Genomic DNA, 576,716 nt, shown 5'->3' on the forward strand with positions numbered 1-576,716 from the left:
TTTCACAAAGGAGAGGGGCGAAGCAGACATTACTATCAGGGAGGAGGAGTGTGAAATATTAGATGAAATAAATATAGTGAGAGAGGAAATATTAACGGGTTTAGCAGTTTTAAAAGTGGATAAATCCCCAGGCCCAGATGAAATGTATCCCAGGCTGTTAAGCGAAGCAAAAGAGGAAATAGCAGAGGCCCTGACCATTTTTCAATCCTCTCTGGCTTCAGGTGTGGTGCTGGAGGACTGCTAATGTGGTACCCTTGTTTAAAAAGGGAGAAAAGGATAGACCGAGTAATTACAGGCCAGTCAGCCTAACCTCGGTGGTGGGAAAATTATTGGAAAGAATTCTGAAGGACAGGCTAAATCTTCATTTAGAAAGACACAGATTAATCAAGGATAGTCAGCACGGATTTGTTAAGGGAAAGTCGTGTCTGACAAACTTGATTGAATTTTTTGAGGACGTAACAAGGAGGGTAGATGAGGGTAGTGAGTTTGATGTAGTGTATATGGACTTTAGCAAGGCTTTTGATAAGATTCCATATGGTAGACTGGTCACAAAGTTAAAAGCCCCATGGGATCCAGGGCAAAGTGTCAAGTTGGATTCAAAACTGGCTCGGAGGCAGGAAGCAGTGGGTAATGGTTGATGGGTGTTTTTGTGATTGGAAGGCTATTTCCAGTAGGGTTCCGCAGGGCTCAGTACTAGGTCCCTTGCTTTTTGTGGTATATATCAATGATCTAGACTTGAATATAGGGGGTATGATTAAGAAGTTTGCAGATGATACTAAAATTGGCTGCGTGGTTGATATTGAAGAAGGAAGCTGTAGACTGCAGGAAGATATCAATAAATTGGTCAGGTGGGCAGGACAGTGGCAAATGTAATTTAGTCTGGAGAAGTGTGAGGTAATGCATTTGGGGAGGGCTAACAAGGAAAGGGAATACGCATTAAATGGTAGGACATTGAGTAGTGTAGAGGAACAAAGGGACCTTGGAGTGCATGTCCACAGATCCCTGAAGGTAGCAGGCCAGGTAGATAAGGTGGTTAAGAAGGCATACGGAATGCTTGCCTTTATTAGCCGTGGCATAAAATACAAGAGCAGGAGGGTTATGCTTCAACTGTATAAAACACTAGTTAGGCCTCAGCTAGAGTACTGCATGCAGTTCTGGTCACCACATTACAGGAAAAATGTGATTGCACTAGAGAGGGTACAGAGGAGATTTACAAGGATGTTGCTGGGAGTAGAGAATCTTAGCTATGGAGGAAAGACTGGATAGGCTGGGTCTGTTTTCCTTGGAACAGAGGAGGCTGAGGGGAGACCTTACTGAGGTGTATAAAATTAGGAGGGGCCTAGATAAAGTGGATAGAAAGGACGTATTTCCCTTAGCAGAGGGGTCAAAAGCCAGGGGGCATATATTTAAAGTAATTGGTGTAAGGTTTAGAGAGGATTTGAGGAGAAATGTCTTCACCCAGAGGGTTGTGGGGGTCTGGAACTCACTGCCTGAAAGGGTGGTAGACGCAGGAACCCTAACCACATTTAAAAAGTACTTGGATGTGCACTTGGGATCCTCTAACCTGCAGGGCTACGGACCAAGAGCTGGGAATAGGCTGGATAGCTCTTTGTTGGCCGGCGTGGACACGATGGGCCGAAATGGCTTCCTTCCGTGCTGTAACTTTCTATGATTCTATGACACTTAATTCACAAGTAGCGCATTTGTGCTAAGTTTAAAAACTGCCACTTAATTATACATTTGTTCCATTTATTTATCTATATATATAAAACAGTATGGCCTAGAAATTGAGTGGGCTTAGCGCCCATTTTGCGGCGCTAGAGGGCATTGCGCTGGACTTACAGCCGGTTTTGAAATTGACTAGGGCCCAACATCGGCGTTACACCGGTAGCGCTGCGCCGGCACCGATGACGTCATCGGTGTGCGCAGCGTCCCGGTTGCCGTGGTGACGGGCCCCAGCGCCGAAATTCAGTTGCGGCCGCCTCGCCCGTGGCAGCCGCAACTAAGACTCTGGCAACAGAGTCTTGCACGACTTTGCGCCGGCGCATAAAGGTGGAGCAGCGGCCGGCCGCTTTCCCGCCGGCCGCCTGCCCGCACCTCCCTCCCCGGACTCCCCCACCACCCCCCCCCGCGGAACAGATGCTTCTTGGCTGCGAGCCCGGCACTTCCCCGAGGTGCCGGGCTCATTTTTGTGGCGATTTAACCGGCCAGCGGGCGGGTGCAGGCAGCTCCTCCTTAACTGAAGGAGGAGGCCTGCACTTCCCGAGCCTGCCGCACCGCATCGGGCGCCGCAGCGCCGGAATAGCGCTAGTTTTCAGGCGCAAACAGCCTTCAGTAGCGCCGGCAGCCGTTTGGGCGCGGCGCTACTGAATATTTGGCGCGCACAGCGCGACTTAGCACCGGCGCTAAATTTCCGGCGTTAAGCCCTGGCGCAGCGCAAACACAATTTCTAGGCCTATGTCTCTCTGTCTGTCTCTCTGTCCGGATATACAATCAAAAGTTACAGAGCGTACCTACACATATGTTATATCAAAAGAAAGCTTATCATTAGGGGACTCTCATAGGTGTATTTACTTTTTGGTCGGACAAAAATTGTGCTGACGGTATCCAAAAAACGTTCAAAATTCCGCTCATTATCCGCTCATTAGCATCGAGTGACGAGAAGGTTGACCAATCGTACAGTCGAGCGACCCGATGGTCGACCAATTGCTGCGTCACGGGGGCGGGTTCATTGAGTGTGTGGGTGGGCCATCCTAGAGTCGAGTGACGTGACGATTGACCAATCCTACAGTTCAGTGACCTGACGGTTGACCAATCGGTGCGTGTGTGGGCGGGCCTAATGCTTCTGAGTTGAGGTGAGTGGCCGCCATCTTGATTACAAACTCTTCATTTCTTTTTCCCACTTTCTGCGTGTTTCTTTTCAAATCTAGATTTCCAGCAAAAAAAAACGTTGCTTTTAAAACACAAATTGTTTTTAAAAAAAGTTAATTAATTTGTAAATCTTTTCTCTAACCTCTATAATTTTCCTACCTTTCACCGTTTTTGCAGGCAGGCCTCGAAGCCTGGGCCTCTGTTGCCCAGCCACGCCCGAGCTACGCACCACCCGTCCCGCTCAACAAGCGGCCCGCGATCGCCGCCATCTGGCGGCGCGGGACTGAGGCGAGTGTAGCCATCGCCGCCATCTTAGTAAAGGCAGGCGGGGCGCGTCAACGTCAGCCCGGAGCACAAGCGAATCGGCGGTCTTGAAGCCGGCTCGGGCGGGGGGCGGGGCTCTGGAGGGCGGGAAGGGGGGGGAAGGGTTACCCCGGCAACCAGGCCCAGCCCTCTCTCACAGCCTCAAGCCGGCTCACGCCCGTTCCCGGGGCTTGGTTCCAGCGCATACCCAGCCGCAATCGGCGGTCTTGCAGCCGGCTCGGGATGGCAGAGAGTGGGGCTCGGGAGGGCGGGGGGCGGGTCTCGGGAAGGGGGGGAAGGGTTACCCTGGCAACCGGGCCCGGCCGTCTCTCACAGCCTCAAGCCGGCTCACGCCCGTTCCTGGGGCTTGGCTCCATTTGCGGCCGCGGGCCACTCACCCTCTCTCTCTCCTTCCCTCTGTCTCTCTCTCCTCCCCCCCCTCCCTCTCCCCCCTCCCCCTCCCCTCTCCCCCCCTCTCCCCTCTCCCCCTCTCTACCCCCTGCCTCCCCCTCTCTCTCTCCCCCTCTCTCTCCCCACTGCCTCACCCTCTCTCTCTCTCCCCTCCCTCCCACTCTCTCTCTCCCCCCCTCCCTCCCCCTCTCTCTCTCTCCCCCCTCCCTCCCCCTCTCTCTCTCTCCCCCCTCCCTCCCCCCTCTCTCTCCTCCCTCTCGCTCTCCCCCTCTCTCTCTCCCCCCTCCCTCCCCCTCTCTCTCTCCCCCTCCCTCCCCCCCTCTCTCTCCCCCTCCCTCCCCCTCTCTCCCTCCCCCTCTCTCTTCCCCCCTCCCCCTCTCTCTCTCCCCTCCCTCCCCCTCTCTATCTCCCCTCCCTCCCCCCTCTCTCTCCCCCCTCTCTCTCCCCCCCTCTCTCTCCCCCTCTCTCTCTCCCCCTCTCTCTCTGCCCCCTCACTACCCCTCTCTCTCTGCCCCCTCCCTCCCCCTCTCTCCCTGCCCCCTCTCCCCCTCTCTCCCCGCCCCCTCGCTCACCCTCTCTCCCCCTCTCCCTCCCCCCTCTCTCTGCTCCCTCCCTCCCCCTCCCTCCCCTCCTCCCTCCCTCCCCCTCTCTCTCTGCCCCCTCCCTCCCCCTCTCTCTCTCTCCCCCCTCCCTCCCCCTCTCTCTCTCTCCCCCCTCCCTCCCCCTCTCTCTCTCTCTTCCCCCCTCCCTCCCCCTCTCTCTCTCTCTCCCCCCTCCCTCCCCCTCTCTCTCCCCCCTCCCTCCCCCTCTCTCTCTCTCCCCTCCCTCCCCCTCTCTCTCTCTCCCCTCCCTCCCCCTCTCTCTCTCTCCCCTCCCTCCCCCTCTCTCTCTCCCCTCCCTCCCCCTCTCTCTCTCCCCTCCCTCCCCCTCTCTCTCTGCCCCCTCCCTGCCCACTCTCCCCCCCTCTCTCTCTGCCCCCTCCCTCCCCCTCCCTGCCCTCCCTCCCCTCTCTCTCTGCCCCCTCCCTCCCCCTCTCTCCCTGCCCCCTCCCTCCCCCTCTCTCCCCGCCCCCTCCCTCCCCCTCTCTCCCCGCCCCCTCCCTCCCCCTCTCTCCCCGCCCCCTCCCTCCCCCTCGCTCCCCGCCCCCTCCCTCCCCCTCTCTCCCCGCCCCCTCGCTCACCCTCTCTCCCCCTCTCCCTCCCCCCTCTCTGTCCCCTCCCCCCCTCCCTCCCTCCCTTCCTCCCCCTCCCTCCCCTCCTCCCTCCCTCCCTCCCCCTCTCTGCCCCCTCCCTCCCCCTCTCTCTCTCTCCCCCCTCCCTCCCCCTCTCTCTCTCTCCCCCTCCCTCCCCCTCTCTCTCTCTCCCCCTCCCTCCCCCTCTCTCTCTCTCCCCCCAGTCTCTCTCTTCCCGCAGTCTCTCTCTCTCTCCCCCAGTCTCTCTCTCTCTCTCCCAGTCTCTCTCTCTCTCCCCCAGTCTCTCTCTCTCTCTCCCCCGTCTCTCTCTCTCCCCCAGTCTCTCTCTCTCTCTTCCCCAGCCTCTCTCTCTCTCTCTCTCTCCCCCCGTCTCTCTCCCCCAGTCTCTCTCTCTCTCTCCCCCCCAGTCTCTCTCTCTCTCTCCCCCCAGTCTCTCTCTCTTTCTCCCCCAGTCTCTCTCTCTCTCTCCCCCAGTCTCTCTCTCTCTCCCGCAGTCTATCTCTCTCTCCCCCAGTCTCTCTCTCTCCCCCAGTCTCTCTCTCTCTCCCCAGTCTCTCTCTCTCTCTCCCCCAGTCTCTCTCTCTCTCCCCCAGTCTCTCTCTCTCTCTCTCCCCCAGTCTCTCTCTCTCTCCCCCAGTCTCTCTCTCTCTCTTCTCCCCCCCAGTCTCTCTCTCTCTCTCTCTCTTCTCCCCCAGTCTCTCTCTCTCTCTCTCTTCTCCCCCCAGTTACTCTCTCTCTTCCCCCCAGTCGCACTCTCTCTCTTCCCCCCCAGTCGCTCTCTCTTCCCCCCCCAGTCGCTCTCTCTCTTCCCCCCAGTCGCTCTCTCTCTCTCTTCCAACAACAACATGCCCTCAAAAAAGCCTCGGCACCGCCGGGCACTCCAGCTAGTAATATACATATATAAATTAAAAATCTTTGTATAACCTCACCTTTTTGAGTATTTTTCCAAGACCTAAACATTGTATATATTTCTAAGCATGTGCAACTGTGAGAATATTTAAACAAAACATTTTGCATAGTAATTTGAAATAGCATGCAGCAGCATCTCACTTTATTATATTCCACAAAGTTACTTTAGTTAATTTTTTTCCTGTCTGCTGCTTTCTGGTGATTCATCCTGGGCTGCAATTCCATTGTCTTGCCCAGGTAGCCATTTTTTTTACTTGTGAACCTGAATGGTGATTGTTGACGGGCTAGTGAGCCGTTCCTGCAAATCCCTTCATGTCCTCACCGCTGCATCAAATCAGCCAGTGCCTTAGGTTCCCTTGATTTTGTTGATGGAACTGACACTGATTTAAGCTCAAACTAGTTCATTTAGCTATTTCAAGATGTAACTGGCCAGAGATGGCAGTAGGAGTGCTGTAATTATACTAGTATTTGAATTTTGAACCAGAAGTGCACCTTTGCACCCTTGTGATGCAAATCTTCGTACCTTATTCATAAATTATTTATAAAGGAGTGAAGAACATATCCAGGGATAAGTAGTCCTCATCAGAAACCCAGAAAGGGACGTGAAGATCAAGATAAATTTTCAGTTTCTTGCTGTAGGTCCAAGTTGAAAATCTTCAATTTTTACTGATAATGGGCATATTTCCATCATCTTGTTTTTCTGCTCTTAATTTAATGGTGGTTGTTCTTCCTGCTTAGCATAGCTGAAATCCCGCTGTGGCATTTGCTGAGCAGATTCAGAGATACCAAGGAGCATTATATTTTTATTTGCACATAAATCCTGCTGACAAAAATCACCTCCCATACTCACTGTGTCAAGCATGGTTTCATTTTACATGTCACTCATCCCTTTGTCATGCAGAGCCTAAGCGTGTTAAATCCTGTATTTTGCCTACTCTGACCACTGAAAAATCAATCCAGCATCAATTTTTTTTTACATTATTCCAAATAGTAAATTTGCTGATTAAATATTGTAGCAGATATTAATCCTGTTACAGGTATAGTAAGTCATATCACGTTTAGTTGTTTCACTAAAAAGACAAGACTGTTGGAAAGAATTCAAGTGATTGAAGAAGAAAATCTATAACCTATGCAAACCAGGTTCTCTTGCCATTTATATGGCACGCAGAAATTAGGCAAGAGAACAGAGTCGTAAAATAGTATTAGAAAGTCTGGGCAGTATTTTTCACAATCCTTTTGTTAGTATTTAAAGGATTACTTTGTATTATTAATATATAGTGTTCTATTTTATCTAATTACTTTTATATCAAGTGAACCAATTGCCGATGTTTAGTATTTACATTTATGTAAATTGCTCATATAGCACTGAATGCTGCACATTTTATGTAAAGAAATGCCAAATCAATAGAGGCATTTGAAATGATACAGAAGATACAAAATGGTAGACTGATTATATCTGTAATCTGATTAAAGAAAACCTAAATCTTAGCTTTTTGCATGATCTGATATTTGAACAACTTCAGAAAAACAAGGGAGGAATCATTTAACCATGTGTATTTATAATTCTTGTACTTGCTGTGTATTTGTGCAGTAATAGCTTGCCAGTGTGACAATTGTCGTGAACACTTATGTTGCTGCCAAGCTGCTTAAGTTTCACAATAACAAAAAAATGAACTGCAGCCAAACCAGCATCATTTTGGGATTCGACACTGAGTCTCAGATCACCCCAAGAGGTGATCTCTCACTTCTTTGGTTTTGCACTGGGTGCAGCTGATGTGAGGTTAATTTCTTAAACTTAAGGTTTGAAAAAAAAAGTACAATTCGACTCCATTTTGAAAGTCTTAATGGTCCTAATGTTAGAAAAGAGCCAATTATCGTAACATTAAAAAAATCGCCAGCTTGGTAGCAGAAATGTACACCCATGTAGAATTTTGCTCTCTCTAGCAAGTATAACTAGATGCAGCTTGCTCACACTACTCTAAACAAAGGCAGTGATTCCTGCAGTATAACTGGTGAATTGCCAGCACAGGCTCGACAAACCAAATGGCCTCTTTCTGTGCTGTTGTAGGAATAGGCATATTCCTAACCAAATAATTGAGGTAGACTCAGGAGAAACAATCCAACAGGTCTTTAATGAAGGATTTGACAAAGTACAGAAAACAACAAGGATCGATGCAGGAGAGCCATGGAACAGGTCTTACCCGAATGGGGACGCCACGAGGACTGACTAGGCAGTCCCGTGGATTGAGTCGTGACGTCATCGCGTTTTCCCGCGCTTGGGGCGGTCACGTGATGTGCGACGTGACGTCATCGCGTTTGCCCGCGCTTAGGGCGGTCACGTGATGTGCGACGTGACGTCATCGCGTTAGGTCGTGTTCTTAAAGGGGCAACGCCCCGTACATGCAAACTCTATACAAACATAGTTAAAGGGAATTATGTACAATAAGTAAGAGACACTCGGTGGTACCGCTGCACTGTAACCATTCTATGATTCTATGAATTCGTTTTCATTTTAATTATCCTTCAGAATTAATCTTTGCAAGTGCTATCAGTGATTACAAAGATAGTTTTAGAATTATTCAGTTGGCTTTATGTGGAGAATTTTGTGTTTGTTAGCTTAACACACTCTTTAACTTTGATGCACGTTAACCTCTGTCCTGCTTTATATAAAATATTTCTGTATTATATCTTATTATTAAATTGAAACTAGGCCTATGTACTATGACTTCAAAATGGATCTCTGCTGCCTGATATGGAGGAGTGTCATGCCAGATGGAAGCTGCAAAAGACTTGGTTTCAGGCTTGTCTTTGCAGACATCTTACCCAAACAGCGTTCAAGTTGCAATCTACATCCCATCCATTTGATAAAAATAAATAATATTATAATTACCAGCCTGTTTAAATTAGGGGCACCATCAAAGGAAAAAAGGCAGAGTATGAAATCTGGCTTAATTTTTTTACATTTATTTATGGGATGTGCCCACCCCTAATTGCCCTTGAGAAGGAGGTGGTGTGTCACAGCAGTTTGAACTGAGTGCCGAAGCTGAGTCACCTCATTGCTGTTGGTCTGGATTCACATATCGGCCAGGCTGGGTAAGGGTGGCAGATTTCCTTCCCTGAAGGACATTAGTGAACCAGATGGGTTTTTATGACAATCCGGTAGTTTCATGGTCACAATTACTGATACTAGCTTTTTATTCCAGATGTATTTAATTAACTGAATTTAAATTCCCCAGCTGCCGTGGTGGGATTTAAATTCTTGTCTCCAGATCATTAGTCCAGGCCTCTGGTTTCCTAGTCCAGTAACATAACCACTATGCTACCATTCCCCCACAACTCTGTGCTCCTCAGGCTGGAATCTATTCAACTGGCTAATGTATTTCTACATTGCAGAGGCATGTACCTGCATAAAACCTAATTGAAGGACTCAGTTGAGATTCTAGAGGGTTTGCTGTTTTCAACCTGACATTGTGTTTATTTTGTTTCATTTTCATTTTAATTCATGAAAATAAATCTGTCTCAATTTATCCTGAATAATAAAGTCTGACTGGCGCTATCGCCACCCTTCAGGAAGGACGGGAGCATTGGTGGACAGCTCACGTGGAGCTCTGTTGTGAAACTCAATGGTAAAAGGATAATTGTTAACCCATTCACTTCATGCGTATGGTTCTAAGTTTTGGGTCACGGGTGTGCCCAACTGTGGCAAGATCATGCTTATCTATCTCTCTAGTGCGCAATTATGGTTTGTCACATTTGCTACCTATGTCACAATTTTGCCATGCTTGGCAGTAACACTAAGAATTGCTTTTAAACCATTAATTACCTTTCAGGCTTCCCAGTGGTAGATAGAGCTGCTGCTTTTCCAAACTCTATCTCTCAACACGATTTTTTCAGGTAGCATTGCAGGTAAATGAGCTCAGTGGGGATAAAAGGGAAAACACTCCAGTGGTTGGAGTCATATTTAACGCAAAGGAAGATGGCCGTGGGTTTTGGAGGCCAAAGAGCACAGCCCCAGGACATCGCTGCAAGAGTTACTCTTTGGCCCAACCATAATCAGCTAGTTCATTATTGACCTTCTCTCCATCATATTATCAGGAGTCTATTTGCTGGCAATTCCATAGTGTTCAACTCCATTCACAACATGCCTGATAATGAAGCAGCCCATGCCCTCTACAGCAGGATTTGGACAACATGCAGGCTTGAACTGAGAAGTGGCAGGTAAGATTCACACCATCTCGAACAAGAGAAAGCCCACCCTCCTCCCTCGACCTTTAATGATGCCACCATCACCGGGTCCCCACCATCGACATCTTGGGGGATCACTATTGACCAGAAGCTGAACTGAACCAGCCATAACAACTCTGTGGTGGTTCTAAGCCTTCGGAGCGCTGCTCCTTCTTCAGGTGAAGTGGAGAAATGCATAAAGACACAGCTTATATAGTCAGAGAATCATGTCAGATGTTTACAGGTAACCTTTCCAACTGCCATTTATCACACCTCGGCAGAGAGATAAATGGCAGTTGGAAAGGTTACCTGTAAACATCTGACATGATTCTCTGACTATATAAGCTGTGTCTTTATGCATTTCTCCACTTCACCTGAAGAAGGAGCAGCGCTCCGAAAGCTTGTGATTTCAAATAAAGCTGTTGGACTATAACCTGGTGTCGTGTGACTTCTTACATTTGTCCACCCCAGTCCAACTCCGGCATCTCCACACCGTGGTTCTAAGAGCAGGGCAGGCTTGGTACTTTGTGACGAGTGACTCACCTGATCTTTCAAATCCTCTCCAACATCTCCAAGGCTCAAGTGACTAGTGTGATGGAATATTTACCACTCACCTGGATGGATCCAACTGCAATAAAAAAACAAAAGCTTAACACAAGGATTGGGCAGTTCATTTGATTGATGCCCCAGACTCCATCTCCACCCTCTCTATCCCTGGTGCACTGGGGCTACATTGTGTACCATCTACACAGTGCACTGCAGCAACTACCCAAGGTAACTTTGAGAGCACCTCCCAGCCCCACAACCTCTACCACACGAAGGACAAGAGCAGTAATATTGGGGGAACACAATTACCTTGAAGTTTCAGTCTAATTCACCAAACTGACTTGAACTTATATCACCATTCCGTCATTGTTGCTGGGTCAATATCCTAGAATACCCTACCTAACACCATTGAGGGAACACCCATCACCACAAGGATTGCAACGGTTCGACAAGATCGACCCACCCACTACCTTCTAGGAGCAATGTGACCTTACCAGAATTGCCCAAGTCTGAAGAACAGTTTTTTAAAAAGCTGCTTCCACAGCCTACATGTTCTCTCTGTTTCAAGCGAGGGGACTTGCCCCCCTCCCTCCGACCACTTTTCTGCCCCACCATTTGATGTAACACCAATTTAGATGAAAAGAAAAAAGACTTGATAAACCGCCTTTCATGACCTCAGGGCATCCCAAAGCGTTTTACAGCCAATTAAGTACTTCTGAAGTATAGTCAATATTGTAATGTCGGAAAAGCGGAAGCTAATTTGTGCACAGCAAGCTCCCACAAACAGCAATGTGATAATGACCATATAATCTGTTATGCCTTATCTGTTCTATTACCATAGCTCAGCTCCTGCTTTGGGCAATTTGCGAATTGGGCCATAAACTTCTGTGTTCTACGCCTACCTCGACCCTGTCCCATGTATCCCTGACAAGCTCCCTGTGCCTTGGGTCATTTGCCGGTCAGAGCTTTGGCCCCATGCCCTCTCTTGCCCAGTAACCATCAAGCACCTCCTTCTTCACCAGTGTTGCAGCAGATGCCAGAGTAGCCCTAACAATACTACATTGTGTGCGACGTGGCATAACACCCTTGTCATTACCCACAGTGTATTCTCTGATTCTCATAGAGCAAAACCTCAGAAGATCCATCTATACTTACATACTCATTATTGCTTACTAAGGATAGCATGACCTCTTTGAGGAAAATGGGTTCTGACTTTAGCAATTCTGTAGTAATTTTTTAAGCATAAAATATACATATTATGTAATTGCTAACATTCTTTGCTTAAGGAATTGCCTGTGGGGAAAATGGGAGAGAGGAAAGGGAAAGGAGGGCAAAGGTGCAAGCCTGGGAGGAGATTGGAGTGGATAGGGAGTGGAGGATGAGGATGGGAAGGGAAGGTGCATGGGATGGGAGAGAGGGGGAACTCTAGGGTGTGCATGCAATCTCCAATGAGTCTGGGCTGAACCATGGCCTGCAAACCTTCTCAATGGAGGTGGTGGCAAGGGCATTACACTCTCTCAGCTGGGCAAGAAGAGCATGGTCTTTACATTTTCTTGAGGGGGAGTGAAAGTGGGGGTTGGGCCTTGGGCAGAAAACTATGAACTGAGGGGAGCATGAGCAAGGGCTATAATACTATATTGGGAAGCAAAGGCTGAAGACTCTTGGGGTAAGGGGAGGGTTCAGGGTGACTGATTGTAGAGAAGCCTGTGAAAGGGAGTAGATACCCGCTGCAGACCTGAAATCGTAATTGTTGTCCTAAATCCTGGAAAAGTCAGGAACAGGGGAAGCTGCCATTAACTGATAGCGTCAGTCAGTATTCACTGATTGTGGGTTTGGAGGATGTAGATCTGACAAATGCTTTCAGCGGGTGTGTTTGGACAAAAATATACTTTGGGGGAGAATTGTGGCACGGCATGGTAAAGCATGGAAAGTACAGAAGCCTCTGCGGAATAAACTGGATGTCCATTGCGAAAAGATTAATCTTAATGGCAACTTGTTATTTTGTGTTAAATCATGAAAATTAAAATCAACTCAAAATAGGAGTGTTAAGTAATAGGAGCAAAATATGGGGAAATAGGTATTACTGTAAATGTTTTCCACTGCACTTCCAAGTTCCGAGAGTGAAATTTCTTATGAAAGGTTTCCCACTTTCTGGAAACGGGTTTATAATTTGGAATTATAAACTATCTCTTTATTTACTGGAAAGGAGAAAGCTTTATTGGCACAAATGTTGCAGTGGCAGGGCAATGAATGGTGCCCGTTGTTCGTTAGACTTGCCCTTACCTACGATATTTTGCTCTACAATTTGCTGGAAGTGTGAGGTGGAAACGGGGATCTGGGATCTGATTGAACAAGGCATGCAACTGTATCTCCTTAACCAACCAGATTGAAGATTGAAGGAAGTGTAAGTTAGAATTGTGAATTTAGTGTCAAATCGGGTCCAGAAAGAGAGGGAAAGAAAGATTGGATTAAATTAAAAGTGAAAAGAGACATTTAAAAAATCTCCAACAACAATTAAAACCTGAAGGAATGAGACTCCACACTTGCAACAGTTAATTTTCAGTGCCAGAGAGGTTGGCACTAATTAACACTCGTCATTAAAAACTTTCTGTGGCGAGTTTACTTCGTATCTGCAGTGCAAGTACATGAACTTCACACCACTCAATGCATTTGATGGGGAGCCAGACAGCAAGATGTCATTTTTGCGAATCTCAGCATGAAGTAATATTTTTTAATAACCTTGTGGTATTTGGTGCTACCGATTATTGAGCATTCTTTGCAATTTTTGCACAAGTTGTCATTGCTGGTTCACAGTAAAACTTCTTGTCACTTTTCCATATCCTTCATTTATGGTGCACTCTTTCCAGCGAACAGCTTTCTTGACTGATTGGTATCATGGAATCACATGCAGTTAAACGTTTACTTAAGATCCCTGCCCTACATGCTTTTTACCAATTCATGTTCGATCAGCTTCGCAACCTCAGCATACACCTGCTACATTTGGCTTCATGCCATCTTAGAAGAGAATATCCAAAACAGATTCCATGCCCAATTAGCACTGCACATCTCACACCAATGACTCTAGGTTCCATAGATGGAATTGGCTCCAGCCATTTGTCAAAGACATCAATAGCTTTAAAAAGAAACAAGCCTTCAATGGCTGTAAAGAATTCAACTACAGTGCCAGTTCTGGGTTTAGACTTCATGCTGACAATGTAGCTATCTGTCCCCAATGTCTGTTTTGGAGAGAGCTTGTGCGCATTGTAACTGACCACAGGGCTTCTTTGGTGCTAAGTGGCACTGAATATTGAGTTCCGGTTACAGCCCATTAGTGTTGGTCTATCAAGACAGACTGGCTTATAACCTTGTGTTTAGCAGTTGTTACCAACAGAGGACACTTAAACACCCACTGGTGTCAAGACGTGTTCGAAGAAAAAGTGCAGAAATCCTCCCCCAGCATCAGCAATTGCAGAGGCATCCATTTCAGGTAGACCCAGGGACCAATCAGCCCATTACTGACTGTAAAGAGGCCCCTATCCTCTGCCACCATTGTTTTAACTCTCAGCGCGTAGGTCCTCTTGGCATTATATAGCTGAGTGCACATCGACTTTGAGGGCTCGCAACCTTGCTTTACAATTTCCATTTTGGACAGTGATTCTTGTAGTTATTTGAAGTTGCTTGAGCTCCTTAACTACTGTGAGGTGCAAGTCTCATCAATCCACATCGAGGGTGATTTCTGTTACTTTTGTCAAGCTTTTGAGAGATATCTAAATATTCGGGGCTTCCCTCAGGAAGTGAGAGTGCAACACTCCTTTCTGAGTGACAAGGGCTTATTATCCAGAAGATTTTACGCCAATTCCTCTATTTGTGAGCCAGGAGCAACCACTGCCATTTCATCCTTTTGTAGCTCACCCTGTCAGTCTCACTTGAGATATGTGGCCTGGAGTCTTATCTCACCTCTGGGAAGCATCTGGCAGTCCGAGACAGATCACTGTGAGAAAACATTCGACACAAGGATAGCCTGCATTTATCATATTATCTAGAAAGAGGAGAAAAGTAATGGAAGGTGTCTGCTATCACTGAAAATAGTGAACAAAGACAACTGCAGATGTTGGAAACCTGAAATTAAAAAAGTAATAATGCTCGGAACACATGGCAGGCATACCAGCAGCTGAAATATAGGCCAAGATCCTGGTTGTCGATCTTTTACCAGAGCTGTGTTTTTTTTTAAGAATTCAAAGCGTCTTCATTATTTTATAAAAGTGGTTGAATATATTAGGATAAAGGAAAAAACATTAAAGAATGCTAATAAATTATGTTTTCAGATTAAGTAGGTGTAAAATACCCTTTAAAACTTCTTAAAAGTCTGCACATGTTCAAAATACTGTTCTTTATTGGAGAATGAGGTGTGAAATTTAGATCCCCTTTAAAACTTACAAGCTTGCTAGGGAACATGTAAAAATGTTTGTAATTACCTAAATCTGAATGCAGTTGCTTTCAGTTGCTGGCCAAAAACTGATGGTAAGTGTAAATGACAGTTACAAGGCTTCACTCCACTCACACGATTTCTCAGCAAACATTCAAGCTGATTAATTTGAAAGGAATTGCTATGGAATGTTTTGGAGACTTTAGTTACTTTTCCCACTTGGAGAGATCTATGAACAATTGCATCTGATAAGTATAATTAGAAAGTTAGTTCCAAGTGTGTATGAAATATTTATAAAATTGTGACAATAGGCAGGAATTCATAGTAAAATGTGAAGTTAATAGATAAGAAATGAATAATGTAGGAATAATGGATTGGAATCGTAGAAATTTGGCTCATCGCGTCTGTGCCAGACGAAAAAGTGCATATCCAAGTACTTTTTAAATGTGATGAAGGTTTCTGCCTTTTTCAGGCAGTGAGTTCCAGACCCCCACCACCCCCTGGGTGAAAAAAGTTCTCCTCAACTCCATTCTAATCCTTCTACCAATTACTTTAAATCTACGCCCTCTGGTTCTTGACCTCTCTGCTAGGGGAAATATCCACTCTATCTCGGCCCCTCATAATTTTAACTTCAACTAAGTCTCCCCTCATCCTCCTCTGTTCCAAAGAAAGCAACCCCAGCCTATCCAATCTTTCCTCATAGCTAAAATTCTCCAGTCCTGGCAACATCCTCACAAATCACCTCTGTACCCTCTCTAGTGTAATCACATCTTTCCTGTAATGTGGTAACCAGAACTGTACGCAGTACTCCAACTGTGGCCTAGTGTTTTATACAGTTTGAGCATAACCTCCCTGCTCGGCGAATAAAGGAAAGTATCCCGTTGTGACGGAGCCACCAAAGGACTCAGATCGTTTATACATAATTCCTTTAACAACATGTTAGCTACAGTCTGAGTCTGTATCTTTATTTATGCTGTTTAACTGTACAGAGTGTGGTTGCTTTAACAGCGTGGCTAAAACGTGATGATGTCACGCCGTTCATCACGTGATCCCCCACTGGTGGGAAAACGTCATGACGTCATGACGTCAGCCACAGGACAGCAGGGGCAGTCCTCGTGGAGCCTCCAGAGAGAGCAGACCTACATTCGATGTTATCCTGCAGTTTCTTGTTAAAGCCTGTTTGTTTCATTAAAGTTCGTTTTGTTTGATCGCCTGAGTAGAACTCAGTCTTTTAGTTAGGAACCCACGTTCCTACATTGGTGACCCCGACTTTCGTGAACAGTTTTCGCGGAAGATCTTCAGCATGGACACGAACGCCGTGACTCTGAAACTGCCACAGTTCTGGGAGCAACAACCAGCCGCGTGGTTTATCCAGGCTGAAGCCCAGTTCGCCATCAGGAACATCATCGCGGATCAGACCCGTTATTACTACGTGGTCTCCGCCCTCGATAGCGCAACTGCCTCGCGGATCGTCAGCCTCCTCGATAGTCCTCCTACTGACAGTAAGTATGATACGTTAAAGGCGCGGTTGCTACAGGTCTTCGGGCTCTCGAAGTCAGAACGCGCTTGCCGGCTCCTCACTATGCCTGGCCTCGGGGACTCCAAACCGTCCGAGCTCATGAGCCAAATGCTCACGCTCTTGGGTACCGAACCGGAATGCTTCCTCTTCCGGGAGCTATTCCTCTGCCAACTGCTGGAGCAGGTGCAGGCTGCCCTAGCCAGATCCGAGATTACAGCCTGTGCCGAGCTTGCTGCCAAAGCAGATAAGATTTTCACAGTAACCCAGCAGTGCTGCGCAGCCACGAGGCGCCCATCCCCCACAGACGCGGCTCCAGCTCCTCCTGCAGCGGGCTGGTGCTCCTACCACGCCCGTTTTGGCGCGAAAGCACGACGCTGCTGCTCTCCCTGCAGTTTTTCGCCCCCCCAAAAAAAAAAGCTCCTGCAGCGTTCCTGACGAAGGAGGACCGGGTCTAACGGGCGCTCCGCGGTTGCGATGGCCGTCGGATCTACGGGGAAACTTCTTTACATCACCGATTCTCTATCGGGTCGACGTTTCCTTTGTGACACCAGGGTGCAGTGTAGCATCCTACCTGCGTCGAATCTCGATATGCAAGCTGGGAACCACGGTTTTTCCCTCGTGGCGGCTAATGGCGCAGCAATTCGAACGTTCTGAAAGCGGCGGGTTCAAGTCTTTTTCGGCGGTCAGCGTTTCCATTGGGAATTCGTCACAGACACAGTCTCGCAGGCCATCCTAGGGGCAGATTTTCTGTGTGCCAACGGCCTCCTCGTCGATGTCCGGCACCGCCGGTTGATCAACGCGGCCACCTTCCACTCGATTCCGTGCCACCACGGTGCCACCGTGGCGCGCTCTATCGCCTGCGCTTTCCCTTCTCCGGATGACTTCACTCGGCTCCTCAGAGAGTTCCCGGAGCTGACAAGGCCCACTTTCTCCTCCTCGGCCACGAAGCATGGTGTTGAACATCATATCACCACTACTGGCTCCCCGGTTTATGCACGGGCTAGAAGGCTCGAACCCCGAAAGCTCGCGGCTGCGAAAGCGGAGTTCGACACAATGGAGCGGCTGGGGATTATTCGTCGGTCGAATAGTCCCTGGTCTTCGCCTATCCACATTGTTCTGAAACCGGGCGGCGGCTGGCGGCCGTGCGGTGACTACCGACGCCTGAACGACGCCACTACTCCTGATCGGTACCCGATCCCACATATTCAGGATTTCTCGGCCCATTTGGCGGGAAATTCTATCTTTTCTAAAGTCGACTTCGTCCGGGGGTATCACCAGGTTCCCGTGCACCCGCAAGATGTCCCAAAAACTGCAGTCATCACCCCTTTCGGCCTCTTTGAGTTCCTGCGGATGCCGTTTGGCTTGAAGAATGCGGCACAGGCTTTCCAGCGCTTAATGGACTCCATGCTCCGAGACCTAAACTTCATCTTCGTCTACCTTGACGACATTCTCATCGCCAGCGCTAGCAAGGAAGAGCACATCTCCCATTTGCGTACCCTCTTTAAACGCCTCAGCCAGCACGGTTTAATCATCAACCCGGCCAAGTGCCAGTTCAGCCTGCAGCGGATCGATTTCTTGGGACACCGCATAACATCAGACTGTGCCGTCCCCTTACTGACGAAGGTGGAAGCTGTTACCTCTTTCCCGCGCCCGCCAACCGTCAAGGCCCTGCAAGAGTTCCTGGGGATGGTCAACTTCTATCACCGATTCATCCCTAAGGCGGCTCAGCTAATGCAGCCTTTGTACGGGGCCCTCAAGGGCAAGTCCGGTAAGGATCCAATCAGCTGGACGGCCGAGATGGACCAGGCGTTCGTCAACACCAAGAGCGCTTTGGCCAACGCAACCATGCTGGCGCACCCACTTCCAGGTGCCACCATCGCCCTTACCACAGACGCGTCAGACTACGCCATCGGCGCAGTCCAGGAGCAGTGGGTGAACGGCACGTGGCAACCGCTGGCGTTTTTCAGCCATCAACTATGGAAGAATGAAAAAAAATACAGCACCTTCGATCGGGAGTTACTGGCCCTTTTCCTAGCCATTCGCCATTTCCGGTTCTTATTAGAAGGACGTCCCTTCAAGGCTTTTGTCAACCACAAGCCTCCAACGTTCGCCGAACCGTGGTCCGCTCGTCAACAACGTCACCTGACGTTTATTTCTGAATTTACCACGGACATTCAACATGTGTCTGGTAAGGAAAACCTGGTGGTGGATTGCCTCTCCCGCGCGACGGTCCATGCGGTTCACCTGGGGATTGACTACGCCCTCATGGCTGCGGATCAGGCCTCGGACCCAGAGGTCCAATCATACAGAACCGTCCCCTCTAGTTTCCAAGCGACCAACGTCAGTTTCCAGGCCGCAGGTGCCACACTCCTTTGCGACGTCTCCATGGGCGTTCCCCGACCTATCGTGCCAGTCGCATGGCGCCGGAAGGTGTTTGACGCCATACACGGGTTGTCGCACCCTGGTATGAAGGCTTCACAACGGTCAATGTCGGCGAAGTTCGTCTGGAAGGGTATGCACCTCGATGTCCGTGACTGGGCCAACACCTGCGTGGTCTGCCAGAAGGCCAAGGTCCAGCGTCATGTTAAAGCTCCAGTAGCTATGTTCGCTGTTCCGGAGCGTCGTTTCAACCATGTGCATGTGGACCTTGTGGGGCCACTTCCGCCTTCTCATGGTTATACGCATCTTCTCACCATGGTGGACCGCACCACTAGGTGGCCAGAGGCAATTCCTTTGGTTTCCACCACTTCGGCAGACGTCGCTAGAGCTTTCATCTCCTGTTGGGTTGCCCGTTTCGGGGTACCGGCGGACATCTCTTCTGAACGTGGGCCACAATTTTCCTCGGAGCTTTGGAATGCTGCAGCTCAGTCGCTTAAAACCGCCCTTCGGGCCAGTCTTCAAGGTGCAGGATGGGTGGACAGACTCCCATGGGTCCTTTTGGGTCTTCGAGTACCAGGGGATTTCCTCCCTTCTCCCACAGAGCTATGGTCCGCCTCCCAGCAACTCGTCAGCCACCACGAAGCGGCCAGATGCTTCACTCCGGTGCCTTCATCAAATCACGGCTTACAGAGCTCCCACATGCCAGCGGAGCTGAAGAATGCCGAGTACGTATTTACCCGCCACGACGCTCACCGGGATCCGCGCAAGCCCCTTTACACTGGTCCTTTCTGCGTCATCGAATCAGGAGACAAATCCTTTTCGGTGGACCGGTTGAAGCCGGCTCACCTGGACCTGGACCGCCCAGTCGTCGTCGCTCAACCGCCGAAACGTGGCCGACCGCCCGCAGCCGCCGTGCCAGGTCAACCACAGCCGCCCGCCAACTCGGCCACACTCGCTGCGCCAGCTCAACCGCAACCGCCTGCCAGCTCGACCACCGTCCATCAGCTTCCTCTGCAAGGTTACCGAAGTCGCTCGGACAGACTTGTCAGGCCTCCTCGATGTCTCACTTTTGCTGTTAAAGACAGTTCTGTGGGGGCGCATGTGGCGGAGCCACCAAAGGACTCAGATCGTTTGTACATAATTCCTTTAACAACATGTTAGCTACAGTCTGAGTCTGTATCTTTATTTATGCTGTTTAACTGCCCACCCCAGCCACAGTCTGTTCGCCCTCCTACCATCTGGAAGACGCTACAGATGCATTCACACCCGTACGACCAGATTTAGGAACAGCTTCTTTCCCAGGGCTGTCATCCTACTGAACTCCACAAATAAACACTAAAGCCTGCACATCTGCCGATGCACTTTATTATGGTCATATTTATGCTAATATATATGTACAAATGTATGTTGAAATGTTTAAGTGTCCTAAACCAAACTGTACACTCTCGGGAGCCACAAGCCTACATTTCGTTGTACTGCACTTGTGCACTAACAATGACAATAAAAGTTGATTTGATTTGATTTGAGAGTGTGGTTGCTTTAACAGCGTGGCTAAAACGTGATGACGTCACGCCGTTCATCACGTGATCCCCACTGGCGGGAAAACGTGATGACGTCATGACGTCAGCCACAAGACAGCAGGGGCAGTCCTCGTGGAGCCTCCAGAGAGAGCAGACCTACATTCGATGTTATCCTGCAGTTTCTTGTTAAAGCCTGTTTGTTTCATTAAAGTTCGTTTTGTTTGATCGCCTGAGTAGAACTCAGTCTTTTAGTTAGGAACCCACGTTCCTACACCGTATGCCTTCTTAACCACCTTATCTACCTGTCCTGCTACCTTCAGGGATCTGTGGACATGCACTCCAAAGTACCTCTGTTCCTCTCAGTATCCTACCATTTATTGTGTATTCCCTTGCCTTGTTAGCCCTTCCCAAATGCATTATCTCCTACTTCTCTGGATTGAATTCCATTTGCCACTTTTCTGCCCAGCTGACCAGTCCATTGATATCTTCCTGCAGTCTGCAGCTTTCTTCCTCACTATCAACCACACGACCAATTTTTGTATCATCTGCAAACTTCTTAATCATACCCCTATATATATATATACCACAAAAAGCTAGGGACCTAGTGCGGAACCCTACTGGAAACTGCCTTCCAGTCACAAAAACGCCTGTCGACCATTACCATTACATTCACTGCACCTTAACGAGCTGCGAACTACTAAGTAAACACAGCTATTTCTGCCTGAAATAAAAGGAGCACTTAAGACGCTATAACCAGCAACTTTGAAAACAATATCAATACAAATGGATAATGGTTATTGCTTTTTGACTAGGATAAGCCTGCCCATTTTAGGTGGTGGGGACTGTATTAACAAGGGTTGGGTGGTTCTGGCATTTGGCAGAATTGGGATAGAGGTGGAATGTGGATTTTGGTTTACTCAGGGATTCATGGGGCATGGCAGTAGTTGGCAAAAGAGAAAGGGTCTAGGACACGGTAACCTTATTGAAAATAAACAAGAGATATAGCCTACATTTCGTTGTACTGCACTTGTGCACTAACAATGACAATAAAGTTGATTATGATTATGAAGACTGATGAAGCTGTTCCACTCTTGAAAAACACCACTGATATTTTAACTGTCCTCTCTCTGGCAGTCTTAAAAACTGTAAAATACAAATTCTGCTCAGCAGCCACTCAAGGCCAACTAACGGGAATTCAAATGATTTTTAATTTTATTAATGCTATCACATTATACCAGCCATTGTGCAAAGTGGGCAAATCGCGTTCACATGAACCCACCCACTATACGCGGTGAGGACTGTCCTGCCAGAGTCCACTATCCTTCCATTTTTGCTGACTCCCACACTCCTCACTTTCCTACAATGACTAAATACCAAGTACTTGCTTCTACTTCGATAGAAAAATACTGCGGATACTGGAAAGCCGAAATAACAACAGAAAACGCTGGAAAAACTCAGCAGGCCAGGGCAGCATCCGTGGAGAGAGAAACAGAGTCAACGTTTCAAGTTGATGACCTTTCATCAGAACTGGAAAAAAGCAGGAAAAGGAACAGATTGTGAAGCAAGTTAGGGGCTGGGAAAAGCGGGAGGAGATGAAAGAACAAAAAGGAAGGTCAGTGATAGGATAGAAGGCAGGAGAGATTAAGAGACATTGAGAGACATTAAGAGATATTCAAGGCAAGCGGGGGTGGTAATGGGACAGGTTAAGGAACAAAGGATGGTGCTAGATGAGGTGTGAATTGCGCTGGCAGAATGAAGGACAGCTGTCATGTGGAAGGGAAGAAAAAAGGCCAAACAAAAGTGTGGATAAAAAAATAAAAAATGTATATATATGTGATAGGGGCCGAGGTTGTGATCTGAAATTGTTGAATTCTATGTTGAGTCCAGAGGGTTGTAGAGTGCCTAATCGAAAGATGAGGTGCTGTTCCTCGAGCTTATGCTGAGCTTCCATGGAACAATGCAAGAGGCCGAGGACGGTAAGGTGTGAGTGGCAATGGAGCGGTGAATTAAAGTGACAGGCCACCGGGAGCTCGGGGTCCACCTTACGGACTGAACGGAGGAGTTCCACAAAGCGGTCACCCAATCTGCGTTTGGTCTCCCCAATGTAGAGGAAACAGTGGGAAGTGGGGAGGTATAAGGGCATGTGTTGCATCTCCTGCGCTTGCACGGGAAGGTGCCGGGCGAAGTGGAAGTGGTGCTGGGGGTGGTAGAGGAGTGGACTAGGGTGTCACAGAGGGAGCGGTCCCTACGGAATGCTGAAAGGGGAGGTGAGGGGAAGATGCATTTGGTGGTGGGATCACGCTGGAGGTGGCGGAAATGGCAGAGGATGATCCGTTGAATGTGGAGGCTGGTGGGGTGAAAGGTGAGGACAAGGGGAACTCTATCGTGGTTCCGGGAGGGAGGGGCAGGGGTGAGGGCAGAAGTGCGGGAGATAGAACGGACATGGTCGAGGGCCGTGTCAACCACAGTAGAGGGGAATCCTCGGTTGAGGAAAAAGGAAGGCATGTCGGAAGCACTGGTATGGAAGGAGGCATCGTCAGTGCAGATGCGGCGGAGACGGAGAAACTGGGAGAATGGAATAGAATCCTTACAGGAGGCGGGGTGGGAGGAAGTGTAGTCCAGGTAGCTGTGGGAGTCAGTGGGCTTGTAGTGAATATTTGTCAATAACCTATCCCCAGAGATGTAGACGGAGAAGTTGAGGAAGGGAAAGGAAGTGTCGGAGATGGACCATGTGAAGGTGAGGGAAGGGTGGAAATTGGAAGCAAAGTGAATGAAATTTTCTAGTTCAGGGCGAGAGCAGGAGACGGCACCGATACAGTCATCAATGTACCGGAAAAAGAGGTGAGGGAGGAGACCCGAGTAGTGGAACAAAGAGAGTTCCACATATCCCACAAAAAGGCAGGCATAGCTGGGACCCATGCGGGTACCCATAGCAACACCTTTGATTTGGAGGAAATGAGTGGGGTCAAAGGAGAAGTTGTTCAATGTGAGAACAAGTTCAGCCAGGCGGAGGAGGGTGGTGGTGGATGGGGACTGGTTGGGCCTCTGTTCAAGGAAGAAACGGAGTGCCCTCAGGCCATCCTGGTGGGGGATGGAGGTGTAGAGGGATTGTACGTCCATAGTGAAAAGGAGGCGGTTGGGGCCGGGAAACTGGAAACTGTTAAAGTGGTGGAGGGCGTCGGAAGAGCCGCGGATGTGGGTGGGAAGAGACTGGACAAGGGGAGAAAAAATAAAGTTGAGATAGGAAGAGATAAATTCCGTGGGGCAAGAACAGATTGAAACAGTGATTTACTTGTACTTCCTGCAATTTAGTACACTGTACTCGCTGCTCACGATGTGGCCTCCCCTGCATTGGGGAGACCAAACGCAGATTGGGTGACCGTTCAGTCCGTAAGGGGGACCCCGAGCTCCCGGTGGCCTGTCACTTTAATTCACCGCTCCATTGCCACTCACACCTCACCGTTCTCGGCCTCTTGCACTGTTCCACGGAAGCTCAGCGTAAGCTCGAGGAGCAGTACCTCATCTTTCAATTAGTCACTCTACAGCCCTCTGGACTCAACATAGAGTTCAACAATTTCAGATCATAACCTCGGCCCCAATCACATATATATACATTTTTTATTTTTTTATCCACACTTTTGTTTGGCATTTTTTCTTCCCTTCCAGATGGCAGCTGTCCTTCATTCTGCCAGCGCAATTCACACCTCATCTATAGCCATCCTTTGTTCCTTAACCTGTCCCATTACCACCTCCGCTTGCCGTGAATATCTCTTAATGTCTCTTAATCCCTCCTGCTTTCTATTCTATCACTGACCTTCCCTTTTGTTCTTTCATCCCCTCCCCCTTTTCTCAGCCCCTAACATGCTTCACAATCTATTCCTTTTACTGCTTTTTTCCAGTTCTGACGAAAGGTCATCGAACTGAAACGTTAACTCTGTTTCTCTCTCCACAGATGCTGCCCTGGCCTGCTGAGTTTTTCCAGCGTTTTCTGTTGGTACTTGCTTCTACTTCATGTTTCCACAATTAGCTTTCTGTGTATCCTGTGCTTTTTGGTACAATATAAAAGCAGTGCATAACCCTAACAGGCAAAAGCTCCACTTCGTACAAGGTACGAGACAACATCAAGCTAAACGAAAAGGCTCACACAGATGCAAGGAAAGGAGAAAATCCAGCAGACTGGGAGAGCTATAAAAAAAGTGAAGAGGTACAAAAAGGAAATATGAACAAAAAACTTGCAAGTAAAAGTTTTTATAAATATATTAAGAGAGTAGTAAGGGGGAATGTGGGCCCACTGAAGACAGATGCAGGTGACACTTTCCACATTGGACTCCATCTGGCACAGTTTTGCTGTGAGACCTTCACCCTGCAAAGTAGTCTTCTAACAGTCATTGTCTAGGCTTACACATGAAGATCGGTCAGTTGAGTGAGCTGGCAGTGCATGTGGAACCATACGCCAGTATGATTCACTGCCTTTAGGAGAGGAGCGAAGTGTGTGCTTGTGTGTGTATAAGTAATAATTACGAGTACCAGCGGATCTAACATTTTACCAGAATGATACCCGGACTTCAAGATTTAAGTTACAAGGAGAGATTACACAAATTAGGGTTGTATTCCCTGGAAATTAGAAGGTTAAGGGGTGATCTGATTGAAGTTTTCAAGATTTACGATAATGATTCCAGAAATGAGGGACTTCAGTTATAAGCCTCTTCCTTTGATCTTATAATGTCTTTAACTTTTCTTGTCAGCCACTGTTGGACCACTTTTCCTGTGGGGTTTTTGTGCCTTAAAGGGATGTATATTTTTTGTAAATTATGTATTTATTCTTTAAATACTAGCTATTGCTTGTCTACCATTATACCTTTTAATGCAGTTTCCCAATCTACCTTAGCCAACTCACACCTCATAGTTTGCTTTGTTTAGAACATAAGAACATAAAAAATAGGAGCAGGAGTCGGCCATTTGACCCTTTGAGCCTGCTCCGCCATTCAGTAAGATCATGGCTGCTCTTCTACCTTATCTCCACTTTCCTGCACGATCTCCATATCCCTTGATTCCCTCAATATCCAAAAATCTATCGACCTCTGTCTTGAATATACTCAGCAACTGAGCCTCCACCGCCCTCTGGGGTAGAGAATTCCAAAGAGTCACCACCCTCTGAGTGTACCAACATCCTCCCTGCATCTACCCTGTCAAGCCCTGTAAGAATTTTGTATGTTTCAATGAGATCACCTCTCATTCTTCTAAACTCTAGAGAATATAGGCCTAGTCTACTCAATCTTTCCTCATAGGACAATCCCCCCCATCCCAGGTACCAGTCTGGTGAACCTCCGTTGCACTCCCTCTATGGCAAGTATATCCTTTCTTAGGTAAGGAGACCAAAACTATACACAATACTCCAGGTGTGGTCTCACCAGGACCCCATATAATTGCAGTAAGACGTCTTTACTCTTATACTCAAATCCTCTTGTAATAAAGGCCAACATACCATTTGCTTTCGTAATTGCTTACTGTACCTGCATGTTAACTTTCAGTGATTCGTGTACAAGGACACCCAGGTCCCTCTGAACACCAACATTTCCCAATCTCTCACCATTTAAAAAGTGCTCTGCTTTTCTATTTTTCCTACCAAAGTGGATAACTTCACACTTCTCCACATTATATTCCTTTTGCCATGTTCTTGCCCACTCACTTAGCCTGCCTATATCCCCTTGAAGCCTCCTTGCATCCTCCTCACAACTTACATTCCCACCCAGCTTTGTATCATCAGCAAACTTGGATATATTACATTTGGTCCCCTCATCCAAATCATTGATATAGATTGTGAATAGCTGAGGCCCAAGCACTGAACCTTGCAGTACCCAACTAGTTATAATCTGCCAACCTGAAAATGACCCGTTTATTCCTACTCTCTGTTTTCTGTCCATTAACCAATCCTCAATCCATGCTAGTATATTACCCCCAATCCCATGAGCCCTAATTTTGTTTAATAACCTCCTGTGTGGCACCTTAGTGAATGCCTTCTGAAAATCCAAATACACCACATCCATTGGTTCCCCCTTATCTAATCTGCTAGTTATAACCTCAAAAAACTCTTAACAGATTTGTCAAACACGATTTCCCTTTCATAAATCCGTGTTGACTCTGCCCAATCCTATTATTATTTTCTAATTGCTCTGTTACCACGTCCTTAATAATAGATTCTAGCATTTTCCCTACTACTGATGTCAGGCTAACTGGTCTGTAGTTCCCCGTTTTCTCACTCCCTCCTTTCTTAAATAGTGAGGTTACATTTGCCACCTTCCAATCTGCGGGAACCGTTCCTGAATCTATGGAACATTGGAAAATGACAACCAATGCATCCACTATCTCTATAGCCACCTCTTTCAAAACTGTAGGATGTAGGCCATCAGGTCCAGGGGATCTATTGGCTTTCAGTCCCATTAATTTCTCCAGTACTATTTTTTTTACTAATACTAATTTCTTTCAGTTCCTCATTCTCAGTAAAGCCTTGGTTCTCCACTATTTCCGGGAAGTATTTTGCGTCTTCTTCTGTGAAGACAGACACAAAGTATTTGTTTAATTTCTCTGCCATTTCCTTATTTCCCATTATAACTTCTCCTGTCTCAGCCTGTAAGGGACCTACATTTACTTTCACTAATCTTTTCCTTTTTACATATCTATAGAAGCTTTTACAGTCTTACTATGTCTCTCGCTAGTTTACTTTGATATTCTATTTTCCCTTTCTTTATCAATTTCTTGGTCCTCCTTTGCTGAATTCTAAAATCCTCCCAATCCTCAGGCTTACAACTCTTTTTGGAAACATTATAAGCCTCTTCCTTTGATCTAATAATATCTTTAAATTCTCTTGTTCGCCACAGTTGGACCACTGTGGGGTTTTTGTGTCTTCAAGGAATGTATATTTGTTGTAAATTTTGTATTAATTCTTTATATGCTAGCCATTGCTTGTCTACCATCCTACCTTTTAATATAGTTTCCCAATCTACCATAGCCAACTCACCCCTCATACCTACGTAGTTGGCTTTGTTTAGATTTAAGACCCTAGTTTCGGATTTAACTAAATCACTTTCAAACTCAATATAAAATTCTATTATATTATGGTCACTGTTCCCTAAAGGCCCCTTTACTACAAGGTTATTAATTAACCCTTTCTCATTGCACAATACTAGATCTAAAATAGCCTGTTCCTAGTTGTTAGATTAAAGCCCCCCCACCCCCATGATCACTGTATTACCCTTCTTACATGCGCCTCTAATTTCCTGATTGATACTCTGCCCTACATTACAGTTACTATTTGGGGGCCTATAAACAATTCCTACCAATGTTTTCTGCCCCTTGCTGTTTCTTAGCTCCACCCAAACTGATTCTGCTTCTTGATTTTCGGGCCAAGATCCTTTCTCTCTACTGTCTTTATCCCACCCTTTATTATCAGGGTTACCCCCTCCTCCTTTTCCATTTTGCCTATCTCCTAAAAGTTAAGTATCCTGGAATATTTAGTTCCCAACCTTGGCCACATTGCAATCTCGTCTCCGTAATGCCTATTAGATCAAACCTATTAATTTCTATCTCCGCTAGTAATTCATCTATTTTGTTGCGAATGTCATAGTTTAAATAAATCTAGTTTACAGTGCAATATATTTTTAAAAAGGAAAAGTTCGTAGAGTGGAGCTGATGTGCAGCTGCAGAAGTTTGCGATGTTTATTTCATAGAATCGTAGAAGTTTACGGCATAGATGGAGGCCTTCGGCGCATCGTGTCTGTGCCAGCAAAAGAAGAGCTATCCAGCCTAATCCCATTTTCCAGCTCTTGGTCTGTAGCCCTGTAGGTTACAGCACTTCAAGTGCATATCCAAGTACTTTTTATATCTGATGAGGGTCTCTGCCTCTACTACACTTTCAGACAGTGGGTTCCAGAGCCCCACCACCGTCTGGGTGAAAAACATTCCCCTCAACTCTCCTGTAATCCTTCGACCAATTACTTTAAACCTATACCCCCTGGTTATTGATCTCTCTGCTGAGGGAAATAGGTCCCTCCTATCCACTCTATCTAGGCCCCTCTTAATTTTACAGGAAACTCTTTTTTATCCGGCACCGATGGGACCAGCGTGGTGCCAGTTGATCAAAAAGTCCGGATTACAGAGAGGTATACTTACTAAGGTACGAGAGCCCCGTACACGGCCACAGATCCAGGCATCCCTGTTGCACAGCCACAGGTGCAGGAACCCCAGTTACACAGCCACAGATCCAGGAATCCCGGTTACACGGCCACTAATATGAAGTAAAACTTACCTGAACCTACTCCTGAATTTTGCCGGTTAAGAGAGATTTCTGGTTATTTAGGTGCCGGTAAAAAGAGAGTTTCCTGTATACACCTCAAAATTAAATCTCCCCTCAGCCTCCTCTGTTCTAAAGAAAGCAACCCCAGCCTATCCAATCTTTCCTCCTAGCTAAAATTCTCAAGTCCTGGCAACATCCTTGTAAATCTCCTCTGTACTTCTGTATTTCACAGGATTTAGGACAAATGTAACCTCAGCACCTTGTGGGTTAATTCTGTGTGGTGACTGAATTTGTTGTAGAAATAAATGTTTTGTCAGTAGTAATAAAATAGCAATATATTTTAACAAATCAATGCAGCACAGCAGTATCTTGCAGCATTTTATTTGGGTTCTGCAGTTCTTCAGTCTTCAGAGGTCATTTGACATTGATCCATTCCAAAACTGACACACGTTAACTTGACATGACACCATTAAAAAAAAATATATATTACAAACCTGAAAGATGGATAGATAGATCAATTCTAACATTCTAAATACAGCTGGAAAAAAAATAGCATATGCATTTTCTTTTCTTAGCAGGTGAGGAAGAGCTATTTGAAACCTCTCAGTACATCATACCGATTGGATTTGTGTTTTTTCCCTCGGAGGCCTGCAGTAGAAGGTGTGGTGACAACCTCTGACCTTTCGATCCTGCCCTCGGGTCTCTCATGGACAAACATAAAGTAAAGCGACTGCGCCTAGATCGGATGTTTGAAGGTTGGAAGCTACAGTGATCAAAATGATTTAATTAAAAATTACCTGTGCACAGAAGTAACATGTTGGTTAAGACCTGTTATTAGTTGTTCGCAACATAAATGTACAAAATTACTGTGTATAGTTCTTATTTTCTTGCATCAAATAGGCTATGTAAAAACATGCACAAATGACTATGCTGCAATACTTCGAGCGGAATAGACTGTTTAAATTCAAACGGTTAAAAACGAGGATACATTCTCTACAGATTTGGGTAAATAACAGCCTTTAGTTGTCAAACATCTTGTAATCTCAATCAGTTTTACAAATAACGTTATCTTCCAGGCTAAACCGCAATTCTCTTACTCCTGGAACTTTATTTATCAAAATCTTATTTATCTGAACAATTTCTGGCTCCTAATTCTGAGAAGTGTTTAAATGCAACCATAAATCCAAATTTATATGGAGGGTCCCAGACACTGTTAGTTGAGAATTGGGAAATGTGACTTTTATCTAATGATATGTGGATGATGTTACAGCTCATTGCAAGTCATCCACATTTTCTTGCTTTAATATTGTAATTAGTTTTTGTTTGCCAAATATTTTACTTCTTTTCCCCAGTTTGTTCCCCTTGCTTCCCTAAATGTAGTAACTCACACTGGGTACAGTTCCACTCAAGTACCTTGCCCAAGTGACCGTTCCACATTTGTGAGCCTCAAAAGTCAATGTTGGTGGGTTACCCAGCTATTGACAGGGAGGGGTGACCCCTAAAGTTGAGAATAATCCAGTCATCACTCAAGGCCCATGAATTTGGTATCGGAACTTTCTAGCAAGGATCACTGAAAAGACGTTAGAAGCGAGAATCCCGAATGGTTGTCCCAACCCCCAGCTGGTGACATTCAAGCCAAATGTCATGCTCTGGCCACTGAGAATAGCTAAGTCAGCACAGACCAGGGATCAAACCTGGTACCTTCCTGGTCTGTACAACTTAGAAGCATACCTGCAGTACATTTAGCTACATTTCTCCTGTCTAGATCTGTGATGGTGGTTGACCAGGACAACAGGAGAACTTTTTCCTCTTCAAAATTGTGCCTTGGAATCTTTACCATCAACCTGAACAGACACAGAGTCTTGCTTTAACATCTCATCCAAGGATGGCACCTCAAACTGTACCCTACTGAAATTTCAGTCCAAGTTGTTTGCTCAGGTTCTGGAGTGGTGCTCTTAAACCCACAACTTTTTCACTCTGATGAGTGTGCTACCAACTAACCCCAAACTGCACGAGTGCATCATTTGATATTCCTGAATTAATCCTTAATTGTAGGTATCGAAATGCTGGTTGTCTGTTGGCTCTATTTGTGAGCTTCATAGAATTTTAATGTTCCACTACCTCTATGTGTGAGTAACCTTGCGGTTGGTGTATCTGTGCCAGGGAGGTTCCTTTCTGTATTTGCTGTGGGGCTGCACACTTTTGGTGGTACCCGTTGTCACTTTGGATTGCCACAGGATGATGCAGCAATGGAGCGGTAATGAGAGCCAGCTGCCTATTCAGTTGCTACAGCACACATGCCCCATCTGGAGGACAGGCTCTTATAAGTCGCTGATCTAGTCGAGCATGTGGGACTGCAGTGAGCTTTCCAAATTCCTTCCCTCACAGTGTCTCAATTCTAACTTGTTGAAGCCAGCCATTATAGTAGGCCATAGTTGCATGGAGTGTAGCCTTAAATGCTTCAACTGAATTAGTAGGAGTACTCTGGACCTTATGTCACCGAATTTCCTGCAATTGCACTTGATCAGAGGTTCTCTTCAAAATATGACCAGATTTTTAGGTGCAGCAAGTAACAAAATCATTCTTCTGGTGTTTTATTGCAATTATTTGAGCGCTTTGTTTTTGTTTATCCTCACCAAGACCTGCATTGTATTTTCTCTTTCTTTGAATATATTTTTATGACATCTGTGTAAGTCACATTAAAAATTGAAATTTTTTCCCAATTGCATGCTGTGCCTAATATGTATGAATAACAGTTAAATGAGTTGAATCTTTAATTTTCATACTTAAAGAAATAATATATGGTGTGAGTTGGGCGCTTTCGTTGAGCCCTGATTGTTTCCTCTCATTTCTGCACATTTTACAGTTGGGCGTATTCTAATGAGATTCTCAGAAAATTTGAGCGTAACATAACACAGGCAGAATGGGCATGGGAATGGACACATCTTCTGGTCTAACCTCCTGGTGAATTCTCTGCCTAAATTTCTCCTTTTGGTTACATCTCTTCCCATCTGCCTTCACAAAAACTTTTGTCTTCAACTACACCTTTGATCACCTCCCATAACTCTCTCCATACTCCTGCTTTTTGTCCCTTCTTCCTTTTCCTCAGTCCCAGGGAAGCAATCTGGGACTTTTGCATTGTTTAACGGTACGAGTTGTTGTAATAATATGTGACAGCAGCATGGTTGCATAACATTATTACAGATGGCTCGTGAAATTTCAATCTATATGAATTCAGGTTAGACACTTATGGCATAAAGCAATCTCTAATTCTATGGAGCCTATTCTGAAGAAATCTAATTTGATGGTGTCCATTTTGAAAGCATCAATGGTGTAAAATATAACTTGGGCACAATTACTTTTTTTTGCTTCTGTAGCTGAACTATCCCATTTATAGGACAATGTACACATTAACTATATGTTGGAACATGATTAGTTATTCTTCCATATCTGAAGCTATCTTTACTGTGACAAGTTTTGAAAAAAAGTGCTTTTTATTCAAATTAAACACATGATAAATTGTTCGATTTTAGATTTGTAGGTATATTCCATGTATCTTTGTTGCCGTGTACATGTTTAAGAGGACCAGGCGGATTGCCTGATTTCAAGTCATACCACTCATAACCAACCGCAGAAGGCACACAAAAGGAACCTGCTCGAAACTTCCCATCCAATTTTCACTCACCATCTCCTCTTAGTGCCTCTTTACAGCAACATGACTCAGAATCTCCAGTCAAAAACTTAGCCAAATAGAGGATCTCTGTTCCTACGATCTGTGCCACTGCATGTTGATGCACCATTGCTGCCCAATAATAAATACTACTTTTATTTGGGGTTGCATCTACTAAAAAAAATCTTCTCCAATTTTGAATAAATATTAAATTCCAAAATGAGTATCATTAGCAACCATAATTTGTATGAAATAATTAGGTCGTTTCTTTTTTTTAAACCATCTGCAGGTGTTTTTCCAGTGTGTGTGCCTTATTGAATCTATCAAATCTATCAAATTGAATCTATTTTGTCCATCTCTATGGAAAAGTTTTTTCTTCTCTGCATGATACTCTCTTGAAAAACATTCTATATGATTCCCGGTTGGAATTCTTCCTTTGTACTTCAGGTTTATTTTTAGGTGGATAGATTTTGGTAAAGTTAGAATAATGTGCAATGGGGCAGTTCAAGCTACAACAGTGATATCTTTTCAACTTTTGGCATGTTGTGCTGTTGGCTATGGATGTCTTGTTTATGTTCATTTGCTTCTGTTGGTAAAGGAGATTAAAGCTATTTGGATTCCTCCAGGTGCAGCACTGTGAAATTGTTTCTCTTGTACTGTTGATATGCATTTCAGTTGCAAAAATTAATCCACTGTTATCTATTTAACAGTTAGAAGATTCTTACAAGATGTACTTTTCAGTTCTAATATAGTCTTAAATACTGATGTTACATTATGTTCCAGTCTACAGTCAGAATTGTTATGCTTCCCTGACAAATAATTGAGAAAATATTAGTCACAGCAGAATAAGTTGTGGAAAGCAAATTTGTGGAAGAATATATTTTGATGCAATAAATCTAACTGTAGTCGTGTAAACAGCTAGGGGTCTAGAAAGACCCCTGTGGGACACTGGGCTGGATTTTACTCACTGAGACGCGTTGGGGGCGGGACTGCTGCCTTCCAGGTTCTAGTCCCGCTCCCAGCGACGTCTGACGAACAGACGCTATTTTGCCCTGATTGGCCTCGTTAAGCCCACCCTGCGGGCTTGCCGGCCAATTAAGGGAAAGCCGGTGTCAGATGACGTCAGTTGATGACGCTTCATCTGCCGGTTTTCTTAAAAGCATATGCACCACACTTGTTTGACAGATGATTTGACAGTGTTTGACAGCATTGAGGTGCTGTCAAACACTGAAAATCACTGTCTAAAGGTGAGCCCTTGAACACAGGCTCTCCAATTACTCTCTCTTTAGGATAAAACAGATGGCAGCTGCAGCTGAGATTGCCGAAGCTATCTGTCACTTCTCCCGATGAGATGAGCCTACACAAACACTTCACAGCTTGTCACCTGCAGAAACATCTAACCACATTAAAAATTACTTTCACAACTTTTCCTTAGCTCTGATACTAACCTGTGTCCGATTGCATGCTTCACACCACTTCTGCAGCTATCATCCAAACACCAACATAACAACAGACCCAGAGCACGCCTCACTTACTCTGACAGGGTTCCCCGACATCGGGAAGCCTGCAGCAGCAGTCAAAAAATTGGAAAAAGCCTGTTAACTACCTGTTAACAGGCAGTTAAGTGGCTATAATCCTCTTCCCGCCACTAGGAGTCAGGTCCCTGCGCAAATCGGGGACCTGACTCCCGGAAAGATTGTTTGGAGGCGGGTTGGGAGCGGGATTGGGACCCGCTCCCATTTTTGGGGATTTTCCCAGCAGTCCCGCCTTCAGACCCGCCTCCTCAGGGCTGGTAAAATCCAGCCCACAGTGCATCCCAGACAGAACTTCTCCAATTCATCACCATTTGATCATTTAGTTCTTTTACCAAGGCAGCTCTCAATTCAGTAAGCTCATGTGCCTTTAACTTTTAAAAGCCTGAGGTGTAGAACTTTTATCAAATGGCTTCTGCAAATGTAAGACAATTGTATCTACTGAATAGCTCTTGTCCACTAACTTAATTACCTACTCTAAAAGGACATCTAGTAGACAGACTCTTGAATTGTGACCAATTGCTTTTGAAATTAAGATGACTCCTTTTGTTTTCTTCCAGTGAACTTTTGATGACAACCATGTAAACTGCTGATGAGCATTTGCCCTGTTAGAAATATTAGGAAAATGGATCTCTAATTCTCTGGTTCATTTTCACTCTTGTTTTGCATATCAGGATTGATTAACTCTCCATTGATCCTCAGGTACCCAAGGCACATATTGTTGTGTCTCCTTGTGTTCTTTTACTATAAATAATACAGACACTTTTAGCTCATTTTAGTTACTGCTTTTACTAGCTGTTTCTTGCCTTGTTTCTGTGCTGTCGCATGGTGCGGAGTGATACAAGATGTCCGACGCTGCACTGTGCACTATAGCAATATAACTACACCATACCAAAGTAGTTCCATACCAAAGTAGTTCCATTTAACGATGTGATATGATAAAAATGTAACATCCCTCTTTCTCAAAAAACTAAAACATGAAATTTAACAATTTAAGTTAACAAATATTATATCGAAACTATTATTATCAACTACAAAGAATCGTGAGTTTTTTTTTATTCGTGATATCGCTCAGGTGGTTGGATGTTGTCCCTCCATCTTGTGGATTTGGTGGTGACCATTCCTCTCTGCGGTGTTTTGGTGTGTTCCGCTCTTGTTGTTGTTGTTGCTGTCGCCTTTGGAGTTGGAGTGTGCATGCTCATGGTTGTTTGATTTGTAGCGCTTGTTTCTTGTGTTGTGCTGTCTGCTGCTTATCCTGTTCAGGTGAAGGTCTGATGTGGAGTCTGTTCCGTCTGTATTGGTTACCAGGTTCAGTCTCTACGAAGTAAGATCTTGGAGTATCAGCTTTTCCAATGACCTTGGCTGGATTCCAGGTTTTCAACACCGGGTCTTGCACATGCACCGATTGTCCATTCAGCAATTCTGGTAGCGTCTTTGCATGTTTATCGTAATGTTTGCTTCCTACGATTTGTGCTTCTGCCAGCTTTTGTCTGAAGTCCTCCTGGTCCTGGGGAGGATGTATTTTTGCTGGTAGTGTAGTCTTAAACTTCCTCCCATTCAGCAATTCCGCAGGTGATTTCATGTCTGCTTTCAGTGGTGTTGATCTGAGTGATAGGAGGGCAAGGTCTTGGTCTTCCCCCATCTCACTACTTTTGATGAGAGTTCTCTTGTCAGTCTGGATCTATCTTTCGATGAACCCGTGTCCCCTTGGGAAATGTGGGGATAAGGTTACTATTTTGAACCCATACTTTTCTGCCAGAGCTCTGAATTCACTCGATGTGAACTGGATTCCATTGTCACAGATTACCTTTTCTGGGATTCCTTGTTCAGCAAACAAGCTCTTTGCAATCCTGGTGGTAGTTGTGGCTCTCAAGTCTTTCATCCTTCTCACAAAAGGAAACTTGGAATAGTAATCTGCCACTATGAGATACCATTCTTGATTGCACATGAAGAGATCTGCCCCAACAGTGTGCCATGGTCTTGACGGTATTTCACTAGGTATCATCTCCTCTTTCTGTTGTGCATTTCTGTATTTCTGGCATATACCACATGCAGAGACCATCTGTTCGATATTTTTGTACATGCCTATCCAGTATACAGCTGATCTGGCTCTCAGCTTGCATTTTTCCATTCCCATGTGGCCTTCATGTATGAGATGGAGAAGTTGTGTCTGCATCGTCTTTGGCACGATGATCCTCGATCAAGCAAGGAGAATACCGTCTTCTACTGCAATATCGTCTTTAATCATCCAGTATTGACGAATTGTCGCCTGTGCCTGCTGGACTCTCTCCGGCCACCCCTGTATTACTTGTTGTGTGAGTAGTTGCAACTCCTCATCTTTGCTAGTCTCATCTCTGATTTGACTGAGCTTTGTAGGGGTAACATTTACTAGGTGGTGGATTTTTACTGTTAGGCCCTCCACCTCGTGTTTCTCATATGGTGACAGTCGAGACAACGGATCTGCTAGCACCATTTCCTTTCCTGGCTTATATTTAAGCGTGAAGTCATAGCTTTGGATCCTTAGAAGTAGTCTTTGCAGTCTTGCAGGCGCTTTGCACAGATTCTTCTTATAGATCTGTTCTAGTGGACGATGGTCACTCTCGATTATAAATCGCCTGCCATATAGGTATGTATGGAATTTCTCGCATCCGTACACTACTACTAATAGTTCTCTTTCTATGTTGGCGTATCTCGTCTCAGCTGACGTCAAGGCCTTTGATGCGAGAGCTATCGGCTTTCCTTCCTGCACCAGAGCTGCCCCTAGTCCTCTGGCAGAAGCGTCTACTTGCAGAGTGACTGGTTTTCTTCTGTCATAATATGACAGACTTGTTTCTTTGCACAACAGTTCTTTAAGTTGTTTGAAATTCCTTTTGTGTGATTCAGACCACTGGTCTTTGGCTTCTTCTTTCAATAGCTCTCTGAGATTTGTTGTATGTTCCGACATGTGTGGGATGAAAGAACTCATGTATTGGACCAAGCCGAGGTAACTCCTCAGCTCTTTCTTGTCTTTGGGTGGTTTCATTTCAGCAATCGCTGCAATCTTCTCTGGATTTGGCTTGACTCCCTCTGGTGTATAAATCATACCGAAGAATTGGCATTCCTTGACTTTAACTATGCACCTATCTGCATTTAACTTGATGCCAGCCTTCCTGGTACTCTCCATGGCCTCATGTAGGTGCATATCATGGTCTCTTTCATCTGCTCCATAGATCTGAATATCATCAGCTATTCCTATAGCTCCTTCACAGCCTCTGTATGTCTCGTCTACTTTCTGTTGAAAGATATCTTGACTGACATTTAGCCCGAATGGTAGCCGCAGGAATTTGTAACGCCCAAATGGTGTGTTGAATGTTGTCAGTGTTGTTGATTCCTCATCCAACTTCATGTTCCAATATCCATTTCTGGCATCTAGTTTTGAGAAAACCTTGGCTCCTGCCAGTGATGGCGTAATCTCCTCTAACGTTGGGGTGGGATAGTGGTCCCTCTTTATCGCCTGGTTTAGATCTTTGGGGTCCAAACATATTCTGAGACACCCGTTTGGCTTTTCTCGTACCACAATTGAGTTTACCCAGTCTGTGGGTTCAGTGACCTTTACGATCACTCCCTTTTCTTCCATCTCCTTTAGCTCTCTTTCAAGCTTTGTCTTCAGCTCGATGGGTACTTTTCGTGGAGCATGGATAACGGGCTTTACCTCTGGATTGATGGTGATGTGGTATTGGAAATCTCCGAAACATCCCACTATATCATCGAAACATTCCGGATACATGTCTATCAAGTCTTTTTTACTCTTGATTTGTGGGCAGTTCTCCAGTGGGGTGTTGCTGTCTATCTTCAGTGGCGTTTCTGTCAGCTCGTGATGCACTGAGATCAATCTCAACTTCTCACAGCTGTTTAATCCCAGGATCGCTGGCCCCTCAGTGTCGGTGACACAGAACATGCAGTTGATGTTCTTTCTTTTATGTGTCCCTTTGATAAAGGTTATTCCGAGTTGTTTAATCTCACTCCCCCCGTATGCTGTCAGCGTGACATTACTTGCCTTTAAACAACCATTTTTCGGGTAGCCATCTTCTCTCAGGTTTTCGGGAAAGATCTGCTGGTACAGTCTCAATGGGAGAATGTTGCTCTGAGCCCCTGTGTCCAGCTTCAACTTTAAGTTGATGGTTTTGGGCCGACCTTTGATTTTTTTTTGATTTGGATGATGGTGTGCAATTCTCTCCTCGGAGTATTTTCCGCTCTGGACATCTCGTGAAGCTGTATCTTTATGGTTTCGATGTTTAGTGCATTGTCATGATCATCATCATCATCCTGCTCATCCATGGCATGGATATTGTGTTTCTTTCTCTGGTTCTGCTGTCCGCCTTTGTTTTTGATGTATGTTCCTTCTTTCTTCGTTCTACACATCTTTTCCCAGTGGTTTAATTTGCCACATGCATTGCAGCTTGTTCCATATGCTGGACATTTCCTCTTGTCTGTGTAATCGTGCGGTCTTCCACAATTTCTGCACATGTTTCCCCCGTTGTCATGTGTATGTCTTTGTGTGTTGTACTTTTCTCTCACTGCATCCACTCTGTTGTCCGTCTCAGAAGCCGTCCGCATGTCAGCCGTTTGAGAAATCAGCGTTTCCATTTGCTGCTTCATGGCTTCATGAGCTCTCACAGTATCTACAGCCTCTGTTATTCCGAGCTTTTCTTTTCCTATCAGGGCTTTTTGTACCTCTACATGCGCTGATCCCCATATTAGCTGGTCCACAAGCTTTTCTTCCATTTCCTTAAATTTACACTTGCTGGCTTCATTTCTCAGCCTTGTTAGGAAATTGTCAGCTGTTTCACCGGGTTCCTGTCTTAGACTCTGGAATTTGTATCTGTGTATACGGTGATTGGATTTAGGCTCTAGATGGTTGCTGAATTTATCAAAAATTGTCGCAGGGTTTTCATTTTCGTCTTCAGTCAAACTCCAGCTATTATACAAATCTAGACCTTTTTCTCCCGTCCACAACAGAATGTAACTAACCTTTTCCTCGTTGGTAGCGCCCTTCAGGAAGCTTTTGAATGTAATCTCACATTTCTGTTTGAACTTGCGGAATGCTTCTACTATATCGTCGGCTTCCCAGTTCATGAGGGGTTGCATTTGCACAGTCGTCATTTTAGTTTCCCGTACGATTCACTCTCAAATCACCGCAGACATCGGCACTCACAATCAGCTCATAAAATCACTTTTCGTCTTATTCGTAGTTCGTACAGCACAATTTTTTACTCACTTATACCGCTGCCACCATGTTGTGTCTCCTTGTGTTCTTTTACTATAAATAATACAGACACTTTTAGCTCATTTTAGTTACTGCTTTTACTAGCTGTTTCTTGCCTTTGTTCTGTGCTGCCGCATGGTGCGGAGTGATACAAGATGTCCGACGCTGCACCGTGCACTGCCCGTGCACAATGTGCCGCATAGCAATATAACTACACCGTACCAAAGTAGTTCCATAGCAAAGTAGTTCCATTTAACGATGTGATACTATAACAATGTAACACATGTTTTCTCGCATTATCATTTAAAACAAATCTGGGGGATATTGTCTGGTCACAGTGCTTTGTAGACATTTAATACATTGACCTCTTCAGAACACAGAGATACTGTTCCCCACACATATTAATGGTGCTTTGTTCAGCCACCACTAATAGAAAGGAAAATGCTGATAAAAATAGCTAGGATACTGTTCCTTCAAGAAATTTCCTTCGTATCAGCTGTTATTCTTTCACTCATATTAGGCCTCTCTTTAAATTGCACTGTAGGTACTTTTTCTCCCATTTTTGGCTGTATATTTGTGTTCTCTCCCACATCAGTGCTGTACATTATGTACATCAGAATTACAAAGCATCTAATTTTTCACCAACTTGGATATCATCCAAGTCAACCAGCAGTGGATGCTACCAAAGTTTTCAAATCCATGTCAAATATCTTGAATTCTAACCAGTGATTGACTTGTACAATACTTGTTTAAGCAATTGCATAACCTTTCAAATTTATTCCAAGCTAAGTACAGGGACTTGATACAACTGATTATTTTTTATATTGGAATGCAACATTCAGGCTTGGGCTGATAAGTGGCAAGTAACATTTGTGCCACACAAGAGCCAGACAATGACCATCTCCAACAAGAGAGAGTCTAGCCAACTCCCCTTAACATTCAATGGCATTACCATCGCCAAATCCCCCCCACCATCAACATCCTGGGGGCCACCATTGACCAGAAACTTAACTGGACCAGCCACATAAATACTGTGGCAACAAGAGCAGGTCAGAGGCTAGGTATTCTGTGGCGAGTGGCTCACCTCCTGACTCCCCAAAGCCTTTCAACCATCTAAAGGCACATGTCAGGAATGTGATGGAATACTTTCCACTTGCCTGTTTGAGTGCAGCTCCAACAACACTCAAGAAGCTCGACACCATCCAGAACAAAGCAGCCCGCTTGATTAGCACCCCATCCACCACCTTAAACATTCACTTCCTCCACCACTGGCACACCATGACTGCAGTGTGTACCATCTACAAGATGCACTGCAGCAACTCGCCAAGGTTTTTTCAACAGCACCTCTCAAACCTGTGACTTCTACCACCTAGAAGGACAAGGGCAGCAGGCGCATGGGAACACCACCACCTGCAAGTTCCCCTCCAAGTCACACATTCTGATGTGGAAATATATCGCTGATCCTTCATCGTCGCTAGGTCAAAATCCTGGAACTCCCTCCCTAACAGCACTGTGCGAGTACCTTCACCTCACGGACTGCAGCGGTTCAAGAAGGCAGCTCACAACCACCACCACCTTGAGGGCAATTAGGGATGGGCAATAAATGCTGGCCTTGCCAGCGATGCCTACGTCTAAGGAATGAATTTTTTTTTAAATCCTCCTCCGGACACAGATCTTGGATATACTGCAACTGTATATATGCATGGAGCGATAAATGGAGCATATCTGGCAGCAAATGTTTTATTACTGTAATATGAATGGATTGTCAGGTAGAAAACTAGCTTCAGTAATGTTGCATCAGTCCATTTATGTTCAGTGCCTGCGCACACAGCGAGAAAGAAAGCACTTGTCACTTGACTCCCACACTACATCCTTGAGCATTGGACACACATCAGGCCCAACCTTCAAGTTTAATTCCGGTCTGGCACTGTCGGACAACTACTCTGCTTAGTAACTAGCCTCCATGAAGCGGTCACTTAGGCTCTAGCTCTGGTGTCGATCTAGGATAACTCCGATTGGACCCCCAACAAGAACACTGAATTAATCAAATGTTGTGCTGAAAAGTTCAACTTTGGTGCCAAGAATTTAAGATCTGGCGGGAATCCCATTGGATTGATGGTAAATAGGGCCTTGGGCACATGTGTTTGTGTGAGCACTGATACTGGCAGATCTTCTGAAGTCAGGCTCATTTAAATTGTTTTGGTTGGCTTCGGATGGCATTGGCCATGCTGCTGAGTCAGCAACCTTGAGTAGGGGGTCAGTGGGGTAGGGGGGAAATGTCTTTGGCACTAGCCGCCAGTCCCTGAGGCTGAAAAAAAATGATTTATCAAACAAAATTGCATCTTCGCTGATGCAGTTAACCATTTCCTTAATCCTGCATTGAAGAACATTGTAGCCATTCAGACAATTCTTTTTTATCAATGACATACTGACAGTGCAGACTCAGAAGCTGCTCTGAAAAGGCTGTAGATCAAAGTGCCAAATGTGCTAAAGGTGATTAACACCAAACACATTCATTCATTTCTTCTCCAAGTGTCAACCTATGGTACTTTACATAAAAGAAGATTTAATAACTCTATTACTCCTATGAGGTGCTCCCCTAGTGGTCTCAGAAAAGCTGGTTGAAGGCTGCCGTTCCTCATGTGGGGACACTTGAGATGCTCATGGCCGCTGACTTCTGTGTGCTTGAGCCTGTGAGGCTCTGGCTTAAAACTGCTGCACCTGGGCTGCTTCAGGATCAGTCTTGCCTAACTGACTTCATAGAAACATAGAAGATAGGTGCAGGAGTAGGCCATTCGGCCCCTTGAGCCTGCTCCGCCATTCAATGAGATCATGGCTGATCATCCAAATTCAGTACCCTGTCCCTGCCTTCTCCCCATATCCCTTGATCCCTTTAGCCTTAAGAAATATATCTAACTCCTTCTTGAATATAAGAACATAAGAACATAAGAAACAGGAGCAGGAGTAGGCCAATCGGCCCCTCGAGCCTGCTCCGCCCTTCAATAAGATCATGGCTGATCTGATCCTAACCGCCAACCTACTATCACAGAACCACCTCCTGAATCTAACAGAATTAGACACTCGAAATAGGAGCAGGATCAGGCTACATGGCCCCTGGGCCCGCTCCGCTACCCACAGGGCCATGTCCGATCCGAACCTAGACTCATGTCCAAATTCCTGCCCGCTCCCCGTAACCCTTAATTCCCTTTACTAATAGGAAACTGTCTATTTCTGTTTTAAATTTATGTAATGATGTAGCTTCTACAGCTTTTTGGGGCAGCATATTCCATAGACCTACCACCCTCTGAGTGAAGTAGTTCCTCCTCATCTCAGTTTTGAAAGAGCAGCCCCTTATTCTAAGACTATGCCCCCTAGTTCTAGTTTCACCCATCATCGGGAACATCCTCCCCGCATCCACCCGATCCAACCCCTTCACAATCTTATATGTTTCAATAAGATCGCCTCTCATTCTTCTGAACTCCAATGAGTAGAGTCCCAATCTACTCAACCTCTCCTCATATGTCCATCCCCTCATCCCCGGGATTAACCGAGTGAACCTTCTTTGTACTGACTCGAGAGCAAGTATGTCTTTTCTTAAGTATGGACACCAAAACTGTATGCAGTATTCCAGGTGCGGTCTCACCAATACCTTGTACAACTGAAGCAATACCTCCCTATTTTTATATTCTATCCCCTTAGCAATGAAAGCCAACATTCCATTGGCCTTCTTAATCACTTGCTGCACCTGCATACTAACCTTTTGAGTTTCGTGCAATGAATATATGTAATGAATTGGCCTCTACTGCCTTCTTTGGTAGAGAATTCCACAGCTTCACCACTCTCTGGGTGAAGAAATTCCTCCTCATCTCTGTCCTAAATTGCTTACCCCTTATCCTTAGACTGTGACCCCGGCCATCGGGAACATCCTTCCTGCATCTAGTCTGTCTAGTCCTGGCATCGTGGCGGGTATTGGTTGAGGGGGTGGTAAAGAAGCAGATGTGCTGACATCCTCAAAGATGGAAATAAGTAATGCTCCCATAGCACCACTGCCACTCCACTGATCTGCAGGAGTGCAGACTTGAGATCAATGTTGCCTTGAAAGCCCCTATCAAAGCATTTCACCACTCTTTCCAAGGTGGAGCCTAAAGCTTCCACCAGAGCTACAAAGGCTGGTAACACAGACTCTTGTTGTGAGGTCCCAGCTGCAGCATCCATGAAGGTAGCCACATGCTTCATGGTAGACTGCAGAATGGCAATGTCGTACAAGATGACACCACACAAGCTGGAAGCGAACTCTTCAGTACTTTCAACCATGATGATGCAACTCCTTGGCAGGATTTCCAAAACTTCATACAATTGCTTGTGTGCCTCAAGGAATCTTTTCAAAGCTGGACTCTTGAAATTCTCATCATGGTCTTGGTTAGCAGAACTGGGTGATGACTTTGCCCTCTGACAAGCTGTCTCCTAGGCTGTCCTTGGCACCACTACCTTGTGCTCATTTGTGCTTCACCACATGTAGACTCTTAACTCACTCTCTAATGCCACAGAGTGCCAGTCTCTGTGCTGATACTTTGGAAGGATGGAATGCAGGATGGTGCATATTCATGAGCATTGTCCTCCTCGGAGATGTCTCTCAGAGGTGCATTCCACTTTAAATAGGTCTTGGGTGTCTCGTCAGAAATTACCCCGTGAAATGGGTGAGCTGTCCGTTTCCCAACCCTATCAGGTGGGCAGCCTGTCGATCATATTCAGACAAGGCCCAGGAGTTAAAATCTCCCGGACCTCACGTTGGCGACACCAAGCGTGTTTGGCTCTTGCCCTTCCACCCGCCTGCTCGTTAAAATCAGGGCTTTAAAGATGCAAGCAATCATCCTTACCTGCCAACTTTTAACAAAAAACTATTCAAAATGGTCCCTAGTTTGTGTACAAGCATGGTAAGTATTGCTCGACAATGAATCTAAAAAGAAGTAATATATAATGGAGAATAAGGAAATGGCAGACCAATTAAACTCATACTTTGGTTCTGTATTCACAAAGGAGGACACAAATAACCTCCCAGGAATATCGGCAAACATAGGGACTAATGAGAGGGAGGAGCTGACAGAAATTAGTATCTCTAGGGATATGGTGTTGGGTAAGTTGAGGGGACTGAAGGCCGACAAATCCCCGGGGCCTGATAAACTACATCCTAGGGTACTTAAGGAGGTGGCCCTGGAGATAGCAGATGCTCTAAGGATCATCTTCCGGAACTCCATTGACTCGGGAACAGTACCCGTGGATTGGAGGGTAGCTAATGTTACCCCAATATTTAAAAAGGGGGGTAGAGAGAAAGCAGGGAATTATAGACCAGTAAGTCTTACATCGGTTGTGGGCAAAATGCTAGAGTCCATTATTAAGGATAAAATAGCGGAGCACTTGACAAATGGGGAAAGGATCGGACAGAGTCAACATGGATTTACAAAGGGTAAATCGTGTTTGACTAATCTGCTGGAATTTTTTGAGGAAGTAACTGGTAAAATAGATGGGGGAGAGCCAGTGGATGTGGTGTACCTTGACTTCCAGAAAGCCTTCGATAAGGTTCCACACAAAAGATTGTCATGCAAAATTAAGGCTCATGGGATTGGGGGCAAAGTATTAACGTGGATAGAGAACTGGCTGGCGGATAGAAAACAGAGAGTTGGAATAAACGGCTCATTTTCAGAGTGGCAGGCAGTGACCAGCGGGGTGCCGCAAGGATCTGTCCTGGGACCCCAGCTGTTCACAATATATATAAATGATCTGGATCAGGGAATTGGATGCAATATTTCCAAATTCGCTGACGACACTAAACTAGGAGGAGGGGTGGGCTCTGATGAGGATGTCAGGAGGCTACAGTGCGATTTGGACAGGTTGGGGGAATGGGCGGATACGTGGCAGATGCACTATAATGTGGATAAATGCGAGGTTATCCACTTTGGGGGTAAAAACAGGAGGGTAGATTATTATCTAAATGGCAATAGATTGGGAGATGGGGAAGTGCAGAGGGACCTGGGTGTTCTTGTGCACCAGTCACTGAAGGAGAGCATGCAGGTGCAACAGGCGATTAAGAAGGCAAATGGTATGTTGGCCTTCATATCAAGGGGGTTCGAGTATAGGAATAGGGATACCTTACTACAGCTGTACAAGGTGCTGGTGAGACCGCATCTGGAGTATTGTGTACAGTTTTGGTCGCCCCATCTGCGGAAGGATGTTCTTGCCATGGAAAGAGTGCAACGGCGATTCACCAGGCTGATACCTGGAATGGCGGGAATGACCTACGAAGAGAGATTAAATAGTTTGGGCTTGTACTCACTGGAGTTTAGAAGATTGAGAGGGGATCTCATCGAAACATATAAAATTATGGCAGGCCTGGACAGGCTGAATTCAGAGAGAATGTTTCCAATGGCCAGGGAGCACAGAACCAGGGGCCACAGTCTAAAAATAGTGGGCAAATCATTTAAAACAGAGATGAGGAAGAATTTCTTCACTCAAAGAGTGGTGAGCCTGTGGAATTCCCTGCCACAGAGGGCTGTGAAGGCTAATTCAATAAATATTTTCAAGAGAGAATTGGATATATTTCTGAAGGCTAAGGGGATTAAGGGTTACGGAGAAAAGGCGGGGACGGGGTACTGAACTGGTAAGATCAGCTATGATCTCAGACGAGGATCAGCCATGATCTCATTGAATGGCGGAGCAGGCTCGAAGGGCCGAATGGCCTACTCCTGTTCCTATCTCTATATTTGTTTTCAAATGAGAATTTTTAAATGCTATTCCAACTGGTACATGATCAACTACTTTTTGCTTATATAAATAAATACAGTGACCACACTGAAAATAATTTGTGAAATGCTTTGCAATGTTTTAATGAAGTGATAAAAACAAGTCTTTTCATTCTTTCAATTTTAATGCTCTTTGTGGACTGCAGTACTTACAAAAGGTTGAATAATTAGTATTGTCATCATAATGGCGTTTATATTGAATTTCTTGCGTTTGCAATGGAAAATAAAAGTGAAATGCACTCTTTAGCGGATTGACATAGATTATCTGTTTGGCTAGACTTGCAAAATCCTTGTGCTATAGATATGCAAGATTAATGACTAAAGGCAGAGGCAGGGTATTTGACTTTGTGGGTTAAAGTGACATATTAAAGAATACTGGCCTAGAAATTGAAGTGTGCCCAAAGTAATGAGGCCAGTGGCAGGACCACAGCAAATTGGTCCACCAGCTTCATACGGGTGCCAGTCGCAACCCCAGAGGTAGTTCGCCGATCCTGGGAGGGAGGGACATCAAGATCGTTCGACTCGGACGCTGGCCAAGGTCCTTGGGAGATCCGGGAGGGAAGCAATTGGGAGGGGGAGAGCGGTAGCTGGCAGTGACTCCGCAAATTCCATTTGTAGCCGGGAAGAGCATTCCATTTGTAAATGGGGCCTCAAACAAGCATGAGGCTCCCAGTTTGCATATGCAAAGGGCCTAACGCCTGTTTCAGGTGCACCCCCTGGACGAGATTTTAGCAATGGGGTGGCTAGCGCAGAGTGAGCGCACACACACTGTCCGCCATATTGGAACCTTAAGCGCAATCTAATTTCCAGTCCAGTAAGTTTCCAAAGCAATTTATTTACTTCAGAGAGGCATGATCATTTTGTTTGCTGTTCAGCAAACCTGTCACAATTGCAATTAAATCCTATATATGGAGCTCTAATTTTATTTTTTGCAACTATCTTAATTGGATATTTGAACTTAAGCAAACTAATTAACAAATTAAAAAAATCTTCAGGGACATTTAGATAAAGAATGAAAGAATGATTGAAGATAATAAAATAATTTTAGCAAGATCAAGGTCAGCCAATAAGTTTGCAGTGTTTTTTATGGTAATAATTATAAATGTGAAGACGTATACAAATGAGGATCATATTCATAACATCAACGCAGAAGTATTTCTACTTTAATTTTGCTGTTAGAATGTACAATGTTGCAGCTTATTAGGTTGTCATGATTGGCTGCATAAAAAGTTCAAAATAAAACTGAGATTTTAAACTTTGTGAACGCAAATGTTATGTCTTTTCCTGCCTCCCAGCACAGCTAAGATGTAAACTCTGTTGGATATTATGGATGAAAAGCTATGTTCTATTACACTGCGTTATACTGTATCAGAGTGCGAAAGAAGTGTACCACAACAACAAAAAATAATCGAACATGTTGAATCCGTGAATCTTTAGGTCATGTGTCCTTCAAATAATCGACAGAGACTGCAGAGGAACAATCAACAGGTGTTTACTGGATGAGGGTTGCTCTAAAACTAAACAGTACAGATCCCTACTCAGGGTTATATACAGGTGTGGTCACTGCCGGTACTACAGTATACAGCAGCTGTAAAAAGTAGTTCTCCCCTTAAAAGGCACATACACAACAGAACAGAGTTTGTTTCCACTGGCAGGTGGGTCGATAACCAAAGGACACAGCTTTCAGATCATTGGCAAAAGAACCCAGCGAGTTGTTATGATCTGGAATGCACTGTCTGAAAGGGTGGTGGAAGCAGATTCAATAGCAACTTTTAAAAGGGAATTGGATAAATACGTGATGGGGAAAACATTTCAGGACAATGGAGAAAGAGCAGGGGAGTAGGACTAATTGGATAGCTCTTTCAAAGAGCCGGCACAGGCACGATGGGCTGAATGGTCTCCTCCTGTGCTGTAAGATTCTATGAGAGTAATTTTCTTTCATCATGTATTGAGTTCCATCCTCTATGGAGGACTGATTCGAACTTGATCAAAAGTGAACCAGTGATAAATGTGGGACTGAGGTGCAGCACTCTTGTGCTGCAATATACCATACCACAGGAGTGATAAGATGTAGATTTGTGCTGACTGTCCACACCATTTCCTTCTATATTGTCTCCTTATTCACATGCACAGTGTACCCTCATATTTCCATTCACTGAGACTACACGTTTGAGCATTCATTTTTCCTCTTTCAACTTCAACAAATTACGCTTATACAGTGCTTTCAACACAGCAAACTGTCCTAATGCACCTCTTAGTTGGAACTCAGACCCAAGCAGGAGTAGGAGGGAGAAGAGAAGAAGCTTGTCTGAAGTGTGCTAGCTACATTGGAACCGTGAACAGGTTGGACAATGGAGGAGAGACCCATGTACCAGTAGAAAAATCACTTCATTCCACAAGGTGACCACTTTCAGAAGGATACTGGGTCTTTAGATTTGGCTATTTAATATAATTCCCACACGTAGCACTGATTGCAGGTGCCTTAGGTGCCGATCTTGTATTCTAAATACCAAATCAAGCTCAGAAAAACTTGGCTGGCCATTTGGAGAATAGGGTGTGGGATAATGCTATCAAATGCGATCTTATCGAAACATATAAGATTGTGAGGGGGGTTGATCGGGTGGATGCGGTGAGGATGTTTCCACTGATGGGTGAGACTAGAACTAGGGGGCATAATCTTAGAATAAGGGGCTGCCCTTTCAAAACTGAGATGAGGAGAAACTTCTTCACTCAGAGGGTGGTAAATCTATGGAATTTGCTACCCCAGAGAGCTGTGGAAGCTGCAACATTAAATAGATTTAAAACGGAGATAGACAGTTTCCTAGCAGATAAGGGAATTAGAGGTTACGGGGAGAGGGCAGGGAAGTGGACGTGAGTCTAGGTTCAGATCAGCCATGATCCTATTGAATGGCGGAGCAGGCCCAAGGGGCCGTATGGCCTACTCCTGCTCCTACTTCTTATGTTCTTATGTAAACCACAGACTAACAATACGATAGTAATCAGATACATAAATAAGCTAGCAGGAGTACTTGGCCTCTCCTTCTTTGAATTCTACAAATGTGGCAATGATGCAGCCAGTGGGCATTGGACCTCCCAGCGCAGCATCCAGCAGGATACGGTACAAAACAAAACAAAACGTGACACCAGTAGAGTCAGATGGGCACACACAACTGCACGGATGGATCCTTCACCAAGACGAAGTTCAGGCCATGGTCCACAAACAGGATCCTCTGAAAGAAACTTTCCAAAACAAGCGACACCTGGTGTTCTCCAAATTCCGGAACCTCGGAGCACTAGCACTGTGAGCTGTCAATCCCCTTGCAGGAAAATGCCTTCCATCCAATTTCTTTCATAACAAATTTCTCAGGAGGAGAAGACCATGTTGATTCTGATCACTTTGTACTATCTCAGAAAAACCTGGTGCTTGGACCTGCTGGTCCCTGCTACAGAGTCTTCTTGGCCAAGTGGATGGATTGATATGCAAACCTTTAGGATTTCCCATGGCAGCTTGGCTCAGTTGATCACACTCTCCCCTTTAAGTCAGAATGTCATGAGTTCCAGGCCCACTACAGACTTGACCATATAATCTAGGCTAACACTTAAATGCTGCATTGTCAGAGGTGTCGTCTTTCAGGTTGGACATTAAGCTGAGGCCCTATCTGCTTTTTCAGGTGGTTGTAAAAGATTCAAAGAATAGTACAGTTCTCTCACCATCTTGGCCAACCTTCCTCCTTTAACCAACACCACCAAGAACAGATCGGTTCATTTCCTGTTTGTGGGACTTTGCTGCCACATTTGCCCACATAACAGTAATTGCACTTCAAATGTTATCCAATGAGTGTAAAGCACTTTGGGACATCTTGAGGATGTGATAAGGCATGACATTCAAGTTTCTTTTCATTACCATTTCCATTTGATGGTATAGCTTCTAATCGAGCCAGCCTAGGACAATTAGTATTCATCAATTACTCACTTTTTGGCTTTTAAAAATGCATCCGCTTCGAGATCTTCAAAATGTCACGTTATATAAATCTTTTCACCTTGAGCTGTGATATGCTTGCAATCGCTTCAAATTTTCAGCCACTACTACAGGAGAGTCTAACTCAGAGTTTTCTCCGTGTTTATCTTGCTGCTATTGCATCCTTTGCAGGACAATGGAGTATTACAGTTTAACTCTTAAAGCATTATGTCTGATCTTACTCAGCAGCACAGTGGAGAAAAGCCTGGCATTAGGAGCCCTAGCCTGGGTCTTCAAAACAATAGTAGTCCTTACAGATGCCTGCAGGCCAATGACAATTCAGCATGTGATCACATGTGAATATAATAGGTATTCCTTACAGATGCCTGCGGGCCAATGATAATTCAATATGCAAATGTTACATCCCCTTTCTTTTAAAAGAAAAATGTTATGCATTACTTTTAAACCTTTCTACATAATGTTCTCAGTAGCATAAACATGTAAGTAAACTCAGCATTTAACTAGCACTGAAAACATCTCAACGTTTCAATAATGATGTACAGTTTTTTTTAGAGCAGGGATCCGCCTACACCCTTTGACAGTTCACAAGTCAAGGATAACTCTAGGCTTGACCTCTCGTCCCGACTTTGTGGGGTATGGAACTGAGCATGCTCCTGAATCGGTCAACAAATCAGGTTCAGGTAAGTATGATGTGTTTTGTGTATTGCTCTGTTCATCACACTGTTGAACTGATCCTCTCATCGGAATGACGGTGTTGTTCCTTGATGTTCAGGAGGTGCCTGCGATTGCGGCGGTAATCCTGTCCGTCTGGGGTGCGGACGTGATACGATCGCTCAGTGTCAGCTGGCTGGATGACGACTGCTGGCTTCCAGTAGTCATGCTCCTGGATTCTGACGGATTCTCCATTGTGCAGCGGCGGCAGTAGTCTAGCTGACCTGTCATAGTATGTCTTTTGGTGTTGCTGTCTCTGTACACGTTTTGCATGCACTTGCTTGCAGCTGACCACCTCTGGCTGCAGCTGCTGGTTGGTGCTTGGAAGGATTGAGCGAAGTCTGCGGCTCATCAACAGCTGTGCTGGTGACTTGAAGTTGTCAACCGGAGTGTTGTGGTACTCAAGGAGACTGATGTAGGGGTCTCTTGTTCATTTTGGCTTTGTCCATGAGTGTTTTTGCAATCTGGACAGTTTTTTCAGCAAGGCCATTACTTTGAGGGTAATGTGGGCTTGATGTGACATGTGTGAAATCCCATGCCTTGGCAAATGACTCGAACTCTTTTGATTTGTATTGGGGGCCATTGTCTGAGACTAAAGTCTCTACCATGCCATGCCTGGCAAAGGCTGCCTTTAGCTTGTGGATCACAGCTGCAGATGTGGTGCTGTGAAGCTTGTCCAGTTCAAAAAAATCTGCTGTAGTAATCAACAGTCACTATGTAGTCCTAGTTGTTCCATGTGAACAGATCTGTTGCCGCGACCTGCCAGGGCCTGTCTGGGATATGGTGAGGCATCATGGGCTCTTTGACATTTGATGGGCGGCATTCTAGACAAATGGAACATTTTCCGACAATGTCCTCAATGTGTTTGCACATTCCGGGCCAAAACATAATGTCACGTGCTCTTTGTTTGCATTTTTCCATGCCCATATGTCCAGCAGGAATTTTTGGCAACATCTCTTCTCTGGGACTGGTAGGAATGATGATTTTCTCCCCTTTGAAGACGATTCTGTTGATTTGTGACAGTTTGTCTCTGTGGTTCCAGAATTCAGATATGCTCTGAGGGCATTTCCTCCTTTCCTCAGGCCATCCTTCATGTATGACTTTGCTCAGCAGTGTGAGTTGTGCATCTTTCTCTGTTCCTGCTCGGATCTCCTTCAGTTTTGAGTCACTCACAGGTAAGCTGTTGGACATCATGTGCACCTGCACATCCATGCCTTCACTGAGACTGCTGTCCTGGTAGCTAAGAGACTTTCTGGAGAGCGTGTCTGCGACAGGAATGTCTTTGCCTGGACAGTGAATGATTGTGAAGTCGTACTTCTGTAGCTGAAGGATCATTCTCTGTAACCTTGGTGGGGCTGCGGCAAGTGGTTTCCTCATGATTGACTCGAGGGGCTTGTGGTCGGATTCCACAATGACTTGTCGGCCATAGACATACTGGTGGAAACGCTTACATCCAAACAGAATTGCATATAGCTCTCTCGATTTCAGCATAGTTGATTTCACTGAGAGAGAGATCTGGAAGCGTAGCCGATGGGCTTTCCTTCTTGCAGTAATACTGCGCCTAGTCCGTACTTTGACGCGTCGACTTGTAGTCTGAGCTCTTTGTTGGGGTCGAAGTAGGCAAGAACTGGTCCTGGTTCTCTGGTGATTAGGTCTCATTTTCTGAAATGCTGTGTCATGTTGTTTGTCCCACAGGAACTGATTGGATTGTTTGAGCAACTGACGCATGGGTGCGTTGATTTCGGAGAGGCTTGGGGCAAACTTGACTAAGTAGTTAACCATGCCTAGTACTGTCTCTAGCTCTGCGCGGTTCTTCGGCGGCTCCATCTTTTTGATAGTGGAGATTTTCTCTGGATCCGGCATAATGCCATCAGTTGAGAGGCGATGCCCAAAATAACTGATCTCGGTGGATCCGATTATGCTTTTCTCAGGGTTGAGCCGGATACCTTTCTCCTGTAATCTTTGTAGCATCGCACGGAGGTTCCTGTCATGTTCCTCTCTATTCCTGCCATAGATGAGGATGTCGTCTACGATTGTGACTACTCCGTCGAGGCCTTCATAGGTTTCTTTGATCTTCCGCTGGAATTCATCCTGAGCTGAGATAAGACCAAATGGTAAATGCAGAAATCGGTAGCGTCCAGATGGTGTGTTGAACGTTGTTAGATTAGATGACTCTTCCGTGAGCTTGATAGTCCAGTATCCTGATCGTGCGTCCATTACACTGAAGTAACGTGCTCCCACTAGCTTGGGTGCGATGTCATCTAGCGTTGGTAGAGGGTAGTGAGGGCGTTTGATAGCCTTGTTCAAATCTCTGGGGTCAAGACAGACTCTGAGCTTGCCTGTACGTGGTTTCTCAACCACTACTAACACGTTGACCCACTCTGTCGGTTCTGTTTCCCGGATGACGATTTCTGTATTCTCCATGCTCTGCAGCTCATTCTTCAGGCGACTGCAGAGAGCAAGGGGTATCCTTCTCGGTAGGCAAACCACAGGGGTTGCTGCTGGGTCAAGGTGAATAGTGCATTCACCTGGGAATAGTCCGATTCCTTTGAAAACGTCAGCAAACTCCTCCATGACTGTGTCTCTCAACTGGTGCTGTCAATGATAGCACTAGCTTGATGAGGTCCATGTCTAAACATGCCTTTAGACCTAGTACTGGAGGTGCTCGAGTGTCAACAATGTAAAAGTCCAACATCATGCCACTTTTTTTTTTACTTGCATTTCATCACGCATGTGCCTTTTACAATGAGCTGCTCTCCCCCATAGCTGGTCAGTCTGCGTGAGGTGGGCTGTAGCTCACACTCATCCTTCAAGCTGTGATACTCAGAGGAATTACATTAAGCTGAGCTCCAGTGTCTAGTTTAAACCTAAGCTCTGTGCCCTGTTTTCCTATCTCAATATCTGCAAAGGCTTGCTCAGTCTCTGAAATCTGTTTCTTCTGTGACACAGAATCAATAAACAGTTCCTCTGCATTTGGCGCTCTATCTGGCATTTGGCTGTCACTCACTGTGTGTATTGCTAATCCATAAAACAGTCCTGCAAACTTTAGCAAAATGTTTCCATTTACCACATTTAGCACATTGCAGGGCAATGCTCCTTTTCCCCATGCACCTTGTTTCCACAATATCCACAGTTTTTGAAGCGTTTTATGTCTGTGTCGCTCATTTTTAGAACTCTGTTCTTTCTGTTCTGAAACACGCTCTCTGGGTGGTGTTCTTTGGTGTGTGTCTATTAACTGCGTGCACTGTCTGTTCACGTGAGCTGTTTGTGGCGCTGGTTATGGTTTTCAACTGTGCTTCGGCTATCTTGTGCGATCTAGCTATGTCCATAGCTTTGTCCAGCGTTAGCCCGGACCCAGCATTCAAAAGTTTCTCTCTCACTTTAGCTGAATGTATTCCAAACATGATGCGGTCTCTGACCGTCTCATCTTTATCTGCATATTCACAGTCTTTTACCAGCAGTTTTAACTCAGTCACGAGCTGTTCAAACGACTCACTAGCTCCTTGTACTTTCTCCTGAAACTTGTACCTAGCGAATATCATATTTGTCTTGGGCATCACATATGATTCAAAATAACTTTTCAGTACCTTTGCTTCATCCGCGGTGAGAGACCATGTGTTAAAAATGTCTCTCCCTTTTTCTCTGATCCACAGGAGTAGGTAGCTGCATCTTTCTTCCTCCCCTTTGCTTTTCAACGGACCCGAGAACATCAACTCCACGTGTTGCTTGAACTTGCGCCATTCTCTAAGTTCAAAGATCCCCAATCCATTCGAGGCGAGGGAGCTCCAACGATGTCCAATTCAAATCCCTGTTCTGATACCATGTCTTGTTTTGCACACTTTGTACAAAAATAATAAATTGCAGGACAACGGAGTATTACAGTTTAACTCTTATTAAGCATTAGGTCTGATCTTACTCATAGCAGCACAGTGGGGAAAAGCCTGGCATTAGGACCCCTAGCCTGGGTCTTCAAAACAATAGTCCTTACAGATGCCTGCAGGCCAATGACAACTCAGCATGTGATCACATGTGAATATAATAGGTATTCCTTACAGATGCCTGCGGGCCAATGATAATTCAATATGCAAATGTTACAGAGAACTGTGCTCTTCTATTCCTCAAGTTTGAATCTGGTTCTAAGCTAGTTGATGTCAGAACGCATTGAACCTGTGGTTTCTTCTGACCTGAAGCTTGTGTCATTTAAAATGGCAGTGAACTTCATGCTGTAGTGTATGTGCCTTTAAGAGCCCCATATGTGCTGTAATGCCGGTAATGGCCACTCGGGCTATATAAGCCTGTATATTGTGTTATATCCGTTAGTACCCCTCCAGACTTTGCTTAGTAAACACCTATGAACCAACTCCTGTCTTCAGTGTCTCTATCAACACACGGACACTACAGTGGCGATGAAGTAGAAACGGACTTACCTACAATTCGGCAGCACCTCAAGGACATCGATTCCTCTGGCGTCCAGAAGAATCAAGAAGTGAAAGAAGCTGTTGTTTCACCAGCTGGCCAAGCTGGTGGCAGGTACTGCGGTAATCCTTCCTGGGCGTCAGGCTGGGGGCTCCAGCGGCTGGCTCTACAGCTGGGCCAAACAGCGAAAGCGGAGGCAAGCAGTAACAGACGGGGAGGGAGCACTCGGGAGACGGCCGCGGCTGCAAGCAGGTCGGCGTTCAGACCTACAGAGAGTCCGGCGGGAACGAGTCTCCAACTGTAAATAAATAAATAAGAGCGGGAAACAGCGTTGTCATCGGCAGCAGCGGCGGGAAGCGCCATATCTTTTCTAAGATGCCTAATTCTGGCAATATTGATGCTTTTGATAACGAGAGAGGATTGGACCACATATGTGGAAAGAGTGGAGGTATATTGCACCGCAAATGGAATAGAAGATGAAAAAAAGCTTCAGTATTTCTGGATCTAATGGGCACAAAGACATACAAGCTGTTACGAAACGTAATCACTCCAGCCGAACCGATGGACAAGAATTTTAAGGAGATTGTTGATACCCTACACTGCCAATTCGAGGCAGGACTGGCAGATTCTCTGCAAGACAAATTCGTCTGCGGTCTCCTAAGTGTAGGAACACAAAAAAGGCTATTTTCTGAGAAAGATTTAACACTGGACAAGGCTTTCAGTGCAAGAGGAGCTGCAGAGATACAGCAAAGGCCACAGGACTTCGGCACCCATGAAATGACACGGGGTTTCGAGAGATGTTATCGCTGCGGCAGATCCACCCACGACCAGAGGGACTGCTGGTTCAAGGACAAAGCATGCAGGCAATGCGGAAAGATGGGACACATTCCACGTGTGTGCCGATCTGGAAACAAAAAATCCACTAACAGGAAAAGAATCAATAAGAAAAAGCACAGAAAGGTACAAATGATGACGGACAGTAGCTCCGAAGACCAGAAGAGCGATAGCGACTCCGGGAACAAGAGACTAAGCTCTCTCAAATTACATAATGTAATTGCCAAAGAAGATTACCAGACCATTTGGGTTACCCTCACAATAGCAGGGTCCCCAGTTAAAATGGAGCTAGATACAGGATCAGCTCTGACCATCATAAATCGACAGGATTACGAGCGGCTATTTCCGCATATACCTTTAAAAGACACATCCATTATCTTGAAAACATATACGGGGCAGAAAATATACCCCAAAGGAAAAATAAGGGTGCCTATTGTATACAACAGCAAGGAAATACAGAAGTTGTATTTATACGTTCTACAAGATGGTGGTCCACCGCTGTTGGGACGTGAATGGATCAGGAAAATACGTTTAGACTGGCACTCCATTCAGGCACTGACGGTGACCAGTAAGGAAAAAAATGATGATGACGTCATACCTGAATGATTAAAAGACATCTTGGCCAACGCCAAGGAAGTGTTTCAAGAGAAACTAGGAACCTTGAAAGGCATCACCGCCTCAATAAAAGTGGAAGATGCAGCAATTCCCAAGTTTAAGGCAAGACCGGTGCCATACGCAATTCGTCCAGCAGTCGAAGCAGAGCTGGAGAATTTGGAAAAGGCAGGCGTATTATCTAAAATAGATTGGAGCGAGTGGGCAACACCCATCGTCCCAGTCATGAAGAAAGCATTGAAGAATCATAAATCTGAAGAACAGAGAAAAATTCGCATCTGTGGAGACTTCAAGGTGACTGTAAACCCGGTCCTTCACACGGTACAGTATCCTCTTCAGAGGATAGAAGATATTTGCGCCTCACTATCCGGAGGGAAACGTTTCACCAAAGTTGACTTGGCACAGGCATATCTACAGATGGAGGTTGAAGAGGCCTCTAAAAAATATCTCACGATAAATACACACAAAGGTCTGTACCAGTACAATCGACTGGTTTTCGGAGTAGCATCCGCTCCAGCTATCTGGCAAAGAGCTATGGAGCAAGTCCTCCAAGGGATTCCGGGGACTCAATGCTACCTAGATGACATCCTTGTAACAGGAGAAAACGACAACGAGCACCTTGCCAATTTAGAGCAGGTGCTCACTAGGCTGAGAGAACGGGGCCTACGAGCAAATCGCCCCAAGTGCGAATTTTTCCGAAATCAAATATCATATTGTGGCCACATAATAAATAAGGAAGGGTTGCATAAGTCACCTGAAAAAATTGAAGCGGTCATAAAAGCCCCAGCACCTGAAAATGTTTCACAATTAAGGTCGTTCCTGGGATTAATAAATTAATATCATAAATTTTTACCGAACTTATCAACTCTTCTACACCCTCTTAATGAACTTCTACAAACAGGAGTGATTTGGAAATGGAACGAAGACTGTAAACGTGCCTTCCATAAATGCAAAGGCTTAATCACATCCAAAGAAGTTTTGGCTCATTACAACCCATCACTGCCAATCAGACTGGCGTGCGATGCATCCCCTTACGGCATAGGAGCAGTATTATCGCATAAATTCCCTGATGGCTCGGAACGGCCGATAGCTTTTGCGTCACGCTCATTGAACTCAGCTGAGCGTAACTATGCCCAAATCAACAGGGAAGCACTCAGCCTGGTATGGGGAGTGAAGAAATTCAACCATTACCTACACGGACAAAAATTTACCTTGTTGACTGACCATCAACCCCTCATCTCCATATTCAACCCGAAAAAGGGTGTTCCCATTATGACAGCGCAAAGGCTGCAGAGGTGGTCCCTTTTTCTAGGGGCACACCAATACAACATAGAATACAAAGGATCAAAACAGCATGGGAATGCTGACAGTTTATCGCGCCTACCGTTGCCAACGGTAGAAGAGGCACCTACAGTAGACCCAGTAGAGATGTTCCACTCTACCATAGTGGAATGGCTACCAGTAACAAATTCTGCCATTGAAAGGGAGACGAGAAATGACCCGACTCTCTCACGGGTCTACGATTTAACAGTGAAGGGATGGCCAGCACATGGCGAACCATTGTTGCCAGCATTCTCGCAAAGAGGAGAACAGCTGTCAGTGTGCCGAGGAACCTTGATGTGTGGATCCAGAGTGGTGATTCCACCCAAACGCCAGGATAAAGTGCTAAAGGAGCTTCACGGGGGCTTCTGGGTGGAGTGAAAATGAAGAACCTAGCCAGGGCGTTTGTATGGTGGCCAGGTATTGATGGAGACATCGAAGAAATGACCAAGAGCTGCCTAGGATGCCAGAAGGTCCAAAACGCTCCACCACAAGCCCCTCTACATCCATGGGAGTGGCCCTCATCTCCCTGGCAAAGGGTACACATCGACTTTGCTGGTCCATTTATGGACTCAATGTTCTTAATCACGTTTGATGCACACTCCAAGTGGCCGGAGGTAATAAAGATGTCCTCCACCACCACGGAAAAAACCATCACAGTATTAAGGACCATATTTGCCAGGAATGGGCTGCCGGAACAGATCTGTTCTGATAATGGACCGCAATTTGTGTCCGAAGAATTCAGGAAGTTCTTAAAAAACAATGGGGTTAAGCACTACACGTCCGCCCCATACCATCCCGCCACCAATGGATTGGCTGAAAGGTTTGTCCAGACCTTCAAGAAGGCCATAAAGGCCATGGGTAATGAAGACATAAAACTTCAGCACAAGGTGGCTAACTTCTTGTTCGCATACAGGAATGCAACACATATGGTTACCAACCAAACTCCCGCCATGATGTTCTTCAAAAGAAACCTAAGATGCTGGCTGGATTTGGTCAAGCCCAACATCAGAAGGGACGTGGAGAACCGGCAGTTTCAAGGCATGAATGAAAGGCCAACTAGAACCTTCCAGATCGGTCAACAAGTTTTGGCCCGGGACTACCGTACCGAGAAATGGCAGCCTGGAACTATCTGCACACGACTAGGACCACTGATGTATACCGTGGACATCGGAGAAAGCATAATAAGGCGCCATGCTGACCAAATCATAGAGTCATCCGAAAAGGGACAACCTACACCACAACTCTATACGCCGAACGATGAAGTAGAGATACCCATATCTACCTCCGATCCGGTGATACTGGAACCCGATGAACCCGACACTGGCATTCAAGCCGAATCAGCCTTGCCAAAAGAACCTACTACACCACCAGAAACTACTACACCACCGAGGCGTTATCCAGACCGAGTCAGGAAGCCTCCAGAGAGACTGACTTATAATTAATTAACTACAGCAATGTGTATATTATTTTTCTTATAACATGTAATTAATAATTACTTAAAATATGATGTACTGGTTAGCTAAAAGGGGAGGAATTGTAGTGTATGTGCCTTTAAGAGCCCCATATGTGCTGTAATGCCAGTAATGGCCACTCGGGCTATATAAGCCTGTATATTGTGTTATATCCGTTAGTACCCCTCCAGACTTTGCTTAGTAAACACCTATGAACCAACTCCTGTCTTCAGTGTCTCTATCAACACACGGACACTACACTTGCATCCACAGTGGAATGCAGAGTCTTAATTAGGGATTTCATTCATGTATGAAATAGTTTGTACTTCATCTGTTTCAGGAAATTATAGGTAGTACTCAAGATGAAGTGTTATAGTGTATAGAATACCAGCATGCAAACTTTGGGGAGACCAATCACTAAGTGGAGGTCAGAAAATCGGTATATGGAGTGTATTTCCTTGTGTTACTGGCTTTACAGGAACTATTAGTAAAAGGTCAGGACTTGGTGTTGCGACCACTGTTGTTTCCCATTTACATAAATAACCTGGATTCTGAAACTCCATACAAAGTGGTCAAATTTGCGATGATACCAAGTCTTATTTAAATTTCAATAGTAGACAAGGCACCCGGCTGCAAACTAATAATAGCAAAATTTAGGTCTGATTTCAAGAGATTCTTCTTTACCCATAGACTTCTCATAATGGAGGTAAAAACAGTTAAGAAACAATTGGTAGCTGTTGTGGACAATCTGTCTGGATGGATGAATGAATTCCTCATTCGTAAGTATATTGTGAACCAAGGGATCTAGACCAGAAGGCAGTTATGAGTTGGCAGAGCAAGGGAAGATCATCTGAGTGGGCAGTGTGGAAAATTGTAAGGGGCTGTATTTATGTTTCCTGGTCCTTCTCCCATTTTGTATGCAGAGATTGAACTTCATTCAGTGATTGAGAATACTCTAACTACTGTAAAGATTGCACCATTCTTACACTGCTGTCCCGTCACTCACTCGCTTGCTTTGATGCTTGTGCAAGTAATCATACTGCCTCACTCAGGTACTCTTGTGAAGCTCGTTGCACATTACAAAATACTTTGATAGCCCATCTCATGACCTCAGGACACCCCAAAGCGCTTTACAGCCATTGAAGTACTTCAGAAGTGTAGTCACTGTTGATATGCACTCACAATGACATGTACTCAGTAATATTAGTAAATCAATACAGGATTTCATTAATCTAATTGAACTATACTCACATAAAAAGCAGCTAGGAGTTCCAGCACCTCAACAACTTGGCTGCTGATTCCACAATTATACTGGGTGTATAGACAGACCCAATAATACAAATCATAACTGCTTTCTAACATAAACTTCAAATCTAGTTGAGGCTGAGAGTTACACTGTTGCAATCATATAGTTTTCTAATAAAAGACTTGGTGAATTTACTAATATCTGTAGCTTCTTTAATTTTTTTGCACCAGAGGGAGCCATTACATTAATTTGTCATCTTATTCTCAGGGTAAGTATTTCTGTTCTCTTAAAGAAAGCCAAATTGCAAGATATGCACTTTAATGAAAAATAACAGCATTCTTTTCTGTAAAATGATTATTACTAGTCTTACAGTAAAAGTAAACTATCTTGCAAGAGTCTTCTATAGCTTCTTGCACATCACATTGCATAGTTTTAGTATTCATCAGTTGCATTTGGTCTCCTAACATGTGCCACATCTAAATGTTTATGGAAAATCTTCTGAAATCAGGCTTCAAATGTTAGATATTTTTTTGTTTTCACTCTAGTTTTGTTTTGTTTTTTGCAAACTGTGTTTGTTGGTGTGGCTGTATTTATATCTGCATCATGGCACACCTGAATATTGTTTCCAAACTGTAGATACAGAATAATAGACGTAACAGCACCGAAAGAGGCTGTAAGAGCCATAAAAGCTTAAGAAAATACTTTAAAATAGTGGCTAAATGGCATAATACAGTTAATTTACCTGACCGACTTATTGTATTAAGAAACCCCCTATTTTCTTGCTCCAGTAGTATAGTCCGACACCCCCTTCATTCTTGCCACAATGGAACAGTCCCTAAGCCACACATGGGTGCAGCCATTTTACAGTTTAAACTGCACGTGGTGAAAGAGGCAGAAGCTGTGAGGTTTGGAGCAGTACAGTTTTTGACCGTGTTCGTTTATACATGTTTGCTTTGTAATTCCGTTTGTTAAGTGTTATAGTAAACAGTTTAAAAGACAGCGCTACGTTTGGGAACGTTTTATTTCGACACGCGTCTACTCGTTGTTAAAGGCCCCACAGCTCAGTGGCCTGCCTGTTTGGAAACTAAGAAGCGCCACTACATTAGTCAAAAACTTGCTCCCTAAGAAGGAAGGGACGGTATCGTCGGCGAACGTATACATGAATGGTCACGGAGCCAGACGACAATATAAGAAAGCGAAGGTACAGTGACTGTTACTTGCTTTGTTCATTCTATTGAGAAGCTAAATAAGAGCTGCGGGTAAAATGGCCGAGGCCTTGCGGAGCCAGGAGCTTCCCTCAGCCAGAAGGATTGCTAGCCAAAAGAGGGAAATAAAGCTCACCCCAAAGGCAATGGAAGAGAAGTTACATAGAAGCATAGGTGCAAGGAAGGCTAAATTAGCTCAGATAACTGGAAAAATGAAGATAATTGATCGCCTCATGGAAGATAATGCTAATATTAAGAAAGCTGAAGACATAATGTATTACGATTTCTCCAAGCTGCATGAAGAATTTAATGTACTCAATGAAGATGTATTAGCACTTCTGTCTGAAGAAGAGGGAAACGATGATCAGCACAACTGGTTTGATCTTAAATCAACCAGCATTAAGGACTATATCAAGGCCACGGAACAGTGGATTTTAAAGATTCGTCAAGATGCTGATACAGCAGAGAAAGATAAAGTTGACAATGAAGTCGGACCTGACGATAGCATTTCAGAGACTTCCGCCAGACCGAGCAAAAATCGAAAAGGTAGCTCGCTCTGTTTCTGGACGCAGGTCAGTCGCTTCCACCACAAGCTCGTCGCGACGCATGAGAGCGGAGGCTGAACGGGCGGCGTTGATGGCGCGCGCAGCATCTTTAGCGGAGAAGCAAGCTCTTGAATGGGAAGAGGCCCGACTGCAGGTCCAAGAGGCCCAACTGCAGGCCCAACGGGCCCAGGTGCAGGCAAAGAAAGAACAGCTGGAGATAAAAACAGCTATCGAGGTCTCAGACGCCAGGTTGAGTGCGTACGAAGATTATGAAGGCTCACGGGATGGCGGGAGCCACTGCCAGTCAACGTTGTCACAGAGTTGGATCCAGGGCACCTTCAAGAGTTACAACAGAGCCCGAAGGCAATCCCCTGGCATTACAGCGTGGAAGAGTGGCCTCTCCACTAACAGGAGCACGTGATGCTACCCCAGACGTCAGACGGTCTTGACTAGACCCTGCTGATGACCACCAGAGGCCTGAAGACACAGGGAGAAGCCTATACCGAGTGATGCAACGTCAGAACGAAATTACAGAGATGCTTGTAAAACAACAGAATCTGTTTCGACTCCCTCAAAGAGACATACCAGTGTTCCAAGGCGACCCACTCAAGTATAAGCCCTTCATCAGATCCTTTGAACAAGCCATTGACTCCAAAACAGAGAGCAGCAGTGATAAGTTGTACTACCTGGGACAGTACACCAGTGGTAGACCACAAGACCTGGTCAGAAGCTGTGAACACATGAGACCGGACCGGGGATACATAGAAGCCAGGAAGTTGCTGCAGGAGCACTATGGTAACGAGCTGAAGATAGCCACTGCATATATTGAAAAGGCTACCAAGTGGCCACAGGTCAGATCGGAGGACGGAGAGGCATTGAACGCATACGTTCTTTTCCTCATAGGATGTCGCAACACCATGGAGGATGTTGAATTCATGGAAGAGATGGACAATCCTACGACTATGAGAATCATCATCTCTAAGCTTCCTTACAGGATGAGAGAACAATGGAGAAGAACAGCCTTTGAGATAATGGAGAGACGGAAAAGTAGACTTAGTGAATTTCATAGACAAACAGGCTAAAATTGCTGGGGACCCATTGTTTGGAAACATCCAGGATGTCAGCCCGACTACTGATGGAAGAGTGAAAGCCAAGCCTGTTGAATCAAAGACTCTCAGGAAAGGTGGTTCCAGGGGAAGCAGCTTTGCAACTATCGTCACTCAGGCCGAGGAAGAAAGGCCCCAGAACTCCTCTACCAAAAGGAGCAGCACAGGGACGTCTGCTGATGCCTTTCAGAAGCCATGCTTATTCTGCCAGAAGAATCATACATTGGATTTCTGCAGCGACATCAAAGCACAGCCACATAAGGACAGAATCGAATTCCTGAAGTGCAACGGCCTATGTTTTGGATGTCTCTCTCAGGGGCACCTGAGTAGAAACTGTAAGCAAAGAACAACATGCAGAGAGTGCACTCGGAAACATCCCAGTCTGCTGCATATCCATAAAGAAGAACAAGTCCCGAAGAAGAGTGAAGAAAACAATACCGACGAGACGGTTGTTTCAAGTGCTCTGGTGTCGCTAGAACCAGAGACTTGTGGACTTACTGGGGCCGGTGACAGTGATTGTATTCTTGCCATCGTACCAGTAAGGATCAAGCCTAAGAGGAGTGAGAAGGTTGTGGAGACTTACGCCTTCATGGATCCAGGTAGTTCAGCAACGTTCTGCACAGAATCACTCATGCGACAGCTGAACGTTAGAGGCAGAAGAACAGAAATCCTATTACGCACCATGGGTCATGAGAAGGCAATGCAAAGTTATATCCTGTCAGACCTAGAAGTGTGTGGACTTGGAGAAGGACTTCATAGACCTGCCTAATGTTTTCACACAGAGGGAGATTCCTGTTAGAATAGGGAACCTAGCCCTGCAGAAGGATGTGGATAGATGGCCTTACCTAGAAAAGGTGCGTCTCCCATACATTGAAGCAGAAATTGGCCTATTAATTGGAACCAATGCCTACAAAACTATGGAGCCATGGCAGGTGATAAACAGCAAGGATGACGGACCCTACGCCGTCAGGACAGCCCTTGGATGGGTAGTCAATGGACCGGTAAGGAGAGATGATGGCAACAAGTCGAACAAGGAGGAACGACAAAATGTCACAGTTAATCGCATCTCGATCGCAAGCATCGAAGAGCTGTTGATACAGCAGTTCAACGCAGACTTCTCAGAACGCAGCTGTGAGGAAAAGACAGAGATGTCACAAGAAGACCATCAGTTCATGGATTTGATGACAAGGTCTACACAGTTCATTGATGGCCACTATCACATTGGTTTGCCACTGAGAAGACAGACCGCGAAGATGCCGAACAATCGCTGCATAGCAGAGCAACGCGCCATCAGTCTAAAGAGAAAGCTGAACAAGAACCCTGACTTTCACGAAGACTACAAAGACTTCATGAGAAACATCATAGCGAAAGGCTATGCTGTAAAAGTGCCCGAAGAACAGTTGAACAGAGACGATGGAAGGGTCTGGTACATTCCTCATCACGGGGTGTATCACCCAAAGAAGAAAAAGATCCGTGTAGTGTTTGACTGCGCCGCCTCATTCAAAGGAACTTCACTGAATGACCAGCTGCTTCAAGGTCCTGATCTTACTAATACCCTCATTGGCGTCTTGACTAGGTTTAGACAAGAGCTCGTTGCCATGATGGCAGACATAGAATCAATGTTCTACCAAGTCAGAATCCCTGATGAAGATGCTGATCTTCTGCGTTTCCTTTGGTGGCCAGATGGCGACGTTAGTCAAGCGATGGTGGAATGTAGAATGGCCGTACACTTGTTTGGAGCCACATCATCTCCCAGCTGTGCAAGCTACGCTCTCAGAAAAACTGCAGAAGATGGCAAAGGCAAAGCACCATCAGAGGCCGTGGAGACAATCTTCAGAAACTTTTATGTCGACGACTGTCTGAAGCCCGTGTCAACAGAAGACGATGCCATCGCACTGTCAAGAGACCTTAGAACTCTGTGTTCGAATGGAGGATTCCATCTGACTAAGTGGATAAGCAACAGCAGAGCAGTTCTAGCTTCTATCCCAGAAAAGGAAAGAGCCACTGAAGTCAAAGATCTGGACCTGAGCCACGATGTCCTTCCTATCGAGAGAGCTCTTGGTGTACAATGGTGCATCGAGTCAGACACGTTCAACTTCAGGATAATGGTGAACGAAAGACCATCCACAAGACGAGGGATTCTCTCCGTGGTCAGTTCCATCTACGACCCTCTCGGATTCCTGGCACCACTCATTCTGCCGGTGAAGCTGATGCTACGAGAGCTGTGTAGAGACAAGAGAGGATGGGATGAAGATATCCCAGAAGGTCAAGCTCAGAGATGGCACAGATGGCTGACAGATTTGCAACAACTTTCTAGCTTCAACGTCAGTAGATGCATCAAGCCCGCGAGTTTTGGAGTTACAAGGACGGCTCAACTACATCATTTCTCGGATGCCAGTGAGGACGGCTATGGCACGGCTACTTACCTCTTGCTGACAAATCAACAGGGCCAGAAACATTGTGCCTTCCTCATGGGGAAATCCAGGGTGGCTCCGCTGAAGCAGGTCACCATCCCGAGACTGGAATTGACGGCAACAGTTAAAGTTGACCAGGTGATGCGTAAAGAGTTACAGCTCCCATTAGAAGAATCTGTCTTCTGGACGGATAGCACGACAGTGCTGAAGTATATAGAGAATGAGAAGATACGCTTCAAGACCTTCGTAGCAAACAGAATCTCATCCATTAGAGAAGCTACACAACCATCTCAATGGAGGTATGTAAACACCTCATTAAACCCAGCAGATCAAGCCTCACGGGGATTGAAGGCTGAAAACTTCACGAGGAGCGAAACTTGGATACAAGGCCCAAGTTATCTGCTGGAAACAGAGAGATCATGGCCAGAAAGACCAGATATGCCAAGTCAGATTGCTGAAGACGACGTCGAAGTCAAGAGATCAGTCACAGTAAATCTCATAAATACGAAAGAGAACTTCGACACAGTGAACAAGCTTGTTAACCATTTCTCAGGATGGCACCAGTTGAGGAAAGCAGTTGCATGGTTCCTAAGGTTGAAAGAGTTGCTGCTACACCGGAGCAGTAAGAGAAAAGAGTACCGAGCCACTATCAGTCAGTCTGAAAGTAACCCTGATAAGCAGAGAATGCTTCTACAGCAGTACATGCATCAGCACAAGACCACATTGGGCAAGAATTCACTGACCGTGGAGGATTTGGCCAAGGCTGAGAAGGAGATAGTTCGCTTCAGTCAAAGACAAAGATACCCAGAAGAAATCGAAGCTCTACAGCAAAATACTCCAATCAAGAACGGTAGTCATATCTACAAGCTGGACCCTACACTGCAAGATGGAGTACTGAGGGTGGGAGGGAGACTAAACAAATCTGCTATGCCAGAGGAGGCCAAGCATCCTGCTATCCTTTCTAAGGACCTCCGGGTTGCTACTCTCATTCTTCAGCATATACACCAGAGTATTGGACACAATGGGAGGAATCACGTGCTTGCGAAGCTAAGACAAAGATACTGGATTCCAGGAGCTAATTCCGTAATAAGAAAAATACTCTGAATGCATTGTTTGCAGACGGTTACACGACCCTGGAAAGACCGATCACAAAGCTCTGCCTGCTACAAGAAGTAGCGTGAAAGGTTCCTGAACGAAAAAAGTGGGAATTTTATTGTAAATATGTTGAATTCATTAGTTTATGACTCTTAATGTTTGAGTAATTGATATGCTTCATGTGCCTAGTCAATTAGGGGCCGGAATGTAAGAGCCATAAAAGCTTAAGAAAATACTTTAAAATAGTGGCTAAATGGCATAATACAGTTAATTTACCTGACCGACTTATTGTATTAAGAAACCCCCTATTTTCTTGCTCCAGTAGTATAGTCCGACACCCCCTTCATTCTTGCCACAATGGAACAGTCCCTAAGCCACACATGGGTGCAGCCATTTTACAGTTTAAACTGCACGTGGTGAAAGAGGCAGAAGCTGTGAGGTTTGGAGCAGTACAGTTTTTGACCGTGTTCGTTTATACGTGTTTGCTTTGTAATTCCGTTTGTTAAGTGTTATAGTAAACAGTTTAAAAGACAAAGCTACGTTTGGGAACGTTTTATTTCGACACGCGTCTACTCGTTGTTAAAGGCCCCACAGCTCAGTGGCCTGCCTGTTTGGAAACTAAGAAGCGCCACTACAGAGGCCATTGGACTGATCATATCTGTGCTAGTCCTAGTTCAACTGGAGCTATCTACTGTACTCCCATTTCCCTGCCACCTTCTCATGTTCTTTTATATTCTTTGTTTTCAAATGCTTATCCAATTCCTTTATAAATGATGTTATAGTATTTGCCTCAATAGTTACTATTCCATTTTCTAATAACCCTCTATGTGAAAATGTTTCTTCTATTTTCCCCTCTATTTTTCTATTGATAATCCTAAACCTATGTCCCCTTGTTAGTGACTTGGCAGCCAGTAAGAACAATGATTCACTATTTACCCTTTTGTAGTATTGAATGTCTCCTTAGAACGCCTTTATTTTCCCTGTTTGAGCGGGAAAGGCCCAATTTTTTGAGCCATTTTCACAACTATAACATCTCATTCATCCCTTATTCCTGATTTCATTCGAGTGAATCTAGCTGTATTCTTTCCAAGGCCCAAATATCCTTCCTACAATGGGGTGTGAAAAATGCATGTAGTACAGTTCTCCCAATTGTGGCCTAACCAATGTCTTGTACAAATTTATCATCAGCTTCTTGCTTTTTTTATTTAGTGCCCTAGTGTATAAAACCCAGAATCTGATTTGCTTTTCTCTAGGAATTTCCATTTGAACTCCCACCTTTAAAGATATATGTATCTGCATTTCTAGTTCTCAGAGTCATAGGGCTGGATTTTCATTGAGGCGGTGGGTAGGAAGCGGGACTACAACTTTCGGGGTTGTAGTCCCGCCTCCATAGAGTTGTAGCCAACCCACACGATTTTGACTTGATTGACCTTGTTGTGCCCGCCCAGCGGGCTCAGCAGGCCAATTAAGGGCCAGCCGGCAACAGGTGACATCACAGATTGACATTTCATCTGTCAAGACTTTTGACAGATGAAATATCAGCATTTGACAGCTGTTAGAAGCGGTCAAACACTGACAATCAGTACTCCAAGTTAATTCCTTCCTATCAGGATGATTTAGAGATCTCTCCGGTACAGAAAGCTGAATGCTGCAATTTTTGACATTCTGCTTTCTGTGCCGGTGAGTTGAGGGACTCCCGAGACCTGAAGGAAGGAAGGCTGTAAAGATAAGTAAAACTTCTTTAAACACTTTAAACACACCAAACACACTTACCTCTGCACTCATGCACCCATCACTCACCTGAACACCGGACATCTCGAACCCTCCAAGCCCTTCAGCCCGACGGCCCACCTCGCTAACTTGGCGTGGTTTGGAGCCGTCGGGAATCCCATACTTCAAGAATGAAAATAGGGATTAGGCTAAAAACTGCCTGTTAACTTGGCACTAATCCCCTTCCCACCTCAGGGAGGAGGGTCCCAGTGCAGGTCGGGTACCCGCCTCCTTTGAAACTGGCATGGAGACGGGTTGGGGGCAGGATGGGTTCGTGCCCCCCGATTTTGGGATTTTAACCCCCCACACGCCTCCAATCCCACCTCCACAGCCCAATGAAAATCCTGCCCATAGAGTTATAGAGTTATACAGCACAGAAAGAGGCCCTTCGGCCCATCGTGTCCACGCCGGCCATCAAGCCCTGTCTATTCTAATCCCATTTTCCGGCACTTGGTCTGTAGCCTTGTATGCCATGGCGTTTCAAGTGCTCATCTAAATGCTTCTTGAATGTTGTGAGGGTTCCTGCCTCTACCACCCTTTCAGGCAGTGAGTTCCAGATTCCAACCACTCTCTGGGTGAAAAAGTTTTTCCTCAAATCCCCTCTATACCTCCTGCCCCTTACCTTGAAACTATGCCCCCTGGTTATTGACCTCTCTACTAAGGGGAAAAGTTCCTTTCTATCTACCGTATCTATGCCCCTCATAGAAACATAGAAGATAGGAGCAGGAGTAGGCCATTTGGCCCCTCGAGCCTGTTCTGCCATTCAAGGGGAGGGTTTAATCTAAAATGGCAGGGGGTTGGGAACCTGAACAGGGAGATAGAGGAAAGGAAATCAAGGGTTTAAATCAAACATGGCCACAGTAAATAATAATTCAAAAATGTGTAAGAGTGTTAAAGAAACAGGCCTGAAGGCCTTGTGTCTTAATGCGAGGAGCATTCGTAATACGGTGGATGAATTAGCTGTGCAAACAGAGGTAAACGGATATGATATGATTGGGATTACGGAAACATGGCTCCAGGGTGACCAAGGCTGGGAACACAACATTCAATATTCAGGAAAGTTAGGCAAAAAGGGAAAGGAGGTGGGGTAGCATTGCTGGTTAAAGAGGGGATTAACACAATTTAAAAAGGAAGGATATTAGCTCTGATGATGTGGAATCTGTATGGGTAGAACTGAGATATACCAAGGGGCAGAAAACATTAGTGGGAGTGGTATACAGACCTCCAAACAGTAATGCGGAGGTTGGGGATGGCATTAAACGGGAAATTAGAGACGCGTGCAATAAGGGCACAGCATTTATCATAGGTGACTTTAATCTACATATAGATTGGGCTAACCAAATTAGTAATAATACTGTGGAGGAGGAATTCCTGGAGTGTATACGAGATGGTTTCCTGGACCAATATGTTGAGGAACCAACTAGAGATCAGGCCATCTTAGACTGGGTATTGTGTAATGAGAAAGGATTAATTAGCAATCTTGTTGTGCGACACCCCTTGGGTCAGAGTGATCATAATACGATCGAATTCTTCATTAAGATGGAGAGTGAAGTAGTTGACTCAGAGACTACGGTCCTGAATTTAAATCAAGGAAACTACGATGGTATGAGGCGCGAGTTGGGTAGGATTGATTGGGGAATGTTACTCAAAGGGTTGACGGTGGATAGGCAATGGCAAACATTCAAAGATCTCATGGATGAACTACAGAATTTGTTCATCCCTGTTTTGCATAAAAATAAAACAAAAAAGGTGACTCAACCGTGGCTAACGAGGGAAATTAGGGATAGCATAAGATCCAAGGAGAAGACGTATAAATTGGCCAGAAAAAGCAGTAAACCTGAGGATTGGGAGCAGTTTAGGATTCAGCAAAGGAGGACAAAGGGATTAATTAAGAAGGGGAAAATAGAGTATGAGAGTAAGCTTTCAGGGAACATAAAAACTGACTGTAAAAGCTTTTATAGATCTGTGAAGAGAAAAAGATTGGTGAAGTCAAGCATAGGTCCCTTGCAGTCAGAATCAGGGGAATTTATAATGGAGAACAAAGACATGGCAGACCAATTAAATACATACTTTGGTTGTCTTCACAAAGGAGGACACAAATAAACTCCCAGAGATGTCGGGGAACATAGGGTCTAATGAGAGGAAGGAACTGAATGAAATCAGTATTTGTAGGGAAATGTTGTTAGGGAAATTGACGGGATTGAAGGCCGATAAATCCCCAGGGCCTGATAATCTACATCCTAGGGTACTTAAGGAAGTGGCCCTAGAAATAGTAGATGCATTGCTGGTCATCTTCCAAAATTCAATAGACTCTGGAACAGTTCCCATCGATTGGAGGGTAGCTCACTATTCAAAAAAGGTGGCAGAGAAAAAACAGGGAATTATAAACCGGTAAGCCTGACATCAGTAGTAGTGGGGAAAATGCTAGAGTCCATTATAAAAGATGTAATAGCAGAGCACTTGGAAAACAGTGACAGGATCGGACAAAGTCAACATGGATTTACAAAAGGTAAATCGTGCTTGACTAATCTACTGGAATTTGAGGATGTAACTGGTAGAATAGATAAGGGAGAACCAGTGGATGTGGTGTATTTGGACTTTCAGAAGGCTTTCGATAAGGTCCCGCATAAGAGATTAGTGTGTAAAGTTAAGGCACATGGGATTGGGGGCAAGGTACTGATTTGGATAGAGAACTGGTTGGCAGACAGGAAACAAAGAGTTGGAATAAACTGGTCTTTTTCCGAGTGGCAGGCAGTGCCAAATTGCCCAACCTGTCCAAATCGTACTGGTGACCCCAAATGGATGGCGACAAAACTGGTAAAGCCGACCATTGGCCTCAAAGGCTGTATAATTTTTGTCAGAGTCCTTTAACGGTACTTGATGATATGCGCTCTTTAAATCAAAAGTTGAAAAGACCTTGTATAGTTGGCAAGGTTATTGACCATGTCATCGATGCGTGGCAGTGGGTAGGCATCCAGGTCGGTATACTGGTTAATAGTTTGCGAGTAATCGATGCAAAGATGTTTCTTGTGTTGCTTCAGAGGATTTTTAACAATGACGACTTGAGCCCGCCAGGAAGATGAACATGGCTCAATGATACAGTCAGTTAGAAGGCGAGAGATTTCTGCCTCGATAAAGGCTCGATCATCTTGGCTGAAATGTCATGATTTAGTGACTATGGGCTTACATCGGGGGAAAAGATTGGCAAACAAGGAGGGCTCGTCGAGTGAAGCCGCCGAAAGTGCACAAAACGGTACTTTGGAAATAGTAAGCTCTGGCTTTGACCCTCCAAACTCGAAAGTGAGTGTGGTGTTGTTTCTGGAAATCCTGCCCCAGGAGCACATCACTGCATAGGTTCTTGAGCACCCCGAGCCGGGTGGAGAAATAAGTGCGGCCATTGAGAATAAGGTTGACAAGACAAAAGCCGGAAGAATTGGTGGTCAGTGTCGTCAGAGCCATTGTAATTTCCCTGTCCGAGGGGTAAATACAGAGTTTTAACTTACTGACAGCCCGCTCACTGATGAAGCTGTCAGAGCTGCATTAGTGTACTCAAAATGTGTCCATTTACCGAAACCTTCGTGGCTGCATGGGACAAACTTTGGGGAAAAACAGCTGTGATGGGAGGAGGGGCAGTTTTACCCTTGACAGCTGTAATCTTAGTCGTGGTTCTTGGGGGAGGAGCAGTTTTATGGATTGCAGCTGTAACCTTATTGGTGGCTCTTGTGGGAGGAGCAGTTTTATAGATAGTAGCTGCAAAACTAACAGGAGCTCTCGACTGGTATACATTAGAAAAGTGACCTTTCTTGCTGCAATGATTGCAGGTCACGTTACGAGCAGGACAAAATTTCCTATAATGGAATGCACAACCACAGAAGAAAAACTTCCTTCCAGATTGCCAAGATGCCGCTAGGGCAGGGTCGTCATCAGTGTAGGTTTCTAGGGTAGGGTGTGTAGTGTCCGAGGATCAATAATACTCAGACTGCAGGAGAACAATAAAACAGGTATTTACTGTACATACACAACAGGGTTGTCATCAGCCGGGTTGGAGTCGTCATCCGTGAGGGCTTCCGCCCGAGGCCTATCGAAGGAGTCACTAAAAGCGATAGCAGCAGCCCGTGCATGTGGTGAAAGATAGGTATCTGCATTCCTCTTTGCTAAGTCCAGAGAACATGCCTAGTCATGGGCAGCCTGTAACTTGAGGGTTTTAGTCTCCAACAGACGCTGACGTATGAAGGGAGACGCAATCCCATTAATAAAGGAATCACGAATTAACTTCTCCTGGTACTGCTCAGCTGTAACAGCTTCAAGGTTACAATCCTTGCTGAGCCTGCGAAGTTTCTGAAGGAATTCAAGAAAGAGTTGGATATATTTCTTAAGGCTAAAGGGATCAAGAGATATGGGGAGAAGGCAGGGACAGGGTACTGAATTTGGATGATCAGCCATGATCTCATTGAATGGCGGAGCAGGCTCGAAGGGCCGAATGGCCTACTCCTGCGCCTATCTTCTATGTTTCTATGTAAGTGATTCCCCGGGTTGTTGTCGAGTTGTGGCCAGTAGATGCCGAGAAAAAATTTCATTTGGGGACTTGACATATAGCTGCTGTAGTATTTGGATAGCGGCGTCATAGTCTACACAGTCTTCGATATAATCAAACACATGAGAGGATACGTAATTAGCAAGTATTTCTAATTTATCAGGAACATTTTCACCACACACCCTGAGGAAGTTGCTGAAAGTACGATACCAGCGTTTCCATACCTTAGCAGCTGTAAGTGAATTCGGGTCCAGGTCAAGATGGGCGGGTCTGAGTAGTTTCTCCATGATGGATCGATTACTTGTCTGAGTTCCCTTCTACACTTCGAGTCGTAGCTGGCTGTTCCCGAAATCACCCAAAGCGTGGAGTCGATATCAAGTTGATTAAATCGACGTAATAAAACTCACTTCGCACATGGTTTGAGCATAAAGCAAGGCTTTAATCAACTTGTTTCAGAACATGGAAGTCTAGTTGTATCCACTAGCTCCTTGTCTTACAAAATGTCCCTGGCAAGCTGGGGCCAACACCCGAGTATTTATACTCCTTGGACGGCGCCACCAGCTGGCCGTCCAGTGTTATTTCATAGGTAGTTTCTCGATGATGAGATTTATGACACTTTGTACCTTAATTTCTGAAACAAGTATCTTATGTGGCACCCGATCAATAGCTTCTCAAAATCCACGCACAACATCACGTTCCCTTTATCGATACACTCTGTGATTTCTTTAAATAAGTCAAGCCTATAACCGGCCCCTAATAAATCCATGCTGATTGTCTCTGATTAGACCATGCCTTTTTAAGAGTTCACAATTTGACACCATAATATGGATTCCAGGACTTTATCCACAACCATGGTAAGACTAACTGGCCAATACTTTGCTCATCCCTTTCCACTTACTTGATTAGGGTTGTAACATTTGCCATCCTCCAGATACAATTCCCACTTCCTAAGATTTTTGCTATCCCCTTCCCAACTGTGGTGTATGTAACCTGTTCCACCTTAAGAGAACTTAAGCCTGTTCCACCTTGAGATGTACTACTTTCTCTGGCTGCTGTATACGTAATACCGGTGGTGACCACCGGTATATAAGTACTGTGTAGTGATATTGTATTTAGTATAGTCCTGACCTCCAACTAGTAAAGACCTGTTGAACTTTATTCTTGTAGTCTGTGTCAGTAATTAAGTCTGTGTTCCAGTTGTATTAAGATTAACAGTGGCGACGAGTCCGATTCTTACCTTGCGGCAGTTTATATCCACGGCGGCTTCGTCCACAGAACGGGCGTCGAAGAGAGGCATCCACCCTCATCACCCTGCTGGAAGACACGTCGCGCGGCAGGCATCGAGAACCCGGAGTGCAGAAGACATCCTGAACTCGAAGCCTCCATCAACGGCAGTCAGCTATCTTCTTTCTACCTCGGTAGTGGGTAAGCCGGTCAGCGACGCGAGCAGAAAGTCGGCCGCGTTGGCTGTACAGACGGGGGGAGGAAGACGGAGGAATAAGGGCGGTGAGATCGATCGCGGCTGGTGATAAGGGCCGGGCCGCTTTCGGGCCAAAAAGGCGCAGCGTCTGGGGGGACTGAAGGTGCGAGAGCCGCGGTGAAGGCGAACGCAGCCGGTGCTAATAACCGGACTGCAAGGCGCGACATCGGGGAAGCGCGAATGCCCGAGGGAGCCGCGGTGAAGCGGAGACAGCGTCGGGGGAGTTACTAACCGCTGGGAAAGGGGAGCAGCAGCGGCACGCCAAACGCCATTGCAGCCAGTGGGTGAAGACCGCCAAGCGTGGGAAAACCGCCATTTTGTAGGCGGAGGACGAAGACAAGAGCGGGAAGCCGCCATCTTGGGATAAAATAATTGCAACGATGCCTAAACATGGGAACATTGATACCTTTGATGGCAACATCGAAGATTGGGCCATGTATGTAGAACGCATACAAAATTATTGTAAAGCAAATAAAATCCCAGATGCAGAGAAAGCACTAACGTTATTGAACTTAATGGGTGCGAAGACATACAGGCAATTGAAACACCTTTTATCACCAGATGAACCGGCGGATAAGACGTTCGAGGAGATTGTTACTGTCCTGAAAAATCATCTAAACCCCACGCCGCTGATGCTAGCGGAACGATTTAAATTTTACAGCAGAAGGCAGCTGAAGGATGAAAGCAATGCTGAATATTTAATGGAATTGCGTAAGCTAGCAAAGTACTGTCAGTTTGGAACGGGACTAACAGACGCGCTAAGAGATAAATTTGTGTGTGGGTTATTAAAAGAAGATACACAAAAGCGACTGCTCGAGGAGAATGAGCTGACGCTTGAGAAAGCGGTCACTATGGCAGCAGCACACGAAGCCGCAGTGAGAGGCACGGCAGTAATGCAGCTACGGTCACCGGAACACAGTACAAATAAATTGGGTTTGAGTACTGTAAAATGTTATCGTTGTGGAAAGACAACACACGATCAGAACCAGTGTTGGTTTAAAAACCAAGAATGCAGAACGTGTGGCAGGCTTGGCCACATAGCTAAAGTATGCCGGTCAGGAAAGAAGACCAGCAACAAAAAGTCACCGCAAGGAAAATACATAAAGGTGCACAAGGTGACAAAGACCAGTTCGAACGAACAGAAGTCAGATTCAGACGCTAGCAGTAATGAACTGGGTAGCTTAAGAGTACACAACGTTGGTAAGGATGCAGATCTCCAGACAATTTGGGTCACTCTTCAGATAGCAGGAGTCCAAGTAAAGATGGAATTGGACACTGGATCGGCATTGACGGTCCTGAATAAGAAAGATTACAAAAGGTTATTCCAACATATTCCCCTACGGGATACGGAGATTATATTGAAAACATACACGGGGCAAAGAGTGTACCCCATCGGAAAGATAGAGGTAAAAGTGGTCCACAAGGGCAAAGAAAGCCAAGTAATGGACTTATATGTGCTACCTGAAGGAGGTCCACCACTACTGGGATGGGAGTGGATTAGGAAAATGAATATGGACTGGCACTCCTTAAAAGCACTAACGGTAGATTCTGGGGAAACAGATGTCAAACCTAAACGATTGTCCAAAATATTGGATGATGCTAAAGAGGTGTTCCAGCAAGGACTGGGAACACTGAAAGGAATTACGGCAAACATCAAGATTGATGAACATGCACAACCAAAATTTTTCAAAGCCAGACCGGTACCCTATGCAATACGACCTACTGTAGAAGCGGAACTGGAAGCGCTAGAACGTTCAGGTGTACTGTCTAAGGTAGATTGGAGTGAGTGGGCTACACCCATTGTTCCCGTTATGAAACGTCCTTCGAGCAACAAGCCAGGAGAACCAGGGAAGGTTCGCATCTGTGGAGATTTCAAGATCACCGTTAATCCGGTGCTTCACACGGTGCAGTATCCGCTTCCGCGGATTGAGGATATTTTTGCTTCGTTGTCTGGCGGGAAACACTTCATCAAGATAGACCTGGCGCAGGCGTACTTGCAGATGGAGGTTGAAGAAGAGTCACGCCAGTACCTCACGATCAACACGCATAGAGGTTTGTACCGGTATAATAGGCTGGTTTTTGGAGTTGCATCGGCTCCGGCAATTTGGCAGAGGGCCATGGAGCAGGTATTACAGGGAATTCCAGGCATACAATGTTACCTGGACGATATTCTGATTACAGGTGATGGTGATGAAGAACACCTCGCAAACTTGGAACTGGTGCTCAACAGACTGAAAGAGTATGGACTTAGAGTTAATTGGCAGAAATGAGAGTTCTTTCAGAAGCGGATCTCGTACTGTGGTCATGTCATTGACCGGGAGGGGCTTCATAAGTCTCCTGACAAGATAGAGGCAGTTGTAAAGGCTCCCGCTCCGGATAATGTCTCAGTTGAGGTCGTTTCTGGGATTGATTAACTATTACCATAAGTTTCTACCGAATCTATCCACGGTACTGCACCCGCTGAATGCTCTTTTACAGAAGGGGGTACCATGGGAATGGAGCAAAAACTGTAAGAAGGCATTTCGCAAAAGCAAAGAATTGATCACCTCAGAGGAAGTGTTGGCTCGCTTCAACCCGACACTGCCTATTCGGTTGGCTTGTGATGCTTCTCCATATGGTATTGGGGCAGTACTCTCAAGTTGCCAAATGGCACGGAAAGGCCAGTCGCGTTTGCATCCAGATCATTGACCTCCGCTGAGCGCAACTATGTGCAGATCGATAGGGAGGCTCTCAGCCTTGTATGGGGAGTGAAGAAGTTTAATCATTACCTGCAGGGCCAAAAATTCACACTTCTGACAGACCATCAGCCATTGGTATCCATTTTTAACCCTAAGAAGGGTGTTTCGGTGATGACAGCACAGCGACTCCAGAGATGGTCCCTTTTCCTAGGGGCACATCAATATCAAATAGAATTCAAAGGTACAAAGCAGCATGGCAATGCTGATGGGCTGTCGTGCCTGCCACTACCTGAAGCAGAAGAGACGACGAAAGTTGACCCTGTTGAGTTATTTCATTCGACCATCATCGAGTGTTTACCAGTCACCAATGCAAGTATTGAAAGAGAAACCAGGAACGACCCGACACTGTCCCGAGTTTACGAGGTGACAGTGAAGGGATGGCCAACACATGGTGATCCTCTGTTACTGGCATTCTCGGCAAGGCGAGACCAGCTGTCCGTCTGCCATGGTACTTTGATGTACGGGACAAGAGTGATTATTCCTCCCAAGTTACGGGAAAGAGTTCTAAAGGAACTGCATGAAGGTCATCTGGGGGGGAGTTAAGATGAAAAGTCTTGCTAGGACTTATGTATGGTGGCCAGGCATTGACCAACAGATAGAGGAGTTGACAAAAAGCAGCGCTGGGTGCCAAAAAGTGCAAAATGCACCTCCGATCGCACCGCTACACCCATGGGAATGGCCTTCAGCCCCATGGCAACGCGTACATATTGACTTTGCTGGTCCATTCATGGACTCCGTGTTCCTAATTGCGGTGGACGCACATTCCAAATGGCCAGAAGCAATCAAGATGAATACCACTACTTCAGAAAAGACAATTGCGGTGTTCAGAACAATATTCGCAAGGAACGGATTGCCAGAACAGATATGTTCGGACAACGGACCACAGTTCGTGTCGGAAGAATTCCAAAAATTCTTAAAGAAGAATGGGGTGAAACATTATACCTCTGCCCCATATCATCCGGCGACAAACGGGTTGGCCGAGAGATTTGTCCAAACATTCAAAAAGGCAATAAAGGCCATGAACGATGATCAGATTCCGTTACAACACAAGGTGGACAATTTCCTAATGGCATATCAAAACGCCGCTCATGCAGTGACTAACCAAAGTCCTGCCATGATGTTTTATAACAGGAGGTTGCGGTCCAGGTTGGACTTGTTAAAGCCAAATGTGTGGAGGGAAGTGGAAAACAAACAGTTCCGGCATATTAATAACAAGTCCACTCGAAGTTTCGACGTAGGACAACCAGTGTTGGCAAGGGGCTATGGAAACGAAAAATGGCAGTCCGGAACAATTCGGGCCAGACAAGGACCTCTGATGTACACAGTAGATATTGGTAACAATGTGATAAGGCGTCATGCGGATCAACTGGTAGAATCAAGAGCAAGGGTCGAACCCACAGTTGCGACAGAGACAACTGTGGAAGACGTTAATGAACCTGAAGCATCTACCTCGGCAGGGACTGTACCTGATGATGACGTCCAATACATAGGAAACCAACAAGAAGAGTCACCTCAGCAACAAGAATCAGAGACCCCTGAAAGGCGTTATCCAAACCGAATCAGAAGGCCTCCTGAGAGACTGAACCTTTGAACTGTTTATACCTGAAGTTATATATGTATATATGTTATTATGTTATGTTAAATGGGGATATGACTGTTAAGCTAAAAAGGGAGGATTGTGGTGTATGTAACCTGTGCCACCTTAAGAGAACTTAAGCCTGTTCCACCTTAAGAGATGTACTACTTTCTCTGGCTGCTGTATACGTAATACTGGTGGTGACCACCGGTATATAAGTACTGTGTAGTGATACTGTATTTAGTATAGTCCTGACCTCCAACTAGTAAAGACCTGTTGAACTTTATTCTTGTAGTCTGTGTCAGTAATTAATCTTAATACAACTGCAACACACAGACTTAACACCAACCTCCTCTGTTGGACCGCTTGCGACCTTTGTAAGATTGTTTCTGAATATTGTTCCTTTGTCTCGGAGCTCAGGGCAAAGTAATCCAGACAGTAGCGTAACTTGAGTCTGCTGGTTGTCCTTCACGTTCTAAGCACAAAGTATCCCCGAGTAATTAAATGTCTGATTTTGTTGTTTTCCCAGTCCAGTCTGAAAACATTGCACAACAGACCCTGAAAAGTAGCAGTGTTTTATAGCTTATTGTATTTCAACCATAATTTGCTAAGCAGAAGCACCCTATCAAGTTGACCCTTTGTTTAGGATTTTGCTGGTCTTTTACTGTTATTGTTTGTCTGGCTGCAGACGTGGGTTGTCTCGTAGGGCTGCCTTCGGGGCTGGAGGATGAGGGGGAGCAGAAGCAGCTGCCAGAAGAGGGAGGAGGAGGAGGAGACTGCGCAGGAAGCCATACCCACAGCGCATATTCAGGGAATACTCTCGTATATTAACTTTACTCAGGATCACTGTAAGAGGCGCCTTCACTTCTCCAAGGAGGCTGTCAGATATGTCACCTGCTGCACTCAAGCCTCGAACCAGGGCATGGACAGCAACTGTCTCCGGCTCTAACTTACTCCACATGGATTCCAACTGAAATGCCACCCTTCGTGTTTTGGATCCACCCAGGACTACAGATGTCTCCAAGATATTTAGCGTTCCTCGAACCACTGCTCTCGCCGTATCCTGAGATCCACGCTGAATGCCATGCGACGCCACATGAACACTCTCGACCTCTATCTTCAGCAGCACTGGCTCACTATCTCAAAGCTGTCCTGGTCCGCAGTTCCACTTCATCCTTCGCCTCATTCGGCGCTTTAACAAAAAACTTTTTTTCTTCCTTTCAGGTGTCAAGGATCGCAAGCTTCAACAACTCTTGGACACCAATACCTCTCTGGAACCTTCTTCCCCTTCACTTTCCTCTGACCCCATCTCTTCTCCCAATCTCACCCCCCGTCGCATTTTCACTATCCCCTCTGACCTTCCCCTCTCTGACCCCGAACGATCAGTCCTTAGCAAAGGCCTGAGCTTCATCCTCTTACGCCCCATCTCAATTAATTTCAAGCTCGGCACGATGCTGAGCTCTTCTTCCGCCGCCTTCGTCTCCATGCCCAGTTTTTGGCCAGGAGTCTTCCCCCCGCACGGCTGACCCTTCCTCCAGGTTTCAGAATTCTCATTCTACCTGGACCCCTCCCTCTGGCCTCAACCTCTCTAGATCTTTTCATTGCAAACTGCCAGCAGGACATCAGCCATCTCAATTTCTCTGCTCCCCTCACTCACTCCAACCTACCTCCCTCTTAACTTGCAGCACTCCATTCTCTCAGATCCAACCCCAACATTGTCATTAAACCTGCTGACAAGGGTGGTGCTGTTGTTGTTTGGTGAACTGACCTCTACCTGTTACGGTACGGTGATGGACCCAAGTGCAGGCAGACAACCGGAGGCTTGAGATGGCGTAAAACTCAAAAGATGCTTCTTCAGAAGGCTCCACAAACACAGGGTGAGACCCGAGACTGCGCAAAACCCAAAAGAAGCTTTTCCAGAAGGTTTCCCAAAACACAGGGTGAGACCCGAGACTGAGCAAAACCCAAAAGTAGCTTCCCAGAAGGTTTCCCAAAACACAGGGTGAGACCCGAGACGGAGCAAAACCCAAAAGAAGCTTTACCAGAAGGTTTCCCAAAACACAGGATGAGACCCGAGACTGAGCAAAACCCAAAAGTAGCTTCCCAGAAGATTTCCCAAAACACAGGGTGAGACTCAAGACTGAGCAAAACCCAAAAGAAGCTTTACCAGAAGGTTCCCAAAACACAGGATGAGCAGAGAGCTGTGACTTGCAGGCATGAGAACTCAAGACTGAGCCCAGAGGACAGGAAACAGGAAGCTTAAATAACAGGCCTGATTGGTCACGTGACACAATTATTCAAATGAGACACAGGAGAGCCAAGTACTTTAATGAGGCACAGGTGAGGAGAGAGGTCCAGAGGCATGGCAGCAGTGTACTGAGGCATCCAAAACCGCCCTCTGGCGGCCAGCAGAGGAACATGTAGCTGGGGCCCTGACACTACCGAGCAGAGGCTAAACGCCAACTCTCCGACACCTCCTCCTACCTCCGCCTGGACCATGACCCCACTACCGAATATCAAGCCACCGTTTCCAAGACCATCACTGACCTCATCTCCTCTGGAGATCTTCCCCCAACAGCCACCAACCTCATAGTTCCCCAACCCCGCACAGCCCGCTTCTGCCTCCTTCCCAAGATCCACAAACAGGACTGCCCCGGTAGACCCATCATTTCAGCCTGTTCCTGCCACACGGAACTTATCTCTTCCTATCTCGACTCTATTTTTTCTCCCCTTGTCCAGCCGCTTCCCAGCTACATTCGCAACTCTTCCGACACCCTCCGCCACTTTAACAGTTTCCAGTTTCCTGGCCCCAACCGTCTCCTTTTCACTGTGGACATCCAATCCCTCTACATCGCCATCCCCCACCAGGACGGCCTTAGGGCGCTCCGTTTCTTCCTTGAACAGAGGCCCAACCATTCACAGCAAGCCCACTGACTCCCACAGCTACCTGGACTACACTTCCTCCCACCCCACTTCCTGTAAGGACTCTATTCCATTCTCCCAGTTTCTTTGTCTCCGCCGCATCTGCTCTGATGATGCCACCTTCCATACCAGTGCTTCCGACATGTCTTCCTTTTTCCTCAACCAAGGGTTCCCCTCTACTGTGGTTGACACGGCCCTTGACCGTGTCCGTTCTATTTCCTGCACTTCTGCTCTCACCCCTTCCCCTCCCTACCGGAACCACGATGGGGTTCCGCTTGTTCTCACCTTTCACCCCACCAGCCTCCACATTCAACGGATCATCCTCCGCCATTTCCGCCAGCTCCAGCGTGATCCCACCACCAAACTCATCTTCCCCTCACCTCCCCTTTCAGCATTCCGTGGGACTGCTTCCTCCGCGACACCCTGGTCCACTCCTCTATCACCCCCAACACCCCTTCCCCTCCACCTGGCACCTTCTCGTGCAAGCGCAGGAGATGCAACACATGCCCTTTTACCTCCACCCTTCCCATTGTCCAGGGCCCCAAATGCTCCTTCCAGGTGAAACAGCGATTTACTTGTACTTCTTGCAATTTAGTATACTGTATTTGCTGCTCATGATGCGGTCTCCTCTACATTGGGGAGACCAAACGCAGATTGGGTGAACACTTTGCGGAACGCCTTCGTTCAGTCTGTAAGGGTGACCCCGAACTTCCGGTCGCCTGCCACTTTAATTCTCCGCTCCACTCCCACTCAGACCTCTCCGTCCTCGGTCTCTTACACTGTTCCAATGAAGCTCAACGTAAGCTCGAGGAACAGCACCTCATCTTTCGATTAGGCACTTTACAGCCTTCTGGACTCAACATCGAGTTCAACAATTTCAGGCCATAACCACTGCCCCTATCCTTTTTTTTCCCATTTGTTTCAATTTTGTTTTCTCTCTCCCACATGGCAGCTGTCTTTCATTCTGCCAGTGCCATTTACACTTCATCTTGAGCCATCTTTTGTTTCTTAACTTGTCCCATTACCATCTCCTTTTGCCTTGCACCATCTCTTAATCTCTCTTAATGTCTCTTAATCTCTCCTGCCTTCCATCCTATCACAGACCTTCCCTTTTGTTCTTTCCTCCCCTCCCACCTTTCCCTGCCCCCACACTTGCTTAAAAACCTGTTCCATCTCCAGCTTTTTCCAGTTCTGACGAGGGGTCATCGACCGGAAATGTTAACTCTGTTTCTCTCTCCGCAGATGCTGCCTGACCTGCTGAGTATTTCCAGCATTTTCTGTTTTTATTTCATGGACAGCACTGCTTGTAGCTTTCAAGGTCACTGTGTCCCTTAACTTTTTTGCCAAGGGTTCCTTTCAGGCTGAAACAGGTGACATCAGTCACATGAATCTCCCAATTGGCAGTACACCGATGTATCAATGAGGTCAACAAGGCTCTCTACGCTAAGAGGAACATTTACATCTCCTTTCCTATGAACAGAGTAGGACGAGAGCGCGTGAGGTTTTGCTCGCAAGATAGGCTTCCCCAGGGTGCAGGGTGCCATTAACTGCATACACATTGCTTTGCATGCTCCCTATCAGCAGCTTGACATCTTTATCAATTGTAAGGGATTCCACTCCTTCGACATATAGCTGGTTTGCGACCACAGGCAGCGTGTGATGAAATATTTCCATTCATCACTGCCTGTGACTGAGATCGGTTTCAGTGTCATTTCCCTTCCCCCAGACCTCATTGTATTGTGTACTGGAATGTGCTGTATTGTATACTGGAATGTGCTGGAATGTGCTGTGTGTAGGGCTCCGCCCATACCTGGCCCCGTTTGTAAGCTAGTTCAGTCTGGCCTCAGTCTCCAGAAGGATGATATCTCTCGAGCTTACGTGTTACGTTCTAAGTTAATAAAAGCCTTGTTTTTGTTCTGCTAACTTCAAGTCTCGGAATTATTGAGGCACATCAATTTTATTAACTTATTTTTCAACACTATGGATCAACTCCTGAAACCCGAACGTTTGGATTTGGATCAACATGCTCCGGACGCATCAGCACGCTTCGGACACTGGTTAGAGTGTATGGAATTCTTCCTGGACAATTCCGCAGCCGTCAAAGACGCTACGGACGCTGCGAGGATGAGACTCGGAATTCTGCGGAATTGGGTAAGCCACCGGGTTTACCCCCTCATCCAAGACGCCGAGACGTACCTGGCCGCCTGCGACATCTTAAAGGCGCATTACCAGCAGCCTACGAATGAGGTGTATGCTAGGCACCTGCTCGCCACCCGCGCACAGCGACCTGGGGAATTGGTGGAGGAGTTCCTAAGCACCCTGAAAATGCTTGGCAAAGACTGCAAGTGCCGAGATGTAAAAGCCGCAGTGTACACTGACGAGCTTGTTCGCGATGCCTTTATCACAGGCCTCAGCTCCACTTACATCCGGCAAAGACTGCTGGAAAAAACGGGGTTGGACCTGAAACAGGCTGCGGACACCGCGCGATCCCTGGATGTGGCCCAGAGAAACTCGGACGCCTACTCTTCAGCCCGCGCCGTCCACGCCGCCACGTGTGCACCGAGGGCGCCGCCATCTTGGAAGGCATCTTCCCCGCCCGACAGCCCGACACCGGCTGGGCCCCGCTCTCCCCCCAGAAGCCCTACAACAGCCGCGACGCGTCAGGGACCCAACTGCTACTTCTGCGGGCAGCCAAAGCACACCAGAAACCTGTGCCCGGCGAAAGGCACCACCTGCTTTAAGTGCGGTAAGAAGGGGCACTTCGGGAAGGTGTGCAGAGGGAACCCCGCCGGAAAACCAACCGCCGGAAAACCCGCCACCGCCGCGTGTGCGCCGTGGGAGCGGCCATCTTGGACGCCATCTTGCCCGACCTCGTGGGGTCCGCCATCTTGTGAGCAGACAACGTGGACGCCATCTTGTATCGATCAGGGCCCTACAGTGGCATCGGTCACAGTGGACCAGACCAGGCCGCACCCGCTATCCAGATCAATGGTGGACATCGAGGTAAATGGGTGCCGGGTTAAATGCTTAATTGACAGTGGAAGCACGGAGAGCTTTATCCACCCAGAACTGGCACAACAACTCTCCATAAAGGTGGTCCCTACTCAGGGTACCATCTCTATGGCTGACAAAACCCAGACATCGACCATTCTGGGTTACTGCACGGTACAATTGTGCGTTAACGGAACTGTATATGATAATTTTAAAGTATTAATCATGAAGAACCTATGTGCGAGCGTGATCTTGGGCCTGGATTTCCAGTGCAACCACCAAAGCATCACGCTCAAGTACGGTGGGTCCCAGCCGCCCCTCACAGTGTGCGGTCTGGCTACCTTGAAGGTAAAGCCGCCTTCGCTATTCGCGAACCTTACCGCTAACTGCCGGCCAATAGCGACCAAAAGCAGGAGGTACAGCTGGGAGGACAGGCGGTTTATCGCGACCGAGGTAGACAGGCTCCTGAAAGAGCGCATTATTGAACGCAGCAACAGCCCGTGGCGCGCCCAAGTGGTAGTGGTAAGGGGTAGCGAGAAGAAACGGATGGTGATCGACTATAGTCAAACGATCAACAGGTACACCCTACTAGACGCCTACCCGCTACCCCACATATCAGAAATGGTGAACCAAATCGCCCAATACCGGGTGTTCTCCACCATCGACCTCAAGTCAGCGTACCACCAGCTCCCTATCAGACCAGAGGACCGCCCGTACACCGCCTTCGAGGCGAACGGACGCCTCTACCAATTCCTCAGAGTCCCCTTTGGGGTAACGAATGGGGTCTCGGTCTTCCAGAGGGAGATGGACCGCATGGTCGATGACCACCACTTGCAGGCAACCTTCCCCTACCTCGACAACGTCACCATCTGCGGTCACAACCAGCAGGATCACGACTCGAACCTCGAGAGGTTCCTGAAAACCGCACAAAAACTCAACCTCACCTACAACGAGGACAAGTGCGTTTACAACACCACGCGCCTCTGCATACTAGGCAGCGTGGTGGAGAATGGGGAAATCGGACCAGACCCCGACCGATTGCGCCCCCTACGGGAACTGCCTCTGCCCAACACTCCCAAAGCCCTGAAAAGGTGCCTGGGGTTATTTTCTTATTATTCCCAATGGGTCCCCAACTACTCCGACAAAGCCCGCCCCCTCTTGAAAGCATCCTCTTTCCCGCTCTCTGCTGAGGCCCACGCCGCCTTCAAAAGCATTAAGCAGGATATTGAGCGGGCCACGCTACAGGCAGTGGACGAGAACACTCCATTTCAAGTGGAAAGTGATGCATCTGACTTCGCCTTGGCGGCCACCCTCATCCAGGCGGGGCGGCCCGTAGCTTTCTTCTCGAGGACCCTCCAAGGGCCCGAGATCAGACACTCCTCCGTGGAAAAGGAGGCCCAAGCCATCGTGGAGGCAGTGCGCCACTGGCGCCACTACCTAGCCGGCAAACGCTTCACCCTACTTACCGACCAGCGGTCGGTAGCGTTTATGTTCAATAATAAACAGAGGGGGAAGATTAAAAATGATAAGATTCTTAGGTGGTGGATCGAGCTCTCCACCTTCGAGTACGACATCATTTACCGGCCAGGGGCCCTTAACGAATCCCCTGACGCCCTCTCACGAGGGATGTGTGCCAGCGCCACCGGGGATCGGCTACAGACCCTCCACAACGACCTCTGCCACCCAGGGGTCACGCGGCTGTTCCACTTCATAAAGTCCCGTAACTTACCCTACTCGATTGAGGAAGTTCGGTCCCTGACCAGGAACTGCCGCACTTGCGCTGAGTGCAAGCCTCAGTTCTACCGCCCAGATAGAGCCCACTTAATCAAAGCTACATGGCCCTTTGAGCGGCTCAGCTTAGATTTCAAGGGCCCCCTCCCGTCCGTCGACCGCAATGTTTACTTCCTGAACATTGTGGACGAATACTCCCGGTTCCCATTCGCCTTCCCCTGCCCAGACATGACCAGCGCCACGGTCATTAAATGCCTCAACAGCCTGTTCTGCCTGTTCGGTATGCCGAGCTACATCCATACGGATAGGGGGGCGTCCTTCATGAGTGAAGAGCTACGCCAGTACATGCTGTCCAGGGGGATCGCCACGAGCCGTACCACCAGCTACAACCCCCGGGGTAACGGCCAAGTGGAGCGAGAGAACGGGACAGTATGGAAAGCAGTCACTCTAGCTCTAAGGACCAAGGGCCTCCCTATCTCCCGCTGGCAGGAAGTCCTCTCGGATGTGCTCCATTCGATACGGTCGCTATTGTGTACGGCCACTAATACCACGCCTCATGAACGAATGTTTGTCTTTCCCCGGAAATCCACCTCAGGCGTATCCATGCCGTCATGGCTCTCCACCCCAGGTCCGGTACTCGTGCGAAGGCATGTGAGGGGCCACAAGACGGACCCTCTCGTGGAGCCAGTACACCTACTCCATGCCAACCCCCAATACGCATATGTCCGGCACGCCGACGGAAGGGAGGACACCGTGTCCATAAAAGACGTCGCCCCAGCCGGCATCGACAACAACCACGGCAATAGCGGCAACGACGATCACAGCAACTCTTACCCACCCACTACTCTTTCATCACCCCCGGAAGAACACCGACCAATGGCACCCCCACCAACTACCCCTTCAACAACCCTGGCGACACCCCCGGCAGAGACCCAGGAGGCTACCGGGGACACCCAGCCGACACCCGTGTCACCGCAACAGCCACGTCGGTCGCAGAGGACTATCAAACCCCCGAACAGACTAAATCTATAGAAGGGGTGAATGTGATGAAATATTTCCATTCATCACTGCCTGTGACTGAGATCGGTTTCAGTGTCATTTCCCTTCCCCCAGACCTCATTGTATTGTGTACTGGAATGTGCTGTATTGTACACTGGAATGTGCTGGAATGTGCTGTGTGTAGGGCTCCGCCCATACCTGGCCCCGTTTGTAAGCTAGTTCAGTCTGGCCTCAGTCTCCAGAAGGACGACATCTCTCTCGCTTACGTGTTACGTTCTAAGTTAATAAAAGCCTTGTTTTTGTTCTGCTAACTTCAAGTCTCGGAATTATTGAGGCACATCACAGCGCATCACGCAGGTCTTTGCCCGCTTTCCTGGCAGTAGTCATGGCTCTTTAATCCTGCAGCAATCCTCTGTTCCGCCTTTATTTTAGCCAGGTCGTCAAGTTACAGGCTTGCTATTGGGTGGCAAGGGCTATCCTGTCAGGAACCTGCACACATAAGAACATAAGAAACAGGAGCAGGAATATGCCATTTGGCCCTTCGAGCCATTCAATAAGATCATGGCTGCTCTTCTACCTCATCTGCACTTTTCTGCACTATCCCCATATCCTTTGATTCCCTTAATATCCAAAAATGTATCAATTTCTGTCTTGAATATACTCAACGACTGAGCCTCCACAGCCCTCTGGGGTAGAGAATTCCAAAGATTCACCACCCTCTGAGTGAAGAAATTTCTCCTCATCTCAGTCCTAAATGGCCGACCCTTTATTTTGAGACTGTGACCCCTGGTTCTAGACTCCCCAGTCAGGGGAAACATCCTCCCTGCATCTACCCTGTCAAGCCCTGTAAGAATTTTGAATGTTTCAATGAGATCACCTCTCATTCTTCTAAACTCTTAGAGTATATAGGCTTAGTCTACTCAATCCCCCCATCCCAGGAACCAGTCTGGTGAACCTTCTTTGCACTCCCTCAATGGCAAGTACATCCTTAGGTAAGGAGACCAAAACTGTACACAATACTCCAGGTGTGGTCTTACCAGTGCCCCATATAATTGCAGTAAGACATCTTGGCCTAGAAATTCAGTTGTTTGCGCCAGCCGCTAGCGCCTTAGGAGGAGGAGATGTGGGGCGCTAGGCGGCTAGCGGCCGGGCGCTGCGTGATCTGCGCCTCTCCCCAACTTCAGTAAAGATTTAGCGGCGGCGCAAAGCCTTTGCACGCGCTCAGCTGCGCGCGCAGATCCTGACGTCATTTCATCGTGCAACGCCCTTTGTGCGCCCCAAACCGGAAATTCAATGGCGCCGGCCTATTGCGCGCCTGGCACCCCTAGCGACTGGTAGAGGGGAATGGTTCCCAGTCGCTGCGGGGCGCGGGGGGCGCTAATTAAAGGGCACTCCTCCTGCAGTAGAAATGGCAGCCATTTTGCAACACTCCTTCTTTGTGAGAGACGGATCTTTGCAGAGAGACAAAGGTAGAGAGCTTTCTGGTTTGGCTCAACACTCGCACAGGTACTTGTGGCTTCAGGCCACAGTTTTGCACTTGTCTTTAACTTCAGAGCCATAGCATTGATTGGAAACATATAATGGGGGCTGCAATGGGTGCAAACGTTGGCCTTCTCCATTGCATTCAAAGGGCTCAGAGACGCCGTGAGAGAGTGGCAGTCATGGCCAGAGGGAGAAGGGGCAACAGGCGTCGGCTAAGGAGGCCTTACCCACCCAGGGTATACCGCCAGCAGTTCTCATATCTGAACATGTCTGACGAGCAGTGTGTTCGGAGGCTGCGATTCCAAAGGGCGGTGGTCACTGAGATCTGCCACCTGCTTCGCGGAGATCTGCAGCCACAGCTGAGGAGCAGGACGTCTCTGTCAGTGGCAGTGAAGGTGATGGTGTCTCTCAACTTCTATGCCACCGGCTCCTTCCAATCCGCTGCTGGGGACATTTCCAACATCTCCCAGTTTGCCGTACATTGCTGCATCCGCCAGGTGACCAATGCCCTTTTCAGAAGGAGACGTCAGTTCATCTCCTTCTCCATGGCCCTTGTCAAGCAGCAACAGCGTGCAATGGGCTTTGCAGCATTAGCGGGCTTCCCCATGGTGCAGGGCGCCATTGACTGCACGCATGTGGCTTTGCGGGCACCTCTAGAGCATGCCAAGGATTACCGCAACTGGAAGGGCTACCATTCGCTCAACGTGCAGTTGGTGTGTGACCACAGGCAGATCATCCTAGCTGTCAATGCCCGCTTTCCAGGCAGCAGCCACGATGCCTTCATCCTGCGCCAGACTTCTGTGGCAGACATGTTCCAGGCCCAGCCTCACCCACGAGGATGGCTTCTCGGGGACAAAGGCTATCCTTTGTGCACCTGGCTGATGACCCTGCTACGTGCGCCCAGCACCCCTGCTGAAGAGGGATACAATGAGAGCCATCAAGCAACCAGGAACATCATTGAGCAAACAATTGGCGTCCTGAAGCAACGGTTCCGCTGTCTGGATCGTTCCGGAGGATCCCTACAGTACTCGCCTGAGCGAGTCTCCCATTTCGTGGTCGTGTGCTGCATGCTGCACAACCTGGCTATCCGCAGGACTCAGCCATTGCCACCAGACATTGGAGGACCACAGGAGGAGGAGGAGGAGGAGGAGGACCAGCACAGGAGGGAGGCAGAAAGTGCAAGGGCCGCCCGTCGGCGGCTTATTGAATGTCGGTTCTAGGCCCCCTCTCAGGGAATGGCTTGTGCCAATGGCACAAGATGAATGTAGCCGCTCCACAAGCCCTCAGCCGAGCAGGGCAACCAGGACTTCCAAAAGAAAGCATGGACAGTGCGATTTAAGAACATTTATTACTTTGATACCTCTGTGCCCTTCCCACATAACAAACTAATGGAGAGAAGCCCCCCCCAAAAACACAAATCGAGCAGTCTCGGTCTTTCAAAAAACACAAATACACCAGTCTCAGCCTTTCAAAAAACACAAATACACCAGTCTCGGCCTTTCAAAAAACACAAATACACCAGTCTCGGCCTTTCAGAAAACACAAAGCATTTGGCCAGACCTTCTACTTTTTGCCCTGCGAGGGTGATGCCTTTCGCATCCGTGACTGGCCCCTGCCCGCCCTGCAGCTCCTCCTCAATGGGACCCCAGTGGCTGCAGCAAGGCTGGGGGAAGGCTGCTGAGGGTCAGATGGCGAGACGGCAGATGCCCTTGGGGGTCGGCCTGGACCAGCTCTGGCCCTGGAGGGGCCGGCTGCTGACTGTTCCAACTCTGCTTGGGCGGCAGCAGTCTGTCCAGCAGCTGGTGGCAGCTGCAATGGAGGAGTGGCAGTGTCGGCTGCAGGAATGGTGCCAACCTGACAGATCACAGGTACTCCCTGGTCGCCTGAGACATTGGCACTCACACGGGCCAGCACTGCAGCATGCGCAGCAAACTGCTGAAGAACAGACTGCTGGGCTGCTGCTGCGTGGCGATGGCCTGGCGATGCCTGGCCGATCCAGCGAGGGTGGCAGCAGTTAGTGCCCGTGTGGCCCTGGTCTGTGTCCGCATGACACCAGCCAGTGAATGGACGGCACGACTGAGCACTTGGCTGGAAGCCGCCTGTGCTACCGCGAAGTCCTGCAGACTCCTGGCCTGTGCTGCTCCGAATTCCTGCACACTCCTTGACAGAGACTCTATGGAGTCAGGCATCCTTGCCACTGCAGCCATGAGCTCAGTGTGCCTGCGCTCAGCCTGGACGGCCATTCCCTCTAGGAGCCGCACCTCCTCTGCGCTCACCGTAGCAGGACTGGAGGCCGCACTCACCCTCCGGGGAGAATGCCGCCGAGCTGCCGCTGGGCCCCGGAGCTTCACTCTCCTCCGACCCTTCCCCCCGGCTCCCCTCCAGGGAAGACGTGTCCCCATCATCGCCATGGGCTGCCTCGGCTGAGGGTGGCACTGATGGTCCGGCTTCCTCTTCCTCTTCCTCCTCCTCGCCCTCCGATTCACTCACAGTGCCAGTTTGAGGGCCCGCCTCCTCACCTGGCGATTCTCCATCTGAAAGCAGGGAGGCACAAGAGTTGCTTTAGAGTGAGGACAGGGCGGCAGCAAGGGAGGCATGAGCGCTGCTATGCACTGCATTGGGCCGACAGTGGCAAAGGATGCTGTTCTGAGGCGCAAATGGAAAGAGATAGGTCAAAAAGGTGATGCCCTTACCATTGGGGCCCAGAACAGGGTCGGCATCTCTACTGGCGATGGGGCCAATCAGCCGGCCTGACATAATGCGCTCCACATGCTGGTCCAGGTCAGAGAGCTGTTTGAGGTCAGGATGGCCGCTGCTGCCTTCGGTTGTGCGCCACCTTGCCCTGTAAGAGAAAGGACGGCCTCTAAGCACAGTGTGAAGCCCTGATCTTGTCTGCACTGCCTCCCATGGTGGACTAGCCCTGACAGTTTGAAGCCCTGATCTGGGCTGTACAGCCTCCCATGGTCGAATAGCTTTTACAGTGTGTAAAGTGCAGAATGTGCAAGTGATTTTCATGACAGTCCCATAGCTGCTGGATGAGGGCTGGGCATTAGGGCTTTCAGGTCCCTTTGCCCATAAACTGAGGTGCACATGCAGGGATGAGGAGGACACTGGAAAGGGTACTCACCCTGACAACCCGAGTGAGGTCGTTGAACTTTTTTCGGCATTGCACAGGAGTCCTGGCAACCACGCTGTTGGAGGTCACCCTGTTTGACACCTCCCTCCAGGCTTTCCGATAGGCGCTGGGCAGCGGCCTCCTGCCACCTTCAGGGAACAGAACATGGCGCCTGCGCTCCACTGCGCCAACCAGCACCCTCAGGTCACCGTCGCTGAAGCGCTGCGCTCTCTCCCTGGCCTTCTCCATAGTCCTGGGCGTTGTCCAGATCAAGCAGCAGTGGTCAGGCCTTGCTTCAGGGCTGTAGTGTGCAGGGCATGGCAGGCAAACAAATCCACCCTCCCCCTTTAAGAGCTCACCGGCGCCAGAGTGTCTGCCGTCAATCAGGAACTCGCCGCACCTGCGCTGCGCCCGCCCTCGGGGGTTTCGCCCCGGGCCGCCGGCTTAGCGCCTAATGATAGTCGTGCATCGCCTGTTTTAGCGCAGCAGCAACCTCTTGGGGCGATGCCACTGAATATCGGCGAAGGTGGCGCGAAGTTGCGCAGGGCGCAAACTTTAGCGGCCGCCCGGCTGTAGCACCCCAAACGTGGCTATACTGAATTTCTAGGCCCTTTACTCTTATACTCAAATCCTCTTGTAATAAAGGCCAACATACCAATTTCTTTCCTAATTACTTGCTGGACCAGCATGTTAATTTTCAGTGATTTGTGTACAAGGACACCCAGGCCCCTCTGAACACCAACATTTCCCAATCTCTTACCATTTAAAAAATACTCTGCTTTTCTATGTTGCCTACCAAAGTTGATAACTTCACATTTCTCCACATTGTATTCCATTTGCCATGTTCTTGCCCACTCACTCAGCCTGTCTATATCCCTTTGAAGCCACCTTGCATCCTCCTCACAACTCACCCAGCTTTGTATCATCAGCAAACTTGGATATATTACATTTGGTCCCCTCATCCAAATCATTGATATAGATTGTGAAATAGCTGAGGCCCAAGCACTGATCCTTGCGGTACCCCTCTAGTTACAGTCTGCCAACCCAAAAATAACCCATTTATCCCTACTCTCTGTTTTCTGTCAGTTAACCAATCCTCAATCCATGCGAGTATATTACCCCCAATCCCATGAGCTCTAATTTTGTTTAATAACCTCTTGTGTGGCACCTTATCAAATGACTTCTGAAAATCCAAATACACCACATCCACTGGTTCCCCCTTATCTATTCTGATCGTTACAATGTCAAAAAACTCTTAACAGATTTGTCAAACATGATTTCCCTTTCATAAATCTGTGTTGACTGCCTAATCCTACTATTATTTTCTAAGTGCCATGTTACCACATCCTTAATAAAAGAGTTTAGCATTTTCCCTACTACTGATGTCAGGCTAACTGGTCTGTAGTTCCCCATTTTCTCTCTCCCTCTTAAATAGTGGTGTTACATTTGCTACCTTCCAATCCACGGGAACCATTCCAGCATCTATGGAATTTTGGAAACTGACAACCAATGCATCCACTATCTCTATAGCCACCTCTTTCAAAATCCTATGATGTAGGCCATCAGGTCCAGGGGATTTATTGGCTTTCAGTCCCATTCATTTCTCCAGTACTGTACTAGTTTTTTTTACGATTACTAATTTCTTTAAGTTCCTAATTTTTGCTAGAGCCTTGGTTCTCCACTATTTCCGGGAAGTTTTTTGCGTCTTCTTCCGTGAAGACAGACACAAAGTATTTGTTTAATTTCTCTGCCATTTCCTTATTCCCCATTATAATTTCTCCTGTATTGGCCTGTAAGGGACCCACATTTACTTTCACTAATCTTTTCCTTTTGACATACCTATAGAAGCTTTTACAGTCTGTTTTTCTGTCTCTCACTAGTTTACTCTCATATTCTATTTTCCCTTTCTTTATCAATTTCTTGGTCCTCCTTTGCTGAATTCTAAAATCCTCCCAATCCTCAGGCTTACTACTCTTTTTGGAAACATTATAAGCCTCTTCCTTTGATCTAATACTACCTTTAACTTCTCTTGTTAGCCACGGTTGGACCACTTTTCCTGTGGGGTTTTTGTGTCTTAAAGGAATGTATTAATTCTTTAAATTCTAGCCATTGCTTGTCTACCATCATACTTTTAATGTAGTTTCCCAATCTACCTCAGCCAACTCGCCCCTCATCACTACGTAGTTGGCTTTGTTTAGATTTAAGAGCCTGGTTTCGGATTTAACTAAATCACTTTCAAACTCAACATAAAATTCTATCATATTCTGGTCATTCTTCTCTAAAAGCCCCTTCACTACAAGGTTATTAATTAACCCTTACTCATTGCACAATACTTGATCTAAATTAGCCTGTTCCCTAGTTGGTTCCTCAACATACTGATCTAGAAAACAATCTTGCATACATTCTATGAATTCGTCCTCCATACTCTTATTGCAAATTAGGTTTGCCCAGTCTATATGTAGAGTAAAGTCCCCCATGATTACTGTATCACCCTTGTTACATGCGCCTCTAATTTCCTGATTTATACTCTGCCCTACATTATAACTACTGTTTGGGGGCCTATAAACAACTCCCACCAATGTTTTCTGCCCCTTGCTATTTCTTAGCTCCACCCAAACTGATTCTACTTCTTGATTTTCAGAGCTAAGAACCTTTCTCTCAACTGTCTTTATCCCATCCTTTATTATCAGGGTTACCCCTCCTCCTTTTCCATTTTGCCTATCTCTTCTAAAAGTTAAGTATCCTGGAATATTTAGTTCCCAACCTTGGCCACTTTGCAAACACATCTCCATTATGGCTATTAGATCAAACCTGTTCATTTCTATCTGCGCTATTAATTCATCTATTTTTTTGCAAATGCTTCGCGCATTCAGATATAGTGGCCCAGAAATTCGGGTCCCAACGCGTGAATACGCACGGGGTACTCGCGCGTAGGCCCAACGAAAGTGCCGGTTTCGTGCATGCACTGCGCATGCGCGGGAAACCGGCACTTCCGTTCCCCTGAAAGAAGGGGTTCAGAAGTCGAACGCATGCGCCGGAAAGGCTGCGCGTGTGCATCAAACTTACGTTTTTTTTTGCAGGTTTCTCTGGGAGGGTAAGTCTCCAGCAGTTACACTTTTAAAAAGCAGGCGCAAGGCCTGCTTTTAATAAGGTAAGTGGTGAATTAATTAAAATCAAAACATTTTTTCCACAGGTTTATTACTTTTAAATACTTTAAAGAAAGGTAAGTTTATTTTTAGCCCCGTTAGAAAATGTAATTAATTTTTCAAAAATTTAAATTATTGTTTAAAATAGTTATTTCATGTAATTTAGTTATTTTAAAAATGTGATTTAAAAAAAAAAATTATTTGAAGTTTTAGTGATGTTTTTGGGGCTTATAGTATTTATAGGTTTGACAGCTCTTCCTGTCAAACTTATGAATGAAGCATTCCCTGCTACCATTGACTCTCCATGGCCCACGTGATCCCAGGGGACGCATCGAACTAACTGCGCCCCTGGGATACGCAAGCACTGCGCGCCAGCAGTTGGAGGAGGCCCAGGATCGGAATCCCACGCGGGCCCACAGCTCAACGGCCGGCGCGCTAGGTAAGTGCAGGTTGGGGGCTTGCACCCACAGGAAGCCCCCGAACTGAATTTCTGGGCCAGTGCCTTTGGCTTTGACTTATTTCTATTGTTCCCTGATGTCACCTTAGTCACTGATGCCTTATTACCTTTGTTACTCTCTCTGTCCCTTCCTGATTCATTCGGCTTATTTTTACCCAAAACTCTACTCTGCTCTAGAGCCTTGCTGCTTTTAAATTTTCTCTTTCCTGAATCCTCCCACCTGCGCCCCCCCCCGCCCCTTTCATTAGTTTAGAGCACAGTTAGAGCAGGCCTACAAGGAACATTATCAAGCCAACAATTGGGATGCTCAAACAATGCTTCCGCTCCCTGGACCATTTCGGAGGAGCTTTATAGTACACCCGAGTGAATATCCAAATTTGTCATTGTCTACTGCAAGCTTCACAACTTCGCCATCATGAGGGACCAGCTTTTACCAGCACCTGTGCAGAACAAGTGCAGGAGGTGGAGGAAAGGCAGTGACCACCAGTGCCCTTTGCTGCCAGAGCTATGAGACCAGCTCATTGAATAGCGCTTTACCTAAATCATCCTCCCATTCCCATTCACGATCAGTGCCACAATCCATACTATTTTTCTTACAACCACCATCCGATCGCCTTCCTTCACTCCCGACTTCTGGCCTTTGACGTAAGAAAACTACTAGGCACTTGGTCTAAGCGTTAAACAAAGCTTTAATCAACTGTTTAACAACATGGAAGTCTCGTTGTGTCCTTCACTAGTTCCTGTTAAGGATGTCCTGCGCAAGTTGGGCCCGTGCCCGAGTATTTGTACTCTCCCTGGACAGCGCCACCCGTAGGCCGCTCAGTATTATTTCATAAATCTTTCTTTCATGAATGACTGATTCATGTCAGGCTTTGCCCTCACTTCACTACAAAGATGAACAACACCAAATTCAAAACAAAAAACAAATTTATCAAGCACATATTCTGACAGCATGTCAGCATTCACCAAAAGAAATCCCAACTCGCTCTTCTGCAAGCCCTTAGTGCCTGTCTTGTGTGCCCATTTTCCTATCCTTGTGCTCCTACAAAGTGTTTCCCCAGTGGCTACAGCTTGGGTCGAGGAAAGTTGTGGAGCTTCCATTGTGGACGCTTAAGATGGCCATGACCGATAACTTTGAGCAGCTCTGGGCCTAGAGGGCCGGCTGCAAACTAGCATCTCAGTGTGGGCTGTAGCAGTGTGGGCCGGCTGACTATGTGGCACTATCAAGTTCACTGGCGGAGTGGGTGGCAGGGGAGCAGGCATGCTGTCATACTGAGAGAGGGCAGCAGGTGCCTCTCCCACAGAGCCAAGGCTGTTCTCTTCGGCTTTCTTGGGGCTTTGCTCGCGAACAGAGCGCAGGAAGCCCCTTTCAACAGTGGCCTCTAAAGCTCAGTTTGAGCTTCCATGCCAGCAGTTTGTGCTGCCTTGGAAGCTGTCAGAGCTGTTATAAGAGGCTCTATCATGGTGGGTTCCACTGTGGAGTTGTTAGATCTGACCACTCGGTCCACGTTGGATAGAATGGTCTCCATGCTCTGTGCAAAGCCTTGAGTCAAGTTGGAGGTGGACTTCTCGATGCTCCGCGACATTGTGCCTCAAGATCTCTGGCAGGCTGCCCAGTGCACCTAAGATTTCCTGGTAGATATCCATGTGCCTTCTTCTGTCACTTGAGCCCTTGAAGCCTGTATCTGAGTCCTCTGCATGAATGCAGAGTCATCTGATGAGCTGGCACCTGTGGTGCCCTATCCCCTGATTAGCTTCTGCGCACTTGTGCCTGACGTGTCAATACATGCAGATATCTCCTCTAACCTAGCCTCAAATCCACGAGGTGCCAGTATCTGAGCTGGTGCTTGCGAGAGTCAGGTCGAGTGCTTGTGTTTCTTCTGGAAGTGTTGGGCTACGCTTCCTCGACTAACTGAAGGACGTCCACATTCTCAGCAGCTGAAATGAAAGAGAGGGACGAGGGTGGATGGAGAGCAGCGAGAAAGAAGACTGTTAGAAACATCTGCAGCTTGTCACGCACAGTGTGTGAGTGAGGGAGAACTCAGAAGAGACAAAGAGAATTAGGTACTGTATGAAGAAACCCTGTGTAACATCTCCTCCAGTGTTGCCAGTGGCCATAGCCTCCACTCTGCCATTGCCCACGATGGCCAGCAGGCTCGCTTCAAAGTGTGTGAAGGTCTGCAAATAACTCTTCTGCCTCCGGTGTCGGCCTGTTGCCTGATGTTGTGTACAACTGACTCCTGCAAGAAAGAAGGGAATATGTTAATTAGAGTTTTGTGAGGCTTTTGGAGAATGTGACTGTCATGGTAGAATAGCCGATAGCCTGTGTGTAAAATTTGAGTTTAGGGTATGAGGGTTGTCATAGTGTTGAGTGTTTATGAGGAGAAGAAGGTGTAGTGAACTGTGGCGCAGTGATTGTAGGAGAGTGAAGGGAAGTGGGGGAATTGGAGTCTTGTAAGTGCTGTCAGTGTTATTATTAATGAGAAATAACAACAAAAAATGCTGGAAAAACTCAGCAGGCCAGGCAACATCCGTGGAGAGAAAATAGAGTCAACGTTTCAGGTAAAACCCTTTGTCAAGACTGGAAAGTCACAGGAAATGAAATAGATTGAAAGGCCAGGCTGGGAGAGAACAAAAGAGAAGTGAAGAGACATTAAGAGGTATTCAAAACGAGACGAGATGGTGATAGGACTAGTGGAGACAAAAGACGGCTCTAGATTAGGTGTGAAATGCGCTGGCAGAATGGGAGACAGCTGCCATGTGGGAGAGAAAAAAAAAGGGGGGGAAAGGGCCAAAACAAAGGTGTGGATAAAAAATAAGCAAAAATGTAATGGGGGCCGAGGTTATGATCAGAAATTGTTGAACATTGGGGAGACCAAATGCAGATTGGGTGACCGCTTTGCGGAACACCTCCGTTCAGTCCGTAAGGATGACCCCGAGCTTCCGGTCACCTGTCACCGCCCCATTCCCACTCAGACCTCACCGTACTCGGGCTCTTGCATTGTTCCACAGAAACTCAGCGTAAGCTCGAGGAACAGCACCTCATCTTCCGATTAGGCACTTCACAGCCTTCTGGACTCAATATCGAGTTCAACAATTTCAGATCATAACCTTGGCCCCCATTACATTTTTGCTTATTTTTTATCCACACCTTTGTTTTGGCCCTTCCCCCCCCCCCTTTGTTTTTCTCTCCCACATGGCAGCTGTCTCCCATTCTGCCAGCGCATTTCACACCTAATCTAGAGCCGTCTTTTGTCTCCACTAGTCCTATCACCATCTCGTCTCGTTTTGAATACCTGTTAATGTCTCTTCACTTCTCTTCCAGCCTGGCCTTTCAATCTATTTCATTTCCTGTGACTTTCCAGTCTTGACAAAGGGTTTTATCTGAAACGTTGACTCTATTTTCTCTCCACGGATGTTGCCTGGCCTGCTGAGTTTTTCCAGCATTTTCTGTTGTTATTTCGGATTTCCAGCATCTGCAGTATTTTGCCATCGTGTTATTATTAATGAGGTTGTAAGCGGTGCAGCTGCAAGCAGATTGTACAACAACTCTAGCTAGATCATTAAATTTCTTGCGTGCAACGCTCTTGGTATTGGCATGCTCGACGATTTCTTCCCACAGTTGGCGAGGTAGATGCCTGGAGGGCGTCCTGCCCCCTGGTGGAGTAGAGGATATACTTCCTCCTCTCCATGCCCTGCACAATGGTCTCCAGGGCAGCATCGGAGAAACTTGGAGCCCGATCACCACCTCCTTCAGCCATTTCTTCACCGCAAAATTCCTTGTTCTCTGCAGCCAAAATCCATCTCCCCTTTAACAGGTGCTGGCTGCCTTTATGTGGCGTCATAGACATCCAATATCCTCCCCCCCCCCCCCGCCCACCCCACCTCCCGATAAGCGTGCAGCCAATTATAATCAGCAGGCAGCACAAATATTACATGTTGCCTGAGCCAACAGGCGCCTGCAGTGCACGCTGCCCGCTGCCCACCCCTTATTAGGCACGATCGGATTTCTAGGCCTGTGTGTTGATGCTGAAGAGTCGCCCAGATGTGTACTACAGCTGTTAACCTAGGCAACCAGTCAAAGCAAGCTGACCTTGATCATGCAGATCCTGGACCTGTAGATGGCGCATTTGGCCATGTTGAAGCACAGTTTAATTGCAGGGCATGGGATGCCCAATCCAACCAGCACACAATCAAGTACCTCTTCTTAAAGGAGCAACACTGCTAACATTTAAGGGAAGCGTTTGACCTACCCAAACTGATCTTTAACAAAAATAACTGAAGTAATAAAGGAAACCAATAGAGTTAAATCAGGGGAAATTGAAACAGAATTTCCATGTAGTGCTTACTGGTCACAGAGAGCATCCTGGTAGACACCTCATACTGGTGCTCAAGGGTTACCAACGCAAGAAGAATGGTTGAAAAGGTGGGCCAAGCAATTGGAGGAATCTTGCCTGGCAATCTTGTGTATTCTGCTTGTGTGGCTGGACCTGTCACGGATTTGGCCTGCACCAAGATTACCCCTGGGCCATGTTAATTGCCCAAGATAGGTAATACCCGTACTCCTGGGCCTGGACAGAAAGTGTGCACTTTGGGTGCTCTGCTCCAGTTCAGTTCTGAAATAGATGTGGGCCAGGAGATTTACTGCCCTTGTATTCCTTTATGAGCAGCAATAGATTATTGACTAGGCATTTGAGGTGGTTATTTATGTTGACTTATTTATCACTATTGAATAGAATAAAAGAACAAGTAAATTTTTGGAGTAACATACATGTCAGTCCATGTTCCACAGTGACTGCCTTCCAGTGTCTTGAACAACCTGTGGAAAGAAAATATAGAGGGTTAAAACGGCTGTCTTTATCAGTGCTGGAAAGCTCCATGGTGGGGGGAGGGTGGAATACAGTGGGGAAGGCTGGGCCCCTGTCCTCGAGTATTGAGAGTTAGCAAATGGACACATACTGATCTGGCTCCGGACTATCCCCACTCTTGCTGCCACAGAGGTATGGCAGCCCAAGAGCTTGTTTGGGACCACCGCCCCCCCCCCCCCGCCCCCCGCCCCCGGCCCATTGTCCAGCATTGTGTGCCATTTCTCTGTATAAAGAAAGAAAAATGAGGCTTGTACTTATTTGAATGTGTGGAACAATTGAAGGTGCAACTGGTTTACATCTTTCCGGGAGCTTTCGCTGCAAGATCACTGATTAACGTAGTCTGCCTCAGAGACTTGAGAGTGGTGCCCACAGTAGGTGAAGAAGAAGAGGAGAATATGGTGAGTGTTCTACATTCCCTGCTCTGAATTTGTTGCGGCATTGTCCTGGGAACTATGGATGTGGCACTCGGAGCCTCTGTCACCTCTGCCCACAGCCGCGTCCTCGTGCAGAGCCGCAAGAGTGCTGAGGGGCAGTCCTAGGAGAGTGACCTTAACTCCATGGGAGAGGCTCTTGCTGTTGCCTCTGAGGAGACGGCATGCCTGCTCCCCAACACCTACTCTGCCAGTGTCCTTGTTAGTGCCACTCATCCAGCTGGGCCAGAGTGCGGCAGCCCACGCCAAGGCACAGGGCTGCTCGTGGTCATCTTCCATGGCCATCTGAAGTGTCCTCAGTGGAAGTTACATAGGATTACATCGGATATACAGCACAGAAGCAGGCCATTCGGCCCAACCAGTCCATGCTGGCGTTTATGCTCCACTCGAGCCTCCTCCCGTCTTTCCTCACCGAGCTATCAGCAGAACCCTCTATTCCCTTCTCTCTATACTATTCGCTTCAACCACTCCCTGTGGTAACAAGTTCCACAATTCACACCACTCTTTGGGTAAAGAAGTTTCTTCTGAATTCCCCATTTGATTTCTTAGTGACTATCTTATATTGATGGCCTCTAGTTTTGCTCATCAGAAAATTTAATTTCTACACCCATTCCACAAATCTGTTAATGCACTCAATCACCGCCACCTAAAGTCTGTACTTAAACTCAGGTCCACCCAATGTTTGTACAGTAAGTTTTTTTTAAACTTAGAAGCGTCGTATTACCAGATATTATGTACTAGTCATAATGGACATTTTGAATGAAGAGTTTTACAAATGTAGGATGTCAGAATCTGACAAGTTCATCAGCTTTTCGCCTCCCAAGCTGCAGCCACTGGGGAAACACTTTGTGGGAGCACCAGGATAGGAAAGGGAGCTCACAAGACAAGCACGAAGGGCTTGCACATGGGTGAAACATAGAATCATACAGTGGCTACAGCACAGAAGGAGGCAATTCGGCCTGTTGAGCCCGTGCCAACTTTCTGTAAGAGCACTTCAGCTAGTCCCACTCCCCTGCCCTTTCCCCGCAGCCCTGCAATTTTTTTTCCTTCAGGTACTTTTCCAATTCCCTTTTGAAAGCCATAATTGAGTCTGCCTCCACCCTTTCAGGCAGTGCATTCCAGATCATAACCACTCGCTGTGTAAAAAAGTTTTTCCTCATGTCGCCTTTGGTTCTTTTGCCAATCACCTTGAATCTGTGTCCTCTGGTTCTTGACCCTTCTGCCAATGGGAACAGTTTCTCTCTATCTACTCTGTCTAGACCCCTCATGATTTTAAATACCTCTATCAAATCTCCTCTCAACCTTCTCTGCTCCAAGGAGAACAACCCCAACTTCTCCAGTCTATCCACGTAACTGAAGTCCCTCAAAAAAACTTAATTTTTTTGTTAATGATGACATACATTGTGACAATATTTGTCTGATAAATTTGTATTTTGTTCTGGATTTGGTGGTGTTTATTGATTGAAGGACTCATAAGGTTGGACTGAAGGAAGGCAATCGGATGGTGGTAGTATGGTCAATGGTGGTAGTATGGTCGATGGTGGTAGTATGGACGATGGTGGCAGTATGGATGGTGGTGGTAAGGATTTTGGGACTGTTGAGGAATTGGGGATGGGAGGGATGATTTAGGTGAAGCGCTCTTCGATGAGCAGTTCTCTGAGAGTTCTGGAAGCTAGAGGCACTGATGGTCAATGCCTCTCATGTTCCTCCTCCTCCATGCCCCACCTCCTTCTGCTGCTCCTCCTGCATTTGTTGCTGCCCAGTTGGTGGTAAAGGCTAGTCCCTCATGGTGGCAAAGGTATGGACCATGCAACAAACGACCACAAATCTGGATCCCCGCTCAGCAGTGTATTGCGAAGCTCCACCAGAACAGTCCACGCAGTGGAAGGGTTGCTTGAGCATGCCGATTGTTTTTTTGATAATGATCCTTGTGGCAGCATGGCTGTTGTTGTAGGCCACCTGTGCAGCTGTGATGGGGTCCTGACAAGAGTTATGAGCCATGTTGGAGGGGATAGTCCTTGTCGCCTAGTAGCCAGCCTGTAACTTGACGGCCTGGTTGGAATAAAGGAGGCACAGAGGACTGGTGCAGGATGAAAGAGCCATGACTGCTGTCAGGATACCGGGCACAGACCTGCATGATGCACTGCCTGTGGTCACAAACCAACTGGATGTTGAGGGAGTTGAATCCCTTACGATTGTTAAATAATGCCAGGGTGATTGGGAGCACACGAGGCAGTGTGTGTGCAGTCAATGGCACTGTGGACCCTGGGGAAGCCTGCCACATGGGTGAAGCCTAGTGCTAGCTCAGTGATCTCCCTGATATCGCGGTGGACTGCAAACTGGGATATATCGCTGATAATACCTGCTACAGCCTGGAAAGAGCCTGTGACACAAAAGGTCAGAGCCATGGTGTGCATACCCTGGTGCCAGGCTCAAGTTGTGGTTGCAGCAGGTGACATAGCACGATGCCAACCTCCTTGGTAAGGCGAAGGCGCCTCAGACATCGCTCCTCAGTAAAGTTAATATATATCCGCTGTGCGTATGGGCTCCAATGCAGTGCCCTCCTCCTCCTCCCTCTTGTGGCAGCTGCTCCTACTCTTGTCTTCCTTGCTGCTTCCCATCTGTCGTCCTGCCCTGAAGGCAGCCCTATGAGACCACCCATGACTGCAGTCAAATTATCTATGAGGCACCAGCAATATTTTGCTATCTTTAGACGGCGAGCTTTCCAGATTGATAAAACACACCAAAGTAACAGCCAAAAGTTAACCAGCATCCTGCAATGACAAACCATCAACCAATTTGTAAATTCTGCATGATGCCTTTAAATAGCACTGGTGAGGGGTCCTTCCTGCCAGTTAGCACCGCATGTTGCTGGGCGAGTTCAGCACATGGCATGTCCTGCGCTGGGGCAGTCCGAAATTGCAAGACGCGTAGGACCCTAATTTAAATATGCTCTTTAGTACTTCACATAATTCTGACAGGCACTCCTGGTGCGAACTGAGTTGCCTATACCAATCTGGCAGGCAGCGCACTCTGGCTTGTAATGAGCATATACTTTCTGCCCGCCATATTTTTGGCTTAGGAGGCCTTTAGTGGTCTCTGCTTGGTCGAATTTCCAGGCCAACGAGCCACCTAATACATCTACACCTAATGTTAGTATTAATATGATTAGTCTGTTTTCAAGTTACTCACTTTTTCCCACTGTTCATTAAATGTATGCTGTGTTTTTGCTCATACTTCGTGGACCCTGCTTACCAGCTGAACTGGAGGCTGTTCATGGCTCCACAGAAGAAACTTAACATCAGTATTCGTAAAAATAATTGTTTATATGGGCCTCATCTAGGAGTGAGTGCTTTTCCTTTAGTCTGGTTCGCATTGGTAGTGGGGAAAATGCTAGAGTCCATTGTAAAAGATGTAATAGCAGAGCACTTGGAAAACAGTGAACGGATCGGACAAAGTCAACATGGATTTACAAAAGGTAAATCGTGCTTGACTAATCTAATGGAATTTTTTGTGGATGTAACTGGTAAAATAGATAAGGGAGAACCAGTGGATGTGGTGTATTTGGACTTTCAAAAGGCTTTCCATAAGGTCCCGCATTAGAGATTAGCGTGTAAAGTTAAGGCACATGGGATTGGGGGCAAGGTATTGACTTGGATAGAGAACTGGTTGGCAGACAGAAAGCAAAGAGTTGGAATAAACGGCTCTTTTTCCGAGTGGCAGGCAGTGACTAGTGGGGTACTGCAGGGATCGGTCCTTGGACCCCAGCTATTCACAATATATATTGATCTGGACGAGGGAAGTAGATGTAATATCTCCAAGTTTGCAGATGACACAAAGCTGGGTGGGCGTGTGTGCTGTGAGGAGGATGCCGAGAAACTCCAGGATGATTTGGACAGGTTGGGTGATTGGGCAAAAGCATGGCAGATGCAATATAACGTGGATAAATGCGAGGTTATCCACTTTGGTGTCAAAAACAAGAAGGCAGATTATTATCTGAATGGCAATAGATTGGGAGAAGGGGAAGTGCAATGAGACCTGGGCGTCTTTGTGCACCAGTCGCTGAAGGTAAGCATGCAGGTGCAGCAGGCGGTTAAGAAGGCAAATGGATGTTGGCCTTCATAGCGAGAGGGTTTGAGTACAGGAACAAGGATGTCTTGCTGCAGTTGTACAGGACCTTGGTGAGACCACATCTTGAGTATTGTGTGCAGTTTTGGTCGCCTTATCTGAGGAAGGATGTTCTTGCCATGGAAGGAGTGCAGCGAAGATTCACCAAGCTGATACCTGGGATGGCAGGAATGACGTATGAGGAGAGATTGGGTCGATTGGGCTTGTACTCACTGGAGTTTAGAAGAATGAGAGGGGATCTCATTGAAACTTATAAAATTCTAACAGGACTGGACAGACTAGTTGCAGGAAGGATGTTCCCGATGGCGGGGGAGTCCAGAACCAGTGGTCACAGTCTAAGGATAAGGGGTAAGCGATTTAGGACAGAGATGAGGAGGAATTTCTTCACCCAGAGAGCGGTGAACCTGTGGAATTCTCTACCACAGAAGGCAGTAGGGGCCAATTCATTAAATATATTCAAGAAGGAGTTGGATATATTTCTTAAGGCTAAAGGGATCAAGGGATATGGGGAGAAGGCAGGGACAGGGTACTGAATTTGGATGATCAGCCATGATCGCATTGAATGGCGGAGCAGGCTCGAGGGGCCGAATGGCCTACTCCTGCTCCTATCTTCTATGTTTCTATGTATTTAAGAAATTTCATAACCCTCTGTTTTTGTAAAGAATAGATATTATATAATTTGGTTTTAGATCAAAAGTTTTCATAATTTAGTTACTGGCATGGAGTCTGAATGAAGGAGTTATTTTTTATTGTGTCCAAAAAATATCAGGAATAAACGTGTGTTCTCCGTACTCCTACCATTTAGGCAGGTGTTGCTTAGTTTACATAACATCTGCTTGCAGCTTTTTGTTCACTTCAGCGAACCTGCAAATGGTCTTGTTTACCCATTTCTGCAGATTGTTCCACAAGTGCTCAACTTTTTTTTTCACCATGTTGATGGACTAACATTTGTTCATTCATCAAACTCAACTAATCTAGTAACAGTCATATCAGCCGAACTAAATGGAAGCAGCTGGCTTGTATCTATCTCTATGTAGATGAATACAGGTACTATTTTTTTTCAAAAAAACCTTTCAAGAAATTCAATTCATAATGTAATGGTTCTGATGGTTAGTGACGATATGATAATACAGATAATGGACTGCTTTTGATTTCCATGGTAACTTCATTTGTGGTGTAATAATTTGAAACAGAGGATAGAAAAGAGGCAAGAATTTTAATGATATGTTCTGAAATGTGAATGGGCATGTCTCATTAGTACCAGGAAAAGACAAAAATACAAGTTAAATCACATTGAAATCAAAAGCCTTCAGAACAAATTTTAACAGAAGGAGAATTATGTTAACATTTACAAACCGATTTTGCATGATTTAAATGAAAAGGATGGAAGGAAGTGATTTATATTATCTACATTTCTTCTGAAAAAAGGCAATTATGTGTGGTTAATTCTTGTGCAGGTGTTAAATGAATTAAAATGATGGGAGTGGGTCATATCTCTGCTTCAACATCTGTACTAAGATCTTTCTCCTATCAGTACAATCTTCATTTTGTGGCATAGTCAAGTCATGCAACCAATAATATGTTGGGTGTTGCAGAGCTCTCTGCATTGATGGTTATGTATAGAGCAAATAGTAACCAGCTAGGAATTAATTTCCTTAACTTAAGCAACGTGCAAGTATATTTGACTGTAAGTATGTACAGTAGTGCATAGAGGTCAATATGTGCAGTATGGATACAGCACTAGTTAAACGTACTGATTTCTTTCTTTTGTTAAAAAATGTCGTGATATAGAACTTAGGGGTCGATTTTAACTCGGGTGCGGGGAATTGTCGGGTTCCCCGAATTTGGTGTTTCCCACACGAATCTAAATTGGTGTGTGAGATTGATGCAATTTTAACTCAATTGGCCAATTGATTTCCAACGTGTGGGAACCCTTGGCAAATGAGTATTTCCAGTCAGAAAGTCACATAATATGACGTCATCATTGCTGCTGCATTTAGGGTCTGCAACAAGCCTTGCTTCTTCTGCAGGCTGCCAACCTTTTGGCATTTGCTGATACACTGAGCTGGAAGCAGAATGGCAAGAGAAAGACCGAGGTCTGCACCCCGATTCGATGACGTTGCCCTGCAGGCTTTAGTGGAGGGAGCAAGAGCTCACAAGGAGGTGCTCTTCCCTTCATCAGGGAGGAAGATGCCTCCCCAGCAGACAAAGGCTGCGTGGCTGCAAGTGGCAGAGGAGGTCAACTCCTTATCGGCTACCCGCAGAACCTGGATACAGTGCAGGAAGAGATTTCATGACCTTCAGCACACTGGAAAAATGAGTATGATGTTCCCATCATTCTCAATCTGATCTCCATTGCCTCTCCTCACCAGCACTCAGCTTTAGCAATCTCTTCCTCCACATCCCACTTGACACTGACATCCATGCACCCTTACCCATTCCCTCTCTCTCTATGCTCACATTCACATAACTATTCGACTCTGCAGCCCTCACACTCCCTATCACTCTGATGCTATGAAAACAACTGACAACACACAGGGAGGGCCCTTGGTCTTGCCACCTCACTCCATCTTTGTTTCCTTCTAAGCATCTATGCTATGGATTCTCTGCACTCACTCCTTCATTCTCACTCAAACTCCACTTGTCTCCCTCATTGCAGGAAAAGAGAGCTCACAATAAAAGAGAACGAGCGAGGACAGGAGGAGGGCCACCATCAGTAGCCCACCTCACCCCCTGGGAGGAGGCAGTCCTGGAGATCATAGGACTGGAGGATGAGGTGCAAGTGGGGGACGGACAGACGGGTGCATCACAGCAAGCTGGTGACAGAATAGTTTTCCCTCTCTCTCATTGACATTGCATGAGTCGCTGATAATGATTCTGAAGCTATAACAGATGGACTTATGATCATCTGCAATATGCAATGTGCATGTAACCTTGACCTCACATCTCTAACTCTTTCCTTTACTCCCCCACAGGACCATCGAGAGCCCCCATCCCCACTGTCCAGGAGGAAGAGCCTGAGCTTCCAGACTCCTCAGAGGAATCTGCAACCTCTGAGGGTGCAGCGTCAGCAGAATTCAGCGCACCCAGCACCAGCACAGACACTCATACCTCAGTGGGACCTTCGGGACATAGAGTAGTGTTGTCACCTGGTGTATCACAGCTCACAAGTGAGCATCAGCAGATTGTGGAGACAGGGACAGCAGTGGAGAGTCCTAGTCGCAGTGCGCAGGACTCTGCCAGCTCGGCTCAGCTGCATGTCGACCCTCTGCCTCTGGGTCCATCCATAAGATCAGCGGGGCTGGAACTCCAGGAACAGATGCAGGAGTCTCTGGCAGGTTTTGTCTCCAGGGTCGATGTGAGTGTGGAGCGAATGGAGGAGTCCATAGCGAACATGAGCAGAGCCTTTGTGGAGTCATTGGCGCATGAACGCATCACCATGGAAAGGATGGCAACCTCCATGGAGGAGATAAGTCACCAGGGTATGGAAAACATGGTGAGTGTTCATAATAGAATGACATCTCTGAGGAGCGATGGGCATCTATTGAACAGAGAAACCAGACCTTCATGGAAGTCCTTCTGAGTAGGACTGCCAGTGCAGATACGGGTCCCCATGGCCCCCTGATGTGCAGCAAGGTGCTCTCAAGCCACTTCCAAGCACTGGCCCCTTCTGGCCTGTGCAGCTTCAGGTGGGTGAGCAGCAGCCTGGCGCTCCTGTTGCTGCTGCTGTTGTTCCTGGCTCTGCTGGTGACGCGGCTGGTGTTCGAGCTCATCTAATGCCCAGAAGGGAAGGAAATAAATGGCTCCCATGCTTCTGGTATATGCCTCCGTTGAGGAAGCGCTGAGTGAAGGTGGCGAGTGGGGTTTCCCAGGAGGTCACACTGGAGATGTGTGTGAGGCTCCAACCTTCCACAGGTGTGGTTAAGCCTGGTAAAAGTTGCCCCAGGCCTGAGACAACAAAGTCCTGCCACCTGCAAATGATGACTGATCAAATCTCCTGCAGCTGATAGTCAGCAAGCCAATAATGCTCACGCCAGGTTTCACAGGCGTGATCCCCACCAGGTGTGTTTTACATGGGAAAAGGGTTAAACAGGCAAGGGCCTGTTAAAATGGGATTATAAAGGCCAATTAGTGCTGTTTAACCCCCCACATGCCTTAAAGCCCGCCTTGCGGCTGAGTTAAAATCGACCCCATGGTATCTACATCTAGTACATGCCTTTGTCATGTGTTTTTATATATTTTTAAAAATGCAATAATGTTTTCATTTACAACACATAACCAATTGCAGTTTTGTACTATTTTTTATTCATTCACGGGATGTAGGCATCGCTGGCAAGGCCAGCATTTATTGCCCATTTATTGCCCATCCCTAATTGTATGTGACTTGGAGGGGAACTTGGAGGTGGTGGTGTTCCCATGCGCCTGCTGCCCTTGTCCTTCTAGGTGATAGAGGTTGCGGGTTTGGGAGGTGCTGCCGAAGAAGCCTTGGCGAGTTGCTGCAGTACATTTTGTAGATGGTACACACTGCAGCCACGGTATGCCGGTGGTGGAGGGAGTGAATGTTTAAAGTGGTGGATATAGTGTCAATCAAGCGAGCTGCTTTGTCCTGGATAGTGTTGAGCTTCTTGAATGTTGTTGGAGCTGCACTCATCCAGGCAAGTGGAGAGTATTCCATCACAATCCTTACTTGTGCCTTGTAGATGGTGGAAAAGCTTTGGGGAGTTGGGAACAAGCTTCCGTGCAGGCCGCTTGACAGCTTTTAAATGGAAAAGAACGCGCATGCGCGATAATTTGAATGAGCCACACAGCCCATTAAAGGGACCGCCATCCCCCCAAAAAATTAGCAGGTACATTGGTCAGGAGGTGAGTCACTCGCTGCAGAATACTCAGTTTCTAACCTGCACTTGTAGCCACAGTATTTATGTGGCTGGTCCAGTTAAGTTTCTGGTCAATGGTGACCCCCAGGATGTTGATAGTGGGGGATTCGGTGATGGTAATGCCATTGAATGTCAAGGGTAGGTGGTTAAACTCTCTCTTGTTGAAGATAGTCATTGCCTGGCACTTCTATGGTGCAAATGTTACTTGCCACTTATCAATCCAAGCCTGAATGTTGCCCAGGTCTTGCTGCATGCGGGCACTGACTGCTTCATTATCTGAGGAGTTGCGAATGGAACTGAACACTGTGCAATCATCAACGAACATCTCCACTTCTGACCTTGTGGAGGGAAGGTCATTGATGAAGCAGCTGAAGATGATTGGGCCTAGGACACTGCCCTGAGGAGCTCTTGCAACGATGTCCTGGGGCTGAGATGAATGGCCTCTAACAACCACAACCATCTTCCTTTGTGCTAGGTATGACTCCAGCAAGTGGAGAGTTTTCCCCCTGATTCCCATTGATTTCCATTTTACTAGGACTCCTTGATGCCACACTTGGCCAAATGGTGCCTTGATGTCAAAGACAGTCACTCTCACCTCACCTCTGGAATTGAGGTCTTTTCTCCATGTTTGGACCAAGGCTGTAATGAGGTCTGGAGCCTAGTGGTCCTGACGGAACCCAAACTGAGTATCGGTGAGCAGGTTATTGGTGAATAAGTGCCACTTGATAGCACTGCCAATGACTCCTTCCATCACTTTGCCGATGATTGAAAGTGGACTGATGGGGCGGTATTTGGCCAGATTGGATTTATCCTGTTTTTTGTGGACAGGACATATCTGGGCAATTTTCCATATTGTCGGGTAGATGCCAGTGTTGTAGCTGTACTGGAACAGCTTGGCTAGAGGCGCAGCTAGTTCTGGAGCACAAGTCTTCAGCATGACACCCGGGATGTTGTCGGGGCCTTTGCTGTATCCATTGCGCTCAGCCATTTCTTGTTATTACGTGGAGTGAATCGAATTGGTTGAAGACTGGCTTCTGTGATGGAGGGGACTTCAGGAGGAGGCTGAGATGGATCATCCACTCGGCACTTCTGGCTGAAGATGGCTGCAAATGCTTCAGCCTTGTTTTTGCCCTCACATCTGGGCTCCACCATCATTGAGGATGACTACAACTATTGTAATGCACAAAAATAATGCTTCCATGTTACAGAAATACACTATCCATATTTTCTAAACCGGATCTTAGACATTGTAGGTGTAATTATTCTCTTAATTGGCTGGTTTAGTCATTAATGTTTCAAAGGACTTAAGATATTGAAGGACTGCATCATCATTTAAAGTGTTTAAACTAAAATGGCAGGGGGTTGGGAACCTGTGCAGGGAGACAGTGGAAAGGGAAGCAAGGATAGAAGCAAAAGACAGGAAGGAGAAAACCAAAAGTGGAAGGCAGAGAAATCAAGGGTGTAAATCAAACAGGGCCACAGTAAATAATAATTCTAAAAGGACTACGAGTGTTAAAAAAACAAGCCGGAAGGCTTTGTGTCTTAATGTGAGGAGCATTCGTAATAAGCTGGATGAATTAGCTGTGCAAATAGATGTAAACGGATATGATATAATTGGGATTACGGAGACATGGCTCCAGGGTGACCAAGGCTGGGAATTCAACATCCAGGGGTATTCAATATTCAGGAAGGACAGGCAAAAGGGAAAAGGAGGTGGGGTAGCATTGCTGGTTAAAGAGGAGATTAACACAGTAGTAAGGAAGGATTTTGGCTCTGATGATGTGGAATCTGTATGGGTAGAGTTGAGCAATACCATGGGGCAGAAAATGTTAGTGGGAGTTGTATACAGACCCCCAAACAGTAATGCTAAGGTTGGGGATGGCATTAAACAGGAAATTAGAGATGCGTGCAATAAGGGCACAGCGGTTATCATGGGTGACTTTAATCTACATATAGATTGGGCTAACCAAATTAGTAACAATACTGTGGAGGAGGAATTCCTAGAGTGTATACGGGATGGTTTCCTGGACCAATATGTCGAGGAACCAATTAGAGATCAGGCCATCTTAGACTGGGTAGTATGTAATGAGAAAGGATTAATTAGCAATCTTGTTGTGCGAGGCTCCTTGGGGAGGAGCGAACATAATATGATAGAATTCTTCATTAAGATGGAGAGTGAAGTAGTTGACTCAGGGACTAGGGTCCTGAATTTAAATAAAGGAAACTACGATGGTATGAGGCGCAAGTTGGCTAGGATGGATTGGGGAACATTACTAAAGGGTTGACAGTGGATAGGCAATGGCAAACATTTAAAGATTGCATGGGTAAACTAGAGAATTTGTTCATCCCTGTCTGGCATAAAAATAAAACAAAAAAGGTGGCTCAACCTTGGCTAACAAGGGAAATTAGGGATAGCATAAGATCCAAGGAGAGGACATATAAATTGGCCAGAAAAAGCAGCAAACCTGAGGATTGGGAGCAGTTTAGGATTTAGCAAAGGAGGACAAAGGGATTAATTAAGAGGGGGAAAATAGAGTATGAGAGTAAGCTGCAGGGAACATAAAAACTGACTGTAAAGCTTCACTAGATATGCGAAGAGAAAAAGATTGGTGAAGTCAAGCATAGGTCATTTGCAGTCAGAATAAGGGGAATTTATAATGGGGAACAAAGAAATGGCAGACCAATTAAATACATACTTTGGTTCTGTCTTCACAAAGGAGGACACAAATAACCTCCCAGAGATGTCGGGCAACATAGGGTCTAATGAGAGGGAGGAACTGAATGAAATCAGTATTTGTAGGGAAATGTTGTTAGGGAAATTGATGAGATTGAAGGCCGATAAATCCGCAGGGCCTGATAATCTACATCCTAGGGTACTTAAGTAAGTGGCCCTAGAAATAGTACATGCATTGCTGGTCATCTTCCAAAATTCTATAGACTCTGGAACAGTTCCCATGGATTGCAGGGTAGCTAATGTAACCCCACTATTTAAAAAAGGTGGTAGAGAGAAAACGGGGAATTATAGACCTGTAAGCCTGACGTCGGTAGTGGGGAAAATGCTAGAGTCCATTATAAAAGATGTAATAGCAGAGCACTTGGAAAACAGTGACAGGATCGGACAAAGTCAACATGGTTTTACAAAAGGTAAATCATGCTTGACTAATCTACTGGAATTTTTTGAGGGTGTAACTGGTAGAATTGATAAGGGAGAACCAGTGGATGTGGTGTATTTGGACTTTCAGAAGGCTTTCGGTAAAGTCCCGCATAAGAGATTAGCGTGCAAAGTTAAAGCGCATGGGATTGGGGGCAAGGTATTGACTTGGATAGAGAACTGGTTGGCAGATAGGAAGCAAAGTGTTGGGATAAACTGGTCTTTTTCCGAGTGGCAGGCAGTGACTAGTGGGGTACTGCAGGGATCGGTGCTAGGACCCCAGCTATTCACAATATATATTAATGATCTAGACAAGTGAACTAGATGTAATATCTCCAAGTTTGCAGACGACACGAAGCTGGGTGGGCGTGTGTGCTGTGAGGAGGATGCCGAGAAACTCCAGTATGATTTGGACAGGTTGGGTGATTGGGCAGATGCATGGCAGATGCAGTATAATGTGGATAAATGCATGGTTATCCACTTTGGTGGCAAAAACAGGAAGGCAGGTTATTATCTGAACAGCAATAGATTGGGAAAAGGGGAAGTGCAACGAGACCTGGGTGTCCTTGTGCACCAGTCGCTGAATGTAAGTATGCAGGTGCAGCAGGCGGTTAAGAAGGCAAATGGTATGTTGGCCTTCATAGCGAGAGGATTTGAGTGCAGGAGCAAGGATGTCTTGCTGCAGTTGTACAGGGCCTTGGTGAGACCACATCTTGAGTATTGTGTGCAGTTTTGGTCGCCTTATCTGAGGAAGGATGTTCTTGCCATGGAGGGAGTGCAGCAAAGATTCACCAGACTGATACCTGGGATGGCAGGAATGACGTATGAGGAGAGATTGGGTCGATTAGGCTTATATTCGTTACAGTTTAGAAGAATGAGAGGGGATCTCATTGAAACTTATAAAATTCTAACATGGCTAGACAGAGTAGATGCAGGAAGGATGTTCCCGATGGCGGGGGAGTCCAGAACCAGGGGTCACAGTCTAAGGATAAGGGGTAAGCCATTTAGGACTGAGATGAGGAGGAATTTCTTCACCCAGAGAGTGGTGAACCTGTGGAATTCTCTACCACAGGAGGCAGTTGAGGCCAATTCATTAAATATATTCAAGAAGGAGTTAGATATATTTCTTAAGGCTAAAGGGATCAAGGGATATGGGGAGAAAGCAGGGACAGGGTACTGAATTTGGATGATCAGCCATGATCTCATTAAGTGGCGGAGCAGGCTCAAGGGCCGAATGGCCTATTCCTGTTCCTATCTTCTATGTTTCTATGTTTCTATGTCATACAGAAATTTGCGTAGTGATCGTACCAATTGTAACTCTGCGTTTTTTAGTTAGTTGTGTTGTATTGTAAAGGATTTAAGTCATCTTATGTGCCTGCCGCAAGTACGTCTTGTGTTTTCAGTATAAATAAACTGCTCAAAAATTGGCAACAGAAACATAGTGAGTACATTTTCCAGCAGCTACTTAGCCAGTAAGAATCAGTTGAAACCCTACAATAAGTATCAGTACAGCGCAATCCCCTTGTAAACCATGGTAACAAAGTTTAAGGAAATTCTCAATGCTATTCCCCCGCCCCCATCCTGAAGTACTTGGGATATTATTTCTCTATATGAGGATGACAGAGAGACTGGCATTGGAATGCTGCATAAACAGTGGCTCAAAATCCAATCATTTTTTTAAAAAAGGCATTTAATCTGCCTGGCTATAATTTCTGTACCCTCAGTGTAAGTAAACAGCAGGGGATTGTAATTTCTCCCTGTGATTCGGCACACATAAATTATATTGCTTGAAACAAAAATCAAGAAACACTGAATGAATTGTGCATTTGAGAACTTTCTGGTATTAGTACAGTTGTAGTCATTGCTGCTTTATGCATGCATTATTATGAGCAATATTTTAACCCACTGTAACAGGATTCCGTTGTATTTAATTTAATATTATTCTGCTCACAAAGATTTCCAGTTTGGGCATCTACTTGGGGATCATTTCTATCATCCAGCTAACATACAGAGAATAATGGACACTTGGAGTGATTGCATGGCCGGTTGTGGAGTTCAGATGATATTAGAAACCATGAATTAAGATCAAGAGGTTTATTCTGATCATCTTTAACATTGAATTACAGCATTGAAATCTGTCCTTGGAACATAGTAACAGGAGTAAGCCATTCAGCCCCTTGAGCCTGTTCTGCCATTTTACTGGAGCATACCTGATCTGTACCTCAGCTCCATTCACCCACCTTTGATCCATATCCCTTGATACCCTTCCCTACAAAACTCTGTCAACCACATGAAAATGTCAATTGACTCAGCATCCACAGCCTTTGGAGGAGAGAGTTCCAGATTTCTACTACCGTTTGTGTAAAAAAGTGTTTCCTGATTTCACTCCTGAGCGGTCGAAATTTTAAGATCATGTCCCCTTGTTCTGGATTCCCCCACTAGAGGAAACAATTTCTCTGTATCTACCCTATCGAATCCCTTAATCATTTTAAACACCTCAATTGGATCACAGCTCAAACTCGAGGAATACAAACCAAGTTTATGCAACCAATCTTCAAAATGTAACCCTTTAGGCCCCGGTATTATTTTGGTGAATCTGCGCTGTACCCTCTCCAAGGCCAGTATATCTTTTTTGAGGTGTCGAGCCCATAACTGAAAGCAGTACTCCAGTATCTGTTGTGTCTCAAAATATGTTCAGATTTTGTTTGGAGCAGTTTTATTCAGTTTGGATTGTTTGTTTTTGTGCCTGCGGTAGTCATGGCATTCCATGTATTGACACTATGATGATGTTTACACTGGCGGGTTAAGGACGCAGGAGTGGTTGCTGCAAATTCATCAACCAGTGTTTCTTGATTATTCAGCTCTTACAATACTCCTGCTGTTGGCAGGATCTTGTACACGCCTGCAGCTTCCTGCCTCCGTGGTGCAGGCTTGTGCTCATGGATGACTTGTTTTACCATAGTGCCGAGTGGCAAATAAAACCATTTGCTCAGAGATGCACCACCGTGCAGCATATCCTTTAAGCAGATAAGCTGTAAAGTAAGGGATTGAAAAAGAAAGAAAGGCAGAAAAGCTAAGATGAGAGAGTAGAGCGAAAGAATATTTTGTTACCTTTACACTGCAGTATCCGCTCCATTCTCAAAACAAAGCCAGAGGAAACCATGGTACTGCAGCTTAATTGCATCTTTGTGAAGTTGTGTGGAGCTCTGCTTTACCCCATGCCCACTGCTCACTGGCTTCCCAGTGTGATTTCTGTTCATTGAAAATAATTGATAAGATAATAAAACGTGGTAACAGGAATTTGTTTTCAAACGTTTATCTTTTTGATGGGGTTTCACACTGCTTCTTTAATAATGCCGCTGATGCCCCTTCTTATCAGTGTGGGACCTCCACTTCTGCTGGATTGCTGATTGGTCACAATAGCTTTCTCCTTTAGTTACTTCAGGTGATGTAAATTGGTCATTTAAATGAGAATTGAAAATAAAAGCAGTGACTAAGGGCACCAGTAACAGCACAGTGAATACAGATTGAATCATGGACTGGTTGGCCCCTGTGGCTTACAGATTTTTGTGTTATTGGCTTGAGGCATGCAGTTTAAATGTGTGACTGAATTGCAATGGAAATTCTCACTCCTTGGATTTGCCCAATGTTGACAGTTTTGGGTTGCTAGGAAATTTCATGTTCAGTTTGTATTATGCAAACATTCTCACTAAAATGAAATCAGTCGTCAGCCTTTTTTTTTTAACCGTTCAGCTCCAGAAATAACTGCAGTGGAGAAGTAAAAGCAGAAAATGCTGAAAACACTCAGCCGGTCAGGCAGCACCTGTGGGGAGGGGGAGGTCAGGTTAACATTTCAGGTCTCGTGACCCTTCACCTGAACCAGTTCTGAGGATGAAGGGTCGACTTGCAACACCTTGAACGTCAACCTTACCTTCCTCTCTCCACAGCTGCTGCCCGACCTGCTGAGTGTTTTCAGCATTTTCTGTTTTTATTTAAGATTTTCAGCATCTGTAGAATTTTGCTTTGTGTGCAGTGGAGAAGTCCTGTGCAAAATGTTTTATTGTAATTTTCACTGATGTGAACAGAGAGGTCATTTCATTCTGTATTCTAATTTTATGCATAGAACTGCATGGAGGTCACTGGAATACTTTCATGACGTGAACCAGAATATAGAGGCTGGTAACAGAATATACACAGGAGACTGATTTACAGGTTTCCTTTTCAAACATTTTGATGCTGATCAAGATGAAGGATGTCTGAGGTGAGGAACAGTTTCTCTGTCCCCCACAAGGTCAGGAAAAACACATGTTAGAATTTCCTTTTCACTGGATCAACTGTACGTCTTACCTGAAATCTCAGAGTAATGCCCTCTCTGTTGAACTAATGTGGCATTTTGACTTCCGAGAGCAGGCATTCTTTTCACCTGTCTGATAGAAAATCTCAGCAAGTGGTACATTATAGTACAGGCGTATAACCACTTTAAAAGCATCATTAAAAAAAAGGAATTCATTCTGTCAGTGTGAGTGAAGAGAGCAAAAGCCAGTGTTCTGATCACTTGCAGAGGACATGGTTGCAGCACATCAGATATTTTAGCTGCTTATCAAGACGAGACACGTCTTTATGCAACTGACGATCCTCCTACTGAGTTTCTGTTCTCAGTTGGACCATTCAGAGTGCAATGCTAGGAGGAGGCTTCATACTTTTCTCAAGGAGGCAAAGAAAGTTGGAGGGCAACTTAACCTGAAATCTTAACCTCAAATTAGTAACAATACTGTGGAGGAGGAATTCCTGGAGTGTATATTGGATGGTTTCCTGGAGCAATATGTTGAGGAACCAACCAGAGACCAGGCCATCTTAGACTGGATATTATGTAATTAGAAAGGATTAATTAGCAATCTTGTTGTGCGAGGCCCCTTGGGGCGGAGCAATCATAATATGATCAAATTCTTCATTAAGATGGAGAGTGAAGTAGTCGACTCAGAGACTAGGGTCCTGAGTTTAAATAAAGGAAACTACGATGGTATGAGGCGTGAGTTGGGTAGGATTGATTGGGGAATGTTACTCAAAGGGTTGACGGTGGATAGGCAATGGCAAACATTCACAGATTGCATGAATGAACTACAGAATTTGTTCATCCCTGTTTGGCATAAAAATAAAAATAAAAAGCTGACTCAGCCGTGGCTAACAAGGGAAATTAGGGATAACATAAGATCTAAGGAGAGGACATATAAATTGGCCAGAAAAAGCAGCAAACCTGAAGATTGGGAGCAGTTTAGGATTCAGCAAAGGAGGACAAAGGGATTAATTAAGAGGGGGAAAATAGCGTATGAGATTAAGCTTGCAGGGAACATAAAAACTGACTGTAAAAGCTTTTATAGATATGTGAAGAGAAAAAGATTGGTGAAGTCAAGCGTAGGTCCCTTGCAGTCAGAATCAGTGGAATTTATAATGGGGAACAAAGAAATGGCTGACCAATTAAATACATACTTTGGTTCTGTCTTCACAAAGGAGGACACAAATAACCTCCCAGAGATGTCGGGGAACATAGGGTCTAACGAGAGGGAGGAACTGAATGAAATCAGTATTTGTAGGGAAATGGTGTTAGGGAAATTGACGGGATTGAAGGCCGACAAATCCCCAGGGCCTGATAATCTACATCCTAGGGTACTTAAGGAAGTGGCCCTAGAAATAGTAGATGCATTGCTGGTCATCTTCCAAAATTCTATAGACTCTGGAACAGTTCCCATGGATTGGAGGGTAGCTAATGTTACCCCACTGTTCAAAAAAGGTGGTAGAGAGAAAACGAGGAATTATAGACTGGTAAGCCTGACATCGGTAGTGGGGAAAATGCTAGAGTCCATTATAAAAGATGTAATAGCAGAGCACTTGGAAAACAGTGACAGGACCGGACAAAGTCAACATGGATTTACAAAAGGTAAATCGTGCTTGACTAATCTACTGGAATTTTTTGAGAATGTAACTGGTAGAATTGATAAGGGAGAACCAGTGGATGTGGTGTATTTGGACTTTCAGAAGGCTTTCGATAAGGTCCCGCATAAGAGATTAGCGTGTAAAGTTAAGGCCCATGGGATTGGGGGCAAGGTACTGACTTGGATAGAGAACAGGTTGGCAGACAGGAAGCAAAGAGTTGGAAGAAATGGGTCTTTTTCCGAGTGGCAGGCAGTGACTAGTGGGGTACTGCAGGGATCGGTGCTAGATCCCCAGCTATTCACAATATATATTAATGATCTAGATGAGAGAACTAGATGTGATATCTCCAAGTTTGCAGATGACACAAAGCTGGGTGGGCGTGTGTGCTGTGAGGAGGATGCTGAGAAACTCCAGTATGATTTGGACAGGTTGGGTGATTGGGCAGATGCATGGCAGATGCAGTATAATGTGGATAAATGCGAGGTTATCCACTTTGGTGGCAAAAACAGGAAGGCAGATTATTATCTGAACGGCAGTGGATTGGGAGAAGGGGAAGTGCAACGAGACCTGGGTGTCCTTGTGCACCAGTCGCTGAAGGTAAGCATGCAGGTGCAGCAGGCGAATGATATGCTGGCCTTCGTAGCGAGAGGGTATGAGTACAGGAACAAGGATGTCTTGCTGCAGTTGTACAGGGCCTTGGTGAGACCACACCTTGAGTATTGTGTGCAGTTTTGGTTGCCTTATCTGAGGAAGGATGTTCTTGCCATGGAGGGAGTGCAGCGAAAATTCACTAGACTGATACCTGGGATGGCAGGAATGACGTATGAGGAGAGATTGGGTCGATTGGGCTTATACTCGCTGGAGTTTAGAAGAATGAGAGGGTATCTCATTGAAACTTATAAAATTCTAACTGGACTAAACAGACTAGATGCAGGAAGGATGTTCCCGATGGTCGGGGATTCCAGAACCAGGGGTCACAGTCTAAGGATAAGGGGTAAGCCATTTAGGACAGAGATGAGGAGGAATTTCTTCACCCAGAGAGTGGTGAACCTGTGGAATTTTCTACCACAGAAGGCAGTTGAGGCCAATTCATTAAATAGATAAGAAGGAGTTGTTTATATTTCTTAAGGCTAAAGGGATCAAGGGATATGGAGAGAAGGCAGGGACAGGGTACTGAATTTGGATGATCAGCCATGATCTCATTGAATGGCGGAGCAGGCTCGAGGGGCCGAATGGCCTACTCCTGCTCCTGTCTTCTATGTTTCGATGTTTCTATGTTTCCTGCATCTGGTTACACACCAATATTCGAACTGGTTGGCAGATAAATTGCAAACCTGCGGTTTTGGCCAGGGAAATGACACATGGGATTGGAGAATTGCAGTTTAATTGAAGGCTTGGGCTAATATTTACCAGTACAATTCAGTACATTTTCAGTATGCAGTGATATTTTTGCCTGTTCACTTGTACACACTCAAATGCATCTGCGGGCCGAATTTTCCATCTCAGTTTGCTCGTGTATGTTGGCAGTGAGCACAAGGGAATGTTTTTGTAAAAGCAGCTGATTCCCGCAGCTGTTCCTGTTTGTGCGATCTATATGTACAGATAACAACTTACTTCACGCAGATCTTACCTGTCCCAAATAGCAGAAATGAGGCTCTTTCTTTCCAAAATGTATACCAGACTGTGAACAGAATAAAATTGAATTTCCACAAAGGTTCTCCTGATCATTACCATTTCTTTGGAGTGTCCACGGATCTTCTGCCCACATTAAAGCAGAACCAGTGCGGAAATTCAAGCCCAATGTGTTTATTACTACATTTTCAAAACAAAAAATAAGGCATGAGCTATAATTGATTCAGGCATTTCCATTCTTCAGTGTTGTTCATATTGGCTCATGTTGCCCATAACCGCAACATTAATGAGTGTGAGCTCCTTTGTATATTGTGTCTTGGGTGCCAAAATAAGATGTGTTCACTGATGCATGTTAGGCATGCATGTTCGGCATGCATGTTCATGTTTTTGCATTGTTTATACTCCAATGCATGTGAAAAGAAAAAAATGCATCCCTAAATCAGAACTGTGGAGTAATTCTGACTTGGCTTGAAGGTACAACTGTCAATAGCAGGGAAAATAGGTTGAAGAGCAGTTTAAAAAAAAAATCATTCTTTGAATATGGGCGTCGCTGGCAAGGTCAGTATTTATGTCCTAACTCTAGTTGCCCTTGAGAAGGTGGTGGTGAGCCACCTTGAACCGCTGCAGTCCGTGTGGTGAAGGTGCTCCCACAGTGCTGATAGGGAGGGAGATCCAGGATTTTGACTGAGCGACGATGAAGGAACGGCGATATATTTCCAAATCAGGATGGTGTGTGACTTGGAGGGGAACTTGGAAGTGGTGGTGTTCGCATGCGTCTGCTGGTGGTGGAGGGGGTGGATGTTGAAGGTGGTGAATGGGCTGCCGATAATAAAAGGGCATTTACAGCACAGAAGAAAGAAATAGTATCCTATTACATGTTAGGAAAGTAGTTATCATTACTGTTTTTTTATTGCTTGGTTTTGATAAGGCAGTTCTTTCAAAAAAAATACTGGGCTAATAAATTGTACAGATTTCACTGTCTTCAGGGAAAAAATAGAACTTACATTTATATAGCATCTTAGTGGTCTGGAATTTGCGATCAGCAGTGAAGCGAAGGCCCCGAAGTACACTTTGCACAAGGATCTCGCGATCCCTGTGTCGAGAACTTTGGGTTTTCTGACCTTCAATTAAAATCAACGGACTGTAGTGGGGATCCCCTTGTGCGAACTGCTGTGAGGTCAACAGGCAGTCTAAGCAGCCAATCAAAATGCAGAATTCTCATAGACAGCGAACAAGGAAGTTGCAGTCTGTCATTGACAGCTCCGAAACAGGCTGCGCTGTGCCCTCCTCCACCGCCACCCACCCCCCCACCACTCCCACAGTGAGTAAGCTCTTTAAATTCTAACTTTTTAAAATAGTTAGAGCAAAAGTAAGATTGGGGCTTTCACATGGGGAAAAGGCAAACCAGAAATAAAGAGTTTTTCAAAAATGTTTCTTAAAAATCTTTATTTTTATTAAAATGGACAAATTTCACACTGCACAAAATTTAAATTAGTTTTCCAAGCTCTTAACATTTGTTTAGCAGTAATCATACAAATTTACAGCACAGAAGTGTCTGTGCGGCTGAAATCCAGCCCAGTTACACCTAATCCCTTTGGGTCTAACCTTTAGTGGGGAATTTAACAGCGTACTTACTGCGGAAGAGCCGAAGTTTTCATCAGTTTTCCTGATTTGGCTGATTACACGGGCTCCGTGGGGGGTGGGTGGGCAGCCTGTTTCGGAGCTGTCAATGACAAACTGCAACGTCAGGGGTGCAAGATCCAAATCCCGAAGTTGCGGTCAGTTTCAAAGGTGGAATGGTGGTGAACGCTGCTTGTTCACGGTCACCCCGACTGCAAATTCTCAAACATCCCAAAGCAGATCACACACAGTGAATTGTTTTGAAGTGCAGTCACTGTTATGTAGGTGAACATGGCAGCCATTTTGCCTACAAAAAGATCTCTCAAGCAACATTGAGATGAGTGACCAGTTAATCTGCTTTTGGTTCATGGAATTGTAAAATAACTGCCCAGCAGTTACATTTGACCCATTGTGCCTGTGCCAGCCCTTCAACTGGAGTTTTCTACTGTAATCCCATCTACGTGCTCCATTTTCTATCCTTTTATATTCTTCCTTTGCAAATACAGTCTACTGCTGTTAGTTAAGTCATTTTCTGCAGTAATTTGAATTAAGCAATTTAATTAAAACAGCATTTACCACCTTTGTGCCCAGAATATTTTGAGTTATTGGATATTTCAAATTAAGTGATTTCAAATTAAAAGGAGTAGACTTTACCTATCCAAATCGTTACTTGTGGTTGAGGGAAGAATGTTGGCTAGGCCACCGGGCATTCTTCGAATAGTGCTGTGGGAGCTTTAATATCCACCTAAAGCACTGGAATAGTTAGACAGGGCACCGATTTAATTTCTCATCTGAAGGACAGCACCATGCAGCATTCCCTCAGTACTGCACTGAGTGACTAAATTGCCATACAAAAGCAAAATAATGCGGATCCTGGAAATCTGAAATAAAAAACAGAAAATGCTGGAAATACTCAGCAGATCAGGCAGCATCTGTGGAGAGAGAAACAGAGCTAACGTTTTAAGTCAATGGCCTTTCACCAGAACTAACAAAAGGTCATCGACCTGAAATGTTGGGCTGGATTTTATCAATGGGGACACGTTGGGGGCGGGACTGCTGGTTGCCGCCCCCAACGACGTCCAGCCAACCCACGCTATTGTCCCTTGATTGACCTTGTTAAGCCCGCCTTGCGGGCTTAGACGGCCAATTAAGGAAAAGCCGGTGACAGAGGATGTCAGCGTATGACGTTTCATCTGTCAAAAGTTTTTGACAGATGAATTGTCAGCGTTTGACAGCTTTGAGAAGCTGTCAAAAACTGACAAACTCTGTTCTAAGGTGAGCCCTTGTACCGAAGACTCACTAAACCTCTCTCCTCAGCAGAAATCAGGTGGCTGCTGCATCAGAGAATGCAGCAGCCATTCTGTCATCTCTGCCATTTTTGATGAGGCACCTCTGTATCCCCAAGGGTTGAAGCCTGCAGGAAGAAGCAAAGGTAAGTAAACTTTTTCCAACACTTTACACTCACCTCTCACACTTACCTTTCCACACTTGCACCCATCACTCACCTCCACAGCAGAAATTTTGACCCCTCTCACCCCCGCAGATCCACTGCTCGCCTCGCTGACCCTGGTGAGGTTCGCAACCGTCGGGAAGCCCGCACTTGCAGGGGTAAAATGGGGATAAGCCTCTTAACAGCCTGTTAACTATCTGTTAATTGCCTTGAGGGGACCCGCTTCCCAGGAAGATGGCACGGAGGCAGGTTGGGAGCGGGTTCGGTACCCGCTCCCAGTTTCTGCCATTTTCCCGGCAGTCCCGCCTCCATACCCGCCTTCCCAGGGCTGGCAAAATTCCCCCCGTTAACTCTGTTTCTCTCTCCGCAGATGCTGCCTAACCTGCTGAGTATTTCAAGTAATGTTTTTTATATACTAAATTGCCATATTAGATTATTTGCACCCACATCTTGAAGTGGGGTTGAATCAACACCTTCTAACTCAGAAGCAAGACTGCAAACAACTGGCCCAAGCAGATACTCAAACCTGTTGTTATTTGCTTTTTGTGTAGAGATATAGGCCGTTTCTATAGGATTTCTGTGGGTCTTCTGCTGAAGATACAGCAGACGATCAGGAGAACACTCACAGAAATTCAACCCCATAGATTATTCCCTGACGGACAGTATGCTCATCATGATACATTCATTGTTTTAATCGCAACTACGAAAGTTCACAAGACATTATACAAGGTATGTTTATATTCAGAGAACTTTTGCTGTACATCCAAGCCTTCAGTGTATGGTAACATTACTTCACCCAAATGTTTTTACTTCTTTTTTACGCTTTCAAGGTTTTGTAGGGCTTTTGGAAATGATCCTTTGCAGCTTTTAGACGCTTTGTCAACAGAGACAAACCCACCTCTACATTGCGCTCATTCTTTTCAATTCACTTAAATGGAAAAGAAAATCAGATACAGTGTAAAACAGGCTGCCGATTTGCGATGGGTGCATTTTCCGCTGTTGGCAAAGACCAATTTTACCCCCTTTGTTTGGAACCAGCAGTCCCAATTAAATAATCTATTATTAAGCAAATTAGACAAGATGGAACCAGAGTTGACAAACTAATATCTCAAAAAAATAGTGACAGTAAACTCAGACATGTATTACATGTATAATCATAATCTACAGAAGGGGATAGGAACAGGAGTAGGCCATTCAACCCCTCGAGCCTGTCACACCATTCAATTAGATCATGGCTGATCTGTGACTCAACTCCATCTACCCACCTTGGTTCTGTAACCCTTAATACCCTTGCCTAACAAAAATCTGTCAATCTCAGTTTTGAAATTTTCAATTGACCCAGCCTCAACAGCTTTATGGGGGCTAAATCTGTGCTACACCTCCTGAAAAGCCAATATATCCTTCCTGAGGAGCGGTGCCCAGTACTGAACGCAGTACTCTATTTAGATCTCCTATCACTGCTATTTCTAAGTCAGATAAGATGTGTTATATTGTGTAATACAGAACTTTATTCTGTTGCTAAGGTGCAACCATATTTAATAAGAGCGGTCCATTTAAGGCCACTAAGACTAATTGTTGTAAATAACAGATTGTTAGCGCAATTACAGGTTAATTGCTGTTGCTAAGGAAAGATCAGTAGGTGTTTGTAAATTTTTGGCTCCAGGTCAGACGAAAGCAACAAAATGACTGTCGTTCTGTATTTTTTGACACTTTTGACATTTTAGTGATGTCTGAAGTGCGACATCTGAAATGTGACACTCAAAATTGTTATACATAGAGACAGATAATAGTGTTGATACTGTCATTTGTAGATTAGAGTTCTCTCACTTTTGATACATCTGGTTTGAAAATGACATTATAAACTCCTTGGACTATGAAATGAAGCAGATTCTCCGACACATTGATTTATTGGCAGTGTTTATGCTGGCTGTGGAAATGGGTGATCCAAGCTAAATTTAGTGATACAGTCTGACTGTCCCTGAACTGTAAAACCTCTTTCATCTGAAAGCAGCACAGATACGTGCCACACTGACCTCATACATACTTGCATTGACCTCATACATACTTGCAATTTTGCACTCTGATAAGTCTTCCTTTTATTTGATAGTTGTTAATGAATATATTTTAAAACAAAATGTTCATAATGTTTATTTGATATTCCTGTAATATCTGAATTTCTTGTGAGGCACAAATCACTTGTATCGATGCATAGACTGCTCTAGATAAAGCCAGTATCTAATGACCACTTTCTGGCAGAGATCAGTGAATGGTAATGTGGAGTGTAACCCTGAGTGACTTTTTCTCTTGGTTGTGAACCATTGTAGCAACTTCATTACTGCTGCTTAGCTGAGATCAGCTAACTCAGCATAGATAGGGAACAAACCTAGTACCTTCTCAGTCTCTATGTGAGCACCATACCCCACAACGCATTTATTAAGCCCAGAGGGCTGCAAACTGGCATTTATTCACTGCGCTATCAAGGAGCTCTTATTTGTTACCATTTGTAAACTTCTTATCCAGTGAAGAAGTCTGCTATTTACATAAACTACATGTACTTAATACCTATTGTTGGTGGGGGTGCAGGAATAAATCAACCCTGTTTGTGTATCTTAATTCAGATTTAGTAGAAATAAAATGTTGCACCCATAAATGTAAATATATATGGTCAGTTGAGGACTGAAAATATAGTTGTGTGTAGGGAAATTGTGAAGATACCAAAGCACATTCCAATACCTAGTGGAAAATGTAATCTTGTCATTTTCAAGTTCCCAATTATCTTGCCTTTGGCCCTCCATTCACCACAGTATTTCCGCAGGTGTTGTTTATAAAACCTAATAATAGGTTGGAATTTGCTGGAGCTGGGCATCGCACGGCGTGTCCGGCTAGTTCGGCTTTTTCCTGCACCCTTCAGCTCAAAAATGTTTTGCCCTGTATGTTGCTGGAATTGCGAGCTGATAATGATGGCAACAGGGTATCTGGGACTTTGGTGAACGATGGGGCCAACAGTGTATCTCCTTAACCAATGAGATGAAATAAACAACGGAAGGATGAAGAAGGACGTGTAAATTAGAGTGGGTGAATTCAACGTCAAATCAGGTACAGAAAGAGAAATAGAGAGAGAGAAAGAAAAGAGACAGAAAGGAAAAGTAAGAAAAAAATGCAAACATTTTAAATTTAACATTTTAAAAAATATCCTGAAACAATTCACTACCTGAAGGATTGAGACGCCACACTTTTAATTGTTCACTTTCTAGGCCAGAGAGGTTGATTGGCAGTCATTAACAATTATCACATCGTTAAAAGGGTGCTTACACTATTCATCATAATCATAATCAACTTTATTGTCATTGTTAGTGCACAAGTGCAGTACAACGAAATGTAGGCTTGCGGCTCCCGAGAGTGTACATTTAGATTAAGACATTTAAACATTCAACATTCATTTGGCTTGTAATACATTAACATAAACATAACCATAATAAAGTGCATTGGCAGATGTGCAGGCTTTAGAGTTTATTTGTGGAGTTTAGGATGATAGCGCTGGGAAAGAAGCTGTTCCTAAATCTGGTCGTTCGGGTGCGAATGCATCTGTAGCGTCTCCCAGATGGCAGGCGGGCAAACAGACTGTGGCTGGGGTGGGTAGGGTCTTTGATGATGGTCCGTGACCTCCGTAAACAGCGTTTCTGGTATATGTGCTCTATGGTCGGTAGCCGGGTGCCGGTAATGCGTTGGGCAGTTTTGACTACCCGCTGCAGGGCTTTCCGGTCATAGTAGCTACAGCTGCCATACCATACTATGATACAGTTCGTCAGGATGCTCTCTATTGTGCAGCGGTAAAAGTTAGAGGATTAGGGGTGACAGGTTACTATACGTAACTTTCTGTGGCGAGTTTAATGGGCAATTAATGTACAAATGCAGCAACGTCATGAAATTCATGGGGAGGTTAAGGGCGATATGCCATATTCGCGAAGCAAATGGCGGAGTGGCGCAAATCGACCAGCAACTTGTGGCGATTCGCAATTCATGGGGTAGTTCTTCCTCGCTCTAAGTTGCTGGCTGATTTGCACATTAATAACGGCGACTGTCGTTCACAAACAGTTATTTTTTTCAGCAATTTCCATCGTGAAACTTATCCTTAAGTTTTTGATGGAAAGATGGCAGCCAATTTGCGCTCAGCAAGGTCCCACAAACAGCAATGAACTAAATGACCAGCTCCTCAGTTTTTTTAGGTGTTGGTCGAGGGATAAATTTGGCCCGGACACTGAAAGAATCCTCTGCTCTTCTTTGAATAGTGCCATGGGATCTTTTATGTCCACCTGAGAGGGTAGATGGGGCCTCAGTTTAACATCTCATCTGAAAGACGGTACCTCCGACAGTGCAGCACTCCCTCGGTATTGCACAGAAGTACCTGTTAAGTCCGTGAATGATTGAGACATGGACTAGCAGGAGAGAAACAAAGAGATCTTTACTGGTGAAAGGCATAAACAAAACTAACCAACAGAGGCTCTCTAGCACCCTTTATACAGGGGTGGTCACTGCCGGTACTGCAGTCTGAGACCAGTTATTCTCTTAAAGGTACATACACAACAATTCCTCCCCTTTTAGATAAACAGTACATAACATTCATTTAACAACTAATGATAACGAATTACAATCACAATTACTGTTGCTCGATACATTGGTTAAGTTTAAGCAATTATAAGTTCAGTCTTTGAGGAAGCTTCCTGATTCTGTCTGGATAACGCCTCTTTGGAGTATCAGGTTCTTCTGGCAATGTTGAGTCGGAATCAATGTCGTTGTTTGGTTCATCTGCTTCCAATATTACCGGTTCTGCGGTAGCTGCAATTGGAACGTCGATTTCATTACCAGGTGTATCAGATCATGGTGTGGAGTTGACGTTTTCCAGTGACTCTAGAATCTGGTCAGCATGGCGTCTTACAATGCTCTCCCCAACGTCCACGGTATACATGAGAGGTCCTTGTCGTGTACAAATCGTTCCTGGCTGCCATTTCTCAGTGCGGTAGTCCCGGGCCAAAACTGGTTGACCTATCTTAAAACTCCTGGTCGGCCTTTCATTCATATTCTGAAACTGCCTGTTCTCCACATCTCTTCGGACGTTTGGCTTAACCAAATCCAAGCGGCATCGTAGTCTTCGATTGAAGAACATCATGGCTGGAGTTTGGTTGGTAACCGCATGTGTCGCATTCCGGTAGGCAAACAAGAAGTTGTCCACCTTGTGTTGTAGGGGTATATCTTCATTACACATTGCCTTGATAGCCCTCTTGAATGTTTGGACAAACCTCTTGGCCAATCCATTAGTGGCTGGATGATATGGGGCAGATGTGTAATGCTTAACACCATTGTTCTTTAAGAACCTCCGGAACTCTTCAGACACAAACTGTGGTCCATTGTCAGAGCAAATCTGTTCAGGCAGCCCATTCCTGGCGAATATGGTTCGTAAGACTGTGATAGTTTTTTCCGTGGTGGTTGAGGACATTTTTATTACCTCTGGCCACTTTGAATGTGCATCCACCGCAATTAAAAACATCGAGCCCATGAAGGGACCAGCAAAATCAATGTGCACCCTTTGCCATGGAGATGAGGGCCACTCCCATGGATGCAGAGGAGCTTGTGGTGGGGCGTTTTGGACCTTCTGGCATCCTGCACAGCTCTTGGTCATCTCTTCGATTTCTCTATCGATTCCCGGCCACCACACAAACGCTCTGGCTAAGCTCTTCATTTTTACCCCACCCAGATGACCCTCATGAAGCTCATTGAGCACTCTATCCGTCAACTTAGGTGGAATTACTACTCTGGATCCACACATCAAGGTTCCTCTGCACACTGACAGCTGTTCTCTTCTCGGCGAAAATGCTGGCAGCAGTGGTTTGCCATGTGCTGGCCATCCCTTCACCATTAAATCATAGACCCGTGATAGTGTCGGGTCATTCCGTGTTTCCTTTTCTATGTTTGCATTTGTCACAGGGAGACATTCGACTATGGTCGAGTGGAATAACTCCATTGGATCCACTGCAAGGTCTTCTTCTTCCACCGTCGGCAACGGTAGACGTGACAATCCATCAGCATTTCCATGCTGTTTAGTTCCCCTGTACTCGATGTCATATTGGTGTGCCCCTAGGAAAAGGGACCATCTCCGCAGCCGTTGTGCTGTCATTATCGGTACGCCCTTCTGAGGGTTGAAAATGGAGACAAGAGGTTGATGATCGGTTAGTAGAGTAAATTTTTGACCATGCAGATAGTGATTGAACTTCTTCACCCCCCACATTAGGCTGAGGGCCTCTCTGTCAATCTGGGCGTAGTTACGCTCGGCAGAAGTTAACGAGCGTGACGCAAAAGCTATCGGCCTCTCCAAACCATCAAGGAATTTATGTGACAGTACTGCCCCAATGCCGTAGGGAGACGCATCACACGCCAGCCTGATTGGCAGTGCTGGGTTGTAGTGAGCCAATACTTCCTTCGAAGTGATTAAGTCCTTACTCTTCTGAAAAGCACGTTTACAATCATCGCTCCATTTCCATGCTACCCCCGTTCGTAGCAGGGCGTTCAGTGGATGCAGAATTGTCGACAAATTCGGCAAAAACTTATGATAGTAATTCACCAACCCGAGGAATGACCTCAGTTGCGACACATTTTCAGGCGCTGGGGCCTTAACAACCACTTCAATTTTGTCAGGGGACTTATGTAACCCCTCTTCATCAATCACGTGGCCACAATACGATATCTGTTTCTTTAAAAATTCGCACTTGGGGCGGTTGGCTCGCAGCCCATGTTCCCGTAGTCTAGTGAGCACCTGTTCTAGGTTGTTAAGGTGTTCACTGTCATCTTCACCTGTTACAAGGATGTCGTCCAAGTAACACTGAGTCCCCGGAATCCCTTGCAGGACTTGTTCCATCGCTCTTTGCCATATCGCCGGAGCCGATGCTACTCCGAATACCAATCGATGATACTGGTAAAGACCTTTGTGAGTGTTTATCGTGAGATACTTCCTAGAGGACTCTTCAACCTCCATCTGCAAATATGCTTGTGCTAGGTCAATTTTTGTAAAACGCTTCCCTCCAGACAGTGAGGCGAAGATGTCTTTTATCCTTGGAAGAGGATATTGTACTGTGTGAAGGACAGGGTTCATCGTCACCTTGAAATCCCCACAGATGCGAATCTTCCTTGGCTCTCCGGACTTATTGCTTAACGTTTTCTTCATGGCAGGAACGATGGGTGTCGCCCACTCGCTCCAGTCGACCTTAGACAACACGCCCGCCTTCTCCAGATTCTCCAGCTCTGCCTCGACGGCTGGACGAATTGCATATGGTACCGGTCTCGCTTTGAAAAGCTTGGGAACTGCATTCTCTTCTATTTTTAACGAGGCGGTTACGCCTTTAAGCGTGCCCAGTTCTTGTTGAAATACCTCTTTGGCGTTAGCTAAGATTGTTGACAATCGTACAGGAGTGACGTCTTCATCTTTTTTACCGTCCACCATCATTGCATGAATGGAATGCCAATCTAAGTTTATCTTCCTGATCCATTCCCGTCCCAATAACAGTGGTCCACCATTTGGCAGTATGTAGAGATACAATTTCCGTATTTTCTTGCCATTGTATTCGACAGGCACCCTTATTTTTCCTCTGGGGTATACTTTTTGCCCCGTATACGTCGTCAAGACGATGGATGTCTCTCTCAAGGGTATGTGTGAAAATAGCCGCTCGTAGTCTCGTCGATTCATGACAGTTAGCGCTGATCCTGTATCGAATTCCATTTTAACTTGGGACCCTGCTATCGTGAGGGTGACCCAAATGGTTCGGTGATCCTCTTTTGCGATTACATTGTTAAGTTTGAGACAGCTTAATCTCCTGTTCTCGGATTCACTATCGCTCATCTGGTCTTCGGAACTACTGTCTGTCATCTTTTGTACTTTCTTGTACGGTTCCTTAGTAGCCTTTTTGTTGTCGCTGGTCTTCTTCCCAGACCTACAAACTCGTGCAATGTGTCCAATCTTCCCGCATTGTCTGCATATTTTGTCTTTGGACCAGCAGTCCTTCTGGTCATGGTTAGTTCTGCCGCAGCGATAACATTTTGCAAATCCCCGTGTCATTTCGTGGGTGCCGTATTCCTGTGGTTTTTGTTGAATTTCTGCAGCTCCCCTGGCTGCTGCTTCATACGATACTGCCACGCTGAAAGCCTTATCTAGCGTCAGCTCTTTTTCTGCGAGTAACTTCTTCTGTGTTCCTTCACTCAGGAGTCTACAGACAAATTTGTCCCGTAGGGTATCTGCCAGTCCTGCTCCGAACTGGCAGTGCTTTGATAGCTTGCGTAGTTCCATAAGATACTCAGCATTGCTCTCATCTTTGTGCTGAGTTCTCCTGTGGAATTTAAATCTTTCTGCTATCAACAGCAGCGCAGGGTTTAAGTGCTCCTGTAGAACAGCAACAATTTCGTTAAAACTCTTCGCCTTCGGTTTGGCTGGAGTAATCAGATCCCGCAATAGGCCGTACGTTCTAGCGCCCATTGCGTTTAGCAATATTGATGCCTTTTTCCCCTCCGCTATTTCATTTGCCTCGAAATATACCTCGACTCTTTCCACATACGTGGTCCAGTCCTCTAATGTATTATCAAAAGCAGTGATACAGCCAGTCTTCGGCATCTTGCAAATCTAAAATGGCGCCTCCGGCGCTTTGCCTTCTTCTCCGATTTAACAAAATGGCGCCTCCCGCGCTTTTCCTTCTTCCCCGCTGTTGTTAGCGCTGCTTTCCACGGTTTCCTGCGCGTTAAATATTAATTAATTTTCTTTTATTATCTTCCCGTCGTGGAACGGACCCTCTGGGACACTTCCCTCCCTCTTCTTAGGTCCGAACGCTGCCCAGCTTCGAAGCACCGGCCGCGCCCTGTATGCTCCACCCTCTCTCTCTGCTTCCCGACTCGCTGCCCGGCCCCGTTGCAGCCCAGGAAGGATCAGAGTACTACCTGCCACCAGCCCGATTGGTTGGGAAACCACGGACCGAGGAACCCAGCCTGGCTCTGGACAGTCTCTCCTGCAAGTTTTGAAATCGATGATTGACGGTCGACGCCCGTTTCTCGAGTTTCAATGGCCTATTTTTTTTTTCTTTCTTCTGGCTCCGACCTTCAACACGTCGTCGGAGCTGCTGCTGAGTTGCAGGTAAGTTCGTTTCTCACTCGTCGCCAGTGTTAAGTCCGTGAATGATTGAGACACGGACTAGCAGGAGAGAAACAAAGAGATCTTTACTGGTGAAAGGCATAAATGAAACTAACCAACAGAGGCTCTCTAGCGCTTTTATACAGGGGTGGTCACTGCCGGTACTGCAGTCTGAGACCAGTTATTCTCTTAAAGGTACATACACAACAGTACCAGCTTCGATTAAGTGCTCAAGTCTCTGGAGTGGAACTTGAACCCACGCCTTCTAACTCCTTCTAGTGAGAGTGTTACCACTGAGCCAAGGCTGATATCCTTCTAGTGAGAGTGTTACCACTGAGCCAAGGCTGATATCAAGGAGATGGTTGGATGTGGACAAAGAAGCCTCGGATAGTTTTAATCCTCCAGCATGATCCTGATGTAGTTGGCAGTTTAATAACACAATTTCCTGGGTCTGTTTTTCCAATTTTCTTAATTTCATGTTAGTCTGTATGTTGGCTATAATCATTTCTGAAGGTATGTATGACTCTTCATTTAAAAAAAATGTTTTATGTAATTTTTGTGAGGCGGGAAAGAGCTGTACACCATTTGCATGATCGTTGTAACACAGCAGTAAAGAGATGAACGTATTTTGATGTACTTTACGACATTACATTGTTTGAAATAAAAAAATGGTTTCACAAACTTTTTTTAAGATGGTGTGCTTTTAAATTCTTTAATATTGGGAACCAACAGTTTAAAAAATATTTTGCAGACTGCTCACTTAAAATAGTAATCAGAACATTTAAAATTACTTGGTACATATGCATTTCATATGCATAGAGTTAAGTATGTTACTCTTAACAGATTTTTCTTGGTGTGAAAGTTTTGCAATAAAAGACTCCTAATATATGTAGTGTGACAGTCATATGGTCATATTGGTTTTGTAGTATAATTCAGAATGGTAAACTAGGCAAGGAGAAACTTGAAATTTGGGTAAAATATTGTTGATAAAAAAGTGTAGAATCCTGAATTAAAAAAAAAAGTTCTTAAGTGCTGGTAAAAATGAAATGAAGTTTACAGTTGTAATACTTGCAAATGTCTTGTGTTCACACGAAGCATATAAAACATGACCTTTTGAAAGGAGTCTGGAGTACCTCGATGCAGTTTCATGCGAGCTCTACATGACTTAGCACAGTGGGAACTGCAACACATACCTAGTTTTTATTTTAAGGGTTAATTTTTCGCTAACAGCCCGTTTCTAACCCACTGTTTTGACAAATAGCCTTTTCAATATTTCTGGATAATCGGGTCCCCTTTAGCTGCGTGCATTATTCTCCCCAAAAACATTTTAGACGAGTAGCCATCTCTGGAGAGGTTTTTTTTTGTTTCTCTTCCCCTCCCCCCAGCCTCTTTCTCTCTGAGCAAGCAGTTGTCTGACTGAGTAATGAGCTATGATATGGTTGGCCAGTTTCCAATAACAGCTGCTTCTCATTGGCTTGTTTCAAGCAATCGTATACAGTGATTGGTTTCATGGCCTTTTTTTTTGCTGCATATTTTTACAAGCTCAAGTAAATTCTGGTACAAACACTGAAGCTGGGGGATGCAAGGTTTGTCTCTTCATTTTATTTCTCTTTCTCGAGTGAGTGTAGCTAAAAGGGAGTAGCAGCTTTTTGTTTTTTTTTCGGGGGGGGTGGAAGCTATTTGTTTAGTGATTTGAAGATGGGTGGATTTATTTTATTCTTTGAAAGGCTTTGGGTGGGGTTGCTACAGATCGCTTGCTGTGTGGTTCTGCTGTGCATGAAATAAGAGGATGAAGGGGCCGGGTTGTATTTTTAATAAGCGCAGGCCACAGGATCCTTGTGTTCATATTTTTTTTTAGAAGGGGGGGTCTATTAGATCTGCAAGTTCAAGCTCATCAGCATAATATATAATCAAGCAGCTCGACTTTTATTTCCTCATTGGCGAACACTGCCCCTTTCTGTAGTTTTAATCTGTTGGGATGTATTTTGTATCTGGAGATTTTTGTGATGCTGTAATAGAATGCTTTACTGTGTATAACTTGGCTGAGTTTGATGCAGTACAAAGACTATTAAGTAGAAGTTTATACCGAGATTTCATCACCAAAGGCAAGTTAATGCGGTAATATTCCCGTCCTAACATTTTTGGGGCTGTTTTAATTTAAATTTCAAGGTTAAAGTTTATTTGTGTGTAGATGAAATTTTGCAAATTGATGTGTATTTCCAGGTTCTGAATTAAAAAAAAAAAAAAAAATTAAAATCTGAAAGGTGTTTTTTCTAAACTAAATATGCTGTGTTTTTAGTGAAGTAACTGTGTATGTATAAAAAATATATTTAATATATGTAAAGTAATATACTTTCTGGCTGTCTTGAATGGAAATGTTGCTGATGTGTGCCAAGTAATCAATCCCATAGAGCAGGTATAAGCAAAGCTACCACAGGGTTTAAAAAAAATGTTTACTGTTCTGGAGTCACAATTGGAAAGCTGTTCTGGTTCTGTGTATGTTTTTTAAAAATGAAAGTAGTAATTCATGGTGAATTTGGACTGAATGTGCATTTGACATTTCCAGAGAGCTCTATATTGAGGTTGCAGAATGGAAGGCAAGCATGCAAATTTTTAGATTTATATCCGTGTCATTTAAATCTGTGTATATGATTCAACTGATAAGATGCTAAACATATTCTGGTTGTGCGGTATTTTAGAAAAACTACGCAATAGTTTCTTTTAAGTGCGTGCTTTGACCTTTTGCAATATAAAAGCATAGTTGCTGCTTAAATCTAATTCTGCTGATTCTGCTCATTGTTCAGGCATCAAGTGAATCTCCTCTTCAGCACAGTATCAAGTTTCCCCTGACCTAAAATGTAACCCTTTTTTAAAATAAATAAGTAGGATTATCCTTTGCATGAAGAAGGGCAATTAATGTCACGTGTCATGTAGTCTTTATGTAATTGTAACACTTACTTAGAAGTTTTAAGACGACTGACTTCTTGGTGATTGTGAAAATTGTGTTGATTTGGATGGTAAGGCAGAAAGGCAAGGAAACTGTTTAAATAATGTCTCTAAGTACCTTTCTAGTTGGTGCATAAAACCAAGGGCTTCCATCCAGCTTTGAGCTTGTAGCACTATGTACTTTGACTTCCAAAAAATGCTTGTAAATGACCAAAAATATAACTCGGGCAGCTTAAAAAATATTATATGGAAAATCCTCAGTGTGGCACTATTCGGTTTCTGAATGTATCTGGGTGATGCTTTATAAATTCCAGAAAGGATAAACATATCAAGGATTGGATTGCAGGTTTTTAAAGGGTGTGGTAGCACAGTTGAAGTGTCTCACTGTAAAGCCCAAATTAGTATTTACCTGTCAGCAGAGTCAAATTTTCAGTTGCTTAAATTTGTTCCATATGGTGGCTGTAGTGAATGTGAGCATGTGTGCAAAATATCTTTAAATTAAATATATATCTGATGGAGAGTGTACTTCTACAACTTTAGTTCAGATTTGGAGAAAATGCTTCTGTTATTTAATGGTATACAGTCAATTGATTGTACTTTTAAGATGCGAGTTTGCAGAGAAAGATTGCTGACTAAATAAATCTGCTCCATGTGGAAAATGGCACCAATGTTTATAAAAGCATTTTAGGCTGACCTAAATCAAATTTTTTTATTGTACTCTTCCAAATTGTATTTCCATACATTTCACCCTCAATAACAACCCAGCAATTTAATGACTAATGTAATAGCTAAATACCATGCACACAGGACTCAAATTGTGTTCTCCATGTGAGAACTAGTTTGGTTTTTAAATAATGTAAACTAGAAATTCAAAATGAGCTTGTTTAAAGTATTTCAACGTTGGGATTAGTTTGATTAGTCATATAAAGACAGCAGTGATATTTCATCTGGCCCGGAGCCAGAAATTTACAGGCATCTCCTGATCTGCAAACTTCCTTATCAACATAGGAAAGAAACCAACATGACACATGTATTCCTTGGATGGTGTTGAAATAGCTACGGATGAAGTTGATAGAGACCTAGAAGTCTTAGTAGACTCAACACAAATTGTTCAACCAATGCAGAGCAGCGATCAACACAACCAATAGAATGTTGAACGACACTGTCAAAACAGTAGAATATAACTTGGGCGAAAGTCATGATCAAATTGAATAGTGCTTTGGTCAGACTGAACCTTGAATCTTGCTTCATGCTCTTGTCACCAAAACACAAACGGGACATTAAGTGCTGGAGGCAGTAGAGTAGAGAAGAGCCGTGAGTCTGATCTCTAAGGTCTGAGTTCTGAGGAAGTTTGGGAGAAATAATCCAATCGTCAATCAAGGCCCATGTATGTGTACTTTCCAGCAAGGGACAACAACAACACTGTCTCTAAATTGTCAAACTGCTTGTCTGACATCCAGTACTGGATGAGCAGAAATTTCCTCCAACTAAATATTGGGAAGACTGAAGCCATTGTCTTCGGTCCCCGCCACAATCTCTGTTCGCAAGCCTCCAACTCCATCCCTCTCCCTAGCATCTGCCTGAGGCTGAATCAAACTGTTCGCAACCTTGGTTTCCTATTTGACCCTGAAATGAGCTTCCGCGCCATAACTTAGACCACCTATTTCCACCACCGTAACATCACCCATCTCTGCCTCTGCCCATCTGCTGCTGAAACCCTCATCCATGCTTTTGTTACCTCTAGACTTGACTATTCCAACGCTCGCCTAGCTGGCCTCCCATGTTCGACCCTCCGTAAACTTGAGGTCATCCAAAACTTGGCTGTCCATGCCCTAACTGTGTTCGCTGACCTACATTGGCTCTTGGTTAAGCAACGCCTTGATTTTAAAACTCTCATCCTTGTTTTCAAATCCCTCCATGGCCTCGCCCTCCCTATCTCTGTAATCTCCTCCAGCCCCTCGCCCTCCCTATCTCTGTAATCTCCTCCAGCCCCACAACCCCCACGATATCTGTGCTCCTCTAATTCTGGCCTCTTGAGCATCCCTGATTATAATCGCTCAACCTTTGTTTGTCATGTCTTCAGCTGTCTAGGCCCAAAGCTCTGGAATTTCTTCCATAAACCTCTTCGCCTCTCTACCTCTCTTTCCTCCTTTTTAGACGTTCCTTAAAACCGTCATCTGCCCTAATTTCTCCCTTTGTGGCTCGGTGTCAAATTTTATTTTTTAAAGCTCCTGTGAAGCGCCTTGGGATGTTAAAAGTGCTATGTAAATACAAGTTGTTGTTGAAACCTGGGTTATCCAGCTAAGAAAGTGGGTACGGGAGGTAGTCTTATAGAGACACACAAGGTAGTTCAGGGAATGGAAAGGGTAACTGGAGTGTTACTTTTTTAAATTAAATTATCTGAGAAGAATGATCCAATGAAAGTAATTTTAGAACTGGAAGCAGTGAGGATCAATTAATAGAATAGACTTCCAGATAGAGCTGTGGAGAGGGAAAAAAACCCTGGAAATAATCAAAAGCTGCAATGGGGGGACTTTAGGATCTTTCTGGGAGGCAGAATTTAGATGGGCTGAAAGGGCTTCCGCACCTGTCGCTATCTTGTGACCTGCAGTTGACCTCAACATATCCTTAAAGGGGCAGGCCAGATTAAACATGCCATAAATAATACATTGTGCACTACATAGTATAATGCCCTGTCTTTATATAGTACAATAATGCCCCTGTCTTTATTCGATAGTTTGATGTGGAAGATTTCTAGTGAGATAATTATTTTGCGGCTCTTGCATAAAATAAGGAATTGATCTTCAAGGCTGCAGTAAATAATATGTATCCAAAAGTAATATAAAATTTGACACTTCTAAAATTTTTCCCTCAGAAGATAAGTTTATCAGTCACAATCTGTTTCTCTTGTGTTAACATTTAGTGTTACTTTTTGCCAACTGACATTTTAGGAAAAAGGGAGAACCAAACTATTGCCAATCCAGCTGCATGTAACTTCCTTGATGATCTGATGCATCAATTTCATTGTGTTCTGGTAACATCATTTTAAAGGTTCATTGGTTCAGGGGACCTGATTGAGGTGTACAAAATTATGAGGGGGGTAGATAGAAAGGAACTTTTCCCCTTAATAGAGGGATCAATAACCAGGGGGCATAGTTTCAGCGTAAGGGGCAGGAGGTTTAGAGGGGGTTTGAGGAAAAACTTTTTCACCCAGAGGGTGGTTGGAATCTGGAACTCACTGCCTGAAAGGGCGGTAGAGACAGGAACCCTCACAACATTCAAGAAGCATTTAGATGAGCACTTGAAACACCATAGCATACAAGGCTACGGATCAAGTGCTGGAAAATGGGATTCGATTAGACCGGGCTTGATGGCCGGCGCAGACACGATGGGCCGAAGGGCCTCTTTCTGTGCTTTATGACTCAATGGCTGAATTTTCTGCATCAGTTGCATGTGATATCATGTAACAGGAAAGTTAAACTATTTAAAAAAAAAAAAAGTCTTCCTTTGTCAAGATTGTCAGAAAAATTGAGTTTTATTTGCATGGATATGTCCTCTACATAGAGGAAACCTTCTGCATGGGAATTAGAGAGGACGGATGGGGAATTTCACTTGATCTTGTAGGCTGCAAAAAAGTACTTATTGTTTTTAAAAAAAAAAAAAACTTCTCATGGTTAAGTATTTCATTGGTCAAAATTACAATCTACAAAATAATTTTCACTTTGGGACCCGTGATAATGAGGTGAGCGCTATTGTGGTAAATGGTCCATGTTTTTTAATTCGTACGTGGGATGTGGCCATTGCTGGCAAGGCCAGCATTTATTGCCCATCCCTAATTGCTCTCAAGAAGGTGATGGTGAGCCACTGCTGCAGTCCGCGGGGTGAGGAGACTCCCACAGTACTGTTAGTTAGGGAGTTCCAGGATTTTGACCCAATGATGAAGGAACAGTGATATATTTCCAAGTCAGGATGGTGTGTGACTTGGAGATTCTGGTGTTCCCATATGCCTGCTGCCCTTGTCCTTCTAGGTGGAAGAGGTCGCGGGTTTGGGAGGTGCTGCCGAAGAAGCCTTGGCGAGTTACTGCAGTGCTTCTTGTAGATGGTACACACTGCAGCCACGGTGCGCCGGTGGTGGAGAGAGTGGTGTATATTTTAGCTTACAGGCAGGGTTTTTATTTAGATGCAATAGTTGACTACATTTTTGTTTGCACTGAAAAGCAGCATTTTGAGGTCAGTTTGGATGAAAGAAATTGTAAGGAGAGCTGAGAATCTACAAATTTGAGTGTTCCTGCAGTATCAGGAAATTAAAATGAACAGGTTTAACACTATATGCAATAGTTGAAGATGTGGTTTCCTGTGTGAATCAAATTACCTTTTGTGCACAGGATACAAAATATGTGTTATAATTTTTCCCTGTATCACATTTCTTGTTTGTTTCTGTCTGCTTCTGGCAGTTCTTTTAATTATGCGTGTTTCACATTGCTGGAAATGATTCTTGCAGTCTGAACTTTTATTGGTTGCCATAATGTTACTGCGTCAGTTGATTGGGTATCGCAATGGTCATGATTCTGTGATGTGCTGGGTTACGTTTCTTGAAGCTTCTCCAGCTCTGCATGTTGTACCAACAATGGTTCTTTCTCGTCTGCTTGCAAATGCTACGTTTCTAAACTTTCCAAGAAATAATTGGGGAAAAGGAACCATTATTATGCTAAGCTATATTTATAGTATGACAAAATTCTCTTGTACCCCTATTCACCCTTGGTATGAATCAGCTACATCTGTAATTGTAACAGCTTTTAACTGAGATATCATGAAACCAATGTTGCTGAAACAGATTATTGGTTCATATGTCTCATTGCTGTTTGGGACCTTGCAGTGTGCAAATTGGCTGCCGTGTTTCTCTACGTTACAGTAGTGACTAGATTTCAAAAGTACTTCATTGGTTGTAAAGCGCTTTGGGACGACCTGAGGTCGAGAAAGGCGCTATATAAATGCAAGTTCATACTTTTCTATATAGAAGTCTTATGGTTTTCAATGAAAACAAGAATGCTGCAGATTATGTTTTTCTGCTTTAAATTTTTTAATTTTTTAACCTGTTGATGTTAGTATGGAGGTTCTGGGAAATAATTGAGTGACATTGTGAAGGTATGAACACGAATTTCAAGGGCAAATGAATTGCAAGCTTCCTGATCCAAAACATTGAATTATTTTACTATGTCCTTGCGCTCTCAGGTTGGCAATTCTAGTTATACCTCACATTTAATAAAGATACAGTTTTAAAATTCATGATCACATCCTGTAAAATCAGTATTGCTTCCAGGTTGTAAATTTGAGACAATTGCAAAAAAACAGTGCATCTTCAACCATCGATGTACAGATTGTAATAAATGTTGAGCTGTTTCCACATATTCAGTACCAATCCGAGCTTGTTTCACCTCCTGAATACTGCATGTCAAACCCGTAAGAATAAGTTGTGTAATAGAATTGCAGTGTGCAGACTTCCTTTGGGAAAGACCTGAATGAGGAATGGTATAAAGTAGGGATGGTCAGTCATTTGATTTTCAGGATAATATTTCTGTCAGAAGAGGGATGCTGAGAGATTACCAATATATCCAGATCCACATGTTCTCCAGTTTTGCTACTTACCAAACCTATTTTTTAAGATTGCATATTTTTAGTTCAAGAAGAATGATATAGGTTCCAATAGTGTGTAAACAAGGAAGTAGTTGACAAGCTTAACATCTGGCTATTAGTAATTGATGCTAGGCTATTAGAACTGAGTTATTGGAGGCCTAATAGATGGAGAATCTCTCGCATACACATGATTACATGGGGCCCAGTAATTTTTTAAAAATACCCTAGTGGCAAGAAATTTTCTTTCGTGTACTCTTGGGCAAAAAGTACCGGGGGAGGGAGTTCTGCAACTTGTATATCCCTAATGTTTTGATCCAGATAGCTTATTGGGTGCTCTGGTTGTTCTTGCCTCAAGTAATATTTTTATTTGGTCTCCAGCTATGTCCACAATTATTGCCCATAACTAGTTGCTCCGAGAAGATGGCTGTGAACCTTTTCAAAGCAACTGTGTTACAATTGTATGACTGGCTAGACCACGCCAAAGGACATTACAACTCAAGTTAATGTGGGAGTGGAGTCGCATATAGGCCAGACCAGGAAAGGGGACCCCTCCTTTGAAGGACATTAGATAACCTGTGGATTATTTTTTACGACATTTTGGAAGTTTTCATGGTCATTTCTCTGGTGTGAACCCATGGTGGGATTTGAAATCGGGATCTCTGGGTAACTAGTTAAGGACCATAAGTCACTGCACCGACATACGTTATGTAACATCAAATATCAAATAGGAGGTGCAGAATTAACTTATGGAAGTAAGATTATGATCACACGTGGGTACGGTTGCATAGTGGTAATGTCACTGGACTAGTAATCCAGAGGCCTGGACTAATGATCCAGAGACGAGAGTTCAAACCCCATCACAGGCAGCTGGGAAATTTACATTCAATTAAATAAATCTGGAATTAAAAACTAATATCAGTAATGGTGACCATGAAACTACCGGATTGTTGTAAAAACTCATCTGGTTCACTAATGTCATGCAGGTAAGGAAATCTGCCGTCCTTACCCGTTCTGGCCTATATGTGACTCTAGACCCACAGCAATGTGGTTGACTCTTAACTGCCCTCTGCGGTTCAAGAAGGCAGCTCACCACTACCTTCTCAAGGGCACTTGGGGATGGGCAATAAATGTTGGCCTTGCCAGCGACACCCACATCCCATGAACGAATTTATAAAAAAAAAAAAAAAAAAAAAATACCTGCACATGTGGAATAATTGTGATTTCGTATTCCAGAGATCCATAAAAGTATTGGGGATGGCTACAATAGTTCAACTTATCTCATCATAAGTCTCCTGATAGCTCATCATAAGTCTCCTGATACACTATCAGGAGACTTATGATGAGCTATCAGGAGACTTATGATGAGCTATCAGGAGACTTATGATGAGCTATGTCTGTGGATAAAAATACATAGATTAATGTGTGGAATGCTGGGAGGTAGTGTTGTCTTGTTGCTTAAAGAAAGTTTTTAATGATGATCAGTATTTTTTTTGGCCAAAGAGATGGGTGCAGCCCAGAGCTCTTTATGTTGGTTGGCCCTGTTTAAGCTGTCAAAATTCATAATGCATTTCTTTACATGTGTTCTTATTAACTCTGTTTGAATGAGGCAAAAGATTGTTTTGCTGCAAGTTAGATGGGCTTTGAATTAGCAATTAAATTCATTTTGAGTTAAGTGGAAAAAGATAGATGTAATCTACCTCAGTCAGTCACTTGCTCACCTTAGTCAATATGAGTTCTTGAACTTGCATTTATATAACACCTTTCATAACCTCTTGACATCCCAAAGCCAATTAAGTACTTTTTGAAGTATAGTCACTATTGTAATTTAGGGTAATGTGGTGTACACATCGAGTACAGCAAGGTCCCACAAGCAGCAATGAGATAAATGACCAGATAATCTGTTCTAATGATGTGGGTTAAGGGACAAATATTGGCCAGGACACTGGGGAGACTCTCCCTGGTCGTCTGTGGTGGTTGTTGTTGTTCACATAGTGCCATAGGATCTTTTACATCCACCTTCGATTTAACGTCTCATTCGAAAGACTGCACCTCCAACAGTGCAGCACTCCGTCAGAACTGCACGGCAGTGTTAGGCTGGATGGAGTCATACTGGGTGGAATACATGACCTTCTGACTCGGACGTGAACGCTATCACTGACGCTGAAAAATTATTCTCCTTAAAACCCACCTAAAATAAAATAAATCAGGAAAGTGTGTTTATAAAAGCATATTACGTACTTGTGCTCACTTTGTTCTCTCAGTCCCAGAACACTGGCCCAGATTTTCCTGCACTGGTGAGATTGGTGATGTACACTGTAAATATCACCATCTAGTGCACCGATCTCGCTGTTAACTTGCTCCATATTTTCCTGCATTTGTAATTGGAATATGCTGCAGGGAGGCAGACGGCAAATCGTAAGCACGCAGCCAATGTAAAGTTGCCTAATGGATTGTTTGTATACTGAGGTGTATCATTGAGTGGGATGAGGAGCTCGGCTCAGTCCTGCTTCCAGCAAGGACACCAGTCTGATAAACTGCAGGGAGACTTGAGGTTCATTTTTTTAATAAATGATTCCTTTGCTTGTGGTTGTTCCAAATCCTCTTCTGCCTTCTCTGAACTTGTTTACCTATTGCCTGGAGCCTCATGCATTCATTCTAACTTCACCACTTTAAACAAAACGGGCATGGCACTTCACACGAGTCCAAAATCACACAGCAAATTGGAACCGGGAGAGAGCATGGTGGGAGGGCTCCAGCCACAGCACCAGGGCAGCTTGGATATATGAGAGGGATGGTAAATTGGAAATGGTGCCTGTTGTACTTGCTGAGCACTCTTTTCTAATTGCAGATATGGTTCTTCTGGTCCAACTCCTGCTGCTAAAGCTGGTAACATTTCTGTAAAATTTACTTTCAAAAAGTTAGTGGAGCTGTTGAGAATGACGGACTGATGGACTGACTGTCAAAATTTAAGGAAGGATTTCCCTTGAAATATTTTCCATCCGGGTATAAGCAGAGTTATTTCGCCCCAATGTTGAGATCATAGATGAACTTTCAAACTTAGTCTTTCCTAACCTGACACATTATCTTTTGCACAGTTGGTCACAGAGGTGCAGTTTCCTACTTTCTTCTTCAGACTTGTGCAGAGCTCCTTATATTTGGGGTTTTCTTTTTGAAATGTGGCCTGTATTTTATAGCCATTTTGAATTCATAAGTTTTAAAAAAACAAAAATTGACTTTTATATCTCTCTTCCTGCTTGTTTTTAAATACTTGTTTAAAGATCGCCAATCATACTTGATAAGTGACAAAAGCTGACTCTTTCGTGAAGCCTTTTCCTTTCACCTTGACTAAAGATTGTCTCTCGCATTTCTCACCTGCTTCGCACAGAAGCAGATAGAATTGCAATGAATGCTGTTTTATGGATGGAAGAAACAAAATTGGCATTTCATCACATCTCAATATTTAAAAACATCATTAGCATTTTGCACATTTCCATATTTAAAAGCTTGTAATGGCATAAATAGCACCAACAAAGAATATTGTATCTAAATGTTTTGAAACCTTATTCAGTTAAACTTTGTCGAGGTCTTGCTGTTAACTATGACCATGATAAATACCTTTTTAAAATAAAAAAAAAAATAGGATTTGCCATGTTCACCATTTATATATTGGGGTTGCTAGCCAAGCAGCACAAGAATTCACCTGCAAATACTGTTACCTCATGCATTATATAAACTATAGCATTAATATTTTATAGGGAAAGATTTAAAAAAAATAAAAAAAATAATAATAATTTGGTTTCCTAGCTTATGGTGTTCACCTGTATGTGATTTGAGCAGCTATGGAAGTAGTCATGCAGTGTGACAAAGCTAACCCAGCAGTAGGTTTGCTTTCATGTTAATATACGTGTTTATTCCTGAATTTCTAAGCTTGGCATTATTTATCTGTGTTGCACGAACACTGGGAGTTTATTTTACTTTTAGTGTTTAATTATGCCAATGCTTTATTGCTGGAGTGATTTAGCAGTATTGTAGTAGAGTGAAAACCGCAGAGGCTCGGAGATGCATAGAAAGAGATGACTTTTGGGACTGCTTGCGAAGCAGAGCTTGCCATTTAGGAGGTCCAGACAACTAGAAGTGATCACAAATCACAACTTAAAGGCTCCTCTGTGTAATTAACGTTTGTTGTTATGTTGTCCTGGCTGTTCTGTTTGCTGCTGATGAATCTACCCACAATATGTACAATGAGGATTTCGTAGCACCAGGACCCTGGAATAATACTGAAGTTGCTACGCTGTGTAATCTATACGATGGTATGAACTAAAAGATTAGGCAATCTTAAATTACAGGTATAAAGAACTTGACTAGTTCTTAGAATCACCTGTAGGTTCAGGATATTAAATTGACATTTTACAGTTCTTTATTTAAATAGGTTTACTATTGGTCTCTGCATCATTGAGTGCAGTCATCATTGAAAGGGGGAGAAATCTGTCATAGGTTACTTTGTGGCAGAGCCACTAAAGGACTCAGATTGTTTGTATATAATTCCCTTTAACAACATGTTCGCTACAGCCTGAGTCTGTATCTTTATTTATACTGTTTACTTGTACAGAGCGTGATTACTTTAACAGCGCGGGTAAACGCGATGACGTCACGCCGTTCATCACGTGATCCCCCACTGGCGGGAAGAACGTGATGACGTCACCCACAGGACCGCCCTTGCAGTCCTTGTGGAGCCTCCGAACTGAGCAGACCTACACTCTCTGTTCTCCTGTAGTTACTTGTTTAAACCTGTTAGTTTCCATTAAACTTTGTTTTGTTTGATCGCCTGAGTGAACCTCAGTCTTTGGATAGGAACTAGACATTCCCACAACTTCACAATTTTAAAAGGAAAATGTTTAGTTTTGATTCAGGTTTTGAATTGAGGAACAGGACGTAACTTAAGGTTGAAATGAGTAGAAGATTAGTTATATCAGCAAGCGCTGATGAGTTTGCAAACATGGGCTTTAAAACCTGAAGCTTGCAGGAAGGGGGAAGTAAGGAGCTCCTTATAGAAATATTAGATGTTACAAAATGGAAATAGTCCGTCTCGGCATTTACCCTCCACATGAGAAAATAGTTCTAATCATACTTACCCGCCCTGTTCCCATATTCTTGCAATCACATTTCCATTGGTAAAATTAATTCTCTGGATGTAGGCATCACTGGTAAGGCCAGCATTTATTGCCCATCCGTAGTTGCCCTTGAGAAGGTGGCGGTGAGCCGCTTTCTAGAACTGCTGTAGTCTGTGTGGTGGAGGTACTCCCACAGTGCTGTTACGTAGGGTTACAGGATTTGACTCGGTGACTACGAAGGAACGGTAATATATGTCCAGGTCGGGATGGTATGTGACTTTGAGGGGAACTTGGAGATGGTGATGTTGTCATGCACCTGCTGCCCTTGTCCTGCTAGGTGGTGGAGGTCGCGGGTTTGGGAGGTGCTGTCGAGAAAGCCTTGGTGAGGTGCTGCAGTGCATCCTGTGGATAGTACACATTGCAACCACGGTGTGCCCGTGCTGGAGGGGGGGGGTGGATGCTCCCATTCCTACTGGGAGAGGAGAGAAGCTGTGTAACACTGACGGCACACTATGTTACAGCTTGCCATGAACAGAGGGACAACCAGTAAACTAAGAAAAGAATATATATAAACAATGCGAATGTATATTTATACACTCAGGGATATACCTGTTTATACACTATGAATAGAACTGCGTTTATGTGCTAAACCATAAATGTATTTTGATGCTTTGGCAACATAAGATGTAACTTATCATGCCAATAAAGCGATTTAAATTGTGGATGTTTAGGCTCATGGATCAGGTGCTGATCAAACAAACAGATTTGTCCTTGATGGTGTTGAGCTTCTTGATTGTTCGTGGAGCTGGACCCATCCAGGCAAGTGGAGAGTCACACTACTGACTTGGTGCCTTGTAAGTGCTGGAGTCAGGAGATGAGCCACCCGCTTCATCATACCCAGCCGCTGACTTGCTCTGTTAGCCACGATAATTATGTGACTGTCCCAGTATAGTTTCTGGACAATGGTGACCTCCCAGGATATTCTATACTTTTTGTGATTAAAATCTAGAATTCCGTCTTTTTTTTACAGCTTTATTAACCCAAGGTGTTGCCTTTAATGTCCTGTGAACCTGTTCCCCGAAATCCCTCCTCTTCCACAGCTCGGAGTTCTGGAAAGAATGAGTAAAAGTAAGAGAAACTGCAATTTGAACATGAGATTGTAGGGAGGGTAAAGGAAGAAAGTGAGACATACACAGATTGGAAATTAGAAGTGAGCGAGTGAGAGAGATCACTTATCAGATGACATTATTTCTTCTTTCCTGGCCAGGAATTCAGAGATGCGAGAAAAGTTTCCCAGATATGACGGTAGTATTTAATAGAGTTGGGAGCTATTGAAGGGAAGAATGGATGGTTTAAGGATATATCTAGACCTAACTAGAATCAAAAAGTCCAGTGCACAAAAGCAGGGGGAGCACTCCTGCTCCTCCGAGCCCACATGGAGCTTAAAAACCAGTGAAGTTGTAAAACTCTTCTGACCAGTCGGCTTCTCTGTCCTTGTTGCTGCTGTTGAGCAACAGACAGCGCGGGACTCTCCCTTCGGCGAGGTAAAAAAATAAAATAAGGCGCTGACCTCTTGGGACGCAACTTTTGCATGTTAAGTAGGGCCCCACCTGCTTTTAGCGGGAACCTCGTCCAGGGCCTGAATTGCCGGTGTAAATACTACGGCAGCCAGGAATTGGGGTGTGGTTGTTCGTTCCTGCGATTTTAAACCCAGCCCCACCCGGAAGCCCTGGATTTGGAAAGTGCTTTGGGGAGGCGGGGGTGTAGTACAATTAGTGGCAGTGGCATGGCAGTTGAAATAGCAATGCGCAAGTTTATGGTGAAACACTGGCCCCGATATTTACGGGCGGGAGTGGGGAGCGTGTTAGCTGGGGGGAAACCTGGGAACGCGGAGGTCCTGACGAATTTACCGATAGACCCTCATTTTTTAAATTCTGTTTCCTGCCCGGCAGCTGGCCAGATTGACAGGCTGACTGGCTGCTAGGTGGGAAAGCCAGAGGTAATAGACCGAATTGTGAATGGTCCCCAGCAACCGGGAAACATCGCAGGTTGGTTTGCGGGGGGGGGGGGGGGGCGGGGTGGTGTCGATCTGGCAATCGAGGGAGTGGGGACAAGGAGAAATCGCGGGTTTGGAGGGGGCTGGCCGATCACTACAGAAGATTTGCTTGCGGGACCAGCGGCGGGTGGGGGGGGGTGGGGGGAAGCTCTCCTGGTCCACCAGCACTGCTTTGGAAAAAAGCAGTTGCCTGCTGGATCTGGCTGCCCCCGTCTGCCTTTAGCTGCTGGATTTCCCGAACTATGGGAAACCCGGCTGGCCAGTGATAAATGGCAGCCAAAATCTGAGGAACAGAGCCTTATTAACATATTATAATCACGGATCTGCCTCTCCAGAGCGGGTTACTCAACACCCCAAATCCATCGAGGTTAAAACTGAAGTAGGCGCATTCGCAGTGGGTTGGGTTTCAGTTTCACACATTTGGCAATTTAACTCCTCCCCTCCCCTGCTCATTGTAGGGAGAGAGGGAGGTTGAAATTCCCTCCACAGTTTCTGTTCTCTTGTTTATTTTCTGTTTGAATTGCTGAAGTAGCGTGGCTAAAAATTGATTAGGTGGAAACACTTTTCAAGTTAATTTATTGAATTAAAAATGTTAATTGATTAAAATAAATATTGGTATTGCCGTGTCTCCTTTTTCCCTGTAGCGATCTTATTTTTTTCTACCTGCAGGCCTTTCATGCCTTGTGCACTTTTCCTGGCCAAAATGACAAACTGGAAACTTTTCTCCTAGGTCACCATCATTGGCCGTCAGCCCCTCGGAAGTGTATGTTGTCCGTAAGATTTTCCTGGCCTATGCTTAAATGTGTCTCCATTGTGGCATGGTTGAAATCAGGAACTCGCTTCATTTGGGATTCATGTTTTGCAGCATATTGAGCATTTTGTTATTTCTGAAAATATAATTCATACTTTTATATCTTTCCCCAACTCCCTCAACCTATCTAAGTATGGTCAGTTTGTGTCTCATACTTAGCAGTGGTTCAGTAAACAGTGGACTTTACCTAGATGTCCAGATTGTGAGGCTTGGCCATATGTACAGATTCACATTTGAGCTGGTTGTGATTTTCTGTGGCACTGTTTAGCAGTGTTGTTGGAAGATCTCAATAAAATGCAATGATGGGTACATGAAATTTTGTGCTCTATCCATTTGAACTCAGTAAAATATTCAGCAGCGTAATGATGGACATTGTTTCAAACTTGATTTGTGTCTGGAGAGAGCATAATAAGATGTCAAATGCTAAGACAAAGTACGAGTAGTTACATATCTGTCATGTGATGGGACAGGAGCAATTTCAGGTGATTATTTAGGACCATCACATAAGAACCACACCGCACCACATTAAAGGTGTCATCGACGGACCCCTCCTGAGGTCCCCACCATCACAGAAGCCAGTCTTCAGCCAATTCGATTCACTCCACGTGATATCAAGAAACAGCTGAGCACACTGGATACAGCAAAGGCTATGGGCCCCGACGACACCCGGCTGTTGTGCTGAAGACCTGTACTCCAGAACTAGCCGCTCCTCTAGTCAAGCTGTTCCAGTACAGCTACAACACTGGCATCTATCCGACAATGTGGAAAACTGCCCAGGTATGTCCTGTCCACAAAAAGCAGGACAAATCCAATCCGGCCAATTACCGCCCCATCAGTCTACTCTCAATCATCAGCAAAGTGATGGAAGGTGTCATCGACAGTGCTATCAAGCGGCATTTACTCACCAATAACCTGCTCACCGATGCTCAGTTTGGGTTCCGCCAAGACCACTTGGCTCCTGACCTCATTACAGCCTTGGTCCAAACATGGACAAAGGCGCTGAATTCCAGAGGTGAGGTGAGAGTGGCTGCCCTTGACATTAAGGCAGCATTTGACCGAATGTGGCATCAAGGAGCCCTAGTAAAACTGAAGTCAATGGGAATCGGGGGGCGGGGAAACTTTCCACTGGTTGGAGTCATACCTAGCACAAAGGAGATGTTGTGGTGGTTGAAGGTCAATCATCTCAGCCCCAGGACACCGCTGCAGGAGTTCATCAGGGCAGTATCCTAGGCACAACCATCTTCAGCTGCTTCTTTAATGACCTTCCCTCCAACATAAGGTCAGAAATGGGATGTTCACTAGTTACGCACAATGTTCAGTGCCATTCACAGCTCCTCTGATAATGAAGCAGTCCATGCCCGCATGCAACAAGACCTGGACGACGTTCAGGCTTGGGCTGATAAGTGGCAGGTAACATTTGCGCCACAGAAGTGCCAGGCACTTCTATCTCCAAGCAGCGAGCGTCTAACCACCGCCCCTTGACATTCAACGGCATTACCATCGCCGAATCCCCCACCATCAACATCTTGGGGGTCACCATTGACCAGAAACTTAACTGGACCAGCCACATAAATACTGTGGCAACAAGAGCAGGTCAGAGGCTGGGTATTCTACAGTGAGTCTCTCACCTTCTGACTCCCCAAAGCCTTTCTACCCTCTACAAGGCACAAGTAAGGAGTGTGGTGGAATACTCTCCACTTGCCTAGATGAGTGCAGTTCCAACAACACTCAAGAAGCTCGACACCATCCAGGACAAAGCTGCTTGCATGATTGGCATCCCATCCACCACCTTAAACATTCACTCCCTCCACCAGCAGCGTACCGTGGCTGCAGTGTGTACCATCTACAAGATGCACTGCAGCAACTCGCCAAGGCTTCTTCAGCAGCATCTCCCAAACCCGCGACCTCTGCCACCTAGAAGGACGAGGGCAGTAGGCGCATAGGAACACCACCACCTCCAAGTTCCCCTCCAAATCACACACCATCCTGACTTAGAAATATATCGCCGATCCTTCATCGTCGCTGGGTCAAAATCCTGGAACTCCCTCCCTAACGGCACTGAGAGTACCTTCACCACACGGACTGCAGTGGTTCAAGAAGGCGGCTCACCACCACCTTCTCTAGGGCAATTAGGGATGGGCAATAAATGCTGGCCTGTCCAGCGACGCCCACATCCCATAAACTAATAAAAAAAAAGCATAATGGCCCAGTAATTCCTGTCACAATGCGTGAGTACGGACGGGGTACTCGCGCGTGTGCCAGGAGGAATTGCCGGTTTTCAGCATGCACAACGCATGCGCTGAAAACCGGCATTTCCTGTCCTCTGACCCAAGGGGTTAAGAGGCTGAGCGCGTGCGCGGTATCGGGCAGTGCGTGCGACTTGGATTTCCTGTATTTTTACAGATTTGCGCATGTGTAAAGGCCTCCGGTTTTTACGCATTGAAAAACCACACGTAAGGACTTAGTTTTACAGGTAAGTGGTCTTTTAGTACAATTTAGAATTTTTTTTTCCACAGGTTTATTATTTTTAAAGAATCTACAGTAAGGTAAGTTTAGTTTTAGACCCTATTTTTAAAAAAATTATTTTTTTCAAAAGTTTGATTAATTGTTTAAAATAGTTTTTTAAAGTTATTCATAGTTAATTTAATTATTGGGAAGTTTTTTAAAGTTTAAGTAGTGTTTTGGGGTGCCGTACTTTTCATGAGTTTGACAGTCTTTACTATCAAACTTATGAATGAAGTTTCCCCTCCCCTGATTGGCTGAACAGTGCTCACCTGATCCCAGCCGGCACAGCGCACTAACTACGCCGCTGGGTCAGGTAAGCACTGTGCACCGACATCTGAACTGGGCCACTGACAGGAAATCCACTGCGGGCCAGGTTTCAGATGTCGGAGCGCTGGGTAAGTGCACATCGGGGGCTTGCACGCGCGGCAAGCCCCCGACACCAAGTTCTGGGCCATTGGCTCAAGTGAAATATTTTGTATAGCATATTTTTACTAAATGCAATTAGTAACTGGTTCAGTGCTTCATTTTGTATGGATAGGTTGTACTTGCACTACCCATTCTACATCACTCCTGCTCCATCCTTCTTCATCTGCAATGAGCATTATTTTTTTTTTTGATGTGTAGTGTTACTGATTGCGTGGGATGAGTACTTTAGCAGCTCCAAGTGAGCAGACACCGTTGATGATGCTTGACTGGTTCCTCGTACTTGTAAGTATGTGTGTTTCTGATCACTGCTGATTACAATCAATTTGGCAAGTGTTACAGTGTCAGTTTGGCCCAATGTAGCTCTCCTGTCCGAGTCAGAAGGTTGTGGGTTCAAGCCTTGCTCCAGGATGCAAGCACATAATCTAGACTGACATTTCAGTGCCTTACTGAGTGCTGTAATTGTCGGAGGTGTTGTCTTTCAAATGAAAATTGGCAGGCAAATCTGTAAGAAATGACTTGGACCATAGAAACTGTGTAGTTGTGGCACTTAGTAGGATGTACTAGTTATTAACATACTCAGAATTGGGATAACAGAACATCTCGATGTCGTACCACATCAGTTTTTTTTATTGTTTCAATTCTCCAGCTTGCAATCCTGGTGGCTTCCTATTACTGCAGTGCATTTTTAAAAAAGTTGATTATAAAAATTGAACCACCGACTACAAGAAAAAATATTCAACAGTTTAAACATAGGATGATAATCCGACGATATCTGATCCAAAAGTTTTTGCCAGGATGAGGGTAAAAAAGAATTACGCTCTAAATTCTATGCTTCGTGCATCTAAAAGGTTTCAGTCAGTGGGGTAGAAATTGGACCTCGTTGCAACTGTTTGGGCGCAAAATGACCGTAACAAGGGCCAATTTCGGGTAGCGACATCCTGTGCCCAATCAGCGTCCGAGTACGGGCGCCATCATGTTGGCATAGCCTGCTGCTCAGGCGTCCATGGTACGCGCCCAAGACTGGCATTAAGCCCCTTACATATGTAAATAAAGGTCTTGACACCCGTTTCAGGACCCCTGCACTAAATTGATCGGTGATGAGTGGAGCAGGCTCTGTGGCTGCTCTGCTCAGGATTCTTCAGTGGTCACTGGGGCCTAAACAACGAGCCACCCAAAAATGTAACATTTTAAAAAGAAAGTTCCCTTGGAGTCAGGGGGAGCAGGGGTGCTCCTCCTGGTTACTCAGCACTTCTGAGAACCACCGCCAGCTCACGATTTCCCCTCTCGCATTGTCCTTCCACCACGCCTCCCCCTCTCCCTTCCGAACTTAACTTGGCACCATTGCCAGCAAGGCAGTTGCCTTAAAATTGAAATCTGTACAGTGGACAAGCTAACTCTGGTGGGTACGGTGACCACTGGCAGCTCTCCCGAATTATTACAGTGAGGCCCGAGGCCCAGTTTCAGGCATGCCTTGGGCCTCCCTTTTGGGGTGTGCACTGTTGGCGCTCCGTTGGTTTTCACTCAAATGGGTCATGACCAATTTTTACCAATGTTCTCACGGGCCAGATTTCTCTGCAAAAGTGCATTTTATTTGACTCTAATAATCTGATTTACAGTGTATAAAATTAGGTCCACAAAGCATTGTACAAATTTTTCAATAAAATTTCCCTGCTTTCAAATAACTAAGTAAACCAGGGTGGGAGCAGAGGAAAGCACTCTGCTCTATACCTGGACAGATCCAGTAACCCTGAGCATAGCTCCCATATGTTAGCTGAACCCAGAATAGGCGAGTTGGATCCTGAATAAATATGGAGCAGCAAGCCTCCTTTTCTCTCTCTGCACTCTCCTCTTTAACCCAGAGGATCTTCGCATTGCTGGTCTGAATCATTTTTTCCCAGGTTTGTTACTGTGAACCCCTCCCCCTCCCCCACCCCTTTGCATTATAAAATGTCAGTAGTCTCGAGTCCTGCTCTCGAGCCACAAGTAGTATTTGAATGTTTCATTTTGCACAGCTGATTATTTTTGCTTGATACTGTATTTATCTTTTGGAGAGCAATTGAGGAGAGGAGATAATGAGAGAGCTGCATTTGTGCAAATGCCCTACATTTAATAACTCTCATCAAAGATTTTTTTTTAATGAAACTTTATTTTCTGAAGTTGATTTTAGAATTAGTTTTAAAATAAATGCAAATGAAGCTTTTTTTTAAACCGCTAAGGAGGAGGGAGGGGGCTGCTTTCCATTGTTTAATGATTAGAACGGGCAGCGTCAGGTGTTTTAAAACCAGGGGACGTCTGAGCTGAGACTGCCTTTGTTGTGCTACTCTGAAGCCTGCCTCACCCAAAAAGTGGAGTGAGATTGATTAAGTTTGTGCAATGTCTCTACTGCTTGCTTGGGCCTTGTTAATGAGCTTTCAGAGAGAAAAAAACCCAATTTTCAGATGAGCTCGCCAGCTAATTAGTTGATCAGCGGAGCAGATAACCAACCTCTTTGTCAGAGTATTTGCTCAACATGGATTATTGCTGCAATTGCTAGATGAAGTGGTTCATTGTTGGCATTGGCGGATGCGGATGAAGGTTTCCGGGGACCATAGGTCCCACGAGACTTAGTGTCCACCCCACCCACCCACTATCGTGGCTATCAAATAGTCCACTGCTTTGCACTCACAGGTACATTAATTAGCTGAGCACTTCTCCATTCAGAGGCACTTTAAGATGTGTGGTAAACAATTGAAAAGCACCAATGTGCTGCTCAGCTGTGTGTTTCATTTTCCCTCCAAGGTTTAGATAAATCAGTACAAATAAGGCCAGAACTAGCCAAGAAATGTCAATGTAATTTCCAATCAAAATACACAAGCCAACAATACGCGCACTTTTATAAAAATAAAAAAAAACTTGCGTTGCAATTTCCTCTCTCCATTTCTGATTTCAAAATAACCAGGTTGATGGCCTTGGATTCCTAAATCAAGCTTTCAAAATTCAGAAGGGGCTGTGTCACGAAATGGGGATATACAAATTTACTGTTCTTCTGAATTGCCATAACTTTGCCATTCTCCAGAACGAGATCAATGTCTTTACCTGTTACTGAAGTAATAAAATGGCTATTAACCACTTGAGGGGGGCCAAAATGAAGATTATTGCAGTCAACTGGCCCATTTTCTGCTGGTAATAAACTGAAGTAATTTCTGTTTGTTAGTATTAAAACAAGCAAAACATGGTAAGACCATTACCTTGAAGGTAACCTCTCATGCCCAACTTTTACCTGTATTATCTGTTGCATAGTATCATTAGTCTTTGTGTCTCTGCCTGAAGTGCTGAAAGTTGTAATAGAAAAGAGCTCTTTTTTTCCCCCTAATAATCAAAAATAGCTTAAGGCAAAAACAAAGGGTTTCTCCGCAAGATTTCCCACCTAGTAAATTCCCCTTCTCATCCAGCCCAGCCGAGATTGAAGATTTGACCATCTGGCCCCTTGGCTATGGAGTAGTGCATGACTCGGGGCAGAAGATATTAAAATGATGAGGGAGAGAAAGAGAATTTGCATGCGAAGAGACGAAGCGGACTACGAAGAGTTGGCCTTCCAGCTTGAAGGTTGAGAGTTCAAGCCCTAAAGGTACTCTTACACTGATCATATGCAATTGGTAGAAGGGGTGCAGGACTCCTGGCATCTGCAGCAAGGCAAACTCTTTGCTTCTGACACATGGGATCCAACTTTTTGTGGATTCCAAGAGGCAAAGAAAATGCCTTTTTATTGGTCTTCCAGTCGGGGCTGGCAGAATGGATGTGTTAAAGGAGAACTGCACTTGCAGATCATGAAAGAAAGAAATAGAGTTGCATTCATAGCGCCTTTCACAACCTCTGAACATCCCAAAGCGCTTTACAGTCAATGAAATATTTTTTGATGTGTGGTCACTGTTGTAATGCAGGAAACACGACAGTCAATTTGTGCACAGCAAGGTCCCACAAACAGCATAGTGATAATGACCCAATAATCTGTTTTAGTGACAAATGGTTGTGGAATAAATATTGGCCAGGACACCAGGGGGAAAAACTCCCCAGCTTTTCTTTGAAATAGTGCCATGGGATCTTTAACGTCCACCTGAGAGGGCAGATGGGGCCTCGGTTTAACGCCTCATCCGAAAGACGGCACCTCCAACAGTGCAGCTCCCCCTCAGGACTGCACTGGAGTGTCAGCCTGGATTATATGTGCTCAAGTCTCTGGAGTGAGACCCACAACCTTCTGACTGGGAGAGGAGAGTGCGACCATCTGAGCCACAATGTCCACTTGCACACCATTTTCCCAGAGCCTTACGGCCACTTTAGAAGTGTATTAACAATGTTGGTTGTTCCAGATCAGTTGAATTTCCAGCTGGACCACTAACGTGAATGTTGCCCAGGAATATCTCAGTGGAACAAATAACAGGTCTACAAAAGCAAAATACTGTGGATGCTGGAAATCTGGAGTAAAAACAGAAAATGCTGGAAATACTCAGCAGGTCAGGCAGCATCTGTGGAGAGAGAAACAAAGCTACCTGTTACATCTCCAACTTCTTCCAGTTCTGACGAAGGGTCATCGACCTGAAACGTTAACTGTGTTTCTCTCTCCACAAATAACGAGTCTGATACCAGTCAGGAACCATGGTGTATCATAGAAGGCAGTGACTGCCAACAAAGTTGAAGTAGTTGCGCACGCGCAGTCTGTATTATTTTGGTTGTTTGCTTCGCAAATCATGGGCTCTGGGGAAAAAATGTTGAATGGAGTGGGTCTTCAGGACTGTAGGGAAAAACTGCTGGGAATGCAGCGGGTCTTCGGGACTGTAGGGGGGAAAAAAAGCTGAGAACGCAGCGGGCTCTGTGGGGGGAGAAAAAGCAGAAACATCATTGATATCAGCTTCCAGATTAATGTGCAGTACGCTTCTGTGCAGCTTCTGGTCGTTGGCAGCAATGATGGAAGCCATGGAGAAGTTTGTAGCAGACTATCCCGATCTTCTTGCTGAAAAAGGATAGTTAGTGTTAATGAGGCTTCTGGGGGGAAATGGAGGATTCCTATTCAAGCATTACACATGAAGAGGTTGCACCTTTTATGTACCGAGCTGGCAGTTTGTGCTGTAAGGTAATTTATAAAAGTGTTATAGGGGCAAAAAGTTAAAGAACTTTAATTGCAAAAATGGTTTTACATACAGTTTTAATCATTCAGCTAATGTGTGCAAAAAAACTACCAGCCCTGGAAATGCATAGGCCAGCAGTTAGGCAGAGGATTATACCTGTCGGGGACCTCTGCTGCTGACCTCACCAAAGATTGTGGGATCTGGGGAATGAATCTCCATTAGCATGGCAATGGCAGGTGCCTTGCCCACTCAGACTGGAAACTGCCTCAAAGCAACTACATATGGGCAATAAACAAAGATGAGGAAAGGCTGACTCCTTTTTCGGGACTAGAATCCTAATCTGGGCTCGCAGGTGGGCTGCACTTCTGCCATTTGGTGGCCTGGAAGTCTGATCTCATCAGGTGTACTGTCGCCAATCCTATACCGAAGGCCAGAACTGCAGGAACCTTTGCAAGTGGCCTCACTCCTCTGATACCTCTGGCCTTGTAAGGGACAAGTAGAGGTTTTTGTGTCTTCAAGGTCCTCTTTCAGTGCACCCCAATGAATTGTGCCGGAAGGGCTGCTAACTTTCGGTCCAATGATGTTCAGAGTGAAATATTTACCAAAAATTGCTTTTGTAAATGATACTTAATTGTTTCAAAAGACATGACTGTCTTTTAACAGAGTAGGCAGATGGTGATGTTTGGTTTTGTTCCAGTTTTTAATTAATGTAACCATGTCTTTTTTATTTAACGTTTGAATTATAGCTGTTTTGCAGACTTCCTCTCTCAGTATTTAATACTGAATGCAATTTAACTAGGAAGTTGCACTTAAATGACTTAATAAAGGGCTGTGTCAAGTGTTCACACCTTTTCTTAAAAATTGATTCCATTTTTAGTTCACCAAATCAGCCAGCGTAGTTTCCTTTTTCACTCCAACGCACTTGGCCATTCAGCTGCCATTCTGAAGAAGACTGTGGCAGTGTTCAAGTAACAGACCAAATACTGAATGTATTTTTTGCTTTGTTTATTAGCTAGGTAACTGCCCTACTGTATGCACTGGCTGAAGATATGTAATCTGAATATCTTTTTGGGGCAGTTTCATTTCACATAATAACTCTCAGTGCATTACACTGAATGCAATTTAACTCGGAAGTTGCAATGATATGATTTTAATGGCGCACTGTGAGCAGTTCTGGGCACCACACCTTTAGGAAGGATATATTGGCCTTGCAGGGAGTGCAGCATAGATTTACCAGAATGATACCTGGATTTCAAAGGTTAAAGTACAAAGAGAGATTACACAAATTAGGGTTGTATTCTCTGGAATTTAGAAGTTTAAGGGGTGATTTGATTGAAGTTTTCAAGATATTAAGGTGAACTGATAGGGTAGATAGAGAGCAACTATTTCCACTGGCTGGGGAGTCTAGGTGTGGGGGGCATCATCTTAAAAAATTAGAGCCAGACCTTTTCACGAGTGAAATTAGGAAACACTTTATACGCAAAGGGTGTAGAAGTTTGGAACTCTCGCTTCTACAGATGACAGTTAATGTTAGGCCAGTTGGTCATTTTCAATCTGAGATGGATAGACATTTGTTAATCAAAGGTCTTAAGGGATATGGGGCTAAGACGGTATATGGAGTTGGGTCACAGATCAGCTGTGATCTCATTGAATGACGGCCAGGCTTGAGGGGCTAAATGTTCCCATCTATCGTATGGTGCTTGAGCAGCCAAAAGATGGGAAATTTAAGCAATCAATAGATTACCAGTTGGCAAAAATAATAAATTAGCTCTGCTCTAATTTCCTGAATTCAAGTTGTATCTTAAAATACCTACTTCAAATGGACAGGAAGTGACTGACCGTTGTCGTGTATGTGTTCTGGAAAATAACTTAGTTGGGCTTCTTCCTGTAAGTTTTTTAAGAAATTACATTTGACTGATTTTGGGGTTCTGGCTGAAGTAAAACTGTTTTGACCAATACAATATGTTTAGAAAATTCCCCCCTCTGCTCCAGAATATACAACTGGAAATCAATCCAATTGATACCTTTTGAACTGGCGCATTTTGGTTGGAAATTTTGGGTCCAAGTCCCTGTTGTTAACATAGAGGGGATGCTTTATTACCCAGGCATTAATGACAGGAAATGGGAGTAGAGATCTCTGACACTGGGGTTTTCATGGGGAGGGGGGTGGGTGGTGGTGGGATGGGGTCGTGAGGGAGGGAAATGAAATGCCTGCACCTTTAGTTGGCACAAGCACAGATCTTCCACGTAAATGAAAGAGGAGACAGTGTTTATACCCCTCCTGCCCCCTCCCTTACTGTTTTGTCGTTTTGTGGCCTGGCGCTCATTCGTAAGGGTTGCACAGATGGAACCTAAGGCCTTGCATCCAGCCCCCCTCAGAGGAGGACAGTCAATGGTCCTGCAAGTGAGTCCCTTCTCTTCCTTTTAGAGATGTTGGACCAGGCCCTCCTGCTGTTTTTGGACAGCCCCAACCATGGCAGACATTGCTGCTGTTTCAGGCCCCTTGAGGCATGCAAAAGCAGCCAACTCTCCTGCCTCACTTTCAGATGCTGGGCCCTGTCAGGATGTGCTGGAGTTGCAACTGGGTCATTTAAATTTAGATGTGCACTGTGGCTTGGACTTGTGTAGAACACTTGGGATACACTGTACCTCCCCAGCATCTGGGCAGAAGGAGGCCTGGAACATCAGCTCTTTGTTTTAAATGCTGGAATATAGACAATTAACTTTCATGTCAAATGCAGTAGTGTTAAGTCATCCTGGTATGCATATATTTAACCTAAAATGTCCAGTAATAGTTTGAGGAAAAATATATATATGACTGCTTGCTCAGATTCTACCTCCTGCACTATTTATATTGAAGAGCCACCTTTTCTGCTCAATTGTCATTTCTAGTGTTACAAATTAAGCCAGGGGTTTCACAAGTGCTGTACCCTTATCAGAACTGGTGCAATGAATAGTGAGAGAAATAACCTTGATTCCCCTTACTTTTTAAAGGTATACTTCTTCACTGAATGCAACCTTTTCATGTGCACATTTTAAATCAGTTATTGCCTCACTCTTCTACAAACAAAATAAAATTGTGGTCCTTGTGCCAATTATAAATTACTTCTTAGCATCTAAAGTCATTCCCTTGGTGGCTTTAACTAGTTAGGACATTGAATTGTTGAGCTATACCAAGAACATTGCAGGTTTGAGCCTTGGTCTGATCTCAGTTTATTGATCTCAAATGGATGGCTGTGGCCATGGGTGCCAGAATTGGGAGTGGGGTGGTGTTAGCAAAGAAAGTTTAGTGGGGTGTTGGCTTCCTAGGACAAAAGAATATTTTGAGACAGGAAACTTTTTTTTATCCGGCATGGACGGGACAGACGTGGTGCCGGTTCATCAAAAATTCCGGATAACCAAATGCTACAGTAAAAGCAACAAACCCTCCGCTTCAAAACAATGGCCACAAGTTGCAAGCATCTCTGTAGCTTAGCAACAGCTGCAGCCACACCCTTGCACAGCAACACATGGAGGAAGGCAAGTAATAAAAGTTACCTGAACCTACTCCTGAATTTTGCTGGTTAACCGAGATTTCCGGCTATTTAGGTGCCGGTAAATCGAAAGTTTCCTGTAGTGCAGTGAAGCAAAAGACAGCATATGAATCTTGAATCCAGCAGTCTAGATATGCAACCCTGCATCAAAATGCTGTAGTTACTAAACTGGCTGTTGAGAACCACAGTATAACATGGCAAATGGGTTTCACTGAGCCGTGTAACAATGATTATACTGCCAATATCATTCAAACGCTGAAAAAGCTTGCATCTCCAACCATGAAATATGCAGGAACAAAAACGGGATCATTTTGTTTGCACAATTAACAGCTCATTTTTGGTGTAGAATTGTGTTAAAAATGTAACCTGACGTGTGCTAAACTTCAGTTGACTGTCTTTTGAAGGTATTCCCTCACTTCCTCAAGCAGTGCCATTCCCTTGTCATAGCTGCTGGTATAAAATAAATCCAGCAGGTTTGATGAGATTAGCTACTATATTAAATGTATGTTTTTGCTTTCAAAGTTACCGCACAAAAGTTTGTAGTTTCTGCTTTGCCTTGTTCTGCTGTGTTGTACAAAACGAAGGTTGGTTACTTTCCCTCGGGTTTCCATTCTATTGAGTTTTCCATCCAGAGGCCAGGGCTCACAATCGGCACGTCCCAGCATGCTTGTGAATGGCCAATCCTGCTGTCAATTGTCCAAGTTTCTAGCATTTGCAGGCACAGTTTGGAGCTGTAGTCTTTTTAGGTGACCATGACGTCTCAGACCTGCATGACTTTGCAGCTGAAGCTTCTCTCATAGGCCTCTGCAGGCATTTTAGACACACACAATTGTATTGCTAAGTTTACTACTTTTGTTATTTTTATCTGTCTTACTTAAATAATTTCATTTTAATAGTAAGTACTCTGCTTAATGGTGAAACCAAGATTGTGGCTGCAAGAATTTTCCAAAAACAATTTGGAGTTATTTGATTCACTCCCCGTGTCTCATTCGTTTGTTTTGCTGAATGTTCATGTTTGACAGCATAGCTATTGAGAACCCTGGCTTATAAGCTTCTTTTACATTGTGGCCTGGGTCTCGATAAAAGTCCATCTAAGGAGAGAAAGGAAGTGTTGTTTTCTGATGACTATATTTAACTTGCAATAGTCAGAATAGAATTGTGGTTCTTTATGGTCTTACTGCCACAGTGGTTAAATCTCATTTGTCATTACAAAAACTGAACAAATCATTAAAAGCAGCACTGCAGGTCAGCAAAGAAATTTAAAATGCTAGCAAAGCACTAGGATTTATTTCTAGAGGTATAAAATTCAAAAGTAGTGAATTTATGTTAAACTTCGATGGGACACTGGTCAGGCCACGCTTAGAGTACTGTGCACAGTTCTGGTCTCCATACAATAAAGAGGATATAGAAGCACTAGAGAGTGCAAAAAAGATTTCCAAAGATGATACCAGAACTGAGTGATTATAGCTATCGGGAAATATTGGATAGGTTGGCCTTTTCCTTTTAGAAAAGAGACCAGTTAGAACTGACCTGAGTGGTCTTCAAAATTATGAATAGGTTGGTCAGGGGTGATGTGGAGAGAAAGTTTCCACTTGTGGGAGAATCCAAAACCAGAGACAATGGATTTATTAGCAACTATCTTGTATTCAAGAGGGAAGTAAGGAGAGATTTCTTTACTCGGAGAGTGGTTAGAATGTGGAACTCAGTACCACACAGACTTGAGCACAAAAATCTAGGTTGACACTCCAGTGCAGTACTGAGGGAGTGCTGCATTGTCAGAGATACTGTCTTTTGGATGAGACGTTAAACTGAAGCCTCCTGCTCTTTCAGGTGGACGTAGATACCTAATACATTTGATGCATTGAAGCTGTTATTCATGACCGTCTTCAGAAGAGATTAACCAGTATAATGTGTGTAATAGAATTGAGTTAGGCAATATGATGAGATGTTAACGTAAATGTGGGCGTAAACGATCCCATGGCACTATTTCGAAGAAGAGCATGGGAGATATCCCGGGTGCCCTGGCCAGTATTTATCCCTCAATCAACATCACTAAAACAGATTATTTGGTCATTTATCACATTGCTGTTTGTGGGAGCTTGTGTGCAAATTGGGTGCTGCATTTCCTACATTTTATAACAGTGACTACACTTCAAAAAGTACTTCATTGGCTGTAAAGTGCTTTGGAAGGTCTGGTGGTCGTGAAAGGTGCTATATAAATGCAAGTTTTTCTTTCTTTTGGGAAGTGGTTGAGGCAAGTAGCTTAGATGCTTTCAAAAGGAAACTATACAAGTACATGAGAGAAAAGGGAATAGAAAGAGATGCTGAGAGGAGGCAGATGGAATAGGAGAGGAGATTTGTGTGAAGTATAAACACCAGCACAGATGAGTTGGGCCAAATGGCCTGTCTGTGCTGTATGTTCGCTTTAAAGTCCTGTAAGCTCTCCTATGGCACGTAGATGAATTGACCAATATTTGGTGTTGACAAATGAACATAGGTTTATTTCATAATTATTCCTTTTGGTAAGTTGCTATGGTGATGATATTCCACTTCAATCAGAAGTCAACGTGGCGTTGCCACTTGGAAGTGCTTGCCCCATTTGTTTCCATCTGTGCTTTTTATTTAGACTTTTTTCTTCATTGAATTAGGTCCTAGAATCTGTCGAACCTCCTACACAGCTGTGGTAAAATATCGCAAGACAAAGCATTGTGTATTGTGTGGTTTTATCTCGAGCGGAGTTGCTTGTTCATCATCAAACTAGCTAATAAGGCAAATGGTATGTTGGCCTTCGTAGCAAGAGGGTTCGCGTACAGGAACAAGGATGTCTTGCTGCAGTTGTACAGGGCCTTGGTGAGACCACATCTTGAATATTGTGTGCAGTTTTGGTTGCCTTATCTGAGGAAGGACGCTCTTGCCATGGAGGGAGTGCAGCGAAGATTCACCAGGCTGACACCTGGGATGGCAGGAATGACGTATGAGGAGAGATTGTGTCGATTGGGCTTGTACTCACTGGAGTTTAGAAGATTGAGAGGGGATCTCATCGAAACCTATAAAAGTCTGCCAGGCCTGGACAGACTAGATGCAGGAAGGATGTTTCCGATGGCCGGGGAGTCCAGAACCTGGGGTCACAGTCTAAGAATAAGGGGTAAGCCATTTAGGACTGAAATGAGGAGGAATTTCTTCACCCAGAGAGTGGTGAACCTGTGAAATTCTCTGCCATGGAGGTCGGTGGAGGCCAGTTCATTAAATATATTCAAGAAGGAGTTGGATATATTTCTTAAGGCTAAAGGGATCAAGGGATATGGGGAGAAAGCAGGGACAGGGTACTGAATTTGGATGATCAGCCATGACCTCATTGAATGGCGGAGCAGGCTCGAGGGGCCGACTGGCCTACTCCTGCTCCTATCTTCTATGTTTCTAAAGTCTTTTTATTTCTTATGTTTTCTTGTAAATTTTCATTATAGGTGCGAGATGTTAGTGTTGAGATTTGTAAAGTGTATCACATCTTGAGCATCCAGTGTAAAATCATCAAGTAAAGTATAGTAGTGCCAGTAAAGTAAAGCTCCCTGTACTTTGTTCCAACTTTTGTGCTAACCATATACCCCAACCTCAGCAGAGCATCACTTATTGCACGAGCGTGATGTTCTATTTTCTTCACTAGGGGTAGGCCCTCGCTCCAACTATCGAAATGACCGCGTCCCCATGATTTGGGAGGGGGTGAGCATATTTCACTGCCGGCCGAGGAATCCTGCTCCCCATTGGGTTCAGGCAGGAGACTGATTCCGATCATGCAGACCAGACCTGGGAGTTAAAATCTCTTGACCTCGCGCTGCAGAGGGCCGGGTGGCTTTCCGGTCACATCGATCCAAATCCTTCTTTAAAATCATTCCATGGGAGCACTATTCATGGAAGGCAGATAAATCTACTGTTTCAAGTCCTTTAACTGAAGATTTATAATAATGAAATGCCTTGGTATCATTCAGTAACTCCTTTGTTATGTCTCATTGGATTTTTGTTGCTTTGTTTGACAAACTTGAGCGTTCTGAAGAAAGGATATGTCTTTAAGTCCTCTCGGCCAGGACGTGCCTCTAATGAATTCGCTAAGCTAATTGGCTCCTACTGACGGCACTTGAAGTCCAGTCTGCTGTTTGGGGTCTGACTCTGGGCACTTGGACAACCCATAATGTGCTCTTGCTTTCAGATTGACACAGTCGTGAATGGAGTTTTCCTGTTGTTGCCAAGTCCACCCCACACTATTAAGGACAGTAAAGGAATCAGCTCGATTGTTAGTGTAAAAGCAACATGAGCCACAATTACTTCTTTTAAATGATCACTCAAAAAGCACATCCCTTGCATTACCGTGCGCCTAACTGAAGGGAATTGGAAGTTTATGTTGTTTCTAAAATATTAGTACCTGTTTTCAAAGTTGCACTTGGAAGTGCATCTACAAAAATTTTTACCAATTGTAAAGATAATGGGATTTGAAAGGATTAGTAAGCTTTCAGACTGAATTTTAAAAAAAACTCATCTTTTTCTCATACTGTGGCATGGCTTTCACCAGCCACAACAGAACATGAGTGTATCCATGATCTAGTCACAATAGAATGCATGTCCACAACATTTCTTAAAAAAAAAACCTTTAATGTTAATCTACTGTCAGGATGTATAACAAATATAGTGATTTTTGAGGCTAAGGTTAGCACATCTTGTTGGGATATTGTGACAGAATAGGAACAGGAGTAGGCAGTTTAACCCCTCGAGCCTGTTCCGCCATTCAGTGTGACCTAACTCCATAAATAAATGAATAAATTATAGCTTTCTCTGGATCTGGGAGTGCTTGACATTTGGGAGCTGAGGTTTAGGCTTTGATCGTTTTTGCTAAGTAGGCATGACAAAAAAATGCTAAAGTTGATTTAGCTTGAATAATTTATCCATAATTTCCTCAAGGAATCTGGAATAACTTGCTTAAGCAGCGCCCAATCGCAACAAAAGTGGACGGGGCCTATTGGGTCCGTTGTACCACTGTGATTTGACTACACATTCTACCTACTGCTGATTCCAGATATGTTTTGTGTTAATCAGCATGGTAAGCAATATACTCAACATCCTTCTGCAAGTCCAAGCATGTGGACTCTAGGCCAACACATCCACTGGGTTGGATTTTCACACTGGAGGGCTTCCCAAATTTGTGCAGCAAGCTGCAGTTTACACCTTAGACAGGTGCCCCTTTATGTAAATGACCAGGTCCCCCAGATGTGGGATAGGTTTACTGCTGTTATTGTCTGTCATGGACTGTTTAATTTAACAACTATTTGACAATTCTCATAATTTCTCTTATGGAATTTGCAAAGAAATAGTGAGGCTTCAATGGGCGTGCATGGATTTCAGAACACTATGTCCATTTCATTGAAGTTTTCCATGTGCAAGTGTCCCTACTGATCAGGATATTTACCCTTAGATTTGTGAATACGGTTTGAGGGTAAATTTAGATCCACTGTCTGAAATGTACAAAAGATCTCTTACTGGCAGCTTGCACCTATCATGCATACCTATGCTGACCTTGTGGACTCATGAAACCTCACTACAGGGAACTTTCGATTAACCGGCCCCGAAATAACCGGAACGCTCTATCCACCGGCAAACTTCAGGAGTCGGTTCAGATAACTTTTTTATTACTTTTTTACTCCATTTGCTGCTGTGCAAGGGTGTTGCTGACGCTGTTGCTAAGCTACAGAGATGCTTGCAACTTGTGCCGATTGTTTTGAAGCTGCAGGGTTTGTTGCTTTATACGGAGCTCTGAGCTCCGTATCTTTTACTATAGTGTTCGGTTGTCCGGCATTGTTGATGAACCGGCACCACGTCGGTCCCGTCCGTGCCGAATACCAGAAAGTTTCCTGTACATTAGAGAGGAGTCCTGGGGGTTGGGGAGTTGCCGTTCACGATCTGTTGCACTTCCTTTCACATGGTCCTGGCTGCTGTTTTGACGTGTCTCTTGCCACCCACTTCCACTATTTCATCCCACCTCCTTCCCCATGCCTAATTTCAGTTAGAAGATTTATGTCACTCTCTGACGTTTGAGGATCCATTCTTCCTGATTCCTTTTAGCTCCATGCAGCTAGCTCTGCTTTAAGAGCAGTCGAGCGTTAACTCTTGCAGCTGCACCCTGCTTTCTCCTCCCGTCACCACATATTTTCCAGGGCTGTCGATGTAAGTAACCAATTGCTGGCTGGATTTGCACAGTCTTAGCTGGGTTCAGCATTGGGGTCATTGGACAGGTAGAAATCCTACTCCACTGCAATTATGGCAGTGGATTGCAAGACTGCAAATTTCAGGGCCACATTGAGATTCTGGCACAACCCATCAATCACCCTCTAACTGATCTGGTATATTAAGAAATAGGAGCAGGAGTAGGCCATTTGGCCCTTTGAGCCTGCTCCACCATTCAGTGAGATCATGGCTGATCTTCTGCCTCAACTCCATTCACCGGCCCTATCGCCATATCCCGCGATGCCCTTACTAGTCAGAAATCTATCGACTTCTGTTTTGAATATCTCCTTCTTAGGCAGTCCCTCGGAACCGAGGATGACTTGCTTCCACATTAAAAATGAGTTTGCAGGTGACTGAGTCCAATGCAGGACCTACAGTCTCTGTCACAGGTGGGGCAGACGGTGGTTGAACGGGTGGGTGGGGTGCTTGGGTTGACATGTGCTGCCTGCGCTTGGCTTCCGCTTGCTCCCGGCAAAGAGACTCGAGGTGTTTGGCACCTTCCCGGATGCTTCTCCTCCACTTTGTGCGGTCTTGAGCCAGGGATTCCCAGGTGTCGGTGGGGATGTTGCACTTTTTCAAGGAGGCTTTGAGGGTGTCCTTGTCAGAAATCTATCGACTTCTGTTTTGAATATACCCAATGACTGAGCCTCCACAGCCCTCTGGGGTAGAGAATTCCAAAGATTCACCACCCTATGTGTGAAGAAATTTCTTCTCGTCTCATCCCTGAATGGCCTACCCTTTATCTTGAGGCTGTGGCCCCTGGTTCTAGACTCCCCAGCCAAGGGAAACATTCTCCCAGCATCCATCCTATCAAGCCCTATAATCATTTTCTATGCTTCAATGAGATCCCCTCTCATTCTTCTGAATTCAAGAGAATACAGGCCTACTTTACTCAATCTCTTCTCATACAACATTCACACCATCCCAGAAATCAATCTCGTTAACCTTCGTTGCACTCCCTGTATGGCACGGGTATCCTTCCTTAGGTAAAGAGACTAAACTAGTACACCGTACTCCAGGTGTGGTCTCAGCAAGGCCCTATATAATTGAAGTAAGACTTCTTTACTCCTGTACTCAAATCCTTTTGTAATGAAGGCCAGCATACTATTTGCCTTCCTAATGGCTTGCTGCACCTGCACATTCACTTTCAGTGACTCATGTACAAGGACACCCAGGTCCCTTTGAGCATCTGCATTCCCCAATCTTTCACCATTTAGGAAATACTCTGCCTTTCTGTTTTTTCTACCAAAGTGGATAACTTCACATTTATTCACGTTATATTCCATCTGCCATGTTCTCGCCCACTCACTGAGCCTGTCTAGACCCCCTTGAAGCCTCTTCACATCTTCTTCGCAACTGACGCTGCCACCTAGCTTTGTATCATCAGCAAATTTGGAAATGTTACACTTAATCCCCTCATCCAAATCATTGATATAGATTGTGAATAGCTGGGGCCCAAGCACCGATCCTTGCGGTATCCCACTAATTGCAGCCTGCCATCCTGAAAAAGACCCGTTTATCCCTACTTTGTTTTCTGTCTTTTAACCAATTCTCAATTCATGCTAGTGTAGGAACTGGGGTTCCTAGCCAAAGAATTGAGATCGACTCAGAGAATCAAAAACAATAAAATTTAATGAACAAATGAAGCTGTGCAGGAAACTGTATGATACAATGCAAATAGGTCTGGTCTGCTTGAAAGCCTCTCTGGAACTGCTAGCAGGTTCCGAGCTCCACTGCTAGCAGGTTCCAAGCTCTACTGCTAGAAGGTTCCGAGCTATGACGTCATGACGTTGAGAATACCAAGGTCAAGGAAATAGAAACAAGAAACTGTGAAGGCAGCAAGAAGTAAAATAAAAAGGCTAAACTGATCTTTGGCTGCTAATATGGCTGGCGCCCACAATGTCACACCTTGCTGGTAGGAACAATGTAAGGCAGCGTGCAGAAGTTGTACAGACAATAGGCGATCAGAAAACGCATTACCATGATTGCAAACGCATTACCATAATGTTTAGGTGATCGTGAACACATTACCAGGATGTTTACTTAGCTGTAACCCATTCCGTTAAATGTGACTTCTTTATTTCAAACTGCCAGGCCAGGAAATCAAATTAAATGTATACGTGCACAGCTCAGGATTGGTGCAGGAATATACGAGGTGTTAATGTCTTCTCAAATGCAAGTATAATAATGTAGCACACTGTATGACAAATTGCTTGCTCTGTTGGGTTCGTCAGACTCTTGCAGGAGTCGGTGCCGACATTTCAGAGTAAGACTCTGCGGAAAATAAATCGTTTGAATTCTCCAGTTGCATTCGACTCAGTGATTACTGAACCAGACTGAGGGTAAAAGAATCTGTTCTATCAACGTCATCATGTTCTTCCCGCCGTTGAGAGATCACGTGACGGACGGCATGACGTCATCACGTGGAGTACAGGAAAGAAGCCCTAGTACAGTTAACAGATACATTAAAGGTGCAGCCCCCAGCTGTACTACATTGCTGTAAAAGGAATTATATACAATTGTCTGTCTGTAATCCTCTGGTGGTTCCGCCACATGCCGCGCCCCCCCCCCCCCCCCCCAAAGAATTGCTTTTAACAGAAGGTAAGGCGAGAAGGGGGTCTGACGAGTCTGTCCGACCGACTGCGATACCCTGGCAGCTGGAACGGAGCGCTAGAAGACGAACTGGCCGTTGGCTGTGGTCGACCCGGTGAGGCGGGCACTGGCGACTCGGCGGATGACTGTGGCTGTACTGGACCGGCAGTCGATGGTGGACGACCACGACGAGGCGGCTGAGCGGTGACGACTGGTTCGCTCAGATCCAGATGTGCCGGTTTCAACCAGTCGATGGAGATGTGGTCAGGCTTACCGCCGACGTCGACTGTGAAGGACTTGTCACCTGACGAGATGACGCGGAACGGACCTGTGTAAGGCGGTTTGAGTGGGTTTTTGCGAGCATCTTGCCGAATGAACACGTATTCTGCGCTCTTAAGATCCACCGGGACATGGGAGCGCTGCAGGTCATGATGCGACGTAGGCACTGGGATGAAATTCCTAGCCGCTTCCTGGTGGCTGACGAGCTGCTGAGCTGGGGACCAGGGTTTCGTGTGAGGAGGAAGAAAATTGCCAGGCACTCCTGAGTGGTTGGCCGTAAACCAGCTCTGCTGAAGAAGAATGCAGGTCGTCCTTAGGCGCCGTGCGAAGACCTAGCAGCACCCAAGGGAGCCTGTCCACCCAACTAGGCCCACGGAGACTAGCACGCAGTGCGGCTTTAAGGGACCTGTGGAATCTTTCTCACAGACCATTTGCCTGTGGATGGTAGGCGGTGGTACGATGAAGCTTGGTGCCCAAACCTTGAGCTACGGCCTTCCAAAGCTCAGAGGTAAATTGAGGCCCCCGGTCGGAGGAGATGTTAGCCGGTACCCCAAACCGAGCTGCCCACGACAAGATGAAGGCTCTGGAGACGTCTGCCGCTGTGGTGGCAACCAAAGGAATTGCCTCTGGCCACCTGGTGGTGCGGTCTACCACGGTGAAGAGGTGAGTGTACCCGCGAGAGGAAGGGAGAGGAACAACCAGGTCCACGTGCACATGGTCGAATCGACGCTCCGGAACCGGAACAGTGGCAACTGGGGCCTTAACATGGCGTCGTATCTTGGACTTCTGGCAACTCACGCAGATATTGGTCCAGTCGCGGACGTCGAGATGCATGCCCTTCCAGATGAATTTCTTTACCATGAGTTGTTGTGACACTCTCATGCCAGGGTGTGACAACCCGTGGATAGTGTCAAATTCTCCTGCGCCATTCGACTGGAACGATTGGACGTGGGACGCCCATCGAGATGTCACATAGGAGTGTGGTTCCTGCAGCCTGGAAACTGACATCGGCCACTTGTAAGCTGGAAGGTGCGGTCCGGTATGCCTGCACTTCAGGGTCTGCCTTCTGTTCTTTTGCCAAACCAACATAGTCGACTCCCAGGTGTACTGCGTGGAGCTGGGCGCGGGAGAGACAATCCGCCACCAAGTTGTCTTTGCCCGAGACATGTTGTATGTCAGTTGTAAATTCAGATATGTACGTAAGATGACGTTGTTGCCGTGCCGACCATGGTTCCGCTGTGTTGTGGTCTACAAAAGCCGTGAATGGGCGTCCTTCAAGTAGGAAGCGAAAATGGCGGATGGCCAGAAACCATGCCAACAACTCCCTATCAAAAGTACTATACTTGCGTTCGTTCTTCCACAATTGGCGGCTGTAGAAAGCCAGTGGTTGCCATGTGCCGTCGACCCACTGCTCCTGTACTGCCCCGATGGCATAATCAGATGCGTCGGTGGTAAGGGTTGCGCCCGGAAGGGGATGTGCCAACATGGTTGCAGCAGCCAAAGTGTTCTTAGTGTCGAGGAAAGCCTGGTCCATCTGGGGTGTCCAATCGATCGGGTCTTTGCCCGATTTACCTCTGAGGGCCTCGTACAAAGGTTGCATCAACAATGCCGCCTTGGACGAACCGATGATAAAAGTCGACCATTCCCAGAAATTCCTGGAGGGCCCTGACAGTCTGAGGAAGAGGGAACGAGGTGACTGCTTCCACCTTCGTGGCCAGCGGGACGGCGCCTTCTGAGGTGATTTGTGTCCCAGGAAATCAATGCTGTGCAACCCAAACTGGCACTTGGCTGGGTTGATAAGGCCATGTTGGCCGAGACGAGAAAAAAGGGTACGTGTTCTTTCGTGCTGTTACTGGCAATAAGGATGTCGTCTAGTTAGACCAAGATGAACGGCAGATCGCACAACACGGAATCCATGAGACGTTGGAAGGCTTGTGCTGCATTCTTCAGCCCAAACGGCATACGAAGGAACTCAAAGAGCCCGAAAGGTGTGGGGACGTCCTGAGGATGCAAGGGCACTTGATGATAGCCTCGGACGAGGTCTACTTTGGAAAAGATGGAATTCCCTGCCAGATGGGCCGAAAAAGCCTGACTGAGGAATTGGGTACCGATCCGGTGTGGTAGCCTCATTCAGGCGTCTGTAGTCGCTGCATGGTCGCCAGCCGCCGCCCGGCTTAGGAACAATGTATAATGGCGAGGACCAAGGACTATTCGAACGTCGAATAATTCCTAGGCGTTTCATTGTATGGAACTCCGCCTTGGCGGCCGCGAGTTTACCAGGTTCCAGCCTTCGAGCTCGCATAAACGGGGGCTCCTGTCGTGGTAATGTGCGCCACACCGTGCCTCGCGACTGAAGAAAATGTGGGCCTGGTGAGCTTGGAACTCCGAAGACGAGAGAACTCATTTGGAGATGGGACTGCACAGGCAACTGACCAAGACATTTCGGTGGCAGGGGACCGAGTGAAAAGTGGAGGCACTGATTAGCCGGCAGTGTCGGACATCGACGAGAAACCCGTTTGCGCAGAAGAAATCTGCCCCCAGGGTGGCCTGTGAGACTTTCGCCGTGATGAACTCCCAAACAAAACGTTGGCCGCCAAAACTCAACTGGACCCGACGCTTTCCGAACGTGCGAATGGCCGCACCATTAGCTGCCACGAGGGGAACCCCTTGACCGCCGGATTGAAGATCTAGCTTTGACGCTGGTAGGATACTGCACTGGGAGCCAGTATCACCGAGAAAACATCGCCCTGACAGGGAGTCTGTAATGTATAGGGGTTTCCCTGCGGACCCGAGGGCCATCGCAACTCCGACGCGTCCCTTAGGCCTTATTGATCTTCTCAGAAACCGCTGGTTTGAGGTAGGTTTTTTTGGTGAGAAACTGTAGGGCGGACGGCAATTTCTGGCCTTCGTGCCGAAACGAGCGTGGTATGTATACCAGCCTGCAGGAGTCGTCGTCAGCTTTGCTCTTGTGGGGGATGGGCGCCTCGTGGCTGCACAACATGGCTGTGTGCAGGAGCATATTTTATCCGCCTCTGCGGCGAGTTCAGCACAGTTTGGGCGCCTCGTGGCTGCACAAGATTGTTGTGAGACGGTGAATATTTTATCCGCTTCCGCGGCGAGTTCAGCACAATCAGTGATCGGAATTGGCCAAGGCCGTCTGTACTGGCTCTGGTAGTTGACGGAGAAACAGCTCGCGGAACAGAAAACATTGCGATTCCGAGCCCAGAAGCGTGAGCATTTGGCTCATGAGCTCTGAGGGTTTTGAGTCCCTGAGGCCGGGCATGGAGATAAGTCTGCGAGTGCGCTCCGACTTGGACAGACCGAAAATCTGCAGTAAACGTGCTTTTAAAGCTTCGTACTTACCATCGTTCGGTGGACTCTCGAGGAGGCTGACTACCCGCAAGGCCGTGGCGCTGTCGAGGGCGGAGACCACGTAATAATAATGGGTCGAATCCGCTGCTACTCCCCGGATTGCAAATTGGGCTTCCGCCTGGAAAAACCACGTGGCCGGTTGTTGCTCCCAAAATTGTGGCAGTTTGAGGGTGACGGCGTTCGTGTCCATGATGTAACTTCAACGAAAATTGTTCGAAGAAATCGGTCACCAATGTAGGAACTGGGGTTCCTCGCCAAAGAATTGAGATCGACTCGGAGAATCAAAAACAATAAAATTTACTGAACAAACGAAGCTGTACGGGAAACTGTAGGATACAATGCAAATAGGTCTGGTCTGCTTGAAAGCCTCTCTGGAACTGCTAGCAGGTTCCGAGCTCTACTGCTAGAAGGTTCTGAGCTCTGACGTCTTCACGTTCTTCCCGCTGTTGAGATCACGTGACTGACGGCATGACTTCTTCACGCGGAGTACAGGAAAGAAGCCCTCATACAGTTAACAGATACATTAAAGGTGCAGCCCCCAACTGTACTACATTGCTGTAAAAGGAATTATATACAATTGTCCGTAATCCTCTGGTGGTTCCGCCACACTAGTGTATTACCCCCAATTCCATGTGCCCTAATTTTGTTCACCAACCTCTTGTGTGGGACCTTATCGAAGGCCTTCTGAAAATCCAGATACACCACATCTACCGGTTCCCCTTTGAGGATGTAACTAGTGGAGTCGACAAAGAACTCCAATAGGTTTGTCTAACATGATTTCCCTTACATAAATCCATGTTGACTCTGCCCAATCTTACTCTTAGTTTCCAAGTGCCCAGTTATTGCATCCTTTATAATAGATTCCAGCATTTTCCCAACTACTGATGTGAGGCTAACAGGTCTGTAGTTCCCCGTTTTCTCTCTTCCCTCCTTTCTTAAATAGCGGGCTTACATTTGCTATCCTCCAATCTGCAAGAACCGTTCCAGAATCTATAGAATTTTGGAAGATGACAACCAATGCGTCTACTATGCCAATGGCCACCTCTCTGAAAACCCTAGGATGTAGGTCATCCGGTCCTTGGGATTTATCGACTTTTAGTCCCATTAATTTTGTTAGTACTGTTTTTTTACTGATAATTTCTTTTAAGCTCCTCATTCTCATCACACCCTTGGTTTTCTCTTATTTCTGGGAGGTGTTTTGTGTCATCCTCTGTGAAGACAGAAACAAAGTATTTATTTAATTTCTCTGCCATTTCCTCATTCCCCATTATAAATTCTCTGACTGTAAAGGACCGACATTTACCTTCGCCAGTCTTTTCCTTTTCACATACCTAATAGAAGCTTTTACAATCCGTTTCTATATTTTTCGCTAGTTTGTGCTCATATTCCATTTTCCCTTTATCAATTTCTTGGTCCCCCCCCTTGCTGATTTCTAAAAAGATCCCAATCCTCAGGCTGACCACCTTTTCTGGCAACTTTATAAGCTTCCTCCTTTGACTTAATACTAGCTTTAATTTCTTTTGTTAGCCATGGTTGGATCACTTTTCCTTTTGGGTTTTTGTGCCCTAGAGGAATATATGTTTGTTGCAAATTATGCATTATTTCCTTGAATGTTAGCCATTGTATGTCCATCTTCATACCTGTTAGTGTACTCTCCCAATCTACCATGGCCAACTTGTCCCTCATACCCTTGTAGTTTCCTCTGTTTAGATTGAAGACCTTAGTTTCAGATTGGACTACATCACTCTCAAACTTAATGTAAAATTCAATCATATTATGGTTACTTGTCCCTAAAGGCCCCTTTACCACAAGATTATTGATTAGCCCTTTCTCATTACACAGTACCAGATCCAGAATAGCCTGTTCCCTGGTTGGTTCCTCCTAGGGTTGCGAAGGGGTGGAAAGTTTCCGGTAAATTTCCAGAAATTTTCCATGGGAAGTTGAGCTTGGGAATTTTGCCCAAAAAAGCACATGCTAGCATAATATTGTGGTTTTTTTTTTGTATTTCTTTCATTTTTTTTCACAGGTCCTCTTAAAATTACTAAGAGATGGAATCTTAATTATTGAGGAATTTCTTAATCAATATATGTTTATCTTCTTACTTGGCTTGTTTTAATAATTACAAGTTTTGTGTGTGACTGTGAACAACTGTGTCCTGATTGGGTGGATGAGCGATTAGCTCCCTCTATTGGCGATGTAGCATTGTGCGTGCACAGGTCATGCTTCCATCGCATGGAGCATCAGGAAAAATTTACTCGCCCTGTTGCAATCGTGTTGATCGACCGCAGTTCGACACAGAGATGAATGCCCTTTATTTCTCTGCATAGAACGCTTCCACACATCCGACGGTAAACGTGGCATTATTTTACCCCAGGCATTAAAGATGGAAAGACTGTGTACGTGTGCAAACACTGTACAAAGCCATAGGTAAAGAATGCCACAAAGATGCAGCAGCATTTATCCAAATGCAACAGCTTCACTCAAAGCTCGCAGAAGTCAGCCCAGAGTTCCTCTGCTTTGCTTTGATTCAAGAAGATGATGGTTCACATTCAGCATCAGGCTCCTTATCAGCAACTCCTGGCCCACTTGGAAGGTTCTTTGATACAATGGATAACCATAGCCAGAAGAATGCAGATGAGTGCCTTGCTCGAGTTGTACATGCGACAGGCTCACCCCTCGTGCTCACAGCCAATGTGTACTGGAAGAGATTTTTCAATGTTATTCGCCCTGCATACTGTCCTCCCACCAGACATGCTTTGTCTACTTATTTGCTGGAGGCTGAGTATAACAGAGTCCAAGCAAAGCTCAAAGAAACGATAGCGATGGCAGACTGTGGTGCAGTTATCTCAGATGGGTGGTCAAATGTACGAGGGGAGGGCATCATAAACTACATCGTCTCCACTCTTCTCCCAGTGTTCTTCAAGAGCACAGACACGAAGGACGAAGGACAACAGACACACAGGCACATACATTGCTGATGAGCTGAAAGCAGTTATCAATGATCTTGGATCGCAAAAGGTCTTTGCAGTAGTTACTGACAATGCTGTGAATATGAAGGCTGTTTGGGCTCAAGTGGAGGAGGCCTACCCTCATATTACGTCTATTGGGTGCGCAGCTCATGGGCTCAACCTGCTCCTCAAGGACATCATGGGTTTGAGAACCATGGAAACACTGTACAAGAGAGCCAAGCAAGTTGTTAAGTATGTCAGGGGAAAACAGGTAGTTGCAGCGACCTACAACTCCAAGCAAACGACAAAGAACAAGAACACCACACTGAAGCTGCCCAGCAACACTAGATGGGGTGGCGTTGTCAAAATGTACAACAGCCTTCTGGAAGGTAAGGAGTCGCTGCAAGAAATGGCAATATCCCAGTCTGGGGATATGGAAACCACCATCAAGAAAATGCTGCTGGATGATGTGTTTTGGGAGAGAGTGGTTAGCAGTCTTAAACTACTCTCACCAGTAGTATCTGCAATTGCTCAGATTGAAGGAGATGATGCTGTCTTGTCAGATGTTCTCAGGCTTTTTGCTGATTTTAAAAGAACAAATCAGCATTGCCCTACCCACATCCCTGCTGCTCAAAGCAGGAGAAGGCAATTGTTCAATTCATACAGACGCGTCAAGAATTTTGTGTCAAGCTGATTCATGCTGCAGTATACATGCTGGACCCAAAGCATTTTGGGAGAGCAATACTTTCTGGAGAACAAGTCAACAGTGCTTACGGTGTGATTTCTACCCTCTCACGCCACCTTAATCTGGACGTGGGCAAAGTTCTGGGAAGTCTGGCAAAGTTCTCTACCAAGCAAGATCTTTGGAATGGGGACGGGATATGGGAATCATGCAAGCATATCAGTGCACATACCTGCTGGAAGGGACTTTGTGCATCTGAGGCCCTGTCACCCATTGCATCGGTGATACTCCAAATCCCACCTTCATCAGCGGCATCTGAACAAAACTGGTCACTTTTTGGGAATACGCATACAAAGGTGTGCAATAGGCTGACTAACGAGAGTGGAGAAACTGGTGGCTATCCGGGCAAACCTACAACTTATTGGGCCAGTAATTCCGGTCCCAACGCGTGAGTACGGACGGTGTACTCGCGCGTGGGCCCGATGGAAGTGCCGGTTTTCAGGATGCACAGCGCATGCGCTGAAAACCGGCATTTCCTGTCCTCTGAACAAAGGGGTTAAGAGGTGGAATGCGTACGACGTATCGGGCAGCGTGTGCGTGCTGAATTTCCTTTTTTTGGTAAAGAGTTGCCCGTGCGTAAAGGCCTCCAGTTTTTACGCTTCAAAATACCAGATGTAAGTACTTAGTTTTACAGGTAAGTGGTCTATTAATACAATTTAGAATTTTTTTTCCACAGGTTTATTATTTTTATAGAATTTACAGTAAGGTAAGTATTTTTAGACCCTAATTGTTAAAAAAAAAAAAAATTAAATTTGATTTATTGTTTAAAATAGTTTTTTTTACAGTTATTCATAGTTCATTTATTTAGTGGGATGTTTTTTTAACTTTTATTTGTAGTTTAAGTGCTGTTTTGGGCGCCCTGAGTTTTCATGAGTTTGACAGTTCTTACTATCAAACTCATGAATTAACTTTTGCAACCTCCCATTGGTTGTCCAGTGCCCACGTGATCCCAGCTGGCTCATCAAAATAACTACGCTTTAATTCTGTTTAAAACTACTTTACATTCTTCAAAATAATTTAAAAGTATTTAAAACTTTATAAAAGTTACCTAAAGATTAATAAAAATACAAAAAATTTCTTTAAAATGCTGCTCTGCATGTAGAATTGCTTTGCAGCTTGTTAAAAATTGGGGGCGTGGCCTATGTTAAGGAGACCTCAAGGGGCGTGTTTAACTTGGGCTTCGCGCTGGCTGCACTCCTGGGCGGCGTGACGTCAGACGCTGCCCGGGAGTAATCAACTGAAAACAGGAATTGCAAGCGTCCCGGGAGCCGAACGGCAGGCGTGCCGGGTAAGTGCTCATCGGGGGCTTGCACGTGCGGCAAGCCCCCGAGCCTAATTTCTGGGCCATTGAGCCAGATACAGAAGTGTCCACCACACAGCTAAACAGTGACACAGAGGAGGAAATGGACACGTCGGAGCCAGAGTCAGAGAATCAGGAGGAGCAATGAGGAGTAGTAGACTCAGAAGACTCACGAGTAGAAGACTCAAAGGGACAAAATAAGGACAAATTACAGGCTAAATAAGCTGACGCTCTTTTTATTTTATTTTAGATGGGTCTTTTTTGTGGGGGTTCAATAAAGTTCAAAATTATAACCTAAATAAAGTTTTGAAAGCCTGTTTTTATTTATATGCAACAGTATGTCTATTTTGATGACAAAGATAATATAAGGGTCAGAGACAAAAACCATCAGTGTGCAAAAAAAACTCTAAATTCACAAAAATTCCCATGGAATTTTGCAACACTAGTTCCTCCACATACTGATCCAGGAAACCATCTCTCATGCATTCCAAGAATTCGTCCTCCACACCATTAGTGGTAATTTGATTTGCCCAGTCAATATGTAGTTTAAAGTTCCCCATGATTGCCACATTGTCCTTGTTACATGCACTTCTAATCTCTTGATACTGTGCCCTACTGTTTGGTGGCCTATACACAATTCCCACCAATGTTTTCTGCCCTTTGCTATTTCTTGGCTCCACCCAAACTGATTCCAGTTCTACATCAGGATCTGCTAAGCCAAGATCTTTTATCTCTACCGTACCGATCTCATCCCTTATTAACAGCGCTACGCCACCTCCTTTTCCTCTTTGTCTGTCCTTCCTAAATGTTGAGTACCCTGGAACATTCAGTTCCTAGCTTTGGTTACCCTGCAACCATGTCTCTGTAATGGCAATTACATCATACCCATTTACTTCTATTCGTGCCATTAATTCATCCACCTTGTTGCAAATGCTACGTGCATTTAGATAAAGTGCCTTCAATTTTGCCTGTTTAATATTTTTCTGTGAGAAGTCGCACAACACCAGGTTATTGTCCAACAGGTTTATTTGAAATCACAAGCTTTCGGCGTGCTGCTCCTTTGTCAGGTGAAGTGAAGAGATGCATATAGGCACAGCATATATAGTCAGAGAACACTGCCAGATGATTGCAGGTAATCTTTCTAACTGCTCTTTGATTATCTCTCTGCCGAGGTGTGATAAAGGTGTGAATGGTCAGTCAGGAAAACATTACATCAAAGAACAATGAGGTGGGGTCGCAAGGGGTCCAATGTTGCAGATGCTGGGGTCTGTATGAAAAACAAAAAACAAACAAAACATTTTTTTTTTGCTGGAAATCACCAGCGGGTCCGGCCTCTGTGTAGAGAGAACAAGCCAATGACGACTCGAGTCTGGATGACTGTACGTCAGATGGGGTTACAGGTAGCGTGACATGAACCCAAGATCCCGGTTGAGGCCGTCCTCATGGGTGCGGAACTTGGCTATCGGTTTCTGCTCGACGATTTTGCGTTGTCGTGTGTCTCGAAGGCCGCCTTGGAGAATGCTTACCTGAAGATCGGAGGCTGAATGTCCTTGATTGCTGAAGTGTTCCCCGACTGGGAGGGAACACTCCTGCCTGGCGATTGTTGCACGGTGTCCGTTCATCCGTTGTAGCAGTGTCTCGCCGATGTACCATGCTCCGGGGCATCCTTTCCTGCAACGTATGCGGTAGACAACGTTGGCTGAGTCACATGAGTATGTACCATGTACCTGGTGGACAAATGTAAGAAATCTCACAACACCAGGTTATAGTCCAACAGCTTTATTTGAAATCACAAGCTTTCGGAGCGCTGCTCCTTCGTCAGGTGAAGTAGAGAGATGCATAAAAACACAGCTTACATAGTCAGAGAATAATGTCAGATGTTTACAGGTAATCTTTCTAACTGCCATTTATCACACCTCCGCAGAGAGATAATCATCGCAATCAAAGGTGTAAATGGTGTCCAAACAGGTCAGTCAGGAAAACATTACATCAAAGAACAATGAGGTGGGGTCACAAGGGGTCAAATGTTGCAGATGCTGGGATCTGTATGGAAAAACAAAAAAACACAAACATTTTTTTTGCTGGAAATCACAGCAGGTCCGGCCGCATCTGTGTAGAGAGAACAAGCCAACGACGACTCGAGTCTGGATGACCCTACGTCAGGTGGGGTTACATGTAGCGTGACATGAACCCAAGATCTCGGTTGAGGCCGTCCTCATGGGTGCGGAACTTGGCTATCAGATTCTGCTCTACGATTTTGCGTTGTCGTGTGTCTCGAAGGCCGCCTTGGAGAGTGCTTACCCGAAGATCGGAGGCTGAATCTCCTTGACTGCTGAAGTGTTCCCCGACTGGGAGGGAACACTCCTGCCTGGCGATTGTTGCGCGGTGTCCGTTCATCCATTGTCGCAATCAATGATCCAGACCAGCAGACAGAGGGATCCGCAGTGCAGCAACCGAAGAAGAAAGTCAAATTGGACCCCTCCGGAGGGTCGCCCGAAGCCTGACATGTATGCTCAAGCTGTCAGGAGATGCATCAACGCCAGATTCATCAGCCGCACTCGCAAGACAGCCCAGAATGTCACCCGAGCACAACGCAACGCCATCCACGCTCTCAAGACCAACCACAACATCGTCATCAAACCAGCAGACAAAGGAGGAGCCATCGCCATACAGAACAGAATGGACTATTGCAAAGAAGCATACCGACAACTGGACAACCAGGAACACTACAGAGAATTACCCGCAGATCCGACCAAAAAACACACCCGCCAACTCAACAGACTGATCCAGACCTTCAAAGCATCCTACGCGCTCTCATCCCACGTACTCCCCGCGAGGGAGACTTCTACTGCCTCCCAAAGATGCACAAAACCAACACACCTGGACGTCCTACTGTATCAAGCAATGGAACCCTGTGTGAGAACCTCTCTGGATACGTCGAGGGCATCCCGAAACCCATCGTACAGGGAACCCCCAGCTTCTGTCGTGACACTACAGACTTCTTACAGAAACTCAGCACCCACGGACCAGTTGAACCAGGAACACTCCTCGCCACGATGGCGGTCGCGGCACTCTACACCATCATCCCCCACGATGACGGCATCGCTGCGACAGCCTCAGTGCTCAACACCAACAACAGCCAATCTCCAGACGCCATCCTACAACTCATCCGCTTCATCATTGACCACAATGTCTTCACCTTCGACAACCAGTTCTTTACCCAAACACACGGAACAGCCATGGGTACCAAATTCGCACCCCAATACGCCAACATCTTCATGCACAAGTTCGAGCAAGACTTCTTCGCTGCACAGGACCTCCAACCAACGCTATGCACCAGATACATCGACGACATATTCTTCCTATGGACCCACGGCGAAGAATCACTGAAAAGACTACACGATAACATCAACAAGTTCCATCCCACCACCAAACTGACCACGGACTACTCCTCAGAATCGGTTTCATTCTTGGACACACGAATCTCCAGCAAAGACGGACACCTCAGCACTTCACTCTACCGCAAGCCCACGGACAACCTCAGGATGCTCCACTTCTCCAGCTTCCACCCTAACCACGTTAAAGAAGCCATCCCCTATGCACAAGCCCTGCGAATACACAGGATCTGCTTAGACGAGGAGGAACGCGATGGACACCTACAGACGCTGAAAGACGCCCTCGTAAGAACGGGATATGACGCTCGACTCGTCGATCGACAGTTCCGAAGGGCCACAGCGAAAAATCACACAGATCTCCTCAGAAGACAAACACTGGACACAACCAACAGAGTACCCTTCGTCGTCCAGTACTTCCCCGGAGCGGAGAAACTACGCCATGTTCTTTGCAGCCTTCATGTCATCGATGACAACGAACACCTCGCTAAGGCCATCCCCACGCCTCCACTACTCGCCTTCAAACAGCCGCCTAACCTCAAACAGACCATCGTTCGCAGCAAATTACCCAGCTTTCAGGAGAACAGCAACCACAACCCTGCCACAGCAACCTCTGCAAGACATGCCAGATCATCAACACACATACCATCATCACACGTGAGGACACCACCCACCAGGTACATGGTACATACTCCATGTGACTAGGCCAACGTTGTCTACCTCATAGTTGCAGGAAAGGATGCCCCGGAGCATGGTACATCGGCGAGACCATGCAGACACTGCGACAATGGATGAACGGACACCGCGCAACAACCGCCAGGCAGGAGTGTTCCCTCCCAGTTGGGGAACACCAGCAGTCAAGGACATCCAGCCTCCGATTTTCGGGTAAGCATTCCAAGGCGGCCTTCGAGACACATGACAACGCAAAATCGTCGAGCAGAAACTGATAGCCAAGTTCCGCACCCATGAGGACGGCCTCAACCGAGATCTTGGGCTCATGTCACGCTACATGTAACCCCACCTGACGTAGGGTCATCCAGACTCGAGTCGTCGTTGGCTTGTTCTCCCCACACAGATGCGGCTGGACCTGCTGTAATTTCCAGCAAAAAAAAAAAAATGTTTTTTGTTTTTCAGACAGACCCCAGCATCTGCAATATTTGACCCCTTGTGACCCCATCTCATTGTTCTTTGATGTAATGTTTTCCTGACTGACCTATTTGGACACCATTTACATCTTTGATTGCGGTGATTATCTCTCTGCCGAGGTGTGATAAATGGCAGTTAGAAAGATTACCTGTAAACATCTGACATTATTCTCTGACTATGTAAGCTGTTTTTATGCATCTCTCCACTTCACCACCTGACGAAGGAGCAGCGCTCCGAAAGCTTGTGATTTCAAATAAAGCTGTTGGACTATAACCTGGTGTTGTGTGATTTCTTACATTTGTCCACCCCAGTCCAACACCAGCATCTCCACACCATGTACCTGGTGGGTGGTGTCCTCACATGTGACGATGGTATCTCTGTTGATGATCTGGCATGTCTTGCAGAGGTTGCCGTGGCAGGGTTGTGTGGTGTCGTGGTCGCTGTTCTCCTGAAAGCTGGGTAATTTGCTGCGAACGATGGTCTGTTTAAGGTTAGGCGGCTGTTTGAAGCCGAGTAGTGGAAGTGTGGGGATGGCCTTAGCGAGGTGTTCGTCGTCATTGATGACATGTTGAAGGCTGCGAAGTACATGGCGTAGTTTCTCCGCTCTGGGGAAGTACTGGACGACGAAGGGTACTCTGGTTGTGTCCCGTGTTTGTCTTCTGAGGAGGTCTATGCGATTTTTTTTTTTTTTTTTTTTTTTTTTTCCCTCTGTGGCCCGTCGGAACTGTCGATCGACGAGTCGAGCGTCTCATCCCGTTCTTTCGAGGGCGTCTTTCAGCGTCTGTAGGTGTCCATCGCGTTCCTCCTCGTCAGAGCAGATCCTGTGTGTTCGCAGGGCTTGTCCATAGAGGATGGCTTCTTTAACGTGGTTAGGGTGGAAGCTGGAGAAGTGGAGCATCCTGAGGTTGTCCGTGGGCTTGCGGTAGAGTGAAGTGCTGAGGTGTCCGTCTTTGCTGGAGATTCGTGTGTCCAAGAATGAAACCGATTCTGAGGAGTAGTCCGCGGTGAGTTTGATGGAGGGATGGAACTTGTTGATGTTATCGTGTAGTCTTTTCAGTGATTCTTCGCCGTGGGTCCATAAGAAGAAAATGTCGTCTATGTATCTGGTGTATAGCGTTGGTTGGAGGTCCTGTGCAGTGAAGAAGCCTTGCTCGAACTTGTGCATGAAGATGTTGGCATATTGGGGTGCGAATTTGGTCCCCATGGCTGTTCAGTGTGTTTGGGTAAAGAACTGGTTGTCGAAGGTGAAGACATTGTGGTCAAGGATGAAGCGTATGAGTTGTAGGATGGCGTCTGGAGATTGGTTGTTGTTGGTGTTGAGTACTGAGGCTGTCGCAGCGATGCCATCATCATGGGGGATGCTGGTGTAGAGTGCCGCGACGGCCATCGTGGCGAGGAGTGTTCCTGATTCAACTGGTCCGTGGGTGCTGAGTTTCTGTAAGAAGTCTGTAGTGTCACGACAGAAGCTGGGGGTTCCCTGTACGATGGGTTTCAGGATGCCCTCGACGTATCCAGAGAGGTTCTCACACAGGGTTCCGTTGCTTGATACGGTAGGACGTCCGGGTGTGTTGGTTTTGTGTATCTTTGGGAGGCAGCAGAAGTCTCCCACGCGGGGAGTACGTGGGATGAGAGCGCGTAGGATGCTTTGAAGGTCTGGATCAGTCTGTTGAGTTGGCGGGTGTGTTTTTTGGTCGGATCTGCAGGTAATTCTCTGTAGTGTTCCTGGTTGTCCAGTTGTCGGTATGCTTCTTTGTAATAGTCCATTCTGTTCTGTATGACGATGGCTCCTCCTTTGTCCGCTGGTTTGATGACGATGTTGTAGTTGGTCGTGAGAGCGTGGATGGCGTTGCGTTGTACTCGGGTGACATTCTGGACTGTCTTGTGAGTGCGGCGGAGGGGTCCAATTTGACTCCTCCTTCGGTTGCTGCACCGTGGATCCCTCTGCTGTTCCGGATCATTGATTTTTGTCATTGGGTTAGCTGCTGATATCTTCGGATTTGTTGAAGAATTCCCGGAGCCTCATTCTCCTGATTAATTCCTCTGTGTCTGCCACAAGACCGATGGGGTCCATTTTGGTGGTGGGGCAGAAATTGAGCCCTCGGCTGAGAACTTTGATTTCGTCTCGTTGAAGTGTGTGGTCGGACAAGTTGACGATGGACTTCCATGTGGTTTCAACCGTGGTACCGGGGGAGGCTTGGTTGTTGCTGGTGGTGATGCAGAGTTTCTCAAGCTTCCTGTTCTTGGTGTGCATGTAGGCAGCGTAGTTCCGTCGCCTCGTCTGTTTGGCGGTGTCTCGTAGCTGGTCTGCTGTGTCCTGAGCACAGGCTGAGAACATGGACTCTATCTTGGTTTCGAGGTTGCGGCGTCTGCTGTAGTGCTGGTGTACAAGATGGTTGAGGAGTGTGCGAGAGGTACGACGGCAGAGTCTCTCAGCGTAGTCTGTGTTGTATGTCGACTTGAGTGGGTTCGTGATCTGTAGTCCTTTCGGGAGCTTGTCTGCTATCACAGAAACCCCACAGTGCAGATAGAGGCCATTTCGGCCCATCGAGCCTGCACCGACCCACATCCCACCCGATCCCCGTAACCCCTACACCAACACATATCCCACCCTAACACTAAGGGTCAATTTATCATAGCCAATCAACCTAACCCGCACATCTTTGGACTGTGGGAGGAAACCGGAGCACCCGGAGGAAACCCACGCAAACACGGGGAGAATGTGCAAACTCCACACAGACAGTCGCCTGAGGCCGGACTCGAACCCGGGTCCCTGGCGCTGTGAGGCAACAGTGCTAACCACTATGCCACCGTGCTGCCCACTATGCTTTCTTGCATCTCTGTAGAAACTTGATGTCTGTGTCGATATGCGCGATCTTCTTGGAGATCCTCTCCACTTTGAGTCGGCAGTTTGTGGTGTTGATAGTAGCCATGTTTTTCTGCACTTTGACCCTCTACTGTTGGCCTTTGTTTCTGCTCCCTGCTAGTTTTGCTGACTACTTTTCTAACTTGCACTTCCAGCTTTTTTTCTCTCCGTTCTGGGCCCACACTTAGGTTCCCAGCCCCCTGACAAACTAGTTTAAATCCTACCCAACAGCACTAGCAAACCCCCGTGAGGATGTTGGTCCCGTTTCTGCCGAGGTGTAACACGTCCAGCTTGTACAGGTCCCACCTTCCCCAGAATCTGTCCCAATGCCTCAGGAATTTAAATCCCTCCCTCCTACACCATCTCCAGCCACGCATTCAGCTGGCCTATTCTCCTATTTTTGCTCTTGCTAGCACGTGGCACTGGGAGTAATCCTGAGATTACTACCTTTTGAGGTCCTGCTTTTTAATTTATTTCCTAGCTCCCTATATTGATCATCTGGTACAAAGAACACATCCTGGGTACCTGCCAAAGGATGTGTCCCACTTTCATCTAAGGGGGTGGATCTCATAAATTGGAGTTAGAAAAGCATTTTACTTGTGTGGATATGGCTTATCTCGGCAATTATTTGTTTTGTCTGACTATTTGTGGTTTGCCAGGTGGTTTATTGAATGCATGTTACTACTTGTTTGCATGAAACCGGCAAGATTAGAGAAAGATTATTTGAACTGTTTGAAGGGTCTTTCATGGGTATCTCTGAAACCAAATATAAATTGGGATAACCCGACTGGGAGTCAGAATTAGTCAATGTAATGCACGACTGCTTCATGCCGTAGTGGCTGGGGTATTTCACTTCTGGGCCTCTCCGGCTGCGATTTTCCTGTCTACTAAAGTAAATGGGGGACACATTGCGGACTGGGGAGTGCACAAGTCAAAAAAAAACACAGCCTGTGCATCTTCTAAATGACACAGGCAAAATAAGGAAGTTGAGGGACCCTTGGGGGACAGTGCCACAGAGTGATCAAGTTCACCATCTGGGATTCAGAAATATGAATCACCAAGAGCCAGGTGTATTGCATTTTACCTGTTGATGTTACATAGAAACATAGAAGATAGGAGCAGGAGTAGGCCATTCAGCCCTTCGAGCCTGCTCCGCCATTCAACGAGATCATGGCTGATCATCCAAACCCTAGCACCCGGTCCCTACACCGACAGCCATCCCACCCAAGCCCTATCCCCGTAACCCCACGTATTTAATCCCCCCCTAGCACTAAGGGCCAAATTTTATCATGGCCAATCAACCTAACCCGCACATTTTTGGACTGTGGGAGGAAACCGGAGGAAACCCACGCAAACACGGGGAGAATGTGCAAACTCCACACAGACAGTCACCCGAGGCCGGATTTGAACCCGGGTCCCTGGCGCTGTGAGGCAACCGTGCTAACCACTATGCCACCGTGCTGCCGTGTTGTTAAGTTAACCAAATAAAGGAGGATCTCTTGACCAAGGGTTTTGACCTGAAACGTTGACTCGATTTCTCTCTCCACGGATGTTGCCTGGCCTGCTGAGTTTTTCCAGCATTTTTCTGTTGTTTCGGATTTCCAGCATCTGCAGTATTTTGCTATCGAGGATCTCTAATAAATGGAAGGCTGTTAGTTAAGCGCAAATGCTTTAACGATCCTGAGTAAATCGTGGGAATGGATCAGGAGTTGGCAGAAGGGTAGAAAGCAAAGCAAACTTGTTAAACGTTGTGTAGAGGCAGGGAGAGGTAGTGAGTGGGGCTCTTCAGGGACCACTGCTGTTCCTGCTTTACATCACTGACTTGGATTCAGAAACTCAATGCAAATTGTTTATATTTGCACATGATGCACAAGTTGGGGGTGGAGGGGAGCCACTGGGATCAGTGAAAGCAGTTCAAAGGTTACAAAAAGGTTAGGTCCCTCGAGCCTGCTCTGCCATTTAATGAGATCATGGCTGATTATCCAAATTTAGTACCCTGTCCCTGCTTTCTCCCCATATCCCTTTAGCCTTAAATATATCTCGTTCCTTCTTGAATATATTTAATGAATTGGCCTCAACTGCCTTCTGTGGTAGAGAATTCCACAGGTTCACCACTCTGGGTGAAAAAATTCTTCCTCCATCTCTGTCCTAAATGGCTTACCCCTTATCCTTAGACTGTGATCCCTGGTTCTGGACTCCCCGGCCATCGGGAACATCCTGTATCTAGTCTGTCTAGTCCTGTTAGAATTTTACAAGTTTCAATGAGATCCTCTCTCATTCATCTAAACTCCAGCGAGTAGAAGCCTAATCGACCCAATCTCTCCTCATACGTCATTCCTGCCATCCCAGGTATCAGTCTGGTGAATCTTCGCTGCACTCCCTCCATGGCAAGAACATCCTTCCTCAGATAAGGCGACCAAAACTGCACACAATACTCGAGGTGTAGTCTCACCAAGGCCCTGTACAACTGCAGCAAGACCTCCTTATTCCTGTACTCGAACCCTCTCGCTACGAAGGCCAACATACCATTTGCCTTCTTAACCGCCTGCTGCACCTGCATGCATACCTTCAGCGACTGGTGCACAAGGACACCCAGGTCTTGTTGCACTTCCCCCTTCTCCCAATCTATTGCCACTCAGATAATCTGCCTTCCTGTTTTTGACACCAAAGTGGATAACCTAGCATTTATCCACATTGGGCAGATGCATGGCAGATGCAGTATAATCACCCAACCTGTCCAAATCATACTGGAGTTTCTCGGCATCCTCCTCACAGCACACAAGCTCACCCAGCTTTGTGTCATCTGCAAACTTGGAGATATTGCATCCAGTTCCCTCGTCTAGATCATTAATATATATTGTGAATAGCTGGGGTCCTAGGACCGATCCCTGCGGTACCCCACTAGTCACTGCCTGCCACTCGGAAAAAGACCCGTTTATTCCCACTCTTTGCTTCCTGTCTGCCAACCAGTTCTCTATCCAAGTCAGTACCTTACCCCAATCCCATGTGCCTTAACTTTACACGCTAATCTCTTATGCGGGACCTTATCGAAAGCCTTCTGAAAGTCCAAATACACCACATCCACTAGTTCTCCCTTATCTATTCCACCAGTTACATCCTCAAAATTTCAGTAGATTAGTCAAGCACGATTTGCCTTTTGTAAGTGAGTACAACACTGGCAGGAGAAATATAATCCAGACAAGTGTGAAGTCTTGTGCACAGGAAGGAAATATGGGTGATGCATGTACTCTGGCAGGTTATGAAATAGCTAAGGATGAAGTTCTAGGAGTCATAGTAGACTCTATACTGCACATGTCTAACCAATATACACCTTGCAGCTAATTGTGTTGAACTGTATATCCAAAACTGTAGATTACAAGTTATCGAAAGTCATGATCAAGTTGTAAGGTGGTCTGTTCAGACAGCACGTTTGAATACTGTCCATTTCTGGTCAACAAGATACAAGGGACTGATTTGAGCATTGGTGGCAGTGCAGAGAAGATTGATTCCTAGTGTCAAAGGTTTGAATTATGAGGTGCAGTTGGAGAAACCTGGGCTTTTCAGCCTTGAAAATATGCATTTACAATGCTGCAATTGGGGAAGAGGGGGACTTTTCTGGATGGATGAGCTAAGATAGGCCAAATTACATTTCTCCTGTAATCTTGTAAAGCAGATATTCATAGGTAACATGTGTTAGGCTGTTGTATGGAGAAATCCATATATACCCAACATAATTGTTTGGACTTGGCAACTGTGGAAGACTTGATTTGTGAGGCCTGATCAGTTTGTGGAGGATGTGATCTGTGGAAGAAAGGAGCATTCTCAAAAAAAAATCCGACTCTCATTCAGCCATCTGTAAGATTGTGAGGGAATGCAAATAATTGGTGTCTTTTTCAGGAAATATATGGTGCCAGAATAATTTGTCACAGAGATGAGGCAGGTCTTCATATTAGTGACCATCTTATATTTATGATCTCTAACAAGAGTTTTTTTTCTCTTCTGTTTCTCACTCTGCAGTTGCTGCCTGACTTGCTGAGTGTTTCCAGCATTTTCTGTTGTTATTTATTTTGCTTGGTTTGCTGGGTTGTTTTGAGTCCGAGGTTCAGGAACACTCTTTTTGGTCAAGTCTGTTTGCATTGTCAAAGACGTTCCTGATTCTTAGGAGTGATTTAATCTTATTATTTATACATATAAATGAGTTTGTCTGTGTGTATGCGTGCGGTAAACTCAAAAGTTATAGAGCGTACCTACACATATGTTATATCAAAAGAAAGCTTATGATTAGGGGAGTGTCATAGGCATGTTTAATTTTTGGTCATACAAAAATTGTTCGGACAGTGTACAAAAAACGGACAAAATCCGCTCATTTCACCGCGCGCATACACACAGACAGACAAACTCATTTATATACAGGAAACTTGTGCTATCTGGAGGTAAACTATCCGGCAATCTGGAGCCACCGGCAAAAATCAGGAGCCTTTTTTATTCTTTTTGTTTGTTTTCTTTGCTTTATTTGAACAGTTAAGCTGTGCAAGGTCTGTAGCTAGAGCAACAGCTTTAGCTACAGAGGCTTGCAGCCACACCCGAGTGTTTAGAAGCTGTTGCTAAGCAACAGTGTTTGTTGTCGGATACGGAGATAAGAATCTCCGTATCTTTCAACATTAACTCTGGAGTGTACAGCAGTTTTGAGGGAACGGCAGCAGCTCGGTCCCGTGGGTGCCGGATAGCACAAAGTTTCCTGTATATAGATTTGTACTTTTTTCTTAACATGGGCTCAAAAAAACGTGGCAGACCTGGACGCAGCACATCTGCTGCACGCCGAGATAAGGCTCGGTGAGCTGCTGAAACTGATGAGCAGAGACAGGCTCGCCTTCAGGCTAACCAGGACAGAAATGCTGCTGCTTGATCAGCTGAGACTCCTCAACAATCTGAGGGACGTTAAGCTGCCAACACAGCCAGAATGACAACTGCCAGAGCCTCAGAGACTCCTGACCAGACTCAGGCACGTCGTCGGGCCGACAGACAGCGAGCGGCGGGCCGGAGCGGGAGCTGAGCTGAGGTGAGTCGGGCCGGGCCTGAGGCGCTAGGCCGCGGCCGGGCTCGGAGTCCAACCCCTTCCTCGGGGTGTCTTCCTCTTTTCTCTATCTCTTTCCCTCACACACTCCTTCTCGCTCTCACTCGCTCACGCTCTCTCTCTCACGCTCTCCTCCTCCTTCTCCTCTCTCTCTCTCTCTCTCTCTCTCTCTCTCTCTCATTAATGTCAATAACATTGCAAAATTATAATTCTGCTTGCTACCTCCAAATTCACATAGAAGGAAAACTGTAAAACCTGGAGTATATGGCTACTGGCGATCCCCATTAACAAAAAACGAAGTTAAAGAACCACCTCCTGGGTGCTTAGCAAGAGTTCTTCAATCCCAACAGTTTTATAAACATGGCAGAGGGTTCTTCAGTTCCCTCGGCAACGCCGGGTACTCCAGCTAGTAATGTTATAATCTGTTCAATATTTATAGTATAATTGCGGACATAAGGAATTCACAATTCTAACCCCAACAACAAAGCTGTTAAAATTGTTAGCTAAAATTAGAGACAAAATATTGAGTTCTGTGTCTGAAAAATTATTTTCCCCCATCTATCTAACAGTTACAAATCCCATGTTCGTTCTTGGTGTCACATACTTGGTGACTTAATGTATATATGCCTAGAAGCCTGTTTCTAGCTGAGTACCTCCTATTTTGTTTGCATACAGTTCAGTGAGAGCTGTGTAAGCAGTTGCTGAATTCTTCAAGAACAGCAAACAAACTCTCAACCCTTCAAGCATTAGTCAGTATTTGGGAAAAGACGAAGGCAAGACTAATATATGCAGTGCCTTTGTAACTGATACGGGCTACAAATCAGCAATGTGTTTGACCGGTATTTTGGTATGTTCTACATGCCAGCAATTTGTGAAAATTTTTCTGTCTATTCAGTTTGGAGGATAACATTGTACTATATATCAATTAAGACTTGTCTGAAACCAGCTGTGTTGAATTGTGTGAACCTTAAAGGAATCTGTGTTGCATCATACAGTAATATTATGGATTCTGTTTGGGTTTAATGTAATGAATATTACTTGCGCTATACTTCAACATAATTCGTACTGGTGATAGTGAAGAGCTGTAGCAGTTAGTCATGATTAAATCAGGTTGTTGATATTTAACCAAAGGTTAAAATCGGGGCTATAATGTCTACTCTAACGTATTCGGTGATAATGGCTGCGTTCAAGTCGGTTGACTGATTTTAAAACCTGCTTGATTGTCAGCTTATTGAATTCTATGGAGCGCAAAATCAGGTTGGGTGTAAATCGGGCATTTGACCTGAACACACCCCATTCTCAGTGGGCCCATTAGGTTAAGATCAGGGTTCTTGATTTTTTTTTTTGGTTCACTACATGCTTTTGTATTGCTGTGGAAAGATGTTGCCAATTCACCGAGAGGATGTCCTGGAGGGGTCAAAGACAGAATCTATATGGCTAGAGTTAAGAAACAATAGAGGTGCCATTACACTTCTAGGTGTATTCTATAGACCACCAACCAGTGGGGAAAAATGAGGAGGAGCAAATTTGCAGGAAAATTGCAGAGATGCAACAACTATAGATTGGTGGTAATGGGGGACTTCAACTATCCTAATATAGACTGGGATAGTAATAGTGTAAAGGGCAGAGAGGGGGAAGAATTTCTGAAGTGTGTTCAGGAGAACTTTCTTGATCAGTATGTTTCCAGCCCAATGAGGAAGGAGGCATCGCTGGATCTGGTTCTAGAGAATTGGGTAGGTCAAGTAGAGCAAGTGTCAGTAGGTGAACATTTAGGGAACAGTGATCATAGTATCATAAGGTTTAGATTAGCTATGAAAAAGGACAGGGAGCAATCTAGAGTAAAAATACTTAATTGGAGGAAGGCCAATTTCAGTGGGTTGAGAATGGATCTGGCCCGGGTAACTTGGAATCAAAGATTGGCAGGCAAAACTGTAACTGAACAATGGGCTGCCTTTAAAGAGGAAATAGTTTGGGTACAGTCGAAGTACATTCCCACTAGGGGGAAAGGCAGGGCAACCAAAGTCAGAACTTTGGGTGACGAAAAAGATAGAGTAAGATGAAGCAGAAAAAAAGAAGGCTTTAAACTAATTAGTGGGGGGGAGGTTTTAAGAGAGCGAAAAATAAAAATGACAGCGGAGAAGGCAATAGAGCAAGGTAGCAGTGGGGGAATTAAAAACCAGAGCGTGTCAGGAAGGGACAGAATGTATAATGATAAAGGTAAAGTAGTAAAAGGGGTAAAAGCAGGAATAAATTGTCAGAAAACATATTTGAAAGTTCTTTATCTGAATGCACGTAGCATTCGTAACAAAATTGACGAGTTGACGGTGCAAATAACTACACATGGGTATGATCTGGTGGCCATTACGGAAACATGGCTGCAAGATAATCATGACTGGGAACTAAACATACAAGGCTATTTGACAATTAGGAAGGACAGACAGGAAGGAAAGGGAGGTGGGGTTGCTATGTTAATCAAGGATGGAATCACTGCAATAGTCAAATGATATTGGGTCAAAGGATCAGGATAGTGAAATAGTTTGGGTGGAGATAAGGAATAATAAGGGGAAAAAGTCACTAGTGGGCGTAGTCTATCGGCCTCCTAACAGTTGCAATTCTGTTGGTCGGAGTATAAATCGGGAAATAGTTGGGGCTTGTAATAAGGGAACAGCTATAATCATGGGGGATTTTAACTTTCATATTGACTGGACTGACCAAATTGGGCATGGCAGCCTTGAGGAAGAGTTCATAGAGTGTATTAGGGATGGGTTCCTTGAGCAGTATGTAACTGAACCAACCAGGGGGCAGGCAATCTTAGATCTGGTCCTGTGTAATGAGACAGGATTAATAAAAAATGTCCTAGTAAAGGATCCCCTTGGAATGAGTGACCATAATACGGTTGAATTCCAAATTCAGTTTGAGGGTGAGAGTTGGATCTCAAACCAGCATACTAAGCTTAAATAAAAGAGACTATGAAGGTATGAGAGTAGAATTGACTAAAGTGGACTGGGAAAACAGATTAAAGTGTAAGACGGTACAAGAGCAGTGGTCTACATTCAAGGAGATATTTCACATCTTTCAAGATAAATATATTCCACTGAGGAAAAAGGGGAGTAAAAGAAAAGACAGCCATCCATGGCTTAGTAAAGTAATAAAGGATAGTATTCGACTGAAAACAAGGGCATATAAATTAGCCAAATCTAGTGGGAGGATAGAAGATTGGGAAGCATTTAAAAGCCAGCAAACAATAACTAAAAGATTAATTAAGAAAGGGAAGATAGATTATGAAAGTAAACTAGCAAAAAATATAAAAACAGATAGCAAGAGTTTCTACGGTTATATAAAAAGAAAAAGTGGGCTAAAGTGAACGTTGGTCCCTTAGAGGATGGGACTGGGAAACTAGTGGTGGGGAACATGGAGATGGCAAAGACGCTGAACAAATATTTTGTATAGAAACATAGAAACATGGAAGATAGAAGCAGGAGTAGGCCATTCGAGCCTGCTCCGCCATTCAACGAGATCATGGCTGATCATCCAAACCCTAGCACCCGGTCCCTACACCGACAGCCATCCCACCCAAGCCCTATCCCCGTAACCCCACGTATTTAATCCCTCCTAACACTAAGGGTCAATTTTTAATCATAGTCCAAAGATGTGCGGGTTAGGTTGATTGGCTATCAGTCTTTACAGTAGAGGAAACTAAAAATATCCCAACACTGGACAAACGGGGCAATTGGGGGGGGGGGGGGGCGGAGCTAAACACGATTAAAATCACTAAGGAGATGGTACTCAGTAAAATAATGGGACTTAAGTCGGATAAATCCCCCGGACCTGATGGCCTACATCCTAGGGTCTTGAGAGAAGTGGCGGTAGGGATTGTGGATGCATTGGTGATCATTTTCCAGAACTCCTTGGACTCAGGAAAGGTCCCGGCAGATTGGAAAACTGCTAATGTAACACCCTTATTTAAGAAGGGAAGTGGACAAAAAGCTGGAAACTATAGACCAGTTAGCCTAACATCTGTGGTTGGCAAAATGTTGGAGTCCATTATTAAGGAAACAGTAACAGAGCATTTGGATAAACATAATTTAATAGGACAGAGTCAGCATGGTTTTACGAAGGGGAAGTCATGTTTGACAAATTTGCTCGAATTCTTTGAGGATGTAACATACAGGGTGGATAAAGGGGAACCAGTGGATGTAGTGTATTTGGACTTCCAAAAGACATTTGACAAGGTTCCACACAAAAGATTACTGATCAAGATAAAAAATCACAGGATTGGGGGTAATATACTGGCATGGGTGGAAGATTGGCTATCTAACAGAAAACAAAGAGTTGGGATAAATGGTTCGTTCTCGGGCTGGCAATCAGCAGGTAGTGGTGTTCTGCAGGGGTCAGTGCTGGGACCCCAACTCTTTACAATCTATATTAACGATTTGGAGGAAGGGACCGAGTGCAACATAACCAAGTTTGCCGACGATACAAAGATGGGAGGGAAAGCAGTGAGTGAGGAGGACATAAAAACCTGCAAAAGGACATAGACAGGCTAAGTGAGTGGGCAGAGATTTGGCAGATGCAATATAATGTTGGAAAGTGTGAGGTGATGCACTTTGGCAGAAAAAATCAAAGAGCAAGTTATTATCTAAATGGAGAGAAACTGCAAAGTGCTACAGTACAAAGGGATCTGGGGGTCCTGGTGCATGAAACACAAAAAGTTAGTATGCAGGTGATCAGGAAGGCCAATGGAATCTTGGCTTTTATTGCAAGGGGGGTGGAGTATAAAAACAGGGAAGTCTTGCTGCAGTTATACAGGGTATTGGTGAGGCCACACCTGGTATGCTGCGTGCAGTTTTGGTTTCCATATTTAAGAAAAGATATACTTGCTCTCGAGGCGGTTCAGAGAAGGTTCGCTCGGTTGATTCCAGAGATGAGTGACGTATGAGGAAAGGTTGAGTAGGTTGGGACTCTACTCATTGGAGTTCAGAAGAATGAGAGGCGATCTTATCGAAACATATAAGATTGTGAGGGGGCTTGATCGGGTGGATGCGGTGAGGATGTTTCCACTGATGGGTGAGATTAGAACTAGGGGGCATAATCTTAGAATAAGGGGCTGCCCTTTCAAAACTGATGAGGAGAAACTTCTTCACTCAGAGGGTAGTAAATCTATGGAATTTGCTACCCCAGAGAGCTGTGGAAGCTGCAACATTAAATAAATTTAAAATGGAGATAGACATTTTCCTAGCAGATAAGGGAATTAGGGGTTACGGGGAGAGGGCAGGGAAGTGGACGTGAGTCTAGATTCAGATCAGCCATGATCCTATTGAATGGCGGAGCAGGCCCGAGGGGCCGTATGGCCTACTCCTGCTCCTATTTCTTATATTAAGAGCGTGTATGACAGGTGTCGGGTTGAGAATACATCTGAGAATCAGGCTAAATATAGAGAAGTTCAGAGAAGTGGAAAAACAAAATAAGAGGGGTAAAGAGAGGGTGTGAGAATAGAATGGCAGCTAACATAAAAGGTAATCCAAAAGTGTTCTGCAGGCATATAAATAGTAAACAGGTAGTAAGAGGAGGGGTGGGGCCGAGTAGGGACCAAGAAGGAGACCTACGCATGGAGGCAGAGGGCATGGCTGAGGTGCTACATGAGTACTTTGCATCTGTCTTCACCAAGGAAGAAGATGCTGCCATAGACATAGTGAAGGAGGGGGTAGAGGAGATACTGGATGGGATAAAAATTGATAGGAGGTACGAGAAAGGCTGTCTGGACCAGATGGGATGCATCCTAGGACGCTGAGGTAAGTGAAGGAAGAAATTGCAGAGGTACTGGCCAAAATCTTCTAATCCTCCTTAGAAATGGTAGTGGTGCCAGAGGACTGGAGAATTGTAAATGTTACACCCTTGTTTAAAAAAGGATGTAAAGATAAACCCAGCAACTACAGGCCAGTCAGTTTAACCTTGGTAGTGGGGAAGCTTTTAGAAACAGTCACTTAGACAAGTGTGGATTAATTAAGGAAAGCCAGAACAGATTTGTTAAAGGCAAATCGTGTTCAACCAACTTGATCGAGTTTTTTGATGAAGTAACAGGGTTGATGAGGGGAATGCGGCTGACGTGGTGTACATGGATTTCCAAAAGGCGTTCGATAAAGTGCCACATAATAGGCTTGCCAGCAAAGTTCAAGCCCATGGAATAAAAGGGACAGTGGCAGCATGGATATAAAATTGGCTAAGTGACAGGAAACAGAGAAGTGGTGAATGATTGGTTGGTTGTTTTTCGGACTGGAGGAAGGTATACAGTGATGTTCCCCAGGGGTCGGTTCTAGGACCACTGCTTTTCTTGATCTTTATTAATGACTTGGACTTGGGTGTAGAGGGCACAATTTCCAAGATTTGTCATCTGCAAATTTTGAAGTATAGTGAACAGTGAGGAGGATCGACTTCAAGAAGACATAGGCTGGTGAAATGGGCAGACACGTGGCAGATGAAATTTAATGCAGCAAAGTGTGAAGTGATACATTTTGGTAGAAAGAATGAAGAGAGGAAATATAAATTAAAGGGTATAATCCTACAGCGGGTGCATGAACAGAGTCCTAGGGGTATATGTGCACAAATCGTTGAAGGTGGCAAGGCAGGTTGAGAAAGCAGTTAAAAAAGCTTATGGGATCCTGGGCTTCATGTATAGAGTACAAAAGCATGGAAATTATGATGAACCTGTGTAAAACACTGGTTCGGCCTCAACTGGCGTATTCTGTCCAATTCTGGGCACCGCACTTTAGAAAGGATGTGAAGGCCTTCGAGTGGGTGCAGAAAAGATTTAGGACAATGATTTCAGGGATGAGGGACTTCAGTTATGTTGATAAACTGGAGAAGCTGGGGTTGTTCTCCTTAGAGCAAAGAAGATTGAGAGGAGATTTGATAGAGGTGTTCAAAATCATGAGTGGTCTGGACAGAGTAGATAGAGAGAAACTGTTCCCATTGGCAGAAGGGTTGAGAACCAGAGGACACAGATTTAAGGTGATTGGCGGAAGAACCAAAGGCAACATGAGGTATAACTTTTTTACTCAGCGAGTGGTTATGATCTGGAATGCACCGCCTGAAAGGGTGGTGGAGGCAGACTTGATCACGGCATTCAATAGGGAGTTGGATAAGCACCTGAAGGAAAAAAAATTACAGGGCTATGGGGAAAGGGCTGGGGAGTGGGACTAGCTGAAGTGCTCTTGCAGAGAACTGGCAAGGGCTCGACGGGCCGAATGGCCGCCTTCTGTGCTGTAACCATTCTATGATTTTTACATCTGCCTGATTTAATGACCGCATGTTACTTAACTTATTGTATATAATGGATGAGAAAAGCAAACAGAATCTATCCTGATTGACTTGTCTACTTCTAAAAACTGTAATATTCAGAACAGTAACACCACCATTACAGACCATCGCCATCGACTCCTGAGACAAGCTCCATATCCTTGCTACCGATTCTATGCCCCTCCTCTGGCATTGTCTGTGATTGTATCAGAAAGTTCACAACCTTGGCATTCTATTCGATTCCATGCTGAGCTTCTGACCCCATAATCCGGTCCATCACAAAAATCGCAGACTTCCACCTCTGTAGCAACCTGCCTCAGCCCATCTACTGCTGAAACCCTTAATCATGCCTTTGTCACCTCCTGACTTGGCTATTCCAATGCTCTCCTATCCAGCCACCCATCCTCCATGCTCTGTAAACTTAAGCTCATCCAAAACTCTGCTGGCCGTATCGTATATCGCACCTGACCTGCCCACGCATCAGCCCTATCTTTGTTGACCGACATTGGCTCCCGGCCCTCGCAATTTAAAATTCTCATTCTCGTGTTCAAACCCCTTCATGGCCTTGCCCTCCCTACTCTGTAACCTCTTCTAGCCCTACAACTGCCCCTCCAACTCTGGCTGCTTCCTTTGCCCTGGCATTGGCAGACATGCCATCAGCCAAGGATCTATCCATGGGCCCCTCCTGTTTCTCATCGACATGTGAAAACAAACGCCAGGTTCCACATGTACGCCGATTACACCCAGCTCTACCTCCACCCCTCCACTGTCTCTGATTTGGCATACTGTTTATCCGACATCCAGTCCTGGATGAGTAGAAATGACCTCCAACTAAATATTGGGAAGACTGAAGCCATTGTCTTCGGTCCCCGCCACAAATTCTGTTACCTAGCCACCGACTCCATCCCTCTTCCTGGTCACCTCTGAGGCTGAACCAGACCGGTCGCAACTTTGACGTTGTATTTGACCTTCAAGTAAGCTTCCATATCGACTCCATCACCAAGACTGCCTGCTTCACTTCTGTAACATCACCCGTCTCCGACCCTGCCTCGCCTCAGCTCATCTGCTGTTGAAACCCTCATCCGTGCTTTTGTTACTGTTCTCTTGGCTGGCCTCCATCTTCTACACTCTACAAACTAACTCGCACCAAGTCCCGTTCACCCATCACTCCTGTGCTCACTGACCTGCATTGGCTCCCGGTCGGGCAATGCCTCGATCATAAAATTTTCCATTGTTTTCAAATCCCTCCATGGTCTTGCCCCTTGCCTATCTCTGTAACCTCCTCCAGCCCTACAACCCTCCGAGATCATCTGCACTCCTCGAATTCTGGCCTTTTGCGCATCCCTGATTTTGATTGCTCCACCATTGGCGACCATACCTTCAGCTGCGGGGCCCTACGCTCTGGAATTCCATCCCTATTCCTCTCTATCTCTCCTCCTAAAGAAACTCCTTAAAACCTTTTGGGGGGGGGGGGGAAATTTGGTTGCTTTGCGCCTCCCGTTAGTGCCCTAAGAGGGTGCTAATGGGGCGCAAAGCAACTAGCGCCCGAGCGCGGCGATGTTTGCGCCGCTTGCAAAATTGACCAGATATTTTGCGGCGGTGCTAAACACCACCGCCACGATCTCCTGCGACCACAGATAGTGATGTTAGTCGAGCGTGCAATGCCCCAATAGTACCCCGGACCAGATATTGAGTGGCACCCCCTGCCTTTCTGCCTGCCGCTAGCAACGACAGGTTGAAGGGAACGTTTTGCAGTCGGGAAGGGACTGGGGGAGCGCTATTTAAAGGCGGCCACTTCCTGCCTTTTTTTGTCTGACATTTTTGCACCACGCACTCAGAGAGAGAGAAACTTCTGGAGAGATTCAATGCTGTGTGAAGGAGTTTTGGGTGCTGAGCAGCACTTTGCAGGTTCATTTTGATTTGACCTTGTATCGATTTAGAAGAGACTATAGGGGCTGCACTCTGAGCTCTTTCCCTGGGTCTCTCCATTGTTCTTTCCAGCAGATTTGATGTACAGGTCTCTCCAGGCCGAGATTCAAGGCTGCAATGAGCAGGGTGTGGATGGAGAGCAAGATCGAACCTCCCCTTTAAGAACTGGCCGGCGCCAGTGTGTCTGTGTTCCTTTGCTGACTGACATCACATGAGCTTCGCCAGCGCTCTGAGGTAGCGCCTCGCTCCTCGACATTAGCGCCTTAGAGGTGTGTAGCGCCTGATTTACCGCTCCAATCGCCTCCAGGGGTGATAGAAGCCAAGTTTGCAGTCGGAGGCGATAATTAGCGCCAGGCGCTACACTTTGTGCCTGGCCGATAATTGCGCCCCAAATGGGGCGATACCGAATTTCTCCCCCTTTCTGTCCTAATTTCTCCTTATTGGGCTCAGTGTCAAACTTTGTTTCATAACTCTTCTAAGAAGCACCTTGTTGTTTATCCTGCTAGGCCCAGCCCTCCGGGGTTCTGCTTTTTCACCCAACTCAACTCCTTTAAGACCCTCTTAAAGCCTACCTTTAGCAAAAGCTTGGTCACCCCTGTTAATATCTCCTCCTTTGTTTGACGTCTATTTTATGTCTGATTACACCTCTGAAATGCTGCAGGTCATTTTTCTATGCTAAAGGTGCATAGAAATAAATTGAAGTTTTTATTGCAAAAAGCGAGTGGCACAGTATTAAAGAAAGCCTCCATCAGTGTAAAAGACTAACCACATTCTGCCACAAGACCTGAAGCAGAACTTTTTTTAAATTCAAGACTTGGCAATACCAGCCTGCCCCTTAAGACACCTAAACAGCCGCTCATGGACGCTAGTTTTTTAAAGGGTTAGTTTGACCCTGTACTGCACCCCATGCTGTTACAAAGCTCTCTGACATTCATTTGCATTGCTGTGCTCTCTTCAGGTACAGGCACCTAAGAAGTCGTAGTGAAAGTTTCAGTGCCGATTCGGGAGCAGAATTGGCACAGAGGAATAGCAGCCTTTTTTTCTTCTGCATTGCATCTATTTTTTTTTTAAGAGTGACTGCTGCCAACGACCGGAAGCTGCGCGAAAGCGTACTGCACATTAATCTGGAAATGGAAGCATGATGGCTTCTGTATTTTTCCCCAGAGCCCGTTCTCTCCCCGGCACTTTTTCAAGGAGCCCGCTCCCTCTGTAGCATTTTTCCCCAGAGCCCGGCATTTTTGATTTTTTTTTTTTTTTAAACCAGCCTGTTCCGTAGCGAGCCGGAAACGTGCATGCGCTGAACGTTTCTATGTGGCTTCTGGCTCGTTGGCAACAGTCCCGTCCATTTTTAAAATGCTCTTTGGAAGGAGATCAGAGCAAAATCGACCCTCATTTTTACTGAAGTATCAACTAGATGTGTCCATTTTAATCAGTTTTTAGTATTTAATAATGAGGCTTCCAATTTTATATCTTTCGTCCATCAAAAACAGAAAATAAAACGAAATGTGTCGGCCCTTAAAGCCACTTCAGCAGAATGCAGCATTCTTGTGCTTCGTTTTTACTGTCATATGGAAATCTAAGCTTCCTGTTTCCACCACAGACTGGTTTCTAAATGACAGTCGAAGATCCCTTCGACTTTTCACAAAATGGAGAAAATTTGAGAAAACCCAGGATCATTGACTTCTTACCCGCATGATTCACTTCTAGCTGTTAGGGACAAAACTAGAACCATCTGCAGAGAGATTACATAAATGAGGCATTTGAAAGGGTTTCAGACCATCTGATTTCCTAATTCTTTTAACATAGGCATTTGTATTGGGACCAACCAACAGTCTTTTCCAGTACTATATTTTCTTATCAGTCACCCATTCTCTCAAATATCTATTGAATTCTGCCTTAAATTTTTCCACACTAACTGCCTCCCTGGGAAGTCACCCACACATAAATCATCCTCTGCAGGAAGTGATAAAATCTAAACTGTCAGCACACCCTTCCTCTTTTGAGCTTGAGCCCCTCTGCCTTGGTTTTAGAGTTTATGGCAATTATTATTGGGGTTTAATTTATCCGTTCTCAAGAATCTTGAATACTTGAGTAATATCTCCCTTGTGTCTTCTGTTCTGTAGAGTAAGCAATCCCAAGCTCTATACTGTCTTCTCATAGCTCAGGTGCCTTAAGCTAGGTATAAGTTTATTTGCCTTTTCCAATACCTCATTTCCAACACCTCATCTTCCGATTAGGCACTCTGCAGCCTTCCGGACTCTATATCGAGTTCAACAATTTCAAATCATAACCTCGGCCCCATTACACATTTTTTCTTGTAACTTTTCCACTCCTTTCCCTCCCCACCCCCCCCCCCCCCCTTTTTGTTTCTCTCTCACACCTGGCAGCTATCTCTTGCCCTGCCAGTACACTTACACCTAATCTCAGCCTATTACCATCTCGTCTAGCTCTTTTGTTTCTTTCACTTCTTTTGTCCGATCGCAGCCCTGCCTTCGATCTGTTTTCTTTTCTTTCCAGTTTTGAAGAAGGGTTCGACCCGAAACGAAAACTCAAATTTCTCTCCACGGATGTTGCCTGACCACCTGAGTTTTTTCAGCATTTTCTGTTGTTATTCCTGGATATCCATACTGTGGTATGGCAGCCAGAATCCTGCTCCAGATGTGGCTATAAAGTGCCTTGTATAGACTCATCATCACCTCCTGGAGCTTGTGCTGTGTCCTTCTGACTATAAATTTAAACTATGGCTAGCTTTCCGCCAGATCCTTCCCCTGTGTAGTGTTGCATAGCCCAGAGCTGATTAATTCATATCCTCACTTCACTTTATTTCCCTTTCTTTGGCCAAACTTTTGTAGAGAAAGGCGGGTTGGGGGCGGTGGGGGGGTGTTCTGAGGTGGTTGGGAGGCCAGGTTTTCCGCAGGCCCTGCCGATTTTAAGGGCGGGGCCTGATTTGCATGCAAGGCCTCGGTTTCCCGCCCGCAGCCAGCCAGATTGAGAGGCTGGCCGGCTGTGGGCCGGTAGACCTTCGGCTGAACAGAGGAGGGAGGGTAGATTCGCGTGAGGGTCAGGCCGTTAAATGGATGGAGGTGGTCAGCCAGCAGTAGGGGGTTGGGGCTGTGCTGTTAAAAGGATCGAGGGTGGGGGTCGGGCGGAGATTGGGGGAGGGCAGTGATTGGGGCAGTGGGAGAGATGATCGGGGCGGGTGAAAAGAAGATTGTGGCTGGCCACCGGAGGATTGTGGACGGCCTCGGCATCATCGGGGGTGGGGGAAGGGAGGAGGGCTGTGGGGCTGATCGGAGGCCTCATGAGGGGGTCTCCAATTGCTGGGAGTCGGTTAGGCAGGGACCCTGGATCCAGGGGGTAGGTATAAAGGCACTTGCCTCCTGGATCCAGCAGTCCTCCTTGCTTTAACTGCTGGGTTTCACGAATTGTGTGAAACCTATCCACATGCTGTTAAAAACAAAATGGAGGTTAAAAAAGAGGCTTCCAGCCTTATAATTAAATTGACATTCCACCCCCTGGGAGCGGGTTGGTTGCTCCCCCCCCCCCCCCCCCCCCCCAGCCTGCCTCTGTTATAACCAGAAGTGGGTGGATTCAGGTCGGGAATCCCATTTTTAACAATTTAACTACCCCCCGCCATTTCTTTAGGTTAAAATTTTCCCCTTGGTCTCATTATCTAGCATTTGCCCACATTAAATGGCATTTGCCACTCAGCAACCTACCTTCCCAACCTATCCAGATCTTTTTACATTTGTTTTCTTTTTCATTATTGTTTGAAATCCCTCTAAATTTGATATCTTCTGCAAACATTATGGCATAACTTTTTTCAGTCAAAAATGAAAACACATCTTGGATGGAAGTGTTGATCGTCCTATCCCCCCTCATGGACACCCCTGCTATCCAGTTCATAATTCAAAATAGACAGAAAACAATTGTTTTTAAACTCATGACTAATAGTAAGTAATGTATTGGCCTGTGGTGTGCGTATGATTTTACAACTTATTTTATTTCATTTAAATCACAAGATAAGATAATTACAGATGACTAAGGCCATTCTGCTCATAATTCATCCATCCAGAGAGATCGTAACATCTCCCATTGCAGCATAATTGTTCCTTAATTGATTCCAGGGTTTTTGCCTTCACTCCTAGAAGCGTGATCATCCTTTGTGTGAAGTAGTAGTTCTTGATATCGCTCCTCAAATTACATTGAACCTGCGTTCTATTCCCAAAATTTAATTTAAAGTGATATTCCGGGTTAACTTTTTTTTTTTTTTAAGTCTCTTTAACAATCTTGCATACCTCCTAAGATTATCCTTCGGACATCTCCTTTCCAAAATAAAAAGCCCCAATCTTTCCTTCTGACTCTGACATCTGACACTAAGGGATCAGCCTTGTGCACTGCCTCCAGCGCTTGAATGTCTCTTGCCAACCAGAGCTGAATGCAGTAGTCAAGGTGCGGTCTGACCAGAGCACTAAACAGTTTCATCATTACCTCCGCTGACTTGTATTGGACTCTTGTGGTTGTGTCGTTCAACATCCTATTTGTTGATTGTTGCTCTACATTGTTTGGACATATTTAGCATCAAGCCTCCGAGGTCACTTTCAACTTCATTCTTAACTAAATGCCGTTTATGGAGTATTTGTGCCATCTATTTTTCCATGTGTGTAGCACTTTACACTTGTAAGCATTAAATTTCATCTACCATAGTTCTACCCACTTGCATATTTTGTCCAATTCATACTGCAATATCTGTACTGCCTCTCCAAGTTTTGGATCATCTGCAAAATTAACCACTTTTTGCATTTAGTTTATGAATCCAGGTTCCCTCAGTACTCCCCTTCTCTTTACTGCGATGCTTAGGCACAGGCACAAGGGCTTTTTACAGGTCTCTTTGCTCTTCTGCTCACCCTTTTAACATGTTTCTGCATTTTGTCATAATCATGCATTGATCTCCTTCCCCTTTCTGACTACAGGATTTGTACAGAACATTTTACACCTCATTTATAATTGGTTAATCCATTTAGGGTCATGCTTGCTTACTTGGAACTTGTTAGTTTTGGGAATGTATTTATGCTGCATGCTCTGCTTTATACCTTGAAAGGTGTCCCACCTGTCTTCTACTGAACTGCTGTCAAATAACCTTCCCAAATTGATTTGTTTTAGTGGTTTCTTCAAATTTAGTCCTATTAAAGTTATATACCCGGCTCCTTCTCTTGGGTATTTCTGACTCCCAAATCATGTTAAATATTTTTATTCTGTGGTTGCTGACCCCAGAGGTACTACGACTGCTGTTTTTTGTTCATTTTCTGAGTCATTAATAAATACCTGATCAAGATGCGCATTTCCTCTTGTGGCTTCTGTGACACACTGGGTCAAGAAGCATTCATGCACTACATCTATCTCTGACTCAAAACCACTTGGGGTTTTCCAGTTTATATTAGCTAGATTGAAGTCTCTCATTTAAATTTTCACATACCCTTCTTATCACTTCATAGAGAAAATTGTGTTCCTTCTTCTAGACCAGATGGTCGATTACATTCCGCTAGTGTTAGCTTGGATATTCTTTTTAGAAAAGATGTTCCCAAATGGTCTGTATCTATCAAGATAAAAAATATAGTATACCTAAAGCTTTCAGGATTTTGTTGTGTACTGTAAATATGTCAAATTTCTTTTTATAAGTATAATATTTAAGTACATTTATTTCATGGTCATCAGTCATATCTAAATAGCATTGAATGTGTTGGGAGATGCTGTCGTCTGGTCCAACTAGGATGCTACAATTTCAGTCTTGTAGATGTGTGTTTTTTTTTCTATATTCTTGTTGGATTTACCCAATATAAAGGAAATGCAGTTTCTAAAAGCTTGATTTCCCCCCTGCCCCCCTCTTTTCCCCCCCCATCGCCCTTCCACATATCATCATCTCTGACCTAAGAGGGTGGGGCTGGGGAGGAGTGGGGTTGGGGAGGACTGTTGTTGATTCGATGCCAGTGACACGAGAAGGTATGTTCAAGTGGTGCGAGTTGATTTTCCTCCCCTTTCTCTGGGGAGAAGCTTCTTTGCTCTGTTTCATGCCTCCATTGATGAGGCAGCTGAGATCAGGAGCATCCTGCTTTGCAAATCGGGAACCGCCTATATCTTCTGTGGTATAATTATTTGAAACATGGACTTTTTATGACACCGAGTTGCATACATTGATTGATTTTTCTAGTGGTGTAATTTTTAAAAAATAAGGCTATCTTTCTGTTCGATTTATTGTCTCAACTGACATTCAGACTTGCCAACCCCCACTTAATTGAGTTTCCGAAGTCCTTGAACTGCACACTAGATGGGGTATTTCATAGAAATACTTCATCTTAGGGGGTCGAAAAACCAGCGACTTCAGTCACACTCCCTTGTATTGATTTTTGCAAGTAGGTGGGAAAAGTGGGCTAAATGGAAAGTCTTCGGCCTGAAACTCTGTTGCTATAACATAAAAACACAAAATCCCAGACACACTCAGCAGGTCAGGCAGCATCTGTGGAGAGTTAATGTGCATTTTGTGGTTTTTGTTCTATTTCAAGCATCCGCATTATTTTGCTTTTGTCGTCGTCTTCTTCTTCTTCGGCAATCTCTCGGAACCGAGGATGACTTGCTTCCACACTATTAAAAATGAGATCTCAGGTGACTGATGAGTCCAATGCGGGACCTACAGTCTCTGTCACAGGTGGGGCAGATGGTGGTTGAAGGGGCGGGTGGGTGGGGTGCTTGGGTTGACGTGTGCTCCTTCCGCTGTTTGCGCTTGGCCTCCGCTTGCTCCCGGCGAATAGACTCGAGGTGTTCGGCGCCTTCCCGGATGCTTCTCCTCCACTTAGAGCGGTCTTGGGCCAGGGATTCCCAGGTGTTGGAGGGGATGTTGCACTTTTTCAAGGAGACCTTGAGGGTGTCCTTGAAGCGTTTCCTCTGCCCACCTGGGGCTCTCTTGCCGTGTCGAAGCTCCGAGTAGAGCGCTTGTTTTGGGAGTCTCTTATTGGGCATGCGGACAATGTGACCCGTCCATCGGAGCTGATCGAGCGTGGTAAAAACTTTGATGCTGGGGATGTTGGCCTGAATGAAAACACTGAAGTTGGTGCACCTATCCTGCCGATGGATTTGCAGGATCTTGCGGAGGCAGCATTGGTGGTATCTCTCCAGTACTTTGAGGTGCCTGCTGTATATGGTCCATGTCTCTGAAGCATACAGGAGGGCGGGAATCACTACTGCTCTGTAGACCGTGAGCTTGGTGCTGGGTTTGAGATCCTGGTCTTCAGACACTCTGTTCCTCAGGCGACCGAAGGCTGCACTGGCACACTGAAGGCAGTGTTGGACTTGGTCATCGACGTCTGCCCTTGTTGACAGTAGGCTCCCGAGGTATGGAAAGTAGTCCACGTTGTCCAAGGCCTCGTCGTGGATTTTGATAATCGGGGGCAGGTTGGTAGAGTACCTTTTGTCTTACGGATGTTTAGCGTAAGGCCCATGCTCTCGTACGCTTCGGTGAAGGTGTTGACGATGGCTTGGAGTTCGACCTCCGAGTGTGCGCAGACGCAAACGTTGTCTGCATACTGCAATCCGATGACGGAGGATGCATTATTTTGCTTTTGTTTTACTATGTTGTTGGTATACAGACGGACCTCCCTTCCCATCCAGGAGTAATTTAACATTTGTTAATGGCGCAGAGCAATTTAAATTATTTTCTCCTCTTTCCACAATTGAGTCTTGTGTATATATCCTAACCTGCACGGGTAGATGGAATATTCTGAGACTTCTGCCAGTGCTGCCATGAAACCAACTGTGACGAGGTGCAGAAGAGTAGCCAAGTCATTTTGTAGCTAATTTTGGAGTGCCTCATCCCTCCTTTTTCTTGTCTATCTGGGTCACATATTTTGTGTGGCATAATGGTGGAGGCCATCTACCCAGGTTTTTGTCTGAGTCCAATCTTGAAACATTACAGTCCCAATTAGACCTTGTTGCACCCGTTTAACTGACTTAAAACAACCTGGCCCAATTTCGGGGCCAACCTCCAGCGCCCCAAGGTCATCTGAAAAATGTCTGACCCAAAATTGGGTCGGGCTAGTCTTCAGGCGTCCGGGGCCGCCACCTAAAACAAGCATTGGGTCCCTTGCATATACTAATGAGGGGCCGAACTCCTTTTTTAGGAACCTTTGGGAAAATTGGGCTGCCCTGAGCAAAGCTAGCATTGGGCTTACTATGCTCAGGCTTTGTAGATGTGACGTGGCCTAGCCAGCAGCCACCACTGAAAAGTGAAGTAAATTATTTTTAGGAATTAATGTGGAACTTGGAGGAGTAAGAGGGCTCCTCCCAGCTCCACAACATTCCTGCCGGCCGCATATTTATTGTGCTCTCTGGGAGCATGTGAACAGGTGTGCCACCATAGGCCTATGATTCTAAATGTTGGAGACCAACTCTCCAGCTCCTGCAAACAACACTGTGGGAGATCTACTAGTTTAAAAAAAAATAATGTTCCTGTCACATTCAAAGACTTGATGCACATATGCTGTTTTAAAAAGGTTGAAGCACGCAAGGAGATAGTTCTGTCACTTACAGTATTTCGATTGTGACAGAATTTCCTATATAATTGTTCCTGACTATGAAAGACGATATGCACCGAGGGAGTTCAGGAAGTACAAGTGTTCCTGTAATGTTCAGTACTCTGAGGAATCCTCCGTGAACCCATGGGAATTTGTCTTTATTTCAGATGACTGAGTGAAGTAGTTGTTTCCATTTCAAAGATTTCTTCTTCTAGATGGGATGACTTTAGCACATTAGCAGTTTTTGAATACATTTTTCAAAATTGGGCATATCTGGTTCCATTTTAATTAGAATTTAAATATTCTTGTTTGCTAGTGTATATATTTGCAAAGCTGCGACTTATTCTTTGCCCTAAATATTCTTCCCTTCATCTTTCTTGTTGCTTACTGCAACCATATCGAAAATGGTTTGTCTACATTAGGAATGACTTCAATTTACAGTTTGGGATGGGAAAAATTAGGCATGTGCGTTTCATTGCGGTTTGAAGTGTTGGGAAGGTTTTTTTTAATTGTGAAAACCGGTTCTTAGTTAGCTGATCAGCAAAGAGAGAGATTGCTTCCAGGTTTGTTTCACAGAAATCACAGAAATCACAGAAACCCCACAGTGCAGATAGAGGCCATTTCGGCCCATCGAGCCTGCACCGACACATATCCCACCCGATCCCCATAACCCCTACACCAACACATATCCCACCCTATCCCCGTAACCCCACGTATTTAATCCCCCTAACACTAAGGGTCAATTTATCATAGCCAATCAACCTAACCCGCACATCTTTGGACTGTGGGAGGAAACCGGAGCACCCGGAGGAAACCCACGCAAACACGGGGAGAATGTCTGTGTGGAGTTTGCACAGTCACCCGAGGCCGGATTCGAACCCGGGTCCCTGGCGCTGTGAGGCAACAGTGCTAACCACTATGCCACCGTGCTGCGTATCTCCAGTATTGAACATTTCATACACTTTTTTAGTTTGCCAATGTCCGTAAAACAATAAAAATAAAGTGCTTAGTACCATAAATTAATTACTTCCCTCTAAATTTTTGTATCCATCAGGGCCGGGAATGTTTTCTGCTCGCATATGAAATACTTCCTCATTTTAAGCACTCCATGTCAGCATCGAGCCCTTTGAGATCAAATATAGCCCAGCCAGCTGCAGAATAAAGCTCCCTCCAGTTGGCCTCAATCTCAGAAGAGTACCCCTGCTGCAGCAGTTTGATATTTGTATTTCCCACACCAGCGATCCTTATAGCTTCTCTGAGTGAGGTTGCCAATTAGGACATTTTTTTCTGTTTTGTTGTGGGCTCATGACTAGTAGAAAGTAGGTTAAAACGACCCAAAGTTATTTTGCATAGAAAGGACCCTTATGGCCAGGAAAGATTCTTTGTTGAATTAGCTGTTCTTGTTAGGATATTCTTGTTCGAATGTATTATGTAGAAACATAGTTTTGTATTATGTAAATTTAAATCCCAGATCCCAAAGATAAAAAGTCAGCATACTAACCCATTGCACAAGCAAGATATCACTTTGCATTTATGAATGTTTTAGGAAATGAAACTCTTGAGGTAAAATCCACCACTGTTCTAAAATGATGTACATACACTTGAGCATAAATTCAGCAATCCAGCTCGCTAAAGGATAGGAAAGGAATCTGTGCTGTACTAGAGCATATGTCGGAGAATCACTGCTGCACCTTTTGTAGCTTCTTCCCTGACCTGCATGCCCTTTGAGTGCAGCTTCCTGCCAGGAGTAGGGGAAATCATTGATTTTTCCCTATAACCTCCCACTGCTTTTTAGTTGCTGTTGTCCCTGCCAAAAATAAATGACAGTTATAAAAGTTTTACTTCATCTGCAGCTTGCTTAAACGGTTTCTAAATATTGCTTTAAATCAGCTATTAATTGTGAAAAGTTTAGGAGCACATGACTGAAACACCCAGTTAAGTAGCTTCATGAGTCATTCACTCTGGTGTTTTCACTCGCAAGCAGGTTTGTATGTACACAGAGCGTGTATATGTAAATCTGCTTTCGGATACACAAAGACAACACCTCACCGAAATTAAGAGCAGGTTTTTGTGCGGAGGGGAAATGCTGAAGACTAGATTAGGTACATACTTTCATTTTATTACAATTAACTTTTTTTCTGTAGCGTACATACTTATGATGAAGCATGTAGAGTCTAATCATTTGATTCTTCAGCATTGTGTAAAAAAAATGGACATTTGTGATGCTTTGAGCGCGAGACTTTGGTCAAACTGATCCCAGACATTGGCAGAAACTGAGTTCTGTACTCCAAGAATATCTCTCTCTTGTGTACAAGGCAGTCTGGAAAGAAGCTTTCTTTAGTATATTGAAAGGGTTACAGCAAAGGATTGTACTTTGTAACTAGCATATTTTGAAAAGGTGGAAGAAATGTGTTGAAAATGCTGTCCAGGAAGACAGACATGGGGCCCATAAATGAAGGTTTGTATTTAACACCTAGATGTTGGGAATATGTTAAACAAGCAAAATCTCATTCCAGCACTAAACTGATTGTAAATTCCATATTTTTTGACTGGAGTGAGAAACCACTGTGTGTATGTACATACAGACAGATGTCTCACTCCTGTGGCATTGTATAGAGAGTTAAGACCATGTATAGTCTTCAGGTGAAAGGGGCAAACAGACATAATTCATATGTTCAATTTTTATTTCTGTATTGCCATTCTAAATTCCTACGTTTACAGTAACCTGTGTTAACTTGTCACTGTAATTACACCCTCCTGTCAGTAACAGGAAGTACACGCAAACATAAAGGCCCAGAAATTGCTGGAAAAATAATGGCAAGTTCTCCGTGCCCACCATTATTGCGTAAACCCCCCCCCCCCCCCCCCCCCCCAGCCATTTATAATGAGGAACAGATACATCATGAGTTGCAAGTTGCCACAAATTGCTGGACGATTTGTGCCGCGCTGCTGTTCTGGGAGCTCGCTGTCAACCTCCCCGTGAGTGTCAAGAAATTGCTGGATCTGCACCATAAATATGAATGAATCTCTCCGCAGACGTTTAGGGTTGGTATTTCATGCCATCAGGACTCTGTTAATGGGTTGATTTATAGTCCTGACATGAATCTCAACCTTGGAAGTCCAGAAGGGAACAACTGAAACTGTGGAGTCTCATTCCTGCAGGTAGTTAACCTCAAGGTTTTAACAAGTTTCTTTCTTTTACCTTTTTTTTTCTCTCTCTCAAACCATTCTTTCTTTCCCTCTTTATTTCTCTTTCTGTGTCTAATTCTCACCCTATTTTCTTCTCTGTCCTTTGCTCTGTTTCTTTCTCTCTATAAACTTAATTAGTTAATAAGATTGACCCCGTTTTCAACTCTAATTTCCAGCAATTTGTGGCGCAAAAATAAGGTGACCTGAAGCGTGAGGGGAAAAATCGAATTCGGGGCATTCACCGCAAGATGCCCCGCTCCAGTAAATTCTGGGTCAATATTTTCGATGTATACAAGATCTATCTAATGTATTGGAAACGGCAAACTAGGTCACCTGGTTCATCTTCAATTGTTGTGAGTTAGAGGTTGACCGGTCAACAGTTCAAGAATGGCAGATTAATTTGTGAATAAGAAGTTACCCATGTAATTGATGTTGAGATGAGATTGATTATCTGGTCCTTGCATGAGGATTTGTATTTTCAAATGAATGAGTGCTTTTGAAGTCTACAATGTAATCATGGCATTTAGATGATGTTAACTCCTAAAGCTTTGTTTGTGGAGTTTGGATTCTTTGAAGTCCTCCTTTCTCTTGATGTCACTTCAATTTATAAACGAAAAAGTGCCATGGCGTGCAGATGCACTTTCAAAATAATATTTCAGCATGCCATTGTTAGAGCAGTAATGCAACGTACAGACCAGACTGCAAGTGACGACTGTACATACAGCTAAATATGTTGCGATAGGCGTTAGACAGATTTATCTATAGCAAACTTAATTTGTACCATTTGCTGGAGTTCTGATCGTGGGAAGAGCACAGAGCCAAACAGCTATTCCTTTATTGTTGCCAGAGCGAATGTTTTTATTTATATATTGCATCCAGGGAGGGCTTGGTTGTATGTTTTGTTCTGTTTCCCACATACAGTAACATTGAAAAAACATCGATTGAACAAAAGCAAAGGGAAGACTTTGTAATTTGACCAAAGTATAATCTGTTTTAGTTTTGGAATGAAAAGGCACACTTCACTTCAAATTATTAATCAAATTAAAACTTGCAATGACTGCTACAATTTTCTAACTTAAGAGTGATATTCTTTGGTGTTACTGCTGACATGCATTAAGGTGTAAGGACTGGGAATGCACATCAATTTTTGCCATTGGGTGTGAGCAATTCTATTCAATATTGCGCCTGTAACGAAGAACTCTTAAAATAACTCATCTCGAAGCATGTGGTCATTAACATTGAGCCTGTCCAAAAAACAGTACCATGTACCTTTTCTGACCGGCAAACATCCTAATTGGCACTAGTTTATGTATATAGTAATATTTAAATCTAAAAATGTAATATATACAATGATTGGGGCGATGGGGCCTCTTTTTACTCCTCGTCTGGTGTGGCCATTCATCCCTGGCTCTCCAGCAAATTAAGGATAGCAAAGCTCAGAAAAAGTTGTGAAAATGCATTTAAATATTCATCTGATGCCACCTAATTGTGCCTCCAGAAATAATATTTAACAGCAGTGTGCATTGGATCATTTAGATCACTGTTAACAACACTGCTAATGCCACTACTGGTAGGAATATTAGAATTCAAATTCTACTATTCCTTTCTCCACTCCACCCCCACCCCTCTCCAAACCATTGTACTCCAGCTCAGTATATATTGTTCGGCCACTGTGCTGAGAGATGGGATTAATCAGGCTCATACTGATCCTATCCTAAAGTTGTTGTAAATGTGCAACATGGGTTTAGCACATTTTGTTTTGCATACTGTGAACATAGCTGTTGTTAGCATTTTTTATTCTTGCTTTGAAATTAGAGTGAAGATGATGGATATGCATCGAGAAACAAAGTGGAGCAGCGGCCTGGAGAGTTTAAGTATGTCATATGAGCTAACTCCTCTCTTTTATTGCCTTTGAAAGCTTCTGTGGAGAATGTTATCCCCTGGGTTTGTATATAAGTGAAAAATCAATGTTGGATAAATTCTAAGATATTTAATTTTTGTGGGGATTTTTATGTTGCTGACTGTGTGTGACAAAATCTGGAAAATGTACATTCACACAGAATTTTAATTCAGCTTTACAGTATTACCATTGGTGCCAAATAGTTAAAATTCAAATCTGATTAATGTTAAAATAAATTCATGAAACAAAATTCTGAGAAAGCTAAAGTGTCCTACGGCAAAATAAAAATTCAAATTTGAAATATACTGGCTATTCACTCTGCATTTATACCCTCCAAGCTCTAAGATTAATTAGCTCTAGTTCCCTCTTATAGGCAAACTGCATAAAATACTTTCTATTACCAGACTTTTTATATTGATTCTAAACAGTTCATTTTCCAAGTTCATTCCTTTAATTGTATATCATATTATTGATTTTGGCTTTGATTGTAAAAGCACTATGAACCCAAAAAATATTGCATTGCACAATGACACTACTGAGTGTACAGTGGTCATCAAAGGATTCTTTGGACTAGGCAGGACTTCATTTGGTTTTATGGTCTCGCCATGACAACATACTGCACATTTCATATAAAATCTATCCAAGTGTTACCAAATAATTGAAGAAATAGATATATTTGACACACATCTTGACGTAGAATCTTGTTTTATCAAGTCCCAAGTGATGATCCAATGTACTAATGAAGGATTCAACTACTGTATAATCTGCTTTAATGTCCAACTACATTCCAAAAGGTATGGTATGAAAACAAGAGTATCTTAAGACTGGCCACGAAGGCAGAAAAGTGGATGATTTACATAATTTTGTGGCACTTCATAAATTTAAAGATCTCAAAAATACACAATGAATTTATTAATTGACATAATTACCCAATTAATTACTTTTTGATGTACAGTGTATGTTATGTAGGCAGACATTCTGCAGCAGCAATATCTTAGTCATGAGATATGTGACCAGTTCATCTGTTTTTAGATGGCATTGATTGATTGAGGGAGAAGTGTTGCCAGGACTGCGTGATGTCACCCTCTGTGACTGGTGTATTATCCCTACTCAACTTCGCTGCAGCTTTTGACAAGTTGATCACACCATCCATCCCAGTGCCTTTCCTCCGTTGTCCACCCCAGTGCCTTTCCTCTTGCTTGGTTCCACTCTTACTTATACGATCATAGTTAGAGCTAGAGCATCTCCAGCGATGCTTCTTATCCTGCCCTACCTTTGCAGTGTTCCCTTAAGGTCCCTCAAGGACCTGCCATTGGCACCCTCCTCATCCTTATCTACATGCTGACTCTTGGCGACATTATCTGCAGACATGTCAGCTTCCACATGTACTCTTATGGTGCACAGCTCTACCTCTCTATCACCTCTCTTGACCCTGCCCCTACCCCATGTTGTCCAACAGCTTACCCAAGATCCAGTCTTGGATGAGCCGTAATTTCCTCCAGTTAGATATTGGGGCGATTGAAGCCTTTGGCCCCCACGACAAACTCTGTATCCTTACCATTGGTTCCACCCCCCTGCCCAGCCACTGTCTCTGGTCGAATCATACTGCTCGTAATCCTATTTGACTCCAAGCTTCCGACCCCACATAATCTCCATAGCAAAGACCGCCTACTTCCACCTCTGTAACATCGCCCATCACTGCCCCTGCCTCAGCCCATCTGCTGTTGAAACCCTTAAGTGTGCATTTGCCACCTACTCAGCTATTCCAATGTTTTCCTGGTCAGCCTATCACCCTCCACCTCCATAGGTTTTAGCTCGGTCCTTGTGTTTAAATCCCTTCATGATCGTGCACTTCCTATCTCTGTAACCCCCTCCAGCCCTGCAACCTTTTCTTTTCCCCCGGCCCCGCCCCAACCCAGCCCCCCCCAGAACTCTGTTCCTTTGACTTGGCCTTTTGTGCTTACCCCTTTCGCCACCGCCCCCCCCATCTTGTCTTGCCATTGGCAGCCCTGCCTTGAGCTGTTTATACCCCACACTCTGAAATTCTCTCCCTAAACTCCTTCCCTGATGCACCAGCCTCTTTTCAAAACTGTCCTTAAAACACACACCTTTGACCAAGCTATTACCCCACTCAATATCTCCTTCCTTGGTTTGGCATCCATCCTGTTTGTATAATTATGCTTCTGTGAAGTGCTTCGAACCAATTTTTTTTTAATAATTAAAAGGTGCTGTATAAATTTTAATTTTTTTTTGTCATCTAATAGTCTCATAAGATAGCCACCTAAACCATTGGAACAGTTGGGCAGGACCTTTTGTTTGATATCCCATCTGAAGAACGTGCTTTGAACAATGCAGCACTCCCTTGCGCTGCAAGCAGTGTCGGCCTCAATAATACACTTGGACCTTGATATGGTGCTCGAAACGAGAGCCAAGAATGCAACCAACCGAGCCAAACTGACTTAATATGATGCAGGAGTATCCAGTGGGGGAGGATGCATTGGGTGGAGATAGCAGGGAAGCAGAATGAAGGTTCATCATTGGAAGAGCAGGGTGCATATCTATTAAAATATCAAACTTGCCCCTAAATAAACAAAAAAAAAAAGCCATATACTTTTCTTTCCGGTTTAGCGACCACAAGCTTCTGATAATTTTTTACTAATCTTTTAAACTACTGGCAAACCTGATTGTAATTTAATGCAGCATTGCCTTTCAGAATGGTTCCATATTACTGGTGGAAAGCCATATCCTTAGACTATGGGTGGGGACAGGGAAGAGTCTCCTCAAACACTTTTGAAATTTGAAGATCCTGGCAATTTAGATAATCAGATTTGAAGAGCATTGGAAATTCCTTTTATCTCAATAAGGTAGCTCTATTTTGCCATAGTAATTTAATTCTTGGGATTATATATCCTCTTTAACAATTTGTAGATGTCTGTCGCTGCTAAAATGCAGTTTCTGGTTAAAAAGTAACTTTTAAGGGAGTACTATTTTGGTACAGTAGATTAGGAAAGAATATTTTGTAATAGTGCTCAGTTAAACTGCAGCTTTTGTACATTAGCAGAAAGAGATTCAATGTAGTTCGATAGATACTATAACGTCATACCATCCCTATAATACTTTGATGGAATCAGATTTCCTATTAGTCAGGCCATCTGCTCATAGTGTTCTGCATTTTGTAAATGTCAGCATTAATATTATTGATTACTCTTGCCCAACCACCACTAATTTTGATGGCATAAGCTTTGTATTTCATTTCTAAAATAAAGAGCTCGGATCAGAAAACTCTTTACTCATTCCTATATTTTTTTATAATCTTGCCACAGTTCTTTGAGTGCACATGGAGTAAATAAAGATTGCAGTGTTGAATTGCATAAAGTGAACACTTACCACCATGTGGCTTTCTTTACAACCATTTGTCTGTCACAGCCAGATGTCAGGATGGCACTACCCGTCCGGTGGAAATCAAGGTGGGTAAGCAGTTAAAATCCACCTGGTGGTTTGCCTGCCAATATCCGCCCGGATCCTGCTGTTTTCCAATTTTTAGTAACCGTTCTGGATATGCGGCTAAGTCGCTCACCCAAAGCTGGCGATGTCCTTCTTTAAATATGCAGCTTGGGGTCCTTTGACGTCATCAGGCCCCAACTAATTTTATCTCCAGTCTGAGCGGGGAAGCCCCCAGGTGAAGGCCTGTTGAAAGCGGATCGGAAGCAGAAGAGGCCATTCGAAGTAAGTATTTACTTTCTTTTGTTGAGCACTCCTCCAGGCCCTACGAGGAAAGTTTTAGGCTTCCCTATCGCAAGACGGCCCCGGACCGCTGTGCCAGCACTTATGCGTGTCGGCAGCCTCTTTCTGCTCGACTGTTTTGAGCAGGAAAACCCCCGACGACATGTTAGAGGTTAAATTGGGTGCGGCCTCATGCTGCCACGGCGTGAAATTAAGTCGCCAACGCATTTTCCCAGCAGAAAGCCGCTGCAAGTTAAAGTCCACTCCAATATTCCTCTTGATTTGAGAGAAAATGGATTACCACTTTGATTACCATGTACACTCACTGCAACAAGATTAGATTGATGTTAATAGACACTGACCAACAAACTAAACTGTGATGGCAGTGAATTGAAGCTAAGACAGCAAGAATGTTTTTCTGGCCAATTTAAGAGATGGAATATAAAGCTTTTGTTTTTCAAACTGTCTTTTGTATGGTATGTAAAATTTAGTGAGAGGAAATGCATATTGAAGCAGCTGCTGGTGGACTTTAAGGACACTACTGCTTGTACAATAAGGTTATCACCTGAATGCTGTTTTGTCAATAACATCTGTTTTCTGTTATAATTCACACAAGAAAAAAATATACTTCTGGAGTGACTAATTGACCTAACAGGGTTTCAGTTTTCAAGGGCCTAAACAATGAATAGTATATATATATCCTTATAACAGACTGACATTCATACTGCATTCAAGATTTATGTCAATGCTTTGTGTGCGTGACATTTAAAATATTTGAAATAAAGGGGTATGTTTTTGTTAAGTTTCTTTTAATCCAAAAGCAGACGTTCACTGTTGTGACTATTTGACTAAGTCGTGTACAATATGTTCTGTTTCTAGTCATGTTTATGCATATTTCAAGCATCGCAAATTGTTCTGTATAAAGAGAAGGTTGTGTGGGTGGATGTTTTCGTTGGAATATTTGACTCCAATTTTCCATTTAGGTATCATTTTGTTGTCATCTTGTATTCATTGGATTGTAATGCTGAAAAACAAATGTTGTATGGAAGCCATCTGTGGGGAATGAACATAAACGATGTTTACATTTCTCTTTAGATACCTAATACATTTGATGCATTGAAGCTGTTATTCACATCCATCTTCAGAAGAGATTAACTACTGATAATGTGTGTAATAGAATTGAATTAGGCAATATGATGAGCTGTTAAACGGAGGCCCCGCCTGCTCTCAGGTGGACGTAAACGATCCCGTGGCACTATTTCGAAGAAGAGCATGGGAGATATCCCGGGTGTCCTGGCCAATATTTATCCCTCAATCAACATCACTACAAACAGATTACAGTATTTGGTCATTATCACATTGCTGTTTGTGGGAGCTTGCTGTGTGGAAATTGGCTGCCGCGTTTCCTACATCACAACAGTGACTACACTTCAAAAAGTACTTCATTGGCTGTAAAGTGCTTTGGGACATCCTGAGGCCATGAAAGGTGCTATATAAATGCAAGTCTTTCTTTCATATTGCCCTCTCCTCTAATTGAAATGAAATGGTAGTCATAATTGTAAAATTTAAAATCTGGTGTAATATTGGTCAAAAGCTTTCTTTCCCATATAAAGCAACCAATGCTAGATTCATTTCTCATGTATTGTTTGTGGTCCAATATCTGTTGCATGTTGTGCTATTGAGTAATGTTCCAAGCTTAGCTTTTAAATGCAAGGGCATTGGGAATTAAGACCTGGAATTCCTTCTTGCATTACCTTCCCTTTCTCACCATGGCATGTAGAATGTAATTTGTATAATCCTGTTATTTTCACTGTTACTTTATCTGCTATATCCTTGATAATATTTCCCTGTTGTACAATTTTGTTTTGCATGTCCGTTTATTTTCTGTGCTATGTAATAGTAATATAAATGCTCTTTTTAAGTTGTGCAACTTCCAAAAGTTTTGTTCAGTTCCCCAAGTATTTAACTCTGTGCTCATTCTTTCAACATCAAATTACCAGCCTTGTAGCCTCCTTTGAATGAAACAGCCATCCTCCTCCCACCAAAAAATATGATTGTAAGCTTCCATGAAGGTTACCAAGCCTGGGTCGCTAAATCTGACTTTTATCAATTTTGGTTTAACAATCATCCAGAAATACTGCACGCTCCCCAACTTCATTAAAACATTTACACCATTTAAGTGATTCATTAGCTGCTTGGGAAGCATTAAATGATCATTATTGTAGATGCATTATGATTATCTGTTATATTGCCGTTGTTGCTTTTAAAAAAAAAAAAAAAAAAAAAAAAAAAAAAATTGCGACTTCTGAGAATACCTTTCAAAACCTTGTGTTCCTGGATGGGTGTAAATTTCAATGAAAAATAAGCATTTCTCCCATTTTTTGAGGGAAATCTAGTTCCTGGTTACCTCCTGCAGCTGGTAAATAATAGGATTATAATAGTTCTGTTCATTATCTGTATTAGCTAAAGTGAAAACTCTTGTGCCTAGAGTGCATTTGTAGCATATCTATCAGATTTGGGAAAGTATCAGTAGGGCAAAAAACCTGGATTGGCTCAAATTTATCATCGATTTAAAAGCCAACTGACCAAAAACTGCTTTTTTTAACCAGCTAATCAAAATGGCTGACTTTTTTTCAAACTCTTAAGTGGTCATGTTGCTTCCCCACCACCACCAACAACTTGTATTTATATAGCATCTTTAACGTAGTAAAACGTCCCAAAGGAGCATTATAAAACAAAATTTGACACCGAGCCACACAAGGAGATATTAGGACATAGCTTGGTCAAGGAGGTAGGTTTTATGGAGCGTCTTAAAGGAGGAAAGAGGTGGAGAGGATTAGGAAGGGAATTCCAGAGCTTGGGGCCTTGTCACCTGAATAGTTGAGTGATTAAAATCGGGTATGCTCGAGGCCAGAATTGGAGGAGCGCAGATATCTTGGAGGGTTGTGGTGCTGGAGGAGATTACAGAGATACGGAGGGGCGAGGCCATGGAGGGATTTGAAAACGAGGAAGAGAATTTTAAAATCAGCCAATGTAGGTCAGCGAGCACAGGGGAGATGGGTGAACGGGACATGGTATGAGTTAGGACACGGACAGCAGAGTTTTTGATGACTTCCAAGTTCACGGTGGATAGAACATGGGAGGCTGGCCAGGAGTGCATTGGAATAGTCAAGTCTAGAGGTAACAAAGGCATGGATTAGGGTTTCAGCAGCAGATGAGCTGAGGCAGGGGTGGAATCGGGCGATGTTCCAGAGGTGGAAATAGGCGGTCTTAGTGATGGCGCAGATATGTGGTCGGAAGCTCATCTCGGGGTCAAATATGAGACCAAGGTTGTAAACAGTCTGGTTCAGCCTCAGACAGTTGCAAGGGTGAGTGATGGAGTCGGTGGCTAGGGAACAGAGTTTGTAGCGGGACCGAAGACCATGGCTTTGGTCTTCACAATATTTAATTGGAGGAAATTTCTGCTCATCCAGTACTGGATGTCGGACAATCAGTCTGACAATTTAAAGACAGTAGAGGGGCCGAGAGAGCTGGTGGTGAGGTAGAGCTGGGTGTCATCAAGGTACATGTGGAAACTGACGGGTGTTTTCAGATAATGTCACCGAGGGGCCGCACACTATATATACATATTAATAAAAAATCATAATCCAAACATGGAAAATTGAACAGTGCAACAGAAATAATTCCCAACCTGCAACTTTATCAAACCTCCACCTTCCAAAGATAAAACAACTTTTACTCACACGGGCCTCTGAGCTGGGTTCTACTCTGTTCCCTGATCTTTCAGCCTTCAGGTTGAGCCTTGATTCCTCCCTGAATTGGAATGAAGCATTCAGGAATTGCTTCTGTAATCATACCTTGCCTCTTCCCCTCTCCGCCTCTGCCTCCTCCTCCTCCTTCCTCCCAACCCCCCGCCCCCCCCCCCCCCCCCTCCATACCTGAATCTGGTCCTGGGTTCTGATGCCAAACAGACGAGCATGTATCCTTCATTTCCTGTGGAAAAACCCCAAGCTCACAGACTGATAAGTGTCTGGTGTTCAGAAAGAACAAATTGACATAGACTGAACAAAATTCTTCCTTTTTAATTGTCGCATCTGGTGGGATCTTGCTGAATCTGTGTGAGCTGCTTCTACTATCAGTCTCCGCCTCTCCCAAGTCATCGGTGGCCCATTTCTCCTGCACTCTCCATAGTGATTTCAAACAAAACCCACAAGTGCAAGGCTATGCTGATTTGCTCCTGCTGTTTCTCTGCAGCAAAATTTCTTCCGGCTGAGCCGAGTGGCAGATGCTTGGAGTCCACCGCAGCAGTCAACAATTCCTTCTGTCACTTGAGTAGCTTACTAAGTCATTCACATTAACGCTGGGCATCACAGACCCTGAATAATGGCTGCATAAGCACAACTTCTGTGAAATTCCTTCCATATTTCTTTTCTCCTGTCTTTTTTGTGCAGGAGAATGTAGTTTGTCCAGGAACTTGATACTGCCTCCCCACCACCAACCCAGAAATTCCTGATGTAAACTCTTTTTTAAGCTTGTATTTGTTCCCCTCGCCCTTTTTTACACCAAAGAATGATTCAAACATACCATTCACCCATTGCAGATTTACGTTCAGTACATCTTGATTGTCATGAGCCACTGCAATCCACAGACTTTCTAAGCAAACCTTTGACATCTGGAGACAGACTATTTCAAGTTAGCCTTCCAAGTATATACCTCATTCCACTTTATCAGTTAAGAACTACCATTGCCCTGTTCAATACCTCCTATTAAATAATAATACATTGCCTGTTGCAGCGTAGGTGATTTTTTTTTTCTAAACTATGTATCCTTAAAATTCATGAGTAAAGCCACAGGAAACGTACCAGCATTTTACTAAAATGAGAACTGTTTAAGAAAGCTGAATTTCCCAAGTGATGAGGGCCTGAGATGATTGTTTTAATTTAATTTGTTGTTGCAATATCTGCATTGTTTTATTTGTATCCAGCTCCAGAATTACAGTTTGACAGTCAAAATACTCTAGCCTTGCTTTGATGACAATTAATTTTTAAATGATCTTGCATTTTTCTGTGTAAGATCAAAATCGCCTAAACTTGCAGTATTTATAAATTGCGAATGCAGCATTTTTCTAATACAGACATAACAGAATCTCTACATGTGTGATCTTGCACCAATAGCTAAGAAAAGAATTGAGTAGCGACACCGCACTGTTTGGTAAAGTTACTCTTCACTAAAGCTCCAGATATCTAGACACATTTTACAGCATTATGCCGTTGCGAGTACAGCTCACTTTTAATTGGCTAATAAACACTTTCAATACGATGGCTTTAATATTTTTTAAACTTCATATTGGTATGTAGTAACGTTCTGTTACGAAACTCCCTTACACTTTGTTAGTTATAGTGAGACCTCCTAGCGTTTTCTGTGCCCAAAGGTTCATTTTGAAATCTACCTTGTTGCCTATAGCCACAGCTGTATTTGAAACTTTTTTTTTCCTTTCATCTGAAAACTGATTCTGTGCTGGGGTACAGTTCCATGTGCGTCAGTCACCTTCCAATACATCGTGCAAGTGCCATATTTTGTGTGTTCGCTTTGTGACCAGTAAGAATCTACAGAATACCTGACCACAGGTGACATTGCAGCAGCAGCGAATCTTGCCCTCATCACAAATGTACATTTCCAGAAGGGATCACTTGATAACATTCAGTAGCAGGAATAATATTCCACCCCCCTTCCCACGCCTCGCTAACCCAGGGTGCTGAGACCAGTTTTAAAAAAAAAATTATTCATTCACGGGATGTGGGCATCGCTGGCTAAGCTAGCACTTAGTGACCCTCTCTAATTGCCCTTGAGAAGGTGGCGGTGAACCGCCTTCTTGAACTGTTGCAGTCCGTGTGGTGAAGGTACTCCCACAGTGCTGTTAGGTAGGGAGTTCCAGGACTTTGGCCCAGCGACGATGAAGGAACGGCAATATATTTCCAAGTCAGAATGATTTGTGATTTGGAGGGGAACTTGCAGGTGGTGGTGTTCCCATGCGCCTGCTGCCCTTGTTCTTCTAGGTGGTAGAGGTCGTGGGTTTGGGGGGTGTTGCCGAAGAAGCCTTGGCGAGTTGATGTAGTGCACATTGTAGATGGTACACACTGCAGCCACAGTACGCTGGCGGTGGAGGGAGTGAATGTTTAAGGTGGTGGATGGGGTGCCAATTAAGTGGGCTGGTGTCAAGCTTCTTGAGTGTTGCTGGAGCTTTACTCATCCAGGCAAGTGGAAAGTGTTCCATCACACCCCTGACTTGTGCCTTTGTAGATGGTGGAAAGGTTTTGGGGAGCCAGGAAGTGAGTCACTCGCTGCAGAATTGTGCTCTTTTAGCCCCTATATTTATGTCACTGGTTCAGTTAAGTTTCTGGTCAGTGGTGACCCCCAGGAGGATGATTTGATGCTGGTAATGCCAGAATGTCAAGGGGAGGTGTTAGACGCTCTCTTGTTGGAGATGGTCATTGCCTGGCACTTGTGTGACGACAATGTTACTTGCCACTTATCAGCCCAAGCCTGGATTTTGTGCAGATCTTGCTGACTGCTTCATTATCTGAGGAATTGCAAATGGAACTGAACATTGTGCAATCACAGCGAACATCCCCACTTCTGACCTTGTGATGGAGGGAAGGTTATTGATGAAGCAGCTGAAGATGGTTGGGCCTAGGACACTGCCATGAGGAACTCCTGTAGCTGTTCTGGGGCTGAGATCATTGGCCTCCAAAAACCACAACCATCTTGATTTGTGCTAGGTATGACTCCAGCCAATGGAGAGTTATCCCCCCACCCCCCCGTTTCCCATTGACTTCAATTTTACTCTGGCTCCCTGGTGCCACACTTGCTCAAAAGCTGCCTTGATGTCGAGGGCAATTACTCTTATCTTACCTCTGGTATTTAGCTCTTTTTGGACCAAGCCTGTAATGATGTCTGGAGCGGAGTGGTCCTGGCAGAACCAAACTGAGGATCGGTGAGTAGGTTATTGGTGAGTAAGTGCCGCTTGATAGAACTATCAAGGACACCTTCCATCACCTTTGCTGATGATTAAGAGTAGACTGATGGTGCGGTAATTGGCTGGATTGTGGGCGGATTGGATTTGTCGTTTTTGTGGACCGGACGTAACTGGGCAATTTCCACTTTGTCGGGTAGATGCCAGTGTTGTACCTGTACTGGAACAGCTTAGCTAGAGGCGCGGCTAGTTCTGGAGCACAAGTCTTCAGCACGACAGCAGGGATGTTCTCGGGGCCCACAGCCTTTGCTGTATCCAGTGCGCTCAACCGTTTCTTGATGTCATGTGGAGTGAATCGAATTGGCTGAAGACTGGCTTCTGTGAGAGTGGGGACCTCAGGATGAAACTGAGATGGATCATCCACTCGGCACTTCTGGCTGAAGATGGATGCAAATGTTTCAGCTTTGTCTTTTGCACTCCGGTGCTGGGGCTCTGCTGCTCATGGATGGGGATGTTCATGGAGCCTCCTCCTCCCGTTAGTTTAATTGTCCACCACCATTCACGACTGGATGTGGCAGAGCTTTGACCTGATCTGTTGGTTGTGGGATTGCTTAGCTCTGTCTATAGCATGCTGCTTAAGCTGTTTAGCATGTTGTAGCTTCACCCGGTTGGCACCTCCTCTTTCATTACGCCTGGTAATGATAGAGTGAGGGGTATGCTGGGCCATGAGGTTGCATATTGTGGTGGAATACAAGTCTGCTGCTGCTGATGGCCCACAGCGCCTCATGGATGCCCAGTTTTGAGCTGCAAGATCTGTTCTGAACCTGTTAATTAAGAAAATATACAATTTAATATTACAAATTCAAACTATGCCTGAAAGTAATGGCCCTGAATTTGCCGACGGCGGCTTAGCTAAGGAGTACGCCGCCGACATCTGAATGAAATCCGCACTTTAGTTTGGGGGCTTCGCACGAGATCTTGCTTGCAGAGTTGTCTGCAGCATAGTGGTCCATGGATCCCAGGGGCGCACCATTGTGCATATGCGAACCTGGGATCATGTGGGGCAGTGCTTCTTCCTGACTCTTAGCCAATCAGGAAAGAGGAGATTGCTGATTTGCCCACAACTCATTTTAAACAATTTAGCAGCCAGAAATGTTGTTTTAATTCATAAATTACAATCATTGTAGTATTATTTAATACACAAACCAAGATTGCAACAATTCGATCAAACACTGAAAAGTCTTGATACTTTATACTGAAAGTGTCCATAAACCTCGATTTTAGAATGCTTTTTATGGGCTGTAGCTTAAACCTAGCTCAAAATTAATACAATTTTCTCATCCCCCCCCCCCCCAACTCCCCTTGCACTGTGCAACAGGCTCCTGCGCCTGTTTGCACCAGCTGTAAAAATTTCCAGCATAAATGATGCGCAATAGGTGGGTAATTAACCCACCTTTTTGCCAGCACATTGATTTCAATAGGAAGGTGAAATGTTTGGGATTTAGCGCGTGCGCAAGCGGAAATCCTGAACTTGTTATCAATTTCAAAGGCAGCATACCGACCGCGAATTCAGGCCCACAGTGCTTACTACATTGAATCACTGGATAAATAATGTAAAAGTTATAATTCAACTCTTGGTATTATGTTCTAAATTCCAAGTGGATTTCATTTAAGCTGTAAGGGGTAGATAAGCCTTCATTTATTAAATTCTTTACATTGCTGAATATCTTTTGCACCTTCCAATGCTGAACTGTTGTTAATTATATCGAGCCAGTACATGGGCAAGTTTTTACAAGAATATGTCCTGTCCCATTCTATGTTGAGGAGAATATTAAACAAATTAGGTCATTACTCTGCTTATGCTTTTTGGTTAAGAAATTAAACTGGCATTACATTTCATATTGAGTAGAGATGCCATGTACATTGGGTAGTAGAAAATGGGTCTTTTGTGTTTTCAGTTTTTTGTGCAGTATTTTGTCATTCATCCTATATTTTGTTAAAGGCTACAAAGCCAAACCATGTACATGAAGCTCTGAGTTTTTATATTTAGGGTTTTTTTTAAGTAAAAGATGAATCATCAGTCGGAACATGTAAATGCCATTGGGCAGGTTTTGCCAGATGGTTACAAACTAATGGAAAATGATAGTTTTGTACGATTTTGATTTTATTTTTAGGCAACCGATGACCCATTTCGTTGGAGTATAGTGTTCCGTGAATCAGGAACACATGAAACAGATTCATTTCAACCAGTATTAATTTCATTTATTTATTTTTCAAATCTACAATCCGAAATAAATTTCAAACTGAACCTTGGCCCATATTATTGTATAAGAAATCTTAGTAGGCTGGAATAAAATTTGCATTCTGACTCCCCCTAGAAGGCAACTTTTGCTTGTCTCGACTAGGATTATCTGTTGCGGGGAACGAAAAGCAGTCAGGAGTGGATTCCATTCTTTCCTTTTCATCTGGAGCACATTGGAAGACCCAACTAGGAGATTGTCGTGGATGTTGGCTTTAATAAAATAACAACAGCTTTCTGTTAGATCTTTCTTTTAAATTGTTGTGAAGAATTGGCTGACCTAGCGATGAGACTGGAACTTCGTGCATTCTGTGCTTTATGTTTAAATCATTTTCTAATGTTTTTTAAATTGACACACAAATTTATTTACTCGTGCATACATCAGTATATCACCCTTTTGATTATTAATCAGCACAGTGAAAGTCAGTTCAAGGAGCTGTGCTATTTTTCCTTGCTGCCTGTTTCCATATCCTAAATAAATTAGGACTGGTCCTGGTCAGTAATTTTCCAATTTAGAGGCGCGACAAGATACTTTTGTAAGGTGTTTGGTGTTATCTTAAATATAGTTTATCTTTGTCATTTCTAACCTTAAATAACCATGTATTGTGAAAACATGTGATGGATTTTAGATCTTTAGTAATGAAAAATTCAACCTATTATATGTCGTATCTTATGGTACAGCTAGAAGAACAATGCATTCTTGCCTACTGAAGCCAGGATTATATGTCACTGTGTCTTGTCAGGAATTCTATGAATATTCAATGAGAATTTTAATGTACTGTCATCACAAAAGCAATTGGAGTGTAGTTGTATTAAACACATTGTCTTCTCTTTGGCTGAAATATGTTGCCTTGTCCATGCAATGACCTTACAGTATCAGAAATCTTTCTTCAGTGATTGGTTAGAGCAATTTCAAAGATGCACATAAGTGAATAATGTAAATTTGCCTTTGGTAATTTGTTAATTTACCTCTTGGTGCAGTATGTGGAGTAACTTCACTAATACCTTCAGTATAAAGGTAATAAGCTTTTAGCAATTTTTAACAAAGCAAGCTATGCTATAGTTGTATCAACGTAGCTAGCCTTGTTCAAGAAGCATAATTAGAATAATTAAATTACAGTTATCAAAAACCGCTTATAATGGGGGAAAGTATGATAGCAGAAATCTGGATTGTCTGAATCTTTTTCACATGGCAATTCTCAAAATACTAGTCATTTTACCAGTAAATATAATGTGTGCACACATTAACGTATGTACCACCAGAGTTCTTAGTAACGGAGTAATTTGATTCATCCTTCTCCAGTGTTAACTCAGCAAAATTTTGCCTTTCACAGATAAGCAAGGTTGTCGAGCCGAGAGTATGTTTGATTTGCTCAGTGCTGACTCTTTTTATCAATAAGTGAGGAATTTTTGATTGAAACAAGCTAAGTAGCTGTTTGAATCAAATCGAGAAGAAACTGCCAGAGCCATGGATGTAAAATTATCTAGCGAGGGCTGTCTGTTGTGATTATTGTTTTACATCCTCCATTGACTTGTATGCTGTTGGAAGCTCTTTACTAAATGCGAGCTTTTCTAATCTAAAATAGAAAATGCGCTCAGATGCCAGCCGTCTACTTTAATTTGACAGCAAGTACTCTTGAAAAGCCTACTGAAGGGAATTGTTAACTTAAACTTGCTTTATAATTTGGCTTGAGGGCACAATCATAACTAGTAGCATCAATTTTACAAGAACTGCACTTAACCGGAAGGGCTGTCTGTGGTGAGTACTTTTGTTTAAAGCATTCTCCATTTTATAAAGGGGAAAAATTAGCCACTAGAAAATTTTGATTGACTGACTTTTTTTTGAAATGTTGATTTTCACACTGTCATGCTCGTCCTAGAGTGGTGTCGCCTACTCTGCCATTCCTTCATTGTTACGGAGCCAAAATCCTGAAATTTCCTACCTAACACCATTGTGGGTGCACCATCAGCATAAGGACTGCAATAGTTCAAGCTGACTACCATCTTCTCAAAGTAGCTCAAAATGGATAAAAATGCTGCTTTGCTGGCACCGAGAACAAATAAAAATTAAGTTGAGCCACCTGAGATGTATCAATAGATAAAAAAATGCTCTTAAATAAAATGCTTCAGCTCAAAATGAGGGAGATGATGGCACAAGTCAAGCTCAACTTCACCACGGCCTCTGATTTGTCATGCTCGTGTCTGACCCAGTACTGGATGAGCAGAGATTTCCTCCAACTAAGTATTTGGAAGACCGAAGCCATTGTCTTTGGTCCCTACCACAAACTCCGTTCCCTAGCCACCCACTCCATCCCTCTCCCTGGTCACTGTCTGAGGCTGAACCAGACCATTCGCAACTTTGACATCCTATTTGACTCTGAAATAAGCTTCTGACGACATCTCCATTCCATCACCAAGACCACCTACTTCCATCTCTGTATCATAAGAACATAAACAGGAGCAGGAGTAGGCCATTCGGCCCCTCGAGCCTGCTCCACCATTCAATAGGATCATGGCTGATCTTGTACCTCAACTCCACTTTCCTGCCCTATCCCCATAGCCCTCGAGTCCCTTGGTGTCCAAAAATCTATCGATCGCTGACTTGAATATACGCGACGACTTTTTAAAAATTTGTTTATGGGATGTGGGCGTTGCTGGCAAAGCCAGCATTTATTGCCCATCTCTAATTGCCCATGAGAAGGTGGTGGTGAGCTGCCGCCTTGAACCGCTGCAGATTGAGCATCCCTATCATCTCCTGTCTCCACTCCTGCCTCAGCTCATCTGCTACTGAATCCCTTACCCATGCCTTTGTTACCTCAAGTCGACTATTCCAATGCTCTCCAGGCCAGCCTTGCATCTACCACCTTCCACAAACTTGAGGTCATCCAAAACTCTGCTCATGTCCTAACTCGCACCAAATCCCATACACCCATCACTCCTGTGCTCGCTGACCTACATTGGCTCCCGTTCCGGCAACGTCATGATTTAAAAATTCTCATCCTTGCTTTCAAATCCTTCTATGGCCTCGCCCCTCCCTATCTCTGTAACCTCCTCCAGCCCGAAAACCCTCAGATCATCTGCGCTCCTCCAATTCTGGCCTCTTGCGCATCCCTGATTATAATCGCTCTCCCAACTATTCAAAAAAGGTGGTAGAGAGAAAACGGGGAATTACAGACCGGTAAGCCTGACATCAGTAGTGGGGAAAACGCTAGAGTCCATTATAAAAGATGTAATAGCAGAGCACTTGGAAAACTGTGACCGGATCGGACAAAGTTAACATGGATTTACAAAAGGTAAATCGTGCTTGACTAATCTACTGGAATTTTTTGAGGATGTAACTGGTAAAATAGATAAGGGAGAACCAGTGGATGTGGTGTATTTGGACTTTCAGAAAGCTTTCGATAAGGTCCCGCATAAGAGATTAGCGTGTAAAGTTAAGGCACATGGGATTGGGGGCAAGGTATTGACTTGGATAGAGAACTGGTTGGCAGACAGAAAGCCAAGAGTTGGAATAAACGGGTCTTTTTCCGAGTGGCAGGCAGTGACTAGTGGGGTACCGCAGGTATCAGTCCTAGGGTCCCAGCTATTCACAATATATAGATCAATGATCTAGACAAGGGAACTAGATGTAATATCTCCAAATTTGCAGACGACACAAAGCTGGGTGGGCGTGTGTGCTGTGAGGAGGATGCCGAGAAACTCCAGTATTATTTGGACAGGTTGGGTGATTGGGCAAAAGCATAGCAGATGCAATATAACGTGGATAAATGCGAGGTTATCCACTTTGGTGGCAAAATCAGGAAGGCAGATTATTATCTGAATGGCTCTAGATTGGGAGAAGGGGAAGTGCAACGAGACCTGGGTGTCCTTGTGCACCAGTCGCTGAAGGTAAGCATGCAGGTGCAGCAGGTGGTTAAGAAGGCAAATGGCATGTTGGCCTTCGTAGCAAGAGGGTTTGAGTACAGGAATAAGGATGTCTTGCAGCAGTTGTACAGGGCCTTGGTGAGACCACACCTTGAGTATTGTGTGCAGTTTTGGTTGCCTTACCTGAGGAAGGATGTTCTTGCCATGGAAGGAGTTCAGCGAAGATTCACCAGGCTGATACCTGGGATGGCAGGAATGACGTATGAGCAGAGATTGGGTCGATTGGGCTTGTACTTGCTGGAGTTTAGAAGAACGAGAGGGGATCTCATTGAAACTTATAAAATTCTGACAAGACTGGACCGACTAGATGCAGGAAGGATGTTCCCGATGGTCGGGGAGTCCAGAACCAGGGGTCTAAGGATAAGTGGTAGGCCATTTAGGACAGAAATGAGGAGGAATTTCTTCACCCAGAGAGCGGTGAACCTGTGGAATTCTCTACCACAGAAGGCAGTAGAGGCCGATGCATTAAATATATTCAAGAAGGAGTTGGATATATTTCTTGAGGCTAAAGGGATCAAGGGGTATGGGGAGAAAGCAGGGACCAGGTAATGAATTTGGATGATCAGCCATGATCGCATTGAATGGCGGAGCAGGCTCGAGGGGCCGAATGGCCTACTCCTGCTCCTATCTTGTATGTTTCCCATTGGCGGCTGTGCCTTCAGCTGTCTAGGCCCAAAGCTCTGGAAATCCCTCCCTAAACCTGTCCGCCTCTTTACCTCTCCTCCTTAAAATCTACCTCTTCCTGTTGTAATATGTCCTTGTATGGCTCAGTGTCTATTTTGTTTGATAACACTCCTGTGAAATGCCTTGGGACGTTTTATTATGTTAAAGGAGCTATATAAATGCAAGTTGTTGTTGCCACACTGAGGTACACCTCGGCTTTTTATCCTAACATCACGCACTCCCTTTTGCCTCACCATTGGCAGTTGTGCCTTCAGCCGTCTAGGCCCCATAAAACATATTGCCATCCTCATTTGTTCAGCCTACGCAAATGGATAATTGACTCTGGTAAAAGCTGAAGCTATGCAAGGACCATGTCAAACATGAGGGGAGCAATTTTCGTCTTCAGGTGTAAATCAACTCTAATTTGGTTTGCAATGCCTTAAATCTCCAGTGTAAATGCCACAAATTTTCCAGTCTAACCTCCATTTGCATGGTTATTCACAAATCCAGGTGCAAACTCAAGTGAGTCTAGAGGAAAAATTGTGTGTAAGTAAAATTTAAAGGGATGGAGACTATTAAAGGGGAGTGTCCCAGGGAGGGGGAAAAACTTAGAAAATTTTTAGAGAAGATTAAAAGACATCTTAACCAATTAGCAACCTTAGCCTAGGCTGACGGAGCAAGGGATTAAGATCAGATAGGCCGGGATAAAGGGAAAGAGTCCCCTAGGTGCAGAAATGTTGAGACGTGGCCTAGCACCTGGTCTTCTGTTTGATTGTAGCTGAGGATGAGTTGATTAGCAGGCAGGATTGCAATGTAAAGTATGACCCAGTGTGATTGATTAACTTTACAATGTAAGGGCTAGACAGGCAGTTGCATCTCATTGTAATGCCACAGGAGATGATCTGGCACAGTTGAGTTTGGGAGGGGGAGCCTCCACCAGCAATGCCTTTCAAAGCGAGGTTATGTTACTTTTCCCTCTGCAAGTGTGCCGGTATGGATGGCATCGGGAGAGCTCTGAGGCTGTCCGGCATTCCTCCACAGCTCCTCATCTTCCTCTGGTGCCAATAAATAGAACCCTGGCCAAAAAAACCCAAATAACAGCACCTGCACAAAGGCTCATAAAAGCTGAAACCCTTTCCTGTTTCCACCCCAAACAAATAACAAGAAGGGCCTTTAAAAGGCCTAAATCGGTGACCTTTCAAAGACTTTTTGCCTGTAGGTTTGTCTGAAGCCTCCTTCCCACCGGTTTTTCATAGATGTGATCAGGTCTCTGTATCCAGCACGACCATGGGCCAGCAATTTATGTGGAACCTTCACCCCACTCTCCTCTATTTACATACACCTAATGACGATCTGGTCTGCCTTGGGAGCTTCAGACACCTGCTCCAGGCCCAACTGGAATATATAGCGGGGCCCAGAATCAGTGGAGATCCGGCCGAACTGATTACTGATTTCTTCACCTCCACCTCCCTCTTAGCCCAATTCTAGGCGCTAAACAACAAAAATTGGCTCTGCGGTCTTTACCCTGTGCACATCTGACTTTATAGGTATAATCTGGCATTTTGTCGTACTGAGACAGGTATATATAATTTTAGGGAGGCCAACTTTGAGGGAAGAGCTCCCACGAACACCGGGGATAAGTGGGTTGTGATGTGTTTCATGAAGACTTTAGTGGAGGTGGCAGCATACTGCTGAACATGCAAAATAAATGTGCACAGAAGATGGACTAAACAGCCATGCCCCTAAATGCATCGACAGAGTAAGCTGAAGTGAAATGAGGAAGAAAAATGAACATCTAGATCCTGCAGGGAGAAAGATGATTGCAAGCATTGGAATGACTATAAAAATATTCAAAAACTGGTTAAAAGGCTGGTCACAGGAGCAAGAAGAAATTGGACTATGAGCATAGCTGCAGCCACCCAACCTAACGAGGATTCTTTTCAGTACTGTAACAGTCAGAAGGCCGTTAAAGAGGTGAGTATCTTAAAGGATGCTAATGGGGCCAAAACTGAGGATGGGGAAAAAAAAGCTAAAGTATCAAATGATTACTTCCTTCAAGTAGCCACTAGGAAAGTTGCATGCCCCTCTATGCATAATTAGTGACAGTTCAAGTAGGATTAGCAGTTTCAACATTAATTGGTGGAGGTCTGCCCAAGACAAATGTCAACAGGGAAGGATGGTATTTATCCTCTGACACTGAGAAAGTCGAGGGGCAAGATTTATGAGTTAATATTTATTATGAGGGAACCTATGAATGCTAGGAGGTTCAAAGTCTGTGATGAGGATTTGAGCAGGAGTGCTGCTCCTGACCCCACATTAAAAGCGGGTCGCTGCGTCCACATCATTTCTTTCCGCATCTCTTCCGCCCCACCACCCCCCCCCCTCCCCGAGATCGTGTGACCTCAACAACCCACCGATTTTCTGCCATCATTGCTGTGATCTGACAGCAGATCACATGACATCTACAAATGTTATTGCATTTACCATATAAAGGTTGGGTCTCCTGTCGTGGTTTCCTGCTAGCAGCTGTTTTGCGAGAAGTTCCAAGAACCAGGAGGCCATCTGTGAGCAGGTGAAGAGGGGAAATCAAAGGTGGGGGAGTAATTTATAGAAGGGGAACCAGAGGCTGGAGGAACTTTATTCTACCAGTAACTAATGGTAACTCACTGAATTTGCACTGATAACTAATAGTGATACTGGTAACACTCAGATTCCCCTGATAACCAACAGTAGTACAATAATATATACTGATACGCCTATTGCCAGTTACATATAGTTGAATGCCCCGATATCCTACCTGTACCTTGTGGTAATCCTATAACCCGCTGATATGCACCCTGAAACCATGGACAGAAAACCCCTATACTGCACAAGGTGCGGTCAGATTACCCATTCAAAGCCACTTTTAATAGGCCCCATCTCTCTATCTCCTTGGACTCTGGTTCCGTATGAAGATGACAACTCTGAACTGGAAGCCTCAGTCGGAGCCGATCTGTACTTGGACTTCGCACGTCAAAACCGGCCAGTACAGACCGACCTGAACCAAACCAAGAGATTGCACAAAGGACAGCGATTGGCCTCCGTTTTGGGGCACGTCGTCCTAAACACATTTTAGCACCAACATTTCTAAACCACTCCCTGGGCTCAGTCTCAATAAAAGAGAGTTTTTATAGAATTATGGAAATTACAGCACAGGATGAGGCCATTCAGCCTCCAGTGCTGGTGCTCTCTTCTATAACCCCAATTTCCCCCCCCCCCCTCCCCAACCATATGCTTTCATATTCCTACTTTTCAAATATTTATCCCCTTCACTTTGAAATGAAGTATTCGTCTCTACCTCAATAGCTGCATGTGGTGAAGGATCCCACGGTCTAATTGCCGTCAATTCAAGAACCTTCCTTCTCCATTCCCCCATGGTTCTTCCTGTGAGAATCCTTGCTTTCTGTTCCCTATTCGCCCACCAATGGAAGCACTCTTTCACTGTTTACCCACGGTGATGTCCCCAGGTTTCACTTACCCTTTTACTGGCTGCTCATCTCTCGACACTGCTCCCTGTCGCCACTTTGCTGCTGCTGGTTCTGCAGAAACTGCTGGTCCTCACACCCGCCCCCACCCCATTCTCCTCCACCACTTGAGCCCCAATCCTCCGACCCCCCCCAGGTCCACTTCTCTTCCCTGACTTCCCATTACCCAGTCTCGGTCTTTCCCCCTGAGCCCCTATTCCTTAGTCTCTCTCTCTCTCTCTCTCTCTCTCTTTCTTCCCAGTCTCCCTCTTTGCCTAACACTCATTCCCCACTCTCCATCTCTTCTCCCTAAGTCTCCATCTCTTCTCCCCGAGCCCCCAATCTCCATCTCTTCTCCCCCAGTCTCCATCCCTTCTCCGCGAGCCCCCATTCCCCAGTCTCCATCTCTTCTCCCCGAACCCCCAGTCTCCATCTCTCTCCACGAGCCCCCATTCCTAGTCCCCACTCTCTCTCCACGAGCCCCCATTCCTAGTCCCCACCCCCTCCGAATGATGACACCCTCAACTCCAGGCTCCCCAGCCCCCTCCCGACTGCACACTGTGGTGGTGGTTGGTTGAAGTCACCGAGCCGGAGACGACTCTGAGCAGCAGCCAGTGACTTAACCAAGTGGGTGAGGGGAGGGTGCACTGCGGGAGAAATTTAAAGTGCTGATGTTCTGGGGGGCTGCTGGAGGCAGCACTCTGGAGAGCAATTGCCGATTTGTGGGAAACTCCCACCAAAAGCGGAAGCATTGGTAACTCTAAAAGCAGAGTGGAGTCCCCAGGAATTGTTATTGTTCCTGATTTACATTACAGAAGCTCAATACAAACTGGTCAATTGGGAGAGGAGAATTTGAATGAGGATTCAGCCAGGGATGTACAGAATACATTAGATAAGCTGTGCAAGTGTAGATGATGAACAATTTGAGAGAGAATGTGAGATTACTTATCCTGAGAGTGTCATTTAACTTCCATTTACAAAGTTCCCTCCCTACTACCCTTAATTCTTTATCTGACTCACTTAGTTTATTGAGCTTTCATTATTTTATGTCTTTTTTAACTTCCTCGTTTTAATTAAATTGGTCTCTTAGGTCTTCTCCAGGGAGGCAGAACCAAATATGTTATTTCTGGATGAGACCAATACACAAAATGGGGGAGGGAAGAGACTGATCAGACGATCATCATGGACTCCATATGGTGCAAAACCCTTAAAGGATCACTGACTTAGTCTTCCCTGTGCACGTGGGATAAATGGATTTTTAGCAGGCTAAAGTTATCGAATATCTACTCCTGTTAGCTTTTGGTTATTACATAGTATTTGAAGCACAGAAATAGGCCATTCGTCTATGCTCCACACGAACTTCCTCGCTCTTTCATCTCAGCCTATCGATGTATCCTTCTTCTCCTTTCTGGAGACCGGGGATAACTCCCCTGCTCTTCATGGGATCTTTTACGTCCACCTGAGGGAGCAGACGGGACCTCGGTTTAACGCCTCATCAGAAAAACGGCACCTCCGACAGTGCAGCACTCCCTCAGCATTGCAGTGGAGTGTCGGCCTAGCTTTTTTTTTAATGTGCTCAAGACCCTGGAGTGGGACTTGAACCCACAACCTTCTGACTCAGAGGCAAGTGTGCTACCCACTGAGCCATGGCTGACACTGCTATTTTTCTATGCTGATCACCTCAAGTTCCAAATTTCATAATCAAATAGAGATACAGGTGGCTAGTAAGTTTATGAAGTCTGTTTATTCTGTGATGCCAGGGGAATTTAGATCTGATTTTTATGCTGACATTGGTCACAATACAGGAAACTTTCGATTTACCGGCGCCTAAATAACCAGAAATCTCGGTTAACCGGCAAGATTCAGGAGTAACTTTTATTACTTCCTCCATGTGTTGATGTGCAAGGGTGTGGCTGCAGCTGTTGCTAAGATACAGAGACACTTGCAACTTGTGGCCAGTGTTTTGAAGCTGTTGCAGCAACAGGGTTTGTTGCTTTATACGGAGCTCTCGGCTCCGTATCTTTTACTGTAGTGTTTGGTTATCCGGAATTTTTGATGAACTGGCACCACGTCGGTCCCGTCCGTGCCGGATAAAAAAAAGTTTCCTGTACTTGTAATTGGACCTCTCATAACTTAGAACCAAATGTGTGGAATTGAGGTTGCTGTGTCCTCTGAAATGTTTCCCCAGACATCGAAGAGCCATTTTCTCGTACCTGAGTAAGTTGTTACCCCAGAATATATTTAAATTGTAGCACACCCAAAGTTTATCTGGAATAACAATAACAAAAGTTGTTCCAAAAGACAATAAGCCGAATGAAAATCAAACTAAACAGTGAATTGGGCAAAAGCAAAATACTGCGGATGCTGGAAATCTGAAATAAAAACAGAAAATGCTGGAAATACTCAGCAGGTCAGGCAGCACCTGTGGAGAGAGAAACGGGAGTTAACGTTTCAGGTCGATGACCTTTCGTCAGAACTGGGAAAAATTAGAGATGGAACAAGATTTTAAGCAAGAGCAGGGAAAGGAGGGAGGGGAGGAAAGAACAAAAGGGAAGGTCTGTGATCGGATGGAAGGCAGGAGAGATTAAATGACAAAAGAGTAATTCAGGTGTGGTGCAGGACTGGATGCACATGGAGTTTTGTAATTCAGCTCCAGCCCTGCAGCAAACAGTGGGACCAAAACATGAAATCAAATTCATATTTAGTCAGGTGTTTATTGTATAGCCTGTTAAATCTCGAGAGTTTAATAACCTTGCTTGGAAAACAATTAAAAGAGTACGCAGGAGACAGAGTTCAGTTAACAGCCATGACTTTACAGAGAATCTTCTCAACTCCCTGCACTCTCTTTCCCATAGTGCATTGCGCATCACAACTACGGTCAGCTATGTGGGACAATTCAAATACTACATTCAAAATACACAACATCTTCCCTCTTACATTAGATGTCCCAATAGAACCACAAAATTTTTAAAACACAATAACCTGGGAGTGAGGGTAGACTTCCTCCAACCATGGCTATACCCATGGGGATTATTCTGCCCCAGATAAAGGGTAAGCCTCTGAATTATAAGTTCAAACGTATAGGGGCCCGCCGCTCTCTGGTAGGATACCGGCGGTCAACCTGGCTCTCCAGTTCATTGTCTCTCTCAGGTGACGTCAACACAAGTGTAGGCGGCTGAGGTGCCTGTATACAGGTCTCCCTTGCTGATGAGATAGGGGCTGAAGCGGCTGCTTCCTCAGAAGGTGAGCCTCTTGGTGCAGAAGGCGGATGACCCACAGCGTCACCCAATGGCAGATAAACTGCTGTTGGTGGTTCAGTGGGTGTTGCTGCACTTCGTAGAAGCTGATCGGTGTGTCTCTTCCAGACAATGTCCTCTGTGTCTGTACAGTGTAGGATACTGGACCAGTCTGTGCAATGACAGTAGCAGGAACCCACTTAGGTCCACCACTGTAGTTCTGTGCCAACACATGTTCACCTGGACTGAAGACTCTGTCTTTGGAGCGTTGTTCACATCGCTTGATCTGCTTGTCCTGCTGATACTGTACCACGTCTTTCACCTTTGGCGGTTTCAGCAGGTCGAAGTTGGTTCGTAGCTCTCTTTTGAGCAGTAGAGTGGCAGGTGATGTTTTTGTGGTCGCATGTGGTGTGTTCTTGTAACTCAACAGGAAACTATTCAGGCGCTGATGAAGTGTTCCCTGGCCTTGCGATGCCTTTAGAGAGTGTTTCATGGTCTGAACAAACCTCTCGGCTAGACCATTGGTCGCAGGGTGGTATGGTGCAGCCCTGATATGTTGTACGCCATTCACCTGCAGGAATGTAGCCATTTCTTGTGACACCCACTGTGGACCGTTTTCTGAGACAAGTTGCATCGGAGATCCAAATCGGCTGAACACCTCGCCTAACTTCTCGATGGTCTTCTCAGCGGTGGTGGACCTCATTATAACAATCTCTGGCCACTTACTGTGCGCGTCAACAGCCACCAGGAACATTCTCTCCTCGAATGGACCTGCAAAGTCTACATGAATGCGGTGCCATGCTTCCTCCGGAAAGTCCCAGGGGTGAAGAGGTGCAAGCTGTGGCACATTATGAACTCTCTGACATGAACAGGTTTTAGCTTTGTCCTCAATCTGTCCATCCATACCCGGCCACCAGAAGTAGCTCCTCACTATTTCTTTCGTACGAACCATTCCGCAGTGTCCGGAGTGTAGTTGCTGTAACACTGGTTTCCGTAGCAATGGTGGAATAACCACTCTCCTCCCCCACAGCAAACATCCAGACTGCACCGACAGTTCGTTTCTCCTTAAGAGATATGGTTTCAGGTTTGGGTCATCGCTGTCAAGCTTGCCCCTGACGATAATGTCCAGCACTGCAGACAACACTGGGTCATTTCTGGTGTTTTGTCGGACCTGTGTCGAAGTAAAAGGCGCGTTCTCCACTTGCCTAAAATAGCAGATGTCCATGCTACGCGTCATAGGCTTGGTGACGGGCAGCGGCAACCTGGAAAGACCGTCGGCGTTGCCGTGCAGGTCAGACTTGCGATATCTAATGTCAAAGGTGTGTGCAGACAACAGCAGCGCCCACCTTTGCATTCTGCTCGCAGCAAGTGACGGAATCCCTGTATGTGGCCTGAAGATGGTCGTGAGAGGGCGGTGATCTGTTCGTAGGGTGAACTGTCTCCTGTACAAATATTGGTGAAACTTGCGAACGCCAAAAACGATGCTCAGTGCTTCTCGTTCTATTTGGGCATAGTTAGTTTCAGCTCTGTTCGAAGTCCTAGATGTGAATGCTATCGGCTTCTCTTCTCTGTTTGGCATGATGTGAGAAACGACCGCTCCCACACCATATGACGATGCATCGCAAGCTAACTGTATTGGTAATGAAGGGTCAAAATGCGTCAAAGCCTCTGACTTCAGGAGCGTGTCCTTTGCTGTCATGAACGCCTCCTGGCACTTGTTAGTCCATTCCTACTTCTTGTCTTTACATAGCAACCAATGCAGCGGCCTCAGCATCGAGGCTAGGTTCGGTATGAACCGTCCATAGTAGTTCAGTAACCCTAGAAAAGAACACAGCTGGCTGATATTTTCAGGTGCTGGGGCATCCACGATTGCCTTGGTCTTGGACGGTGCCTTGTGAAGGCCTGTGGCATCGATCACATGACCGAGGTACTCAACTGATGCCTGAAAAAAATCGCATTTATCCCTGCGAACTCTGAGTCCATAATCCCTCAGCCTCTGTAGCGTTGCGTCCAAGTTACGCAGATAGTCTTGGTCATCACACCCAGTAACTAAGATATCATCTAAGTAGCACTGGACTCCAGGCAGTCCACTAAGGATCTGGTCCATAGCACGTTGGAAAAGCGCTGCAGCTGATGTAATTCCGAAAGGAAGTTGACGATACCTAAATAGGCCCTTGTGCATCACAATAGTCAGCATTTCTCGTGACTGTTCATCCACATGCATTTGCAGGTAGGCTTGACAGAGGTCGATTGTGCTAAACTTCTGGCCCCCAGCAAGTCCCGCAAACAAATCATCAATATGGGGGAGCGGATATTGCTCCACTGATAATACAGGGTTAACAGTTACTTTAACATTTCAACATATAACTCCACCCCCTTTCTTGAGCACTGGTACGATGGGCGTTGCCCAGTCACTCACGCTGACTGGTTCTAGTACTCCGCTTTCAACTAGAGCTTCTAAGTCAGCCTCGACTTTTGGTCTGATGGCATAAGGTACGGGTCGTGCCTTCATGAACTTGGGTTTGCTATCCTGCTTAATACGAAGCTTCACAGTAATATCTTTCATGCTACCCAGTTCTCCATTAAAGACTTCTGCATGTTTCTTTAAGATGGCGGGTAAGCCTGGATCATTGTGTGACATCGTGTAGACTGATGACCAGTCTAATTTTATTCTCTTCTTCCACGAACGTCCCAGCAGGGAGGGGTAGTCTCCTTTAACTACGTAGAGTGGTAACTTCCTAGTTTGTCCATTCAACTGAATGTGACCTCAGTGATACCTCTCACGGTTACTCTTTCACCGGTATATGTCTTTAACGCTATGTTAGCTGGCTGAAGTGGAAGGTGCTTTAATGTCTTTTTGTAGACTGTCTCTGACATAAGAGATACTGCTGCCCTGGTATCGATCTGCATTTGCACAGGCTGCCCCTCTAGCAAGGGTGAGACCCAGTAGCCATGCGAATCCCCAGCTATAGTCAGCACGTTCAGTGATAGTTCCTCCTCTGAAGTGTCACTTGCCTCTGTTTTGTCCTGTTCTACAGAGCGGACATGCTTCTTTATCTTTTGTCTGAATGTTTTTTTTTCCTTCCGTCTTTGACGTTTTCTCTGTGTCTTTTTTATTTCTGCATGCGCGCTGAATATGTCCCTTTTTACCACAGCTGTGGCAATCCATGTCCACACACCAGCATACAGACGCAAGATGCCCCGTTTTGCCACAATGGAAGCACGGCCCTTGGCTCTCTGTTCTTACTTTGTGCACTTTTTCTGTTGCACCCAACTGTTGAGCTTCCTTAGCTGCCAATCCATGGAAATACTGATTTTAAATGTCCTTTTGTAGAGTCAGATTACTCTCCGTTAATAGTCTCTTCTGTATGGCTTCAGTTCTCGTACCACACACTAGCCTGTCTCTCTTATAGTATCATTTAGCACGTCATTAAACTCACAGTGCTCTGATAGTCTTTTTAGTGCAGCTACAAACAGGGTCACTGTTTCTCCTTCTTCCTGGTTACGCCTGTGGAACCTAAACTTCTCAGCTATGACTAGGGGTTTGGGTGAAAAATGCCCTTTTAGTATCTCCACAATTTCGCTGTATTGTTTAGTCCCTGGTTTATCTGGATGCACTAAAGTACGCAAAAGATTGAAAGTCTTTGGTCCCATCACACTTAACAATGTAGGTACTACTTTGTTCCCTCCAATGTCATTTGCTTGTGTGAAGTATTCAAATCGTTCTGTGTATGAGCTCCATTGTTTGACATTCTCATCAAACGGTCCAATGTTACCGATAATTCCAGCCATTTTCCTTCTCTCAGGCTCCTAATTATCATTCACTAAGGATCCTTCCAATGTTGAACTCAACTAAAATCACTATCAGTTTTTTAGTGCTTCAATTCACAGATCGTTTCACAGTTGAATAAATGTCCTTCCCAATTTACTCACTGCTTTTCCTCCCCTTCCTCAAGTCGTTAGTACCTTATACGCCGTCTCGTCTTCCCGCCATTGCAAGCTCCTTTTATCCTCGAGCCAGCCTCACTTTAATTAACTGTCCACGGCACAAATAACAGCTTTAAACACGTAAAACCCGACTATCTTCCGCACAGCAGAGCCACGTAAGTTCAGACGTCCTCGTCGCCACTTTTGTTAAATCTCGAGTTTAATAACCTTGCTTCTTTAACAATTAAAAGAGTACGCAGGAGACAGAGCTCAGTTCACAGCCATGACTTTACAGAGAATCTTCTCAACTCCCTGCACTCTATTTCCCACAGTGCATTGCACATCACAACTACGGTCAGCTATGTGGGACAATTCAAATACAACATTCAAAATACACAACATAGCCTGCTGAGTTTTTAAACTCAAAATTGTAACCATGTAAAACACTAATTGCATAGTTTAAAGAGTTTTTACCATTTTAATAAATATCTAATTGCAAAATCTTTAATGTATCAAAAGACTGCGGAAACTGTGAGGGGGAGTAGTTATAAGGTCGTTGAGAGGCTTGGATAGCATCATCTGAATTCCATTCTCCAGCAGATTGGACTGGTACTTTGACTTCATCAGAGTGATTGTTTAGAATGTTGTTTCACAGAGATGTGCCAGACCCTCCCCCGCTCTGCAGCCAGACCCTCCCCCGCTCTCCATCCAGACCCACCCCTGGGTTAAATTCTGCAGGACCTACACGTCCCTGGCCTTGCCGGGTTCCTCTGGCGTTTCCAGCCTTCCCACACCCTGCTCGCCTCCCCGTAAATATCGGGGCCAATGTTTTTGGTCTTTCCATGGTGCTGAAGTCTGGTGTTTTCACCCGTGTGGTACTCCATTTTAGCAGATAACTAATGAGCAGTACCCAAGGAAGTAAAGCACACACAACGATCAAAAAACACTCGCACTCTCCAAGTGCATATAAAACAATGGTGTCTATTACTCATTTTTCGATCAACTGATTTAAGAAAAAAGGAATTAGCCATATCTGAAATCCCAATTTGTCATATGTGGCTGAAGTGTTGGACAGCACTGGAACAGGAGATCGTATCCTATTGTACTTTTAATCTGTTGGGTAAAGGTATGGGATTTAACATGGAATATTGTTAACAAAGTATATATGAAAATGGTTTAGTAATTTAAGGTCCCACTACATTTTCATTCAAAACTGGGAAAAAATTAAGTAATGCATGCCAGTGATGCAACAAACCAAGTTCATTGTACAGTAGATAACCGTAGTTAAATCTGGATCTGTCGTTGCAATAAAGTTTGAAGTTCAGAATCCAGTACTACCTGGTGTGTGTAGCTTTAGCAATGAAATGTTGCACTTCAATTCAAATGTGACTGATGTTGAAATTCCTCGAAGTTAATCTCATTGTTCCATGGCCATGTTGCCTGAAGGTACATTGTGCAGAGCTCTATTTTGGTAGAAGAGAGAATTGCTAGGAAGACCTTTCCTAGCTATCAAATATAACTGAGGGGTACTGAAAACAGCCCTTGAACAGTGGGCCAGATTTTCAAGAAAATTACCTCCTTCTCAGTCCTTCCTCTGTTTATTTCTCAATCCTTAAACCTCATTGGTTAAGGAGAAACCCTGTTTGTCCCATTGTTCACCAAGGTCCCTGATGCCCTGTTGCCTCCATTATCAGCCCTCGCTTCCAGCAACATTGTGGGCAAAAGATGTTAAAACCTAAACATGTACATGCAAGTTTCTGGGCCATCGCCTAATAACCAAGGGCTCTTTAGTCTTTATGTAGTATTGTATGGTATTTACAGCACAGAAACAGGCCATTCGGCCCAACAGGTCAATGTCAGTGCTCCCCCCCCCCCCCCCCCCAAGCCTCCTCCCACCCTTCTTCCAACCCCATCAACATATCCTTCTAGTCCTTTCTCCCTCATGTACTTATCTAACTTCCCCTTAAATGTATCTGTGTTAATCGTCTCAACTACTCCCCTGTGGTAGCGAGTTTCACATTCGAACCACTCTCTGGGTAAAGAAGTTTCTCCTGAATTCCCTATTGGATTTATTGGTGACTATCTTATTTATGGCCCCTAGTTCTGGTGTCATCTGTAAGTGGAAACATATTCTCTACATCTACCCTATCAAACCCTTAAAGACCTCCATCAGGTCGCCCCTCAGTCTTTTTTCTAGAGAAAAGAGCCCCAGCCTGTTCAATCTTTCCTGATGGTATAACCTCTCAGTTTTGGTATCATTCTAGTAAATATTTTTTGCACCTTCTCCAGTGCCTCTGTCCTTTTTATAATATGGAGACCAGAACTGTTCACAGTACAGGTACTTGAAGTGTGGTCCAACCAAGGATCTATACAAGTTTAACATAACTTCCCTGCATTTCAATTCTATCCCTCTAGAAATGAACCCCAGTGCTTTTTTTTTTTTTTATGGCCTTATTAACCTGCCTCGCTACTTTTAGTGATTTGTCTAGCTGGATCCTCAGTTCTCCGGTTGAAGGTGAAACTATATGGTGATGGAAAACAAAAATGGATAAAATGGTAGAGGAGAGAATTGTAATAACAAAAATTAGCTGTACCAGTGTTGAGCGAATCTGAAAATAATTGACCTGCCTTGCAATTGTTGTGTACGTTTCGCTCAATAGCTTGATGGGAGTCATGTGGGGGTAGTCATGGTGATAATCCTGAGTTAGGCTAATGTAAGTCAGAAGAATGGTGATTGATAATTAAAAATGTGACGCAGAGATAAGCTGCTTTAGTTTGTTGCCTATCTCTCTGGGGCAGATGTACTTAGTGAGCAGTAAGTTTATATTCACCACATTGCCACTGTGATTTTATTAGAAAAAACTGAACCCACTTATCAGTCTCATAATAACCACAAAGTAACATAATGTATCTGAGTAATTGATAAAGATATGTATCAAATTTGCAAATCTTGTAAGTGGTTTTGTCTGTTACTCAGAGAAGTATTCTATTTTCATATTAACTGTAGTCAAGCTGCATCATTGCACACTGGGAGCTAGCAGTTATTTATCTTTCCATTTTTTTTGCAAATTAGTTTGATATTTCTCTCCTACAGATATTACAAAGCTACTTCTAATCTTCCAGTGAAAAGAGTGAGAAGGTAGATAATTTGCCCCATGCCTCTTGATTCAGCTTTTCGATGGTTCATTTGCCATCTGGTTTTTCTTTCACTTCCGAGCAAGTGCCTGCCTTGCCCAATGGCAGATGTGGACATGTCTCCCATCACACAATGGCACATTGTACTATTCCGCTGTGTTGTTAAACCCAGCAATGTGATAGCCATTGAAGTTTAGTCTCTTGATGGTTCTGCCTCTTGACTTCAATGATGCGTCACCTGAGATGCAGAGATACAGTTTGTTCAAAAGGGATTTTATATTGAAATTTGTGGACCAGTAGATAAATGCAATGCCTGATATGATAGAGATATATTTACCAGAAAGATTCCTCTGTGTCCCCTTGGTTAGGGGAAAAAGATGAACAAGATTGGTGCCTCCTGCAGGAAAGTACCTGTATGTGGACATTGGACGAAAACTGGATCAGCTTCAATTGTGAGGCACTTCATGATCAAAAAGACTGTTGATGCTCAGCCTAGATTCTGGCACGCAGAAGAGCCAGTTGAGGGAGGCATTCAATGACAGCTGACACCTGTGGTAACCCAGCAGGAGTCAGTGCTTTGACTGCAGAAACGGAATAATATTTATTGTATGTTTAATCCCCCCACAATGCCTCTTTCTCCCCGTCTCCCCCCCCCCCCCCCCCCCCCAGCCCCCTCTATTGCCCACGAGGTCTACTTGCTTTCCCCAGACATACACATCCTAGGTTGCTGCTTAGTTTTTTGTGCTGGCTTTTAAGTCAGAAGAATGGTGATTGATAATTAAAAAATGCACGATTGGTAAACTCTGAAGTACAAATTAAACATGGTACTCCAATGTCCCAACATGGCATTGTTTCTTTGCCACTGTGCCACTTGTATTAAGAGTTAGTCACAGTGATGTTTGACTGTTTTAGGTAAATTATATATACTGTACATGACAACCTGCTTCAAATTTATAATCTCAGTTGAAGACTATAAGTGAAAGCTTACCTTCTAATATTTCGAGTAGGGAATTTGAACATAGAGGTGCTTTTCAAATAATTAATGATACAATTTGTGTAAAGCAATGATCAGGAGAATGACTACAATTATGACACCTATAATTACAATTGCACAAATAGATGAATGCTTTCAAGGATTTTCAATGTAAAATAGAGCAAGACCAGAACAAACTAGTCTTTTCCTTTCCAGAGGTATTTCTATTGAAACAACAACTTGCATTTATATAGTGCTTTTAACATAGTAAAACATCCCAGGGTGCTTCACAGGAGTGTTATAAAACAAAATTTAACACCGAGCAACATTGAGATATTAGGACAAAAACTTAATCAAAGAAATAGGTTTTAAGGAGCATCTTAAAGGAGAAGAGAGGTAGAGATATGGCAAGGTTTATTGAGGGAATTCCAGCGCTTCGGGCCTAGGCAGCTGAAACCGTGGCCACCAATGGTGGAGCGATTTAAAATAGGGAATGGGCAAGAGGCCAGAATTGCAGGAGCGCCGAGATCTTGCAGGGTTAGAGGAGGTTAGAGATGGAGAGGGGCGAGGCCATGCAGGTATTTGAAACAAGGCTGAGAATTTTAAAATTGAGGTGTTACAAAGGTAGATAGAGATCTAATTTTAATGCTCATCATTGTTTTCAGCCTTATGTAGACACTTAGAAAGTGCCACCGACTACTGATAAATAATGAAAATGATGAGTAATAGAAATAATGATTTCATGTTCTCTCCTCTTCACATGTTTACCAACTTCTATTTCTTTTCCCTGGTAGTTATTACAAAGTCCTGTTGTAATTTTGAGTTTTTTTGCAACTGCATAATTCACAGGAAATGGAGCAACAATATGTAGTATGTTCCATTTTGCTAGATATGATGTTTTAAAAAACTATTGATGCTTGTATTTTCCTGTCAAAATAACTTGTTTTTACTTCATAAGAACATAAGACGTAGGAGCAGGAGTAGGTCATTTGGCCCCTCGAGCCTGCTCCGCCATTCAATAAGATCATGGCTGATCTGATCTTGGCCTCAACTCCACTTTCCTACCCGCTCCCCATAACCCTTGACTCCCATACCATTCAAAAATCTGTCTATCTCCACCTTAAATAAATATATTCAATGACCCAGCCTCCACAGCTTCCTGGGGAAGAGAATTCCAAAGATTCACAATCCTCTGAGAGAAGAAATTCCTCCTCATTTCCATTTTAAATGGGTGCCCCCTTATTCTGAAGTTCTAGATTCCCCCACGAGGGGAAACATCCTCTCTGCATCTACTCTGTCAAGCCCCTTCAGAATCTTATATGGTTTCAATAAGATCCCCTCCTCATTCTTCTAAACTCCAATGAGTATAGGCTCAACCTTTCTTCATAAGACAACCCTTTCATCTCCAGAATCAACCTCGTGAACCTTCTCTGAACTGCCTCCAATTAAATAAGGAGACCAAAACTGTATGCAGTACTCCAGGTGTGGTCTCACCAACGCCCTGTACAGTTGTAACAGGACTTCCCTACTTTTATACTCCATTCCCTTTGCCTTCCTAATTACTTGCTGTACCTGCATTCTAACTTTTTGTGATTCATGTACAAGGACTCCCAGATCCCTCTATACCTCAGCATTTTGTCATCTCTCCCCATTTAAAAAATAATTTGCTTTTTTATTTTTCCTACCAAAGTGGATAACCTCACATTTTCCCACATTATACTCCATCTGCCAGATTCCTGCCCACTCACTTAGCCTATCTATATCCCTTTGGAGATTCTTTGCATCCGCCACACAATTTGCTTTCCCACCTATCTTTGTATCATCAGCAAATTTGGCTACATTGCACTTGGTCCCTTCGTCCAAGCCATTAATATAGATTGTAAATAGTTGAGACCCCAGCACTGATCCCTTCGGCACTCCGCTAGTTACAGTTTGCCAACCTGAAAATGACCCATTTATCCTGACTCTCTGTTTTCTGTTAGTTAGCCACTCCTCTATCCATGCTAATATATTACCCCCAACCCCGTGAGCTCTTGTGTATTAACCTTTTATGTGGCACCTTATCGAATGCCTTCTGGAAATCCAAATACATGACATCTACTGGTTCCCTTTTATCCACCCTGCTCGTTACATCCTCAAAGAACTCCAACAAATTTGTCAAACATGATTTTCCTTTCATAAAACCATGCTGACTCTGCTTGATTATATTATGATGTTCTAAATGTCCAGTTACCACTTCCTTAATGATGGACTCCAGCATTTTCCCAATGACAGATGTTAGGCTAACTGGTCGATAGTTGCCTGGTTTCTTTCTCTTTCCTTAAATAGGGGCATTACATTTGCAGTTTTCCAGTCCGCTGGGACCTCTCCAGAATCCAGGGAATTTTGGTAGATTACAACCAATGCATCCACTATCTCAGCCACCTCTTTTAAGACTCTAAGATGCAGGCCATCGGGTCCAGGGGACTTGTCCACCTTTAGTCCTATTAGAAATAACAACAGAAAATGCTGGAAATACTCAGCAGGCCAGGCAGCATCCGTGGAGAGAGAAACCGAGTTAACGTTTCAGGTCTGGGACCCTTCATCAGAACATTTAGTCCTATTAGGTTGCCTAGTACTTTCTCTCTAGTGATAGTGATTGTTTTAAGTTTCCCCTCCCCACCTCAATAGCCCCATGATTATCCATTATTGGGATGCTTTTAGTGTCTTCTACCGTGAAGACCGATACAAAATATTTGTTCAAAGTCTCCGCTATTTCCCTGTTTCCTCTTATTAATTCCCCAGACTCTTCTTCTAGGGAACCAACATTTACTTTAACTACTCTCTTCCTTTTGATATACCTGTAGAAGCTCTTACTGTCTGTTTTTATATTTCTTGCTAGCTTACTCTCAAGCTATCTTCTCTCTCCTTTTTTTAGTCGTCCTTTGCTGGTTTTTAAAAATTTCCCAATCCTCTGGCCTTCCGCTATTCTTCGCAACATTGTATGCTTTTGTTTTCATTGTGATACCATCCTTTACTTCCTTAGTTAGCCACAGATGGTTCATCCTTCTCTTAGAGTCTTTCTCTCTGGAATATATCTTTGCTGAGAATTATGAAATATCTCCTTAAATGTTTGCCACTGCTTTTCTACAGTCTTACCCTGTAATATATTTTCTCAGTTCACTTTAACCAAGTCTGCCTTCATAACTTGGTAATTACCTTTGTTTAAGTTCAGGGCACTAGTTTGAGACCTAGCTTTCTCACCATCAAACTGAACTTGAAATTCTACCATGCTATGATCACTCTTCCCAAAAGGATCCTTCACTTCACGATCAATAATTAATCCAGCCTCGTTGCACATTACCAGATCTAAAATAGTCGTCTCCCTGGTTGGTTCCACAACGTATTGTTGCAAGAAACCATCCCTTATACACTCTAAGAACTCTTCCTCAAGTCTACCGTTGCCAATTTGCTTTGTCCAATCAATATGAAGATTAAAATCTCCCATGATTATAGCTGTACCTTTCTTACAAGCTTCTATTATTTCTTGATTTATACTCTGGGGCCTGTAGACCACTCCCACCAGTGACTTCTTACCCTTATCATTTCTTATCTCCACCCAAACTGATTCTACGTCTTGATCTTCTAGGCCAATATCATTTCTCATTACTGCACTGATCTCATCCCTTATTAACAGAGCTACACCACCTTCTTTTCCTGTCTGTCTATCCTTATGAAATGTCAAATACTTCTGAATATTCAGTTCCTAGCCTTGGTCACCTTGCAACCACGTCTCTGTAATGGATATCAGATCATACCCATTTATTTCTATTTGTGCTGTCAACTCATCTATCTTGTTACGTACGAATGCTGCGTGCATTCAGATATGGAGCTTTTAATTTTGTCTTTTTACCATTTTCCCTGCTCTGACCCCTCTTTCTGATGCACTCTTATGTGTCTATACTCTGTCCCTTCCTGTCACACTCTGGTTATCATTACCCCTGTCACTACCCTGCACTTTTGCCTTCTCATTTTTCTTTTGACTTTTTTAGTTTCCATTCAGCGTATCCCACCCCACCCACCCCCCCACTATTTAGTTTAAAGCCCTATCTACAGCCCTAGTTATTCGATTTGCCAGGACACTGGTCCCAGCCTGGTTCAAATGAAGCTCGTCCCGACGGAACAGTTCCCTCTTATTCCAGTACTGGTACCAGTGCCCCAAGAATCAAAACCCATTTCTCCCACACCAATCTTTGAGCCACTTGTTCGTCTCTGATCTTATGTACCCTATGCCAATTTGCTCATGGCTCAGGTAGTAATCCAGAGATTATTACCGTTTTGGTTCTGCTTTTTAATTTAGCCCCTAGCTGCTCATACTCCCGCAGCAGAACCTCTTTTTGTCCTACCCATGTTGTTGGTACTTACATGTACCACGACACCTGGATCTTTCCCCTCCCACTCCAAGTTCCTCTCCAGCCCAGAGGGGATGTCCTTTACCTTGGCACCGGGTAGGCAACACAGCCTTCGGGACTCGCGCTCTTGGCTGCAGAGAACAGTGTCTATCCCCCTAACTATACTGTCCCCTACCACTACCACATTTCTTTTGCTCCCCCACTTGAATGGCTCCCTGTACCACGGTGCTGTGGTCAGTTTGCTCATCCTCACTGCAGCCCCTGCTCTCGTCCGCACGGAGAGTAAGAACCTCGTAACTGTTGGACAAGCGCAAAGGCTGAGGCTCCTCCACCACTACCTCCTGGATCCCCATACCTGCCTCGCTTGCAGTCACACCCACCTGTCCCTGACCACGGACCAAATTTGAATTATTTAATCTTAAGGGCTGTGACTGCCTCCTGGAACACAGCATCCAGGTAACTGTGCCACTCCCTGATGTATCTCGGTGTTTGAAGCTCAGACTCCAGCTTATCAACATGGAGCCGAAGTTCCTCAAGCAGCCAACACTTACTGCAAATATGGTCGCCTTGGACCTCAGTGGTGTCCACCAGCTCCCACATGTTGCAGCAGTAACACATCGCTTGCCCTGCCATCTCTAACGTGTTTAATTAATTAAATATTTAAGTTTTGAAAGTTTAGTTATTAATCCCGGCTCTTAATTTAAACCAATGCCCAAGAAGAAGAGAGAAATACTGACCAACCAATCGCTTCTCTGCTTTCCAGTGACGTCATTCCTTGTTTTTTGTTCTTTAAATCGGCTGCACCCTCAGGTCGGTCTGCTCCCGCTGCTGCTCCCTTTGCTCAGTCTGGGCCTCGAGCCTCTGGCTTTATTTACTCGCTCTGCTTTTGCCGGTTCCCTCACAGGTCGGTCTGCTCCCACTGCTGCTCCCTTTGCTCAGTCTGGGCCTCGAGCCTCTGGCTTTATTTACTCGCTCCGCTTTCGCCGGTTCCCTCACAGTTCGGTCCGCTCCCACTGCTGCTCCCTTTGCTCGGTCTGGGCCTTGAGCCTGGGGCTTTATTTACTTGCTCCGCTTTCGCCGGTTCCCTCACAGTTTGGTCTGCTCCCACTGCTGCTCCCTTTGCTTACCTGACCCAATTGTACTTGGTTTAAGAACTGTTAAACATATATTATGCAAAATAGTCAGCTCAGTCAGCACTTGAACTTTTACAAAAGTTTTTTTCCATATAATTTTCTGTCGATGTTTACAGCTAACTATTAAAGAGTTAGAGAAATCTGCAAATTGAAGTAGATTATATTTTTTAAAATAGAAATTTTCCCACATTTTTTTGAGGTCTTAATTCTCCTAAAAATGCCAAAACAGCATATTGCTGCTGAGGAGGCAAATGGACAAGTTGTTGCTGTGGTAATCTGTGATTCGGCAGACGACGACGACGACGCACATTTACATACTGCCTGGCTCTGCTGAAATCTTTACAATTTAAAGACAAGCAAAAGTCCACAAATTCTTTTAAAAAGGAATTATATTGTAGCTTAAAAAGGAGGAGTGAGCAGGAGAGTGGGATTAGACACAAAGATAGGTGGAATTGTAGGCAGTGTAAATGAAAGCATAAAATTACAAAGGGATATTGAAAGATTAAGTGAATGGGCAAAACTGTGGCAAATGCATTTCACTAAGAAAATGTGATGTCATCCACTTTGGACCTAAAAAGGATAGAACAGGGTACTTTCTAAATGGTGAAAAGCTAAAAACAGTGGATGTCCAAAGAGACTTGAGGGTCCAGGTACGTAGATCATTAAAATGTCATTAACAGGTACAGAAAATAATCAAAAAGGCAAATGGAATGCTGATCTAGAGGTCTAGAATACAAGGGGGTAGAAGTTATGCTGCAGCTGTACAAACCCTGGTTAGGCCACACCTGGAGAACTGTGAGCTGTTCTGGGCACCACACCTTAGGAAGGATATATTGGCCTTGGAGGGAGTGCAGCGTAGGTTTACCAGAATGATACCCGGACTTCAAGGGTTAAGTTATGAGGAGAGATTACTCAAATTAGGGCTGTATTCCCTAGAATTTAGAAGGTTAAGGGGTGATCTGATCAAAGTTTTCAAGATATTAAGGGGAACAGATAGGGTAGATAGAGAGAAACTATTTCCACTGGTTGGCGATTCTAGGACTAGGGGACATCGTCTAAAAATTAGAGCCAGACCTTTCAGGAGTGAAATTAGGAAACACTTCTACACACAACGGGTGGTAGAATTTTAGAACTCTCTTCCACAAATGGCAATTGATGTTAGCTCAATTAATTTTAAATTGGAGATTGATAGCTTTCTGTTAACCAAAGGTATTAAGGGATATGGGCCAAAGTTAGGTCGCAGATCAGCCATGATTTCATTGAATGGTGGAACAGGCTTGAGGGGCTGAATGGCCTACTCCTGTCCCTATGTTCCGAATATTCTGTGCACATTGTCCAAGAATGTTTCTTTTATTCGTTCTCTGGGTGTGGGCGTTGCTGGCAAGGCTGGCATTTACTGCCTATCCCTAGTTGCCCTGAACTTGTAGCGGTTTGATACAACTGAGTGGCTTGCTAGTCCACTTTAGAGGGCAGTTTAGTGTCAACCACATTGGTGTGGGACTGGAGTAACATACAGACCAGACCGGGTAAGGATGACAGGTTTCCTTCTCTAAAGGACATTAGCGAACGAGTTGGGTTTTTATGACAATCTGATAGCTTCGTGGTCACTTTTTCTTTTTACTGACACCAACTTTTTAAATCCAGTTTTTTTTTTAACCTGAATTCAAATTCGCAAACTGCTATGGGGTGATTTGAACTTGTGTAGTCCAGGCCTCTGAATTACGAGTCCAGTAACATAACCACCATTATTGCACAAAAATGCAGCGAGGCCAACCACCTCATATATGTGATGTTTTCTGGAGCTTGCAATTCGTAAACTAAACTATTTGGCAGTTATACTGCGGCTGGAGACTGGTCAAACTAGATCGAAACCAGCACATCATGCTACTTTGAGTCGTCTTGTGGGTTTCGTCAATTTGTAAATTAGCCATAGGATTCTCCTGTACTTTGCAAAATGGATTTCAGCGCCATTCTGATGCCTAAAGTGCACTATACCATATTATCAAACTCCAGTGCCATCACATTCTAGGCTTACACAAAGAATGCTGGAGGCATTCCCCCCCCCCCCGCCCCCTGCAAGACCAGTGCTTTACAGAGCATTGAGCTGCTGCTTTCGATATTTTATTCAACCACATAAAGCAGAGACTTATTTTTAGATGGACTTGCAGCATAACTTTATATGAAACAAAAATTCCAGGCGAGGCTGCCAAGGAAATGTTGTATGACTCGAATGCTGTGTCCAGTTCTTCGTTGTGAACAAAAGGTTATAATTGATTTTTAGAAACGTCACCAATCATCCGTAGGCATTTCACAGGCTGCATTTGTTGCATGGAATCTGTGAAATTTGACTAAGAGGGACCCCGTGACATTTATCAGTGTCTCTTAAAATCAATGTAAAACAGAGTAAAATTCACTGACATCATTTCCTGCTCTTGTGGACTCCACAGAAACAGCTCCTGCAACATGTACAACTCTACCCATTCTTTAGTTACTTGGAAAAAAATTAGATACAGGCCTGGTTAACAAATAGAAAAATCTGGCGAAGTCCCAGTTTAGAGTAATATTGTATCCAAGACAAATAACAGGTTGTTGATATTGTCTGAAATAGTTATTCAGCAAGAACTTGCATTTATATTGCGCTTTTTATATTCGCAGGACCCTCCCCCCCCGCCCCCCCCCCCCCCAAGTACTTCACAGCCAAGGAATTACTTTTGGAGCTGGTCACTTTTTTGTTTTGTAGGCAAGCACGGCAGCAAGTTTGTGCAGAGCAAAGTCCCACAAACAACGTGATAACTAACCAGTTAAATGGTTTTTTTTTTGGTGATGTTGGTTAGGCAATAAATGTTGGCCAGAACACAATGAGATCTCTTCCCCCTCCCCCCCCACCCCCCAGCTGTTTTTTTGAATCATGCCGTGGGATCTTTTACTTCCATCTAAGCAGACGAACAGGGTTTAATGTCTCATCCAAAAGATAGCATCTCTTGACAATGCAGTGCTCCCTCAGCACTGCACTGAAGTGTCAGCCTAGATAATATGCTTAGGTTCTGGACTGGGGTTTGAACCAACAGCTTCTGACTCCAAGGCAAGAATGCCACCACCGGCTGAAGCGAGCAAGCATAACGCACGCAAGCTCACCCAACAATTTCGTTCATATCTCCCACCCTACCCCAAAAATTTCAAGCTACACTACATAGTGATTCCTTTTGTTGATGTAATTGCCCAGATGCTATATTTAAAAAAAAAAGCTAAAATTAACACGTTCTCTTTCCTGCCCCCGTCCCCCATCTCCCAAAAGAAGACAACCAGCTGGTCTTTTCTTGCCAGTCATTTTCATACGTTTGTATAAGGACCAATGATAAAGGGAGTGAGTGTGACTGAGCAGCAAAAGCTCTCATTGGACGAGCGCTTCACTGGGCCACTGCACACAGACAGCTTCTTGCACTTTTTAAAATTGTAGAACATATGTATATCATTTGATTATATCAATGGTTATTCCTACATTATTTATGGACTAGGGACATGTGGATCCTGCAGTTTTTGGTACTGGAGCCACCCACAGCTTGCATTCAGTTCTGTCCAGACATTAATTTCTGGGACCAGGACTGTTCCCACGGGTCCATGGGTGCTCCATTGATTGAGGCCGGATGAGATATCTGCTTTCTGTGAAGTGTTAGAAGCTTAACTGCCTTATCCGCTCTTCAACAACACTGCCTTGTCTGGTCTCCACAATTCATCTTCCTCCCTTGTACATATTTTTCTCATTTATTATTTTTCAGTCAACCAGACTTATTGGCTGGAAAAGTTCCGGCAAAAACTTTTGCGAGGCATTGGGCCTTCGTGTGCATTAATACTCTGTTAGATGCATTGCCAATTTTTCATGGGCAGTGAAGAATTTGACCACGGGGACGGTAGCGCTGTGGTTATGTTACTGGAGAAGTAATCCAGAGGCCTGGACTAATGATCTGACACAAGTTCAAATCCCACCACGGCAGTTGGGGAATTTTAATTCAGTTAATTAAATAAATCTGGAATAAAAAGCTAGTATCAGTAATGGTGACCATGAAACTACCAAAGTGTTGTAAAAACCCATCTAGTTCACTAAAGTCCTTTAGGGGAAGAAATCTGCCGCCCTTACGCAGTCTGGCCTATATGTGACTCCAGACCCACAGCAATATGGTTGACTTTTAACAGCCCTCTGAAATGGCCTAGAAAGCCACTCAGTTGTATCAAAACCGCTACAAAAAACTATAATAATAAAACCGGAAATTGACCTAGTCACCGGATTTGTACATGACAAAGGCACGCCCAGCCGATCCTGCAAAGACCGCCTCACTAACATTTGGGAACGTGCCAAAATTAGGAGAGTGTCCCACAGACTAGTCAAGCAACAGCGTAACAGTCATCCTCACAGAATCATATCATTCAGCCAATGACCCAGACTCCTACATCACCATCCCTGGATATGTCCTGTCCCGTCCCATCGGAGGTGGCGGTACACTGGTATACAGTCGGGAGGGAGTGGCCCTGGGAGTGCTCAACATTGGCTCTAGACCCCATGAAGTCTCATGGCATCAGGTCAAACGTGGGCAAGGAAACCGCATGTTGATTATAGAAACATAGAAGATAGGAGCAGGAGTAGTCCATTCGGCCCCTCGAGCCTGCTCCGCCATTAAATGAGATCATGGCTGATCATCCAAATTCAGTACCCTGTCCCTGCCTTCTCTCCATATCCCTTGATCCCTTTAGCCTTAAGAAATATATCCAACTCCTTCTTGAATATATTTAATGAATTGGCCTCAACTGCCTTCTGTGGTTGAGAATTCCACAGGTTCACCGCTCTCTGGGTGAAGAAATTCCTCCTCATCTCTGTCCTAAATGGCTTACCCCTTACCCTTAGACTGTGACCCCTGGTTCTGGACTCCTCGGCCATCGGGAACATCCTTCCTGCATCCAGTCTGTCCAGTCCTGTTAGAATTTTATAAGTTTCAATGAGATCCCCTCTCATTCTTCTAAACTCCAGCGAGTACAAGCCCAATCGACCCAATCTCTCCTCATACGTCATTCCTGCCATCCCAGGTATCAGTCTGGTGAATCTTCGCTGCACCCCCTCCATGGCAAGAACATCCTTCCTCAGATAAGGCGACCAAAACTGCACACAATACTCGAGGTGTGGTCTCACCAAGGCCCTGTACAACTGCAGCAAGACATCCTTGTTCTTGTACTCGAACCCTCTCGCTACGAAGACCAACATACCATTTGCCTTCTTAACTGCCTGCTGCACCTGCATGCTTACCTTCAGCGACTGGTGCACAAGGACACCCAGGTCTCGTTGCACTTCCCCTTCTCCCAATCTATTGCCGTTCAGATAATAGCCTGCCTTCCTGTTTTTGCCACCAAAGTGGATAACCTCGCATTTATCCACATTATACTGCATCTGCTATGCTTCTGCCCAATCGCCTAACCTGTCCAAATCATACTGGAGTTTCTCGGCATCCTCCTCACAGCACACATGCCCACCCAGTCCTAGGACCGATCCCTGCAGTACCCCACTAGTCACTGTCTGCCACTCGGAAAAAGAGCCATTTATTCCAACTCTTTGCTTCCTGTCTGCCAACCAGTTCTTTATCCAAGTCAGTACCTTGCCCCCAATTGCATGTGCCTTCATTTTACACGATAATCTCTTATGCGGGACCTTATCGAAAGCCTTCTGAAAGTCCAAATACACCACATCCACTGGTTCTCCCTTATCTATTCTACCAGTTACATCCTCAAAACAATTCCAGTTGATTAGTCAAGCACGATTTAACTTTTGCAAATCCATGTTGACTTTGTCCGATCCTGTCACTGTTTTCCAAGTGCTCTGCTATTACATCTTTTATAATCGATTCTAGCATTTTCCCCACTATCGATGTCAGGCTTACCAGTCTATAATTCCCTGTTTTCTCTCCAGCACCTTTTTTGAATAGTGGGGTAACATTAGCTACCCTCCAATCCATGGGAACTGTTCCAGAGTCTATCGAATTTTGGAAGATGACCAGCAATGCATCCACTATTTCTAGGGCCACTTCGTTAAGTACCCTAGGATGTAGATTATCGGGCCCTGGGGATTTATCGGCCTTCAATCCTGTCAATTTCCCTACAAATACTGATTTCATTCAATTCCTCCCTCTCATTAGACCCTATGTTCCCCGACATCTCTGGGAGGTTATTTGTGCCCTCCTTTGTGAAGACAAACAAAGTATGTATTTAATTGGTCTGCCATTTCTTTGTTCCCCATTATAAATTCCCCTGATTCTGACTGCAAGGGACCTACGCTTGACTTCACCAATCTTTTTCTCTTCACATATCTATAAAAGCTCTTACAGTCAGTTTTTATGTTCCCTGCAAGCTTACTCTCGTACTCTATTTTCCCCCTCTTAATTAATCCTTTTGTCCTCCTTTGCTGAATCCTAAACTGCTCCCAATCCTCAGGTTTACTGCTTTTTCTGGCCAATTTATGTCTTCTCTATTTGGATCTTATGCTATCCCTAATTTCCCTTGTTAGCCACGGTTGAGTCACCTTTTTAGATTTATTTTTATGCCAAACAGGGATGAACAAATTCTGTAGTTCATCCATGCGATCTTTGAATGTTTGCCATTGCCTATCCACCGTCAACCCTTTGAGTAACATTCCCCAATCAATCCTACCCAACTCGTGCCTCATACCATCGTAGTTTCCTTTATTTGAATTCAGGACCCAAGTCTCTGAGTCAACTATTTCACTCTCCATCTTAATGAAGATTATCACCTATCGCCCTCCCTCAGCTGATGAATCAGTACTCCTTCATGTTGAGCACCACTTAGATGAAGCACTGAGGGCAGCAAGGGTACAGAATGTACTCTGTGTGGGGGACTTCAATGTCCATCAGCAAGAGTAGCTCGGTAGCACCACTACTGGCTGAGTCCTGAAGTACGTACCTGCCAGACTGAGCCTGCAGTAGGCGATGAGAGAAACAACATGAGGCAAAAACCTACTTGCCCTCGTCCTCTCCAATCTACCTGTCGCAGATGCATCTGTCCATGACCGCGTTGGTAGCAGTGACCACTGCCCAGTCCTTGTGGAGACAACGTCCCATCTTCACACTGAGGATACCCTCCATCATGTTGTGTGGCACTATGACCGTTCTAAATGGGATAGATTCAGAACAGATCTAGCAGCTCAAAACTGGGCACCCATGAGATGTGGGCCATCAGTAGCAGCAAAATTGTATTTCACCACAATCTGTAACCTCATGGCCTGGCATATCCTTCACTACTGTTACCATCAAGATAGGGGACCAACCCTGGTTCAATGAGGAGTGTAGAAGAACATGCCAGGAGCAGCATCAGGCATACCTAAAAATGAGGTGCCAACCTGAGGAAGCGACAACACAGAACTATGTGCATGCGAAACAGCGGAAGCAGCATGCTATAGACAGGGCTAAGCAATCACTCAACCAATGGATCAGATCAAAGCTCTGCAGTCCTGCCACATCCAGTCGTTAATGGTGGTGGGCCATTAAACAACTACCCAACCAAGTGGAAAATTGCCCCGGTTGTAGGGGGTTTCTCTTGCTTGCTCTGGTCTCCTGCCAGGCTTCTTGCAATAATTACCCGTGAGTGGTTCGACCCACTCGCCCCTACGGTTCTCGACCTTGGACTTAGGTGCAGGGAGCTGTAGTGCAGAAAAACTCAATAGACCAGGTCGAATAGCACGAAATGGATGCCTTTATTGAACAGTTTGCAGCATTATAAAATACATGTCATATGCACAGATTAAAACAACTACAAGCATGCACACATCTATAAACTTAACTCTATGGAAATGGGGAACACATGGCACATCGTAAAAGGGGTAACACATTACAACTACCCTTAACCCCCTCCCCTAGACTTAACTAAGTTTCGAGTTGAGGAACTCGGGATCATGCTCACCACTTTAAGAATTGCGAAAAGGGGTTTGCAGCCTTTTGACACAGCTTTCCGTCGTCACGTGGGTTTGGAAAGTTCTGGCAGAGCTTGTTTTCCTCTTGGTTCTCCTGCGATGTAGGCAGCCGCTACAGCCTTGGTGAGCGCTCGCCACGGATGAATCCGTTACCGACGTGATTTTAAGAACTGGATGCACATGGGTGAATCCGTTACCGATGTGATGTTGAGACACTGGAGTGCCGGGCCCTGAGTGTCGTCTTCTCCGGCCTGGGTCGTCGATCTCCCGATGGTCTTCCTCGGGGCGGGACGCTGGTCCCAAAAAGCTTTCTTTATACAGTCATAATTGTCCTTCTGATTTGAAGCAGAGCTGGAGCACAGGGTGTCTTCTTCGGCCTGGGTCGTCGATGATCTCCCGACAAAAGTACCCGGGCCACCCTAGTCGTCTTCTCGTCGTGGCCGGGCCTTGCCTGCCCGAGCACCGAACACGGTCCGAACCGAAATGCCGCTTGGTTCCGATGGAGTCTGTCCCGAAGCGTACCGATGGAGAACTCGAAGAAGTACCGTAGAAGTTCCGAAGCTACTCCGAAGCGTACTGATGGCCTTTTTCAATCCACAGTTATACCTTTTTGGAACATTCTTATCTCCCGCCAAATCATAGTCCTGTCTTTGTAATAATTTTGGCGGGCAGAACTCTCTGCAGGGGTGTTTTGTCTTCATAACGGGAGTCGGTGATAGCTTAACTGGCCTTCCTGGGCCGATAATGTCTTTGCTTTGTCACCATAACTCGGCTTGTATATTGATCGGTCTGGAGATTGCCCTTGATGGCTGTTAAACGGCTTCTCTTTGTACAGTAAATGGGTTAAAGTGTTCATTCAATTGTCCGCCCATTTCTTGATGGGTCTCATCCTGCTACCCAAATCTGTCCTGTACTTCTAATCTAATCAATATGTATACTCAGTTCCATGAGTTTCGGTTTCCCGAAACTGGTTTTCGCGGGCTTTAATGTCCTCAATCCACAAGCCTGTCTGGCTTGCAGTAACAGAAATTCAAATGGTCCCAGAAGCTGGTCACGAGGTCTGGCGGCCATTTTGTGTGCCCTTTTATCAAAGGTTTCTCTGTACAAGCTCCTTTTGGTCAATAAAGCTGTTTTATTAACCCTAACTTCTTGCGTGATTATTTATGAAAATTTCGCGAATCTTACACGGTATGTCATGTCCACAAAAAGCGGGATAAATCCTATCTGACCAAATACCATCCCATCAGTTTATTATCAGTTTATTCTTAATTATCAGCAAAGTGATGGAAGGTGTCGTCGACAGTGCTTCAAGTGGCACTTACCAATAACCTTCTCACTGATGCTCACTTTGGGTTCCACCAGGAGCACTCTGCGCTAGACCTCATTCCAGCCTTGGTCCAAACATGGACAAAAGAGCCGAATTCCAGAGGTGAGGTGAGAGTGACTGCCCTTGACATCAAGGCAGTATTTAACCAAGTGTGGCAGGGAGGATGGGCAAACTGACCACTGCACCATGGTACAGAGGGCCATCTAAGTTGGGGGGGAGGGGGAAGTAATGTGCTAGTAGTAGGGGACAGTATACTGTTCTCTGCAGCCACGAAAGAGTCCCAAAGGCTGTGTTGCCAGCCCGCTGCCAGGGTTAAGGATATCTCCTTGCCGCTGGAGAAGAACTGGGAGGGGGAGGATACGTTTCCCGTGGTCCATTTAGGAACCAATAACATGGGTAGTAGAACTAAGAATGAGGTTCTGCTGAGGGAGTTTGAGGAGCTTGGTTCTAAATTAATAAGCAGAACCTCGAGGGTCATAATCTCTGAAATACTACCTGAGCTACATGCAAATTGGCATAGGGTCAAGCAGATCAGAGTGTTAAATGCGTGGCTCAGAGTGGTGTGGGAAAATGGGGTTTCAATTCATGGGGCACTGGCACCAGTACTGGGGAAAGCAGGAGCTGTTCCGTCAGGACGGACTCCACTTAAACCGGGCTGGGACAGCGTCCTGGCGAATCGAATAACTAGGGCTGCAGATAGGGCTTTAAACTAAAAAAAAAAAGGGGGGGGAGGGGTCAGGTGAGGGGAATATTTAGAAATCTAAATAGAAAGGTCAAAGTAATAGAGCAGTGTAGCGATTTGGGTTAAAAACAAGCAGAGTGCGACAGGAAGGGACAGAGAGTTTAATAGTAGCAGTGCAGCAGAGAATAAGGTCAAAGCAGGGAATAATGGTAAAAAAATTAAATTGGAGGCACTTTATCTGAATGCACAAAGCATTTGTAACAAGATAGACGAACTAGTGGCACAAATAGAGATAAATGGGTTTGCTCTAATAGCCGTTAGAGACATGGGGGACGATTTTCCCAGCCCCGAGGAGGCGGATTTGGAGGCGGGACAGTGGCAAAATGGCAAAAACAGAGGGCGGGTTCAGAACCCGTCTCCGTGCAATTTTGCCGGAGGCGGGTTTGGTGGGTGCGATTCGGTCCCACCTCCATCAGTCGGGCGAGGTAGTTAAGACCCTTAAATAGTCGTTAAGGACCTCTATAATCCTATTTTGACAGGCCTTCGTTATTTTACCACATTTTCAGCATGTTGCACGACCCTCCTAAACCACGCCAGCTAATCCTGGCGGGTTGACAAGTGGGTGGCCTCCTCACAGCTGCAGCTCCACCAGTAAAACGGAGCTTTCAGCGGGGAGCAGCTGCAGGTGGCAGAACTTTTGTTCCAAAGGTCTTTCAGCACTTTTAGCAGGCCTACTGAAGTCTGAGGTGCTGCAGCTTCTATCTCTCAACTGTCAGACCTCCTTAGACGACCCTCTCCCCGCTTGGATTGAGCGCTTCCCCAACGGAGATATCTGCCAGCAGCATGGGAACCATTTATTTCCTTTCACCATGGGCCTCCGATTCGGATGAGGAGCAGCCACGGCAGCAGCAGGAGCCCCAACCTCCTGCTCGCCCACCGGATGCTGCACAGGGCAGAAGGCGCCAGCGCATGGAAGCACGCCATGCAAGGAATGCACTCATCCTGGCCAGATTTGCATAGGTTGCCCATTGTGGCACATGTGCTTGGGTCCTTCTTATTACATGATAGACAATGGACATGACTCTCTGGCCTCCTTTCACTCTGACCACTAACCTGACCACGCAAGTGTCGCGGAGCCTGCAATGTGGAGCTGCCTAAGCCGAAATAACAGATGCCATCACGCTAACAGTTTGCCATCACCTAATTTTAATACATTCCATCAGGGATGGCATTTCATCAATAAACAGAAACCATCTCCCAATCTGCGCACAAATCTGGAGGTTCTATCCCTTGCCAGCTGGACCCAGACAGCCTTGGTTTCTTTGGGAGGCCTATTCCTCCCAGATGAGGGGAAGAGCAGCTCCCTGCTGGCTCTCGCCCCCTCAACCAGCATACCCAGCGCCTCATCGGAGAACCTCGAGGAGGCCCTTGCTTTGGAGTTGGCCATTCTTGAAGGAGATAACAGTTTTCACTATAAATGATCTAGACGAGGGAACTAGATGTAATCTCTCCAAATTTGCAGATGACACAAAGCTGGGTGGGCGTGTGTACTGTGAGGAGGATGCAGAGAAACTCCAGTATGATTTGGACAGGTTGGATGATTGGGCAGATGCATGGCAGATGCAGTATAATGTGGATAAATGCGAGGTTATCCATTTTGGTGGCAAAAACAGGAAGACAGATTATTATCTGAACGGCAGTAGATTGGGAAAAGGGGAAGTGCAATGAAACCTGGGTGTCCTTGTGCACCAGTCGCTGAAGGTAAGCATGCAGGTGCAGCAGGTGGTTAAGAAGGCAAATGGTATGTTGGCCTTCATAGCGAGAGGACTCGAGTACAGGATTAAGGATGTCTTACTGCAGTTGTACAGGGCCTTGGTGAGCATTGTGTGCAGTTTTGGTAGCCTTATCTGAGGAAGGATGTTCTTGCCATGGAGGGAGGGCAGCGAAGATTCACCAGACTGATACCTGGGATGGCAGGAATGACTTATGAAGAGCGATTGGGTCGATTGGGCTTATATTCGCTAGAGTTTAGAAGAATGAGAGGGGATCTCATTAAAACTTATAAAATTCTAACAGGACTAGTCAGACTAGATGCAGGAAGGATGTTCCCGATGGCCGGGGAGTCCAGAACCAGGGAATCACAGTCTAAGGATAAGGGGTAAGCCATTTAGGACAGAGATGAGGAGGAATTTCTTCACCCAGAGAGTGGTGAACCTGTGGAATTCTCTACCACAAAAGGCAGTTGAGGCCAATTCATTAAATATATTCAAGAAGGAGTTAGATATATTTCTTAAGGCTAAAGGGATATGGGGAGAAAGCAGGGACAAGGTACTGAATTTGGATGATCAGCCATGATCGCATTACATGGCGGAACCGGCTCGAGGGGCCGAATGGCCTACTCCTGCTCCTTCTATGTTTCTATGTTTGGAGGTGGTGAAGCATCTAGCAAAAACCAGTAGAATGAGCCAAGGCAGCAAGCAGCCCTTAAATGAAGCTGGATAAGTGACGTCAGCAGAGGCGAGTTTCAGTTCCAAAAGACTAATTGGCCCAGGGGAACCCACACCTCTGAAATCAACTGGCCAATTACAGGAAAATTGCAAATTTTTCCCACCTTGGTGGAGGCTTATTTGGAACTCACCCAAACTGAAACCCGCCTCCATTGGGAAAATCACGCCCATGGTTGCAAGGTGGCCATGGTTGGGAACTAAATGTTCCAGGGTACTTGATGTTTTTGAAAAGGCAGGCAGAATGGAAAAGAAGGGGGAGTAGCCCTGATGATAAAGGATGACATAAGGACAGTAGCGAGAAAGGACCTGTGCTCAGAAGATCATGAAATAGAATCAGTATGGGTGGAGATAAGGAATAACAAAGATTAGCAAGTTGTGAGGAGGACACAGAGTCTGCAAAGGGATATAGATAGATTAAGTGAGTGGGCAAAAATTTGACACATGGAGTATCATGTGGGAAAATGTGAGGTTATCCACTTTGGAAGGAAGAATGAAAAGGCAAATTATTATTTAAATAGAGTGAGACTACAAAAAGCTTCCGTACAAAGGGATCTGGGGGTCTCCTAGTACATGAAACACAAAAATTTAGCATGCAGGTACAGCAAGTAATTAGGAAGACAAGGGGTATGGAGTATAAAAGTAGGGAAGTTTTGATGCAACTTTACAGGGCACTGGTGAGACCGCACCTGGAGTACTGCGTACCAGTTTTGGTCTCCATATTTAAGGAAGGATATACTTGCACTGGAGGTAGTGCAGAGAAGGTTCACTAAGTTGATTCCTGGGATGAAGGGGTTGACGTATGACAAAAGGTTGAACAGGTTGGGCCTATACTCATGGAGTTTAGAAGAATGAGAGGTGATCTTATTGAAATATATAAGATTCTGAGGGGGATGTTTCCCCTAGTGGGGGTATCTAGAACTAGGGGGCATGGTTTCAGAATAAGGGGTCGCTCATTTAAGATGGAGATGAGGAGGAATTTCTTCTGAGGGTCGTGAATCTTTGGAATTCTCTACCCGAGAGCTGTGGAGGCGGAGTCATTGAATATATTCAAGGCGGAGATTGACAGACATTTGAACTACAAGGGAGCCCAGGGATATGGGGAGAGAGCGGGAAAGTGGTGTTGAGGCCATGATTGGATCGGCCATGATTGGATCAGCCATGATCTTATTGAATGGCAGGGCAGGCTCGAGGTGCCGATTGGCCTACTCCTGCTCCTGTTTCTTATGTTCTAACAAGGGGCAGAAAACACTGGTGGGAGTAGTATATAGGCCCCCTAACAATAGCTATACCATTGGACAGACTATTAATCAAGAAATAGCAGGAGCTTGTAACAAAGGTAATGCAATAATTGTGAGGGATTTTAATCTTCATATAGACTGGATAAATCAAATTGGCAAAGGTAGTCTGGAGAACAAGTTCATGGAATGCATTCGGGACAGTTTCTTACAACAAATGGGAAATGGTGTTAGGAAAATTGATGGGACTGAAGGCCGATAAATCCCCAGGGCCTGATAATCTACATCCTAGGGTACTTAAGGAAGTGGCCCTAGAAATAGTAGATGCATTGCTGGTCATCTTCCAGAACTCGATAGACTCTGGAACAGTACCCATGGATTGGAGGGTAGCTAATGTTACCCCACTATTCAAAAAAGGTGGTAGAGAAAAAGCAGGGGATTATAGACCAGTAAGCCTGACATCGGTAGTGGGGAAAATGCTAGAGTCCATTATAAAAGATGTGATAGCAGAACACTTGAAAAGCAGTGACAGGATCGGACAAAGTCAACATGGATTTATAAAAGGTAAATCGTGCTTGACTAATCTGGAATTTTTTGAGGATGTAACTGGTAGAATAGATAAGGGAGAACCGGTGGATGTGGTGTATTTGGACTTTCAGAAGGCTTTCGATAAGGTCCCGCATAAGAGATTAGCGTGCAAAATTAAGGCACATGGGATTGGGGGCAAGGTATTGACTTGGATAGAGAACTGGTTGGCGGACAGAAAGCAAAGAGTTGGAATAAACGGGTCGTTTTCCGAGTGGCAGGCAGTGACTAGTGGGGTACCGCAAGGATCGGTCCTAGGACCCCAGCTGTTCACAATATATATTACTGATCTGGACGAGGGAATTGGATGTAATATCTCCAAATTTGCAGACGACACAAAGCTGGGTGGGAGGGTATGCTGTGAGGAGAATGTCGCAAAACTCCAATACGAATTGGACAGGCTGGGTGATTGGGCAGAAACATGGCAAATGCACTATAATGTGGATAAATGTGAGGTTATCCACTTTGGTGGCAAAAACAGGAAGGCAGACGACAGGAAACTTTGTGCTATCCGGCACCGATGGGACCGAGCTGTTGCCGTTCCCTCAAAACTGCCGGACATTCCAGCGCTAATGTTGAAACATACGGAAGCTTTTGAGCTCCGTGTCTGTCAACAAACCCTGTTGCTTAGCAGCAGCTTCTAAACAGTCCAAGCGTCTCTGTAGCTTAGCAACAGCTTCAGCGAGACCTAGCAGAGCTTGACTGTTGAGAAAAAAGCAACGAGAAAAAAAAACCTAACGAAACGGCTCCTGATTTTTGCCGGTGGCTCGAGCATTCCGGAAAGTTAGCCTCCGGATAACACAAAGTTTCCTGTATTATTTGAATGGCAATAGGTTGGGAGAAGGAAGTGCAAAGAGACCTGGGTGATCTTGTGCACCAGTCGCTGAAGGTAAGCATGCAGGTGCAGCAGGCGGTTAAGAAGGCAAATGGTATGTTGGCCTTCGTAGCGAGAGGGTTCGAGTACAAGAACAAGGATGTCTTGCTGCAGTTGTACAGGGCCTTGGTGAGACCGCACCTTGAGTACTGTGTGCAGTTTTGGTCGCCTTATCTGAGGAAGGACGTTCTTGCCATGGAAGGACTGCAGCGAAGATTCACCAGGCTGATACCTGGGATGGCAGGAATGACGTATGAGGAGAGATTGTGTCGATTGGGCTTATACTCACTGGACTTTAGAAGATTGAGAGGGGATCTCATCGAAACCTATAAAATTCTGTCAGGCCTGGACATACTAGATGCAGGAGGGATGTTTCCGATGGCTGGGGAGTCCAGAACCAGGGGTCATAGTCTAAGGATAAGGGGCAAGCCATTTAGAACATAAGAACATAAGAAATAGGAGCAGGAGTAGGCCAATCGGCCCCTCGAGCCTGCTCCGCCATTCAATAAGATCATGGCTGATCTGATCCTAACCACTAATCCACTATCACAGAACCATCTCCTGAATCTAACAGAATTAGACACACGAAATAGGAGCAGGATCAGGCTACACGGCCACTGGGCCCGCTCCGCTACCCACAGGGCCATGACCGATCCGAACCTAGACTCATGTCCAAATTCCTGCCCTCTCCCCGTAACCCTTAATTCCCTTTACTTCTGGGAAACTGTCTATTTCTGTTTTAAATTTATGTAATGATGTAGCTTCTACAGCTTTTTGGGGCAGCATATTCCATGGACCTACCACCCTCTGAGTGAAGTAGTTCCTCCTCATCTCAGTTTTGAAAGAGCAGCCCCTTATTCTAAGACTATGCCCCCTAGTTCTAGTTTCACCCATCATCAGGAACATCCTCCCCGCATCCACCCGATCCAACCCCTTCACAATCTTATATGTTTCAATAAGATCGCCTCTCATTCTTCTGAACTCCAATGAGTAGAGTCCCAATCTACTCAACCTCTCCTCATATGTCCATCCCCTCATCACCGGGATTAACCGAGTGAACCTTCTTTGTACTGACTCGAGAGCAAGTATGTCCTTTCTTAAGTATGGACACCAAAACTGTACGCAGTATTCCCGGTGCGGTCTCACCAATACCTTGTACAACTGAAGCAATACCTCCCTATTTTTATATTCTATCCCCCTAGCAATGAAAGCCAACATTCCATTGGTCTTCTTAATCACTTGCTGCACCTGCATACTAACCTTTTGAGTTTCGTGCACCAGGACCCCCAGATTCCTTTGTACTTCAGTACTTTCCAGTTTCTTGCCATTAAGATAATAACTTGCTCTACGATTTTTCCTGCCAAAGTGCATAACCTCACACTTTCCAGTATTGTATTCCATCTGCCAAATCTCTGCCCACTTACTTAGCCTGTCGATGTCCCCTTGCAGGTTTTTTATGTCCTCCTCACTCACTACTTTCCCTCCCATCTTAGTATCATCTGCAAACTTTGATATGTTACACTCGGTCCCCTCCTCCAAATCGTTAATATAGATTGTAAAGAGTTGGGGACCCAGCACTGACCCCTGCGGAACACCACTAGTTACTGATTGCCAGTCTGAGAATGAACCATTTATCCCAACTCTCTGCCTTCTGTTAGATAGCCAATCCTCTATCCATGCCAGAATATTACCCCCAATCCCGTGATTTTTTATCTTAAGCGATAATCTTTTGTGTGGCACCTTGTCAAATGCCTTTTGGAAGTCTAAATACACTACGTCCACTGGTTCCTCTTTATCCACCCTATACGTTACTTCCTCAAAGAACTCCAGCAAATTTGTCAAACATGACTTCCCCTTCATAAAACCATGCTGACTTTGCCCTATTAAATTATGATTATCCAAATGTCCTGTTACTGTCTCCTTAATAATGGACTCCAAAATTTTACCTACCACAGATGTTAGGCTAACCGGTCTATAGTTTCCAGCCTTCTGTCTACTGCCCTTTTTAAATAAGGGTGTTACATTAGCAGTTTTCCAGTCTGCCGGGACCTTTGCCGACTGAAATGAGGAGGAATTTCTTCACCCAGAGAGTGGTGAACCTGTGGAATTCTCTGCCACAGAGGGCGGTGGAGGCCAGTTCATTAAATATATTCAAGAAGGAGTTGGATATATTTCTTAAGGCTAAAGGGATCAAGGGATATGGGGAGAAGGCAGGGACAGGGTACTGAATTTGGATGATCGGCCATGATCTCATTGAATGGCGGGGCAGGCTCGAGGGGCCGAATGGCGTACTCCTGCTCCGATCTTCTATGTTTCTATGTTGATACATCATGGAACCAACCAGGAAACAGGCTATTTTAGATCTTATATTGTGTAATGAGACAGGGTTAATTAGCAATCTCTGGGGCAGAGTGGTCATAATATGATAGAATTTCACATTAAGTTTGAGAGTGACTTGCCCAAGTCCGAAACTAGAGCCTTAAACTTAAATAAAGCCAATTACATAGTTATGAGGGGCGAATTGGCTATGGTAGATTGGAAAAATAGATTAAACGGTATGGTGGTAGATAAGCAGTGGCTAGCATTTAAAGAAGTATTTCATAATTCTCAACAAAAATAAATTCATTGAGAAACAAAAACTCCACGGGAAAAGTGATCCAACCGTAGCTAACTAAAGAAGTTAAGGATAGCATTAGATTGAAAGAAGAAGCTTATAATGTTGTGAAGAATAATAGTAAGCCTGAAGATTGGGAGAGTTTCAGAAACCAGCAAAGGATGACCAAAAAAATTGATAAAAAGGGAAAAAATAGAATTCGAGAAAATTAGTAAGAAATATAGAAGTAGATTGTAAGAGCTTCTACAAGTATGTAAAAAGGAAGAGAGTAGTAAAAGTAAACGTTGATCCCTTAGAAGTTGAAATAGGAGAAATTATTATGGGGAATAAGCAAATGGCAGAAACGTTAAATATTTTGTATCTGTCTTCACAGTAGAAGACACAAAGCATACCAAAAATGGTGGGGAACCAAGGGTCTAATGAGGGTGAGGAACTTAACGTAATTAATATAAGTGGAGAAAAAGTACTAGAGAAACTAATGGGACTAAAAGCTGACAAATCCCCTGGACTTGACGGCCTACATCCTAGGGTTCCAAAAGAGGTGGCTGAAGAGATAGTGGATGCATTGGTTTTGATCTTCCAAAATTCCTTAGATTCTAGAACGGTCCCAGCGGATTGGAAGATTGCAAATGTAATACCGCTATTCAAGAAAGGAGGGAGAGAAAAAACAGGGAACTACAGGCTAGTTAGCCTGACATCAGTCATCGGCAAAATGCTGGAATCCATTGCTGGAAGTGGTATCAGGGCGCTTAGAAAATCATAACATGATTAGGCAGAGTCAACATGGTTTTATGAAATGGCAGTCGTGTTTGACAAATTTATTAGAGTTTTTTGAGGATGTGATTAGCAGGATAGATAAAGGGGAACCAGTGGATGTAGTATATTTGGATTTCCAAAAGGCATTCGGTAAGATGCCACATAAAAGGTTATTACACAAGACTAGGGCTCATGGGGTTGGGGGTAATATAGTAGCATGGATAGAGGATTGGTTAATGGACAGAAAACGGAGAGCAGGGATAAATGGATCTTTTTCAGGTTGGCAGGCTGTAACCAGTGGGGTGCCGCAAGGATCAGTGTTGGGGCCTCAGCTATTTACAATCTATATTAATGACCTAGATGAAGGGACTGAGTGTAATGTATCCAAGTTTGCTGATGATACAAAGCTAGGTGGGACAGTAAGCTGTGAGGAGAATAAAGAGACTGCAAAGAGATATAGATAGACTGAGTGAGTGGGCAGTAAGTTGGCAGATGGAGTATAATGTAGGGAAATGTGAGGTTATTCACTTTGGTAGGAAGGATAAAAAACAGAATTTTTTTAACTGGTGAGAAACTTTTAAATGTTGGTGTTCAGAGAGATTTGGGTGTTCTCGTGCAAGAAACACAGAAAGCTAGCATACAGGTGCAGCAAGCAATAAGGAAGGCAAATGACGTGTTGGCCTTAATGCAAGGGGGTTGGAGTATAAGAGTAAGGAAGTCTTGCTACAATTGTACAGGGCCATGGAGAGGCCACACCTGGAGTACTATGCACAGTTTTGGTCTCCTTATCTAAGGAAGTATGTACTTGCTTTGGAGATGGTGCAACGAAGGTTCACTAGATTGATTCCTGGGATGAGAGGGCTGTCCTATGATGAGAGATTGTGTAGAATGGGCCTATACTCTCTGGAGTTTAGAAGAATGAGGTGATCTCATTGAAACATACAAGATTCTGAAGGGGATTGACAGGGTAGATGCTGAGAGGTTGTTTCCCCTGGCTGGAGTGTCTCAAGATAAGGGGTAGGCCATTTAAGACCGAGATGAGGAATTTCTTCACTCGGAGGTTTGTGAATCTTTGGAATTCTCTGCCCCAGAAGGCTGTGGATGCTGAGTCTTTGAGTATATTCAAGGCTGAGATAGATTTTTGGACTCTAGGGGAATCAAGGGATATGGAGATCGGGTGGGAAAGTGGAGTTGAGTTCGATGATCAGCCATGATCTTAATGAATGGCGGAGCAGGCTCTAGGGGCCATATGGCCTACTACTGCTCCTATTTCTTATGTTCTTATCAAGGAGCCCGAATAAAATTGAAGTCATTGGGAAGTGGGGACAACTCTACACTGGCTGGAGTCATACCTAGCACAAAGGAAGATGGTTGTGGTTGTTGGAGGCCAATCACCTCATCCCTAGGACATCACTGGCCCAACCATCTTCAGCTGCTTCATCAATGACCTTGCCTCCATGATAAGGTCAGAAATGGGATGTTCACTGATGATTGCAGTGTTCAATTCCATTTGCAACTCCTGAGATAATGAAGCAGTCCATGCCGACATGCAGCGAAACCTGGACATCATTTGGGCTTGGGCTGATAAGTGGCAAGTAACATTAGGGCTGATAAGTGGCAAGTAACATTAGCGCCACGTAAGTGCCAGGCAATGAGCTGATAAGAGAAAGTCTCCCCTTGACATTCAGTGACATTACCAGTGTTGAATCCTCACCTTCAACATCCTGGGGTCACCATTGACCAGCCACATAAATATTGTGGCTACAAGAGCACAATTCTGCGGCGAGTGACTCATCTCACTCCGCAAAGCCTTTCCACCATCTACAAGGCACAAGTCAGGAGTGTGATGGAATACTCTCCACTTGCCTGGATGAGTGCAGCTCCAACAACACTCAAGAAGCTCGACACCATCCAGGACAAAGCAGCCCGCTTGATTGCACCCTAACCACCACCTTAAACATTCACTCCCTCCACCACCGGTGTACTGTGGCTGCAGTGTGTACCATCTACAAGATGCACTGCAGCAACTCGCCAAGGCTTCTTCAAAAGCACTTCCCAAACCCATGACCTCTGCCACCTAGAAGGACAAGGGCAGCAGGTGCATGGGAAGACCACCACATCTATGTTCCCCTCCAAGTCACACACCATCCTGACTTGGAAATATATTGCCTTTCCGTCATCGTTGGTGGGTCAAAATCCTGGATCTCTCTACCTAACAGCACTGTGGGAGTACATTCACCGACTGCTGCGGATCAAGAAGGCAGCTCAAGGGCAATTAGGAATGGGCAATACGGAGTACGGTAACATAGCGGTTATCTTTCTGGACTAGTAATCCAGAGGCCTGGACTAATGATCTGGAGACATGAGTTCAAATCCCACCACGGCAGCTGGGGAATTTAAATTCAGTTAATGAAATAAATCTGGAATAAAAATCCATCTGGTTCACTAATGTCCTTTCGGGAAGGAAATCTGCCGTCCTTACCTGGTCTGGTCTGTATGTGACTCCAGACCCACCGCAATGTGGTTGACTCTTAACTGCCCTCTGAAATGGCCGAGCAAGCCACTCCGTTGTAACCAACTGCTAGAAAGACTGCAGCGGTTCAAGAAGGCGGCTCACCACCTCACCAGGGCAATTAAGGATGGGCAATAAATGCTGGTCGTGCCAGCGACGCCCATATCCCTTGAACGAATAAAAAAAAAAATGCTGGCTTGGCCAGCGGTGCTCACATCCCAGGAATGAATAGAAAAGTCTTTGGAAGTGCTTGTGTAACTTTTGTAGAAAATAGATGTAGCAATACTTGGGCACTGCACCCCTGTTGTCTTCTTTGCAACACTGTATCAAAGAGACATGTCAGAAAATATACTAAATATTTACATTACAGCAATTGCACCATGAAATGTAACACAGTTTTGCGGTGACATAAAATTTGAATTCAGAAGTGTTTTTGAATTTTACATTTCTTCAATTTTAATTTATAACATTCATCATTTAAAATATTTGGGTTTTTTTCAGCAGATTTTTCCTGATAAGATATGGGGAGCTTCTCCCCTTTAAAAATGCACGAGTTAAGATGCGATAATAGTTTTGTAGTCAGGTCTGTGGATATAATAGAGTGCAGTTAAATAACACAGTGGGACTAAGAATCACATAATCGAGATCTGGTTAGAACATTTTCCACTGTTTCTGGGGAATGTAGCAGGATCTCAAACAAATTTTTTTGGAATACCTATTTTCCATAGAAAGAGTGACCATTGAGAGTGACTCCATTATGTCGTGTAATGAGCACTGCCTGAAAATGCTGGAAGCAATGGTGGTGTTTGGGGTGTCACTCGCTGATGGCACTTCCATCTCCTCTTCTCTCCCCATTCCCACAAGTAACATTTAAAACGTAAACAAATCTAATTTGTGAGAAGTCGCACCGATACAGGTTTCAAATCTATGGCCAGTGCTCTTAGCTGAAGACTACACCGCAAACGAGGGGAAAGCTTGAAAGTGTGCAGGCGTCAAATAGAACTTGATATTTAATGCATCTGAGAACACAGTACGATAAATGCCTGTAGAACATTTCTTTTTTTTAAATGTCGAACTAAATGCCAGAAAAGGCACTTTGAGTGGAGGGTGGGGTTGTACAGCTGTGCAGATAGATAATGGATATTTCACTTGTTGGTTGAGATTCAGTGCACATCATTTTTTTTGCTTCAACCCAGTTTTCAACAACAAGTGCAGTAAAGTGTAAATGTGAAATTGCCATTCCCATGGCGTGAAGGAAATCAATAGCAAAGAGATGCTGAAGAAAATGGGGCGCTTTTTATTAGTGAAGAGTTGGGGAAGGAAATTAAATCAAATTGCTTTCAGTTTCAGAATGCTGGAAGCAGATTTTAAATAACATTTTTTTTGCCAGAGTTGAAGTGCAAGGTGAGGGTGGGGTTTAGGATAAAGTATTTAAGAAACAATAGATAATGTAGAGGTGCGGCAAATGAAAGCAGAATAGGCTTGAAACTTTGCCAAGAGCTTCAAAGAGTCATATCCTCCAGCTGCAACAAGAGACATGCCTGGAGTTGATTCAGACTCTGATGCTGATGTCATGTTTATGGACCAGACCTTCATCTTAATCTATAATGGAGTGATTATGATCACAATGCATGAACACCTCAAGGTGTGGCTTCCTGAATGGCTTGGTAAGTAAATGCGCCACGTGGTGTGGTACCAGATGACAAGCCCCAGGTTTGATCCGAGTTCTGCGTTGAGGTTAGTTAATCCAAGTCGGGGCAGCAATTGGGAAGACTAAAATTGGATGTGCAGCTGGGCCAGGAAGAGGAGAAATTGGCAAGGGTTCTCCCTCTGCCGGAAGCATGCATTGTTTTAAGCTGAGGACAGGATCAGTGGGTGAAAAATGGCTGCCGCCCTGCGGCAAATCATGTGGGCCGTGGCCAGCTGTAGACAGGTCTGGGGAATGCGATCAGGGCGGTCTCGCGGCAGGGATGTGGAGAGAGGGAAGTCTGAGGCATGGGAGCTTTCCCTGTGGGGTCTGGAGGAGTGCGCCTGCTCTACCTGACCCTACAAAGCAAAGTTTTTTTGAAAAAAACTTAACTTTCAGGGCCTCTTCCTGTCCCGATCTTCTTCAGACCGGCTTCAGCCTGGCTGGAAAGCCACAGTGGCTTCCCTGCTCAGGCCTGAGTTAAAATGGCAGGCAGGGCCTGATTGCTCTGCATATTTCAAGAAGGACCCCGCTGGCTTCTGACTGGTGTCTTTGCCACCTGCTTACAAGAGCAGGTTAAAATCAGGATCAGCACGAAGCAGGCGAGAAATTGACGTGTAAGTCACCCTGGGGCATTTTAACTGCCCACCAGCCTGGTGTCGCTGTGCAGGTGAGGTTAAATCCTCCTCACCTCGCCGGAGATTCCAAGAGCAAATCTAATGGAAGCAGAATAAAAAAGGGCAGAGGATGCAAGGATTCTGAGCCCCTAAAAGACAGCAGTGACCGAGGAAGGCGCTTTAGTTTAAAAATTGAAAATGTTTGTTAGTGGGAGGATTTTTACAAGTAATTTTTTTAAATGGGCACTGCGACATCTTGAAAGTTAATAAATTGCCTTTGTAATTTATGATTAATGAAAGTTTTGTGGGTGGAAGGTCAAAGGTTACATGAGGTGAAGGAGTGGATCCCCATAACCGATCCCATTTTAACCACTGAGCACATGGAGTAATTAAGGCACACATTCAGTAGGGAATTCCTTTTTTCACCCCTGTTCTTGGAAGCCCCGAGTATGCCTTGGTTCACTTTCACATTCCATTCTAAAATAGCACTACTGTACTATATCCTGCTCTCTCTCCCCAGTGAGAGAGATTCAAGGCAAGGTGACATAATCACTACCTGCTCCATGTCCTGACACTTGCCAACAAGGGTGTGAGATGCAGCAGAAGTACAATTTGCCAATTTTACCGAATATTTTTTAGAACGACATTAATGCAAATAATTCAGGCATGTTACCTATGTTTGTAACTTTGGACACTTTTTTTAAACATGTACGTAAATGCACAAAGTATGGTAAATAAGGTTGGTAAGTTACAAGCACAATTAGCCATGTGGTAATATGATGTTGTGGCAATAATGGAAAACGTGGCTTAAAAACGGTGAGGACTGGGCACTTAATATTCAAGGGTACAAGATGTTCAGAAAAGATAGGGAAGGACATAAGGGAGGTGGGGTGACAGTGCTGATTAAGGAAGACATTGTAGTGTTTGAAAAGGGAGGATGTTCTTGAGGGGACAAGAACAGAATCCATTTGGTTAGAGTTGAGGAGCAAAAAGGGTATGATCACGCTATTGGGGTATTCTATAGGCCTCCAAATACAATAGTGAGAGGGAGGTAGAGGAGCAAATTTGCAGGGAAATCACAGAGATATGCAAGAGCTATAGAGTGGTGATATTGAGGGATTTTAATTACCCAAATATCGATTGGGATATTGCTAGTATAAAGGGAAAGGAGGGGGAGGAATTTCTGAAATGTGTTCAGGAGAATTTCCTTGACCAGTATGTTCTTGGCCCAACTAGGAAAGAGGCATTGCTGGATCTGCTGCTGGGGAATGAGGTGGGTCAGGTTGACCAGGTGTCTGTGGGAGAACACAGAGGACTAGGGGGACACAGATTTAAGGTTTTGGGCAAAAGATACAGGGGGGATGTGAGGAAAAAACTTTTTTGCTCAGCAAGTGGTGATGACCTGGAATTCGCTGCCAACGGAAGTGGTGGAAGCGGAGGCATTCAATGTTTTCAAGGGGAGACTGGATAGGCACTTGAGGGAAATAAAATTGCAGGGCTATGGGTACAGAGCGGGGGAATGGGACTGACTGGATTGCTCGACAGAGAGCCGGCACAGACTCAATGGGCTGAATGGCCTCCTTCTGTGTCGTTATGACTCTGTGACATGCAATGGAGGTTACAGATCCAGTCTGGAATCTGATTTAATTTGTACGAACTAAGAGTTGGCAGTGTGGTTAACTCATTTATTTGGCCTGTTCCAGCTTTCTGATGCCTGTGTGAAGGCCAGGTTCAGCCCTGCTTCTGTTGTGCAGGTGCGTGCGAGAGCAGCCATGCCCTCGGGTTATTTTAGAAAATCCCAGGAAGGTTAAAGGAGCTGTATTCTTTAAATAACACCATTAGTTGGCGGTAAAACTGGAAATAATGTAACAATCTGCCACTCAAAATACCTTGATTTAAAATTTAGAAGAAAAAAAAAGTCAGACGAGCATTCCTGCTGCCTTGCCAAGGTTGCTGTTTTCAATGCGGGCTGGATGAAGGGAGGACAGCTGCTCTTTTCCACTTAGCCCCAGATTGGCCTGATTTCACAGCTGCCCACAGGACAAAGAAACACTCAAAAGAAAGACTTCAGTTATCCTGCCACTCTAGCTGATCTAGAAAAGGCTGGGTTGGAAATATGTTGTACCACATCTTATCAAAATTTATCTTAAAATTTTTACAGTACATTTTGTAGGTGTGATAGTGCAATTATGATCCTCAATTTTTTTTAAACAAGAGAAATGAAGGATGTTGTAGAAGATAAAAGATGTAATGGTTAATGCATTTTGCACCAACGTTGTGTATTCCATTACGAAGAAAAATACTTTTTGTTTTGCAATGGAAAATACTTTGTCACAGTGTAATGTGGTATTTGTGGATTTTTCCAGTTTTCAAAAAGATGGCTCAGATTAGAAAAGAAAATTTAGTGAATGTTTGCCAAATTTTTAAAAAAAGCACAAAAGACAGCAAAATTAACCAGATGGCACATTGGAGTAGTTTGGAATTTTGGCAAGAAAATGGTTTGTAAATAGCTATAATTGTCTGGTTGTCATCACCGTCTGCAGTTTGTCTTTCAGTATAAATGAATAAAAGAAATCAGACTATCTTTGCGTGCATTTTTCTAATCCCCCTCCCCTCAATATTTGCTTATTTTGTAGTATATTTATGTTGAGCTATATTTTGCCTAAATATTCTTGGAAAACTTACTGCTTTGAAACATCCTTTACCCCTCCAATTTTCCCCCTTTTAATCGATTGATCTAAAATCAGTGGCTAATGCTGATATATGGTAATAAAGATGCTGGAAGCCCTCTGATAACTCACCCAAATGACCATTCGGCATGTGTAAATTTAGCTTACAGCAAGCTCCTTGACCATAGCCTTGTTAAAGTCAAGCTTGATCTCGTAGAATCATATGAATTACAGCATAGGACAAAGTCATTCAACCCAGCAAGCATATGCTGATGCTGGATCTTCAACTGGAACCATCCTCCTTAATCATATTTCCCTGCCCTTTCCCAGTATCCTTTTTATATACTTCCTTTTCAAATACTTGTCCAATTCTCTTTTAAATTATGATATAGTCTCTGCCTCAATACCCACATACTGAAGCATTCCATGTTCTAATAATCTGATGTGAAAAAAATTCAAATAACTTCCCCTGCTTTCTTGGTGATCATCGTGAATTTATGCCCCTTATTACTGATTCCTCAACCAGTGGAAACAATCTTTCACCATTTACCCTTTTTAGCAGCTTTCACAGCAAGGAAGAACCTGAACTTATATAGCGCCTTATCATGCTTGAAAGCATTTAGAACCAATGGACTACTGTTGTTAAGTGGATAAATGCAGCAGCCCATTTGCGCACAGTAAGGCCTAGAAATTCAGTTGGTTGCGCCAGCCGGTAACGCCATAAGAGGGGTATATTTCCAGCGCTAGGCACTTAGCGCTCGGGCGCAGACCGATATGCGCCAACGCCCAAATTCAGTTGACATTTAGCGCCGGCGCAAAGTGTTTGCGCCCGCTCAGCTGCGCGCGCAGCTTATGACGTCATCTCGTCGTGCATCGCTGTTTGTGCGCCCCAAACCGGAAATTCAGTGGCGCCCGCCCAATGTGGGCGTGGCGCTGCTAAGAACTGTGAAGTGGAACGCAACAGAGGCCCTGTGGGCCTCGGGGAGCGCTAATTAAAGGGCACTTACACTGACCTATAAAGCCCAGCCATTTTGCTGCAATGACTTTACTGCTTTGGATTTCTGGACAGAGACCAAGGGACAGAGCTTACTGATTTGGGACAACATAGGAGAGGTATTTTTGGCTTCTGGCCAGTGCTTTGACATTTGATTCATTTGATTTCACTGTTTTCAACTTTATTATGGGGGCTGTATGGGGGTCCAACCCTCAGTTGCAGCATTATGTGCGAAGGGCTCGCAGACGCTGTGAGAGAGGGCCAGCCATGCCTAGACGCAGAGGGGCCATCAGGCGTCGGCAACGTAGGCCTTACCCACTCAGGCAATACCGGCAGCAGGTGTCCTATCTCACCATGACTGCGGCGCATTGTGTTAAGAGGCTGCGCTTCAGAAGGGAGGTGGTTGCAGAGATCTGCCAGCTGCTTCACAGAGATCTGCGTCCACAGCTGATGTGCAGGACGTCTCTCTCGGTGGAAGTGAAGGTCACGGTGGCTCTGAACTTTTATGCAAGCGGCTCCTTCCAAGCCGCTGCTGGGGACATAGCGAACATCTCCCAGTTCGCCGCGCATCGCTGCATCCGGCAGGTCACCGATGCACTTTTCGCGAGGAGACACCAATTCATCTCCTTCCCCATGACCCGACAGAGGCAGGAGCAGCGTGCAGTCGGATTTGCCAGGATCGCGCGCTTCCCCATGCTGCAGGGCGCCATTGACTGCACGCATGTGGCTATGCGGGCACCTATCCACAATGCCGAGGATTACCGCAACCGGAAGGGCTACCATTCCCTAAATGTACAGCTGGTGTGTGACCACAGGCAGCGCATCCTAGCTGTCAATGCCCGCTTCCCAGGAAGCAGCCACGATGCATTTATCCTGCGCCAGACTACTGTGGCTGACATGTTCGAGGCACAGCCTCCACCAAGGGGATGGCTTATCGGGGACAAGGGCTACCCTTTGTGTACATGGCTCATGACCCCGCTCCGCGCGCCCAGGGCCCCAGCGGAGGAGGCATACAACGAAAGCCATCAAGCCACAAGGAACATCATAGAGCAAACGATAGGCGTCCTCAAGCAACGGTTCCGCTGCCTGGATCGTTCCGGCGGATCTCTCCAGTATTCGCCGGATAGAGTCTCCCAGTTCGTCGTCGTGTGCTGCATGCTGCACAACCTGGCTATCCGCAGGACTCAGGCACTGCCACCTGACATTGCACCACCACCTCAGGAGGACGAGCAGGAGGACCATGAGGAGGAGGAGGAGGAGTACCAGCCCAGGAGGGAGCCACAAGGTCCAAGGGCCGTCCGCCGGGGGCTTATTGATCGACACTTCTAGGCCCCCCTGTCAGGGAATGGGCTGTGGCAATGAACGCACCTGAAGGCAGCCGCACCGCAAGCCCTCAGCCGGTTAACGCAACAACCACTTGAAACCTGAGACGTGGACATGCTGAATAAATAAAAAGCTTTATTTCACAAACTCGGGGCCCTTCCCACATGAAACAGAAAAACAGACAAGACCCCCAAAAAACAGTCAAAAACATCTGTCACTCCCAAAACCTGGGGAGGACTAACAAAACTTGCCCATCCAAATGGCCTTCATCATCGGCCTTACAAAAATAAGCCCCCCCCTCCACAACACAAACACCCCCATAAAAACAAAAAATGCCTTGATCCTCGGCCTTACCAAAATAATGCCCCCCCAGAACACAAGCCCCCCAATATAAAAAAAACCGCTATCACCACACTCTAATGGGTGTGCCGAGAGGGTGAGTCCTTAGACAGGCTTCTCTGGCCCCTGCCCGACCTGCTGCTCCGCCTCAACCTGGGCCCTGCGGGTGTGGCAAGGCTGGGGGAAGGCTCATGAGGGCCACAATGCGTGTCGGCAGATGCCCTTGGGGGTCGGCCTAGACGAGGCCCGGCCCGGGAGGGGCCGGCTGCTGACTGCTGCAGCTGTGGCTGGCCAGCATCAGTCTCAGCAGCAGCTCATCGCACCTTGGCTGGGGGAGTGGCAGTGTCGGCTGCACCAATGGGGGCAAGCTGGCTGATGGCAGGCGCGCGCTGCTCGCCAGAGACACTGGCACTCGGCCGGGCTGGCAGTGCAGCAAGCGCAGCAATCTGGTGGAGGCCAGACCGCTGTGCTGCAGCAGGGCGGCGGGTGCCCTGGCGATGCTTCCGCGCCACAGCGAGTGTGGCAGAAGTGAGTGCCAGAACTGCCCTGGTATGTGCCCGCATCAGCTCTGCCAGTGTCTGGACGGCACCACTCATCTCGCGAGTCGCGTCCTGGGCTGCCGCGAGTTGCTGGACACCCCTGTCGTGCGCTGCCGCGAGTCGTTCGACCCCCCTGGCCTGTGATTCCCCGAAAGCGACCACACTATGAGCCAGGGACTCAATGGCCTGAGGCATCTGTTGCACAACCCCCATGAACTCCTGGTGGCGCCGCTCAGACGCCGCCGACATCTCATCGAGGAGGCGCACCTCCTGGGCGAGGACCGTCTCCGGACTGGAGGGCGGACTCTCCCTCTGGGGAGAAGGCTGCCGAGCTGGCCGACCCTTCCCGCGTGCCTCGAGCCCACTGGGCCCAGGATCTGCCCTCCCCTGCAACACTTCCCCCTGGCTCTCCTGCAGGCCAGACGTCTCCCCTCCATTGCCATCCCCTGGCGCGGATGAGGGTTCCCCCGATGTGCCGCCTTCCTCCTGGTCCTCGTCGTCCTCCTCCTCCAAGGGCCTGGCACTCTGAGCTTCAGGGACCACCTCCTCCTCACCAGCTGAAAGCAGGAAGGCACAAGAGTAGCTTTAGAGTGAGGACAGGGCGTCAGCGAGGGAGGCCTGAGTGGTGGCATTATGCGCATTTGTCGGTCAGTGCGAAAGGATGTAGATCTGAAGCGCAAGGGCAATGACAGAGGTCCAACCGGTCATGTCCTTACCAGTGGGTCCCAGTACAGGGTCCGCATCTCTGATCACAACAGGGCCAGTCACCCGGGCACGCATGAGTCGAGCCACGCTCTCCTCCAGCTCACTGAGCGCCTGGTACTCGGGACGGCCTCCACCGGTGACAGACTGGCTCCTCAAATTCCGCGCCAGCTTGGCCTGCAAGAGAAAGGACGGCCTCTAAGTACAGTGTGGTGCCCTGTTGCTGTGTGCACTGCCTCCCATGGTCGAATAGCTTGGCCAGTGTGGTGCCCTGTTGCTGTGTGCACTGCCTCCCATGGTCGAATAGCTTGGCCAGTGTGGTGCCCTGTTGCTGTGTGCACGGCCTCCCATGGTCGAATAGCTTGGCCAGTGTGGTGCCCTGTTGCTGTGTGCACTGCCTCCCATGGTCGAATAGCTTGGCCAGTGTGTTAAGTGCAGAAAGTGCTATTGATGATCATGCCAGTGCCATTGCTGCGGGAGGAGGGCTGCCCATTAGTCCTTTGAAGTCCCTTTGCCCATAATGTGAGGTGCACATGCAAGGATGAGGAGGACACTGGAAAGGGTACTCGCCTTCACCATCCGAGTGAGGTCGTTGTACTTCTTGCGGCATTGGTCCGCACTCAGAATCACAGAATCACAGAAACCCCACAGTGCAGATAGAGGCCATTTCGGCCCATCGAGCCTGCACCGACACATATCCCACCCGATCCCCGTAACCCCTACACCAACACATATCCCACCCTATCTCCGTAACCCCACACATTTTAATCCCCCTAACACTAAGGGTCAATTTATCATAGCCAATCAACCTAACCTGCACATCTTTGGACTGTGGGAGGAAACCGGAGCACCCGGAGGAAACCCACGCAAACACGGGGAGAATGTGCAAACTCCACACAGACAGTCACCCGAGGCCGGATTCGAACCCGGGTCCCTGGCGCTGTGAGGCAACAGTGCTAACCACTATGCCACCATGCTGCCCACTCCTGGGGATATCGCAGGTGGATGACACCCTGCGGGCGATTTTCCTCCAGGCTTTCCTGTACTGGCTCCTGGGAGCCTTCTTGCCACTGTCCGGGCACAAGATCTCTCTCTTGTTTTCGACACCATTAATCAGCACCCTCAGAGCATGCTCTGAGAAGCGCTGCGCTCGTTCACGGGCCCTCTCCATGGCTCCAGGCGCTATTTTGGCCCACCAGCAGTGTTGAGGCCTAGCTGCAGGGCTCCAGTATGCAGGGCGTGGCAGCAGTCAAAGTCGACCCTTCCCCCTTTAAGAGCTGGCCGGCGTCAGGGTGTCTGCTGTCAATCAAAACATGACCGCACCTGCGCTGCGCCCGGCCTCGGCGTTATCAGGCCGCATCGCCGGCTTAGCGCCTGAAGAGAGCATTGCAACGCCAGTTTCAGCACTCGGCCAAACTCTTGGCCAACTCTACTGAATTTCGGCAATGTGGCCTACACTTTCCGGCGGGCGCTAACTTTAGCGAACGCCCGACTTTAGCGCCCCAAAAGTGTCCAGACTGAATTTCTAGGCCTAAGCGCCATCAAACAAGAACAACTTGCATTTATACGTACTAAAACATCCCAAGGTATTTCAAAGGAGCATTATCAAACAAAATTTGACAGCAAGCCACATTAGATATTAGGACAGATGACCAAAAGCTTGGTCAACGAGGTAGGTTTTTAAAGAGCATCTTCAAGGAGGAGAGCGAGGCGGACAGGTTTAGGGAGAAAATTCCAGAACTTGGCGCCTAGGCAGCTGAAGGGACGACCCCTATTGGTGGAGCGATTTAAAATCGGGCATGCTCAAGAGCTGCATTGGAGGAGCGCAGAGATCTGAGGGTTGTATGGCTGGAGGAGGTTACAGAGATAGGGAGGGGCGACGTAATGGAGGGGTATGAAAACAAGGATGAGAATTTTAAAATCTCGGCGAGACAGCAAATGATCTGTCTCTAGTAATGTTGGTTAAGATAGAATGTAGGTCCAGACACTGGGAGAACTGCTTACTATTTGAATAGTGCCACGAGATATTTGATCTCCACTTGAGCAACAGACGGGACTTGGTTTAAGTCTTATCTGAAAGAGAGCACCTCTTACAATGCAGCACGCCCTCAGGGCATACTGTACTCAAGTATGTGTTTGTCCATAGTGGGACTTAAATCCACAATCTTCTGATTTTGAGTTGAGAGCACTGCTAACTGAGCCAAGGTGACACTTGAAGTTTTGAAAACCTCCCTTAATCACCTCTGTTCATGTGAAAAAAGCCTCAATTTTTTGAATGTCATCATATGGTATAATTCTACTGAATCTTCACGGTACTCTTTCCATGACTCTTAATACCCTTCCTGTAATGGGGTGCCTGAACTGCGTGCAATACTCCAAATGTAATCTAACCAATATCTTGTACAAATTTAACATCACTACCTTTATTTTATATTCAGTGCGTCTATGTTTTAAAACCCAGAATCTATTTTGGATTATATCAGCTTTTCTACCTGTACTTTTTTTTTTTAAAGACTTGTGTATCTGCACCCGTAGATCTCTCTCTTCCTCCACTCTTCAGGTATACTCCATTTCACTGTTCTTTTTCCAAAAATGTGCTATTTTGCACTTTCCCTACCTTGTTTCTACTGCCCAATCCTCTTTCTCCTCCTGAAATCTACTGCCTTCTTCCCACATATGTCTTTACCTTGTGTCCACATATGTGCATTTCCACCTGGAGTCATTGATAGTGTTCAGGAGAGGAAACACTACTCCATATACCACCCCTGCCACCTCAGAGATAGCAAAGCCTCTTGTAGCAGCCTACGATCACATGATTAGAGAATTAAACCTGTAAATTTCCTTATGTGCGTGACTCAATACCGTACCATTGAACCTTCATGAGTGTAATGATGCCTTGTATTTACAATATGATTTGCAGCTTCTTTTCTACCATTTGGGTTTTTGTGCCTCATAAAATTGCCAAGCTCCCTCAGTGGCTAGAAGCCAGTGATGTGCTTGGACTCGTGTTTGTTGTGACCTTTTGAACTCCAGTAGCAACAAGCCACATTAATACCCTCCATGTTCCAATTCCACTGTGATTCCTAAACAAGAGTTGCCCAATACTTTCGCCACATGTCGCTATTTGGGACTCCAGACTCTACACAGCTAATTATTACAGTTCACCCAACAAGTTGTACTGTTTGTAAGTCTATTCATTTTTCAAATGTTCTCCCCTGCACCATCATCTCCTGAAGGTGCTAACTAGTACATGCTGAGGTGTGTTTCATGCCTAGCAGCTAGCTCCAGTAGCCATATTGTACGTATGATCCTTACTTGTGAGTCTATTTGACCATCGGTGACAAACATGATTCTTTTCTTTCAGACAGAGGTCACTGGCTAGCAATGAAGAGTGGGAACTGTGGACCTTTTCTGGTGTCTGTGGACCAGTGTAACAGCCCATTCAGTGAGCTATTGGGGGAAGAAAATTAATTCTTAAGAAAGATCAACTTTCCTGTCGAGGTTCTTGGTTTGGCTTTAATCTTTGCCACTATTAGTTTTCTAAAACAAAAATATTTTTTTGTGCAATTAATATACAGCAACAGGTTCACTTTGCCTAAAGTAGACTAGTGATTGTCAGTCTCTAATTACATCTTGATGGCATTCTGAAGTATGATCACACAAACAAATAAAATTTATGAGCAGTTAAAGCATCTGCAGCTGTCCTAGAAATTAGAGCGTGAAAGTTCTGATTAACTGCTTTAATTCACATCTACATTTGGCAGATTTACTCCGTGCAGTGAGTAACATCTGTGTATGTTTATAGTTAATAGACCTTTAACTTTGTTTATTGTGCCTATAGATAATTGTTGGCATTGCTTTTAAACCTGTTTTAATTATCTTTAAAGAATGATTTTACATGTAAAGTATATAGACTGTTCGGTACTTGAATCTCTAGTCTTGCTGCATCAGCTGATGAATTGCAGCTTCTTGTGAAATTTTTCTTTGGAACCTCTGAGTCAGAAGAGTGGGAATATGGTTTTGAGATAGAGGATCAGTCATGATCATATTGAATGGCGGAGCAGGCTCGAAGGGCCGAATGGCCTACTCCTGCTCCTATTTTTCTATGTTGTGGGTTCAAGTCCTACTCCAGAGACTGGAGCACAAAATTTAGGCTGACACTCCAGTGCAGTCCTGAGGGAGTTCTGCGCTGTCAGAGGTGCTGTCTTTTGGATGAGGCATTGAACCGAGGCCCCCTCGGGTGGATGTAAAAGACCCCATGACACTACTACGAAGAAGAGCAGGGGAGTTCTCCCGAGTGTCCTGGCCAATGTTTAATCCCGCAATCAACATCACTAAAATAAGATTATCTGGTCATTGTCACATTGCTGTTTGAGGGACCTTGCTGTGCACAAATTGGCTGCCCCATTTCCTACATTACAACTGTGACTACATTTCAAAAATACCTCTTAGCTGTAACTTTGGGACGCCCTGAGGTTGTGAAAGCTGTTATATAAATGCAAGTCTTCCTTTTTCTTCCCATTAGAAATAACGGTTGGAGGGAAAAACGCTGTACTTTATAGTAATGAAAGCAGCAAACTTTGCTTATTATTGGTCGGGGTTTCAAACTTTAGAAAATGTTTTGACAGACTGACTGCACTGCATTCATATACAGTTACCTCAGGTTTTGTGTGCAGTCATTGGAGCCAACTTGAACTACATGCTGTGAGGTGGGGCGGGAAGCGAGGGCGATATAGCACTAGGAACAACATTTTCAGCAGCTGTTCCACCAGTGTCCGACTGCAAGCGATCCACTTGTGATAGAAGGAAGAGAAAGGAATCATGGTGACTTTTTATTCAGGAGGCTGTTAACCATTGCATTTGTGTAATGTTTTTCATAAAATGACACAACGGCTTAGTTGTTTTAGATAAACTTAAACAAGATCTGTCCATTATCCAGATATGACCACTGGGGAGAGGCAAAGGCGAATTTAGTTTACTTTATCATCACTTTTTGAAGTCATTTTAAAATCTTGCATCAAACATACCTTACTCCACAAATTTCATTCTGCCCTAGCTGATCCCAATAATAAGTACAAATAAGGGAGGCTATTTGTCCTTTTTAGCTCAACCTGCAGTTCTACCGACACATTGCCCATCTGCCTCTTGTATAATTCCAGTCATTTTGCCATCACTATCCATTTCAGAAGACCATTCCCGGTATTAATCACACTTTTGTGCAAAACAGCACTTCCAATACTGAACTTGCATATTACTAGTTTATCTATGTTTAACTATAGTTATGGTGTAACTTGAAACATTTCCCTGGATTAATCTTTTCTGTTCCATTAAATACCTCTCATATCTTGTACGCATCAAGCAAGCCTCTCATTTACCTCCATCAAGGCTGAAGAGTCTGAAGCACCAATTTTACCTTCCCTTGTGGGAACAGAGTGGGTGAGGTTAAAATCAGGGCTTGAGTTTTTTAACCTTTCCTGATAACCCCATTCTCTGACAGTAGATCCTTCTATGCCTCCTTTCATGGCTTGTTTGAATTTCTTGGGGGACAAATTCAGTATCTCCCCGTTTGGGGCGCCATTATCGGCCGTGCGCAAAGTTTAGCGCCTGGCGCTAATTATCGCCTCCGACAGCAAACTTGGCTTTTATCGCCCCTGGGGGTGATTGGAGCACTAAATCAGGCGCTACACACCTGTCTTAAGGCGCAAAGGCCGACGAGCGAGACGCTACCTCAGAGTACTGGCGAAGCAAGGAAGGGCAAATCAAAATAAACCTGTAAAGTGCTGCTCAGTACTCAAAACTCCTTCACACAGCGTTGAATTTCTCCAGAAGTGTCTCCCTCTCTCTCAGAATGCGTGGTGCAAAAATGTCACTGACAAAAAAAGGCAGGAAGCGGTCGCCTTTAAATAGCGCTCCCTTAGTCCCTTTCTGAAAGCATAACGCTCCCCTCAACCTGTCGTTGCTAGCGGCAGGCGGTAAGGCAGGGGGCACTAACGGGGCGTTGCGCACTCGACTGACGTCACAATCTGCCGGCGCAGGAGATCGTGGCGGTAGTGTTTAGCGCCGCCGCAAAATGTCTAGTTAATTTCGTGAGCGGCGCAAACTTTGCTGCGCCCGGGCGCTAGTTGCTTAGCGCCCAATTCGCGCCCTCTTAAGGCGCTAACTGGAGGCGCAAACAACTGAATTTTTCCCCGCTTGTCTCTCTGACCAGGAATGAACTTATTAATTAAGCTGGAGGGAGGTACAGAGTGGTGGTCCCCAGAGGTTGGCATTAGGACAACTGCTCTTTCTGATATATATTAATGACCTGGACTTGGGTATAGGGGGCACAATTTCAAAGTTTGCAGATGACAGAAAACTTGGAAATGTAGTAAATAGTTAGGATTGTAGCAGACTTCAGGAGGACATAGGCTGGTGAAATGGACAAACACATGGCAGATGAAATTTAATGCAGAAAAGTGTGAAGTGATGCATTTTGAGAGGAAGAATGATATCCTCACATTTGTACTTCACTGATTTGGCAATATAGCTCCACATTCTTTCTATTCGCTGTGACAGTTGCTGCTTTGTCATGCCTGGACGTGGTAAATGTCGAATTTCCTATCACTTCCGGGTCTCTCTCAGCCTCTCCTATAACCAATTCCACATCACTCATCGGGTATGTCCCCCTTTTTCTATTCCTCCAATGTGAAATACCTTGCACTTCATCTGTATTAAAAATGATGGTTAATGGATGTGTGGCAGAAAGGCCACACATTCTGGCATAAAACCACCTCCAACTTTTCTGGCCAGAGGCCCTGAAAGCCACTAGAGTTATGGCTGGCCTTAAACTTTCTCAACACTTGGCCCCATGTCTGCTTGGCTTGCTTATTCCTCACTCTTATGTTGATGTCCCTCACAATCTAAGATCTACATAGAAAATTGTGGACACCCACAGCATCTGCAATATCTGACAATCTGAGAAATTAATGCATGGGCTTCATTGAACCCAGAGCTGGGGAAGCAGCAGATCATGTAGGCCCAGTTCACCATTTGCTTCTGCAATTTTTTTCAAGCCCCACAATGGAAGCAGGCTTGAGATCAACAGATGAATAGGAAGGCCCAAACACTTCTATGATCCACCTATCACCTTCTGTCCCTGTCCAACTAATTACAAGTGTACACTGAATTGTACCATGACTCTTGTGAAGTAGATAAGCTTCACACATGACAACAAAATATTGGTTTAAATGAGATTTATTTGGAGTGGGAGGATTCTCCATAAAATGTATACTCTCTAGGAAGCTCACTGACCTGTATTAAAGGCATTTTAATCCATCAGCTGCAGCGATTTGATCAATTCTCTACCCAGTTTACATTAAAACACTGGAAAATGTATTCCAGGTCATTCCACTGGATTTAACGCTATCAAAAAAAAAAACTTTCTGGTGTGACAGGGGCACAGAACTTTATAAGAACATAAGAAATAGGAGCAGGCCATTCAGCCCCTCGAGCCTGCTCCGCCATGGGTTATACTAGGAGCCATGGGTCGTGAAACCATTTGAAGCAGTCTAACAGGCCCTCGCCTAGCTCAGAGTAATTAAACCCTCAATATTTCCAATCTAAACATACTTGCTAGTAATTTGACACCTTCAGCTTCTGAGATCACCCAGTTGCCATTGAGCCAACTTTTAGCCTTAATACATTCAAGCACACTGTGAGCTGCAATACTTTTCTTATCTGAGCGACACTGATATAAACAAGCAGCTCAGATTGTTCTTTTGGCATTAACTTGGAGTAAGCTGTGAAATGCTCCCAGGTCTAAGTGTCAGTGTAGTCAGGCTGACAGATGGCACTTCTGGCTGAGACCGAATGCCCTGTGTTTTTATTTTCCCCCTGCATGCAACTATGGAGAGGGACAGGGCAGATACTTAATCTGAGCAGCTAAATTCAAGAAGATGTGTCCTTTATCAGCGTGTATTGGAAAATAGAACTTGTAGTATTGAGTGGAATAACACTGTACAATCTAGTGTATGTTATGGATTGACTACTTCGAAGTGTGACTTGTATGCCAGTCTTACTTGTATTGGAAATGGAATAATGGATACAACAAACTGCAATAATGAGAATGCAGTTGTTATAAATTAAACTGAAGTCTTTAGGTGAACAGACGAATCCTATGACGTTTATGGAGTGCATAAATTAAGGCTGCATATACACATGTCTGCATTTAATACTTGCAATCAAAATTTTAATTTTCACGTTTAATTGAAACCAAAAAACTTCTGCTGAATATGGACAGGCACTGATTTCCTCTTTTGGAATAGAGAAGATACCATCTGCATGATCAGTTGAGGCAGCCTGCCTTTAAAGTGAGATAAATCTCTTTGGCTTAAATTCAGAATCTAGTATATGTAGAGCAGAAACATTATAAATAGCTTCGTTTTCAAACTGCTAGTGTTGATTGACTAATAATGAAATTCATTGGAACAGTATTCATCTCTAATATAGTGGTATACAGAAATCTCTATGACATTGCATGTCAGGAACTTTTGGAGTACAATAGCCCTCTTGTTTATGAAGATTTAAATCATATGTATATAATTCATTTCAATTCCATAGTTTGTTTATCAATGTCATTTTTGCTTTATCTAAATTAAGTACTGTACAGAACTGTGGCAACTGTTGACGACACTGCGTATTCTACATTATAACACCAGCTTAGACTAGTTGGGCCTTTTGGCCTGCTTCAGTGCTGTAAATTCTATGTAAAAAAAAAAAAGCTTGGTGCGTGTTTGAGAGCAACGCCAGGTTGCAAAATTAGACAATAGATATTGTTGGGTACTTGAGAGGGAATTTTAACTCCCTCTGCCCGGAAGAAACCAGGCACAACACCAGGACTTGCTGCTTGCTTGCCACCCTGTGGCCATTTTAACACCACTGTTTTCTTGGGCGGTTGAGGTGCCCGCTTGACTCAGATGTGGGCCTCATTAATGTATGCCATTCAGGGTCCGATCGCCTGATGCAATTTCAATTACCTCGTGAGGAGAGCATCCGCAGCGGACGTTCTGCTCCGTAAAATCTGGACACTCAGCGGCGGCCCTGTCGGGTATCGATGTGGGGCCACAAAAAATATCGGGCCGCTGCCACCCAGGGCCCTCCACCCACCCTTAGCTTCCCACACACAATAAAATCCCAACCCCACCCATTTTCCCCCCAAAGCTTTATCTGACTTGCAGTCTCTGGGCTACCCGATCTTAGCAGGCCTAAAGCCAGTGAGCTGCCTCCAGGTGCCACTTTTGGGCGGGCAGCTGGCTGGTTAAAAAAAGACTTGCATTTATATAGCGCCTTTCATGACCACTGGACGTCCCAAAGTGCTTTACAGCCAATGATGTACTTTTTGAAGTGTAGTCAATGTTGTAGGAAATGCGTCTGCCAATTTGCGCACAATAAGGTCCCACAAACAGCAATGTGATAATGACCAGATACAGGAAACTTTGTGCTATCCGGCACCGACGGGACCGAGCTGTTGCCGTCCCATCAAAACTGCCAGACAAACCAGCGCTAATGTTGAAACATACGGAGATTTTGAGCTCTGTATCTGACAACAAACCCTGTTGCTTAGCAACAGCTTTGAAACAGTCGGCCGTACCTTGCAAGCATCTCTGTAGCTTAGCAACAGCTTCAGCGAGACCTTGCAGAGCCTGACTGGTGGGGAAAAAAAAGCAATGAAAAGAAAAAAGCAACGAAAAGAAAAAAAACTAACGAAACGGCTCCTGATTTTTGCCGCTGGCTCGAGCATTCTGGACAGTTAACCTCCGGATAAACCGAAGTTTCCTATAATCTGTTTTAGTGCTGTTAATTGAGGGATAAATATTGGCCAGGACACCGGGGCTAACACCCCCGTTATTCTTCAAAATAATTCCATGGGATCTTTTACGTCCACCTGAGCGAGCAGACGGGGCCTTGGTTTAACATCTCATCTGAAAGACGGCACCTCTGACAGTGCAGCACTCCCTCAGCACTGCACTGGAGTGTCAGCCTAGATTTTTGTGCTCAAGTCTGTGGAATGGGACTTGAACCCACAACCTTCTGACTCAGAGGCGAGGGTGTTAATGAGGCCTGGCCGTTAAATGGTCCAGGCCTCCCCCTGCAGCTCCATGGCTAGTGCCCCGCATGTGCTGCCAGTTTCCCACCCAGGAGTTAAAATTCCCCTTGGGATGGATTTAGACATCATCTGATTTATTCTGTTATTATCAGTGTATTGTAATAGAGGTTTTATTATTTTCTGATGTATTTTGTCAGTATATTTAGCATTTATTTTGAATTGCACAAACCTTCTGGCTGTAAAAAGTCATTTTATATGGAATGACAAGACCAGGAATGATGGAATTTTTTTTGGCGGTGGGGAGCTTTTGCAACACCCACGTCTTGCCCGAAGGAAAAAAATACGTCTTGACATTACCATTCTAGCTGTGGAAAATTGACTTTTTGAAGCTTCTGGGCCCTTTTCCAGGAGCAAATGATACCGGTTGCTATGGTAAAGTGGTAGCCCAGCGTTGTGGCTCTCTGAAGTTTCTCTGTTTAGCTCTGAGCATAGAAACATAGAAGATAGGAGCAGGAGCAGGCCATTCGGCCCCTCGAACCTGCTCCGCCATTCAATGAGATCATGGCTGATCATCCAAATTCAGTACCCTGTCCCTGCTTTCTCCCCATATCCCTTGATCCCTTTGGCCTTAAGAAATATATCTAACTCCTTCTTGAATATATTTGATGAATTGGCCTCCACTGCCTTCTGTGGTAGAGAATTCCACAGGTTCACCACACTCTGGGTGAAGAAATTCCTCCTCCATCTCTGTCCGAAATGGCTTACCCCTTATCTTTAGACTGTGACCCCTGGTTCTGGACTCCCCCGCCATCGGGAACATCCTTCCTGCATCTAGTCTGTCTAGTCCTGTTAGAATTTTATAAGTTTCAATAAGATCCCCTCTCAGTCTTCTAAACTCCAGCGAATATAAGCCCAATCAAAATAGAAATAGAACAACAGTCTGAGGCAAGTCATAAGGTTCATTTATCGTCTGCATTAAGATATGGAATGAACAGAAAAATGTATTGTGCTCAAGCATGAAATTTGCCAGCATGTTGATTTTTATGAACACACGCACACAAACTTGTGTTAAATTTTCTTTGGGGGAGAAATCCGGCATGTTAGCGCCTGGGCGAGGCGCAGCAAATCCAACGCCGCACGCGACATTCACCTGAAATTCAGCGCCTACGCCTTTAGCGGTTGCCAGAGCGTGATGTCAACGCGCATGGAACGCCCCGCCAACAGCCCAGATGCGAAATTGACTGCCGCCCCCTGCCTTTGGGCCTGGCCTGAACAACGGCAGGAAGAGGAGGCGTGATGCAGTCGGATGGCCGCTGTAGGAGCCTGATGAGGGTTATCCGCTCTCCACCTGGCTCATGACTCCCTTCCACAACCCCAACAGTGCTGCTCAGCACTCATACAATGAGAGCCATGCTGCCACCAAGAACATCATTGAGCAGACTATCAGCCTGCTCAAGCAACGGTTGACCGCTCGGGAGGAGCCCTCCAGTGCTTGGTTGAGCGGGTGTCCCTTTTCGTCGTGGTGTGCTGCATGCTGCACAACCTGGCCATCATGAGGGCCCAGCCATTTCCACCAGGCATAGCGGGACCACCTCAGGAGGAGGAGGAACAGCAGTGAGGGAGGAGGCAGCCACTCAATCAGCCTTCTGGAAGGGCAGTCTGTGACCGCCTGATCAGACTGCGGTTCCAATAAATTCTATCCCACATCCCGGTTGCTGACCACATCTCCATTATTCCATCCATTTCACTTGCCATATCACAGCGCAAAGCTGAAATGAGAGACAGCACAAAATTGGCATAATTCCATTAATAAATTTATCAACTTTCAGTAAACACATATACAACAACAATATTAACTAATCACCCTTGTGCAAACCCTTACTTCCCCTCTTTACAATCCCTTTTCCTAATCTAGTGCTCCTACGTAGTCTGTGCCCAGTGGCTGTAGCAGGGCTGGTGGAAGGTTGCTGAGAGTCAGTGCCAGACACTACAGATGGCCTTGCAGGACGCCCTCGACCAGCTCTGAGCCTGAAAGGCCCGGCTGTAAATTGCACCACCTCAGGCTGGGAGGCAGCAGTCTGGTCTGGCTGGATGACAGGCAGCGACAAGGGCAATGGCGGAGTGGCAGTGGTGGGAGCAGGAATGCTGTCATCCTGAGCGAGGATAGCAGGTTCCTCCTCCACTGACCACTGCCACTCCCCCGGGGCAGCACCTCAGCATCCTTACCAATCTGCTGGAGCACAGATTGCTGGGCTGCTATGACACCATGAGACCTCAGGTGGACTGTGGTGGACCCAGCGACGATGGCAGCAGTCAGAGCTTGTGTGACATCAAGCTGAGACTGCATGAGAGCAGGCTGAGACTCGATGGCAGCAACCATTGACTGCATTACAGCACTAAGACGTTACGTGGCTTCCGCCTGTGCTGCATTGGATGCTGCCACATTGCCCATGACACGCGGCATGAGGCCTGGATCCCCACGGTGTCTCTGAGTCCACCATCCTTGGCAGGCTGCCATGGATGGGCTCCATACTCTGCGCAGAGCTCTGTGCAATGTTGGAGGCGGACTCCTCCACGCTCCTTACCATTGCCAACAGGCTCTCGGACACCCTTGCCATTGCACCTATCATCTCCATGTGCATGTCCGTCACCCTTCTTGTGAACGCCTCCCTATTGAGGTCCTCATCTGAGTCCTGTGCAGCAGAACTCGCCCTACGGGGAGCTGGCTCCCAAGCTACCCTTTCCCCCTGGCCTTGCTGCAGCCCGCTCGTCCCCGGTGCATTACCCAGTGCAGACCCCTGTACTAAACTTGCCTCTAATGATATAATAGCAAAATACTGCGGATGCTGGAAATCTGAAATAACAACAGAAAATACTGGAAATACTCAGCAGGCCAGGCAGCATCCGTGGACAGAGAAACAGGGTTAACGTTTCAGGTCTGGGACCCTTCATCAGAACTGGAAAAAGCTGGAAATGTAACAGATATTAAGCAGGTGCAGAGACTAAACCCTGTCTCTGCACCTGCTTAATATCTAAAAAGGATCGCAAGCTTCATCAACTCTTGGACACTAACGCCCCTCCAGAACCTCCTTCCCCGTTACTTTCCTCTGATCCCATCCCTTCTTCCAATCTCACCCCCTGCCATGTTTTCACTATCCCCTCTGACCTTCCCCTCTCACCCCGAATGATTAGTCCTCCGCAAAGGCCTGAGCTTCATCCCCTTACGCCGCCATCTGAATGAATTGAGAGCTTGGCATGATGCTGAGCTCTTCTTCCGTCGCCTTCGTCTACGTGCCCACTTCTCTGGCCAGGAGTCTTCCCCCTGCACTGCTGATACTTTATCCCGCTTTCTAAATTCTCGTTCTACTTGGACCCCTCCCTCTGGCCTCTTACCCTCTCTAGATCTTTTCATTGCGAACTGCCGACGTGACATCGGCCGTCTCCATTTCTCTGCTCCCCTCTCTCACTCCAACCTACCTCCCTCTGAACTTGCAGCACTCCGTTCTCTACGATCCAACCCTAACATTATCATTAAACCTGCTGATAAGGGTGGTGCTGTTGTTGTTTGGCGAACCGACCTCTACCGTGCGGAAGCTGAACGCCAACTCTCCGACACCTCCTCCTGCCTCCGCCTGGACCATGACCCCACTAGCAAACATCAAGCCATTGTTTCCAAGTGTGTCACTGACCTCATCTCCTCTGGAGATCTTCCCTCCATGGCCGCCAACCTCATAGTCCCCCAACCCCGCACAGCCCGCTTCTACCTCCTTCCCAAGATCCACAAACAGGACTGCCCTGGTAGACCCATCGTTTCAGCCTGTTCTTGCCCCACGGAACTTATCTCTTCCTATCTCGACTCTTTTTTCTCCCCTTGTCCAGTCTCTTCCCACCTACATTCGCAACTCTTCCGACGCCCTCCGTCACTTTAACAGTTTCCAGTTTCCTGGCCCCAACCGTCTCCTTTTCACTATGGACGTCCAATCCCTCTACACCTCCATCCCCCACCAGGACGGCCTTCGGGCGCTCCGTTTCTTCCTTGAACAGAGGCCCAACCAGTCCCCATCCACCACCACCCTCCTCCGCCTGGCTGAACTTGTTTCCACATTGAACAACTTCTCCTTTGACTCCACTCACTTCCTCCAAATTATGGGAACCCGCATGGGCCCTAGCTATGCCTGCCTCTTCGTGGGATATGTGGAGCATTCTTTGTTCCAGTCCTACTCCGGTCCCCTCCCTCACCTCTTTTTCCGGTACATTGATGACTGTATTGGTGCCGTTTCCTGCTCTCTCCCTGAACTAGACAATTTAATTCACTTTACTTCCAATTTCCACCCTTCCTTCACCTTCACATGGTCCATCTCCGACTCTTCCCTTCCCTTCCTTGACTTCTCCATCTCCATTTCTGGCGATCGGCTTTCGACAAACATCCACTACAAGCCCACCGACTCCCACAGCTACCTGGACTACACTTCCTCCCACCCCGCTTCCTGTAAGGACTCTATTCCATTCTCCCAGTTTCTCCGTCTCCGCCACGTCAGTTCTGACGATGCCACCTTCCATACCAGTGCTTCCGACATGTCTTTTTCCTCAACCGAGGATTCCCCACTACTGTGGTTGACACGGCCCTTGACCGTGTCCGTTCTATTTCCCGCACTTCTGCTCTCACCCCCTTCCCCCCCGCTCCCAGAACCATCATAGGGTTCCCCTTGTCCTCACCTTTCACCCCACCAGCCTCCACGTTCAACAGATCATCCTCCGCCATTTCCGCCACCTCCAACGTGATCCCACCACCAAACACATCTTCCCCTCACCTCCCCTTTCAGCATTCTGAAGGGACCGCTCCCTTCGCGACACCCTGGTCCACTCCTCAATCACCCCCAACAGCCCTTCTTCTTCACCTGGCACCTTCCCGTGCAAACGCAGGAGATGCAACACATGCCCTTTTACCTCCCCCCTTCCCACTGTCCAGGGCCCCAAACACCCCTTCCAGGTGAAACAGCGATTTACTTGTACTTCTTGCAATTTAATATACTGTATTTGCTGCTCACAATGTGGCCTCCTCTACATTGGGGAGACCAAACGCAGATTGGGCGACCACTTTGCGGAACACCTCCGTTCAGTCCGTAAGGGTGACCCCGAGCTTCCGGTCGCCTGTCACTTTAATTCACCGCTCCACTCCCACTCTGATCTCTGTCCTCGGCCTATTACATTGTTCTAATGAAGCTCAACGTAAGCTCGAGGAACAGCACCTCATCTTTCAATTGGGAACTTTGCAGCCTGCCGGACTCAACGTAGAGTTCAACAATTTCAGATAATAATCCCATCCCCCATTTTTCATGCAGTATGATTTTGCCATTCCCATTTGCAACATTTTCACAGCATGTTCTTTCAATTCCTTCCTCCCCCCCCCCACCACCCCCCAGCCCCTGTGTCTGCACCTGCTTAATATCTGTTACATTTCCAGCTTTTTCCAGTTCTGATGAAGGGTCCCAGACCTGAAACGTTAACTCTGTTTCTCTCTCCACGGATGCTGCCTGGCCTGCTGAGTATTTCCAGCATTTTCTGTTGCCTCTAATGATCGCGTGGTGCCTGCGGGTGAGACATGCAGTGACGCGGTGCTTTCTTCCTCCTCCTCTTCTCGCACCTTACTTTCTCCGAGAGGCTCAGGGACAGGCTGGTCATCTGGTTGCTGATTACCTGAAAGCATAAAGGCACAAGACTCGTGGTAAGGTGAGGGCAGGAAGGGAGCAAGGAATGCACATAATATAATGAGCTGGAAAGTGGGAAAGGCTTGTGCTGTGAGGGGGAAGTGGGATGAGAGAAGGAGATGGGATGAACATACCGTTGTTGCCCCCAAGGGGGTCGCCGACGGCCACGGCGCCCATCACCTAGTGCCCAGTGACTTGCAGCATTCACTCCTCCAGGTCTGTAAGCTGTTGGATGTCCGCTTCACTCCTGCCTGTTTGTTGCTGCTCCCTCCTATTGTGGGTCAGCTTGGCCTGCAAGAGAAAGGAAAGTGTGTGAGTGAGTGTGCAGTTATGTGTTTGGGAGATGTGCCTGCCATAGTTGAATAGCTGTGATTGTAGGCAAAGCGTGAGATGTGGATGTGAGTTTTCGTAGGTGGAGATGTGTGGTGGGGGTGTGGTGGTTTGTGTACAGACTGAGGTTCAGATGCTGGTATGTAGGACTTGCTGAAGCATGTACTCGCCCTGACCACCCGAGTGAGGTCGTTGAATTTTTTACAGCACTGTGTGAGGGTCCTGTGGTCCATACTGCTGGCCGAGACGTTGTGTGCCACTTCCCTCCACATTGCCCTGAAGACCTGGGGAAATGGCCTCCTGCCAGTGGCCGGGAACAGCACTGCCCTCCTTCTTTCGACGGCCGTGACCAATGCCTCCAATGCCTGGTCGCTGAAACGGCGAGCTCTCTCCCTGGGACTGGGATCAGCCATGAGGGTAAGAGGTGTAGCTGTTGAGTTGCTTGGAGGTCGCCTTCCGAGCCAGCAATGTTGAGAATGAGGTTGTGCAGAATGATTGAACCTCCCCTTTAAGAACTGGAAGGAGCCAGTGTGAATGGTGAGTCCCGATTGGAGTGCAGCTGAAAGTGTGTGTGTGTGTGTCTCTCTCTCTCTGCGGGTAGCAAAAATGGATGACCAATTATTTGGAGCAGAGCTGGAGCTACATGTCCTTTTATTAATTACTGTTGCTGAACTTCTGTCCTTTAATGCCTCGTTCTTCTTGGTCACAGAGAAAATAATTAGTGATTTAAGAGCAAAGGTCAGCAGAGGATACTATGTGGTTACAGGGCGTGATCATGGAAGATGCAAATATTTTTGGAGAATATTGCGTTAGAAATGTGGAATTTTGTAAATAACATCTTTTAGCAGTGACAAGTTTAGACCATTTCAAAATTCTATTTCATACCAACCTTCCAGTCTCTATTAGGTTTACTGTAGCGGTACCACCGGGTGTCCTTTACCTATTATACATAATTCCCTTTAACTATCTTTGTACATACACTTTACCTGTTCGGGCCGTTGCCCCTTTAAGACGCGACCTAACGCAATGACGTCACGTCGTGCATCACGTGACTCACCTTAACGCGAGCCGGGCCAGCTCAGTCCCCTGCTCCCGCGGCAATCGCCGGCCCAGCTCAGTCCCCCGCTCCCACGGCAAGCGCCAGCCTAGCTCGGCCTCCCGTTCCTGACTTCGGCCGCAACGGCCAGCAGCAGTGCCGGGTAAACGTGCTGACGTCATCACGTGACCGCCCTAAGCGCGGGTAAATGCGCTGACGTCATCACGTGACCGCCCTAAGCGCGGGCAAATGCGAGCAACGCGATGACGTCACGACGTAAACGCGATGACGTCATCGCACAAACCTCCGGACTGCCTAGTCAGTCCTCGTGGCGCCCTCACTGGGGTAAGACCTGTTCCAAGACACTCCTGCATCGGTCTATGTTGTTTTCTGTACTTCGTCAAATCCTTCATTTAAAAACCTTTTGGATTGTTTCTCCTGAGTCGACCTCAGTGATTTGGTTAGAAATACACCTATTCCTACATTACGGTAGTGTTTGTGCACCAAAAAATAAATGGATTATATGGTGTTGTAGCGGTACCATCGAGTGTCCCTTACTTACCGGTCATAATTCCCTTTAACGATGTATAGATAATGTTTGCCGGTACGGGGCGTTTCCCCTTTGGGAGCGCGGGCGAACGCGATGACGCGGGTAAACGCGATGACGTCGCGTCGCACATCACGTGACCGCCCCAAGCGCGGGCAAACGCGATGACGTCACGCCGCACATCACGTGACCGCCCCAAGTGTGGGAAAACGCGATGACGTCATGACGCAATCCCCGGGACTGACTAGTCAGTCCTCATGGCGTCCCCGTTTGGGTAAGACCTGTTCCAAGGCTCTCCTGCATCGATCCTTCGTCAAATCCTTCATTAAAAACCTTTTGGATTGTTTCTCCTGAGTCGACCTCAGTGATTTGGTTAGGAATACGCCTATCCCTACATTGGTGACCCCGTCTCCGTGAACGTTTTTCACGGAAGAAGCGCACAGCCTGAACCCCATCTCTGTGAACGTTGCTCGATGCAGGAGAGCCTTGGAACAGGTCTTACCCGAACGGGGACGCCACGAGGACTCAGTCCTCGCAACCCACGAGGCCTCGCCCCTCGCAACCCACGAGGCCTCGCCCCTCGCAACCCACGAGGCCTCGCCCCTCGCAACCCACGAGGATTCCTCCCTCACGAACCACGAGGACCCATCCCTCGCAAACCACGCAGATTCGCCCCTCACCGACGCCGCACCAGCCCGTCAGCCTGCTGGTCTGTTTCTTCTACCACGCTTTTCGGCGCGAAGGCGAAGCATTGCTGCCCTCCCGGCAGTTTTCCCCCTAAATCAACAACAGCTAGAAGCGTTGCCGCCCTCTCTACAGTTTTCCCCTCAACAAAAGCAAACATCTACTGACGCTGCGACCATCGAGGACGGGTCCAACGGGCATCCTGCAGCAGCGATCAGCCACATGAACATTGCTGTCGCCACTGATCACCGATCAATGCAGCATCGGGTCACTCTCGTCTGTGTTCCCGACTGCCGAAGAGTTCGCTCACCTGTTGGCGAGTTCACCGACCTGCCTAGACCCACGTTCATTTCCTCCTGGATCGCCCATTCGGCGTTCCTGCAGATTTCGTCAGACTGGGGACTTTGGCTCTGTCGATGTTGGAGAAAGAAACATAGTCCGCGCCTGCCCAGCTGGCAAGCCACCACGAGTCGGCCAGCATATTTCAACCTCGCCCGCCACGTCGAGACAGCACGACCGCCTGCCTGACCATCAGCCGCCCATCGTTGTTACGGCACACCAGGTCCGATCGTCCGCCTGACCAGCAGCTACCCATCATCGTTACACCAACCCAATTACGACCGCCAGCCACCCAACAGTCTCCATCTCGAGACTACAGGAGTCGTTCGGACAGGCTCGTCAGACCACCTCGCCTTTTGACGTCCATTAAAGCGAATTCTGGGGGGGCGCATGTAGCGGTACCACCGAGTGTCCCTTACTTACTGGTCATAATTCCCTTTAACGATGTATAGATACAGTTTGCCGGTACGGGGCGTTTCCCCTTTGGGAGCGCGGGCGAACGCGATGACGCAGGTGAATGCGATGATGTCACGTCGTGGATCACGTGACCACCCAAGCGCGGGCAAACGCGATGATGTCATGTCGCACATCATGTGACCGCCCCAAGTGCGGGCAAACGCGATGACGTCATGACGCAATCCCCGGGACTGACTAGTCAATCCTCGTGGCGTCCCCATTCGGGTAAGACCAGTTCCAAGGCTCTCCTGCATCGATCCTTGTTGTTTTCTGTACTTCGTCAAATCCTTCATTAAAGACCTGTTGGATTGTTTCTCCTGAGTCGACCTCAGTGATTTGGTTAGGAATACGCCTATTCCTACAGTGTAATACTTAGGGGTATATCCTAACTTTTTAGAGTATTGTTAAGTTTAACGTTTTTATTTCATTTTTATGGTTTAATATTATAGGTTCCACGTATACACTGATGGCATTCAGCTCTATCTCACCACCACCTCTCTTGATCCCTCCACTGCCTCTGATTTGTCACACTGCTTGTCCGACATCCAATACTGGATAAGGGGAACTTTCTTCCAACTAAATATCGGGAAGCCATTGTCTTTGGTCCCCGGCACAAACTCTGTTCCCTGACCACTGTTTCCATCCCTCTCCCTGGCAATTGTCTGAAACAGCCAAACCGTTCGCAACCTTGGTGTTTGTTATGTTTGACCCCGAGTTTCCGACTGCATATCCACTCCATCACCAAGACCGCCGACTTCCACCTCCGTAACATCGCCCGACCCCCGACCATTCCTCAGCCCGTCTGCTGCTGAAACCCTCACCCATGCCTTTGTTACCTCTAGACTTGACTATTCACTCCTCTCCAGGCTCGCCTCCCATCTTCCACCCTGCATAAATTTGTGCTCATCCAAAACTCTGCTGCCCGTATCTTAACTCGCAGCAAGTCCCATTCACCCATCATCCCTGTGCTCGCTGACCTACACTGGCTCCCAGTCCGTCAATGCCTCAAATTTAAAATCCTTACCCTTGTTTTTTAAATCGTTCCATGGCCTCGCCCCATCTTATCTCTGTAACCTCCTCCAGCCCTACAAGCCTTCGAGATCGCTGTGCTCCTCCAATTCTGGCATCTTATGCAGCCCTGATTTTAATTGCTCCACCATTGGTGGCCGTGCTTTCAGCTGCCTTGACCCTAAGCTCTGGAATTCCCTCCCTAAACCTCCGCCTCTACCCCTCTCTTCCTTTAAGATGCTCCTTAAAACCTACCTCTTTCACTTCATCTGTCCTGATATCTCCTTCTGTGGCTCGGTGTCAAATTTTTATTGATAACGCTCTGGTTAAGTGCCTTGAAATATTTTGCTACATAAAAGCCACAATAGAAATGCAAGTTGTTGCTGTATGTTTAACATTTTTATTTCATTTTAATGGCTTAGTAATATAGAAATGAGCAGAAAATAATTTTGGTGATCAATAGCCGATCAAAATCGAGTATTTTGGAAACTGCAAAGGGCATTCCGAAGGTTAAGTACCTTTTAAAGACATTGCAGTAAAACAGAAAACAAATAATCGTACACAGAAGTATTCATGTGCTGTGAACAGTTCTGGCCTTACTACAAAAAGGAAAAAGAAGCGCTGGTGAAAGTGCAAAAAAGATTTACAAGGATGTTAACCAAAACCGAGAGGGTACAGCTGTTAGGAAAGACTGAACATGCTGGGCCTCTGTTCTCCAGTTTTAAATTTGAGGTGTTGGGTGAATGGAAGCCGGTGTAGGTTGTAGGTTATCAAGGACAAGTGGGATGGACAAGCAGACCTTGCTGCAGGATAAGATACAGGCAGCAAAGTTTTGGATGAGCTGACGTTTACAGCCATGCTGGATTGGAGGCTTGGCAGGAGATCATTGGACCAGTCGTGTCTGGAGGTGATAATGACATGGATAAAAGTTTCAGCAGCAGATGGGCTAAGTTAGAGGCAGGAGCAGCCAATGTTACAATGATGGAAGTTACACCCTCAAGGACTCCCTCAAAGCCTCCTTGGAAAAAGTGTAACATCACCACCGACACCTGGGAATCCCTGGCCCAAGACCGCACAAAGCGGAGGAGAAGCATCCGGGAAGGCGCCGAACACCTCGAGTCTCACAGAGCAAAACAAGCTTGAGAACTGAACAGGGAAAAGAGAAAAATGATAGAGGGAAACAAGATAATAGAAAAGAAGGCAGACTTTCATTCTTACAGTGTCTCTCAAAAATGTCCCATAGCATTTAACTGTAGCTATGTAGGCAAATGTGGCAGCCATTTTCCATGCAGTAAGATCCTACAAACAACAATGAGATAAATAACCAGTTAATCTGTTTTTGGTGCGAGGAATGTAGGCCAGAATACCAGAAGAACCCCTTGCTCATCTTCATATAGCGCCATGGAAACCTTAACACCCACCTGAAATAGGCAAACCGAGCTCAATTTAATGTCTTGCCCAAAGGATGGCACCTCTGACAATGCCGCAACCATTGAACAGTTTTCTACCAGTTGATGCCTTCTTCTTAGGCAGCCCCTCGGAACCGAGGACGACTTGCTTCCACATTAAAAATGAGTTATCGGGTGACTGATGAGTCCAATGCGGGACCTACAGTCTCTGTCACAGGTGGGGCAGACGGTGGGTGGGGTGCTTGGGTTGACGTGCGCTCCTTGCGCTTGGCTTCCGCTTGTTCCCGGCAAAGAGACTTGAGGTATTTGGCACCTTCCCGGATGCTTCTCTTCCAGTTTGTGCGGTCTTGGGCCAGGGATTCCCAGGTGTCGGTGGGGATGTTGCACTTTTTCAAGGAGGCTTTGAGGGTGTCCTTGAAGCGTTTCCTCTGCCCACCTGGGGCTCTCTTGCCGTGCCGGAGCTCCGAGTAGAGCGCTTGTTTTGGGAGTCTCGTATCGGGCATGCGGACGCTGTGACCCGTCCATCAGAGCTGATTGAGTGTGGTCAAAGCTTCAATGCTGGGGATGTTGGCCTGAGCGAGAACACTGACATTGGTGCGCTTATCCTGCCAATGGATTTGCAGGATCTTGCGGAGGCAGCGTTGGTGGTACCTCTCCAGTGCTTTGAGGTGCCTGCTGTACATGGCCCATGTCTCTGAGGCATACAGGAGGGCAGGTATTACTACTGCTCTGTAGACCATGAGCTTGGTGCCGGGTTTGAGGTCCTGGTCTTCAAACACACTCTTCCTCAGGCGACCGAAGGCTGCACTGGCACGCTGAAGGCGGTGTCGGACTTCGTCATCAACGTCTGTCCTTGTTGACAGTAGGCTGCCTAGGTATGGAAAGTGGTCCGCGTTGTCCAAGGCCTTGTCATGGATTTTGATAATCGGGGGGCAGTACTGTGGCAGGGGCAGATTGGTAGAGGACCTTTGTCTTACGGATGTTTAGTGTAAGGCCCATGCTCTCGTACGATTCAGAATACCAGAAGAACCCCTTGCTGCACGGTGGCATAGTGGTTAGCGCTGTTGCCTCACAGCGCCAGGGACCTGGGTTCAAATCCGGCCTCGGGTGACTGTCTGTGTGGAGTTTGCACATTCTCCCCGTGTTTGCGTGGGTTTCCTCCGGGTGCTCCGGTTTCCTCCCACAGTCCAAAGCTGTGCGGGTTAGGTTGATTGGCCATGAAAAAGAAAAAAAAAAAATTGACCCTTAGTGTTAGGGGGGATTAAATACATAGATACATAGATACATAGAAGATAGGAGCAGGAGTAGGCCATTCGGCCCTTCGTGCCTGCTCCGCCATTCGATGAGATCATGGCTGATCTTTTAATTCAGTATCCCGTCCCCGCCTTCTCTCCGTAACCCTTAACCCCTTTTGCCCGTAGAAATATATCTAATTCCCTCTTAAATATATTTAATGAGCTGGCGTACACTGCCCTCTGTGGCAATGAGTTCCACAGGTTCACCACTCTCTGAGTGAAGAAATTCCCCCTCATCTCTGTCCTAAATGGTTTAGCCCTTATCCTTAAATTATGTCCTCTAGTTCTGTTCTCACCCGCCAAGGGAAACATTCCTTCTGCATCCAGTCTGTCTAGACCTGTCAGAATTTTATACACTTCTATGAGGTCCCCTCTCAATCTTCTAAACTCCAGTGTGTACATCCCTAAACTACATAGTCTCTCCTCATAGGTCATTCCCGCCATTCCTGGTATCAGCCTGGTGAATCGCCGCTGCACCCCCTCCATGGCAAGAACATCCTGTTCAATACGTGGGGTTACGGGGATAGGGCTTGGGTGGGATGGCTGTCGGTGTAGGGACCGGGTGCTAGGGTTTGGATGATCAGCCATGATCTCGTTGAATGGCGGAGCAGGCTCGAAGGGCCGAATGGCCTACTCCTGCTCCTATCTTCTATGTTTCTATGTTTGCTCATCTTCATATAGTGCCATGGAATCCTTAACACCAACCTGAAATAGGCAAACCGAGCTCAATTTAATGTTTTGTCCAAAGGATGGCACCTCTGACAATGCTGCAACCGTTGGAACAGTTTTCTACCAGTTGATGTCTTAACTTATCATCAAAACAGGAATGCTGTAATTTCTGAAATGCAACCTTTAACTTGCTGCCTGTGGGAAGCTGCACAATCATTAGTTAGATTTATTCAATCTATTGTCCCAATATTATACAGTTGAGCTGGACACCATCCATCATTCGGAGTGCCGATCTGGTCGCTATACTGGTGTGGGCTAGCAAAAACACCTTGCTCACCGATTTTGCCATGCTGACTTTCTGTAGGGGTCTTGGGGCTATCATCTCGTTTTCATGTCTCCAAAACAATCCCGATCCAGAGCACCACCTGTGCATCATGAATTCAGTGATGGGCTGCCTGAAACTCGGATGTTATTACTTTGTAAATCTGTGAACAGAGAGCGACTTTATGTATGTTGAGAACATCAGAATTTTAAGATAAAGAAAGGGCCATTAGATCAACCAATTCCATCTCTCTTTCACTGCTGCAATATTTTTTTTTCCTTCAGTATCTTAATTATGGGATATGTATCAATATATGTCAGGATTATTGTGGCATTGCGCAGACATTTTTTTGTGTTATCTATTATTTTTTAGTTATTACCTCCCAGGATGTAGTGAAAGTGACAAGTAATATGTATATTTTTACAAGTATGGGTTGATATTTTATTTCTTTAATGTTTTTCTAGTTGACAAAGTAAAAATGTTTCTTTCTTATTTATGTCCAGTAAATTCTCCCCCCCCCCCCCCCCCCCCCACCCTTCTATGGTAGTATTTCAATCCCTATTGCTGGCCGGAATTTTACCCTAATAAATGGGTGGGTTTGGAACGTGAGGGCAGTTAAAGTGTAAAAATGGGATTCCCGCCTCCAACCCGCACACTTCCAGTTCTAACGGAGGTGGGATGGGGGCGGGTGACCAACCCACTCCCAGGGGGTGGTATGTCAATTTTAAATATTATCATGAGGCTGGAAGCCCCTTTTTTTTTTTTAACCTCCATTTTGAATTGAACTGCATGTGGAGGGGTTTCACACAATTCGTGAAACTCAGCAGTTAAACCGAGGCAGGAACTGCTGTATCCAGGAGGTAAGGGGCTTTATACCTACCTCCTGGATCCAGGGGCCCAACCTAAACCACCCCCTCATGATTGGAGACCCCATTACGAGGCCTCCGATCCCCATCATGAGGCCTTGCCCACCCCCTCCCCCCGTGATCCTCGACCAAGCCAGCCATTCCCAAAGGACCCCCCCCCCCCACGATCCCTCCCCCGGACCGACCCCTCGCTCCCTCTCTGCATCTGAGGCCTACCCGCCCGCAGCCAGCCAGCTTCTCAATCTGGCTGGCTGCGGGCCGGGAATCTGAGGCCTCACATGCAATTCAGGCCCTGCCGTTAAAGTCTTGCGAGTTTCCTGCCTGCCTCGAAGGCCCCCTGGCCCCCAACCCGCTGACCTGAACAAAATTCCTGCCTACATGTAGACTGGACACTTAAGTATGTTGGCTGTTCAGCCTCCTGGCAGTAACTATAACAGGATCCTAGACTATTAAATTATATGTTGCACTCCTTTTATTTTATCTTGCTCTCATTAGTATATTCACATAGAAGATCTTAAACAACTTCTATCTTCAATAGACATTTCCTCCAGCTTAATTAACATTGCATTTGTAGCCGTGTCTAGCGTGTCCGTTTAGAATAGGTACTGATGCAGTGCAATGCAAAGGGAGTTCATGTTCATATTGCAAATCTGTATTGGAGCATCATAATTCTGCATGTATCGGAATGGTATGCACACTCATTTTAAGTCGAGTGGTATTAACTTCAGCTTACTGGTATAGATGTCAATTTGGTGTATAGTTGTAGACTTACAACTCCAGCTTTGTGTGCAGAAATTAGTCATTTTTGCCAGATTAGTGAAGTTCATAGGATCCATCCATTGATCAAACAACTGGCTGAATTGACGTATTTTTAACCAAAGTAAAATTTGAAACAAGCATTATTTCTGTGCTAATAAAAACAGAAAATGCTGGAAATACTCAGCAGGTCAGGCAGCATCTATGAAGAGAGAAACCGAGTTCAACGTTTCAGGTCGATGACCCTTCATCAGAACTGGAAAAAAGCAGGAAATGGAACAGATTTTTAAGCAAGTGTAGGAGCTGGGAAAGGGGGGAGGGGATGAAAGAATTATTTCTGTGCTAGGGAGTTGTGCCAAGAACACCATTTACTGGAGGTAACTTGGTGTAAAGATATTGGCCGGAATTTTCCCGCTGCCATGCGTGTGGGTTTGGAGGCGGGTCGGCAGTAAAAGTTGCAGAAAATGGGAGTGCATCAGGAACACGCTGTCATACCGCCTCCTTGCACCTTTAACTCTGGTGCGTTTGCCAGCGCGCCACGGGCCCGAACGGCAGAAGTGGGCGACCTAATTAATCTCTTTAAATCCTTGTTGTGAGACCCTTAACCGGGATTTTAAGCAGACCTTTTGAATTTCACTGGATGACCACGGGAATCACGCAGCTCAGGAACCACGTCTGTTAACCTGAGGCGGAAGTTCAGTAGCCACTGATCGAGGTCATTAATACAGAGCATGGAAATCCCAATAAATACTCCAAAGCAAAGCAACCGAATTTTAGTTTACAAGTTTTTTTTAAAATTCATTGACGGGATGTGGGCGTCGCTGGCTAGGCCTGCATTTCGTGCCCATCCCTAATTGCCCTTGAGAAGATGGTGGTGAGCCGCCGCCTTGAAACGCTGCAGTCCATATGGTGTAGGTATACCCACAATGCTGTTAGGAAGGGAGTTCCAGGATTTTGGCCCAGCGACAGTGAAGGAACGGCGATACAGGTCCAAGTCAGGATGGTGTGTGGTTTGGAGGGGAACTTGTAGGTGGTGATGTTCCCATGCGTCTGCTGCCCTTGTCCTTCTAAGTGGTAGAGGTCGCGGGTTTGGAAGGTGCTGTTGAAGGAGCTTTGGCGAGTTGCTGCAGTGCATCTTGTAGATGGTATACACTGCAGCCACAGTGCGCCGGTGGTGGAGGGAGTGAATGCTGAAGGTGGTGGATGGAGTGCCAATCAAGCGGGCTGCTTTATCCTGAATGGTGTCGAGCTTCTTGAGTGTTGTTGGAGCTGCACTCATCCAGGCAAGTGGAGAGTATTCCATCACACTCCTGACTTGTGCCTTGTAGATGGTGGAAAGGCTTTGGGGAGTCAGGAGGTGAGACACTCGCCGCAGAATTCCCAGCCTCTGGCCTGCTCTTGTAGCCACAGTATTTATATGGCTGGTCCAGTTCAGTTTCTGATCAATGGTAACCCCCAGGATGTTGATAGTGGGGGATTCAGCGATGGTAATGCCATTGAATGTCAAGGGGAGATGGTTAGTGTCTCGCTTGTTGGAGATGGTCATTGCCTGGCACTTGTATGGTGCGAATGTTACTTGCCACTTGTCAGCCCAAGTCTGAATGTTGTCCAGGTCTTGCTGCATATGGACACGGACTGCATCAGTATCTGACGAGTCTCGAATGGTGCTGAACATTGTGCAATCATCAGCGAACATCCCCACTTCTGACCTTATGATGGAGGGAAGGTCATTGATGAAACAGCTGAAGAGGGTTGGGCCTAGGACACTGCCCTGAGGAACTCCTGCAGTGATGTCATGTGATTGAGATGAATGACCTCCAACAACCACAGCCAACTTCCTTTGTGCTAGGTATGATTCCAACCAATGGAGAGTTTTCCCCTTGATTCCCATTGACTTCAGTTTTGCTAGGGCTCCTTGATGCCACACTCGATCAAATGCAGTCTTTTCTGCAACCTCGGAAGCCACTCTCACCACATTGCTAGTAAATATCACAACATTGACAGATTGCTCCTCTGATCTCTACTTGACCTGCCATCGATTACATGAGCATGGGTGCCACTTATACTGTCTCACCTTGGTCCTCAGAATCGGACCAGGATGAGCCCCAACACCACCACCACCAGCAGTAGCAGCAACAACACTAACAACCTTCTCCTCAACGACCTGATGCCAGCCCTCGTGCAGCATCAGCACAGGGCTGTACCGTGCTGGAAGCGATACCCCCAACACCGGGTATACAGGCAGAGGATGAGCTTCCTCAACATGACAGAGCAGCAGTGCCAAAGAAGGCATTTGCAGATTGCTGGGGCAAGACCTGCGCCCAGAGGAGCTGCAGCCCAGAGGACCTGGTGGACATGCCTTGCTTGTGGTCGTCAAAGTCACCACCACCCTTAACTTCTTTGCCTCAGGCTCCTTCCATGAATCTGCAGCAGACATTTGCGGCATCTCGCAGTCGGCCGCCTACAGATGCATCACACAGGTCACCAATGCCATGTTTAACAAGTCAGCCAATTATATCAACTTTGCCACTGATGAAGCCAGTGTTTCTGAGCGGGCGCTGGGCTTTGCTGCTCTGGCTGGCTTCCCACGGGTGCAGGACATCGTTGACTGCACACATGTGGTCATCAGGGCACCCCATCATCACCCAGGAGTGTTTGTGAACCGCAAGGGCTTCCACTCCCTCAATGTTCAACTCATCTGCAACCAAAGGAAGATCATCATGCATGTGTGTGCCAAATTCTCTGGCAGCTATCATGACTCGTCCTGTTCCAGTCCACACTCCTTCAGCTCTTCGCACCGCCAAACAGACTTACCGACTGGCTGCTTGGAGACGAGGGCTATCCACTGAAGACGTGGCTCATGACACCCTTGAGGAGGCCAAGCAATGAGGCTGCGGAGCGTTATAATGAGAGCCACATGTCCACCAGATGTGTCATCGAGCAGACAATCGGCATGCTGAAAATGTGCTTCAGATACCTTGACAGATCTGGAGGAGTCCTTCAGTACGCACCAGCCAGGGTCTCCAGAATCGCCGTGGTCTGCTGCGCCCTGCACAACATAGCGCAGCAACGAGGATTAGTGCTGCATGAGAAGCAAGGCTCAGAGCGCACAGCCTCTTCAGAGGAGGAGGAGCATCAGCTGGAAAACGAGGAGGAGGAGGAGCATCAGCTGGAAGATGACGAGGAGGAACCTGAGGTCCAAATGTCACCAGCACCGGAGCACATTACTGCCCGGGAGGCCGTGGATGGCCTCATAATGGCCAGATTTACTTGACTTCCTGCATTGCACCCTTATGGCTGCTGCATGCTGTGCCAGGTTCCTCCCCCGCCCCCCCACAACAACTCATAAAGCATCCCTATAATGACCAAGCCATTCTTTTCACACTGACCCCCCCATTTCTGGAGGTAACGTTATGTCTCGCCATTCATTCCATCTCAAAAAGCCACTTCCAAAGTAGCAGACAAAAATGAGCATGACTGGAAAGTGGTGAAAAGAAACAGATTTATGTGTGATAACAGTAATGGAACCATAACACTAACACTTCTTTATACACCCATGTGCTTACCCTTGTGCATCTACTTCTGTATCATTTTTCTTTTAAGTGTGCTTCTATGAGGTGCACCCCCTATGGCTTCAGCAGAGGAAGAGGTAGGAGGCTCGCTTCCTGCTGCCACTGCGTAGACACTTTTGGCGGATGTCCTCCTGGTTTTGGAACATGTGAGGGCCCCATCAAAGTCTGCTTCTCCTGCGATTGTGCAGCGGCAGACTCGGACATCGCGATCTGAGGAAGCATCTGGGGCTGTGACTGGGGTGGGTGGCAACGGGAGAGAAGTGGAAGCACTTTGAGAGGACCCCCCACTTCCATGTCCCCTGTCACCATCATCCCTCTCGTGGGTCACCCGCACTTCCCTGCTAACAAGGAGCTGGATAGCACCTGGTACACAGCAGTGGGGCCATGAGGACCCAAGTCTACGTTTAGATCCCTCCTAGAGAGGAGGTCTGTGAGCCTCTGCCATCTGTTCTCCATAGCTAGCATGTGCTGATGTGACTGGCGCATTTCAACTTGTCACCCAGGCGTAAAACTGACGTGGCGGATTGGCTGCCTGTAATAAAAATCACTCAATTTTGGTTTCTATTGAAAATCGGACAGTTTCTATAACAGGTGGCTGATCCGCAGCGCTACACCCAGGCAGCGAGTTGAAAATCTACCCCATAGTCTCTGATGGTAAGATACCGTGGAAGGCCATGAGGTGAATAAGAAACTGAAGACCGTTAGAAACTCTGAGTTATAAAGTGTCTTTCCCTTTTGGATGTTAAAACATTTTTCAATAACCACATGCCCAAGATACCATTCCACGGTGCGTTTGCAGATCTTTGTACTTGGCCAAATGTTTGTCTGCTACACATATTGCATCTTTTTTGGTCCACCTGACAGGATTTTCCACCCCCACAGAGCTACACTGCAGCCTTTCCTCATCCCTCCCCTACTAAACAACATTCCGCACACCTACCCTGCTTCTGCCCTCACTAAGAACCATTTTGACAATGCCCTCTTCGCATCCCGTCAATGAGTATTATTTTAGTCATTCTCTTCTCTAACCCTCTCTTTTCCCCCCCCCCCCCTCCCCAATAACTTTTGGCACTTAGCTTCAGTCACTGGCCCCAACCCCAATGACCAGCCTGCCCTCAATAATCAGTCTCCCCATCCCATCCTCCCATTCTCCCTTTCTGCCTCCTTGCCCCCACCAGTCCAATTATTCCCCCCCCACCATTTAGCCTTGTTTGACCTGAATACTACACTTGACCTTGACTCTCCATGTGCCTTGCCAAGGTAGATTGATTAGCATAAAATAAAGAGAATCACATTACCACTGGTTGGGAAACTTCCCCCAGATTTTTGCATTTCTTCATGCACATACTTTACTGGAAGTCATATAATGTTACAGCACAGGAGACCATTTGGCCCATTGTGCCTGTTTTAAAAAAAAAAAAAAAAAAATAATAATTTTGGTGCTAAGGCATCTTAAACATGTACCCATAAGCCATAATGGCCCAGAAATTCGGGTCGGGGGCTTCCCTTACCTTGCGCGCCGGCCGTTGAGCTGTGGGCCCCCGTGGAATTCCGATCCTGGGCCTGCTCCAACTGCCGGCGCGCAGTGCTTGCGTATTCCAGGGGCGCAGTTAGTTCGGTGCGTCCCCTGGGATCACGTGGGCCATGGAGAGCCAATCGGAGCAGGGAATGCCCATTCATAAGTTTGACAGGAAGATCTGTCAAAACTTATAAATACTACGGGCCCCAAAAATCACTAAATCTTCAAATAATTTTTTTTTTAAATCACATATTTTAAATAAACTATAAATTACATGAAATAACTATTTTAAACAATAATTTAAATTTTTGGAAAAAAATAATTTTATTTTCTAACGGGGCTAAAAATAAACTTAACTTGCTTTAAAGTATTTAAAAGTAATAAACCTGTGGAAAAATGTTTTAATTTTAATTAATTCACCACTTACCTTGTAAAAAGCAGGCCTTACACCTGCTTTTTATATGTCTAACTTCTGCAGACTTGCCCTCCCGGGAAAACCTGCAAAAAAAAAACCTATGTTCCATGCGCACGCACTGCCTCTCCTGCGCACGCATTCGAACTCTGAACCCCTTCTTTCAGGGGAACGGAAGTGCCGGTTTCCCGCACGTGCGCGGTGCATGCAGGAAACCGGCACTTCCATTGGGCTTACGGGTGAGTACCCCGTGCGTACTCGCCCGTGGAGACCTGAAGTTCTGGGCCATTGTATTTTGTGTGCATTAGTCTGACACTGCTGGGTGCTATGTGCTTTAAAAAAATATCCATGTGCCTGAGCCAAGCATTCTAGCCATTTTTGGGAGATAGAAAATGTATTCCAGTGCCATGACACATTTTGACAGGATATTGCAAAGCAGAGAAGCTTTTCTTGTGGAAACAAATCCATCACTACATTAAACATCAAATTACAGGAAACCATTCCATTTGTGGAAGATCAGTGCAAAGCTTTTTGCCAACACTCTTGATCTCTATAAACCATGATGATTGTCCTTATTAATCATTTCTCAGTACTACTTTGATACAAATAGGAGAATAATTTCAAAGTGTTAATTGTATAGTTCTGTGTATGGGGAAACTCCTGAACTTTAACCTCTCTTGGGTCATGGATAGCAGCAGATAGTTCAAAGACTGACCTGTCAGTATTATGAGGCACAAACTGTGTAGCTTTAAAATAGGTTTTTTTTTCTATCTGGTAATATACATGTGGTACTGAAATGAAATTTGGATTCAGATCCTTTCGTACCTTTTTGCATCAGCGTGGAAAAGTACACTCTATCCTGAGAGTAGGACTGTCTTAAAAATGACTGAATGTATCAATTTGTGGTTTAAAAATACAGCAAATAGCTTGACATTGTCTATTTTCTTCAGCAGTTGTGCTTTCAAATTGCATATCTCACTTGTACAGAGTACACTGTTGAGTCAAGATTTTAGATAAATTACAATGTCTTACCAACAATTTTCAGCGAGTCTCCATGTAAACAATGAATTTATCAGGATTGTCCAGCAGTACATGTGGTTGGAGAACAAGGGCTGGGTATGAAGCTTTGTGTCTCATGATACTTTTTGTTCCTCCTGCTAATTGTTCACTCCAATTCATATTTTCTGTTGCCTTTCTCAGGCTAGCTTTACTTCTAGTTCCATTGTCACCTCCTACCCCCAAGCTGCACATGATATTGGATTCTCATGATATTGGATTCTCATGATAGGAAGTCTTTTTTTGTTTTCTAAGTGTGAGAGAGCTGTTTTTATAAATTACAAAGTATATACAGCACAGAAACAGGCCATTCGGCCCAACAGGTCCATGCCAGTGTTTATGCTCCAACATGAGCCTCCTCCCACCCTACTTCATCTAACCCCATCACCATATCCTTCTATTCCTTTCTCCCTCATGTCCTTATCTAACTTACCCTTAAATGGATCTATGCTATTTGCTTCAACCACTCCCTGTGGTAGTGAGTTCCACATTCTAACCACTCTCTGGGTAAAGAAGTTTCTCCTGAATTCTCTATTGGATTTATTAGTGACTATCTTATATTTATGGAACTATACACTGTTCCAAATCCTTCTCCCTTTCCATTCCCTGTGTTTTTCTCACATTCCCTATTTTGTCCCTCACATTCCCTACACATTACCTGTATTTTCCCTCACTCTGGCTGCTGTCACCCTTGGTTTATGTCTGTGATCCTGGCCCTCGCCCTTCTACCTTCCTGTAAATCAATTGGCCCCATTGACCGCTCTGGCCCAATCCCCTTTTCGGGATTCCGCACAAGTAACTTAAATTGAGAGGAGACTTGAATGCTGCAGAATTGGAGGTTAATTTTTCAGCTTTAAATTCATATCCCGCCCCCCCCCCCCCCACCAAACGCCTGTGCAAGGCCTTTCCCACCCTCCTGATTATCGGCTAGATTTGACTATCTTTGCAGCGATATTTCCCAGGTTTTCTTCCCCTCTCGTGTCTGTCCTGAGGTACACACACAAAGTTTCGCTTTTCTCCCAGCTTGCTAGCATCAGTGCTTGGGAGAGAAGCCCTTAATCTGGGAGGGTTGGTGATCCTTGTAGGAGCCCAGCCAGGAGATCATTGGTGCAGTTGAGTCTAGAGGTGAGACAGCCCTGTATGAGGTTTTCAGAGGTAGTGGTGGTGGCGGATGTTGTTAGGGACGTGGAAGTAGGCAGTCATTGTAATGGCGAGTTTATGGGGTCATAAACTCCACTCTGGGTCAAACAGGCTGGTTTAGCCTGATGCAGTGGCCAAGGAGGGGGATGGAGTTGGTGACGAGAATACAGAGACTGTGCCAGGGCCTGAAGACAAGGGCTTTGGTCTTACCATTGTTTAGCTGAAGGAAATCATAGTTCAGGCAAGAGTCAAATTGCAGAAACAGTGGAGCCAGGGTCAACAGAGGTGGTAGGAATGTTGGAGCTGGGTGTCTTCAGCGTATTTGTGGAAGTTGACCACATGTCTGCAGATGATGTAACCAAGGAGCAGCATGTGGATGAGGAAGAGAAGGGGACCAAGGATAAATCCTTTGGTGGGCTCCCAAGGTGGCTGTGTGGAGGTGTGAAGAGAAGCCATTGCTAGAGATGCTGTGGCTAGCATTGGATAGGTAAGAGAGGAACCAAGCGAGGGCAGGCCCCCTCCTAACCTGGACAACAGAGGAGAAGTGTTGGAGGAGGATGGTGTGATCAACTATTTCGAAGGCGTCGGAAAGGTCGAGCTGGCTTAATGGACCATGGCCATCGTCACAGAAAATGTTTTTTGACTGGTTAGAGCCACTTCAGTGCTTTGAAAGGGACAGGGCTAGACGGACTGGATGCAGAGAGGATGTTTCCCCTGGCTGGGGGGTCCAGAACAAGGGGTCACAGTCTCAGGATACGGGATGGGACATTTAGGACTGAGATGAGGAGAAATGTCTTCACCCAGAGGGTGGTGAACCTGTGGAATTCTCTACCACAGAAGGCTGTGGATGCCAAGTCACTGAATATATTTAAGAAGGAGATAGATAGATTTCTGGACACAAAAGGCATCAAGGGGAATGTGGAGAGAGCAGGAATATGGTATTGAAATAGAGGATCAGCCATGATCATATTGAATGGCGGAGCAGGCTCGACGGGCCAAATGGCCTATCCTGCTCCTATTTTTCTATGTTTCTATTACAGGAAGCGGGGTGGGATGAAGTGTAGTCCAGGTAGCTGTGGGAGTCAGTGGGCTTATAGTGGATGTTGGCCAATAGCCTATCCCCAGAAATGGAGACAGAGAAGTCGAGGAAGGGAAGGGAAGAGTCGGAGATGGACCATGTGAAGGTGAGGGAAGGGTGGAAATTGGAAGCAACGTGAATTAAATTTTCTAGTTCGGGGCGAGAGCAGGAAACGGCGCCAATACAGTCATCAATGTACCGGAAAAAGTGAGGGAGGGGACCTGAGTAGGACTGGAACAAAGAATGCTCCACATATCCCATGAAAAGGCAGGCATAGCTAGGGCCCATGCGGGTTCCCATAGCAACACCTTTAATTTGGAGGAAGTGAATGGAATCAAAGGAGAAGTTGTTCAATGTGGGAACAAGTTCCGACCCGAAACGTTAACTCTGATTCTCTCTCCTCGATGCTGCCTGACCTGTTGAGTGTTTCCAGCATTTTCTGTTATTTCAGATTTCCAGCATCCGCAGTATTTTACTATTGTAAAGGAAGGTGGGAGATGGGCAGTAGTTAGTGGAGGTGATTTTGTTAAGCAGGGGGTGATTATGGTGGTTTTGAAAAGGAGCAAGCCAATGCCTAATGATACGGAACCATTTATAACATCAGCTAGCATGGGGCCAGGATAGGAAGTTGATTGGTCAGGGGTTTACTGGATATTGGGGATGAGGGAGCAAAGGGTAAATCTCATGGATGAGATGAGCGTGGGAGAGGGCAAGACAGGGTTGAGGCCTAGGGTTGGAGAGGGAAGGTTTGTTTTGGGAAAGGGGAAATGGGCAGAAGCAGCAAAGGCAGCTCAACAGAGGGTCTTTGGCTTGATGACAAATAGATCGATGAGCTGCTTGCATGTTGTTTGAGGTGAGGGTGGGGTGGAGAGAGAAGAGGAGTAAGGATGCAGTTGGTAATAGAGGAAAGAATCCATGGGTTATCTTTGCTTTCCAGGATATTCCTAGAGTAGTGGGCAATTTTGACTGGGGAAAGTGAGGCCCGTTAGAGGCTGGTGTGAGTGAGCCAGATCTGGCCATGTCTGTCTTGCTAGTTATGCTCAATTTTATGCCCTTTGGACTTGAGGGAGTGAAGATACAGGCCTTACCAGGATTGGAGACGGTGAAAGTTTTGCTGGGGACAAGGACATTGGAGGTGGAGGTGAGGGATTGGTTGAGCAAATCATTACCTAAATCAGCAGACTTAACAGACGGGACAATGGTTTAATATCTTATTCCGAAAGACCTCCAGTAATGTAACACGCCCTCAGTGCTGCACTGAGATCCTGGAGTGGGTTTGAACTCTCAACCTACAGTGGGGTGTGTGCTACAGAGCCAAGCTGAGTTAGAGGACGTTTACACTACAACTGTAGTGCAAAGTGGGTTTGACGTTGCACTGTCTCTACAGTTATAGCATAAATACAGTTTGAATCCGATGTTGAAGCCAAAGCTGACACTTGAGTTAAGTGGAGTGAGACTCCCAAGAGTAAGACTGACTTGTGGAGTGTGAATGCACCATTAAAAGAATTAGCAAAGATAACATGGTTAGAATGGTTTAAATAAGAGTTTTATTTTTGATTCAGAATTTTATGCAACTGAGTTTCGTCTCCTCAGTCATACCTCAACTGTGAGAATGTTGCAGTTTATTAGACAGGCCAGGATATGGTTTTAAAAGTGGGAAGTAGCAAGGCGATGAGACTCACTGAAGTAATAACAGAGCTTAGAACCAAGATGGCTTAAGGCACACTTTGTGAGAGTGAAGACTACGAGGTAGACCTTGACCATGTGCGACAGTATAACATGGGTCGTAGTGAGTCGACAGCCCGTTTTGAATCTCTCCCGATTTTTTATTTCCAGTGCCTTCAGAAATTGGGACAGAATGTAAAACGGGGCTGCTGACTCGCTATCACCCATTTTACACTGTCGCGCAAAGTCAAGATCTACCCCCATCATACTCATGTTTTTTTTGCAGAGTTTGTAAACTTTATAAAATGTGAAAATGTTTTTGGATTTCTGGCTGCAATTTTCAGTGCTCCGCTGCTTTCACAGTGTGAAGGTTTGCTGTTTTGTTGCCGACAGTACCTTGCTCTGTCGGGGGAAGGGAGAGAAAGTTCCTAATTTAAGATATTTTCCACCTAACAAATTCTGCAAAGCGATGTATGGGGAAAAAAATATTTAGCCCACTATACGGCCACCAATATGTCTTCTCCTGGTGCCCCATTTTTTTTTTTACAGAAAAGCCTGAAATTACTCTTTCTCTAGTGAATTCTTGACAATATCCTGGCCTGTCTAATAAATTGTAACATTTTCACAGTTGAGGCTTGACTGAGGAGACGAAACTCCGTTGCATAAAATTCTGAATCAAAAATAGAAAACTCTTATTTAAACCGGATGCAGGATTGGCAGCATTTCCTGTGCAGCATTTCAGTCCCGCACAGAAAATTTGGTAAATTGTTCAATACACAGTATAGGGAGCTAAATTACAATGAAATAGAATCATTCTTTATCTGTTACAAACATTAATTTTGTCTGCCTTTTACTCCCCTACCACCACCGGTGGAAAGCATTTATTGACGTGAATATTGTTTTTGTTGGAAAAATGTGCTAGTGAGTGCAAAAAAAATTAATTTTAATCTATCAGCAACTTTATATGTAAATGTCTAAAATTTAATGAATGCAGTTTTTAAAAACAATCCTTGTCTGGTCAGTTGTAAAATTAATGGATCAATCTTGTGAATGTTACTATTTGTATGGCAGATAGATCACTTTATCTCTTTGCTGCAGCATTCACTATATAAAAATAGACCATGACTATGTAATGACTTACCTAACTACTTTATCAGACCATGGTGAACCTTAAAACATGTGGGTGACTGTAGAACAATATGTTTTATTCAGGAATTTATCTAGTCACCCTTTTTAAAAAAAAAAAATTGGCAATGTTTTTAAATACTTGGCTGCTGAAATCCCTCAACAACAGGATTTAAAATGACATTTTCTAATTTAGTTTAATTTATGTTTGGTGAGGGTAGGAAATTAAGAGTTGTCCTCAGTTTAACATGTAGTTCCTCATAAAGCGTGGACTATAATTTTTCTCTTTTTTTAAAATTTAGTTTTGTGCCTATGCCCATTCTAACTCCTGTGTACCTACGCATGTCAGTGTTGGAAGAGAGAAAGAGCATGCTAGTGAGAACGGTTGATCTTTGCTTTGACCCCCATTCTTGCAGTTCTTGAACTCCTGAACTGCAGTCAGTCCATTTTTTATTAGCCTTGTCTGAAATCAACTTGAGAACCGTGTTAACCTTGCTGTGTACAGTTAAAAAAAAGTGTCGCAGATAGGCTGCAGAAAAGCCGTGGAGAATTAATTGTGACCGTCCGTTGATGTATCACTGTTGCTTTAAGTTAAACTGGCTGATTATACAAGGCTGAGCTGTTTGCTTAATGACACAGCAGACCTCTACCACAGGGAGGTAAAGAAACCAGTGTTAACAAAAGTCTGTTGCCGGAATCCCAGTGGAAGTGTCTACTTTGTATCGTCAAAATGCAGACAGCTGAAAGTCGAGTCTTGCCAATATTAAGTCCTGGGCTGTGCAAAAAATGATTAAGTATAAAATGCGCAGGGTGTTGCGGGTTAATGATATACCAGACTTGATATGTCCCTTCTGAACTCAGCTGAGAGTGCAACACTGAACTAGTCAGGTGACCTGGCCAGCCTATAAGCTCCAGCCCTGGGCCTCTCCCACTCTCACAGACAGCAGGACTTGGCTGGCTTTTACTTCTGGGGAAAATTGAAGTGGCCGCCATATGCCCAGTATTTTCATATCTCATGTGAAGTGCTCTCAGAAAATGGGGAAATAACGGCCGTGTAGATGGGGAGCTCTCGCCTCCAGAGCAAAGGGTTACCTCTAGGTAAATGTTTCTTCGCTTTTTTGTGTGTTGCGAATGGCTGAAATAAAGGTGTGCTGGCAGAGATGGTAAAATATGTGTGTGTGTGTACAAGCAGCAAGCTCATTCCAACTTCCCCCCCTTCCCCCGCCTCCCTGCTGCTTGCATTTTGCAGGCTGCTATTGAAAGTGAGATCGTTCACAGGAGTTGTACAGATGGCCTGGCGTGTTGTACATGAGACACTTTATCTGTTTTAAAAAAAAATCCCCCACAAATGACAGCACTTTTTGTAGTTAATCGTCTTGGTGGTTCTGTGCTGTAGCTGTTTATTTTTTACTTTTTGACAATGGGAGACTTTTTGTTCTTTGTTAATTAATTCTGAACTAGTTGTATCTTTTTTCCTGTTCTAGCTGTTGAAATAAGTGAAAGCTGAGAACTAATCACAAATCACATACCAACCCCCCCACCCCAAAAAAAAAGCATTCGGCAAAGTAAGTTGTGGTTTTTTTTCACAGAAATTATTTTGCATTAAACACGTCCCCCCCTCCTCCAGAATTCTGCAGGTGGGGTGGGAGGGAACAAAGAAAACAGCAGCTTTCTGTATTAAAACCTCCCTCTCGTCAGCAATTCTGAAATTCAGTGCGTGGGATTCTGTGACTGCACGTCTCTGGCAGTGCAGCGGATGGTGTTCAATGAACCTTCTGTGTGCAGCAAGCAAGGACAAGCCCAGCACTTTTGTTTTTTTAGAAAATCTCATCTTTGAGCCGCGCGTAACATCTGCAAAGGATTTTGTGCCGCTTTGAAAAATTAGTTCACCCAAACGTTTTGTAGTTAGCTGTCTCAGTTTGCTGCTTTTGTTTCAGAAGAGCTCAGGCTAATGGTGATTTTTTTTTTCCATAAAAGAATAATGTCCTACCTGAAGAGAGAAAAAAATATATAAACCATTGCATCAATAGTGTAAAGGATGAACGGGATTGTGCATGTCTAATTATTTCCTTAAATAGCTTATTTAATTAATAAAAATATAACAGTACCCGAGTGTAAACGTGATTAATTGGCATTGCTTTAAGCTATTATTGATGGTATTTTTCATGGAGTGAATAATTCTTTCCAGTAAAGATATTAATATTTAATTACGCTTGGCATTTTCTAAAACTATTTTGTCCCTTGTGTTGGCCTCCAATTATTGTAGCAGAAAACAAATTAAATCTCTGTCCTTTTGTCACCTAGCTGATTTTTTCAGTGTTTTAAAATAGTTTGTAATGAATTTAAAGCCAGCTCGAGCTATGAATTCTGTTGTGGTGCGACAGTTGCATTTTTTTCTCTATTGTGGCCTCATATAAGGAATATTTTTGGTACTTAATTTTGCACATTGCAAGAATCTGAGAACTAACAGAGCTCAAAGATTTTGAATCTCTGAAAGGAATTTTGTGCAGCTATGTTTTCAGATATCTGTGTAGGCTGATTTGAGGGAGATACTGTTCCTTTAGTGGAAGAAAAGAACTGAGGAAAATAAGTTAATACATGCAAATAGTGACTTTCTTTTACAATTTGTATCATGGACAGGAGAATGAAGATTGCCAAAAGCTTCCATGCATCCTGAACATGACAAGTGGAAGAGTTATGGTCAGTAGGGTCAATTTAATAAATAAATCCCTGGATTTGTAAACTGATGCAAACTTAGTGTCCAGGGTGTAGTCAGCTTTGTACCTGGAAAAATAAATTAAATTGTTGCTATATTTTAGCACTTACATTTTCTCACATCTAGTGTGGCATTCAAGCACAGCGTTCAGTGGGACTGGATGAATGCAGTGTATTTTCTAAATCTTTACTGGTTTGAAATCTCCATGTGTGATGCTGATCCATTCACTTTTTTTTAAGCAGCCAAGAGTGTTGATGAGAATACAGACATCAACATCGCATACATATGTAAAAAAAAAATAGTGCTGTCATGGAATGACAGGATTGTATCATATGCTGACATAACAATTGTGTGTTGAATGAAGTAAGCTGGCTTTACAGTCATACATTCTAGTTAGTCTCTCTCTTTTATATTGTATTGTAGTTTATTTCAGGAGGAGAGGAAAGGCCTATTGTTTGTACTTTCACCAAAAATAAGCATTAAACTTGCAATCCAGATGGCATATTTATATTTTTTTAATATTTGGTTGCAGTAGCTTTCTGGTGGCTGAGACCAAAAAGTTGAAAGTTCAAGTGGGATGTTCTCAACTTGCCTCAACAGAGGATTCAGTTTTTGCCAGTCCGGTTCCTGCACAGAACATTACAGGGGAAGATTTCCCCTCTGTTTGGTGTAACGTTATTGTCTTCTTTATTATTTATCTCCATTTTGTTGCTGAAACTAGCACACAAATGAAATCTTTCCATCCAGTGAAGTGGGGTGTGAGAGACTGTTCACCCTTTAACTTACTACTCCTGCTGCTGCTGCTGCCTGCTAACACAGCACCACTTACCACAGCCATTGAAAAATCTACAACTCATTACTTCGCATTTTCTTGGCTGGAGGGGAAATGATGCCATTGGAGTGGAAAGAGGCAAAATATAAGGGTTTACCACCATCCTTAAAATCTGTAATGACAATAGTATTCCTGTATCATTCCTAGATTATCAGAAGTCACCAGAGGGTTCCAACTGAAAATTAATTTGGTGATTCACAGGTTCAGCCCAACCCAATTTTACTACTTGCAACAATTTCAAAACAGGAAGTGGACTAGCAGCAAGTTAATGAGGGGCGATGGCTTCCACCGCTGTGGTCTCATACTGCCGTGGGCAGGTGGGAAACTAACTGAAACCAGTGGTCTCCCACCGGAAACCTGTTGAGCTAAAATCGCCACCACCCCAAGTTTGCTTTATGGCGCAAGTACAAAAGCATATTTTACGAAAGTAGGAAATAGTTATGCAGAAACCTAGTAAGTCGGTGATTCCTACAGTGTTGACTCTTGCCTTATTTGCAAGCTCATGCACCTTTTGGCATGAATTTCCGCGGCGGTTCTCCCGCTCGTCCGCCGTCCTTTCGGCGGCAGAGCCTCAGAAACCCCAAAGAAAATGGTTTCCGCCATTTTCTGGTGCTAGCCCACCAACTAATACATTTATTGAATTCAGTTTCGCAGCGTGCCATGGTGGGATTTAAATGCACAGTCTGTGGGTTCCTAGTCCAGTATCATAATCAGTTGGCTAAGGTAGATTGGGGAATTAGATTAAAAGGTATGATGGTAGGTAAGCCGTGGCAAACTTAAAGAACACTTAGTATGCAGGTGCAGCAAGCAATTAGGGAGGCAAATGGCATGTTGGCCTTTAATTCAAGGGGGTTGGAGAACAAGAGTAAGGAAGTCTTTCTACAATTGTACAGGTCTTTGGTGAGACCACACCTGGAGTACTGCGCATAGTTTTGGCCTAGTTCTCTGAGGAAGGATATATTTGCCTTGGAGACGGTGCAACAAAGGTTTGCTGGATTGATTCCTGGGATGAGAGGGTTGTCCTATTAGGAGAGATTGAGTAGATTGGACCTATACTCTCTGGCGTTTAGAAGACTGAGAGGTGATTTCATTGAAATATATAAGATTCTGAGGGGGATTGACAGGGTAGATGCTGAGAGGTTGTTTCCCCTGGCTGGAGTGTCTAGAACTAGGGGGCATAGTCTCAGGATAAGGGGTTGGCCATTTAAGGCTGAGATGAGGAGGAATTTCTTCACTAAGAGGGTTGTGAATCTTTGGAATTCTCTACCTCCAAAGGGCTGTGGATTCTGAATTGTCGAGTATGTTCAAGGCTGAGATCGATAGACTTTTGGACTCTGGGGGAATCGAGAGATATGAGGATAGTGCGGGAAAGTGGAGTTGAGGTCGATGATCAGCCATGATCTTAGTGAATGGCGGAGCAGGCTCGAGGGCTGTATGGCCTACTCCTGCTCCTATTTCATATGTTCTTAAGCTACTGCACCCAAAACTGCACGCAGTCCTCCAGCTGTGCCCTAGCCAATGTTTTGTACAAATTCATCACTACTTCTTTACTCTTGTACTTTATTCCCCTATTTATAAAACACAAAGTGCCTTTTTATCGCTTAATCTGCGTGTAGTCTTCCTCTTTCAGAGTATTATGCATTTGAACCTGTAGGTCACTCTGCCCATCCACATTCTTCAGCATCTTTCCATTGAGTGTATCCTCCCATTCCTAGTTTTTACTCCCAAAATGTATTCCACACCTGTATCCACACAAAGTTGCAACAGCCACCTGTCTGTCCATTCTGTTAATCTGTCCACATCTTCCTGAAGTCTCCTACAATCTCCCTTTCTATTTGCTAAACCTCTTTTGTGTTTTCAGCATTTTCCGAGAGTGCGCTCTCAATGCCCAAGACCAAAACATCGACGTGGGCACCAAGAGTAAAAATCAGATGCAGCACTGATACTTAGGCTACACCATTTTTGGCCTGGGCAATACCCTTTACCCCAAGTCTTCCTGTCTGTCAACCAACGTTCTATCCATGCTGCTACTTTTTCTCTATTCCACTTGCCTCAATTTTTGTAACAAGACACCTTGTGAGACCCTATACTGAGCACCTTCGGAAAATCTATTCTACATTACACCTACTGCATTCCCGTTATGTCAAGTTGGTCACTTCTTTAAATTACTCAATAAATTTTTCAAACACAACTTGCCTTTAACAAATTCATGCTGTGGGTGTCTTTGATTAATTTGGGCATTTCTAAATGCTCATTAATTTTATCTCAAACTATAGATAAATGTACTATGATGATTTAGGAGTTTAATTTCCTCTGTTAGTACACTGCTTAATGTGTGCGTAAAATTCCTTTTTTTTTCAATGCAATCGTCGAACTGTTTAAAATAAGCAGGTTAACAACTGTTAGAAAAGCACACATGAATTTTACAAAAGTGTGTTTGGTAGCATGCTACCAGAGGAAGATAACCTCCTACCATTTATTAATAAGTACTGCATTAATTTCATCATCAGAACAATCAGAAAATGAGGTGTCAATTACCAGGCACCATGGAATGAATTTCCTCCCAAAATCTAGCATGTGTAAATAAAATGCTAAAAGATTAGTGTTTTCATTGGAGTGAAAAACACTTCAAAGGCTACCCATATGTCATATCCACTTATTTTGTCAGTCATTTTGTAATGCAGTAGTTGTCTCCTCCGGTACAATTATCTCTCTTAGTTTAGCATCTTAACCTTCACAATCCAGGTCTTGATGCAAATTTCAACCAGTAGAGGTCAAAACATGAATCCCTGGGACCCTGCAGTCAGCACTAATGCCCCAGCACCACTCACCTTACCCATCAGCCAATTTCTTATTTATACCCAAGTTTTTTTCTTGAGCCCCTCCCACCCTTTTAGAATGGCTGGTCTGAGCTGCGAGTGTGACTTTTAAGCGTAGATTAGAATTTTGTTCGATTACTCGCAGGAGCTGTCAAAAATTTTCAGAGAGCTTTTATCTTATTGGAAGTTCACCTGAGATTGGTTGTCTTCCTCAGGAAATTGAGCAAGGACACAGTTTAAATACGGCTTAGTCAGCTGTGGCAGTCTGCTCCGGTTTCACACAAGTAGATTAGCATCTACTGCAATGACTTGCACATAAGACAGCCCTCCCTCACTTCCATTAGCCAAGCAGTAACATAAAAGTCATCTTCATGCACAAGTGTATACGGTAAAAAGAATGGGTGCTAAGTGGGGTCCAGTGCAGCATTTGCTGAACCTGTATGAAGCTTAGTAATTGCTTGTATGAAATATATTTTTAACAAAAGTCTCAAGATTTTAGAAGGTTTAGTTTAAAGAGTTAAGAAAAATCATAGGCTCAGTCTTGCATTTGAAGTAGGGAGTAGGCTAATGAGATTTTCTTAAATTTATCTTCCTTTTGACACTAACAGTAATAATGGAGCACTCTAATTGAAAGGACAGGGTCTTTTCACCGCTGTTGCTGTATTGATACCCTAGCACGTGGCAATCTGCTAATTTTGCATGCCTTTAGCAAGAATGATAGATCAATAGAAAATGAGTTAATATAACTTTTTATACCTAAATTGCCATGGAGTTTTAGATTATTGAAAATACCTGGCATATTCATGATATATTGTGACTCTTTTATTTGAATATACAATATAATCGTATGAGAATGGTATCAATCTTCATGCTCATAATTGCTGTAATGTATTTTAAAAGCTTAAAATAACCTTATTTACTAAACCCTTATTTTGACAATTCTGGAATGTCACTAACAAATGCCATAACCTGCAGTTATACTCATCCTGGATGGCGCTATTCTAAAATATTTTAAACCAACAAATAGAAAAATAAATAAGTACAGAATTTTCTTCCTGCATGAAGGAAGGCATGGTGAAGGCAAAACACGTCAAGCTGCTGTGTGAGCCACTGAACAAACGGCACTGTGTCTCAGTTAATATGTAGCATGTTACTGGTCCAGTACAGCAGCACAACTCGCACTTAAGTAGGGGGGGGGGTGAATATTGAATAGAAATTCATGCTTTCTACATTTCAGGCTTTGAATGTAAAATTTAAGAAATCTGTGACTATTTCAACGTCATGAATTGTGATCGGGTAACTTTAATTGAACTACAGTATTTTACTCATTCATTTTATTTTTACAAGAAACTGTACTGTAGAATAGGAACTTTAAAAGGGCAGTATCCAGCTTGAGGGTCATTTCAGGTTGATACGCTTGTTTGCATTAAAGCTTCATTTACACAGAATGTGAATAGCAGTGCACACTTGTTTTACACTTTATTAATAATACGTTGTCTATTAATTATGTTTAGAAAAAGCATTATGGCTATCGCTGGGTTCCAACAGATGAAGCAATGAAGATTTTTTTACACAAAAATGACTACAGTATGCACAGTGGGTCCTTTTCATTGCTTTTATGAACTTTCTACCCTGTAGTGCAAAGCCAACGCAAGCAAAAAAGAAGCTGTTACATCAATAATTGTCTCTTAATGAAATTCATTCTTGCTGCCGTAGCTCATTGAATATTGATTTTAGCATGTCTGGCCGTTTATAGACCTGTTTGTACAAAGAACTACATCTGAAACTGCGTTAGTTAAGTTTTTAAGTACAAAAGCAGCACATTTTAATTTTAAGATTTTTGCAGCTTTTAGTGACTCTAGAATTAATACATCATAATGCTGTGCAATTGGAATTCATTATAATACGTATTGTTTCTACAAATTTCCCATTATCACAGGCCTTTACCTCATCTTTTACTTAAGCTCCACTCTAGTCAGAATAGGCAATCAAACCTTGGTAAAATGGCTCCCAATAAGAACAAGTATATTTTTGTTGTGCCCAAAAATTTGTAATGACAAGTTTTGACTATATTGAGAGCCTTCATTTTAAAAAAAAGTAAGTGAACGAGGGAATCCACTGCTTAAATTCTGAGTATTGTGCCTTTCTTAACCCCAGTGCGCAAAACGTACTTGCATGCAAATCACTCTCGTCAAACACTTAGTGTTGAAGATAATTTAGCTCTTGATCAGTTAGCAGGACTGATCCAATGGTGAGCCTGTTGCATGGAAATAGCAGGGGAGTGGGACTAATTGGAGAGCTCTTTCAAAGAGATGGCACAGGCACGACGTGCCGAATGGCCTCCTTCTGTGCTGCGAGATTCTGTGATCTGTCCCATGAACTACCTGGGAACCAGAGAGATTCTGTGATCTGTCCCATGAACTACCTGGGAACCAGAGTCTATCAGTAGGTGGCCAAGTCCACTCATACTTCAAATGGAGGCACCTGCAGGGTAGCAAAGGTATTTCTCTGCTCGGGAAAATGAGCAATATTAAAGCCAAGTAAAAGGAACTTCTGTTCAAGTGATGCAGAACATTGGAATCCCAACACGTCGTGTCATGGAGTAGTAACATGCCCCAATTGAATTCCCAATTTCTGTGTTGTTCGCTGCATGAACCAGAGGCTGAAAGTCTTCCCACAGATTAGGAGGGAAAATCAAAGAACGGCCACTGGATATATTGCGCACATCTGGCTGCTGGTTCAAAATGGCCTTAGCGGAGCCCTGGATGCATGATCACTTGTCTGCTTTCTTGGCCCCAGAGGGTTTGTAGTGTGGAGACTCTAATGGGGTGGATAGAAAAATGAGGGTGAAGGTAGAGGCTAAAATCATTTAAAAGAAATAAGTTGCAGTCAATTTTATGTAAGTTGGAGATGAAAGGCATGTATTTCATAAACTGAAGCAGACGAACAAACTGAATGTTCTATATGTACTGTAGCTAATCATTTATTTCTTAAAAAATGCGTACAGCATGTATGTGGTGCACTTAGCGAATGGGTTTTTAACACTTTTCTAAACTATCTTTACAGCTCTCTTGTAATCAAAAATAATTTTATTATTATAACTGAGCTAATTAAAAATTTGGGATCATTTTAAGAGAAAGTTGGGTGCTGTGATCGAGTGTCGGTATTTTGATGGGAGCTGAAGTGGACCAGGTGGCCTTCCTCATCCGAATTTATCCTGCATTTCCATGTCATATGAGAAAGCGGAATAGTTGTTTCCTTGGCAATCTTTCATCTTATTAGCAGAACCTCTGTCAGTTATATTTACTTAAACCAAATTGGCACAGTAAATTCTAAACGGTTCTATGCCAGGCCGATGTAGCTACAACCTTCAGAATTCTTGCCAAGTGCGTAAAATTGTAAAATTATGGGTATGATTTGGATTTATAGTTTCCATTTTAGCTCCATGATGGAACCACAAACCATCTTAAAAAACAAAACATGCAATTCTTTTTTTCCAAGTGTGAAATAATGTATATCTAAACATTGTGAAAGTGTATTTTTTGTAAGTGGCCAATTCTGTTCAAACATCATTGTGTGAAGTTAAAAGTTGAATGATCCCAAGTATTTAAACAGTTTAGTTCTAGTCCAGCTTGCCTTGTGGCCCAGTGAATACATGCACCACATGGTTTGTACTGAGCCATACAAATCACCTTGAAGTGCTGTAACCCACAGGGCTACGGACCATGAGCTGGAAAGTGGCATTAGGCTGGATAGCTCTTTTTCAGCCGGCACAGACACGATGGGCCAAATGGCCTCCTTCTGTGCCATCATTTCTATGATTCTGTGATTCTTCTGTGCCAGTTTGATTCCTTATCTGTACTGAGTTAGCTGATCTCAGCCAGCTAGGCAATTGGCCCCACGATTTCCAGGCTTGGGAAAGGCCAAATTGCTGAGTGTTGGGCCAGGATCGGGTCGGGCTCATGGTTGATTAACCTGCAGGCATTCCTAATCGCGAATGACACAGAAATAATTGCCTTTTGAGTGAGGTACTAGTGTATGTTTATCACATTAAGGAGGGAACAACAGCAAAATGTCCCTCAATGAAAAGACCTGGTGACTAAAATGGCTTATTATCTTAGAATACTCTAATGCTTCTGTGGTCAGTAGATTCTAAAGGAGCACTTGCTTGGGAGCTCTGAGTTAGTTATTTTGAGCGCTGTAAATAAACCTCTATATTTGCAGATCAGCAGTTGGTTCACATACAGGAGGAAGCATCAGCTAGTTAACATTGTGTAAGTGTATTTTTGTGTTCAGTTCTTGTCCGGGGACTAATTGAGCAACGTGCAGTAATCAACCATTGCACCTTGCAGTGTCTGCCTCTGACACACCGATGTAGTTTTCGGTTTAAACTGAACTCACACTCACTCACACACACTCACACACTCACACACTCACACACTCACACTCTCACACTCTCACACTCTCACACTCACTCACTCACTCACTCACTCAAATCTACAAACAATGACAATTGATTTAAGGTAGTGTGCATCTTTCAACCACAATGTCCTGTTTCCTCAAAAACTCTGATGGTTATTTTCTGTCTTTGCTTAGAATATACTATGCTTTTAAGAAAAAGAATTCATAACCCCAGCAGCATTGTTAAAGAGCAGACTTTAAACATCTACTTTATTCTATATCAATTCTACCAGGCTAGTAAAGCTCAGTAGCCAGATTAACTTTTCTTTAAAATGAAACCCTGATCCTGCTACGAATTGCCCAATAAACGGAAGGTTGGATGAACCTTTTCAAACAATAGCCGTGCTCATAAAGCTTCATGTCGGGACAGAGTGGAATGAAGGCATAAATTTCTAGCTAAAATTAATAGAAGAAACTTGATACTGAGAGCAATAACAGAGATTAAGATCAATGGAAACTCTTTGAGTACATGTACATAATTTCCCCAAGACTCTTTAACTATTGGACTACCGAAGTGCCGAGAAATTCTAGATACCTTTATTACTCTGCTATTAGCCATGTACAACTAAAATAAGCGCACATTTAAAATGAAATTAAAATGTATACACTTTTGCTTTCTCTGTCTTTCCTCTTTTCGGTCTGTGTTCTCTACAAATTCTTTCTCTTCTACTTTTATTATTTTAACTACTTCTCTCCATACAATACAGCCTACTCTAAACACTTGCTTACTCTTTTTATCCAGTGCCTTCCAGGCCTTGCCATCTAATTTGGAGGTGGGAACCATTGTGATCAAAGCGGTTGAACATTGGCTTCAAAGAGCATCTTCTTTAAACTAAGAGATGCTTAGCATTTTCAGTTAACATTTTGAATTGGTTAGAAGCATGCTAGCTGAGCTATCCCTTCTATTAAGAAATAGGAGCAGGAGTAGGTCATTTGTCCCCTTGAGCCTGCTCCGCCATTCAACAAGATCATGGCTGATATGATCTTGGCCTCAACTTCACTTTCCTGCCCGCTCCCCATAACGCTCAACTCCCTTATCGTTCAAAAATCTGTCTATTGTGCCAACAGCCTGATTGTGCCTAGACAAAATAAGCTGAAAGCGTTGAGCAGTTAGTTACAAGAATCCTGCATATTTGTTTAAAAATCTTGTAACTTTAACATACAGTTCGCGTGGCTAAATAAATTGTTGGATCAAGAACAAGTTTTTCAAAGTTTTAGTCTGCATGCTTAAGCTAGTTTTTTAAGGAAAGGATATCTTATTTTGTTTAACTGAATAATTGTTTTATCAAATCTTAACTGTGGCAAAATCATTAAAAGTTATGAACAGCTTATATTTACAGTCATTTCTCCTGTTGCCTTGGAGCTCTTGATGGGTATCAGCATTGGCTTATTAACACAAGCAAATAATTGTTATTTAAAGTATTAATTTAGAGCTGTAGGTAAAAACTTGGACCTGTTTGGGACTGAGCTTGCTAGTAAATCGCATTCAACAATTATGTTCTGTTCCACTCAGTTAGTACCAGCTTATTGCTCTATATCCCAAAAATCTAATTGAGGTGCGTGCCTAACCATATTTTTTCAATTCCATAAACTGTTTTCCAAGAACCGTTCATGGAATTGAAAAAATATGTTCCTTCCCAGTTGCACGATGAGTGCTAATTAGTACAAGTTGATGATGGGATTTCCAAGTACCTGTATAAATTGTGTGAGAGGGCCAATTGTTCAATGTTGCTTTTAAAAAATATATATATATGTACTGTATATATTAGTTGAGACTCAAAATTAACAACCATCCAATTATTTTTAATGATTTCAAAAAGCAATTGGTAGTTTCAGTGGTGTTGGAGTAAGAAGTAACCAGATGTTCATACGGACTGCCATTCTTCTGGATTGCAGACCTCTGCTGTGCGCGTGCGCAACGGCCCCGAGCAGAAGAACATGGCGAAATCCGGGAACAAATTATTGCTGGCCCCCTCTTGCTCACCTGACAGCCAGGTCAAGAGCAGCTTTGGCAGAAGTCTGAGAATAGGCCACCAGGACCCTCAGTTGTAGCTGTTGTATTATACAGTAAGAATGAGAAAATAGATTCCCCCCCCCCCCCCCCCCAAAAAAAAAAACTTGCCCATTAAAGTACAGGAAACTTTCGTTTAACCGGAAATGTCCGGAAAGCTCTATCTACCGGCAAAATTCAGGAGCCGTTTCCTATAAGTTTTTTTACTTCTTGTTGCTTTTTTTTCCCAGTCAGGCTCTGCAAGGTCTAGCTGAAGCTGTTGTTTAGCTACAGAGACGCTTTTAAGCTGCGGCCGACTGTTTTGAAGGGTTTGTTGATTCACACGGAGCTCAAAAGCTCCGTATGTTTTAACATTAGCGCTAGTTTCTACGGCAGTTTTGATGGTACGGCACCAGCTCAGTCCCGTCAGTGCCGGATACCAGAAAGTTTCCTGTACCTAGAAAATGAGGAGCTTTCTGTTTTATGTAATATCCTATTAATTTAAAAAGCAAAATCAGAAAGAAAGCAAGTTTTTGAAGGAGATCATCCTTGCAGAGAAAGATGTTTGTTGGGCCTTTCAAAGTTCTAAATGCATTGGCTGCTTTCTAGTAGGTGCAAGTGTTAGAAGTAGAATTGCTAGATAAAATTTTCACCAACCATCGAGTCAATAACGGCAGTTCTGCCAGTAACAACCTGTAAAGTCACAATTGAGAATGTACCTTTACACAAAATGTACCTGTTTACAAATGAAAATAAATCAAATCGCTCTTTGCTCGACACATCATTTTCAGTTTGCTGCAGCTAAGACCTTTGCAGCATGTCCCTGCTGTTACACTCCCATCCACCGGCTCGGGCAATTTCACCCCCTTTCCATGACAGATATCTGCAACTGTACCTGTCTGAGACTCCAGCTACCTCAGTGATGCTTAGTATTAACTCCAAAAGCTAAAATTTAAAAAGGTAAAAAGAGTAATGAGGGGGGGATGAGGAGGGTTGTTATGATCTGGAAAGCACTGCCTGAAAGGGTGGTGGAAGCATATCTAATTCTGACTTTCAAGAGGGAATTGGATATACACTTGAAAAGGAAAAATTTACAGGGCTATGGGGAAAGAACAGGGGAGTGGGTCTAATTGGATAGCTCTTTCAAATAGCCAGCACAGGCACGATGGGCCGAATGGCCGCCTTCTGTGACTCTTTTTTTATGATTTAAAGATAGAGGAGAAAACCCTTTCTATTGCAATGTTTTCTTCATTTAAAAGGAAAAGAATAATGTTCATTTAGCACGTGGTAAAGTTTGCATTATGTCCTGTGCTGCTTTGAGTTTGTGAAGCTCTCGGTTTCCTGGCTCTTTCTCTGAGAAGAACTAATTTCAGAGATTGTGTAAACAGCTGGTGTTGCAATGCAAATATATGCCAGTAATTTCCATAGGCGTTCCCCCTATGTGGTAACTTCGGAAGATCGGTGGAAACCCCTGAGGAAAAGTGCACTGTCTGAAAGGTATCTGATTCTTGGATATATGCTTGAAAAGGGGAAAAAAAGTTGCAGGGCTACATGGAAAGAGCAGAGGAGTAGGACTAATTGGACAGCTCTTTCAAAGAGCCGGCTTAGGCACGACAGGCTGAATGGCCTCCTCCTGTGCTCTATGATATTCCCTCCCAGTCTTTTTTCAAGAGAGAAAAGACTCAAGGTGGTCAATCTTTCCTCATGCAGCATTCCCTTCAGGTCTGGGATTAACTGTGGCAAGTTGGTTAATGTCTGAAAGAAAGAGATTTTCAGATCGCACCCGAAAGTGACTGACTGACCAGCTGAGCTTTCCAGGGTTTTCTATTTATTTGTTTAATATTTGTATTTTCCCCTTTTTTATATCTCGGCTTTTTAAGAATGAAAAATCTACCCAGGGTAGGAATTTGCAAGGAATTATTATTTTTGGTTCATCTGTATGGCACACACACGAATTCCACCCGGCACCCTCCACGTGAACAAAAAAACCCAATATGATCTCCAATATAACCATGGCTCTTCGACTGAAGTTGATCAAGCTTCACTGAGACGGTCTATAGAACAAAATAGTTGGCCATCTTTCGTCGGAATCTGATGGGAAATGTACTAAATGTATTCACAGAGAGCTTTACTGTGTAGACTTTTTAAAATCAGAGACTTGGTATGCTAATAGAACATGTATGTATGTTTGTAAAGTGCTGTTGTGTAGGTAGCCGCAGGAAGTGCGCAGATGTGCCTTGGGTGACTAGCCTTCTGATTTTCCCTCCCTCTCTCCTCTGTGGGAACGGTCTCCTCCTCACCACCTTTTGGTGGTACAGTTCAGGTTAGAAACTTGCTCTGTAGAGAAATTGCAGCTTGCCCTACCACTCCATTGTGTACCAACGTGCTGGGCCACTGTGCTGTCCTGTTTAAAACCGCGCTATCTGCATCACTGACCAAATAGATAGTTAATTGCTCTTGCTCAAAGAAATACTTTGTTAGTTACTCGGTTTAAGTGGATCTTTAGAAGCAATTTGCATTTGATAATTGTGTATGGCCACAAAGTGTAACTGTTCATTCATTATTCTTTTTGGCTCGGATTATGTTTTCTGACTTTTAACTGCATCTCCAGTATTTATTAGGCCCAGTTAACTATAATAACCGGTTGAGTGTTCCTTAACCTCTGGTTTGGCTAGTTATCCCTTTCTGCTGAACACTTGTATAAGTAATCTAATCTATTTGAACTGGAAAGTGCAAATATGTCCACGAAAGGTTCAGAATCCCTAAAAGAGCAGTAGTAACATTCCTCTTCTCCATATGTAGGTCTGCGAGGCTTTTCTTGTACTTCGATGAGCAGTCTGTCCAAGAAAATTTGGAGTATAATTTGCATGACAGCTGGAAATGCATTTAAGTACTCACATCATAAAACCTTACACAATTTTTGTATTTCCTTTTGACTCTAGGCATTCGTCCTCCTATTATGAATGGCCCCATGCATCCACGCCCCCTGGTGGCACTGCTGGACGGCCGGGATTGCACCGTAGAAATGCCCATTCTAAAAGATGTAGCTACAGTAGCTTTCTGTGATGCACAATCCACACAGGAGATTCATGAAAAGGTGAGCACAAGAATCTCTAAATTTAAAATCTTTTAATACTTGTTGACAATATTTTAATATATATATATATACAATATAATAATAATTAGGTTGCCTTGCCATTCAAGAATTATAATTAAATGTAACATTTCTATTTTGTTCTACCCATTTCAGATTTTGTTTAAGCATTGAGTGCTATTATCATAGAATCATAGAATAGTTACAGCACAGAAGGAGGCCATTCGGCCCATCGAGCCCGTGCCTGCTCTCTGCAAGAGCACTTCAGCTAGTCCCACTCCCCCGCCCTTTCCCCATAGCCCTGCAAAAATTTTTCCTTCAGGTACTTATCCAATTCCCTTTTGAAAGCCACGATTGAATCTGCCTCCACCACCTTTCAGGCAGTTCATTTCAGATCCTAACCACTCGCTGCGTAAAAAAGTTTTTCCTCATGTCGCCTTTGGTTCTTTTGCCTGTCTCCTTAAATATGTGTCCTCTGGTTCTCGACCCTTCCGCCAATGGGAACAGTTTCTCTCTATCTACTCTGTCTAGACCCCTCATGATTTTGAATACCTCTATATCAAATCTCCTCTCAACCTTCTCTACTCTAAGGAGAGTAACCCCAGCTTCTCCAGTCTATCCACATTCCTAGAATCATTCTTGTAAATCTTTTCTGCACCTTCTCTAAAGCCTTCACATCCTTCCTAAAGTGCGAAGCCCAGAATTGGACGCAATACTCCAGTTGTGGCCGAGCCTGTGCTTTATAAAGATTCATCATAACTTCCTTGCTTTTGTACTCTGTGCCTCTATTTATAACTATATCTTTATTAATAATTCAGTTCCCTCAATAGTCAAGCTCAGTAATGCCTTCATGCAAATCCCTCTGATCATATCAACACACTCTGATGAACCCAAAAGTATTAAAAACATTTAATGCTAATTATAATTGTTTATCACATTAAAATTTTTATTTTAAAAAGTTTGGACACTGACACTCCATCTTTAATGGTTTTTAATATAATGTAATTAAGGTTAGTTAAGAGCTGCTCTGAATTAAATGAATAGCATTTTGCTAATTGAAACATGAGAAAAATGACTGCAGTAATTCAAAGCTCCATCTCCATTGGCTAAATTTCCAGTATAAGTGGAAGAATTAATGCTGCTTGAAGAAAACCCCAGCTTCACAAATCATTCATGAGAAGAAAATATAAAATGAGTCAATTTGAAAAGACACACATGTGGCTGTCGGCAGGAAAGTCTGTTCTATTTCAATGAAATACTTAACTTCTCCAAAGAGGTTTGTTGAATTTGTTGGTACCTTTTTGCAATTCTGTGGGCCAAATGCAGCTCTCTGACCTCTCTGTGTAGCAACATTCTGCAGCTTGGGGATGGAGGATGAGGGGATGCACCTGCAATTCCCCACACTGATTTCCTGATTTTTGTAAAGAGGACAGTTGAAGTGTCATCCTACAAAGAGAAAGAAATGTGTGTTTAAACCTGGGCGACACTGTCGCACAAGCTACTGGGTAAGTCAAGCAGCCCTGAAAATAGTTCCTTGACTGCCCATGATTGAGATTTTGTAGATGCTTTATGCTGAGGGGGAAGTTTGACAACATGAAACATTATAAAAACAGCATTTTATTGATTTAAGTATAGTGACGTAATAAAACTCACTACGCACTTGGTTTGAACATAAAGCAAGGCTTTAATCAACTTGTTTCACAACATGGAGGTCTAGTTGTACTTCACTAGCTCCTTGTCTTACAAAATGCCCTGGAAAGCTGGGCCGATGCCCGAGTATTTATACTCCTTGGACGGCGCCACCAGCTGGCCGTCCAGCGTTATTTCATGAGTAGTTTCTTGATGAATGATGAGATTTATAACACATAGGATAGTATTTTTAATATGTCAAATTCCTAGGTTGTGGTTTACATACATTGTTAGTGATAATACCCTCCCCCATACACCACAAAATAGAACTGCAAAGGTTTTTATTAATCATAAAGTGCTTCACATTTTTCTGATTAAAAACCCATGTGGATTCAAAACCATGACGCTTTACTATAAGATATTGTTACTCCAATAATGGTTCATGCCCTTTGTTCTTTCTGTTTCTGATTACAAATTAAAGTGCAGATGGTAAAGTAACAATTCCATGAATGCCTTCTATTGTGTGTAACTGCGCATTACTCATTCAGCCACCTCAGCTGGAGAAGACAAAATAGAAAAAATGACTGGTGGAATAATTTGTTACTTTCATAGTCAGTACATTTCTCTGCCAACTTTGTAGAAAGCATCCTTGTAGAAAATTGATTGCAACTTTATTAAAATCTAGAAAATGAGAAGAGACAAATACATAGTGGGCGAAGATTGCCTCTGATGTGCGAGGCGTACAAGTGCAAAACATGCTTAGAAAGAAGAAATCTTTGCCTGCTGTTTAATGGGGGTGGGGGGCGGTTGGTGTAGATTCTGCTCCTACTTGCATAGACTCATCAAAGGAAAATAATTGGGTTAAAAATTGGTTAAGATCAGTTTTTTCGGGCACACACCCCAGAGTCAGCTCGTCCATTGTAAGGGTTTCAATTTCAGATAAGCTAAGTCCTGAGAGGGGGGCTGGAAGGCCAACGGGACGGGGTCAGCAGTGGCTCTCCGGAGTGTTGTGGAGCCAGGAGACGAACTCCTGCTCCACAGGAACATGGTTTTTTAATTTAAACTTATCTTTTTGGTGGCGACCGCTGTTATAAATCTCATCATTCAAGAAACTACTCATGAAATAACGCTGGATGGCCAGCTGGTGGCGCCGTCCAAGGAGTATAAATACTCGGGCGTCGGCCCCAGCTTGCCAGGGACATTTTGTAAGACAAGGAACTAGTGAAGTACAACTAGACCTCCATGTTCTGAAACAAGTTGATTAAAGCCTTGCTTTATGCTCAAACCAAGTGTGTAGTGAGTTTTATTACGTCAGCCGCTTCTTAGGCTGCAGCAGCCACTGAAGAATCAAGGGCGCCAAGCCTGCTTTGCTCATCGTCAGTCAGTTGAGTGCAAGCGTCCTGCAATAGGTGTTGGGCCCCTGATTTACATGTGTGAGGAGCCTAATGCCAGTTTCAGGCAGGGACCTATGGCAATATGGTGGTGTCAATGCCCCCGGTGCAGGATGTTGCTCCCCAAAATTGGCCCTTATTGTGCACGTTCTGCGCCTGAAAATCGAGCGCAATGAGGTCAATTTCTAGCCCATCTAATTATATTGAATGAGTTTTTAATTTCAATGCAACCCCTAATATTCGTGCAGCAACAGCAACTTGCATTTATATAGCACCTTAAACATACAAAAAGCCTCGAGCACTATACGTAGGGGGAAAATGTAAATAAATGAATGAAACCAACATCAAGCCATGCAGGACTGTTCGAGGAAGTGAATGAAAGCTTGGTCAAAAAATGGGTTTTAAGAAGAGTGGATGGAATGTGAAATAAAGTAAATAAATCTGATAGTTTGGCTGTAATAGTTAGTTAGAATCCAAACAGAAATCTGATATTATGATACATTGTCTTACAATAAGCATTTTATCTGGTAATCTGTCAAAGGTTTATTTAATTTAAAAGCAAAATACTGTGGATGCTGGAAATCTGAAATAAAAACAGAAAATGCTGGAAATACTCAGCAGGTCAGGCAGCATCTGTGGAGAAAGAGAGAGAGAGAGAGACAGAGTTAACGTTTCATAGGATTACATAGGATATACAGCACAGAAACAGGCTATTCGACCCAACCAGCCCATGCCGGTGTTTATGCTCCATTCGAGCCTCCTCCTGTCTTTCCTCATCTAACTCTATCAGCATAACCCTCTATCCCCTTCTCCCTCAGATGCTTATCTAGCGTCTCCTGAAATACATCTATACTATTCGCTTCAACCACTCCCTGTAGTATCGAGTTCCACATTCCCTATTGGATTTCTTGGTGACTATCTTATATTGATGGCCTCTAGTTTTGCTCTTCCCCACAAGTGGAAACACACTCTCTGTATCCACTCTATCAAAATCTTTCATAATTCTGAAGACCTCTATTTTAGGTCACCCCTCCAGACTTCTCTTTTCAAGATAAAAGAGACCCAGCCTGTTCATCCTTTCCTGATGGGTATACCTTTGCATTTCTGGTATCATCCTTGTAAATCTTCTCTGCACCCTCTCCAGTGTCTCTATATCCATTTTATAATATGACGACCAGAATTGTACACAGTACTCCAAGTGTGGTCTAACCAAGGTCCGATACAAGTTTAACATAACTTCACTACTTTTCAATTTAATCCCTCTCGAAATAAACCCGAGTGCTTGGTTTGCTTTTCTTTATGGCCTTGTTAACCTGTGTTGCTACTTTCAGTGATTTGTGTAATTGTACTCCGAGATCCCTTTGCTCTTCGACCCCACTTAGATTTGTATTTTCCAAGTAATATATGACCTCCCAATTTTTCTTACCAAAATGTAATCCCTCACATTTATGTGTTGAATTTCATTTGCCAATTATATGCCCATTCTGCAAGTTTATTGATGTCGTCTTGTAATTTGTTGTAGTCCTCCTCAATATTGGCGATTTTCCCCCCCTAAATTTGGTGTCCTCTGCAAATTTAGGAATTGTGTTTTTGATTCCAAATTATAAATCGTTAATATTAGTTGTGAACAACAGTGGTCCCAGCACTGATCCTTGTGGAACACCACTTACTACCTTCTGTCACTGTGAATAGCTACCTTTTTACCCCTACTCTCTGCTTTCTGTCTTGAAGCCAGCTAGTTATCCATTCTGCTACTTGTCCCCTGATGCCGCATGCTCTGATCTTATTCATTAGTCTATTAAGTGCTACCTTATCGAAGGCCTCTTGAAAATCTAGATAAATTACACCTACTACATTATCCTTGTCTCCTCTCTCTGTTACCTCTTCAAAAAAGTCAATGAGATTGGTCAAGCAAGACTTTCCCTTTTGAAACCCTGCTGACTATTCATTATTATATTTTTGGTTTCTAGATGTTCTATTTTCTCCTTTAGTAGGGATTACATTATTTTTCCTACCACTGATGTTAAACTGACTGGTCTGTAGTTCCCTGGACATGTTCTATCTCCTTTCTTAAATATAGGTATTATACTACATTAGCTATCCACCAGTCCTCTGGCACGACACCTTGTTCTAACAAATTATTAAACATGTGTAGTCATGCTTCTGCTATCTCTTCCCTAGATTCTTTTAAAATGCACGGATATAATCTGTAGACTAGCCCTATTAGTGTGATTGATCCTTTATTATCTTTTATCTCTATCCACACGGATTCTATTTTTGTCTTGCTGATAGCTGCGTCACTTTTTTCTAATGCCATTATGTTATCCCTAATAAGTACAGCTACTCCACCTCCCCGTTTTCCCCCTCTATCTTTTCTAATGTTTAATTCCCAGTCCTGATTTTTCTGCAGCCATGTCTCCGTAACCCCTACTATGTCTGGTTCCTCACAATATATTATTGCCTCCAGTTCCCCTGTTTTATCACGGACGCGGTGCATTGCTGTACAGACAGTTTAACTGATTATTAATAGCAGTTCCTCTCACTTATTGTTGACCATCTTTTTACACTCCTGTTCTGTAACTCTGTGTTCCTTGGCCATCAATGTCCTCTCTTACTTTATTCTTTCCTATGCTCTCCTTCCCTGTTTTGTTTATATTTAGGCTGGTTTCATTTCTTGTAGAGCCCTCCCTCCATCTTACTAGTTTAAAGCCATAGCCACCTCCCTATTTACCCTTTCCGCTAGGACATGAGTCCTATCCCACTTCAGGTGGAGCCCGTCCCATTGGTACAGCTCCCTGTCCCAGTACTGGTGCCAGTGTCCTATGAAAAGGAACCCCTCTTTTCCACAGCAACCCTTTAGCCATGTGTTAATTCTCCTGATCTGACTGTTTCTATGCCAATTTGCACATGGCTCTGGCAATAATCTAGAGATTATTACCCATGAAGTCCTGCTTTTTAATTTCGCTCCTAACTCCTGATATTCCCTCAGCAGGACCTCCTCGCTGTTCCTACCGCTGTCATTTGTTCCAACATGGACCACAAAGACCTTTCATCAGAACTAGAAAAAGTTATAGATGTAACTGGTGTTGTGCAAGTACAGAGGCAGGGAAAGGGGTGAGGGGAGGAACAAGGTAAAAGGGACAAACGGAAATCCCGTTTATTTAATTTACTAAGCTGTGTGCATAGGACAGAGACGAGGAGGAATTTCTTCACCCAGAGAGTGGTGAACCTGTGGAATTCTCTACCACAGAAGGCAGTAGAGGCCAATTCATTAAAAATATACAAGAAGGAGTTGGATATATTTCTTGAGGCTAAAGGGATCAAGGGATATGGAGAGAAGGCAGGAACAGGGTACTGAATTTGGATGATCAGCCATGATCTCATTGAATGGCGGAGCAGGCTCGAGGGGCCGAATGGCCTACTCCTGCTCCTATCTTCTATGTTTCTATGTTCTGCAGGCTGAACACTTGTATGTTCTCCCAAGATAGAACACTGGTTATTTTGCAGATATAATTGGCAATAAGTTTATTTTTTAATAGAATTTGTATAATACTCCATTCGCTTCAACAAGCTCATCCTTTTTGCAGCCACCTATTTATTACAACTTTCAGTCCTTTCTCTCCTAATTTAGGTATTTAAATTTGTTCTAATTTGCAAAAAACAGTTATACTTTATTACCCTCAATTAGCATAAATAAAGTCAGGCTTTATATAAAAAAAAATATAGGCTTATGCATCTTTGAAATCTTGTAAGTTCTTCCTCTTGCATTTATCCTTTACAACATAGGCCAAGTACAATTGGATTTTGACAACAGATTTTAAGAATAGTTTGATTTTCTAAGATTATTTAGATTCGTTTGAGACTTCAGTTGTTCTGTTTTCCCCATGTGTAGATAGGAGCTAAAGATACCTGCCTCTGGGTTTGTGCCTGCAATTTTCCACATATCTGGTTTCCCATCTTGGCTTGCCATAGGTGGGTAGGAGAAGTGCTGAATGAAGATGAGGTGCTGTCGCAATGGGAAACTGGCAAAGACTCGATAATAGGTCATTTGCCAGCTTTCTTGACTGAGAAACGATGCATAATACAGCATGATAGTAACACCTAAAAGCATCCTGCAAGTGTGCACTTTAATGGTGTTGTTCCATTTCACGTTTCGTGTCTGTGCCGTTCAGTCTTGTGCACTGTATTGTTGCGATACATGCAGTGTAATGCTGGCTATTTTAATAATACAAAAGAAACAGTACTGTAACCAGCTCAGCTGGAAGATATGGTTTTGCATTGTCTGCAGTGGAAATCAGTTGCAGTATGGCTACACTTGCCATGAGATTTCATGGAAGTCATCCACAGTACATTGTACAGAGCATATTAATGTCAACTGTGTGTTTCTGCGTGTTACAGTAGATGCACAGCACTCCCAAGCCTTCTATCTTTAAGCGCCTTCTAAGTTAGTTAGAATAGACAGTGAAACTCCAAATTGTACATCTGCATCATATCAAAAGCTGGTGAAGCGTACTGGCCATCACTGCAGCTTATAACATCTCTTGGGTAAAAGTACAGTTTTCAGTTGCTCAAAGGTTAAATCCAGCGGGTGTTCGAGGTTCTTTTGACTGCACTCCACATAAACTCCCTATCTGTTACACCTCAACAAGCTTCACTCCTAAAATGTTTATTAAGAGGAAACACTTACAATACTTTTTTAAAATCTTTTTTATTTGATATGTGGGGTATGTATTCCATTTCAAAGTGCTACATCAACCTCTTGTGAAAAATTTCATTTTTAAAAGTGTCCACATTTACCTGCAATACATATTGTGCCTGTAGCTAGTGCTGTAATAAATATTTTCAATGTTAAAGTTGTCATGGCATCCTTGTCACATAACGTTTGGTTAATAGCTCCTATTAGTGAAATTATAGTGAGTATAATGGGTTAAAAAATTTCTCTCTGCGTATGCATGTAGTTTTTAATATTAAAAAAAAAGTTTCCAGTTGTCCTTTCTCGCCATATTGATTTTCAGCTTTTTGAGGCCAGTAAGCTACATTTAAATCCTTTTTTCTACTTCATCCACACTTGAAATGAAGGTATATTTTCATCAGTGGAGTCACAATCTTGCATGTTTTGAATTTGCATGTACACCAACTAACAATGAATCTTTGAAAGAATATTTTTGTTTTTTGTAATATTCTATGTGCTGATATTAGGCAGTAAGTTTATACACTTCAAATTCTCTAGTTATTTGAGTGCTAAAACTACAAAACTGTGAAGTTTTACTGAGGAACAGTATGTTTTGTTCTTAAATTAAATTAATGCTTAAACAAAAACCCTGGCCCTGGAGGGGAGGCCGAAAATGACCAAAGATCCTGGCATCGTGGGCGGGGAGAGATTGGGCATCACGGACAGGGTGGTGGGGGGAGGGGAGGATCGGACATTGCGGATAGAGAAGAGATCAGACGTCACGGGGGTTGGGGCGGGGGGGGGGGGGGGAAGGTGGAGGAGAGATTAGACATGGGCGGGGTGTCAGATATCGCAGGCACGATGATTGGACATCGTGGCGGGGGGAGGTCGGACATCCCTGGGGGATGGTGGAGGAGAGATTGGACATCGTGGGCAGAGTGTCAGACATCAAGGGCAGGCAGGATGATTGGACATCGCAGCAGTGGGATGGGGACAAGATTGGACATCGCAGGCGGGGGTGATGGGGATCTGACATGGGGGGAGGGGATCTGACATCGCAGGGGGATGAGGATCTGACATCGCGGGCAGGGGGGCATTGAAATCGCAGGGGGATGAGGATCTGACATCGCGGGCCGGGGGGGATCTGACATCGCGGGGGGAGGGGGATCTGACATCGCGCGGTGGGGGGGGGGGGAATCTGACATCGCGCGGGGGGGGGATCTGGCATTTTGCGGGGTGGGGGGGTCGGACATCGCGTGGGGGGGGGGAAATCTGGCATCTCGCGGGGGGATCGGACATCGCGGGCGGGGGGGGCGATCGGATATCACAGGTGGGGAAGGGGGATTGGACATCGCGTGCGGGGGTGGGGTGTCTGACATCGCGGTTTGTGTGGGGGAGAGAGGTCATCAAGCTTTGGGGCAGAAGGAGGTCGGCGATCTGAAAGGGGAGAGCGAGGCTGTGGGAGACCGAAGCTTTCTTGAGGGGCCGGTGGAGTTTTCCTGGCCCACAAGAAGTGCTGTAAAAGGCACTTGCTTTGTGGAGCTGGCAGCTCCCACCTCCCTTTTACTGCCAAGTTTCCCGACTCAGTGCATTTTAAATCGTACTCCAAATTGCACTGTGGGAGCCAGATTCTAATATGTTAATTTAAGTGGCCGCCTTTCCACAGCAAAACACTCTGATATCTGCCGCTGTAAAAAAGATGCTGAGCACGGTGGGTTGGGAGCACGTTTCCCACATTTAAGTCTTTAATCCTTTCCCCCCCAACCCTCCTTCACCTCGGTATGGGATGTTGGGAGTTTAATATCGAGGCCCCTGTTTTTTTTCCTACCAATTTTCTTCTCCTCATTCTTCTGGGGTTTGGTGTCATAGACACTGACACTTTCTGGTAGCAGGAAGTTTGTGCTGTAAATGTAAATGCAAACCTACCTGGGTGTGAATATATTACATCAATGTCATCTAGGCTATATTTTGTCCAAAATTAAAAAGTTACAAAAATAATAAACATGTTTTTATTTCCATCAGTATTTATTCAAAATATATTCACTGGCTTGCTCCCTTTCTTTCCCCATGACTCCGGAAGATAATGGTTGAATGTGAATTTTTATACAACTTTTTACATTTCAGTAGCTTAATGGATGCTGCATTTTATGGTGAATTCTGTCATTTTTTATTCTTAGCACAAAGATGACAGATGGAATATGTTTGTTTCTGAATTTCCTTAGTGCTTATTGTATATATTCCTCCTACGTATTTACTGTAACTGCTATTGTATCGCTGAAGCTGGCAGATAACTGGTAAAGTGCCAACGGCATTCAGAAGAATTAGCATGTTTAATTTTATTTATGCAAACATTCCTTTCCTCTCAAGTCCTTGAACGTGCTGTCGCCTAGTAAACCTGTGCCCATCTTTCCCACAACTCCATGTTTGAATCTCCAATCAGAGAACATTGCTCTGCGCTCCTCCTACTGGCCTTATGCATCCCCCACTTCTTTCACCCCACAGTTGGTAGCCGTGCATTCAGCCATCTCGGCCCTAATTACTGATCCGGTCATGGTAAATGCTGCCACCTTCTCCATAGATGTAAGATTAAAGCACCCCCATCATGTGACTGTGGAGCTCCAAATCCGAGCCTGGAGCACATCATTGAGCACTGCCCTCAGAGGAAATTTGCAGGCAGCCTACAAGCTATCCATACTGTTATACCAGAAGCTTTGGCCTGGATATCTGACTTAGATATTGACATTTGATTTGCTTTGCTACTACCATATGAAAGAAGAAGTAATTGTTCTGACATTTCCACCCCAAAACCTCCACTTCTCCGATTTAAAACGCTCCTGAAAACCTACCCCTTTGACCAAGACTTTAGTCACCCGTCCTAATGTCCCCTTCTTTGGCTCGGTGTCAGTCTTTGTCTGATTACACTCCTGTGAAGCACCTTGGGACGTTTTACTATGTTAAAGGCGCTATATAAATGCTTGTTATTGTAAATAGAACGAAGGATGGTCTAGAGACTTTGTAAGTTTAATTTATTTCTCAAAGACCTAGATATCGAACTTCTACTGTAAACTTAAAGGTTTTGTTTTGCCATTTTAATTTTGTTATTATGAAATCAGGGTTTGTTCTTGTACTATCTGTGTTTTAAACAACAGTATATTAATTATACATGTCTGGCATCAATGTTGGTGAAATCTGTAACTGAGATCATTCACTTGGGAAACCTGTACTATTATGTTGTAACAAAGCTGATTGCTGTTTCAGATAGACTTGCACAATAAATAGGAAAATACAAGGTCAGGAATATAATCTGACCAACCTTTCCAATCTGAAAGGAATACTCTTTAATTAATAATACCATGTTTGTAGTGTCTGTAATAGAATTATAACAACAGTGGTGTAACATTACTACAATATTATTTTCTAATTGTCAAAGCAGCTATCTCGGTCACCTGTAATTAAACACTCGCTGTGTGACTTTTGCGGATTTCCCCCAACAGACACCAATTGCCCTCATAGAACGCAATGCATTAAAAAAACTCAAAGAATTGTAAATTGAATCCAAAATTTAAATAGATTATCACACATTTTATCTTGTCTGTCATTGTGCAGCAGCAAGACTCCCGATGGCTATACTTCTGCAATTATTTATAGACCACACCAAATGATGTCAGTGAGAGCTCCTGCATCTTCCATGAATTCTGTGTTATCACTATATTTAGAAAATTGTTCCTTAAAAGGCAAAGCACCTTTAAAATGCTACGCCTAGATGTTTGATTGTGCTGCGCTCATTGTACAGGGGCCGAGCGGGTGCCTAAGGGTCCAATATGCCGGGCAGCGTGCACGTGCTCATTCCACGCCATATTGGTTAAGGCGCCCTGTAGTTACATATATAAATCAGGGGTCTAATGGCTGTTTCAGACCCCTTTGTGAAATTGGTTTGTGACTGAGGTCAGTTTTCTCCAGCACACACCAGCCAAACCAGCGGTCCTTGAAGGGAGCACTGGAAGCTGCTGCTCAAAAGGTAAGTTTCAAGTTTCTTGCTCCTCCCGGTTCCACATTAAAACAGGCCACCGCTCACTCCCATCCCCCACCCCGCCTCACACTTGTTAACTCACCTCGTCATTTAAAAAACAATTAATACTTTTTTTAACATCTTCTGTATTCGAATGCTGAGCGTTATGAAATGCACTTAGAACTTGTTAAAATACACAATCCCTTTAATGCGCTATAGTATTTTTAAAGCGTACAAATTGCACAGTGCTTTTCCCTTTGTGAGTAGATAAATGTATGAGGGTGCTATATTCAATGTCAAATGCTTTTATAATGTCTTTCATTCACGCAAAGTGCTAGGGAGGGTTTTGACATTTTCAGATTACTCTGGTAAATGTAAAAGACTATACGCATCAGTTTTATTTTTGAAAAAACTGAACTAGACAATTCATTTTTAAAATATTTTCGTGCGAGATGACAATCTTTCAAAATTATTGTTTTGCATAGTCTTGATTTAAAATGCAGCGACTTACAAGATTCCTTAGCAAGGAAATTTCAAACATTTTTTGACTGATTAAATTGCTTTTTTACCCTTGCTAATGCTGCCCCATTAGAGATAATGGGCCCGATAGTTACGGGGAGGTTGGGAGGGAGTGCGGTAGCGTGAGGAAAACCCCTCGCGGCCGGGATGGTGGAGGTTATGCCTAATTTAACGGCAGGACCTCATTATAATTTTTTTCTTCTGTTTCCCGCCTGGCAGCCAGACAATTGATAAATTGGCCAACTGCTGGACGGGAAAACCAGCAGCCGGAGGCCGCAGCAAGGGACCTTTTGTGGACGGTCCCCAGCAATGAGGAGGGGGAAGGAGCTAGAGATCAGGGCTCAGTGGGGGGACGGGAAGAGAGGCATCACAGGGGGAAGGGAGCGAGAGATTGGGATTGGATAGGAGGAGGGAGCGAGAGAGATTGGGGTGGAGGGAGAGGGCATTGAGGGAGGAAGCGAGAGATCATGTTTGGAGGGGGTGGAAGAGATCGGGATTAGACTGGGAGGAGAGAGGTCACCGTGGAAGGGAGGGAGCGGGGCAGGGGAGGTCGGCAGGAGAGGCCACAATCGGTTGCGGGGAGGCCAGAAGCTTCCTTGAGGGACTGGGTGGAGCACTGCTGCTCCTCCTGGCCCACAAGGAGTGCTGTAAGAGGCACTTATCTTGAGCCAGCAGCTCCTGCTTTCCTTTTACTGCCAGGTTTCCCAAGCCCTGAGAAACCCGCACAGCAACTGTTAAATTTAAATCAGGCTCCCAATTGCACTGTGCGAGCCGGATTAAATGTTAACGAAGTGTCCCATCTCTCGATGGCGGGACACTCGCATGCCGTAAAACTCACCGCCGTAAAAATGGCAGCACCTCATTAGAAGAATACTCTCACCATTGAAAGAATGCTTCTGTCATCTGTACTTCACCTGCCATCTATTCCATCAGCATGGGTGCCATTTATACTGTCTCCCCTTGATCCTCAGAATCGGACCACGATGAGCCCCAACACCAGCAGCACCAACAACACCAACCTTCTCAGCAATCACTTGATGCTGCACAGGACACAGGGCATCAGCACCCGAGCACATTGCTGCCCGTTGGCCAGGGATGTCCTCATCATGGCCAGATTTAGTTACCTTTATGCTGCACCCCCATATGGCTGCCACATAATACGCCAGGTTGGCACCACCCCACCAACACCATAAAGCATCCCTACAATGCCCAAGCCATTCCTTTCACACTCCTCACCATTGCGGGGGTACCGTTATGTCTCACCGTTCACTGCAACTCTCTAAGCCACTTCCAAAGGTGCACACACATCTGTCCAAGACCGGAAACATAGAAGATAGGAGCAGGAGTAGGCCATTCGGCCCCTTGAGCCTGCTCCGCCATTCAATGAGATCATGGCTGATCATCCAAACTCAGTACCCTGTCCCTGCCTTCTCCCCATATCCCTTGATCCCTTTAGCCTTAAGTGTTGAAAATAAAGATTTTAATGTCTGACACCACATTAACAGAAACTTTACATAAACATTGGATAAAGCACCCCAGTGGCTACCCTTGTGTGTTAGTTGGTATGATTGCATTAGGATGAGGGTGAGGGGTGGCTAGTTAGATGGGGATATGATAATATAGATAGAGAGGGATGGGTGGAGGTGCAAGGTACGTTGGTGTGAGTAAGGATGTGCAGGAGTAGGGTTGGGAAGGCAGAGTGGTGGAGATGTGATGAGAGGCACAGCAGGATGCAGTTGAGTGTGGCTTTGTACTTGCGTTTCCTGATCTAATGAGATCAGTGCAACGTTTGTGGCACTCCACCTAGGTCCTCCTGACCACATCCCTGCTTGTGCCCTAATCTGCAATCAGGCTGTCTTGGTCTCCTGGGGAGGCCTCTTCCACCCATCAGAAGGGAAGAGGACTTCCCTGCGTGCTCTGAGTCCCTCCAAAAGCATATGGAGGGAGTCATCAGAGAACCTGGGTGCAGCCCTTTGCCTCTGTGCAGTCATTGTCACTGTTTGCAGCACTCCAATGCTGTACGGTTCTGACAGTACTATGTTAGATTAAACGTCAAATCTAATGCGGCCATGGTCCCTTTAAAGATCCCGGCTGAAAATGCGTCATGAATGACGTCACCAGACCCGCTCCATCTCATTGGGCCGGGTAACGTGCTGGGCGGGCCCATTTTAAGGCAAGTTCATTTTCAACAGCGGGATGGAGCCAGCAGAGGGGTCGCGACCTGTCACGGACACTGCCCGCACCGGACCCGCCCAGGTAGGCTTTCTTTACTGAATTTGAACCTAAGATCTCAGTTCCCATATCACTTATGCTGACTGTTGGTGATTTTGATTTGGGGTAAATGCAGCTTAAATTGGCACAGTATGGCTTTCTGCTAATTGAGTCTGAATTAAGCAGCTAGCTATTTGGTGACACACGGTAGTTGTGTAATTTAATATATCAGATCACTTGGGGATTTTGTCGAGTGTTAATTTTAAAAATGAGTTATGGGTTTACATTATAAAACAAATGGCAGCTGTTTAAAGGATCTTGAAATGATCGATGTGCTCTGCACTAGACAACTGCAGTTTGGAAACTGATGGTGAGACTGGAGTGAGTTATCATTTGGCTGGAGACCAAGTGGATTGCTTTGGAGCCTGCTTATAGTTATATGGTGCATATGATGGGGACTGATTGATCTTTTAGAAGAATTGCCAATGTCAAGCTACCTTTACTTGTCACCCATCTATTGTGTCCTTTGGAGTATCTATCTGATTTGGAGAACATATTCAGAAAGGAGTTGTACGCTTTAAGAATATTGATGAGTGAGTTGTGATGAATCGAGGAAAAGCTCCTCCCTCTCACTGTACTCGATAACTTAAGATTTTTGATATTTGAGCTGGGGTTTTGGAAGTTCAACTGTTCAGTAGTCTGAGTCTCAAAAGGATTGACTTTCTGTCGGAGTGCTGTCAGCGATTATCACTTGCACTTACCCTTGGTGGTTAGTTGTGCTTTCTTTAAATAAAATTACTTAGAAAAATTTATTCCATTCACATTTCATTATCAAGCTTTCCAAGATATTAAAAGAATTAAAAACTTGCACCTTTTGCATCTTCAGGTCATCTCAAAGCACTTTACGGCTAATAAATAACTTTCTAAAAGTGTGGTCACTATTGTTTTGTGGGAAAGTGCAGCAACCAATTTGTACACAGCAAGGTCCTACAAACAGCAAGATAAATTACCAGGTAATGAGTTTTGCTGGTGTAGGTTGAGGGATTAATATTGGCTAGAACACAACAACAACTTGTATTTATATAGCGCCTTTAACATAGTAAAACATCCCAAGGCGCTTCACAGGAGTATTCTAAGAGGAAAACATTTTGACACCGAACCACATAAGGAGAAACTAGGACAGGTGACCAAAACCAAAGAAGTAGGTTTTAAGGAGCGTCTTAAAGAAAGAAAGATCGACATTGAAACGGCACCTTTCACGACCACCGGACGTCTCAGCGCTTTACAGCCAATTAAGTACTTTTTTTTGGAGGAAAGAGAGGTAGCGAGGCGAAGTTTAGGCAGGGAATTTGAGCTTCAGGCCAAGGCAACAGAAGGCACGGCCACCAATGGTTGGGTGTGGGGGGGGCGGTGGTGCGGGGTGGGTTGTGGGGCTGAAGAAAGATAGGGAGGGGCGAGGCCATGGAGGGATTTGAAAATAAGGATGAGAATTTTGAAATCAAGGCGCTGCTTAACCGGGAGCCAATGTAGGTCAGTGAGCACAGGGATGATGGGTGAACGGGAGAACTCCTCTACGTGTCTTTGAACAGTGTCCACCTGAACATGAAGGCAGGGCCTTGGTTTAATGTCTAATCCCTCAGAACTGCACTGAAACGTTTGACACTAAGGGGATCAAGGGATACGGGGATAGGGCAAGGAAGTGGAGTTGAGGTAGAAGATCAGCCATGATCTTATTGAATGGTGGAGCAGACTCGGAGCCATATGGCCTACTCCTGCTCCGATTTCTTATGTTCTTACGTTAGTCTGGATTATATGCTCAAGACCTGGAGTGTGATTTGAACCGACAGCCTTTTTACCCAAAGGCATGCGTTAACACGGAGCCAAGCTGACACTTGGGCAAATGTAGGCAAGCCGACAGTTGGTCAAAATTGCCATTGTTTGCTTTGACCTTATGGAATCTCAGGAGACCAAGTCTAACTGAAAAAAAATGATTATCAGATATCTTATTCCATCTTCAACTCCAGAGTTGGAGGGGGTGGCGGGGGGGGGGGGGGGTGATGAGAATGCTTGCTTTGGCTTGCCAAGGGACCACAGTGGAAATGTTGCACTGGCATTATACAGGAAACTTTGTGCTATCCGGAGGTGAGCTATCCGGCAATCTGGAGCCACCGGCAAAAATTAGCAGCCTTTTTTATTCTTTTTGTTTTTTTTTGCTTTGTTTGAACAGTCAAGAAGGTCTGTAGCTATAGCAACAGCTTCAGCTACAGAGCTTTAGGGCCACACCCGAGTGTTTAGAAGCTGTTGCTAAGCAACAGTGTTTGTTGTCAAATACGGAGATAAGAATCTTCGTATCTCTCAACATTAACTCTGGAGAGTACGGCACTTTTTCGGCAACGGCAGCAGCTCGGTCCCGTGGGCGCCGGATAGCACAAAGTTTCCTGTAATAGTGATGCCCCCATGCTCTCGTAAAGCTCATATTATTCATGAGACCCGCCTCCTGCTCCCTTGACTCCATTCCCACTTCCCTTCCCAGCCCCATGCTAGCTGGCATTGTAATTGTTCCCTCTCAGCTACTGTCCCTTTCCATTTCAAAAAAAGTCATAATCCCCCCCCCCCCCAGCTCCCTTCAAATAAACCCACCCTTGACTACTCTTTCCTTGCAAACCACCGCCCCACCTGTAAACCTCCCTCGTGTTCATCTTTCCTGAAACTCCATGTTTGAACCTCTCCAGTCAGGTTTCTGCCCCTGCTATAGCACTGAAGCGATCCTAATCAAAGTCACAAATGACATTCTCTCTGACTGTTGCCATGGTGCCTTTCTCTCCTCATCCTGCTTGACCTCTGGAGCCTTTCAAATAATTGACCACTGATCCTGTCAACACCTGTTGTCCAGCTTATTGAGACTGCCATCATCCCATTCTTACCTATCAAATTGTAGCCAGAGTATCTCCAGCAAGGGCTTCTATTCCTGCTCCTACACTGTTACTCCTGGAGTCCCCCAAGGATATATCCTTAACCAACTCCTTTACCTCATCTACATATTTCTCTTGACAACATCATTTGAAAACATGGGTCAGCTTCTACAAGTATGCCAAGGACACCCAGCTCTACCTGTCAACCCTTGCACTGTTTCTGTGACATTAGACAGCTTGTCCAACATCCAGTGTTCGATGAGCTGCAGTTTCCTCCAGTTAAACATTGGGAAGTCAGAAGCCACAAACTCCATACCCTCGCCACCATTTCCATCCCCCTCCCTTGCCACTGTCTCGGGTTGAACAAGACTGATTGATTGATTGTAAACTCCACACCCCATATTCTCCACATCAAAGACTGCCTAATTCCAGCCTTGTGACATCACCCATCTCCACCTCTGCTTCAGCTCATCTACTGCTGAAACCCTCATCCATGCCTTTGACATTGCCAGATACAACTATTCCAATGCCCTCCACACTGGACTCTCATCCTCCACGCTTTGTAAACTTCAGCTGATCCAAAAATCTGCTGCTCCTATCCCATACAAGTCCAGCTCACCCATCACGCCTATCCTTGATGACGTACATTGGCTCCCAGCTCCCACAACATCTCCAATTTAAAATTCTCATCCTCGTGTTTAAATCCCTTCATTGGCCATGCCCCTCCCTATCTCTAACTTCCTCCAGCCATACAATTGCCCCAAGACTTCATTACACCCACCCTTGATGGCTCTGTTTTCAGCTGCCTAGGTGTGACATTCTGGAATTCCTTCCCAAAATCCCTTTGCCCCTTCATCCCCCCTCTCCTACTTTAAGATGATTCTTTGGATCGCCATCCATTTTTGTCTAATTATGGCTCTGTGAAATGCCTTGGGACATTATTCTGTGTTAAAGGTGCTATATGCATGTAAGTTCTTGTTGAAAGTTTAACACTAAATGTGATGGGTAAACCTTGATTTCCAGCTTATATGCACGCTGTGATGACTTCCTCTTTGTCAGTATTATCACTGAGCTTTATATATGTCCCAATGTGGTCTTTTTTTGTTCCTTTTGCATTGTGGCTGCATTTGCAATATTTAGTTACCCTTTATGGGCAAGGGAGGCAGTTACAGTATTGGATCACTTTTTATAAAATTGTTTGTGAGATCTGAGTGGCCATGGCAAGGCCACACTTTTTGCCGTAAGACTACCTTCTCCTTCAACCAATGAAGTCCTTGCGATGGTGCTGATATTTCTCTGACCAGTACCTGGGCGGTAAACTCTCCAGCTGAACTGTGAAATGCAAAACACTGTCCATTGCTGTAGACTATTTATTTTCAAACAAGTGACACTGGCAGGGAAACTGGTGAGGCAGATAATGTGGGAGGAGGGAAGGTTGTTACTGCAAGTGCAATGAATCTCTGGCTTCTCATAAAAAGGAAATTGAACAATTTAAAGGGGTATTAAGAAATTTAAACATAATCAATCCAAAGGCCATCGACCCTGTGTGTAACTCTTAGAAGAATCACAAATAATAATAGTATTCTTTTCATCCAAAACAAATGATGCCAGATGTGGTTTCTGACCTTGGGCAAACTGATGTCGGAAGGATCAGTGCTCCCTCCCACCTCCTTTGGAACTGCCCAGTTGTCAACTTTTTAAAAAAAATGAAAAGCTCTGCATGTAAAACATTTCCGTAATCCAGCCTCATGTACTGTAGGTGACCTTTCTTTGGTATGTGGTATCTATTCCAGATTATAAAACTTGCTTGTAGAGGCATGCAGCAGTGTCCTTTTATTGCTTGAAATATGTGCTATAAGTAGCTTTTACCTAATGGCTAACAGAAATGATCCAGATGTGTTTCTTTGAGAAAGCAGTGCATAAATGCAACACTTAAAGGACAAGTATATTAAAGGGTGCACCCATTTTTCAAAGTCGGAAGCCCAACCTCTTAACAGCTTAGTATTTAGTCAGTGACAAACATTTACTAACAATTGAAAGTATACTAGTTAAAAGTACCGGCCTTTGGATCTCAAAATGTACTTTAACATTTTATTGGCCCAGAAATTCGGGTCGGGAGCTTCCCGCGGGTGCAAGCCCCCGACCTGCACTTACCTAGCGCGCCGGCCGTTGAGCTGTGGGCCCGCGTGGGATTCCGATCCTGGGCCTCCTCCAACTGCCAGCGCGCAGTGCTTGCGTATCCCAGGGGCGCAGTTAGTTCGATGCGTCCCCTGGGATCACGTGGGCCATGGGGAGCCAAACCTATAAATACTATAAGCCCCAAAAATCACTAAAACTTCAAAGAATTTTTTTTTTTAATCACATTTTTAAAATAAACTATAAATTACATGAAATAACTATTTTAAACAATAATTTAAATTTTTGAAAAAATTAATTACATTTTCTAACAGGGCTAAAAATAAACTTACCTTGCTTTTAAAGTATTTAAAAATAATAAACCTGTGGAAAAAATGTTTTAATTTTAATTAATTCACCACTTACCTTGTAAAAAGCAGGCCTTGCGACTGCTTTTTACATGTCTAACTTCTGGAGACTTACCTTCCCGGGAAAACCTGCACAAAAAAACATAAGTTCGATGCGCACACGCTGCCTCTCCTGCGCATGCGTTCGACTTCTGAACACCTTTCAGGGGAACGGAAGTGCCGGTTTCCCGCGCATGCGCAGTGCGTGCACGAAACCGGCACTTCCATTGGGCTTACGGGTGAGTACCCCATGTGTACTCATCCGTGGAGACCCTAATTTCTGGGCCATTGTGCAGCAATAGAGCAGAGTATATTATACGGTTCATTTACTTAGGCCTGTGTATATTGCTGGAAAATCCTACTCCATCCATATCACATGTTCATTGCAAACGTGTTTGTAGGAGTGGCCAAACTTTTTCTCTCTGTAGCCACTCAGTGGCTTATCATACAACTTGCATCCCCCATGGAAACTACGCTATCATCACAACAACCTGATTAGGATGGCTGGGGCTTTCTTGCCCATTTCACATTCTTTTGATGTTCTGGCACTTTTCTTCCCGTTGAAGGTGACACTCTTCTCCGCCCTCCATTTCCTCTTCATGGTGGCATTCTTCTCCACTCCTCCCTAGCTCAAGGTGTCACTTTTCTTGTCTCCCTTCCCACCAGTTCAACTGGCAGACGTCCTCTTCCCTGCCCCCCCCCCCCACCCCACAAATTTACAACACTTTTATTCTCCCCATTTTGAGCTGACACTTTTGTTCTCCATTCCCTCTAATTTCATACTGCTGTTGTTCTCACACCCCTCTCAAATTTCATGCTGACACTCTCCTGCTCTTCGTGTGGCTCACAGCTCCTCCCACCTCCTACTGCTGCTGCTTGAAGTGATCGAGCTCCTAAGCATGCTGCCGACAGGAATTCCTGATTCTGTGAAAATTTCCCACCACAGTGTGCAGCAGTGTTCAGTCACTTGGAGCGGCAGGGGACAGGAACCAGCAGCAGTACTGCGGGGCAAGGACCCTGGCGTCCTGCTTAAAGCTGACTGGTGCTTCCTGTATAGAGGCTGGACCTCATGAAATTTTGTTGCTGGGGAAATTTTTTTATCTGCAGGAGTTAGTCAGTTTATCTGTTTTTTAAAGCAGTACTAATGACTGAAATGAGAAAACTGAGGGAAGTAAGACAGGATTCGGTGTTGTTCTGCTTTTTGTCATGTGTGATACCAGATTTTTGCAATATTCCAATAGTGATTGGACTTTTTTCTGAGAATGAGTCATTTTTATTTGTTTATTTCCACTTAGAGCAGTTACCATTTAAAAAAAAAAAAAAAAAATATTAAGAATTTTTTTGTAAATAGTTTATACTGCAATTTAAAAATATGCATATTTTAAAAGCTCGGAAAGAAATTCAGTCTATAATTTCGACTGGTCTCTTGGAATTAATGTGAAAAGGAATATTTCTCGGGCGACATTTTGTAGAACTCATGATTTGCTGCTTGTATATGGTAACTGGCATCGATAGTTGGAGGTGCAGAAATACCAGACTTCAGTCCAAACTTGGGTCCCCGAAATGTTTCAACAGGGTCTGATTACTACAAATACTTGATTGTTTTAAAGACAAACTTTCTATTTGTTTACACATTCCATTTAATTTATTAAAGCCTCAAGGAACTTAACGCACTTTTCCTTCATGCAATTCATGAACTGAACACAGCATTGTTAAAGAAACTCCTTAATAAATGCTGCAGCAAATTAATGGCAGATGGTTTATAACCAGATTGCCTAATGCTGTATTTATTGGTTAGAGTCAGGTAGTACTTTGCTTATACTTTCTTGCGCAAATTGCAATTCTCTTGCCCAGGACAGAGGTCTGTGCATCGGTGCTCTCGCCCGAACAGAGAGCTCCCCTCCCAATGGTTAAAATGTAAATGTTTTGAGCGAGGGAGTGTCCGTGCACTCTACACATGATGCCACTCTAGTTAAGTTTAAGAAGTGCCTAGGAGCTGCAAGCATTTTTATACCAGTTTTGACACCTCACGAGGAGTCAAACTCAAGTGGTATGAAACTACCTTCTGCATAGATTCCCACGTCACTTTTCCTCCAGAGATGGTTTGGTATCTGACTTTGGAATTATACTGCAGCTATATATTGCTGTAAAATGGAAACCACTTTGCACTAATGTTGAAGTTGCTGTACAAATGCACTCAAAAAGACCACCTTGTATTTGTGTACCTCTGACCTACATCAAATCTTTGAGTACAAATGGAAAAGTCTTGCTAAAATGTTTCCTTCTTTCCCTAGGTACTAAATGAAGCAGTGGGTGCATTGATGTATCACACCATCACTTTAACAAGAGAAGATCTGGAGAAATTCAAAGCACTTCGAATAATTGTCAGAATTGGCAGTGGTTTTGATAACATTGACATAAAATCAGCTGGAGATTTAGGTATGACTAATAGCAGTAATAATCAGGCTTGCTATTATTACAGTGGGTATAATCTAAAGGAGATGTCATTTTGGGATTGAATGTAAATTTGAAGACCACCGAGTTCTTTCTATGATTTGCTCAAGATTCAAAGAACGCTATCAGGACCATCAGCCCAATCCATTTTGAGACCCCTTTTTCTAGCCAGGACTATATTCCGAGGAGACGGCAGGCTGCGTTCAATTTGTGTCAGCTGTGCGATGATATGTTCTTGGTAACTCAGCATTGTTTTCTGTATTAAAGACTGATGCAAAGTAGCCATTTAAAACCTCTGCCATACCCTGGGAGTCCACCTGAATCTGCCCCTTCAACGGCCCGATACAGTCCTTAATGGTGCCCTGACTCCCTAACATAGTTGAAAAATGTATTGCCATTGCTACCACAGATAGCCACTGTGCAGTTCTTCAGTGGCATTTTGGCTGCTCTGATGGCAATTTTTGTTGCCTTTAGCTGTGATGGATACCGATCCCTGTCCTCCTGTGAAATATTTTTTTAAGTCTGTAAAAGTCTTTTGTGAGGACATATTGTCATGTGCAGTGATGTGGAAGGGACATGACATGGTTTTACCAAAGGAGGCAAAAATTATTCTTTACAGTATTTATTTATGGCAGTAGTTGTCCGTCTCGTATGCATACTGCATTTAATTTATAAGACATTTGTCTTGATGTGTGTGAAATGATTTTAGTAATTGTGTGTGCTGATTTTAGGTATAGCAGTATGTAACGTCCCAGCAGCCTCTGTAGAGGAGACGGCAGACTCCACAATGTGTCATATTTTGAACCTGTATAGACGGACCACCTGGCTCCACCAAGCTTTGCGCGAAGGCACACGAGTTCAGAGTGTTGAACAGATACGAGACATAGCTTCAGGAGCTGCCAGGATTCGAGGGGAGACGCTTGGTATAATTGGCCTAGGTGAGACTTTTGTTAAAATGAGACAGAAAATGGCTGCCAGTCTTTGTTGGTGTGACAAAAATGAGGTATTTTTTTTGCCTTGTTTTGATTTAATGGCTGTTGCTTTAAATCCAGTCACAACACATAGAATTAAAGAAAGACTTGCATTTATATAGCACCTTTCACGACCACCGGACGTCTCAAAGCGCTTTACAGCCAATGAAGCGCTTTTGAAGTGGAATCACTGTTGTAATGTGGAAAATTAGGTAAAAATTAGAACATGGAAACAGGTTGTTCGGCCCAACCAGTCCGTGTTGGTGTTTATCTTCCACACTAGCGGTAGAACAATCAATTTAAAAAAATCCTGCAATTTAGATCCCTGTGCCAAGTTTATTTTAATATAGTGGGTTGGGTTTTCCTCCGATATTCCGGCAGAAAAGGGGTCAAAATCGGGCAGTAAGCCATTTTGTTCCTGCCAGAACTCCATTTCCCTCATCTTACTGCTGGGTTCCCCATGCCCATCCACCACATGTAACTGTTTGGGGGCTGGGTGGGAGATGGATTGATTCCCTGCTGTTTTTGTTGCTGTCTGCCCCTCTTACCGCCGCTCTCTGCAGCTGCCTAGTGAAGAAAGGTGGCGGTAGGCCCTGGGTATTGACAGTAAAGCTTCAAAATTCTTTTCATGGTTGGAGAGGGCCTAGTTAGAGGCATTCACTCCCTCCATTTTGGCCCCAGTGTGAAGACCTAAACAAATAATTCTTGGACTCCTCTTCGGGGCTCTTCCACCTCTTTAAAATCACCAACTGCCTCTCCTGGTGCTGCAATGGCAGGCCCAGAATTTTCAGCCTTGAAGGGAGGCATTAAAGTGGTGGTCTTAACACGGGTAAAATTACTACTATTTTTGCCCTGGCAAATTAAGTTTTTATTATGGTAAAAATCATTGCAGTGGGAAAAAACTGTTGTACTGATGGCTAATAGCCATTTTTTCCCCTCTGTCCTTTAGGTCGGGTTGGTCAAGCATTAGCACTGCGCGCAAAAGCATTTGGTTTTAATGTAATTTTCTACGACCCATACCTCTCGGATGGTATTGAACGGGCATTGGGTCTCCAGCGAGTGAACACTTTACAAGATCTCCTCTTTCACAGCGACTGTGTGTCTCTACATTGCAGCCTGAATGAACACAACCACCATCTTATCAATGATTTCACTATCAAACAGGTACGTTTGTGGTTTTCCATTCATATTGAACAATTTAGAAACTCCTACGGTCTCGATGTGGTCCCAGCAATCATGGGGTCAAATTAGTGAGGCAAACCTAAAGAGTGTAAAGGCCAGGGAGAGTGCGCATGTGCTCAGATGCTGCAGTTGTCAAGAGTTCCAGTGCTTGTTGCTCTAAATGCCACCTACCTGAATTAATACGTCTTGATATGCATAATGGAGTGAAAGTGGATAGGAGTGTTCTCTTTTTAATTTCATGTGTGCATGACCGGGTTTTGACAGTGTAGCAGACTTAACGGTTTGAAAGCGCGTACCCAGCTTGTTTAAGTGCTGAATGACTGCTGCTTAAGTTGACAACGGACTCTGAAAATTACAACAAGGATTGCGTCAGATTATGATCTTTGAATTATTGATTTAGCTGAAGTAAGTTAATATTTAGGATCACTTTGTGAGTACTTGGACTATAAGTGAAAGTTATTTGTGTGTGGTAAGTCTCTCGGGTTTATACCCAGAATTTCCACACTGGTATTCAAGGCTATACAATGCTCTCAGTTCCAGCTTTTATTTCTACATATATGATTACTGAAAAAGCACTCTGGTTGGAATGCTCCAATAAAACAAACTAAGCAAAGTAATCAAATAAAAACCATATTTAACATTACTGCCCTCACAAATGCCTCAGTAATGTCATCAAATAGTTGACCTATTTTTGGCCTAAAAATGAAAATAATAAAACTTAGATTACTGTAAGAGGAGAAATCATTTTAATTACAAAAAAAATATGGAGGTCATGGGAGATCTGAAATGGAATTATTGGATTTCTGAACATCTCTCTCAAAGAACTGTTGTTTGCTCTTCAAATGTCTGAAAATACCTGCATGCTTTAACACTAATGAGATCTGCGTTCAGCTTCATTTATAGAAAATAAAAGTCCTATTCGGGAGGCATTCGTATCCTGGATCTGTTTTTCTGCTTCAGTCAATTAAATGTGTAAATTACATTGGCTAAAATGACAGAGCATGAAACATTATTCTAGGTTAATTTTCAAATTGTTTCTGTTTAGCCCATCTAACTTTCTGATATTAGCCATCAGAAAATGGGGTAAGTTATTGTAAGCGTAGGTTTAAGTTTTCATTTTGGTTTTTCCTCTGCAGATGAGGCAGGGAGCGTTTCTGGTGAATGCTGCCCGGGGTGGGCTCGTCGATGAAAAGGCGCTGGCTCAAGCTTTGAAGGAAGGAAGGATACGAGGAGCAGCCTTGGATGTGCATGAATCGGAACCGTTTAGGTATAGTCAAATCCAAAAGATTATTTTTTTTCAGTTTTGTCAGATTAATGTAAAGGGAGAGATTATACCCCCAAAAACAAACGTTACTAACACAGTGGGGAAATAATGCGAGTGGAGAGAACATGTTCCAATAATTCCTCAATTTATCAGAAAGCCTTATGATGTAGTGTATCGGTACTTCCATAAACCTTTGCTATAGTTCCGCTGGAAGGCTGCTACACAAGTTTAAGTCAATGGATGAACATCCGAGATGAAACTTGGAGGTGCATGAGGAAATATTAGGGAGCAATGTCAAGCTGGGGAGATGTACCCGTATCATCGTAATTGTTGCCTCTGCTGTTTTGAATCCACATGAATGACCAGGAATCAAAAACCCAAGCTGGTCATATTAACGGATGATACCGATCTGGCGAGGGATGGGAGAGGAGGAATCAAGTCTGATGAAGCAGCCAAGGAACTACAGAATGACCTAGAGAAAACTTTGCAAGTGGAGGATGAAATTCAATAAGTGCAAGATGTTTCACATTGGAAGAAAAAAAACTAACAATCTCAGTGAATGGTGCCGACCAACTCGGAGAGAAGCTGAAAGAGACCACGTCCAGTCATTGTGGACAGCAATCAACAAGGCAAATTAAATGTTGAGTGATACTACTAAATCAGTAGAGCATGAGGCTGATTTTCCTCTGCTGTGCACCTGGGCAATGCTTGCTTCCTGGGTGCGGGGCAGAGACCCATAGCGCTGTCTCCACCCCACTCGCACTGTATGTAAACTTCTGGGGATTTTCCCAAGGAGACACTGAATGCTTGCGCATGGAGAAAAGTGCAATTGCATTGTACTAACGTCTTAATAAAGTGAGTCCTGTCATAATGCTCCATTTTCCCAAGTTTCCGCTTGGTAGAGGCCCAAATGTGGGGGTTGCCCACAGTTAGTAGGTCTCACTGTGCGAGTCCCCTCAGATCAGAGGATCTGCGAAGAGATGGGCATCAAAGTCCCAGAGGCAGCAAAAAGGTAAGTCCCTTTTTTATTTTAAAACCGGATGGGCATCGGAGCTGAAAGCCTTCTGGCTCTTGACCTTTGGACAGAAGGCCTCGAAGCAGGCAAGCTATTCCCACTGCTGCAGGCTTCTCAAGCCCCCAGCAGCAGTAAACCTGCCTCTTCATCTCTTGGAGCAAGCCCCTACCAAGACGCATTCTTGCACCGGTGAATGTCAATCCCGTACAACCAAGCAATACAGTCAGGTCAGATAAAGGAGGGGGGGCCTTGGGAGACAGAAAATCGGCCCTTACAAGTCTGAAGTCCTAAAGCTAAAGCTGTACAGTGCTCTGCTCAAGCATATGCTCAAGTACCGCATTCATTTCTGCTCATTGAGATAAAAGGGAAACGTTCACACCCCGGAAGCGGTTGCAGGTAAGGTCCAATAGGCTGACCTATAGTGTCTGAAGACTGACTTATGAGGAAAGGATAGAGAAACTCAAAAGTCTTCTGCCTTGAAAGGGGACAAATGAGAAGGGCCATCATAGAATAATATGATACAAAGTGGAATCGCAAAGGTTATTTCAGAGCACTGTAAAGTATACGACACAACTGCAGAAGAAGGGGACGTGGGCACAATCTGATGAAAGGCAAATTTAGGATCTTTCTTCAAACAGCAAATAATGAATATTCAGAACACTTTTCCAATAGGGTAGTGGCGGCAGTAACTCTGGAATCATTCAAGAGGCAGTTGGATGTATTGATGACAGGGTTGTAGGTTTCTATGAAAGGATGAGCTATATGGGCCACATACTTACCTTTTTTATACTTAATCTGTGTGAATCCATAACTCCACTCACAACTTACTAGTTATAGGATCACTAATTGTTTTTTTTAAATTTCTGTGCTCATCAAGGTGAGGGATGCTAGTTGCTTGCAGAATGGAACTGTTCCCATTTCAGGCACCCAGTGTCGGCATCAAATGCTCCCAGGCCAGGTATAGCACACCCAGATACAGAGTAAAGCTGACCATTTCAATGCAGTTACTGAGGGAGTCAGAAGGGCTGCTTATCAGATGAGATGTTATGCCATCTGCATGTTCATGTGTTCACATGGCACTTTTAAGAGAAGGGAGTTCTCACAATGACCTGGCCAAAATTCATCCCTCAACCAATACTACCAAAGCAGATTAACTAGCCATTTATCTCATTGCAGTTTGTGGGATCTTGCTTTGTGCATATTGGCTGCCATATTGACACATAACAACAGGTACTGCACTTCAGGCGTAATTCATTGGTTGTGAAGTGCTTTGGGGTGTCCTGGGGCTGAGAAGTACATCTGTAAATGCAAGTTTTTTTCTTTCCCAACAACACGCCACAGCTCCGACACCACATGTGTGACTTTTACTTTAGTTCTCACACTAGCCACCCTGTGGTTTTTCTGACTGAGATTGTCAATTAGTGCTGAATTAGGGACAGGTTTTTGTTGTAGGCCCATGCTGACTAAGAAACTGGATTGAGACTGCCCAAACGTACTTCGTGTCGGACCTTGATAAAGGAGATCCTAAACGCAATAGACCAGTTTGGGCTGGATTTGAACCCAGACAGTTCACAGATGTAAAAGATCTATGTCTAGACAACCAGTTCTCCTATAATTGTGTCCGCTTTGGCTCAGTGGTAGCACTGCCGCCTCCGAGTCAAAAGGTTGCGAGTTCAAACTTCACTCTAGGACTTGACTACATAATCCAGGCTGACACCAGTGCAATATTGAAGGAGCATTGTCCGAGATGCTGCCTTTTTGGATGAGACATTAAACCAAGGCCCCGTGGATGTAAAAGATCCCACAGCATTATTTGAAGAAGAGCAGGGGTGTTCCCCTGGTATCCTGGCTAACATTTCTCCCTCAACCAACACCACCAAAAAACATCTCATTTGCTGTTTGCAGGACCCTGCTGTGTGCAGATTGGCTGCTGCGTTTGCCTACAAAACAACAGTGACTACACTTCAAACATGATTCATTGGCTGTAAAGATCTTTGGGACGTCCTGAGGACGTGAAAGGTGCTATATAAATGCAAGTTTGTTCTTATTATGTGTAACTAATCGATCTCCCACGCCATTGCTCACAGATAGTTGGGGTGTGAAGCACAGTGTTCCTTATATTTTACCTACATTGAGCCCATCACCACTTTGTCTCTCAGAATTTTCTGAATTTCCATTGGGATGGGCAGTGGGATCACTCAAAGCTGGTCTTTGGGCCTGCAAGGCTGAGGTCAAATTGGTTCGATATGGTGCTACTTGTTGAGTGCTTTATGTTTTCTAGATGGAAAATTTTGAGGGTTGAGGGACTGACTTCACCACCACCACTAGTTTATTTTGTGCATCTTGCAGTATACTCTCTGCCTTTTCTGTATTACTCTCTAGCCGTGTCTCCTCTTCTCCATGTTTCTTCCTGTCTTTGTATTTCAGTCGATCTGTCCCTGTGCCCGAATTACACGCACGCACTCTCTTAGTTCTGTTGCTCTCCCTCTTTTTTCTGTTTCTGTTACTCTTTTCGTGGGACCATAGCCATAGAAGGCAGTGAGGGAGAGGCTGGTGCCAGCAGCACCAATTGAAGAGCTGTGAGAGCGAGTCAGCACTGATCAGAAACCAATGGGAGAGACAGAGCAGAAAATCATGGAGCAGTTGGAGCTGGCACTGGAGGCCTTTGACAGAGAGTCTTCAAGATCTGCATGCCTTTAGCCTGCTGGGGATGCATGCTTCACATTGGGCCTTAGGAGATCAAGCCTGAGTTGGGACAGGTCCTGGAGTTGTGTGTGGATCTGGTACGCTTTGTGATGGATGGTATATATAGAGTTGAAGCTGCGATTTTGCTTTGGGAATGGGAAAGACATTGGAATGATTGGAAGTTCTGATGGAAAACTTTATAGATAAAAGTTTGCAAATTATTACATTTTTAATTTTAAAATTTTGATCACATAATTAGGGGAATCTGGGTAATGCAGTGGGTAATTTACTGGCCTTTCACCTCTGGTTCAAATCTACCCCAGACTAATGGAATGGAAAGCTCTACCTGCTGGCTGGAAGGGTCCTACGTGAATTGAGTTTGGGCAGTCTCAATCTAGATCCTAACATGAATGGGCCTACAGCACAAAACTGTCCCTAATTTAGCAATCGCACTCAGACATTGGTGTGAGAAATGGGGAAAATGCCATTATGGTGCAGTAGGAGTGGAGGATGCTGTTTTGATGTAGGGGCGGCAGCATATTAGCAGAATCGAGGGAGGTTTACTCCGCACCTAGCTGTGCTATACCTGACCTAGGAGTGCTTAAAGTTGACCCTGGGTGTCTGAAATGGGAAGTGCGTCATTCCCAAGCACTAACATCCATCACCTTCATAAACAACAACAAAAAAGGTAGAGGGGGTTAATTTTAACCCATTCCTCCCCAGATGCCTTTAAGATGCAGCTTGGTGACTTGCCGCTCTGTTTCGGTTGGAATCTCGCTGGCCACCATTTTGACTGCTCATTGTAGTTAAATGGCTGTGGGGCGCCTCATGGATTTATTCAAATCGGGGTTCTATTACGTTAGTGGGACCCCGATTGCATTTTAACCCAAACCTGAGCAGGGAAGCCAACGCAGCTTTCCTGCCAGGTGAAGGTAGGTCGGCAGCTGTCGGGAAGGACAAAGTGGCCCTCCCTGGTAGGTGAGAAACCTTCCTCTGTGGGGCCAGGAGGAACAGGAATGCTCCACCTGACTCACCTGCTTGTCAGTGAACCTTCCTTGGACAGCAGCTGGAGGCCTCTGGTCGCCTGAACTTCCTCTCCCGCCTGTTGCAGGCAGGCAGGCAGGCATGCTGATGAGGCCCGGGACTTAAACTAAACCCAGGCCTCAAACTTAGGCCTACCAGTGCGCTTATCACTTGCCTCACCCCCTGCCTGCCCAAAACCCGCAGGGGGGTTAAATTCAACCCCAAGGAAAAAAAAGTTTATTTTAGGGATATATTGTGTAGTGGGTTGAGGAACTGATAGCTGGAAAGGATATGATGGCTGTCGTCTCACATGGTTAGCATAGACCAATTAGAGGCTCTCTACAATCGTACAATATTACTGATACACAGACACAGCGTCTGTATTGATAGATGACCATCGGTAGCATTATTGGCCTGAAGCTATAACTGAACTTTTTTTTGTATATGTAGCTATGATTTAACAGAATTGTACATCTTAATTGACTGTGAAAGTATTTAATTGTTTTTTCAATCAGATTGAATGGATATTAATTTTAAAAATATGCATATTTATTTATACAGTTTTAGTCAAGGTCCTTTAAAAGATGCTCCAAACCTAATCTGCACGCCGCATGCTGCCTGGTACAGTGAACAGGCCTCCATCGAGATGAGAGAAGAGGCAGCCCGAGAAATCCGGAGAGCTATAACCGGTAAGCTGCTGTAAACTGTGTCTGAGTCGGACTCAATGGGGTAGATCTTGACTTTGTGCAACAGTGTAAAACAGGTGATAGTGAGTAGGCAGCCCGTTTTATATATCTCTGTTGACTTCAATAATAGTTAATCCCTATTTACCTTATTAAAACTCCTCATATATTGCACACCTCTCCGATTTCCTCTTAACCTTCGCAGCTCTAATGAAAAGAGTCTGACTTTTTCTAGTCTTTTCTCAAAATGAAAGCCTCTCATTTGTGGTATTATTTTAGTAAATCTCTTTTGTATCCTTTCCATGACATTGATGTCCTTTCTAAAGCAGGGTGCTGAAAACTGACACAATATTCTAATTGCAAACAATGCTTTTGTACTTGGATGCCTCTATTTGTAAAACCTAGATTCACACATGCTTTTTTGACAACTTTAATTTGTCGTAACACCTTTAAAGATTTGTGATTGTGAACCTCTATTATTCTATTCCTTTTAACGCTTTACCATTTCCTCGCCTTGTCTTCCTTCTAAAATGTATCACTTCATTTTTATCTGCATTCATTTTCACATGACTTCTGCCTGCCCAATCTGCTAACCAGTCTATGTCCTCCTGATGTTGCTTAGTCTTCTTCACTGTGCTCCCTATTTTTGTGTTTTCTACAAATTTTGATATTGTGTGACTTATATCCAAGCTCACATCATATATATTATATTTAAAATCTTAAGTTTATGTGCAATTTCTGCCTACAAAACCTTATATCCGGTCACACTTTTGTGCCAGCTTTTTCCATTTTAAGTCCTATGTCTACATTTATAATGGAAACTTGTCGTGCTGTAATTGTATCCTCCCACAAGTGGTGGCGCTGCAGCACCTCAATTTTACATCTCCAAGCTCCTCGATGTGCACTGTAGAGGAGCTTCCATGCTAAAACCAACTCTGCTTCCCAAATGACTAAAATGTAGCTATTTTACTATAAATAGTAATAGTAAATAAAATTGTAGAAAATTCAGGACAGAATGTATATAACTTTACTATGAGGACTGAATTATGTCTGTCTGCCCCGATATACAATTATACCCCAGCCATTAACTCTGCTGTACCTGAAGACTGCACTTGGTTTTGACTCCCTGTATATAAACCACAGGACTAGTATAATATATACACATACAGAAAGAAGCAGTGGTCCTAATACTGACCCCTGGGTAATACCAGTGTTTATATATCCTCAAGTACGAAAAACATACATTAAGCACAAGTCTCTGTATTCTGTCTCTTTGTCAACTTCCTATCCTGGCTGCCCTCTAATGCCTTGTCACTTACTTTTATTAATGTCTCCTATGTGGCATTTTATCAAACTCCTTTTGAAATCCCAGTCGTGCTCAGATGGAACCTGTCCATCCTGTACAGGCTATTCCACCCAGAACTGATCCCAATGTCCCAGGAATCCGAACTCCTGCTCTACCTCTTCAGCCATTCAGTTATGGCCTTTGTCTTATTCCTATACCAACCAGCACATGGCACCGGGGGTCCAGCCATTGTCATCTGAGTTTATACAAAAGCATAGAGACTAATGTAGAGTGGAAAAAAATCTTATTTGCAAGTTTGAAACAGTGGGCAAAAAGTTGCACACAACACTTAGTAAGGTCATGCCAAGTATAAAAGTGTTGCTAACGGTATGTCCTTCTGCTTAGTTTTATTTCAGATGTATACTTTTATTGTGCTGTGGGATGAGCCAGTTAATGAAACACACCTGCATTTTCTTTAGGTCGCATCCCAGACAGCCTGAAAAATTGTATTAATAAAGATTACCTGACTGCAGCTACTCACTGGGCTGGAATGGACCCTACAGTCGTTCACCCAGAGCTAAATGGTGCTGCCTATAGGTAAGGACTGTAGGGAAGGCATGTCTTTGTAGAAGAATAAGACATTTACCTTCAATAGTTAGTGCGAGGGTTGTGGTACTGGGCGAGCAACCCAGAGATTGCGGTTTCAAATCCCACCAAGGCAAGCTGTAAAATTGAATTCAATAAATCTGTTATTTTGTGGGCTGGTGAAGGCTGCAAGATGTTCAGAAAAACCTAAGTGATGGAGGCTCCGCCCCTAACAAAGCAAATGATGACAAGGGCCAGATCCAGGTGCGGGGACTCCCTAGAACAGGAAAATGGCGCCCTGGGCAAACTTTTATTTTGATGTCCTTTTTTTGAGTTTAAGCATGTAGTAGTATTAGTGAAAGTTTCAGAAATAAAGCTGTAATCTCAAAAGTTTATAATAATTTAAATATAAACTATGTCATTAAAAAAATAACACATCCAAGTGACAAATAAAGTAAACATCAAGTTAAGCACTAAACTAATAAATAACTAACAAATAAAAAAAACTTTGTTCACCAAGATATTTTGAGCTACATCATTCTCGATAGACATGATGGCCAGCGAAGATAGCCTGTCGTCTCCCATGGTCGATCGCACATATGTTTTTATGAGCTTTAACTTCAAGAAGCTCCGTTCGCTGCTTGCCACCGATACAGGCCTGGTTAACTGGATCCTGAGTGCTATCCATGTGTTTGGGAACTTGCTCTTGAAACTTGAAGTTTGCTCTTCTTGTGGAGCGCTGCAGTCCGTTGGAAGCAGAGTTTGGAGATCGCCAAGTTCTTCATCGAGGTCGACGCCGTTAATGTCAGACCCTTTTGACCATGGCGCCACCATAAGGCCGGCCCTGAACAGGAATTCCTCATCCTCGGCCTCAGTCGAGACCTGCTGTATTCCCGGCAAAGTGAGGCGCACTGGCCTTCACATTGAAGATTTTTTGGATAATACATTTTTGTTAAAGCTATGTAAATAATATTTGAAAATCAGAAAAAAAAATTTCATTGAAAAATCTTCATGAATGGCCAAGACCAGTTATGCAGGACGCTACTGAGGCTGAAGGGAGTATAACAGTAATAAATAATACTTCCATACTTGTAGCATCTTAACACCGGGATCTTCTCAAAGCACTTAACACAATGAATTACTATTCAAGTGTAGTCACTTTTTTATGTAATCAAACACTGTAATATACTGTACCAGCAATGTCCCATAAGCAGCAATTAGGTGATTTAGTAAAATTGTTCTTTTTTGTTTGTTCATGGAATGTGGGTGACAGTGGCAAGGCCGATATTCAATTGCCCTGAGAAGATGGTGGTGGGCCTTTAAAAAAAAAATTGTTTATGGGATGTGGGCGTCGCTGTCAAGGCCAGCATTTATTACCCATTCTTAATTGCCCATGAGAAGGTGGTGGTGGTAAACCGCCGCCTTGAACCACTGCAGTCCGTGTGGTGAAGGTACTCCCACAGTGCTGTTAGGGAGGGAGTTCCAGGATTTTGAACCAGCGACGATGAAGGAACGGTGATATATTTCCAAGTCAGGATGGTGTGTGACTTGGAGGTGGTGGTGTTCCCATGCGCCTGCTGCACTTGTCCTTCTAGGTAGTAGAGGTCGCGGGTTTTGGAGATGCTGTCAAAGAAGCCTTGGCGAGTTGCTGCATTGCATCTTCTAGATGTTGCACACTGCAGCCACGGTGCGCCGGTGTTGGAGGGCGTGAATGTTTAAGGTAGTGGATGGGGTGCCAATCAAATGGGCTATGGTGCCGAGCTTCTTGAGTGTTGTTGGAGCTGCAATCATCCAGGCAAATGGAGAGTATTCCATCACACTCCTGATTGACCTCCAACAACCACAACCATCTTCCTTTGTACTAGGTATAACTCCAGCCAGTGGAGAGTTTACCCCTGATTCCCATTGACTTCAATATTACTAGTCACACGACACCAGGTTATAGTCCAACAGCTTTATTTGAAATCACAAGCTTTCGGAGCGCTGCTCCTTCTTCAGGTGAAGTGGAGAAATGCATAAAGACACAGCTTATATAGTCAGAGAATCATGTCAGATGTTTACAGGTAACCTTTCCAACTGCCATTTATCACACCTCGGCAGAGAGATGATCACAGCTGTGCTGAAGGGCAGCACGGAGAGATAATCACCGTGCTGCCCTTCTGGCTGAAGATGGTTGCGAACACTTCAGCCTTGTCTCTTGCATGCTGGGCTCCACCATCATTGAGGATGGGGATATTGATGGAGCCTCCTCCTCCCGTTAGTTGTTTAATTGTCCAGCACCATTCACGACTGGATGTGGCAGCTTTGATCTGATCCATTGTTTGTGGAATAGCTTAAGGATGCTGCTTCTGTTTATCATGCATGTAGTCCTGTGTTGCAGCTTCTCCAGGTTGGCACCTCATTTTTAGGTATGCCTGGTGTTGCTCCCACCATGTTCTTCTATGCTCTTCATTGAACCAGGGTTGGTCCCCTGGCTTGATGGTAGAGTGAGATATGCCAGGCTTGTGGTAGATACAATTCTGCTGATGCTGATGGCCCATAGCGCCTCATGGATGCCCAGTTTTGAGCTGCTGGATCTGTTCTGAATCTATTCCATTTAGCGCGGTGGTAGTGCCACACAACACAATGGAGGGTGTCCTCAGTGTGAAGATGGGACTTCATCTCCACAAGGACTGTCTGGTAGTCACTGCTACCAATACTGTCATGGACAGATGCATCTGCGACAGGTAGATTGGTGAGGACGAGGTCAAGTAGTTTTTTCCCTCGTGTTGGTTTTCTTACCACCTGTCGCAGAAGCTATGTCCTAAAGGACTCGGCCAGCTCGGTCAGTAGAGGTGCTACCGAGCCGCTCTTGCTGATGGACATTGAAGTCCCCCACCCAGAGTACAAAGTACACCTGCGACAATACGGCACTTCCCCAGTACTGAGTGTTGGCTTAGGTGGTGAACTCTACTGCTGGTGTGAGGCAGGGATTTAACCTTCTGACCTAGATGAGAGTGCTGCTAAGGTGTGTAGGAGAGAAAGAAACAAAGGAAGAACTTGCCTTAATACAGCACCTTTTCATGACTTCAGGACCTCAAAAAGCGCTTCACAGCCAATGAAGTGCTTTTGAAATGTAGTCACTAGTGTAATGTAGGGGAGAGAGGTTAAATCAAGTAGTGGTGGTTAGATGAGGCCAAGCTTGTAGGGTGACGGTTAAATTAAGGAAGGTATAGCGTTTGAGGTCTTGGGAAAGGATGATTTGGAGTACAGATGGTGCAGTGAATTGTTTTCAACAGAGCTAAAATGCAGAGTGGAAGGAAATGTATGTACAGCAGCATATTTAGAGCTTAAGAACAAGAGTTCAATATTCAGTGAAACACAGACTCTGGTATTATTGGTAAAATAGCGAAAGAGAAAGAATAATGAGACGAGAGTGAAGTTGGAGGCAGGAAGTAAGGAGCATTGTCTATCAGACAGCAAGCTTTTGCTATTCCACACATCACATTACCAGAACCCGCGTGCACCAAATAGTGCTTGATCTATGCTTGTTCTAATAATGTTCAACCATGTCAGTAACCAAGTATATTTTAAGTGAGTTAATAAACGTCATTAACTGTTTCTACTGGTTTATTTGTGAGGCTTGCCTGTTTCTGTACTCATGTCTTCTAGTTTATTTGCATCTTAATGTGTCGTTGAGAAGGACAGTAACTCTAACCCATTGTTTTTTTTTGTCTCCCTCCCCCAGGTATCCACCAGGTGTTGTCGGGGTGCCTCCCACTGGAATGCCACCAGCAGTAGAAGGAATAGTTCCCAGTGCTGTGCAGTTGTCGCACAGCCTCTCCACAGTCGCCCACCCACCACACGCCCCTTCCCCGGGGCAAACAGTCAAACCGGAGTCTGACAGAGATCACACAGGTGACCAATTGTAGCCAGATGGACTGCATTCCTGACCCGAGACCTTCACCATCAGAGAAGTTCAGGAAACACCTGCTTGTTGAATAATGGTGAACAATGGACTATGGAAATAACTGAGCTTAGAAACTGGTCCAACTTCAGATAAAGATGTGGGAGAGAAGAAGAAATTTGATAAATTTGTTCCTCCGTTAAATTGTAGCTTGCCCCTGTCCAGTGGACTGATTAACTGTTTCTGTGTCATATGGGTTCCCTGTGAGCAAGAAAAGTTCTAGTAGTTAATTCTATCATGAATGTACTATGTCTGTGTACAGTTTTAGAACTTAAGGGTTTGTTCGCTTAGCTGTGAAACAGAAACCAAGGGAGATATTCAGTAAAACTGATTTTTTGAAAAGAAAACAATCTTTCTTTTATACATTAAATTCACGCCCAAAAAGAGGCAGTTTTCAGACGTCTCAGGAAACAAAGGTAAATTCCCACCTATTTTGTGTTACATGCCATGCAGTGCATTGTTTTGTAACTGCTTGTCTTTTTTTTTAGTATCAGCTAGTAAAATCAACACTCTCTTCTTGATTCATTTTCTTTTCAGCATGAATTCCCATTATTTTTCTGGGGGCTGAGGAGAATGTTGCAAAGAGATTTTGAAAACAAAGTTTCATACGAAGCAGCACTATGCTTACTGTCACCAGTTTAAATGTATATCATTGGTGGTATGCGTACAGGCACTAGACTACTGGAAAGTAGCAGCATTTCTTTGCCTACATCAATTCCTGTTAATGTGGTAGGCTAGCAATATTTTGGTTGAAATAATCATGTTTGTGACTGTAACCATTTGTATGAATTATTTTAAAGAAATAAAACAAAAAGACAGAAAATGTTGTGTGTCATTTCACACTATTATTTTTCCTGTACCCACTTTTGGTATATATTGGATATTTGGGATAAATATTTCTTAATTTGGGCTTTATTCTACCTTAAAGTAAACTAATACAGCGTATCAATAACAATAACTTGCATTTATATAGTGCCTTTAATATAGAAAAATGTCACACTGTGCTTCGAGGAGAGGCAAGGAAAAAATGGATGGCAAACAAAGAAGGGAGGTATTAAAAGCTTGGTCAAAGACATGGGTTTTAAGTTGGCTTTTAAAGGAGGAAAGTGAGGCAGAGGTTTGGCATTTGAAGCGTGTGGAACTTGGGGAGTTGAAGGCACACCTAACCCCCATTGGTGGGGCTAAGGCAGGGAGAAGCACGAGGCCAAAGTCGGAGGAACGGAGAGTTCGGAGGTGTGCTAACAACGCTGAAGAAGGTGTCGAGAGTTAGGGAGGGGAGAGGCAATGGGGAGAATGTAAACACAAGAATAAAAGGTTTAAATCTGAAGTGTTGGGGGACCATGAACCAAAGTATGTCAGGTAGGAAAAGGGTGATAAGTAAATTGGACTTGGCCTGGGAGATGATACGGCAGCAGAGTTTTCAGAGGGTGGAGAATGGGATGCTGGCCAGAAGACAATTGGAATAATTGAGTATGACAAAGGATTGGATGAGGGCTTCAGCAGCAGATGAGTTGAGATCTTAGAGGTGGAATTTCACGGTCTTTGTGATGGCGAGAATATAGGAAGAAGTATTGAACAGCCTGGTTCAGCCAGAGACAGTGACCGGGGAGGGGGTAGAGTCTGTGGTAAGAGCTGAAGATGATGGTTTGTGGTGTTCCAAATGTTTAGCTGGAGGAAATTGTGGTTCATTCAAGATCGAGTTTTGGACAAGCAGTCTTGACAGGTCAAAGGAGGTGAGGGATCAAGAGAGATGGCGGAGAGATAGAGCTGATTGTCATCGGTGTACATGTGTAAGGTGACCTCCTGCCGGTGATGATGTTGCCCAAGGGTATCATGAGGAAGGGATGAAGGATGGATCCTTGAGGGATTTCCCAGGTGACCGTGCAAGGGTGGGAAGAGAAGTCATTGCTAGAGATGCTCTGGCTACAGTTATAGGTATAGTAGAATCAAGCTAGCGTAGTCCCATTTGAGCTCGACAGTGGACGATAGTAGGAGAGCAGGATGGTGTGGTTAATTGTCAAAGGCTGCAGAGAGGTCAAGGAGGGATAATGCACCACAGTCACATTCATAACTTTGGTTTGTGCTGTTTTTGTGATGTGGACAGGCAGAAACCTGATTGGAGAGATTAAAATGGAGTTGCAGGAAATATGGAAATCTGTTTGAGGTGACAACACGTTCAAGGATTTGGAGAGGAAAGGGAGAATGGGATTACTGTGATAGCCTGCAAGGACAGATGATGGGGGTGATGGCAGCAGCTCTGAAGGCGAGGGGGACAGTGCTTGAGGAGAGGGAACCATTTACAATTCAGCTAGTGGGCACCAGGAAGGTCAGTTTGGTGATCAGATGATACGATGTATAACAGAGTGAATGCAATGCACAAATAATATTGTGTTACTATGATTAAGCGGTGTTCCTGGCTGTTTGGAGTTCAAGTCTTTCTGGAGGGCCTTGCAACATAGAATCTTGCAGGACAGTAGGAGGCCATTCGGCCCATTGTGCCTGTGCCGGCTCTTTGAAAGAGCTGTGCAATTAGTCCCACTCCCCTGCACTTTCCCCATAGCCCTACAAATTTTGCAAACTTAAATCATTGCAACTTTTTTAAAGGTATTTAACACTGGTCATTCAGGCAGAATCTAGATATGAAATATCTTAAGTTATAGAGGCTTTAAGCATGATATCGAATTCATTTTAAATAAAGAAATGTATGGATGTTTATATAATGTATTTTGTATGTTTTCTAAAAGCAAACTTAATGAAGAGTTGTTTAAACAAAACTATAATTCTGAAAGGTTCCAGTTATATTGTGCACTTTTGATTGAATTGTTATATTTCTGTTACTCCTCAGTTTATTCTCAAAGCGTTCTCTACCAATGATGGTGGACTTCAGTGGAACAATTGATTTTTGAAATGAAGTCTGGCAATCAAGTTTACAGCATCAATTCTGGACTTTAAGCTTTTGAACACCGCTATCCATTAGCTGTTTGGGTTTTGGGGAGCATTTACACTACAATTGTAGGAATTACTTTCACATCATACAGATGTTTCAGTTGCAGTGTGAAAGCAGCCTGAATCCAGGACCCAACCTGACACGGGAACAAAGCTCCGAGAGGAGGGAGTCTCACTCCATTTCACCCAAGAGCTAATTTGGGCCTAAACACCTGATTTGTATGATGCCAGTTTAGTGTCAGTACAAAGTCAAAACTGCTTTGCACCAACACTAAACTCCATGTGAATGCATCCTTAATACTATGGCAGACCTTCTAAGATATTGCCTGCAGTAAGTTAAATACTATGCTGTTTTGAAAAGGTAATGTACCATTTACTATAGAATATTATTCTGATGCTACAGTGAAGTTGCTGTTAATTCAACCCTGGGTTAGATCAGAGCTTATTTACGCTTCACCAACTTTGTTAAGTGTGATTTGGTCACTCGGAGGTTAGACGTTCTAGCCTAGATTTTCCGATCAGTATTTTAAAGGCAGCAGTATTGAATGTTTTGTTTGAGTAAGCCTTCATAGTTTCATTAGCATAAACCATTTCCTTTCCTCGCATTCATTCTGATTACTGACTCCATTTTGTGGACGCATTTAAGGCATTTCTCCTGCAAGTTAAATCCCTGGGTTACACTATCACAAGTAGATATAGGGCCGTGGGGAGCGACTGATGCGAGAAAGTATCTACCTGAATTTGTAATATCTGAAGATACCGCCTCTAGGATTTCCACGTTTAACCAAATCTAAAATTGGATTGGAGAGGATCGGGGATGGGATCATATTCAATTCAATTTTATTAGCCATATGTACTAGTACAATGGAATGCTTACTCCCCGTAGGGACACGTCAGCTATTTTTACAGCGCTGTGTTCAGAAAGTCAATTCTTTGGCATCCGGTGGCAGTGGGAGCACGATGTCTCTCAGCCGCTCTGTCCTCCTCGTCACCGCGGCCTCCTCACTGTTGCCGGCTCGGCTCCACGTGTGGTGGCCTGCTTCTCCCGCTCACCCTCTGGCCACCGTTCTCGGCTCCCCTCCTCCCAGTCGGACTGCGAGTTGTCGTGGCTTGTAGCTTGTTTTCTGAGGTTTGCTTCGCTGATGATGAAATTTTGTTCAAAACCTTAATAAACTAACACTGCAACATCATGAGATAAATAGATTTACATTTTTAAAAATGGACTCCTAAATGGTTTTTTTTGTTGAAATTTCTGCATAACCTACTCACTGGTCTGAAACTGGGCAGGTGAAAACCCTAACCATTTCAGAAGTGATATGTACTGTATAAATGTGGCTTGAAATCAGAGTAATGAAAAATGATAAACATATATTCTGCACTTATAGACCTTTTTGGATGTCCTGTATGTCTGTTCAGAAGGAAGTAATGGGAAGATATTCTGGAGGCATGCGATTAACTTCGTCAAAGGGCTTTATTCATCCAAACTTGCCTTGTGAGTTGAGGTAAATCCTAGAAGTTGAAATCCGTGTTACCATCTCTAATGAGTATCGGTAGGTTCAAATATTTAGGTATATATTAACATTGTGATTTTTGTAAATGTTTTTCTCTCCTCTTAAGGTTTTTCCCATGCCTGATAACTGCACAGTAGAGGATGGGCATTGCCAACTTCTTTTAGACTCGCTGTGAGGAAGTATACAGGGGTGTCTCCTGGATGGCATAAACTCACTTTGTGGGCAATCGCAGCTGTAACTAGCATATTATTCCATAGCACAAATCATTGGAACACCAACACATTCCCATTTTGCCATATTGTGAGTGATGTTGTTGCAATCATCAAATACAAGGCACCAATTAGTAAAAAGGTAGTCAAAGGAAGGGTGGAAACAGCAACAGAACTCGAGAGCAAGAAAACAGCTCTACAGAAGCCTGAAGGCCGAGGTCCAACAAAAAACTCGTGACCTAAAGAACAGATGGTGGGTAGAGAAAGCGCAGGAGATCCAGCAGCTAGCCGACAACCACGACGTGCGTGGATTCTTTAGCGCAGTCAAGACCATCTACGGCCCAAGGCCCTTCCCCACTGCGGGCCAAGAACGGAGAGGTACTCATTAAGGACAGGGAAGCAGTCAGTGCCTGCTGGAAGGAGCACTTCGACGATCTCCTTAACCACGACTCTGTCTTCGACACGAGTGTCCTCAACTCCATCCCACAGCATGCTACCCGCCACCATCTCGGCACAACCCCAGCCCGGCATGAGGTTGAAAAGGCCATCCGACAACTGAAGAACAACAAGGCCTCAGGAGCAGATGGAATCCCCGCCGAGGCACTAAAGCATAGTGGAGAAGCACTACTGGTGCAAATTCATGAACTAATTTCTCTTATCTGGAAGGAGGAGAGCATGCCAGGGGATCTCAGACGCCGTAATTGTGACCATCTTCAAGAAAGGTGACAAGTCCGATTGCGGTAATTAGAGGAGTTTCCCTGCTATCTGCCACAGGGAAAGTCATCGCAAGAATCCTCCTCAATCGCCTTCTCCCAGTGGCCGAAGAGCTTCTCCCAGAGTCGCAATGCGGATTCCGCCCACTATGAGGCACAATGGACATGATCTTCACCACACGTCAATTACAAGAGAAATGCAGGGAACAGCACCAACCGCAGTACATGGCCTTCTTTGATCTCACAAAGGCCTTTGACACTGTCAACCATGAAGGATTATGGAGTGTCCTCCTCAAATTCGGCTGCCCTCAAAAGTTTGTCACTATCCTCCGCCTGCTTCACGACACGCAAGCCGTGATCCTGACCAACAGTTCCACCACAGACCCAATTCACGTACGAGCTGGAGTCAAGCAAGGCTGTGTCATCGCAGCAATGCTCTTCTCAATCTTCCTTGCTGCAATGCTCCATCTCACCCTCAGTAAGCTCCCCACTGGAGTGGAGCTAATTTACAGAACAAACGGGAAACTGTTCAACCTCCGTTGCCTCCAGTCCAGATCCAAGGTCGTCCCATCCTCTGTCATCGAATTACAGTATGCAGACGATGCTTGCATCTGCGCTCACTCGGAGGTCGAACTCCAAACCATCGTAAACACCTTCACCGAAGCATACGAGAGGATAGGCCTTACACTAAACATCCGTAAGATAAAGATCCTCTACCAACCTGCCCCCGCCACACAGTGCTGCCCCCCGATTATCAAAATCCACGACAAGGCCTTGGACAACGTGGACCACTTTCCATACCTCGGGAGCCTACTGTCAAAAAGGGCAGACGTCGACGACGAAGTCCAACACCGCCTTCAGTGTGCCAGTGCAGCCTTTGGTCACCTGAGGAAGAGAGTGTTTGAAGACCAGGACCTCAAACCCGGCACTAAGCTCATGGTCTACAGGGCAGCAGTGATACCTGTCCTGTATGCCTCAGAGACATGGACCATGTACAGCAGGCACCTCAAAGCACTGGAGAGGTACCATCAACGCTGCCTCCGCAAGATCCTGCAAATCCATTGGCAGGATAGGCGCACCAATGTCGGTGTTCTTGCTCAGGCCAACATCTCCAGCAGCGAAGCTCTGACCACACTCAATCAGCTCAGATGGACGGGTCACATTGCCCGCATGCCCGATACGAGACTCCCAAAACAAGCGCTCTACTCTGAGCTCCGGCACGGCAAGAGAGCCCCAGGTGGGCAGAGGAAACGCTTCAAGGACACCCTCAAAGCCTCCTTTGGAAAAAGTGTAACATCCCCACTGACACCTGGGAATCCCTGGCCCAAGACCGCACAAAGTGGAGGAGAAGCATCCGGGAAGGCGCCGAACACCTCGAGTCTCTTCGCTGGGAGCAAGCGGAAGCCAAGTGCAGGCAGCGCAAGGAGCGCACGTCAACCCAAACACCCCACCCACCCGCCCCTTCAACCACCGTCTGCCCCACCTGTGACAGAGACTGTAGGTCCCGCATTGGACTAATCAGTCACCTGCGAGCTCATTTTTAATGTGGAAGCAAGTCATCCTCGGTTCCAAGGGACTGCCTAAGAAGAAGAAGAAGGGGCAGATTAGGGACCAAAAAGGAGATATTCTTGTGATGGCAGAGGGCATAGCTGAGGTATTAAGAGTACTTTGCATCTGCCTTCACTAGAGAAGAGGATGATACCAATGTAGCAGTAAAGGAGGAGGCAGTAGCGATATTGGATAGGATACAGATCGATAAAGAGGAGGTACTTAAAAGGTTGGCTGTCCTCAAAGTAGAAACATCACCCGGGCCAGATGGGATGCATCCTAGGTTACTGAGAGAAGTAAGGGTTGAAATTGCGGTGGCTCTGGCCACAATCTTTCAATCCTCCTTGGATATGGGGATGGGGCCAGAAGACTGGAGGATTGCAAATGTTGCAGCCATGTTTAAAAAAGGAGAGGGGGATAAAGCCAGTAACTACAGGCCCGTCAGCCTAACGTGGAGAACTTTTTAGAGACAATAATCCGGGACAAAATTAATTGGCATTTGGAAAAGCATAGGCTAATAAATTAAAGTCATCATGGATTTGTTAAAGGAAAATCGATATTGACTAACTCGATCAAGTTCTTTGATGGAGTAACAAAGGGTTGATGAGGGTAGTGCATGGACTTTCAAAAGGTGTTTGACAAAGTACCACATAATAGACTTGATAGCAAAATTAAAGCCCGTGGGATTAAGGGGACAGTGGCAGCATGGACAATAAAAATTTGTTAAGGGACAGAGAGCAGAGAGTTGTGGTGAACGGTTTTTCCAGACAGGAGGGAGGTATACAGTGGTGTTCCCCGGGGGTCGGTGTTGGGACCACTGCTCTTTTTGATACATATCAATGACCTGGACTTGGGTATACAGGGCATAATTTTAAAGTTTGCAGATGACATGAAGCTCAGAAATATAGTAAACAATAAGGAGGACAGTAACAGACTTCAGGAGGACATGGGCAGACTTGTGAAATGTGCAGACACATGGCAGATGAAATTTAACACAGAAGTGATACATTTTGGTTGGAAGAATGAGGAGAGGTAATATGAACTAAATGGTACAGTTTTAAAGGGGGTGCAGGAATAGAGATACCTGGGCGTGTATGTACATAAATCTTTGAAAGTGGCAGGACAAGTTGAGAAGGCTGTTAAAAAAGAATATGGTATCCTTGGCTTTATTAATAGAGGCACAGAGAACAAAAGCATGGAAGTTATGCTAAACATTTATGAAACACTGGTTAGGCCTCAGCTGGAGTATTGTGTTCAATTCTGGGCGCCACACTTTAGGAAGAATGTCAAGGCCTTGTAGAGGTTGTCGAGCAGCTTTACTAGAATGGTACTAGGGATGAGGGACTTCAGTTATGTGGAGAGATTGGAGAAGCTGGGGTTGTTCTCCTTCGAGCAGAGAAGAGTAACAGATTTAATAGAGGTGTTCAAAATCATGAACGATCGAGTAAATAAGGAGAAACCGTTTCCAGTGGCAGAAGGGTCAGTAACCAGGGGACACAGATTTAAGGTGATTGGCAAAAGAACCAAAGATGACATGAGGGAACATTTTTTTAAGCAGCGAGTTGTGATCTGGAATGCGGTGCCTGAAAGGCTGGTGGAAACAAATTCAATCGTAACATTCAAAAGGGAATTGGATATATACATGAAGGGAAAAAATTTACAGAGCTATGGGAAAGAGCAGGGGAGTGGGAGTAATTGGATCGCTCTTTCAAAGAGCTGGGACAGGCACGATGGGCCCAATTGCGTCTTTCTGTGCTGTATCATTCTATGATTCCAAGAGCAAGATGGGGTTGGCATTGTTTTTACAACTATTGAACTTAGTTGTTGGCATGAAAAACTGGAGAGATTTGTCCACAATACCCATAGACATAGTGAAAGAGGAGGCAGTAGAGACACTTGATAGGATAAACATTGATAAAGAAGAGGTATTAGAAAGGCTGGCTGTACTTAAAGTAGATAAATCACCAGGAGCAGATGAGATGCATCCTAGGATATTGAGGGCGGAAATTGCGGAGGTACTGGCCATAATATTCCAATCCTCCATAGATAGGTGGTGCCAGAGGACTGGAGAATTGCAAGTGTTACACCATTGTTCAAAAAAGGGTGTAAAGATAAACCCAGCAACTACAGGCCAGTCAGTTTAACCTCGATAGTGGGGAAGCTTTTAGAAACAGTAATCGGGGACAAAATCAACAGTCACTTGGATAGGGGTGGATTAATTAAGGAAAGCCAGCATGGATTTGTTAAAGGCAAATTGTGTTTAACTAACTTGATCGAGTTTTTGATGAGGGTAATGCGCTTGACGTAGTGTACATGAATTTCCAAAAGGCGTTCGACAAAGTGCCATATAATAGGCTTGCCAGCACAATTGAAGCCTACGGAATAAAAGGGACAGTGGCAGCATGGATACAAAATTGGCTAAGTGATAGGAAACTGTAGTGGTGAACGGTTGTTTTTCGAACTGGAGGAAGGTGTACAGTGGTGTTCCCCAGGGGTCAGTACTAGGACCACTGCTTTTCTTGATGTATGTTAATGACTTGGACGTGGGTGTACAGGGTACAATTTCAAAATTTGCAGATGACACAAAATGAGGAGGATAGTGATAGACTTCAGGAAGACATAGGCTGGTGAAATAGGCAGACTCGTGGCAGATGAAATTTAACGCAGAAAATTGTGAAGTGATGCAGTTTGGTCGGAAGAATGAGGAGAGGCAATATAAACTAAAGGGTACAATCCTAAAGGGGGTGCATGAACAGAGACCTGGGGGTATGTGTGCATAAATCATTGAAGGTGGCAGGGCAGGTTGAGAAAGCAGTTAAAAAGGCTTACGGGATCCTGGGCTTCATGAATAGAGGTATAGAGTACAAAAGTGTGGAAATTATGATGAACCTGTATAAAACAGTGGTTCAGCCCCAACTGGAGTACTGTGTCCAATTCTGGGCACCACACTTTAGGAGGATGTGAAGGCCATAAGGTGCAAAAAAGATTTAAAAAGAAAAGAAAGACTTGCATTTATATAGCGCCTTTCACGACCACCAGCCATCTCGAGGTGCTTTACAGCCAATGAAGTATTTTTGAAGTGGAATTACTCTTGTAATGTGAGAAACACAGCACCCAATTTGCGCACGGCAAGCTTCCACAAACAGCAATGTGATAATGACCAGATAATCTGTTTTTGTTATGTTGAATGAGGGATAAATATTGGCCAGGACACCGGGGATAACTCCCCTGCTCTTTCTCCAAATAGTGCCATGGGATCTTTTATGTCCATCTGAGAGAGCAGTCAGGGCCTCAGTTTAACGATTCATCCAAAAGACGGCACCTCCAACAGTGCAGCACTCCCTCAGCACTGCACTGGAGTGTCAGCTTAGCTTTATGTGTTCAAGTCCCTGGAGTGGGACTTTGAACCCACAACCTTCTGGCTCTAGAGGTGAGGGTGCTACCCACTGAGCCACAGTTAACACTGAGAATTTACAAGAATGATTCCAGGAATGAGGGACTTGAGTTATGTTGATAGAATGGAGAAGCTGGGGTTGTTCTCCTTGGAGCAGAGGAGATTTGATAGAGGTGTTCAAAATCATGAGGGGTCTGGACAGGGTAGATAGAGAGAAACTGTTCCCATTGGCGGAAGGGTCGAGAACCAGAGGACACAGATGTAAGGTGATTGGCAAAAGAATCAAAGGCGACGTAAGAAAAAACTTTTTTACACAGCGAGTGGTTAGGCTCTGGAATGCACTGCCTGAAAGGGTGGTGGAGGCAGACTCAATCTTATCTTTCAAAAGGGAGTTGGATAAGTATCTGAAGGAAAAAAAATTGCAGGGCTACGGGGAAAGGGCAGGGGAGTGGGACTAACTGAGAGTCGCCACGGGCGCGATGAGCCGAATGGCCGCCTTCTGTGCTATAACCATTCTATGATTCTATGAATAGGAAATTGCAATACAGTTAGTCGGTGTCATGTTGTAAAGAACACAAGTTTTAAATTATGACTGCAGTACTTTTTGGTCAAATGAAGTACATACATAGAAGTTACAACAGGAAAGGAGTCATTTGGCCCAACCAGTCCGTGTCTGTTTATCCTCCACGTGAGCAAATAGTTCTGATCACATTTACTCACCTTGTTCCCATATCCTTTCAATCCCTTTTTCTTCATCCACCTATCCAATCTAAACTTGAATATCAACATAGTTTCTGCTTCAACCACTAAACCTGGAAGTGAATTCTACAGCCTCACAATTCTCTGTGAAAACATTTCTGCAGACTTTTGTTATAAATCTCTTACATTTAATCTTGTATCTATGGCCCCTCGTTCTTGATCCCTTAAATGTCTGTTTCCATCTTTTAAAAAAAAAATTATGTATTCATTGTTGGGTTGTGGGCGTCGTTGGCAAGGCCAATATTTATTGCTCATCCCTAATTGTCCTCGAGAAGGTGGTGGAGAGCTGTCTTCTTGAACTGCAGAGGGCAGTGTGGAAGTGTAAATAAAATGGCCAATGAACTGGCTAACAAAATGGCTTCGCATAAGGAATGAATTGCATTTCGGAAAGGGAGCAAAGAGGTACTTCAGCTTCGCAAAATGCAAGCATAGCAGAATTGGCAGTTTGCAAACTCAATAAGAAGGAAGAGGGACACCTGCTCTTTGACCTGTGTTTAGTATTAAAGAACAATAAAGGTCACGAGGGCTTGACTGCTAGATGGAAGATTGAATCATTGCAGGATATGGTTAACTAGCTATTGTACGGCATCCAATCGCGATTCGGCACCTCAAAGGCATACGCTGCAGTAAGACAAGACAGGAACTTGTGATTCAGATGGTCCGACTGGTAGAGATAAGAAGCGGAATTGAAAGAATAGGCTTTGTTTAATGGAAGTTGTTTTTTGAGAAATTAGTGTTGCTAAACCAATGATGTAATATCCACATATTATCTGGAACTTGTTTACTCCAATGTATAAATATGAGCCTCTTGTAAGCTTTCGTCGGAGTTGTAAGTATCAACCTTTGATTGTACTGCTCTCCCCTTGTGACAAGTTAAAAAAGTATGGTTTGCCAGTTACTGTGTGTCTGAGTCTTGCTCGAACTTTGACAGCAGTTAAGTGTCAACCACATTGGGTCTGAAGGTCTGGTGTCACATGTAGGCCAGACCGGGTAAGGACAGCAGCTTTCCTTCCCTAAAGGGCATTAGTAAACCAGATGGATTTTTACAACAATCTAATGGCTACTATTACTGATGCTAGCTTTTTTTAAATTCCAGATTTATTTAATTAACTGAATTTAAATTCCCCAGCTGTCGTGGGATTTGAACTCATATCTCTGGATCATTAGTCCAGGCCTCTGGATTACTAGTCCAGTAAAAAAGTCACTATGCTACTGCACCTGTAATGCAATTATTCCCGCCCTTTAAAGCTACTTCACCTGAACAACAACTTGCATTTATATAACGCCTTTAATATCGAAAAAAAGTCACAAGGCGCTTCACAGATGCATAGTGACACCAAGCCAAAGAAGGAGATTTTAGGGGGGGGGGAGACTCGAGGCTTGGTCAGAGATGAGTTTTAAGGAGGGTCTTGGGGGAGAAAGTGAGGTGGAAAAGCAGAGAGGTTATGGGGGGGGGGGGGATTCCAGAGGTTAGGGCCTAAATGGCTGAAGGCACGGCCACCACTGGTGAGATGAAGAGAATGGGGAATGTGTAAGAGGCCAGAGTTGGAGGAGCTCAGAGTTCTTGGAGGGTTGTAGGGCTGGAGGAGTTTACAGAGATAGGGAGGGACAAGGTCATGGAAGGATTTTAACGTACGGATGAGAATTCTAATTTGGAGGCATTTGTGGATGGGGTGCCAATGTAGGCCAGCGAGGACCGGTGTGAATGGTGAACGGAAATTGTTGCGGGTTAGAATATGCGCAGCAGGGTTTTGGATGAGCTGAAGTTTATAGAGGGTTGATGGCACTTGGTCTTGACTCCTTGTGTGCAATGCTACAGGAGATCAACTCGTTATACATTAAAAATCTTGCACGTGAAACTTACTGTCCACATTAACTTTGCTGCCTATGTCAAAATTCTTGAGTCATGTTTTTTTATGTCAACATTTATAATGGGAAATCCCTCTGTCAATGTGTCGATATTTTATGAGCTAAGTCTGTCAACATTTTATAATGAGAACAGCCATTAAACATTTACCTGTCATTTTGTAATTAAATGCCTCTCATCATTAAGTGTCACTATTGCATGAATGTAAGAAGTCACACAACACCAGGTTATAGTCCAACAGTTTTATTTGAAATCACAAGCTTTCGGAGCGCTGCTCCTTCGTCAGGTGGTGAAGAGATGCATAAAGACACAGCTCATATAGTCACAGAATAATGCCAGATGATTACAGGTAATCTTTCTAACTGCCATTTATCACACCTCGGCAGAGAGATAATCACAGCAATCAAAGGTGTGAATGGTGTCCAAACAGGTCAGTCAGGAAAACATTACATCAAAGAACAATGAGGTGGGGTCACAAGGGGTCAAATGGTCTATGAAAAATAAAAAACAGACAAAAAAAACTTTTTTTTGCTGGAAATCACAGCAGGTCCGGCCGCATCTGTGTAGAGAGAACAAGCCAACGACGACTTGAGTCTGGATGACCCTACGTCAGGTGGGGTTACATGTAGCGTGACCTGAACCCAAGATCCCGATTGAGGCCGTCCTCATGAGTGCGGAACTTGGCTATCAGTTTCTGCTCTACGATTTTGCGTTGTCGTGTGTCTCAAAGGCTGCCTTGGAGAATGCTTACCCGAAGATCGGAGGCTGAATGTCCTTGACTGCTGAAGTGTTCCCCGACTGGGAGGGAACACTCCTGCCTGGCGATTGTTGTGCGGTGTCCGTTCATCCGTTGTCGCAGTGTCTGCATGGTCTCGCCGATGTACCATGCTCCGGGGCATCCTTTCCTGCAATGTATGAGGTAGACAACATTGGCCGAGTCACATGAGTATGTACCATGTACCTGGTGGGTGGTGTCCTCACGTGTGATGATGGTATCTGTGTTGATGATCTGGCATGTCTTGCAAAGGTTGCCGTGGCAAGGTTGTGTGGTGTCGTGGTCGCTGTTCTCCTGAAAGCTGGGTAATTTGCTGCGAACGATGGTCTGTTTGAGGTTAGGCGGCTGTTTGAAGGCGAGTAGTGGAGGCATGGGGATGGCCTTAGCGAGGTGTTCATCGTCATCGATGACATGTTGAAGGCTGCAAAGAACATGGCATAGTTAGTTAGAAATAGATAGTTTCCTAGAAGTAAAGGGAATTAAGGGTTACGGGGAGCGGGCAGGAAATTGGACATGAGTCTAGGTTCGGAATGGTCATGGCCCTGTGGGTAGTGGAGCGGGCCCAGGGGCCGTGTAGCCTGGTTCTGCTCCTACTTCTTGTGTTCTAATTCTGTGTTAGATTTCAGGAGATGGTTTTATTCCTGTTCCTGGCTGGGGTGGAGATCGCCTTTTATAGAAGGTAAGTACTGTAGAAAATATAGGGACAGAGTGATCTGGACGAGTTTCGATCACCTAGATGGGTCGGAGAGGAATTTCCCAGATTTTTTTCTCCCAAATTGGCCATTGGGTTTTATATCTGGTTTTTCGCCTCTCCCGGGAGATCACATGGGTTTGGGTGGGATGGAGAGTGATAGAAGATTTGAGGTTAGGATCAGATCAGCCATGATCTTATTGAATGGTGGAGCAGGCTCGAGGGGCCGATTGGCCTACTCCTGCTATTTCTTATGTTCTTATGCTCCGGGGAAGTACTGGATGACGAAGGGTACTCTGTTGGTTGTGTCCCGTGTTTGTCTTCTGTGGAGGTCTATGCGATTTTTTGCTGTGGCCCGTCGGAACTGTCGATCGACGAGTCGAGCGTCATATCCCGTTCTTACGAGGGCGTCTTTCAGCGTCTATAGGTGTCCATCGCGTTCCTCCTCGTCTGAGCAGATCCTGTGTATTCGCAGGGCTTGTCCATAGGGGATGGCTTCTTTAACGTGGTTAGGGTGGAAGCTGGAGAAGTGGAGCATCCTGAGGCTGTCCGTGGGCTTGCGGTAGAGTGAAGTGCTGAGGTGTCCATCTTTGATAGAGATTCGTGTGTCCACGAATGAAACCGATTCTGAGGAGTACTCCATGGTGAGTTTGATGGTGGGATGGAACTTGTTGATGTTATCGTGTAGCCTTTTCAGTGATTCTTCGCCGTGGGAAGAAAATGTCGTCGATGTATCTGGTGTATAGCATTGGTTGGAGGTCCTGTGCAGCGAAGAAGTCTTGCTCGAACTTGTGCATGAAGATGTTGGCGTATTGGGGTGCGAATTTGGTCTCCATGGCTGTTCCATGTGTTTGAATAAAGAACTGGTTGTCGAAGGTAAAGACATTGTGGTCAAGGATGAAACGGATGAGTTGTAGGATGGCGTCTGGAGATTGGCTGTTGTTGGTGTTGAGTACTGAGGCTGTCGCAGCGATGCAAAATGTTTTTTTGTCTTTTTTGTTTTTCTTAGACCCCAGCATCTGCAACATTTGACCCCTTGTGACCCCACCTCATTGTTCTTTGATGTAATGTTTTCCTGACTGACCTGTTTGGACACCATTCACACCTTTGATTGCTGTGATTATCTCTCTGCCAAGGTGTGATAAATGGCAGTTAGAAAGATTACCTGTAATCATTTGGCATTATTCTCTGACTATATAAGCTGTGTCTTTATGCATCTCTTCACTTCACCTGACGAAGGAGCAGCGCTCCGAAAGCTTGTGATTTCAAATTTCAAATAAAACTGTTGGACTATAACCTTGTGTTGTGTGACTTCTTACATTTGTCCACCCCTGTCCAACACCGGCATCTCCACACCATGGCTACTATTGCATGAGTTGCCGATGTCTGCCCATCATTGTTTTTTCACCTGATGTCCAGTGATTCTTAGCCCAAGTGTTTTAACATAATCTTTCAGGCTTTTCACCTGGCTTTTGGAGAACCGAGAATCCCCAACCCACCTGGCCTGTTGGTGACCACCCAATTCTGATTTCTGGCCTCAGGCTAAGGCTTAATCACTCACCCATCTGCCTTGTTCTTTTCTTAGGCAGTAGTGGGCTCGCCTTGAGACTAGGACTTGGGCCTACCCACCCAACCTATCTGCCCATTAGATTGGTGTTGACGTTATCTCCCACTACCAACACCCCCCCCCCCCCCAACCCAGCTGTATGGTTTTGTAACCTTGGTAAGTGAACACAAGTGCTGAATTCCAGAGGTGAGGTGAGAGTGACTGCCCTTGACATCAAGGCAGCATTTGTCCAAGTGTGGTACCAAGGATCCCCCATAAAACTGGTCAGTGGGGATCAGGGGAAAACTCTCCAATGGCTGGAGTTATATCTGGCACAAAGAAAGATGGTCATGGTTATTGGATGCAAGATCTGAACAACATCCGTGCATGCGCTGATAAGTGGCAAGTAACATTTGCAGCACGAAAGTGCCAGCCAATGCCCATCTCCAACAAGAAAAATCTCAACCACTTCCTCTTGACATCCAAACAGCATTACAATCACCGAATCCCCCACCATCAACATCCTGCCGATCACCATTGACCATAAACTCAACTGGACCAACCAAATAAATGCCAGAGGCTGGATATTCTGCAGCGAGTGACTCATCTCCTGACTCCCCAAAGCCTCTCCACCACCTACAAGGCACAAATCAGGAGTGCGATGGAATACTCTCCACTTGCCTGGATGAGTGCAGCTTTCACAACATTTAAGAAGCTCGACACCATCCAGGACAAAGTAGTCAGCTTGATCGGCACCCCATCCACTGGCTTAAACATCCCTCCATCACCAGCGTACCATGGCCACTGTGCGTATTATCCACAAGATGCACTGCAGCAACTCGCCAAGGCTTCTTCGCAGCACCTCCCAAACCCACAACCTCTACCACCTAGAAGGACAAGGGCTGCAGGCGCATGCAGGCGCCATCACCTCCAAGTTCCATTCAAAGTCACACACTATTCCGACTTGAACATATATCAATGCTCCTTCATCGTCGCTGGGACAAAATCCTGGAATCCCTCCCTAACAGCACTGTGGGATTACCTTCACCACATGGACTGCAGCGGTTCAAGAAGGAGGCTCACCACCACCTCCTCAAGGGCAACCAGGGATGAGCAATAAATGTTGGCCTTGCCAGTGAGGCCCACATCCCAAGAATGAATTTTTATAAAGTAGTCAGGCCTTGAGCTTATCACCTTCGCTCTTCCACCACCCCCCCCCCCCCCCCACCGCCGCATTACGGCCACACGATCTCTGACCAGCCCCATCAATCCTTTCCCCTGAAGCTCTTTTCCGAGTCTCTGAATTTCACACTAGCTGAACAAACACTGAAGTCTTTTCAAACACTCAGTGATTATATTGTACAAATATATATCTAGTATTAGCTCTTTAATTGACTGAACAAACTAAGAGCCAGTTACCACTTAAACAGGCTTTTTGTTTTTTAAAATTAATTTTCACACTATTCCAGGTGGCGTAATGAAATCCACCAAAGGGCCACTTGTGTAACCGAGAGAATGAGTTTTTGTACCTGTGAGAGAGACACTGAGTGTGTGAGAGAAAGTGTGTAGATGGGCTCATTTTAACTTTGGGCGATAATGTAAAACAGGGGATATCGATTCAGCTGCCCATTATACATATCTCTCCCAATTTTCATTCTGGGCTGATAATTCGTTATCACTGATTTTGCACCACTGCCCAGGATCAGTCTCACCTCCATATATGTAAAAACATGCTTCCTCGCCTCTGTTTTGAACTGGCCCTTCACCCCCATGAACCTATGCCTTCATGTCCTGTTTTTACATATTTGAAGATTTAATTTGAATCTGAAATGAAAACTTTCCAACCTCTCTGCATCTACCTGTGCGTACTGCCGTTTCTTTTCACACGGTGTTCTGCACCGTTCCGACCCACCAGTCACTGGGTGCAATACTGCTACTAAAATCCCTACAGGTTATAGTTCAAAGTTTATAGCTGCAGGGGAGTCGCAATCGCAAGTAAGACGTATACTTTTCATTATGAGAATCAGATCCAAGGATTTCATTTGAGTGCATTTCTATCAAATTTGCTGTGACTGATTGCAACAGATGATTAATTTATTTGTCTACATCTGGCAAAAAAATCTCAATAGTTGATGGACGGCGGAGTTTCAACCCTCGTAAGTATTGCACTTCAGATGCGGACAGTACATATGGGTTGAAGAGGCAACTAGATGCGTTTCTGGAACGAGAAGGGATTGAGAGATATGAGGAAAGGTGGGAATCATCTACCAAACAGGGACAGGCTGACTGGGCTTAACGGTCCTTTTTGGTTCCTGAAGATTCCTGTGTTCTTACTCCTTTTACTGTATTTAATCAAACGCTTAATTCTGTAAGAATTCCTGAAGACCAGCACTTAAATAAAAATCCCAGGGATGCATTTGTAGTAGTTTGTGCATGTGCACAATAAAAGAAAATATGTATGCGCGTTTAATGATACTGAGGAAGGAGTCTCTTCTCTTTTGATAGTGTAGATTCAGGTGCAGCAGAACTGAAAGGTTTTATGATCCTGTAAACCTTCATTGCATTGGCTCATTTATTTTTCAGATCTTCGAGTCAACACACTTGGTGAAGAAGACTTTGTGCATATAGGAAGTTTGCATTCCATTGAACGCTGCCTTGGCTTTATTAGTGATTTATGGACATGTAATAGAACAGGGTCATTCTCGCACATAAAATCTTCTGAATCGGAGCAGTTTCAAGGATGCTGTCGATGCAAATCAAAACTAACAGAAGGGTGACTGTAGGGAAGTGGTCAAAATGTTTCACTTCACACGGAATGTGACTACGGTATATAAAAAAACGTGCATTTATATAGCGCTTTTCACAACCTCCCAAAGCACTTTACAGCTAATGAAGCAAGCTCCTACAAACAGCAATGTGATAATGACCAGATAATCTGCTTTTAGTGATGTTGGTTGAGGGATAAATATTGGCCAGGACACCGTGGATAACTCCCCTGCTCTTCTTCGAAACAGTGCCATGAGATCTTTTACATCCACCTGAGAGGGCAGACAGGGCCTCGGTTTAACATCTCATCCAAAAGACGGCACCTCTGACAGTGCGGCACTCCCTCGGAGTGTCAGCCTGGATTTTGTACACAAGTCCCTTGAACCCACAAACCTTCTGACTCAGAGGCGAGGGTGCTACCCACTGAGCCACAGTTGACACTGTATATATGGTAATCTCTTCAAGCTGAAACAATGATCCAACTATTCCTGCATTATCCAGAAGGGAGGAAAATATTAATAATGTGTAAAATGTCAGACATAAGCTGCACACACAGACAAGCATAATTAACCTTCCCTTCACAAGGTTAAATAAGAAAACCATCAAAAAGGGAATAGTATTTAGAAGAACAATTGCGGGAAATAAAGAGAGACTATAATCCAAAAAAGCTGATTGATTGTGCCGTGTTAGAGGCCCATATGGTGCTGTTATGATAGCAACTCAAAGCACTTAAATATAATTGTTGAAAATCTTCTATGCAAGGCAGGCTGCAAGTATTGGCTATGTCAGGAAGGGCGGCTAACTGGCAGTTTCCCACAGAGAGGGGTGTGTCACATAACCCAAGCACCTCAGATAAATTGGCAGTGACTGTGCTGGAGGTGGGGGTGTCTCTTGCCTGCCCTCAGGGCTGGGGCATGTGCAAGTAAAGTGTGTGTGTATGTATATATATATTCCAGTGGGCCCTTCGTGTGTTAAAAATAAAAATAATAATTGTAGATTTCCCAGTGCTGATTTATTGCCCTTTTATATTTTGGCACTAACTGGATCTCTCTCCAGTCCATGGGAACAATTCCAGACCACAGTGAGCTGTTAAATATAGATTGATACCAAATTAGGAGGGGATTGAAGTCAGGTGAAACAGCCAGGGACCCATACGATGAGTTAGGTAAGTGAGCAGATCACTGGCAGTTGAAATTTAATATAGATGTGGACTTTCAAAGGACGTTTGATAAAGTACCACATATTCGGCTTGTTAGCAAAATTGAAGCCCGGGATAAAAGGGGCAGTAGCAGCACGGATACAAAATTGCCCAAGGGATAGAAAACAGAGAGTTGTGGTGAATGGTTGTTTTTCGGACTGGAGGGAGGTATACAGTGGAGTTCCCCAAGGTTCAGTACTAGGACCACTGCTGTTTTTGATATACATTAATGACTTGGACTTGGGGGTACAAGGCACAATTTCAAAATTTGCAGTTGACACGAAACTTGGAAGTGTAGTAAACAGTGCGAAAGATAGTAATAGACTTCAAGAGGACGTAGACAGGCTGGTGGAATGGGTGGACTCGTGGCAGATGAAATCCAACAGTAAAGTGTGAGGTGATACATTTTGGTGGGAAGAATGAGGAGAGACAATACATGCTGAATGGTACAATTTTAAAGGGGGTGCAAGAGGAGAGAGACCTGGGGGTGTTTGTACACAAACCTTTGAAGGTGGCAGGACAGGGTAACAAAGCAGTTAATAAAGCATAGGGGATCCTGGGCTTTATAAATAGAGGCATAGAGTACAAAAGCCAGGAAGTGATGCTAAACCTACATTAAATACTAGTTCAGCCCCAGCTGGAGTATTGTGTCCAATTCTGGGCTCCACACTTTAGGAAGAACGTGAAGGCTTTGGAGAGGGTGCAGAAGAGATTTACAGGAAACTCTTTGGTATCCGGCACCGACGGGACCAGGATGGTGCCAGTTGATTAAAAATTCTGGATGACGGAGAGGGTTATTTACCGAGGCTATTTTTAACAAAGAAAAATTAAAAAACCAAGAAATGTGCAGTATACAGTAATTGGGTACTCACGTACAGAATGTTGTGTTAAATGGATGGTGGAAGATGCTTGATTAAGTACAGTACTGCCAGTTGAGGGTAATGCAATGCAATGACTACCAGCAGCGTGGGAGACACACAGTACCCCTGTAAAATGGCGGAACAGAAGAGACTACCGGCAGCGTGGGAGAGTCAGACTCCTGTTATTGAGGTGTTCGGACTTCCGACAGCGCCAAGAAGCCAAGTAGTGGCAGTTTGGAGAACTACCCCCACTGACTAACTCGGCCACCGTGGGAGACTCGGACTCGGCAACATTGCCGGTTATTGAGGTGTTGTTTTCGGAGTGAGAATTTTGCCGGTTAATAGAGAATTCCGGATATTTAGGTGTCGTTTAAACAAGAGTTTCCTGTACTTGAATGGTTCCAGGGATGAGGGACTTCAGTTACGTGGATAGACTGGAGAAGCTGGGGTTGTTCTCCTTAGAGCAGAGAAGGCTAAGAGGAGATTTGATAGAGGTGTTTAAAATCATGAAGGGTTCAGGTAGAGTAAAGAAAAACTGTTTCCAATGCTGAAAGGTCGATAACCAGAGGGCACAGATTTAAGGTGATTGGCAAAAAGAGCCAGAGACGACATTTGGAAAAACGTTTTTACTGAACGAGTGGTTAGGATTTGGAATGCACTGGCTGATAGGGTGCTGGATACAGAGTCAATAGTAGCCTTCAAACAAGAATTGGATAAATACTTGAAGGAGAGAAAATTGCAGGAAAATGGGGAAAGAGCGGGGGAGTGGGACTAACTGGATTGCTCTTCGAAAGAGTCGGCTTGATGGGCCGAATGGCCTCCTTCTGTGCTGTGCTATTCTATGTACAAGTGTAAGGCATTTCATATTGGAAGAAAGAAATGGGTAACATAAATACTCTGAAAATATTGTAGTCTGAAGGAGACCTGAGGCATTAGTAAACTTGGTGCTTAATATACGAACATACGAAGTTGGTGGGCAGAAAAAGACCAGTCGGTCTGTCAAGCCTGCCCCACACCATGATGGCTGGAGCATCATGATGAAACGCTTCCTCCCTCCCTCCCTCCTCCTCCTCCCTGCTGTGTCAGAGTTTATCAAAATAAGCAGAAAGCTGAATCAGTATACAAGTCAGATGAGGTTCTGCTGAAACTGTGTAATGTTCTGGTCCGACCACACCTTGAGTATTGTCTCCAGTTTTGGTCACCAAGACATAAGGGAAATATTCAAGCCATGGGGGCAGAGAAAAAGCATGAGCCTGATCCCCCACAAAAGAGAACCAAGATGTAGGGGTGGTTAGAGTCACTTAGGTTTTTTTACCTTAAAAAAAGACAACTGAGGAGAAATAGGTGGACTATTAAATGGGATTAAAAGGTAAACCTAGAGCGTTACTTCAAAGTAAATATTAATACTAGGATGAGGGTAAATAGGTTCAAAGTGGTGAACAGCAAATGATGTCAGGATGAAAATCTTCGCACTAAGTGTAATCAACACTTGGAATAGACTTCCAGAAATAGTATTGGAGCTGAAAACCAGCCAAGAACTAGTTGAGTGGCATGGTAGAGGGACTGTAGTTCCAACAGCTAGTGCGAGGAGCTCATGGATTTGTTTGTCACTGGGGCTGAGACATCTGTTCAGCTGCCTCTGCTGCATCACTCCTTTTCCTCTTTCCCACCAAGTCACACTTCTCCCTTGCCTCAGCCCCGAACCGACATCTCTCTCTCTAGTTTCTGTCCCATCTTTCCAAGCTCATCTTGTCCACGAGACCCACCATCCCACTCCCTTGACCCCATTCCCACTAAACTCCAGACCAGCAAATGCCCCTTCCTGGCCCCATGCTAGCTGACATTGTAAATTGTTCCCTCTCCTGCGTTATTGTCCCTCTCCCTTAAAACCACTGTTACCATCCATTCCTCAAAAATAAATCCTTGACTCCTTTGTTCTTACAAACTACTGCCATATCTCCAAATCCCCTTTCCTCTCTAACATCCTTGAATGTGTTGTCACCTCCCAAATCCATGTCCATCTTTCCCTGTTTGAATCTCTCCAATCGTGTTTCTTCCTCTGCCACAAGGCTGAAACGACCCTAAGCAAAGTCACAAATGATATAATCTGTGACTGTGGCGTTATTATGTCTCTGCACCTTCCTCAATCTCTCTGCAGGCTTTGACACAGTAAACCACAGCATCCTCCTCTGTTGCCTCTCCTCTGATGTCCAGCTCAGTGGGGCTACACTTGCTTGGTTCCACTCTTACCAATCCGGTCGCAGCCAATGTATCTCCAGCAATGGTTTCTCTTCCTGCCCCCACACCATTACCTCTGGAGTTTCCCCAAGGATCTGTCCTTGATCCCCTCCTCTTCCTTATCTACATCCTGCCTCTTGCCAACATTATTTGCAGACATGGGGTAAGATTCCAGATGTATGCTGACGGCACCCAACTCTGCCACTCCACCAACTCTCTCACCTCCTCTATTACCACTGTTTTGTCAGACTGTTTGTCTGATATCCAATCTTGGATGAGCCACAATTTCCTCCAGCTAAAGATTGGGGAGAACAAAACCATCAGCTTTGGGCCAAGCCACAAACTCCATACTCTTGCCTCTGATTCCATCCCTCTCGCGGCCAGTGCCACAGACTGAACCAGACTGTTTGAAAACACAGCATCCTTTTCACCCTGAGCTGAGTTTCTGACTTCTTATCCAATCCATCATAAAGGCCAACTACTTCCACCTCCATAACATCGCCCACCTGTGCCCTGCCTCATCTGCTGTTGAAACTCTCATCCATGCATTTCTCACCTCCTGACTCGACTATTCCAATGCTCTCCTGGCCGACCTCCCATTCTCCAGCCTCCATAAACTTCAGCTCATCCAGAACTTTGCTGCCCGTATCCTATTCCGCACTCTCCCGTCTTCGCTGACCTAAAGTAGCTCCCAGTCCCCCAAAGCCTCAAATTTAAAATTCTCATCCTTGTGCTTAAATCTGCTGTTTCTGTAACCTCCTCCAACTCTACAACCCCCTCCACCACCAATCTCTCCATTCCTCTGACAACCCCCTCTCCCTTCGTCCCAACATTGGCGGCCGTGCCTCCAGCCACCTTGACCCCAGGCTCTGGAATTCCCCCCCTAAACTCCACCGCCTCTCCACCTCCCTCTCCTCCTTTACGATTCTCCTTAAAACCTGAAAGCAAATTTCATCCCATGGTTACAGTCGCAATAAAGGGTTGTTAGTCTTGCAACAATAACTTCCGCATAATTCAGGCCTGAGTGCTTTTAAACAACAAGCTTTAATATATTGACTAATAACAGTATTGTTCTTACACAACTGTTATACAGTATTACACTAAATGAGCAGCAATTAATACAACATGTTTTTGCCACCGTACTTCAAAGTGATTAAGCTTGACCTCCGTCACCAGGCTATGATACTTCCTGACTGTCCCGCGAGCTCTAACCTTTGGAAGGGGATGCTCTATCTTAATTAGTCTGCCTTGGGCTGCACATACGCATCTCTGTCCTTATCTCCTCGACCTCCATTTAAAAAAAAATTGTTTATGGGATGTGGGCGTCGCTGACAAGGCCAGCATTTATTGCCCATCCCTAATTGCCCTTGAGAAGGTGGTGGTGAGCCGCCGCCTTGAACCGCTGCAGTCCGTGTGGTGAAGGTACTCCCACAGTGCTGTTAGGGAGGGAGTTCCAGGATTTTGACCCAGTGACGATGAAGGAATGGCGATATACATCTAAGTCAGGATGGTGTGTGACTTGGAGGGGAACTTGGAGGTGGTGGTGTTCCCATGCACCTGCTGCCCTTGTCCTTCTAGGTGGAAGAGGTCACGGGTTTGGGAGGTGCTGCCGAAGAAGCTTTGGCAAGTTGCTGCAGTGCATCTTGTAGATGGTACACACTGCAGCCACGGTACACCGGTGGTGGAGGGAGTGAATGTTTAAGGTGGTGGATGGGGTGCCAGTCTCCGCCTCATAAGCTTGTTTATTGTACTCAGGAATGCATAGACCATGCTATCAGAGTACCAGCTTACTTCTGGCCATGCATGGTGCCCTTAAATACTATAAACTAGAGCAGTTTGCCATGTTGGGTGTGTGGATCTCCGAGCAACCAGCTTTCTTATCTAGGTAAGGTCCACCTTTTGGCCTGGTTGTTGTCATAGTTTTGGAGACTTCAGTATTCTCTGTCTTTTAGCTTCTTTTTGTTCACACGCAGGGGCAAGATTCAACCCCCACCCCCGTTCTCCCCACATTCGCTTGCTGGCTACAGTGCTGGAGCAATTCCAGCTGAGCTGCCTTGGCTTTTTAAAAAAGATTTAAACCATATTCATAAAATATTCTAACAAAACCCATCTCTTCGACCAAACTTTTGGTCACTCTCCGAATAGCTCCTTCTTTTGGTCAGCCTTCATTCTTTGCCCTTGTGAAGTGCCTTGGGACGGTTTCTTTCTATGTTGAAGGTGCTATTTAAATGCAAGTTGTTGTTTTTGCTGGTCTAATATCATTCTTTCTGCCGTGTTCTGTCTACTTAATAAGTCCATGTCGCAAATGTAACTGTTTACTTCAACTGTTCTAATGATGTACCTCTAGGTGGCAGAACTGTCACATCTTGACACAAAAAGGTAGCGTGCAATGTTGGGAGTGCAGCAGTGTTCGGACATCACTGCACTGCACTGCAGCAACAGTGTGTGTGCGGGAATTCAAAAATAAAATAATGTACTCCATGCATAAATTTAGTTTGTGATTTTAAAGCCACGAGGAATAACTCATGAGAATAACTCTTTTGTGTCACAGCATGTTGAGCTTTTGTCCTCGGCTAAGGTTAACAGCTGAATCAACTTGTCATTCACTGCCCGACACCTGTATTGATGGCAGTTCTTGTTGTTAAATAATCAACAATAATGAAAATATCCAATTGAAATTTTTTTTTTTTAATTGGCACAAAAATGGAAGAAATCTAATTCTCTAAATAGGTTGTTTTTCTGATTGAACTAACAACAGAAAATGCACTGGAAGCACTCAGCAGGCCAGGCAGCATCCGTGGAGAGAGAAACAGAGTTAACATTCCAGGTCTGGGACCCTTCATCATTTGCTATTGCTTTTCTGATTGACCTGTGATCAGCTATGACAATTCAACCACGACAATGTGTGCAATTGATTAATATATCCAGCTGTATAAAGAGGAGCACAGATTGACACAATCTCAGATATATGCCATTATTTCATAGATTGCATCTGGAGTCCTAAGTTATTTATCATAATTTTAGTCAAAAAATACACAGAAGGCACTGGACAGATGGGACCAGATTCCAAAGCACTAATCTAGCCAGCAGAGTTCAGCAAAGAAGGGTTTAGGAATGGATGCTCCTCACGGCTTTCTACATTTGAGACCCATCAATGTGCTCTATAAGCACTTTGCCAATGGTTGAGGGCTGTTTTTCTCTTGTTTTTGCTGTGTATGCCTCTTTTCATCCATATCAACGTGCTTTCTCTTCAGAATTGTGGTGGGACTTCTCTTCTACAGTATTATATATAATCTGTCTAAACAAGTCTCATCTCACAACCTAAATGCTCCACCTGTGAAGATTTGTTAGAAAGACGCCATTAGCAGTTTAATTGCTGCAATGTTTCAAATTGGAATTGGGCTGTTAGATTTATGTGGAAAATTTGCATTTCCCTGACTACATCCATTTTTCTGATTATTCAAGAGACGTCCCAAACGAATCCACACGGGCAATGGGTGAGGGGAACTTGACACGGGATGGGACATGGGCAGCAGAGTTTTGGATGAGCTGAGGCTTAAGAAGGGTGTAGGATGGAAGGCCGGCCAGGAGAACATTAGAATAATTGGGCCTGGAGATGACAAAAGGATAAATGAGTGTTTCTGCAGCCGATGGGCTGAGGCAGCGGTGGAGGTGGCTGATGTTACGAGGTGGAATTAGCCAGTCTTTGTGACAGAGAGGCTATCCATGGGAACGGTAGTGTAGTGGTAATGTCACTGCGCTAGTAATCCAGTAGGCCTGAACTAATGATCCATGAGGCGTGAGTTCAAATCCCACCGGCAGCTGGGGAATTTAAATTCAGTTAATAATTAAATAAATCTGGAATAAAAAGCTAGTATCAGTAATGGTGACCATGAAACTATCGGATTGTCGTAAAAACCCATCTGGTTCACAAATGCCCTTTAGGGAAGGAAATCTGCCATCCTTACCTAATCTGGCCTATATGTGACTCCAGACCCACAGCAATGTGGTTGATTCTTAACTGCCCTCTGAAATGGCCCAGCAAGCCACTCTGTTGTAACAAACCGCTATGAATTAAACTGAAGCAACCTCAGCACCGGCTCTCGCCGATCCTTCATCGTCACTAGGTCAAAATCCTGGAACTCCCTCCCTAACAGCACTGTGGGAGTACCTTCACCACATGGACTGCAGCGGTTCAAGAAGATGGCTCACCACCTTCTCAAGGGCAATTAGGGATGGGCAATGAATGCTGGTCTTGCCAGAGACATCCACATCCCATAATCGAATGGAAAAAAAAGCTCAGCTCAGGATTGAATAGGACGCTGAGACAATGGCCGGGGTCAATTTGAAAAAACTTTGACTGGTTAGGAATCTTCTCACAAAAGTGTGCTCAAAGTCATCATCTGCACCCCCATTAAAACACATAGTTCGCAAGATGCTTTTTGATGCTCCTGTAGCTGCCCTTTATTACACCGTAAATTCACCAACATTATTCCTGTGAGCAGCCTTCCACATTTTCTCTTTTATTCATTGCATACGTGATATTGTCTTGTGTCTTCCAGCAAAAAAAACTTTGTAGAAATCTCGAATGATAAATGTCATATTCAGCCGATAGTAAATTAAGTGATGTGTCACCTCAATAAATAGTTCCAGTTATGGATTGTGAGCAGAGCACACAATTAAACAGTTCATATCATACGTTTTGCTGACCTAAGTAAATTTTGAAGCAACCAAACCAACTGAAAAGAATATAAATGACTGTATTGAATCTCCACAGCCACAACTTAACCTGACAATGGCTGCTGTCTGCTGTTGCGTGCATTGCAAAAAAATATAAACATTGGCTTCATGGATAATTGACAGAGCAAACAGCATTAGATTGTTCAGTAATATTGACTGGAATGTAATGTAGAGCCGATAATGTTTCAGTAGCAAAATATATAAATGCCCTCAAAAAATGCTGTGAAATGTAACAGCTGCAAAAACTGAAGCAGGAATTTATCGAACTGCAAAATTAGAAGAAATAATCTTCATCAAATTCAAGTGGCCTTCCGATGTCCCCTAGAGCAGTGCTTTTTAAAAAAATATTGGGACCATCTTCTGTAAACTGAAAACCATTGTGACCCAAATGTCCTGTAACCTTAACACATCAGTGATTAACTAAAATCTTAAAAAGGTCACACTGCTCCCTGGGGCGCTCTCCTTCTCTAAGGATGCTCCTTGTTGCCATTGACTTCCAGATTTTCTTTCCCATCCCCCTCAAGTGCTCCGAGCAGCTCCTCTCTACTACCTTGCTCCCAGTGACACCCTCTCCTGCTAATGTGCTCCCCTCTGCTACCATGGAATAGTCTCCTTCTTCCTATGGCACTCCTCCCTCCAACTCAGCTCCCAGAGGCACTTTCACTCTTCATACGGTGCTCCCTCCTGAGCTAAGGAAGGAACATCATGTCCAAATCCTGGAGGGTTTTGAACACAAGCGTGAGAATTTCAAAATCGAGGCACTGCTGGATCATGGAGCCAATGTAAGTCAACGAGCACAGGGGTAATGGGGTGAATGAGACTTGGTGCGAGATATAGCAACATTACACACCACTCCTAAGCCATAAAGAATGTAGATAACCTGCTCCTCGCAATACTGCTTTAATGTATTCTTTAACATACAAAAAAAGATGCTTTGCATGTAGGTGTAAGGAAAATTCTACTACTGGTATATAGTTTAATGGGAGAGATTAAGAGGAGAATCTCATTGAGGGCCTCAGATAAGATCATAAATATTGTTTATGAGATCTAAGTTTGAGCAGCTTATAATGGGTACAAAACTCCTTGATGAGTTAACTAATTTGAAATTAATGCTATGTGCTTGCTTTTTTTGTAACATATACTGTAGAACCTGTGAAGTCCATTTATTTTGTTTCAGCATTGCGATAAGGTCACATTGTTTAATCGTTTAGTGTGAAAGTCATCAAGTACCAATGATATGGAGTACCCTGAGAGTCCATGTATGGCACAAGAGCTGTTGGGGACAGATAAAGGACATCTAACTGAATGAAAGCACCCATTGTATTTCTCAGTATTAAGGTACTGGAGTGACTACATGGTTATAATCACATCTTGAAATTTAGACACAAACTATTCCTGACTAGATAACTATCTTGTAATAATTGGCAAGTGCCAATTAGCTGGTTTGTCCAGGAAATCTGGATGATTCACCTGAGGAATTCACCAAGAATTCTTGAATGAGTCACACATCTCAGAGCAGTATTGCGAGAAGCATGTCACTTACTTACTTTATGGCTGAGGAGTGGTGTGTAATGCTGGAGGGTGGGAAGAAACAGAGAGAGAGAGAGAGAATGACACATACCTAAATACGAACTCAGGGAAGGGAGCAAATTACAAAATGAAATATATAAAATATAGTTTTGCACTGTCCAGTAGAAACTAATCTCAAAGTACCAAAGGCCATTTTATATGGAACCATTAGATGATCAAAAACAAATTCACCTTTGTGCCTAAACTCATGGGTCCCAGATGCTGGAAGGTATAAAAATAATTTCATTAATAAAGCTCTCCAGTCTCCAAAATGTCATCAAGGAAGCTTCATATCCGGCAGCTCAATAAAATTTAACATGTCAACTGCAACTAAGTCTGTGAAGCAACCTTCAGAAAGAATAAGAAGAGTCGATCACAAAGTGAGCTTGAGGAGGATAGTGTATGCGGAGGTGGGTTGTGAGAAGGGGTTGTTACAAATTTCAGGTCTGCGCTAGATACTCTCTTGGATCCTGTGTTACTGGCCTCTCCTATAAGCGGACCCAATGTCCCTTACGTTCAGGCATTTACCTTTACTGCCCAGTACCTGGTCATACGATAGAGAGATCAATGGGGTTAATAACAATTAAAATCCCTTATTATGTGAACTGATCCTGTAATCTTGAATCTGTTCATTGTGCGTTGCTCCTGGTTTTCAAAGGGTGGACTGATTAACATTCTAGTGAGACAAGGCCAATTATAAATGAACAAGCTAATTTATTTTATGCATAATATGTGAAAGGTCAGAATTATGATTGCAACGAATTTTAACTTGTTACTTAATACAACTCGCAACAAGAAAAATAAAGCAGCCACACTACTCTTAGTAGGCTAACTATACTATTGTGACTAACATTCCCTGTGAATAACAGTTTAAAAAGAGTGAGAGCCAGAGCGGAGAGCAGTTTAAAAAGAGCGAGAGCCGGAGCGGAGAACAGCTTACTGGGACAGGAGAGAGCTGTTCCGTTGGGACGGACTTCACTTTGCCAGTGCTGGGACTGGAGTCCTGGCAAATCGAATAACTAGGGCTGTAGAGAGGGCTTTAAACTAATTAATGGGGGGAGGCCCCGGGCCGTCGGACCGTGGAGCCGGCGACGGTGAGGTGGAGGCCGCGGTGACCGGAGGATGTGTTTGGCGAGTCGGGCGGAGGCAGCGCAGTGCATCAAGCAGCAGCAGCAGCCACGACGACTCGCAGTCCGACTGGGAGGAGGGGAGCCGGGAATGGTGGCCAGAGGGTGAGCGGGAGAAGCAGGCCACCACACGTGGAGCCGAGCCGGCAACAGTGAGGAGGAGGCCACGGTGACGAGGAGTACGGAGCGGCTGAGGGACATCGTGCTCCCACTGCCACTGGATGCCAAAGAATTGACTTTCTGAACACGGCGCTGTAAAAATAGCTGACGTGTCCCTGCGGGGAGTAAGCATTCCATTGTACTAGTTACATATGGCAAATAAAATTGAATTGAATTGAATTGAATTGAATCTAGACAGCACTACACTTAAAGAGATATCTCTCTTCCTCTGTTTGACTTCTTTACTACTCCTTCCCAGACTTTTTATGAATACTTTCTTTGCTGGACAGGAAGCCAAAGGCTTGATCCCGGAGTCTCCCCCAGCTCTCCCTGCTCCAGGTTGACCCGTCAAGCTGTCAATCAGACCTTCCACTTTGGATCGGAAATCTCACCACCCACACACGGCTGTTCAGACAAGCCCATACTGCGCTGGGTTAACACTGTGTCATTCTAATATATTGGCTGGAATTTTCACAGGTAAGACTGAGTGGGTTGGAGGTGTGGCGGGAAGTGAATGTTGTAAAAATGTAAAGCCCGACCCCAACCCACCTCCAACCCACCCATTTTCACCTTTCACTCAGGCGGGACGAGGCTGCCAGCCTGCTGGCAGGAGGCGGGTTGGCAATTTAAATATTATAATCAGGCCTGAAGCCTCTACTTTAACCTGCTTTGCAGGTTCTACTGCAGGCGGCCGGGGATCCCGGGGCTCGGGATTCCCGATAGCTGCAATGAGGCGACCTCAGCATCGGGGAGCAATCCTTGTACGCTGGGCGGAGCTGGAGTGCTTCCTCCCAGCCCCCAAGCTCCCCCACAAGCAGCCTGCACCCCCACAGGGTCAGGGACCGGACCCCTCCCAGAAATTGCGACTCAACCCCAGGGTCGGGGATCGGACCCCCCCCCCCACAAGGATCATGACTCAGTCCTGGGGGGAGTGGAGCCTCCTCCGGGGGATTGGACCCCCCCCAGGCTTGGACCGCCCCCCCCACCCCACCATCCTAGGCCCAGCACCTACCTGGCCCTGTGGCCTCCTGGTCCATGTTCCCCACCTGACTGGAAGCCAGCCTGTCAATCAGGCTGACTTCTGGACGGGGAACCCGCCCTTTCTGTCGCAGGCACGCTGTGGAGTTAAAACGCCACAACGTGCTGGGAAACCCGAACTTCCATGTTTCCCATTGTCTCCCGGGTTCCTCTGCACTGTGTGGGTGGGACCCGGGAGAGCCCAGCCCATCATGTGCGAACATTTGCCAGAATGATTTTAACCAACTTCCATTGTCTCAAGTTGATGTGGTATGTGGGAAACACCATTGTCCAGACCAGTTTATCAGGTCCAATCCCTTGCATGCTGAATTCTAATCCACGTTTGCAAAAGATCGATATTGGCAACTTAACCTCTGTTGAGCTGAATTTAACTTAATAGCAATATATTTCTGTAAGTTACCTGAAAGTTCTCCTGGGTCAAACTGTCAAACATGCGTGGAGATGGTCTTTAAATGGAATTGAAGATAAACTGTAAAATAGAGAGGAAAAATGGAAAATGCTGGAAATTTGAAAAAAACCAGAATATTTTGGAAATACATGGCAATCAGTCAGCATCAGTTAAAAGATATAAATGTTACGCATCCAAAACATCATAACCTCTCTTTTCATTTTGCACATGCTGACTGACATACTGTACATTTCCAGCATCTTCTGTTTCTATTTCTGAAGAGAAAATGCTCCTTTAATAGGATTACTGTCTTTTGTTTTATTCTCCTTTATTTCAGCATCACAATTACATAAATCCTTGGCTACCTACAACAACAACAAAAACTTGCATTTATATAGCACCTTTAACGTAGTGAAACATCCCACGGCGCTTCACAGGAGCGTTATCAAACAAAATTTGACACCGAGCCACATAAGGAGATATTAGGACAGTTGACCAAAAGCTTGGACAAAAAGGTAGGTTTTAAGGAGCATCTTAAAGGAGGAGAGAGAGGTAGAGAGGCAGAGAGGTTTAGGGAGGGAGTTCCAGAGCTTAGGGCCTAGGCAGATGAAGGCACGGCCACCAATGGTGGAGCAATTAAAATTAGGGTTGTGCAAGAGGCCAGAATTGGAGGAGCGCAGAGATCTCGAAAACTTGTAGGGCTGCAGAGATCGGGATGGGTGAGGCCATGGAGGGATAAGAAAACAAAGATGAGAATTTTATATTTGAGGTGTTGCAGGACCGGGAACCTATGCAGATCAAGAAGCGCAGAGGTGATGAGTGGATGGGACTTGGTACAAGTTAGGATACGGCAGCAGAGTTCTGGATGAGCTCAAGTTTATGTAGGGTGGAAGATTGGAGGCTGGCCAGGAAAGCATTGGAATAATGACGTCTGGAGGTAACAAAGGCATGGATGAGGATTTCAGCAGCAGATGAGCTGAGGCAGGGGCAGAGTCGTGTGAAGTTCTGGAGGTAGAAGTAGGCGGTCTTGTTGATGGAGCGGATATGTGGTTGGAAGCTCATCTCAGGGTCAAGTATGACACCAAGATTGTGAACGGTCTGGTTCAGCCTCAGTGACCAGGGAGAAGGATGAAGTCAGTGGCTAGGGAACCAAGTTTGTGGTTTCCAATATTTAGTTGGAGGAAATTTCTGCTCACCCAGTACTGGATGGTGGACGAGCAATGTGACAAATCAGAGACAGTGGAGGGGTCGGGAGAGAGGGTGATGAGGTAGAGTGTCGGCTGGGTGTCATCAGCGTATATGTGGAACCTGATGTTGTGTTTTTGGATGATGTCACCGAGGGGCAGAATGTAGATCAGAAATAGGAGGGGGCCAAGGATAGATCCTTGGGGGACTCCAGAGTTAATGCTTGGGAGCCGGAAGAGAAACCATTAGAGGTGATTCTTTGGTTACAATGGATAAGAATGGAACCAGGTGAGTGCAATCCCACCCAGCTGGATGATGGAGGAGAGGTGTTGGAGGTGGCTGGTGTGGTTAACCATGTCAAAGGCTGCAGACAGGTCGAGTAGGATGAGGAGGGATAGTTAACCCCGGTCACAGTCACATTGGATGTCATTTGTGTCTCTGTCAATGAATGACAGCATTACCTCTGTTACTATTTTCCTGTCCTGGATATGTATGCAATTATACAGTTTTTGGGTGGATTAATATCCTAACTTTAATGTTGCCATCACGTTAAAGTTGATGTGTAAGTAGGGATTCACCCGAGGGAGATCAACAGATTGTAATTGGGCAGTGGAAGTGAAACCACAAGCAGCCAAGGGTTTCCCTGATGGTACTGTCAGCATGGTCTTCTCCAGTTAGAAAGAGAGGCGAAATTCGGTATCGCCCCGTTTGGGGCGTGAGTATTGGCGGTGCGCAAAGTTTAGCGCCAGGTGCAAATTATCGCCACCTCCTGCGAAATTGGGTACCTGCGCCCCCGAGGGTGATTGCGGCGCTAAATCAGGCGCTGCACGACAGTCTTAAGGCGCTAACCCAGTGGAGCGAGGTGTTACCTCACAGTGCTGGCAAAGCTCATGTGATTTCAGTCAGCAATGGAACACAGACACACAGGCACCATTCAATTCTTAAAGGGGAGTTCTGACGAATGGCCATCGACCTGAAACGTTACATCTGTTTCTCTCTTCACAGATGCTGCTTGACCTGCTGAGTTTCTCCTGCATTTTCTGTTTTTTTCTTAAAGGGGAGGGTTGATCTTGCCTTACTCTCCATCCACATCCTGCTCATTGCAGCCTTGAATCTCGGCCTGAATCTCAGCCTGGAGAGACCTGTACATCTAATCTGCTGGAAAGAACAATGGCGAGAACCAGGGAAAGATCTCAGAGTGCAGACCCCACAGTCTCTTCTAATTCGATACAAGGAAGGGCAAATCAAAACCAACCTGCAAAACTCCTTCACACAGCGTGGAATCTCTCCAGAAGTCTGTCTCTCTCACAATGTGTGGTGCAAAAATGTCACCTTCAAAAAAAGGCAGGAGGTGTTCCCCTTTAAATAGCGCTCCCCTAGACCCTTTCAGACAGCATAACGGTCCCCTCAACCAGTCGTTGCTAGCGCCAGGTGGTAAGGCAGGGGGCGCCACTGAATTTCCGGACCGGGGCGCCCCAAGGGCGTTGCACTCTGGAATGACATCATGATCTGCGTGCGCCGGTGAGCGGGCGCTACGGTTTAGCGCCGGCGCTAAATGTCCGCTCAATTTGGGAAGAGGCGCAGGGTTCGCTGTGCCCAGGCACTAGTTGGTTAGCGCCCCACTTCTCGACCTCGTTAGGCGCTAATGTGTGGCGCAACCAACCGAATTTTTCCCCCAAAGACTTGCATTTATACATCGCCTTTCACAACCTCAGGAGGTCGCAAAGTGCTTTACAGCCATTTAAATACTCTTTAGAAGTGTAGTCACTGTTGTAATGCAGGAAATGCGGCAGCCAATTTGCGCACAGCAAGATCCCACAAACAGCAATGAGATAATGACCTGATAATCTGTTTTAGTGATGCTGGTTGAGGCATAAATATTGGCCAGGCCGAGAGAAAACTCCTGCTCTTCTTTGATTCGTGCCATGGGATCTTTTATGTCCACTGGAGGGGGCTGGCGGGACCTCAGTTTAACGTCTCATCCGAAAGATGGATATCTTGGGATGTGTTAGGGTTTAAAAGTATAGAGTAGTAGGGATTCTTTCCTAGAATATCATGATGTCAGAACGGTTCCTTAACCAGGAAGTTGTATCAGTTTGGAAGAGCCAATGTGACTCTGCTCTCCAAACCCACAGCGAATGCTCAGTTCACTTTATGAAGTGTAATTGCACCTTTGAAAACAACTGAGAGGAATATTATTAATGGTACACGGCTGTGTTATTAATGGTACAAGAAACCTTTCCCCAATTTAAAGTTAGATGTTCAACATGATATGCATAAATGTAATTTTTTTTTACCGTCTTATCAGGTTGTATAATCTAATTATGTGTAGAATCCTAGGCTCCTGTGGTAGAGGGAAGTTCAAATATTGCAACGCTATACAAATACTACCCAGTAGTTGATGCTATGAATCAAACCAGTGTTACCTTGAGCCAGGATTTCAAGCTCCTGGATTTAATTAAAGCTGTAATTCATGCCTCCGAAGTTCTGGAAAGTGGTTCATATGTTTTATAATTTGCTAGATTCTCTGCAGAAGTGACATCAATTCTGTAAGTTTAGCACTTAGTTTACTGAGAAGTGAAAGCGTCTCGTAAACAGCCAGCCCGTTCCTGTCTTTTATTTTTAGTTACTTTACACAGCGATTCATCGCATCTGGAACTCCTGATAAAGTCCTGCATGTAATTAAAATTGAAATTAAGTACTACAAGCATGTTGGTCTGTTCCAAAACATTGTAAATAATTCCTGCAAAAATATAATTCTGCTTTAGTAACAGGCAAACATTTCTGCAGAATCAAAATCTTCTGTATATTCTCAGGCGAGATGCTAGGCATCATATACAATATTTCTTAGCATATGGCGTAACCTATCTGGTAATCTGCTCCAAGAGTACAAGGGGCTCTGAATGATGTCATAAATTGTGACAGTCAAGCTCAATATGATGTTCAGGTATTGTGTTACATCTTTTAAATCATTTTTTCAAGTTCTGATTATATAGGACTGATTAGAGCTTTTTAAATGTATTGCTGAAACCATATTGGCAGAGAACTTGGCTTTAGGGCGAGTTAGCAAACAGAATCTGACAGTGTTAGGAGCAAGATTTGGTGGCAAGTAGGAAGGGTTGATTGCCACAGTATCATGATGTTCGAACTGAACTCTACGATTAACATTAATACAATAGCAAAATACTGCGGATGCTGGAAATCTGAAATAACAACAGAAAACGCTGGAAACACTCAGCAGGCCAGGCAGCATCCATGGAGAGTTTAACAATTTCACACTATAACCCCTGCCCCCATTTTTCATGCTGTATGATTTTGCCATTCCCATTTGCAATATTTTATCTTTCCTGCCTCTTACATAAGCACAGTATATTCCTTCCTCCCCTCCCACCTGCCCCCCCCCCCACCGTCTCTGCACCTGCTTAATATGTTACATCTCCAGCTTTGTCCAGTTCTGATGAAGGGTCCCAGACCTGAAACGTTAACTCTTTCTCTCTCCACGGATGCTGCCTGGCCTGCTGAGTGTTTCCAGCGTTTTCTGTTGTTATCTACGATTAACATGATTGATTTTACTGCATTCGACACATTTATTTACCAGTTTGACATTGAAGTGCAAAGTGTCTCATATATTATGTTGGATTTCCAGGAAGCACTGCAGCAACTTGTCAAGCTCACTGTGACGGCACCTCCCGGCTCCATGACCTCTACCACCCGGAAGGACAAGAGCAGCAAGAATATGGGAACACCACCACTTCCCTGATTCCCTCCAAGCCACACACCATCCTGACTTGGATATTTACTGCTGTCCCTTAATTGCCATAGGGTCTTAATCCTGGAATGCCCTACCTAACACCATCATGGAGGGAGTGCAGCGAAGATTCACCAGACTGATACCTGGGATGGCAGGAATGACGTATGAGGAGAGATTGGGTCGATTGGGCTTACACTCGCTGGAGTTTAGAAGAATGAGAGGGGATCTCATTGAAACTTATAAAATTCTAACAGGATTAGACAGACTAGATGCAGGAAGGATGTTCCCGATGGCGGGGAGTCCAGAACCAGGGGTCACAGTCTAAGGATAAGGGGTAAGCCATTTAGGACTGAGAAGAGGAGGAATTTCTTCACCCAGAGAGTGGTGAACCTGTGGAATTCTCTACCACAGAAGGCAGTTGATGCCAATTCATTAAATATATTCAAGAAGGAGTTTTGATATATTTCTTAAGGCTAAAGGGATCAAGGGGTATGGGAAGAAAGCAGGGGCAGGGTACTGAGTTTGGATGATCAGCCATGATCTCATTAAATGGCGGAGCAGGCTCGAGGGGCCGAATGGCCTACTCCTGCTCCTATCTTCTATGTTTCTATGGGAGCAGCATTATCACAAGGACTGCAGCCGTTCAAAGAGATGGCCCACCACGACCTTCTCATGAAAACTAGGGATGGGCAGTAAATGCAGCCTTGCCAGTATCACCCACATTGCATGAACAAAATGTAAAAAAAGCAGTGCAACAAATGTAAGGTAAAGTGGAAATCCAGCAGACTGGGAGAGCTATAAAAACAACAAATGGGTACAAAGAAATAAATAAGAGGTGCAAAAAGGAGTATGAAAACAAATTGCAAAGGATAGCAAAGTTAACAGTAGATGTTTTTATAAATATACTAAGGGAACAAAAGTGGTAAGGGGGAGTGTTGGCCCATTAAAGACAGCTATAGGTGATGCTATAATGGATAGTAAGGAAATGGCAGATTATTAATGAATACTTTGTACCTGTTTTCACATTGGAGGATGAGGACAAAATGCCAGAGGTTCATGGGAAGCTAAACACACTTCAAGGGGAGAAACTTAGTGGATTTAATAATATAATGGAGAAAATAATGGGAGTGAAGATGAACAAATCTCCAGTACCTGATGATTTCCATCCCAGGGTTTTAAAAGAAATAGGTGGAGAAATTGCAGATGCGTTAGTCATTCCTTTCTAAAGCTCTCTGGATTCAGGAAATGTGTCTTTAGATTGGAGTATTGCAAATGTATCTCCATTATTTAAGAAAGGAGGAGGGAGAAAGCAGGAAACTACAGATCTGTCAGTTTAATATCAGTTGTGGGGAAGTTACAGTAATCTAGAATCAGGGATAGAGTGACTGAGCATATATTAGCTGATCAAAGTGAGTCACCATGGATCTGTGGGTGGTAGGTCATATCTGACTAATTGAGTTGAATGTTTTGAGGAGGTTACTAACATGGTGGATAGGGGAGTGTCTATGGACGTTGTCTATATGGATTGCCAGAAGGCATTTGATAAGGATCTGCACAAGAAATTATTAGCAATAATTAAAGCGCACAGATTTGAAGGTAACCTTGTGACATGGGTTGGTAATTGTTGGAAGGTTGGAGACAGAGTGTAGGAATAAAGGGTTTGTTCTCTGATTGGCAGGATATGACAAGTGGTGTTCCCCAGGGATCTGTACTGGGGCCTCAGCTTTTCACCACATTTATCAATGACTTAGATGAAGGAATACAAAGTTGTATATGCAAGTTTGCAGGTGACACTAAGTTAGGAGGCACAGTAAGATGCGTAGGTGTGAGAAAGAAGTTGCAAAGGGACACTGACAGATTAAGTGAATTTTCAAACTGTGGCAAATGGAGTTCAATATGGGAAAGTGTCAGGTCATCTACTTTGAACATAAGAACATAAGAAATAGGAGCAGGAATAGGCCACTTGGCCCCTCGATCCTGCTTCGCCATTCAATAAGATCATGGCTGATCTTGGGCTCAAAGCCACTTCCCTGCCCACTCCCCATAACCCTTCACTCCCTTATCTTGCAAAAATCTGTCTATCTCCACCTTAAATGTATTTAATGACCCAGCCTCCACAGCTCTCTGGGGCAGAGAATTCCACAGATTTACGGCCCTCAGAGAAGAAATTCCTCCTCATCTCAGTTCTAAAGGAGTGACCCTTTATTCTAAAACTGTTCCCCCGAGTTCTAGATTTCCCCACAAGGGGAAACATCCTCTCTGCCTATACCTTGTTGAGCACCCTCAGTATCTTATATGTTTCAATAAGATCACCTCTCATTCTTCTAAATTCCAAAGTGTATAGGCCCAGCCTGCTCAACCTTTCCTCATAAGTCAACCCCCTCATAAGAACATAAGAAATAGGAGCAGGAGTAGGCCATACGGCCCCTGGGGCCTGCTCCGCCATTCAATAGGATCATGGCTGATCTGAATCTAGACTCACGTCCACTTCCCTGCCCTCTCCCCGTAACCCCTAATTCCCTTATCTGCTAGGAAAATGTCTATCTCCATTTTAAATTTATTTAATGTTGCAGCTTCCACAGCTCTCTGGGGTAGCAAATTCCATAGATTTACTACCCTCTGAGTGAAGAAGTTTCTCCTCATCAGTTTTGAAAGGGCAGCCCCTTATTCTAAGATTATGCCCCCTAGTTCTAATCTCACCCATCAGTGGAAACATCCTCACCGCATCCACCCGATCAAGCCCCCTCACAATCTTATATGTTTCGATAAGATCGCCTCTCATTCTTCTGAACTCCAATGAGTAGAGTCCCAACCTACTCAACCTTTCCTCATACGTCAACCCCCTCATCTCTGGAATCAACCGAGCGAACCTTCTCTGAACCGCCTCGAGAGCAAGTATATCTTTTCTTAAATATGGAAACCAAAACTGCACGCAGTATTCCAGGTGTGGCCTCACCAATACCCTGTATAACTGCAGCAAGACTTCCCTGTTTTTATACTCCATCCCCCTTGCAATAAAAGCCAAGATTCCATTGGCCTTCCTGATCACCTGCTGCACCTGCATACTAACTTTTTGTGTTTCATGCACCAGGACCCCCAGATCCCTTTGTACTGTAGCACTTTGCAGTTTCTCTCCATTTAGATAATAACTTGCTCTTTGATTTTTTCTGCCAAAGTGCATCACCTCACACTTTCCAACATTATATTGCATCTGCCAAATCTCTGCCCACTCACTTAGCCTGTCTATGTCCTTTTGCAGGTTTTTTATGTCCTCCTCACTCACTGCTTTCCCTCCCATCTTTGTATCGTCGGCAAACTTGGATATGTTGCACTCGGTCCCTTCCTCCAAATCGTTATAGATTGTAAAGAGTTGGGGTCCCAGCACTGACCCCTGCGGAACACCACTAGTTACTGATTGCCAGCCCGAGAACGAACCATTTATCCCAACTCTTTGTTTTCTGTTAAATAGCCAATTTTCCACCCATGCCAGTATATTACCCCCAATTCCGTGATTTTTTATCTTGATCAGTAATCTTGTGTGGAACCTTGTCAAATGCCTTTTGGAAGTCCAAATACACTACATCCACTGGTTCCCCTTTATCCACCCTGTATGTTACATCCTCAAAGAATTCGAGCAAATTTGTCAAACATGACTTCCCCTTCGTAAAACCATGCTGACTCTGTCCTATTAAATTATGTTTATCCAAATGCTCTGTTACTGTTTCCTTAATAATGGACTCCAACATTTTGCCAACCACAGGTGTTAGGCTAACTGGTCTATAGTTTCCAGCTTTTTGTCTACTTCCCTTCTTAAATAAGGGTGTTACATTAGCAGTTTTCCAATCTGCCGGGACCTTTCCTGAGTCCAAGGAGTTCTGGAAAATGATCACCAATGCATCCACAATCCCTACCGCCACTTCTCTCAAGACCCTAGGATGTAGGCCATCAGGTCCGTGGGATTTATCCGCCTTAAGTCCCATTATTTTACTGAGTACCATCTCCTTAGTGATTTTAATCGTGTTTAGCTCCTCCCCCCCCCCATTGCCCCCTGTTTGTCCAGTGTTGGGATATTTTTAGTGTCCTCTACTGTAAAGACTGATACAAAATATTTGTTCAGCATCTTTGCCATCTCCATGTTCCCCACCACTAGTTTCCCAGTCCCATGCTCCTCTTGCTCCATGTGGGAAGTCAGGGACGCTGCCAGTGTCCCTGACGACCATGTGTGCGGGAAATGCATCCAGCTGCAGCTACTTGTAGACCGCATTGCGGCGCTCGAGCTGCGGGTGGATGAATTTTGGAGCATGCGCGATGCTGAGAGGGTCGTGGATAGCACGTTTAGCGAGTTGTTCACGCCTCAGGGTAGGGCTGCACAGGCAGAAAGAAAGTGGGTGACCATCAGGCGAAGCAACAGAGGCAGGCAGGAAGTGCAGGGAACCCCTGCGGACATCCCCCTTTCAAACAGGTATACCAAGTTGGATACTGTTGAGGGGGAAGACTCACCAGGGGAAGGCAGCAGCAGCCAGCTTCCTGGCACCAGGGATGCTTCTGCTGCTCAGGAAGGGAGGAAAAAGAGTGGGAGAGCAATAGTGGTAGGGGATTCTATCGTAAGGGGAACAGATAGGCGTTTCTGTGGCCGCAAACGTGACTCCAGGATGGTTTGTTGCCTCCCTGGGGCCAGGGTCATGGATGTCACTGAGCGGCTACAGGGCATTCTTAAGGGGGAGGGTGAGCAGGCAGAGGTCGTGGTCCACATTGGGACCAACGACATAGGTAGGAAGGGGGATGAGGTCCTGCATCAAGAATTTAGGGAGTTAGGTAACAGATTAAAGAGCAGGACCTCAAAGGTTGTAATCTCTGGATTACTCCCAGTGCCACGTGCTACTGAGTATAGGAATAGGAGGATAGTGCAGATGAATGCGTGGTTAAAGAGTTGGTGTAGGAGGGAGGGTTTTAGTTTCCTGGATCACTGGGCCTGCTTCTGGGAAAGGTGGGACTTGTACAAGTCGGACGGGTTGCACCTGAACCAGAACGGGACAAATATCCTTGCGGGGAGGTTTGCTAGCACTGTTGGGGGGGGGTTAAACTAACTTGGCAGGGGGATGGGATACAGAGGGGAGCTGAAATAGGGGGTGATGTGCTGCCAATTATAGAGAAAAAAACAAGTCAGCTTGGTAGACAGGGCAAATATATAAGGGCAAGGCTGGATGGCATCTATTTTAATGCAAGGAGTCTTGCAAATAAGGTGGATGAACTGAAGGTGTTTGATAAACACATGGGAGTATGATATTGTTGCTATCATGGAGACATGTTTGAGGGAGGGGCAAGACTGGCAGCTCAATATTCCGGGGTACAGAATCTTCAGGCGAGACAGAGGGGGAGGTAAAAGAGGAGGGGGTGTCGCAATATTAATTAAGGAGTCAATTACTGCAGTAAGGAGGGATGATATATTAGCAGGTTCCTCTAATGAGGCCATATGGGTGGAGCTTAAAAACAAAAAAAGAGGGCAAGCACTTTGCTGGGAGTGTACTATAGGCCTCCAAACAGTCAGGGGGAGATAGAGGAGCAGCTATGTAGGCAAATCTCAGAGAAATGTGCAAATAATAGGGTAATAATAATGGGGGATTTCAACTTCCCCAATATTAACTGTGATAGTCAAAGTGTGAAAGGCTCAGAGGGTGTAGAATTCTTAAAGTGCATCCAGGAGAGCTTTTTGAGCCAGCATGTAGAAAGTCCTACAAGAGAGGGGGCGGTACTGGACCTAATTCTAGGGAATGTGGCCGGCCAAGTGGAAAAAGTGCTAGTAGGTGAGCACTTTGGTGACAGTGACCATAATATGGTGAGATTTAAGGTGGTCATGGAAAAGGACAGGGATGGGCCGGAAATAAAGGTTCTAAATTGGGGGAAGGCCGATTTTAATAGGATAAGGCAGGATCTGGCCAAAATGGACTGGGATCAGCTACTTGTAGGAAAATCCGCATCAGAGCAATGGGAGGCTTTCAGAAGGGAGATTGAGATCATACAATGGCAACATGTTCCCGTAAAGGTCAAGGGTGGTTCCAAAAACCACAGGGAACCTTGGATGTCAGGGGATATACGAGAATGGATTAGGAAAAAAAGGAGGGCTTTTGGCAGATACAAAAGGCTAAAGACGGAGGAAGCCCTAGAGGAGTACAAAAAGTGCAGGGGGATACTTAAAAAAGAAATGAGGAGATCAAGGAGGGGCCATGAAATAACACTGGCGAGCAAAATAAAGGAAAATCCTAAGATGTTTTATAAGTATATTAAGGGTAAGAGGATAACTAGGGAAAAAATAGGGCCCATTAGGGACAAAAGTGGCAATCTGTGTGTGGAGCCGGAAGATGTAGGAGGGGTACTAAATGAATTTTTTGCATCTGTTTTCACTATGGAGGAGGACGATGTAGACATAGAAATAGGGCGGGGGGACTGTGATATGCTCGAACATATTAACATCGAGAGGGAGGAGGTATTGGCGGTTTTAGCAGGCCTAAAAATGGATAAATCCCCAGGCCCGGACGAAATGTATCCCAGGCTGCTGTGTGAGGCAAAGGAAGCGATTGCGGGGGCTCTAACACATATATTCAGGACCTCTCTGGCCACAGGGGATGTGCCAGAGGACTGGAGAACCACTAATGTAGTACCATTATTCAAGAAGGGAAGTAGGGAAATACCGGGGAACTACAGGCCAGTGAGCCTAACATCAGTGGTAGGAAAATTATTGGAAAAAATTCTGAGGGACAAAATTAGTCTCCACTTGGAGAGACAAGGATTAATCAGGGATAGTCAACATGGCTTTGTCAAGGGAAGATCATGTCTGACTAATTTGATTGAATTTTTTGAGGGGGTGACTAGGTGTGTGGATGAGGGTAACGCAGTGGATGTGGTATACATGGATTTCAGTAAGGCCTTCGATAAAGTCCCGCACAGGAGACTGGTGAAGAAGGTAAGAGCCCATGGAATCCAGGGTGCCTTGGCACATTGGATGCAAAACTGGCTTAGTGGCAGAAGGCAGAGGGTGATGGTCGAAGGCTGTTTTTGTGACTGGAAGCCTGTGGCCAGTGGAATACCACAGGGATCGGTGCTGGGTCCCTTGCTGTTTGTGGTCTACATTAATGACTTGGATATGAATGTAAAAGGTATGATCTGTAAGTTCGCGGATGATACAAAAATTGGTAGGGTGGTAAATAGCGAGGAGGGTAGCCTCAGTCTGCAGGACGATATAGATGGGTTGGTCAGATGGGCGGAACAGTGGCAAATGGAATTTAACCTGGAAAAGTGCGAGGTGATGCACTTTGGGGGGACTAACAAGGCAAGGGAATACACAATGAATGGTAAGACCCTAGGCAAGACGGAGGGGCAGAGGGATCTGGGTGTGCAAGTACACAGATCCCTGAAGGCGGCGGAACAGGTGGATAAGGTGGTAAAAAAGGCATATGGGATACTTGCCTTCATTAGCCGAGGCATAGAATATAAGAGCAAGGAGGTTATGATGGAGCTGTATAAAACACTGGTTAGGCCACAGCTGGAATACTGTGTGCAGTTCTGGTCGCCACACTACAGGAAGGATGTGATCGCTTTGGAGAGGGTGCAGAGGAGATTCACCAGGATGTTACCAGGGCTGGAGCGCTTCAGCTATGAAGAAAGACCGGGCAGATTGGGTTTGTTTTCCTTGGAGCAGAGGAGGCTGAGGGGGGACATGATTGAGGTGTACAAAATTATGAGGGGCATAGATAGGATGGATACTGAGGAGCTTTTTCCCTTAGTAGAAGGGTCAATAACTAGGGGGCATAGATTCAAGGTAAAGGGCGGGAGGTTTAGAGGGGATTTGAGAAAGAACTTTTTCACCCAGAGGGTGGTTGGAGTCTGGAACTCACTGCCTGAAAGGGTTGTGGAGGCAGGAACCCTCACAACATTTAAGAAGCATTTGGATGAGCACTTGAAATGCCATAACATACAAGGCTACGGACCAAGTGCTGGAATATGGGATTAGATTAGACAGGGCTTGATGGCCGGCACGGACACGATGGGCCGAAGGGCCTCTATCCATGCTGTATAACTCTATGACTCTATGACCAACATTCACTTTAGCCCACTTTTTCTTTTTATATAGCTGTAGAAACTCTTGCTATCTGTTTTTATATTTTTTGCTAGTTTACTTTCATAATCTATCTTCCCTTTCTTAATTAATCTTTTAGTTATTGTTTGCTGGCTTTTAAATGCTTCCCAATCTTCTATCCTCCCACTAGATTTGGCTAATTTATATGCCCTTGTTTTCAGTCGAATACTATCCTTTATTACTTTACTAAGCCACGGATGGCTGTCTTTTCTTTTACTCCCCTTTTTCCTCAGTGGAATATATTTATCTTGAAAGATGTGAAATATCTCCTTGAATGTAGACCACTGCTCTTGTACCGTCTTACACTTTAATCTGTTTTCCCAGTCCACTTTAGTCAATTCTACTCTCATACCTTCATAGTCTCTTTTATTTAAGCTTAGTATGCTGGTTTGAGATCCAACTCTCACCCTCAAACTGAATTTGGAATTCAACCATATTATGGTCACTCATTCCAAGGGGATCCTTTACTAGGACATTTTTTTATTAATCCTGTCTCATTACACAGGACCAGATCTAAGATTGCCTGCCCTCTGGTTGGTTCAGTTACATACTGCTCAAGGAACCCATCCCTAATACACTCTATGAACTCTTCCTCAAGGCTGCCATGCCCAATTTGGTCAGTCCAGTCAATATGAAAGTTAAAATCCCCCATGATTATAGCTGTTCCTTTATTACAAGCCCCAACTATTTCCCGATTTATACTCCGACCAACAGAATTGCAACTGTTAGGAGGCCGATAGACTACGCCCACTAGTGACTTTTTCCCCTTATTATTCCTTATCTCCACCCAAACTATTTCACTATCCTGATCCTTTGACCCAATATCATTTCTGACTATTGCAGTGATTCCATCCTTGATTAACATAGCAACCCCACCTCCCTTTCCTTCCTGTCTGTCCTTCCTAATTGTCAAATAGCCTTGTATGTTTAGTTCCCAGTCATGATTATCTTGCAGCCATGTTTCCGTAATGGCCACCAGATCATACCCATGTGTAGTTATTTGCACCGTCAACTTGTCAATTTTGTTACGAATGCTACGTGCATTCAGATAAAGAACTTTCAAATATGTTTTCTGACAATTTATTCCTGCTTTTACCCCTTTTACTACTTTATCTTTATCATTATACATTCTGTCCCTTCCTGACACGCTCTGGTTTTTAATTCTCCCACTGCTACCTTGCTCTATTGCCTTCTCCGCTGTCATTTTTATTTTTCGCTCTCTTAAAACCTCCCCCCCACTAATTAGTTTAAAGCCCTCTCTACAACCCTAGTTATTCGATTCGCCAGGATTCTAGTCCCAGCACTGGCCAAGTGAAGTCCGTCCCAACGGAACAGCTCTCACCTGTCCCAGTACTGATGCCAGTGTCCCAGGAAGCAAAACCCATTTCTCCCACACCAGTCTTTGAGCCACGCATTTAACTCTCTAATTTTATTTACCCTAGCCAAATTTGCACGTGGCTCAGGTAGTAATCCAGAGATTATTACCCTTGTGGTTCTGCTTTTTAATTTGGCCCCTAGCTGCTCAAACTCCCTCAGCAGAACCTCCTTCCTTGTCCTATCTATGTCGTTGGTACCAACATGGACCACGACAACTGGATCCTCCCCCTCCCACTCCAAGTTTCTTTCCAGCCCAGAGGAGATGTCCTTAACCCTGGCACCGGGCAGGCAACACAGCCTTCGGGACTCTCGCTCTCGTCTGCAAAGAACTCTATCTATCCCCCTAACGATACTATCCCCTACCACTACAACATTTCTTTTAACTCCCCCCACTTGAATGGCCCCCCGCTCCACGGTGCTGTGGCCAGGTTGCTCATCCTCCCCGCAGTCCCTGTTCCCATCCTCACAGGGAGTAAGAGCCTCAAACCTGTTGGACAAGAGCAAGGGCTGCGGCTCCTCCAACACTACCTCCTGGATCAGTGTACCTGCCTCACTTCTAGTCACACCATCCTGACCCTGGCCACGGACTACATCTGGATTAATTAATCTAATTGGTGTGACTACCTCCTGATACACAGAGTCGAGGTAACTCTCCCCCTCCCTGATGTGTCTCAGTGTTTGAAGCTCGGACTCCAGCTCTTCAACATGGAGCCGGAATTCCTCGAGCAGCCAACACTTACTGCAAATGTGATCACCGTGAGCATCAATGGTGTCCACCAGCTCCCACATATTGCAGCAGCAACACATCACCTGATCTCCCATTCTATGTAATTAATTACATTTATTAATATTATTTTTAAATACCCTCTGCCCTGATTCTAGATGATGAATATCGCACCTTAGAAACTATAAACCACAGAGTTTAAGCTTAAAAAGAGAGAAATACTTACCAACCAATCACTTACCCGCTTTCTGGTGACGTCACACTTGGATTACTTTTTACCTCTCTCCTTCCCTCTGACTTCGGAGACTGGAGATTGGTAAACCTTACCTGGGTCTCTGGGACTTTTTAAGCTTCCTGCTCGTGCCTCCCGCCGACACCCGCGGTCTGAGGCCTTACTTGGGTCTCTGAAGCCTTTGGAATTAACCTAGTGAATCGTCCCTGAACTGCCTCCAATGCAAGTATATCCTTCCTTAATTAAGGAGACCAAAACTGTACGCAGTACTCAAGGTGTGGTCTCACCAATACCCTGTACATTTGTAGCAGGACTTCCCTGTTTTTATACTCCAACCCCCTTGCAATAAAGGCCAACATTCCATTTGCCTTCCTGATGACTTGCTGTACCTGCATGCTAACTTTTTGTGTTTTATGCACAAGGACCCCCAGGTCCCTCTGAACTGTAGCATTTTGCAATCTCTCTCCACTTAAATAATGGCCCAGAAATTTGGGTCGGTGGCTTCCCGCGGGTTCAAGCCCCCGACCTGCACTTACCTACCGCGCCGGCCGTTGAGCTGTGGGCCCACATGGGATTCCGATCCTGGGCCTCCTCCAACTGCCGGCGCGCAGTGCTTGCGTATCCCAGGGGCGCAGTTAGTTCAATGCGTCCCCTGGGATCACGTGGGCCATGGAGAGCCAATGGTAGCAGGGAATGCTTCATTCATAAGTTTGACAGGAAGACCTGTCAAACTTATAAATACTATAAGCCCCAAAACATCACTAAATCGTCAAATAAATTTCAAAAAATCACCTTTTTAAAATAAACTATAAATTACATGAAATAACTATTTTGAACAATAATTTAAATTTTTGAAAAAATTAATTACATTTTCTAATGGGGCTAAAGATAAACTTACCTTTCTTTAAAGTATTTAAAAATAATAAACCTGTGGAAAAAATGTTTTAATTTTAATTAATTCACCACTTACCTTGTAAAAAGCAGGCCTTGCGACTGCTTTTTACATGTCTAACTTCTGGAGACTTACCCTCCCGGGAAAACCTGCAAAAAAAAGTAAGTTCAATGCGCACGCGCTGCCTCTCCTGCGCATGCGTTCGACTTCTGAACCCCTTCTTTCAGGGGAATGGAAGTGCCGGTTTCCCGCGCATGCGCAGTGCATGCACGAAACCGGCACTTCCATTGGGCTTACGGGTGAGTACCCCGTGCGTACTCACCCATGGAGACCCGAATTTCTGGGCCAATAATTTGCTTTTTTATTTTTCCTGCCAAAGTGGATAACCCAAGAACCCAAGAAAGCCAAATCAGAATATCTTCTTAATGGTGAGCAAATAGGAACTGTGGGGGAGCAAAGAGATTTGAGTGTCAATGTAAACAAATCACTAAAACTAGTGCACAGGTAGAAAAGGTAATCAAAAAGGCTAATGGAATGATGAGACTAGAGTTTCTGCTTTGGGTGCAATCGGCGATCCGGGCGCAAATTGCGGCCATTTTGTGAAGTGATTTTTTTCCCTCGAGTTTCCGCTCAAACTCATTTTGCGAACGCAAAATCTCCCATGAACCAATGTAATCGGGCAGCATTTTAAAGTGTAATTAAAAGAAAAATTTTGCTTTAAAAAGTATTCCTTGCTATATTTAAGAGTGCAGTTTGATTAATAGAGCTGAAAATGGGTTTATCACAAATAAAAATCATTTTTTATCACAGTGTCAATCCACCCCCTGTTAAATTACTGAAAATTACTTTTACTAATATACAGAACCATTTGCCAGTTATATTGGGGGTACAGTAGCCAGTTGCTTAGTAAATTTAAAAAATTACATTTAAAATGCCTTTTAAATGTGCCTGCTAGTGTCCTTGCACCCAAAAGAACCAGTGTTGAGATACCGTGGCAAACGTCGGAGTCGAGACCAGAGTTGATGGAACACAACTGCTTTAATTTACATCATGGCAAAGAGAGAGCTTGAAAAGCCCGTGCAACCACTCCCCAGACAGGAAGTGCTCCCGGCAGCCTGTCCCTGCGGGAAACAAGTTGCCGGAGGAAAGGGCCCCCGGCTGGGGGCGGCTGCTGCCGGCAGTGCGCCTGCGTAAACTGTCCGTGCCGCCGTGAGCGGATTATGTCCAATGGTGGCGTGTCGCCACAGAGCTCCCCCCAGAATCCGCTTAGGAGGAGTGGACGAGTCGTGACGGTGGTCTAATGGTTCTGCCGGAGCGGCTCTGAGTGGCCGCCGGTCTAGTTGGTGGGGCCGGGCGGTTCGCCGCCGGCTGTGCTGGCTTGCTGGCGGGGCGGCCTCTAGTTGGGGGTCGGGCCACGGGGACCTGTTCCCCTGGTACTGTGTGTGCTGGTTTGAGTCGGTCGATGGAGACTGTTTCGACCCTGTCGCCGAGTTGCAGCTTGAAGACCTTGTCCCCGGTTTGTAGTACCTCATACGGTCCGTCGTACGGGGGTCGCAGGGGTCCGCGGTGTGCGTCGTGTCGCACGAAGACGAAGCGTGCCTGCTGTAAGTTTGGCGGGACGTGAGGTGCGAGTTCGCCGTGTCGGTTGACCGGAAGTGGGGTGAACTGTTGAGCGGAAGAGAAAGAGTTGAGCCGCTGCTGTTCGGCCAACCAAGGCGTGGTAGCCTCCGGGAGGAATTCGCCTGGTACGCACAGCGGCTGTCCGTAGACTAACTCCGCTGCTGAGGACTGGAGGTCTTCCTTGACCGCGGTGCGCAGGCCTTGTAGCACCCACGGTAGACGGTCAGTCCAGGTACTGTCCTGCAGGCTGGCGCGGAGTGAGGCTTTGAGTGACCTGTGGAAGCCCGTTGGCCTGCATGTGGTACGCCATGGTTCGGTGGAGCGTCACCCCGAGGTTGCGTGCTGTGGCCGTCCAGAGTTCGGAGGTGAACTGGGCGCCTCTGTCAGAGGTTATGTCGGCCGGTACGCCGAACCTCGCGACCCAGGTGTTAACGAACGCCCTGGCGATGTCGGCTGTGGTGGTGGAGGTCAGCGGCACTGCCTCAGGCCAGTGTGTGTAGCGGTCGACCATCGTGAGGAGATAAGTTTGGCCTTGCGATGGCGGCAGAGGACCGATGATGTCGACGTGTACGTGGTCGAAGCGGCGGCTGGGTACCTCGAAGTCTCCCAGGGGTGCTTTTGTGTGCAGCTGTACCTTAGCCCGTTGGCAGGCGAGGCAGGAGGTGGCCCAAGTCAGAACATCTTTGCTGAGGCCGCGCCAGACGAAGCGCTGGGAGAGGAGTTTGACGGATGCGCGGGAACCCAGATGGGAGAGCCCGTGGAGCGCGTCGAAGATGCGGCGGCGCTAGGTTGCAGGGACGACTGGCCTGGGTTGGCCGAGTGAGACGTTGCAAGTGACTGCCGTGGCTTCGGGCCCGTGTGCGACCTTGGCTAGGCGTAGCCCTGGCAGGCTGGTAGCCGCCGAGAGGAGGTCTGGGTCCATGAGCTGGGCCACTGCTAGTTGCGCGTAGTCGACCGCTAGGTGATTCGCGCAGATGGCGGGACGGGAAAGGCAGTCGGCGACAATGTTGTCTCTACCGGAGACGTGCTGGATGTCCGTGGTAAACTCGGACACGGCCGCGAGCTGGCGTTGCTGCCTAGCGGACCAGGGTTCGGTGTTCTTGGCCATCGCGTATGTGAGCGGCTTGTGGTCCACGTACGCGGTAAAGGGGCGGCCCTCCAGGAGGAACCTGAAATGGCGGACTGACAGGTGGAGCGCAAGGAGCTCGCGGTCGAAAGTAGAGTATTTGACCTCCGGGGGGCGCAGTTGGCAGCTGTAGAAGGCAAGTGGCTGCCACGCGCCATTGACCCACTGCTCGAACACGGCTCCGACCGCATGGTCGGAGGCGTCGGTGGTGAGCGCGACCCAGGCATCGGCCCTCAGGTGCGCGAACAGGGTGGCGTCGGCGAGCGCGTTTTTGGTGGCGTCGAAGGCGGCTGATGTGTCAGCGGTCCAGGCTACGGCCATCTTGCCGGATTTACCTTGGAGGGAGTCATATAGGGGCTTCATGAGGGCTGCAGCTCTGGGGATGAACTTGTTGTAGAAGTTCACCATCCCGAGGAACTCCTGGAGGCCCTTGATGGTTTTGGGGCAGGGGAATTGCTGGACGGCCTGCACCTTGTTGGGCAGGGGGACGGCCCCAGCAGGGGTGATGTGGTGGCCGAGAAAATCGATCTCGGCTAGGCCGAATTGGCACTTCACCAGGCTGAGGATGAGCCTGTGTTGGGCTAGGCGCCCAAACAGGATGCGAAGGTGTTCGAGGTGTTCCTGTTTGGAGGAGCTGGCCATGAGAATGTCGTCTAGATAGACGAATAGGAAGTTCAGGTCCCGGAGGACTGAGTCCATAAGGCGCTGGAAAGCCTGGGCTGCATTCTTAAGGCCGAAGGGCATCCTCAGGAACTCGAACAGGCCAAATGGGGTGATGACGGTCGTTTTGGGGATGTCCGCGGGGTGTACGGGGACTTGGTGGTAACCGCGCACCAGGTCGACCTTGGAGAAGACGGTTCGTCCGGCCAGTCGGGCCGAGAAGTCCTGGATGTGCGGCACCGGGTATCGGTCGGTGGTGGTGGCGTCGTTGAGGTGGCGGTAGTCCCCGCAGGGGTGCCAGCCTCCGTCGGGCTTGGGGGCGATGTGGAGGGCAAGGCCCAAGGGCTGCTGGAGCGGCGGACGATGCCGAGTTGCTCCATGGTGGTGAACTCGGCCCGCGCGATTCCCAGCTTGGCCGGGTTGAGTCTGCGGGCGTGGGCAGAGACCGGGGGGCCGGTGGTGGGGATATAGTGCTCCACACCGTGTTTGGCGGCTTTGGCCGAAAGGCCGGGTTAGTGAGGGCGGGAAACTCGGCTAGTAGTGCCGAGTAGTCGTCCGTGGCTCTGGCGAGGCAGTAGGTCATCAGGCCGGCCGAACGGGCCGGGGTGAATGCGCCATGGATGGGGGCCATAGTGTTGATGTCGACGAGGCGGTGCCTCGGAATGTCGACAAGGAGGCCGTGGGCGCGTAGGAAGTCAGCGCCGATGAGTGGGCAGAGGACCTTGGCTGTGAGGAACTCCCAGCAGTAGCGGCGGCCTGCGAGGTCGAGCGTGACCATGCGGGTGCCGTATGTGCGGATGTCAGAGCCATTGGCTGTGGCCAGCGTGATACCCCGTGCGCCGCGTTGGATTTCGAGGGCGGAGGTGGGGGTGATGCTGTGCTGGGCTCCTGTGTCGCACAGGAATCGGCGGTTGGTGCTGTCATCGGTGACGTACAGTAGGGGCCCCTTTTGCCCCACGGCCATCGTGGGGGCCGGTGCGGGGGGGGGTTTGAAAGTGCACGGTGGTGTGCAGCATTGGGCCCTAGTGCCAAAACGGGTGTGGTAGTAGCAGTGACCCGGAGTGGAAGGGTGGTCGGGCCTAGTGGGCTGGGGGGACCGCGTGGTCGTTGCCGTGAGGTCGGGCGCGACGTCGCGGGCGGTCTGCGCGGAGAGCAGCCGGTCGGCCTTTTTGGCTATCTCATTCAGGTCCGTGGAGCCAGACTCCACAATGAGCGGGCGGATGCTGGCGGGGAGCTGCCGAATGAAAAGCGTGCGAAAGAGGGCGCCGGGGTTTTTGTCGTCCGAGAGGGACAGCATGTGGGAAAGCAGCTCTGATGGTGAAGCGTCACCAAGGCCTGGGAGGTCGAGGAGTTGGCAGTTGCGCTGGTAAGAGGACGCCTGAAATTTTTTAAGAAGCGCGGCCTTCAGATGTTCGTACTTGCCTTCCTCTGGTGGATCCTGCAGCGCTGCCCAAACCTTGGGGACTGTGGCGCAGGTGAGAGAGGCGACGAGGTAGTCGTACTTCGTGGCGTCGATTGTAATGCTTCTCAGCCGGAATCTGGACTCAGCTTGAACGAACCAGGCCTCGGCCAGGTTCTCCCAAAAGTCCGGTAGTTTAACCATGACTGCGTTTGTATCCGCCATGCTAGCTTAGGATTCGTCCTGAGCGTCGGGGTCACCAGTGTTGAGATACCGTGGCAAACGTGGGAGTCGAGACCAGAGTTGACGGAACACAACTGCTTTAATTTACATCATGGCAAAGAGAGAGCTTGAAAAGCCTGCGCAACAAATTAAATACTCCCCAGACAGGAAGTGCTCCCGGCAGCCTGTCCCTGCGGGAAACAAGTTGCCGGGGGAAAGGGCCCCCGGCTGGGGGCGGCTGCTGCCGGCAGTGCGCCTGCGTAAACTGTCCATGCCGCCGTGAGCGGATTATGTCCAATGGTGGCGTGTCGCCACACCAGCTTCATATTTAGAGCCTTCTTGAAGCCCTGGAAACATGCGCAACTTCCAAAGGCGATTATTCATCCTGGGGGCGGGGCCGGCTTCCAGTGCTATGTTTTTCAAACAAGCGCAAATGATCGCGGAAACTCGATTTGCGCCGAATGGAATTTGCGCTTAAAATTCCGCGATATTTAGCGCAGGTTATACCGATTTTGGGCGAATTGTGCCGCAAAAAAACATTGCAACTGCGCGAATACCCTTCTGAGCATTAGGAAGGGTATGACCCAGTGACAATGAAGGAACGACAATATGCATCCAAATCAGGATGGCGTGTGACTTGGAGGGGACCTTGGATGTGATAGTGCTCCCACGACATTGTGGCTCGTCTTTCTCAGCGGTGGGAACAGCAGGGGAGGGAGGTTGCTATTGAAGTAATCTTGGCAAGTTGTGGCAGCTCTTCCTGTACATATTGCAGCCACAGTGCATGGAGCAAGAGCAAAGAATTAATGATTCATTTGTACAAGGCAATGGTTAGAGTCCTGCGTGCAGCTTTGGTCGCCCAATTATAGAAAGGACATTGAAACTATAGATAGCTTAGAGTCACCAGCAGGAAACCAAGGGGACATAGACAGGCTAAGTAAGTGGGCAGAGATTTGGCAGATGGAATACAATACTGGAAAGTGTGAGGTTATGCACTTTGGCAGGAAAAATCGTAGAGCAAGTTATTATCTTAATGGCAAGAAACTGGAAAGTACTGAAGTACAAAGGGATCTGGGGGTCCTGGTGCACGAAACTCAAAAGGTTAGTATGCAGGTGCAGCAAGTGATTAAGAAGGCCAATGGAATGTTGGCTTTCATTGCTAGGGGGATAGAATATAAAAATAGGGAGGTATTGCTTCAGTTGTACAAGGTATTGGTGAGACCGCACCTGGAATACTGCGTACAGTTTTGGTGTCCATACTTAAGAAAGGACATACTTGCTCTCGAGTCAGTACAAAGAAGGTTCACTCGGTTAATCCCGGGGATGAGGGGATGGACATATGAGGAGAGGTTGAGTAGATTGGGACTCTACTCATTGGAGTTCAGAAGAATGAGAGGCGATCTTATTGAAACATATAAGATTGTGAAGGGGTTGGATCGGGTGGATGCGGGGAAGATGTTCCCGATGATGGGTGAAACTAGAACTAGGGGGCATAGTCTTAGAATAAGGGGCTGCTCTTTCAAAACTGAGATGAGGAGGAACTACTTCACTCAGAGGGTGGTAGGTCCATGGAATATGCTGCCCCAAAAAACTGTAGAAGCTGCATCATTACATAAATTTAAAACAGAAATAGACAGTTTCCTAGAAGTAAAGGGAATTAAGGGTTACGGGGAGCGGGCAGGAATTTGGACATGAGTCTAGGTTCGGATCGGTCATGGCCCTGTGGGTAGCGGAGCGGGCCCAGGGGCCGTGTAGCCTGCTCCTGCTCCTATGTCGTGTGTCTAATTCTGTTAGATGCAGGAGATGGTTCTGTGATAGTGGATTGGCGGTTAGGATCAGATCAGCCATGATCTTATTGAATGGCGGAGCAGGCTCGAGGGGCCGATTGGCCTACTCCTGCTCCTATTTCTTATGTTCTTATGTTCTTATGAAACCCACATGACTCTTTTAATTGGTGCAATTGAGTTAAACAATGCAGAACGCGCTGGTGAAATCTTTGGGCTGTCAACTCACTACGCATGCATCCGACCTGACTCCAAGGTAAAGATTCCAGTTTGTAAGTTCAACTTATTGTTTTTAACTATATTAAATCCTATGTTTATAAAAAATGTTATCAACAAAAATTAGGTAAAAGTTCATTTTGAGCCAATATTAGGAAAAAACACTTTCACTCAGAGTGATGAAGTTTGGATTAAACTGCCAGTGAAGGGGTTAGAGGGAAAGAATATTAGGGTTATCCAACGTACAATTAGATGCTGGGATGGAAGAATTCCTGTATTAGAGGGATGAGTATCACTGAGCTTAATGGCATTTTCTCATCCCTGACTTCTCTTACATTCTTCTGTATATTGATTTGTTAATAATCATGCCTGAGTATTTAATTCTATTTACACAATATCTGTAGCCTCTAGACTAGCTGCCTTGTCTCAATGGTTTCTGGTCTTCAGCCTGTAATTATAGCTACATTGACTAAGGGAATACAGCTTTTCATTGTAACTAGCTTTTACTGGCTTTAATCTTTGCTGGCCGTAGCTCCATCAGAGAGACTGGTAAATCAAAGAGCTTGTCAGTGCCACTACCATGGTTCCACCCTTGTTGACTGGTCCATTCCTTTCTCTGGCCATGAGCCTTGTCATCCATTCTTATCTACCCAGTCGTAGCCAGAGGATCACCTGCAATGGCTTCTCGTTCCATTTCCACACCATTACCTCTGGAGTCCCCCAAGGATCTATCTTTTGCCCTCTCCTATTTGTCATCTACATCCTGCCCTCGGTGATATCACCCGAAAACACGTCAGGTTCCACATGTACGCTGATGACACCCAGCTCATCACCACCTCTCTCAATACCTCCACTGTCTTTGATTTGTCACGCCGCTTGTCTGATATCCAGTCTTGGATAAGCAGAAATTTCCTCCAACTAAATATTGGGAAGACCAAAGTCACTGGGCTCGATTTTCCAAGCCCCGAGGAGGCGGGTTTGGAGGCTGGAGTGGTGGGAAAATTGCAGAATTGGGGGGCAGGAACCCATCCTGCCCCCAACCCACCTCCGTGCCAATGTCCCAGGAGGCGGGTACCCGACCTGTGCTGGAAGCCGCCTCCCCGAGGCGGGAAGGGGATTAGTGCCAATTAACTGCCTGTTAACAGTTAGTTAACAGGCAGTTTTTTGCCTAATCGCTATTTTTAGCCCTGAAGTGTGGGCTGTCCGACGGCTCCGAACCACGCCAAGTTAGCGAGGTGGACCGTCGGTCTGCAGGAGTTGGAGGGGTCGAGATGTCCATTGTGCAGGTGAGTGATGGGTGCATGTATGCAGAGGTAAGTGTGTGAGGTAAGTGTTTTAATAAGTTTTACTTACCTTTACTTTCTCCTGCAGGCTTCCTTCCTTCAGTTCTCGGGAGTCCCTCAGCTCACCAGCACAGAAAGCAGAATGGCCGCTGAACTGTCAAAAGCTGTAGCCTCTGCTTTCTGGTCTGGAGAGCTCTCTAACTGAGTTTGAGTAGAAGGACTCAAGTTAGAAGACAGATTGTCAGTGTTTGACAGCTTCACAGAGCTGTCAAATGCTGATTTTTGATCTGTCAAAAGCTCTTGACAGATGAAATGTCAATCGTTGACGTCACTAGTAACCAGGTGTCCCTTAATTGGCCTGCTGAGCCCACTGGGTCAATCAAGGGAAAATAGTGTGGGTTGGCCACAAGTCGATGGAGGCGGGACTACAACCCAAAAAGTGGGAGTCCCGCCTCCAAAAGCTCCCCATCGACAAAATCGAGCCCATTGTCTTTGATCCCCAACAGAAACTCCGTTGCCTAGCCACCCACTCCATCCCTCTCCCTGGTCACTGTCTGAGGCTGAACCAGACCATTCACTACCTTGGCATCCTATTTGACCCTGAGATGAGCTTCCGACCATATATCCGCTCCATCATCCATAATATCCTCCGTCTTCACCTCTGCCTTGAGCTCATCCAAAACTCTGCTATCCTAACTCGCACAAAGTCCTGTTCACCCATCACCCCTGTGCTTGCTGACCTACATTGGCTCCCGGTCCAGCAACGCCTCAATTTAAAAATTCTCATCCTTGTTTTCAAATCCCTCCATGGCCTCGCCCCTCCCTATCTCTGTAACCTCCTCCAGCCCTACAACCCTCCGAGATCTCTGCGCTCCTCCAATTCTGGCCCCTTGTGCATCCCCGATCTTCATTACTCTACCATCGGTGGCCGTGCCTTCAGCTGCCTGGGCCCTAGGCTCTGGAATTCCCTCCCTAAGCCTCTCCGCCTCTCTACCTCTCTCTCCTTCTTTAAGTTGCTTGTTAAAACCTACTTCTTTGACCAAGCTTTTGGTAACCTGCCCTAATATCTCATGTGGCTCGGTGACAAATTTAGTTTGATAACGCTTCTGTGAAGCACCTTGCGATGCTTTACAATGTTAAAGGCGCTATATAAATGTAAGTTGCTGTTGCTGTTGTTGTTGTAGAAAGAGGAAGAAGAGAATAGTTGGATCATCCTGGAAGCATAGATTTACTGCAACCCAACAATTGGAAAATCTGGCCCATCAACACCAGCAGGAAAGTGTCTCAACTTCATTCTTGGATTCCAGCTACCCCTACATGTGGGACTTGTTTCCAATTTCCAGCACAGGTCGGAGAAGCATGCATCTTCCCTTATAGGTTTTGCCGAGTGCCTTGATATCAATCAATGTAATGGATTACCTCGTTTGTCCTAAGAGTTGGAGATCTATTAAACCCGACATTGACTTAATTAAATCAGTAAATAATTTATTAAATAGATAAATGCTCACTTCAGATTAATATTAATTAGAGGATCAGATGGTACCGATTATGAGTACAGGATCGTTAAACAATTACACACAGGACTACGATAAATAAAGAACATGTTCAAACTGGTGAGGCTGCCCATACCTTCTAATAATGAGGGTGTTATTCGTTCCATGGTAGCTGGCTACTTATCAGAATTCAGTAGCTGCGGCAGCATGAGGGGAAGAGGTTCAGAACAAGGGAGATGAGGTGCTGTTGGGGGAGCTGATATTTTTACATGTTTGAGCAGGGTTAATGTGTACTAGGACATCTAGATCCTGTTCTTAGCAGAAGTATTGATTGTGTGGAGCTGATACCAGACAGTAGTGGCTGATTTCCCTTCTGTAGAGGTTGACTACTCAGGGACCTCTTGCTTTTCTGTAATTGTCTTCTATCTTTGTAACTACTTACAGTTAACAGCAAGCATGAGACCAGAAGTCTACAGAATATCTTCACTAAACCCATGGGGATTTTCAGTGGAGTCTCTGGGTCTTTCTGTTAACAATAAAGCTCACAAGCACTCCTGATTGCTCAGTGGGTAAATGTAACACGCAGTGTGGTACCGTTACCATAGAGATCAGGAAGGCCCCAGATTTGATCCCCAACAATTTTATTTCTCTATTATTGCCTGTCATATAAATTTCTCCACACCTCCATAAACTGGCTCTTTTGATACTCTTACTTACTCCCCGCTGAGGCTGAACAGTTGCTTCAGGAGGTGCAGACTCTGATATATAGCAAGGGCACCACCAAGTGGTTGAGTATCATAGGGATTGTGTCCAGCTCATTCATTCGTTTAACTTGCCATCGTTACGGCTGTAATTTTCCTCTGACTGTCCATCACTGGTCTGTAACTCATGTCCTTTACTCCTCAGTATAAAACGATGACACCCATGTAAAAGTTGTCAGATCTTACCTATTTAATTATCTGATAACAAACCAAGGCCACATAAAATAGTTGTGCCTGGGCTCTTTGAGACTCATGAAGATGATCTGGTATAACAGTATAATGATCGGGAAATTCAACCCAATCTAATTATATCCTTGCTTATTATATAACATGATATATTATAAAAAATATATGCCGTGAGTTCATAAACGAGTACGTCATTTTTGCTGTGATGTCACCCTGTGCAACCAACACGACCATTTGTTTTGGTAAAATCTGCACATTTGCAGGCAGCGAACAAGGACGTACACTTTTTCATGAAGAGGGGCTCTTTAACCCTAACATCACAGAAAACATAGTGTAAGAAATCATGAATTGGAAGAAATAACTTGAGGCAAAAAAGTCTCTTCAGACTGGTGTTAGAATAACTGGATGGACGCTTAGAATTTGCTGATGTTCTTGGTTCCCTGCGGATGTTATAACATTCTGCACCGTGACGGTGACCTTGTTTCCAGACTAGCCGTCTGCTGTTTGTGTGCTAGAGAGGTTGTTGACTGTATCTTTGATAATCTACCCTAGGCCCACTCCCAAAAAGAGTAAAAGAGATATCTAGAGAGCTTTTAGCACAGACGGTGAAGGGAAGGGAAGAGCTGTTCGCGCACAGCAGCCGTCTGTCCGATCGGGACCAATACCAGCTGCTTGTCACGGTCGTATGTCGACTATGTCTATCTTGATTGCGTGTTGTACTTAACTTAAGCTGCCGCTCTTTAATAAAAAAGCCTTACAACTCCTAAGACCCTTTGGGTAATCTGTGTGTGACCTGTGATCCAAATCTTACAATAGGCTGCAATAATTATGTCAGTGAGTACGACCGCAGGAAATCTGCTGTCATTATAACGAACTAGGTAGTCCAGTACTGTGCGGTCATTTTTCCCAGGAAATTTTATTTTGCTGTCTCACGGCTTCTTTCCATAAGAAAGCCAGCTTCAGATCTCAATTTAAAATGCCTCCTAATTCATCTTAACGAGGGCCCTTGTTGGATTTGTGTTGATGGCTCTTTTTGATGAACTCGCTGTGGTGGCAATCAGTAATGTTTGTACAGACATATGATCTTGAGGGAGTAGTCGAGCTTGATCGCCATATGCTGCTACCCTGTAGACACCAGGCCCTCCTGGTAGGAGGCTGAAATAGTAAAGAATCCTCCAAATAAACATCATTCCAAAGTTGTCAAGGGAGCTGGAGACAGATGGATCTACACTGTCGATATATTTTAAAAATCCATTACATTTGTTCTCCAGATGTGAGTAACACTGGCAATGTCACACTTATTGCCCATCCCTAGTTGCCCTGAGAACGTGCTCGTGAGCCTTCACCTTGAACCACTGTTGTCTTTGTGGCGATGGTGCTAGGTAGGAAATTACAGAAAGAGTTAGGCAAGACATATAATTGGGCAAAACAATGGCAGATGTAAGTTAATGCAGACAAATGTAATGTACTACACGTGGGGAAAAAGAATAGACAACATGCGTACTCCATGAATGATCTTGAAATAGCTAAGGATGAAACTGAAAGAGACCTGAGAGTCCTGCTAGACTCGTCGTTAAACATACCCAACCAATGCAGAGCAGCAATCAACAAAGGCAATAAGACCTTGAACTACATAGCCAAGACAGTAGCATATAGGCCAGAGGGATTAATGATCAAACTCTATCATGCTCTAGTCAGACCGCACCTTGAATATTGCATCCAGTTCTGGTCGCCAAGCAACAAGAGAAATATTCAAACATTGGAGACAGTGCAGAGAAGAGCCACAAGGCTGAACTCCAGTGTCAGGGGACTGATTTATGAGAAAAGACTGGAGAAACTTATCCTGGATAGGATACACCTGCGAGGTGTTCTTAAGGAGGTATGTAAGATTGTTAAGCGTATAGCATCATTGAATCATGGAATGGTTACAGCACAGAAGGAGGCCATTTGGCCCGTCGAGCCCGTGCCGGCTCTCTGCAAGAGCCCTTCAGCTAGTCCCACTCCCCCACCCTTTCCCCGTAGCCCTGCAATTTTTTTCCTTCAGGTACTTATCCAATTCCTTTTTGAAAGCTGTGATTGAGTCTGCCTCCACCACCCTTTCAGGCAGTGCATTCCAGATCCTAACCACTCGCTGCATAAAAAAGTTATTTCTTGTGCCGCCTTTGGTTCTTTGTCTGTGTCCTCTGGTTCTTGACCCTTCCAACAGTTTCTCTCTATCTACTCTGTCTAGACCCCTCATGATTTTGAACAGCTCTATGAAATCTCCTCTCAACCTTCTCTGCTCCAAGGAGAACAACCCCAGCTTCTCTAGTTTATCAACGTAACTGAAGTCCCTCATCCCTGGAACAATTCTTGTAAATATTTTCTGCACCCTCTCCAAGGCCTTCACATCCTTCCTAAAGTGCGGTACCCAGAATTGGACACAATACTCCAGTTGAGGCCGAACCAGTGTTTTATAAAGGTTCATCATAACATCCTTGCTTTTGTACTCTATACCTCTATTCATGAAGCCCAGGATCCCGTATGCTTTTTTAACCACTTTCTCAACCTACCCTGCCACCTTCAAAGATTTGTGCACATATACCCCCAGGTCTCTCTGTTCATGCACCCCCTTTAGAATTGTACCTAGTTTATATTGCCTCTCCTCGTTCTTCCTACCAAAATGTATCACTTTGCACTTTTCTGTGGTAAATTTCATCTGCCACGTGTCTGCCCATTCCACCAGCCTATCTATGTCTTCTTGAAGTCTATCTCTATCCTCCTCACTGTTCACTATACTTCCAAGTTTTGTGTCATCTGCAAATTTTGAAATTGTGCCCTGTACACCCACGTCCAAGTCATTAATATATATCCAGAAAAGCAGTGATCCTAGTACTGACCCCTGGGGAACACCACTGTATACCTTCTTCCAGTCCGAAAAACAACCGTTCACCACTACTCTCTGTTTCCTGTCACTGAGCCAATTTCGTATCCATGCTGCCACTGTCCCTTTTATTCCATGGGCTTCAACTTTGCTGGCAAGCCTATTATGTGGCACTTTATCAAATGCCTTTTGGAAGTCCATGTACACCACATCAACCATGTTGCCCCCATTAACCCTCTCTGTTACTTCATCAAAAAGCTCCATCAATTTAGTTAAACACGATTTGCCTTTAACAAATCCATGCTGGCTTTCCTTCATTAATCCACACTTGTCCAAGTGATTGTTAATTTTATCCCTGATTATCGTTTCTAAAAGCTTCCCCGCTACCAAGGTTAAACTGACTGGCCTGTAGTTGCTGGGTTTTTCCTTACACCCTTTTTTGAACAAGGGTGTAACATTTGCAATTCTCCAGTCCTCTGGCACCACTCCTGTATCTAAGGAGGATTGGAAGATTATGGCCAGTACCTCCGCGATATCCACCTTAACTTCCCTCAGCATCCTAGGATGCATCCCATCTGGTCCTGGTGACTTCTTTAATTTAATTAATGCCAGCCTTTCTAGTACCTACTCTTTATCAATTTTTATCCCATCCAGTAACTCCACTACCTCCTCTTTCACTATGACTTTGACAGCATCTTCTTCCTTGGTGAAGACAGGTGCAAAGTATTCATTTAGTACCTCAGCCATGCCCTCTGCCTCCATGCGTAGGTCTCCTTTTTGATCCCTAATCAGCCCCACCCCTCCTCTTACTACCCGTTTACTATTTATATGCCTATAGAAGACTTTTGGATTACCTCTTATGTTAGCTGCCAATCTATTTTCATACTCTCTCTTCGCCCCTCTTATTTTCTTTCTCACTTCCCCTCTGAACTCCCTATATTCAGCCTGATTCTCACTTGTATTCTCAACCTGACGTCTGTCATACGCACTCAATATCCGGTCTGGGGCGCTACCGGGGCATTGCGCACTCGACTGATGTCACGATCTGCCGGCGCAGGAGATCGTGGCGGCAGTGTTTAGCGCAGCCGCAAAATGTCTAGCTAATTTTGCGAGTGGCGCAAACATTGCCGCCCCCAGGCGCTAGTTGCTTTGCGACCCATTAGCGCCCTCTTAAGTTGCTAACGGGAGGTGCAAACAACTGAATTTCCCCCCCCCCACAAGAGTAGAAGTAGCAGAGGGTATTTTTAGGACAGGTATCAGGAAACGTTTCTTTACACAAAGAGTGAGCAACATGTTGAATAAACTCCCAGCTTTGATGGTAGAGCACCTCTGCTTCCATGCTCAGGTTCCTGACAAGTGTCATGAGCCACGTGCTCATTGGATACTTCTTGTCTCCAAGTAGCCAGCCTGACACCTGATGGTCTGGGTGGAAGAGGGGGTGGGTGTGAGGGGGCGGGGGGGTTATTGAGGTCTGACAAGAAATTGGCTGCAGACCTACATGATGCGATTCCTGTTGTTGGACATCAACTGCATGTTCAGTGAATGAAAGCTCTCCCTGTTCGTGTATACAGTCCAGGGGCTTGATGAGGAGCACGCAGAGCTATGTGTGGGCAGTCAATGATGCCCTGCACACGAGGGATGCCTGCGATCCTAGCAAAGCCCAGAGCTCTGCCTTCCTGATTTGCTGACTACCATAGGAAAAGAGATGAATTTATTTGACTTGGTGCAGATCTCCTTGATGTAGGAATGCACTGAAAATGGACTAATTTGCTTTTGTCACTTGTTGCACCCCGGAATGACCCTGAGGCATAGAAATTCAGGACCAGAGTCACCTTCAGAACCACAAGCAATGGCGTGTTTGATCTGGTGCTGGGCTGCAGTTGATTGTGCAACAGGTGACATAGCTGTCACAGCCTCCCTGGTGACGCTGGACACACTGCTTCTCACTTAACTGGAGGTAAGGATGTTCTAGTCCCGTAAACTCGCACGGTATAAGGCCTCCTGCTCGCTCTTCTCTTTCCTCCCTCTTCTCCCAACAGTTGAAAGTCTCTGCGCTCGTCCGTGTTGCTCTTCCTCCTCCTCATCCCCCAGTCACAATGGCAGACTGAGCAGCACGCCCATGTTGCCAGCCGAAGTTTGAGCCGAAATCCCTGGGCAGAGATTGTTCTGTAGATCCAAAAAAATAACGTGCAACAATTAATATAGGCAACTGCAGTGGCCAATACAGCCAGAAATAGACATGAGCCCACTAGCAGCCTACAACGACTAACCATGTACTTAATGATCCCTTTAAATAACACTGGTGCAGCCTTTCTCCTGCCTCTGCCCACCCAGGATTTGTATTGGGGGCTTTTAGAATGGGTGAATCCAGCTCTTAGAAAGCTGAATTTAGCAGGAATGATCCTTAAATAGGCGCAGGATCCTCAGTTAAATATTCACTAGGCCCCCACCAGTTTCAGGTAGACGCCCTGGACAACTAATACATGCCCGGCACAATATGGCATTGGGAACAGTTCTGGTGCATATCGGGCAAGAGAAAACACCACACAAAATCCGCAGGTCCAACACCCATTTTACGAACACAAAACGGGCACCTGGTGAGTTAAATTTCTCCCCCAGTGAGCTGGAGTCTGTGATTTAAAAGCAAGTTAGTTGAACATCTGTAGTAGGATGTGTTGGATCCGTGGTTCAGTGGATATGCTCTTATTAAATAATCACACGGATGCTGTACATTAACAAATAACAGGTCTTTACTGGAGGAGGGTAGTCTCTAGACTGGGGGTACAGAGGCATGCGCAAAGCTTATATACCGGTGTGGTCACTGCCGGTACTACAGTATACAGGAGCTGTAAAAGTAGTTCTGACTTAAAGGCACATACACTACAATTCCTCCCCTTTTAGATTAGTAATACCCCTAATATTCAAATAACAATTGACATTTCAACATGTACATTAAACAACAAAAGTCCATTTATAGATTCAGTCTTTGGGGCGGCTTCCTGACCCTTTCGGGATAGCGCCTTTCCAGAGGTTCTTGTTCTTGGTGCAGAGGCGATTCTGACCCCTTTTCCTCAGTTGGTTCATCAGGTTCCACTGCTACTGGGTCTGAAGTAGATGCTACCGGTATGTCGGGTTCATCCCCAGGTACTCGAGACATGGGGTTGACGCGTTCCTGTGACGCTAAGATCTGATCGACGTCGCGTCTCACAATGTTCTCCCCGACATCCACTGTGTACATTAATGGCCCCTGCCTTGTACATATCGTTCTGGGTTGCCACTTCTCTGTTCGATAGTCACGGGCCAAGACTGGTTGCCCTACATTGAAGCTCCTTGTCGGCTTCTCATTGATGTGCTGGAATTGTTTGTCCTCAACATTTCTTCGCACATTTGGTCTGAGCAAGTCCAGACGAGATCTCAACCTTCGGTTAAAGAACATCATGGCTGGGGTCTGGTTGGTAACTGCATGTGTCGCGTTTCGGTAGGCTAATAAGAAATTGTCCATCTTATGCTGTAGTGGAATTTCATCGTCGCACATGGCCTTTATCGCCTTCTTAAAGGTTTGTACGAACCTCTCAGCCAATCCATTGGTGGCTGGATGATACGGGGCGGATGTGTAATGCCTTACCCCATTCCTTTTCATGAATTTTTGGAACTTGTCGGACACAAACTGTGGTCCATTATCAGAGCAAATCTGCTCTGGCAAACCGTTTCTGGCAAATATGGTCCGTAGGACTGCAATCGTTTTCTCTGTAGTGGTTGAAGATATTTTTATCACCTCAGGCCACTTTGAATGAGTATCCACTGCTATTAAGAACTGTAAGAGCCATAAAAGCTTAAGAAAATACTTTAAAATAGTGGCTAAATGGCATAATACAGTTAATTTACCTGAACGACTTATTGTATTAAGAAACCCCCTATTTTCTTGCTCCAGTAGTATAGTCCGACACCCCCTTCATTCTTGCCACAATGGAACAGTCCCTAAGCCACACATGGGTGCAGCCATCTTACAGTTTTAAACTGCACGTGGTGAAAGAGGCAGAAGCTGTGAGGTTTGGAGCAGTACAGTTTTTGACCGTGTTCGTTTATACGTGTTTGCTTTGTAATTCTGTTTGTTAAGTGTTATAGTAAACCGTTTAAAAGACAAAGCTACGTTTGGGAACGTTTTATTTCGACACGCGTCTACTCGATGTTAAAAGCCCCACAGCCCAGTGGCCTGCCTGTTTGGAAACTAAGAAGCGCCACTACATTAGTCAAAAACTAGCTCCCTAAGAAGGAAGGGGCGGAATCGTCGGCGAACGTATACATGAATGGTCACGGAGCCAGACGACAATTTAAGAAAGCGAAGGTACAGTGACTGTTACTTGCTTTGTTCATTCTGTTGAGAAGCTAAATAAGAGCTGCGGGTAAAATGGCCGAGGCCTTAAGGAGCCAGGAGCTTCCCCCAGCCAGAAGGATTGCTGGCCAAAAGAGGGAAATAAAGCTCACCCCAAAGGCAATGGAAGAGAAGTTACATAGAAGCATAGGTGCAAGGAAGGCTAAATTAGTTCAGATAACTGGAAAAATGAAGATAATTGATCGTCTCATGGAAGATAATGCTAATATTAAGAAAGCTGAAGACATGATGTATTACGATTTCTCCAAGCTACATGAAGAATTTAATATACTCAATGAAGATGTATTAGCACTTCTGTCTGAAGAAGAGGGAAACACTGATCAGCACGACTGGTTTGATCTTAAATCAACCAGCATTAAGGACTATATCAAGGCCACGGAGCAGTGGATGTTAAAAATTCGTCAAGATGCTGATACAGCAGAGAAAGGTAAGGTTGACGATGAAGTCGGACCAGACGATAGCATTTCAGAGACTTCCGCCAGACCGAGCAAAAATCGAAAAGAAGGTAGCTCTGTTTCTGGACGCAGGTCAGTCGCTTCTACCACAAGCTCGGCGCGACGCATGAGAGCGGAGGCTGAACGGGCGGCGTTGATGGCGCGCGCAGCATCTTTAGATGAGAAGCAAGCTCTTGAACGGGAAGAGGCCCAACTGCAGGTCCAAGAGGCCCAACTGCAGGCCCAACTGCAGGCCCAACTGCAGGCCCAACTGCAGGCCCAAGTGCAGGCCCAACAGGCCCAAGTGCAGGCCCAACGGGCCCAGGTGCAGGCAAAGAAAGAACGTCTGGAGATGAAAACAGCTATCGAGGTCTCAGATGCCAGGTTGAGTGCGTACGAAGATTATGAAGGCTCACGGGACGGCGGGAGCCACTGCCAGTCAACGTTGCCACATAGAGTTGGATCCAGGGCACCTTCAAGAGTTACAACAGAGCCCGAAAGCAATTCCCCGGCATTACAGCGTGGAAGAGTGGCCTCTCCACTAACAGGAGCACGTGATGCTACCCCAGACGTCAGACGGTCTAGACTAGACCCTGCTGATGACCACCAGAGGCCTGAAGACACAGGGAGAAGCCTATACCGAGTGATGCAACGTCAGAACGAAATTACAGAGATGCTTGTAAAACAACAGAATCTGTTTCGACTCCCTCAAAGAGACATACCAGTGTTCCAAGGCGACCCACTCAAGTATAAGCCCTTCATCAGATCCTTTGAACAAGCCATTGACTCCAAGACAGAGAGCAGCAGTGGTAAGTTGTACTACCTGGGACAGTACACCAGTGGTAAACCACAAGACCTGGTCAGAAGCTGTGAACACATGAGACCGGACCGGGGATACATAGAAGCCAGGAAGTTGCTACAGGAGCACTATGGTAACGAGCTGAAGATAGCCACTGCATATATCGAAAAGGCTCCCAAGTGGCCACAGATCAGATCGGAAGACGGAGAGGCATTGAACGCATATGTTCTCTTCCTCATAGGATGTCGCAACACCATGGAGGATGTTGAATTCATGGAAGAGATGGACAATCCTACGACTATGAGAATCGTCATCTCTAAGCTTCCTTACAGGATGAGAGAACAATGGAGAAGAACAGCCTTTGAGATAATGGAGAGACGGAAAAGTAGAGCCAGGTTTGCAGACTTAGTGAATTTCATAGACAAACAGGCTAAAATTGCTAGGGACCCATTGTTTGGAAACATCCAGGATGTCAGCCCGACCACCGATGGAAGAGTGAAAGCCAAGCCTGCTGAATCAAAGACTCTCAGGAAAGGTGGTTCCAGGGGAAGCAGCTTTGCAACTATCGTCACTCAGGCCGAGGAAGAAAGGCCCCAGAACTCATCTCCCAAAAAGAGCAGCACAGTGACGCCTGCTAATGCCTTTCAGAAGCCATGCTTATTCTGCCAGAAGAATCATACATTGGATTTCTGCAGCGACATCAAAGCACAGCCACATAAGGACAGAATCGAATTCCTGAAGTACAACGGCCTATGTTTTGGATGTCTCTCTCAGGGGCACCTGAGTAGAAACTGTAAGCAAAGAACAACATGCAGAGAGTGCACTCGGAAACATCCCAGTCTGCTGCATATCCATAAAGAAGAACAAGTCTCTAAGAAGAGTGAAGAAAACAATACCGACGAGAAGGTTGTTTCAAGTGCTCTGGTGTCGCTCAAACCAGAGACTTGTGGACTCACTGGGGCCGGTGACAGTGACTGTATTCTTGCCATCGTACCAGTAAGGATCAAGTCTAAGAGGAGTGAGAAGGTTGTGGAGACTTACGCCTTCATGGATCCAGGTAGTTCAGCAACGTTCTGCACAGAATCACTCATGCGACAGCTGAACGTTAGAGGCAGAAGAACAGAAATCCTATTACGCACCATGGGTCATGAGAAGTCAATGCAAAGTTATATCCTGTCAGACCTAGAAGTGTGTGGACTTGAAGAGAAGGACTTCATAGACCTGCCTAATGTTTTCACACAGAGGGAGATTCCTGTTAGAATAGGGAACCTAGCCCTGCAGAAGGATGTGGATAGATGGCCCTACCTAGAAAAGGTGCGTCTCCCATACATTGAAGCAGAAATTGGCCTATTAATTGGAACCAATGCCTACAAAACTATGGAGCCATGGCAGGTGATAAACAGCAAGGATGACGGACCCTACGCCGTCAGGACAGCCCTTGGATGGGTAATCAATGGACCGGTAAGGAGAGATGATGGCCACAAGTCGAACAAGGAGGAACGACAAAACGTCACAGTTAATCGCATCTCTATCGCAAGCATTGAAGAGCTGTTGATACAGCAGTTCAACGCAGACTTCTCAGAACGCAGCTGTGAGGAAAAGACAGAGATGTCACAAGAAGACCATCAGTTCATGGGTTTGATGACAAGGTCTACACAGTTCATTGATGGCCACTATCACATTGGTTTGCCACTGAGAAGACAGACCGCGAAGATGCCGAACAATCGCTGCATAGCAGAGCAACGCGCCATCAGTCTAAAGAGAAAGCTGAACAAGAACCCCGACTTTCACGAAGACTACAAAGACTTCATGAGAAACATCATAGCGAAAGGCTATGCTGTAAAAGTGCCCGAAGAACAGTTGAACAGAGACGATGGAAGGGTCTGGTACATTCCTCATCACAGGGTGTATCACCCAAAGAAGAAAAAGATCCGTGTAGTGTTTGACTGCGCCGCCTCATTCAGAGGAACTTCATTGAATGACCAGCTGCTTCAAGGTCCTGATCTTACTAATACCCTCATTGGCGTCTTGACTAGGTTTAGACAAGAGCTCGTTGCCATGATGGCAGACATAGAATCAATGTTCTACCAAGTCAGAATCCCTGACGAAGATGCTGATCTTCTGCGTTTCCTTTGGTGGCCAGATGGCGACGTTAGTGAAGCGATGGTGGAATGTAGAATGGCCGTACACCTGTTTGGAGCCACATCATCTCCCAGCTGTGCAAGCTACGCTCTCAGAAAAACTGCAGAAGATGGCAAGGGCAAAGCACCATCCGAGGCTGTGGAGACAATCATCAGAAACTTTTATGTCGATGACTGTCTGAAGTCCGTGTCAACAGAAGACGATGCCATCGCACTGTCAAGAGACCTTAGAACTCTGTGTTCGAATGGAGGATTCCATCTGACTAAGTGGATAAGCAACAGCAGAGCAGTTCTAGCTTCTATCCCAGAAAAGGAAAGAGCCACTGAAGTCAAAGATCTGGACCTGAGCCATGATGTCCTTCCTATCGAGAGAGCTCTTGGTGTACAATGGTGCATCGAGTCAGACACGTTCAACTTCAGGATAATGGTGAACGAAAGACCATCCACAAGACGAGGGATTCTCTCCGTGGTCAGTTCCATCTACGACCCTCTCGGATTCCTGGCACCACTCATTCTGCCGGTGAAGCTGATGCTACGAGAGCTGTGTAGAGACAAGAGAGGATGGGATGAAGATATCCCAGAAGGTCAAGCTAAGAGATGGCACAGATGGCTGACAGATTTGCAACAACTTTCTAGCTTCAACGTCAGTAGATGCATCAAGCCCGCGAGTCTTGGAGTTACAAAGACGGCTCAACTACATCATTTCTCGGACGCCAGTGAGGACGGCTATGGCACGGCTACCTACCTCTTGCTGACAAATCAACAGGGCCAGAAACATTGTGCCTTCCTCATGGGAAAATCCAGGGTGGCTCCGCTGAAGCAGGTCACCATCCCGAGACTGGAATTGACGGCAGCGGTTGTTGCAGTTAAAGTTGACCAGGTGATGCGTAAAGAGTTACAGCTCCCATTAGAAGAATCTGTCTTCTGGACGGATAGCACGACGGTGCTGAAGTATATAGAGAATGAGAAGATACGCTTCAAGACCTTCGTAGCAAACAGAATCTCATCCATTAGAGAAGCTACACAACCATCTCAATGGAGGTATGTAAACACCTCATTAAACCCAGCAGATCAAGCCTCACGGGGATTGAAGGCTGAAAACTTCATGAGGAGTGAAACTTGGATACAAGGCCCAAGTTATCTGCTGGAAACAGAGAGATCATGGCCAGAAAGACCAGATATGCCAAGTCAGATTACTGAAGACGACGTCGAAGTCAAGAGATCAGTCACAGTAAATTTCATAACTACGAAAGAGAACTTTGACACAGTGAACAAGCTTGTTAACCATTTCTCAGGATGGCACCAGTTGAGGAAAGCAGTTGCATGGTTTCTAAGGTTGAAAGAGTTGCTGCTACACCTGAGCGGTAAGAGAAAAGAGTACCGAGCCACTATCAGTCAGTCTGAAAGTAACCCTGATAAGCAGAGAATGCTTCTACAGCAGTATATGCATCAGCACAAGACCACATTGAGCAAGAATTCATTGACCGTGGAGGATTTGGCCAAGGCTGAGAAGGAGATAGTTTGCTTCAGTCAAAGACAAAGATACCCAGAAGAAACCGAAGCTCTACAGCAAAATACTCCAATCAAGAAAGGTGGTCATATCTGCAAGCTGGACCCTACACTGCAAGATGGAGTACTGAGGGTGGGAGGGAGACTAAACAAATCTGCTATGCCAGAGGAGGCCAAGCATCCTGCTATCCTTTCTAAGGACCTCCGGGTTGCTACTCTCATTCTTCAGCATATACACCAGAGTATTGGACACAGTGGGAGGAATCACGTGCTTGCGAAGCTAAGACAAAGATACTGGATTCCAGGAGCTAATTCCGTAATAAGAAAAATACTCTCTGAATGTATTGTTTGCAGACGGTTACACGCTAGAGCTGGGGAGCAGAAAATGGCAGACCTGCCTGAAGACCGTTTGTTACCAGACAAGCCCCCATTTACAAACGTAGGGGTGGACTATTTCGGGCCTTTCGAGGTAAAGCGAGGACGGAGCCTTGTCAAGAGATATGGTGTGCTTTTCACTTGTTTGACCATCAGAGCAGTTCATATTGAGGTGGCACACACGCTTGACACTGATTCCTGTATTAACGCCTTGCGGCGCTTTGTCTGTAGAAGAGGACAGGTGTCCATTATGCGTTCTGATAATGGCACTAATTTCGTCGGAGTGGAGAGAGAACTACGGGAAGCTATTGAAGGTTGGAATCAGCTTAAAATACAGGAAGCCATGATGCAAACAGGAATTAAGTGGATCTTCAATCCTCCGGCTGCATCCCACCACGGAGGTGTCTGGGAAAGACAGATACGCACCGTAAGAAAACTACTCAGTTCTGTACTGAAGCAGCAAGCGCTGGACGACGAGGGACTCCAAACCGTTCTGTGCGAGGTCGAAGCCATCATTAATGACCGACCGATAACTAAGACATCAGATGATCCCAATGACCTCGAAGCCCTGACTCCGAACCACCTGTTGTTGTTGAAAACACAGCCAGCCATGCCCCCGGGAGTCTTCAAAAAGGAAGATCTGTATGCCCGTCGGAAGTGGAGGCAAGTTCAGTATATGTCAGACCTCTTCTGGACCAGATGGACAAGAGAATACTTACCTCTGCTACAGGAGCGTCAAAAATGGTCCAAAATAAAGAGGAACTTCATCGTCGGAGATTCAGCCCCTAGAAATTCTTGGTTGATGGGAAAAATAATTAAGACCATGCCAGACTCCAGAGGCGTCGTTCGTCGCGTCTGTTTGCAAACCAAGACCAGTACCCTGGAGAGACCGATCACAAAGCTCTGCCTGCTACAAGAAGCAGCGTGAAAAGCTCCTGAACGAAAGAAAAAAGTGGACACTTGTATTGTAAATATGTTGAACTCATTAGTTTATGACTCTTAATGTTTGAGTAATTGATATGCTTCATGTGCCTAGTCAATTAGGGGCCGGAATGTAAGAGCCATAAAAGCTTAAGAAAATACTTTAAAATAGTGGCTAAATGGCATAATACAGTTAATTTACCTGAACGACTTATTGTATTAAGAAACCCCCTATTTTCTTGCTCCAGTAGTATAGTCCGACACCCCCTTCATTCTTGCCACAATGGAACAGTCCCTAAGCCACACATGGGTGCAGCCATCTTACAGTTTTAAACTGCACGTGGTGAAAGAGGCAGAAGCTGTGAGGTTTGGAGCAGTACAGTTTTTGACCGTGTTCGTTTATACGTGTTTGCTTTGTAATTCTGTTTGTTAAGTGTTATAGTAAACCGTTTAAAAGACAAAGCTACGTTTGGGAACGTTTTATTTCGACACGCGTCTACTCGATGTTAAAAGCCCCACAGCCCAGTGGCCTGCCTGTTTGGAAACTAAGAAGCGCCACTACAAGAACATTGAGTCCATGAATGGACCAGCGAAATCAATATGCACCCGTTGCCATGGAGAGGAGGGCCACTCCCATGGGTGTAGAGGGGCATGTGGTGGTGCATTTTGGACCTTCTGGCATCCTAAGCAGCTCTTAGTTAGGTTTTCGATTTGTTGATCGATTCCCGGCCACCACACATAAGCCCTAGCAAGGCTTTTCATTTTCACTCCCCCCAGATGACCTTCATGTAGCTCATTTAGCACTCTCTCCCTTAACTTGGGTGGAATCACCACTCTGGATCCACACATCACTGTCCCCTGGCATACTGACAGCTGTTCTCTTCTGGATGAGAGTGCTGGCAACAGTGAGTCGCCATGTGTTGGCCAACCCCTCACCGTCAATTCATATACCTGTGACAGCGTCGGATCATTGCGGGTCTCCTTCTCTATATCCGCGTTTGTTACTGGCAATCGTTCAATTATTGAGACGAATAAAATATCTCGATAGGGTCCACTGCTGGTGTTTTCTCCACAGTAGGCAGTGGCAGGCGCGATAGCCCATCAGCGTTCCCATGCTGTTTCGTGCCTTTATATTCTATTTCATATTGATTCGCCCCTAGAAATAGGGACCATCTTTGTAACCGTTGTGCAGTCATCACTGGAACGCCCTTCTTAGGATTAAAGGTGGAGACAAGTGGTTGGTGGTCAGTCAGCAAAGTGAACTTCTGCCCATGCAGATAGTGGTTGAATTTTTTTACTCCCCATACTAGGCTGAGGGCCTCCCTGTCAATCTGGGCGTAGTTGTGCTCGGCTGAGGTTAGTGACTGAGACGCAAAGGCTACTGGCCTCTCCAACCCATCTGGGAATTTGTGCGACAGCACCGCTCCAATACCGTAGGGTGATGCATCACATGCCAAACGAATTGGTAGTGCTGGGTTGAAATGGGCCAACACCTCTTTTGACGTGATCAATTCTTTACACTTCTGGAAAGCTCGTCTACGTTCGTCATCCCACTTGCATGGTACCCCTGTTTGCAGTAGGGTGTTCAGCGGGTGTAATACCGTAGACAAATTTGGTAAGAACTTGTGGTAGTAGTTTACCAGCCCGAGGAACGACCTCAGTTGTGACACATTTTCCGGTGCTGGAGCCTTGACTACTGCCTCAATCTTGTCAGGGGACTTATGTAACCCCTCTTCATCGATGACGTGGCCACAATACGAGATCTGTTTCTGGAAAAACTCGCACTTGTGGCGATTAGCTCGTAGCCCATACTCCTGTAATCTGGTGAGCACCTTCTCCAAGTTGGCGAGGTGATCACCGTCATTTTCGCCCGTGACCAAGATGTCGTCCAAATAACACTGGGTCCCTGGAATCCCTTGCAGGACCTGATCCATCGCCCTTTGCCAGATAGCCGGAGCCGAGGCTACTCCAAACACCAGCCGGTTGTATTGATAGAGACCTTTATGAGTGTTGATCGTAAGGTAATGTTTCGAAGCTTCTTCTACCTCCATTTGCAAGTACGCCTGGGCTAGATCAATTTTGGTGAAGCGTTTACCTCCAGATAGCGAGGCAAAAATATCCTCAATTCGTGGAAGCGGATATTGCACCGTGTGAAGGACTGGGTTCACTGTCACCTTAAAATCCCCACAGATGCGGACCTTCTTTGGTTCCCCAGGCGTATTACTCAACGACCTCTTCATTACAGGAATGATGGGTGTAGCCCACTCGCTCCAGTCCACTTTGGACAGTACTCCTGAACGTTCCAACCCTTCCAGCTCTGCTTCAACAGCTGGTCTGATCGCATAAGGCGCTGGTCTGGCCTTCAGAAACTTTGGGCTTGCATTTTCCTCTATTTTAATCGTTGCTGTTATTCCTTTTAGTGTTCCTAGTCCCTCCTGGAACACTTCTTTTGCATCAGTTAGCATTTTTGACAGTCGTCCAGGTGTGACGTCGTCATCCTTTTTGGCCTCAACCTTCAGTGCTTGTATGGAATGCCAATCTAATTGTATCTTCCGGATCCATTCACGTCCTAGCAGTGGTGGTCCTCCATTTGGCAATACATATATATCCATTTTAGGTATTTCCTGGCCTTTATATGTCACTTTCACCCTTATTTTTCCTTTGGGGTAGACTTTTTGCCCCGTATACGTCTGCAAGACAATCTCTGTAGCTTTCAAGGGTATGTGTGAAAATAGCCGCTTGTAGTCTCTTTGATTTATGACTGTTAGAGCTGACCCTGTGTCCAATTCCATTTCCACTTGGACTCCGTCTATCTTGAGTGTAACCCAGATAGTCTGGTGATCCTCCATTTCGGTTACCTTATGTAGTTTCAGACAACCCAGCTCCTTGCTTCCGGAGTCTGTGTCACTTTTCTGTTCGTCTGAACCACTGTCCATCACCTGGTGTACCTTTTTGTACTTCTCCTGTGGAGATTTCTTACTGTTGGTTTTCTTCCCAGACCTGCAGACTCTTGCTATGTGTCCTGCTTTCCCACACTGTCTGCACACTTGGTCCTTGAACCAACAATCTTTCTGGTCATGTGTTGTTCTGCTGCAGCGATAGCACTTCCCTGTTCCATAGGACATTTCATTGGTGCCATATTCTTGTGGTTTCCGTTGTATCTCTGCAGCGCCCCTTGCGGCTGCTTCGTGTGATACTGCCATACTGAAAGCTTTGTCCAGCGTAAGGTCCTTTTCTGATAGAAGCCGTTTCTGGGTTCCTTCACTTTGTAGCCCACACACAAACTTGTCCCTTAACGTGTCTGCTAGTCCCGCTCCAAACTGGCAGTGTTTCGATAGCTTGCGCAGTTCCGTTAGGTACTCAGCATTGCTTTCGTCTTTGTGTTGGTTCCTTTTATGGAACTTAAATCGTTCTGCTATCAGCAGCGGTGTGGGGTTTAAGTGGTCCTGTAGGATTTCTACTATGCTTTCAAAATTCTTGTTTACCGGCTTCTCTGGGGTTATTAGATTTTGCAGTAACCCATAAGTTTTTGCACCCATGGAATTTAACAGGACCAGTGCTTTATTAGCATCTGGCACTTCATTCGCCCTGCAGTACACCTCAATACGTTCCACATATGTCGCCCAATCTTCGACTTCATTGTCGAACGGAGAGATACTGCCACTCTTCGGCATCCTTGGGTGTGCGTTAACTATCACAAATGGCGCCTCCCGCGCTTCCCCTTCTTCTCCGCTGGCACAAAATGGCGTCTCCCGCGCTTTCCTTCCTTCCCGCGCTCGCCCTTCTTCTCCGCTGCGACTTCTAAAAATGGCGTCTCCCGCGCTCTTCCTTCTTCTCCGCGGCTCAATGGCGTCTTCCGCGCTCTCCCTTCTTCTCCGCGGCTCAATGGCGCCTCCCGCGCTCTTCCTTCTTCTCCGCGGCTCAATGGCGTCTCCCCTTTCTTCGCCCCGCGGACCCTGCTCAGCCCGTGAGCACTGGCTGTGCTCTGCGCGTTCTTCTTTTTATATTTTTCGACGCCGCTCAGTCTAGAACCCGGCTGTTTCTTACCCTCTCTCTCTCCGGTTTGTTTTATTTTCCTCGACGCCACTCGGTGTTCAAACCCCGGCTGCGCCCTGCGCTCTTCACCCTCTGTCTTACCCTGTCGACGCTGCTCGGCTCTCTCTCCGCCGTCGGTTGGCTCCAGCCGCCGCTGCTCGGGAAGGGTCTGCGCTGGACCTGTCATCGGTCTCTTACTGCTCGTTGTTGTTGGGGAACCAAGCCCGGCTCTCCACAGCCTCCCCTGCGAAGTTGGATTTCTGCCTGACTGCTGGGCGGTTGCTCGTGGTCGACGCCCGTGTTCCTGGCCTCGACTATTTTTTTTTTTGCAGGTAGATTCGAATCGACACTCGTCGCCACTGTTGGATCCGTGGTTCAGTGGATATGCTCTTATTAAATAATCACACGGATGCTGTACATTAACAAATAACAGGTCTTTACTGGAGGAGGGTAGTCACAGAATCACAGAATCACAGAAACCTCACAGTGCAGATAGAGGCCATTTCGGCCCATCGAGCCTGCACCGACACATATCCCACCCGATCCCCGTAACCCCTACACCAACACATATCCCACCCTATCCCCGTAACCCCACGTATTTAATCCCCCTAACACTAAGGGTCAATTTTATCATAGCCAATCAACCTAACCCGCACATCTTTGGACTGTCAACCCATGCACCCCACCTACCCGCCCCTTCAACCACCGTCTGCTCCACCTGTGGCAGAGACTGTAGGTCCTGCATTGGACTCATCAGTCACCTGAGAACTCATTTTTAATGTGGAAGCAAGTCATCCTCGGTTCTGAGGGACTGCCTAAGAAGAAGAAGAAGTAAGAGGTATCATGCATCGTTGGGGAGCACCCTTTCCTACACTCAGGCAACATTCTCAATGAGAAGAGAAATGTTCGGAATGTATCTCATCAACCAGTTCCTTCTCCGTGAGAACTCTCTTATGATTCTATGCTTGAGAAAATGTGAAAAGAAAATGTTTAGACAGTTTCAAGTTAATTAGTGCTCTGAATATTGTTGTTATTTTTTTTTGCTTAAAAAAATGATTGTGGTCAGATTCATAACTTCACTGATAGGCACTGTTCTCTGCTTCCTCCTGCCAGGCACTGTTCTCTGCTTCCTCCTGCCAGCCAGAACTTATCAGCTGTCCCCTCAGTGTTCTACAGCACAGGAGAGCGTCTTGAGAAGGCACTGAACAAAGAGCCAAGTGCTTCTGTCACATTTTCAGTTTCCAGAACATCCAGTTAACCCCAATTAACCTGTAAAACAGAAGAAAAATATTACGGATGTTGGAAATCGGAATCAGCTGAAAAACATTCAACAGCATCTGTGGAAGGAGAACCAGAATTAGCATTTCAGGTTGATGAACTTTCATCAGAAGGTTCACAGATGCTGCCTGACCTGCTGAGTGTTTCCAGCATTTTCTGTTTTTAATTCCCAATTAACCTATCATGTTTTCAGACTAACTGGCCTAGGAGGAATTTCAGAGTAACTTATATTAAGATGTTCAGTGCAAAACAAGTTTAATTCACACAAGCTACCTGGCAAAGCATGTTTGGCCCAATAGCCAGGATCAGGCAAAATATCGGACACAATTGTTTTTCAGTTTGAGACACTGTGCTTTGTTACATTCTAGTGACATTCTCACACACGAGAGCTGAAAATTCCACTGGATTCCTGCTGTAAGTCCAGTGGGAGTGCAGTGGAAGAGCCACGAATTAGGCCGGAACCCTACCACATCTCGATCCTAACCTTCCCTGACAGTGTCCATGGAGCTTGTTTGGGACAGAGCTTCTACCAACCCAAACATTGCCCCTGCATTGGATGAGACGCGGCCAGGGGAAAGGACTCTGAAGCCAAGAGTTTCCTGGTTCCCCTTTTTGGAACCCTGCTAGTAGGCCGGTGCGCCGAGTGAAAACAGCCCTACCGGCTTTCTGGCCAGCAAAAGTGGAACTTCTGAAGATTTAAGACATTTCTGCCAAATTTTCACCTCCCTTATAAAGATGGGCACACTGGCAGGAGCTTTCTGGGCTGTGAGTGGGCCCGTCTGGATTTCTGGCATCCTCTCTCTGGTGGACAGCTAAGATGCACCTCCCCCACCCCAGTGGCACAGGCTCCTACCATTGACATTATCATGAGGTGAACTCCCTGGACCCTGCATAAGGGATCAGCATCAAAGGTAACCAGTGGGCCAATCTCGGCACTTAACTGGGACCAAAGACCTGCAAATTTTCAGGGCTATGAGGTAGGAATGGTCTTATTCATTCTAACATAGCGGGAGGTGGCTGCCAGGCAATAGCAGGGTTGATTAACAGCTTAACAAACCAATCCCTGGCATGGTGAGCTGGGGAGGGTCAGAGGTCAAGTCTTTGCCTTCCTGTTGAGCTGAAATAAGACAGGCACAGATGTAGAGGCGCGGATTTAAAATAACCACAGAGAGAGAACTCATTCCTCCTAAGGTTAGAGTCAGTCAGTTCAGCAAATGCTGACTTGTAAAATAAGGCTAGTCACGCAGTATCCAGGTGAAACAGCGATTTACTTGACTTTCTTGCAATTTAGTATACTGTTTTCGCTGCACACGATGCGGTCTCGTAGATTCAGAAACTAGGGTCCTGGATTTAAATAAAGGAAACTACGATGGTCTGAGGCGCGAGTTGGGTAGGATTGATTGGGGAATGTCACTCAAAGGGTTGACGGTGGATAGGCAATGGCAAACATTCAAAGACCGAATGGATGAACTACAGAATTTGTTCATCCCAGTTTGGCATAAAAATAAAACAAAAAAGGTGACTCTGTGGCAAAGCCACCAAGGGACTCCTGTATGACTATATAACTGCCTTTAACAGAGTGCTACAGCACCTATGTTGGTTTACTCTTTGTAAATAACCCGTTCTCGGTAAGTTCCAGAACCAGCGCGATGATGTCATCACGTTGGTCACGTGACGTCCCGAACGGCAGGAAACGTGATGACGTCATGACGTCAGACTGGGAGGTTCCCAGGTCAGACCTCGTGAAGCCAGCCTTAAGAAAAGACCTGTTGATTGTTTCTCCTGCATTCCATTGTTTGTTCTTTAGTTTACATTAAACTTCGTTTAATTATCGGACTGACTCGACCTCAGTATTTCAGCTAGGGATCTGACGATTCCTACAGTGGTGACCCCGAAGCATCGCGGACGATTTTCGCGGAGGAAGCGCGACGCAGCACGATGGATGTTAATGCAGTGACCTTGAAACTCCCTCAATTTTGGGAACAACAGGCGGCCTCCTGGTTCGTCCAAGCGGAGGCTCGGATCCAACTTCGGAACATTGTGCTGGATCAGACCCGTTATCTTTACGTGGCCTCTGCACCGGACAGCTCGACGGCTTCGAGGATCATCAGCCTGCTGGAAAACCCGCACGTGGATAACAAGTATGATACGCTTAAGGCGCGACTAATGCAGGTTTTCAGCCTCACGAAAGCGGAGCCCGCGCGGCGTTTACTCACACTGCCCGGGTTAGGCGACGCCAAGCTTCCTGAGTTGATGAGCCAGATGCTCATGCTCCTTGGTCCTGAGCCGCAGTGTTTTCTGTTCCGGGAACTGTTCCTGAGCCAGCTCCCCGAGCTGGTGCAAGCAGCCCTTGCCAGGTCGAAGGCTATGGACGGCGTAGGGCTCACGGCCAAAGCCGACATTATTTATGCGGTGATGCAGCAATACTGCGCCACCTTGAAGCATCCCGCCCCGAAGAACCCCGCCTTGGCGCAAACAACCACCATCCGGTCTCTTTTACTATTGTTGTGTCCGTCAGTAGTAAGACACAGACTGCAGGAGAATGGTACAACAGGTGTTTACGTAACGTGGCTCACTCTGGAACTGAACTGTACAGATTACTACTCAGTGCTATATACAGGTGTGGTCACTGCCGGTACTACAGTATACATGAGCTGTAAAAAGTAGTTCCCCCCTTAAAGGTATATACATTACAATTCCTCCCTTTTTAGATTAACAGTACCATAACATTCATTTAACAATTAAATATCAAACTAATTACAATTAACACTTTTAACATACAACGTTAGCTGAAAATAGTCCATTTATATATTCAGTCTTTGGGGAGGCTTTCTGATCCTTTCTGGATAGCGCCTTTCCCGAGTGTCTCGCTCTTGGTGCGGAGGCGATTCTGGCACCCTGTCGTCGGTTGGGTCATCAGCTTCCGATGCTACTGTTTCTGGGGTAGATGCGACCTGTACGTCGGGTTCCTCACCAGGTACGTATGGGCGAGGCATGGGGTTGACTTGTTCCTGTGACTCTAGGATCTGGTCAGCATGGCGTCTCACGATGTTCTCTCCAACATTCACTGTGTACATTAGTGGGCCCTGCCGTGTGCATATCGTTCCTGGCTGCCATTTTTCTGTTCAGTAGTCGCGGGCCAAGACTGGTTGCCCTACATTGAAGCTCCTTGTTGGCTTCTCATGGATGTGCTGGAATTGCTTACTCTCAACATCTCTTCGTACGTTTGGTCTGAGCAAATCCAGGCGAGATCTTAACCTTCGGTTAAAGAACATCATGGCCGGGGCCTGGTTGGTGACTGCATGTGTTGCATTCCGGTAGGTGAACAGGAAATTGTCCACCTTGTGCTGCAGCGGAATGTTGTCATTGTACATAGCCTTTATTGCCTTCTTAAAGGTTTGTACGAACCTCTCAGCCAATCCATTTGTGGCTGGATGATACGGGGTGGATGTGTAATGCCTTACCCCATTCTTCTGCATAAACCTCCGGAACTCTTCGGACACAAACTGTGGTCCGTTATCGGAGCAAATCTGTTCTGGCAAGCCGTTCCTGGCAAAAATGGTCCGTAGGACTGCAATAGTTTTCTCCGTGGTGGTGGAGGACATTTTGATGACCTCAGGCCATTTCGAGTGCGCATCCACGGCTATTAAAAACATTGAGTCCATGAATGGACCAGCAAAATCAATATGCACCCGTTGCCATGGAGATGAGGGGCACTCCCATGGGTGTAGAGGGGCATGTGGTGGTGCATTTTGGACTTTCTGGCATCCTGAGCAGCTCTTGGTCAGGTCCTCGATTTGTTTATCGATTCCCGGCCACCACACATAAGCCCTGGCAAGGCTTTTCATTTTTACCCCGCCCAGATGACCCTCATGAAGCTCATTGAGCACTCTATCCCTTAACTTGGGTGGAATTACCACTCGGGATCCACACATCAACGTCCCCCGGCACACTGACAGCTGTTCTCTTCTTGTCGAGAATGCTGGCAACAGTGAGTCGCCATGTGCTGGCCATCCCTTCACCGTCAAATCATATACCCGAGACAGTGTCGGGTCATTACGGGTCTCCTTTTCTATACGAGCGTTAGGTATTCAACTATAGTCGAATGAAATATTTCGACAGGATCCACTGCTGATGCTTCCTCCGCAGTAGGCAGTGGCAGGCGTGATAGCCCATCAGCATTTCCATGCTGTTTCGTGCCCTTATATTCAATCTCATAGTGGTGCGCCCCTAGAAAGAGTGACCATCATTGTAGTCGTTGCGCAGTCATCACCGGAACGCCCTTCAGATTAAAAATGGCGACAAGAGGCTGGTGGTCAGTCAGCAAGGTGAATTTCTGCCCGTGCAGATAGTGATTGAACTTTTTCACTCCCTGTCAATCTGGGCGTAGTTACGCTCGGCTGAGGTTAGTGATCGTGACGCAAAGGCTATTTGGCCTCTCTGAGTCGTCCGAGAATTTGTGCGACAGCACCGCTCCAATGCCGTAGGGTGACGCATCACATGCCAACCGAATTGGTAGCGCTGGGTTGAAATGGGCCAATACCTCTTTCGATGTAATTAGCGTTTTGCTCTTCTGGAAAGTTCGTTTACATTCGTCGCTCCACTTCCATGGCACTCCAGTTTGCAGTAGTAGTTCAGTGGGTGTAGTATTGTAGACAAATTTGGCAAGAACTTATGGTAGTAGTTTACCAGCCCGAGGAACGACCTCAGTTGTGACACGTTTTCCGGTGCTGGAGCCTTGACTACTGCCTCAATCTTTTCTGGGGACTTATGTAACCCCTCTTATCAATAACGTGGCCACAATACAAGATCTGTTTTCTAAAAAACTCGCATTTGTGGCGATTAGCTCGGAGCCCATATTCCTTCAATCTAGTGAGCACCTGCTCCAGGTTGGCGAGGTGATCACTGTCATTTTCGCCCGTGACCAGGATGTCGTCCAAATAACACTGGGCCCCTGGGATCCCTTGCAGGACTTGTTCCATTGCCTTTTGCCAAATAGCCGGAGCTGATGCTACCCCGAATACCAGCCGGTTGTATTGGTAGAGACCTTTATGGGTGTTGATTGTGAGGTATTTTTTTGATGCTTCTTCTACCTCCATTTGCAGATACGCCTGGGCCAGATCAATCTTAGTGAAGCTTTTCCCTCCAGATAGCGAGGCGAAAATATCTTCAATCCGCGGAAGTGGATATTGCACGGTGTGAAGGACTGGGTTCACTGTTACCTTAAAGTCCCCACAGATGTGAACCTTCTTTGGTTCCCCAGGCGTGCTGCTCAATGACTTTTTCATCACAGGGACGATGGGTGTAGCCCACTCGCTCCAGTCTACCTTGGACATTACTCCTGAACGTTCCAAACTCTCCAGCTCTGCTTCGACAGCTGGGCGGATTGCATAAGGTACCGGTCTGGCCTTAAAAAATTTTGGGCTTGTGTTTTCTTCGATTTTAATTGTTGCTGTCATGCCTTTTAGTGTTCCGAGTCCTTGCTGGAACACTTCTTGCGCGTCGGTTAGGATCTTTGACAGTCGCCCAGGTGTGACGTCGTCATCCTTTTTGGCAGCCACAGTCAGTGCTTGTATGGAATGCCAATCCAGCTGTATTTTCCGGATCCATTCACGTCCCAGTAATGGTGGTCCTCCAACTTGCAATACATACAGGTCTAGTTTTGGTGTTTCCTTACCGTTATATATAACGGTCACCCTTATTTTTCCTTTGGGGTAGACATTTTGCTCCGTGTACATCTTCAAAATAATTTTTGTGTCTCTCAAGGGTATGTGTGAGAATAGCCGCTCGTAGTCCCGTCGGTTTATGACTGTTAGGGCTGATCCTGTGTCCAATTCCATTTTTACCTGGACTCCTGCTATCTTGAGAGTGACCCAAATGGTTCGGTGATCCTCCGTTTTGATCACATTATGTAGTTTCAGACAACTCAGCTCCCTGTTTTCGGAGTCGGTACCTCTCTTGTTTGTCTGAACTATTCTCCGTCACCTTATGTACCTTCTTGTACTTTTTTTTTGGAGATTTCTTATTGCTGGTTTTCTTTCCCGACCTGCAGACTCGTGCTATGTGTCCTACTTTTCCACACTGTCTGCACACTTTGTCTTTGAACCAGCAATCATTGTGGTCGTGTGTTGTTCTGCCGCAGCGATAGCACTTCTCTGTTTTGTATGACATTTCGTTTGTGCCATATTCTTGCGGTCTCTGTTGTATCTCTGCAGCGCCCCGTGCTGCTGCTTCATATGATACCGCAATGCTGAAAGCCTTGTCCAGCGTAAGGTCCTTTTCAGATAAAAGCCTTTTCTGGGTTCCTTCACTTTGAAGCCCACACACAAACTTGTCCCTTAAGGTATCTGCCAGTCCCGTTCCAAACTGGCAGTGTTTCGATAGTTTGCGCAGTTCTGTTAAATATTCAGCATTGCTTTCATCCTTATGCTGGTTCCGTTTGTGAAACTTGAATCTTTCTGCTATCAGCAGCGGTGTGGGGTTTAAATGTTCCTGTAGTATCGTCACTATGTCTCCAAAACTCTTTTCCACTGGCTTCGCTGGGGTTACTAGATTTCGTAATAAGCCATACGTCTTTGCACCCATTAAATTTAACAATACCGGTGCTTTCTTGTCATCTGACACCTCATTTGCCTTGCAGTGTACCTCTATTCGTTCGACATATGTAGTCCAATCTTCGACTTCATTGTCAAATGCGGTGATACTGCCACTCTTCGGCATTTTGGGTGTGGTTTAAAATGGCTTAAAATGGTGTCTCCCGTGCTTTCCTTCCTCCCCCGCTGCTGCCAACGCCGCTCTCGGCGGTCCTCGTGGCAATGGCGGTGCCTCGTGGGTTTCTGCGCATCTCTCTCCCTCTCCTCGACGCTGCTCAGCCCCTGAACACCGGCTGTGCCCTGTGCGCTCTGCCCTCTCTCTCTCTCTCTCCCGTCGACGCTGCTCAGCTCTTTGCTGTGCCGCTCGGTCGGGCTCTAGCCCGCCGCTGTCCGGGAAGGGTCTGCGCACTACCTGTTGCCAGCCCGTTTTGCTGGACCACCGCGACTGGAAAGCCAAGCCTGGCTCTCAACTTCCTCCCCCGCAATTCTCGAGTCTCTGGTGGATGACTGGGCGGTTGCCCGTGGTCAACGCCCATGTCTCTGGCCTTGACCTCCAATCTACTGGTCTCCAGGAATGTATCCCTGGGAGGTGATGCAGAGTTGCAGGTAGGATCGAATTTGCCTCGTCGCCAATGTTGTGTCTTCAGTAGTAAGACACAGACTGCAGGAGAATGGTACAACAGGTGTTTACTCAACGTGGCTCACTCTGGAACTGAACTGTACAGATTACTACTCAGTGCTATATACAGGTGTGGTCACTGCCGGTACTACAGTATACATGAGCTGTAAAAAGTAGTTCCCCCTTTAAAGGTATATACATTACAACTATCACGCCCGTTTCGGCCCAAAAGCCAGATGCTGCCGTCCTCCCTTTAGCTTCGTGCCTAATGCAACGAGAAAGCAACAGCACCGACTGTGTGAACGGAAGAATGACCCCGAGGTCGGTTTCGCATCTACGATGGCGGTTGGAGATTCCGGGAATATCGGAGTCGTTCAAACAGGCTTGTCCGACCTCCTCTGCGATTGACTTTTGTGGTTAAAGACACTTCTGGGGGGGGCGCATGTGGCAAAGCCACCAAGGGACTCCTGTATGACTATATAACTGCCTTTAACAGAGTGCTACAGCACCTATGTTGGTTTACTGTTTGTAAATAACCCGTGCTCGGTAAGTTCCAGAACCAGCGCGATGACGTCATCACGTTGGTCACGTGATGTCTCGAACGGCAGGAAACGTGATGACGTCATGACGTCAGGCTGGGAGGTTCCCAGGTCAGACCTCGTGAAGCCAGCCTTAAGAAAAGACCTGTTGATTGTTTCTCCTGCATACCATTGTTTGTTCTTTAGTTTACATTAAACTTCGTTTAATTATCGGACTGACTCGACCTCAGCTGAAGCTAGGGATCTGACGATTCCTACAACTCAACCGTGGCTAACAAGGGAAATTAGAGATAGCATAAGATCCAAGGAGAGGACATATAAATTGGCTAGAAAAAGCAGTAAACCTGAGGATTGGGAGCAGTTTAGGATTCAACAAAGGAGGACAAAGGGATTAATTAAGAAAGGGAAAATAGAATATGAGAGTAAGCTTGCAGTGAACATAAAAAACTGACTGTAAAAGCTTTTATAGATATGTGAAGAGAAAAAGATTGGTGAAGTCAAGCGTAGGTCCCTTGCAGTCAGAATCAGGGGAATTTATAATGGGGAACAAAGATATGGCTGACCAATTAAATACATATTTTGGTTCTGTCTTCACAAAGGAGGACACAAATAACCTCCCAGAGATGTCGGGGAACATAGGGTCTGATGAAAGGGAGGAACTGAAAGAAATTTGTAGGGAAATGGTGTTAGGAAAATTGATGGGATTGAAGGCCGATAAATCCCCAGGGCCTGATAATCTACATCCTAGGGTATTTAAGGAAGTGGCCCTAGAAATAGTAGATGCATTGCTGATCATCTTCCAACATTCGATGGAATCTGGAACAGTACCCATGGATTAGAGGGTAGCTAATGTTACCCCACTGTTCAAAAAAGGTGGTAGCCTGACATCGGTAGTGGGGAAAATGCTAGAGTCCATTATAAAAGATGTAATAGAAACATAGAAACATAGAAGATAGGAGCAGGAGTAGGCCATTCGGCCCCTCGAGCCTGCTCCGCCATTCGATGAGATCATGGCTGATCATCCAAACTCAGTACCTGGTACCTGCCTTCTCCCCATATCCCTTGATACCTTTAGCTTTAAGAAATATATCTAACTCCTTCTTGAATATATTTAAAGACTTGGCCTCAACCGCCTTCTGTGGTAGAGAATTTCACAGGTTCACCACTCTCTGGGTGAAGAAATTCTTCCTCATCTCTGTCCTAAATGGCTTACCCCTTATCCTTAGACTATGACCCCTGGTTCTGGACTCTCCGACCATCGGGAACATTCTACCTGCATCTAGTTTGTCCAGACCTGTCAGAATTTTATAAGTTTCGATGAGATCCCCTCTCATTCTTCTAAACTCCAGCGAGTATAAGCCCAATCGACCCAATCTCTCCTCATACGTCATTCCTGCCATCCCAGGGATCAGCCTTGTGAATCTTCGCTGAACTCCTTCCATGGCAAGAACATCCTTCCTCAGATAAGGCGACCAAAACTGCACACAGTACTCAAGGTGTGGTCTCACCAAGGCCCTGTAGAACTGCAGCAGGACATCCTTGCTCCTGTACTCAAACCCTTTTGCTATGAAGGCCAACATATCATTTGCCTTCTTCACCGCCTGCTGCACCTGCATGCTTACCTTCAGCGACTGGTGCACAAGGACACCCAGGACTCGTTGCACTTCCCCTTCTCCCAATCTATTGCCATTCAAATAATAGTCTGCCTTTCTGTTTTTGACACCAAAGTGGATAACCTCGCATTTATCCACGTTATATTGCATCTGCCACGTTTCTGCCCAATCACCAAACCTGTCCAAATCATCCTGGAGTTTCTCGGTATCCTCCTCGCAGCACAAACGCCCACCCAGCTTTGTGTCATCTGCAAACTTGGAGATATTACATCTAGTTCCCTTATCTAGATCATTAATATATATTGTGAATAGCTGGGGTCCTAGGACCGATCCCTGCGGTACCCCACTAGTCACTGCCTGCCACTCAGAAAAAGACCCGTTAATTCCTACTCTCTGCTTTCTGTCCGCCAACCAGTTCTCTATCCAAGTCAATACCTTGCCCCCAATCCCATGTGCCTTAACTTTCCATGCTAATCTCTTATGCGGGACCTTATCGAAAGCCTTTTGAAAGTCCAAATACACCACATCTACTGGTTCTCCCTTATCTATTTTCCCAGTTACATCCTCAAAAAATTCCAGTAGATTAGTCAGTGACAGTGACAGGATCGGACAAAGTCAACATGGATTTACAAAAGGTAAGTGTCCGTAAGTCCGTAAGTGTGACCCCGAGATTCCGGTCGCCTGTCACTTTAATTCACCGCTCTACTCCCACTCTGACCTCTCTGTCCTCAGCCTCTTACACTGTTCCAATGAAGCTCAACATAAGCTCGAGGAACAGCACCTCATCTTTCGATTAGGCACTTTACAGCCTTCTGGACTCAACATCGAGTTCCACAATTTCAGACTATAACCTCTGCCCCTATGTTTTCTTTTCTCTCTCACATGGCAGCTGTTGATGATTCTGCCATTGTCCTTTACACTTCATCTAGAGTCATCTTTTGTTTCTTAACTTGTCCCGTTACCATCTCCTTTTGCCTTGCCCCATCATCCCTTTTGTCTTTTAATCTCTCCTGCCTTCCATCCTATCACAGACCTTCCCTTTGTTCTTTCCTTCCCCTCCTCCCTCTCCCTGCCTGTACACTTGCTTAAAAATCTGTTACTTCTCCAACTTTTTCCAGTTCTGACGAAGGGTCATCGACCTGAAACGTTAACTCTGTTTCTCTCTCCACGATTCTGCCTGACCTGCTGAGTGTTTCCAGCATTTTCTGTTGTTGTTTCAGATTTCCAGCCTCCGCAGTATTTTGCTGTTGTGCGTGCACAATAGCAAAATACACAATCAAATTTGTGTAATTTTTGATGTTACAAGAAGCAACAGGGATTAAATTGGATTTCACTGAAAAATGTATCTTACTTGTTCATATCAAATCTATAAAATAAACCAGCATGTTGGTTTACAATTGGCCTAGTCTCCCTGGAGTGTTTCTCAGTCTGTAATAGAGCAGATCAGAGAATACAAGTGCACACAACAAAGGGTTTCACTTTTACAACCCCTGATCCATGTTATCATATGACTAGATATTGGCCCAGAAATTCGGGTCGGAGGCTTCCCGCGGGTGTAAGCCCCCGACCTGCACTTACCTTGCGCGCCGGCCGTTGAGCTGTGGGCCTGCGTGGGATTCCGATCCTGGGCCTGTTCCAACTGCCGGCACGCAGTGCTTGCGTATCCCAGGGGCGCAGTTAGTTCGATGCGTCCCCTGGGATCACGTGGGCCATGGAGAGCCAATGGTAGCATGGAATGCTTCATTCATAAGTTTGACAGGAAGAGCTGTCAAACCTATGAATACTATAAGCCCCAAAACATCACTAAAACTTCAAATAATTTTTTTTTTAAATCACATTTTTTAAATAACTATAAATTACGTAAAATAATTATTTTAAACAATAATTTAAATTTTTGAAAAAATTAATTACATTTTCTAACGGGGCTAAAAATAAACTTACCTTTCTTTAAAGTATTTATAAATGATAAACCTGTGGAAAAAATGTTTTAATTTTAATTAATTCATCACTTACCTTGTTAAAAGCCGGCCTTGCGCCTGCTTTTTATATGTGTAACTCCTGGAGACTTACCCTCCTGGAAAAAAAACGTAAGTTCGATGCGCATGCGTTGCCTCTCCGGCGCACGCTTTCGACCTCTGAACCCCTTCTTTCAGGGGAACAGAAGTGCCGGTTTCCCGCGCATGCGCAGTGCATGCACGAAACCGGCACTTCCATTGGGCCTACGGGTGAGTAGCCCATGCGTACTCACCCGTGGAGACCCGAATTTCTGGGCCATTGACAGTAAAGTTGATTGAACGGGATGGGATGCCGCTCACAGCAGTGTTCGGTGACACTGAACCCAAGACGATATCTAGTGCAGAGCCAAAGTTTGTAACAATTGTCAGTTTACAGAATATCCAGCACTTTGAAATACCCCAACCGACCATTGCAATTTAATAATTGAGGACCATTCCTTTCGGTTGGCTGACCTTAAGGCGACAGGAATTAAGTTAGAAACCTTGTCCAGTAAGGCAGCAGTTTAAACGCTCACAAGCATTTGGTTTCCTGCACTCAGGAGGAAAATTAAATGTAATGTTTCTTCAACACGTAAGCGCTGTGCCTTCTGTTAGTTAAACCTATATAAGATCAGAAGAAAGAATTGACTGAGAAAAAGGCCCACTAGGCCTGTTAAGCTTGGAAATGTAGTAAAGAGTGAGGAGGATAGTAGCAGACTTCAGGAGGACATAGACAGACTGGTGAAAAGGGCAGACACATGCCAGATGAAATTTAACGCCGAGAAGTATGAAGTGATGCATTTTAGAAGGAAGAATGATTCCAGAGAACACTGAAAATCCAAGGGGTAAATGAGGACACTATTTTTTGTGCAGCGAGTGGTTATAATCTAGAATGCACTACCTGAAAGGGTGGTGGAAGCAGATTCATTAATAACATTAAAAAGGGAATTTAATATTTTTTTTATTCATTCATGGGATGTGGGCATCGCTGCCAAGGCCAGCATTTATTGTCCATTCCTAATTGCCCTCGAGAAGGTGGTGGTGAGCCGCCTTCTTGAACCGCTGTAGTCCATCAGGTTAAAGTACTCCCACAGTGCTGTTAGGGAGGAAGTTCCACGATTTTGACCCAGCGACGATGAAGGAATGGTGATATATTTTCAAGTCAGGATGGTGTGTGACTTGGAGGGGAACTTGCAGGTGGTGATGTTCCATTGTGTCTGCTGCCATTGTCCTTCTAGGTGGTAGAGGTCGCGGTTTGGGAGATGCTGTTGAAGAAGCCTTGGCGAATTGCTACAGTGCATCTTGTAGATGGTACACACTGCAGCCATGGTGTGCCGGTGATGGAGGGAGTGAATGTTTAAGGTGGTGGATGGGGGGCCAATCAAGCGGGTTGCTTTGTTCTGGATGGTGTTGTTGGAGCTGCACTCATCCAGGCAAATGGAAAGTATTCCATTACACTCCTGACTTGTGCCTTGGAGATGGTGGAAAGGCTTTGGGGAGTCAGGAGGTGAGACACTCGCCGCAGAATACCCAGTCTCTGACCTGCTATTGTAGCCACAGTATTTACGTGGTTAGTTCAGTTAAGTTTCTGGACAATGGTGACCCCTAGGATGTTGATGGCGGGGGATTCAGCGATGGTAATCCCATTGAATATCAAGGGGAGGTGGTTAGACTCTCTTTTGTTGGAAATGGTCATTGCCTGCCACTTGTGTGGCGCGAATGTTACTTGCCACTTATCAACCCAAGCCTGAATGTTGTCCAGGTCTTGCTGCATGCGGGCACGAACTACTTCATTATCTGAGGAGTTGCAAATGGCACTGAACACTGTGCAGTCATCAGCGAACATCCCCATTTCTGACCATATAATGTTGGGAAGGTCATTGATGAAGCAGCTGAAGATGGTTGGGCTGAAGACACTGCCCTGAGGAGCTCCTGCAACGATGTCCTGGGGCTGTGATGATTGGCCTCCAACAACCACAACCATTTTCCTTTGTGCTAGATATGACTCCAGCCAGTGGAGAGTTTCCCCCCTGATTCCCATTGGCTTCAATTTTACTAGGGTTCCTTGATGCCACACTTGGTCAAATGCTGCCTTGATGTCAAGGGCAGTCACTCTCACCTCACCTCTGGAATCCAGCTCTTTTGTCCATGTTTGGACCAAGGCTGTAATGAGGTTTGGAGCCGAGTGAACCTGGCGGAACCCAAACTGAGCATCGGTGAGCAGGTTATTGGTGAGTAAGTGCTTCTTGATAGCACTGACGAAACCTTCCATCACTTTGCTGATGATTGAAAAGGAGGAATTTGCAGGGCTATGGAGAAACAGCAGGGGAGTTGTACTAACTGCATAGCTCTTTCAAAGAGCCGGCACAGGGGCAATGGGCTGAATGGCTTCCTTCTGTGCTGGATCATTCTATGATTCTATATACAATTTTTGCTGTCATGGACACTGTCTAAATGACTGAATCCCCTGAAGAAGGAGAATAACAGTTAAACCTCCAACAGCAATATTAACTCCACGACATCAATAAGTATGGGTCGGTACGGGGATCTGCAATCAGGGGTTGGGAGGCCTGGAGCTTGCAATCGGGGTGACGGCGATGGAGAGGGGTTGGGAGTGACAATTGGGTTCTTTAATTTGGGGTCGGCATGAGCACTCCTGTTCCTCCGGTCTCCACATTCAGATAAATCACTTACCTTCTTGGTGTTTAGTGGGGCTGGTATCCCTGAGTGCAGCCTATGATGATGCGGGCTGCCTCAGGACAAACCAATAAGAACATAAGAAATAGGAGCAGGAGTCGGCCATATGGCCCATCGAGCCTGCTCCGCCATTCAACAAAATCATGGCTTAACTTCTACATCAACTCTACTTTCCCACCCTATTCCCATATTCCCTTGATTCCCTTAGTGCCCAAAAATCTATTGATCTCAGTCTTGAATACACTCAACGACTGAGAATCCACAGCCCTCTGGGGTAGAGAATTACAAAGATTCACAACCATTTGAGTGAAATTTCTCTTCATCTCAGTCCTAAATGGCCAACCCCTTATCCTGAGACTATGACCCCTAGTTCTAGACTCTCCAGCCAGGGGAAACAACCTCTTAGCATCTACCCTGTTAAGCTCTCTAAGAATTTTATACGTTTCAATGAGATCACCTCTCATTCCTCTAAACTCCGGAGAATATAGGCCCATGCTACTCACTCTCTCCTCATAGAACAACCCTCTCATCCCAGGAATCAATCCAGTGAACCTTTGTTGCATCCTCTCTAAGACAAGTATATCCTTCCTTAGGTAAGGAGACCAAAACTGCACACAGTACTCCAGATGTTATATTAGCAAAGCCCTATATAATTGCAGCAAGACTTCCTTACTTTTATAGTCCAGCCCCCTTACAATAAAGGCTAACATATAATTTGCCTTCCTAATTACTTGCTGTATCTGCATGTTAATTTTCTGTGATTCATGTACAAGGACACCCCAAATCCCTCTGAATACCAACGTTCACTCGTTTCTGAACTTTAAAAAAATATTCTTTCTACCTTTTCCATTCTTTCTACCAAAGTTGATAATTTCACACTTCCCCACATTATACTCCATCCGACACCTTCTTGCCCAATTACTTAACCAGTCTATATCCTTTTGCAGCCTCTTTGTGTCCTCCTCACAGCTTACTTTCCCTCCTAGCTTTGTATCGACAACAAACTTGGATATATTGCAGTCAGTCCCCTCATCTAAGTCATTGATATAGATTTTAACTAGCTGAGGCCCAAGCACTGATCCTTGCGGCATTCCATTATTTACCCCCTGCTATCCCGAAAATGACCTGTTTATTCCTTCTGTGGGAATCTCTACACAAGCGAAAAGGAGATGGAACTGGGTACCTGTCACTATGCACCCCTGCCAACAGAGGGGTAATAGTTCATAGAATAAAAATTAGTTACAGACTCCAAGCAATTATGTCCTTTTTGATTCCTTCAGGTCTCTGAAATGATGTGGCAGTAACTTGCATTTTTTAAAAAGAAAAACTTGCATTTATATAGCGCCTTTCACAACCGCAGCACGTCCCAAAGCGCTTTACAGCCAATGAAGTACTTTTGAAGTGTGGTCACTGGTGTAATGTAACAGTTGTAGTGTATGTAACTGTTCCACCTTTAAGAGAACTATTTTAAGGGTTGCACTACTTTATCTTGGCTGCTGTATACTGTAATACCGGTGGTGACCACACCGGTATATAAGTGCTGTGTAATGATTTATTGGGCAGTTCCGCCCTGACCTTCGACTAGTAAAGACCTGTTAAAGTTTACTCTTGTGGTCTGTGTAGTAATTCTCAATATAACACACAGACTTAATAGTGGCGACGAGTACGATCTTACCCTGCGGCACAGAGGCATCCAAGGCAGTTTGACGGGCGTTGAGAAGAGGCATCCGCCCTCATCATTCTGCTGAGAAAAGACTCGGGTCTGCAGAGCAAAGGAAGAATTCTGACACGAAGCCTTCCATCAGCAACAGGCAGTGATCATCCCTTCTATCACGGTGGTGGGTAAGCCGATCAGCGACGAGCAGCAAGTCGGCCACGTTGGCTGTGAAGTAGGGGAGGGAAAAACGGAGGAGATAAGGACGGAGAACTCGACCACGGCCGGGGAAAAGAGCCGGACAGAAGTCGGGGCCAGAGGCGCTGAGACTGGGGCAGCGTAAGGCACGGAAGCCGCGGTGAATGCTAACGCAGCCGGTGTGAGAGACCGGGCTACAAGCGGGCTGGAAGACGCAACAGCGTCGAGAGAGAGCTCGACCGCGACCGGTGAAAAAGGCCGGGCAGCTACCGAGGCCGCGAGGCGCAGCGACCGGGACAGCGTAAGGCGCGGGAGAAAATAGCGGGCTGGGAGACGCAACAGCGTTGAGAGAGAGCTCGACCGCGACCGGTGAAAAAGGCCGGGCAGCTACCGAGGCCGCGAGGCGCAGCGACCGGGACAGCGTAAGCGCGGGAGAAAATAAAATTTTTTTAAAAACCGCGGAGAACTCAGCCGCAGCCGGGGGGGAAAGGACCGGACTGCAAGAGGGGCTGGGAGGCACGATTTGAAAACCGCTGGGAAGGGCGAACGCAGCAATACGGCAATCGCCATTACAGCCAGCGGGGGAGAAAGGCAAACGCGGGACGCCGCCATTTTCGTTGGCGGGGGAAGAAGACGAGCGCGGGAAACCGCCATTTTGGAAAAAAAAAATAAAAGAAAAATTTCTTTTTGTCTCTCAAGAAGATTGCGAGGATGCCTAAGCGTGGTAACATCAACGATTTCGATCCCGATGTTGAAGATTGGGCCACGTATGTTGAACGCATAGAGATATATTGTAAGGCAAATAAAATATCAAATGAAGATAAAGCACTAACCTTACTAAACTCAATGGGTGCGAAGACATACGGGCTATTGAAGCATCTTCTATCACCAGCTAAACCGGCGGATCAGACTTTCGCTAATATTGTTGCTGTCCTGAAGAATCATTTGAACCCCACACCGCTGATGTTAGCGGAACGATTTAAATTTTATGCGAGAACGCAACTGAAAGAGGAAAGCAACGCGGAGTATTTAATTGAACTGCGTAAGCTGGTGAAATACTGTCAGTTTGGGGAAAGTCTGACAGAGGCACTGAGAGACAAATTCGTGTGTGGATTGTCGAAAGAAGGAACACAAAAGCGGCTGCTTGAAGAGAATGATCTTACACTTGATAAGGCTGTCACTATTGCAGCATCGCACGAAGCCGCAGCGAGAGGCACTGCGGAAATGCAGCTGAAGGCAGCGGTACTCAGCGTAGATCAAATGGCTTTGGGTACAACAAAATGTTATCGTTGTGGAAAGACAACACACGATCAGAACCAATGCTGGTTTAAAGACCAGGAATGTAGAAAATGTGGCAAGCTTGGTCACATAGCTAAAGTATGCCGGTCAGGAAAGAAGACCAGCAACAAAAAGTCACCGCAGGAAAAGTGCAGAAAGGTACATAAGGTGGCTGAGAAGAGTTCGGATGAACAGAATTCGGATTCAGACTCCAACAGCAATGAACTGGGTAGTCTGAGAATTCACAATGTGAGTAAGGAAGCTGACCAACAAACTATCTGGGTCACACTGCAGATAGCAGGAGTCCACGTGAAGATGGATTTGGACACCGGATCGGCGTTGACGGTCATGAATAAGCAAGATTACAAAAAGTTATTCACACACATTCCCCTACGGGATACGGAGATAGTATTGCAGACATACACGGGGCAAAGAGTATACCCCATCGGAAAGATAAAAGTCAAGGTGGTACACAAGGGCAAAGCACACCAAGGAATGGACATATATGTACTACCTGAGGGAGGTCCACCACTTCTGGGATGGGAGTGGATCAGGAAAATAAATATGGACTGGCACTCCCTAAAAGCAATAACGGTAGATTCCGGGAAAAAGAAAGATGTCAAACCTGAACGATTGTCCAGAATATTGGATGAGGGCATATGCAGCAGTGACAGTGACAAAGCAGAGAGTGAGAACTCGGTGAAGACAATCAGCTCAGACTCTGGAACTGATGATGGTAAGACCAGCCCATGTGTAAAAGACAAGTCTAAAATGGACTTGCAGACTAATGATGGAAAAACGAAGGAGTGCATAAATGCTTCAGAAGAGAACAAAGTATCAGAACAGAATTCCACAGAACAACAACAACATAGTTTGACAGAAAATTCTGAGTCTGTCCAGTCTACAGACATGCACATTTCTGGGGAACACCGGGCTCGAACTCAACTCAATTTCAAACTACAACAGCAATTAGAACAAATGATTCACCGTTTTGAGCAAGAGATGAATGCAACGAAAAAGTTCTTTGACACAGAGTGGGAGATTCTGGAAAGACAGCAGAAGCAGCTGATTGAGAAAATGGAACAGGAACACACAAACTGTCTGCGCGATGAGGCCAAACGAATCAAAGCTGAGCAAGAAAGGGAATATGTCAAATTCATCGATCAGTTGAAAGCTAAGAAGAAAGAGCACCCTTTTGTGAGCAGTGTCAGCAGTAATAAGCCACTCAGGAAATTGGTGGCAGAGGCAAAAGCTGAAGTGATGGAGGAAATAGAAGATAATAGAGAAGAAGCAGAAGATGATGACTCATCTGAACCATTATCACCCCTACCAGGTCACGCAGGTGGTCCCTCCGAACTGAGCCAAATCAGTCTGGAAGTAGAAAAACTTCCCAAGGTACTCGAGCCTTTAGAAGTCAGCAATGCTGGTTCTGAAGTTACGAAAGTTCAAGCTGTTAAGTCCAGTGAAGGACTATTAGATGAGTCACCCCAGCAACAAGAACCTACTACACCACCGAAAACTACTACACCACCGAGGCGTTATCCGGACCGAGTCAGGAGGCGCAGGAGGCGCCGCCTCAGAGACTGAATCTGTGAACTGTTTTTACATGAAGTTGTGTACATATGTTATGATGTTATGCTTAATGGGGAATATATACGGTTAAGCTAAAAAGGGAGGATTGTAGTGTATGTAACCGTTCCACCTTTAAGAGAACTATTTTAAGGGTTGCACTACTTTATCTTGGCTGCTGTATACTGTAATACCGGTGGTGACCACACCGGTATATAAGTGCTGTGTAATGATTTATTGGGCAGTTCCGCCCTGACCTTCGACTAGTAAAGACCTGTTAAAGTTTACTCTTGTGGTCTGTGTAGTAATTCTCAATATAACACACAGACTTAATAACAGTTACATTACAACAGTGACGACACTGACAGTAATTCGAGTCAGTGCAAATCTTCCTAGCATAGAATCAAACAGCATAGGAGGAGGCCATTCAGCCCGTTGTGTCTGTGCCGGCTCTTTGAAAGAGTTCCTCAATGAGCTTGGCTAATTAGTTGCCTTTACAAACGAAATATAGAAACATAGAAACATAGAAAAATAGGAGCAGGAGAAGGCCATTCGGCTCTTCGAGCCTTCTCTGCCATTCAATATGATCATGGCTGATCCTCTATCTCAATACCATATTCCCGCTCTCTCCCCATACCCCTTGATGCCTTTTGTGTCTAGAAATCTATCTATCTCCTTCTTAAATATATTCAGTGACTTGGCCTCCACAGCCTTCTGTGGTAGAGAATTCCACAGGTTCACCACCCTCTGAGTGAAGAAATTTCTCCTCATCTCAGTCCTAAATGTCCTACCCCGTATCCTGAGGCTGTGACCCCTCGTTCTAAAACCCCCAGCCAGGGGAAACATCCTCCCTGCATCCAGTCTCTCTAGCCCTGTCAGAATTTTATACGTTTCAATGAGATCCCCTCTCATTCTTCTAAACTCTGGTGAATACAGGCCTAGTCGACCCAATCTCTCCTCAATAATGTGACTATTGTCTGAATCCCCAAACAAATAAACTCCTGCTATATTCCATCAAAATAGAAAGTGACCCAATGACCAGATAGTTTTCTTGTAATGGCCAAAGCCTCAGTTTTGTCACTGACACTTTTTTCAATGTTCTCCTTTTCTGAATCCAGAGTAGCATCAATTGATTTGTTCTTGAGCTAATTTGCTAAACATGCAAAATTAGCTCATTTCAAAAACCTTTTGGTTTAAATGTGCCCATTCATGTCTCTTAGCGTACGTGAAGCGAATCTATAGCAAAGTGATTCTATAACATACTGCAGCAGAACAACTACACCTTTGTCAAGATGTGAGTAAAAAATTTCACTATTTCCATTTGTATACAATAGCTATTAAACTTAAGAGTTGAGATTTCCAAATTTTCACTCCCATCAATGATAAGCTGAACTCAGAACTGACCTGAACTCTCATCCTACATTGTCAGTACAGGAGTGGTGCAGTTCAATACCTGTAATATCTGGACCACTTCATGTCATATTGTACTTAATTTAAAACTTTTCATTTTTTAAAAATGTAGTTTTATAATAAATTGTACATTTTGCACTAATCAACATGACAGAGCTGCGGCTGTGGATTGGGCCACTTTATTCACTCCAGCGTCAGTATCAAACACTCTGAAGTCTTTCACTTTGTTTTTCTTTTTGTTTTATGTCCACTTGGACTCTGCACTGTGGAGGTTGGCTGAGAGAAAAGGGAGCTGTTTAAGTACATCTCAATGGTCCTTAATCCAACAAATAAATCAAATCAAGCAAAAAAAAAAGTAGCTAAAGTTGGACGGAATTTTGGACAGAATCAAAAAAGCTACAGAATCACTTCTTTGGCAAAAATTGAAGAACTGCTCCCATAATAATTTGCAACTGACTGGAATCCCTGAGAGAGCCACAGACTGTCATTTAATTTCCATTGGCAGGAGACACAGATTTAAGATAATTGGCAAGAAAGTCAGCAGGGAGATGAGGAGAAATGATTTACTCAGCGAGTTGTTATGATCTGGAATGCATTGCATTTAATCACTGAGTCATGGAGGGAGCTGAGGATTGTTACAAATCTTTAACACAAAGTTCCGTGATGCTGGAGGAGATTGACACTTCCTCGTGATACTTTTCAGGTCCTCCCAAAGCGCTTTACAGCCAATGAAGTACTTTGGAAGTGTCGTCACTGTTATGTAGAAAACACACAGCAACCTCCAACAAACAGCAATGCGATAATGACCAGATAATCTGTTTCAGTGATGTTGATTGAGGGATAAATATTGGCCAGGACACCAGGGATAACTTGAAGGGATAATTACTAGTCCTAGCCCTTTTCGGGCTACCCTGGATCAGGCGTATTCCCCAGATGTTCCCCTTCAACTAAAGTTAGAGATAGCCGAATCCTATAAGATGCTTAATTGGGTCTAAAGGTTCAGACTATCTCTCCCTAAAGGAAAGGAACGACTTGAAGATGTTACCATCCTCCAGATAGCACTTTTAATTAGTTTAACTAGACTGTAACCTTCCGGATCTTATGAGGGTCCGGAATACTCCCCCAGAATTCTGCAACTCCTCACCAAAGAGTGTACAGAGATTGAGTTCACGAGTTTGATACAGAAGTACGATGTGAGGCAATTCTAAAAATATATACGATAGCAAAATACTGCGGATGCTGGAAATCCGAAATAACAACATAAAAAGCTGGAAAAAACTCAGCATCCACTAAAAATATATAGATTTATTAAAGAACCGATATGTAGTTAACAGCTGGGAATTAAACATACCAGGTTATTTAACGATCAGGAAGGACAGGCAGGAAGGAAGGGGAGGTGGGGTGGCTATGTTAATAAAGGAAGGAATCACTGTAATACAGAGAAATGATATTGGGTCAAAAGATCAGGATAATGAAACAGTTTGGGTGGAGATAAGGAATAATAAGGGGAAAAAAACACTAGTGGGTGTAGTCTATAGGCCTCCGAACAGTTGCAACTCTGTTGGACGGAGTATCAATCAGGAAATAGTTGAGGCTTGTAATAAGGGAACATCTATAATTATGGGGAATTTTAACTATCATATTAATTGGACAAATCAAATTGGGCAGGGCTGCCTTGAGGATGAGTTCATTGAATGTATTAGGGATGGGATTCTTGAGCAGAATGTAACTGAACCGACCAGGGGGCAAGCAACCTTAGATCTGGTCCTGTGTAACGAGACAGGATTAATTAAAAATGTCCTAGTAAAGGATCCCCTTGGAATGAGTGATCATAACATGGTTGAATTCCATATTCAATTAGAGGGTGAGAAGGTTGGATCTCAAACAAGCGTGCTAAGCTTGAATAAAGGAGACTATGAAGGTATGAGAGCGGAATTGAGTCGAGTGGATTGGGAAAATAGATTAAAGGGTAAGACGATACATGATCAGTGGTGTACATTTAAGGAGTTATTTTACAACTTCCAAAAAATATATATTCCACTGAGAAGAAAAGGGTGTAAAAGAAAAGACAGCCATCCGTGGCTAAGTAAAGAAATTAAGGATAGTATTCGACTAAAAACAAGGGCATATTATGTAGCCAAATCTAGTGGGAGGATAGAGGATTGGGAAAACTTTAAAAGACAGCAAAAAATAACAAAAAGATTGATTAAGAAAGGGAAGATAGATTATGAAAGTAAATTAGCAAAAAATATAACAACAGATAGTAAGAGTTTTTATAGTTATATAAAAAGAAAAAGGGTGGCTAATGTAACTGTTGGTCCCTTAGAGGATGAGACTGGAAAATTAATGGTGGGAAATATGGAGATGGCAAAAACACTGAATGAATATTTTGTATCAGTCTTTACAGTAGAGGACACTAAGAATATCCCAACACTGGACAAAGAGGGGGCTATAGGGGGGGAGGAGCTAAACACGATCAAAATCACTAAGGAAGTGGTACTCGGTAAAATAATGGGACTCAAGGCGGATAAATCACCTGGACCTGATGGCTTACATCCTAGGGTCTTGAGGGAAGTGGCGGTAGGGATTGTGGATGCATTAGTAATAATTTTCCAAAACTCCCTGGACTCAGCAAAGGTCCCGGCAGACTGGAAAACTGCTAATGTAACACCCTTATTTAAAAAGGGCAGTAGACAGAAGGCTGGAAACTATAGACCGGTTAGCCTAACATCTGTGGTAGGTAAAACTTTGGAGTCCATTATTAAGGAGACAGTAACAGGACATTTGGATAATCATAATTTAATAGGACAAAGTCAGCATAGTTTTATGAAGGGGAAGTCATGTTTGACAAATTTGATGGAGTTCTTTGAGGAAGTAACATATAGGGTGGATAAAGGGGAACCAGTGGACGTAGTGTATTTAGACTTCCAAAAGGCATTTGACAAGGTGCCACACAAAAGATTATTGCTTAAGATAAAAAATTACAGGATTGGGGGTAATATTCTGGCATGGATAGAGGATTAGCTATCTAACAGAAGGCAGAGAGTTGGGATAAATGGTTCATTCTCAGACTGGCAATCAGTAACTAGTGGTGTTCTGCAGGGGTCAGTGCTGGGTCCCCAACTGTTTACAATCTATATTAATGATTTGGAGGAGGGGACCGAGTGTAACATATCAAAGTTTGCAGATGATACTAAGATGGGAGGGAAAGTAGTGAGTGAGGAGGACATAAAAAACCTGCAAGGGGACATAGACAGGCTAATTAAGTGGGCAGAGATTTGGCAGATGGAATACAATACTGGAAAGTGTGAGGTTATGCACTTTGGCAGGAAAAATCGTAGAGCAAGTTATTATCTTAATGGCAAGAAACTGGAAAGTACTGAAGTACAAAGGGATCTGGGGGTCCTGGTGCACGAAACTCAAAAGGTTAGTATGCAGGTGCAGCAAGTGATTAAGAAGGCCAATGGAATGTTGGCTTTCATTGCTAGGGGGATAGAATATAAAAATAGGGAGGTATTGCTTCAGTTGTACAAGGTATTGGTGAGACCACACCTGGAATACTGCATACAGTTTTGGTGTCCATACTTAAGAAAAGACATACTTGCTCTCGAGTCAGTACAAAGAAGGTTCACTCGGTTAATCCCGGGGATGAGGGGATGGACATATGAGGAGAGGTTGAGTAGATTGGGACTCTACTCATTGGAGTTCAGAAGAATGAGAGGCGATCTTATTGAAACATATAAGATTGTGAAGGGGTTGGATCGGGTGGATGCGGGGAGGATGTTCCCGATGATGGGTGAAACTAGAACTAGGGGGCATAGTCTTAGAATAGGGGGCTGCTCTTTCAAAACTGAGATGAGGAGGAACTACTTCACCCAGAGGGTGGTAGGTCCATGGAATATGCTGCCCCAAAAAGCTGTAGAAGCTACATCATTACATAAATTTAAAACAGAAATAGACAGTTTCCTAGAAGTAAAGGGAATTAAGGGTTACGGGGAGCGGGCAGGAATTTGGACATGAGTCTAGGTTCGGATCGGACATGGCCCTGTGGGTAGCGGAGCGGGCCCAGGGGCCGTGTAGCCTGATCCTGCTCCTATTTCGTGTGGCTAATTCTGTTAGATTCAGGAGATGGTTCTGTGATAGTAGATTGGCGGTTAGGATCCGATCAGCCATAATCTTATTGAATGGCGGAGCAGGCTCGGGGGGCCGATTGGCCTACTCCTGCTCCTATTTCTTATGTTCTTATGACTCAGTCGCAACATTAACAGTTCAAAAACAAATAGCTTACAATTATTATTCTGAGAGATCCTTATTCTCAAATCTTAACTTCGTTATATTTAAACATTTCTACTTCTTATTCTTAATCCAGGATATTGTGGCAAAGCCACCAAAGAGACTCTCACAGTAGCTTGTACAATTGTCTTTAATCATTATTGTTACCTTTTAATGTTTGCCCTGTTTAAACAGCGCGGGATCAATAAAATCACGATCTGACGTGATGACGTCATCACGTGGGTCACGTGAAGTTCCCAACGGCGGGAAACGTGATGATGTCATGACGTCAGGGTTGGAGGGCGTTTCCAGTTAGTCCTTGTGGAGTGAGCTAGTGTACAGACCTGTTTGGAGTTTCTCCTGCGTTTTTGTTTTGTAATACTTTCAGTGCATTAAACTAAGTTTGTTAACTACCAGTTTAGTTCACAGTGTTTTTGTTAGGAGTGCACAGATCCTACATTGGTGATCCCGAATCCTCGCGATCGTTTTTCACGGTGGACACGGAACGCAGGCCAGTGATGGATGCCAACGCTGTGGCCTTGAAGCTCCCCCAATTCTGGGAACAACAGGCGGCCTCCTGGTTTGTGCAGGCCGAGGCGCAATTTGAACTCCGCAACATCGTGCAGGACCAGACCTGATATTTGTACGTGGTCTCCGCCCTCGATAGCTCAACGGCATTGAGGATCATCAGCCTTCTGGAGAACCCCCCGAATGCTGACAAGTATGTAGCCATCAAGACTCGGCTGCTGCAGGTATTTGGCCTTACCAAGGCGGAGCACGCTCGCCGCTTACTGACACTACCAGGGTTAGGTGACTCCAAACCCTCGGAACTAATGAGCCACATGCTAACGCTCCTGGGGTCCGAACCCCCATGTTTCCTGTTCCGCGAGCTGTTCCTTACGCAGCTGCCCGAACATGTCCAGGCAGCCCTCGCCAGATTGGACACCGGGGACTGCATCGCGCTCGCCGAAGAGGCGGATATAATTTATGGGGTCCGGCAGCCATACTGCGCCATCGCGCAACGCCCCGCCCTGAGGAGCCTGGCCCCGGCCCCGGCACCTCCGACGGCCGGTTACTGTTACTACCACACTTGTTTCGGCCCGAAGGCCCGCTGCTGCCGACCACCATGTGGTTTCGTGCCCAGACCGTCGAACAGACCGCTGCGAGTCAAGAACACCGGGTCCGGTGCGTCCACCACGGCCACGATGGCGATCGGCGACTCCGGGAATTTAGGAGTCGGTCAAACAGGCTTGTCCAACCTCCTCGGCGATTGACTTTCCTCATTAAAGACAATTCTGGGGGGGGGGCGTATGTGGCAAAGCCACCAAAGAAACTCTCACAGTAACTTGTACAATTGTCTTTAATCATTATTGTTACCTTTTAATGTTTGCCCTGTTTGAACAGCGCGGGATCGATAAAATCGCGATCTGACGCGATGACGTCATCACGTGGGTCATGTGACGTTCCCAATGGCGGGAAACGTGATGACGTCATGACATCAGGGTTGGAGGGCGTTTCCAGTTAGTCCTCGTGGAGTGAGCTAGTGTACAGACCTGTTTGGAGTTTCTCCTGCGTTTTTGTTTTGTAATACTTTCAGTGCATTAAACTAAGTTTGTTAACTACCAATTTAGTTCACAGTGTTTTTGTTAGGAGTGCACAGACTCCTACAATATCCACCAAAATGAAAATACCTTGATTACACGAGACTCAAAGAGTTGTAGGCTTACAGTGTAGTTCTCTGAAGCTGAGAATCACTTGCCTCTTCCAGCGACATCTGTCTTCCTATTTGAAAGTTCGATATTTTATACCCTTTTTTCAGTGGTATATCCTTTGAAGTTTTCTGCTGATGTAAGCTAATTATCTCTAGTCATCTTTCTGTTGACTTCTTTCTATTCTTACTGTCAATTAAGCTGTTAGCTTGCAGAATTCTGTCATAGAAGATAGGAATTAAGTAGGCCATTCAGCCCCGTTGAGCCTGTTCTGCCATTTAATGAGATCATGGCTGACCATCAAAATTCAGTACGCTGTCCCTGCTTTCTCCCCATATCCCTTTAGCCTTAAGAAATATATCGAACTCCTTCTTGAATATATTTAATGAATTGGCCTCAACTGCCTTCTGTGGTAGAGAATTCCACAGGTTCACCACTCTCTCGGTGAAGAAATTCCTCCTCATCTCAGTCCTAAATGGCTTACTCCTTATCCTTAGACTGTGATCCCTGGTTCTGGACTCCCCCGCCATCGGGAACATCCTTCCTGCATTGAGTCTGTCTAGTCCTGTTAGTATGTATCCATTCGCAGCTCCAGCGCCACAATGCGGTCTGCCAGTAGCTGCAGCTGAATACACTTCCCGCACACATGGTCATCAAGGACACAGGAAGTGTCCCCGATTTCCCACATAGTGCAGGAGGAGCATGCCACGGGGCCGAGCTGTGCTGTCATGACTTACCCTTTAATTAATTGAAATTAAATTAACTCAATTCAATACCACCAATTACACTACAATTAAATGACATATGCAAGGGCTCTTGTTTACTAGCACTCCCCACTACACAACAGAGACCTTACAAACTATAACCACAAAAATTAAGACCTTCTAAACTTTATAAACTATTAACCTTAACTGTCAAACTATAAAGTAGTATAAATACACACCTGGCCGTACTCACCCAATCAGCTGCTTCCTCTTGCCCGCATCACTTTTTGAATCATGACGTGGCTCTAGAACGCCGCCGCCGGCCTGTGAGATTGGTAAGCCTCTGAAAAAAGTCCGCGAAACTGAGTATAAGTACTCACCAGCTTCTCCCGACACTGGGCCTCTTTATTGGTATAGTACCAGCCCCAGAGGCAGCGCGTCGGTTGTAGGTGGGGTGAGGGGTGAGGCTGGGAAAGGCAACAATATCAGGCGAGTCCTGAAGGGTGGTGCAGGCAATTGGTGGTGGGTGGTGGGAAGGCGAGGGGGAAAGGCGACAGTGACCGGCAGTGGCCCACGGTTTTAATGTGAAGCCGGGAGGAGCACTCCTGCTTAGCTCCGATGGACGAGTCACATTTTCCGCATGCCCGATACGAGACTCCCAAAACAAGCGCTCTACTCGAAGCTCCGGCACGGCAAGAGAGCCCCAAGTGGGCAGAGGAAACGCTTCAAGAACACCCTCAGAGCCTCCTTGAAAAAGTGCAAACTCCCCACTGACACCTGGGAATCCCTGGCCCAAGACCGCACAAAGTGGAGGAGAAGCATCCAGGAAGGTGCCAAACACCTCAAGTCTCTTCGCCGGGAGCAAGCGGAAGCCAAGCGCAGGCAGCGCAAGGAGCGCACGTCAACCCAAGCACCCCACCCACCCGCCCCTTCAACCACCGTCTGCCCCACCTGTGACAGAGACTGTAGGTCCCGCATTGGACTCATCAGTCACCTGAGAACCCATTTTTAATGTGGAAGAAAGTCATGCTCGGTTCCGAGGGACTGCCTACGAAGAAGAAGACTCCTGCTCCTGCTGACTCCACAATAAGCTAAGTAAAAATCTTAAAATTTACCTTGTGGGAGGCAGCCTCCTGTGGTCTCATCCAACACCGCTGGTTTGGCTGCTGTGCGCCTGAAGAAACTGATCACAGCATGCACGGCGCATGGTGCGGGCATTCGCAGTCTAACTTTGAAAAGGGACCTGAAACTGATGTTAGGCCTAACGACAGTTTTAAGTATGTCCTGGACGCCTCTGGCGGAGCCCTAACCAATATGGTGGGCAGCACACTTCTGGCAAGGAATGATCATGTACCTGCTGGCCGCCATATTGAATCCTCAGGCACCGATTTTCACCTGTAAAATGGGCGCAGCACAATCCAATTTCTCGGCCATTCTTTGGCGATACTTAGAAGTGGTGGATATGGTTATGTAATTTAAAAAAAATCAATTATATAGATTTATATAAGATACTCTCTGACACAATGTCAAATATGCACAAATTCAAATGTGCAGTTATTCTTCACTGGATGCTGCTGTCTTCGTAGAGTATGTGTTCGGGCATTGGAAGTCTCTAAAAGGTTGCAAAAATTCCCCAGGTCTTCCTTTCTGTCTAAGCAACCGCCAGAGCCAATTTCACGAGAGATCCATCCTGTGGCTCAGGTTGGTAGCACCCTTGCCTCTGAGTCAGAAGACTGTGGGTTTAAGTCCCACTCCAGAGACTTGAGCACAAAAATCCAGGCTGACACTCCAGTGCAGTGCTGAGGGAGTGCTGCACTGTTGGAGCTGCCATCTTTGAGATGAGACATTAAACCGAGGCCCTGTCTGCTCTCTCAGGTGGACGTAAAAGATCCCATGGCACTATTTCGAAGAAGAGCAGGGGAGATATCTCCGGTGTCCTGGCCAATATTTATCCCTCAATCAACATAACAAAAACAGATTATCAGGTCATTATCACATTGCTGTTTGTGGGAGCTTGCTGTGCGCAAATTGGCTGCCAAGTTTCCTACATTACAACAGTGACACCACTTCAAAAAGTACTTCATTGGCTGTGAAGCGCTTTGGGATGTCTGGTGGTCGTGAAAGGCGCTATATAAATGCAAGTCTTTCTTTCATTCCATCCTGTTGTTCTGCAAACTTAATATACAAAGGGGAAAAAAAGCAGTAGAAATGAGCCACTCAATCAGCGTTAGAGTGCAAGTATATAAATGTGGGCCTCTGCTGGCCTATGTTCATCAGCTGGATACAGAACACAACCTAGCAAAGACATTACCAAATACTCTCTGGAGCACAGTGAATAATGACAGTGCTTCAAGCTGTGCAGGTATCCCGCTGCTTCACTCTCTCCAAGTGATGTATGGCCAAACCTGCAGTGAAACCTGTAGCATCCCTTGAACACCTTTATATTTCTGGCAATACTCATGGAAACTGCAAGCGATTACACTTCTTTCCAGATCCATTATTTTGGATGCAGCTTGACATACAGAAAATTTGCAGCTAAGAGCTGCTGATTTATTTTAAAGATGAAGGGACAGATGTTGTAATCTTTGTTTGGTTTGATTGTGCTGTAAATAATTTCTGCTTTTAAGAGAAAATACAGTGGTGCTTTGAATGTTATTTTGTGCAAAAGTAAGAACATTTTGTAACATAAAATGACAGAATGTGATGCTTTATTTTTTTGTTTTGTGATCCCAGTCAGCTCCTTATTATGTTTAGTTTTTTAGCAGTTTTGTATATTATACGTGACACGCCAGAACTTAGCACTGATGAGAGTGCTTACGCTAAGGTATTACTCTGCAGGCTAATACGTTACCAAAAACTGGAAAGCTGAGGCACTTTTATTATTTTATTCCTATACAGTGCAGATCACATGAGACAAATGGTCAGATACATTTTACGAAGCTTCAAAAAGGAAAATCCAACATTAGACAGAAACGAGTTTGCAGCGTGAGCCCGCAGTGAGGTTATTAAACATTACACATTTCAAGAATCATAGAATTATATACAGTTACAGCACAGAAGGAGGCCATTCGGCCCATTGTGTCTGTGCCGGTTGAAAAGAGCTATCCAGCCCAATCCCACTTTCCAGCTCTTGGTCCGTAGCCTTGCAGTTTACGGCACTTCAAATGCATATTCAAGTACTTTTTAAAATTTGATGAGGGTTTCTGCCTCTTCCTTTCAGGCAGTGAGTTCCAGACCCTCAGCTCCCCTCTAATCTTTCTTCCAATTAGTTTAAATCTATGCTCCCTGGTTATTGACCTCTCTGCCAGCAACAACAACAACTTGTATTTATATAGCGCCTTTAACATAGTAAAACGTCCCAAGGCGCTGCACAGGCGTATTTTAAGACAATAAATTTGACACCGATCCACATAAGGATAAATTAGGGCAGGTGACCAAAAGCTTGGTCAAAGAGGTAAGTTTTAAGGAGCGTCTTAAGGGAGGAAAGAGAGGTATCGAGGCGGACAGGTTTAGGCAGGGAATTCCAGAGCTTAGGGCCTGGGCAACAGAAGGCACGACCACCAAAGGTTGAGCGATTATGATCAGGGATCCTCAAGAGGGCAGAATTAGAGGAGCGCAGATATCTCGGCGGGTTGTGGGGCTGAAGAAGATTACAGAGATAGGAAGGGGCGAGGCCATGGAGGGATTTGAAAACAAGGATGAGAATTTTGAAATCAAAGTGCTGCTTAACTGGGAGCCAATGTAGGTCAGTGAGCACAGAGGTGATGGGCGAATGGGACTTGGTGCGAGTTAGGACACGGGCAGCCGAGTTTTGGATGACCTCAAGTTTACGTGGAGTGTGTGTGGGAGGCCAGCCAGGAGTCCTTTGGAATAGTCAAGTCTAGAGGTAACAAAGGCATGGATGAGGGTTTCAGCAGTGGATGAAATGAGGCAAGGGCGGAGACGGGCAATGTTATGGAGGTGGAAATAGGCGGTCTTTGATATGCTGCGGATATGTGGTCGGAAGCTCATTTCAGGGTCAAATATGACACCAAGGTTGCAAACAGTGTGGTTCAACCTCAGACAGATGTTAGGGAGAGGGATGGAGTTTGTGGTGGGGAATGAAAACAATGGCTTCAGTTTTCCCAATATTTAATTGGAGAAAATTTTTGCTCATCCAGAACTGTATGTCGGCCAAGCAGTCTGACAATTTAGGGGGGGGGGGGGTCAAGAGAAGTGGTAGTGAGGTAGAGTTGGGTGTCGTCAGCGTACATTTGGAAACTGACACTGTGTTTTTGGATGATGTCACCAAGGGGCAACATGTGGATGAGAAATAGGAGGGGGCCAAGGATAGATCCTTGGGGGATACCAGAGGTGATGATGCGGGAGCGGGAAGAGAAGCCGTGCAGGTGATTCTCTGGCTACGATTAGATAGATAAGAATGGAACCAGGCGAGTGCAGTCCCACCCAGCTGGACGACGGTGGAGAGGCGTTGGAGAAGAATGGAGTGGTCAACTGTGTCAAAGGCTGCAGGCAAGTCAAGAATGACGAGGAGGGATAGCTTACCATTGTCACAGTCACAAAGGATGTCATTTGTGACTTTGATGAGAGCCGTTTTGATGCTGTGGCAAGGGCGGAAACCTGATTGGAGGGATTCAAACATGGAATTACAGGAAAGATGGGCACGGATTTGGGAGGCGACAACATGTTCAAGGACTGGAGAGGAAAGGGAGGTTGGAGATGGGGTGGTAGTTTGCAAGGACGGAGAGATCAAAGTTTGTTTTTTTGAGGAGAGTGGTGATGACGGCAGATTTGAGGGAGAGGGGAACAATACCTGAGGAGAGAGAACCGTTAACAATATCAGTTAACATGGGAGCCAGTAAAGGAAGTTGGGTGGTCAGCAGTTTGGTGGGAGTAGGCTTGAGGGAGCAGGAGGCGGATCTCGTAGACAAGATGAGCGCAGAGAGGTCATGAGGGGAGATCGGAGAGAAACTGGAGAAAGATGTGAGTTCAGGGCTAGGGCAGGAGGGAACCTTAGAGGAAGTTTGGCCCAGTGGGCTAGGGGAAGGAAGGGAAGTGGCAGAGGCAGCTGAACAGATGGTCTCAATCTTAGAGACAAAGAAGTCCATGAGCTCCTCACATTTGTTATTGGAGGTGAGGGTGGAGGAGACAGGGAAATAATTGCTTCCTATCCACTCTATCTAGGTCCCTTGTAATTTTATACACCTCAATTAAGTCTCCCCTCAGCCTCCTCTGTTCCAAAGAAATCAACCTCAGCCTATCCAATCTTTCCTCATAGTTAAAATTCTCCAGTCCTGGCAACGTCCTCATAAATCTCCTCTGTACCCTCTCTAGTGCAATCACATCTTTCCTGTAATGTGGTGACCAGAGCTGTACGCAGTACTCTAGCTGTGGCCTAACTAGTGTTTTATACAGTTCAAGCATACCCTCTCTGCTCTTATATTCTATGCCTCAGCTAATAAAGGAAAGTATCCCGTATGCCTTCTTAACCACCTTATCTACCTGTCCTGCTCCCTTCAGGGATCTGTGGACATGCACTCCAAGGTCCCTCTGTTCCTCTACATTTTCTCAGTATCCTACCTTTTATTGTGTATTCCCTTGCCATGTTAGCCCTCCCCAAATGCATTACCTCACACTTCTCTGGATTGAATTCCATTTGCCACTTTTCTGCCCACCTGACCAGTCCATTGATAACTTCCTGCAGTCTATAGCTTTCTTCCTCACTATCAACCACACAGCCAATTTTTGTGTCATCTGCAAACTTCTTAATCATGCCCCCTACATTCAAGTCTAAATCATTGATATATACCACAAAAAGCAAGGGACCTAGTACTGAGCCCTGTGGAACCCCACTTGGAACAGTCTTCCAGTCAGAAAAACACCCGTCGACTATTACCCTTTGCTTCCTGCCACTGAGCCAATTTTGGATCCAACTTGCCACTTTCCCTTGGATCCCATGGGCTTTTACTTTTCTGACCAACCTGCCATGTGGGATCTTGTCAAAGACCTTGCTGAAATCCATGTAGACTACATCAAATGCACTACCCTCATCGACCCTTCTTGTTACCTCTCAAAAAATTCATTCAAGTTAGTCAGACATGACCTTCCCATAACAAATCCATGCTGACTGTTCTTGATGAATCTGTGACTTTCTAAATGATGATTTATAATGTCCCTCAGAATTTTTTCCAATAATTTCCCCACTACCAAGGTTAGGCTGACTGGCCTGTAATTACTCGGTCTATCCCTTTCTCCCTTTTTAAACAATGGCACAACGTTAGCAGTCCTCCAGTCGTCTGGCATCAATACTGTAGCCAGAGAGGATTGGAAAATGTTGGTCAGAGCCTCCGCTATTTCCTCCCTTGCCTCTCTTAACACCCTAGGATACATTGTGTACTTCTCAGAAATTTGCCTACATATTTGCTCTTCTATCTCCCTCTGACTGTTTGGGGGTCTATAGTACACTCCCAGCATTGTGATTGCCCCTTTTTGTTCTTCAGTTCAACCCATATGGCCTCAGTAAAGAGGCCATATGGGTAAAGATTAAAAAAAGAAACCCAGTCAAAATTATACATTTTTGTGTTTTTTGTTGTTGTTGTTGCACATTACGTTAAAAAATGATCATACAGATCAGTAACAAATATCTCCTCATCTCCCCCTCGGTTCTTGTAAGAAAAGAATAACTGTATATAATATAAAATGGTGACTAATAAATCCAATAAGGAATTCAGGAGAATCTTCGTTAACCAGAGAGTGGTTAGAATGTGGAGCTCGCTGCCACAGGGAATAGTTGAGGCGAATAGCGTAGATGCATTTAAGGGGCAGCTAGATAAGTACTCGAGGGAGAAAGGAATAGAAGGTTATGCTGATAGAGTGAGATGAAGTAGGGCTGGGAGGAGGCTCGTGTGGAGCATAAACAATGGCACAGACCAGTTGGGCTGAATGGCCTGTTTCTGTGCTGTAAATACTATGAAATTCTATGTAATTAATCTCAAAGGTGAAATAGAATTCTCATGGCATGTGTGAATTTTGTTTTATAAAATGCTTCTGCAGTGGTTTCTGAAGTTCGCTAAGAATTATGGTAAATACTTTGAAACTTGCCTGAAATAGTCAAGAACACAGAAACATTAAATAGCATGGAACTAGGTCTTATGTTCATTAATAAATAGACATTCTTATTATGAACACAGCTAGCTTTTGCTAGACACTTTTATTGAGCACATGTGGACTAGGTACAGTATCTGTAGAGGCATACATCTTGACTGCTGCCTTGTGGGTAGCCTAGTGCCTCATGGGTAATGTAGTCTTAATATACATACAGCTGGGTAGTGTAGTCTTATATACATACAGCTATATACAGCTCTACACAGCTCTACGGCTCCACCTAGTGTCCACTATAGAATGACATGTTATTGATCATTACACTAGGAATAGCCATAAGGCTTACCTAGCCTGTTCCTTCTCAGACCATGTACAAGTTGCCTGATCATAGTGTCTATCCTGTTTAATTTCTGTAGGGAAAATTCAGTAAGACTTTTACCTGATCCCAAAAGGAAGTTGATGAACTCCAGAAAATGTACCTAATATTAAAGCCAACATTATTTAACTTGGTTAGTTGCAATTCACAGGTAGGGCAGAGACCATCACGCTCCATAAAGTGTCTGACTATTTCAGTGTCAGCCTTGGCTCAGTGGTAGCACTCTCACCAGAATCAGAAGGTCATGAGTTCAAGCCCTACTCCAGGACTTGAGCACATCTTCCAGGCTGATAACTCAGTGCTGTGCTGAGGGAGTGCTGCATTATCAGAAGTGCCCTCTTTTGTATGTGACATTAAACTGAGTCTCTGTGTGCCTTCTCATGTGGATGTAAAAGACTATTCGAAGAAGAGCAGGGGACTTCTCCTGGGCCAGCATTTTTTTTAAATTATTCGTTTATGGGATGTGGGTGTCGCTGGCAAGGCCAGCATTTATTGCCCATCCCAAATTGCACTTGAGAAGGTGGTGGTGAGCTGCCTTCTTGAACTGCTGCAGTCCATGTGGTGAAGGTACTCCCACAGTGCTGTTAGGTAGGGAGTTCCAGGATTTTGACCCAGCGACGATGAAGGAACGGTGATATATTTCTAAATCAGGATGGTGTGTGACTTGGAGGGGAACTTGGAGGTGGTGGTGTTCCCCTGCGCCTGCTGCCCTTGTCCTTCTAGGTGGAAGAGGTCGCGAGTTTGGGAGGTGCTGCCGAAGAAGCCTTGGCGAGTTGCTGCTGTGCATCTTGTAGATGTACACACTGCAGCCACGGTGCGCCGGTGGTGGAGGGAGTGAATGTTTAAAGTGGTGGATGGGGTGCCAATCAAGCGGGCTGCTTTGTCGTGGATGTTGTTGAGCTTCAGAATATTTTTTAAATGGTGAGAAACTTTCTAAGAGAGATTTGGGTGTCCTCGTGCAAGAAACACAGAAAGCTAGCATGCAGGTACTGCAAGCAATAAGGAAGGCAAATGGCATACTGGCCTTTATTGCAAGGGGGTTGGCGTATAAGAGTAAGGAAGTCTTGCTACAATTGTACAGGGCCTTGGTGAGACCACACCTGCAGTACTGTGCACAGTTTTGGTCTCCTTATCTAAGGAAGGATATACTTGCCTTGGAGGCGGTGCAACAAAGGTTCACTAGATTGATTCCTGGGATGAGAGGGCTGTCCTATGATGTGAGATTGTGTAGAATGGGCCTATACTCTCTGGAGTTTAGAAGAATGAGAGGTGATCTAATTGAAACATACAAGATTCTGCAGGGGATTGACAGGGTAGATGCAGAGAGGTTGTTTCCCCTGGCTGGAGTGTCTAGAACTAGGGGGCTTAATCTCAGGATAAGGGGTAGGCCATTTAAGACTGAGATGAGGAAGAATTTCTTCACTCAGAGGGTTGTCAATTTTTGGAATTCCCTGCCCCAGAGGGCTGTGCATGCTGAGTCTTTGCGTATATTCAAGGCTGAGTTAGATAGATTTTTGGACTCTCAGGGAATCAAGGGAGATTGGGCGGGAAAGTGGAGTTAAGGTTGATGATCAGCCATGATTTTATTGAATAGCGGAGCAGGCTCGAGAGGCCGTATGGCCTACTCCTGCTCTTTGTTCTTATGTTCTTATGTTCTTGAGTGTTGTTTTGCTGCACTCATCCAGGGAAGTGGAGAGTATTCCATCACACTCCTTACTTGTGCCTTGTAGATGGTGGAAAGGCTTTGGGGGAGTCAGGAGGTGAGACACTCGCCGCAGAATACCCAGCCTCTGACCTGCTCTTGTAGCTACAGTATTTATCCCTCAACTAACACCACCAAATATAGACTAGCTGGTCATTCATTTCATTGAGGACATGAAGGATGCTATAGATCTGCAAGTTCTTTCTTTCAGTCTATATTTATCCTAGTAACACTCAATTGCATTCTGAAACATACTTGGTTCTTTTTTGAAGGAGTTAATTGTTTTATATTCATTTATGGTACTAACTGTTTTTGCTCGGAGTCCTTTACTACTACTCGGAAAAAAATCTAATCCCTGGTCTTCCGTGAGGCTTGTTAAATTTGTATCAATGCCATTTAGTTCTCTGATCACTTTTCTTCAAGTATCACCTCATGTTTGAGGTTAGACAACCAGGTACACAATTCTGCCCCAATGTTTGTCTGTCTTGTACTATTGCTACTAACAGTCTGATTGATATTCCCATCTATTTCCTTTTATTGTCCAGTCACCTCTTCCTTGGTCTTCCTCTTGTTATTTGGCCTTTTATCCCAGAGGAATAGTCTTGGCTAGGTGGTCTCTCTGGTGAGCATTGCTATCAGCTTTTCAAGCACTATCCATTACTCTAGCTGCCTAGGCCCTAAGCTCTAGAATTCCCTCCTTAGACCTCTCCACCTCTCTCTCCTCCTTGAAGACACCCCTTAAAACCTACCTCTTTGACCAAGCTTTTGGTCACCTGTCCTAAATATCATTATCTGGCTCACTGTGAAGTTTTGTTTGATAATGCTCCTGTGAAGCGCCTTGGGCTGTTTTATTACGTTAAAGTCTGTATACAAAGCAAGTTGTTGTTGTTGATGTTGTGGTCCATGGGACGCTATATACCCCACCTCTCAAAGGCTTGTGACATTTCTGAGTCCCTCTTTTTCAGGATCCATGTTTGACACCCATAGAAAGCTGCTGGGTAAATCCAGTTTCCAAGAGTGTCTTCTTATGTTCTGCAAGATACGCCTGTATTCTTTCTCATTTTATTGAACTACCAATTACCTTTCTAGCCTTAGTCAATCTAATTCTTCCCTTCTAAATGGCCCACGTGTAACTCCTGGAGACTTACTCTCCCGGAAAAGCTGGAAAAAAAACGTAATTTCAATGCGCACGCGCTGCCTCTCCGGCGCACGCGTTCTACCTCTGAACCCCTTCTTTCAGGGGAACGGAAGTGCCGGTTTCCCGCGCATGCGCAGTGCATGCATGACACCGGCACTTCCATTGGGCCTACGGGTGAGTACCTCGTGCGTACTCACCCGTGGAGAGCTGGATTTCTGGGCCATTGACAGTAAAGTTGATTGAACAGGATGGGGTGCCGCTCACATCAGTGTTCGGTGACACTGAACCCAAGAAGATATCTAGTGGAGAGCTAAAGTTTGTAACAATTGTCAGTTTACAAAATATCCAGCACTTTGAAAAACCCCAACCGACCATTGCAATTTAATAATTGAGGACCATTTTATGAATGGGCATTTCCCTGCTACCATTGGCTCTCCATGGCCCACGTGATCCCAGGGGACGCATCAAACTAACTGCGCCCCTGGGATACGCAAGCACTGCGCGCCGGCAGTTGGAGCAGGCCCAGGATTGGAATCCCACGCGGGCCCACAGCTCAACGGCCGGCACGCAAGGTAAGTGCAGGTCGGAGGCTTGCACCCGCGGGAAGCCTCCGACCCGAATTTCTGGACCATAGATGACACCAAGCAATCACATTGTGTTTGTATTGAAAATGGAATAGCTAGGAGTCACGGCGTCTGATTATAACCAGTTAAGCCAATATTAAGAATTGAATGGAAGACCTTCGATAAGAATGACATCAAAGAGATAAATCTGTTGTGGCCATTTTATGATAAGCTTTTGGAACACCTAAACAACAGACAGAAGTCTGCAAGCTAACAGTTGAATTGACAGTAAGAATAAAAAGAATTCAATAGCGAATGACTAGAGATAATTAGCTTACATCAGCAGGAAACTTCAAAGGATAAACCACTAAAAAAGGTATAAAATAGAGCTTTTCAGATGGAAAGTCAGAAGTCACTGGAAAGGGCAAGTGATTCTCAACTTCAGAGGCACATTCTGTAAGTTTTTAATTCTTTGAGTCTCGGGGATCAAAAAGTTACTTTTAATTTGATTTTGTTGGATATTCTGGATTATAAATAATAAGAAATGTAAAAATGTATGAAGTTAAGATTTGAGAATAAGGATCTCTGAGAATAAGAAATGGAAGCTATTTGTATTTTGAACTGTTAAAGTTGCGATTGATTCAACAGCTGTTAACTGTATGTAAGCTCTTAAATAAATCTATATATTTTTAGAATTGTCTCAGGTAGTATTTCTGTATCAAACTCGCAAACTCAATTTCTGTTCACTCTTTTGTAAGGAGTTGCAGAATTCTGCGAGGGGGGGGGGGGTTCCGGACCCTCATAATATCCAGAAGGTTACAGTCTAGTTAAACTTATTAAAAGTGCTATCTGGAGGACGGTAACATCTTTACATCGTTCCTTTCTTTTAGGGAGAGATAGTCTGAACCTTTAGACCCAATTAAGCATCTTATAGAATTCGGCTATCTCTAACTTTAGTTGAACGTGAACATCTGGGGAATACGCCTGATCTGGGGTAGCCCGAAAAGGGCTAGGACTAGTAATTATCCCTTCAATGGAACTGTTGCAAATAGTTGCCATGTTAGCAGAACTTCGTAAGGATCATTATAAAATAATATTTATCCTGGTCTTTGATTAAGCTTTTGGTCACCTGCCCTAATTTATCCTTATGTGGATCGGTGTCAAATTTGTTGTCTTAAAATACTCCTGTGCAGCGCCTTCGGATGTTTTACTATGTTAAAGGCGCTATATACATACAAGTTGTTGTTGTTGTTTATTATTATTTTGTCTGAGGGTTTAGCATCTGTTGAGCCTACTAGGAACCCTGGTAGAATGACTATCCTCCCTCCTCCACCAAGAAGAACAGCTAAGTCAAACTGCCAGCTCAAGATGGTGGATCCAGGGACTTGGATTAAGGTATGATTCAAATTTGCTTCCCACGAACTATTTCAGTCTGTCCCCTCTAGAGTGGAGAGATTGGCAAAAGTGATCAACTTGAATAATAAAATTTAACTTACGCCCAACGAGCAGAAACAGTGTGAAATAGGAACAGTGAATCTGGGCACCAAAAAGTGCTTTGAAATGAAAATAAAGAAGAAAAATGCGAGGCGGCTGTGAAAATGATGCCAAAAAAAATTGCATGAGATAGAATGTTCTCACGATAGGAAATGTGTTACGATTCTTGGTTTGCCAATTGGATTATGCTGAGAGAACCTCACCAGTGAAGCTTTGTTCCTTCCTGGATCCTCAAAGTTTGGCAATCTCAGGATATAATGGAACTGGAACATACTATACTGATAAGTCGTTATCCTCCACTTCACTGACTTGACCTCTCTCATCTTTCTCACTCTCTCTATTTCTCTCTCTCCTGCTTGGATATTTTTTCTTTTTCTCGCTGGATCTTGCATTCTGTGCCTTATTTCTTTCTCTGTCTGCTTCTTTCTCTCCTTCACCCTCAATGTTGTTCTTTCTTTCTGTGCCTCAGTCCAACTATCTCTTTCTCTCTGCCTTGATTCAGTCTTTCTTACTGCTTTGAGCGCACTGCACATTTCCAATCTTATAGGGTGCTGCATTTACACCACACATATAAAATTGCTTCACATTAGTGCCTGATTTGTGACCATTGCTTCACATACACCTCCCCAACTGTTTTTGTTTGTTCTGACCCCATTGCTCGTCATTTAAATATCCACCTTGAGAAGGACCTACATAAGTTAGGTGCAACTGCAGTCCTTTGCTAGTGAGGTACATACTTTTTCAACCCTAAGTAACCTTTTCCGTGTTTCCCAAAAGGACGGCAGCTTTTCTTGAAAAGTTTTAGTCTAGCCTTATGGAAGTAGATATTAAACAATGTTTTCTCAGTATATGGGCAACACTTGGCATGGTTGTATCTATTGCCCATCTCTCGTTGCCCTGAAGAGGTGATGGTGGGCATTCTTCTAGAACTGCGGCAGTTCCCAGGATGATTGAGGTATGGAATTCCAGGATGTTGATGAAGGAACAAATAAATATGATCAAGTCAGCATGGTGTGTGACTTGGGGGTGGGGGGGGCGGTGCGGGGGTTGGAGGGCGATGGAGACTTAGAGGCAGCGGCGGTAGAAGTCCTGCGGCTGTGAATTGTTGTCAATTGTGAAGGGGCTGTGCTACTGTTTTACTGCTGATGCTGCACCATGTTTGGAGCTCAGTGCTTCTGATCTGCATAGTATAGGCATATATTTAATTTGAGTTGTCAACCTGTACGGAATCTTACCTTATCACTCTTCGTTAGGCCGAAGAATTCCTTCCTCAACTGCTCCCATAACCTATGGATGTCAGAGACAGTATGGACTCTATCAGACATCTCCTGCCAGGGAAAACTGTGGCAGATGGAGTTCAATTTGGGGGACTGTAAAGTCACCCACTTTGGATCTGAGAAAGACAAATCGGTGTATTTTCTTAATGGTGAGAGACCAGGAGCTGTGGAGAAGCAAAGGGATTTGGCTGTCCGTGTACATAATTCATTAAAAGCTAGTGCACAGATACAAAAAGTCATCAAAAAGACCGATGGAATGTTGGCTTTCATCTCAAGGGGATTGGAATTCAAAAGTGAGGAAGTGATACTTCAGTTAATAATATATCAAGAAAAGCAGTGATCCTAGAAACGAGCCCAAGGGAATTGCTTTCAAAAGGGAACTGGAGAAGCACCTGAAGGAAAAACATTTGCAGGGCTATGGGGAAAGGGCGGGGGAGTGGGACTAGCTAAAGTGCTCTTGCAGATAGCCGGCATGGGCTCGACGGGCCGAATGGCTTCCTTCAGTGCTTTAACCATTCTATGATTCTATGGCCTAGAAATTGGGTATAGCCCCGCTTGAGGCGTTAGAAATGGCGCTGCGCAAAGTTTATAGCCAGGCGAAACTTATCGCCGCCTGGCGCGATATTGGGTTGCATCGCCCCCAAAGGGGATTGAGGCGCGAATTCAGACATTGCACGGGCCTCCTAAGGCGCAAAACTTCCGGCGCTACCCAATATCGGCGCGGACGGGCGCAGCGCAGGTGATCTCAATTACCGATAACCACGAGACTTCCAGTCGCCGGCCGGCTCTTAAAGGGGTGGGTCAGTCAGCCTCAGCTTCCACACTCATCGCCCTGTAGGCCTCAGAATCGGCGCTCGCCCTTCTCTGGCGCAAAAAACTTGGTCAAGATAGAGAAGGTGAGACAGAGAGCAGAGCGCTTCAGCACTGAGGCTCTGGAGCAGTTGGTGTCCGCAGTGGAGCACCGTCGAGATGTTCTCTATCCTGACAATGGCAGGAGGCCGAATCAAAAGGAGTACCGCCGAGCTTGGAGGGATGTTTGTCAGAGGGTCAACTCCAGCAGCATGGCGACCAGGAGCCCTGTTCAGTGCAGGAAGAAATTCAACGACCTCACTCGGGTCGTTAGGGTGAGTGTTGTTTATGCAAACTTCTGATTCCCTCCATCTGCACCTGACTTCGCGCACCCTGTAGCCATGATGCCCCAATGGCCATCTGTTAGCAAGCACCCATGGCCCTTTCTGGGCACACACATGCACATTTGACTCAAGGCATCATGTAAGGGCTCTTGCACCATGGGGGGCATGAGATGATCACTCAAGGCATCATGTAAGGGCTTTTACACCATGGGGGGCATGAGATGATCATTCAAGGCATCATGTAAGGGCTCTTGCACCATGGGGGGCATGAGATGATCACTCAGGGCATCATGTAACAGAACTTCCCCTTCTTTCCCCTGCAGTCCAAGCTGGCGACGATCCACAAGGACCAGCTTCGAACCGGTGGCGGACCTCCACAAGTGGTCACTCTCACGGATCGCGAGGAGAGAGTGCACCAGATTCTTGGAGGACGTCTGAGTGGTCCTATTACCACTGCAGCTGCCAACCCCATTGTCGACAGCGAGGGTAAGGCTCTCACCTTTTTCAGCTGTCTCCTTCCACTTGGTCCCCCCGCCAGCATGCTTTCTCAGTGTGCAGCCATGTCAGAGCCGTGCCGCAATCTGGCATGCTTTGCCGCCAACCTGTCCTTTTGCTAAAGCCACTCTTCGACCTCCCTGCTTTCAGATGCTGCATCACCAACTCGGGATCTGCGCCCTGAAGCTGCCAGTGCCAGTGCCTCCGGAGGCGAGGATCAGGAGGAAGCCGGAGCATCCGTTCCAGCCTCAGGGGAGCCTACACATCTGCAGACTGGGGATAGTAGTTCCCTGGAGGGGAGGGGGGGGTGCTCTGATGATGAGCCAGTTGCTGAAACAAGCGGCCTGCAGCAACGCGAGGGGTGTAGGCAAGTTCGGCCACCGGCTCCCCGGAGGGCAAGGCAGGGAGCGATGACTGCTGCACAGAGTGCAGAGGAGGTGTGTAGCCTGGCTGAAATGAGCACCCAGGCCCGGCTCAGGCACACTGAGCTGATGGCTGCAGTGGGGAGGATGCCTCAGTCGATAGAAACACTGGCAAAGAGTGTGCTGGACTTTGGAGCAGCAATGGAGAGGACTGTCCAGGGCTTTGGGGCAGCAATGGAGAGGACTGTCCAGGGCTTCGAGGCTGCTATGGAAAGGACTGTTCAGAGCTTCGGACAATCCCTGGAAAGGTCTGTCCAGGGCTTGTCCGAGGCAGTGGAACGGACTGCTCCGGCCTTGTCCGAAGCAATGGAAAGAACTGTCCAGGGCTTCTCCGAAACACTGGCACCTGCTGTTGTGTATGTACCTTTAAGAGAATAACTGGTCTCAGACTGCAGTACCGGCAGTGACCACCCCTGTATAAAAGGCGCTAGTGAGCCTCTGTAGTTTCAGTTTCCCGATTGACTTCATTCAGTGAAGACTTGTTTTGTTCAACTCCTGCTGTCCGTGTCTCAATCATTCACGGACATAATACTGGCGACGAGCAGATACGAACTTACCTACAGTCTGCACCACCTCCTGGGATCCATTCCTGCAGCGAAGTGAGCAGAGGTCGAGGCCAGAAGGAAGAAAGAAGCAGTAGAAATGGACGTCGACCGTGGGCATCCGCCCCTGTGTTAGCGGAGTTGAAGATTGCTGGAGAAGCTGTCGAAAGCGGGGCCTGGTTCCTGTCGACGGTGCTTCAGCTAATCGGGCTGGTGGCAGGTAGAACACTGATCCTTCCTGGGCTGCGGCGGTCGTGAACTCGAGCGGGTGGCTTGCAACGGGGCTGAGCAGCATTGTCGGGAAGAGGAGAGAGAGAGGGTGGAGCACACAGGGCGCGGCCGGTGCTACGAAGTCGGGCTGCGTATAGACCCGAGAAGAGGGAGGCAAGAGTCCCACAGGGTTGTTCCACGACGGGAAAATAATAAAAAAAAGAAATATTAAACGCGCAGGAAACCGCGAGGAGCTGCAGGTTGCAACGGAAACCACGGAAAGCAGCGCTAGCAACAGCGGGGAAGGAGGCAAAGCGCGGGAGGCGCCATCTTAATCAGCGGGGAAGAAGGCAAAGCGCGGGAGGCGCCATTTTGTTAAATCGGGGAAGAAGGCAAAGTGCGGGAGGCGCCATTTTAGACTTCCAAGATGCCGAAGACTGGCTGTATCACTGCCTTTGATAACACAATGGAGGACTGGACCACGTATGTGGAAAGAGTCAAGGTATATTGCGAGGTAAACAAAATAGCCGATAAGAAAAAGGCATCGGTATTGCTAAACTTAATGGGCGCTAGAACGTACGGCCTATTGCGGGACCTGATTACTCCAGCCAAACCGAAGGCGAAGAGTTTTAACGAAATTGTTGCTGTCCTACAGGAACACCTAAACCCTGTTGATAGCAGAAAGATTTAAATTCCACAGAAGAACTCAGCATAAAGATAAGAGCAATGCTGAGTACCTTACGGAACTACGCAAGCTATCAAAGCACTGCCAGTTCGGAGCAGGACTGGCAGATACCCTACGGGACAAATTTGTCTGTGGACTCCTGAGTGAAGGAACACAGAAGAAGTTACTGTCAGAGAAAAAGCTGACGCTAGATAAGGCTTTCAGCGTGGCAGTATTGTACGAAGCAGCAGCCAGGGGAGCTGCGGAAATTCAACAAAAGCCACAGGAATACGGCACCCATGAAATGACACGGGGATTTGCAAAATGTTATCGCTGCGGCAGAACTAACCATGACCAGAAGGACTGCTGGTCCAAGGACAAAATATGCAGGCAATGCGGAAAGATGGGACACATTGCACGAGTTTGCAGGTCTGGGAAGAAGACCAGCGACAACAAAAAGGCTACTAAGGAACCATACAAGAAAGTACAAAAGATGACGGACAGTAGTTCCGAAGACCAGATGAGCGATAGTGAATCCGGGAACAGGAGACTAAGCTGTCTCAAACTTCACAATGTAATCACAAAAGAGGATCACCGAACCATTTGGGTCACCCTCACGATAGCAGGGTCCCAAGTTAAAATGGAATTGGATACAGGATCAGCGCTAACCGTCATGAATCGACGAGACTACGAGTGGCTATTCTCACACATACTCTTGAGAGAGACATCCATCGTCTTGACGACGTATACGGGGCAAAAAGTATACCCCAGAGGAAAAATAAAGGTGCCTGTCGAATACAACGGCAAGAAAATGTGGAAATTGTATCTCTACATACTGCAAAATGGTGGACCACCGTTATTGGGACGTGAATGGATCAGGAAGATAAGCTTAGATTGGCACTCCATTCATGCAATGACGGTGGACGGTAAAAAAGGTGAAGACGTCACTCCTCGACGATTGTCAACAATCTTAGCTAACGCCAAAGAGGTATTTCAACAAGAACTGGGCACTCTTAAAGGCGTAACCGCCTCGATAAAAATAGAAGAGAATGCAATTCCCAAGTTTTTCAAAGCAAGACCGGTACCATATGCAATTCGCCCAGCCGTCGAGGCAGAGCTGGAGAATCTGGAGAAGGCAGGCGTGTTGTCTAAGGTCGACTGGAGCGAGTGGGCGACACCCATCGTTCCTGTAATGAAGAAAACGTTAAGCAATGAGTCTGAGGAGCCAAGGAAGGTTCGCATCTGTGGGGATTTCAAGGTGACGGTGAACCCAGTCCTTCACACAGTACAATATCCTCTTCCAAGGATAGAAGACATCTTCGCCTCACTGTCTGGAGGGAAGCGTTTTACAAAAATTGACCTAGCACAAGCATATTTGCAGGTGGAGGTTGAAGAATCCTCTAGGAAGTATCTCATGATAAACACTCACAAAGGTCTTTACCAGTATCATCGATTGGTATTCGGAGTAGCATCGGCTCCGGCGATATGGCAAAGAGCGATGGAACAAGTCCTGCAAGGGATTCCGGGGACTCAGTGTTACTTGGACGACATCCTTGTGACAGGTGAAGATGACAGTGAACACCTTAACAACCTAGAACAGGTGCTCACTAGACTACGGGAACATGGGCTACGAGCCAACCGCCCCAAGTGCGAGTTTTTAAAGAAACAGATATCGTATTGTGGCCACGTGATTGATGAAGAGGGGTTACATAAGTCCCCTGACAAAATTGAAGCGGTTGTTAAGGCCCCAGCGCCTGAAAATGTGTCGCAACTGAGGTAATTCCTCGGATTGGTGAATTACTACCATAAGCTTTTGCCGAATTTGTCGACAATTCTGCACCCACTGAACGCCCTGCTACGAACGGGAGTAGCATGGAAATGGAGCAATGACTGTAAGCGGGCCTTTCAGAAGAGTAAGGACTTAATCACTTCAAGAGAAGTATTGGCTCACTACAACCCAGCACTGCCGATCAGACTGGCGTGTGATGCGTCTCCCTACGGCATTGGGGCGGTACTGTCACATAAATTCCTTGATGGTTTAGAGAGGCCGATAGCTTTTTCGTCACGCTCGTTAACTTCTGCCGAGCGTAACTACGCCCAGATTGACAGAGAGGCCCTCAGCCTAGTGTGGGGGGTGAAGAAGTTCAATCACTACCTGCACGGTCAAAAATTTACTCTACTAACCGATCATCAACCTCTTGTCTCCATTTTCAACCCTCAGAAGGGCGTCCCGATAATGACAGCGCAACGGCTGCAGCGGTGGTCCCTTTTCCTAGGGGCACACCAATATGACATCGAGTACAAAGGAACTAAACAGCATGGGAATGCTGATGGATTGTCACGCCTACCGTTGCCGACGGTGGAAGAAGAAGACCTTGCAGTGGATCCAATGGAGTTATTCCACTCGACCATAGTCGAATGTCTCCCTGTGATGAATGCAAACATAGAAAAGGAAACAGGGAATGACCCGACACTATCACGAGTCTATGATTTAACGGTGAAGGGATGGCCAGCACATGGCGAACCACTGCTGCCAGCATTCTCGCCGAGAAGAGAACAGCTGTCAGTGTGCAGAGGAACCTTGATGTGTGGATCCAGAGTAGTAATTCCACCTAAGTTGATGGATAGAGTGCTCAATGAGCTTCATGAGGCTCATCTGGGTGGGGTAAAAATGAAGAACTTAGCCAGAGCGTTTGTGTGGTGGCCGGGAATCGATAGAGAAATCGAAGAGATGACCAAGAGCTGTGCAGGATGCCAGAAGGTCCAAAACGCCCCACCACAAGCTCCTCTACATCCATGGGAGTGGCCCTCATCTCCATGGCAAAGGGTGCACATTGATTTTGCTGGTCCCTTCATGGACTCGATGTTTTTAATTGCGGTGGATGCACATTCAAAGTGGCCAGAGGTAATAAAAATGTACTCGACCACCACGGAAAAAACTATCACAGTTTTACGAACCATATTCGCCAGGAATGGGCTGCCTGAACAGATTTGCTCTGACAATGGACCACAGTTTGTGTCTGAAGAGTTCCGGAGGTTCTTAAAAAACAATGGTGTTAAGCATTACACATCTGCCCTATATCATCCAGCCACTAATGGATTGGCCGAGAGGTTTGTTCAAACATTCAAGAAGGCTATCAAGGCAATGTGTAATGAAGATATACCCCTACAACACAAGGTGGACAACTTCTTGTTTGCCTACCGGAATGCGACACATGCGGTTACCAACCAAACTCCAGCCATGATGTTCTTCAATCGAAGACTACGATGCCGCTTGGATTTGGTTAAGCCAAACGTCCGAAGAGATGTGGAGAACAGGCAGTTTCAGAATATGAATGAAAGGCCGACCAGGAGTTTTAAGATAGGTCAACCAGTTTTGGCCCGGGACTACCGCACTGAGAAATGGCAGCCAGGAACGATTTGTACACGACAAGGACCTCTCATGTATACCATGGACGTTGGAGAGAGCATTGTAAGACACCATGCTGACCAGATTCTAGAGTCACTGGAAAACGTCAACTCCACACCACGATCTGATACACCTGGCAATGAAATCGACGTACCAATTGCAGCTACTGCAGAATCGGTGATATTGGAAGCAGATGAACCAAACAACGACATTAATCCCGACTCAACCTTGCCAGAAGAACCTGATACCCGAAAGAGGCGTTATCCAGACAGAATCAGGAAGCCTCCTCAAAGACTGAACTTATAATTGCTTAAACTTAACCAATGTATCTAGCAACCGTAATTGTGATTGTAATTAGTTGTCATTTAGTTGTTAAATGAATGTTATGTACTGTTTATCTAAAAGGGGAGGAATTGTTGTGTATGTACCTTTAAGAGAATAACTGGTCTCAGACTGCAGTACCGGCAGTGACCACCCCTGTATAAAAGGCGCTAGTGAGCCTCTGTAGTTTCAGTTTCCCGATTGACTTCATTCAGTAAAGACTTGTTTTGTTCAACTCCTGCTGTCCGTGTCTCAATCATTCACGGACATAATACCTGCCACACAGGTCCTCACTGCTGCCATGCAGTCACTTGCTGGCCTCGTCCACACCCAGATTGAGGCAACGCGAACTCTCACTGCAGCCACCCTATCTGCATCAGCTAGTACCATACGAGGCCAGGAATCAGTGGAGCAGTCGATTGTGGCGGATGAGCCGAACCAGTCCCCTCAGAGAGCCAGTGTGTCGTCCGACCATGGTGCAGGTGTCCTCTCTCGGCAGGTGACCATTGCTCATGCCACCGCTGGTACGTCTGCAGTGCAGCTACCACAACCTGCAGGGCACACTGCTTCCAGCCATGCCCAGATCAAGCAGCCAGCCTCTGCACCCTCCAAGACCAGAGGTCATCCAGGCCGTCCCTCAGGGGCTTCTGCGCTTCCACACAGTCAGCAGGCGTCCCCCAGCCTTGACCCCGCCACTGGGGTTCAATTACGTAGGAGCAGCAGGGAGGGAAGGGGCCGACCGCGAAAGAGAAGTCATTCTCCATCAAGGGGCCAGCAGTAGAGGGAGGTGCTGAGACGTTTCTTTGGCCAAATTCAAGGACTCCCTCACCTGTTGTGATTGTTGGAAATGGTTTGTTTAGTTTTGCGGCTTTGCCGAAGAGTTAACTGTTATTTTGTTAGTTATGGTTTCTGTTGACATGACGTTGTTATGCTGGAAGGAAGGACTTTTTTGACAATAAAGAAAAGTTTTAATTTGCAATGGTACACGTTACTATTTACAGTCATGCTGGCCTTCAGAGGCTTTGAAAGATCCGAAGTGCGCAGGACGAATGACACCCATCATTCCGTCAGAGGGGCCTCGAACCGAGTCCTGATGAGCCTCTGACGGATGGCCCTTCCACTTTCAGGAGCCCTCCCATCTTCCTCCTCCTCCTCCTCCTCCTCCTCGTCCGCATGCTCCTCCTCCTCCTCCTCGTCCACCTGCTCGTCCTCCTCCTCCTCCTCCTCATCCGCCTGCTCTGCTGGACCTTGAGGGACAGCTGGCATTGGCTGGGTGCGTCGAATGGCCAAGTTGTGGAGCATGCAGCAGACGACGACAATGTAACCCACTTGCTCCGGCAAGTACTGCAGGGCTCCCCCCGAGTGGTCTAGACAGCGGAAACGCTGTTTGAGCACACCAATAGTGTGCTCCACAATGTTCCTGGTCGCCTGATGGCTGCTGTTGTACAGCTCTTCTGCTGGGCTGGCGGCCAAACGGAGTGGTGTCATGAGCCACGGGCAGAGAGGATAGCCCTTGTCCCCAAGAAGCCAACCTCGTGGGTGAGCCGGCCCCTCAAAAAGGTCACAAACTGAGGTCTGCCGCAGGATGAACGCATCGTGGCTGCTCCCTGGGAATTGGGCGTTGACTGCCACGATCATTTGGCGGTGGTCACAGACCAGTTGCACATTGAGGGAGTGGAACCCCTTGCGGTTGCGGAAGTCCTCAGGATTCAGTAATGGCGACCGCAAAGCCACGTGTGTGCAATCAATCGCCCCCTGCACCATGGGGAAGTCCGCAATAGCAGCGAAGCCCTGCGCGCGCTCTGCCTGCTTCTCCAGGGTCAGAGGGAAGGTGATGAATTGACGCCTTCTTCTATAAAGGGCAGCTGTCACTTGCCGGATGCAACAATGCACTGCAAACTGAGAGATATTCGCAATGTCCCCAGTGGCTGACTGAAAGGATCCGCTGGCATAGAAATTGAGGGCAACAGTCACTTTGACGGCCACCGACAGAGAGGTCCTGCGCCGTAGACGTGGCTGCAGATCCTCAGCAAGCAGGTGGCACAGCTCAGTTACAACCTCCTTACCGAATCAGAGCCTTCGAACACACTGCTCCTCTGACATGGCAAGGTATGACACCTGCTGCCTGAATACCCTTGCAGCGTACCCTCGGATTGGCCGACCTCCATTGCCCCTCCTCCTTCTGGCCAATCCCGGCCCTCTCTCCTGCCATCTCTGTGCCCCTTCAAAGTGTCCGGCCATGAGGACGTGGCCCTCCAAAGCATCTCCCATTCCGATGCCAGTCGGGCAAAACACTGTTAGGTGTAGCGCTCCAACTGCTCTGGACAGGTTTGAAGGTCCCAAGTATTCTAAGGCTAAATCCAAAAAAATCTGCTCAATAGTAGCTCACCAACTCTCTCCAGCAACGATCACAATGAACAGGCCAAGTGGCTGCAGCTTTTATACTAGAGCTGTCCCCTTTAAATAGCGCCCCCCAACTCCGAGAAGGGCCTGGTAACGTTCCATCGAACTGTCACTAATAGCGCTAGGCGGAAAGGTTCCGGCACCACCGAATATCCGGTCGGGGCGCCTAAAAGGCGTTGCACACTGAAATGACGTCATGATCTGCCTGCGCACGCGGGCGCACGCTAACAGTTAGCGCAGGTGTTAAATGTATAGTCAATATGGGAAGTGTTGCTATCTTCATTGCGCCCGCCCGAACATTGGGTAACGCCCCACATTTCGGACTCATTAGGCGCTAATCGCCAGCGCTAACAACCGAATTTCTAGGCCTATGAGTTTTACAGAGCCTTGATCAGACTCAATCTGGAGTACTGCATTCAGTTTTGGGCACCGAATCTCAGGAAAGATAGATTGGTCTTGGAAGGGGTACAATGCAGATTCGCCAGAATGATACCAGGCCTTATCGGGCTAAATTATGAGGATAGGTTGCATTAGCTTGGTTTGTATTCCCTTGAGTTTAGAATGTTGAGAGGTGATCTGATTGAGGTCTTTAAAATTATAAAGTGGTTTGATAGGATAGATAGAAACTCTTTCCTCTGGTGGGGGAATCCAGAACAAGAGGGCATAATCTTAAAATTAGAACTGGGCCATTCATGAGTGAAATCAGTATGGACTTTTTCACACAAAAGGTAGTGGAAATCTGGAATTCTCTCCCCCCAAAAGGCTGTGGATACTGGATCAATTGCAATTTTCAAGACTGAGATCAATAGATTTTTGTTAGGTGAGGGTATCAAGGGATATAGAACAAAGGTTGAAGTTGAGGTCCAGATCAGCTATAATCTAATTGAATGGTGGAACAGGCTTGAGGGGCTGAATGGCCTACTCCTGCTTTATGTTTCTATGCAGCTGGCAAATTTGATCAGAGATGGACTGCCCTCTGCCTCTGCTCTTTCAAAGAGCCAGCACAGGCACGATGGGCCGAATGGCCTCCTTCTGTGCTGTAAGTTAAGTTAATAATATGAAATATGATTACCTTCCTCTGTCTTATCTCTTCCAATGGAGCTTCCACAATGTCCTCATCGAAGGGGGCAGTTCTAGCCCTTGGTGAGATTCCATTATTGCAGGCACCACTCAAGTACAACAAACACCAATGCTTCAATGCAGCAGCAGCTCTTTAAGAGCTGTTGCTCTTCTAATTCCCTGCCCACTCGTAGTCATAACAACCTCTGCACTGATGGAAAATATGCAGGGATCACACGATGATCATTTTGTAAAGCTGACTGCTGAATCCAGGTACGTCAGTTCCCCCACTCCTCTTGTGCTATTATTTCTGTACACACAACGGTCCCAGGACCATTTTCCCAGGTTTGCAGAGTCGGGGCCTATTAAGTCAAACTTCTTGGAAATGAGAACTTTCTCCTAACATAAAAAAAAGTCTTCAATCTAAGCAGGTCTTGTAACACAAAAGTATTCTGTGGAATAATCTGCTCCTAGGTGTCTTTTCTTGAGGTAACTAGGAGATGTACAAGTGTTGTTGAGGGTAGCTCCACCCCTGTGGGGAGTGCAGAGACAGCTTCCTATCCTCTGACCAAGGTGAGAAAATCACCATATGGGAATCATAGACGTAGCTATGTCATCTCTACTTTAGTAACCATAAAATTATTAAATTATATAAATCTACCTGATTTACTGTGTGGGAGTCAATCAACTTTGAATTTTTCTAAAAAGGTTGATTGTTAATTCTCTTCTAGTCTGCAGTCCTGAATCCGTTTGTCAAAACATTATTTTGTGACCAAGCTGATAAATGGAAAGCTCCTTTTCAACACATTGACTTAGGTCATAACTAATTCTGACTTATTATAAACAGTACCTAACCAGATGGTGCAATGTTTTTGTGGTTGGCACCAAACTGCAAATCCTGTCAAACTTTGTGTACTTCACATGAAAAATATAGGTTATGGCAACAAATGTGTCCTAAATTCAAGTGAATAATTTCCATCTGCTTTCTTTTAAACATGGGTTACATAACTGGAATTTTAATTGACAAGAAAGTGGTCCTTCTATAGGGGACTGACAACATGCAGTATGTGCAAATGCCATATTAGCAGGATGAAGTGAGGGACACCGTGTAAGTGCTTGGAACTTCTAATAGCCATACTAATTTCTACTTATACTGTCCATTGATGGCAGAATACCAATTAAATGAAAAAAACCCCACTTGTTTAGGATTAGACCAGACCAACCCAGAGTAGGCCACTAAATTGCAGCTGTTATGTTAGGAAGCAAAATAGTCCAAAAAAAAGTAAATGGAAAAAACAGGGTGCATCTCTCAGTAAAATTTATAAACCAAAAGTTGTAAAGCAGAGAATGTTCTTACCTCTGATCACAGGCCAACAAAGAAGGCTAGCCATTTCTCAATTGAAAGCGTTGACAGATCTGGTCAATTTTGGGTATTGACCATTCCCTTGGTACAGAGACGAAGGCAATTTTAAAAATACAGCTATTTGAATCCAATTTTTAAATCATATAGCCTGTTTCTCGAAAGTAGAAAATCTATATTATGTGGAAATTACACAAATGATTTCAACTGCCATCATCTTTTGCCCCAAACATAGCATGTTGAGCAATTTTACCCCTTTGAGCTTATCTCTATTTTGAATCTGTACTCTGCTCTGTCTTTTCATTCTCACATTTATTATTGCCCATGCTTAGTTTCCCAGTGTACGCTAAAAGCCAACCATGTAATGAGGGGGATCTGGAGTTACATGTAGGCCTGAAAGGTTCCCTTCCGTGAAGGACATTAGCGAACCCTTTGGGTTGTTAAGGACAATCCTGCAACTTTTGTAGTCATTGTAGCCCACTAAGGACCAGTTTTATTGAATTCAATTTCACAATCTGAACTCACAACCTCCAGTTGCTAGTTTAGTACCACAATCACTCCACTGCTAATAGCCTTTTTTACAACTTTGTCTCTGTGTGTCCAGTGCAGCACCGTATCCTCGAGAACATTTACAAAATTGTTATAGAAAGAAAGACTTGTATTTATATAAGCACATTTCACGACCACCGGACGTCTCAAAGCGCTTTACAGCCAATGAAGTACTTTTGAAGTGGAGTCACTGTTGTAATGTGGGAAACACAGCAGCCAATTTGTGCACAGCAAGGTCCCACAAACAGCAATGTGATAATGACCAGATAATCTGTTTTTATTACAGGAAACTTTCTGATATCCGGCACTGACAGGACCGAGCTGGTGCCGTACCATCAAAAGTGCCGGACATACCAGCGTTAATGTTGAGAGATACGGAACTGAAAAGTGTGAATCAACAAACCCTGTTGCTTAGCAACAGCTTCAAAACAGTCGGCTGCAGCTGCAAGCGCCTCTAGCTGAAGCTGTTACTATAGCTACAGACCTTGCAGTGCCTGACTGGGGAAAAAAAAGCAACGAGAACTAAAAAAACTTATAGAAAGCGGCTCCTGATTTTTGCCGTTAGATCGAGTATTCCGGACATATAACCTCTGGATAAACCAAAGTTTCCTGTATGTTGGTTGAGGGATAAATATTGGCCCCAGGACACCAGGGATAACTCCCCTGCTCTGCTTCGAAATAGTGCCATGGGATTTTTTACGTCCACCTGAGAGAGCAGACGGGGCCTCGGTTTAACGTCTCATCCGAAAGACGGCACCTCCGACAGTGCAGCACTCCCTCAGCACTGCACTGGAGTGTCAGCCTAGCTTTATGTGCTCAAGTCCCTGGAGTGGGACTTAAACTCACAAACTTCTGACTCAGAGGCGAGTGTTCTACCAACTGAGCCACAGCTGACACTCCATAACTCAATGCTGCATAACCTTCTTGATGCAACTTTTATGACTATTCTCTGAAAGATGCACATATGTAATGTGGATGTATTCAGTATAGTGTGATCTGTGAAGGATTAAAAACTTATGCACCTTTTAAAGCAAATCCAATTGCACGTAAAGATGAATATTCCTTTTCATGGTATAATTTGCTTAGTTTCATGTCAAGTGTATTCGTCATGTCTTTTGTATTTCTCAATACATGTTGACACTCCTGGGTTAATCGAGATTCCCTCCCTTTTCATTGTCCCATTACACAAATTAATTGTACACTTCACATTTGGACGATTGAGCTTTACACCATTTACCAGCTCCTGAACTAGCCGCGCCTCTAGTCAACCTGTTCCAGTACAGCTACAACACTGGCATCTATCCGACAATGTGGAAAACTGCCCAGGTAGGTCCTGTCCACAAAAAGCAGGATAAATCTAATCTGGCCAATTACTGCCCCATCAGTCTACTCTCAATCATCAGCAAAGTGATGGAAGGTGTCATCAACTGTGCTATCAAGCAGCACTTACTCACCAATAACCTGCTCACTGATGCCCAGTTTGGGTTCCGCCAGGACCACTCGGCTCCAGACCTCATTACAGCCTTGGTCCAAACATGGATAAAAGAGCTGAATTCCAGAGGTAAGGTGAGAGTGACTGCCCTTGACATCAAGGCAGCATTTGACCAAGGAGCCCTAGTAATATTGAAGTCAATGGGATTTGGGGGGAAAACTCTCCACTGGCTGGAGTCATACCTAGCACAAAGGAAGATGGTTGTGGTGGTTGGAGGTCAATTATCACAGCCCAGGACATCGCTGCAGGAGTTCCTCAGGGCAGTGTCCTAGGCCCAACCATCTTCAGCTGCTTCATCAACGCCATTACCTTCATCATAAGGTCAGAAGTGGGGATGTTCGCTGATGACTGCAGTGTTCAGCGCCATTTGCAACTCCTGAGACAACGATGCAGCCCATTCCTGCATGCAGCAAGACCTGGACGACATTCAGGCTTGGGCTGATAAGTGGCAGGTAACATTCGCGCCACACAAGTGCCAGGCAATGACTATCTCCAACAAGGGAGAGTCTAACCACTGCCCCTTGACATTCAATGGTATTACCATTGCCGAATCCCCCACCATCAACATCCTGGAGGTCACCATTGATCAGAAACTTCACTGGACCAGCCACATAAATACTGTGGCAACAAGAGCAAGTCAGAGACTGGGTATTCTGTGGCGAGTGTCTCACCCCCTGACTCCCCAAAGCCTTTCCCCCATCTACAAGGCACAAGTAAGGAGTGTGATGGAATACTCTCCACTTGCCTGGATGAGTGCAGCTCCAACAACACTCAAGAAACTCGACACCATCCAAGACAAAACAGCCCGCTTGATTGGCACCCCATCCACCACCTTAAACATTCACTCCCTCCACCACTCGCGTACCGTGGCTGCAGTGTGTACCATCTACAAGATGCACTGCAGCAACTCGCCAAGACTTCTTCGGCAGCAACTCCCAAACCCGCAACCTCTATTACCTAGAAGGACAAGGGCAGCAGGTGCATGGGAACACCACCACCTCCAAGTTCCCCTCCAAGTCACACACCATCCTGACTTGGAAGTATATCACCGATCCTTTATCGTCGCTGGGTCAAAATCCTGGAACTCCCTCCCTAACAGCACTGTGGGAGTACCTTCACCACATGGACTGCAGCGGTTCAAGAAGGCGGCTCACCACCACCTGCCAGCGACGCCCAGATCCCATGAACGAATAAAAAAAACCATGGCTATTTAGCTGAAGTCTCTTCGGGCATTTGTTTAAGGCGCTATATATAAGTGCAAGTTCCTGTTGTTGTTAAAGGGTAATTGTTACAGAAGAATTGTGATTGGCTGGTTTTCTGTCATTGCCACTGATGCGTCATATTGCGTGAAATCGCCTATTGCAATATCATGTATATTTCGCACAGCATTTTGTTCGCAGCTCATAAAAATCTATGAAAAAGGGGGTAGTTGGCCTTTTCTTTAATCATTAAAAAACAGGTAAAAATGAGCTCAGGTTACTAAATTCCTCTTTTAATGGAAGAGAATGCTGGGCCCGCTATTTATGGAGAGGGAGTGGGGGAGCGCGGTCGCCAATGGCGGGGTGATGTGAACCCCAAAAATCGCGGGAAATGCTGCATTTAACAGCAGGACCGCATTGTTATGACAAAATAACAACAGAAAATGCTGGAGAAACTCAGCAGGCCAGGCAACATCCGTGGAGAGAGAAATAGAGTCAACGTTTCAGGTTGAAACCCTTTGTCAAGACTGAAGAAGCACAGGAAATGAAACAAATTAAAAGGCCAGTTTGGGGGCTGGGAGAGAACAAAAGAGAAGTGAAGAGACATTAAGAGGTATTCAAAACCAGACGGGATGGTGATAGGACTAGTGGAGACAAAAGATGGCTCTAGATTAGGTGTGAAATGTACTGGCAGAATGGGAGACAGCTGCCATGTGGGAGAGAAAAAAGGGGGGGAAAGGGCCAAAACAAAGGTGTGGATAAAAAATATAAGTAAAAATGTAATGGGGGCCAAGGTTATGATCTGAAATTGTTGAACTCGATATTGAGTCCGGAAGGCTGTAAAGTGCCTAATCGGAAGATGAGGTGCTGTTACTCGAGCTTACGCTGCGCTTCCGTGGAACAATGCAAGAGCCCGAGTACACTGAGGTCTGAGTGGGAATGGGGCGGTGAATTAAAATGACAGGCGGCCGGAAGCTCGGGGTCACCCTTACGGACTGAATGGAGGTGTTCCGCAAAGCGGTCACCCAATCTGCGTTTGGTCTCTATTGGTCATTATGACAGGCTGGCTGGCCGGCTGCTGGGCGGGAAAGCCAGTGGCAGGAGGCCACAGCCAGGGACCCTTTGGGATGGTCCCCAGCAATCGGGAAAGATCGAGGGTTGGGGCTTGGGGGGGGTCGAAGTCCGGGAGGGAGGGAGGAAGGGGGTGAAAGATTGGGGGTTGGTGGGGGTGTCGGCTGATCGCGGGGCATGTGGCCCGAACCCTGAGAAACCTGGCTGGCCGGCCAGCATTAAATTGATATCAGGCTGCCAACGGCACTGTGCAAGCCTGATTATAATGAGGTGTCCCGTCTCTCTGTGGCGGGACACAAGCACGCCACGCAATCCACTGCCATAAAAATGGCAGCAGGCATGTACGTGACGGGTTCGGGTCGCGTTTCGCGATATTTTTATTTGTAATGCTCCCCGACCCCTCTTCCGTCCATCGTGACGGCGCGGGGCGGGGGTTAATATCGACTCCCCTCGTCTTCTCCGTATTTAATTTGGATTCCCCAAAATCACACATTTCAAAGTTCCTGGGATTTAGTTAGTGGTCATTAATTACAGGCAAGGAATCTTCTCATTCTTTACTAAAAGAGAAATTTCATCTCTACTTCAACCCCATCCCCTACTGAAACTTTGGCGCTCTGGGATCAGTAACCAACAGAAGCAATTTTATCGATTTCAGTGAAACAAGTGCTCGATGTGGCTTGAAATATCTTCGACCCGTCAACTTGAAAGAAAGAGCCTTACCCTTTTTGGTGATAGTTGATTTCCAAAATTTCCACCAACACTTTTTTTGTTTCTTTGTAAATTAGGAAAATAAGAGCCGGGCAAACATTTACAGGAATGCAAACACGGTCTGTTGAATAGAAGTGTAGCAACACCTCTTGAATAGGGACCATTGCTGTGGCAATGCTAATGGCCCAGTAATTCGGGTCCCAACGCGTGAGTAAGCACCCAAGGTGTTCAGAGGTGGAATGCGTGCGCGCTGAAATTCCTTTTTTTTTTACAGGGTTGCCCGTGCGATAAGGCCTCCAGTTTTTACGCGAGAAAAAAGCAGACGTAAGTACTTCGTTTTAAAAGGTAAGTGGTCTATTAATTAAAGTTAGACATTTTTTCCCACAGGTTTATTATTTTTAAAGACTTTACAGTAAGGTAAGTGTATTTTTAGACCCGATTTTAAAAAAAATTATTTTTTTCAAAAATTTGATTAATTGTTTAAATTACTTTTTTTACAGTTATTAATAGTTCATTTAATTAGTGGGATGTTTTTTTAACTTTTATTTGAAGTTTAAGTACTGTTTTGGGCGCCCGGAGTTTTCATGAGTTTGACAGTTCTGACTATCAAACTCCTGAATGAACTTTTGCAACCTCCGATTGGTTGCCCAGTGCTCACGTGATCCCAGCCGGCTCATCGAACTAACTACGCCGCTAGATCACGCAAGCACAGCGCGCCGGGAGCTGAACCGGGCCACTGACAGGAAATCCACACAGGGCCAGGCTTCAACTGTCGACGCGCTAGGTAAGTGTAGGTCGGGGGCTTGCACCCGCGGGAAGCCCCCGACACCAATTTCTGGGCCAATATTTTTTGGCAGTGCTATGCCCTGTCTACTCCTGAAGCCACAATTACTGTCGCCAGATGTGCAGGCAGAAATATGAATGCTTTCCCAAGACCGTCAATCCTAATCTTGTTATTGAGCATAAAAAAATAAGAATGACTGCTCTTCTCGGTAATGGGTGTCACCTGCCCTTATTTTTTGTATAAATGTAGTCTGAAATGAACCATGCATTGTTAGTGTAGCAGTAGGTAGTTTCCGAAGATTCAGATGTGCAGCATCTGTAATAGCTGATCCTATGCGTGTCTTGGGAGTGGAATCAAACAGAACAGATGGGGCTGCCATCTGGATAATTATCTTCAAAATATAAAGAAGAGCAACAGCAACAAAAAAATCACAGCAAAAGTTAATGCGACGATAAAAGTTAAATCGGAATGAATTCAAAGCTTATACGTAATTAGAGTTATTCCAACATGTTGAGTTTTGATTTATGAATTCTGATTAGTCATAGTCATAGAGTCATAGTCATATTAAAATACATACTCCACCCCCCGCTAAATTATATGCACAGGAGACCATTTAATTTTTTCCCCCTCAGTTCAGGATTGCTAAAATTTATGAAGGTGATGGTTAATCATTCCCTCCGACTGGGGGCTTTCAGCTGCTTCCCAGCTGTAGGGCAATCAGACTGGTTTAAAATGCAGCCTTCACGGCCGAGCATCAAGACCTATGTATTTTTTTTAAATTCCGACGTGCTGCACACGTGGGTTTTGTTTAAAGTGATATTGTTTGATTTAACTGTATGTGCGAAGAAGTATATGAATAGAAACGGCATCTCACAAGACAGGCCGGCGGTGGCGTACAGCTCACTTTGTTTCGAAGTAAGTCTCCAATTGGCAATTTCCTTGGCAGGTTGGTTTGCTCCCTTATGTACCGATTCCTGGATCAAAAAGCAACACTGGAAAGGCTATATTCTCAGAAAAGTGATTTCGGCTACAAGCAATGTCTTGCTGTAAAACCCGAATCACTCCTAAGAGGCATTGGGCTCGATTTTGCCATTGGTGCGGTCTAGGGGGCGTGTCAGCCGCTTTTTGTGTTAGCCACCCGACTCCAATTTGATGTGGGAAAAATATGCGATTTTCCCCTAATTGGGCAATTGATTTCCAGCGTGTGGGAACCCCTGGCCCACTTAGTCTTTCCATCCTGAAAGTTGCCTCCGATGACTGTAATGTATATACCTTTAAGTGGGGAACTATCTTTTACACCTCATGTATACTGTAGTACGAGCAGTGACCACACCTGTATATAGCCCTGAGTAGTAATCTGTACAGATCAGTTGCAGTGTGAGCCACGTTGAGTAAACACCTGTTGTACCGTTCTCCGCAGTCTGTGTCTTATACACGGACGTAACATTGGCGACGAGGCAGGTTCGAACCTACCTGCAACTCTGCATCACCTCCCGGGGATTCGTTCCTGGAGATCAGTGGATTGGAGGTCAAGGCCAGAGACTCGGGCGTCGACCACGGGCAACTGCCCAGTCATCCAGCAGAGACTCGAGAATTGCGGGGGAGGCTGTCAAGAGCCAGGCTTGGCTTTCCAGTCGAGGTGGTCGAGCGAAACGGGCTGGCAACAGGTAGTGCGCAGACCCTTCCCGGACAGCGGCGGGCTAGAGCCCGAACGAGCGGCACAGCAAAGGGCTGAGCAGCGTCGACGGGGGAGAGAGAGAGAGGGCAGAGCGCACAGGGCGCAGCCGGTGTTCAGGGGCCAAGCAGCGTCGGAGAGAGGGAGAGAGAGACGCGCAGAAACCCGCGAGGCGCCGCCATTGCCATGAGGACCGCCGGGAGCGGCGTCGGCAGCAGCGGGGGAGGAAGGAAAGCGCAGGATTCGCCATTTTAAGCCATTGGGAGACGTCATTTTAAACCACACCCAAAATGCCGAAGAGTGGCAGTATCACTGCATTTGACAATGAAGTCGAAGATTGGACTACATATGTCGAATGAATAGAGGTGTACTGCAAGGCAAATGGGGTGTCAGATGACAAGAAAGCGTCGGTATTGTTAAATTTAATGGGTGCAAAGACGTATGGTTTATTACGAAATCTAGTAACCCCAATGAAGCCAATGGAAAAGAGTTTTGAAGACATAGTAACGATACTAAAGGAACATTTAAACCCCACACCGCTGCTGATAGCAGAAAGATTCAAGTTTCACAAACGGAACCAGCATAAGGATGAAAGCAGTGCTGATTATTTAACAGAACTGCGCAAACTATCGAAACACTGCCAGTTTGGAGCGGGACTGGCAGATACCTTAAGGGACAAGTTTGTGTGTGGGCTTCAAAGTGAAGGAACCCAGAAACGGCTTTTATCTGAAAAGGACCTTACGCTGGAAAAGGCTCTCAGCATTGCGGTATCATATGAAGCAGCAGCACGGGGCGCTGCAGAGATACAACAGAGGCCGCAAGAATATGGCACAAACGAAATGTCATATGGAACAGAGAAGTGATATCGCTGCGGCAGAACAACACACGACCAGAATGATTGCTGGTTCAAAGGCAAAGTGTGCAGACAGTGTGGAAAAGTAGGACACATAGCACGAGTCTGCAGGTCGGAAAAGAAAACCAGCAATAAGAAACCGACCAAAGGAAAGTACAAGAAGGTACATAGGATAATGGAGAATAGTTCAGACGAACAAAAGAGTGATAACGACTCCGAAAGCAGGGAACTGAGTTGTCTGAAACTACATAATGTGATCACAATGGAGGATCACCGAACCATTTGGGTCACTCTCAAGATAGCAGGAGTCCAGGTAAAGATGGAATTGGACACAGGATCAGCCCTAACAGTCATAAACCGACGGGACTACGAGCGGCTATTCTCACACATACCCTTGAGAGACACAAAAATTATTTTGAAGATGTACACGGGGCAAAATGTCTACCCCAAAGGAAAAATAAGGGTGACCGTTATATATAACGGTAAGGAAACACCAAAACTAGACCTGTACGTATTGCAAGTTGGAGGACCACCATTACTGGGACGTGAATGGATCTGGAAAATACAGCTGGATTGGCATTCCATACAAGCACTGACTGTGGCTGCCAAAAAGGATGACGACGTCACACCTGGGCGACTGTCAAAGATCCTAACCGACACGCAAGAAGTGTTCCAGCAAGGACTCGGAACACTAAAAGGCATGACAGCAACAATTAAAATCGAAGAAAACGCAAGCCCAAAATTTTTTAAGGCCAGACCGGTACCTTATGCGATCCGCCCAGCCGTCGAAGCAGAGCTGGAGAGTCTGGAACGTTCAGGTGTACTGTCCAAGGTAGACTGGAGCGAGTGGGCTACACCCATTGTCCCTGTGATGAAAAAGTCGTTGAGCAGCACGCCTGGGGAACCAAGGAAGGTTCGCATCCGTGGGGACTTTAAGGTAACAGTGAACCCGGTCCTTCACACCGTACAATATCCACTTCCATTGAAGATATTTTCGCCTCGCTATCTGGAGGGAAACGCTTCACTAAGATTGATCTGGCCCAGGCGTATCTGCAAATGGAGGTAGAAGAAGCATCAAAAAAATACCTCACAATCAACACCCATAAAGGTCTCTACCAATACAACCGGCTGGTATTCGGGGTAGCATCAGCTCCGGCTATTTGGCAGAGGGCAATGGAACAAGTCCTGCAAGGGATCCCAGGGACCCAGTGTTATTTGGACGACATCCTGGTCACGGGCGAAAATGACAGTGATCACCTTGCCAACCTGGAGCAGGTGCTCACTAGATTGCAGGAATATGGGCTCCGAGCTAACCGCCACAAATGCGAGTTTTTTAGAAAACAGATCTCGTATTGTGGCCACGTTATCGATAAAGAGGGGTTACATAAGTCCCCAGAGAAGATTGAGGCAGTAGTCAAGGCTCCAGCACCGGAAAATGTGTCACAACTGAGGTCGTTCCTCAGGCTGGTAAACTACTACCATAAGTTCTTGCCAAATTTGTCTACAATACTACACCCACTGAACACCCTACTGCAAACTGGGGTGCCATGGAAGTGGAGTGACGAATGTAGACGAGCTTTCCAGAAGAGCAAAACACTAATCACATCAAAAGAGGTATTGGCCCATTACAACCCAGCATTACCAATTCGGTTGGCATGTGATGCGTCACCCTACGGCATAGGAGCGGTGCTGTCGCACAAATTCTCGGACGGCTCAGAGAGGCCAATAGCCTTTGCGTCACGATCACTAACCTCAGCCGAGCGTAACTACGCCCAGATTGACAGGGAGGCCCTCAGCCTAGTGTGGGGAGTGAAAAAGTTCAATCACTATCTGCACGGGCAGAAATTCACCTTGCTGACTGATCACCAGCCTCTTGTCTCCATTTTAAATCCGAAGAAGGGCGTTCCGGTGATGACTGCACAACGACTACAAAGATGGTCACTTTTTCTAGGGGCACCCCACTATGAGATTGAATATAAGGGCACGAAACAGCATGGAAATGCTGATGGGCTGTCACGCCTGCCACTGCCTATTGCGGAGGAAGCACCAGCAGTGGATCCTGTCGAAATATTCCATTCGACTATAGTTGAATACCTACCGGTAACTAACGCTTGTATCGAAAAGGAAACCCAAAATGACCCGACACTGTCTCGGGTATATGATTTGATGGTGAAGGGATGGCCAGCACATGGCGACTCACTGTTGCCAGCATTCTCGACAAGGAGAGAACAGCTGTCAGTGTGCCGGGGGACCTTGATGTGTGGATCCCGAGTGGTAATTCCACCCAAGTTAAGGGATAGAGTGCTCAATGAGCTTCATGAGGGTCATCTGGGAGGGGTAAAAATGAAAAGCCTAGCCAGGGCTTATGTGTGGTGGCCGGGAATCGATAAACAAATCGAGGACCTGACCAAGAGCTGCTCAGGATGCCAGAGAGTCCAAAATGCACCACCACAGGCCCCTCTACACCCATGGGAGTGGCCCTCATCTCCATGGCAACGGGTGCATATTGATTTTGCTTGTCCATTCATGGACTCAATGTTTTTAATAGCCGTGGATGCGCACTCGAAATGGCCTGAGGTCATCAAAATGTCCTCCACCACCACGGAGAAAACTATTGCAGTCCTACGGACCATTTTTGCCAGGAATGGCTTGCCAGAACAGATTTGCTCCGACAACGGACCACAGTTTGTGTCCGAAGAATTCCGGAGGTTCTTGAAAAAGAATGGGGTAAGGCATTACACATCCGCCCCGTATCATCCAGCCACAAATGGATTGGCTGAGAGGTTCGTACAAACCTTTAAGAAGGCAATAAAGGCTATGTACAATGACAACATTCCGCTGCAGCACAAGGTGGACAATTTCCTGTTCGCCTACCGGAATGCGACACATGCAGTCACCAACCAGGCCCCAGCCATGATGTTCTTTAACCGAAGGTTAAGATATCGCCTGTAACGATCAAAAACATGTCATTCTATAGTGGACACTAGGTGGAGCCGTAGAGCTGTGTAGAGCTGTATATAGCTGTATGTATTAAGACTACACTACCCAGCTGTATATATATTAAGACTACATTACCCATGAGGCTAGGCTACCCACAAGGCAGCAGTCAAGATGGAAGCCTCTACAGATACTGTACCGGTCCACATGTGCTCAATAAAGTTACTAGCAAAAGCTAACTGTGTTCATAATAAGAATGTCTATTTATTAATGAACATAACATCGCCTGGATTTGCTCAGACCAAACATACGAAGAGATGTTGAGAGTAAGCAATTCCAGCACATCCATGAGAAGCCAACAAGGAGCTTCAATGTAGGGCAACCAGTCTTGGCCCGCGACTACCGAACAGAACAATGGCAGCCAGGAACGATATGTACACGGCAGGGCCCACTAATGTACACAGTGGACATAGGGGAGAGCATCGTGAGACGCCATGCTGACCAGATCCTAGAGTCACAGGAACAAGTCAACACCATGCCTCGCCCATACGTACCTGGTGAGGAACCCGATGTACAGGTCGCATCTACCCCAGAAACAGTAGCATCGGAAGCTGATGAACCAACCGACTACAGGGGGCCAGAATCGCCTCCGCACCAAGAGCAAGACACTCGGGAAAGGCACTATTCAGAAAGGATCATGAAGCCTCCCCAAAGACTGAATATATAAATAGACTATTTTCAGCTAATGTTGCATGTTAAAAGTGTTCATTGTAATTAGTTTGATATTTAATTGTTAAATGAGTGTTATGGTACTGTTAATCTAAAAGGGGAGGAATTGTAATGTATATACCTTTAAGTTGGGAACTATCTTTTACAGCTCATGTATACTGTAGTACCGGCAGTGACCACACCTGTATATAGCCCTGAGTAGTAATCTGTACAGATCAGTTGCAGTGTGAGCCACGTTGAGTAAACACCTGTTGTACCGTTCTCCGCAGTCTGTGTCTTCTTATACACGGACGTAACAATGACATCATCAGTGCTGCTGGATTTAAGGCCTGCAAGCAGCCTTGCTTCTTCTGCAGACTGCAAACCTTATGCCTTTTGCTGTGATAGATTCCTTCAGCCAATATGTCCAGCAGTAGGCCAAAGTCTGCACCAAGGTTCGATGACGCCGCCCTACAAGCTCTGGTGAAGGGAGCAAGAAGAAATAAGGAGGTGCTCTTCCCTTCCTCAGGGAGGAAGAAGCCTCCCCAGCAGGTGAAAGCTGTGTGGATGCAAATGGCCCAGGTGGTCAACTCTTTGTCTTTGTGCTGCAGAACCTGGCTGCAGTGCAGAAAGAGGTTTCATGATCTTCTGTGTACTGGAAAAGTGAGTATGACTTTGCCATCACCCTCAATCTGATCCCCATTGCCTCTCCTCAGCTTTGACAACCTTTTCCTCCACATCCCACTTGACACTGACATCCTTGCACCCTTACCCATTCCCTCTCTCTCTCTGGTCACATTCACCTAACTATTCGACTATGCAGCCCTCACACCCCCTATCTCTGTGATGGTATGAAAATAACATACAACACACAGGGAGGGCTCTTGGTCTTGCCACCTCACTCCATCTTTGTCTCCTTCTAACCATCAATGATATGGATTCTCTACATTCACTCCTTCATTCTCACTCAAACTCCACTTGTCTCCCTCATTGCAGGAAAAGTGTCACGGGGCCGTGCATTCACGGGACCGTTTTGCTAGGGTTACGGTAGTGGACCCAAGTGCAGGAAACCTATCCAAGGACTGGAGACCGGGTAGAACTCGAAAGATGCTTCCTTGCGACTCGAGAACATCGAAACAGGGTAACACTCGAAAGGAGATTCACTTGAGACTCAAAAACACAGAGACAGGGTAACACTCGAGAGATGATTCCTTGAGACTCGAGAACATAGAGACAGGGTAACACTCAAAAGGAGATTCACTTGAGACTTGAAAACACAGAGACATGGTAGCACTCGAAAGGAGATTCAGTTGAGACTCAAAAACACAAAGACAGCAAGAGCTGTTACTTGCAGGCAGGCAAACCCAGGACTGAGCATAGAGGACAGGAAACAGGAAGCTTAAATACAGACCTGATTGGTCACATGACATAATTATTCAAATGAGACACAGGAGACCAATACAATAATAATACACAGGTGAGGCCAGAGGCACAGAGACAAGACAAGGACCAAACCGACCAACTTTATTCATTCTCTGCCTTGCTCTCTGTGCTGCTGGTTCAAGCTGCAGCAGAATGGAAAGTGGTGGTCTCCTTGACCAGGGAGAGGAGGAGGAGGAGAAGGAGAAACTACAGACCACCACTACCACCATCATCATCAACTACAACTGAGGTGCCTGGAGAGAGAGGACAGAGGGAAAAGGAGGCCAACACCTACCAGAGGAGAGGCCTTTCCACCACTGCCTCCCCAAATTGGCCTCCATTCCAGGAGAGGGAGAGAGGGGAGAGAAACAGCATTGACACCAACCATCAACTGCTTGGAAGGAGGGAAGGATAACATCTCCAACTGAACATCTGCAGGTGGGAATTGTTAGATCAAGGTAATTTCAGTGGACCACACTGATCTGAGGTCAACACACTAAAATTAAAGTTTGCGAGTCTGGTGGTAAGTTTTAAATAGTCGATTTATTGCATCACTTGATTTACACTGTTTGACTTCCTTTATCCAACTAACATCATATTCAAAATGGCTGGTTTTTATACAGCAGCAGATGTACCCGCCCCCTTTATTACCATTGGCTCAGCAGCATGCATGCAGAGCTATGGTTGGTTCAACTACATCACACTGATTGGATCTCTGCTACATCAATCATTCCTTTGTTCTCTGTTTAAGCTAAATCAGCACTTTCAGTATTAAGCTTAGATCAGCAGTTTCATTGTTCTCAGTTTTTAAGCTAAATCAGCACTTTCAGTCATTAGTTTAATCATATTAAAATCTTATGTTATTAAAGAATATTATATATATATTTCCTAACACTCCGCCCTTTGATTCTTTCAAAAATTGAATCATAAAATTTAAGAGTCAGATTAAAAATGTAATCAATCATTGCTGTGTTTTGCCACTGTCCGGATCAGTGGCTTTTGCACAAATTTACATCAACCAGGATTTTACGTGGCCACAGTAAAAGCCTGGTTTTAATAAGTTAATTGATTTCATGATCTTAAATTAATTAGTGCCTCTTAAAAGGGGAAGAAGCTCCCCTTAGCTTATAGCTTATAGCTTTAAAAATACATTCAGATGAAAAATTAAAAAGTAAAAAGGTAGAAAAATTATAAAAAGTAGAAAAAGGTACAAAACAATCTAGCAGCTAAACATAACATGCCCCTTTAAAATGTAAAAACAGTCTGCGGCGACCTGCAAGGCGTCTTGCCCGCGGGGCAGCAACTGCCTGTTGGCAAGCACATTTAATCAACAGAAACACACAATTTGATCCCCATCCTATTGTACAATGCCTCCCTCTTATCTTTCTGAGGAATGTTTTGTCAAGTTTCTTCAAGGGCATTTTATGGCTTCATGGCTCCTTGTTATCTAGCAGGTGCCATCCTCCCTGTTTCCTTGCATTTTACCATTTTCTTATCATTTCTATTTGTTTTTTGATGCTTGATTCCTTTGAGGGGGAGGAGCAACCTCTGACCCCTTACTCAAATTTAATTAACTGTTCCGGTGTTCCAATTCTGCCCCTCCTGGGGGATCTTCTGTTTCTTCTATCTTTCCTGATGTTACCCCGCCTGGGGTCTCCTCTACATTACTTCGGATCTTCTCTTTCGGTGTGCTCAATTAATTTGTTAGTGCTTGTCAGTCATGGGCATGAGCACCCAATTGGCTTATGTATCAAAGTCTTACTACACACGTTACATATATCAAATACACTATCATTACAAGTTGGATAGCTACCAGAGCATGTGAAATAATATGAACCTAAGGGTGTGCTGATGTATTAAGCCCAATATCCCACCAATGTGAGTTGTCCCCTATGCTGTCAATTTCAATATCTATTCTCGAGTTGTCTTGCTCCAAAACATAAAAATGCTTTAGGGAGGAGTTCAGTCGCATCCTGAGCTCACTGAAACCCACAAACAACAGGGGAATGTCATATCCGAGTATCCAAATTGTGCCACATAATTGTGTAGCTCATACTTAAAAACGTGTTGGTTGATGGGACAGGTCCTGTTAGACCCATAAAGCATGGTAATTGCAGTAGTAGTGACACAGGAGGCACCACCAAAATCACCTCATATTGGATTCGTACTGGTTTTTCCCACGCTCTGTTACCTACAAAACACAATTATTACAGTCACAGTTAAATTCAGTCTTACAATCATTTCAAGCGACATTACAGTTTCACATCTAATCAACAAATCATGAATTTAAAAGATTCTCCAGATCTCTTTTACTTGTATCCATCTTGTGGATAATTCTTTACTAAACATGATTTCTCCTTGGCCCTCAATTGTACCAATCTAGATTCCATGTAACTCTCCACTTCAACTTCAATTTCAATCCCTCTAACAGGTACCAGTGTGTTTAACTCTCTTCTGATTGTTTCATAAATTAGATAGTTTCTCGATGGAGTATGTGTCAATGCTTTAAAAGTTGTCTCGCTCGCCTGAGCCACATTAACCATGTTTTGCTGTTGTCAAGTAACTGAGCATGTCTGAGACCCGTTCTTCAGTGCAAATTCACCATACATTCCTGGATGATAATTGCCTCATATGTACCGAATCACATTTGCAAACTCATAGCGGTATCTCAATATCATGCCACACATGCCATTCGATACAAGCCTTTCTCGGGCTTTCAGGTATCTTATCAAAAGATTGTAGTCACCTGGAGATCTTTGCTCATCTTCCTCTGCATGGTCCCAATGTCTTGGGTAGTGGCCAGACTATCAAATTCAGTTTTCTTAAAAGTTCATTAAAGGCAGGGACACAAATGTCTCCAAGAGAAAGCTATCAATTTACTATTCTTAACTACACTTTCCTGACTTTCACTGGAAAGTTTTGAAAATTCCCATTCAGTAGTGTAATTCTCCTGTTTCAATCTTACACTCTCAATCACTTTCCTTTAATTACCATTCATATCTCATTCATGAGTCCTGGAGAAACTTTACTGTCCAGTACAATATTTAAGATAGAAAACATAGATCAAACGTTCTCACTTGATCCAAGTTATTAACACTTTTTATTTATCATTATTTTAGAGGATCTTTTATTTTCCCAAAAGTAACCAAATATATAGTGCCTGAGTCCATTTTGGCATTTCAAAATCATCCCAAAATCCAAACAGCAGTATTATGAGCTATCTCTTACTTTTGTTATCGGTGTGGGAAAGTATTTTCTAGCAGAGACATGGCTAGCTGGACAAAGCCACATTGAATTGTGCCTTTGTATCCTTATCTCTTCCAAGAACAGGCTCTTTCTAAATAGTTACTAGGTTGTAATTACAAGCAACATTTCAGAATGTCAGCTAATTTCTACTTCTTTTAGTCTAAAAGAGTTAATATAGCCAAGTATCCCATGGTGCTTTGCATTTGTTTTCCAGCTAACAAGACTAAATGGTACCTTTCAGATAGTTTTATACCGGTCAAATATTGAGGACCCCTTTATATCCCTTAAACCAAATTTTACCCTGATTGGTACCAGTATTGTTAAACCCACACTGTGCCTCTGGGCTGTGTCCAATACTATGTGGACATACAGTGATAGCGTGCCTAGTAACACATCCCGCCAATTTTGTTCCAGCCAAATTCCCTTTAATCTTCACAGCATATGGTAACATATTGTGATGGGAGATGTGCATTCCGTCCTTCACTACCCCAATATTCTGTATTTGGTACACCTCTGTCCTTGGGCTTTGGGTGCCATTACCGGTATTACCAATACCAACCCTAGGAGTCCTCCCCCGTCAGGTTTACATTCGACTTGTGTAGGGTGCACCCGAACCATTGCTCTCAACTGGCAATCCGTCAAGCTCCTGCCTGTTTAGAGGTACCGTCCCCCTTGTGCCCACCGGTCAGCTTCGCCCTTAATTGTTAATTCGTTATCCATAAGGATACTTCCCCTGCCTGTATCTGGGCCAGGTTTTCTCGGGTTTGTTCCACAATCCAGTTACCATATGTGCTACATATGTCATTAGCAGCTACCTGCTGAGATGCATTGTACTCTTTTATTAATTTATTAATGGTTTGGGCGTGTGTTTCTAGCACTGTAACTATCTTTTGCAGATGTATGGTCAGTGTTTGATCCTCAGATAATTCTTTATCTGTATTTTCATTTGTCTTTTGTAATACATCTTTAATGCGAGACCCCAGGTCTCTAACCTTTTGATCCAATGTCGCCAAATCATAATTTTCCTTCTATCACTGTGGGGAAATATTAACTTAAAATTAAGAAACTTAAATTTAATAATGTCCCATATCTTTAAATTTCATACTAAAGTTGTTGCTTGGTGAACTTAAGCTGTCAGTGGGAAGGGTTAACTCCTTTGCAGGTTTTTAAGAAGGTGGAGCAAAACACTATCAGGCGCAATTGCGTCACTTCACGTAAATTAAAAAAACTTTCCTGATCGAAAAAGACAGTTGTGTTTTCACACTTTAACTAAATACGAACAGAACAGATAAAACAAAACAAAATAGCACATTCTTGCAGAAAACAGTAAATTACATCATATTTCTTATTGTCCTTTCTTCAGATGTCTTTCCAAATCCCTGTTTTTTTTCTTCCTTTGCTGAGTTTTCAGATTGGTTAGCCTGCAAATTAGATCTTTTTCCTTCTTTATCTCTCCTGTGTTCAGCCCCGAGTGTTCCAACCAATTAGTTTTAAATCGCCCGTCGTACTCTAACATTTCCTCCGTCCCTTTCTGTTGACAGGCTATGATCTTTCCCCAATCCGTTTTTGCAGGGCTAATCACTTGTAACCACTGTTGGATCGCATCCCATCCGGCATCTATATCTTGCTCATCATTTCCCAGGCCAACCAGTGATCCGCGGCGCTAGGGTATCGTTCCGTTTGGTGTCATCTGGTGCATTCTCCAAAAGACTTTGTATTGTAGGTGGGGGGAGGAAAGAAGACCGGCCGGAACACCAAGGGGTGTCTATGTGTGTGTGTGGCTCTTGTAGAATACTAGGCCACACACACCACTATCAAACACCCCCTTCTATTTCTTGGCCTGGGACAGCTGGAGCTGCCTAGGTGAAGTCTTTAAATCAATTAATACATCGTTAAGACCTGGTGTAGGACTGAGCCTGGGCATCTCCAGCTTTCCTAGGTGAAGACATCTTCTTCCCCTGCCTGAAGAGTACCACCAGAGACTTTATTTTCCATCGGAGAATGCACCCCTGCCGGCACCCACCCACCCACCATCCTGAGTGGTAACCCTGCCCTTGTGGCCTCCCTCCTTCCCACCCCCTCTCTCTCTCTCTTTGTCTCTCTCTTTGTCTCTCTCAAGAGGCACCTCCTTTCTATATATATTAATTAATTGCCACTTGAGCAGAGGGGAGAAGGCCCCTCTCCCAATTCCAATCAATAAGGGGAGAGGTGTGCCTTTAATTTAACAGCTTCCTCTGCTCAAGGGAGGACTTAAAAAAAAAACGGAGGCCATTAACACCTTAAGGCCTGTGACTTGGGGTGAGTGTAGCTCTTTTTAAAAAACCACCCCATAATGGCATCTACTTCTTCGCCGGTGGCGGGGCCGGCTAGGTCATATGCGGCAGTGGCAGCCACAGCCATGGCTGCTCCCGCTGCTTCTGTCGCACCGTCACCTTTCTCTTTAATAACGAAAAAGCTTGGGGTGAAGAGCTACACCCACCCCACAATGACAATTGAGGCGTGTGTAAAGGCCATGGCTGGGGTTGTCGGCCCTTCAGCCATCCTTGCCGCCTCAAAAATGTACGGGAAGGCTGTGTTCTTGATTGGCTAGGCTAAGCAAATCTGGCCAAGATGAGTGCGTGCCTTGCATCCCGGCCAGCAAGGTGCTCGCATGCTGCTGGCGCTGGTTGATGCACCTCCACAAGCTGGTCATTGTCGCTCTCCTCCTCCTCCTTCTCCTCCTCCTCCTCATCTGAGGAGGCTATGTGATGAGCCATGTGTTCCTCAGGCATCTGCAAGCCATGATGCTGTGCCATGTTATGAAGTGCACAGCAAACCACGATGATTCTGGAGACCCTGGCTGCTGAGTACTGCAGGGCTCCACCTGATCTATCCAGACATCTGAAGTGCATCTTCAGCAAGCCGATGGTTTGCTCGATTATGGATTTGGTGGAAATGTGGCTTGAGTTGTAGCGCTCCTCAGCTTCGTTGGATGGGCTCCTCAACGGCATCATTAGCCACGTCTTCAGGGGATAGCCCTTGTCTCCAAGTAGCCATCCGTTAAGTTGGTCTTGCGGACTGAAGAGCGGAGGCACACTAGACTGGCAAAGGATGAAGGAGTCATGGCAACTGCCAGGGTACTTGGCACAAACATGCAAAATTTCCTTCTTGTAGTCACACACCAGCTGTACGTTGAGGGAGTGGAAGCCCTTGCGGTTGACAAAAATACCTGGATTGTGATGGGGTGCCTTAAGGGCCACATGTGTGCAGTCAACGATGCCCTGCACCCTTGGAAAGCCTGCCAGATTGTCAAACCCAACCGCATGCGCAGTTACACTGGCTTGATCCTTGGAGAAATGGATGTGATTGTGCACAATGGCAAAGAGGGCATCAGTTACCTACATGATGCAAATGTGTGCGGCTGCCTGGGAGATGCCGCTGATGTCTGCTGCTGATCCCTGGAATGAGCCTGAAGCAAAAAAGTTGAGTGTGGTGGTGACTTTGACAGATAAGGGGTGTCCACCTGCTCCTCTGGGCTCCAGGTCTTGCTGCAGCATTGCGCAGATGTCACCCACTACCTCTCGCGAAAGTCTGAGCCTCCTTTGGCACTGCTGCTCAGTCATGTTGAGGTAGCTGATCCTCTGTCTGTCGACCCTGTTTGGGGGGTATCTCCTGTGCTGACGGGCTTCCATGCGCTGGCGCCTTCTGGCCTGTGCAGCTTCAGGTGGGTGAGCAGCAGCTTGGAGCTCCTGCTGTTGCTCCTGCAGTTGGTGCTGCTGTTGTTCAGGGTTCTGCTGCTGCCGTGGCTGGCCTTCATCCGAATCTGACGTCCAGGAGGAAAGGAAATAAATGGTTCCCATTCTTCTGGTATATACCTCAGTTGAGGAAGCGCTCATTCAAGGTGGGGAGAGGGGTTTCCCAGGAGGTCACACTGGAGATGGGTGTCAGGCTCCAAACTTCCACAACAATGAGTAGGCCTGTTAAAAGTACCCCCAGAGCTGAGACAACAAAGTTCTGCCACCTGCAAATGATCATTGGTGAAAACTCCTTTTTAATGGTGGAGCTGCAGCTGTTAGTAAGCAATCCACTTGTGCTGCCGCCAGGATTCACTGGCGTGTTTCAGAGGAGACATGCAGCGCGTGGGAAAACTGTTAAAATCAGAAAGACCTCTCAAAATGGGATTATGGAGGCACTTAACTGGTTGTTAAGGGCCTTAGGGCCTATCCCGCCTCTTGGAGGTGGGATGGAGACAGGTCAGAAAACTCGCATGTGGGAAAATTGCTCGGAGGCGGGATGGAGGCAAGATCGGGCCCGCCCGCCAGTTTTTGCGATTTTAACACCTCACACGCCTCCAATCCCGCCTCCTCGGGCCTGGCAAAATCGAGCCCATTGGCTTTAAAGCTGACTTTAGGAAGCGATTTCACGCAGCTGTCTCAGTAACAGTGTAAATGCTGCCCAACCTGACACCAGCGTGCAGCAAAGTGAGTCTCCCTGGAGGTAGGAGGGAGTCTCACTTAGTTTTTCTTTTGCATGGCCTCAACACCCAATTTACACAAGTTTAGTGTCAATGCAAATCCAACCCTGCTTTGCATCGCTGCTGAACATGCACAATTAATTCAATAGCAAAATACTGCAGATGTTCGAAATCTGAAATAACAACAGTAAATGCTGGAAACACCCAGCAGGTCAGGCAGCATTGAGGAGAGAGAAACAGAGTCAACGTTGGGGACCTTTCATCAGAACAGTTCTGACGAAGGGTCCCCCACTCGGAACGTTGACTCTGTTTCTCTCTCCTCGATGCTGCCTGAGCTGCTGGGTGTTTCCAGAATTTTCTGTTGTTATGCACAATTATTTGTTGTGCTGTGATTTAAAATGGAGCTATTGGAGCAATAAGAGTGTTATACTCGGGTGTTTAAAGCACTGGACTACATTCATGATCTTGAGACACTTCTCTGATAGATTAAAAACTGACAGCACTTGACTTCTGTGAAAAAAATATCCAACTATATTTGTTGAATAGGTAAGACAATGTTTTGGTGATACGAAGGCCGGAATTTTGCCGGCGCTCAGGGGTTGGGTTTGGAGGCGGGACATCCGGCAAAATCGCAAAGATTGACAGCGGGTTGGAAACCTGCTGTCAAGCCGCCTCCAAACAATCTTCCCAGGTGTTGGGTCCCTGATTTGCGCATGGACCCGACACATAGCGGCGGGAAGAGCATTATAGGCTCTTAACTGCTTGTTAACAGGCAGTTAAGAGGCTTTGTGCAATTTTGACACTTCTACTGCGGGTTTCCCGACATCCGGACACCACGCCAGGTAAGTGTGGCATGCTGTGGGTCTACAGTAATGTTTGTGCATTGATGACAGCTGCAGAAGTGGTCTGAACGATCCAGTGGTACACTGGTGCGTTTCAGAGGTAAGAAAATGTTGGGAAAATCCTTTTTAATGTATTTAGACTTTTCTGTAGGTGACAAGTTTTGAATTGTTTGTGTAGTCCCACCTCATTGGGAGAACCTCTCTCACCAGTGACAGATCGCTTCTGTAACCTCACCTGCAGCTGCCATCTGTTCTAGCCTAAGGAGGGAGTCACTGGAGAGCCTGGGTACAAGGACTCACCTTTGTACAGTGATTGTCAGTGTTTGCAGCACCTCAATGCTGTCAAACACTGAAAAATCAGCTGTCAAAAAAATTGTGCGTGACCCCTTTAAGAAAACCGGCAGATGATGCATCATCAACTGACGTCATCTGACACCAGCTTTCTCTTAATTGGCTAGCAAGCCCGCAGGGCGGACTTAACAATGCCAATTGATACAAAATCGCGTCTGTGCGTCGGATGTCGTTGGGGGCGGGATTTGAACCCGGAAGGCAGCAGTCCTGCCCCCAAGCCGTATCGAGAGGAAAAATCACGGCCAAAGTCTTTACTGACTGGCTGTCATTGTATATTTACAAGCATACATATTTGTGTTGTGTTTACCATATGAAGTTCCTGTTTGTTTGTCACGGTAAAGATTAATGAAAGAATAAAGGAAGACTTGCATTTATATAGCGCCTTTCATGACCTCAGAACTCCCCTGCTCTTCTTTGAAATAGTGCCATGGGATCTTTTACATCCACCCAAGAGGGAAGACAGGGCCTCAGCTTACTAGCTCATCAGAAAGACAACGGCCCAGAAATGAGGTTCGGGGGCTTGCCGCGCGTGCAAGCCCCCGATGTGCACTTACCCGGCGCGCCGGCTGTCCTGCTCCCGGGACGCGTGGAATTTCTTTTTTCAGATGATGACTCCCGGGCAGCGTCTGACGTCACGCCGCCCAGGAGTTCAGCCAGCGCGAAGTGTCCAGCGCGGAGTGTAAGTGAGACACGCCCTGTGAGGTCTCATTACCATAGGACACGCCCCCAATCTTTCTCACAAGCTGCAAAGCATTTTTACATGCAGAGCAGCATTTTAAATAGGTTCTTTGTATTTTTATGAATCTTTTGGTAACTTTTAGAAACTTTTAAATACTTTTACATTATTTTGAAGAATCTGAAGTAGTTTTAAACAGAATTAAAACAATTTAAAGAGTTTAAAAAGCCCTGAAAGCATTTTTTTCATTCAATTTATTTAATTAGCAACGTGAAATGGCTGGAATGAGCACAATTCACGTCATTAAAAGAACTCACAATTTAACTGACGATGACCTCAGCAATCTCCTCAACGAGGTGGAGGCGCAGCGCCTGCGCATCATTGGGAATAAGAACTCCAAGGCGCCGCGAAAAGGACAGGTGATAGCTTGGTCTTTCAAGTGGCAGCATAGGGCTCCAGTCACGGGGAGGGAAAAGGTGCAGGAAATGTATGGGTGTCACCTTTTGCGCGGAGTGGGCCTTTGGCGTAGCGGTAAGCATCCCCGCCACTGGGCCAGAAGGAGTAGGGTTTCGAACCCTGCTCCAGACAGTCCCGGCAAGTGGAGTGGGAGCTCCGACTATAAATTCTGGGTGGACATCCAGCGGGATACTTGCGTTCGTGGGTGTGGGTGGCCCCCCCCCCTCGTATGGGTTGTGGGAGCCCGTAAAACCCTCCCGCCATAGGACTAACCACCCTAATGGCTGGTATGAAGATGGTTACGGTCACGGAAGGAGCGTTAACGTGGCCAGAAATCCTTCCACCACTTCATACAGTTCCCCAAAGGGAACAGTGTGAGGACACGTATGACGACGACCTCTTGCGCAATTCACCTCCTTGGACCCTCAGTCGCAGATGCGAGGGGGCAAATTGTTCAATTGTTAAATTTTTCATTTTATTGACATGTAAAATGTTGTGTTTGCTGTTTTCATTGAAATGTTTATTTGTGACTGAAAGGATATGTAACCTTTTCCTTTAAACAGTGCAGCCTGTAGTCACTTTGAAAAAAATTTGCAACTTTTATTGGAGCCAAAGTATTTTTACAACTGTTTGAAAATTAGAACATAGCTAGTTTCCACCTTGAATGTCTTTATTGCAGTAAGAAAGCAGAAAAAGTCACTTTAAACTGTTAACATATTTTTTTCTGAACTATTCATGTTTATAAATGTTTGAAAAGTAGGAAATAGCTAGTTAACATTTAAAAGCTACAAACGATCTACGTCAAAACTGACCCTGAAAACTGTTTTATGATGCAATAAAAGGTCACTGCTTCACTTTAAATTGTGTCTGCTCCTTTCTTTGCCTTGCAGGGGGAGGGGTAGGTACAAGGTGCCACTAGCTCGTGAAGGTGTTGGCTACTAGCAGTTCCCGAGCAGCCTTACTTTCGGCAGCACTTGGCTCCTCCCCATGAGGTCTGGCCACAGGCACATTGGCATCGCTTATGTCCTCCATTTCAGCAGGGAGCTCTTCTGCAGTGTTAAGGGTCAGTCCTTCCTGCAGGGCCAAAGTTATGCAAAGCACAACAGTCCATCACAATCCTTGTCACTTTCTGGTGAGAATACTGCAAGGTCCCCCCTGACCTATCCAGGCACCGGAAGCGCGATTTCAGAACTCCGATTGTCCTCTCCACCACTTGACGTGTGGACACGTGTGCCTCCTGAGCCTCACTGACAAGGCGGGTGTTCGAGTGTGGTTGAAGGTCCTCCTTCAACATGTCACATAGTCGGCCGATTGCCTCTTTACTGAAGCGCAGCCTCCTCACACACAAATCCTGCGACAGCATCTGAAATGATCGCCTCTCCCTGTACACTCTCTGGGGTGGGTAGTAGTTCCTTCTGATCAGGAGACGGTTATGGTTCCTCAGTCTTCTATGTTGTTCCCTGCTGTTTCGAATTCTTTGAAGCAAAATCACACACAGCATCAGGGCAGCATTTCTAGAGGGCATTTTTCTTGCTCACAGGCCTCCTCCTTACACAGACATCCTTGCAAGGAAGAAATGGAAAGAGTTGTTAAAGTAATTTTAATGAAGTGACTGGCTAGAAAATCACCCCGACCTATGGCAGGAGAAACGCGTTATCGGCTTGGTAATACGTCATACCCGCCCGATCAATTTCACAGCCCGAGATGATTTTCCAATAAGCTACTTTCTCTGAAAGTCATAATTAAATGCATACATTCATACACATAAGTAAAGGAATATATACATACATACATATACGTAAAGGAATATATACAGACATACATACATAATTACTTAAAAGAATATATTACTGATGAAAAGTTTCTTTCTTAAAAATGTTGGAAATGTTACATTATTCATTTTAAAACAGTCATTTTCACATTTAATAAGCACATCAAATTCAATTAGGCCTTGCACACAGCCACAATTGCTCCTTATACCTACATTACTCAAAACCCGTTTAAAAAAAAAAATTAAAGTTGCAAACTTACCTCAGACTTTCTTAAAATAACTTTTCTCCCTTTCCCAACCAAAAATGTGCTCTTCAGAAGCTCCACTGATGAAACAGTTCTTCCTCCGGAGCTTCTCGGGGGCTTTACTCATCCTTTTTTTATGTGTAAATTGTGGGGACTTACCCTCACTCAAACCATTCATTAAAATGCCAAAGTTTAATGCGCACGCGCTGCCTGAAACGTCACACGCGTTCCGTCTCTTACCCCCTTGGTTCAGAGGACAGGAAATGCCGGTTTTCAGCGCATGCGCTGTGCATCCTGAAAACCGGCACTTCTATCGGGCCCACGCGTGAGTACCCCGTCCGTACTCACGCGTTGTATTATGTCCGTGTGTAATTGAGACACGGACTGCAGGAGTTGGTTATAACAGGTCTTTACTGAGTGGAGACAAACTGGAACTAACTACGCAAAGTTACTACACAGGCTTATATACAGGGGTGTTCACTACTGGTACTGCAGGATACAGGGGCTGCAGAATGTAGTTCCTTCTGCAAAGTACATACACTACAATTCCTCCCCTTTTAGCTAAACAGTACATATCATTCGATTAATAATTAAATAACATACTTACAATTACAGTTGTCATATACATTAGCTGAAGTTAAGCAATTATAAGTTCAGTCTTTGAGGAGGCTTCCTGATTCTGTCTGGATAACGCCTCTTTGGGGTATCAGGTTCTTCTGGCAGAGTTGATTCGGAATCAACGTCATTGTTGGGTTCATCTGCTTCCAATATTCCCGATTCTGAGGTAGATGCAATTGGTACTTCGGTTTCATCACCAGGTGTATCGGATCGTGGTGTGGAATTGACGTTTTCCAGTGACTCTAGAATCTGGTCAGCATGGCGTCTTACAATGCTCTCTCCAACGTCCATGGTATACATTAGAGGTCCTTGCCGTGTACAGATCGTTCCTGGCTGCCATTTCTCTGTGCGGTAGTCCCGGGCCAACACTGGTTGACCTATCTTAAAACTCCTGGTCGGCCTTTCATTCATATTCTGAAACTGCCTGTTCTCCACATCTCTTCTGATGTTTGGCTTAACCAAATCCAAGCGGCATCGTTGTCTTCGATTGAAGAACATCATGGCTGGAGTTTGGTTGGTAACCGCATGTGTCGCATTCCGGTAGGCAAACAAGAAGTTATCCACCTTGTGTTGTAGAGGTATGTCTTCATTACACATTGCCTTGATAGCCTTCTTGAATGTTTGAACGAACCTCTCAGCCAATCCATTGGTGGCTGGATGATATGGGGCGGATGTGTAATGCTTAACACCATTGTTCTTTAAGAACCTCCGGAACTCTTCAGACACAAATTGTGGTCCATTGTCGGAGCAAATCTGTTCAGGCAGCCCATTTCTGGCGAATATGGTTCGTAAGACTGTGATAGTTTTTTCTGTGGTGGTTGAGGACATTTTTATTACCTCTGGCCACTTTGAATGTGCATCCACCATAATTAAAAACATCGAGTCCATAAATGGACCAGCAAAATCAATGTGCACCCTTTGCCATGGAGATGAGGGCCACTCCCATGGATGTAGAGGGGCTTGTGGTGGGGCGTTTTGGACCTTCTGGCATCCTGTACAACTCTTGGTCATCTCTTCGATTTCTCTATCGATTCCCGGCCACCACACAAATGCTCTGGCTAAGTTTTTCATTTTTACCCCTCCCAGATGACCCTCATGAAGCTCATTGAGCACTCTATCCTTCAATTTGGGTGGAATTACTACTCTGGATCCACACATCAAGGTTCCTCTGCACACTGACAGCTGTTCTCTTCTCGGTGAGAAAGCTGGCAACAGTGGTTCGCCATGTGCTGGCCATCCCTTCACCATTAAATCATAGACCCAGGAGAGTGTCGGGTCATTTCGTGTTTCCTTTTCTATGTTTGCATTCGTCACAGGTAGACATTCGACTATGGTCGAGTGGAATATCTCCACTGGATCCACTGCAGGTGCTTCTTCCACCATCGGCAACGGTAGGCGCGACAATCCATCAGCATTCCCATGCTGTTTAGTTCCTTTGTACTCGATGTCATATTGGTGTGCCCCTAGGAAAAGGGACCACCTCTGTAGCCGTTGTGCTGTCATTATCGGGACGCCCTTCTGAGGGTTGAAAATGGAGACAAGAGGTTGATGATCAGTTAGTAGAGTAAATTTCTGACCGTGCAGGTAGTGATTGAACTTCTTCACCCCCCACACCAGGCTGAGGGCCTCTCTGTCAATCTGGGCGTAGTTACGCTCGGCTGAAGTTAACGAGCGTGACGCAAAAGCTATCGGCCTCTCTGAACCCTCAAGGAATTTATGTGACAGTACCACTCCAATGCCATAGGAGATGCATCACACGCCAGTCTTATCGGTAGTGATGGGTTGTAGTGAGCCAATACTTCTCTTGAAGTGATTAGGTCTTTACTCTTCTGAAAGGCCCGCTTACATTCATCGCTCCATTTCCATGCTACTCCAGTTTGTAGTAGGGCGTTCAGTGGGTGCAGAATTGTGGACAAATTTGGCAAAAACTTATGGTAGTAATTCACCAATCCGAGGAATGACCTCAGTTGCGACACATTTTCAGGCGCTGGAGCCTTAACTACCGCTTCAATTTTGTCAGGGGACTTATGTAATTCCTCTTCATCAATCACGTGGCCACAATATGATATCTGTTTCTTAAAAAACTCGCACTTGGGGCGGTTGGCTCGTAGCCCATGTTCTCTTAGTCTAGTGAGCACCTGCTCTAGGTTGGCAAGGTGTTCACTGTTATCTTCACCTGTCACTAGGATGTCGTCCAAGTAACACTGAGTCCCCGGAATCCCTTGCAGGACTTGTTCCATCGCTCTTTGCCATATTGCCACAGCTGATGCTACTCCGAATACCAGTCGATGATACTGGTAAAGACCTTTGTGAGTGTTTATCGTGAGATACTTCCTAGAGGATTCTTCAACCTCCATCTGCAAATATGCTTGTGCTAGGTCAATTTTTGTAAAACGCTTCCCTCCAGATAGTGAGGCGAAAATATCTTCTATCCTCGGGAGAGGATATTGTACTGTGTGAAGGACTGGGTTCACCGTCACCTTGAAGTCCCCACAGATGCGAACCTTCCTTGGCTCCTCAGACTTATTGTTTAACGTTTTCTTCATGACAGGAATGATGGGTGTCGCCCACTCGCTCCAGTCTACCTTAGATAACACACCTGCATTCTCCAGATTCTCCAGCTCTGCCTCGACGGCTGGGCAAATTGCATATGGTACCGGTCTTGCTTTGAAAAACTTGGGAATTGCATTCTCTTCTATTTTTATCGAGGCGGTTACGCCTTTAAGAGTTCCCAGTTCTTGTTGAAATACCTCTTTGGCATTAGCTAAGATTTTTGACAATCGTCCAGGTGTGACGTCGTCATCCTTTTTACCAGCCACCGTCAGTGCCTGAATGGAGTGCCAGTCTAAACTTATCTTTCTGATCCATTCACGTCCCAATAACGGTGGCCCACCATCCTGCAGTATGTACAGATACAATTTCTGTATTTCCTTGCCGTTGTACTCGACAGGCACCCTTATTTTCCCTCTGGGGTATACTTTTTGCCCCGTATACATCTTCAAGACAATGGATGTCTCTTTCAAGGGTATGTGTGAGAATAGCCGTTCGTAGTCTCGTCGATTCATGACGGTCAGGGCTGATCCTGTATCCAATTCCATTTTGACTTGGGACCCTGCTATCATGAGGGTGACCCAAATGGTTCGGTGATCCTCTTTTGCGATTATGTTGTGAAGTTTGAGACAGCTTAGTCTCTTGTTCCCGGATTCACTATCGCTCATCTGGTCTTCGGAACTACTGTCCGTCATCTTTTGTACTTTCCTGTACTGTTCCTTAGTAGCCTTTTTGTTGTCGCTGGTCTTCTTCCCAGACCTGCAAACTCGTGCAATGTGTCCCATCTTTCCGCATTGCCTGCATATTTTGTCCTTGGACCAGCAGCCCTTCTGGTCATGGGTTGTTCTGCCGCAGCGATAACATTTTTCAAATCCCCGTGTCATTTTGTGGGTGCCGTATTCCTGTGGCTTTTGCTGTATTTCTGCAGCTCCCCTTGCTGCTGCTTCGTACGATACTGCCACGCTGAAAGCCTTATCTAGCGTCAGCTCTTTCTCTGAGAGTAACCTCTTCTGTGTTCCTTCACTCAGGAGTCCACAGACAAATTTGTCCCGTAGGGTATCTGCCAGTCCTGCTCCGAACTGGCAGTGCTTTGATAGCTTGCGTAGTTCCATAAGGTAATCAGCATTGCTCTCATCTTTATGCTGATTTCTCCTGTGAAATTTAAATCTTTCTGCTATCAGCAGCAGTGTAGGATTTAGGTGTTCCTGTAGGATATGAACAATTTCGTTAAAACTCTTCGCCATCGGTTTGGCTGGAGTAATCAGGTTCCGCAATAGGCCGTACGTTCTTGCGCCCATTAAGTTTAGTAGTACCGATGCCTTTTTCTCATCGGCTACTTCGTTTGCCTCGCAATATACTTCGACTCTTTCCACATACGTGGTTCAGTCTTCTATTGCATTATCGAAGGCAGTGATATTGCCAGTCTTCGGCATCTTGGAAATCTAAGATGGCGCCTCCCGCATTTTTCCTTCTTCCCCGATTTAACAAAATGGCGCCTCCCACGCTTTGCCGCCTTCCCCGATTTAACAAAATGGCGCCTTCCGCGCTTTCCGTCTTCTCCGCTGCTGCTAGCGCTGTTGCTGGCGTTTTATGCCTTGATGGCGATGCCCTACGGTCTTCGCGCACTTCCCCCCGCGCTGCTGCTAACGCCGCTCTCCGCGGTTCCCGTGGCAAACGGCAGCTCCTCGCGGTTTTCTGCGCTTCTAATTTCTTTTATTTCCCCGTCATCGGAGCAACCCTGCGGGACACTTTCCTCCCTCTTCTCGGGGCTTCATAGCACCGGCCGCGCCCTGTGTGCTCCACCCTCTCTCTCTCTCCTCTTCCCGACAACGCTGCTCGGCCCCGTTGAAAAGCCACCCGATCGAGCTCTAGCCCGCCGCAGCCCAGGAAGGATTAGTGTACTACCTGCCACCAGCCCGATTAGCTGGAACACCATCGACAGGATAACCAAGCCCCGCTCTCGACAGCCTCTCCTGCAAATCTTTCACTCCGATGAGTCAGAGGCGGTTGCCCCATGGTCGACGCCCGTTTCTTCTGATCGTTTTTTTTTCTTTCTTTCTTCTGGCCTCGGCCTCTGACAACTTCGCTTCAGGGATGGATCCCCATGAGGTGGTGCAGACTGTAGGTAAGTTCGGATCTGCTCATCGCCAGTATTATGTCCGTGTGTAATTGAGACACGGACTGCAGGAGTTGGTTATAACAGGTCTTTACTGAGTGGAGACAAACTGGAACTAACTATGCAAAGTTACTACACAGGCTTATATACAGGGGTGGTCACTACTGGTACTGCAGTATACAGGGGCTGCAGAATATAGTTCCTTCTGCAAAGTACATACACTACATGTTGGGACCCGAATTACTGGGCCAACAGCTCTGACAGAGCAGCACTCCCTCAGTATTGCACTCGAGTGTCAGCCTAAATGTTGTGCTTGAGTCCCTGGAGTGGGACTTGAACCCACAACCTTCATGACTCTGAGGTGAGAGTGCCACCACTGAGCCACAATGCATATTTAACGTTAAAATAATGGGTAGAATTGAACATAATCTACAGAGTCATTAAACAGCATAGTGCCACTATATGGTAGAATTAGAAAGAAATTGCTTTCATTTAGTATCTTTCATGTCTTCAGGAAATCCCAAAGTGCTTCGCAGAAATGAATTATTTTGAAGTGTAGTCACTGTTGTTTTGTCAGTAAAAGCGGCACCCAATTTATACACAGCAAGGTCCCACTGAGAGAAGTGATCAATTAATCTATTTTAGTGATGTTGGTTGAGGAATAAATAATGTCCAGGACATTGAGGAGAACTCCCCTGCTCTTCTTCTTTGAATAGTGCCATTGGATCTTTTACATCTACCCGAGAGGGCAGATGGAGCCTCAGTTTAACCTCTCATCCAAAAGACAGTGGCTGTGAATTTCCATGTGAACGTCTCCCGATCTCTCGCGTAACTTTGGCGGAAACCCTGGAGAAATGGCGGAGATGGCCATTTGTGCCTTTTCTCCAGTGGTTCTGCTGATTTCCCGCCAGAGAACCCTGGGGAAATTCCAGAGGAGCACCTCTGACAGTGCAGCATTCTCCCAAGTACTGCACTGAAAGCTGGGCCCAGATTATATGCTCAAATCCCGAGAGTGGGGCCCACAACATCTGACTCATAAGCGAGAGTGGCACCACTGAGCCAAGCTGAGACAAACCTGTTTATTTTTTACGCCCATTACTGAGAGAGACAAATGATTAAATTACCACAAAGCTTGAACTGGTTCTGAGAGGAGGAAACGCATATTTGTTTTTAAATAGCTTAGCACAAAGTTAGACACCTACGCAGGATTAACCTGAGATTGTTTGGCTCCATCATCAAAGAATGTCAGTGACAGTAATATTTGAACATCTGAATTCATGTTCGTATGGCTAATGCCAGTAAGGGATTTTAGAAAATTTAGTAAACTTGTTCACAGATTTCTAATCCTACTAGCTCCACCCTGTGACAGGAGTCAGCAAACTTGATTTTAACCATTTGTTCTCCCTCCTTTCCCTTTGTTTTATTCAGTCCTATCGTGCAGTTACTTATCTTCCTGTTTTTAGGGGTTGATTTTGATTTTATGCGATAGTGTAAAATTGACTTCAGCGTAAATAAAACCCAGGAGAGATGTAAAACTGGCTGCCGATTTGCTATTGCTCGTTTTACACTATCGCAACAAAGTCAAGATCTACACCCCTAGTTCTGACAAGGGGTGCACTCCCTATTTTCTCTTTACAGGTGCTGATAGACCTGCTGTGCTTTTCCATTTTTTTCAGGGTTTTACTTCAAGTTCTCAATTTTCTCCTTTGAGCTCCAAGTTTCGGCATCTCGTGGGCCCCATTCAATGGCACTATTGTGGTCACCTAGATGGCAGCCTCACTACACCATAATTTCCAAAGTTCTGCTGGAATGAACTGAAATCAGAGGTTTCTGAGATTAAAAATAAAACCCGGAAAGCTGGAAATCTGGAATTTAAAAATTGGAACTGATGGGGCAGGGGATGCCAAATGGTACTATTTCCACTCCACATGATACTGCTTTTGGATGGCCAGCCCTGTGATCTGTCAGCTGTGGCTCAGTTGGTAGCACTCTTGCCTCTGGGTCAGAAGGTTGCAGGTTGAAGTCCCACTCCAGGAGAGTTGAGTACAAAGTCTAGGCTGACACATCAATGCAGTACTGAGGGAGGGCTGCACTGTCGGAGGGGCAGTACTGAGGGAGCTCTGCACTGTCGGACGGGGCAGTACTGAGGGAGCGCTGCACTGTCGGAGGGGCAGCACTGAGGGAGCACTGCACTGTCGGACGGGTCAGTACTGAGGGAGTGCTGCACTGTCGGAGGGGCAGTACTGAGGGAGCGCTGCACTGTCGGAGGGGCAGCACTGAGGGAGCGCTGCACTGTCGGAGGGGCAGCACTGAGGGAGCGGAGCGCTGCACTGTCGGAGGGGCAGCACTGAGGGAGCGCTGCACTGTCGGACGGGTCAGTACTGAGGGAGCGCTGCACTGTCGGAGGGGCAGTACTGAGGGAGCGCTGCACTGTCGGAGGGGCAGTACTGAGGGAGCGCTGCACTGTCGGAGGGGCAGTACTGAGGGAGCGCTGTACTGTCAGAGGGGCAGTACTGAGGGAGTGCTGCACTGTCGGAGGGGCAGTACTGAGGGAGCGCTGCACTGTCGGAGGGGCAGTACTGAGGGAGCGCTGCACTGTCGGAGGGGCAGTACTGAGGGAGCGCTGCACTGTCGGAGGGGCAGTACTGAGGGAGTGCTGCACTGTCGGAGGGGCAGCACTGAGGGAGTGCTGCACTGTCGGAGGGGCAGTACTGAGGGAGTGCTGCACTGTCAGAGGGGCAGTACTGAGGGAGCGCTGCACTGTCAGAGGGGCAGCACTGAGGGAGTGCTGCACTGTCGGAGGGGCAGTACTGAGGGAGTGCTGTACTGTTGGAGGGGCAGTACTGAGGGAGTGCTGTACTGTCGGAGGGGCAGTACTGAGGGAGTGCTGCACTGTCGGAGGGGCTGTGTTTTGGTTGAGATGTTAAATCAAAGCCCCATTGTAGTGGCGCTTCTTAGTTTCCAAACAGGCAGCCACTGAGCTGTGGGGTTTTTTAACAACGAGTAGACGCGTGTCGAAATAAAACGTTCCCAAACGTAGCTTTGTCTTTTAAACTGTTTACTATAACACTTAACAAACGGAATTACAAAGCAAACACGTATAAACGAACACGGTCAAAAACTGTACTGCTCCAAACCTCACAACCTCTGCCTCCTTCAACCACGTGCAGTTTAAACTGTAAAATGGCTGCACCCATGTGAGGCTTAGGGACTGTTCCATTGTGGCAAGAATGAAGGGGGTGTCTCGGACTATACTACTGGAGCAAGAAAATAGGGGGTTTCTTAATACAATAAGTCGGTCAGGTAAATTAACTGTATTATGCCATTTAACCACTATTTTAAAGTATTTTCTTAAGCTTTTATGGCTCTTACATTCCGGCCCCTAATTGACTCGGCACATGAAGCATATCAATTACTCAAACATTAAGAGTCATAAACTAATGAGTTCAACATATTTACAATATAAGTGTCCACTTTTTTCGTTCGGGAACCTTTCACGCTGCTTCTTGTAGCAGGCAGAGCTTTGTGATCGGTCTTCCAGGGTACTGGTCTTGGTTTGCAAACAAACGCGATGAACGACGCCTCTGGAGTCTGGCATGGTCTTAATTATTTTTCCCATCAACCAAGAATTTCTAGGGGCTGAATCATCCACAATTAAGACAATGTCTTCGACAATGAAGTTCCTCTTTATTTTGGACCATTTTTGACGCTCCTGTGGCAGAGGTAAGTATTCTCTTGTCCATCTGGTCCAGAAAAGGTCTGACATATACTGAACTTGCCTCCACTTCCGACGGGCATACAGATCTTCCTTTTTAAAGACTCCCGGGGGCATGGCTGGCTGTGTTTTCAACAACAACAGGTGGTTCGGAGTCAGGGCTTCGAGGTCATTGGGATCATCTGATGTCTTAGTTATCGGTCGGTCATTAATGATGGCTTCGACCTCGCACAGAACGGTTTGGAGTCCCTCGTCGTCAAGCGCTTGCTGCTTCAGTACAGAACTGAGTAGTTTTCTTACAGTGCGTATCTGTCTTTCCCAGACACCACCGTGGTGGGATGCAGCCGGAGGATTGAAGATCCACTTAATTCCTGTTTGCATCATGGCTTCCTGTATTTTAAGCTGATTCCAACCTTCAATAGCTTCCCGTAGTTCTCTCTCCGCTCCGACGAAATTAGTGCCATTATCAGAACGCATAATGGACACCTGTCCTCTTCTACAGACAAAGCGCCGCAAGGCGTTAATACAGGAATCAGTGTCAAGCGTGTGTGCCACCTCAATATGAACAGCTCTGATGGTCAAACAAGTGAAAAGCACACCATATCTCTTGACAAGGCTCCGGCCTTGCTTTACCTCAAAAGGCCCGAAATAGTCCACCCCTACGTTTGTAAATGGGGGCTTGTCTGGTAACAAATGGTCTTCAGGCAGGTCTGCCATTTTCTGCTCCCCAGCTCTAGCGTGTAACCGTCTGCAAACAATGCATTCAGAGAGTATTTTTCTTATTACGGAATTAGCTCCTGGAATCCAGTATCTTTGTCTTAGCTTCGCAAGCACGTGATTCCTCCCACTGTGTCCAATACTCTGGTGTATATGCTGAAGAATGAGGGTAGCAACCCGGAGGTCCTTAGAAAGGATAGCAGGATGCTTGGCCTCCTCTGGCATAGCAGATTTGTTTAGTCTCCCTCCCACCCTCAGTACTCCATCTTGCAGTGTAGGGTCCAGCTTGTAGATATGACTACCTTTCTTGATTGGAGTATTTCGCTGTAGAGCTTCGATTTCTTCTGGGTATCTTTGTCTTTGACTGAAGCGAACTATCTCCTTCTCAGCCTTGGCCAAATCCTCCACGGTCAATGAATTCTTGCCCAATGTGGTCTTGTGATGATGCGTATACTGCTGTAGAAACATTCTCTGCTTATCAGGGTTACTTTCAGACTGACTGATAGTGGCTCGGTACTCTTTTCTCTTACCGCTCAGGTGTAGCAGCAACTCTTTCAACCTTAGAAACCATGCAACTGCTTTCCTCAACTGGTGCCATCCTGAGAAATGGTTAACAAGCTTGTTCACTGTGTCAAAGTTCTCTTTCGTATTTATGAGATTTACTGTGACTGATCTCTTGACTTCGACGTCGTCTTCAGCAATCTGACTTGGCATATCTGGTCTTTCTGGCCATGATCTCTCTGTTTCCAGCAGATAACTTGGGCCTTGTATCCAAGTTTCACTCCTCATGAAGTTTTCAGCCTTCAATCCCCGTGAGGCTTGATCTGCTGGGTTTAATGAGGTGTTTACATACCTCCATTGAGATGGTTGTGTAGCTTCTCTAATGGATGAGATTCTGTTTGCTACGAAGGTCTTGAAGCGTATCTTCTCATTCTCTATATACTTCAGCACCGTCGTGCTATCCGTCCAGAAGACAGATTCTTCTAATGGGAGCTGTAACTCTTTCTGCGTCACCTGGTCAACTTTAACTGCAACAACCGCTGCCGTCAATTCCAGTCTCGGGATGGTGACCTGCTTCAGCGGAGCCACCCTGGATTTTCCCATGAGGAAGGCACAATGTTTCTGGCCCTGTTGATTTGTCAGCAAGAGGTAAGTAGCCGTGCCATAGCCGTCCTCACTGGCGTCCGAGAAATGATGTAGTTGAGCCGTCTTTGTAACTCCAAAACTCGCGGGCTTGATGCATCTACTGACGTTGAAGCTAGAAAGTTGTTGCAAATCTGTCAACCATCTGTGCCATCTCTGAGCTTGACCTTCTGGGATATCTTCATCCCATCCTCTCTTGTCTCTACACAGCTCTCGTAGCATCAGCTTCACCGGCAGAATGAGTGGTGCCAGGAATCCAAGAGGGTCGTAGATGGAACTGACCACGGAGAGAATCCCTCGTCTTGTGGATGGTCTTTCGTTCACCATTATCCTGAAGTTGAACGTGTCTGACTCGATGCACCATTGTACACCAAGAGCTCTCTCGATAGGAAGGACATCGTGGCTCAGGTCCAGATCTTTGACTTCAGTGGCTCTTTCCTTTTCTGGGATAGAAGCTAGAACTGCTCTGCTGTTGCTTATCCACTTAGTCAGATGGAATCCTCCATTCGAACACAGAGTTCTAAGGTCTCTTGACAGTGCGATGGCATCGTCTTCTGTTGACACGGATTTCAGACAGTCGTCGACATAAAAGTTTCTGAAGATTGTCTCCACGGCCTCTGATGGTGCTTTGCCTTTGCCATCTTCTGCAGTTTTTCTGAGAGCGTAGCTTGCACAGCTGGGAGATGATGTGGCTCCGAACAAGTGTACGGCCATTCTACATTCCACCATCGCTTGACTAACGTCGCCATCTGGCCACCAAAGGAAGCGCAGAAGATCAGCATCTTCGTCAGGGATTCTAACTTGGTAGAACATTGATTCTATGTCTGCCATCATGGCAACGAGCTCTTGTCTAAACCTAGTCAAGACGCCAATGAGGGTATTAGTAAGATCAGGACCTTGAAGCAGCTGGTCATTCAGTGAAGTTCCTCTGAATGAGGCGGCGCAGTCAAACACTACACGGATCTTTTTCTTCTTTGGGTGATACACCCCGTGATGAGGAATGTACCAGACCCTTCCATCGTCTCTGTTCAACTGTTCCTCGGGCACCTTTACGGCATAGCCTTTCGCTATGATGTTTCTCATGAAGTCTTTGTAGTCTTCGTGAAAGTCGGGGTTCTTGTTCAGCTTTCTCTTTAGACTGATGGCGCGTTGCTCTGCTATGCAGCGATTGTTCGGCATCTTCGCGGTCTGTCTTCTCAGTGGCAAACCAATGTGATAGTGGCCATCAATGAACTGTGTAGACCTTGTCATCAAACCCATGAACTGATGGTCTTCTTGTGACATCTCTGTCTTTTCCTCACAGCTGCGTTCTGAGAAGTCTGCGTTGAACTGCTGGATCAACAGCTCTTCAATGCTTGCGATAGAGATGCGATTAACTGTGACGTTTTGTCGTTCCTCCTTGTTCGACTTGTGGCCATCATCTCTCCTTACCGGTCCATTGACTACCCATCCAAGGGCTGTCCTGACGGCGTAGGGTCCGTCATCCTTGCTGTTTATCACCTGCCATGGCTCCATAGTTTTGTAGGCATTGGTTCCAATTAATAGGCCAATTTCTGCTTCAATGTATGGGAGACGCACCTTTTCTAGGTAAGGCCATCTATCCACATCCTTCTGCAGGGCTAGGTTCCCTATTCTAACAGGAATCTCCCTCTGTGTGAAAACATTAGGCAGGTCTATGAAGTCCTTCTCTTCAAGTCCACACACTTCTAGGTCTGACAGGATATAACTTTGCATTGACTTCTCATGACCCATGGTGCGTAATAGGATTTCTGTTCTTCTGCCTCTAACGTTCAGCTGTCGCATGAGTGATTCTGTGCAGAACGTTGCTGAGCTACCTGGATCCATGAAGGCGTAAGTCTCCACAAGCTTCTCGCTCCTCTTAGACTTGATCTTTACTGGTACGATGGCAAGAATACAGTCACTGTCACCGGCCCCAGTGAGTCCACAAGTCTCTGGTTCTAGCGACACCAGAGCACTTGAGACAACCTTCTCGTCGGTATTGTTTTCTTCACTCTTCTTAGAGACTTGTTCTTCTTTATGGATATGCAGCAGACTGGGATGTTTCCGAGTGCACTCTCTGCATGTTGTTCTTTGCTTACAGTTTCTACTCAGGTGCCCCTGAGAGAGACATCCAAAGCATAGGCCGTTGCACTTCAGGAATTCGATTCTGTCCTTATGTGGCTGTGCTTTGATGTCGCTGCAGAAATCCAATGTATGATTCTTCTGGCAGAATAAGCATGGCTTCTGGAAGGCATTAGCAGACGTCACTGTGCTGCTCTTTTTGGGAGATGAGTTCTGGGGCCTTTCTTCCTCGGCCTGGGTGACGATAGTTGCAAAGCTGCTTCCCCTGGAACCACCTTTCCTGAGAGTCTTTGATTCAACGGGCTTGGCTTTCACTCTTCCATCGGTGGTCGGGCTGACGTCTTGGATGTTTCCAAACAATGGGTCCCTAGCAATTTTAGCCTGTTTGTCTATGAAGTTCACTAAGTCTGCAAACCTGGCTCTACCTTTCCGTCTCTCCATTATCTCAAAGGCTGTTCTTCTCCATTGTTCTCTCATCCTGTAAGGAAGCTTAGAGATGATGATTCTCATAGTCGTAGGATTGTCCATCTCTTCCATGAATTCAACATCCTCCATGGTGTTGCGACATCCTATGAGGAAAAGAACATATGCGTTCAATGCCTCTCCGTCCTCCGATCTGATCTGTGGCCACTTGGTAGCCTTTTCGATATATGCAGTGGCTATCTTCAGCTCGTTACCATAGTGCTCCTGCAGCAACTTCCTGGCTTCTATGTATCCCCGGTCCGGTCTCATGTGTTCACAGCTTCTGACCAGGTCTTGTGGCTTACCACTGGTGTACTGTCCCAGGTAGTACAACTTATCACTGCTGCTCTCTGTTTTGGAGTCAATGGCTTGTTCAAAGGATCTGATGAAGGGCTTATACTTGAGTGGGTCGCCTTGGAACACTGGTATGCCTCTTTGAGGGAGTCGAAACAGATTCTGTTGTTTTACAAGCATCTCTGTAATTTCGTTCTGACATTGCATCACTCGGTATAGGCTTCTCCCTGTGTCTTCAGGCCTCTGGTGGTCATCAGCAGGGTCTAGTCTAGACCGTCTGACGTCTGGGGTAGCATCACGTGCTCCTGTTAGTGGAGAGGCCACTCTTCCACGCCGTAATGCCAGGGGATTGCCTTCGGGCTCTGTTGTAACTCTTGAAGGTGCCCTGGATCCAACTCTATGTGACGACGTTGACTGGCAGTGGCTCCCGCCGTCCCGTGAGCCTTCATAATCTTCGTACGCACTCAACCTGGCGTCTGAGACCGCGATAGCTGTTTTTATCTCCAGCTGTTCTTTCTTTGCCTGCACCTGGGCCCGTTGGGCCTGCAGTTGGGCCTCTTGGACCTGCAGTTGGGCCTCTTCCCGTTCAAGAGCTTGCTTCTCCGCTAAAGATGCTGCACGCGCCATCAACGCCGCCCGTTCGGCCTCCGCTCTCATGCGTCGCGACGAGCTTGTGGTAGAAGCGACTGACCTGCGTCCAGAAACAGAGCTACCTTCTTTTCGATTTTTGCTCGGTCTGGCGGAAGTCTCTGAAATGCTATCGTCTGGTCCGACTTCATCGTCAACTTTATCTTTCTCTGCTGTATCAGCGTCTTGACGAATCTTTAACATCCACTGTTCCGTGGCCTTGATATAGTCCTTAATGCTGGTTGATTTAAGATCAAACCAGTTGTGCTGATCAGCGTTTCCCTCTTCTTCAGGCAGAAGTGCTAATACATCTTCATTGAGTACGTTAAACTCTTCATGCAGCTTGGAGAAATCGTAATACATCATGTCTTCAGCTTTCTTAATATTAGCATTATCTTCCATGAGACGATCGATTATCTTCATTTTTCCAGTTATCTGAGCTAATTTAGCCTTCCTTGCACCTATGCTTCTATGTAACTTCTCTTCCATTGCCTTTGGGGTGAGCTTTATTTCCCTCTTTTGGCCAGCAATCTTTCTGGCTGATGGATGCTCCTGGCTCCGTAAGGCCTCGGCCATTTTACCCGCAGCTCTTATTTAGCTTCTCAATAGAATGAACAAAGCAAGTAACAGTCACTGTACCTTCGCTTTCTTATACTGTCGTCTGGCTCCGTGACCATTCAGGTATACGTTCGCCGACGATTCCGTCCCTTCCTTCTTAGGGAGCAAGTTTTTGACTAATGTAGTGGCGCTTCTTAGTTTCCAAACAGGCAGCCACTGAGCTGTGGGTTTTTTTAACAACGAGTAGATGCGTGTCGAAATAAAACGTTCCCAAACGTAGCTTTGTCTTTTAAACTGTTTACTATAACACTTAACAAACGGAATTACAAAGCAAACACGTATAAACGAGCACGGTCAAAAACTGTACTGCTCCAAACCTCACAACTTCTGCCTCCTTCAACCACGTGCAGTTTAAACTGTAAAATGGCTGCACCCATGTGTGGCTTAGGGACTGTTCCATTGTGGCAAGAATGAAGGGGGTGTCTCGGACTATACTACTGGAGCAAGAAAATAGGGGGTTTCTTAATACAATAAGTCGGTCAGGTAAATTAACTGTATTATGCCATTTAACCACTATTTTAAAGTATTTTCTTAAGCTTTTATGGCTCTTACACCCATCTACCCTATCGGGATAAAAGGATCCCGTGGCACGATTTGAAGAAGAGTAGGGGACTTCTCCCCGGTGTCCTGGCCAATATTTGTCACTCAACCAACAGCACTAAAACAGATTATCTGATCATTAGAATCATAGAGACACAGAAGGAGGCCATTCAGCCCATCGTGCCTTTGAAAGAGCTATCCAATTAGTTCCACTCAGCTGCTCTTTCCCCATACCCCTGCATGTTTTTCCTTTTCAAGTGTTCATCCAATTCCCTTTTGAAAGTTACTATTGAATCTGCTTCCACCACCCTTTCAGGCAGTGCATTCCAGATCACAACAACTCACTGAGTAAAAACATTTCTCCTCATATCCCCCCGGCTTATTTTGCCAATCATCTTAAATCTGTGTCCTCTGGTTACCGACCCTCCTGCCAGTGGAAATTAAATGACAATCTTTGGCTCTCTCCTTTCAGGAATTCCACTCAGCTGCAAATTATTATGGGATTAGCTCTTCAATCTATGCAAGAGAAGTGATTCTGCAGCATTTTTTATTCTGCGCAAAATTGCTGCCAATTTTAACTACTTTTTTTTTGCTTGAGTAAGCATTTGATTTATTTGCTTGATTAAGGACCATTGAGGTGTCCCTAAACAGCTCCCTTTTCTCTCAGCCAACCTCCATAGTGCAAAGTCCAAGCGGACATAATACAAAAAGAAAAAGAAAAATGAAGTGAAAGACTTCAGAATGCTTGATACTGACGCTGGAGTTAATAAAGTGGCTCAATTCACAGCCACAGCTCTGTCATGTTGATTAGTGCAAAAATATTCAATTTATTATAAAACTACATTTAAAAAAAATGAAAAGTTTTGAATTAAGTACAATATGACATGAAGTCGTCCAAATAGAAACATAGAAACATAGGAGCAGGAGTAGGCCATTCGGCCCTTCGAGCCTGCTCCGCCATTCAATATGATCATGGCTGATCCTCCATCTCAATACCATATTCCCCCTCTCTCACCATACCCCGTGATGCCTTTTGTGTCTAGAAATCTATCTATCTCCTTCTTAAATATATTCAGTGACTTGGCCTCCACAGCCTTCTGTGGTAGAGAATTCCATAGGTTCACCACCCTCTGAGTGAAGAAATTTCTCCTCATCTCAGTCCTAAATGTCCTACCCCGTATCCTGAGACTGTGACACCTTGTTCTAGACTCTCCAGCCAGGGGAAACATCCTCCCTGCATCCAGTCCGTCTAGCCCTGTCAGAATTTTACACGTTTCAATGAGAACCAATATTACAGGTCAACCAATATTGACACTAGAACAGCACCACTCCCGTACTGACAATGTTGGAGTAGTGAGGATGAGAGTTCAGGTCAGTTCTGCTGACAGCTTGCTCCATAAATATTTTTCTTCCTCATGTAGGGAATTAAGGATTACGGGGAGTGGGCAGGAAATTGGACATGAGTCTAGGTTCGGAATGGTCATGGCCCTGTGGGTAGTGGAGTGGGCCCAGGGGCCGTGTAGCCTGGTTCTGCTCCTACTGTGTTCTAATTCTGTGTTAGATTTCAGGAGATGGTTTTATTCCTGTTCCTGGCTGGGGTGGAGATCACCTTTACAGAAGGTAAGTACTGTAGAAAATATAGGGACAGAGTGATCTCCTGGAAGAATTTCGATCGCCTAGATGGGTCGGAGAGGAATTTCCCAGATTTTTTTCTCCCAAATTGGCCATTGGGTCTTTATCTGGTTTTTCGCCTCTCCCGGGAGATCACATGGGTTTGGGTGGATGCACAGTGATAGAAGATTTGAGGTTAGGATCAGATCAGCCATGATCTTATTGAATGGTGGAGCAGGCTCGAGGGGCCGATTGGCCTACTCCTGCTCCTATTTCTTATGTTCTTATGTCGCCTCTGGTTCTTTCATCAAGCACCTTAAATCTGTGTCCTCTGGTTACTAACCTTTCTGCCATTGGAAACAGTTTCTCTTTACTTACTCTATCAAAACACTTCAAGATATTGAACACCTCTATCAAATCTCCTCTTAACCTTCTCTGCTCTAAGAAGAACAACACCAGCTTCTCTACTCTCTCATGTAACTGAAGTCTTTCGTCCCTGGTACCATTCTAGTAAATCTCCTCTACACCCTCTCCAAGGCCTTGACATCCTTCCTAAAATGTGGAGCCCAGAATTGAACACAATACTCTCGATGGGGCCTACCAGTGTTTTATAAAGATATAGCATAACTTTCTTGCTTTTGTACTCTGTGCCTCTATTTATAAAGCCAGGGATCATATATCCCTTTTTAACAGCCTTGTCAACTTGTCCTGCCACTTTCAAAGAATTCTGTATGTAGCCCCCGGGTCTCTCTGTTCCTGCACCCCTTTAAAATTGTACCATTTAGTTTATATTGCCTCTCCTCAATCTTCCTACCAGAATGAATCACTTCACACTTCTCTGCGTTAAATTTCATCTGCGATGTGTCTGCCCATTTCAGCAGTCCTCCTGAAGTCGATTGCTATCCTCCTCAATGTTTACTACATTTCCGAGTTTTGTGTCACCTGCAAACTTTGAAATTATGCCCTTGTATACCCAAGTCCAGGTCATTAATATATCCCAGAAAGAGCAGTGGTCCCCACACCGACCCCTGGGAGACATCACTGCACACTTCTCTCCAGTCTGAAAAACAACTGTACATCACGACTCTCTGTTTTCTGACCCTCAGCCAATGTTTTATCCATGTAGCCACTGCTCCTTTAATCTTTCATTTTGTTCACTGTGAAAGTCTAAGAAGCCTATTATGTGACACTTCATCGAATTCCTTTTGAAAGTCCATATACATAACATCAACTGCACTGTCCTCATCCACCCTCTCTGCAATTATCTCATTGCTGTTTATGGGACCTTGATGTGCACAAATTGGCTGCTGCGTTTCCGACAACGACACTTCAAAAGTACTTCATTGGCTGTAAAGCGCTTTGGAATCTCTTGAGGTTGTGAAAGGTGCTGTATAAATGCAAGTTTTTCTGTCTTTCTTCTTTCTGTTAATTTCTTTACATTTGTTTATTCCCGTAGAGGAAAATTTTCTAATTAAACCAATAGTTCAGTCGGACAGCTCTCCGTTTCTCTATTTAGGAATAAACATTGAACAGTGGCAATGCCTTGTGATTCTCTCTTACGGACGGCTGTTCAATCTAACCAAAAAATATTATAGACGGTAACTTGTTGGTAAGTAGGCTTCCATTGACTGAGGGCTTTGATTGGCCCTTGAGGTAAGCAAATACGTGTTGGGAGACTGAACTGATGTAGCTAATTCATGATGTAGCTAATTGGTGGTGAATAGGGTAAATTAACAACAAATGCTCAATAATAAGTCAAACTGTAGGCAATAATGTTCTGATAGCCTTTTAATGCAGAGAAGTGAATTAATGTGCTGTTTTGATGTAAATTAAAGTATAATTTTGTGCAGTAAATGGTCTCATACATGCTCCAGTTATTATGCCAGGACCAGAAGCAGCAACATAATGTGTGCAGCTGAGGTTGGGTAACCAGCAGACGCGAAATATTCCCAAATAGACAGCAGTAAAAGGAAAACTGAAGAGAAACTTGCAAAGCAAAATTAGAAACTGTATGATTCATGTAGATTGAAATTGCCATTGCCATGTTAATAGGTTAATAGAAATTCATTCCTCTGCTAATTTAAAATACCCTTCGTTAAATGGTGCTAGTCTCCCTGTGGTGCTAGTCTCATTGTGGTGCGAGTCTCCCTGTGGTGCTAGTCTCATTGTGGTGCGAGTCTCATTGTGGTGCGAGTCTCCCTGTGGTGCTAGTCTCATTGCGGTGCTAGTCTACCTGTGGGGCTAGTCTCATTGTGGTGCTAGTCTCCCTGTGGTGCTAGTCTCCCTGTGGTGCTAGTCTCATTGTGGTGCAAGTCTCATTGTGGTGCTAGTCTTCCTGTGGTCCAATCTCATTGTGGTGCTAGTCTCATTGTGGTGCTAGTCTCATTGTGGTGCTAGTCTCCCTGTGCTGCGAGTCTCATTGTGGTGCTAGTCTCCCTGTGCTGCTAGTCTCATTGTGGTGCTAGTCTCATTGTGGTGCTAGTCTCCCTGTGGTGCTAGTCTCATTGTGGTGCAAGTCTCATTGTGGTGCTAGTCTTCCTGTGGTCCAATCTCATTGTGGTGCTAGTCTCATTGTGGTGCTAGTCTCATTGTGGTGCTAGTCTCCCTGTGGTGCTAGTCTCCCTGTGGTGCTAGTCTCATTGTGGTGCAAGTCTCATTGTGGTGCTAGTCTTCCTGTGGTCCAATCTCATTGTGGTGCTAGTCTCATTGTGGTGCTAGTCTCATTGTGGTGCTAGTCTCCCTGTGCTGCGAGTCTCATTGTGGTGCTAGTCTCCCTGTGCTGCTAGTCTCATTGTGGTGCTAGTCTCATTGTGGTGCTAGTCTCCCTGTGGTGCTAGTCTCATTGTGGTGCAAGTCTCATTGTGGTGCTAGTCTTCCTGTGGTCCAATCTCATTGTGGTGCTAGTCTCCCTGTGCTGCTAGTCTCATTGTGGTGCTAGTCTCCCTGTGCTGCTAGTCTCATTGTGGTGCTAGTCTCATTGTGGTGCTAGTCTCCCTGTGGTGCTAGTCTCATTGTGGTGCTAGTCTCATTGTGGTGCTAGTCTCCCTGTGGTGCTAGTCTCATTGTGGTGCTAGTCTCATTGTGGTGCTAGTCTCATTGTGGTGCTAGTCTCATTGTGGTGCTAGTCTCCCTGTGGTGCGAGTCTCCCTGTGGTGCAAGCCTCCCTGTGGTGCTAGTCCCCCGGTGGTGCAAGTCTCCCTGTGGTGCAAGTCTCCCTGTGGTGCTAGTCTCCCTGTGGTGCTAGTCTCCCTGTGGTGCTCGACTCATTGTGGTGCTAGTCTCATTGAGGTGCTAGTCTCCCTGTGGGGCTAGTCTCCTTGTGGTGCGAGTCTCCCTGTGGTGCTAGTCTCATTGTGGTGCTAGTCTCATTGTGGTGCTAGTCTCATTGTGATGCTAGTCTCCCTGTGGTGCTAGTCTCATTGTGATGCTAGTCTCCCTGTGGTGCTAGTCTCTTTGTGGTGCTAGTCTCATTGTGGTGCTAGTCTCATTGTGGTGCTAGTCTCCCTGTGGTGCTAGTCTCTTTGTGGTGCTAGTCTCATTGTGGTGCTAGTCTCCCTGTGGTGCTAGTCTCTTTGTGGTGCTAGTCTCTTTGTGGTGCTAATCTCATTGTGGTGCTAGTTTCATTGTGGTGCTAGTCTCCCTGTGCTGCTCATCTCATTGTGGTGCTAGTCTCCCTGTGGTGCTAGTCTCATTGTGGTGCTAGTCTTCCCTGTGCTGCTAGTCTCATTGTGGTGCTAGTCTCCCTGTGGTGCAAGTCACATTGTGGTGCTAGTCTTCCCTGTGCTGCTCGTTTCATTGTGGTGCTAGTCTCCCTGTGCTGCTAGTCTCATTGTGGTGCTAGTCTCCCTGTGCTGCTAGGTTCATTGTGGTGCTAGTATCCCTGTGGTGCAAGTCTCCCTGTGGTGCGAGTCTCCCTGTGGTGCTAGTCTCATTGTGGTGCTAGACTCCATGTGGTGCTAGTCTCATTGTGGTGTCAGGCTCATTGTGGTGCTAGTCCCCCTGTGGTGCTAGTCACATTGTGGTGTCAGGCTCATTGTGGTGCTAGTCTCCCTGTGGTGCTAGTCTCATTGTGGTGCTAGTCTCCCTATGGTGTTAATCACATTATTGTGCTCGTCTCCCTGTGGTGCTAGTCCACCTGTGGTGCTAGTCTCATTGTGGTGTGAGTCTCCCTGTGGTGCTAATCACATTGTGGTGCTAGTCTCCCTGTGGTGCTAGTCTCATTGTGGTGCTAGTCTCCCTGTGGTGTTAATCACATTGTTGTGCTAGTCCCCCTGTGGTGCTAGTCCCCCTGTGGTGCTAGTCCCCCTGTGGTGCTAGTCTCCCTGTGGTGCTAGTCTCCCTGTGGTGCTAGTTTAATTGTGGTGCTAGTCTCATTGTGGTGCTAGTCTCCCTGTGGTGCTAATCTCCCTGTGGTGCTAGTCTCCCTGTGGTGCTAGTCTCATTGTGGTGCTAGTCTCCCTGTGGTGCTAGTCTCCCTGTGGTGCGAGTCTCCCTGTGGCGCTAGTCTCCCGGTGGTGTTAGTCTCCTTGTAGTGCTAGTCTGCCTGTGCTGCTAAGCTCCCTGTGGTGCTAGTCTTCATAAGAACATAGGAACATAAGAAATAGGAGCAGGAGTAGGCCAATCGGCCCCTCGAGCCTGCTCCGCCATTTAATAAGATCATGGCTGATCTGATCCTAACCGCCAATCTACTATCATAGAACCATCTCCTGAATCTAACAGAATTAGACACACGAAATAGGAGCAGGATCAGGCTACATGGCCCCTGGGCCCGCTCCGCTACCCACAGGGCATGTCCGATCCGAACCTAGACTCATGTCCAAATTCCTGCCCGCTCCCCGTAACCCTTAATTCCCTTTACTTCCAGGAAACTGTCTATTTCTGTTTAAAATTTATGTAATGATGTAGCTTCTACAGCTTTTTGGGGCAGCATATTCCATGGACCTACCACCCTCTGAGTGAAGTAGTTCCTCCTCATCTCAGTTTTGAAAGAGCAGCCCCTTATTCTAAGACTATGCCCCCTAGTTCTAGTTTCACCCATCATCGGGAACATCCTCCCCGCATCCACCCGATCCAACCCCTTCACAATCTTATATGTTTCAATAAGATCGCCTCTCATTCTTCTGAACTCCAATGAGTAGAGTCCCAATCTACTCAACCTCTCCTCATATGTCCATCCCCTCATCCCCGGGATTAACCGAGTGAACCTTCTTTGTACTGACTCGAGAGCAAGTATGTCTTTTCTTAAGTATGGACACCAAAACTGTATGCAGTATTCCAGGTGTGGTCTCACCAATACCTTGTACAACTGAAGCAATACCTCTCTATTTTTATATTCTATCCCCCTAGCAATGAAAGCCAGCATTCCATTGGCCTTCTTAATCACTTGCTGCACCTGCATACTAACCTTTTGAGTTTCGTACACCAGGACCCCCAGATCCCTTTGTACTTCAGTACTTTCCAGTTTCTTGCCATTAAGATAATAACTTGCTCTATGATTTTTCCTGCCAAAGTGCATAACCTCACACTTTCCAGTATTGTATTCCATCTGCCAAATCTCTGCCCACTTACTTAGCCTGTCTATGTCCCCTTGCAGGTTTTTTATGTCCTCCTCACTCACTACTTTCCCTTCCATCTTAGTATCATCTGCAAACTTTGATATGTTACATTCGGTCCCCTCCTCCAAATCGTTAATATAGATTGTAAAGAGTTGGGGACCCAGCACTGACCCCTGTGGAACACCACTAGTTACTGATTGCCAGTCTGAAAATGAACCATTTATCCCAACTCTCTGCCTTCTGTTAGATAGCCAATCCTCTATCAATGCCAGAATGTTACCCCCAATCCCGTGATTTTTTATCTTAAGCAATAATCTTTTGTGTGGCACCTTGTCAAATGCCTTTTGGAAGTCTAAATACACTACGTCCACTGGTTCCCCTTTATCCACCTTGTATGTTACTTCCTCAAAGAACTCCAGCAAATTTGTCAAACATGACTTCCCCTTCATAAAACCATGCTGACTTTGTCCTATTAAATTATGTTTATCCAAATGTCCTGTTACTGTCTCCTTAATAATGGACTCCAAAATTTTACCTACCACAGATGTTAGGCTAACTGGTCTATAGTTTCCAGCCTTCTGTCTACTGCCCTTTTTAAATAAGGGTGTTACATTTGCAGTTTTCCAGTCTGCCGGGACCTTTGCTGAGTCCAGGGAGTTTTGGAAAATTATTGCTAATGCATGCACAATCCCTACCGCCACTTCCCTCAAGACCCTAGGATGTAAGCCATCAGGTCCAGGTGATTTATCCGCCTTGAGTCCCATTATTTTACCGAGTACCACTTCCTTAGTGATTTTGATCGTGTTTAGCTCCTCCCCCTCTATAGCCCCCTGTTTGTCCAGTGTTGGGATATTCTTAGTGTCTTCTACTGTAAAGACTGATACAAAATATTCATTCAGTGTTTTTGCCATCTCCATATTTCCCAGCATTAATTTCCCGGTCTCATCCTCTAAGGGACCAACATTTACTTTAGCCACCCTTTTTCTTTTTATATAACTATAAAAACTCTTACTATCTGTTTTCATATTTTTTGCTAATTTACTTTCATAATCTATCTTCCCTTTCTTAATCAATCTTTTTGTTATTTTTTGCTGTCTTTTAAAGTGTTCCCAATCCTCTATCCTCCCACTAGATTTGGCTACCTTATATGCTCTTGTTTTTAGTCGAATACTATCCTTAATTTCTTTACTTAGCCACGGATGGCTGTCTTTTCTTTTACACCCTTTTCTTCTCAGTGGAATATATATTTTTTGGAAGTTGTAAAATAACTCCTTAAATGTACACCACTGATCATGTATCGTCTTACCCTTTAATCTATTTTCCCAGTCCACTCTAATCAATTCCGCTCTCATACCTTCATAGTCTCCTTTATTCAAGCTTAGCACGCCTGTTTGAGATCCAACCTTCTCACCCTCTAATTGAATATGGAATTCAACCATGTTATGGTCACTCATTCCAAGGGGATCCTTTACTAGGACATTTTTAATTAATCCTGTCTCGTTACACAGGGCCAGATCTAAGGTTGCTTGCCCCCTGGTCAGTTCAGTTACATACTGCTCAAGAAACCCATCCCTAATACACTCAATGAACTCATCCTCAAGGGAGCCCTGCCCAATTTGATTTGTCCAATTAATATGATAGTTAAAATCCCCCATAATTATAGATGTTCCCTTATTACAAGCCTCAACTATTTCCTGATTGATACTCCGTCCAACAGAGTTGCAACTGTTCAGAGGCCTATAGACTATGCCCACTAGTGTTTTTTTCCCCTTATTATTCCTTATCTCCACCCAAACTGTTTCATTATCCTGATCTTTTGACCCAATATCATTTCTCTGTATTACAGTGATTCCTTCCTTTATTAACATAGCCACCCCACCTCCCCTTCCTTCCTGCCTGTCCTTCCTGATCGTTAAATAACCTGGTATGTTTAATTCCCAGGCATTGTCACCCTGCAGCCGTGTTTCTGTAATGGCCACAAGATCATACCCATATGCAGTTATTTGTGCCATTAACTCGTCTATTTTGTTACGAATGCTACGTGCATTCAGATAGAGAACTTTCAAATATGTTTTGTGACACTTAGTTCCTGCTTTTGCCCTTTTTATTACTTTACCTTTTACTCCATACCTTCTGCCCCTTCCTGACACGCTCTGGTTTTTAATTTCCCCACTGCTACCTAAGTCTATGACCTTCTGTGTTGTCATTTTTATTATTTGCTCTCTAGGAACCTCCCCCCCACTAGTTAGTTAAAGCCCTCTCTACAGCCCTAGTTATATGATCTGCCAGGACTCTAGTCCCAGCACTGGCCAAGTGAAGCCCATCCCAACGGAACAGCTCCCTCCTGCCCCAGTACTGGTGCCAGTGTCCCAGGAAGCAAAACCCATTTCTCCCACACCAGTCTGTGAGCCACACATTTAACTCTCTAATTTTATTTGGCCTAGCCAAATTCGCTCGTGGCTCAGGTAATAATCCAGAGATTATTACCCTTGTGGTTCTGTTTTTTAATTTGACCCCTAGCTGCTCATACTCCTTTAACAGAACCGGCTTCCTAGTCCTATCTACGTTGTTTGTACCAACATGGACCACGACAACTGGATCCACCCCCTCCCACTGCAAGTTTCTTTCCAGCCCAGAGGAGATGTCCTTAACCCTGGCACCGGGTAGGCAACACAGCCTTCGGGACTCTCGCTCTCGGCTGCAGAGAACTCTATCTATCCCCCTAATAATACTATCCCCTACCACTACAACATTTCTATTTACTCCCCCCTCTTGAATGGCCCCCCGTTCCACGGTGCTGTGGCCAGGTTGCTCATCCTCCCTGCAGTCCCTGCTCCTGTCCCCACAGGGAGTAAGGACCTCGAACCTGTTGGACAAGAGCAAGGGCTGCGGCTCCTCCAGCTCTACCTCCTGGATCCCCGTACCTGCCTCACTCGTAGTCATACCGTCCTGTCCCTGACCATGGGCTACATCTGAATTAATTAATTTCATAGGTGTGACCACCTCCTGATACACTGAGTCCAGGTACTTCTCCCCCTCCTTGATGTGTCGCAGTGTCTGAATGTCAGACTCCAGCTCATCAACACGGAGCTGGAGTTCCTGTAGCAGCAGACATTTGTCACAGACGTAATCACCGTGAGCCTCAATGGGGTCCACTGGCTCCCACATCTCGCAACAGTAACACATCACCTGCTCCATTCTATGTAATTAATTAAATTTTTTATTGTTAGTTATGGACACCCTCTGCCCGATTTTAGATGCTAGTATCCCCTTTAATTAATTGGATTTAAATTAAATCAATCCCTCTAATTACACCAGTTAAATGGTTTACCAACAGTCACTCTGCACCAGAAAGGCCTTATTAACTACAACCCACAGAGTTAAAGTTTGAAAAGAGCACCTAACACCCCACTTACGCTAACTCACACTTACCCAAACTCACAGCACTCTCTGCTGACTCACAATCAGTGCTTGCTCGCACTAGCCTGGTCTTTTTATACTGTTTGTTTGTTTACAGCCAAATGAGTCACCCCTGCTGATTGGTTAGAAAACTGGTTTCCACTGCCTGCTGTGCCAATTTACTCCTACTGCAGTGTAACCTTGTTTTACTTTTCTTAAACCAACAGAATCCCAAATATTTAACTTTTCCCCTTTACTTAAACTGCTTAAGTAATCTTATCAAGAATGATTTAAAGAGAAATAACAATTAAAGAACTCTCACACTTACCCAAACTCACAGCACTCTCTGCTGACTCGCACTCAGTGCTTGCTCGCACTAGCCTGGTCTTTTAATACTGTTTGTTTGTTTACAGCCAAATGAGTCACCCCTGCTGATTGGTTAGAAAACTGGTTTCCAATGCCTGCTGTGCCAATTTACTCCTACTGCAGTGTAACCTTGTTTTACTCTTCTTAAACCAACAGAATCCCAAATATTTAACTTTTCCCCTTTACTTAAACTGCTTAAGTAATCTTATCAAAAATGATTTAAAGAGAAATAACAATTAAAAAACTCTCACACTTACCCAAACTCACAGCACTCTCTGCTGACTCGCACTCCTGTGGTGCTCATCTCTCTGTGGTGCTCATCTCATTGTGGTGCTCGTCTCATTGTGGTGCTAGTCTCATTGTGGTGCTAGTCTCCCTGTGGTGCTAATCTCCCTGTGTTGCCAGTCTCCTTGTGGTGCTAGTCTCCCTGTGGTGCTCATCCCTCTGTGGTGCTCGTCTTATTGCGATGCTAGTCTCATTGTGGTGCTGGTCTCCCTGTGGTGCTAATCTCCCTGTGGTGCCAGTCTCATTGTGGTGCTAGTCTCCCTGTGGAGCCAGTCTCATTGTGGTGCTAGTCTCATTGTGGAACTAATCTCATTGTGGTGCTAGTCTCATTGTGGTGCTAGAATCCCTGTGGTGCTAGTCTCCCTGTGGTGCTAGTCTCATTGTGGTGCTCGTCACATTGTGGTGCGAGTCTCCCTGTGGAATTTTTTGAGGATGCAACTGGTAAAATAGATAAGGGAGAACCAGTGGATGTGGTGTATTTGGACTTTCAGAAGGCTTTCGATAAGGTCCCACATAAGAGATTAGCGTGCCAAATTAAGGCACATGGGATTGGGGGCAAGGTATTGATTTAGATGGAGAACTGGTTGGCGGACAGAAAGCAAAGAGTTGGAATAAACGAGTCATTTTCCGAGTGGCAGGCAGTGACTAGTGGGGTACCGCAAGGATCGGTCCTAAGACCCCAGCTGTTCACAATATATATTAATGATCTGGACGAGGGAATTGGATGTAATATCTCCAAATTTGCAGACGACACAAAGCTGGGTGGGAAGGTAAACTGTGAGGAGGATGTCGTGAAACTCCAGTACGATTTGGACAGTTTGAGTGATTGGGCAGAAACATGGCAAATGCACTATAATGTGGATAAATGTGAGATTATCCACTTTGGTGGCAAAAACAGGAAGGCAGATTATTATTTGAATGGCAATAGATTGGGAGAAGGGGAAGTGCAAAGAGACCTGGGTGTTATTGTGCACCAGTCGCTGAAGGTAAGCATGCGGGTGCAGCAAGCGGTTAAGAAGGCAAATGGAATGTTGGCCTTTGTAGCAAGAGGGTTCAAGTACAGGAACAAGGATGTCTTGCTACAGCTGTACAGGGCCTTGGTGAGACCACACCTTGAGTATTGTGTGCAGTTTTGTTCATCTTACCTGAGGAAGGACGTTCTTGCCATGGAGGGAGTGCAGCGAAGATTCACCAGGCTGATACCTGGGATGGCAGGAATGACGTATGAGGAGAGATTGTGTCGATTGGGCTTATACTCACTGGAGTTCAGAAGATTGAGAGGGGATCTCATCGAACCTAAAAATTCTGTCAGTTCTGGACAGACTAGATGCAGGAAGGATGTTTCTGATGGCCGGGCAGTCCAGAACCAGGGGTCATAGTCTAAGGATAAGGGGTAAGCCATTTAAGACTGAAATGAGGAGGAATTTCTTCACCCAGAGAGTGGTGAACTTGTGGAATTCTCTGCCACGGAGGGCGGTGGAGGCCAGTTCATTAAATATACTCAAGAAAGAGTTGGATATGTTTCTTGAGGCTACAGGGATCAAGGGATATGGGGAGAAGGCAGGGACAGGGTACTGAATTTGGATGATCAGCCATGATCTCATTGAATGGCGGAGCAGGCTCGAAGGGCCGAATGGCCTACTCCTGCTCCTATCTTCCATGTTTCTATGTTTTACTATGGTGCTCGCACCATTGTGGTGCTAGTTTCAATGTGGTGCTAGACTTCCTGTGGTGCACGTCTCATTGTGCTGCTAGTCTCAGTGTGGTGCCAGTCTCGTTGTGGTGCTAGTCTCCCTGTGGTGCTAGTCTCCCTGTGGTGCTAGTCTCATTGTGGTGCTAGTCTCATTGTGGTGCTCGTCTCCCTGTGGTGCTAGTCTCATTGTGGTGCTAGCCTCCCTGTGGTGCTAGTCTCATTGTGGTGCTAGTTTCATTGTGGTGCTAGCCTCATTGTGGTGCTAGTTTCATTGTGGTGCTAGTCTCCCTGTGGTGCTAGTCTCATTGTGGTGCTAGTCTCACTGTGGTGCTAGTTTCATTGTGGTGCTAGTCTACTTGTGGTGCTAGTCTCTCTGTGGTGCTAAGCTCCCTCTGGTGCTAGGCTCCCTGTGGTGCTCATCTCATTGTGGTGCCAGTCTCATTGTGGTGCTAGTCTCCCTGTGGTGCTAACCTCCCTGTGGTGCTAGTCTCATTGTGGTGCTAGTCTCCCTCTGGTGCTAGTCTCATTGTGGTGCTAGTCTCCCTCTGGTGCTAGTCTCATTGTGGTGCTAGTCTCCCTGTGGAGCTAGTCACATTGTGGTGCTAGTCTCCCTGTGGTGCTAGTCTCCCTGTGGAGCTAGTCACATTGTGGTGCTAGTCTCCCTGTGGAGCTAGTCACATTGTGGTGCTAGTCTCCCTGTGGTGCTAGTCTTCCTGTGGTGCTAGTCTCCCTGTGGTGCTAATCACATTGTTGTGCTAGTCTCCCTGTGGTGCTAGTCTCATTGTGGTGCTAGTCTCATTGTGGTGCTAGTTTCATTGTGGTGTTAGTCTCATTGTGGTGCTAATTTCCCTGTGGAGCTAGTTTCATTGTGATGCTAGTCTCCCTGTGGTGCTAGTCTCATTGCGGTGCTCGTCTCCCTGTGGTGCTAGTCTCATTGTGGTGCTAGTTTCCCTGTGGTGCTAGTCTCATTGTGGTGCTAGTCTCCCTGTGGTGCTAGTCTCATTGCGGTGCTAGTATCCCTGTGGTGCTAGACACATTGTGGTGCTAGTCTCATTGTGGTGCTAGTATCCCTGTGGTGCTCGTCTCATTATGGTGCTAGTCTCCCTGTGGTGCTAGTCTCATTGTGGTGGTAGTCTCCCTGTGGTGCTAGTCTCATTGTCGTTCTAGTATCCCTGTGGTGCTAGTCACATTGTGGTGGTAGTCTCCCTGTGGTGATAGGCATATTGTGGGGCTACCCTGTGGTGCTAGTCTCACTGTGGTGCTAGTCACATTGTGGTGCTAGTCACATTGTGGTGCTAGTCTCATTGTGCTGGTAGTCTCCCTGTGGTGCTAGTCTCATTGTCGTGCTAGTATCCATGTGGTGCAAGTTTCATTGTGGAGCTAGTCTCCCTGTGGTGCTAGTCTCATTGTGGTGTTAGTCTCCCTGTGATGCTAGTCTCCCTGTGTAGTGTATGTAACCTGTACCACCTTAAGAGGATACCTTAAGGGATGGACTACTTTTTGATGGCTCCTGTACATTGTAGTACCGGTGGTGACCACACCGGTATATATATATATAACCCTGTGGAGCAAAGTGTATTCCAGTTCAGCCCTGACCCTCAATTACTAAAGACCTGTTTAATTATTTCTGTAGTCTGTGTCCAGTTATTCAGCATAACTACATTGGGAAACACAGACTCAACAGTGGCGACGAGTCTGATCTTACCTAGCGGCAGTTGCATCAAAGGAAGCTTCGCCTCTGAAACGGGCGTCGATCAAGGACATCCACCCTCAACATCCTGCTGGGCACTGCATAGCATGGGAGGCAATTGGGAACCCGGGTTGGTTTCTGGCCACGAAGTCAAACATCAGTGAACATCCCTTCGACGACAGCGGCGGGTAAGCCCGATCGAGCGGCACGGGGGGGGAAGTCGGCCGAGTTGTCAGTAAGAGAAGGGGAGGGAAATGACGAAAAGGGCGGAGAACACGACCGCAGCCGGTGTCAGGGGCCAGACTGCAAGCGGGACAGAGACGCGCAGCAGCCAGAAAAGTGTTTATGTCCACAAGGACCGCGGGAGCGGCGGGGGAACAAGAGCAGCAGCGTAGGGGAAAATAAAGGACCGCTGGGAGGCGAGAACGGCAACAGCGCGGTAATCGCCATTTTGAGTCGGCGGGGGAAGAAGACAAGCGCGGGAAAAGCCGCCAAGCGCGGGAAGCCGCCATGTTGAAAAAATAAAATAAAATAAAATAATAATCATATCCGAAGGAAAGGAAACTCAACAAGGATGCCAAAAACGGGTAACATCACTGCTTTTGATAGCGATGTGAAAGATTGGGCCACTTATGTGGAACGCGTCGAAGTTTACTGTACAACGAATGAGGTACCGGAGGATAAGAAAGCACTAACCCTATTAAACTCGATGGGTGCGAAGACGTACGGGTTATTAAGGAACCTTGTAACACCAGATAAACCGGTAGGAAAGAGTTTCGCGGATATTGTTACTATCCTGCAAGAGCATTTAAACCCCACGCCGCTGCTGATAGCGGAACGATTTAAATTCTACAAAAGAATTCAACTTAAAGGGGAAAGCAACGCTGAACTCTTAATCGACCTGCGCAAGTTATCAAAGTACTGTCAGTTCGGTACAGGACTAGCAGACGCACTGAGAGATAAGTTTGTGTGTGGACTCCTAAGGGAAGGAACCCAGAAGCGACTGCTAGAGGAAAAGGATCTTACGCTGGACAAAGCTTTCAGCATTGCAGCATCGCACGAGGCAGCAGCGCAAGGCGCTGCAGAGATACAACAAATGCCACTGGAATTCAGCACCAATGAAATGGCATTGGGCGCAGTAAAGTGCTATCGTTGCGGAAGGACAATGCATGACCAGAACCAGTGCTGGTTCAAAAATAAAGAATGCAGGCAATGTGGCAAACTTGGTCACATAGCGAGAGTATGCCGGTCAGGAAAGAAGACCAGCAGCAAAAAGTCGCTGCAGGAGAAGTACAAAAAAGTACACAAGGTGACAGAGAACAGTTCGGATGAACAGAAGACGGATTCAGACTCCAGCAGTAAGGAACTGGGTTGTCTAAAAATACATAATGTGGGTAACACAGCAGACCACCAAACTATCTGGGTCATGCTTCGGATAGCAGGAGTCCAAGTGAAGATGGAATTGGACACTGGATCGGCATTGACGGTCATGAATAAGCAAGATTACAAAAGGTTATTCTCGCACATTCCCCTGAGAGATACGAAGATTGTATTGAAAACATACACGGGGCAAATAGTATACCCCATCGGAAAGATAAAAGTAAATGTGGGCTACAATGGTAAAGAAAGTCAGGAAATGGACTTGTATGTGTTACCTGATGGAGGTCCGCCACTACTGGGACGGGAATGGATCCGGAGAATAAATGTGGACTGGCATTCCATACAAGCACTAACTGTAGATTCCTGTAAAGAGGACGACATCAAACCTAAACGACTGTCCAAAATATTGGACGATGCTAAGGAGGTGTTCCAACAGGGACTGGGAACACTGAAAGGAATTACGGCAAATATCAAGGTTGAAGAACATGCAAACCCAAAATTTTTCAAAGCCAGACCGGTACCTTATGCGATACAACCTGCTGTGGAAGCAGAGCTGGAAGGGCTAGAACGTTCAGGAGTACTGTCAAAGGTGGACTGGAGCGAATGGGCCACACCCATTGTTCCTGTCATGAAGCGTTCGTTGAGCAACAAGCCGGGGGAACCTGGGAAGGTTCGCATCTGTGGCGATTTCAAGATCACTGTTAATCCGGTTCTTCACACGGTACAATATCCGATTCCGCGGATTGAAGATATCTTCGCTTCGCTGTCTGGCGGGAAACACTTCACCAAGATAGACCTGGCGCAGGCGTACCTACAGATGGAAGTTGATGAAGCATCACGCCAGTATCTCACGATCAACACACATAAGGGCTTATATCGGTATAATAGACTGGTTTTTGGAGTGGCATCGGCTCCAGCGATTTGGCAAAGGGCCATGGAGCAGGTATTGCAGGGAATTCCAGGCACACAATGCTACCTGGATGACATTCTGATTACAGGAGATGATGATAAGGATCACCTCGCGAATTTGGAGCAGGTGCTCACCAGATTGAAAGAATATGGGCTCAGAGTTAATCGCCAGAAATGTGAGTTCTTTCAAAAGCGAATCTCATACTGCGGCCACGTCATTGATCAGGAGGGGCTCCATAAGTCACCTGACAAGATCGAAGTTGTTGTGAAAGCTCCCGCTCCGGAAAATGTATCCCAGTTGAGGTCGTTCCTTGGGTTGGTTAACTATTACCACAAGTTTCTTCCAAATTTATCCACGGTGTTACACCCGCTGAACACTCTTTTGCAAATGGGAATACCATGGAAGTGGAGCGATGATTGTAAGCGGGCTTTTCAAAAAAGCAAGGCACTGATCACCTCTAAGGAAGTGTTGGCTCACTTTAACCCAACGCTGCCTATTCGCTTAGCTTGTGATGCTTCTCCATATGGTATCGGGGCAGTGCTCTCACATAAGTTTCCAAATGGTTTGGAAAGGCCAGTCGCGTTCGCATCCAGATCATTGACCTCCGCAGAGCGCAACTATGCTCAGATAGATAGGGAGGCTCTCAGCCTCGTGTGGGGAGTTAAGAAATTTAACCATTACCTGCAAGGCCAAAAGTTTACGCTGCTGACAGATCACCAGCCGTTGGTTTCCATTTTTAACCCTAAGAAGGGTGTTCCGGTTATGACGGCACAGAGGCTTCAGAGATGGTCCCTTTTCCTAGGGGCACATCAATATGATATCGAATTCAAAGGTACAAAGCAACATGGTAATGCTGATGGGCTGTCACGCCTGCCACTACCTACAGCGGAAGAGGCACCGGCAGTTGACCCTGTCGAGATATTTCACTCGACCATCATAGAATGCTTACCAGTCACCAATGCGGGTATTGAGAGAGAGACCGGAAACGACCCGACACTGTCTCAGGTCTACGATTTGACAGTGCAGGGATGGCCAGCACATGGCGACCCACGGTTACCAGCATTCTCAGCCAGACGAGAACAGCTGTCCGTCTGTCAAGGAACATTGATGTATGGAACAAGGGTGATTATTCCTCCTAAATTAAGGGAGAGAGTTCTGAAGGAATTGCATGAAGGTCATCTGGGGGAGTCAAGATGAAAAGCCTTGCTAGGGCTTATGTGTGGTGGCCAGGTATCGACAAACAAATACAGGATCTGACTAAAAGCTGCTCAGGGTGCCAAAATGTTCAAAACGCACCTTCAATTGCACCGCTGCATCCGTGGGAATGGCCTTCAACCCCATGGCAACGTGTGCATATCGACTTTGCAGGTCCATTCATGGATTCCATGTTTTTGATAGCAGTAGACGCACATTCTAAATGGCCAGAAGTGATTAAGATGTCGACCACTACCTCTGAAAAGACGATCGCAGTTCTAAGAACCATATTTGCAAGGAATGGGTTGCCGGAACAAATATGTTCAGACAACGGACCACAGTTCGTGTCAGAAGAATTCCAGAAATTCATGAAAAAGAATGGGGTGAAACACTATACATCTGCCCCATATCATCCGGCTACCAATGGGTTGGCTGAGAGATTTGTACAAACGTTCAAAAAGGCGATAAAGGCCATGAGCGAAGACCATATTCCACTACAACACAAGGTGGACAATTTCCTGATGGCATATCGAAACGCCACGCATGCAGTGACAAATCAAAGCCCTGCCATAATGTTCTATAACAGGAGGTTGCGGTCCCGGTTGGATTTGTTAAAACCCAATGTGCGTAGGGAAGTCGAAAACAGCAATTCCAGCACGTAAATAACAAGGCCACTCGGAGTTTCGAAATAGGACAACCAGTGTTGGCCAGGGACTATAGGAAATGGCAATGACTATAAATGGCAATCCGGAACAATTCGTGCCCGACAAGGACCCTTGATGTACATGGTAGACGTTGGAGAGAACGTAATACGACGTCATGCTGACCAACTTGTGGAATCGAGAACAAGGGTCGACCCCATGTCTACGGCAGAGACACCAGTTGAAGAAGTTATTGAGCCTGTAGCATCTACCTCAGACTCGAACGTACATGATGATGTTCAATCCATAGGAGATCAAATGGATGAGTCACCCCAGCAACGAGAACCAGAGACCCCTGAAAGGCGTTATCCAGCCCGGATCAGGAGGCCTCCTCAGAGACTGAATCTTTGAACAGTTTTGTGTGAAAGTTGTATATATGTTATCCATGTAATGTTTAAATTGGGGTGTACACTGTTAAGCTAAAAGGGAAGGAATTGTAGTGTATGTAACCTGTACCACCTTAAGAGGATACCTTTGGACTACTTTTTGATGGCTCCTGTACATTGTAGTACCGGTGGTGACCACACCGGTATATATATATAACCCTGTGGAGCAAAGTGTATTCCAGTTCAGCCCTGACCCTCAATTACTAAAGACCTGTTTAATTATTTCTGTAGTCTGTGTCCAGTTATTCAGCATAACTACATTGGGAAACACAGACTCAACACCCTGTGGTGCTCGTCTCCTTGTGGTGCTCGTCTCCCTGTGGTGCTCGTCTCATTGTGGTCTTAGTCTCCCTGTGGTTTTTCTCTCTCTGTGGTGCTAGTCTCCCTGTGGTTTCTCTCTCTCTGTGGTGCTCGTCTCCCTGTGGTGCTAGTCTCATTGTTGTGCTCATCTCATTGTGGTGCTTGTCTCATTGTGGTGCTAGTCTCCCTGTGGTGCTAGTCTCCTTGTGGTGCTAGTCTCCCTGTGGTGCTAGTCTCATTGTGGTGCTAGTCTCATTGTGGTGCTAGTGTCATTGTGGTGCTAGACTCCCTGTGGTGCTAGTCTCATTGTGGTGCTAGTGTCATTGTGGTGCTAGTCTCCCTGTGGTGCTAGTCTCATTGTGGTGCTAGTGTCATTGTGGTGCTAGTCTCCCTGTGGAACCAGTCTCATTGTGGTGCTAGTCACATTGTGGATCTAGCCTCATTGTGGTGCTAGTCTCCCTGCGCTGCTAATCACATTGTGGTGCTAGTCTCCTTGTGGTGCTAGTCTCATTGTGGTGCTGGTGTGATTGTGGTGCTTGTCTCCCTGTGGTGCTAGTCTTATTGTGGTGCTAGTCTCATTGTGTTGCTAGTCTCCCTGTGTTGCTAATCTCATTGTGGTGCTAGTCTCATTATGGTGCTAGTCTCAATGGCCTAGAAATTCAGTATAGCCACTTTTGGGGCGGTAAAGTCGGGCGGCTGCTAAAGTTTGCGCCCGGCGCAAAGTTGCGCCCCCTTCGCCGATATTCAGTCGCATCGCCCCAAGAGGTTGCTGCTGTGCTAAAACAGGCGATGCACGACTATCTTTAGGCGCTAAGCCGGCGGTGCTGAGCGATAGCCCCGAGGCCGGGCGCAGCGCAGGTGCGGCGAGTTCTTGATTGACGGCAGACACTCTGGCGCTGGTCATCTCTTAAAGGGGGAGGGTGGATTTGTTTGCCTGCCACGCCCTGCACACTGCAGCCCTCAACCTAGGCCTGACCACTTCAGCTTCACCTGTACAACGCCCAGGACTATGGAGAAGGCCAGGGAGAGAGCGCAGCGCTTCAGCGACGGAGACCTGAGGGTGCTGGTTGGCGGAGTGGAGCGCAGGCGCCATGTTTTGTTCCCAGAAGGTGGCAAGAGGCCGCTGCCCAGCGCCTACCGGAAAGCCTGGAGGGAGGTGTCCAACAGGGTGTCTTCCAACAGCGTGGTTGCCAGGACTCCTGTGCAATGCCGGAAGAAGTTCAACGACCTCACTCGGGTTGTCAGGGTGAGTACCCTTTCCAGTGTCCTCCTCACCCTTGCATGTGCACCTCACATTATGGGCAAAGGGACCTGAAAGCCCTAATGGCCAGCCCTCATCCAGCAGCTATGGGACTGGCATGAAAATCAATTGCACATTCAGCACTTTACACACTGTCCAAGCTATTCGACCATGGGAGGCATTGCAGACAAGATCAGGGCTACACACTGTCCAAGCTATTTGACCATGGGAGGCAGTGCAGACAAGATCAGGGCTACACACTGTCCAAGCTATTTGACCATGGGAGGCAGTGCAGACAAGATCAGGGCTACACACTGTACTTAGAGGCCGTCCTTTCTCTTCCGGCGCAACCGAACTGAGACCGGCGGAGGCCGTCCTGACCTCAAAGAGCTCTCCGACCTCGACCAGCGTGTGGAGCGCATTATGGGAGGCCGGCTGATTGGCCCCGTCGCCAGTGGAGATGCCGACCCTGTTCTGGGCACCAATGGTAAGGGCATCACCTTTTGGACCTCTCTCGTTCCACTTGCGCATCAGATCAGCATCCTTTGCCACTGTCCGACCAATGCGGTGAATGGCACCGCTCATGCCTCCCTCGCTGCCGCCCTGTCCTCACTCTAAAGCTACTCTTGTGCCTTCCTGCTTTCAGATGGTGAATCGCCAGGTGAGGAGGCGGGCCCTCAAGCTGCCACTGTCAGCCCTTCGGAAGACGAGGAGGAGGAAGAGGAAGCCGGCCCATCAGTGCCACCCTCAGCCGCGCCAGCCCATGGCGATGTAGGGGACACGTCTTCCCTGGAGGGGAGCCGGGGGGAAGGGTCGGAGGAGAGTGAAGCTCCGGGGCCCAGCGGCCTGCAGCAACGCGGGAGGGGTGGGGAAGCTCGGCGGACTTCTCCCCAGAGGGTGAGTGCGGCCTCCAGTCCTGCGACGGTCAGCGCAGAGGAGGTGCGCCTCCGAGAGGAAATGGCCGTCCAGGCTGAGCGCAGGCACACTGAGCTCATGGCTGCAGTGGCAAGGATGCCTGACTCCATAGAGTGTCTGTCAAGGAGTGTGCAGGAATTCGGAGCAGCACAGGCCAGGAGTCTGCAACAATTCAGTGCAGCACAGGCCAGGAGTCTGGAACTATTCAGTGCAGCACAGGCCACGAGTCTGCAGGACTTCGCGGCAGCACAGTCGGCTTCTAGCCAAGTGCTCAGTCGTGCCGTCCATTCACTGGCTGGTGTCATGCGGACACAGACCAGGGCCACACGGGCACTAACTGCTGCCACCCTCGCTGGATCAGCCAGGCATCGCCAGGGCACCCGCCGCACAGCAGCAGCCCAGCAGTCTGTCCTTCAGCTGTTTGCTGCGCATGCTGCAGTGCTGGCCCGTGCGAGTGCCAATGTCTCAGGCGACCAGCGAGCACCTGCGATCTGCCAGGTTGCCACCATTCCTGCAGCCGACACTGCCACTCTGCCATTGCAGCTGCCACGAGCTGCTGGACAGACTGTTGCCGCCCAGCCAGAGTTGGAGCAGTCAGCAGCCGGACACTCCAAGGCCAGAGCTGGTGCAGGCCGACCCCCAAGGGCATCTGCCATCTCGCCATCTGCCCCTCAGCAGCCTTCCCCCAGCCTTGCTGCAGCCACTGGGCTCCCATTGAGGAGGAGCAGCAGGGCGGGCAGGGGCCAGGCAAGGATGCGCAAGGCATCACCCTCGCAGGGCAAAAAGTAGAGGTATGCACAAATGCCTGGTGCTTGTTGTAAGGCCGACACTGGTGCAGTTGTTTTTGTGTAAGGCCGAGACTGGTGTCTTTCTTTCTTTGTGTAAGGCCGAGACTGGTGTCTTTCTTTCTTTTTGTAAGGCCGAGACTGGTAGTATTGTGTTTTTGGAGGGGGCTTCTCCACATGAGCATGTAATGTGGGAAGGGCAGAGGTTTTCAATAAATTATTGTTGTTAAATTGCAGTGTGCATGGTTTTTTGGTTAAGTCCTGGTTGCCCTGCTCGGCTGAGGGCTTGTGGAGCGGCTACATTCATCTGCTGACATTGGCACAAGCCAGTCCCTGAGAGGGGGCCTAGAACCGACGTTCAATAAGCCGGCGACAGGCGGCCCTTGCACTTTCTGCCTCCCTCCTGTGCTGGTCCTGCTCCTCCTCCTCCTGCTCCTCCTCCTCAGGTGGTCCTCCAATCTGTGGTGGCAGTGGCTGAGTCCTGCGGATAGCCAGGTTGTGCAGCATGCAGCAAACGACCACGAAATGGGAGACTCGCTCCGGCGAATACTGGAGGGCTCCACCGGAACGATCCAGACAGCGGAACCGTTGCTTCAGGATGCCGATTGTTTGTTCGATGATGTTCCTGGTCGCTTGATGGCTCTCGTTGTATCCCTCTTCAGCAGGGGTGCTGGGCGCACGGAGCGGGGTCATGTCTGCCACAGAAGTCTGGCGCAGGATGAAGGCATCGTGGCTGCTGCCTGGAAAGCGGGCATTGACAGCTAGGATGAGCTGCCTGTGGTCACACACCAGCTGGACGTTCAGCGAATGGTAGCCCTTCCGGTTGCGGTAATCCTCGGCATTCTCCAGAGGTGCCCGCAAAGCCACATGCATGCAGTCAATGGCGCCCTGCACCATGGGGAAGCCCGCGAATGCTGCAAAGCCCATTGCACGCTGTTGCTGCTTGGCAAGGGCCATGGAGAAGGAGATGAACTGACGTCTCCTTTTGAAAAGGGCATTGGTCACCTGGCGGATGCAGCAATGCACGGCGAACTGGGAGATGTGGCATTCTGGAGGGGGAGGGTGAACAGCCAGTGGTCGTGGTCCACATTGGTACCAACGACATAGGTAAAAAGAGGGATGAGGTCCTGCAGCAAGAATTTAGGGAGCTAGGTGAAGGATTAAAGAGCAGGACCTCAAAGGTTGTAATCTCTGGATTACTCCCGGTGCCACGTGCTAGTAAGTATAGGAATAGGAAGATAGAACAGATGAATGCGTGGCTAAAGGGATGGTGCAGGGGGGAGGGCTTTAGTTTCCTAGATCACTGGGTCTGCTTCTGGGAAAGGTGGGACTTGTACAAGTCGGACGGTTTACACCTGAACCAGAGGGGAACCAATATCCTTGCGGGGAGGTTTGCTAGCACTGCTGGGGAGGGTTTAAACTAACTTGGCAGGGGGTTGGGGTACAGAGTGGAGCTATAGTAGGGGGTGATTTACAGCCAAATACAGAGGGAAAAACAAGTCAGCTGGGAAGGCAGAGCAAATATGTGAAGGCAAAAGAGAATATGGCAGGGCTGGAAGGCATTTATTTTAATGCAAGGAGTCTTGCAAATAAGGTGGATGAACTGAAGTTGTTGTTGAACACATGGGAGTACGATATTGCTGCTATCACGGAGACATGGTTGAGGGAGGGTCAGGACTGGCAGCTCAATATTCCGGGGTATAGAATCTTCAGGCGAGACGAGGGGGGTGTAAAAGGGGAGGGGGTGTTGCAATATTAATTAAGGAGTCAATTACTGCTGTAAGGAGGGATGATATATTAGCGGGTTCCTCTAATGAGGCCATATGGGTAGAACTTAAAAACAAAAAGGGGGCAAGCACTTTGCTGGGAGTGTACTATAGGCCCCCAAACAGTCAGGGGGAGATAGAGGAACAGATATGTAGGCAAATCTCAGAAAAGTGCGAAAATAATAGGGTAATAATAGTGGGGGATTTCAACTTCCCCAATATAAATTGGGACAGTCAGAGTGTGAAAGGCTTAGAGGGTGCAGAATTCTTAAAGTGCATCCAGGAGAGCTTTTTGAGCCAACATGTAGAAAGTCCTACAAGAGAGGGGGCGGTACTGGACCTAATTCTGGGGAATGTAGCCGGGCAAGTGGTGGAAGTGTCAGTAGGAGAGCATTTTGGCGACAGTGACCATAATTCGGTGAGATTTAAGGTGGTCATGGAAAAAGACAAAGACGGCCCGGAAATAAGGGTTCTAAATTGGGGGAAGGCCGATTTTAATATGATAAGGCAGGATCTGGCCAAAGTGGACTGGGAGCAGCTGCTTATAGGAAAATCCACATCAAAACAGTGGGAGACTTTCAGAAGGGAAATAGAGAGAGTACAACGCCAACATGTTCCTGTCAAGGTCAAGGGTGGGACCAACAAGCAAAGGGAACCTTGGATGACAAGGGATATACAAAAATGCATTAGAAATAAAAGGGGGGCTTTTGGCAGTTACAAAAGACTAAAGACGGAAGAAGCCCTAGAGGAGTATAAAAAGTGCAGGGGCATACTTAAAAAAGAAATTAGGAGGGCGAGGAGGGGCCATGAAATAACACTGGCGAGCAAAATAAAGGAAAATCCTAAGATGTTTTATAAGTATATTAAGGGCAAGAGGATAACCAGGGAAAGGGTAGGGCCCATTAGGGACCAAAGTGGCAATCTGTGTGTAGAGCCAGAGGATGTAGGCGGGGTTTTAAATGAATTTTTTGCATCTGTGTTCACTATGGAGAAAGACGATGCAGACATAGAAATCGGGCAAGGGGACTGTGACATACTTGAACATATTAGCATCGAGAGGGAGGAGGTGCTAGCGGTTTTAGCAGGCCAAAAAGTGGATAAATCCCCAGGCCCGGACGAGATGTATCCCAGGCTGCTGTGGGAGGCAAAGGAGGAGATTGCAGGGGCTCTGACACAAATTTTCAGAACCTCTCTGGCCACAGGGGATGTACCAGAGGACTGGAGAACAGCTAACGTAGTACCATTATTCAAGAAGGGTAGCAGGGATAAACCAGGGAATTACAGGCGAGTGAGTCTAACATCTGTGGTGGGGAAATTATTGGAAAAAATTCTGAGGGACAAAATTAATTTCCACTTGGAGAGGCAAGGATTAATCGGGGATAGTCAGCATGGCTTTGTCAAGGGTAAATCATGTCTGACAAATCTGATTGAATTTTTTGAGGGGGTGACTACGGGGGTGGATGAGGGAAATGCTGTGGATGTGGTTTACATGGACTTCAGTAAAGCTTTTGACAAAGTCCCGCATAGGAGATTGGTCAAGAAGGTAAGAGCCCATGGGATCCAGGGTGCCTTGGCGCGTTGGATCCTAAACTGGCTGAGTGGCAGGAGGCAGAGGGTGATGGTCGAAGGTTGCTTTTGTGACTGGAAGCCTGTGTCCAGTGGGGTACCTCAGGGATCGGTGCTGGGTCCCTTGTTGTTTGTGATCTACATAAATGATTTGGATGAGGATGTAAAAGGTATGATCAGTAAGTTCGCAGATGACACAAAAATTGGTGGGGTGGTAAATTGCGAGGAGGAAAGCCTCAGGCTACAGGACGATATAAACGGGTTGGTCAGATGGGCGGAAAAGTGGCAAATGGAATTTAACCCTGAAAAGTGCGAGGTGATGCATTTTGGACGGACAAATAAGGCAAGGGAATACACAATGAGTGGTAGGTCCCTAGGAAGTACAGAGGGTCAGAGGGACCTCGGTGTACATGTACATAGATCCCTGAAGGCAGCAGAGCAGGTAGATAAGGTGGTTAAAAAGGCATATGGGATACTTGCCTTCATTAGCCAAGGCATAGAATATAAGAGCAGGGAGGTTATGATGGAGCTGTACAAAACGCTGGTGAGGCCACAGCTGGAGTACTGTGTGCAGTTCTGGTCGCCTCACTATAGGAAGGATGTGATTGCTTTGGAGAGGGTGCAGAGAAGATTCACCAGGATGTTACCTGGGATGGAACGCCTCAGCTATGAAGAGAGGCTGGACAGGCTGGGATTGTTTTCCTTGGAGCAGAGAAGGCTGAGGGGGGACCTGATTGAGGTGTACAAAATGATGAGGGGCGTAGATAGGGTAGATAAAGAGGAACTTTTCCCCTTAGTGGGGGGGTCAATAACAAGGGGGCATAGATTCAGGGTAAGGGGCAGGAGATTTAGAGGGGATTTGAGGAGGAACTTTTTCACCCAGAGGGTGGTTGGAATGTGGAATTCAATGCCTGAAAGGGTGGTAGAGGCAGGAACCCTCACAACATTCAAGAAGCATTTGGATGAGCACTTGAAATGCCATTGCATACAAGGCTATGGACCAAATGCTGGAAAATGGGATTAGACTGGACAGGGATGGATGGGCGGCGCAGACACGATGGGCCGAAGGGCCTCTTTCTGTGCTGTAAAACTCTATCGGCTGAAAATTCAGTAGCCTTAGCGCCTCATTTGAGGCGCTAGAGGGCCTTGCGCCGGAGTTATGGCCAGTAGTGAAATTCCCTGGGGCCCTAAATTGGCGTTGCTCCGGTAGCGCTGCGCCGGCACCGATGACGTCATCGGTGTGCGCAGCGTCCCGGTTGCCGTGGTAACCCGCCCGAACTCCGAAATTGAGTTGCGGCCGCCTCGCCCGTGGCAGCCGCAACCAGCGTTTTGTCAGAGGTGCCTTACTGCAGTTAGCGCCGGCGCATTAAAGGCCCCGCGGCGGCCGGCCGCTTTCCCGCTGGCCGCCTGCCCGCAGCTCCCTCCCCGGACTTCTCTCCCCCACCCCCCCCGGAACAGATGCAAGCCCGGCACTTGTCCGAGGTGCCGGGCTCATTTTTAAGCAGATTTGCGCGGGCCGCGGCCGGGTGCAGGCAGCTCCTCCTTAACGGAAGGAGGAGGCCTGCACTTCCCCAGCCTGCCGCACCGCATCGGGTGCCGCAGCGCCGGAATTGTGGCGCGAAACGGCAGTTAGCGCCCTTTTCCAGGCGCTAAGACCCTTCAGTAGCGCCGGCAGCCGTTTGGGCGCGGCGCCACTGAATTTTTGGCGCGCGCAGGGGACTTAGCGCCGGCACTAATTTCCGGCGCTAAAGCCCTGGCTAAGCCAAAACCCAATTTCTAGGCCTATGACTTTATGGCCTAGAAATTGGGTTTTGGCTTAGCCAGGGCTTTAGCGCCGGAAGTTAGTGCCGGCGCTAAGTACCCCTGCGCGCGCCAAAAATTCAGCAGGGCCGCGCCCAAACGGCTGCCGGCGCTACTGAAGGGTCTTTGCGGCGGTAAATCGGCGCTAACTGCCGTTTCGCGCCGCAATTCCGGCGCTGCGGCACCCGATGCGGTGCGGCAGGCTCGGGAAGTGCAGGCCTCCTCCTTCCGTTAAGGAGGAGCTGCCTGCACCCGGCTGCGGCCCGCGCAAATCTGTCTAAAAATGAGCCCGGCACCTCGGACAAGTGCCGGGCTTGCATCTGTTCCGGGGGGTGGGGGGGAGAAGTCCGGGGAGGGAGCTGCGGGCAGGCGGCCGGCGGGAAAGCGGCCGGCCGCCGCGGGGCCTTTAATGCGCCGGCGCAAACTCATGCAAGACTCTGTTGCCAGAGTCTTAGTTGCGGCTGCCACGGGCGAGGCGGCCGCAACTGAATTTCGGCGCTAGGGCCCGTCGGCATGGCAACCGGGACGCTGCGCACACCGATGACGTCATCGGTGCCAGCGCAGCGCTACCGGTGCAACGCCGATTTAGGGCCCCAGGGAATTTTTAAACTGGCCATAACTCTGGCGCTAGTCCCTCTAGCGCCTCAAAAGCGGCGCTAAGGCAACTGAATTTCTAGGCCTATGACTCTATGTTGGCAATGTCCCCAGTAGCGGATTGGAAGGAGCCGGTGGCATAGAAGTTGAGAGCCACCGTCACCTTCACTGCCACCGACAGAGACGTCCTGCTCCTCAGCTGTGGCTGCAGATCACCGCCAAGCAGCTGGCAGATCTCTGTGACCACCTCCCTTCTGAATCGCAGCCTCCGAACACACTGCTCCTCAGACATGTTGAGATAGGAGAACTGCTGGCGGTATACCCTGGGTGGGTAAGGCCTCCTTTGCCGACGCCTGTTGCCCCCTCTCCGTCTAGCCAGGGCTGCCACTCTCTCACGGCGTCTGTGAGCCCTTTGGATGTAATTGAGAAAGCCAGCGTTGACACCCATTGCAGCCCCCATAATATGCTGGCAAACAATGAGATGTCAATGAAGGCAAAGACTAGTGGAAAGCTGTGGCCTGAAGCCAGAAGTACCTGTCCGAGTGTTGAGCCAAAGCAGAAAGCTATCTACCTTGGTCTCTCTCCAAAGATCCGTGTCGCAAGAAGGTGTGCTGCGAAATGGCAGCCTTTTATATTGCAGGAGGAGTGCCCTTTAATTTGCGCCCCCCGCGCCCCGCATCGGCTGAGCACCATTCCACTCTAACAGTCGCTAGGGGCGCCAGGCGCACAATGGGGCGTTGCCACTGAAGTTCCGGTTGGGGGCGCACAAAGGGCGTTGCACGAGGAAATGACGTCATGATCTGCGCGCGCAGCTGAGTGCGCGCAAAGACTTTGCGCCGCCGCTAAATCTTGAGTGAAGTTGGGGCGAGGCGCAGATTGCGCTGCGCCAGGGCGCTACCCGCCTAGCGCCCGACATCTACTCCTCCTAAGGCGCTAACGGCTGGCGCAACCAACTGAATTTCTAGGCCATTGTGTTGCTAGTCTCCCTGTGTTGCTAATCTCATTGTGGTGCTAGGCCTAGAAATTCAGTTAGGGGCGCCCAGCTCGCCTGGGCGCCAGAATTACCGCTGCGCGCGGAGCCACTTGCGCCAGCGGGATATTCAGTTTCAGCGCCCCAAGTGGAAGCCGGCCGCTAAACAAGGGTTTCGGCGCCCCGCTCGGGGCGCTGAAACTGAATATCGGCGTGCAAAGTGCCGCAGCGCCACCCGCTGCGGCACGGCAGGCTGCGGTGCTGCAGGCCTTCCTCTCACTCTTAAGGGGGAGGTGCCTGCAACAGCGCGATCCCCGCTCGCGAGTGCCGGCAAATGAGCCCGGCACCAAGGAGAAGTGCCGGGCTCTCGGGAAACAGCCGGCAATGCCGCGGGTGGGGGGGTGGTGGAGGAGGCCGGGGACGGAGGTGCGGGCAGGCGGCCGCCGAAAAAGCGGCCGGCCGCACCTCCACCTTAACTCGCCCCACTACCGGCACAGGTAGGCTCCTGTGTACCGGTCGCTGTTTGCGGCCGGCGCGGAGAAGGCGGCAGCGACTAAATATGGCCAGCGGGGCGATAGCGGGGCGCTGCGCACACCGATGACGTCATCAGTGGCGGCGCAGCGCTACAGGCTAACGCCGCCATTAGCGCCCCGCTAAATATCGCGGTAGGTTTGGACAGTGGCGCAAAAGCCCTCTTTGGGCGCAAACTGGTGGCGCAGGCCACTGAATTTCTAGGCCCTAGTCTCTCTGTGGTGCTAGTCTCCCTGTGGTGCTAGACTGCCTGTGGTGCTAGTCTCATTGTGTTGCTAGTCTCCCTGTGTTGCTAATCTCATTGCGGTGCTAGTCTCCCTGTGGTTGTAGTCTCCCTGTGGTACTAGTCTCATTGTGGTGCTAATCTCCCTGTGTTGCTAGTCTCATTCTGGTGCTTCTCTCATTGTGGTGCTAGTCTCCCTGTGGCGCCAGTCTCATTGTGGTGCTAGGCTCCTTGTGGTGCTAGTCTTATTGTGGTGCTGGTCTGATTATGGTGCTAAACACCCTGTGGTGCTAGTCTCCCTGTGGTGCTAGTCTCATTGTGGTGCTGGTCTCCCTGTGCTGCTAGTCTCATTGTGGTGCTAGTCTCATTGTTGTGCTAGTCTCCCTGTGCTGCTAGTCTCCCTGTGCTGCTAGTCTCCCTGTGTTGCTAGTCTCATTGTGGTGCTAGTCTCATTGTGGTGCGAGTCTCATTGTGGTGCCAGTCTCATTGTGGTGCCAGTCTCACTGTGGTGCCAGTCTCATTGTGGTGCTGGTCTCCCTGTGGTGCTAGTCTCCCTGTGCTGCTAGTCTCCCTGTGTTGCTAGTCTCATTGTGGTGCCAGTCTCATTGTGGTGCTGGTCTCCCTGTGGTGCGAGTCTCATTGTGGTGCCAATCTCATTGTGTATCTAGTCTCCCTGTGGTGCTAGTCTCCCTGTGGTGCTCGTCTCATTGTGGTGCTAGTCTCCCTGTGGTACTAGTCTCATTGTGGTGCTAGTCTCAATGTGGTGCTAGTCTCCCTGTGGTGCTAGTCTCATTGTGGTGTTAGTCTCATTGTGGTGCTTGTCTCCCTGTGGTGCTAGGCTCCCTGTGGTGCTAGTCTCATTGTGGTGCTAGTCTCCCTGTGGTACTAGTCTCATTGTGGTGCTAGTCTCATTGTGGTGCTAGTCTCATTGTGGTGCTAGTCTCATTGTGGTGCTAGTCTCCCTGTGTTGCTAGTCTCCCTGTGGTGCTAGTCTCATTGTGGTGCTAGTCTCATTGTGGTGCTAGTCTTATTGTGGTGCTAGTCTCCCTGTGTTGCTAGTCTCATTGTGGTGCTAGTCTCATTGTGGTGCTAGTCTCATTGTGGTGCTAGTCTTATTGTGGTGCTAGTCTCCCTGTGTTGCTAGTCTCATTGTGGTGCTAGTCTCATTGTGGTGCTAGTCTCCCTGTGGTGCTAGTCTCATTGTGGTGCTAGTCTCATTGTGGTGCTAGTCTCATTGTGGTGCTTGTCTCCCTGTGGTGCTCGGCTCCCTGTGGTGCTAGTCTCCCTGTGGTGCTAGTCTCATTGTGGTGCTAGTCTCCCTGTGGTGCTAGTCTCCCTGTGTTGCTAGTCTCCCTGTGGTGCTAGTCTCATTGTGGTGCTAGTCTCCCTGTGGTGCTAGTCTCCCTGTGGTGCTAGTCTCCCTGTGTTGCTAGTCTCATTGTGGTGCTAGTCTCATTGTGGTGCTAGTCTCCCTGTGGTGCTAGTCTCATTGTGGTGGTAGTCTCATTGTGGTGCTAGTCTCATTGTGGTGCTAGTCTCCCTGTGGTGCTAGTCTCCCTGTGGTGCTAGTCTCATTGTGGTGCTAGTCTCCCTGTGGTGCTAGTCTCATTGTGGTGCTAGACTCATTGTGGTGCTAGTCTCCCTGTGGTGCTAGTCTCATTGTGGTGCTAGTCTCATTGTGGTGCTAGTCTCATTGTGGTGCTAGTCTCCCTGTGGTGCTAGTCTCCCTGTGGTGCTAGTCTCATTGTGGTGCAAGTCTCCCTGTGATGCTAGTCTCATTGTGGTGCTAGTCTCCCTGTGGTGCTAGTCTCATTGTGGTGCTAGTCTCATTGTGGTGCTAGTCTCCTTGTGGTGCTAGTCTCCCTGTGGTGCTAGGCTCCCTGTGGTGCTAATCCCTCTATGGTACTAAAAGGGTACATTGGCGTCGCACCTAGGTCTACCTCTATTGCCTCACTGTATGTTTCAGCACCTCAAGAATGCCATCTGTAAATGCACTACTGCTCTCTCAGGAAGCCTCCTTTGCTGAGAAATTGTAATAAATTTTAATCCACTTCCCTTCCGTTCATTTGAAATGTGCATCTTCTAAATGGTTTAATTTTATTTGTTGGCCAGATTTATCTGGTGTCCATTTGGGCGTGATTGGAGGTGGGTCGGTTGGGAAATTTGAAATATCTTGCAGCGGGTCGGGAACCCACTATCATCCCGCCCCCGCTTGCCTTTCCCTCAGCTGCATTTGGCAGCGCAGCAGCGACCCGAACAGCAGCGGTGGGCGTTTAAATGAGGTACTTGTCAGAACCTTAAGCGCATTTTTCACCCTACCTTTCAAATTTCCCTGGATGAGCATGGAATCACGCAGCTCGAGAACCACATCTGTGAACCTGAGGCGGAAGTTGAGTGGCCATTGATCTAGCTCATTGGTGCACAGCATGAAAAAAAAGTCCAACCTCACAGCTGATCACTTTCCTAAGGCACATTGCTGACTGCATTGTCAGCACAGATTTAGCTTTGTAGAGGTTGCAAGTGTTTCCAGCAATGTCGACATCCACTGTCACCTCATTGGTAGAACCTATCGCACCACTTATGGATTGCTTCTGTCATCTCTACTTGACGGGCCATCCATTCCATCAGCATGGGTGTCATCTTTACTGTCTCACCTTGGTCCTCAGAATGGGACCACGATGAGCCGCAGCACCAGCAGCACCAGGCACACCAGCAGCACCACCAACACCATCAACTTTCTCCGCAATCACCTGATGCTCCACAGGACAGAGGGCATCAGCGCAGGGCTGCACCACATCGGAGGCTATACCCCCAACACAGGGTATACAGGCAGAGGATGAGCTTCATCAACATGACGGAGTAGCAGTTCCAAAGGAGGCTCAGGCTATCGCGTCAGGTTGTCGCAGACATTTGCACATTGCTGGAGCAAGACCTGCTGCCCAGAGGAGTGGGTGGACATGCCTTACCAGTGGCTGTCAAAGTCACCATTTGCCTCAGGCTCCTTCCAGGGATCTGCAGCAGACATTTGTGGCATCTTGCAGTCAGCTGCCCACAAATGCATCACACGGGTCACTGATGCCCGCTTTGACAAGTCAGCCAATTATATCAACTTTGCCACTGATGAAGCCAGTGTTACTGAGTAGTCGCTCGGCTTTGCCACTCTGGCTGGCTTCCCATGGGTGCAGGGCGTTATCGACTGTTCACATGTGGCCATCAGGGCACCCCATCATCACCCAGGAGTCTTTGTCAACTGCAAAGGCTTCCACTCTCTCAATGTGTAGCTCGTCTGATCATCATGCATGTGTGTGCAAAATTCCCTGGCAGCTGTCATGAGTCTTTCATCCTTTGCCAGTCCACCCTCCCTCCTCCCTCAGCTCTTTGCTCCTCCAAAGAGTCTTTCCGGATGGCTGCTTGGCGACAATTGCTATCTACTGAAGACGTGGCTCATAACACCCTTGAGGAGGCCAAGTACTAAGGCCGAGGAGACATATATATGGGCCAGAACTTCGGGTCCCCACGGGTGAGTACGCGCTGGGTACTCATGCGTAGGCTCAACGAAAGTGCCGGTTTCGTGCATGCACTGCGCGGGAAACCGGAACTTCTGTTCCCTTAAAGGAAGGGGTTCACAGGTCGAACGCGTGCGCCGGAGAGGCAGCGCGTACGCCTGGAACTTTCATTTTTTTTGCAGGTTTCTCCGGGAGGGTAAGTCTCCAGGAGCTACGCTTGTAAAAAGCAGTCGCAAGGCCTGCTTTTAACAAGGTAAGTGGTGAATTAAGTTAAATTAAAACATTTTTTCCACAGGTTTATTATTTTTAAATACTTTAAAGAAAGGTAAGTTTATTTTTAGTCCCGTTAGAAACTGTAATTAATTTTTTCAAAAATTTAAATT

At 45.6% G+C, this 576,716-nt stretch overlaps 1 protein-coding gene across 15 annotated transcripts; it reads left to right on the plus strand.

Annotated features, from left to right (window-relative positions):
- Positions 1-29,181: 29,181 nt before the first annotated feature.
- Positions 29,182-375,859, plus strand: ctbp1 (C-terminal binding protein 1). Of its 15 annotated transcripts, XM_085975459.1 has the most exons (12): positions 319,739-319,922; positions 320,309-320,389; positions 321,465-321,524; positions 326,706-326,787; positions 334,585-334,739; positions 356,896-357,040; positions 357,787-357,993; positions 358,976-359,190; positions 360,345-360,475; positions 365,757-365,884; positions 367,643-367,760; positions 371,476-375,859. In XM_085975459.1, exons 3-12 carry the CDS (start codon positions 321,504-321,506, stop codon positions 371,657-371,659), a joined length of 1,386 nt encoding a protein of 461 aa, XP_085831585.1. In that variant the 5' UTR covers positions 319,739-319,922; positions 320,309-320,389; positions 321,465-321,503; the 3' UTR covers positions 371,660-375,859. The 15 variants fall into 15 exon arrangements, with proteins under 15 accessions (XP_085831592.1, XP_085831591.1, XP_085831587.1 ...); XM_085975460.1 differs by lacking the exons at positions 319,739-319,922; positions 320,309-320,389 and adding an exon at positions 213,900-213,917; XM_085975471.1 differs by lacking the exon at positions 326,706-326,787.
- Positions 375,860-576,716: the final 200,857 nt, after the last annotated feature.

This window comes from Somniosus microcephalus, chromosome 2 (assembly GCF_052327205.1).
Source record: "Somniosus microcephalus isolate GS21.2 chromosome 2, FLI_Smic_1.0, whole genome shotgun sequence".
NCBI classification, from domain to species: Eukaryota; Metazoa; Chordata; class Chondrichthyes; order Squaliformes; family Somniosidae; genus Somniosus; species Somniosus microcephalus.

What these genes read in the sequence shown, in the direction of transcription:
- ctbp1 (XM_085975460.1), top strand. Translation starts at nt 321,504, where the DNA reads ATGACAAGTGGAAGAGTTATG. An exon ending in GCTTGGTATAATTGGCCTAG is followed by an intron (nt 357,994 to 358,975) that starts GTGAGACTTTTG and finishes TCTGTCCTTTAG; the next exon opens with GTCGGGTTGGTCAAGCATTA. An exon ending in AATCCGGAGAGCTATAACCG is followed by an intron (nt 365,885 to 367,642) that starts GTAAGCTGCTGT and finishes CATTTTCTTTAG; the next exon opens with GTCGCATCCCAGACAGCCTG.